Source organism: Scyliorhinus torazame, chromosome 10, assembly GCF_047496885.1.
Source record: "Scyliorhinus torazame isolate Kashiwa2021f chromosome 10, sScyTor2.1, whole genome shotgun sequence".
NCBI lineage: Eukaryota > Metazoa > Chordata > Chondrichthyes > Carcharhiniformes > Scyliorhinidae > Scyliorhinus > Scyliorhinus torazame.
Window position 1 is genome coordinate 131,536,855 of NC_092716.1, and position 576,716 is coordinate 132,113,570.

Consider the following 576,716-nt stretch of genomic DNA (forward strand, 5'->3'; position numbering starts at 1 on the left):
TCTAATATACGGGCAGTGCTATAATACATATAATATACCACTAGTGGTGACTACCACAGAGAGTGAGTGCGTGTGAGAGAGAGTGTGTGTGAGAGAGAAAGCGTGTGAGAGAGCGAGAGCATGTGTGAGAGACCGTGAGTGAGTGTGAGAGAGAGTGTGTGTGAGAGCGAGAGTGTGTTTGAAAGAGTGTGTGAGAGAGAATGTGTGTGAGAGAGAATGTGTGTGTGTGTGAGAGAAAATGTGTGTGTGTGTGAGAGAGAATGTATGTGTGTGAGAGAGTGTGTGTGAGAGTGTGTGTGTGTGAGAGTGTGTGTGTGTGAGAGAGTGTGTGTGTGAGAGGGTGCATGTGAGAGAGAGAGTGTGTGTGTGTGTGAGAGTGTGTGTGTGTGAGAGAGTGTGTGTGAGAGTGTGTGTGTGAGAGAGTGTGTGTGTGAGAGGGTGCATGTGAGATGTGGCAGATTTCATTTCATTTTCATTTCATTTCATTTTCATCTGTGACGCTTCCAGCGTTCCGGTCGACTACATGTGCAGCAAGTGTAACCAATGGTAGCTCCTCACAGACCGTGTGGTTCGGTTGGAGCAGCAGTTGGATGCACTTAGGAGCATGCAGGTGGCGGAAAGCGTCATAGGTAGGAGTTATAGAGACGTGGTCACACCCAAGGTGCAGGCAGACAGATGGGTGACCACCAGAAAGGGCAGGCAGTCAGTGCAGGAATCCCCTGTGGTTGTCCCATTCTCAAACAGGTATACCCCTTTGACTACTGTTGGGGGGAATAGCCTATCAGGGGAAAACAGCAGCAGCCAGAGCAGTGGCACCACGGCTGGCTCTGATATTCAGCAGGGAGGGTCAAAGCGCAGAAGAGCCATAGTCACAGGGGACTCTATAGTCAGGGGCACAGATAGGCGCTTCTGTGGACGGGAAAGAGACTCCAGGATGGTATGTTGCCTCCCTGGTGCCAGGGTCCATGATGTCTCTGAACGGGTAGAGGGCATCCTGAAGGGGGAGGGCAAACAGGCAGAGGTCGTTGTACATATTGGTACTAACGACATAGGCAGGAAGGGGCATGAGGTCCTGCAGCAGGAGTTCAGGGAGCTAGGCAGAAAGTTAAAAGACAGGACCTCTAGGGTTGTAATCTCGGGATCTAGAAATAGGAAGATAGAGTAGCTAAACACGTTGCTAAACAGCTGGTGCAGGAGGGAGGGTTTCCGCTATCTGGACCACTGGAGCTCTTCCGGGGCAGGTGTGACCTGTATAAGAAGGACGGGTTGCATCTAAACTGGAGAGGCATAAATATCCTGGCTGCGAGGTTTGCTAGTGTCACACGAGAGGGTTTAAACTAGCATGGCAGGGGGGTGGGTACCGGAGCAATAGGTCAGAAGGTGAAAGCATTGAGGGAGAACTAGGGAATAGGGACAGTATGGCTCTGATGCAGAGCAGACAGGGAGAAGTTGCTGAACACAGCAGGTCTGGTGGCCTGAAGTGCATATGTTTTAATGCAAGAAGTATTACGGGTAAGGCAGATGAACATAGAGCTTGGATTAGTACTTGGAACTATGATGTTGTTGCCATTACAGAGACCTGGTTGAGGGAAGGGTAGGATTGGCAGCTAAACGTTCCAGTATTTAGATGTTTCAGGCGGAATAGAGGGGGATGTAAAAGGGGTGATGGAGTTGCGCTACTGGATAGGGAGAATATCACAGCTGTACTACGGGAGGACACCTCAGAGGGCAGTGAGGCTATATGGGTAGAGATCAGGAATAAGAAGGGTGCAGTCACAATGTTGGGGGTTTACTACAGGCCTCCCAACAGCCAGCAGGAGATAGAGGAGCAGATTGGTAGACAGATTTTGGAAAAGAGTAAAAACAACAGGGTTGTGGTGATGGGAGACTTCAACTTCCCCAATATTGACAGGGACTCACTTAGTGCCAGGGGCTTGGATGGGGCAAAGTTTGTAAGGAGCATCCAGGAGGGCTTCTTAAAACAATATGTAGATAGTCCAACTAAGGAAGGGGCTATACTGGACCTGGTATTGGGGAATGAGCCCGGCCAGAAGTTTCAGTAGGGGAGCATTTCGGGAACAGTGACCACAATTCAGTAAGTATTAAAGTGCTGGTGGACAAGGATAAGAGTGGTCCTAGGGAGAGAATTCCGGCGGGAGCAGAGTGCAGGGGCCTGTCGGGAGGTGAGTTTTTGATTTAAAAACACTTACCTTACAGGAGCAGTCCTCAGAATTTCAGCGGGAGCAGAGTGCAGGGGCCTGTCGGGAGGTGAGTTTTTGATTTTAAAACACTTACCTGGTCCCGATTCTGTTCTTCTTTTCTGTTTTATTTTTTATTTTTTTAATATTAGGCGGGAACCGGAAGTTCGACCCGCGGACTTCTGGGAAGGTCCCCCCCCCCCCCCCCCAAACCAATAGATTCTGGTGGAGAGGAAACCCGAGACACTACACGTGTAGTGTCTGCCACCCACCCTCCTCCTCTAACCTAATAATAAGACCCATTGGTGCCATATTATATTATTATATTTTATTTATTTATTTATTAACCAGAACTTGGTTGGAAGTTAGGGGGATGGCAGGGAAGGGAGTGCAATGTTCCTCCTGCAGGATGTTTGAGGTGAGGGATGCAGTTAGTGTCCCTGCTGATTTTACCTGCAGGAAGTGCAGCCATCTCCAGCTCCTCCAAGACCGAGTTAGGGAACTGGAGCTGGAGTTGGATGAACTTTGGATCATTCGGGAGGCAGAGGGGGTCATAGATAGCAGCTTCAGGGAATTAGTTACACCAAAGATTGGAGATAGATGGGTAACTGTAAGAGGGACTGGGAAGAAGCAGTCAGTGCAGGGATCCCCTGCGGTCGTTCCCCTGAGTAACAAGCATACCGCTTTGGATACTTGTGGGGGGGGGGACTTACCAGGGGTAAGCCATGGGGTATGGGCCTCTGGCACGGAGTCTGTCCCTGTTGCTCAGAAGGGAAGGGGGGAGAGGAGCAGAGCATTAGTAATTGGGGACTCGATAGTCAGGGACACAGATAGGAGATGTTGTGGGAGCGAGAGAGACTCACGTTTGGTATGTTGCCTCCCAGGTGCAAGGGTATGTGATGTCTCGGATCGTGTTTTCCGGGTCCTTAAGTGCGAGGGGGAGCAGCCCCAAGTCGTGGTCCACATTGGCACTAACGACATAGGTAGGAAAGGGGACAAGGATGTCAGGCAGGCTTTCAGGGAGCTAGGATGGAAGCTCAGAACGAGAACAAACAGAGTTATTATCTCTGGGTTGTTGCCCGTGCCACGTGATATTGAGATGAGGAATAGGGAGAGAGAGCAATTAAACACGTGGCTACAGGGATGGTGCAGGCGGGAGAGATTCAGATTTCTGGATAACTGGGGCTCTTTCTGGGGAAGGTGGGACCTCTACAGACAGGATGGTCTACATCTGAACCTGAGGGGCACAAATATCCTGGGGGGGGGGATTTGTTAGTGCTCTTTGGGGGGGTTTAAACTAATGCAGCAGGGGCATGGGAACCTGGATTGTAGTTTTAGGGTACGGGAGATTGAGAGTATAGAGGTCAGGAGCACAGATTTGACTTTGCAGGAGGGGGCCAGTGTTCAGGTAGGTGGTTTGAAGTGTGTCTACTTCAATGCCAGGAGTATACGAAATAAGGTAGGGGGACTGGCAGCATGGGTTGGTACCTGGGACTTCGATGTTGTGGCCATTTCGGAGACATGGATAGAGCAGGGACAGGAATGGTTGTTGCAGGTTCCGGGGTTTAGGTGTTTTAGTAAGCTCAGAGGAGGAGGCAAAAGAGGGGGAGGTGTGGCGCTGCTAGTCAAGAACAGTATTACGGTGGTGGAGAGGATGCTAGATGAGGACTCTTCTTCCGAGGTAGTATGGGCTGAGGTTAGAAACAGGAAAGGAGAGGTCACCCTGTTGGGAGTTTTCTATAGGCCTCCTAATAGTTCTAGGGATGTCGAGGAAAGGATAGCGAAGATGATTCTGGATAAGAGTGAAAGTAACAGGGTAGTTATTATGGGAGACTTTAACTTTCCAAATATTGACTGGAAAAGATATAGTTCGAGTACATTAGATGGGTCGTTTTTTGTACAATGTGTGCAGGAGGGTTTCCTGACACAATATGTTGACAGGCCAACAAGAGGCGAGGCCACATTGGATTTGGTTTTGGGTAATGAACCAGGCCAGGTGTTAGATTTGGAGGTAGGTGAGCACTTTGGGGAAAGTGACCACAATTCGGTGACGTTTACGTTAGTGATGGAAAGGGATAAGTCTACCCCGCAGGGCAAGAGTTATAGCTGGGGGAAGGGCAATTATGATGCCATTAGACATGACTTGGGAGGGGTAGGTTGGAGAAGTAGGCTGCAAATGTTGGGCACACTGGATATGTGGAGCTTGTTCAAGGAACAGCTACTGCGTGTTCTTGATAAGTACGTACCGGTCAGGCAGTGAGGAAGGCGTCGAGCGAGGGAACCGTGGTTTACCAAAGAAGTGGAATCTCTTGTTAAGAGGAAGAAGGAGGCCTATGTGAAGATGAGGTGTGAAGTTTCAGTTGGGGCGCTTGATAGTTACAAGGTAGCGAGGAAGGATCTAAAGAGAGAGCTAAGACGAGCAAGGAGGGGACAATAGAAGTATTTGGCAGGTAGGATCAAGGAAAACCCAAAAGCTTTCTATAGGTATGTCAGGAATAAAAGAATGACTAGGGTAAGAGTAGGGCCAGTCAAGGACAGGGATGGGAAGTTGTGTGTGGAGTCTGAAGAGATAGGCGAGATACTAAATGAATATTTTTCGTCAGTATTCACTCAGGAACAAGAGAATGTTGTGGAGGAGAATGCTGAGAACCAGGCTACTGGAATAGATGGCATTGAGGTACGTAGGGAAGAGGTGTTGGCAATTCTGGACAGGCTGAAAATAGATAAGTCCCCGGGGCCTGATGGGATTTATCCTAGGATTCTCTGGGAAGCCAGGGAAGAGATTGCTGAGCCTTTGGCTTTGATTTTTATGTCATCATTGGCTACAGGAATAGTGCCAGAGGACTGGAGGATAGCAAATGTGGTCCCTTTGTTCAAGAAGGGGAGTAGAGACAACCCCGGCAACTATAGACCGGTGAGCCTCACGTCTGTTGTGGGTAAAGTCTTGGAGGGGATTATAAGAGACAAGATTTATAATCATCTAGATAGGAATAATAGGATTAGAGATAGTCAGCATGGCTTTGTGAAGGGTAGGTCATGCCTCACAAACCTTATCGAGTTCTTTGAGAAGGTGACTGAACAAGTAGACGAGGGTAGAGCAGTTGATGTGGTGGATATGGATTTCAGTAAAGCGTTTGATAAGGTTCCCCACGATAGGCTATTGCAGAAAATACGGAGGCTGGGGATTGAGGGTGATTTAGAGATGTGGATCAGAAATTGGCTAGCTGAAAGAAGACAGAGGGTGGTGGTTGATGGGAAATGTTCAAAATGGAGTTCAGTTACAAGTGGCGTACCACAAGGAACTGTTCTGGGGCCGTTGCTGTTTGTCATTTTTATAAATGACCTAGAGGAAGGCACAGAAGGGTGGTTGAGTAAATTTGCAGACGACAGTAAAGTCGGTGGTGTTGTCGACAGTGCAGAAGGATGTTGCAGGTTACAGAGGGACATAGATAAGCTGCAGAGCTGGGCTGAGAGGTGGCAAATGGAGTTTAATGTAGAGAAGTGTGAGGTGATTCACTTTGGAAGGAATAACAGGAATGCGGAATATTTGGCTAATGGTAAAATTCTTGGAAGTGTGGATGAGCAGAGGGATCTAGGTGACCATGTACATAGATCCCTGAAAGTTGCCACCCAGGTTGATAGGGTTGTGAAGAAGGCCTATGGTGTGTTGGCCTTTATTGGTAGAGGGATTGAGTTCCGGAGACGTGAGGTCATGTTGCAGCTGTACAAAACTCTGGTACGGCCGCATTTGGAGTATTGCATACAGTTCTGGTCACCTCATTATAGGAAGGACGTGGAAGCTTTGGAACGGGTGCAGAGGAGATTTACCAGGATGTTGCCTGGTATGGAGGGAAAATCTTATGAGGAAAGGCTGATGGACTTGAGGTTGTTTTCGTTGGAGAGAAGAAGGTTAAGAGGAGACTTAATAGAGGCATACAAAATGATCAGAGGGTTAGATAGGGTGGACAGAGAGAGCCTTCTCCCGCGGATGGAAATGGCTAGCACGAGGGGACATAGCCTTAAACTGAGGGGTAATAGATATAGGACAGAGGTCAGAGGTCGGTTCTTTACGCAAAGAGTGGTGAGGCCGTGGAATGCCCTACCTGCAACAGTAGTGAACTCGCCAACATTGAGGGCATTTAAAAGTTTATTGGATAAGCATATGGATGATAATGGCATAGTGTAGGTTAGATGGCTTTTGTTTTTTGACTTCCCATGTCGGTGCAACATCGTGGGCCGAAGGGCCTGTACTGCGCTGTATCGTTCTATGTTCTATGTTCTATGAATGTGCTAAATTGGGGGAAGGCTAATTATAACAATGTTAGGCGTGAACTGAAGAACCTAGATTGGGGGCGGATGTTTGAGGGTAAATCAACATCTGACATGTGGGAGGCTTTCAAGTGTCAGTTGAAAGGAATTCAGGACCGGCATGTTCCTGTGAGGAAGAAGGATAAATACGGCAATTTTCGGGAACCTTGGCTAACGAGAGATATTGTAGGCCTCGTCAAAAAGAAAAAGGAGGCATTTGTCAGGACTAAAAGGCTGGGAACAGACAAAACCTGTGTGGAATATAAGGAAAGTAGGAAGGAACTTAAGCAAGGAGTCAGGAGGGCTAGAAGGGGTCACGAAAGGTCATTGGCAAATAGGGTTAAGGAAAATCCCAAGGCTTTTTACACGTACATAAAAAGCAAGAGGGTAGCCAGGGAAAGGGTTGGCCCACTGAAAGATAGGCAGGGGAATCTATGTGTGGAGCCACAGGAAATGGGTGAGGTAATAAATAAATACTTTGCAACAGTATTCACCAAAGAGAAGGAATTGGTAGATGTTGAGTCTGGAGAAGGGTGTGTAGATAGCCTGGGTCACATTGAGATCCAAAAAGACGAGGTGTTGGGCGTCTTGAAAAATATTAAGGTAGATAAGTCCCCAGGGCCTGATGGGATCTACCCCAGAATACCGAAGGAGGCTAGAGAGGAAATTGCTGAGGCCTTGACAGAAATCTTTGGATCCTCACTGTCTTCAGGTGATGTCCCGGAGGACTGGAGAATAGCCAATGTTGTTCCTCTGTTTAAGAAGGGTAGGTCGTGCCTCACTAACTTGATAGAGTTTTTCGAGGAGGTCACAAACATGATTGATGCAGGTAGGGCAGTGGATGTTGTCTATATGGACTTCAGTAAGGCCTTTGACAAAGTCCCTCATGGTAGACTAGTACAAAAGGTGAAGTCACACGGGATCAGGGGTGAGCTGGCAAGGTGGATACAGAACTGGCTAGGTCATAGAAGTCAGAGAGTAGCAATGGAAGGATGCTTTTCTTTTTTTTAAATTAAATATTTTATTGAAAATTTTTGGTCAACCAACACAGTACATTGTGCATCCTTTACACAATATTATAACAACACAAATAACAATGACCTATTTTATAAACAAAAAATGAATAAATAATAAATAACAAAAATGAAAACTAGCCCTAATTGGCAACTGCCTTGTCACAAGTAACACTCTCCAAAAATATAATTTAACAGTCCAATATATAATTATCTGTAGTAACGACCTATACATACTATACAGTATATATTAACAACCCTGAGAGTCCTTCTGGTTCCTCCCCCCCCCTCTTCCCCCCCCCCCCCCCCCCCCCCCCCCCCCCCGGTCCTGGGCTGCTGCTGCTGCTTTCTTTTTCCCATTCCGTCTATCTTTCTGCGAGGTATTCGACGAGCGGTTGCCACCGCCTGGTGAACCCTTGAGCCGACCCCCTTAGGACGAACTTAATCCGCTCTAGCTTTATAAACCCCGCCATGTCATTTATCCAGGTCTCCACCCCCGGGGGCTTGGCTTCTTTCCACATTAGCAATATCCTGCGCCGGGCTACTAGGGACGCAAAGGCCAAAACATCGGCCTCTCTCGCCTCCTGCACTCCCGCCTCTTGTGCAACCCCAAATATAGCCAACCCCCAGCTTGGTTCGACCCGGACTCCTACTACTTTTGAAAGCACCTTTGTCACCCCCATCCAAAACCCCCGTAGTGCCGGGCATGACCAAAACATATGGGTATGATTCGCTGGGCTTCTCCAGCACCTCGCACATCTATCCTCCACCCCAAAAAATTTACTGAGCCGTGCTCCAGTCATATGTGCCCTGTGTAATACATTAAACTGAATCAGGGTTAGCCTGGCACATGAGGACGACGAGTTTACCCTGCTTAGGGCATCTGCCCACAGCCCCTCCTCGATCTCCTTCCCCAGCTCTTCTTCCCATTTCCCTTTTAGTTCATCTACCATAGTCTCCCCTTCGTCCCTCATTTCCCTATATATATCTGACACCTTACCATCCCCCACCCATGTCTTTGAGATCACTCTGTCCTGCACCTCTTGTGTCGGGAGCTGCGGGAATTCCCTCACCTGTTGCCTCGCAAAAGCCCTCAGTTGCATATACCTGAATGCATTCCCTTGGGGCAACCCATATTTCTCGGTCAGCGCTCCCAGACTCGCGAACTTCCCATCCACAAACAGATCTTTCAGTTGCGTTATTCCTGCTCTTTGCCACATTCCATATCCCCCATCCATTCCCCCCGGGGCAAACCTATGATTGTTTCTTATCGGGGACCCCCCCAAGGCTCCAGTCTTTCCCCTATGCCGTCTCCACTGTCCCCAAATCTTCAGTGTAGCCACCACCACCGGGCTTGTGGTATAGTTCCTCGATGAGAATGGCAATGGGGCTGTCACCATAGCCTGTAGGCTAGTCCCCCTACAGGACGCCCTCTCTAATCTCTTCCACGCCGCTCCCTCCTCCTCTCCCATCCACTTACTCACCATTGAAATATTAGCGGCCCAATAATACTCACTTAGGCTCGGTAGTGCCAGCCCCCCCCTATCCCTGCTACGCTGTAAGAATCGCTTCCTCACTCTCGGGGTCTTCCCGGCCCACACAAAACCCATGATGCTCTTTTCAATCCTTTTTAAAAAAGCCTTCGTGATCACCACCGGGAGGCACTGAAACACAAAGAGGAATCTCGGGAGGACCACCATCTTAACCGCCTGCACCCTCCCTGCCAGTGACAGGGATACCATATCCCATCTCTTGAAATCCTCCTCCATCTGTTCCACCAACCACGTTAAATTTAACCTATGCAATGTGCCCCAATTCTTCGCGATCTGGATCCCCAGGTAACGAAAGTCCCTTGTTACCTTCCTCAACGGTAGGTCCTCTATTTCTCTACTCTGCTCCCCTGGATGCACCACAAACAACTCACTTTTCCCCATGTTCAATTTATACCCTGAAAAATCCCCAAACTCCCCAAGTATCCGCATTATTTCTGGCATCCCCTCCGCCGGGTCCGCCACGTATAGTAGCAAATCGTCCGCATACAAAGATACCCGGTGTTCTTCTCCTCCCCTAAGTACTCCCCTCCACTTCTTGGAACCCCTCAACGCTATCGCCAGGGGCTCAATCGCCAGTGCAAACAATAATGGGGACAGAGGGCATCCCTGCCTTGTCCCTCTATGGAGCCGAAAATATGCAGATCCCCGTCCATTCGTGACCACGCTCGCCACTGGGGCCCTATACAACAGCTGCACCCATCTAACATACCTCTCTCCAAAACCAAATCTCCTCAACACCTCCCACAAATAATCCCACTCCACTCTATCAAATGCTTTCTCGGCATCCATCGCCACTACTATCTCTGTTTCTCCCTCTGGTGGGGCCATCATCATTACCCCTAACAACCTCCGTATATTCGTGTTCAGCTGTCTCTCCTTCACAAACCCAGTTTGGTCCTTTTGCTCCACCCCCGGGACACATTCCTCTATTCTCATTGCCATTACCTTAGCCAGGACCTTGGCATCTACATTTAGGAGGGAAATAGGTCTATAGGACCCGCATTGTAGCGGGTCCTTTTCCTTCTTTAAGAGAAGCGATATCGTTGCTTCAGACATAGTCGGGGGCAGTTGTCCCCTTTCCTTTGCCTCATTAAAGGTCCTCGTCAGTACCGGGGCGAGCAAGTCCACATATTTTCTGTAGAATTCGACTGGGAATCCATCCGGTCCCGGGGCCTTTCCCGCCTGCATGCTCCTAATTCCTTTCACCACTTCTTCTACCTCGATCTGTGCTCCCAGTCCCACCCTTTCCTGCTCTTCCACCTTGGGAAATTCCAGCCGATCCAAGAAGCCCATCATTCTCTCCCTCCCATCCGGGGGTTGAGCTTCATATAATTTTTTATAAAATGTCTTGAACACTCCATTCACTCTCTCCGCTCCCCGCTCCATCTCTCCTTCCTCATCCCTCACTCCCCCTATTTCCCTCGCTGCTCCCCTTTTCCTCAATTGGTGTGCCAGCAACCTGCTCGCCTTCTCCCCATATTCGTACTGTACACCCTGTGCCTTCCTCCATTGTGCCTCTGCAGTGCCCGTAGTCAGCAAGTCAAATTCTACATGTAGCCTTTGCCTTTCCCTGTACAGTCCCTCCTCCGGTGCTTCCGCATATTGTCTGTCCACCCTCAAAAGTTCTTGCAGCAACCGCTCCCGTTCCTTACTCTCCTGCTTCCCTTTATGTGCCCTTATTGATATCAGCTCCCCTCTAACCACCGCCTTCAACGCCTCCCAGACCACTCCCACCTGGACCTCCCCATTATCATTGAGTTCCAAGTACTTTTCAATGCACCCCCTCACCCTTAGACACACCCCCTCATCTGCCATTAGTCCCATGTCCATTCTCCAGGGTGGGCGCCCTCCTGTTTCCTCCCCTATCTCCAAGTCCACCCAGTGTGGAGCGTGATCCGAAATGGCTATAGCCGTATACTCCGTTCCCCTCACCTTCGGGATCAATGCCCTACCCAGCACAAAAAATCTATTCGCGAGTAGACTTTATGGACATAGGAGAAAAACGAGAACTCCTTACTCCTAGGTCTGCTAAATCTCCACGGGTCTACACCTCCCATCTGCTCCATAAAATCTTTAAGTACCTTGGCTGCTGCCGGCCTCCTTCCAGTCCTGGACTTCGACCTATCCAGCCCTGGTTCCAACACCGTATTAAAATCTCCCCCCATTATCAGCTTTCCCATCTCTAGGCCCGGAATGCGTCCTAGCATCCGCCTCATAAAATTGGCATCATCCCAGTTCGGGGCATATACGTTTACCAAAACCACCGTCTCCCCCTGTAGTTTGCCACTCACCATCACGTATCTGCCCCCGTTATCCGCCACTATAGTCTTTGCCTCGAACATTACCCGCTTCCCCACTAATATAGCCACCCCCCTGTTTTTCGCATCTAGCCCCGAATGGAACACCTGCCCCACCCATCCTTTGCGTAGCCTAACCTGGTCTATCAGTTTCAGGTGCGTTTCCTGTAACATAACCACATCTGCCTTAAGTTTCTTAAGGTGTGCAAGTACCCGTGCCCTCTTTATCGGCCCGTTCAGCCCTCTCACGTTCCACGTGACCAGCCGAGTTGGGGGGGCTTCCTACCCCCCCCCCTTGTTGATTAGCCATCACCTTTTTCCAGCTCCTCACCCGGTTCCCACGCAGCTGTATCTCCCCCAGGCGGTGCCCCCCCGCCCATCCCCTCCCATACCAGCTCCCCCCTCTCCCCAGCAGCAGCAACCCAGTAATTCCCCCCTCCCACCCCCCCCCGCTAGATCCCCCGCTAGCGTAATTACTACCCCATGTTGCTCCCAGAAGTCAGCAAACTCTGGCCGACCTCGGCTTCCCCCCGTGACCTCGGCTCGCACCGTGCGACGCCCCCTCCTTCCTGCTTCTCTATTCCCGCCATGATTATCATAGCGCGGGAACCAAGCCCGCGCTTCTCCCTTGGCCCCGCCCCCAATGGCCAACGCCCCATCCCCTTCACCTCCCCTCCTCCCCCCATCACCACCTGTGGGAGTGAGAAAAGTTACCACATCGCAGGATTAGTACATAAAACTCCTCTTTCCCCCCTTTTTTAACCCCCCTCTTTGCCCCCCACATTCGCCCCACCACTTTGTTCAAACGTTCTTTTTAATAACCCGCTCATTCCAGTTTTTCTTCCACAATAAAAGTCCACGCTTCATCCGCCGTCTCAAAGTAGTGGTGCCTTCCTCGATATGTGACCCACAGTCTTGCCGGTTGCAGCATTCCAAATTTTATCTTCTTTTTATGAAGCACCGCCTTGGCCCGATTAAAGCTCGCCCTCCTTCTCGCCACCTCCGCACTCCAGTCTTGATAAATGCAGATCACCGCGTTCTCCCATTTACTGCTCCGAGTTTTCTTCGCCCATCTAAGGACTATTTCTCTATCCTTAAAACGGAGGAATCTCACCACTATGGCTCTGGGAATTTCTCCTGCTCTCGGTCCTCGCGCCATCACTCGGTATGCTCCCTCCACCTCCAACGGACCCGCCGGGGCCTCCGCTCCCATTAACGAGTGCAGCATCGTGCTGACATATGCCCCGACGTCCGCTCCCTCCACACCTTCAGGAAGACCAAGAATCCTCAGGTTGTTCCTCCTTGCGTTGTTTTCCAGTGCCTCCAACCTTTCCACACATCGTTTCTGATGTGCCTCCTGCGTCTCCGTCTTCACCACCAGGCCCTGTATGTCGTCCTCATTCTCGGCTGCCTTTGCCTTCATGACCCGAAGCTCCCGCTCCTGGGTCTTTTGTTCCTCCTTTAGCCCTTCGATCGCCTGTAGTATCGGGGCCAACAGCTCTTTCTTCATTTCCTTTTTGATCTCTTCCACACAGCATTTCAAGAACTCTTGTTGTTCAGGGCCCCATGTTAAACTGCCACCTTCCGACGCCATCTTGGTTTTTGCTTGCCTTCCTTGCCGCTGTTCTAAAGGATCCACTGCAATCTGGCCACTTTCTCCTCCTTTTTCCATCCGTATCCAGGGGGGGATTCCCTTCTGGTTTACCGCACAGTGTTTTTAGCCGTCAAAATTGCCGTTGGGGCTCCTATCAAGAGCCCAAAAGTCCGTTTCACCGGGAGCTGCCGAAACGTGCGACTCAGCTGGTCATCGCCGCACCCGGAAGTCGGAAGGATGCTTTTCTAATTGGAGGGATGTGACTAGTTGTGTTCCGCAGTGATCAGTGCTGGGACCTTTGCTCTTTGTAGTATATATAAATGATTTGGAGGAAAATGTAACTGGTCTGATTAGTAAGTTTGCAGACGACACAAAGGGTGGTGGAATTGCGGATAGCGATGAGGAGTGTCAGAGGATACAGCAGGATTTAGATTGTTTGGAGACTTGGGCGGAGAGATGGCAGATGGTGTTTAATCTGGACAAATGTGAGGTAATGCATTTTGTAAGGTCTAATGCAGGTAGGGAATATACAGTGAATGGTAGAACTCTCAAGAGTATTGAAAGTCAGAGAGATCTAGGTGTACAGGTCCACGAATCACTGAAAGGGGCAACACAGGTGGAGAAGGTAGTCAAGAAGGCATACGGCATGCTTGCCTTCATTGGCCGGGGCATTGAGTATAAGAATTGGCAAGTCATTTTGCAGCTGTATAGAACCATAGTTAGGCCACACTTGGAGTATAGTGTTCAATTCTGGTCCCCTCACTACCAGAAGGATGTGGAGACGTTAGAGAGGGTGCAGAAGAGATTTACCAGAATGTTGCCTGGTATGGCGGGCATTAGCTATGAGGAGAGGTTGAATAAACTTGGTTTGTTCTCACTGGAACGACGGAGGCTGTGGGGCGACCTGATTGAGGTCTACAAAATTATGAGGGGCATAGATAGAGTGGATAGTCAGAGGCTTTTACCCAGGGTAGAGGGGTGAATTACTAGGTTTAAGGTGCGATGGGCAAGGTTTAGAGGAGATGTACGAGGCAAGTTTTTTACACAGAGGGTAGTGGGTGCCTGGAACTCGCTACCGGAGGAGGTGGTGGATGCAGGGACCATGGTGACATTTAAGGGGCATCTTGACAAATACATGAATAGGTTGGGAATAGATGGATACGGACCCAGGAAGTGTAGAAGATTGTAGTTTAGTCGGGCAGCATGGTCGGCACGGGCTTGGAGGGCCGAAGGGCCTGTTCCTGTGCTGTACTTTTCTTTGTTCTTTGTTCTTTGCATGAACCGAACCCTAAAGGCAACACTTAGGAAGATGGTGCAACAACATAACGCGACATGGGGCACAGTTCTCCCATTCGCCCTGATGTTTATCAGAAACTCGGTGTCGAGGACGTCCGGGGGCGGCCATGGAGGAGTAGGTCGCACATTCGATCGCTCCCGCCTGTAACGGACTTTCGGACCTTTTTCCCCTGACTTTTCTCTGATTTTATGGGATAAATCGGTGAACTGTGCTACAGTAAGGAGGATACCCTCTCTGGTGTATGGAGAATTGTACCAGAAGTGGCCGTATGAAACGACTCAGTCCTGGTAGCGAGAAGCAAGCGGAGCTGGTACCGCGGGACAGCGTGGCGGAGGGCAAGGGCCGAGGAGAGATGGCATAGTGGGCAACGGAGCAGCTGGTGAAGTTTTTTGAGGATTGCTTCGCCAAGCTGAAAAAGGATTTGCTGGATCCGATCAAGGCTTCGATTGATCAAGTAGTCTTCAATCAGAAGACCCAGGGGAAAGCGATACAGAAGATCGAACAAAAGTTATCCGACCAGGAGGACTATATAAGCGTACTGGAGAACAAGGTGGAGGTGTTGAACGACCGCCAGAAGAGGATGCTAGAGAAGCTGGAGGACATGGAGGATAGGTCAAGGAGGTAGAACCTCTGAATTGTTGGCCTCCCTGAAGGCAGTGAGGGATCGGATGCGAGGGCATATGTGACGGACATGCTGGAGAAGTTAATGGGGGCTGGGGCGTTCCCTCGGTCCCTGGAGGTGGATAGAGTGCACTGAGTCCTCGGGAGGAAGCCCAGGGTGAATAACCCGCCGAGGGCCATGGTGGTACGTTTTCACCGTTTTACAGATAAGGATCACGTCTTGTGGTGGGCCAAGAAAGAACGGAGCAGCAAGTGGGAGAATAGTGAGTTTGTATTTATCACGACCTGGGAGGGGAGTTGGCCAAGAGACGGGCTGGGTTCACTTGGGCAAAGGCGACCCTCTTCAAGAAGGGGGTGAAGTTTGGGACACTGTACGGTGTATGGACATTCATTAAAGAAAAGAAGCTGGAGATGATTTAAAGGGCAGTTAAGCTGCAGAGAAGTTTTGTAATGGTGGTTCGTAATACTACTGTTTTTTTTAATTTTATGTCATTCTAGGTGAAATAATGGGCTGGGCTGATGGTTGTAGGGTGCTTTGTCTTGCATGGGTTTAATGCGGGGGGGTGGGGGGGTGGAGGGGGTCATGAAGTTAGAGCTATTCTTCGGGAGACTGGGTTTTGTTTTAAGTGACTGTCTCTTCACTGGTTTATGTTAATTTTGTCTTTTTTGGGGGTGTTTTGCTTCTGTTTACTTCCTGGGGAATGCAATGCTGTTAAAAGGTTTATTCATGTGTGGGGAGAAGTTCGAACAATAGGGAGACAGACTGTTTGGCACCCGGGGCAGGGGGGTTATCGGGGTCAACATGGTTCAGCTGACTCTCGGAAGCGCAGTGGGGGGTGAGCAAGTGTTAAACTGCTACTTGATGTGGGGGATGAGGTTTCTGGTGATGTTGGGGGGGGGGCAAGGGGGCGGCTGCTTTGCTGACAGGGGAGGAACTATTGTCGGGGAATAAATGGGAGGTCGGGAACAGCTGCTGCTCATGGGGGTACTCGGGGAAACAGGGGGCAGGGCACTGGGCTGGCCTAGAAAGGGTGATGGCTAGTCGGCGGGGGGGGGGGGGTGGAAGCCCCCCGCCCAGGCTGATTATGTAGAACGTGAGAGGACTGAATGGTCCGGTCAAGAGGGCTCGCGTGTTCGCGCATCTAAGGGAACTGAAGGCAGACGTGGCAATGCTACAAGAGACACATCTTAAGGTCATAGACCAGACGAGATTGAGGAAGGGATGGGTTAGCCAGGTGTTCCACTCAGGGCTGGACTCAAAGACCAGGGGATAGCAATTTTGATTAGTAAGCGAGTGGCATTTGAGGCTGGGAGAATCGTGTCAGATAAGGGGGTAGGTACATAATGGTGAGTGGAAGGTTGGCGGGTGGACGAGTGGTGCTCGTGAACATATATGCTCCGAACTGGGACGACGTGGAATTTATGAGGCGTGTGCTAGGTAAGATCCCGGACTTAGAGTCACATAACCTGATCATGGGGGGGACACATTAACACGGTCATTGATCCGGAATTGGACCGGTCAATATCCAGGTCAGGGAGGAGGCCGGCTGTGGCAAAGGAATTGAAGGGCTTTATGGTTCAGATGGGGGGTATAGACCCATGGGGGTTTGACGGCGAAGGAGTTTTCTTTTTTTTCTCACATCCATAAGGTTTACTCTCGTGTTGACTTTGTTGTTCTGAGCAGGGCGCTAATACCGAAGGTGGCGGGGACGGAATACTCGGCAATTGTAGTCTCGGATCCTGCCCCGCATTGGGTGGATTTGCGGGTTAGTGAGGAGAGAGGGCAACATCCGTTATGGAGACTGGATGTGGGGTTGCTAGAGGATGAAGCGGCCTGTGGGCGGGTGAATAAGTTCATCCAGAACTACCTGGAAACAAATGACAAGGGAGAGGTATCTGCGGCGACGGTTTGGGAAGCTCTGAAGGTGGTTGTTAGAGGGGAACTAATTTCAATTCGGTCCCACAGGGAAAAGGGGGAACGGGCGGAGAGGGAGTGATTAGTGGAGGAGATACTCCAGGTGGACAGGAGATACTCGGAGGCCCCAGATGCGGGGCTCCTGAGGGAGCAGCGTAAGTTACAGGCGGAGTTTGAGTTGTTGACCACAGGGAAAGCTGTGGAACAGTTGAGGAACGTAAAGGGGGCGGTTTATGAGTACGGGGAAAAGGCGAGTAGGATGTTGGCGCAACAGCTTGGGAAGAGACAGGCGGCCAGGGAGATTGGTAGAGTGAAGAATAGGGATGGGAACATGGTCTTGGACCCAGGGGGTGAACAAAGTTTTTAAAGAATTTTACATTAAATTATATGAGCCGGAACCCCTGGCTGGAGTGGAGGTGATGAGGCAATTTCTGGATCAGTTGAGGTTTCCGAGGGTGGAGGAGGACCTGGTGGAGGGGCTGGGAGCCCCAATTGAGATTGAGGAAATTATCAAGGGGCTGGAGGGCATGCAGTCGGGCAAGGCCCCGGAGCCTGACGGCTACCCGGTGGAACTTTATAAGAAGTTCTCAGAGATATTGAGTCCACTGCTGGTGAGAATGTTTAACGAGGCTAGAGAGACGGGAATCCTCCCCCCGACAATGTCGCACGCCTTGATTTCACTTATTCTTAAACAGGAGAAGTACCCTGAGCAGTGTGGGTCATACAGGCCGATCTCGCTTTTGAATGTAGATGCCAAGTTGTTGGCTAAGATATTGGCCATAAGGAGTGATAGGGGAAGACCAGACGGGATTCGTTAAGGGCAGGCAACTCAAGGCCAATATTCAAAGGCGTTTAAATGTTATTATGATGCCCCCAGAAGGGGGAGAGGTGGAGGTGGTTGGAGCGATGGATGTGGAGAAGGCTTTTGATCGGGTGGAGTGGAATTACCTGTGGGAGGCGCTGGGAAGGTTTGGGTTTGGTGAGGGCTTTATTGAGTGGGTGCGGTTGCTCTACCAGGCGCCTGCGAGCGTGCGTACGAACCTGCTGGGGTTGGGGTATTCTAAATTACATTGAGGGACGAGGCAAGGGTGCCCCCTCTCTCCGTTATTGTTTGCTCTGGCCATCGAGCCATTGGCTATGGCGTTAAGAGCTTTGAGGAACTGGCAGGGGCTGGTTCTGGGAGGGGGCGCGGGGGTGGAGCACCGGGTCTCGCTCTACGCTGACAATTTGCTTTTGTACATTTCGGATCCGTTGGAGGGGATGGGGGAGGTTATGCGGATCTTGGGGGAATTTGGCAGTTTGTCGGGGTATAAATTGAACATGGGGAAGAGCGAGATGTTCGTGATTTAGGCTAGAGGGCAGGAGGAGAGACTGGGAGAGCTGCCGCTTAGGATGGTAGGGAAGAGCTTTTGCTGTCTGGGAAACCAAGTGGCTTGGAAATGGGAGGCACTGCATAAGCTTAATCTATCCTGGTTGGTAGAGCAAATGGAAGGGAACTTTAAGAGATGGGACATGCTCTCGTTATCACTGGCGGGGCGGGTACAGACCGTGAAAATGACTGTCCTCCCCAGATTTCTGTTTGTCTTTTAGTTCCTCCCCATCCCCAAGGCTTTTTTCAAGTGGGTGGACAAGATCATCTCGGGCTTTGTATGGGCGAGTAAAACCCCGCGGGTGAAGAGAATGTGGTTGGAGCGTAGTCGGGGGAGGGTGGGTTGGCGCTGCCGACCTTCTGCAACTACTACTGGGCAGCTAATATAGCGATGATTAGGAAGTGGGTAGTGGGGGAGGGGTCAGCATGGGAGCGAGTGGAGGCGGCATCATGCAAAGACACCAGTCTGGGAGCATTGGTAACGGCACCTCTGCCATTCTCGCCGGCCCGCTACTCCACAAGTCCGGTGGTGGTGGCGGCTCTGAGGATCTGGGGGCAATGGAGGAGGTATAAGAGGGTGGAGGGTGCGTCATTCTGGACCCCGATTTGTAACAACCACAGGTTTGCACCAGGCAGGTTGGATGGTGGGTTCCAGAGCTGGCAGAGGGCAGGAATTAGAAGGATGGGGGATCTGTTTACAGATGGGAGCGTTCTCAGCTTGGAGGCGATGGAGGATAAATTTAAACTGCCGCCAGGGAATGGTTTTAGATATTTGCAAGTGCGAGACTTCCTGAGAAAGCAGGTGCCGGCCTTTCCGCTGCTGCCACCGCGGGGGATACAGGATAGGGTAGTGTCTGGTACCTGGGTGGGGGTGGGGAAGGTGTCGGATATCTACCAGGAGCTGTTGGATGCGGAGGAGACCCCGGTGGAGGAACTGAAGGGCAAGTGGGAGGACGAGCTAGGTGGAGAGTTAGAGGCGGGTCTATGGGTGGACACCCAAAGCAGGGTCAATTCCTCCTCATCATGTGCAGGCTTAGCATAATACAGTTTAAGGTGGCCCACCGGGCACACGTCACGGCGGCGAGGGTGAGCAAGTTTTTCGGGGTAGAAGATAGATGTGTGAGGGGCGTGGGAACTCCAGCAAACCATGTCCACATGTTCTGGGCATGCCCAAAGCTTGGAGGAGTCTGGCAGGGGTTTGCCAAGGCAATGTCCACGGTGCTAGAAACACGGGTGGTGCCGAGTCCAGAGGTAGCGATCTTTGGAGTGTCGGAAGACCCGGGAGTTCAGGGAGTGAAAGAGGACGACGTCTTGGCCTTTGCCTCCCTGGTAGCCCGGAGATGGATCTTGTTAATGTGGAGGGACTCGAAGCCCCCGGGTGTGGAGACCTGGGTTAGTGACATGCCTGGGTTTCTCAAGCTGGAGAAAATAAAGTTTGCCTTGAGGGGGTCAATGCTGGGGTTCTCTCGGACGTGGCAGCCATTCGTCGACTTTCTCGGGGAAAATTAAAATGTCAGCAGAAGCAGCATTCTGGGCAGATAGGTGTGAGATGGTTGAGGTGTGTGAAGATTGGGTCGGGTGGGGAAATGTTTATTTTACCATGTCAATTTTATTGTTTTTGTTATTATAAACATTTTGCAAATACCTTAATATTTTTAAAAAAGGAAACACGGCGTTGAGTTCGACAGGATACACCCCCCACACCCTCATGACCGGACGACCCATGAAGGGTACCGAGTATTTATTTGGACTTGATTTAGCCAGCCCCACAGTCACCGCCCTCACCCACGAAAAAGCAGTCCAACAAATAATGGAAAATATTGAAGCAGCACAGCTCGCTGTAGCTGTTCAACTAGGCGCTAGGGAAAAGCAGATTAAGGCCTGCTTTGATAAAACAGTACACCCGGTAGAGGTCGGACAGCAAGTCATGGTCTCCCTGTACAATCCTAGTTCATTCCTCTTCCCCAAATTTGCAGGACACTATTCAATTTCTGATAAAGTAAGCCCCTCAGTTTATAAGATTACGTATCCAAATGGATGGTTTCACATAAACCAGCTTAAGGTTTATGGAACTCAGTGCAGCCACTCACACCACAGTTCACTGTCAATAGCAGACAACGAAGACCTGCCCACTGACAACCCAATCCAGCCCTCCCCAGCCAGGCCACCACATCCACAGACATGACTTTAACTCCACCCCCAGAGACGAGTTTCCGCCTCACACTTGATTCAGCCACTAACGATAGCGACAGCGAAAGCACGACGGACGTACTTGAAATCCCCGACCAATGGCAAAACAGACCAGGCCCCAGTCACTACAGCCCCAGTGACACCAACCACGATGTGTTCGGCCCCTCAGGAGACCATTTATTTGCCACTACCAGAACCGGACCCACCGCCCGATGGTAGCAATCCCCCCCTTGCCTCTACCACCCTACAGGATAAGAAACAATGGCACCGCGATAACTCTTATCGACTGATAAGAAACGACGAGATGGATCCCACATCGGCCCATGCCGCCTTGGCACAGAAACTCCAGTCACGAGTTTGGCAACCAGGTGATGGTGACGACTCAGAGTCTGACTCCCACCATGCTAACCCCTTTACAACCCTTTTTAGAATGGGACCCTGAGGTGTCGGGATGATGAGAGAAAGGAACCGATTGAGATTTACGGTGTCCTAGTCTCTGATGGAGCCTGCCTGTTTTTTTTTAGTTTGATTTTATGTTGAATGTTTGTCTCTTGTATGACTTTATGTGTCGATCTCATTCCAAAATTCTTGATGCAGTCATAACTACCCTTTTGACGCCACATGGTGGTACAAGGCACAGGTTTGTCAGAAGTCCATATATATTCAAATGTTTACTGTTCTTGTAAGGTCACTCAGGCAGTGGGGTAATGGGACTGATCCCCGTCCTGCCTGAGGACCCCCTATGTATTTGGTCAGCCAAGCTCGGGTAGTGGAGCAACGGCACTGATCACCACCCAACCCAGGGATCCCACCCATTCTTGCCCTGCCCTGGCTCATACGCACCCCATTCGGAAAGTTCTTTTCAAAACTCTTTTACTGTTCTTTTCATAGTGTGGTTTAAAGAATGCACTTTGCCACAGTTTTTGTTTGCTTTCCATCGACCCTTCGGTCGCTAACCCCCAACTACTATTTACATGTCCAAACACTTGGTTGAAACTAATTTGCTGCTAGGAAAAACTACCTCAACACTGGACGGGGAAATATTCCGCCCACTCAGCGCATCGACCACAGGCTGCGAGAGTGCTTTCTCGGATGTCTTGTCTCCCAAATGGTTGGTTTAAAAAACAAATGAGGTGTAAGGTTTTCGGGCAATTCGGCCCTTTTTGGACTGCCCAAGAATAAAACCCAGAGACTGTAAACTGACTTTTCAGCCAAGAGAACGTAACCAGATTTCCCAGCAGGCTTGGTCCGCTGAGCTGAGTAGGGGCATAGGTATTTACAAACCCCCCCCTAGGAGCTACAAGGAAGAAGGAGCCAGACAACGAGATAAGATCAAAACACAGACAAAGGGGCACGGGAATACACAGGGGGCCTGCCTGCAAGCAGGACAATGGGATGGTCATAGCCCCATGCAGATGTAAATGACCTGGCCTCCACCAGAGCAGAATCCAATTAACACCCCATCAACATAGCAAGGTGAGAATAGCAGCCATCTCCGGAGCAGCTGGAAGACTTTTGAAAATCTTCACAAGAGAGCTTAACCTTGTTATCCTAAAAAGCAGACTGTCTGGGCTCAGTATATTGCGCTGGAAAAGCCCCTTGAAGATAAACGGTAGAAAAAACCAAGTTGGAGGCGGACCTGGGGGAGGTACTCCAATCTTGACAGAAGCCACCGGCAGGAACACACTGGGGGGAGGGGGCGGAGTCGGCGCCAAATTCAAATCGCGGCAGGTCTGCCTGGCTGGAAGGAGCGGACCTGCGAGGAAAACCCGGAAGCGAACAGCTCTGACCGGCTCAAAGGGGGCGGGACCAGCGGGAACTTTAAACTTGGACTGATACAATGCAAAGGAGGAGGAAAACCCGGAAGTCGACAGCTCTGACCGGCTCAAAGGGGGCGGGACCAGCGGGAACTTTAAACCTTACCAATTCAATGCAAAAGGGGCTGGCCGAACACAGGAAAAGGCCAGGTAAAACGGATATAAAAGGGGCTGTGTTTCGATTGAGGGTCTCTTGGCTTGACCTCTCCACCTTCGACTTGACCTCTCGCAGCCTGTGACCGTAAGTACCCTGCAGCAGCTTGCGAAACTCCCTTGACTTTGATAGTGGTTGAGGCTCTGGGGAAGGGGACATGATTTGTGTTCTGTGTCATTGCTAAAACTGTGTAACAATAAGATTTTTCGTTGTGTCCGTTATAGTACTTTCTGAATAGACTTAGTTTGTGTTAGAGTTTAAGATTTTATTATAATTTCTTCTGTTTGATGATTTTGACCTGGGTTTTGCAATAAACCTTGATTTGCTGATAATTGGAGTCGTTTGAATTCTTCAATCTCTCACCAGCGATCTCTGACCAAGTCATTGTTAAGATATTCCTCACCTTAATTCCGGGTTCAAGAATCTAGGGTCATCTTGAGCGATTCACTCAGGACAGGCTGCTGGTTAGGTAATAAACAGCAGTGTCCTATTCTCTCTCTTGGGAAAGCTACTCCAGCGAAGTAGGAACCGGGTGGGTGTTGCACCACCGGCAAGAGAGAGAATCACCTGGGCATTGGTAGGGGTCTGGATATCTGTGTGATATAAGCCTCAGGCTTCCGGTTAGGGATAAACGGCAGGCTTGATTCAGTGCTCTCTTCCGTGGAGGTGTCCCAGTGCGGCATCCCCTGGCCTCTGAAGTTTCAGTGCCAGCTGGAGAGAGACACACGCAGATACTCAAACCCCAGATATCGGCCCAGTAGTGGAGTAGCAGAGATGGCACCCTCTACAATGGCGACCGCGGCAGGACCCCGGTGGCGTGGAGTATGTGACTTGGCAGAGGGGGTGAGGGAACGAAGTAAAATGGAGGAGAGAATCTTCTCGTATATGTGGCAAAAGGTCAACCTCACCAAACCTTGGGTCTCAGAACTAATCAATGCGGAGCAACCGGTAATGGCAGCGGCTGCATGGACAGAAAGTAAGGCACACAAAAGGCACTTGGAGAAGGCAGTTTGGCTGGTCTGCTTGTCCCAGCAGGTAGCCAAAACAGAGCGAAGGGTCGAAGAATTAGAGCAGGAGTTGGGAGAAGTGAGGGCCAGCGCAGGGGACAGCGCTAGCGCAGCGGAACGACTGCGGGAGGAATTGGCAGAAATTAAACGGGGCAGCCTACAGGAAAGCGAGTCTAACCGGTGCGAGAAGGACTATCTCCACTGCCAGATAGTGGAGGGTAAAGAAAAGGAACGGAGGCTCCAGGAACTCTATGCTCGGAGTACAGAGCAGTGTAGGAAGCTGGAGGGGAAGTTCCGGGACATCCAGGCAGCGTACCGAGTGGCTCGCGAGGAAGTAGGGGACTGTGCTCATGGGCCGTGCCAGGCACGAATAACGGAGTTGGAGGAGACCTTGTCCAAGGTCAGGGGACAGGTACACCTGGTAGGTCCAGGGGGGTTCCCTAGGGGCAAGGTGTTCCTCGCAGCGGATGATTCCCCAAAGGCCAAGGGGAATAGACCGCCTCCTGAGGCACCGGGATCGTGCCCGGGTCGGCAGGCGGGGAACGGGGAGTCCAGGAAGGGACGGGCCCACAGGGGAGCAGAGAGGGATCCCCAGGTAACAGCATCTCCTGTGTGGGTAGTTAACCCAGGGGTGGTAGGGCGAGAGGACACAGGAGAAGAAGAGTCAGACAGTGAGGCGGAGGAGCAGGAACCCCAGGTAGGGCGGATGTGCCCTGTCAGGCAGAGAAGGTATGGTCCCCCGGCGGGGCTGGCAGATAGGGGACTGGTTGAGGGCGACATTGTCGTTCCTCATGGGGCATCCGCGCTCAGGGGGATGGTGGCCCACGTTCCCAGGCTAACTCCAAAAGGGGATCCGTCGCTTCATTTTATGGAGGTGGAGCAGGCAGCCAGCATTAATGACTGCGACGAGGGGGAGCAAATAAGGATGCTCCTGATGACCCTAGATCCCCAACTATGCAGGGCAGTGACCTCCGGGAATGGGGGACGACCTGACACATGGGTGGCAGCACGGACTGCTGTTCTGGAGGCAATGGGCTTGAATCTGGGTAGCCCTTTCATGAGGGTGGGGGAAACCAAGCAGCAGCTAGGGGAATCGCCAAATATGTTCGCAGACAGGCTGTGGACTGTCTATGTGGAGGCGTGTGGGACTCCCGCGGATAGGCAGAATTTAGATGAGAGAACAGCCCACTGGCTGAAGACCCTCGTAGCTAACTGTCTCCCTCACGTTAGGGCAAAGGCCGAACACTGGTTCGACCCGCAGAGTCCGGACCTTAATGAGGCAGAGGTCCTTAGAAAACTCACCCTTGCATATCGCAATGGGGAAAGGAGTGAGGAAAAGCCCCTTAAGGGTAAGGTGCACGAAATCGTGCCAGCAGCCCCTAAGAGAGAGTGGAAGCATGAGGGCACCCGGACCTCCGACAAGAAACCGGTATGCTACGGGTGTGGGAAGGCCGGGCATTTCAAGAGGGAATGTAAAAACCCTAGCAAGCAGGAGAGGGCTCCCGCAGTAGAGAGTCAGACCCCGGCGGCAGGAGCAGCTGCCCCGGAAACCATCGAGGTAAGTAAAATTTTAGCCCTTTTGCAAGGCTCAGGACAGGTGGCAATGGCAACGGGCCAGGGTCAGCCCGCTCCCGCACCCAGGGAAGCCTCCGAATGACTAGCCCCTCAGCAGCCCACCTTTCTGTGCCCACTGGAATATGGCCCGTGCGGGAGACCCTGGGTCAAGATGGAGGTCCAGGATACGGTCGGGAGTTACCTACTGGACACAGGTGCTTCCAGTACTATAGTCCACACGGACAATCCCCGAGCATCCCCTCTGTCTAGCGGGGTACCCTATAGTCTCATCGGATTTACCGGGAACGAAAAGATCGGTTTTTTCTCTGTTCCCCTGTCTATCAGGTTAGGGGCACTCCAGGCGCACTGGAAATGCGTCCTGATGAGATGGGAACAGGAGGGGAAAGGGATCCTAGGAGCTGATTTTATAGTGGCTCATCAGATCCTGGTGGACCTAAGAAATCACTGCCTGTGGGGTGCAGCAACGGAAGGGAGCGAAAGGGAGTTGAGGGTAATTGACAGAGCCCAGGAGAAGGGAGCTTTGTGCGTGGTACAGCCAAAGGAAGGGTACGATTTAGAAGCCCTGGAGAGGAATACCCCGGAAGAGTTCAGGGAGTATGTCCGCAGGAATCTGGCTGCTTTTGCCACCCACAAGCATGATTGTGGGAGAGTTACTGGGACAGAGGTCAGGGTAGATGGGGACCCCATGTCCCAGCCCCAGAAACAGTACCGCTTCCCCCGGGAAGCAGAGGCAGACTTGGAGGTGGCCCTAAACTCACTGGTGCGGCAAGGGGTGTTGAGGACAATTGCCACCCATGTGAACTCACCGCTCTGGCCGGTGAGGAAGCCGGACAACTCCTGGAGGGCCACCGTGGACTACAGAGTCCTGAATAAAAACATCCCGGCCTGCGCCCCAACGGTGGCGGCCGTGGCAGACTTGCTAGGAGAAATTCCAGCATCCGCCTCAATTTTTACGGTGCTGGATATTTCGAATGGATTTTGGTCCGTCCCGGTCAGACGGGAGGACCAATATAAGTTTGCCTTTACCTTTAAGGGGCAACAGTACACCTGGACCTGTCTCCCGCAGGGATTCCATAACAGCCCGAGCATTTTCCATCAATGCATGGCCGAATGCTTAAAGGGGTTCAGTGAGCCACACAAGCTGGTGCAGTATGTGGACGACATCCTGTTGTTCACCAGTAACAGTGAGGAGCATGGGCCCCTGGTGGACGAGCTGTTAGGGTTATTGTACAAAGGAGGGCTGAAAGTTAACCCTAAAAAGGCACAGATCGGGTTAGGAGAGGTGAAGTTCCTGGGGTTAACCCTGAGAGCTGGTGAGAGAGGAATTGACACTGCCAGGAGACAAACAGTGCAGGAACTCCCAGTCCCCGTAGATGTAAAGGGGATACGGTCCTTTTTAGGAATCACCGGCTACTGCAGGGACTTCATTGAGGACTATGCCACCACAGCAGCGCCTCTGCTTAGGCTGCTGCACAAGGGGGTGGAGTGGGACTGGGACAGTAAGTGTGAGACGGCGTTCGTCCGACTCAAGGAGGACTTGCAGAAAGCCCCAGCCCTGGGAGCCATTAACCCCCGGGAGGAGTTTTTCCTGGAGGTGGCCGCAGGCAGTGATGGCCTGAGTGCTGTGCTCCTCCAGACCCGGCATGGCAAGTTGAGGCCGGTGGTATACTCCTCTCGGGTCCTCACAGACGTGGAGCGGGCATACTCCAACTGTGAGAGGCATCTGCTGGCCACCCACTGGGCGGTAAAGCGGATGCAGGTATTTGTCAGGATGGGCCCCATCACCCTCCTGGCACATCACACCCCGACCCAAATGCTGCTGGACGGCAGGATTAAGGACGGCACGGTCAGCAGCGCCAGAATCACCAGGTGGACCCTCCTGCTGTCACAAATGGCCCTTCAGGTAAAAGGGCTGAATGAGCCACAGCTCGCTGCCAACCTGATATACCCCGGGGAGCCACACCACTGTTCCGTAGAAGGGGTATGGGAGGTAGGGTTCGGACTCCGGGCAGGGCTGCACCCCACAGGGAGGGAGATCTATGTGGATGGGTCCAGTACTGTAGCAGAGGGCGTCAGGTTCACGGGCTGTGGGATCTGGGACCCCGATGCAGAGATAGCCCTGGCCCTTAAACTCCCCCATACACTCAGCGCCCAGCAGGCAGAGCTGGCTGCAGTGATGTATGTGGTGACCCACCCCGACCGTTTTCCCACGCCGTATACCATCTGCTCAGATAGCATGTTTACATGCAACTCCTGCACGGAGTACCTGGCTATCTGGTCCCGCCGAGGATACACCTCCTCGGATGGAAAGCCACTGGCCACAAAACCCCTCCTCGAGAAGATCGTGGCAGCAGTTGGGCAGGGGGAGGACAGGTATATCCTTAAGGTGAAAGCTCACTCCAAAACAGAGCCACGGGGCGAGGGGAACCAGAGAGCAGACGGCCTGGCTTGAGAGGGGGCTAAGAATGGGATAGCGTGGGACCCGTACGAAGAGGGACAGGTAGCGGCCGTTACAAGACAGCCCCAGAGGGGGGATAGAACGAGTTTGGCCCCAGATCTAGCCACTGCCCAGGGACAGGACCCCGAGCTAAAGAAAGTCATAACGGCCATGGGTAGGCAGGAAAGGATAGAGGGGCCCTATGGGGGAAAGGACATCACCCTGAAGGAGGGCATGCTCTTCAGGGGGGACCAGTGGATAGTGCCTTCCCAGCACCATAGGGAATTTATTGAAATGGCCCATGAGAGCCCCGGAGCGGGACATCCCGGCCCTGAGACCACCTGGCAACGGGTGGAGAGGGTGGGGTGGTGGCCGAGCCTCCGGGAGGATGCTCGCGATTTCTGCGCGAGCTGTTTGGTGTGTGCTACTAATAACCCGGATCCCAAGAAAAGAAAGGTCTCATTGGGGCACATCCGCAGGGTGGAGGGGCCCTGGCAGTCGATACAGATCGACTATATTGGACCCCTTCCCCCAGCGGCAGGGGGTTACAAGTACTGTCTGGTGCTGGTGGATATTTTCACAAAGTGGGTAGAAGCCTTCCCCTGCCGAACAGCCACCGCAGCAGGCACAGCCAGGATATTGGTCAGGGAGGTATTCTCGAGGTGGGGACTCCCACAGTTTGTGGAGTCAGATCAGGGGAGTCACTTCACGGGACAGGTGATGCAAGCGACCCTGAAAGTCCTGGGGATTAAGGAAAAGTGGCATGTGGCCTATAACCCTCAATCCTCAGGTCCTGTGGAAAGGTTAAACAGGACCATAAAGGAGAGGATCAGGAAAGAAACAGGCAACTCGCCCAACCGGTGGGTAGAAATCTTACCCCTAGTTTTAATGGGGATCCGAGCAAGCCAGTCCAGGAGCACAGGGTACTCCCCGCACGAGCTCATGACAGGGAGGGTTATGAGAACCCCGATCCATGTCAGGGTACCTTCCCTGACAGAGGGACAGCTTAGGGAGGTAAACCGGGACAGGTTCGCTAAGAAGCTGATGGAGCAGCTGAAGGCAATTAATTGGCAGGCAGCATTTAACATGGGAACCCAGCACCGGAGGAACAAGCTGCTGCTCGAGCCCCACACTACCCAGGAATGGGCCATAGGGGACCAAGTAATGGTCCGGAATTTTGCACGGGTAGGAGCCTTTGAGCCACTGTACGCGGGACCGTACAGTATAGTGGACAAGGCCAGCCCCATGGTTTACGCAGTACAGCTCCCCCGGAAGATTAAATGGTTCCACGTGAACCAATGCAAACTTTTCGACCCCACCAGGGCCGGTAAGAGCAAGTTGGGGGGGGGGCTGGGGGTGATAGTGGAGAAGCAGCCTGCAGAATTAACGACGGTGGGGGAGGTCCCTGAATCCACGGTCACACAACCGGTGACAAGGTGCTGTCCCGAAGGGGCAGTCCCAAAGAAATCGACAGTGCTGCAAGCACCCAGCCCAGGGACAGTAACGATTCCCAAGCCATTACCTGTGGGTCAGGTGGCCTGCCTTAGTATAGAGGCTAGGGAGGCAGAGGAAGTAGAGGTATCACCTTGGGCTTGGGAACCAGTCAGGGGACGAAGGAGCAATCGGGTCTCCAAGCCCCCTCTAAGATGGTCCCCATCACACCTCCCTAGAACCCGGTCCCGCAGTAAGGGGGCCCGAGTAGAAGGGAACGCTGAGGGATCCCCGAACCCTGTTGGGGAAGGAGAGGCAAGGGGCAGCCCGAACCCCCGGGAGGGGACGGTCTGGCCCGAGCCGTTGGACCAAACAGGTGAACTGCCCCAGTTTAGCGGGGCACAGTTTTAATTTGGCCACCCGGAGACGGGTGGCATTGTATATATCATTTTCCCCCTCCTAGTTCTAATTAGTGTGTAGTGGTGTGTGGATTATTTAGGATCGTGGGATCACAGAAGCGCCTAGTGCAATGGTATAATGATGGAGCGGCAGGCACTAGGACCCTGGTGGAGCCGGGCTGTGGACACAGAACCACAGACAGGCTGCGGCAACTTCAAAGCGGGAGCTGCTGCTGCCGCCGGATAGCAGCAGGCACTAGGACCCTGGTGGAGCCGGGCTGTGGACACAGAACCACAGACAGGCTGCGGCAATTTCATGTTGATTTCACAACTTCAAAGCGGAAGCTGCTGCTGCCGCTGGATAGAACCCATGCACTTTAAGGTAGGTAGGGCTGTAGAGGCAAGGATGTGTTTTGTCTGTTTTACAGATGGGGCACCCGACGATGTGGAGCTTGCTGATGATCTTGGCGATGGTGGGACCGGGAGAACTCCGCAGAGGCGAGACAGAAGAGTCCTTCGTCTATGGGTGCTCTGGCGGCAGAGCCCCTCTTGTCACTACCGGACAGGGAGGCCAGGTGGCCACAGAGCAGACCCGCTACTCACACCTGGGGAGGTGGCCTGGGTGGCTGGGGTCGAACTCGACCAGGTACTCCAGCCACCAGAGCTTCACCTATGGAGAGTCCTCTGTACTCTGCAAGGAGATACAGGTGGCGACTGACCGGGTTAGGGTGACCGAGGGCAGGCGGGTGTGTTTAACCTGTGAGGGGGACCTTCCTTTGGGGAGATGGTGGTGGCTCAGGAAGCTGAGCCTGGACATGAGGGATCGGTCCTCGGACTGGGAACGCCTGGACAACAACACCTACCGGACCATCACGGGGTCACCGGGTAGGATCACCGTTTGCTGGGATAAGTGGTGGGCTTCTGACCAGGGCATTTATTTGTGTTTATGGGGGTCTACCAAGGCATGTCCACAAGGGGCATCGATCACTTTTGTTAGGCGGTGGCAGAACCCAGGGAACGGGATGAATTGACCGCAGTGGGGAGGGATGTGTAACGCCCAGGGAAGGGATGACTGTAAAAGCTACCGAACTGCTGGTTCAGGTAAAGCGACCCCTGCCCACAGCCCAACCGATCGACCCTCACAACTGTCCGATCACCACCAGGGGGGCCTGAGAATGGTTTAGTGTTTGTCCCCACAAAGAAAATGTTGTACAAGGGGGTACATTATGCTGTCGCCTCAGTTGGACTAAACCTCTCAGCTGCAGGTATCGACGACGGAGGAAAAATGAAGAGCCTTCAACGGGAAGAAGCGAAGTGCAGCCAAGAAAAGAGGATCCTTAGTGAAATAAAGAGATTCAAATGTAAATAGTTGTATGGATTCGCGGGTTTCAGCTACTTGATTGTGATATATGTACAGGGACCCTTACGTTTGGGGTTCCGGTGAAATGTGTGTATGTTACTGTGTGTTTGAATTAAGTATGGTCTTGTCTTTCCCTTTCATTGAAATCAGGGGTAGCCTAGATTAAGGGAACTGTCTTGGGACTTGTAGTTTCGCATGATGTTGAGGGGGGGCCTACGGTCCACACAAAAGGAAATGATTGCCCTTCACCTGTGTCGATACGGTCCAAGCAGGTAGGGACGTATCGAAGGGGCATCTGTAAGGTTTTCGGGCAATTCGGCCCTTTTTGGACTGCCCAAGAATAAAACCCAGAGACTGTAAACTGACTTTTCAGCCAAGAGAACGTAACCAGATTTCCCAGCAGGCTTGGTCCGCTGAGCTGAGTAGGGGCATAGGTATTTACAAACCCCCCCCTAGGAGCTACAAGGAAGAAGGAGCCAGACAACGAGATAAGATCAAAACACAGACAAAGGGGCACGGGAATACACAGGGGGCCTGCCTGCAAGCAGGACAATGGGATGGTCATAGCCCCATGCAGATGTAAATGACCTGGCCTCCACCAGAGCAGAATCCAATTAACACCCCATCAACATAGCAAGGTGAGAATAGCAGCCATCTCCGGAGCAGCTGGAAGATTTTGAAAATCTTCACAAGAGAGCTTAACCTTGTTATCCTAAAAAGCAGACTGTCTGGGCTCAGTATATTGCGCTGGAAAAGCCCCTTGAAGATAAACGGTAGAAAAAACCAAGTTGGAGGCGGACCTGGGGGAGGTACTCCAATCTTGACAGAAGCCACCGGCAGGAACTCACTGGGAGGAGGGGGCGGAGTCGGCGCCAAATTCAAATCGCGGCAGGTCTGCCTGGCTGGAAGGAGCGGACCTGCGAGGAAAACCCGGAAGCGAACAGCTCTGACCGGCTCAAAGGGGGCGGGACCAGCGGGAACTTTAAACTTGGACTGATACAACGCAAAGGAGGAGGAAAACCCGGAAGTCGACAGCTCTGACCGGCTCAAAGGGGGCGGGACCAGCGGGAACTTTAAACCTTACCAATTCAATGCAAAAGGGGCTGGCCGAACACAGGAAAAGGCCAGGTAAAACGGATATAAAAGGGGCTGTGTTTCGATTGAGGGTCTCTTGGCTTGACCTCTCCACCTTCGACTTGACCTCTCGCAGCCTGTGACCGTAAGTACCCTGCAGCAGCTTGCGAAACTCCCTTGACTTTGATAGTGGTTGAGGCTCTGGGGAAGGGGACTTGATTTGTGTTCTGTGTCATTGCTAAAACTGTGTAACAATAAGATTTTTCGTTGTGTCCGTTATAGTACTTTCTGAATAGACTTAGTTTGTGTTAGAGTTTAAGATTTTATTATAATTTCTTCTGTTTGATGATTTTGACCTGGGTTTTGCAATAAACCTTGATTTGCTGATAATTGGAGTCGTTTGAATTCTTCAATCTCTCACCAGCGATCTCTGACCAAGTCATTGTTAAGATATTCCTCACCTTAATTCCGGGTTCAAGAATCTAGGGTCACCTTGAGCGATTCACTCAGGACAGGCTGCTGGTTAGGTAATAAACAGCAGTGTCCTATTCTCTCTCTTGGGAAAGCTACTCCAGCGAAGTAGGAACCGGGTGGGTGTTGCACCACCGGCAAGAGAGAGAATCACCTGGGCATTGGTAGGGGTCTGGATATCTGTGTGATATAAGCCTCAGGCTTCCGGTTAGGGATAAACGGCAGGCTTGATTCAGTGCTCTCTTCCGTGGAGGTGTCCCAGTGCGGCATCCCCTGGCCTCTGAAGTTTCAGTGCCAGCTGGAGAGAGACACACACAGATACTCAAACCCCAGATATCGGCCCAGTAGTGGAGTAGCAGAGATGGCACCCTCTACAGAGGGAGTCACATATGGTGACAATTCTAAATGAGAAATTGATGTTAAGGAGAAACAGACAGACAAACGAGATATTAAACAACAAGATAATAACAGATATTATACTTGTATCCCCAGGAAGATACAAATATACCAGGAGACAGAGGAAGACAAAGACAAAATGAAGATGGACCTGATGACCTGCATCATGATCGATGTTGGATCACTACAATTTTGCGCGTTATCAGCCCCTATATCCTCCACCACACAGGCCCTAAACATGACCACCCAACACGATACTCCTCGCCCGGACACTACACCACACATAGAAACAGCAACTGATACCCCCACATGGTGCGATAATATCATAAAGTGGTATTCCCTTCGTACACAGTAGAAGCCCTATTGATTATAGCTATACTTTGCAGTGTCATCCAGACACTCAGACTTCGGAAATGGAAGAGAGCAACACGCCCTCCAGTATACACACTCAGAGACCCTTTTCTCGGACTTCAACAGACCCCACACTCTTTTTAAACCCTTTTCTGAATAATAAAATCCGCGGTTTTTAAGACAAATCACTTTCTTTGTAAATGGAATAAGTGTTAAGTAGAAATGTGATGCTGCTATTGTTTATTTTGTTCTGAAATATAAGTTAATTTGGATATTAGATAGCAGCATAAGTGTAGTTTAGGTAAGGACAGTTAGAGGTTCCCCTGTTTGTGTAAAGGAGTTGAAATGTATGATTAAATGTTATAGTGCCCCCTTAGAATTTTTATAAGATGTGTAATGTATTAAAAGGAAACTTAGATAAATGTTCCGACCCATAGGACAGAGTAGGATAGAACCTGTCCTTGATTGAGGGTACCCGGCATACCAAAGAACAGAAGAAGATTCAGTAGTGTGATCCATCACGCTTCGCGTTTAGGATCAAGAGGACGGACTGTAGCCATCTGGGATGGCCACTTACAACAAGAAACAGGGACGTTCGCAAAGCCTAACGGGAAATATGGACAATGCAAGATTCAGGCAGACACAGAGCCTGAATGTATATTTGTGAGCAGAGAATCCAGACAGCACCAAAACTCCCAACCGATTAGCAATTAATGGCCCACCTCCGTAAGACAAAGGATTGATACTCAGGTAACCGATACAAGCCCAGATATTTCGGTGCCACACCTTTTACTCAGGAAGCATAAACAGCAGCGTCAATGACCGCTTAGGACATGTCCAGCCATCAAGGCACCCGTTCTTTTATTGGCTCAGATCGAAGGCAGTGTTCGAGAACTGCCCAATTAATTGGGTGCAAACTTAAGGACCACCCAAAAGAGCGTGAAATTCCCAAGGATGAAGAGAGACACTGCCATGTGTTGGATCTCTTTTGGACCTGGCGCTCTGGCAACGTCCATCTCCAACTGCAGCACCACGGCCAGAAGCAAGTCCAAGTTCAACGCTCACTACCAGACGGATGATCCTAGCCAAACCGCAGTTACTTCTCCAGACCCAGCCGATCCAGATTCGAACAAAGGCCTCTGTTCCGCTGACCTAAGCCGGGTGCCTGAAGTTAAGTACAGGTTGTCATAGTTGTTAGGTGTAGTTTAGCTCGTAGTGTTTATGTTGCATGTGTAAGTTAAACTTGTGAGTAAATAAAGTACCATTGATCTTGAACTAACCAACTGGTTGTTTGGCTCTTTGATCGATACCTGGTTGAACCTTGTGGCGGTATCATTTGGTACCTGGCGACTCTGAGAGCATATCATATTCATATCCATATAAAAGATGGGCAACCTTATTGACTGCCATATTTAGAGCAAGTAAAGATAGCAACAGTGGAAAAGGATAAGAGTGGTCCTAGGGTGAATGTGCTAAATTGGGGGAAGGCTAGTTATAACAATACTAGGCGGGAACTGAAGAACCTAGATTTGGGGCGGATGTTTGAGAGTAAATCAACATTTGACATGTGGGAGGCTTTCAAATGTCAGTTAAAAGGAATTCAGGACCGGCATGTTCCTGTGCGGAAGAAAGATAAATACGGCAAATTTCAGGAACCTTGGATAACGACAGATATTGTCGGCCTCGTCAAAAAGAAAACGGAGGCATTCGTCAGGGCTAGAAGGCTGGGAACAGACGAAGCCTGTGTGGGATATAAGGAAAGTAGGAAGGAACTTAAGCAAGGAGTCAGGAAGGCTAAAAGAGTTCACGAAAAGTCATTGGCAAATCAGGTTAAGGAAAATCCCAAGGCTTTTTACACGTACATAAAAAGTAAAGGGTAGCTAGGGAAAGGGTTGGCCCACTGAAGGATAGGAGAGGGAATCTATGTGTGGAGCCAGAGGAAATGGGTGAGGTACTAAATGAATACTTTGCATCAGTATTCACCAAAGAGAAGTGTTATGGACCAGGGTTTCGAGAACCCCAAAGTGTATCATGGAGTTCACCTGACCACGACTTTTAATAGATTGTGGTTATGGGGAGCACACGGCCCGCTCTACAGGTGTGGTGCAAACGGAGCTTTACAGTACTTTTAAATTAAAACAATGTTTATTCTATGAACTCAAGTTAACCTTTTTAAAACAGACAGTGAACATCTTAGCAACCATCAATTCAAATACAACCCCCAAAGAATACAACACTAAGTAACCCTTAATAGCTTCCCAAACAACATCCAGATGACAAAAGAAACACCTTTTAACAGAAGCACATTAGGTTTACATTCACTACTGAGAACATTTATAATTCTGAATTCACCAAATGATCAAGAGATAGTCTTTTCATGGCAGAGAGATCAACAGTACACCTGCTCTCTCAGTCTTCAGCTCCAACACTGAAAACAAAACTAAAAGACACCCTGCAGCAAACAGCCTAAAACAAAAGTAAAGAGCTGACAGACAGCCCAGCTCCACCCACTCTCTGACATCACTGCAGTAATAAACACCCATTTCTTAAAGGTACTCTCACTACAGATATTTATATACACACCCATTTATAAACACCCATTTCTTAAAGGTACTCTCACATGACAGAAGGAATTGTAGGATGTTGAGTCTGGAGAAGGGTGTGTAGATAGCCTGGGTCACATTGAATTCCAAAAAGACGAGGTATTGGGCGTCTTGAAATATATTAAGGTAGATAAGTCCCCAGGGCCTGATGGGATCTACCCCAGAATACTGAAGGAGGCTAGAGGAAATTGCTGAGGCCTTGACAGAAATCTTTGGATCCTCACTGTCTTCAGGTGATGTCCCGGAGGACCGGAGAATAGCCAATGTTGTCCCTTTGTTTAAGAAGGGTAGCAAGGATAATCCAGGGAACTACAGGCCGGTGAGCCTTACGTCAGTGGTAGGGAAATTACTGGAGAGAATTCTTCGAGACAGGATCTACTCCCATTTGGAAGCAAACGGACATATTTGCAAGAGACAGCACGGTTTTGTGAAGGGGAGGTCGTGTCTCACTAACTTATGATAGAGTTTTTCGAGGAGGCCACAAAGATAATTGATGCAGGTAGGGCGGTGGATGTTGTCTATATGGACTTCAGTAAGGCCTTTGACAAGGTCCCCCTGGCAGACTGGTACAAAAGGTGAAGTCACACGGGATCAGGGCTGAGCTGGCAAGATGGATACAGAACTGGCTAGGTCATAGAAGGCAGAGAGCAGCAATGGAAGGGTGCTTTTTCTGATTGGAGGGATGTGACTAGTGGTGTTCAGCAGGGATCAGTGCTGGGACCTTTGCTGTTCGTAGTGTATATAAATGATTTGGAGGAAAATGTAACTGGTCTGATTAGTAAGTTTGCAGATGACACAAAGGTTGGTGGAATTGCGGATAGCGATGAGGACTGTCAGAGGATACAGCAGGATTTAGATTGTTTGGAGACTTGGGCGGAGAGATGGCAGATGGAGTTTAATCCGGACAAATGTGAGGTAATGCATTTTGGAAGGTCTAATGCAGGTAGGGAATATACAGTGAATGGTAGAACCCTCAAGAGTATTGACAGTCAGAGAGATCCAGGTGTACAGGTCCACAGGTCACTGAAACGCGCAACACAGGTGGAGAAGGTAGTCAAGAAGGCATACGCCATGCTTGCCTTCATTGGCCGGGACATTGAGTATTAAAATTGGCAAGTCATTTTGCAGCTGTATAGAAGCTTAGTTAGGCCTTTGGAGTATAGTGTTCAATTCTGGTCGCCACACTACCAGAAGGATGTGGAGGCTTTAGAGAGGGTGCAGAAAAGATTTACCTGAATGTTGCCTGGTATGGAGGGCATTAGCTATGAGGACATGTTGAATAAACTTGGTTTGTTCTCATGGAACGACGGAGGTTGAGGGGTGACCTGATAGAGGTCTACAAAATTATGAGGGGCATAGACAGAATGGATAGTCAGAGGCTTTTTCCCAGGGTAGAGGAGTCACTTACTAGGGGGCATAGGTTTAAGGTGCTAGAGGCAAGGTTTAGAGGAGATGTATGAGACAAGTTTTTTTACATAGAGGGTAGTGGGTGCCTGGAACTCGTTGCCGGAGAGGTGGTGGAAGCAGGGACGATAGTGACTTTTAACATCTTGACAAATACATGAATGGGGTGGGAATAGAGGGATACGGTCCCTGGAAGTGCAGAAGATTTAAGTTTAGTCGGGCAGCATGGTCGGCACAGGCTTGGAGGGCCGAAGGGCCTGTTCCTGTGCTGCACTTTTCTTTGTTCTTTGTTCTTTATCTCTCTCTCTCCCGATTTCTCTCACTCTCTCTCTCCCTGTCTCTCTCTCCCTATCTCTCTGTCTCATGGTGAGAGTGAACAGTACAGCCCCAATTGAGATAGTCCTCACAGTAAATGGAAGACCATTAAAGATGGAGGTCAACACCATGGTATCAGACCGTGTCCTGGTCGAACAAATGTTTAAATACCTTTGAGGAGGAGTTCAGTCTTTGAACTTGAGTGAGACAACAGCCAAGTTGGAGACAGCTGCAGGGGAGACCCTGAAAATTTTGGGAACAACCATGAGTCCAGCGACATATAAGCAACACGATGCCCAGCTTCCTCTGATCATTGTCGAGGGTCATCGACCAAGCCTGATGGGGCGGGATTGGTTGCACCAAATCAGTTGAACTGGATGGAAATTTTCAAAATCCCAGACAGTGTCTTCCAAGAATTTTTATAAACCCCGGTTCCAGAGTGAGTTGGATCGAATAAGGGGAGTAAAGGCCAAGACCTGTGCCAACCCAGACTCAATACCACTGTTTTTCAGAGCAAAACCAGTCCCTTACACTGTGCACTAAAAAGTAGAAGCCAAAGGTAAATGCCTGGAAGAACTAGGAATTATCAGACCCATGCAGTTTTCAGAATGGGCAGCCCCCATTGTCCCTGTATTAAAACCAGTCTGCTCAGCTAGAATATGTGGTGATTATAAGCTTACATAAACCAGGAAGCCCAAGTAGTTAAATACCCAATTCCATGAATTAAAGATCTTTATGTGAAGTTGGCAGGAGTGCCTCATGTACACCAAACTTGACCTCAGTCATGCCTACTTGCAGTTAGAACTGGATGAAGATTCCCGAAGGTTGGCGACAATTAACTCGCATAAAGGCTGTCATAATATGCACCCATGCACATCATGAGGTAAAAGCAGGCAGTGACAGACACCCAGGTGAGCCAATCAACAAACAGAACAGAACACAACCAATCACCAGACAGAACACCAGAGGGGGGCTTCCAACTATGAAACACACGAGGCATCAACACTCTGCCTCTTTCCACCGGTGACAACTGTAGTTACAGTCAGGGTGTATATATCATTCAACACCTTCTACACGTGGATCAGAGCTAGCCTGGTCGAGATAGTTATCATAGAATCATAGAATTTACGGTGCAGAAGGAGGCCATTCGGCCCATCGAGTCTGCACCGGCTCTTGGAAAGAGGCACCCTACTTAAGCCCACACCACCATCCTATCCCCGTAACCCATCTAACCTAAGGGCAATTTATCATGGCCAATCCACCTAACCTGCACATCTATGGACTGTGGGAGGAAACCGGAGCACCCGGAGGAAACCCACGCAGACACGGGGAGAACATGCAGACTCCGCACAGACAGTGACCCAAGCCGGGAATCGAACCTGGGACCCTGGCGCTGTGAAGCCATAGTACTAACCACTATGCTACCGTGCTGTTAGAGTTAGTTTACTTAGAGTAGTAGAGAGTCAACCCACAGGCAGCTGTGTGCTTTGTTATAGAAGTTCAATAAATCTTATTGAACCAACGTCTACATTTTGCGTATACTTTACCGTTTATCTGCATCATGTTGCAGTCCGTGTTACCCCAGGGTGAATAACACAACATGATGGCTACTTCTTCTAAGTAATTTATCTTCGAAAATTCACTGAAGACCAGCAACTGCCTTCCAGCGGCATGGAAAACATCAAGGCACCTCCACAGCTCCGGATCTCCGGGAACCTTGCCGCCAACTGGCGGGTCTTCAAGCCGAAATTCAGTCTATACATTGAGGCCTCAGGCCTCAAAAGTGCCTCCGATGCCCGAAAAATCGCGCTGCTGCTGTCTACTGCGGGGGACCAGGCCATCCAGATATTCAATTCGCTCACTTTTGCCGACGATGAGGACAAGACCAAGTTCCAGACCGTCTGAGCTAAATTCAACAGTCACTGTTAAGTCGAAACGACCGAGAGCTTTGAGCATTATGTCTTCCAGCAGCGCCTTCAGGGTAAGGACGAGCCTTTCCCGTCTTTTCTCACTCATCGTCGCATTCTAGCGCAATCCTGCAACTACGGAGACACCGGAGATCCCTCATCAGGGATCAGATTGTGTTTGGCGTCCACTCCAACGCCCTACGGCAGCAGCTCCTAAAAATTAAAAATATGACCCTGCCAGTAGCCATCGAGACGTGCAAAGTCCACGAACAGGCGAAAAGTCGCTACTCCCGCCTTAAGTCGGCAGAGCAGGACCAACTTGCTTCCCACGAGGCTGAGAGTGTACAGGCCATCGCCCGAATGCGGCGCCTGAGCATCGATGAAGGCGGCCATTTCGCGCGCTTTTCCAGGGGTCCCACGCATGCGCACCACGGTCGGGAAACGAAGCAGCCGAAGACCACACTGCGCAGGTGCAAGCGGCTGACCGCACTGCGCATGTGCGACGCACACCGAGCATCACAACGTCGACGTGCTGACGTGCCCCAACTGCGGCACCGCCCATTTAAAGCGGCAATGCCCTGCAAGAGGCAGGCGATGTCTCAACTGCAAGAAGCCTGGCCATTATGCGGCTTTGTGCAGGTCTGCACCTCCGATAGTGGGCCAGCGATCCCAGTTCCAACGCAGACCCATTCGAAGTGTGCAGCAAGGGCTGCTGGATTTGGAACCTGATCCCACCACGGATCCAGAGGACGACGGTTCCGGCCATTCATGTCCCTGACCTGGATCACCTTCCAGTGCTGCAAAAGATGCAGCAAATCAGAACCCGACAAAAGCTGACATATGGTGCTCATGCTACTGATCTGCCCGTGCTCTCTCCGAAGGACGCTGTTCGCATCAAGTTGCCTGGTGGAGGCTGGTCAGCTCCAGCTGTGGTTGTTCAACAGGCTGCTCCCAGGTCGTTTGTGGTTCGCATGGCAGATGGATCCATTGTCAGGCGCACCAGAAGGGCACTACACAAACTTGCCTGCCCACCACCAGATCTCACATTCCCAGATGTCGTTCTGCCTTATCCGGACACCTCGCTCCACGAGGCCACCAATCTGGCTGCATGCCAACCGGTCAAGGCACCATCATCCCCGCCTCCACCTATCAAGCGGCCCACAAGAATCCGACTCCAGCCCCAACGACTGGACTTATACATAGTTCCTTTGTATATATACTGTTATGTTTCTGCACGCTAGACACCTTACATGTACATATCCATCCACTCACCAATTGCTGTAATTAGTTACTTCTGTAAATATGTTGTTTATGCTCTAAGCAGCCGACAATTTTTTTTTTAAGGGGGGGGTATCATAATATGCACCCATGGACATCATGAGGTAAAAGCAGGCAGTGACAGACACCCAGGTGAGCCAATCAACATACAGAACAGAACACGACCAATCACCAGACAGAACACCAGAGGGGGGCTTCCAACTATAAAACACACGAGGCATCAGCACTCTGCCTCTTTCCACCGGTGACAATTGTAGTGACAAATCATTCAACACCTTCTACACGTACATCAGAGCTAGCCTGGTGTAGATAGTTAATGTTAGTTTACTTAGAGTAGTGGAGAGTCAACCCACAGGCAGCTGTGCGCTTCGTTACTGAAGTTCAGTAAACCTTATTGAACCAACGCCTACATTTGGTGTATGTTTTATCGTTTATCTGCATCCTGTTGCAGTCCGTGTTACCCCAGGGTGAATAACACAACAAAGGCCTGTTTCAATACACCAGATCACTCTTTGGCATCTCCTCAGCCTGTGCGATATTCCACGCACCATGGAGAATCTCCTCCACGGCATCCCATAGGCTGTGGTCTACCTGAATCATGTTCCAGTAACAAGACATCACATGAGGAACACCTGGCAAGTTTAGAAGAGGTATTGGGAAGATTCAGAGATGTGGGAATCTGACTGAGAAGTGAACTTTCAAAGCCAGTGAGGTCACTTAAATAGGGTTCAAAGTGGACTCAAAAATCCTACCCCCACTTGAAGACAAGGTGAGAGCGATAAGAGAACCTAATAACATGGCAGAATTTAAAACCTTCTTGGGGACGGTAAACCATTTTGGTTGTTTTATTCCAAACCCGGCAACGACATTGGGGCCACTACACTTGCTCACTTGCTCTTAAGAAAACATCAGCGTTGGAATTGGAGTCAGCCACAGGAGCAAGTCTTCCAATGCGTGAGGCAGGTCTTACAGTCATCGAGTCTATTGGTTCACTTTGACCGGGGAAAGCCCATCATTCTGTCCTGCAATGGATTACAAAAAGGGATAGGAGCAGTATTGAGGGGCCAAATGGCCGACTCCTACTCCTGCTCCTATTACTTATGCACAGGTCGGTGGCCTTTAGAATACATCCAGTCATATATTATTTCTTAGCCTTCCATCCAGCAAGATTTAGGGGGCGATTCTCCCATGCCGCACCGTCTGGGAGATTCGCTGTGCATGCCAGTTTTTCGCGCGACACCGGTCCGACGCCGTTCCGCCATTCTCCCAACCGGCAACAACGGCATCACGAGGTCGGCGCCGCGCATGCCGGAGGGCTGTCTGAAGCGTTTGCCATGATCCCCCATGGAGGGGGGGGAGAGGGGGTTGGGGGGGGGGGGGGTAGTTGGGGGAATTTGGGGGGAGGGGGTTGGGGGGTGGGTTGGGGAGAGGGGGAGCGGGGTTTGGGATGGGCAACAACAGGGCTATGGAGGATGGGTTGTGGAAAGGACCACAGGGAAGGGGGATGGGGTGAACTGTGCGGGAAACGGATACTGTGGGCAGGTGTCACGGCGCGTGCCTGAATGAACAGTGACCAGGCAGCCAGGGCACCCATACATCGGAAGGCCCCTGGCTGCCTATGTGCCAAAGCGCCCTCCTAACAAATGTTGTTGCCTCTCGCTCCCAAACCTCCCCCTCCTTCAAATTCATGATGTATTCACAGCAGCCATCGATGTTCGCCGCCGTGGTGGCAGCGGCAGCCGTGCAGATTGGCATTCGTCGCGGGCGAGCCAGGCAGCTCAGAGAGGGTGCTGCAGAGGCAGATGCAGCAGAGTGGCTGCGGAGGGCCCCGTGCCAGGCACTCCTGCAGCAGGCCATCACGCCCGACAGGTCCAAGAGGAGGCGGAGGGTGCGAATCACCTCTATGTCATCGACCAGGAAGAGGGCGACGACTCCGATCCTGATGGGGCACCAGGGGATGAGCACGAGCAGGTGGTCGTGCCAAGGCAGCGGAGGCGTCCCATGCGTCACCGTGTCTACAGGGACCGCATTTCCTTCGAGGAGCTAACGGAAGCGGCACGCAGGAGGAGACTCCGATTGAGCCGTGAGATGGTCGGCCATATATGCCACCGAATGGCGCACCTGGCACCACGTGGAGCGGGGGGAGGACATGCCATCCCAGTGAGAGTGAAGGTGACGGTCGCCCTGAATGTTTTCACGACCGGCTCTTTCCAGGCGCCGAGCGGGGACCTTTGTGGAATCTCTCAGGCATCGGTGCACCGGTGCATCCGGGCAGTTACCGACGGCCTTTATGTCGTCGCGGGACGATACATCAATTTCCCAGAGGACCACACGCACCAGGCTGCCAGGGCAGCACAATTCGTCTCAGTGGCCAGGATCCCGATGGTACAGGGCATCGTGGATGGGTGCACGTCAACCTGCGTGCACCAACGCGGAACAGGGACGTCTTCCTGAACAGGAAGGGGACATACTCAATGAATCTCCAGGTGGTCTGCCACCACAGAATTCGAATAATGCACGTGTGTGCCCAGTACCCGGGAAGCGTGCATGACGCCTTTATACTGGCGCAGTCCTACATCCCCGCAATTTTCGGGGGTCCCCCCCCCCCCCCAGATGAGGGGCTGGTTGCTGGGCGACAGGGGTTATCCGTTGCGGCCGTGGCTGATGACGCCTATATGGAGGCCACAGACCAACGCAGAGACCCGCTACAAAGAGGCCCATGCAGCAACCAGGGGTGTCGTGGAGAGGTGCTTCGGCCTCCTTAAAAACAGGGGTGTGAGGGCATGGACTGTGGGGGTGGTGCAGTGTCCGGCGGTGCAGTGTGAGGGTGTGGACTGTGGGGGTGGTGCTGTGTCAGGCGGTGGTGGTGTGGACTGTGGGGGTGGTGCAGTGTCAGGCGATGGGGTGTGAGGGTGTGGACTGTGGGGGTGGTGCAGTGTCAGGCGGTGTGGTGTGAGCGTGTGGACTGTGGGGGTGGTGCAGTGTCAGGCGGTGGTGGTGTGGACTGTGGGGGTGGTGCCGTGTCAGGTGTTGGAGTTTGAGGGGGTGGACTGTGAGGGTGGTACAGTGTCAGGCGGGGGGATGTGAGGGTGCGGGCTGTGGGGGGGGTGCAGTGTCAGGCGGTGGGATGTGAGGTTGTGGACTGTGGGGGTGGTGCAGTGTCAGGCGGTGGTGGTGTGGACTGTGGGGGTGGTGCAGTGTCAGGCGGTGGGGTGTGAGGGTGCGGACTGTGGGGGTGATGCAGTGTCAGGCGGTAGGGTGTGAGGGGGTGGACTGTGGGAGTGGTGCAGTGTCAGGCGATGGGGTGTGAGGGTGTGGACTGTGGGGGTGGTGCAGTGTCATGCGGTGGGGTGTGAGGGTGTGGACTGTGGGGGTGGTGCAGTGTCAGGCGGTGGTGGTGTGGACTGTGGGGGTGGTGCAGTGTCAGGCAGTGGGGTGTGAGGGTGTGGACTGTGGGGGTGGTGCAGTGTCAGGCGGTGTGGTGTGAGGGTGAGGACTGTGGGGGTGGTGCAGTGTCAGGCGGTGGTGGTGTGGACTGTGGGGGTGGTGCAGTGTCAGGCGATGGGGTGTGAGGGTGTGGACTGTGGGGGTGGTGCAGTGTCAGGCGGTGGGTTGTGAGGGTGTGGACTGTGGGGATGGTGCAGTGTCAGGTGGTGGTGGTGTGGACTGTGGGTGTGGTGCAGTGTCAGGCAGTGGGGTGTGAGGGTGTGGACTGTGGGGGTGGTGCAGTGTCAGGCGGTGGTGGTGTGGACTGTGGGGGTGGTGCAGTGTCAGGCGGAAGGGTGTGAGGGTGTGGACTGTGGGGGTGATGCAGTGTCAGGCGGTAGGGTGTGAGGGTGTGGGCTGTGGGGGTGGTGCAGTGTCACGCGGTGGGGTGTGAGGGTGTGGACTGTGGGGGTGGTGCAGTGTCAGGCGGTGGGATGTGAGGGTGTGGACTGTGGGGGTGGTGCAATGTCAGGTGGTGGGATGTGAGGGTGTGGACTGTGGGGGCGATGAAGTATCAGGCGGTGGGGTGTGAGGGTGTGGGCTGTGGGGGTGGTGCAGTGTCAGGCGGAAGGGTGTGAGGGTGCGGACTGTGGGGGTGGTGCATTGTCACACAGTGCAGTGTGAGGGTGTGGACTGTGGGGGTGGTGCAGTGTCAGGCGGTGTGATGTGAGGGTGTGTACTGTGGGGGTGGTGCACTGTCAGGCCGTGCGGTGTGAGGGTGTGGACTGTGGGGGGGGGTGCAGTGTCAGGCGGTAGGGTGTGGGGGTGGTGCAGTGTCAGGTGGAAGGGTGTGAGGGTGTGGGCTGTGGGGGTGGTGCAGTATCAGGCGGTAGGGTGTGAGGGTGTGGACTGTGGGGATGGTGCAGTGTCAGGCAGTGGGGTGTGAAGGTGTGGACTGTGGGGGTGGTGCTGTGTCAGGTGGTGGTGTGTGAGGGGGTGGACTGTGGGGGTGGTGCAGTGTCAGGCGGTGCGGTGTGAGGTTGTGGACTGTGGGGGTGGTGCAGTGTCAGGCAGTGGGGTGTGAGGGTGTGGACTGTGGGGGTGGTACAGTGTCAGGCGGTGGGGTGTGAGGGTGTGGACTGTGGGGGTGGTGCCGTGTCAGGTGTTGGGGTTTGAGGGGGTGGACTGTGAGGGTGGTACAGTGTCAGGCGGTGGGATGTGAGGGTGCGGGCTGTGGGGCGGGGGGGTGCAGTGTCAGGCGGTGGGGTGTGAGGTTGTGGACTGTGGGGATGGTGCAATGTCAGGCGGTGGGGTGTGAGGGTGTGGACTGTGGGGGTGGTGCAGTGTCAGGCGGTGGCGTGTGAAGGTGTGGGCTGTGGGGGTGGTGCAGTGTCAGGCGGTGGGGTGTGAGGGAATGGACTGTGGGGGTGGTGCAGTGTCAGGCGGTGGGGTATGGACTGTGGGGGTGGTGCAGTGTCAGGCGGTGCGGTGTGAGGGTGTGGGCTGTGCGGGTGGTGCAGTGTCAGGCGGTAGGGTGTGAGGGTGTGGACTGTGGGGGTGGTGCAGTGTCAGGCAGTGGGGTGTGAGGGTGTGGACTGTGGGGGTGGTGCAGTGTCAGGCGGTGTGGTGTGAGCGTGTGGACTGTGGGGGTGGTGCAGTGTCAGGCGGTGGTGGTGTGGACTGTGGGGGTGGTGCCGTGTCAGGTGTTGGAGTTTGAGGGGGTGGACTGTGAGGGTGGTACAGTGTCAGGCGGGGGGATGTGAGGGTGCGGGCTGTGGGGGGGGTGCAGTGTCAGGCGGTGGGATGTGAGGTTGTGGACTGTGGGGGTGGTGCAGTGTCAGGCGGTGGTGGTGTGGACTGTGGGGGTGGTGCAGTGTCAGGCGGTGGGGTGTGAGGGTGCGGACTGTGGGGGTGATGCAGTGTCAGGCGGTAGGGTGTGAGGGGGTGGACTGTGGGAGTGGTGCAGTGTCAGGCGATGGGGTGTGAGGGTGTGGACTGTGGGGGTGGTGCAGTGTCATGCGGTGGGGTGTGAGGGTGTGGACTGTGGGGGTGGTGCAGTGTCAGGCGGTGGTGGTGTGGACTGTGGGGGTGGTGCAGTGTCAGGCAGTGGGGTGTGAGGGTGTGGACTGTGGGGGTGGTGCAGTGTCAGGCGGTGTGGTGTGAGGGTGAGGACTGTGGGGGTGGTGCAGTGTCAGGCGGTGGTGGTGTGGACTGTGGGGGTGGTGCAGTGTCAGGCAATGGGGTGTGAGGGTGTGGACTGTGGGGTTGGTGCAGTGTCAGGCTGTGGGTTGTGAGGGTGTGGACTGTGGGGATGGTGCAGTGTCAGGTGGTGGTGGTGTGGACTGTGGGTGTGGTGCAGTGTCAGGCAGTGGGGTGTGAGGGTGTGGACTGTGGGGGTGGTGCAGTGTCAGGCGGTGGTGGTGTGGACTGTGGGGGTGGTGCAGTGTCAGGCGGAAGGGTGTGAGGGTGTGGACTGTGGGGGTGATGCAGTGTCAGGCGGTAGGGTGTGAGGGGGTGGACTGTGGGAGTGGTGCAGTGTCAGGCGGTGGGGTGTGCGGGTGTGGACTGTGGGGGTGGTGCAGTGTCATGAGGTGGGGTCTGAGGGTGTGGACTGTGGGGGTGGTGCAGTGTCAGGCGGTGGTGGTGTGGACTGTGGGGGTGGTGCAGTGTCAGGCAGTGGGGTGTGAGGGTGTGGACTGTGGGGGTGGTGCAGTGTCAGGCGGTGGGGTGTGAGGATGTGGACTGTGGGGGTGGTGTAGTGTCAGGCGGTGGTGGTGTGGACTGTGGGGGTGGTGCAGTGTCAGGCGGTGGGTTGTGAGGGTGCGGACTGTGGGGGTGGTGCAGTGTCAGGCGGTGGGGTGTGAGGGTGTGGACTGTGGGGGTGGTGTAGTGTCAGGCGGTGGGGTGTGAGGGTGTGGACTGTGGGGGTGGTACAGTGTCAGGCGGTGCAGTGTGAGGGTGTGGACTGTGGGGGTGGTACAGTGTCAGGCGGTGCAGTGTGAGGGTGTGGACTGTGGGGGTGGGGCAGTGTCAGGCGGTGGGGTGTGAGGGTGTGGACTGTGGGGGTGGGGCAGTGTCAGGCGGTGGGGTGTGAGGGTGTGGACTGTGGGGGTGGTGCAGTGTCAGGCGGTGGGGTGTGAGGGTGTGGGCTGTGGGGGTGGGGCAGTGTCAGGCGGTGGGGTGTGGGCTGTGGGGGTGGTGCGGTGTCAGGCGGTGTGGTGTGACGGTGTGTACTGTGGGGGTGGTGCAGTGTCAGGCGGTGGGGTGTGAGGGTGTGGACTGTGGGGGTGGTGCAGTGTCAGGCGGTGGGGTGTGAGGGGGTGGACTGTGGGGGTGGGGCAGTGTCAGGCGGTGGGGTGTGAGGGTGTGGGCTGTGGGGGTGGGGTGGTGTCAGGCGGTGGGATGTGAGGGTGTGGACGGTGGGGGTGGTGCAGTGTCAGGCGGTGGGGTGTGAGGGTGTGGGCTGTGGGGGTGGTGCAGTGTCAGGCGGTGGGGTGTGAGGGTGTGGGCTGTGGGGGTGGGGCGGTGTCAGGCGGTGGGGTGTGAGGGTGTGGACTGTGGGGGTGGGGCAGTGTCAGGCGGTGGGGTGTGAGGGTGTGGGCTGTGGGGCTGGGGCGGTGTCAGGCGGTGGGGTGTGAGGGTGTGGACTGTGGGGGTGAGGCAGTGTCAGGCGGTGGGGTGTGCGGGTGTGGACTGTGGGGGTGGTGCAGTGTCATGAGGTGGGGTCTGAGGGTTTGGACTGTGGGGGTGGTGCAGTGTCAGGCGGTGGTGGTGTGGACTGTGGGGGTGGTGCAGTGTCAGGCAGTGGGGTGTGAGGGTGTGGACTGTGGGGGTGGTGCAGTGTCAGGCGGTGGGGTGTGAGGATGTGGACTGTGGGGGTGGTGTAGTGTCAGGCGGTGGTGGTGTGGACTGTGGGGGTGGTGCAGTGTCAGGCGGTGGGTTGTGAGGGTGCGGACTGTGGGGGTGGTGCAGTGTCAGGCGGTGGGGTGTGAGGGTGTGGACTGTGGGGGTGGTGTAGTGTCAGGCGGTGGGGTGTGAGGGTGTGGACTGTGGGGGTGGTACAGTGTCAGGCGGTGCAGTGTGAGGGTGTGGACTGTGGGGGTGGTACAGTGTCAGGCGGTGCAGTGTGAGGGTGTGGACTGTGGGGGTGGGGCAGTGTCAGGCGGTGGGGTGTGAGGGTGTGGACTGTGGGGGTGGGACAGTGTCAGGCGGTGGGGTGTGAGGGTGTGGACTGTGGGGGTGGTGCAGTGTCAGGCGGTGGGGTGTGAGGGTGTGGGCTGTGGGGGTGGGGCAGTGTCAGGCGGTGGGGTGTGGGCTGTGGGGGTGGTGCGGTGTCAGGCGGTGTGGTGTGACGGTGTGTACTGTGGGGGTGGTGCAGTGTCAGGCGGTGGGGTGTGAGGGTGTGGACTGTGGGGGTGGTGCAGTGTCAGGCGGTGGGGTGTGAGGGGGTGGACTGTGGGGGTGGGGCAGTGTCAGGCGGTGGGGTGTGAGGGTGTGGGCTGTGGGGGTGGGGCGGTGTCAGGCGGTGGGATGTGAGGGTGTGGACGGTGGGGGTGGTGCAGTGTCAGGCGGTGGGGTGTGAGGGTGTGGGCTGTGGGGGTGGTGCAGTGTCAGGCGGTGGGGTGTGAGGGTGTGGGCTGTGGGGGTGGGGCGGTGTCAGGCGGTGGGGTGTGAGGGTGTGGACTGTGGGGGTGGGGCAGTGTCAGGCGGTGGGGTGTGAGGGTGTGGGCTGTGGGGCTGGGGCGGTGTCAGGCGGTGGGGTGTGAGGGTGTGGACTGTGGGGGTGAGGCAGTGTCAGGCGGTGGGGTGTGAGGGTGTGGGCTGTGGGGGTGGGGCGGTGTCAGGCGGTGGGATGTGAGGGGGTGGTGTGTGAGGGGGGTGGAGGTACTGATGGGCTGAGGGACTGTATGCGTCCAGTGGACTCTCACTTGGTGCTTCGCCGCCGACCTGGCACGGTGCTACCTCCCGGCGGGCGGCCCCCCCAACAAGGTCCAGAGCCCTTTGCTCGTGGACGGTCAGGGGGTGCAGCTCAGGTGACCCCTCCGGTTCTTGCACGCTCCCTCTGATTATGAGCTGTCTTGTCCTTGGGGGAGGGGGGGCGGGGGGGGGGGTTGAACCTCAGGGTTAGACGGTCATTAGCAGTTCGCACACATGAACGCTACATTATCACTAGGTGGGGACCCACGCCATGGCACCTGCCCACGGGGTGGGGTGGGGGGTTTCCACATGTGTCTCGGGTGCAACGTGGGGCCCCAGCACGCGGGGGTGGGGAGGGGGAACGTTGCCCGGGGGGAGTGTCAGGGTACTTACCCTCGTGAGGTCGTGCAGTTTCTTCCTGCACTGGTCTCTCGTGCGGGGGATGTGCCCCTCAGCGCTGACGGCCGTCCCGACCTCTCGCCATCCCTGCCTCACGGTGCTGCACAGCTGCCGATGTCCACGTCTGGGGAAGAGGATGGCCCGGCGCTCCTCCACAGCCTCCAGAAGTGCCTCCAGGTCGCTGTCCCGGAAGCGGGGAGCGGCGGGGCGGGGCTCATCCATCTCCGACCTCGGTGCCTGTGTGCTGATCGCACACTTCCTATTACACAGCGTGGCATCATCCTGGCGTCGCACGATGACGCCGCTGGTCTGTCTCCTCGCTCACGCGTTCCTCGCGGCGCCGCTGCTGGCCCCTTTTCTGGCACTGAATCGGTTGCGGAGGCGTTCACGACGGCGCAGGCACATAGTCCCGCGATCGGAGAATCGCCCCCTTAGTGTCCAGTCCTGTATATTATCATGTGCTTCTGCCTCTATCTGAGCCTGACGTTTACGGGCCTAATCATTGCTTTGAGTGTTTTATGCAAGCGTGTTTCATTACCTCTGAGTCTGAACCATTCTAATTCTTTATTATTCCTCACTCGCGATCCTTTGATCACCGTGTTTATAATGTTACATCCTATTTCCCACCTCCCTGTTAAGTTAGTTTAAACCCTCCCCAACAACACTCCCAAGCCAGCCCACAAGAACATTCCTTCCAGCTTTGTTTAGTTGCAATGCATCCAGCCTGCACAAGTCCAATCCCGGGAATCTGAAGACCTCCCTCCTGCACCATTTCTGCAGCAAAACGTTCACCCTCTCAATCCTCCTGTTCCGAGACTCACTAGTCAGGAATAAGCAGGAGAAAACCACTTTTGAGGTCACACTTGCTAGTCCCTTTCATGAAATCCTTACAATGCAGTGGGAGGCCATTCGGCCCATCGGGTCTGCACCGACCCTCCGAAAGAGTACTCCACCTAGGCCCACTTCCCTGTCCTATCCATGTAACCCCACCTAACCTTTAAATATTTAGGGCCCATTTCGCATGGCCAATCCACATAACCTGCTCATGTTTGGACACTAAGAGGCAATGTTATTGTGACCGATGTGAACCACATTCGTAACAATACTTTATTACCTATAGTCCACAGCACCTTGGCTGGATATCACCCACAACCACAAGCTGTTCACCTTCCACTTTCAGGTTGTTTTGTGGTTGCTCAGTGATATCCTTTGACACTCACACCAGGAAAGCCACATACCATCCTGGAGCCATGTCTATGGCCACAGGAACACCTGCCTGTTCCCCTATCAACCCCCCATCAATGTAAATTTTCCAGTCTCCCTCCTGCCCACCCCACCACTCCCCTGTGGAGTCCAGCAACCCAGGGTGAATAACAAGGACTAATGTATTGTTATGAATGCAAGGCTTTAGAAGACAGTAAGCCATCTCTTTTAGAGAACAGGTGAAACAGAATGTTCTGGAATGGGAGATCACAGAATTATAATGGTGCAGAAGGAGTCTGATTTGTTATGTTGTAGGTGTAACATAAGCGGCTTCCTTGTGGTGCACTTGACAAAGGAAGGTTCAGACGTGGAGATAACTTCAACACGTTTATTAAACTATTTACACTTCTATTACTCTGGTTCGACACTACTGCTAATCCTACTATAGCTACCCAGACTGACTAACCAGTTGCTGCAATCCACGTGGTGGGTCTAATATTGAATCAACCCTGTGTCTGTACTCACTGACTGTCTCCACTGGAAAGAGGCAGATCATGTGTGTAGTGTCCTTTATATATGGGTTGGTGTAATGCCCCCCTGTGGCCGTGTCACCTCCGTGTGTATCGTGAATGTCCATTGGTCGTGTCCTATCTACCTGATCTATTGGTTGAGTGTGTGTGTGTGATGTCTTTGGTGCTCCCTCTAGTGTCTAGCTAGCCTACATGTATTTACATTGATGCAGATCACCACATCCCCCCTTTTTTTTGTTACATATTTTCTGTACACTTTAAGAAAATTGAACAAAAAACAGGTAGATACGTTAAAGTGTATATAAGCCATGAGAACAGTGATTAAACAATAAGTCCAAATCATCTGTGTGAGTCCAAAAACCATCAATCATCATGGTCAAATGTCTCTCTTGGTTATGAACGCCATCAACGTCCCTGTGCCACAGGAACCAAGAAGTGGTCAAATCACTTCGCTGTCTGATTTGGAATCCCTTTCTTTTTTCGATGTTTGTGATGGTGCTGTCGGATGGCATCTTATAGCTGATAAGGTGTTGATGCTAAAGAGGTACCATCAACAGTATCATTCGAGAGGTCATGGATGTGCCATATGTTGAAGTTGGATAAGACTGTACATACTGGTTCTGGCCACGTGCTGTGCTGGAAGGGTGACCCTGCTGAGAACCGTTGAAGCTTGTCGAATTGGAAACAGAATTGCTGCTCGCATAAATACCTGGTGATGGTGTGAAACTAGAACCTTGCATCTGATAGGAATATGCCGTCTGGCCAGGCTGGGGTGCAGCAAATCCTGGGCTGTAACTGAGGAATCCAGTCTGTAGTGCAGATTGCGCTTGCGGTAGTCCTCCTTCGGTCTTGATTCCATTAGTGGGCAATCCGTAGTGCTGGCCTGTTTGAGAATATGCTGCATAGACTGCTGGCTGCAGCATGTCTGAATACTGGGTTTGTCCAGCATGAGCTGTCATTGGCTGCACTGCTGGTGTGGAAGAAATGTGTGGATATAGCTGTGGTGAATATTGGTGTATTCCTCTTGGACTGAAGCTACTGCTTGTTATTACTGACCCAGTGTAATTGTTAAGTGATCCATCTCCTGTCGTTGTGGCATCTGCTGTCACCCTGAGCGTGCCATCACTGAGGTTGCAGCACTCCCTGTCTGGAGTAAAGTCCGGCTTACGTGGATCAGAGTCGGCGTTTGGTTGCTCCCCATCTGGAGTCTGGTCTGTGTTAACTGAGTCAGTGTTGGTTTGTTGATGCTCCCCGTCCGGAGTCTTAGCAGGTTCACTGGAGTCAGCTGAGATTTCTTGAAGCTGCACTTCTGGAGTCGGAACATTGACTTGTGGAGAGGTTCGAACGAATGATGGTGGAAGTATCATGGTGTCACCGGAGTCACCAGTGGTCTCACAGTGATCGTCGAATGCCTCTGCACACACTAGCTGAGGTCTGTCACTTTGCACATCTTGCATGGGAAGTGGGATGCTGTTGTCACTCGTCTCACATACCGTGGGTAGAGCCTCAGTAGCTGCTTGTTGTTCACTTGGGTTGGGTAAATTGTCAGAGTTTTCATCCGGTGGTGCAAACAATGTGGGCGGACTGTCATTGTCTTGCTGTTGTCCTTCATTTGGGCTTGGACTGTCATTGTCGCTTTGTTCTTCACTGTAGCATGGTCGTCCTGCTGTGCACTGGAGCGTGGTAGACTGTCACAGTCTTCGTGCTGTTTACTTGAGCATGGCAGGCTTGCATCGTCTGCCGCTAGTTGGTCAGAGGAGGTTGCGAAACCCCCATCGTCTTGTTCCTGCAAGGACTGCGCGTCGGAGTCTTGCATTGCTTCTATCGTGGAAGCTGTCCACGAGCTCGCTGTGGAGGCTTGTGACACTGGAGTCACGTCTTGTTCGTGCAAGGACTGCGCTCTGGAGTCTTGCGTGTCTTCTTTCGTAGAGTTGGGAACCCTGAGCGGTGCGTGGACCACGCTCTGTGTGGCAGCAGGCCGCTCTCTGTGGGCTTGTACCACTCTCTGACTCTTGGTTTCAGGCTGCAGCATCATCCTGCACTCACGAGTTGGGATGTCATATCCGCTGGGCTGAAGATCCTCAAATCCAAAGAACGAATCCGCGCCTGCGTCGGATTCAATACGGGGGTCGCCAATGTGCAACACGTCCAGTTGCGGTTCAGATTTGGTACTGGGGTAGCCTCCCAAGGTGAAAGGTTCGTCTGTGTCGTAGTCTTCTAGGACCATATCATCACTGTTTGCGTCGGAGCTGGCATTGGGCTCGCGAGGTCCAGAGAAAATGTAAAGGTCGGTATCGTTGGAATCAAGGTTGGAATCATCAGTTTGGGCATAGGTAACTGCTTGTTGCAGGGTTCTTCAGAGGTTAATTTCATTTCCTGGTTCAATTTGAGGCATTGTGCTGTCATTCCAGGTGAAGGAAGGTTGTTTTAAGGCTTTAAAAGATTTTTCTTTGATTTGGGACGTTTCCCCTTTAAGTGGGCGTGGTCTGAGGCTTCTGATGTCATGACGCATGTGACGTACTGCGTAGGAAGCGATTGCACATGCACAGATCGCGGTTCCTTTACCGGGGTCCGTTTTCATGACTGCGCATGCGCGGCGTCTCGCAACTGCGCAAGTGCAGTCCCTTTAGAAAGATGGCCGCCGATCAAAACTGTTCTCTGCTCCGGGAATTCGGCCTCGAGGTGAGTACTGCCGCTTTTCTTACCTTTTCTTGCTGGTTGGAGTGTGTTTTCCTCACAGTATTTGCCGAATTTGTCCAGGACTGCTGGAAGTCGCTCCTGTTGCCCCTTGGAGAACTTGAATTTTTTAAAGATTTCTTCTGCTCTGGCACCGGCGATGGTGAGGAGAAGTTCTGTCCTTTCAGCATCGACCAGGTCTTCCAAGTCAGCTGCTACCAGGAAGAATTCAAACATTTGCCGGAATGCCCGCCAGTTTTCGCGGAGATCGCCGTGGCACTGGAGCTGCTGCGGAACCCGGATCTCGAACATCTTGCCTGGGTATCATTGCTGGTTGTCACTGTACGCTGAGGTATGGCTATGTGGATTGAAACAATTCACTCCTGGTATCATGATTTGTTATGTTCGAGGTGTAACATAAGTGGCTTTCTTGTGGTACACTTGACAAAGGAAGGTTCAGACGTGGAGATAACTTCAACACATTTATTAAACTATTTACACTTCTATTACACAGGTTCGACACTACTGCTAATCCTACTGTAGCTACCAGACTGACTAGCCAGTTGCTGCAATCCACGTGGTGGGTGTAATATTGAATCAACCCTGTGTCTGTACTCACTGACTGTCTCCACTGGAAAGAGGCAGATCATATGTGTGGTGTCCTTTATATATGGGTTGGTGTAATGCCCCCCTGTGGTCGTGTCACCCCTGTGTGTATCGTGAATGCCCATTGGTTGTGTCCTATCTAACTGTTCTATTGGTTGAGTGTCTGTGTGTGATGTCTCTGGTGCTCCCTCTAGTGTCTAGCTAGCCTACATATATTTACATTGATGCACAGCATCACAGAGGCCATTTGGCCCATCATGCCTGCACCATCTCTGTAAATGAGCCTCATGACTTAGTGCCATTCCGCTGCCTTTTCCTCGACCTCTGCACATTGTTTCTATTTAAATAAATATCTGGGGCGTCATTCTCCGACCCCCCAGAGGGTCGGAGAATGGCCGTTGGCCGCCGTGAATCCCGCCCCCGCCCCCGCCGGTTGCCGAAGTCTCCGAAGGGAGAAAAGTCGGCGGGGCGTTAATGGCGCCGCTGACGTCGGAGAATGGCACGGGTCTGCGCAAGGCAGCCGATTTTCGGCCTGCCGATATTCTCCCTCCCGGATGGGCCGAAGTCCCGTCGACGTGATGACCGTTCACGTCGACGTGAATCAAACCTCCTTTTCATCGGCGTGACCCGGTGCTCCAGGCTCACGCCGACCAGCGTGGAGGTGAGTGACGGCCTGGGGGGGTTGGCTCTGGGCAGGAAATGGCGTGGCCGCAGACTGATTGCGTGAGCAGAGGTGTGTCTCGGGTTGTGTGTGTGTGTGTGCGGCGGGGGGGGGGGGGGGGGGGGTGGTTAGAGTAGGCTGGGCTCCGGGGGAGTGCCGGGAGGGGGTCCGTGCCGGGGTGGAGGTTGGGGGGGGGGGTTCGTGCTGGAGTGGAGGTTGGGGGGGGGGTACGTGCCGGAGTGGATGTTGGGGGGGGGGTCCGTGCTGGGGTGGAGGTTGGGGGGGGGGTCTGTGCCGGGGTGGAGGTTGGGGGGGGGGGGTCCGTGCCGGGGGGGAGGTTGGGGGTTGGGGTTGGTCCGTGCTGGGGTGGAGGTTGGGGGGGGGGTCCGTGCCGGGGTGGAGGTTGGGGGCGGGTCGATGCCGTGCCGGGGTGGAGGTTGGGGGTGGGTCCGTGCTGGGGTGGAGGTTGGGGGGGGTCCGTGCCGGGGTGGAGGTTGGGGGGGGGTCCGTGCTGGGGTGGAGGTTGGGGGGGGGTCCGTGCCGGGGTGGAGGTTGGGGGGGGTCCGTGCCGTGCCGGGGTGGAGGTTGGGGGGGGTCCGTGCCGTGCCGGGGTGGAGGTTGGGGGTTGGGGGGACGTCCGTGCTGGGGTGGAGGTTGGGGGGGGGTCCGTGCTGGGGTGGAGGTTGGGGGGGGTCCGTGCTGGGGTGGAGGTTGGGGGGGGTCCGTGCTGGGGTGGAGGTTGGGGGTGGGTCCGTGCTGGGGTGGAGGTTGGGGGGGGGTCCGTGCCGGGGTGGAGGTTGGGGGGGGGTCCGTGCTGGGGTGGAGGTTGGGGGGGGGTCCGTGCCGGGGTGGAGGTTGGGGGGGGTCCGTGCCGTGCCGGGGTGGAGGTTGGGGGTTGGGGGGACGTCCGTGCTGGGGTGGAGGTTGGGGGTTGGGGGGGGTCCGTGCTGGGGTGGAGGTTGGGGGGGGTCCGTGCTGGGGTGGAGGTTGGGGGTGGGTCCGTGCTGGGGTCGAGGTTGGGGGGGGTCCGTGCTGGGGTGGAGGTTGGGGGGGGGTCCGTGCCGGGGTGGAGGTTGGGGGGGGGTCCGTGCCGTGCCGGGGTGGAGGTTGGGGGTTGGGGGGGGGTCCGTGCCGGGGTGGAGGTTGGGGGTTGGGGGGGGGGTCCGTGCTGGAGTGGAGGTTGGGGGATGGGGGGACGTCCGTGCTGGGGTGGAGGTTGGGGGGGGGGTCCGTGCTGGGGTGGAGGTTGGGGGGGGTCCGTGCTGGGGTGGAGGTTGGGGGGGGTCCGTGCTGGGGTGGAGGTTGGGGGGGGGTCCGTGCTGGGGTGGAGGTTGGGGGGGGTCCGTGCCGGGGTGAGGTTGGGGGGGGTCTGTGCTGGGGTGGAGGTTGGGAGGGGGGTCCGTGCCAGGGTGGAGGTTGGGGGGGGGTCCGTGCTGGGGCGGAGGTTGGGGGGGGGGTCCTTGCCGAGGAGGGGGATGGGAGGGCAAGTGAGTTGGTCCACCTGGCCAGGTGCCAGCCTCCAACAGTTGGACCCATGCGGTCCATGCCACCTGGCTGGGGGGGAGGAGGGGATATGGGCAATGATGACACGTCGTCGTTCCCCTCCCCCCCACCAGGCCGTCATGTTTTCAGATCATCCAGCGATGTTGGCCGCCGTGGTGGCAGCCGCTCATGTCTATGTTGCCCTGGATGAGGAGGAGGAGGAGGTGGAGGAGGAGGAGCGTGCCGCAGAAGGGCAGGCGGCAGCCGCTCAGGCTGGAGGGACACCTGACCGACAGGACGAGGAGGGGGAGGAGGACGTCGCGGCCCCACGGTAACGGAGGCACCCGAGGGCGCCCCGTGTGTACCGGCCCCGGCAGTCATACCAGGACCTCACGGACCGGGAATGCAGGAGGAGACTCCGGATGAGCCGGGAAACCGTGGCACACATCTGCCACCTGCTGGCACACCTGTCACTGCGTGGCACTGGCAGGGGACACCCTCTCCCCGTGTCCGTCAAGGTTACGGTGGCCCTGAACTTTTATGCAACGGGGTCATTCCAGGCACCGAGTGGGGACCTGTCCGGCATATCGCAGACATCGGTGCACCGGTGCATCCGGGCAGTGACAGATGCCCTATATGCCATGGCGCACCGCTACATCCGCTTCCCCGTGGACCGGGCCAGCCAAGATGCCCGGGCCGTGGGCTTCTCTGCCGTGGCCGGGTTCCCCATGGTCCAGGGCGCGATCGATGGGATGCACGTCGCCGTGCGGCCACCTGCAGATAACAGGGCCGTGTTCACTAATAGGAAGGGGACCTATTCGATGAACGTACAGGTGGTCTGCGACCACCGCATGATGATCCTGCACGTCTGCGCCCGTCACCCAGGCAGTGTACACGACTCATTCGTGTTGTCGCGGTCATCCATCCCCGGCATGTACGAGGGACGCCATCCCCGGCTGAGGGGCTGGTTGCTGGGCGACAGGGGCTACCCATTGCGATCGTGGCTGATGACGCCTATACGGAGGCCACGCAATGAGGCGGAGAACCGCTACAATGATGCCCATGTAGCGACAAGGGGAGTGATCGAGAGGTGCTTTGGACTGCTGAAGATGCGTTTCAGGTGCCTGGACCTCTCTGGGGGCGCCCTCCAGTATCGGTCAGATAGGGTCGGCCGCATCATTGTGGTGTGCTGCGTCCTGCACAACATAGCCCAGATGAGGGGGATGGGGGCAATGGTCAGGGCAGACGGGGTAGACACAGGCGGGTGGCTGTCCACCGTTACCGGCTGGCCCAGCGGGCACGGGACAGACTGATAGATGCCCGCTTCACTGACTAGATGGGCGTGGGAATCGGGTAGTATGGCCACAGACCGCACACCATGGCAACAGCCGACCACCCACACCCCCCACCCATCCACCCACCCAGCACCCTCACCCCCCTCCCCAACCCCACCCACCCCACCCGCATGCACACCACCCCACCCCCCCCCCATTGCCGATCCACCTGCGGCACAACGGGCCGGGCTCACACAGTTGCGGGTGGACGCGTGTCTATCGCAGGCCATGGAGGATGATGACAACCCGCCCTGCGATGAGCTCCTGGCTCTACATCGTTGGACTATGTCTGACCCATGGCCACAGTACCACCATCCACCCGGACCATCCCTGCATGCGGCTGTGACACTGCAGCGCACGGTCCCGTCCTCTGCCCGGGGGATGTTGATGGCGGCCCAGGGGGAAGGGGGCAGACTCACCTGGGGCTGAGGTAAGACCACCCCTCACACACACACTTGCGCTCAACGTACATGACACCCCCGCACACTTTGGACAGAGCACAAAGGCAGCTTCGGTAGGTGTAACATTGACTTTAATAACCAAAGGACTTCATGCACGTGCCCTAGCCCCTAAAACTCATCTGTGCCCTGCACCCGTGCCAACTTACTCAGTGTCTAATTGTTTGGCCTTACGGGCCCTTTGACTACGTCTACGTGGTTCCCCAGACGGTACAGCAGAACTGGAGGTGGACTCCTGTGATTCCTGCCCTCTGACACTGGATCCCTTTGGCGGCCGTTTCCTGGGGCGTCCTGGCCTAGATGGGCCAGGCTGCGGCCCAGGCGACTGGGATGGCGAGCTGCCAGCCTGTCCTGCCCGTTGCCCACCCGATGCACCTGGAACGGAAGGGGGGGAGTCCGAGGTGTCGCGGTGTACCGGGACCTCCCCTACAGAGGGAGCCGGGACGGACCACACCACCTCGTCCTCCCTCGGGGTGCCCGATGGCCCCCAGGCCTCTACATGGGTGGGGGATGCGAACGGACTGGCCATCCGACGCCCCCCCGACATCTGGCGCTGCCAGTCCTGGAGGCCCGTGCTGGTATCGACAGGGGTCTGCAGGTTTGCAGCCATGGAGCCCAGGGGGTTGGCAAACCCTGTCTGTGACAGTGCGACGCCGGCTCGCACATGGCCACTGGCGCCGATGCCCTCAGCGATGGCCTGCAGAGACTGGGCCATGGCCTGCAGAGACGGTGCCATGGCCTGCTGAGACTGGGCTATGGCGTTGAGCGCCTCTGCCATCTGGCGCTGGCAGTGGCTCATGGCCTCCTGTGAGAGGGCAGCCATTTCCTGGGCCACAGACGCCGCCTGCACGGAAGGCCCCAGGCCTCGCAAACCGTTCCCCATGTCTGACACTGTCGCACCCATTGCCTCCACCGCGGACGCCACCCGTGCGGTGTCGGCCTGGGTGGCACGCATGACCGGCACCACTCCCAGCTCCTGGACGCGGGTGGACTCCTCCACCTGCGACCGCAGCCGCCGCAAGCCGCCCGTCACCCTCTTCGCTCATCTCCGGGTCGGTGGTTGCATCGGATCTATGTGTGGGTGTGGTAACTGCAGGAACCCGGGATCCATCTGGGCGGCAGATGTTCGCTTGGGCTGGGCTGCCCTCCGACCGCCCGGTCCCTCTGCTGCTCCTACCTCCACCTGCTGTACCGGGACGGCTGTGTTGTGCGCACCAGTGAGTGTACCAGACGCCTCATCACTAAAGTGCCCAACCGTGGTGAGTGTTTCTGCGATGGTGGAGGGTGTTGGTGACAGCAGTGGTGTTGTGTCGTGCTCTTCGTCCCACTCTGAGTCCATGGCACTTTGGGGTGGGGGTTCGTCTCCACCCATCCACTCTGAGTCACTGTCCGGTATTTCGTCTTCCTGGGTAGTGCTGTCCCGGGTAGGGGTGTCCTGGGTAGTGGTGTCCTGGGTAGTGGTGTCCTGGGTAGTGGTGTCCTGGCTCGGATGTGACGGGGGCCTGTGGCTGCCCCACTCGTCGCTGGGTGGTCGCTCCCGCACGTGAAGGGGGTGTCGTCTCCCTGTTGCTCCAGGTCTCTCCGTCTCCCGTGGTGTGCGAGGGGCATCCTGCGGGCGTCGCATGCTGGAGGGTCCGGGTCTCTCCGTCTCCCGTGGTCTCCGAGGGGCGTCGCATGCTGGAGGGTGCGGGTCTCTCCGTCTCCTGTGGTCTCCGAGGGGCATCCTGCGGGCGGTCTGCATCTGCGGGGATGGGTGCCTGGACGTTTGGTCCTGCGATACACAATGAAGCATGCATGGTTAGACATCAGGCAGTGATCAGGTGATACGGGGGAGGAGGGATATGGGGGAGGGGGATATGGGGACGGGCTGTCGGTGGCTCACTCGCTAGTACGCCCCCGACCTCTGCATCAGCAACCTCCCGGTCCTCAGGTCCGCCAGCCAGTTCCAGGGCCCTTTCCTCGTGTACGGTCAGTGGCCTCTCATCAGCGGGCCCTCCTCCAGTCCTCACATGCTCCCTATTGTTGTGTGGGCACTTCTCCTGTGGGGGGGGGGACAGGGGTAAAAGGCAACAGTGTTAGGCAGGTATATGAATGCACGCCATCGGTTGCGCGTGCATTGCAGAGGTTAAGGTTAGGGCTGGATTCACTTGGGGATATGGGGGATATGGGGGAGGGGGGATATGGGGGATATGGGGGAGGGGGGATATGGGGGATATGGGGGAGGGGAGATATGGGGGATATGGGGGATATGGGGGAGGGGGGATATGGGGGAGGGGGGGATATGGGGGATATGGGGGAGGGGGATATGGGGGAGGGGGATATGGGGGAGGGCGATATGGGGGAGGGGGGATATGGGGGAGGGGGGATATGGGGGAGGGGGGATATGGGGAGGGGGGATATGGGGGAGGGGGGATATGGGGTAGGGGGATATGGGGGAGGGGGGATATGGGGGAGGGGGGATATGGGGAGGGGGGATATGGGGGATATGGGGGAGGGGGGATATGGGGAGGGGGGATATGGGGGATATGGGGAGGGGGGATATGGGGGAGGGGGGATATGGGGAGGGGGGATGTGGGGGAGGGGGGATATGGGGGAGGGGGGATATGGGGGATATGGGGGAGGGGGGATATGGGGGAGGGGGGATATGGGGGAGGGGGGATATGGGGAGGGGGATATGGGGGAGGGGGAATATGGGGAGGGGGGATATGGGGGAGGCTCACCCTGCCTGCTCTGACGAGGTTGTTCACCTTCTTGTGGCACTGGGTGCCTGTCCGTGGTGTCAGGGCCACAGCGGTGACGGCCCCTGCCACTTCCCCCCACAGACGCCGGCTGTGGCATGGGGAAACTCTGCGGCCGTGCCCGGGATACAGGGCGTCCCTCCTCTGCTCCACCGCGTCCAGGAGCGCCTCCACATCGCGTGACTCGAACCTCGGGGCTGAGCGACGGCCAGCCATCCAGTCGGGTGTTGCGGTCGGGTGTTCCGGTCGGGTGGGGGGGAGCAGCGCGGCCTTATGAGCCGTCACGCCGTGCAGCGCATATGACGCCGCACGGCGTGAACCACTGCGCAAGCGCGGATCCCGTTACGTCGCTGCTAGCCCATTTCGGGCCGAAGACTATCGACCCATTTTTCCGATGTGACGCAAGTCGGATTTGCGCAGTTTTTTGCGCCGATCGGCGGACTTTCCGCCGATAACGGAGAATTTCGCCCCTAATGTCCTCTTGAATACCTCGATTGAACCTGCCTCCACCACACTTCCAGGCAGCACATTCCAGACCCAAACCACTCGCTGTGTGAAAAAGTTTTTTCTCGCATCACATTTGCTTCTTTTGTAAATCACGTTAAATCTGCGTCCTCTCGTTCTCGATCCTTTTACAAGCAGCAACAGTTTCTCCCCATTTACTCTGTCCAGCCCCCTCATGATTTTGAACATCTCCATTAAATCTCCTCTTAGCCTTCTTCTCTCCAAGGAGAACAGTCCCAATCTCTCCAATCTATCCTCATAACTAGGTTTCTCATCCCAGGAACCATTTGTGTAAACCTCTTCCCCACTCTCTCCAATGTATTCACATCCTTCCTGCAGTGTGGAGCCCAGAACTGTGCACAATATTCCAGCTGAGGTCCAACTAGTGTCTTGTTCAGTATAACCTCCTTGCTCTTGTACTCTATGCCCCTATTAAGAAAGCCCAGAATACTATATATTTTATGAACTGCTCTCTCCACCTGTTCTGCCACATTCAATGATCTCTGCACACCTACACCCAGGTCCCTCTGCTCCTGCATCCTTTTAGGAATTATTTTATATTGTCTCTCCATGTTCTTCTTACTAATGGTGATATCATACTGAAAACTGCCTGGAAACAGGTCCATATGATCTGGTTGCCATGGGGAAAGAGGCTTAGGCCTAAAGCCAATACAAAGTCAAGTGTCAGTTTTCACACCTTCATAACATTGCCAACATTGAGGGCATTTAAAAGTTTATTGGATAAACATATGGATGATAATGGCATAGTGTAGGTTAGATGGCTTTTGTTTCGGTGCAACATCGTGGGCCGAAGGGCCTGTACTGCGCTGTATTGTTCTATGTTCTATGTTCTATGATACAAAACTGGACAACTCGTTTTTCTGGACACAGATTCTCACACTGGGACCAGACAAATGAAAACAGCTGCTGCTGTTAACCACTGTTTTGCGTCATTCATTGAGTAGAATGCCAAGGAGAACGGATTTTCTGTTTGAAGAGTCAGGACATGTGGAGATCAAGGAGATGGCAGAATGACCTTGCAGCTGGGAGTCAGTTCAGAGACACTTAGAAGACAGACTGAAGGGACTTTTAAAAGACAGTGGAAGGCGTGCCCCCCTGTGGCAGGGAGAAATTAAATGAAAAATGAAATGAAAATCACTTATTGTCACAAGTAGGCTTCAAATGAAGTTACTGTGAAAAGCCCCAGTCGCCACAGTCCGGCGCCTGTTCGGGGCCTGTGGACTGGCCGGAGGACTAAATGTACAAGGTTACACATCTGCTGGGAGTGTATTTTATGATGAGTTAACACGTTTGTGGGGAAATTACCTGTTCTGTAGTTTGAAGCATTAGTTGCCTATTGGATAATATATAATCAACATTGATATTAGTTTGTTTTTACTGGAAAAATCTTAAAACCTGAAATTTGTGCACTTTCTTGTGCAATTCGTTCTGTCAAACACTGAGACATTCATGTCTCTCTGGAATGTATTGGTCTGCATGAGAATGATAACTGTAAGAACAGAGAAATGTCTACAGATGTTAACTATTAAACTTCCAGCAGAGTGCTGGGAGACAGAGAGGAAGATAATGGGCAGGACTCGCGTTGACAGAATGTGACAAGTGGCGTCCCACTGGGACCTGTGCTGGAGCCTCAACTATTCACCAAGATTTACTAACAATTTCGCTGATTTGATATAAAGGCACATATCCTCATTAATTAATGCCACAAAGAAAGGCAGCATTGGCAGCAGTGTGGATAGAAGTATAAAGTTGCAAAAAGGTATTAATAGATTAAATGAACGGCCAAAACTGTAGCAAATGGATTTCAATGGGCTTAGGGGTAATTTATTATCTTGGATAGAAGACTGGCTGAGCGACAGAAGGCAGAGAGTCGGAATAATTGGGTATTTTTCTGATTGGCAAGATGTAACTAATGGGGTGTCACAGGGCTCGGTCCTTGGGCCCCAGCTATTTACGATCTATATTAATGACTTGAATGAAAGATAGAAAGTTCTATAGCTAAATTTGCAGATGACAGTCAATAGCTGGGATGGTAAGTTGCAATGAGGAAATACTATCCTTACAAATGGATATATAGGATAGGTGAGTGGGCCAACATTAACAGATGGAGTTTAATGTGGGTAAGTGTGAGGTTATCCATTTTGGTTGGAAACATGGAAAGGCAACTTATTATCTAAATGGAGAGAAACTTCAGAGTGCTGTGGTGCAGAGGGATCTGGGTGTCCTCTTGTATGAATCTCAGAAAACTAGTATGCAAGTGGTATACTTGCATACGATGGTAATAAGGAAGGAAAATGGAATTTTGTCCTTTATTGCTAAAGGAATAGGGTATAAAAGTAGGCAAGTGTTGCTGCAACTGTACAAGGCATTGGTGAGACCATACCTGGAGTACGTGCACAATTCTGGTCTCCTTATTTGAGGAAGTATATAGTTGCGATAGAGGTAGCTTGGAGCATCTCCACCAGATTGATTCCAGAGATGAATGGTAGGTTGGTATTCATTGCAAGCGGTTTTGAGTATAGAAGCAGGGATGTGTTGCTGCAATTGTACAGGGCCTTGGTGAGGCCACACCTGGAGTATTGTGTGCACTTTTGGTCTCCTTCTCTGAGGAAGGATGTTCTTGGTCTCGAGGGAGTGCAGCGAAGGTTTACCAGACTGATTCCAAGGATCGCGGGACTGTCAGATGAGGAGAGATTGACTAAGTTGGGATTGTTCTCGCTGGAATGAGCGGGATCTCAGAGAGACTTATAACATTTTAACGGGACTAGACAGTCTGAGGATTCAGGGTAAACCATTTCGGACAGATATAATGAGACATTTCTTCACACAAAGAGTGAGGAGCCTGTGGAATTCATTACCACAGGAAGTAGTTGATGCTAAAACTTTGAATATATTCAAGAGACTGCTGGATATAGCACTTGGGGAGAATGGGATCAAAGGCTATGAGGAGAAAGCAGGATTAGGCTATTGAGTTGGATGATCAGCCATGATCGTGATGAATGGCGGAGCAGGCTCGAAGGGCCAAAAGGCCTCCTCCTATCTTCTATGTATCTATGAGGGGTTTGTCTTATGAGGAGAGATTGAGCAATTTAGGCCCTTACCCACTAGAGTTTAGAAGAATAAGGGGAGATCAAATTGAGGTATATAAGATGATAACAAATATTGACAAATTGGACGTAGAGCAGACGCTTCCTCTTGTTGGTCAACCTAGAACGAGAGGGCTGGACTTCCGGTTGCGGCGATGCACTGCTAAGCCGCACGTTTCGGCAGCTCCCACTCTAACGGACTTTTGGGCTCTTTTTGGGAGCCCCAACGGAAATGTTTCCGGACCAAACCCATTGTGGGGTGACGAAGTAAGGTGTCCCCCCGGGTGTGTATGGAAAAGATCGGTGGTAGTGGCCAGATTGCGAAGGATCCTCTGGAGCAGCGGCAGAGAAGAGAAGGAAGAAGCAAGATGGCGACGGATGGAGACCAGACGACATGGGGGCCGGATCAGCAGGAACTCCTTCGACGGTGTGTGGATGAAATAAAGAAGGAGGTGCTGGCGCCGATGTTGTTGGCAATCGAAGGGCTAAAAGAAACGCAAAAGGACCAGGCGATAGAGCTCCGTGGGGTGAAGGCAAAGGCAGCCGAGAACGAGGATGAGATTCTGGGCCTAGCGGTAAAAATGGAGACTCACGAGGCGTTACATAAGAGGTGTATCGAAAGGCTCGAAGTCCTGGAGAACAGCTCAAGGAGAAAGAACCTCCGGATTCTGGGTCTCCCCGAGGGAGTGGAGGGAGCTGACGTTGGGGCTTACGTGAACACGATGCTCCATTCGCTAATGGGAGCTGAGGCCCCCTCGGGCCCCCTGGAGGTGGAAGGGGCTCACCGGGTCCTTGCGAGGAGACCCAAGGCTGGAGAACCACCAAGGGCGATAGTGGTGAGATTTCACCGCTTCACCGACAGAGAGGCTGTTTTGAGCTGGGCCAAGGAGGTACGGAGTAGCAGGTGGGAGAATGCGGTGATACGAGTTTATCAGGACTGGAGCGCGGAGGTGGCGAGAAGGAGAGCGAGTTTTAATCAGGCCAAGGCGGCGCTTCACAAGAAGAAAGTAAAGTTTGGGATGCTGCAGCCGGCGCCATTGTGGGTCACGTACCAAGATAAACACTACTACTTTGAAACGTTGGACGAGGCATGGACCTTCATGCAAAAAGAGAAATTGGACCAGAACTGAGGGACTGATGCTGTGGGGGAGATGATGATGTTGATGTACAGAAATCTAAATTGGGGAATGGGAGGTTCACCGTATCGGGACGATAGATGGGGAGGGGAAAGGGAAGTGAAGAATCCCTGTTTTCTTTGATGGGGGGACACTGAGAAATGTGGGCGCCGATGGAAAAAGGGACAGAGGTGGGGGAATGGGGAGCTGCGCCATAGAGGGCGGGGCTGATCTAGGAAAGCGCGGGTTTTTTCCCACGCTAGGGAGATGATGGCGGGAAGATAGGCGCATGGAGGATGAGAGTTCCACACACGGGGGGGGGGGGGGGGGGGGGGGGAGGGGGGGGGGGGGGGGTTGTCGGTCAAGGAGAGAGCGGGGGAAGCCGGGGTCAGTTGGAGTCAGCTGACTTTCGGAAGCATTATGGGGGGAGTAAACATGCTAGATGGGGATCTAGCGGGGGGGTGGGGGAGTGGGGGGGAATAACTGGGTTGCTGCTGCTGGGATCGAGAGGGAGCTGGCAAGGAAAGAGGTGGTCGGGACGGGAGTGCGCCGCCTGGGGGACGGGTGGGTGCGCGGGACCTGGACGTGGGACAGGCCTAGAGTAGGTGATGGCTAGTCGGCTGGGGGGTGGGGAGGGGGGGGGGTGGGGGCGGGCAGCCCCCCAATCCAGCTGATCACGTGGAATGTGAGAGGCCTAAATGGGCCGGTTAAGAGGGCCCGAATGTTCGCGCACTTAAAAGGACTGAAGGCAGACGTGGTCATGCTTCAGGAGACGCATCTGAAGGTGGCGGATCAGGTTAGGTTAAGGAAAGGATGGGTGGGACAGGTGTTCCACTCAGGGCTGGATGCAAAAAATAGAGGGGTGGCTATATTGGTGGGGAAACGGGTGACGTTCGAGGCTAGGAATATAGTAGTGGGCAACAGTGGCAGATATGTGATGGTGAGTGGCAGACTGCAGGGAATGGAGGTCGTACTGGTCAACGTATATGCCCCGAACTGGGATGATGCGGGATGTATGAAGCGGATGCTGGGACGCATCCCGGATCTGGAGGTAGGAAACCTGGTAATGGGGGGGATTTCATTACTGTGCTAGACCCAGGGTTAGATAGATCTAGATCCAGGACTGGAAGAAGGCCGGCAGCGGCCAAGGTGCTCAGGGGGTTTATGGAGCAAATGGGGGGAGTGGATCCGTGGAGATTTGCTAGGCCGTTGGCCAAAGAGTTTTTCTTTTTCTCCCATGTCCATAAGGTATACTCCCGGATAGATTTCTTTGTTTTGAGTAGGGCACTGATTTTGAGGGTGGAAAGAACGGAGTATTCGGCCATAGCCGTTTCAGACCATGCCCCGCACTGGGTGGATCTGGAACTAGGAGAGGAGAGGGAACAGCGCCCACTCTGGCGACTGGATGCGGGACTATTGGCGGATGAGGGAGTCTGTGGAAGGGTGCGGGGATGTATTGAAAGGTACCTGGAGGCCAACGATGATGGTGAGGTCCAGGTGGGGGTGGTATGGGAAGCGCTGAAAGCGGTGGTTAGAAGAGAGTTGATCTCCATTAGGGCTTCCAAGGAGAAAAAAGAGGGCAAAGAAAGGGAGAGATTAGTGGGGGAGATTTTGAATGTGGTTAAAAGATATGCGGAGGCCCCAGACGAAGGACTATATAGGGAGAGGCGACGACTCCAGACGGAGTTTGACCTGCTGACCACAGGGAGAGCAGAGGCACAGTGGAGGAAGGCACAGGGGATGAGATACGAATATGGGGAAAAGGCGAGTCGGCTGCTGGCCCACCAGCTTCGTAAGAGGATAGCGGCGAGAGAGATTGGGGGAGATAGGGACGAAACGGGAACTATGGAGCAGAGAGCAGGGAAGGTAAATGAGGTGTTCAAGACCTTTTATGAGAGGTTATATAGGTCCCAACCCCCGGAGGGAAAAGAGGGGATGCAACAGTTTTTGGACCAACTAAGGTTCCCGAGGGTGGAGGAGCAGGAGGTGGCAGGTCTGGGGGCGCCAATCGGGATGGACGAGGTGACTAAAGGGCTGGGGAACATGCAGGCAGGGAAGGCCCCGGAGGGACCAGACGGGTTCCCGGTGGAATTTTATAGGAAGTATGTGGACTTGTTGGCCCCGCTGTTGGCAAGAACCTTTAACGAGGCCAGAGAAGGGGGGACCCTACCCCCGACAATGTCGGAGGCGACAATATCATTAATCCTGAAGCGAGATAAAGATCCGCTGCAATGCGAGTCTTATAGGCCTATCTCACTGCTAAATGTGGACGCCAAGTTGCTGGCAAAAGTGCTGGCGATGAGGATCGAGGATTGTGTCCCGGGGGTGGTGCATGAAGACCAGACAGGGTTTGTAAAGGGGAGACAATTGAATGTCAACGTGCGACGGCTGTTGCGGGTGATAATGATGCCCCCCAGTGGAGGGGGAGGCAGAGATAGTGGCAGCGATGGATGCGGAGAAGGCATTCGATAGGGTCGAGTGGGAGTATCTATGCGAGGTGCTGAGGAGGTTTGGGTTCGGGGAGGGGTTTGTCAGTTGGGTTAAACTCCTCTATGGGGCCCCAGTGGCAAGTGTAGTCACAAATCGGCAGAGATCGGAGTATTTTCGGTTACACAGGGGAACAAGGCAGGGTGCCCCCTGTCCCCATTACTGTTTGCGCTGGCAATTGAACCACTGGCCATAGCGTTGAGAGACTCTAGGAAATGGAGGGGGGTGGTTAGAGGGGGAGAGGAACACCGAGTGTCACTCTACGCAGATGACCTACTGCTGTATGTGGCGGATCCGGTGGAGGGGATGACAGAGGTTATGCAGATATTGAGGGAGTTTGGAGATTTTTCGGGATATAGGCTTAATATGGGGAAGAGTGAGCTTTTCGTAGTACACCCCGGGGATCAGGGAAGAGGGATAGACAGCCTGCCGTTAAGGAGAGCGGAAAGGAGCTTCCGTTATTTGGGGATTCAGGTAGCCAGGAGCTGGGGAACTTTACACAGACTCAATCTGACGCGGCTGGTGGAGCAGATGGAGGAGGATTTCAAGAGGTGGGATATGCTGCCGCTCTCACTGGCGGGCAGAGTGCAGGCGGTCGAGATGATGGTCCTCCCAAGGTTTCTTTTTGTGTTTCAATGTCTCCCCATTTTGATCACTAAGGCCTTTTTTAAGAAAATTGATCGGAGTGTTATGAGTTTTGTGTGGGCAGGGAAGACCCCGAGGGTAAGGAGGGGGTTCCTGCAGCGCAGCAGGGACAGAGGGGGACTGGCGTTGCCGAATCTGGACGATTATTACTGGGCCGCCAATGTGGCGATGGTTCGCAAGTGGATGAGGGAGGGAGAGGGGGCGGCGTGGAAGAGGCTGGAGATGGCGTCCTGTAAAGGAACGAGCCTAAAGGCGCTGGTGACGGCGCCGCTACCGCTCTCCCCGAAAAGGTATACCACGAACCCAGTGGTGGCGGCAACCTTAAGGATCTGGGGGCAATGGAGACGACATAGGGGTGTGACGGGTGCCTCGGTGTGGTCCCCGATCAGGAACAGCCATAGGTTTGTCCCAGGAAGGATGGACAGAGGGTTCCAGAGCTGGCATCGGGCAGGAATTAGGAGATTGAGAGATTTGTTTATAGACGGGACGTTTGCGAGCCTGGGAGCGCTGGAGGAAAAGTATGAGTTGCCCCCGGGGAATATCTTTAGATACATGCAAGTGAGGGCGTTTACGAGGCAACAGGTGAGGGAATTTCCGTTGCTCCCGACACAGGGGATCCAAGATAGAGTGATTTCCGGGGTATGGGTCGGGGAGGGCAAAGTGTCCGAAATATATCAGGAGATGAGACGAGGGGGAGGCGCTGGTAGAGGAGCTGAAGGGAAAATGGGAAGAAGAGCTGGGAGAGGAGATTGAGGAGGGGCTGTGGGCTGATGCCCTAAGTAGGGTAAATTCCTCTTCCTCGTGTGCCAGGCTTAGCCTGATACAATTCAAGGTTCTACACAGAGCACACAGGACGGGAGCGAGGCTGAGCAAGTTCTTTGGGGTGGAGGACAGGTGCGGGAGGTGCTTGGGAAGCCCGGCGAACCACACACATATGTTTTGGTCGTGTCCGGCACTGGATGAGTAGTGGAGGGGAGTGGCAAGAGTGATTTCAAAGGTGGTGAAGGTCCGGGTCAAGCCAGGCTGGGGGTTAGCTATATTTGGGGTAGCGGATGAGCCGGGAGTGCAGGAGGCGAAAGAGGCCGATATTCTGGCCTTTGCGTCCCTGGTAGCCCGGCGAAGGATCTTACTCATGTGGAAGTAAGCAAAACCCCCCCGGCGTGGAGGCCTGGATAAACGATATGGCAGGATTCATAAAACTGGAACGGATGAAGTTTGCGTTGAGAGGATCGGTTCAGGGGTTCTCCAGGCGGTGGCAACCGTTCCTTGACTATCTCGCGGAACGTTAAGGGAAAATAGATCGTCAGCAGCAGCAGACCAGAGGGTGGGGGGGGAAGGGGGGGGCAACCTGTTTTGTTCTGGTTGGGGTGGAGGGGGGAGCACTATTTTTTGTTACTTTGTTAGTTCACTATTTTATTTAAATAATGTTATCTATTAGTTATTGTGTTATCTTTTTTGATTGATTTGTAAGGTGGAAAAATTGTGTTTGAAAACTTTAATAAAATATATTTTTTTAAAAATCTAGAACGAGAGGTGATTGTTTTAGGATAAGGGGTAGCAGATTTAAAACAGAGATGAGGAGAAACTATTTCTCCCACAGGGCTATGAATCTATGGAATTCGCTACCCCAGAGTGCGGTGGATGCTGGAACATTATGTCTATTTAAGGAGGTGTTTGTGATGATAGGCATAAAACATGATGTACATAATGTTATGCATGACATCCGACCACTAGGTGGCAGTGTTAAAACTGATTTATGTTGTGGAATTAGCGCATTGTGTCACCTCAACAGCTTTGGTTTAGCGGTAATGTAGACGAAAATTGGAGGGTATTTAAGCAGCATTTTAAACTTTATGTTGCAGCCCTTGATCTGCAGGCACAGCCCGATGAAAGGTGTATTGAGTTGATGCTCACTGTAGCAGGCCCCCAAGCAATTGAAATCTTCAACATTTTGTCTTGGAAAATGAGGCTGTCAGCAAATGTTTTGATGAAGTGCTTAAACTCCTCTAAAAAATTTAAACCTTCAAGCGCAAAAGAAGGGCAATGATGACTTAAGAATCTGCAGGGATCCGAAGGACTTGAATCTCAATATCAAAAGGGAACACTACCTTATACCAATGAGGGAGGAGATAACGTGTGAAATGGCAGGAGCAACCTGCTTCAGAAAATTGGACGCGTCGCAAGGCAGCTGAAACTTGATAAAGAAAGCACTGGATTGTGCACCTTGAACCCATCCTCTGGGAGATATTGTTTTTTAAGAATGCCATTTGGCATCATCTCGGCTTCAGAGATCTTTCATCGTGCCATGGAGCATATAGTCAAAGGCAGAGGATAGTGAGTGCCTGGACCATGTTGCTAGGGGAGGCTGTGGAAGCAGATACATTAACGGCGTTCTAAAGGCATCTTGACAAACGCATGGAGAGGATGGGTATAGAGAGATAGGGCACAAGGAAGTACTGAGGGTTTTGGCAAAGGGCGGTATCATAACCAGTACAGGCTTGGAGGGCAGAAGGGCTTCTTCCTGTGCTGTATTGTTCTTTGAATTCTGTGGGTCTGTGTGTATGTGGATGACATTATTATTTGGGGGTCAACTCGGGAAGAACATGATAAATGGCTTCTAAGGGTCCTAAAAAGTATCGAGAAAAATGGTTTAAAGTTGAGCAGATCGAAGTGTCAAGTCGGGGTGCATAGCATCACCTTCCTGGGAGAGACGATGTCTGCACAAGGTGTTCAGCCCGATCAAGACAAGATAAGGGCAATTCTGCAGATGCCAGTCCCAACGGACAGAAAAGGCATTTTAAGAATGCTGGGCGTGATACATTTTGTGGGCAAGTTGATCCCCAACTTGGCAGCCAAAACAGCACATCTGAGCGAGACCATAAAGAAAGATGTACCATTCCAGTGGTCCAGCAACCATGAACAAGAGTGGCAGCCGTTGCAGGTTTCACTCACCACGGCGACAGTTTTTACGTTTTTTGACCCAGCCAAAAGTACAAAAATCTCAACTGATGTGGTTCAGGCGCGTTCCTGCTCCAGCAGGGTCTGGAAGGAGACTGGCTGCCAGTGGCATAAGACACCGAACGGTGATTCGCACCAACTAAAAGAGTGTCTCGGGCTCATTAATGGGCTGACGACGTTCCATGATTATGTGTCTGGGCTTCCAACCTTCATTGTGGAGACTGACCACAGGGCACTGGTCACCATCATAAAAACCTTCGAAGGAGCCCTAGTGGCTGATAAATGAAATTTTGGAGGTTGACGGCAAGTATTCAGAAGATCCCACCCCAGCAGGAAGTTACTGCAGACATAGTTTGATCTATTATCCACAGGCAAGGCGGTGCACCAGTTGAGGCAGGCAGAAGGAGCATTATACGAGTATGGGGCGAAGGCCAGCCATTTGTTAGGTGGTCAGTTTAAGCAGCAGGCGGCCTTCCGGGAGATTGTTCAGATACGGGAGGCAAGTGGGGGATTGGTGTCCGCTCCGGAGACGGTGAATAGGGTATTTGAGTTTTATCAAAAGCTGTACAGGTCAGAACCGCTGGGAGATAAGTCAGATATGGTGGAGATTTTGGAGGGATTGATTGCCTTATGGTGGAGGAGGAAGATAGGGAGGATTTTGGAGGAGCCATAGGGAAAATGCAGACGGGCAAGGCAACGGTGCCAGATGAGTTCCCAATGGGTTTCCTCCAGGTGCTCTGCGTGGGTTTCCTCCAGGTGCTCCGGTTTCCTCCCATAGTCATAGAACATACAGTGCAGAAGGAGGCCATTCCGCCCATCAGGTATGCACCGACCCCTTAAGCCCTCACTTCCACCATATCCCCGTAACCCAATAACCCTTCCTAACCTCATTGGACACTAAGGGCAATTTAGCGTGGCCAATCCATGTCTTTGGACTGTGGGAGGAAACGGGAGCACCCGGAGGAAACCCACGCAGACACGGGGAGAACGTGCAGACTCCGCACAGACAGTGACCCAGCGGGGAATCGAACCTGGGACCCTGGCACTGTGAAGCAACAGTGCTTGCCACTGTGCTACCGTGTTGCCCTTAAGATGTGTGGATTAAGTGGATTGGCCATGATCAATTGCCCCTTAGCGTCCAAAAGATTAGGTGGGGTTACGGGAATAGGGTGGGGGAGTGGGTTGAGACATCGTGTGTTTTATATTCCTGTGCCATAACCTGCACCTGCACGGGATTTATGGGATGGGAATGGTTGTATTTCCTGTGTTTCTTGCGGAATACGGGCTTCCCCACTCAGGGGGCGGGGAAAGCTCAATCGACATTGCATATAAGTTCAGGAAGTGGGGGACTGGCCAGCCCAGACCTGGTTGGGTACCACCAGAAGCAGTGTACCTTAAACCTCGTAAATAAACCTTTGTTTCTTTTGGTAAAACTCGGTGTGGACTCCCCGTGCCGTCAGGATGCTCTTTCAGAGGGTCAGTGCCGATTGATGGTCAGAATGGCCTCCTTCTGGATTGTAGGGATTCGGTGATTCTATAACCTATACTTGGTGTACCCGGCACTAATTCAAAACCTGCAGAAATCTTGAAAGGGTAGTGACAGACTTGAAGAGGACAGAGGGGCTGATGGACCAGGCGGACAAGTGGCACATGAAAATGAACGCATAGCAGTGTGAAATGATTAATTTTGGTAGAAATAATATGGAGAGACAATCTGAAATAAAGAGTTCAATTATAGAGGTACTGGAGAAGTGGACGTGGAGATATTTGTGGACAAATCACTGAAGGTGGTGGGACAGGTTGAGAGCCAGGTTAATAGAGCAAACAATATTCTAGGCTTTATTAATAGGGGCAGAGAGTATTAAAAATACCACCACATGGTCGATGGCATTAAACGAAGAGCAGATTCCCTGTCGATGATTAAGAGAATGTGGTGTGTCTATCAGAGTTTAACATCAGACAGGCTACAATGCTGGTTGGAAGTTTCTATATTGGATAGGCATATGGGGTGCACTAGATTGGGAGTAGGTTGATTTGATCTTAGTTTCAGACTAGTTGGGCACAACATCGTGGGCCGAAGGGCCTGTACTGTGCTGTACAGTTCTATGTTCTATTGTTCTATGTGACTGCGTCAGCACTACAGAGCACGGGACTCCGAATCAGCTTTGCTCAATGGGGCAACACAGGTACAGGAAACTGAGCCTCAGACCGGTATGTAGGAGGGACAATGATTGTCAGATCTGATAGTATCATGGGGCTGGCTGGAGGAGATTATAGAGATAGGGAGGGGCTAGACCATGGTAGAATATAATTGGAGTGACAATGGAAAAGGAGGCCATTCAGCCAATCGAGTCAGCAACGGCCCTCTGAATGTGCACCTTACCTAGGCACATTCCCCCGCCGTCCCACCTAACCCCCGGACACCAAGGGGCAATTTAGCATGGTTAATCCACCTAACCTGCACACCTTTGGACTGTGGGAGGAAACCGGAGCAACCGAAGGAAACCCACGCACACACGGGAAGAAAGTACAGCCTCCGCACGGACAATTACTCGAGGCTGGAATTTAACCCGGGACCCTGGTGCTGTGAGGAAGTAGTGCCAACCACTGTGTCACCGTGTCGATGATTAAGAGAATGTGGTGTGTCTAACAGAGTTTAACATCAGACAGGCTACAATGCTGGTTGGAAGTTTCTTTATTTCAGGGTGAAGGGCAGGGTTTTAACAATAGATTACACACACAGTAAAGCTTCACACACTAGACCTGGGAACAGGAAGGATCTCCCAGTACAGCTCCTCTAGAGCCAGTCAGTGTAGGCCCACACTCAATGAGTCCTAGGGCAACTGCATCAGAGTGGCTCACACACAAGAGCAAAACCATGCGATGAAGATCAATATGTAGTTATCCCAGTGATATCGAATCTTCATGGTAGGTAATAAAGAAAAACACACATGAGGAATTCAAAACCGAGTGATGTTGGACAGCTAGCTTGGTGAGCCGTGAGCCTGAATCCTTGGCTGAGGTTCAGCATCTTCCTTCTCTTCTTAATGCTGAACACAGACATCGCTGCAGCCTTGGCCAGGCCAGGTCTGAAATCAAAAAACAAAGAAAACTAGAACTGAGATCAGACATTGACGGGCAGTGTTTATCTTGGAGTTTTATTTTGAAAAGGTCGTGTTAGTTCCCTGTCTCCTCCCTGAATCGTCACTGTGATCAAGTTTGATCAGATCCCTGGAGGTTAACTCCCTGTGTTATCTATCTCCATTCAAACTCCCTCATTCTTGTCCGTGCTCCCAACTCAGTTCCATCTCCCTGCTACCTCATCTCAGACCGATCCAGGTTCTTCACAACCTTGCTGTCATTTTTCACCCCAAGATGAGCTTCCAAACCTTATATCCATGTCGTCACTGTGACCGTCTCTTTCCATCTCAGTCACATCTTCAGACTTCACCCCTGTCTCTGCTAAGCTATTGCTGAAACTCTTACCCATGCCATCATTCTGTCAACACTGAACGTTTCCAACACATTCTGCGCTGCTCTTCTGCACCGGGGGCCAGTTTAGCTCAGTGGGCTAGACAGCTGGTTTGTGATGCAAAACAAGGTCAGCAGCGGGGGTTCAATTCCCGTACCGGCTAAGATTACTCATGAAGGCCCTGCCTTCTCAACCTTGTCCCTCACCTGAGGAGTGGAGGTCCTCAGGTTAAACCACCACTGGTCAGCTCTTGCCCTCAAACGGAAAAGCAGCCTCTGGTCATCTGGGACGATGGCGACTTTACCTTGCTCCTCCACTTTGTTACACTCCGCTGCTCCGATCTTAGTTTATGCTGTCCTGTATTGTACTGCACTGCTGACCGACATTCACACTAGGTTACCAAATTTTGGGACAGGATTCTCCACCAGCCGATGGTGGAAACGCGATTGGGCGGAGAATCGGTTCCGGCGCTGAAATCGTGGCGGGCGCCGATTTCACGCCAAATCGCAATTCTCCATCAACTTGACAGTGGCGTCCATGAGTTCCAGAACGCATGTACAGTAAACACCGTTTGCATATCATTAGCCGGCCTGACCCAGTACTCTCCAGCAACACCGGCGCCGAACGTGGACCAATGCAGCGACTGTGGAGGGGCCAGCACCGGCGCCACGTGGAACACAATCGATTCCAGAGAAAACTGTGTGGGATTCGCTGGGCCCGCGATTGACACCCAGGCGGCTGACACGCTGAAGCCGCATATACACGTTACAATGCCAACACACACATGCCAGTCAATGAGATGGCACTGATCATGCTGGAACGCACCCATCCCGCTGATGGGTTGGCTTGGCCCAGTGGGCACCTAGGGGGGGCAGGGGGGGACCCATATGACCCGTGACCCTTGTCATGATATGCAGACACACATAATGATATACAGACAAGCAGCTAATGGACACAGAGAACAGGACATGACCAATAAGCAGGCAGGACAATCAGGGGTGGGATCTGACTATAAAAGACACGAGGCACTCACACTCCGCCTCTTTCCACTGATGAACATCTACAGAGTGAGTCAGGGTGTTGCTACAATCTCACACCTCCAGCACGTGGCTAAGAGCTAGTCTGGTTCAGTCAGACAGAGTAACCACACTTAGGTTAGCAGAGAGTCGAACTCATAGAGAACTGTGCTAACTGTGCTATTAGATCAATAAACCTGACTGAACTAACTTCAAGGTCTGGAGTATCTTTCTAAGCTGCATCCAGTTGCAGCCAGTGTTAGACCAGTGTACCTAACACGACAGCCCTAAGTTCAAAGTGGGCTGTCAGTGGCATGCGCGGCTGCATGGCCGCCTTGCCGGCTGCGGCAATGGTGTTCCATGTCTGTCCACCCCGACTCTACAGCCCACCTTCTGGCCCCCCCAGCTACTTCCCCTGGCAGAAGCTCCCCCGGCCAGCGGCACAACTATCAGCAAACTCTGGCAATGTTGGACACTTTCCGTATCCCCTCTCCCTCACCAATCACAACGCCAGTTTCATGAGTTTTAAAAGCACAAGTGAACCTTGCCATCGGGAATTCGACCTATCGGAGGTGGAGCTTCAGCAAATCGCTATTCTCCGTCACCTCAACAACGGTGTCAATGTGGTCTGTAACGCACACACAGTAAACGCCATTTGCATATAATTAGCGGCCCGATCCGGTATTCTCCAGGGCATCCGCGATTTTCCACCTCCGATGGGCCGAGTTCCCGATGGTACGGTTCACTAGTGCTTTTAAAACTTGTGAAACCGGTGTGGTGGCTGCGGAGGGAGAGAGGGGTATGGAAAATGTCCCACAGCGCCATAGTTTGCTGGCAGTTGTGACCGCTGGCTGGGGGGGGGGTTTCTGCCAGGGACGTGGGGAGTAGTGGGGTCTGTCAGGAGGTGGGCTGTGGGGTCGGGGTGGATGGGCACGGAACACCATTGCCGCAGCCGGCAAGGCAGCCATGCGGCTGCGTACACCACTAACACCCACTGTGCACATAGTGCCCTCTGGCCCCAGACGACCCAACAGCTGCATGGGCACACTCCAGCACAACCAGTGCAATCTTGTTGGCTGGGATGAGTGTGTGTAGGGATTGTAATGTGTATGTGCGGCTCCAGCTTGTCAGCCTCCCGAGTGTCAATCACAGACTCAGCGAATCCTGCACCATTTCCCATTGGAATCGATTGTGTTCCACGTGGCGCCGGTGCCAGCCCCTCCACAGTCGCTGAATCGATCCAGGTTCGGTGCCAGTCTTGCTGTCATGTGGCCACGCATTTTGCGTCGGCGTCAACACTTAGTCCCAGAAACGCGAATCCCGCCCGAAGTGCTGACGCCGGGACTGAATTACGAGTGTTCTACTGCCCTGAAAGCGGTGCCAGTCACAGAGCGATTCGAGCGATTGGGTAACACTGGTGCCACGTGGAACTAATTCAGTTCTCATAGATTATCATAGAATTTACAGGGCAGAAGGAGGCCATCCGGCCCATCGAGTCTGCACCGGCTCTTGGAAAGAGCACCCTACCCAAGGTCAAATCCTCCACCCTATCCCCATAACCTAGTAACCCCACCCAACACTAAGGGCAATTTTGGACACTAAGGGCAATTTAGCATGGCCAATCCACCTAACCTGCACATCTTTGGACTGTGGGAGGAAACCGGAGCACCCGGAGGAAACCCACGCACACACAGGGAGGATGTGCAGACTCCGCACAGACAGTGACCCAAGCCGGAATCAAACCTGGGACCCTGGAGTTGTGAAGCAATTGTGCTATCCACAATACTACCGCGCTGCCCTGAAATGCATGCCGGTATGTGATTCGACAGGGTTAGGACAGCACTGGAGAGCTTGACAAGCAGGAGCTGCATATAGGCATTCCACTCCCCACACAACCTCATCGCAGCCAAAACGATGGGCACTGATAGTGCTGGAGCACGCCCACCATGGGTTTGCTGAGGCCAGAGGGTACCTCGTGGGGTGGCCTGGGATGGCAGCCGTACGACCCCAGGCGCTAAGTTCACAGTGGGCAGTCAGCAGCATACACAGCCGGATGTCTGCATTACAGGCTGCAGCGATGATGTTCCATGCCCGTCCATCCCGACCCCATGGCCCACGTCCTGGGTGCCTCCCACTACTTTCCTGGCAGAAGTCCCCTGGCCAGTGACACAACTGTCAGCACACTATAGCGATGTTGGGACGGTTTTCGTACCCCGTCTCTCTCCCTCAGAAACCAGGGCGGCAGTTTCCCGATTTCAAATACCATAAGTGAACCTCGCTGTCGGTAATTCTGATTGGTGGAGGCGGAGCATGGCAGGAGGGCTGGAAATGGCCGAGTCGGGCCCGTTAATGATTTTCCAATGGTGTTTACTGTACAATTTACATGCCCACACTGGCGTGTGGTGAAGAATGCATCCAGGCCGCTATTGAGGCACCGGAACATGACATTCCATCCTGCCGGAATGCTGGCATCGATTTTCAGCCGACGTGCAATTCTCCACCCGATTGCGTTTCGCGATTTTGGCGTCACTGGACGGTTAATCCCGCCCCACATCTTTGTTTTCAAATCCCTCCCCGGTCTGTGTAACCTCCAGGATATCTGACCTCATGCACGACCTTGATTTTAATCACTCCACCATTGCTAACTGCGATGTTAGCTGCCGAGAGATTTATAAGAGATAGGATGTATAATCATCTGGAAAGGAATAATTTGATTAGAGATAGTCAACATGGTTTTGTGAAGGGTAGGTCATGCCTCACAAATCGTATTGAGTTCTTTGAGAAGGTGACCAAACAGGTGGATGAGGGTAAAGCAGTTGATGTGGTGTATATGGATTTCAGTAAAGCGTTTGATAAGGTTCCCCACGGTATGCTACTGCAGAAAATACGGAGGCATGGGATTCAGGGTGGTTTAGCAGTTTGGATCAGAAATTGGCTAGCTGGAAGAAGACAAAGGGTGGTGGTTGATGGGAAATGTTCAGACTGGAGTCCAGTTACTAGTGGTGTACCACAAGGATCTGTTTTGGGGCCACTGCTGTTTGTCATTTTTATAAATGACCTGGAGGAGGGCGTAGAAGGATGGGTGAGTAAATTTGCAGATGACACTAAAGTCAGTGGAGTTGTGGACAGTGGGGAAGGATGTTACAAGTTACAGAGGGACATAGATAAGCTGCAGCGCTGTGCTGAGAGGTGGCAAATGGAGTTTAATGCAGAAAAGTGTGAGGTGATCCATTTTGGAAGGAATAACAGGAAGACAGAGTACTGGGCTCATGGTAAAATTCTTGGCAGTGTGGATGAGCAGAAAGATCTCGGTGTCCATGTACATAGATCCCTGAAAGTTGCCACCCACGTTGAGAGGGTTGTTAAGAAGGCGTACGGTGTGTTAGCTTTTATTGGTAGAGGGATTGAGTTTCGGAGCCATGAGGTCATGTTGCAGCTGTACAAAACTCTGGTGCAGCCGCATTTGGAGTATTGCGTGCAATTCTGGTCACCGCATTATAGGAAGGATGTGGAAGCATTGGAAAGGGTGCAGAGGAGATTTACCAGAATGTTGCCTGGTATGGAGGGAAGATCTTAAGAGGAAAGGCTGAGTGACTTGAGGCTGTTTTCCTTAGAGAGAAGAAGGTTAAGAGATGACTTAATTGAGGCATACAAGATGATCAGAGGATTGGATAGGGTGGACAGTGAGAGCCTTTTTCCTCGGATGGCGATGTCTAGCACGAGGGGACACAGCTTTAAATTGAGGGGAGATAGATATAAGACAGATGTCAGAGGTAGGTTCTTTACTCAGAGAGTAGTAAGGGCGAGGAATGCCCTGCCTGCAACTCGCCAACACTAAGGGCATTCAAATGGTCATTGGATAGACATATGGACGATAAGGGAATAGTGTAGATGGGCTTTAGAGTGGTTTCACAGGTCAGCGCAACATTGAGGGCCGAAGGCCTGTACTGTGCTGTAATGTTCTATGTTCTATGAGTACCGTCTCTCCTCATATCCTTCCCGCCCCCCATACCATCCCTCTCTCCCACCCGTACACTCCCCCCATACTTCCCTCTCTCCCCATATTCCCCCGCCTCCATACCATACCCCCCCCGCCCCACCCACACCCACCCCCGTACCTCCCTCTCTCCCCATATTCTCCCTTCCCCCAAGACCATCCGTCTCTCCCACTCCATACTATCCCTCTCTTCCCATACCATCCCTCCCTCCCCATGCACTCTCTTCCAAATCTCTCTGCACCCATATTCTCCCACCTACCTCCTCCCCATTACTTCACTCCCTCCCTGATACCTCCCTTCCCCCATACCAACTCCCAAACCTCCATCCTCACCATACCTCCCTCTTCCTGCCCTCCCTCCCTCACTCCTGCTTGGTGCCAAGTTTTGTTTAATACAGTTGCTATGAAGGGCCCTGTGATGTTTTACTACATTGGTGATACATACAAGAAGGTTCTTCCTGTTTTATCTCTCCCAACCACTTCGACACAGAGTTGGGAATTGCACACAAGGATTGGTGAAACAATAATGTGGGTTCTTTATCTGAAGACAGGACTCTATCCAGGGACTGTTCACTGGGAGACGATTGACTGCTGCTGTAGGCTGACTACTAAGTTATTGGACAAATACACCATCGTATTGAGTGGTAATGATTGAGGGCAGCGGAAGGTATGGTTTCTTAAAGGTACATATACATCATATCACATCACCCTCTCACTATGTATCCATCCACACACTCCTCCCCATTCTCCGTCTCTCCTCCTGTCCAAGCACAATATTGAAGCTTACCTCTGGAACCTGAATGGAGAGCTGCGACAGATCACTTACGGCACTGTAAAGGCACAAAACAGGGACTGGTGAATGATCAGCATTGACCCAGAACAGCAGGAGCAGAAAGGCAAGAGCACAACACTCAACCCAAAATGATCAGAGTTGTCGAAGAGCGAATAACCACACAGCAAGAGAACTACCTGGAGCAGGTTCACTCGCCCAGCAATGTGGAGTGCGGCACTGTCAGAGGGTCAGTACTGAGGGAGTGCGGCACTGTCAGAGGGTCAGTACTGAGGGAGTGCGGCACTGTCAGAGGGTCAGTACTGAGGGAGTGCGGCACTGTCAGAGGGTCAGTACTGAGGGAGTGCAGCACTGTCAGAGTGTCAGTACTGAGGGAGTGCGGCACTGTCAGAGGGTCAGTACTGAGGGAATGCTGCACTGTCAGAGGGTGAGTACTGAGGGAGTGCTGCATTGTCAGAGGGTCAGTACTGAGGGAGTGCGGCACTGTCAGAGGGTCAGTACTGAGAGAGTGCAGCACTGTCAGAGGGTCAGTACTGAGGGAATGCTGCACTGTCAGAGGGTGAGTACTGAGGGAGTGCTGCATTGTCAGAGGGTCAGTACTGAGGGAGTGCGGCACTGTCAGAGTGACAGTACTGAGAGAGTGCAGCACTGTCAGAGGGTCAGTACTGAGGGAATGCTGCACTGTCAGAGGGTCAGTACTGAGGGAGTGCGGCACTGTCAGAGGGTCAGTACAGAGTGAGTGCTGCACTGTCAGAGGGTGAGTACTGAGGGAGTGCGGCACTGTCAGAGTGACAGTACTGAGAGAGTGCAGCACTGTCAGAGGGTGAGTACTGAGGGAGTGCTGCATTGTCAGAGGGTCAGTACTGAGGGAGTGCGGCACTGTCAGAGGGTCAGTACTGAGGGAGTGCAGCACTGTCAGAGGGTCAGTACTGAGGGAATGCTGCACTGTCAGAGGGTGAGTACTGAGGGAGTGCTGCGCTGTCAGAGGGTCAGTACAGAGTGAGTGCTGCACTGTCAGAGGGTCAGTACTGCGGGAGTGCTGCACTGTCACAGGGTCCGTAGTGAGGGAGTGCTGCACTGTCAGAGGGTCAGTACTGAGGGAGTGTGGTACATCACTCCCATCCCTAAATCAAATTAATAGCCTTTGTCAGAACACATTTTATTTGGCGTGTTTACATCTCAAAAGTGTGTAATTAGCAATAAATTGTTTTGGGAGATATTAAGGCGATAGACGGAGCTGCAGGAATGCATATTGTTTTCTTCAGTCAGCTGTGTTCCCATAGGGACTTGAATCATACTTCAGGCCACCCTATGAACACCCCCTTACCTCTGACCTCTAGTTTACACTCGCTCTTGGCCTCTCCCAGGTGGTTGGCAGCCTGGCAGCTGTAGGTCCCAGCATCAAATGGGCTTGGCTTGCGAATCTCCAGGGTTAACACCCCTTGATTACTGAACATTCTGTAGCGGGGGTCAGCCGATAGATCTACATGGTTCTTACACCATATCACCTTGGGCTGGAGGAAGGGGCGAGAGAGAGAATGAGAAGGAAAGGCAGGGAGGGAGTCGTTGGAGGAAAGGGCAGAGAGAATAACGCAGGAAGGAAGGGAAGAAAGGAGGGTGAGTGGTATAAAGTAACGGTGGAGAGTGTAGGGCAAGAAAAAGAGGGGAGGGAGAGAGCAAGAGAGAGAAACACAGACGAGGTGGGGGAGATATTGGGGTGGAGAGACAGAGAAAGTTTAATAAGACTGGTCATTCAAATTGACTGGCTAAGTTTCTCGCTGATGTTGGTCAATATTACCTTGGGGCTCCCTCGCAGGGCACAGCTCAGGGTGGCATTGTACCCACAAATCACTGAGCGATTCATGAGCGGGCGTGTGAATTTGGGTGGCTCCGTGAAGTCATGCTGCTTGTAGCTGGGTGGTTTGTACTCAGTTCCTGCCAGAGACACCAAGAAGAGGCTCAGCTAAAACCTGCAAATACCCATACCCTCTCCACCTCCTCAAGCCACCCTCCAACACGCTCTTTGGCCTCTGAACTTGAGCCTCTTGAAATGACCTCTCCCCTTGACCACTGATTATCAAATCCCTTTGTGCTGTAGATAGATTGGCAAGTGGGGAAATTAATCTGACTGTTGTCATGAGAATGTCGCTTTAAGATATGTTTGTCTGCTCAAGTGGCTGCAGTGATGTCAGAGTGTGGGTGGAGCTGAGCTCTGGCTCTGTTTTTTAGTTTCGCTTTGAGGAAAAGCTTGTGTGTGTCTGTTTTTTGGTTTCGTTTAGTGTTGGGAGCTGAAGCCAGCCAAAGAAGGTGTAATTGTGATCTCTCTGTGATCTAAAGACTATCTCTAGATCATTTGGTTAATTCAGAGTGATAACTGCTCTCAGTAGAGAATTTAAACCTGGTGTGCTTCTGTAAAAAGGATTTTTGTCTTATGGATGTTAAAAGGAAAGTTTAAGGATTACTTAGAGTGTTGTATTCTTTGGGGGGTGTATTTGAATTGATGGTTGCTAAGATGTTCACTGTATGTTTTAAAAAGGTTAACTTAGTTCATAGAATAAACATTGTTTTGCTTTAAAAATTACTTTTAAATTTCTGCTGCACCACACCTGTAGAGTGGGCCGTGTGCTCCCCATGCCACAATCTATTAAAAGTCGTGGGTTAGGTGAACTCCATGATACACTTTGGGCTTCTCTAAACCCTGACCCATAATACTGTACCTTCACCATACATCAGGCAATTTTTATGGATCCACCACCCTCTGGAGCAAGACTCCCCCATCCGAGTTCTGAAAAACGCTGAGTGCCACCACTGGCTGGAGGGTGTAACTGTAACGTGACAGCTTTCCATTGGTAACTCTCATTTGGAATGTTGACATACTAAAGATACATCAATACAGAGTCCTGGAGTTTATAAAGGGGAATTAATTATTACATATCTTGTGCTCGAATGACAACCCTTCCCCGAACCAATTCCAGCGTCTACCCTGGCGACACTAGGCCCAATGCCTGCTCTCTGATCAGTGCACTTTTGGGAGGATTTCAGAGCCTCCACCGTTGTGAGTCCCCCTCCTCCCAATCACTGTTCATGGTCCCTATGTTGCGGTAGGCTTACCTGGCTTTTGGATGTAGACACTATCCTTGGACTGGCAAGCCTCATCACTCAGGCCGCACATATTCTCAGTGAAGACTCGGAAGAAATATTCATTCCCCACGACCAGTTCTGACACAGAGCACTGAGCACGGCGATAGTGTTCATAGACTGTGAACCACTCCTGAATGATCACACATAGCAGTGTGGGGGGGGGGGGGGGGGGGGGGGGTGAAAGTCAGGAGGGAAAGATAGGGAGGGGAATTCAAGGGAGAGAGAGACGGACAAAGGAGGCAGAGAAACATCACGCAAGAAAGATGTGAGAGGGAGTTAGAGAGAAGCACAAGGTAAAGGAAGATTCTGTTTGAATACAAACAGTAGAATTGTCAGTATTTTAAAGATTGAAACTGGACTGGAAGGAACTAGTAGATTGCCCACAATATCTCCCCCTCCACCTGAGTTACCATCTTCAGATCGCAATTACTTTTGTCTGATTCAATCGGATTGGGTTGAACCACATTCAGTGACAAACATTTGTACAGTGCATCGCCACTCCCCCAGAATTGAGCTCACTCCTCCCCCTCTCATCCCATCCACCCCCTCCTTGCCCCTGGACACCCTCCCTCAACTACCCTCCCTCTTGCTCCTCCGAACATAGAACATAGACCATACAGTGCAGAAGGAGGCCATTCGGCCCATCGGGTCTGCACCGACCCACTAAGCCCTATCCCTGTAACCCAATAACCCCTCCAAACCTTTTTGGACACGAAGGGCAATTTATCACGGCCAATCCACCTAAACTGCACGTCTTTGGACTGTGGGGGGAAACCAGAGCACCCGGAGGAAACCCACGCAGACACAGGGAGAACGTGCAGACTCCGCACAGTCAGTGACCCAGCGGGAAATCAAACCTGGGACCCTGGCACTGTGAAGCCACTGTGCTATCCACTTGTGCTACCGTGCTGCCCCTTGCTCACTCGCCTTCTCCTCCTCTGCATCCACTCATGCCCCTCCTCCTCCGTCCCTCCCTCTCTACATTTCCCCGCTCTCCCTTACCCATTTTTGGACTACTGGGAACTCCCAGCCCCAACCCAGTCACACTCCTCCCATCTCCTCTCTCACTCCCTTTCACTCCCTCTCTCCCTCCCTTCATTCGCCCACTCCCTCGTTCCCCCTCACTCTGTCACTACCCTCTCTCTCACTCACCCTCCCCTCACTCGTTGTCACCCTCAAACCCCCCTCACCTCATTCCCCCTCCCCCTCACTCACTCTCACCCTCAAACCCCCTCCCCTCACTTGCCCTCCCTCCTGCCTCCTCCCCCACATTAATCCTCCCCCTCACTTTCCCTCACTCTCCCTCCTATCCGCCTCAAATGCGATTTGGTTCCTTTTGTATTCAGTGTCATAGTGGGACCTCTGGACCAGGTTCACCCGGGGCTGGGGGAGTGGGAGGGTTTGAGGGTCAGTTGCCCAACAGTGTGAGGGTGATTGTGGGGTTGATCACTGTATCCAAGCTGGTGCCTGGCGAAAGTCACTGACCAGAGTGGCAATGGCCTGGCATTGACCAGAGTGGCAAAGGCCAGGCATTGACCAGAATGGCAATGGTCCACCTTTGACCAGAGTGGCAATGGCCTGGCATTGACCAGAGTGGCAATGGCCTGGCATTGACCAGAGTGGCAATGGCCTGGCATTGACCAGAGTGGCAATGGCCTGGCTTTGACCAGAGTAGCAATGGGTTGGCATTGACCAGAATGGCAATGGCCTGGCATTGACCAGAGTAGCAATGGCCTGGCATTGACCAGAGTGGCAATGGTCCACCATTGACCAGAGTGGCAATGGTCTGGCATTGACCAGAGTGGCAATGGGCTGGCATTGACCAGAGTGGCAATGGGCTGGCATTGACCAGAGTGGCAATGGGCTGGCATTGACCAGAGTGGCAATGGTCTGGCATTGACCAGAGTGGCAAAGGCCAGGCATTAACCAGAGTGGCAATAGTCCACCGTTGACCAGAGTGGCAATGGTCCGCCATTGACCAGAGTGGCAATAGTCCACCGTTGACCAGAGTGGTAATGGCCTGGTATTAGCCAGAGTGGAAATGGTCTAGCATTGACCAAAGTGGCAATGGTCCACTCAGTGTGCTAACAGTGTGGGCAGCACGGTCGCATAGTGGGTAGCACTGTTGCTGCACAGCTCCAGGGTCCCAGGTTTGATTCCCGTCTGGGTCACAGTCTGTGTGGAGTCTGCACGTTCTCCCTGTGTCTGCGTGGGTTTCCTCCGGGTGCTCCAGTTCCCTCCCACAAGTACCGAAAGACGTGCTGTTAGGTGAATTGGATATTCTGAATTCGCCCTCAGTGTACCCGAACAGGCTCCGGAATGTGGCGACGAGTGGCTTTTCACAGTAACTTCATTGGAGTGTTAATGCAAGCCTACTTGTGACAATAATGATTATAACAAAAACATGGCCACCCAGTCCACATATTCTTACCATGGTCTTCTTGTCAGCCTTCTGGATGGTGTATCCGCTGATTTCACAGTTTCCATCATCCTTGGGGGGCACCCAGGATAGAGCCACATTCAATCCCCACACCTCTCCAATCTTCACATTTAGTGGGGGGCCTGGCTTGTCTGAGAGAGGAAATGGGAGATGGTGAGGATTACTCAGCAAGGGGACCTGAATGGTCTGGGAGAGGGGAGTGAGGGGGGATGGCAGTGAGAATATAACAAAACTGCCTGGCACTGGGGCAGGAGGGCTGCACTCAGTATCGCAGGAGCTTTACTCTGTATCGAACACTGGCCTTCCTGTTGAAATGTACAACAGGAGGAGATGCTGCCCCACCATTCAATTAGACCAGGGCTGATCTGTATCTTAATTCAATCTACCCACTTGATCTCATTTTAAGGGACAGCACAGTAGCACACTGGTTAGCACTGTTGCTTCACAGCTCCAGGGTCCCGAGTTCGATTCCTGATTGTGTCACTGTCCATGTGGAGTCTGCACGTTCTCCCCGTGTCTGCGTGGGTTTCCTCCGGGTGCTCCGGTTTCCTCCCACAAGTCCCGAAAGACGTGCTATTAGGTAATTTGGACATTCTGAATTCTCCCTCTGTGTACCCGAACAGGCGCCGGAATGTGGCGACTAGGGGCTTTTCACAGTAACTTCATTGCAGTGTTAATCTAAGCCTACTTGTGACAATAATAAAGATTATTATTATTGGTAATGATATGCAAACAGTGTTTATTGTACGTGCAATCCGGTATGCAGCGACACCGCAGTCGAGGTGACGAAGAATCACGATTTAGCGTCAAATCGGTGCCCGCTACGATTTGGCCGTTGGAATCTATTCTCCGCCCAATCACGTTTCACGATTTCAGTGTCAGCAAACTGAGAAACCCGCCCATGGACTTTCACGACAGCAAAATCGATGCCAAACCTGTATCGATTCAGCGACTGTGGAGGGGCTGGCATCGGCGCACATCGAGATCCCGACAGCAAGGTTCACTTGTGCTTTTAAAAATCATGAAACTGGCCTCGTGGCTGCTGAGGGAGAGAGAGGGGGTACAGAGAGTGTCCAACATCCCAATCGATTCAAATGAAAAATGGTGCAGGATTCGCCGGGTCCGAAATTGACACTCGGGAGGCTGACAAGCTGGTGCCGCACATACACATTACAATCCCTACACACACACATCCCAGCCAACAAGATTGCACTGGTTGTGCTGGAGTGTGCCCATGCAGCTGTTGGGTCGTCTGGGGCCAGAGGGCACCTATGGGGGTGACCTGGGCGTACAGCTATATGACCCGTGGCCCTAAGTTCACAGTGGGCTGTTAGTGGTGTGCGCAGCTGCATGGCTGCCTTGCCAGCTGCGGCAATGGTGTTCCGTGCCCGTCCACTCCAACCCCACAGCCCACCTCCTGGCCACCCCCCGCTACTCCCCCAGTCCTGGCAGAAACCCCCCGGCCAGTGGTGCAACTATCAGCACACTATGGGGATGTTGGACACTCTCTGTACCCCCTCTCTCTCCCTCAGCAGCCACGAGGCCAGTTTCATGATTTTTAAAAGCACAAGTGAACCTTGCTGTCGGGATCTCGACCCATCGGAAGCGGAGCATCTCGGAGGCCCCGGAGAATACCGGGTCGGGCCCGCTAATGACATGCAAACGGTGTCAACTGTACGTGCGTTGCGGAACGCATTGAGGTGAAGTAGAATTGTGATTTGCCGTCAAATCGGCCCCGCCGCAATTTTGGCTCGGAACCTATTCTCCGCCCAATCGCGTTTTGCGATTTCGGCATCAGCCAATGGGAAATTCACCCAGGGAATTTCTAAATGGTGAAAAATTTTAAAAGGTGCACAACCAAGTAAGACGTGGTTGGGGTGGAGGGTGGTCCAGGAACATGCATCATTAAAATATCCTGAACAGGTACACTGTGCTAATCTGGAAATGCCCGGATTTTAGGCCCAATAAAATTGGACACTCTAAATTAAGAATTGAACATTTTAAAATCAAACTGCAATCAACACCAGTTGGCTGATGGGAATTCGAACTTGACCAAACTCAAATACACTAAGCACAGACAGACTGCCAGGACATGTCTGGGCCTACTTTGTCAATCACCCATCAGCAGATATCAGCCCCATTCATTTGCATCGATTTGCTTTGGGTTGTCCAGGTTGAGCCAGACTTTCTGGCACCCAGAGGTCCTGCCATTACCGTATATAGGCAATAGGTTACGTGCAAACAACACCACCAGAGATGGACACCGAGGGACCCCCGGGGTCGGACCCCCGGGGTCGGACCCCCGGGGTCGGACCCCCCCTCCCCCCCACAGGCCACCCCCGGACCCTTCCACGCCGAGGTCCCGCCGGCTAAGAGCAGGTTAGAACGGTGCCGGCGGGACTCGGGTTTTTTGTTACGGCCGCTCGGCCCATCCTGGGGCGAGAATCGCTGGGGGGGGGGGGGGGGGGGGCGACCGGCGCTGCACTGACTGCGTCGGCGCCAATGGCACCGATTCTCTGCTCTGCGGAGAATCGCGTGCCGGCGCAATTCGCGACGGTCGCGGCGATTCTCCAGCCCGGCCCCGGGCTGAGAGAATCCTGCCCATTGTGTCCAGTTCTGGTCGCCTCATTATCGGAAGGATGTGGATGCTTTGGAGAGGGTGCAGAGGAGTCTTACCAGGATGCTGCCTGGACTGGAGGGCATGTCTAATGAAGAAAGGTTGAGGGAGCTCGGGCTTTTCTCACTGGAGCGAAGAAGGCAGAGAGGTGACTTGATAGAGGTGTACAAGGTGATGAGAGGCATGAATAGAGTGGATAGCCAGAGACTTTTCCCCAGGGTGGAAATGGCTGTCACGAGGGTACATAATTTTAAGGTGATTGGAGGAAGGTATAGGGGAGATGTCAGAGGTAGGTTCTTTACACAGAGAGTGGTGGGTGTGTGGAATGCACTGCCTGCGGAGGTGGTGGAGTCAGAGTCATTAGGGACATTTAAGCGACTCTTAGACAGGCACATGGACAGCAGTAAATTGAAGGGGTGCAGGTTAGGTTGATCTTAGATTAGGATAAATGGTCAGCATAACATTGTGGGCCAAAGGGCCGGGCCCACCCCACTCCACCCCACCCCACCCCACCCCACTCCACCCCACTGCACCCCACTCCACCGCACCCCACCCCACCCCACCCCACCCCACTGCACCCCACTCCACCGCACCCCACCCCACCCCACCCCACTCCACCCCACTGCACCCCGCTCCACCGCACCCCACCCCACTCCACCCCACTGCACCCCACTCCACCCCACCCCACCCCACTCCACCCCACTGCACCCCGCTCCACCGCACCCCACCCCACCCCACCCCACTCCACCCCACTGCACCCCGCTCCACCGCACCCCACCCCACTCCACCCCACTGCACCCCACTCCACCCCACCCCACCCCACTCCACCCCACTGCACCCCACCCCACCCCACCCCACCCCACCCCACTCCACCCCACTGCACCCCACTCCACCGCACCCCACCCCACCCCACTCCACTCCACTCCACTCCACTCCCCGCAGGGTCCCCTTCCCTGAACTGTTTCCTGATTGGGTTTTATATTGTGTGGGGAGCTCCTCCAATTAGGAGGGAGCTCCGCTTCCTAGTCACCTGAGCATCTCACATTCTGAGGTGTTGGAGGGGAATCTTATTTAATTGTTCGTTGAGTTTCTTGTGGTACCTTGTCTTGGTTTTTTTTGTACAGGCAGTCCCCTGAGATAATACCTGTTGGAGGGGAATCGGTCTCTGAGCTCCTGCTGCCTCTGTCTGTAACCCTGCTTCGGAGCTGGAGTGCTATTCTGTGTGCTGGCTGCCTTTTCTGGACTTTGAAACCTGGACTACAGCAAGAGGGAATAATGCTATGACTGGTTGGATGGAGGAGAAGTTGCTTGCAGTGGAAAGGGGGGTATTGACTAAAACATACAGCTCAACAAATAGCCCAGTTTGGCCTGTAAAAAAAGCAATTGGCACATTGACACCTGACCATTGACTACAGGAAGGCAAAGTTGTGTATTGATAAGAAAGTCCCTTTGATGGCTGATCCATCCACCATTTTTAATGCCCTAACACCAGAACTTGAATGATTTTCAGTTATAGACATGGCCAATGGCTTTTGGTCGGTACCAATCGCACAGAAGGTACAACCATGGTTGGCCCGTACCATTCAACAGCAACAGTACACCTGGACAAGACGACCACAGGGTTTTCATAATAGCCTCACTGTGTTTCACATGGCCTTACAGAACCATTTAAGGGATTGCCTGAGTTGCACTCCACCATTATCCAGTATATAGATGAAATTCTGTTAGCCACCATTAAAAAAGGATTATGAGAAAGATTTACGTGTTCTTCTGGGCTATCTCATCCAGAGGGGACATAAAGCCAGCATGGCCAAAGCACACATTGCTCAAGATGAAGTGGTCTGCTTAGGTCTTACCCAAGATAGAACAGAGGCAATTCGGGTAGCCAAAGAGCCCACCACTGTCCAAGAACGGAGATCTGTTTTGGGTTTGTGTAACTTTAACAGAAGTTGGATTGATTCGTGCACACAGTTAGCACAACCACTGAATGACCTTTTAAAGGGAAATCGGAAATCAAAAGAGGAGGTCGTCCTCACAACAGAACAGAAAAAAGCCTTTGTGAATCTGAGACAGGCCTTGTGCTCAGTACCAGCTTGAGGAATTCCAAACAACGGGAAACCATTCATCTTGTTTTCCCATGAGAAAGAAGGATACATAACAGCAATCCTAGCCCAGGGGCATGGGGAACAGTTATGGTCCGCCAGCTGTTATTCACTGAGACTGGACAATGTGGCCCTCAGACATGGATGTTGTCTCAGAGCAATGGAGGCCACGTGTCAGGCCATAATGGCTACTGCAGGCATGGTCCTAGACCAAAAACTGACCATTAAGTGCCCTCATACAGTTCATGCGTTACTCTCACTGAAGTCACCACAGCCAGGTGGACAACAGCTTTGGAAGCCCCGACCTCCATTTCCAACAGGCCAGCCCGGTACATCCATCATCCATGCTCCCACTTCCCGAGGAGCAAGAGGGCAGGACTGTGTTGAAATCAGAGGAAATGGAGGAGGCGTGCCTGGTAGAAGAAGATCCATTACAAAATCCAGACTTAGTTTTGTTTATAATCGGGTCTGTGGTATTATCATAAATGTAAGAACTGCAAGGGTTAATGACATGTCTAGATCAGCCACTAGGGGGAACTAGAGTTACAAGTAAGGAGACATTGATGTTAAGCCTTGTGGAGAGAGAAGTGAAGGAGAAAGATTGAAGGAAAGATAGTGTGAGTAACAGCAGATCATAGTTTATAATAGTGTAGAGATTAGTAGTAGATGAGTGTAGATTATATGTTAATTATCAACTGTGTTTATATAGGAGTAAGTGTCAAATCCAAATTAGTAGTGTTAATAAATTTATAACTTAGTTCAAGTTAAAGCTATTTTATGGTCTTTGTGAACACTGCCAACCATCCTGAATTTAGCAGCATAAAGAACATCACATGGTACCTGGAGTTTATTTCTACAATTAATAAGCAGTTAGATTAGGCAGGTGAGCTTTAAGAGGATTGAAGAAAACAATCACGCCACTACACAGATCAGAAAATCTATACAGAGGACAAATCATACAATGGAGGGTCTCAAGAATTCAGACTGCTTCAGAACAAACGGTAAACTATACCAAAACTTGGCATTCTTTAAACAGCAGTTTGAAGTTTTCCAATTTGCCTATGCACTAGAAAATGCTTCCGATCAGAGAAAAATAGCACCTTTTCTTAATCTGACTGGAACGCAAGCATAAGAGCTTTATAACTCCTTTGAATTTGCTGCTGATGAGGATAAACCAAAATATAACATACAGAAGTTCGATGCACACTGCAGGAAGCAGGTGAATGAGACCTATGAGCGCTACATGTTCAGAAAACGGCTACAGCTAAAAGGGGAATACGTAGATTCTTTCATAACAGTTTTAAAGATAAGAGCGCAGTCCTGTAACTTTTTTTCCTCTGCTGTCATTTCAATGCTTTGCGATCAAATTGTATTTGGGATAAATGACGAACGTTTGCATGAAAAAATGCTAAGACGACCAATTTTACCGCTATAAGACACGATTAAGATTATGTCTGAGGGCCACATTGTCCAGTCTCAGTGAATAACAGCCGGCGGACCATAACTGTTCCCCATGCCCCTGGGCTAGGATTGCTGTTATGTATCCTTCTTTCTCATGGGAAAACAAGATGAATGGTTTCCCGTTGTTTGGAATTCCTCAAGCTGGTGCTGAGCACAAAGCCTGTCTCAGATTCACAAAGGCTTTTTTCTGTTATGCTGTAAGGACGACTTCCTCTTTTGATTTCCGATTTCCCTTTAAAAGGTCATTCAAAGCAAGTGAACAGGCATCCTCTGAATATGCGGAGTTCAGGGCAAATGAAAAAGGCGCAAAATCAGGAAACGTGGCTGACACCATTAATGCTGTGTCACAGCACAGAAAATGGAGTACAATGGCTGGCGGCAATTTTGAGAGCAATCAATTAAACCTAGTTGAAAGGATTCACACAACCAAGACTTCAAATGACCAGTATAAATAGCCAAGGAAAGACTTAGTTGTTGCTGAAACCTTATCCAGAGCTACCACTGATGCTGACATATCAGGTACAGATATAGTACACAAGCTTCCTTTATTGCTGAGATGCTACTAGTGCCTGACCAAAAACTTTGAATCATCAAAGAAGAAACAGAAAAGGATTTGACGCTCCAGAGGGTGATGAAATACCTCAAAGAAGGATGGCCCAATGGATGTCTCTCTGCCTTTCGAAGTATCAAAGATGACCTCACGGTAATAGATGGTTTCCTACTCAAAGGAGATAGGATAGTGATTCCTGCCAGACTCCGACAAGGGATTCTGCAATAGATTCATGAGGGTCATCAGGCTATAGAAAAGTGTCGTAGACGGGCAAGACAATCTGTATATTGCCCTGAATCAACAAGGATGTGGACAATGATGTACAGGAATGTAGCATTTGCTAAATGGATCAGCCTGTGCAGTGCAAAGAAAGTATGGAAGAAAATGAACTCATCACCAATCCATGGATCAAAGTTGGTATGGATTTGTTCTACTTAAAAGGTCGTGACTATCAAGTCATCATCGACTATTATTCCAACTATCCTGAGGTGATGACACTGAGGGATTCTGTCATAAATGCAGCAAAATCTATTTTTTCTCGTCATGGGAGTCATTACACGTTGTCTCTGACAATGGTCCTTGCTTCACAAGCTGGGAATGGACACAGTTTGTAGAAAAGTTCAACTTTAATCACATCACATCAAGCCCATTGTATCCTTAATCAAATGGCAAAGCATTGAAAGGCGTAGGAAGAATCGAAATATTGTTCCCTAAACCAATCGATGACAATAAAGTCGATGACAAATAAGACAATAAAGACAAAGATTGATCTTTGGCACTGTTGACGTACAGAGCAACACCACTGTCATTTGGGTTATCGCCAGCTCAGATGTTAAAGGGTAGAACAATTCGCACCACGTTACCTGAGATAACTATTCCAGATATGGATCACCAAGAGATACACAACCGTATCAGATTACGAAAACAGAAACAAGAGAAGTATGACAAACAAGCAAAGCCTCTATCAAAATTAAAAGGAGACTACGTACGTAAACAAAATCCTGATGGTGGATGGCAACACATAGCTAAAGTTCTAAGACAAGTCGCACCCAGATCGTTCTTAGTTCAGACTGAACAAGGTTCCATGTTCAGAAGAAATAGATGAGCACTTGCGTATCAAACATCATGTTCCGTCTCAACCTCAAAATATTATGTGTAGATTATTGATATTACAGGATAACATCTTCAAGGACATTGACTTTCCTAATCCTTACTTGTCACCAATATAGCAAGACAATATGGAAAATCAATTGCATACATTAACAAAACCACTGAGAAGATCAACTAGAAAGAGGAGACCACCGAACAGATTAAATTTGTAATCACTGTAATAACAATTCATTTATCATCAACAAAGTGATGTAACAGTTATTTTGTAACTGGATGTAAAAACAGGCGCCGGAATGTGGCGACTGGGGGTTTTTCACAGTAACTTCATTGAAGCCTACTCGTGACAATAAGCGATTTTCATTTCATTTTCATTTCATTAATAAGTTCATGATTCATGCTTGCTCATGGACTGTTCAAAGAAAAAATGTCACAAAGTTTATAATTTTTTCTTTTCCAAAGAAAGTGGTGTGGTATTATCATAAATGTTAGAACTATAAGGGTTAATGACATGTCTAGATCAGTCACTATAGGGAGCTGGAGTTACAAGTATATAAGACATTGATGCTAAGCCTCGTGGGGAGAGAAGTGAAGGAGTTAGCTAGAGTACAGACTGAAGGAAAGATAGTGTGAGTAATAGCAGATCATATTTTATAATAGTGTAGAGATTAGTAGTAGATGAGTGTAGATTATTTGTTAATTATCAACTGTGTATTATATAGGAATAATTATCGAATGAAAATTAGTATTAATAAATGTATAGCTTGATTCAAGTTAAATCTATTTAGCGGTCATCGTGAACCCTGCACCAACCATCCTGAATTTAGCAACACAAAGAACACCACAGGGTCCTCCTTTGTTGACAATGGCATTCGGAAAGCAGGATGGACAGTCACGAGCCTGTACACCATTAAGGCAAAGGGAAGTTTGCCCTCAGGGACATCAGTCCAACAAGCTGAGTTAAAGACCCTAGCTAAAGCATGTTATGTGGCAAGAGACCAAACAGCTAACATCCATACAGACTCAAGGTATGGTTTTGGAGTAGCTCATGACTTTGACCAATTATGGAGGGAAAGAGGATTTCGCAGCACTGCAGGAACCCCTATTCGAAATGGGAACGAGATACAAGATCTACTAGAAACCTTAAAATTACTAAAAGAAGTGGCCATTCTGAAATGTAAGGCCCACATTAAAGAAGATACTGCAGAAGCACAGGGAAACACCTTTGCAGACCAGGCAGCACAAGAAGCCGCCTCACAATGCAATCCTCAAGAGGAACCGAAAGAAATCTGGGAGTGCGCAGCCTGCTAGAAGACTGAGGTAAAATGCAGAGCGAGGGTTCGCAAGAAGAAAAATAGACAAGGTTGGATGCATTTGGAGACAAGCAGAAACTGACAGATCAGTTGCACCACAGCCACTGAGACCCTTTTTGCCCCAACAGATCCACTCATGGGGACACATAGGCTCCCAACAGATGTTGGCTCAATTCCAGAAAAGCTGGTGAGGTTGAGGATCGAAGAAACATGCCCAGGTGGTGGCAGACAGCTGCATCACCTGTCAGAAGAACAATTCAGGACCTATAACACCCATGCCTCAGTTAAGAGCTCCTGGCCCGCCAGACCATTCCAGCATATACAGGTCGCTTATATTACCCTTCCGCCATGCCAGGGATACACTGACATCCTGGTGATAGTGGACACGTTCTCCAGATGGGAGAGGCCATCCGGGCCAGAAGAGCTAGAGCAAGCCACAATGCTAAGGTTCTATGCAAAGACTGTTCCTAGATGGGGAGTACCAGTTAGTATAGACTCAGACAACGTAACCCACTTTACATGCACTGTTTGCAAAGAAGTTTGTAAGCTATTGAACATTAAGTGGGAGCTACATTGCCCTTATCACCCACAATCGTCAAGACACGTTGAACATATGAAGTGGACTGAGAAAGAGCAATTACCAAAGTATCAGCATGAAGGAATGCCATGGCCTCAAGCCTAACCACTAGTCCTCTGCAGCGTCAGAACAACACCAAACAGAACCACAGGTTTGAGTCCATTTTAAGTAATTACTGGCAGGCCATGTCCTTGCAAGGAACCATTAACTTACAAAAAGCTGATTGTCATTTGATGAGTGATGCATTGTTAAATATTCTCAGAATCTAACAAATGCCATCAGTTCTGCTTCCTTACAGGCAGCGGCAGCCTGGGGTGGACCTTCCTGAAGGCGGGCATGACCTCGTTCTAAGAGATAAAGTCTATGTAAAGAAGTTGCAGAAGGAACCATTGGCGTCCAAGTGCGAGGGACCCTATCAGGTGCTGCTCACAACCCAAGCGGCGGTGAAGGTTCAGGGGAAGAAGTCCTGCATCCATACCTCACATGTTAAAAGAGCTCATTATGATTTAAGCTAATTTCTGTAAAAAACACTTGCCGCCATTCTGATTTTTGGTTGTCTTTTTGATTTAACAGATCATGGCCAACCCACAAAGGCTCGCAAGGAGTCAACTGCTAACACTTTTCTTTATATGTCCGCGGTGTATGCCAAAGATTTCAATGTCTCCAATTGTTGGGCACTGCTACTCTCACCCACTCAGTGGAGAGTATTTCCTTTTTGCCTATTCCTTTTAATATTTCCGGAAGAGCAGAATGGTATATTTTTCAAAGTGCCGGCAGTTCTTCCCAAGCTCGTGAGGGAGCCATCACATGTAGGAGAACAAAATCCTGGGCCTTCCTGAGAGAGAGGATTCAGTTGTGGAGGTCTGCGGGTTATCCGCTGACTATCTTTTCAGGGTGGTACCAGCCCAACTACGACAGGGACCAGAATCCTCCCTGTATAAACCTCCCAACCACCTGCATTCAGAAGGGGTTGTATGTTTGACAAGGCATCACCCAAGTGACTGGAGATAGGATATAGTAATTACACCCACTAGTTAAATGTAAGTAGTTCTTACAAATGCACTCCAGTGTTAATAGAGGCTGCTCTCGATTCGTCCCCACTGACAGGCCGATACAATGCTACCGGCGGTGGGAATTTCTCAGACTGCTGGTACCCAGAAGATTTTACTCACTTTACTTCCTTCAATGGTACTTATTTTGTTTGTAACCACAGAACCTATCTTTGGCTTGCACGTTTTTGGTCAGGATCATGTTATCTTGGGTGTGTGATACCCGCTATTCGCCACTCTCCTTCTCTATTAGATGTGGTAGAGGGAAGAAGTGAATCATAGAATCATAGCATCTACAGTGCAGAAGGAGCCCACCCGGCCCATCGAGCACCGAAAAGAGCACCCCACCCCAAGCTCACGCCTCCATCCTATCCCAGTAACCCCACCTGTGCCATTACTGCACACGACAGCTTTTTCGCTTTTTTTGTTCCTTTTTATGGTGATGCCAAAGATAGCCAGTTTTAATAAATCATGATAGTCATGATAGAAAAGGTAGCTAATGACATCTCCACAGCCCTGTTCAAGATTTCCGCTGAAATGCGAGCTCTCCGTACTGTGGCTCTTATAAGACCATAAGACATAGGAGCGGAAGTAAGGCCATTCGGCCCATCGAGTCCACTCCACCATTCAATCATGGCTGATTTCAACTCCATTTACCCGCTCTCTCTCCATAGCCCTTAATTCCTCGAGAAATCAAGAATTTATCAACTTCTGTCTTAAAGACACTCAACGTCCCGGCCTCCACCGCCCTCTGTGGCAATGAATTCCACAGACCCACCACTCTCTGGCTGAAGAAATTTCTCCTCATCTCTGTTCTAATGTGACTCCCTTTTATTCTAAGGCTGTGCCCCCGGGTCCTAGTCTCCCCTGCTAATGGAAACAACTTCCCTACATCCACCCTATCTAAGCCATTCATTATCTTGTAAGTTTCTATTAGATTTCCCCTCAACCTCCTAAACTCCAATGAATATAATCCCAAGATCCTCAGACATTCATCGTATGTTAGGCCTACCATTCCTGGGATCATTTATCGTGGCCATAGCTCCTTTAATGGTCCCGAGGCCTTCGGCAAAAACCAAAGGGAACTTGGACAGCACTCCTTCCCATCCACGGGGGAAAATCTGGCATACACATTGCCAATCCAAACGTAGATGACGCAGCCAATCACGCCTCAATAGGGTGGACCCGTTGCCACGGACTACCACCAATGGTAGGCACGCGGATCGGTCTCCGTATACCGCAGGTACATGGGCGGTGCCCTCGATTTCTAAGGGCACCCCGGTGTACGTGGCCAGTCGGGCCCCTATGTCGCGAAGCTCTAGTGGCTAAACACCTGTTCGGATGGCAGCAAACATGTGTAGACTGGTGATCGAATTCGCCGCTCCCATATCCAGTTCCATCTCGGTGGGGTGGTCTTGTTTAACAGCAGTGTCACCTGGATAGGTACCGTTCTGGGGTCAGTCACACACAGCAGCAGTAGGGTTGGTTCCTCGGCTTCCAAGGCCTCCAGGATATGCGTGCGGCCTCTTGGGGAGAATGGCATCTTGTTCAATTCTGGGGACAGCGCCCTCACACGACTGTCTGGACTATCATTCCTGCCCTTGGTTTTCCGCTCGATACTGGCATCTGGTCATCTGGGAAGCTCCAGGGCTGCTCTGGGGCGGGTCACGGCAGTGGTTGCGGGACCTGTCAACTCACTTCCGTAGGCCGTTGGCCAGTGGTCTCGGCGACACCCAATGTTCCAGACCGCCAGGCCCTGGAGTTCCTGGAGCCTGTGGTCAGCACCTTCCTGGGCGAGCGCTATGTCGACGGCCCTGTCAAGGGTCAGGGAGGTCTCCATTAGCAGCTTCCGCTGCGTCTCCTGGTCCCGAAGTCCACAAACTAAGCAGCCCCGCAGCGATTCAGCCAGGGAAGCTCCGAACTCAAAGGGGCAGCGAGAGCCCGTAAACATACTAAGTATTCCCCTGTGGACCCCGCCAGCATCTGCAAAGCGGTATGGAACCGGTACCGTCGGACCATAATCGGGGGCTGTGGATTTAGGTGACAGCCCATCTAGTCGATCGGCATAGCGAATGACAACCCATCCGACCTGTCCGGGTTAGTCAAGTTCCTGATTAATTTGTTATGGGCCAGGGGTTAGAGAACCCGAAAGTGTATCATGGAATTTACCTGACCCATAACTTTTAATAGATTGTGGTATGGGGAGCACATGGCCCACTCTACAGGGGCGAGATTCTCCAACCCCCCGCCGGGTCGGAGAATCGCCGGGGGCTGCCGTGAATCCCGCCCCCGCCGGTTGCCGAACTCCGGCACCGGAGACTCGGCGGGGGCGGGAATTGCGCCGCTTCGGTTGGCGGGCCCCCCCCCCGGCGATTCTCCGGCCTCGATGGGCCGAAGTCCCGCTGCTGGAATGCCTGTCCCGCCGGCGTGGATTAAACCACCTCTCTTACCGGCGGGACAAGGCGGCGCGGGCGGGGTCCTGCAGGGCAATCTGGCCCCAGGGGGTGCCCCCACGGTGGCCTGGCCCGCGATCGGGGCCCACCGATCCGCAGGTGGGCCTGTGCCATGGGGGCACTCTTTTCCTTCCGCCTTCGCCACGGTCTCCACTGAGCATGCGCGGGGATGCCGTGAGCGGCCGCTGACGCTCCCGTGCATGCGTCGCCCGGCAATGTCATTTCCGCGCCAGCTGGCGGGGCACCAAAGGCCTTTCCCGCCAGCTGGCTGGGCGGAAATCAGTCCGGCGCGGGCCTAGCCCCTCAAGGTGAGGGCCCAGCCCCCCAAGATGGGGAGGATTCCGCACCTTTGGGGTGGCGCGATGCCGGACTGATTTGCGCCATTTTTGGCGCCGGTCGGAGGACATCGCGCCGATTACGGAGCATTACGCCCCAGGTGTGGTACAGCAGAAATGGAAAAGAATTTTTCAAAGCAAAACAATGTTTATTCTATGAACTCAAGTTAACCTTTTTAAAACATACAGTGAACATCTTAGCAACCATTAATTCAAATACTACCCCCAAAGAATACAACACTAAGTAATCCTTTAAGCTTTCATTTTTAACATCCATACGACATAAAAACAAAACCTTTATCAGAAGAACATCAGGTTAAAGTCACTACTGAAAACATTTATAATTCTGAATTCACCAAATGGTCAAGTGATAGTCTTTTGATGGCAGAGAGAACAGCAGTACACCTGCTTGGTCTGGCTTCAGCTCCAACACTGAAGACGGATTGCTGGTCACATAAATGTGAAAATGTTGCAAAGCCAGCACCAAACTCAAAGTCTCCTTCTCAATCGTGGAATACTTTTTCTGGTGAGAATTCAATTTCTTTGTGAAAAATAACCAATAGGCCGCTCTAGCCCTTCGTCGTCATCTTGTAGAAGCACCGCACCTACGCCCACATCACTCGCATCAACCACCACTTTGAATGGTTTGGTATAATCTGGGATGACTAACACAGGAGCAGTGGTTAACACAGCCTTCAGGCCGTCAAATGCCTGTTGACACTCCGCTGTCCACTGGGATTTGTTACGCTTCTTGAGCAAGTCCGTCAGTGGAGCGACCACACTGCTAAAATTGGGTACAAATTTCCGGTAAAATCCACTCACACCAAGAAATCACATTATTTCCCGTCGTGTCGAGGGTATCGGAAACTCCCCAATAACTTTTGTTTTCACATCCCGTGGGACCATTCGCCCCTGTCCGATTGTATGGCCAAGGAAAGTGACTTGGGCCTTTCCAAATTCACTTTTGGCTAGGTTTATCACCAAACCCGCCTCCTGAAGTCGATCGAATAACTCCATCAGATGTTTTAAATGTTCTGTCCATGTCTGGCTGAAAATTACCAGATCGTCGATGTATACCGCACAATTGGGTAATCCTGAAACAACTTTGTTAGTTAACCATTGAAATGTGGCTGGGGCGTTTTCATGCCAAATGGCATAACTTTGAACTGGTATGTACCATCTGGAGTCACAAAAGCTGAAATCTCCTTCGCCCTTTCGGATAAAAACCTGCCAGTAACCTTTAAGTAAATCCAATTTCAAAATAAAAGCTGATTGTCCCACTTTCTCAATGCAATCCTCCAAACGTGGGATAGGATAAGAGTCCGTTCTTGTAACTGCATTAACCTTTCTATAGTCCATACACAACCGTTGGGTACCGTCTGGTTTTGGTACCATCACTATGGGTGAGCTCCATTGGCTGAAACACACTTCAATTATGCAATTTTTAAGTATACTCTCAATCTCTTTCTTAACCTGTGCCAATTTTAAAGGGTTAAGTCTATATGGATGTTGTTTGATTGGAACAGTATTTCCCACATCTACCACATGTAATAGCCATTTTAGTACTTCCCAATTTAACTCCACAAACTTGCCCATGTGCTATCAATAACTCTTTCAGGTCAGTCCATTTTTCCGCTGGAAGGTAACTCAACAATGTATCCCAATTTTTAAGAACATCCTCGTTTAAAAAATTTAATTTGAGGTATGTCAAATTCACAGTCATCTGGATTTGGTTCGTCACTTTGAGTTAGAATCATTAACACCTCCTCCTTTTCTCTCCTTCACTTTCAAAGTGCCTTTTAAGCATATTCACATGACACACTCGGTGAGTTTTCCTTCTATCTGGCGTTCTTACCACATAATTCACCTCACTTAATTTCCTTTCAATCTGATACAGTGCACAAAACATGGCTTTTAAAGGTTCACCTACCACTGGTAACAACACTAAAACTTATTTCCACTGGCAAAACTACGAACTTTGGATTTCTTGTCTGCTACCCGTTTCATCACATTTTGTGCAACTCTTAAATGTTGTCGAGCCAATTCACCTGCTCTATTTAATCGTTCCCTAAAATTTGAAACATAATCCAATAATGTAAGTTCCGATTTCTCACTCACCAATTTTTCCTTAATCAATTTAAGTGGTCCTCTTACCTCATGACCAAAAATTAGTTCAAAAGGACTGAATTTGGTTGACTCATTAGGTGCATTCTTAATTGAAAACAGTACGAATGGAATTCCTTTATCCCAATCCTCTGGATGATCGTGACAATAACCCTCAACATTGTCTTCAATGTCTGATGCCACCTTTCTAACGCTCCCTGCGATTCTGGATGGTACGCAGTTGATTTATATTGCTTTATTCCTAAGCTATCCATCACTTCTTTGAAAAACCTTGAGGTAAAATTTGATCCTTGATCCGATTGTATTTCTGTGGGTAGTCCATATCTAGTAAAGAATTTAAGTAACTCCTCCATAATCTTTTTAGCTGTAATATTACGTACTGGAATGGCCTCTGGAAACTGAGTAGATACATCCATTATCGTTAAAAGATATTGATTCACACTTTTCGTTTTCGGGAGCGGTCCTACGCAATTAAGACCCTTATAAAAGGTTCCTCAAATGGGTATTAAGGGTACTGGTTTTATCACTGCTTGAGGTTTCCCTATCACTTGTCATGTGTGACATTTAAATTTAACAACATCTTTATGTAGTCCAGGCCAATAAAAATGTTTCTGGATTTTAGCTTGAGTTTTCCTTATTCCCAAATGACCTCCCACTGGTACCTCATGTGCAACTCGCAACACCTCCTTTCTATACCCTACCGGCAATACCACTTGATGAACTTCTGCCCACTTTTCATCCGCCTGCTATGTACAGGTCTCCATTTTCTCATCAAGATATCACTTTTACGGTAATAACACTCTGGTATACACTCAGATTCCCCTTTCGTATATGCTTTCTGATATATCCGTTTTATTTCTACATCTTTCTGTTGTAGCTCCGACAATTTTCCTGAACTAAAAATATCCGCCTCATCCTCCACCTGTTCTTGTTCTTTTTCACCATCTGATCAAAAATCGTTTCTGATAATTGCACTTCAACTTTATCTTCACTCTTTGAATACTCCTCTTGTCTTAACCTCTGACTTTGCGACCTTGTTACTACACAATACAGAAAAATCCCAGGATATTCGTCCTTCAACACATCAGTTGTTTGATTTTCCACTGGCTTATCAACCACAATAGGCATCACTCTCACCTGCGATCCAGCTATATCATTACCCAAAATAAACTGTATTCCTGGACAAGATAGTTTCTCTATTACTCCTACTACCACTTCACCACTCTTCGCTGGACTTTCCAACCTTACCTTATATAATGGAACGCTGCTCCTCTCACCTTGAATTCCACATATTACCACCTTTTCAGGCAACAGTCTTCCCAAACTACATAACTCCTCATCTCTTACCATTAAAGATTGACTAGCTCCCGTATCTCTTAAAATTGTGACTTCTTTACCTGCTCCTCCTGATACACATGAGTAAACTTTACCCACACAAGTAAATTCTTTAAATAGATCTGGCATCTTCTTATCAATCGCCTCTTGATCAGGCTGTACACTCTTTTGCATCTCCTTCGCTTCACTTGAGCTTTCCTTTACCACTTTAACAAACCCCATTGTCTTATCTTGTTTTACCACATCAGCCTGCCCAGTGCTTTTCTTCAACCACCAACACTGTGACTTTACATGGCCCAGTTTATTACAGTTTACCTATGTATGCCTGCCGGTCGGTCAGCAGTCTCCCGAGGTGGTTGAAAAACAATCCGAGATCACAGCACTTGCCTCTTAACGGCAGCTCCACTTGATCCTCGTTGCCAGTGTTTTTAGACGGAGGCAAAATACTCCAGACAAATTTCTAAGTGTGGTAGCAAACCAGAATTGCCATGAGGTCCCCGGCACTCGCCCCACGAGAGGCTGGCAAGGCAATTCAACATTAATTGGTCCACTTAACAGGCCTCACGGGTTTCTCGCCGCAAATGACAGCTTGCCAGGTGATTTGCCAGGACCGTGCTCGCCAGACCGCTGCTAACATGGGCAGCACGGTAACACAGTGGTTAGCATCGTTGCTTCACAGTGCCAGGGTCTCCGGTTCGGTTCCTGGCTTGGGTCACTATCTGTGTGGAGTCTGCACGTTCTCCCCGTGTGTGCGTGGGTTTCCTCCGGTGCTCCGGTTCCTCCCACAATCCAAAGATGTGTAGGTTAGGTGGATTGGTCATTTCCAGGGGCCGGTGCAGACTAGAAGGGCCGAATGGCCTCCTTCTGCACTGTAAATACCGTCTGTCTGTCTGTCTAACAAGGTCGAACATCACTTAAGCTGCACTTGCACAGCCAATCCCAGCCAACTCACAATAATGGCACTGAGGAGACCAGCCCCAAGATTTGGGGACGCTGACCTGGGGAGGCTCCTGGACGCCGTGAAGGCCAGAAGGGATTTCCTGTTCCCCCGAAGGTCCCGGAGGGTGAGCCACAAGGCAGCCAGTGCTACCTGGGATGAGGTGGAGGCAGTCAGCTCGGGGAGGACAGCATAGTGCACAGTGGTTAGTACAGTTGCTTCACAGCTCCAGGGTCCCAGGTTCGATTCCCGACTTGGGTCACTGTCTATGCGAAGTCTGCACATCCTCCCTGTGTGTGCGTGGGTTTCCTCCGGGTGCTCCGATTTCCTCCCACAGTACAAACATATGCAGGTTAGGTGCATTGGCCGTGATAAATTGCCCTCAGTGTCCAAGAAAAAGGTTTGGTGGGGTTACTTGGTTATGGGGACAGGGTTGAGGCATGGTGCACTTTCCAAGAGCTGGTGCAGACTAAATGGGCAGATTGGCCTCCTTCTGCTCTGTAAATTCTATGATTCTATGACCAGGAGGACTGGCCTTCAGTGCCAGAAAATGTCAATGACCTACACCAGGCCGGACGAGGGTGTAGACACCAACGCCAACCCCCCCCAATGGAGCATTCACCCTCCCCCAACCCCCCAGGCGACCTCCAGCCCTTACCCCCTTACCCTCAGTCCCTCAACCCCGCTTTCACACCCATCTCCCACCACTGTTCATCACGCATGTAGCTAACAATGCACTCTCTGTGTCTACACAAGAAAAGCTCTCATCCAATCGGCAGGAGAAGGCCCAGACTGGCGGCGGTGTGCCAGACTTAAGAACCCTCACCTCCTTCAAGGAGTGGGCCCTGGCGGTGACCAGTGTGGCCGAGAACAGAGCGGTCACCCATGCGGAGGCTGGCGGATGCCGCAGAGGTGAGGAACTACAGGGTTCCACCTGGAGGACCTGTCAACCATCAGTAGTGATTGCCTTACTGACTGACCCATCCCTCCCACTGACCGCATTCCATTCACCGCAGGTCCTCCAGCCGACGGCACCGGTCCATCTCGGGCGGCCCCCTCTCCTGACTCCCAGGAGACCACCTCGGAGGAGCGCTCTGAGGATGCCACCACAATGGTGGTGTCACAGCTGTCAGCCACACCCTTACACTGGGCTAAATCGCTGGCTTTGAAAGCAGACCAAGGCAGGCCAACAGCACGGTTCAATTCCCGTACCAGCCTCCCCGAACAGGTGCCGGAATGTGGCGACTAGGGGCTTTTCACAGGAACTTCATTTGAAGCCTACTCGTGACAATAAGCGATTTTCATTTCATTCATTTCAGATACACACACCTTGGTGGGACATGTTAGTAGTCAGGCCTCTGGGCCACAATGCGGTAGGCACCACACTGCTGTTGATGTACATCAACTCCCAGGCAAGTCAGCAGTCGGAGGGGTGATGAATCCCAGGACCCAGTTGGGTTCCAGCCTGATGCTGAGCCTCTGGAACAGAATTACCCGGAGCTGATGGAGACAATAGGGAGCGGCCGGGACGTTCAGAGGGAGATAACCGCAGTGGAGAGCCTGGTGCACAACGTCGGCAAGGCGTCGCGCAGTCGGTGACGACCATGGCTGAGGGTCTCGGCAGAATGTCCGACTCACTGGGGGATGTCACCCAGTTCCAGGCTGACCTTGTTGAGGTACTGCAGGACATGTCCTGCTCTCAGATGGGCATGGCTGAGGCGCTGCAGAACATGGCCCAATCGATGAGGAGCACCACTGAGGGTGTCGATACAATGATGAGGACTATGGTGAGCCACCAGGGCTGGCAGAGCCACATGATGCAGGGAGAGCCGGGGCTCGAACCAGCTGGCCCTCCGTCCCAATGTGAACCCCAGGATACTATGGGCACCGACCTGTCACATGGAGTGGCGACTGTGGCCACCACCTCCCCCATGCTCCACCCCTCTGATGAACCCGCCTCTCAAGGTCAGCACAAGGGACAGGGCGGCACGGCTGTGCATGTGCCGTCGACAAGTGGGCCGCCTGGCCCCAGAGCCCTCAGAGGACGCCCACCAGAGGCATCAAATGCCACGAGACGTGGTAAGCAACTGGCTGCCTCTACCTCAGAAGTACATCCTGGGGAAACACCTAGATGTAGTGGTAGAGCTGGGAGGGCCAGGCACATTGAGGAGGGGCGGGTAGGTAGGGGGTGGGGGGGTGGAAGTTGGGTAATTGTACAGCACATTAAATTCCTTTTTGCACAACCATTCTGATGCCTCTGTCACTTTCTTCCGCCGGGCGGGCTGACCCTCGGACCTTTTGCCCATCTCTCCAGGCATCCCCCCCTCCCCATGGCACTCACCCACCCTCCGGCTGTAGACATGTCCCCTGAGCTGTGTCCCATCCCCTGGGTGTTCGGATGTTGGCTGCTGCATGTGTGATGTTGCCTCCCGCAGTGTTCTGGCACAGTGTCCAGGCATCACGGTCTGAGTGGGGTGCTAGACAATAATGACTCTCACATGCTACACGACCCATCTACCCACGGGATTCCACTTGGGTTGTGTGAAGTGCTCACTTAACCATGATTGCCAATCCCCTCCCAGCAACAGCCTTGAGCCACACAGCCAGAGACCTCAGCAGTTGGTGGGGGGTTTGGCTGATGAGTGGGGCAGACGGGCAGGGATAGGGTTACCCCGGAACAGGTACACATGCTCCAGGGTTGGCATAGTGATGCCGGGAGTGGTTGCCCCCCCAGTGTCCCTGCCCCAACCCCCATAACGGCCCATCCATGGGGAGGGTCCCCCTAACCCCAGCCGAGGGTCTCCCACCCCTCACCGAGATGGCAAGCCCAGCACCCCTAGGCTCTTTGCCTGTGAGCAAAGACGGTTTCTCACCTCCTTGGCTCCCCACAGAAGAGGGAACAATGCTAGGACCAGTTGAATAGTGGGAAAGGGAGCCTGTTGCTGATGCCAGTTGCTTGCAGGGGACTGAGAGGAGATTGCTTTCCTGCAGTTGCTGCAGCTGGGACTCGTACTTTTCACTGGTTGCCTTTCTGCTTATCGGCTTGGAGTGGAGCGAGGTGCGGATCTTGGTTGGCTGTCGGGCTGAAAGTGGAGTGGAATGGACTCGCCTTTGCAGTTTTATACTAGATGGTGCCTGGGGACCGGATGCCGGGACTGTGAGAGCAGCAGGGTGGTGACCCAATTGACTATGTGTACTGTCTGTACTGATGTTGGTTGGGTTGTGTTTTACTGTTGACGGATTGTATGGTTATGATTGTATTTTTGGTGTGTTTTGTTTTTTCTTTGTGTCTAGCGGCCGGGTGCTCGCCAGTTGTGGCCCTCCTGCTTCTGTGCACTGGGATTGAAGGCTACTTCCAGGTGCTAGTGAGGGGGAGGGGAGTTCTCTCTCTCTATCGTCAATCATGCTCTCCCGGTCCTTTTCCAGTGGACTGAGCTGCTTGCGAGGTCCTCTTCACTGACGTTGGGCTGTTGCTGGGTCTGGGAGAGGGGGGAGCGTGCGTTGGCTTGAATGCTGGCAGCTTTGCCTTGTACTTAATTGTTTGTTGGTTATCTTGTGGTTGCTCTGTATTCTGACATGGTTTTTCTTTGAGTTCTCTCACTCTCTTCGGCCATGCCCTGTATCGGTGTGTCCTTTCCCGGTGATCTGCCGGTGGGGGACAGGGGAAGGAAAGTCCACACCACATTGAGGAGAAGGAGAAATCTACGCAACACACCGAGGAGCATGGGGCCCACGTGCGGCAGCACATCAATGCGGCTATACAAAGGGCATATCCACCATGCCAGAGCTCATCACATGTCTCGCTCCATCCTGGGATGCGGTACTCACTGGGTAGCCACCACTTCAGGCCAAAAAGGAGCATCTCGGACATAGCTACATTACGCCGGCCACTACAATGTAAATAGGCGACTTGTCTCTTTTGTCATATATTTTTCTTTCGCTCTGTTTTTATTTGATAACACTAATGTAAATTCCAACCACGGCAGCACGGTAGAATTGTGGATAGCACAATTGCTTCACAGCTCCAGGGTCCCAGGTTCGATTCCGGCTTGGGTCACTGTCTGTGCGGAGTCTGCACATCCTCCCCGTGTGTGCGTGGGTTTCCTCCGGGTGCTCCGGTTTCCTCCCACAGTCCAAAGATGTGCAGGTTAGATGGATTGGCCATGATAAATTGCCCTTAGTGTCCAAAATTGCCCTTAGTGTTGGGTGGGGTTACTGGGTTATGGGGATAGGGTGGAGGTGTGGATTTTGGGTAGGGTGCTCTTTCCAAGAGCCGGTGCAGACTCGATGGGCTGAATGGCCTCCTTCTGCACAGTAAATTCTATGATAATCTATGATAAAAGCTGTAAATTATTCATAACATCAGTTATGATTAATCCAACTGTATGATGATTCAGCTTAACTTTAATAAATAAAAAATTCCAGCAAAAACACTTTCATTAAAGAAGTGACCACCACACAGTCCTTGTGGAGACAAAGTCCCGTCTTCACATTGCGGATACCCTCCATCATGTTTTGTGGCACTACCACCTTGCTAAATGGGATAGACTTTGAACAGATCTAGCAACTCAATACTGGGCATCCATGAGGCGCTGTGGGCCAACAGCAGCAGCAGAATTGGATTCAACCACAATCTACAACCTCGTGGCCCAGCATATCCCCCACTCTACCATTACCACCAAGCCAGGGGACCAACCCTGGTTCAGTGAAGAGTGCAGGAGAGCGTGCCAGGAGCAACATCAGGCATACTGAAAAATTAGGTGTCAATCCGGTGAAGCTACAACACAGGACTACTTGTGTGCCAAACACCATAAATAGCAAGTAATAGACAGAGCTAAGCGATTCTACAACAAACGCATCAGATCTCAGCTCTGCAATCCTGCCACATCCAGCCGTGAATGGTGGTGGACTATTAAACAACTCACTGGAGGAGGAGGCTCCGCAAATATCCCCATCCTCAATGAAGGAGGAGCCCAGCACATAGAATCATAGAGAAGTTGCAGCACACAGGAAGCCATTCGGCCCATCTTGTCCAATGTAATCCCACCTTCTTGCATCTGGCCCATAGCCTTGTGGTGTAGAGCAATTAAAGTGCAGATCCAGGTACTGTTTAAAAGAGTTCAGGGTCTCTGCCTCCACCACCAACTCAGGCAGCGAATTCCAGACTCCCACCACCCTCTGTGTAAAAACGTTCTCCCTCATGTCCCTTCTACACCTTCTGCCACTTATCCTGAATCTCTGTCCCCTGGTTCTAGAATTCTCCACCATGGGAAACAATTTTATCCTCTCCACTCTATCTCTTCCCCTCATAATTTTGTACACCTCAATTAAGTCACCCCTCAACCTTCTTTGTTCCAAGGTAAATAAGCCAATCTCTCCTCGTAACGACTCTTTTCTAGCCCTGGTGACATTCTTGTAAACGTCCTCTGCACTCTCTCCAGAGCAATACCGCCTTTCCTATAATGTGGCGACCAGAACTACACATAATACTCCAGTTGTGGCCTCACCAATGTTTTATACAATTCTGACATCATATCCTTACTTTTATATTCTATATCTCTGCCAGTGAAGGAGAGCTATCTATATGCTTTCTTTACAACCTTGTCCACTCGAACTGCTGCCTTTAGGGACCTGTGTACCTGTAAGCCAAGATCTCTCACTTCATCTACCCCTCTTAGTATATCCCCATTTATTATGTACTCCCTATAACTGTTTGACCTCCCTAAATGCATGACCTCACGCTTCTCTGTGTTAATTGCATCTGCTACTTTATTGCCCACTTCACCAATCTATCCATGTTGTTTTGGAGATTATAACTGTCCTCTACACTTGACCAATTGGCCAATCTTTGTATCATCTGCAAATTTCCCAATCATGCTCCCCACGTTCCAAATTGTTTATAACACAAACAGTAAGGGTTCCAATATCAAGCCATGTTGAGCACCACTTGAAACAACGTTCTAATTTCAAGGGCAGCCATCGACCATTACCCTTTGTTTCCTGTTACGAAGCCAACTTTTTATCCAGTTTCCCACATTGCTCTGTATCCCATGAGCTTTCACTTTCTTGACTAATCTGCCATGGGGGACTTTGTCAAACGCTTTGCTAAAATCCATGTACACCACATCCACTGCACTACCTTCTTGTCACTTCCTCAAATAATTCAATCAAATTTGTGAGGCAAGACCTTCCTTCAACAAATCCATGCTGACTCTCCCTGGCTAGTCCATGCCTTTCTCTGTGACAGTAAATCCTACCTCTCAGGATTAATCCTACTAATTTGCCCAACACTGATGTAAGACTAACTGGCCTATAATTGTTTGGCATTTCCTTCAATCCCTTTTTAAACAATGGAACCATGTTTGCATTTCTCCAGTCCTCCGGTACCTCCCTTGTGTCTAGTGAGGATTGGAAAATCATCCTGAGAGCATCTTCTATCTCCCCCTGACCTCCTTCAGTAGCCTCGGGAACAATCCATCTGGTCCTGGCGACTTATCAACTTTCAAGGATTTCAATCCTTTGAGTACTTCCTCTCTCTTTATGATTATCCCATCCAGTATCTCACAGTGTTCCTCCTGAACTACTATATCTGCATCATCCATTTCCTTTGTAAGCACAAAATATTAATTTGAATCCTTCCCATAACCTCTGCATCGACACAGAAGTTCCTTTCTTCATCTCTGATAGGTCCCACTTATTTCTTAACTAACCTTTTACCATTAATTTTTTGATAAAACATTGTTGGGTTTTCTTTAACTTTACTTGCTAATCTTTTTTCATACCCTATCTTTGATTTCCTTAATTCCTTTTTGACTTTGTCCCTGCACTTTCTATACCATTTCTCGGCTATCAAAGAACAAAGAACAATACAGCACAGAAACAAGCCCTTCGGCCCTCCAAGCCTGTACTGTTCATGATACCACCCTTGGCCAAAACCCTAAAGAGAACAAAGAACAATACAGCACAGGAACAGGCCCTTCAGCCCTCTAAGCCTGTACTGTTCATGATACCATTGGAGACGGTGCGGGAGTATGGTGAAGGGGGTGAAGGAAGCAATGTCGCAGCACAGTGACCAGCTCACCTCAATGAGAGGGGAGCTGCAGAAGGTGGAGGAAAGTAATAAAGGGCTGATAGCCAAAGTGGAGGAGCTGGAGAACAGGTCACAGCAGCAGAATCTCCGGATTGTCTGAGGAGCTGGAGGGCCTGAGGTCGACTGAGTACTTTTCTGGAGAGTTGCAGTTATGTAGAGAGATTGGCTAAAATTGGATAATTTTCCTTGTAGCAGAGGAGACTGAGGGGGACATGATTGAGATGTATAAAATTATGAGGGGCATAGATAGAGTAGCCAGGAAGAAATGTTTGGTGGAAGGATCAATTACCAGGGGCATAGATTTAATGCAAGGGCAGGAGGTTTAGAGAGGATGTGAGGAACTTTCTTATCCAGAGAACTTTTGTTGTATATTTCCAAACCGCTTCCCACGGTGGGGGATATAATGAGGCTGCTCAAGCGATTTGGGGCTGTTTTGGGGTACAAATTGAATTTGGAGAACAGCGAGTACTTTTAGTTTTCCCCACCGGGGAAAGAGAGTGGGCTTGAGGGGATTGTCATTTCATGCGGCAATTACTCACTTCAGGTATCTAGAGATGCAGGTGGACCGAGATTGTGAGCCCGGCTCTGTAAATAAAGCCTGGTGGGCGGAGTCAAGGTGGATTTGTTCAGGTGGGACAGCCTCCCCTACGCAGGCTGGGTACAGTCGGTAAATTGCTGCGGTTTTTATTTTTATTCCCGTGTTTACTGATCTTCTTCCCGAAAGCATTTTTTGTGGGGTGGAACAGTTGATTTTGTGGTTTGTCTGGTCAGGTTAGGTAGTGAGGATTCGGAAAACGGAGCTTCACAGAGGACAACAGTTAAGGGCGGTTGGCTCTGCCGAGTGTACATTTTTTAAAAAGTCTTTTTATTCAGCAGATTTTAAACATTTTCACAATACAGAAACAACCCTAAACAGACAACAAAAAACCCAGACCACCTCACGCCCCCAACAGTTGGTTTCCAACTCCTGAAAGTGCTTGCCTAACGAAGCCCAACAATTGTAGGACCCTTCCGTCACCCCCCCCCCCACCCTTCCGTCACCCCCCCCCCCCCCCCCCCCACCCCCACAGCGCTTCACCTTTTCCAGGGTCAAACTCTCCAGCAGGTCCCCCGCCACGGCAAGGCACAAGGCTGAGGAGCTGACCTCCACCCCAACAAGACCTGCCCATGAGCAATCAGGGAGACAAAGGTTACCACAAAAGGTGACACAAAACATGTGTCACCCGCCTGTAGCTCAGGTCGGTCAGACACCCTGAATATGGCTTCCGGGGCACCCGGCCCCACATCCACATGTAAGACCCCCCAGATTGTAGTAAACACCGTTCTCCAAAACCTTTCCAGCTTCAGGCAGGGCCAAAACATATGAATATGATTATCTGCAGTGCTTAGTTCTTTATGTCTATCATACGCTTTCTTTTTCTGTTTGATTTTCCCCTGTATCATCTAGACAACCGGGGGGGTTCTAGATTTGGCAATACCACTCTTAATTTTGGAGGGGACATATCTACTTTGTACACTTAGGATCTCTCCTTTTAGTGCTTCTCACTGGTTTTCCACAGATTTATCCCCCAGCAGATTTTCCACAGATTTGCACATCTGTACAAAAGGCTGAAACATTCACAACAATCTTCAGCCAGAAGTGCCGAGTGGATGATCCATCTCGGTCTCCTCCAAAGGTCCCAGGTATCACAGATGTCTTCAGCCAATACGATTCACTCAACTTGATATCAAGAAACGGCTGAAGGCACTGGATACTGCAAAGGCTATGGGCCCTGACAATATCCTGGCAATAATCCTAAACACCTGTGCTCCAGAACGTGCTGCACCCCTAGCCAAGCTGTTCCAGTACAGCTACAACACTGGCATCTACCCGGCAATGTGGAAAATTGCTCAGGTTTGCCCTGAAGAAACAGGAACAAATCCAACCCAGCCAATTACCGTTCTATCAGTTTACTCTCCATCATCTGCAAAGTGATGGAAGGAGTCATCAACAGTGCTAATAAGTGACACTTACTCAGCAATAACCAGCTCATAGACGCTCAGTTTAAGTTCCTCCAAGGTCATTCAGCTCCTGACCTCCCTGGTTCAAACATGGACAAAGAGCGGAATCCAAGAGATGAGGTGAAAGTGACTGCCCTTGACATCAAGGCAGCATTTGACCGAGTATGGCAGCAAGGAGCCCGAGCTAAACTGGAGTCAATGGGAATGAGCGGGAATCTCTCCCCAAAGGAAGATGGTTGTGGCGGTTGGAGATCAATCATCTCAGTTCCAGGACATCACTGCAGGAGTTCCTCAGGGTAGTGTCCTCGGCCCAGCCATCTTCATCAATGACCTCCTTTCCATCATATGGTCAGAATCATAGAATCATAGAATTTACAGTGCAGAAGGAGGCCATTCGGACCTTCGAGTCTGCGCCAGCTCTTGGAAAGAGCAACCTATTAATCCCATGCCTGCACCCTATCCCCGTAACCCAGTAGGCCCGCCTAACCTTTTTGGACACTAAGGGCAATTTAGCATGGCCAATCCACCTAACCTGCACATCTTTGGGCTATGGGAGGAAACCGGAGCTCCAGGAGGAAACCCACGCAGACACGGGGAGAAAGTGCAAACTTCACACAGACTTCACCCGCGCCCGGGAGAAAGTGCAAACTTCACACAGACTTCACCCGCGCCCGGAATTGAACCCGGGACGCTGGAGTTGTGAGGCAGCAGTGCCAACCACTGTGCCACCATGGCACCACAAAGAAGTGGTAATTTTCATTGTAAGGAACTTGCTAAAATCCTTGTCTGTTTTGTGTTTCTCTTCCAATGCCTGTCCTTCTGGCTGGTTTTAAAATCAGACTTTTGGTTTTGAACTGAACCCCCCCCCCCCCACCTCCCTGCTGCAGGCTGCTATGTGTACTGATCAGGCAGATCCCCTCTGATTCAGTATGCTCTTTGGCATAGCCCGTGATGTCATGTTGATGGACTTGACAATCAGCTTGTTTGAAATCCGGACCTTGGACAAATTCTTATTTGGGATTGGTGGAGCTTTTCAGAAACTTCTAGAACAGAAGAAGTCAAACCCATTTTGTCAGTTCTGTGACAGATCCAAGCCTGAAGCAACTTTAAGGCACTCTCTCTCAGCTTTCTCTCACCCAGGTGATTTAAGATCCCAGCCAGACCTGTGGAAGGCACTCCTATTTAAAAGACTAAGGACAGTAGCCAGACCTGTGAAGGGTACAGCTGGTTTGAAACGCTGTGAGCAGGTTCTCCCATCAGGTCTGTAACAGTTTAATCCTCTGTCTGAATGGCTGGGAAGAGCCCAGTCTGAGAACTCTCTTCACGATACAGCCAGAATCTCTGCAGAGAGATCAGACATATGAAGAAAGACTGGATCGACTGGGCTTGTACTCACTGGAGTTTAGAAGAATGAGAGGAGATCTCATAGAAACATATAAAATCCTGATGGGACTGGTCAGGCTAGATGCAGGAAGACCGTTCCTGATATTGGGGATGTCTAGAATCACAACCTAAGAATAAGGGGTAAGCCATTTGGGACTGAGATGAGGAAGAACTTCTCTCAGAGTTGTGAACCTGTGGAATTCTCTACCACAGAAAGCTGTTGGGGCCAGTTCATTGGGTATATTCAAGAGAGAGCTGGACATGGCCCTTGCAGATAAACAGATTAAGGGGTATGGAGAGAAATTGGGAGTGTGTGGTATTATCAGGTATTGCAGTACCCGAGAGGCTGTAGACCATTGGGCAAACCTAAGAGTTTACCATTGGCTGTTTGGTATGTAGCTCCGCCCTGACAGGCGAGGTATAAGAACCGGTGCCGTCCCAGCAGCCCTCATTCTGTACCGAAGCTGCTGGGGAACAGTTCTAGTCTATTAAAGCCTTCAGTTATGATACAACCTCGTCTTCGAGTTTAATTGATCGTGCATCAATTTAATAGACTACTCTTAAGCTGAAAGAATGGATCTCCGAATAAAGCCGGAGTGTCTACAACTCAGCCCCCACGCGGAGAACTCGGCGGCGATATTTAAGCACTGGCTGGCGTGCTTTAAAGGCTACCTCGAGACGGCCGGAGGCCCCCCTCAGGAGAACAGAAACTGCATCTCCTGCACTCGAGAGTAAGCCCTGGAATCTTCTCCCTCATCGAGGAGGCGGAGGACTACGATGCTGCGATCGAACTGTTAAAGGGACATTATATACACCCTGTAAACCAGGTCTACGCACGTCACCTGCTTGCAACTAGACGACAAAGCCCCGGGCAATCGTTGGAGGACTTCTACCGTGCGCTACTGGTGCTGGACAGAAACTGTGGCTGCCCGCAAGTTTCGGGCAGCGAGCACATGGAACTTCGAATCCAGGATTCCTTCGTAGCAAGTATGAGCTCCTCAGAGATCCGCCGAAGACTCTTAGAAAAGGACACCCAGGGACTGAGAGAGGCACGGGCCCTGGCAGGGTCCATGGATGTTGCCTCCAGAAACACGCAGTCCTATGGGCCCGACCGCGCGGCGGCCCCCTGGGCTGCGTGGCATCCCGCAGCGGCAGCCCCACTGACCTTCCCCCTGACCCCGCAGGCCTGCGCTGTAAGACGGCCCGCTAACTCCGTCGGGCCCCGCTGTTTCTTCTGCGGGCAGGCGAAGCATCCTCGCATGTGCTGCCCGGCCTGCATCTCCACCTGCAAAGGGTGCGGCAAGAAGGACCATTTTGTGAGGGTCTGCCAAGCACGAGCCGTGGCCGCGGTCTCCAGCTACTCCGCACCGCCGCGGCAATCTTCCCCTCGGGCCCCAGGCGGCCAGCACTCACCGCCACCCCCCCTATCCTAGGGCCAAGTCCGACACATGGGCACGGCCATCTTGCCCCTCAGATACCACGGAGAGCTTTATACACCCTGACATGGTAAGGCGCTGTTCACTTGTTACCCACCCTCTAAACCAAAGAATCTCCCTGGCCTCCGGGTCACACTCGGAGGAGATAAAGGGGTTCTGCCTAGCAGACCTCACTGTCCAAGGCAGGAAATTCAACAATTTCCGCCTTTACGTCCTGCCGCACCTCTGCATGGCTACACTCCAGGGGTTGGACTTCCAATGTAACTTGCAAAGCCTGACCTTTAAATTTGGCGGCCCTATGCCTCCTTTACTGTCTGCGGCCTCGCGACCCTTAAGGTCGACCCACCTTCCCTGTTTGCGAACCTCACCCCGGATTGCAAACCCGTCGCCACCAGGAGCAGGCGGTACAGTGCCCAGGACCGGACCTTCATCAGGTCAGAGGTCCAAAGGCTACTGAGGGAAGGGGTCATTGAAGCTCGCAACAGTCCCTGGAGAGCTCATGTAGTGCTGGTGAAGACCGGGGAGAAGCAGAGGATGGTCATTGACTACAGTCAGACCATCAACAGGTTTACGCAGCTGCATGCGTACCCTCTCCCCCGCATATTCGGCCTGGTGAACAGGATCGTGCAATACAAGGTCTTCTCCACGGTGGATCTCAAGTCCGCTTACCATCAGCTACCCCTCCGCACTAGTGACCGCAAGTACACTGCTTTCGAAGCAGATGGGCGGCTCTACCAATTTTTAAGGGTTCCCTTTGGGTTCCTTTTAAGGGACCCCACTAATGGGGTCTCGGTCTTCCAACGCGAGATGGACAGAACGGTTGACCGATACGGCTTACGCACAACGTTCCCTTATCTGGATAACGTCACCATCTGCGGCCATGACCAGCAGGACCACGACACCAACCTCCGTAAATTTCTCCAGACCGCGAAAATCCTAAACTTAACGTATAATAAGGATAAATGCGTATTTAGCACCGACCGCCTAGCCATTCTCGGCTACGTAGTGCGAAATGGAGTTATAGGCCCCGACCCTGAACGCATGCGCCCCCTTATGGAGTTCCCCCTCCCTCACTGCTCCAAGGCCCTGAAGCGCTGCCTCGGGTTTTTCAGTTATTACGCACAGTGGGTCCCCAACTACGCAGACAAAGCCCGACCCCTGATCCAGCCCACAACCTTCCCCCTGTCGATAGAGGCCCGCCAGGCCTTCTGCCGCATCAAAGCAGACATTGCAAAGGCCACGATGCGCGCCATCGACGAGTCCCTCCCCTTCCAGGTCGAGAGCGATGCGTCCGACGTAGCTCTGGCCGCCACCCTCAACCAAGCAGGCAGACCCGTGGCCTTCTTCTCCCGTACTTCATGCTCCATGCTTCAGAAATGCGCCATTGCTCAGTCGAAAAAGGCGCAAGCCATAGTTGAAGCTGTGCGACATTGGCGGCATTACCTGGCCGGTAGGAGATTCACTCTCCTCACGGGCCAACGGTCGGTGGCGTTCATGTTTGATAATGCACAGCGGGGCAAGATAAAGAACGACAAGATCTTACGGTGGAGGATTAAACTTCCCTGACAGCCGGCAAGATACAGTCTCCTTCCGGGACCTGGCGCCCGCTGGAATCCCACGCGCACCCGAACCATTAGCCACCCCCCCACAGCACCTCACTGGAGGGTCGGTGCTCCCGCCGCTCCTACCTAGGCCATCCCACCCACCGACGCCCTCTACAGGCGCCCCCCTCTCGCGTCAACCGTTTGCCCCACCAACGCCGTCTAAGGGTGACGAAGCTGCCATGGAGGACGAAGCCACGCTCCCGGAGTGGCAGATGCCCGGACCCCCCCCAGAATCACCACCAGGCTCAGATGATCCAGGAGGACGACCAGGCCACCCGACCGACTGATTGCTTCACTGTAACTGTAACTGTAAATGAGCACTGACTGTATATATCTTCCACGCTTGTAAATATTCTCGACAACCCTGTACGGAGGTATCACGGTACCTCCATATCTGATCAGACCATGTTAAATGCAATTGTTACCACTGGCCACCACCCCCGCCGGACTCTTTTTTAACAGGGGGTGAATGTGGTATTATCAGGTATTGCAGTACCCGAGAGGCTGTAGACCATTGGGTAAACCTCGGAGTTTACCATTGGCTGTTTGGTATGTAGCTCCGCCCTGACAGGCGGAGTATAAGAACCGGTGCCATCCCAACAGCCCTCATTCTGTACCGAAGCTGCTGGGGAACAGATCTAGTCTATTAAAGCCTTCAGTTATGTTACAACCTCGTCTTTGAGTTTAATTGATCGTGCATCAGAGTGGGATACTGAAGTTGCGTGATCAGCCGTGATCATATTGAATGTTGGTACAGGCTCGAGGGCCAAATGACCTACTCCTGCACTTATTTTCTATGTTTCTATGTAAGCAGTTGAAAGACAGTGTGAATGTAAAACTTACTGGAAACTTTCGGGTGGAAAATTCTAGTAATATCTCAGGGAGATGGAGAGTCCATCTGGTGGTCATATGATAGAATTGCACAGACCTGAATCTCCTGTGTGAAGGCAATTCCCCAGAGGATGACCTACAGTTTGGAAGTTCTAATGGATGGTAGTCCTTATAACATCCGAACTTACCGATGGTTTGCAAAACCTCGCATTCTGAAGAGATCACTGCCTATAAGGACCTCAACCTCAGCAGCGAAGATCCTCAAATCTTTCATACCTCTTAATCCCTGTTACATTTAATCCTTTCCCTACCTCCTACTGTATGTTTGTCTTGTGTGTGTCTGGGTGGAGGTTGGGACAGGGTTTTGATAACAGGTCGATTAGTGGACCATTGTTCCATTATATGTTCATCTTTTACTCTTGTTATAAATAAACAGTTTTTTAAATGTTTTACTTAAATCTGGTGCCTGTAACTCATTGGAGCAGTTGAGGGTTAAAGCTATCAGGAAAATACACAAATCATTGGTTAGTTCACTTATGTTGGGTCTCTGGGGTCTGTGGGGCTGGAACTGACCGTGCACTCGCCCAGGGTGTCGTAACATCACAGATGACTGCACAATGTTCAGCACCATTCGCGACTCCTCAGATAATGAAGCAGACCGTGTCCAAATGCAGCAAGACCTGGACTATATCAGGCTTGGGCTGAAAAGTGGCAAGTTATATTCGTGCCACATAAGTGCCAGGCAATGACCATCTCCTATAAGAGAGGATCTAACCATCACCCCTTGACATTCAATAGCATTACCATCGTTGAAACCTACACTATCAACACTCTATGGTTACCATTGATCAGAAACTGAACTGGACTCGCCACATTAATACTATGGCTACCAAAACAGGTCAGAGGCTAAGAATCCTCTGGTGAGCCACTGACCTCCTAGGCCCGGCCAACCACATCCGTGTGTCTGGTCCTGCCTCAGACTGATCGGCTACTGGACTGCCTTCTTGAGGCTATTTCCAGGGTTGTGAGAGTGAGTGTGGAGCCATGCCCACTCGTGGTAGTCTCTGGGGTCTTGGAACAGCAAGAATTATTCACTGGGAGAGGGGCAGGCACCCTAGTCTTTCCCTCCCTTATCGCCCGCCGGAGACTCCTGCTCGGCTGGGCATCAGCGCAACCCACGGCCACAGAGTAGCCATCTGAATTAGCAGAATTCCTTGAATTGGAAAAAATAAAATTCACCATGGCAGCAATTCACCAGCCTGTCCCAAGACACGATCGCAACCAGCAACAAATAGCGGAGGGGCTAGAGGGAGGAACCTTGATCAATGGAATGAAAACAAGGGGGAGGGGTTTGAAGATGGATGGTAAAGGGCTGGGGGGAGGTAGGAGAAGGGGAGTGGGGGGAGGGAATATCAACCAGGACGCAAGGCAAACCAGGCAGGGGAACCGGAGGGAACAAACAGTAGCGAAGTACGCAGGAACAGCCTCGCCAGAGATATGCCCAGGTGACACCAAAGGCACCCCTGGTATAGAACATAAAACATAGAATCATAGAATCATAGAATTTACAGTGCAGAAGGAGGCCATTCGGCCCATCGAGTCTGCACCGGCTCTTTGAAATAGCCCCCTACCCAAGCCCACATCTCCACCCTATCCCCATAACCCAGTAACCCCACCCAACACTAAGGGCAATTTTGAACACTAAGGGCAATTTAGCATGGCCAATCCACCTAACCTGCACATCGTTGGACTGTGGGAGGAAACCGGAGCACCCGGAGGAAACCCACGCACACACGGGGAGAACGTGCAGACTCCGCACAGACAGTGAACCGGGAATCGAACCTGGGACCCTGGAGCTGTGAAGCAATTGTGCTAACCACCATGCTACCGTGATGCCCACATAGAACAGTACAGCACAGAACAGGCCCTTCGGCCCTCGACGTTGTGCCGAGCATTGTCCGAAACCAAGATCAAGCTATCCCACTCCCTGTCATTCTGGTGTGCTCCATGTGCCTATCCAATAACCGCTTGAAAGTTCCTAAAGTGTCTGACTCCACTATCACAGCAGGCAGTCCATTCCACACCCTAACCACTCTCTGAGTAAAGAACCTACCTCAGACATCCCTCCTATATCTCCCACCCTGAACCTTATAGTTATGCCCCCTTGTAACAGCTACATCCACCCGAGGAAATAATCTCTGAACGTCCACTCTATCTATCCCCCTCATCATCTTATAAACCTCTATTAAGTCGCCTCTCATCCCCCTCCGCTCCAAAGAGAAAAGCCCTAGCTCCCTCAACCTTTTCTCATAAGACCTATCCTGCAAACCAGGCAGCATCCTGGTAAATCTCCTTTGCACCCTTTCCAATGCTTCCACATCCTTCCGATAATGAGGTGATCAGAACTGCACACAATACTCCAAATGTGGTCTCACCAGGGTCATGTACAGTTGCAGCATAACCCCACGGCTCTTACACTCAAGCCCCCTGTTAATAAACGCCAACACACAGCTCTATCCACTTGAGTGGCAACCTTTAGAGATCTGTGGACATGAACCCCAAGATCTCTCTGTTCCTCCACATTCCTCAGAACCCTGCTGTTGACCCTGTAATCCGCATTCAAATTTTTCCGACCAAAATGAATCACCTCGCACTTATCAGGGTTAAACTCCATCTGCCATTTTTCGGCCCAGCTCTGCATCGTATCAATGTCTCTTTGCAGCGTACAACAGCCCTCCATCTCACCCACTACTCCACCAATCTTGGTGTCATCGGCAAATTTACTGACCCACCCTTCAGCCCCCTCCTCCAGTCATTGATAAAAATCACAAATAGCAGAGGACCCAGCACTGATCCCTGTGGTACACCGCTGGTAACTGGTCTCCAGTCTGAAAATTTTCCATCCACCACCACCCTCTGTCTTCTATGTGATAGCCAGTTATTTATCTAATTGGCCAAATTTCCCTCTCTCCCACGCCTCCTTACTTTTTTCATAAGCCGACCATGGGGAACCTTATCAAACGCCTTACTAAAATCCATGTGTACAACATCGACTGCTCTACTTTCATCTACACACTTAGTTACCTCCTCAAAGAATTCAATCAAATTTGTGAGGCAAGACTTACCCTTCACAAATCCGTGTTGACTGTCCCGGATTAAGCTGCATCTTTCCAAATGGTCATAAGTCCTATTATTCAGGACCTTTTCCATTAACTTACCGACCACCGAAGTAAGACTAACTGGCCTATAACCAGGGTCATTCCTATTTCCTTTCTTGAACAAAGGAACAACATTCGCCACTCTCCAGTACTCTGACACTATCCCCGTGGACAGTGAGGACCCAAAGATCAAAGCCTAAGGCTCTGCAATCTCATCCCTTGCCTCCCAAAGAATCCTTGGATATATCCCATCTGGCCCAGGGGACTTGTCGACCTTAAGGTTTTTCAAAATTGCTAATACATCCTTCCTCAGAACATCTACCTCCTCCAGCCTACCTGCCTGTATCACACTCTCATCCTCAAAAACATGGCCCCTCTCCTTGGTGAACACTGAAGAAAAGTATTCATTCAACGCCTCTCCTATTTCTTCTGACTCCATGCACAAGTTCCCACTACTGTCCTTGACCGGCCCTAACCTCACCCTGGGCATTCTTTTATTTCTCACATAGGAGTAAAAAGCCTTGGGGTTTTCCTTGATCTGACCCACCAAGGACTTCTCATGCCCCCTCCTAGCTCTCCTCAGCCCTTTTTTTTTTAGCTCATTCCTTGCTACCTTGTAACCCTCAAGCGACCCAACTGAACCTTGTTTTCTCATCCTTACATACGCTTCCTTTTTCCTCTTGACAAGACATTCAACCTCTTTTGTGAACCATGGTTCCCTCACACGGCCATTTCCTCCCTGCCTGACAGGGACATACCTATCAAGGACACGCAGTATTTGTTCCTTGAACAAGCTCCACTTTTCATTTGTGCCTTTCCCTGACAGTTTCTGTTCCAATCTTATGCTCCCTAATTCTTGCCTCATCGCATCATAATTATCCCTCCCCCAATTATAAACCTTGCCCTGCCGTATGGCCCAATCCCTCTCCATTGTAATAGTGAAAGACACCGAATTGTGGTCACTATCTCCAAAGTGCTCTCCCACAAACAAATCTAACACTTGGCCCGGTTCATTACCCAGTACCAAATCCAATGTGGCCTCTTGTCGGCCTATCCACATATTGTGTCAGGAAACTCTCCTGCACTCACTGGATAAAAACTGCCCCATCCGAACTGTTCGACCTATAGAGTTTAAATCAATATTTGGAAAGTAAAAAGTCACCCATGACAACTACCCTGAGACCTCCACACCTATCCATAATCTGTTTTGCAATTTCTTTGTCCACATCTCTGTTACTATTTGGGGGCCTATAGAAAACTCCTAACAATGTGAGCGCTCCTTTCCTATTTCTAACTTAGGCCCATATTACCTCAGTGGGCAGACCCCCTTCGATCTGCCTTTCTGCAGCCGTTAAACTATCCTTGATTAACAATGCTACTCCTCCATCTCTTTTACCACCTTCCCTACTCTTACTGAAACAGCTATACCCCGGAACTTCAAACAACCATTCCTGTCCTTGTTCTAACCATGTCTCCGTAATGGCCCAAGTACCAATCCACGCTCCAAGTTCGCCTACCTTATTTCGGATGCTCCTTGCATTGAAGTAGACACACTTCACCCCACCTTCCTGTCTGCCGGTACACTCCTGCGACTTTGATACTCTCCTCAGTACCTCACGACTCTCAACACTGGCTTCTGGACTACAGTTCGTGTTCTATTACCAAGAGGCGACGCACATGGCATAGGAACAGCATAGAGGGAATGGCCCCAAAACCAGTGCCCCAACAATAATACCTTTACACCCGCTATCTTGTTCCCCTCTGGGCTTTTACATTGGTGTCACATTATATATACAAATATATACAGTTTGTAAAGACTCCTACATTGCTGCTTAAATGTCCTCTGCAATGTAACTATAAAACGCAAACCAATAAAAATAATTTGAAAAAAAAGCTCACCTCCTGACCCCCTCCCCCACAATCTACAAGTCCCTCCACCATCTGCAAGGCACAAGTCGGGAGTGTAATGGAATACTCCCCACTTGCCTGGATGAGTGCAGCTCCAACAACACTCAAGAAACTTGACACCATCCAGGACAAAGCAGCCAGCTTGATTGCTCCCCCTTCCACAAACAATGAATCCCTCCACCACTGCCGAACACTTGCAGCATGTATACAAGATCCTTATACTCCCTCCCTAACAGCACAGTGGGTGTACCTACACCACATGGACTGCAGCGGTTCAAAAAAGTAACTCACCTTCACCTTCTGAAGGGTCACTAAGGATGTGCAACAAATGCTAGCCTAACCAATGATGCCCACTTCCTGTAAATTAATTTTTAACAAGGTGTTTGTTGGCGGACAGTGTCGAGGGAGTTTTACTCTATCTAACCCCGTGCTGTGCCTGACCTGGGAATGTATGATGTAGACAATGCAGAGGGAGATGCAATGCAGTGGTAAAGTTGTTACTTGCTGTTAATGATGCTCTCTTACCTATGACCTGGAGGTGGATATTTGCTGTGTCCTTGGTATTCTCGATCTGTACCTGCAGTTGGTAAGACCCTGAGTGCATGCGTTCTGCCTTCCTGATGAAGAAGATGGAGTCTGTGTCGCTATTCCGGATGGTAATACTCTTCAGATCCAGGGGCTGTTCCTCCTTCAGCCAGGTGACCATTGGCCTGGGCTTACCCTGCACAATGATGAGCAGAAGACGTTATTGTCGGAGATTGTCAGCAATGAGAGCTTTCACTTTACAGTAGCTCCATGCCAGAGAAGTGAAGAGGATAAAGATTAAAAATGGGAATCAAATAACACAACTGAAGACCCGGCACAGAGAAAAGCAATGATGGCCTGATAATCTGTTTAATCATATCGGTTGATGAGTAAATATCGGCCAGAACATTGTGAGAAATCCATCGCTCTTCCTCAACATTGTCATGGAATATTCCAGGGCCTGTTTGTGGCCAACGAATAGGCAGAAGAATAGCCAGGCAGCCAAGATTCAGGGGAAAGTAGCCAAGGCGTGAGAGGGAGGGAGAGACTGGGGGAAGGGGTGGGGGGTTGGACGAGACAGCTAAACCTAAGAGAAAAGAAAGGCGAACCAAAGGGGAAGGGGGAGCGTGGTGGGGCGGGGGGGGGGGGGGGGGGGGTGGAGGGAGGAGACAGGGAACAATAGAGGGGAACCAGAGAAGGGTGGGGTGGGAGGTAAGGGAATGATAGCCGGAAGGAGAGCACGGGGAACGACACCAAACTCGCCAAATACAGCAACAGAGAGCAAGGAAAATACGAGCGAAAGACAGAACAATCGACCGAAGCGGAGATGAACGCGTGATGACAACGGCAGCGAAAACCGTGCGGGAGAAGTAACAACAACAACACCAGATCCATTCTCGTATTGCCCTCTCTGGATTGGACATAACTAATGTAATTGTTTCTCCGGCACCTAAATGTATATGTACCTCCCCAGTTTCCACCCCCCCCCACCCCCCCCAACAAACAGGTGCCTATTTATGTGTTAAAAATAATATTACTAACTGTACAGAGTTGCTGTTGTTGAGCTACAGCACAATATCCTACCAGTTTAAAAAAAAAATGTTTTAATCTTCTCTTCTATATATATATCTATATATATATATATATTTTATTCTGTGTACATGACTGTAAATATACTTTGTTCAAAAACCCAATAAAAAACATTTATCAAAAAAAAATTATCATGTAATCTATGGAATCCAAATGTGAGGGAAAACGAGATTTCAATTAGCAGGTTATAGATAAAGAAACAGTACTCAGTACTGCCCCTCTGACAGTGCTGCACACCCTCAGTACTGCCCCCCTGACAGTGCTGCACAACCTCAGTACTGCCCCTCTGACAGTGCAGCACTCCCTCAGTACTGCCCCCCTGACAGTGCTGCACACCCTCAGTACTGACCCTCTGACAGTGCTGCACACCCTCAGTACTGCCCCCCTGACAGTGCTGCACACCCTCAGTACTGCCCCTCTGACAGTGCTGCACACCCTCAGTACTGCCCCTCTGACAGTGCTGCACACCCTCAGTACTGCCCCTCTGACAGTGCTGCACACCCTCAGTACTGACCCTCTGACAGTCCTGCACACCCTCAGTACTGACCCTCTGACAGTGCAGCACTCCCTCAGTACTGATCCTCTGACAGTGCAGCACGCCCTCAGTCCTGACTCTCTGACAGTGCAGCACTCGCTCAGTACTGACCTTCTGACAGTGCTGCACACCCTCAGTACTGACCTTCTGACAGTGCTGACACCCTAAGTACTGACCCTCTGACAATGCAGCACTCCCTCAGTACTGACCCTCTGACAGTGCAGCACTCCCTCAGTACTGCCCCTCTGACAGTGCAGCTCTCCCTCAGTACTGACCCTCTGACAGTGCAGCACCCCCTCAGTACTGACCTTCTGACAGTGCGGCACTCCCTCAGTACTGACCCTCTGACAGTGCAGCACCTTCTCAGTACTGACCCTCTGACAGTGCAGCACCCCCTCAGTACTGACCCTCTGACAGTGCGGCACTCCCTCAGTACTGACCCTCTGACAGTGCAGCACTCCCTCAGTACTGACACTCTGACAGTGCAGCACCTTCTCAGTACTGACCCTCTGACAGTGCGGCACTCCCTCAGTACTGACCCTCTGACAGTGCAGCACCTTCTCAGTACTGACCCTCTGACAGTGCAGCACTCCCTCAGTACTGACCCTCTGACAGTGCAGCACTCCCTCAGTACTGACCCTCTGAAAGTGCAGCACTCCCTCAGTACTGACCCTCTGACAGTGCAGCACTCCCTCAGTACTGACCCTCTGACAGTGCAGCACTCCCTCAGTACTGACCCTCTGACAGTGCAGCACTCCCTCAGTACTGACCCTCTGACAGTGCAGCACTCCCTCAGTACTGACCCTCTGACAGTGCAGCACCCCCTCAGTACTGACCTTCTGACAGTGCGGCACTCCCTCAGTACTGACCCTCTGACAGTGCAGCACCTTCTCAGTACTGACCCTCTGACAGTGCAGCACCCCCTCAGTACTGACCCTCTGACAGTGCGGCACTCCCTCAGTACTGACCCTCTGACAGTGCAGCACTCCCTCAGTAATGTCCCTCTGACAATGCAGCACTCCCTCAGTACTGACCCTCTGAAAGTGCAGCACTCCCTCAGTACTGACCCTCTGACAGTGCAGCACTCCCTCACTACTCACCCTCTGACAGTGCAGCACTCACTCAGTACTGACCCTCTGACAGTGCAGCACTCCCTCAGTACTGACCCTCTGACAGTGCAGCACTCCCTCAGTACTGACCCTCTGACAGTGCAGCGCTCCCTCAGTACTGACCCTCTGACAGTGCAGCACTCCCTCAGTACTGACCCTCTGACAGTGCAGCACCCCCTCAGTACTGACCTTCTGACAGTGCGGCACTCCCTCAGTACTGACCCTCTGACAGTGCAGCACCTTCTCAGTACTGACCCTCTGACAGTGCAGCACCCCCTCAGTACTGACCCTCTGACAGTGCGGCACTCCCTCAGTACTGACCCTCTGACAGTGCAGCACTCCCTCAGTAATGTCCCTCTGACAATGCAGCACTCCCTCAGTACTGACCCTCTGACAGTGCTGCACTCCCTCAGTAATGTCCCTCTGACAGTGCAGCACTCCCTCAGTACTGACCCTCTGACAGTGCAGCACTCCCTCAGTACTGACCCTCTGACAGTGCAGCACTCCCTCAGTACTGACCCTTTGACAGTGCGGCACTCCCTCAGTACTGACCCTCTGACATTGCAGCACTCCCTCAGTACTGACCCTCTGACAGTGCAGCACTCCCTCAGTACTGACCCTCTGACAGTGCAGCACTCCCTCAGTACTGACCCTCTGACAGTGCAGCACTCCCTCAGTACTGACCCTCTGACAGTGCAGCACTCCCTCAGTACTGACCCTCTGACAGTGCGGCACTCCCTCAGGACTGACCCTCTGACAGTGCAGCACTCCTTCAGTACTGACCCTCTGACAGTGCGGCACTCCCTCAGTACTGACCCTCTGACAGTGCGGCGCTTCCTCAGTACTGACCCTCTGACAGTGCGGCACTCCCTCAGGACTGACCCTCTGACAGTGCAGCACTCCTTCAGTACTGACCCTCTGACAGTGCGGCACTCCCTCAGTACTGACCCTCTGACAGTGCGGCGCTTCCTCAGTACTGACCCTCTGACAGTGCGGCACTCCCTCAGTACTGCACTTGTAACGTTTTCGGGCAATTCGGCCCTTTTTGGACTGCCCAAGAATAAAACCCAGAGACTGTAAACTGGACACTTTTCAGCCAAGGGAACGTAACCAAATTTCCCAGCAGACTTGGTCCGCTGAGCCGAGTAGGGGCATAGGTATTTACAAACCCCCCCCCCCCAGGAGCTTGGCTTGACCTCTCCACCTTCGACTTGACCTCTCGCAGCCTGTGACCGTAAGTACCCTGCAGCAGCTTGCAAAACTCCCTTGACTTTGATAGTGGTTGAGGCTTTGGGGAAGGGGACTTGATTTGTGTTTTGTGCCATTGCTAAACTTGTGTAACAATAAGATTTTACGTTGTGTCCGTTATAGTACTTCCTGAATAGACTTAGTTTGTGTTAGAGTTTAAGATTGTATTATAACTTCTTCTGATTGATGATTTTGACCTGGGTTTTGCAATAAACCTCGATTTGCTGATAATTGGAGTTGTTTCAATTCTTCAATCTCTCACCAGCGATCTCTGACCAAGTAATTGTTAAGATATTCCTCACCTTAATTCCGGGGTCGAGAATCTAGGGTCATCTTGAACGATTCGAACCCGTTCACTCAGGACAGGCTGCTGGTTAGGTAATAAACAGCAGTGTCCTATTCTCTCTCTTGGGAAAGCTACTCCAGCGAAGTAGGAACCGGGTGGGTGTTGCACCACCGGCAAGAGAGAGAATCACCTGGGCATTGGTGGGGGTCTGGATATCTGTGTGATATAAGCCTCAGGCTTCTGGTTAGGGATAAACGGCAGGCTTGATTCAGTGCACTCTTCCGTGGAGGTGTCCCAGTGCGGCATCCCCTGGCCTCTGAAGTTTCAGTGCCAGCTGGAGAGAGACACACACAGATACTCAAACCCCAGATATCGGCCCAGTAGTGGAGTAGCAGAGATGGAACCCTCTACAATGGCGACCGCGGCAGGACCCCGGTGGTTTGGAGTATGTGACTTGGCAGAGGGGGTGAGGGAACGAAGTAAAATGGAGGAGAGAATCTCCTCGTATATGTGGGAAAAAGGTCAACCTCACCAATTCTTGGGTCTCAGAACTAATCAATGTGGAGCGACCCGTAATGGCGGCGGCCGCATGGACAGAAAGTAAGGCACACAAAAGGCACTTGGAGAAGGCAGTTTGGCTGGTCTGCTTGTCCCAGCAGGTAGCCAAAACAGAGCGAAGGGTCGAAGAATTAGAGCAGGAGTTGGGAGAAGTTAGGGCCAGCGCAGGGGACAGCGCTAGCGCAGCGGAACGACTGCGGGAGGAATTGGCAGAAATGAAACAGGACAGCCTACAGGAAAGCGAGTCTAACCGGTGCGAGAAGGAATATCTCCACTGCCAGATAGTAGAGGGTAAGACAAAGGAATGGAGGCTCCAGGAACTCTATGCTCGGAGTACAGAGCAGTGTAGGAAGCTGGAGGGGAAGTTCCGGGACATCCAGGCAGCGTACTGAGTGGCTTGCGAGGAAGTAGGGGACTGTGCTCACGGGCCGTGCCAGGCACGGATAACGGAGTTGGAGGAGACCTTGTCCAAGGTCAGGGGACAGGTACACCTGGTAGGTCCAGGGGGGTTCCCAAGGGGCAAGATGCTCCTCGCAGCGGATGATTCCCCAAAGGCCAAGGGGAATAGACCGCCTCCTGAGGCGCCGGGATTGTGTCCGGGTCGACAGAGGGGATCGGACTGCACGTTCAGGGGCAAGTCCAGGGGGGGTCGGCAGGGTACCCCCAGCTGGCGGCGTGTCCGCCTGGTTTCGTATGTGGGTCCCTATGGGATGGAGACAGACCGCTGCCTGGGATGCCGGTGATGGGGCCGGGTCAGCAGGTAGGGTTCGGACCACCCGGTCAGGGGCAGGTCCAAGGGGGGTCAGTGGTGTATCCCCAGATAGCGGCGTCTCCTATATGGGTAGTTAGCCCGGGGACAGGGGGGCTACCCAACGGGGCAGGAGAGCTGGACGCCGGGGAGGCGGAGGAGCAGGAACCCCAGGTAGGGCAGATGTGCCCTGCCAGGCAGAGAAGGTATGGTTCCCCCGGCGGGGCTGGCGAATAGGGGACCGGTTGAGGGCGACATTATCATTCCTCATGGGGCATCCGCGCTCAGGGGGATGGTGGCCCACGTTCCCAGGCTAACTCCGAAAGGGGATCCGTCGCTTCATTTTATGGAGGTGGAGCAGGCTGCCAGCATTAATGACTGCGACGAGGGGGAGCAAGTAAGGATGCTCCTGATGACCCTAGATCCCCAACTGTGCAGGGCAGTGACCTCCGGGAATGGGGGAAGACCTGACACATGGGCGGCAGCACAGACTGCTGTTCTGGAGGCAATGGGCTTGAATCTGGGGAGCCCTTTCATGAGGGTGGGGGAAACCAAGCAGCAACCAGGGGAATCGCCAAATATGTTCGCAGACAGGCTGTGGACTGTCTATGTGGAGGCGTGCGGGACTCCTGCGGATAGGCAGAATTTAGATGAGAGAACAACCCACTGGCTGAAGACCCTCGTAGCTAACTGTCTCCCTCACGTTAGGGCAAAGGCCGAACACTGGTTCGACCCGCAGAGTCCGGACCTTAATGAGGCAGAGGTCCTTAGAAAACTCACCCTTGCATATCGCAACGGGGAGAGGAGTGAGGAAAAGCCCCATAAGGGTCAGGTGCATGGAATCACACCAGCACCCCCTAAGAGCGAGTGGAAGCATGAGGGCACCCGGACCTCCGACAAGAGACCGGTATGCTACGGGTGTGGAAAGACCGGGCATTTCAAGAGGGAGTGTGAGAACCCTAGCAAGGAGGCGAGGGCTCCCGCAGTAGAGAGTCAGACCCCAGCGGCAGGAGCAGCTGCCCCGGAAACCATCAACTTGAAAAGGCTTTTAGCCTTTTTGCAGAGCCTAACAGCTGGGTCGGGACAGGTGGCAATGGCAACGGGCCAGGACCTGCCCGCACCCACACCACAAGAACCCGTATGACTACCCAGGGAGCAGCCTCAGGAAAAAGGGAACGCAGGGGTAGTTCTAGCCCCAGACCCTGGTCCGGTCCAGGTGCAGGGTCCTATTCTGGAGGCTGCCTCAGCGGCTATTTGCAGTTTAAATCCCTTAAGGTGGGACCCCTGCGAATGCCACATCAGTCAATTTAAATTGTTCCACCCCATAAGGGCAAGAAAGAGCAAGGTGGGGGGAAGACTGGGGGTGGTAGTGGAGAAACCCCCCGTAGGATTAACGACGGTGGGGGAGGTCCCTGACTCCACGGTCACACAACCGGTGACAAGGTGCTGTCCCGAAGGGGCAGTCCCAAAGAAACCGACAGTGCTGCAAGCACCCAGCCCAGGGACAGTAACGATTCCCAAGCCATTACCTGTGGGTCAGGTGGCCTGCCTTAGTATAGAGGCTAGGGAGGCAGAGGAGAGGGAGGTATCACCTTGGGCGTGGGAACCATCCAGGGGACGAAGGAGCAATCGGGTCTCCAAGCCCCCGGTAAGATGGTCCCCAGTAGAAGGGAACGGTGAGGGATGTAGGACATTATCCAGTGCTGCCACAGGTAGCCCAGTCTCCGGAGGGAGCAGAAAGGGATCCCCAAACCCCTTTGGGGAAGGAGAGGCAAGGGGCAGTCCGGACCCCCGGGAGGGGGAGGTCTGGCCCGAGCAGTTGGTCCAAACAGGTGAACAGCCCCAGTATAGCGGGGACCAGTTTTAATTTGGCCACCCGGAGACGGGTGGCATTGTATATATCATTTTCCCCTGCTAGTTCTAATTAGTGTTTAGTGGTGTGTGGGTTATTTAGGATCGTGGGATCACAGAAGCGCATAGTGCAGTGATATAATGATTGAGAAGCAGGCACTAGGACCCTGATGGAGCCGGGCTGTGGACACAGAACCACAGACAGGCTGCGGCAATTTCATGTCAATTTCCCAACTTCAAGGCGGGAGCTGGTGCTGCCGCTGGATAGAAGCTATGCACTTTAAGGTAGGTAGTTCTGTAGAGGCAAGGATGTGTTTTGTCTGTTTTACAGATGGGGCACCCGACGATGTGGAGCTTGCTGATGATCTTGGCGATGGTGGGACCGGGAGAACTCCGCAGAGGCGAGACAGAAGAGTCCTTCGTCTACGGGTGCTCTGGCGGCAGAGCCCCTCTTGTCACTACCGGACAGGGAGACCAGGTGGCCACAGAGCAGACCCGCTACTCACACCTGGGGAGGTGGCCTGGATGGCTGGGGTCGAACTCGACCAGGTACTCCAGCCACCAGAGCTTCACCTATGGAGAGGCCTCTGTACTCTGCGAGGAGATACAGGTAGCGCCTGACCGGGTTAGGGTGACTGAGGGCAGGCGGGTGTGTTTAACCTGTAAGGGGGACGTTCCTTTGGGGAGATGGTGGTGGCTCAGGAAGCTGAGCCTGGACATGAGGGATCGGTCCTCGGACTGGGAACGCCTGGACAACAACACCTACCGGACCATCACGGGGTCACCGGGTAGGATCACCGTTTGCTGGGATAAGTGGTGGGCTTCTGACCAGGGCATTTATTTGTGTTTATGGGGGTCTACCAAGGCATGTCCACAAGGGGCATCGATCACTTTTGTTAGGTGGTGGCAGAACCCAGGGAACGGGATGAATTGACCGCAGTGGGGAGGGATGTGTAACGCCCAGGGAAGGGATGACTGTAAAAGCTACCGAACTGCTGGTTCAGGTAAAGCGACCCCTGCCCACAGCCCAACCAATCGACCCTCACAACTGTCCGATCACCACCAGGGGGGCCTGAGAATGGTTTAGTGTTTGTCCCCACAAAGAAAATGTTGTACCAGGGGATACATTATGCTGTCGCCTCAGTTGTACTGAACCTCTCAGCTGCAGGTATCGACGAAATGAAGAGCCTTCAACGGGAAGAAGCGAAGTGCAGCCCAGAAAAGAGGATCCTTAGTGAAATACAGAGATTCAAATGTAAATAGCAGCATGCGTACGATATTAGAGTGGGAGAGAGGGTATCCTCCCATTGTGAGGGGTATTAGAGTGGGAGAGAGGGCATCTCCCCTTTTCCTGGGGTATTAGAGCGGCAGAGGGGGTATTTCCCCATTCCCTGGGGTATTAGAGTGGGGAGAGGGTATCCTCCCATTGTGAGGGGTATTAGAGTGGCAGAGAGGGCATCTCCCCTTTTCCTGGGGTATTAGAGTGGGAGAGAGGGTATCTCTGCATTCCCTGGGGTATCAGAGCAACAGAGGGTGTATCTCCCCCTTCTGAGTATTCGAGTGGGGGTAGAGGGTATCTTGCCTGTTCCTGGGGTATTAGAATGGGAGAGGGGATATCTCCCCATTCTCAGAGTATTAGAGTGGGAGCGGGGATATCTCCACATTCCCTGGGGTATTAGAGTGGGAGAGAGGGTGTTTCCCCATTCTCTGGGGTATTAGAGTGGGAGAGGGGATATCTCCCCATTCTCAGAGTATTAGAGTGGGAGCGGGGATATCTCCACATTCCCTGATGTATTAGAGTGGGAGAGAGGGTGTTTCCCCATTCTCTGGGGTATTAGAGTGGGAGAGGGGATATCTCCCCATTCTCAGAGTATTAGAGTGGGAGCGGGGATATCTCCACATTCCCTGATGTATTAGAGTGGGAGAGAGGGTGTTTCCCCATTCTCTGGGGTATTAGAGTGGGAGAGGGGATATCTCCCCATTCAGAAGAACATAAGAACATAAGAACTAGGAGCAGGAGTAGGCCATCTGGCCCCTCGAGCCTGCTCCACCATTCAATGAGATCATGGCTGATCTTTTGTGGACTCAGCTCCACTTTCCGGCCCGAACACCATAACCCTTAATCCCTTTATTCTTCAAAAAACTATCTATCTTTATCTTAAAAACATTTAATGAAGGAGCCTCTACTGCTTCACTGGGCAAGGAATTCCATAGATTCACAACCCTTTGGGTGAAGAAGTTCCTCCTAAACTCAGTCCTAAATCTACTTCCCCTTATTTTGAGGCTATGCCCCCTAGTTCTGCTTTCACCCGCCAGTGGAAACAACCTGCCCACATCTATCCTATCTATTCCCTTCATAATCTTATATGTTTCTATAAGATCCCCCCTCATCCTTCTAAATTCCAACGAGTACAGTCCCAGTCTACTCAACCTCTCCTCGTAATCCAACCCCTTCAGCTCTGGGATTAACCTAGTGAATCTCCTCTGCACACCCTCCAGTGCCAGTACGTCCTTTCTCAAGTAAGGAGTGTTAGAGTATTAGAGTGGGAGAGAGGGTATTTCCCCATTCCCTGGGGTATTAGAGTGGGAGAGAGGGCATTTCCCCATTCCCTGGGGTATTAGAGTGAGAGAGGGGATATCTCTCCATTCTCAGAGTATTAGAGTGGCAGAGAGGGTATTTCCCCATTCCCTGGGGTATTAGAATGTGAGAGGGGATATCTCCCCATTCTCAGAATATTAGAGTGGGAGAGAGGGTATTTCCCCATTCCCTGGGGTATTAGAGTGGGAGCGGGGATATCTCCCCATTCTCAGAGTATTAGAGTGGGAGAGGGGATATCTCCCCATTCTCAGAGTATTAGAGTGGTAAAATATCCCCCCCCACTGTGAAGGTGTTGGGTTAACTTTCACATTAGCCTCTGGCCCCCAGTGCTGGAGCCAAGATGAAGCACTTACGATGAAGGGGATCAAAGGTTATGGGGGGAAAGTGGAATTCGGCTATTGAGTTGGATGATCAGCTAGGATCATAATAAATGGCGGGACAGGCTCGAAGGAATGAGTATCTCCCTCCTGAAATGAAAATCGCTTATTGTCACAAGTAGGCTTCAAATGAAGTTACTATGAAAAGCCCCTAGTCGTCACATTCCGGCGCCTGTTCAGGGAGGCTGGTACGGGAATTGAACCGTGCTGCTGGCCTGCTTTGGTCTGCTTTCAAAGCCAGCGATTTAGCCCTGTGCTAAACCAGCCCCAGCTCCTGCTCCTATTTTCTCTGTTTCTATTACTGGATTCTCTGTTGGACATATCCCGAGTATTTGTTTTGAGTGCCTGACATTCCAGCACATCATCAGCTGTCTCACTGAATGTGTGAGTGATGGCCCTGTTTGGAGAGGGCCTCTCTTTACTGCTCCCTCTGAACAGCATCTCGTCCAGGGATCTGGGTTCGTACAAAATCCATTCCAAATCCGGTACAAAGCCAGCAGGCTGCCTGTCCCCATTCCCAGGAGAGTGTAATCACACATTCCTATATCCCTCCTCCCCTCCCACACCATCCTTTCCTCTGGCCAGCTACGTGCACCTCCAGGTCACTCTCACTCTCAGAGCGATACCTCAAATCATGTTTTCTGTTCTCTGCCTCTGGTTCCTGCTGTCGCTTGACTGTCCCAAGACCCAAAGTTTCCGACCTCTGTTCTTTCCCAGAAAGGGAACAGGGATGACGAGGGAATGGGGAGTGGGATTGAGAGCAGCTGACCTTGACAGGCAGTGGAATCTGCTCCTCACCTGGAAGGGGATCATGAGGTTCACCGTCTCTCCCACCACTTTCACCATTTTTTGCCGGAGGTTGCGAGGGAGACAGATCCGGGGTCGTTCTGTAATGGTGAAGAGATAAGTGTTTTAGCTGATATCGGGAGGGAGAGAAAGAGAGCTATTTCAATATATCCGCAATCTTAAAAACCTTCAGTTTCCCAAAATAATAAACCCGCCCGCCGCTCACATTAACTGCTGCTGGAGGCCGCAGGCTGTGTCATCACTAATCTGAGGCAGGATGTGGGAGCGGGTAGATACAGTCCGTTTTCCTCCTCTCTTTAGTCCAGGATAGCTGACCCTGGCTGGACAGGAGCAATGGTGCTGATGTCAATGAGGAGATCATTCTGGGTTATTGTTCAAGGGCCCGCTCTCACTGAGCAACAATGTTGTTCAGCAACCCTAATAGGACCATAAAGAAACTGGCCAAGCAACTCTCTGACAGGCTTTCGAGCGAGGATGGCAAGAGGTGGCACAGATGAGTTCCAAAACACCCAGCCTCATCGTGGCATCTTCATCTCAGTGGCTTAGGCCTGGGAGCAGGATATTCACTCACCTCCATCACCTCATGGAGTAGTCGGGCCTGGGAGCAGGGTATACACTCACTGCCCCCCCTCCCTCTCCCCCATGGAGTAGTCGCGCCTGGGAGCAGGGTATACACTCACTGCCCCCCCCCCTCCTCCCCCATGGAGTAGTCGGGCCTGGGAGCAGGGTATACACTCACTGCCCCCCCCCCCCTCCTCCCCCATGGAGTCGTCGGGCCTGGGAGCAGGGTATACACTCACGGCCCCCCCCTCCCCCTTGGGGTAGTCGGGCCTGGGAGCAGGGTATACACTCACTGCCCCCCCTCCCCCATGGAGTAGTCGGGCCTGGGAGCAGGGGATACACTCATTGCCCCCCCCTCCCCCATGGGGTAGTCGGGCCTGGGAGCAGGGTATACACTCACTGCCCCCCCTCCCCTATTGGGTAGTCGGGCCTGGGAGCAGGGTATTCACTCACCCCCACACCCTCATGGGGTAGTCGGGCCTGGGAGCAGGGTATTCACTCAACCCCACCCCCTCATGGAGTAGTCGGGCCTGGGAGCAGGGTATTCACTCACCCCCACCCCCTCATGGGGTAGTCGGGCCTGGGAGCAGGGTATTCACTCACCCCCACACCCTCATGGGGTAGTCGGGCCTGGGAGCAGGGTATTCACTCACCCCCACCCCCTCATGGGGTAGTCGGGCCTGGGAGCAGGGTATTCACTCACCCCCGCCCCCTCATGGAGTAGTCGGGCCTGGGAGCAGGGTATACACTCACTGCCTCCCTCCCCCTCCCACTCCCTCCCCCATGGAGTAGTCGGGCCTGGGAGCAGGGTATGCACTCACTGCCCCCCCCCTCCCCCATGGGGTAGTCGAGCCTGGGAGCAGGGTATTCACTCACCCCCGCCCACCTCATGGGATAGTCGAGCCTGGGAGCAGGGTATTCACTCACCCCCGCCCCCTCATGTGGTAGTCGGGCCTGGGAGTATGGTATTCACTCACCCCTGCCCCCTCATGTGGTAGTCGGTCCTGGGAGCAGGCTATTCACTCACCCCCGCCCCGTCATGGGGTAGTCGGGCCTGGGAGCAGGGTATTCACTCACCCCCACCCTCTCATGGGGTAGTCGGGCCTGGGAGCAGGGTATTCACTGACCCCCACCCTCTCATGGGGTAGTCGGGCCTTGGAGCAGGGTATTCACTGACCCCCATCGTCTCATGGGATAGTCGGGCCTGGGAGCAGGGTATGCACCCCAGGACGTGGGAGGAGGTGTCCAATCACTGCCCCGCTGAAGGAGTAGTAGGATCTGGGAACATGGTCATATGAATGCAAGAAACAGGCCCCTTGTGATGAACGGTTACTGCCTTATCATCATGTAAGGTGATGTCCCCTTTAAGGCCGGGCTTGTAACCCTGGGGACTCCGCCTCTGGCTCCGCCCATCTGGGAGCCATACATAAGGGCTGCCTCATGGTCTGTAACAGTCAGCTCTCGTCTCTCGCATAGTTATTAGTCTAATAAAGCCTTCTTTACAGTTTAATCTCTAAGTGTCATTATTGAGGGTACCTCACCCCTCAAGCCTGCTGTGCTATTCAGTAAGATCATGGCTGATATGATTGTGGCCTTAACTCCCCTTTCCTGCCCCCACCCCGCATAACCATTAATTGCATTGTCGATCAAATGTGTGTAACTCAGCCTTGAATATAGTCAATCACCCAGCCTCCATTGTTCTGCGGAAGTGAATTACAAACATTGACAACCCTCAAGAGAGAACATATTCTCCCTCCAACTCTGTCTTAAATGGGAAAACCCTTTGTGCCCCCAATTCTAGACTCTCCTCTCAGCACCGACCCTGTCAAGCCACCTGAGAATCCCATACGTCTCAATAAGGTCACCTCTCATTCTTCCAAACTCCGATGAGTATAGGCCCAACCTACTCAACCTCTCCTCATTAAAAATGTGTGCGTAATTTGCAGAAGTAAAATTAATAATAGGGTAATTACAGTGGGTGATTTCAACTTTCTCAACAGTAACTGGGATCGTCATTGTGTTCAGGGCTTAGATGGAGCAGAGTTTTTAAAATGTATACGAGAGCACTTTTCAGCTCAACATGTGGCGGGTCCAACAAGGACAGTGTGCAGTGCTGGTCCTAATTGTGGGGAGTGAACTAGACAGGTGGTTCATGTGATGGTGGGGGAGCATTTTAGTGATAGCAACCACAACAAATTGCAATTTAAGTTGGTTATCGATAAGAAAATAGGCAAATTGCAGAAAAAGGTCTTGGATTGGGGGAGAGCAGTAAAATAAGGCTGGATCTGGCCAAGGTAGATTGTAACAAGTTACTGGTGGGGAGATCTACAGAAGAGCAGTGGGAGGTGTTCAAAGAGAAAATGGGGAGGATACAGGCCCAACATCTTCCCACTAGAGTAATAGGAAGGAGTAGCAAGGCCAGAGCATCATGGATGACCAGAGATATTCAGGATACAATGAGAAGGAAGAGAATATTATTATTATTAAATACAAGGGGAGCAAATCAACAGAGGCATTTGTGGGGTATAGAAAGTGCAGGATGGAGTTTAAGAAAGCAATTAGGAGAGCAAAGAGGGAAGAGCAGCACGGTGGCGTAGTGGTTAGCACTGCTGCTTACGGCGCTGAGGACCCGGGTTTGAATCAAGGCCCTGGGTCACTGTTTGTGTGGAGTTTGCACATTGTCTGTGTGGGTTTCACCCCCACAATCCAAAAGATGTGCAGGGTAGGTGGATTAGCCATGCTAAATTGCCCCTTAATTGGAAAACAATTATTGGGTACTCTAAACTTATAAAAAAAAGAGGGGATATGAGAAATCTCTAGCTGGTAAAAGTAGGGAAAATCCCAAGATATTCTATAAGTATATCAATGGGAAGGGGATATTTAGGGAAAAAGTAGGGCCCATTAGGGACCATGGGGGGAATCTGTGGATGAAGCCAGAGGACATTGGATCCCTCGACCCACCCTGCTCAAAGATCTCAATAAATTTGTCAGACACAATTTCCCTTTTCAGAAAACATGGTTGATTTCCTCTCAATTTCCTACCATTCCCGGGTAGCTTTTTGTGTCTTCTGCAAGACAGATCAAAAATGTGTTCAGGGTCTCTGTCATTTCCTTTATTCTTCCATTGTCAATTCCTCAGTCTCACTCTCCCAGGGGCCAGTGCTCACTGTCACCACACTCTTCCTGTTCATATACTTGTCGAAGCTTTTCCTATTTGATTTATATTTCTTGTTTCTCGAATTTTCCCTCTTAATTATTCCTTTAGTCATCCTTTGCTGGTTTCTAACGTTTTCAAAGTCTTCTGGCCTCACATCGTTAATTTTCTTGCCAAAATGTAATACTTTTATCTGCGTTGAAATTCATTTGCCAATTATATGCCCTTTCTGCAAATTTGCTCAGATGGTGTACTTTGTTGCAATCCTCCTTACACTGGCCCCCAATCATATTCAACTTTACAAATTGTGTTATTGATTCCGAAGTTGTTAATATAAACTGTGATTAACAATGGTCCCGGTAATTTTTGGGGGACCCCACTTTTCACTTCCAGGTATTTTAACATTTATCTTCTGCCTTTCAGACAACTAGAACAAAGAACATTACAGCACAATACAGGCCCTTCGGCCCTCGATGTTGCGCCGACCTGTGAAACCACTCTAAAGCCCATCTACACTATTCCCTTATTGTCCATATGACTATCCAATGACCATTTGAATGCCCTTAGTGTTGGCGAGTCCACTACTGTTGCAGGCAGGTCATTCCATGCTCTTACTACTCTCTGAGTAAAGAACCTACCTCTGACATCTGTCTTGTATCTATCTCCCCTCAATTTAAAGCTATGTCCCCTCGTGCTAGACATCACCATCCAAGGAAAAAGGCTCTCACTGTCCACCCTATGCAATCCTCTGATCATCTTGTATGCCTCAATTAAGTCACCTCTTAACCTTCTTCTCTCTAACGAAAACAGCGTCAAGTCCCTCAGCCTTTCCTCATAAGATCTTCCCTCCATACCAGGCAACATTCTGGTAAATCTCCTCTGCACCCTTTCCAATGCTTCCACATCCTTCCTATAATGCGGTGACCAGAATTGCACGCAATATTCCAAATGCGGCCGCACCAGAGTTTTGTACAGCTGCAACATGACCTCATGGCTCCGAAACTCAATCGCTCTCCCAATAAAAGCTAACACACCGTACGCCTTTTTAACAACCCTCTCAACCTGGGTGGCAACTTTCAGGGATCTATGTACATGGACACCAAGATCTCTCTGCTCATCCACACTACCATTAGCCCAGTACTCTGTCTTCCTGTTATTCCTTCCAAAATGAATCACCTCACACTTTTCTGCATTAAACTCCATTTGCCACCTCTCAGCCCAGTGCTGCAGCTTATCTATGTCCCTCTGTAACTTGTAACATCCTTCTGCACTGTCCACAACTCCACCGACTTTAGTGTCATCTGCAAATTTACTCACCCATCCTTCTACGCCCTCCTCCAGGTCATTTATAAAAATGACAAACAGCAGTGGCCCCAAAACAGATCCTTGTGGTACACCACTAGTAACTGGACTCCAGTCTGAACATTTCCCATCAACCACCACCCTTTGTCTTCTTCCAGCTAGATGGTTCCTTTCTACTAGTTGTCTGCTGACTCCGCACAAACTTACCTTATTCATGAATCTAGTTGTGGTACCTTATTGAAGATCTTTTGGAAACCTTTAGAAAACAAATTCCAACTAAGGGTCGATTTAGCGTGGCCAATCCATGTACCCTGCACATCTTTGCATTGTGGGGGTGAGACCCAAGCGGATTCGGGGAGAATGTGCAAACTCCACATGGACTGTGACCCAGGTCGAGGATCGAACCGGGCCCTCGGCGCCGTGAGGCAGCAGTGCTAACCACTGCACCACCATGCCGCTCTTCTTTTGGAAACTTGATGTAATAGATATAATACATCTACAGGTAAAGGTAAAGTCACCATCGTCTCAGATGGCCATAGGCTGCTTTCCCCTTTGAGGGGGAGAGCGGACTGGTGGTGATTTAACCTGAGGGTCACCACATCTCGGGCAAGGGGCAAAATTGAGAAGGGAATTGAACACGCGCTGCTGTCCTTGCTCTGCATCACAAACCAGCTGATTAGCCAAGTGAGCTAAACCGGCTCCCGGTACATCTATAACATTACCTGTGTCCACTCTCTTAGTTACATCCTCAAAGAATTTAATCTGGTTGGCCAACCAAACCTTTCTTTTCTGAAAGCCATATTGAATATTTGGTATATTTTTGGTTTCTGTCATATTGTTTTATTTTCTCCTTTCATAGGAATTCATACATACTGCTGAAAAAAAGAGACATTCTGTCAAAACCTTTCATCTTGTACCCAACAGGACAGATGCAAGAATGCCAACTTTCAAAGGGAGCAACATAAAACAGAGGCAGTATAAATTGTTGCTCCCTATGAAACTTCTTGTGAGTATGTCCTGATATATCCAAGACATAAATCATCAACAGCATGTCTCTTTCTCAGCAATTCTAAAGTTCTGTCCTACCAACTGACTAATTCCCATTTACCTTGAATACCGCTGTTGATAGGCTGATAGTCTATCATTCCCTGGACATCTTCTATCTCCCTCCTTAAATGCTGATAAAATATTAACTATCCAACAATCCTCTGGCACTACATTCTTTTCGCAGCTTGAAACTAAAGGCCAGTTAGCTGAACATCTGTCATCGGGAAAATGTTAGAAGCCATTGTTAAAGAAGGGCACTTGGATAAGTTCAAGATAATCAGGCAGAGTCAATGTAGTTTTGTGAAAGGAAAATCATGTTTAACCAATTTTTTGAAATTCTTTGAAGGAGTCACATGTGCTGTGGATAAAGGGCAACCAGTGGATGTGCTGTACTTAGATTTCCAGAACAAAGATCAAAGAATATAGCACAGGAACAGGTTCTTTGGCCCTCCAAGCCTGGACTGGTTATGATACCAAACGTGGCCAAAACCCTCAGCACTTCCTTGTGCCATATCTCTCTATTCCCATCCGATCCATGTACTTGTCAAGATGCCTTTTGAACAGAAGGCATTTGATCAGGTGCCACATCAAAGGTTGTTGTGGAAATTAAAAGCTCATGGTGTAGGGGGCAACATATTAGCATGGATAGAAGATTGTCCGCTTCACAGAAAACAGGGTGCATGCAGAAATGGATCTTTTTCAGGTTAGCAGAGTGGTGTTCAATAGGGCTCAGTGCTCTGGTCTCAACTCTTTACAATTTTTATAAATGACTTGGATGAAGGGATGGACGTCAAATTTGATGATGACACAAAGATAGGAAGGAAAGTAAGATGTGAAGTAGACATAAGGAGGCTACAAAACGATACTGATTGGTTAAGTGAGTGGGAAAATATCAAGCAAGTGGAGGAAAATGTGAAGTTGCCCATTTTGGCAGGAAGAATGAAGGTATATTATCCACAAGAGTTTATAAGAGTAAGAGGCCACTTGATTGAAACCTTTAAGATTCTGAGGGGGTCTGCTGAGCTGGATCCGGAGCACGAGGCAGCTGAAACTGCTGAGCTGGGACCGGAGCACGAGGCAGCTGAAACTGCGGAGCTGGGACTAGAGCACGAGGCAGCCGGAGTGGTGGAGCTGGGACCGGAGCACGAGGCAGCTGAAACTGCGGAGCTGGGACCGGAGCACGAGGCAGCTGAAACTGCGGAGCTGGGACTAGAGCACGAGGCAGCTGAAACTGCTGAGCTGGGACCGGAGCACGAGGCAGCTGAAACTGCGGAGCTGGGACCGGGGCACGACGCAGCTGAAACTGCGGAGCTGGGACCGGAGCACGAGGCAGCTGAAACTGCGGAGCTGGGACTAGAGCACGAGGCAGCTGAAACTGCTGAGCTGGGACCGGAGCACGAGGCAGCTGAAACTGCGGAGCTGGGACCGGAGCACGAGGCAGCTGAAACTGCGAAGCTGGGACCGGAGCACGAGGCAGCTGAAACTGCGGAGCTGGGACCGGAGCACGAGGCAGCCAAAACTGCGGAGCTGGATCCGGAGCACGAGGCAGCCGAAACTGCGGAGCTGGGACAGGAGCACGAGGCAGCTGAAACTGCGGAGCTGGGACCGGAGCACGAGGCAGCTGAAACTGCGGAGCTGGGACCGGAGCACGAGGCAGCCAAAACTGCGGAGCTGGATCCGGAGCACGAGGCAGCCGAAACTGCGGAGCTGGGACCGGAGCACGAGGCAGCCGGAGCTGCGGAGCTCGATCCGGAGAACGAGGCAGCCGGAACTGCGGAGCTGGGACCGGAGCACGAGGCAGCCGGAGCGGCGGAGCTCGATCCGGAGAACGAGGCAGCCGGAACTGCGGAGCTGGGACCGGAGCACGAGGCAGCTGGAGCGGCGGAGCTGGGGCCGGAGCACGAGGCAGCCGGAGCTGGATCCGGAGCACGAGGCAGCCGGAGCAGCGGAGCTGGGACCGGAGCACGAGGCAGCCGGAACTGCGGAGCTCAATCCGGAGCACGAGGCAGCCGGAGCGGCGGAGCTGGATCCGGAGCACGAGGCAGCCGGAGCTGGATCCGGAGCACGAGGCAGCCGGAGCAGCGGAGCTGGGACCGGAGCACGAGGCAGCCGGAGCGGCGGAGCTGGATCCGGAGCACGAGGCAGCCGGAGCGGCGGAGCTGGATCCTGAGCACGAGGCAGCCGGAGCGGCGGAGCTGGATCCGGAGCACGAGGCAGCCGGAACTGCGGAGCTGGGACCGGAGCACGAGGCAGCCGGAGCAGCGGAGCTGGATCCGGAGCACGAGGCAGCTGAAACTGCGGAGCTGGATCCGGAACACGAGGCAGCCGGAGCTGGATCCGGAGCACGAGGCAGCCGGAGCAGCGGAGCTGGGACCGGAGCACGAGGCAGCCGGAGCGGCGGAGCTGGATCCGGAGCACGAGGCAGCCGGAGCAGCGGAGCTGGGACCGGAGCACGAGGCAGCCGGAGCAGCGGAGCTGGGACCGGAGCACGAGGCAGCTGGAGCGGCGGAGCTGGATCCGGAGCACGAGGCAGCCGGAGCAGCGGAGCTGGGACCGGAGCACGAGGCAGCCGGAGCAGCGGAGCTGGATCCGGAGCACGAGGCAGCCGGAGCGGCGGAGCTGGATCCGGAGCACGAGGCAGCCGGAGCAGCGGAGCTGGGACCGGAGCACGAGGCAGCCGGAACTGCGGAGCTGGATCCGGAGCATGAGGCAGCTGAAACTGCGGAGCTCGATCCGGAGCACGAGGCAGCCGGAGCGGCGGAGCTGGATCCGGAGCACGAGGCAGCCGGAGTGGCGGAGCTCGATCCGGAGCACGAGGCAGCCGGAACTGCGGAGCTGGATCCGGAGCACGAGGCCGCCGGAGCGGCGGAGCTGGGACCGGAGCACGAGGCAGCCGGAGCAGCGGAGCTGGATCCGGAGCACGAGGCAGCTGAAACTGCGGAGCTGGGACCGGAGCACGAGGCAGCCGGAGCAGCGGAGCTGGATCCGGAGCACGAGGCACCCGGAGCGGCGGAGCTGGATCCGGAGCACGAGGCAGCCGGAGTGGCGGAGCTGGATCCGGAGCACGAGGCAGCCGGAGCGGCGGAGCTGGGACCGGAGCACGAGGAAGCCGGAGCAGCGAAGCTGGGACCGGAGCACGAGGAAGCCGGAGCGGTGGAGCTGGGACCGGAGCACGAGGCAGCCGGAACTGCGGAGCTGGGTCCGGAGAACGAGGCAGCCGGAACTGCGGAGCTGGATCCGGAGCAGGAGGCAGCCGGAGCGGCGAGCTGGATCCGGAGCACGAGGCAGCCGGAGCTGGATCCGGAACACGAGGCAGCCGGAGCAGCGGAGCTGGGACCGGAACACGAGGCAGCCAAAACTGCGGAGCTGGATCTGGAGCACGAGGCAGCCGGAGCGGCGGAGCTGGGACCGGAACATGAGGCAGCCAGAGCGGCGGAGCTGGGACCGGAGCACGAGGCAGCCGAAACTGCGGAGCTGGATCCGGAGCACGAGACAGCCGGAGCGGCGGAGCTGGGACCGGAGCACGTGGCAGCCGGAGCGTCGGAGCTGGATCCGGAGCTCGAGGCAGCCGGAGTGGCGGAGCTGGATCCGGAACACGAGGCAGCCGAAACTGCGGAGCTGGGACCTGAGTATGAGGCAGCCGGAGCGTCGGAGCTGGATCCGGAGCTCGAGGCAGCCGGAGTGGCGGAGCTGGATCCGGAACACGAGGCAGCCGAAACTGCGGAGCTGGGACCTGAGCACGAGGCAGCCGGAGCGTCGGAGCTGGATCCGGAGCACGAGGCAGCCGGAGCGTCGGAGCTGGATCCGGAGCTCGAGGCAGCCGGAGTGGCGGAGCTGGATCCGGAACACGAGGCAGCCGAAACTGCGGAGCTGGGACCTGAGTATGAGGCAGCCGGAGCGTCGGAGCTGGATCCGGAGCTCGAGGCAGCCGGAGTGGCGGAGCTGGATCCGGAACACGAGGCAGCCGAAACTGCGGAGCTGGGACCTGAGCACGAGGCAGCCGGAGCGTCGGAGCTGGATCCGGAGCATGAGGCAGCCGGAACTGCGGAGCTGGGACCGGAGCACGAGGCACCCGGAGCGTCGGAGCTGGGACCGGAGCACGAGGCAGCCGGAGCACGAGGCAGCCGGAGCGTCGGAGCTGGGACCGGAGCACGAGGCAGCCGGAGCGTCGGAGCTGGATCCGGAGCTCGAGGCAGCCGAAACTGCGGAGCTGGGACCGGAGCTCGAGGCAGCCGAAACTGCGGAGCTGGGACCGGAGCACGAGGCAGCCGGAGTGGCGGAGCTGGGACCGGAGCACGAGGCAGCCGGAGTGGTGCTGTTAAGCCCAGAACACGAAGAGCCGAAGGCGGCCTGTAGAGGAGTCGTCACATGTTGGGTGGCTCCTGCTTGAGGCGTATGTTTTGTTTTTTCTTTTGGGGAATTTTTAGTGCCCAGTCCTGGGGGCAATTCATGAAGGACCAAGAAGCTGTAAAGAAGGAGAAGGATGTCTAAAAGGTTCAGGAAAACAGAAGCAAAGAAGGGAGAGAATGAGGGCTCGCCGTCGAGCGCGAGGACCAGACCGGATGCTGACAAGATGGCGAAGCTCACTTCGATGGGAAATGAGCTGCAGAGGGTGGTTGAGACCAATAAGGGGCTGCGAGCAAAGCTGGAGGATATGGAGAACCGCTCGAGACGACACAATCTGAGGACTGCAGGCCTGTCCGAGGGGGTGGGGGCCTGAGGCCGACAGAGTACTTTGCCAAGATGAACTGATGGGGAGGGAGAAGAATCCTCTCGGTATGAATTAGACCGACCTCATCAGTCGCTGAGGCCTAAGCCTAAGTTAAACGAGCCGCCAAGGGCAGCGATTATCTGTTTTCATGGCTATCACATGAAGGAGAAGGTATTGAACTGAGCAAAGAAAGAGCGAGTGATGCAATGGGCTGGTGCCAAAGTTCATATCTATCAGGACTTGACAGTGGAACTGGCAAAGCGGCTTTTGGCCGAGTGAAGGTGACATTGTACGACAGTGGAGTGCAGTTTGGAGTGGTGTTTCCAGCAAAGCTAAGGGTCACCCACAACTGCAGAGACTTATTTTGAGACGGTGAAGGCGGCAGAGGCATTTATGAAGGCAGAAGGCTTGGGAGGAAGTGAAGAGTGGGAGAATGTATATATGTGGCTTTGAATAATGTTCTTGCTTCATACTGTTATAGAGGTTAAAGATTTTTGTAGTGACGTTTTTTAATGAAAAGTATATGTTTAATTGTTTTTTCCCGGGACTGGGCAGGAGGGGAGGAAAGGCCCCCGCACTAGCTAACTTAAGTTGGCTAGTGAACGGAAGTGTTGTGGGGGGAGAGGCTGCGGACATTGGAGCCTGGCGAGCAGGCTTCAATGAGCCTAAGAGGTGAGAAAAGGGGGGAGGGGATCGGTACTGGGAGGGAGTGTAGGGTGAGATTCTGGGAGGGGGGGCATGGGGTTCGATGTCAACAATGGATGGGTGAGGCTCAGTGGGCAGGGCCTAAAATTATGACGATGGTGGATAAGCAAGGAAGGGGGGGGGGGGTGGTGGAGGGGGAAAGACCCCGGTTAGGATAGTTACGTGGAATGTGAGGGGGTTGGGAGGCCCAGTGAAGAGGTTGAGGGTGTGTGCACGTTTGAAAAATCTGAAAGCAGATGTGGCGATGCTGCAGAAGACTCACTTGAGGGTGAAGGGTCAGGTGAGGCTTAGAAAGGGCAGGGTTAGCCAGGTGTTTCACTCGGGTTTTGATGGTAGGACGCGGGGGGTTGCAATCCTGGTGAATAAGAGTGTGAGGTTACAAATGTTGAAAGTTGTGGTAGCTCAGGGAGGTAGGTACATAATAGTGACAGGGGCATTGGAAGGCAGGCTGGTGGCGTTGGTAAGTGTGTATGGGCCCAACTGGGATGATGCAGGGTTTGTAAAGGTGTGTGGGGCCATCCCCGACGTGGATTCACATGAATTGATAGTGGGTGGACACTGGAATATGGTGCAGGAGCCAAAATTGGACAGGTCACGACCGCGATCGCTTACCCAGTCAGGGGGAGCTAAGGCATTGGCTGGAGTAATGGCGGAAATGGGAGGAGTGGACCCTTGGAGGTTCTTGCCCCCGGGGGAGCGGGAGTATTCTTTCTTCTCGTCAGTTCACAAGGCCTATTCACGGATAGATATTTTTGTGGTTGGGAAGTCGCTGTTGGCCGGGATCAATGGGTCGGAATATTCGGCAATTGCGATATCGGACCATGCGCCACACTGGATTGATATGATGTTGGAGAAGGGAATAGTGCAGAGGCGGAGTTGGAGATTGCTTGTGGGGCTGTTAGGGGACCGAGGGTTCTGTGATAATATTGCAAAAATGATTGAGGAATATGTGGGGTTTAATTGTACGGGTGAGGTCTCGCAGGCGGTGATATGGAAGCTTTGAAGGTAGTGGTGAGGGGGGAGGTGACATTGTTTAAGGCAAAGATGGATAAGGAGGAGAGGGTGGAGCAGCAAAGGTTAATAGACAAGATGTTGGACGTAGACAGGAGGTAAGCAGAGGGTGTAGATCTAACACTGTTGGAAAAGAGGAAGGAGTTGCAGGCAAGTTTTGACTGGCTATCCACAAAGAAGACGGTGCACCAATTGAGGCGGGTGAGGGGAGCGGTCTACAAGTATGGGCAGGCTGGCAGGCCAACTTCGGAGGGAGGCAGAGACGAGGAAAATTGTTCAGGTTCGGGATGGGACAGGGAAGTTGATGGTGGCTCCGGACAAGATTAATAGGGTTTTTGAGGATTTCTATGAGAGGTTGTATGGGTCAGAGCCACCGGGGGAGGATCGGAAAATGTAGGAATTCATGGATGGCTTGAAATGGTTGGGGGATGAGGATAGGACCACACTGGAGGGGGGCGATAGGGGAGCAGGAGATAAAAGATGCGATTGGGAGGATGCAGTCGGGTTAGGGAGCAGGTCCGGATGGGTTTCCGGTGGAATATTATAAAATATTTAGGGATAAACTGGCACCGCCGATGGTGGGGATGTTTGAAAAGGCGATAGGGAAGGGGGTGTTACCACAGACGTTGGGGCAGGCATCGATCTTCTTGTTGTTCAAGAAGGATAAGGATCCAACAAAGTGTGAGTCGTATAGGCCCATATCACCACTGAATGTGGTTGCAAAGGTGTTGGCGAAGGTGTTGGCAGGTTGGTTGGAGGAGTGCCTGCCGAAGGTAATAGGGGAGGATCAGACGGGGTGTGTGAAAGGGAGGCAGCTTTTTTCAAATATTAGGAGGGTTCTGAATGTAGTTATGGCCCCAGCAGAGGGGAGGGAGACAGAGGAGTAGTAGCTCTGGACGCCGAGAATGCGTTTGACCGGACAGAGTGGAGGTATTTGATGGCAGTTTTTGAGCGGTTTGGGATTGGGCTGCAATTTGTGGATTGGGTAACATTACTTTACAGGGAGCTGAGGGCTCAGTGTCCGCATGAATAATATGAATTCTGAGTACTTTGCTCTGCATCGAGGGACCAGGCAGGGGTGTCCTATGTCCCCCCTGTTGTTTGTGCTTGCGATCGAGCCTTTGGCCATCGTGCTGAGAAGTTTAGGGGTGTGGAACCAAGTGCATTGATGGGTGGTATATTAGAGCTGCTTCGAGTGAATTGGTTTTTCTTGGGGTATATACTAAATTTGGACAAAAGCAAATATTTTGTGGTGGCCTGGCAGGGTTGGGGCGGGTTGTGGGGGGGCTGCCATTCCATAGGGCAGTGACCCATTTTAGATACCTGGGGGTGTAGGTAGCCCGGGATTGGTTTGAGCTCCATTGATATAACATCACTGGTTTGGTGGGGAGGGTGAAAGCGGATTTGGCAAGATTGTCTTTGTCTGTCGCTGGCAAGTCGGGTGCAGACAATTAAGATGAATATTGCCACGGTTTTTGTTCATTTTTCAGTGCCTGCCGATCGTTTTATCAAAGGCATTTTTAAGGAAGTGGAGAAGATGATTACCTTGTTCATTTGTGTGTGTGTGTGTGGGGGGGGGGGAAGGTGGCTACGATTAGGAAGGTGCTGTTGCAGAGAGGACAGCAGTCAGGGGGGTTTGAGTCTCCCGAATTTACTATATTGTTACTGGGCGGCGACTGCGGAGAAGGTGAGGGGCTGGGTTAGAGGGGGGAGAACGTGTAGATTCCACACAGTCACCGGAGGCAGGAATTGAACCCGAGACCCTGGATCTGTGAGTGGGTGAGTATGTGTGTCTATACGTTTACAAGTGTGAGTAAGTGTGAGTGTGTATATGTGTGTGTATATATGTATGTGTGTGTTATATGTGTGTACATATTTGTGTGTGATATGCATGTGTGATATATGTATGTGTATAAGTGAGTGTGCGATGTGTGTGTGTATTGCAAGGGTGTTTTCTGTTTATTCCCTGTTTATTCCCTTATAATCTGTATTATTGTCACAAGTAGGCTTACATTAACACTGCAATTAAGTTTCTGTGAAAATCCCCAATTCGCCACATTCCGGCGCCTGTTCGGGGACATCGAGGGAGAATTCAGAATGTCCAAATTACCTAACAAGCATGTCTTTGGGGTCTTATTTCCCCTTTCTTTTATTTGTACCATTACATTTTTGATCCATAAATGATTAATGGACCTGTGACTTTACGGCAAAGCAGCCTGCACCTTTAATTTGAACAGGAATATCCAGAAGATGCTGTGCTGCTTTGGACTGACATCAGTGATGGCCGGGTTGATTGATGTGGCTGGTGGCCAATGAATGGGCCTAAAAGGTGGTGCCCTGCCTGGTAACAAGTCATGTTTGGTTCTGTTCCCACTGAAATGTTTCAGAGATCAAAAGAGCTTTCAGTTTCATTTTTGGCAGCTAAGAGAGAAAATGTCTCTCTCCCCATTCTGTTTTCTCCAGAAATAACCAGTGCATTCTCACCAAACGGTCACTGTGGGAACTATCTCTCTCTGCAGAAAAGGCGGATGCAGCAGAACCCAGAATCTGATAACTCTCTCTGCAGAACAGGCTGGTGTGAAGCCAAGAGCCTCTCCTGGAAAAGCTGTAAGATATTGCCAACTGCAAAGAAGATCATTACGGGCTATAGGCCAGAGACTTTAATTCACACTTATACTGCGGAGAAAATGTACTAAAGAACTCATAATTTGAAGCAAGGATTCTTGTCTTTTGACCTTAGTCTTTATTATCTTTACCCTTTCCATCCCTTCTGTGTTTGTTTATCTTGTGTGTGTGGGTAGAGAATGGGGCAGTTAAAGGGGGAGTATTAGCTTGACATCAGGCAGCTGCATTCACTGCATATTTCATATTTGTTCTTGTTATAAATAAACAGCAATTGTATTTAAAATGACAAACCTTGTGACTGTAATTATTGGCGAGCCAAGGGCCAAGGATTCGGGGTATTTTTAGAAGAATTATTGTTTATTTCACCTGCTTTGTGACTCCAGGGCGTGTGGGCCTGAAATTGACCGTGCTCTAGCCCAGGGTGACATAACAATATATGTATGTGTATATATGTGCATGTGCAATTGTGTGTACATATGTGTGTGTGTATTTTTGAGTGTATATGTCTGTGTATATTTGTGTGTATATATGTGTATGTATTTGTGTGTATATGTGTGTGCAGGTATGTGATGTGCATATGTGTGTGTGCATGTGTGTGTGTGTGTGTGTATATGTGTGTGTGTATGTGTGTGTGTATATATGTATGTGTGGGTGTGGGTGTGTATATGTATGTGTGTGTGTGTATATATATGTGTGTATATGTATGTGTGTATATGTATGTGTGTATTTATGTGTATATGTGTATATGTATGTGTATGTGTGTCTGTGTGTGTGTGTGTATGTGTGTGTATATATGTATATGTGTATGTGTGTGTGTGTATATATATGTGTGTATGTGTATATGTATTTGTGTGTGTGTATGTGTGTGTATGTGTGTGTGTATATATATATATGTATATGTGTATGTATGTGTGTGTGTATATGTATGTATGTGTGTGTGTGTGTGTGTGTGTATATGTATGTGTGTGTGTGTGTATATATATGTGTGTGTGTGTGTATGTGTGTGCGTGCGTGTGTGTGTATGGTTATTCATGAAGGCCTTCTCAACCTTGTCCTTCATCTGAGGTGTGGTGACCCTCAGATTAAATCACCATCGGTCAGCTCTCCCCCTCAAAAGGGGAAAGCAGCCTATGGTCATCTGGGGCTATGGTGACTTACCTTTTATATGTACATGTATGTGTGTATATGCGTGTGTGTATATATGTGTGTGTATAAGTATATTAGGGCAGCACGGTAACGCAGTGGATAGCACTGTGGCTTCACAGCGTCAGGATCCCAGGTTCGATTCCCAGCTTGGGTCACTGTCTGTGCGGAGTCTGCACATCCTCCCCGTGTGTGCGTGGGTTTCCTCCGGGTGCTCCGGTTTCCTCCCACAGTCCAAAGATGTGCAGGTTAGGTGGATTGGCCATGATAAATTGCCCTTAGTGTCCAAAATTGCCCTGAGTGTTCAAAAAAGGTGAGGTGGGGTTACGGGGATGGGGTGGAAATGGGGGGTAAGGTGCTCTTTCCAAGGGCCGGTGCAGACTCGATGGGCCGAATAGCCTCCTTCTGCTCTGTAAATTCTGTGATCTGTGAAGTGTGTGTGTGTATATGTGTGTGTATGCATGTGTGTGTGTGTGTGTGCGCGTGTGTGTATATGCATGCGTGTGCATGTATGTATATGCATGCGTGTGCATGTGTGAGAGAGAGAGACGCCGGATACTCACGGATAATCTCTCGGATGGTGACAGGTTGGCTCAGTACTGCTGCACCACTTGCTCCTGCCATATTGACTGCTTTGACTCGGAAGTGCAGCTTCTCTCCAGTGGGAAGATCGCGGATTAGGAGCAAGTTGCAGTCAGTCAATCCTTGCTGAGCAGGAAGCCACTCATCAGCTAGGAAAGGGAAGATGGGGATACAAGAGAGCCACAGCAGGCAGAGGGCAGGAAAAGAGGAGAGAGAGAGTGGGAAAGGCGGAGAGAGAGTGGGAAAGGAGGAGAGAGAGTGGGAAAGGAGGAGAGAGAGAGGGTGGGAAAGGAGGCGAGAGAGAGGGTGGGAAAGGAGGCGAGAGAGAGAGTGGGAAAGGAGGAGAGAGAGTGGGAAAGGAGGAGAGAGAGTGGGAAAGGAGGAGAGAGAGAGGGTGGGAAAGGAAGAGAGATGGGAAGGAGGAGAGAATGGGACAAGTGGGACAAGAGGAGGGGGGAAGGAAGGAGAGGGGGAAAGGAGACGAGGGGAAAGAAGTAGAGGGGGAAAGGAGGAGGGAGGGAAAGGAAGATGGAAGTAAATGAGGAAGGGGAAAGGCAGAAGCAATGGACAGTGGAAAAGGAGGAGGGAGGGAGGGTGGAAAAGGAGGAGGGAGGGAGGGTGGAAAAAGAGGGGAGGGGGAGAGTGGGAATGGAGGAGAGTGGAAAAGGAGGAGAGATGGAAAAGAGGAGTTGGAAGGAGGAGAGGGGGAAGGAGGAGACGGGGAAGGAGGAGAGGAGGGATGGAGGAAAGGGAGGGAAGCATAGGGTGACACAAAGGGAGAGAGAGTGAGGCAGAGAAATAAATGTGTACAGAGAAGAGAAAGAGGGAAGTGAGAAAGACATAAACATGTGGTGAGCAAGGAGACAGAGGGATTAAAAGTTTGAGAAGAGGAGGTAGAGAGAGAATGAGGTGGGAGATTGGGGGCGGGGGAAAGAGAGATACACGGTTGGGGAAGAGTTAGAAAGATGGAGATATCGCGAAGCAAAAAAAAGTGACAAATAAAGATGGATAGAGAGAGAGAGAAACAGAAAATGAGAGAGAAGCACACAGAGGAGAAATGATTAATCAGAGTCATGGTGTCTGAAATCATGTTGCCCTCACTTGACAAGACCCTTGTACAATACCCCATCTAGCAGTGATCAGAGTGTGCACATAGCCCTGTACAATACCTTATCTAATAGTGATCAGTGTGTACTCAGCCTTATACAATACCATACCTAATATTGAGAAATGTATACACAGTCCTGGGCAATTCCCCATCTAATAATGAGCATAGTGTACACAGCCCTATACAAAACACTATCTAATACTGAGAATTGTATGTATATAGCCTTGTACAATACCCAAATAGTGAGCAGTGCATACGCAGTCCTGTAGAATACTCTATCTAATAGTGAGCAGGGTGTACATAGCCCTGTACAATACTCCATGTAATAGTGAGCTGGATTTGTACACGTCCTCACACCAGAGTAGTTTGTGTAAACGGCGACTGTGCAGACACTTACATCCTTCCTTACAATACTCCACCAGGTAGCCATCCAATCCTGCGGCTCCCACCTTCTCGGGGGCCCTCCACCTCAGGGTGATTGTTGTGTCACTCACATCCTCGACTGTCAGGTTGGTGGGTTCACTGGTGGGAGCTGGAATCAAGAAAACATTTAAAATCAGAAAAGGGGAGAGATTAGACATTTCAGTTCATTGAAAACGAAGTTCAGCTTTGGCAGAGGAAACCCATGAATGGAGTCACCAGTCAAAGTAGAGATATATCTCTGAGAGACAGAGACTGAGAGACACTAGTCAGAATACAGATATCTCCCTGAGAGAGGGAGTGACTGAGAAACACCAGTCAGTGTACAGATATCTCCCTGAGAGAGAGAGACTGAGACACCAGTCAGTGTACAGATATCCCCCTGAGAGTGAGAGACTGAGAGACACCAGTCGGTGTACAGATATCTCCGAGAGAGGAAGTGACTGAGAGACACCAGTCAGGGTACAGATATCTCCCTGAGAGAGAGAGAGGCTGAGAGACACCAGTCAGTGTACAGATATCTCCCTGAGAGAGAGAGGCTGAGAGACACCAGTCAGGGTACAGATATCTCCCTGAGAGAGCGACTGAGAGACACCAGTCAGTGTACAGATATCTCCCTGAGAGAGAGGGGGGACTGAGAGACACCAGTCAGTGTACAGATATCACCCTGAGAGAGAGAGAGAGGGGGGACCGAGAGACACCATTCAGTGTACAGATAACTCCCTGAGAGAGAGAGGGGACTGAGAGACACCAGTCAGTGTACAGATATCTCCCTGAGAGAGGGGACTGAGCGACACCAGTCAGTGTACAGATATCTCCCTGAGAGAGAGTGGGGACTGAGAGACACCAGTCAGTGTACAGATATTTCGCTGAGAGAGGGAGTGAGTGAGAGTCAGCAGTCAGGGTACAGATATCTCTCTGAGAGTGCGAGTGACTGAGAGACACCAGTAGGTGTACAGATATCTCCCTGAGAGAGAGAGGCTGAGAGACACGAGTCAGTGTACAGATATCGCCCTGAGAGAGGGAGTGACTGAAAGACACAAGTCAGTGTACAGATATCTCCTTGAGAGAGAGAGACTGAGAGACACCAGTCGGTGTACAGATATCTCCCTGAGAGAGCGACTGGGAGACACCAGTCAGTGTACAGATGTCTCCCTGAGAGAGAGAGACTCAGAGACACCAGTCAGTGTACAGATATCTCCCTGAGAGAGAGAGACTGAGAGACAGCAGTCAGTGTACAGATATCTCCCTGAGAGAGAAACTGAGAGACACCAGTCAGTGTACAGATATCTCCCTGAGAGAGAGAGAGGCTGAGAGACACCAGTCAGTGTACAGATATCTCCCTGAGAGAGCGACTGAGAGACACCAGTCAGTTTACAGATATCTCCCTGAGAGAGAGGGGGGACTGAGAGACACCAGTCAGGGTACAGATATCTCCGAGAGATGGAGTGACTGAGAGACACCAGTCAGTGACCAGATATCTCCCTGAGTGAGAGACTGAGAGACACCAGTCAGTGTCCAGATATGTCCCTGAGAGAGAGACTGAGAGACACCAGTCAGTGTACAGATATCTCCCTGAGAAAGGGAGTGACACCAGTCAGTTTACAGATATCTCCCTGAGAGAGAGGGGGGACTGAGAGACACCAGTCAGTGTACAGATATCTCCCTGAGAGAGAGAGAGACTGAGAGACACCAGTCAGTGTCCAGATATGTCCCTGAGAGAGAGACTGAGAGACACCAGTCAGTGTACAGATATCTCCCTGAGAGAGAGAGAGACTGAGAGACACCAGTCAGTGTACAGATATCTCCCTGAGAGAGAGGGGGGACTGAGAGACACCAGTCAGTGTACAGATATCTCCGAGAGATGGAGTGACTGAGAGACACCAGTCAGTGACCAGATATGTCCCTGAGAGAGAGACTGAGAGACACCAGTCAGTGTACAGATATCTCCCTGAGAGAGAGAAAGACTGAGAGACACCAGTCAGTGTACAGATATCTCCCTGAGAGAGAGAGACTGAGAGACACCAGTCAGTGTCCAGATATGTCCCTGAGAGAGAGACTGAGAGACACCAGTCAGTGTACAGATATCTCCCTGAGAGAGAGAGAGACTGAGAGACACCAGTCAGTGTACAGATATCTCCCTGAGAGAGAGAGACTGAGAGACACCAGTCAGAGTACAGATATCTCCCTGAGAGAGAGAGAGGGTACTGAGAGACACCCGTCAGTGTACAGATATCTCCGAGAGATGGAGTGACTGAGAGTCACCAGTCAGTGTACAGATATCTCCCTGAGAGAGAGAGGGGACTGAGAGACACCAGTCAGTGTACAGATATCTCCCTGAGAGAGCGAGAGACTGAGAGACACCAGTCAGTATACAGATATCTCCCTGAGAGCCGAGAGACTGAGAGACACCAGTCAGTGTACAGATATCTCCCTGAGAGAGAGAGAGACTGAGAGACACCAGTCAGTGTACAGATATCTCCGAGAGATGGAGTGACTGAGAGACACCAGTCAGTGTACAGATATCTCCCTGAGAGAGAGACTGAGAGACACCAGTCAGTGTCCAGATATCTCCCTGAGAGTGAGAGAGACTGAGAGACACCAGTCAGAGTACAGATATCTCCCTGAGAGAGAGGGGGGACTGAGAGACACCAGTCAGTGTACAGATATCTCCAAGAGATGGAGTGACTGAGAGACACCAGTCAGTGTACAGATATCTCCCTGAGAGAGAGACTGAGAGACACCAGTCAGTGTCCAGATATCTCCCTGAGAGTGAGAGAGACTGAGAGACACCAGTCAGAGTACAGATATCTCCCTGAGAGAGCGAGAGACTGAGAGACACCAGTCAGTATACAGATATCTCCCTGAGAGAGAGAGAGACTGAGAGACCCCAGTCAGTGTACAAATATCTCCCTGAGAGAGAGAGACTGAGAGACACCAGTCAGTGTACAGATATCTCCAAGAGATGGAGTGACTGAGAGACACCAGTCAGTGTACAGATATCTCCCTGAGAGAGAGAGAGACTGAGAGACACCCGTCAGAGTACAGATATCTCCCTGAGAGAGATAGAGAGAGGGGACTGAGAGACACCAGTCAGTGTACAGATATCTCCCTGAGAGAGAGGGGGGACTGAGAGACACCAGTCAGTGTACAGATATCTCCCTGAGAGAGAGAGAGACTGAGAGACACCCATCAGTGTACAGATATCTCCCTGAGAGAGAGAGAGACTGAGAGACACCAGTCAGTGTACAGATATCTCCGAGAGTTAGAGTGACTGGGAGACACCAGTCAGTGTACAGATATTTCCCTGAGAGAGAGACTGAGAGACACCAGTCAGTGTACAGATATCTTCCTGAGAGAGAGGAGACTGAGAGACACCAGTCCGTGTTCAGATATCTCCCTGAGAGAGAGCGGGGACTGAGAGACACCAGTCAGTGTACAGATATCTCCCTGAGAGAGAGGAGACTGAGAGACACCAGTCCGTGTTCAGATATCTCCCTGAGAGAGAGCGGGGACTGAGAGACACCAGTCAGTGTACAGATATCTCCCTGAGAGAGAGGAGACTGAGAGACACCAGTCAGTGTACAGATATCTCCCTGAGAGTGAGGGGGGACTGAGAGACACCAGTCAGTGTACAGATATCTCCCTGAGAGAGCGAGAGACTGAGAGACACCAGTCAGTATACAGATATCTCCCTGAGAGAGAGAGAGACTGAGAGACACCAGTCAGTGTACAGATATCTCCGAGAGGTGGAGTGACTGACAGACACCAGTCAGTGTACAGATATCTCCCTGAGAGAGAGGGGACTGAGAGACACCAGTCAGTGTACAGATATCTCCCTGTGAGGGGGGACTGAGAGACACCCGTTAGTGTACAGATATCTCCCTGAGAGAGACTGAGAGACACCAGTCAGTGTACAGATATCTCCGAGAGATGGAGTGACTGAGAGACACCAGTCAGTGTACAGATATCTCCCTGAGAGAGAGACTGAGAGACACCCGTTAGTGTACAGATATCTCCCTGAGAGAGAGAGAGAGAGGGGACTGAGAGACACCAGTCAGTGTACAGATATCTCCCTGAGAGAGAGGGGGGACTGAGAGACACCAGTCAGTGTCCAGATATCTCCCTGAGAGTGAGCGGGGACTGAGAGAAACCTGTCAGTGTACAGATATCTCCCTGAGAGAGAGACTGAGAGACACCCGTTAGTGTACAGATATCTCCCTGAGAGAGAGAGAGAGAGGGGACTGAGAGACACCAGTCAGTGTACAGATATCTCCCTGAGAGAGAGGGGGGACTGAGAGACACCAGTCAGTGTCCAGATATCTCCCTGAGAGTGAGCGGGGACTGAGAGACACCAGTCAGTGTACAGATATCTCCGAGAGGTGGAGTGACTGAGAGACACCAGTCAGTGTACAGATATCTCCCTGAGAGAGAGACTGAGAGACACCAGTCAGAGTACAGATATCTCCCTGAGAGAGAGAGAGAGAGGGGACTGAGAGACACCAGTCAGTGTACAGATATCTCCCTGAGAGAGAGAGAGACTGAGAGACACCCGTCAGTGTACAGATATCTCCCTGAGAGAGAGAGAGAGAGAGACTGAGAGACAACAGTCAGGGTACAGATATCTCCCTGAGAGAGAGGAGACTGAGAGACACCAGTCAGTGTACAGATATCTCCGAGAGGTGGAGTGACTGAGAGACACCAGTCAGTGTACAGATATCTCCCTGAGAGAGAGACTGAGAGACACCAGTCAGAGTACAGATATCTCCCTGAGAGAGAGAGAGAGAGGGGACTGAGAGACACCAGTCAGTGTACAGATATCTCCCTGAGAGAGAGAGAGACTGAGAGACACCCGTCAGTGTACAGATATCTCCCTGAGAGAGAGAGAGAGAGAGACTGAGAGACAACAGTCAGGGTACAGATATCTCCCTGAGAGAGAGAGTGACTGAGAGACACCGTTCAGTGTACTGATATCTCCGAGAGAGGGAGTGACTGAGAGACACCAGTCAGGGTACAGATATCTCCCTGCGAGAGAGAGGGGACTGAGAGACACCAGTCAGTGTACAGATATCACCCTGAGAGAGAGAGAGAGTGGGGACCGAGAGACACCATTCAGTGTACTGATATCTCCCTGAGAGAGAGACTCAGAGACGCCAGTCAGTGTACAGATATCTCCCTGAGAGAGAAAGTGAGAGACAGCAGTCAGTGTACAGATATCTCCCTGAGAGAGAAACTGAGAAACATCAGTCAGTGTACCGATATCTCCCTGAGAGAGAAACTGAGAGACACCAGTCAGTGTACAGATATCTTCCTGAGAGAGAGAGGGGACTGAGAGACACCAGTCAGTGTACAGATATCTCCCTGAGAGGGGGGACTGAGAGACACCCGTTAGTGTACAGCTATCTCCCCGAGAGAGAGAGAGACTGAGAGACACCAGTCAGTGTGCACATATCTCCCTGAGAGAGAGGGGACTGAGAGACACCCGTCAATGTACAGATATATCCCTGAGAGAGAGGGGACTGAGAAACACCAGTCAGTGTACAGATATCTCCCTGAGAGAGAGAGAGAGACTGAGAGACACCCGTCAGTGTACAGATATCTCCCTGAGAGAGAGAGAGACTGAGAGACACCAGTCAGTGTACAGATATCTCCCTGAGAGAGATAGACTGAGAGACACCAGTCAGTGTACAGATAGCTCCCTGAGAGAGAGAGAGACTGAGAGACACCAGTCAGTGTACAGATTTCTCCCTGAGAGAGAGGGGACTGAGAGACACCAGTCAGTGCACAGATATCTCCCTGAGAGAGAGAGACTGAGAGACACCAGTCAGTGCACAGATATCTCCCTGAGAGAGAGAGACTGAGAGACACCAGTCAGTGCACAGATATCTCCCTGAGAGAGAGAGCGAGAGGTTCTGAGAGACACCAGTCAGTATACAGATATCTCCGAGAGAGGGAGTGACTGAGAGTCACCAGTAAGTGTACAGTTTATGGGGTCTCTGAGTCCCGTCCACTCTCTTTCCGGGGTCTCGGTCCCTCTCCTGTTCTCACTCTTTGAGTATTGGCCTCCCCACCCGTACACACTCTCTGGGAAGTAGTGGTATTTGTCATAATATACACCGTGATGTGGAGATGCCGGCGTTGGACTGGGGTGAGCACAGTACGAAGTCTTACAACACCAGGTTAAAGTCCAACAGGTTTGTTTCGATGTCACTAGCTTTCGGAGCGCTGCTCCTTCCTCAGGTGAATGAAGAGGTCTGTTCCAGAAACACATATATAGACAAATTCAAAGATGCCAAACAATGCTTGGAATGCGACCATTAGCAGGTGATTAAATCTTTACAGATCCAGAGATGGGGTAACCCCAGGTTAAAGAGGTGTGAATTGTATCAAGCCAGGACAGTTGGTAGGATTTTGCAGGCCAGATGGTGGGGGATGAATGTAATGCGACATGAATCCCAGGTCCAGGTTGAGGCCGCACTCATGTGTGCGGAACTTGGCTATAAGTTTCTGCTCGGCGATTCTGCGTTGTCGCGCGTCCTGAAGGCCGCCTTGGAGAACGCTTACCCGGAGATCAGAGGCTGAATGCCCTTGACTGCTCAAGTGTTCCCCGACTGGAAGGGAACATTCCTGCCTGGTGATTGTTGCGCGATGTCCGTTCATTCGTTGTCGCAGCGTCTGCATGGTCTCGCCAATGTACCACGCTTCAGGGCATCCTTTCCTGCAGCGTATGAGGTAGACAACATTGGCCGAGTCGCACGAGTATGTACCGCGTACCTGGTGGGTGGTGTTCTCGTGTGTAATAGTGGTATCCATGTCGATGGTCTGGCACGTCTTGCAGAGATTACCATGACAGGGTTGTGTGGTGCCGTGGTCACTATTCTGAAGACTGGGTAGTTTGCTGCAAACAATGGTTCGTTTGAGGTTGCGCGGTTGTTTGAAGGCAAGTAGTGGGGGTGTGGGGATGACCTTGGCAAGATGTTCATCGTCATCAATGACGTGTTGAAGGCTGTGAAGAAGATGACGTAGTTTCTCCGCTCCGGGGAAGTACTGGACGACGAAGGGTATTCTGTCGGTTGTGTCCCATGTTTGTCTTCTGAGGAGGTCGGTGCGGTTTTTCGCTGTGGCGCGTTGGAACTGTCGCTCGATGAGTCGAGTGCCATATCCCGTTCGTACGAGGGCATCTTTCAACGTCTGTAGATGTCTGTTACGCTCCTCCTCGTCTGAGCAGATCCTGTGTATACGGAGCGCTTGTCCATAGGGGATGGCTTCTTTAATGTGTTTAGGGTGGAAGCTGGAGAAGTGGAGCATCATGAGGTTATCCGTGGGTTTGCGGCAAAGCGAAGTGCTGAGGTGACCGTCCTTGATGGAGACGAGTGTGTCCAAGAATGCAGCTGATTTTGTAGAGTAGTCCATGGTGAGTCTGATGGTTGGATGGAACTTAATGTCATCGTGTAGTCGTTTCAGCGATTCTTCGCCGTGGGTCCAAAGGAAAAAAATGTCATCGATGTATCTGGTGTATAACGTCGGTTGAAGGTCCTGTGCGGTGAGTAGGTCCTGTTCAAACTTGTGCATGAAGATGTTGGCGTATTGGGGTGCGAATTTGGTCCCCATGGCTGTTCCGTGCGTCTGGATGAAGAACTTGTTGTCGAAGGTGAAGACGTTGTGATCCAGAATGAAGCGGATGAGTTGCAGAATTGCGTCTGGAGATTGGCAGTTGTCGGTGTTGAGTACTGAGGCTGTTGCAGCAATGCCGTCGTCATGGGGGATGCTGGTGTAGAGTGCCGAGACGTCCATTGTGATGAGGAATGTTCCTGGTTCAACTGGTGCATGGGTGCTGAGTTTCTGTAGGAAATCCGTCGTGTCGTGACAGAAGCTGGGTGTTCCTTGTACGATGGGTTTCAAGATGCCCTCGATGTAGCCAGAGAGGTTCTCACACAGGGTCCCATTGCCTGGTGTGTTGGCCTTATGTATTTTCGGGAGGCAGTAGAGATCTCCAATGCGGGGAGTACGTGGGATGAGAGCACGTAGGGTGCTCTGAAGATCTGGATCCAAGGTCTTGATCAGTCTGCTAAGTTGGCGGGTGTGTTCCTTGGTCGGATCTGCGGGTAACTGTCTGTAGTGTTCTTGGTTGTTCAGTTGTCGGTATACTTCTTTGCAGTAGTCCGTTCTGTTCAGTACGACAGTGGCCCCCCCTTTGTCTGCTGGTTTGATGACGATGCTGCGGTTGGTCTTGAGAGCGCGGATGGCATTGCGTTGTGCTTGGGTGACGTTCGGGGCTGTCTTGTGAATGCGACTGATGAATCTGGCATTGACGCGTCTCCTGACGGCTTGAGCATACATGTCGAGTCTAAGGCAGCGGCCTTCCGGAGGTAATATACACCAGTATATTATGGTGCAGACACACTCACACACACACACACTAATGGACATGCAGTGGGACCAATCAGCATACACAACACTGCAGCCAATCACCAGTGAGAGCACACGCACTATAAAGACAGGGACAGGAGTGTTCCCGCTCATTCTAGTAGCAGCCAGCTCGGAGCACAGAGCTCACAGCCTGCAACACAGACATTCACCATGTGCTGAGTGCATCACCTGGTTAGGTCTAGGCAAGGGTCAACAGTTAAAGCTGGTATTGCATTTACCCACAGTTCAAGTATGTTAATATAGTTAACCTTATAATAAAATAGAGTTGCACCACTCCCAGTGTTGGTGACCTGTTTGCGATCCAGAACACCCAACACATTGGTATTGTCGCTGGACCAGTAATCTAGAGCCCCAGGGTAATATTCCGGGGTCCCCGTTTTGAGTCCCACCATAACACATGGTGAAATTTGAATTCAATAAAAATCTGGAATTAAAAGACTAATAGTGACCATGAAACCATTGTTGATTGTTGTAAAACTCCATCTGGTTCACTAATATCCTTTCGGGAAGGAAATCTTCCATCTGTACCTGGTCTGGCCTATATGTGACTCCAGCCCCACAATAATGTGGTTGTTTCCTATCCGCCCTCTGAAATGCCGAGCAAACCACCCAGTTGAAGGGTAATGAGGATGGGCAACAAATGCAGGACCAGCCAGCGACCCACATCCTGTGAATGAGTTTGAAAGACGTTCCTGTTACGTTCAAGTGCGTTGCAATGATTGAGTCAGTGCACCAAAGAACGTCTAGTTCGTGACTAGTTAAGATTTCTTAAATTACAATAAAGTGGGTAGAAAACAATACTAATACTACTAATGAACCGTAAACTGTTAACAGCTAGAATACGAGAGCTAATACTAAACATGACTATCCACGACGACTCCTCACTCAGACTCCCCGAGGATGCAGTGTCACATGGTGTAGTTCGACTGCCACCTGCTGGTTGGAGGTCTAACATATTAACATAGAGAATTGCTTATGCATACTATTACAACTCCCACCCTCCTCCACTCTCCTGCCCCTCTTCCACTCACCAATGGGTACAAAGGGTTTTGAGGCAGGGCTGTGGCGTGACATGCCAATGCAGTTGACAGCATAGACTCTCATCTCATAGACAACACCTTCAATCATTCGCTTGGCCTCGTACGTGGTCTCCTTCCAGAGGTCAAAGTTCAACCTCATCCACCGATAACTCTTCTTCTTCTTCCTTTCCAAGACATATCCTGTCAAATCAAGAGAGAGAGAGAGAGAGACAGTGAACAGGGCGAGAGAGAGAGTGATGGAGACACACAGATAGAGAAAGGAGAGTGAGACTCAGAGAGAGACTCAGAGAGAGATGAACAGCAGGAGACAAAGGGAGATACAGAGAGAGATACAGCGAGAGAAACATACACAACGAGGGATAGGGATAGAGACACAGAGGGGATAAGAGGAACAGGGAGGGAGGGAGGGAGGAGATCCCATCCCGAGAGCCAGAGGGAGAAAGTTCAGAGTGAAAGAGTGGTAAACGCAAGGAAACGGATGAGTGATAAAGAACCAAGGGAAATGGAGAGAGAGAGAATAGAAAGGAAGAATGGAGGCAATGAGAGAAAGAAAAGGAAGGTGAAAAGAGAGAGGGATGGGGGTAAGAAAAATATGGAGAACAGTATGGATCATGAAGAGACAGACGAGAGAGTAAATAAGAGGGAGAGAAGATACCTGGGCGAGTGGGGGAGGGACAAAAAGAAAGGAGAGTGTGAGGGATAGTGAGAGAAAGGGAGAGGAGAGTGTGAGGGATAGTGAGAGAGAGAGAGGAAAAGAGAGAGAGAGGAGAGTGTGAGGGATAGTGAAAAAGAGGGGAAGGGAGAAGAATAGTGAGGGAGAGAAGAGAGAGGAGATTGTGGGAGGGATAGCGAGAGACAGCGAGAGAGAGAGAGAGATACAGTGAGAGGACGGAAGAGAGAAAGATAGAGAGAGAGACAGACAGTGTAGGGGAATGAAATAAACAGGCCGGGATTCTCCCCTACCCGGTGGGGCGGGGGATCCCGGCGGGATGGAGTGGCGGGAACCACTCCGGCGTCGGGCCACCCAAAAGATGCAGATTTCTCCGCACCTTTAGGGGCCAAGCCCTCACCTTGAGGGGCAAGGCCCGCGCCGGAGTGGTTGGCGCGCCGCCGGCTGGCGGGAAAGGCCTTTGGCGCCACGCCAGCCGGGGTCGAAAGGACTTCGCCGGCCAGCGGAAGTCCGCGCATGCGCGGGAGCGGCAGTGGCCGTTGACGTCATCCCCGTGCATGCGCGGGGGGCGGTGTCTCTTACGCGTCGGCCATGGTGAAGGCTGTGGCCGAGGCGGAGGTAAAAGAGTGCCCCCACGGCACAGGCCCGCCCGCGGATCGGTGGGCCCCGATCGCGGGCCAGGCCATCGTGGGGGCCAGATCGTCCCGCGCCCCCCCCAGGACCCCGGAGCCCGCCCGCGCCGTCTAGTCCCGCCGGTAAGAGAGATGGTTTGATTCTCGCCGGTGGGACTGGCATTCCAGCAGCGGGACTTCGGCCCATTGCGGGCTGGAGAATCGCCTGGGGGGGGGCGCTGACCGGCGCGGCGCGGTTCCTGCCCCCGCCAAATATCCGGTGCCGGAGAATTCGGCAACTGGCGGGGGCGGGATTCACGCCCGCCCCCGGCGATTCTCCGACCCGGCGGGGGGTCGGAGAATCCCGTCCACATGTGGAGTTTGCACATTCTCCCTGAGTTTGCGTGGGTTTCACCCCCACAACCCAAAGATGTGCAGGCTAGGTGGACTGGACACGTTAAATTGCCCCTTAATTGGAAAAAATTAATTGGGTACTCTAAATTTATATTTAAAAAAATGATCTCTTTCTCTTACCCAGCACTGGTTGTCCTCCATCAAATGCTGGTGGGTCCCATTGGACTGTGCAGCAATCCTCTCCAACACTCAGGATCTTTGGGAACTCCGGTGGGTCTGGAACGTCTGGGGAAGAACACGAAAGGTCAACTGGACAATCAGTCACTGCTGATCAGCCTGTGGGGGAGTGGAGGAGGGTGTGGCGGGTGTTGAGGGGGCATGGGGGTGTTGCGGAGGAGTGGAAGAGGGTGAGGGGAGTGAAGGAGGGGTCTGGGGGTGCAGGATTGGAGGGGTGGGATCAGAAAGTGGGGCTTGAGTGGACAGGGGTTTGGAGAGCAGGGGTGGAGGGGGGAGCGAGAGCAGAGTTTTGGGGTTGGGGATCGAGGGTGAGGAGAGTGAGCTGGGGACTGGGGAGCCAGGGAACTATGGGGGTGCGGTATCTGGAGCGAGGTGTTGGGGAGTGAGGGTGAAGGTAAGGATCTGGGGGGGGGGGGAATGGGGAGTGGGGAACTGGTGGGGAGGGGGTGCCGGAGATGGGGAGGGGGGGAAATGAGGGGGGATATGAGGGAGGCGGTGTGGGGTATGAGGGGGTGGGATATGATGGGGACGGTGTGGGGATATGAGGGGGGCGGTGTGTGGATATGAGGGGGATATGAGGGGGCGGTGTGGGGATATGAGGGGGATATGAGGGGGCGGTGTGGGGATATGAGGGGGCGCTGTGGGGTATGAGGGGGTGGGATATGATGGGGGCGGTGTGGGGATATGAGGGGGGCGGTGTGGGGATATGAGGGCGATATGAGGGGGCGGTGTGGGGATATGAGGGGGATATGAGGGGGGCGGTGTGGAGATATGAGGGGGGCGGTGTGGGGATATGATGGGTGATATGAGGGGGGCAGTGTGGGATATGAGGGGTGATATGAGGGGGGCGGTGTGTAGATATGAGGGGGCGGTGTATGGATATGAGGGCGATATGAGGGGGCGGTGTGGGGATATGAGGGGGCGGTGTGGGGATATGAGGGGTGATATGAGGGGGCGGTGTGGGGATATGAGGGGGCGGTGTGGGGATATGAGGGGTGATATGAGGGGGGGGTGTGGTGATATAAGGGGATATGAGGGGGCGGTGTGGGGATATGAGGGGGATATGAGGGGGCGGTGGGGATATGAGGGGGGATATGAGGGGGGCGGTGTGGGGATATGAGGGGGGAGGTGTGGGGATATGAGGGGAGGGGGATATGAGGGGGGTGGTGTGAAGATATGAGGGGGGCGGTGTGTGGATGTGAGGGGGATATGAGGGGGCGGTGTGGGGATATGAGAGGAAGGGGATATGAGGGGGGGCTATGAGAAATTCATCCGGCGCGGGCCCAGCCCCTTAAGGTTGGGGCTCGGCCCCCAAAGATGCGGAGCATTCCGCACCTTTGGGGCGGCGCGATGCCCGACTGATTTGCGCCATTTTGGGCGCCAGTCGGCGGACATCGCGCCGATACCGGAGAATCTCGCCTAAGGTGTTCAATCTGGATTGTGTAAAGTTTGAATTCTATGAATCTTAACCCACCCCATAGATAATGAACTAAAGTCCAGCTTCTAACGAGAGTTGCCCAGAAATAAGGGATCAAATGAAAATCATCCACAAGGAGGAATTTTGTTTTCTGAGTTGTTTTGCATCTGTACAATATTATACAGTAAAATAAAAATATGTATTTTTTTATTAATTCATGGGATGTGGCCTTTGCTGGTGAGGCCAGCATTTATTGCCCATCCCTAATTGCCCTTGAGAAGATGGTGTGGAGCTGCGGGCTTGAACTGCTGCAGTCCCCGAGGAGTATGTAACAGACTGATCTGCAATCCTGTGCTGTTAGAACTGCGGCTGGGCTATAAGGGACACGTGCCCATTCGCAAAGCACACTACCTCATGTTTTAGATTGTAGGAGGTTGAGGAAGCTGCTTGTGCAGCATGTATAAGAGAGAGGTTGGGAATTCATAGCTTACGTATAGGCAAGAGCCAAGAACCCTTGGGATAAATACCTTTACCCCGTGCTCACAATAACGCACTGACCTGAACAGGTTGGTAAGGATTGATTGGAGGGATTCACCTGCTCTGTGGGATCACTGCTTTTTGCTAAGGAGAGCCAAGGTTGCTCAAGACCTTGGGGAGTTCTCCCTCCATCACTTCCAGTGTCGTCTCTGTGTGAGCACTCGAGATTTTCAAAGTGTGGGGTAGGGGCAGTGCTGTCTGCTACTACATAGAACATACAGTGCAGAAGGAGGCCATTCGGCCCATCGAGTCAGAATACAGGGTTAACGGTAGAGTTCTTGGCAATGTGGAGGAGCAGAGAGATCTTGGGGACTATGTTCATACATCTTTGAAAGTTGCCACTCAAGTGAATAGAGCTGTGAAGAAGGCCTATGGTGTGCTAGCGCTCATTAACAGAGGGATTGAATTTAAGAGCCGTGAGGTGATGATGCAGCTGTACAAAACTTTGGTAAGGCCACATTTGGAGCACTGTGTACAGTTCTGGTCCCCTTATTTTAGGAAGGATGTGGAAGCTTTGGAAAAGGTGCAAAGGAGATTCACCAGGATGTTGCCTGGAATGGAGAGTAGGTCTTACGAGGAAAGGTTGAGAGTGCTAGGTCTTTTCTCATTAGAATGGAGAAGGATGAGGGGCAACTTGATAGAGCTTTATAAGATGATCAGGGGAATAGATAGAGTAGACAGTCAGAGACTTTTTCACCAGGTGGAACAAACCATTACAAGGGGACATAAATTTAAGGTGAATGGTGGAAGATATAGGGGGGATGTCAGAGGTAGGTTCTTTACCCAGAGAGTAGTGGGGGCATGGAATGCACTGCCTGTGGAAGTAGTTGAGTTGGAAACATTAGGGACCTTCAAGCAGCTATTGGATAGGTACGTGGTACACGGTAGAATGATATAGTGTAGATTAATTTGTTCTTAAGGGCAGCACGGTAGCATTGTGGATAGCACAATTGCTTCACAGCTCCAGGGTCCCGGGTTCGATTCCAGCTTGGGCCACTGTCTGTGCGGAGTCTGCACATCCTCCCCGTGTGTGCGTGGGTTTCCTCCGGGTGCTCCGGTTTCCTCCCACAGTCCAAAGATGTGCAGGTTAGGTGGATTGGCCATGATAAATTGCCCTTAGTGTCCAAAATTGCCCTTAGTGTTGGGTGGAGGTGTTGAGTTTGGGTAGGGTGCTCTTTACAAGAGCCGGTGCAGACTCAAAGGGCCGAATGGCCTCCTTCTGCACTGTAAATTCAATGATAATCTATAATTAATCTAGGACAAAGGTTCGGCACAACATCGTGGGCTGAGGGGCCTGTTCTGTGCTGTATTTTTCTATGTTCTATGTTCTGCACCAACCCACTTAAGCCCTCACTTCCACATTATCCCATAACCCAATAGCCCCACCTAACCTTTTTGGGGCACTAAGGGCAATTTTGGACACTAAGGGCAATTTATCATGGCCAATCCACCTAACCTGCACATCTTTGGACTGTGGGAGGAAAGCGGAGCACCCGGAGGAAACCCACACACACACGGGGAGGATGTGCAGACTCCACACAGACAGTGACCCAGCAGGGAATCGAACCTGGGACCCTGGTGTTGTGAAGCCACAGTGCTAACCACTATGCTACCGTGCTGCCCCTGCTATTGCTTTCCTGTTGGTCCCTTTCCCAGGTATGTTTACAGATTGTTCTTCTGATCAGGTTTCCTTCCAGTTTCACCCTGTAGTTGATGGCACCCATGTTGCCAGCATGTTCCATGTACTGGTGCTGTGGTCTATCTGATCTCCAGAGACTGTAGTCTGACTTGGGTAGTTACTTCAAACTCTTTTGCTTAAACTGTTCACGATGAGCTGCAGAGTAAGTACATCTCACCTGAGTGCAGCCTGCTCAACCTGCCATACACAGCCTCGAGCACATGATTACTGATGACCCTGTAACATCACGGTCTACATCACTTGTTACCATGACACTACACTCCCCCCCCCCCCACCCCCACCCCCCTCAACAATCTCTATTTTCCGATGGTGTCCTCTCTTCTTTTCATTCTCCACTTACCTTCACTCCATTTTCTTCTTCCAGCTCTCACACCCCTATGACCGTGGTCCAAAGCAGCGTGGGCCCTTGCGCATTCCCAGTTTGAATCACTTCACCACTGGTGGCCTTCTGCTGCCTCAAGCCCAACTCTACCCTTTCCCCCTCTCTCCCTGACCTCCTCCTTTAAGGTTGTCTTTACAACTCATTCTTTGAGCAAATATTTGGTCACCTGACTGAATATCTCCTTGTGTGATTCATACTGGGACTGCGTTAAAGACGCTATATTAATAAATGTTGTGTGTGTGTGTGTTCCGAGCTCAGCACCTCACTAACTGAAGTAAATCTTGTTCAATCAGCCATCGTTTACCACCAGGGCCTCGTTGGAAACCTGATACTCACCAACCACTCTGACAGTGATATTAGCCCGATCTTCTCCTGCAGGGTTCTGCACCAGCACAGTGTAGACACCCTGGTCAGATCTCTCTGCTCCTTCCATGATGAAGACACAGTGTTCTGGGTGATTCTCCACATGAACACGCCCATCCATCTCTGTGATCACCTGTCCACAGTAACAGAGTCAGGGTTAGCTCAGACCAACAGCCACACTAACATACCAGGAGTGTAATGGAATACTCTCCACTTGCCTGGATGAGTGCAGCTCCAACAACACTCAAGAAACTCTACACCATCCAGGACAAAATAGCCCACTTGATTAGCACCCCTTCCATAGAATCATAGAATTTACAGTGCAGAAGGAGGCCATTTGGCCCATCGAGTCTGCACCGGCCCTTGGAAAGAGCACCCTACCTAAGCTTAGAGCTCCACCCTATCCTCGTAACTCCACCTCACCTTTTTTGGACACTAAGGGCAATTTAGCATGGCCAATCCACCTAACCTGCGCATCTTTAGACTGTGGGAGGAAACCGGAGCACCCGGAGGAAACCCACGCAGACACGGGGAGAACATGCAGACTCCGCACAGCCAGTGACCCAAGCCGGGAATCGAACCTGGGACCCTGGAGCTGTGAAGCAACTGTGCTAACCACTGTGCTACCCACAAACATTCAAACCCTCCAACACTGATGCACAGTAGCAGTCATGTGTACCATCTACAAGATGCACCAAGGCTCCTTCAGCAGCACCTTCCAAACTCACGACGGCTACCATCTAGGACAGGAACAACAGATACTTGGGAAGCCCACCACCTGGAGGGTCCCCTCCAGGTCACTCACCACCCTGACTTGAAAATATATCGCCGTTCCTTCACTGTCACTGGGGTAACATCCTGGAACTCACTCCCTAACAGCACAGTGCGTGTACCACCTTTTGTGGTTCAAGAAGGCAGCTCACCACCACCTTCTCAAGAACAATTCGGGATGGCAATAAATGCTGGTCTAATCAGCAACACCCACATCCAGGAAATGCGGAATCAAAAAAAGACACTTTGGCCGGAATTCTCCGCCGGCCGGAGTCTCCGTTATGCCGGCGCCCGGGGGTTTCCCGATGGCGTGGGGCTGCCCCACAATGGGAAACCCCATTGACTGGCTGGCGTAACGGAGAATCCCACCGGCCGGTCGGGGCAGCAATGTGGCCCGGCGGGGCGGAGAATCCTGCCCTTTGTCTCTTCAAGGACTGTGCGGCAGTCACTCCAACAAGGCTATTATTGACAGAAGCGGCAGGTAGATTAGTGAGGATGAGAAGTAAGATTTCCCTCCATGCAGAGAGTAAGACTGTAGAACCTGGACACTATTTCAAGGACTCCACCGTCTATCCTTTCCCTTGAATGATTAACTTTTAGTCTTTGGCAGAAATAGTAGGTGGGGTTCTCCGTTGCCCGACGCTGAAATCGGGAACAGCGATTGGGCGGAGAATGACTCCCGACGCCGAAATCGGGAACGGCGATTGGGCGGAGAATGACTCCCGACGCTGAAATCGGGAACGGCGATTGGGCGGAGAATGACTCCCGATGCTGAAATCGGGAACGGCGATTGGGCGGAGAATGAATCCCGACGCCAAAATCGGGAACGGCGATTGGGCGGAGAATGACTCCCGTCGCCGAAATCGGGAACGGCGATTGGGCGGAGAATGACTCCCGACGCCGAAATCGGGAACGGCGATTGGGCGGAGAATGACTCCCGACGCTGAAATCGGGAACGGCGATTGGGCGGAGAATGACTCCCGACGCCGAAATCGGGAACGGCGATTGGGCGGAGAATGACTCCCGATGCTGAAATCGGGAACGGCGATTGGGCGGAGAATGAATCCCGACGCCAAAATCGGGAACGGCGATTGGGCGGAGAATGACTCCCGTCGCCGAAATCGGGAACGGCGATTGGGCGGAGAATGACTCCCGACGCCGAAATCGGGAACGGCGATTGGGCGGAGAATGACTCCCGACGCCGAAATCGGGAACGGCGATTGGGCGGAGAATGACTCCCGACGCCGAAATCGGGAACGGCGATTGGGCGGAGAATGACTCCCGACGCCGAAATCGGGAACGGCGATTGGGCGGAGAATGAATCCCGACGCCGAAATCGGGAACGGCGATTGGGCGGAGAATGACTCCCGACGCCGAAATCGGGAACGGCGATTGGGCGGAGAATGACTCCCGACGCTGAAATCGGGAACGGCGATTGGGCGGAGAATGACTCCCGACGCCGAAATCGGGAACGGCGATTGGGCGGAGAATGAATCCCGACGCTGAAATCGGGAACGGCGATTGGGCGGAGAATGACTCCCGACGCTGAAATCGGGAACGGCGATTGGGCGGAGAATGACTCCCGACGCTGAAATCGGGAAAGGCGATTGGGCGGAGAATGACTCCCGACGCCGAAATCGGGAACGGCGATTGGGCGGAGAATGACTCCCGACGCCGAAATCGGGAACGGCGATTGGGCGGAGAATGAATCCCGACGCCGAAATCGGGAACGGCGATTGGACGGAGAATGACTCCCGACGCCGAAATCGGGAACGGCGATTGGGCGGAGAATGACTCCCGACGCCGAAATCGGGAACGGCGATTGGACGGAGAATGACTCCCGACGCTGAAATCGGGAACGGCGATTGGGCGGAGAATGACTCCCGACACTGAAATCGGGAACGGCGATTGGGCGGAGAATGACTCCCGACGCTGAAATCGGGAACGGCGATTGGGCGGAGAATGACTCCCGACGCTGAAATCGGGAACGGCGATTGGGCGGAGAATGACTCCCGACGCCGAAATCGGGAACGGCGATTGGGCGGAGAATGAATCCCGACGCTGAAATCGGGAACGGCGATTGGGCGGAGAATGACTCCCGACGCTGAAATCGGGAACGGCGATTGGGCGGAGAATGACTCCCGACGCTGAAATCGGGAACGGCGATTGGGCGGAGAATGACTCCCGACGCCGAAATCGGGAACGGCGATTGGGCGGAGAATGACTCCCGACGCTGAAATCGGGAACGGCGATTGGGCGGAGAATGACTCCCGACGCTGAAATCGGGAACGGCGATTGGGCGGAGAATGACTCCCGACGCTGAAATCGGGAACGGCGATTGGGCGGAGAATGAATCCCGACGCCGAAATCGGGAACGGCGATTGGGTGGACAATGAATCCCGACGCTGAAATCGGGAACGGCGATTGGGCAGACAATGAATCCCGACGCTGAAATCGGGAACGGCGATTGGGCGGAGAATGAATCCCGACGCCGAAATCGGGAACGGCGATTGGGTGGACAATGAATCCCGACGCCGAAATCGGGAACGGCGATTGGGTGGACAATGAATCCCGACGCTGAAATCGGGAACGGCGATTGGGCAGACAATGAATCCCGACGCCGAAATCGGGAACGGCGATTGGGCGGAGAATGAATCCCGACGCTGAAATCGGGAACGGCGATTGGGCGGAGAATGAATCCCGACGCTGAAATCGGGAACGGCGATTGGGCGGAGAATGAATCCCGACGCTGAAATCGGGAACGGCGATTGGGCAGACAATGAATCCCGACGCTGAAATCGGGAACGGCGATTGGGCGGAGAATGAATCCCGACGCTGAAATCGGGAATGGCGATTGGGCGGACAATGAATCCCGACGCTGAAATCGGGAACGGCGATTGGGCGGACAATGACTCCCGACGCCGAAATCGGGAACGGCGATTGGGCGGAGAATAAATCCCGACGCTGAAATCGGGAACGGCGATTGGGCGGACAATGACTCCCGACGCCGAAATCGGGAACGGCGATTGGGCGGAGAATAAATCCCGACGCTGAAATCGGGAACGGCGATTGGGCGGACAATGAATCCCGACGCTGAAATCGGGAACGGCGATTGGGCGGACAATGAATCCCGACGCTGAAATCGGGGCAGGAGCCGGTTTGCCGCCAGGTCGTGATGCTCCGCCGGCTACAAATCGGCATCATCCGTTGGAGTGTCATTAGTCGGCCCACCCGCAATGCTCCGCCTCCGATGGGCTGAGTTCCCGTCGGATGGGCCACGTGTAGTCGGGCGTCTAGCATGCCGGCTGCGGAGGGAGAGGGAGGGCATGTGGACAGTGACCAGCGCCACCACACTCGGCCAAGATCCCTGCTGCTAGCCGGGGGCGGGGTGGGGGGGGGGCTTCCGCCAGGATTGGGGGAAGTGGTGGAGGTGTCCAGGAGGTGGGTTGAGAGATTGGGGTGGGCGGGTACGCGGTCCGGTCCGGCATGTAGCTTGTCAGCCCTGCACGTGTGCGATTCTCCGAACGCTTTACGCGCATTCCGCGAGCGTTTCACGCAGTGCTGGTGTTAGCCCCTCACTGGTAGTGGAATCGGTGAGAGTATCGCGCCAAATTTCCTGTCGCAAAACGCCACGGACCCTCCGTTGGCATCGGCACTTGGCCTCAGGAATGGAGAACCCAGCCCAGTATGTTTAAGTCTGTGCTGTGATTGGTTGAGTAGTGGAGCTAAAGGCAGAGAGTGCATTCATCGCATCCTGGTTTTGACGTGGATGTGAACATTGAGCTTTTACCTGTGAACGAGCTCCCACCAAGGCACAGAGACTCCTTAAGAATGAATATAGGAGGGCAATGTTACCCATCAGGCTTCTCACTCATACCCACAGACACTGCAATGAATCTCAGAACCAGCAAATCTGGCCATCTGAAGTGAATCCTTCTGGGTCTGGTGCAACCATTGGATAGACTCCCATGTGCGGTGGACAACTTGAAGATTCATGCAGTGTTTGCCAGTAGCTGCCTTCTCCAGAAAACACTCAATCTCCTCTACCTCTTGCAAATCAGCATCACAGTCAGCTGCTCGGTACATACATGGTCTTCCCCTCAGCTCCCACATAAACCAGACAGAGGGGGTGGGATTCTCCGTTCCCCGACGCCGATATCGTAATTGGCGATTGGGTGAAGAATCCCTTCCGACGTCAAATTGGGGGTGGTGCCGGTTTGACGCCGGTTTTCTAGTCTTCGCCCCCTCTGAAATGGAATAGCGTTGACGCGTCATCGGAAGGCCCTCCCCCGATGCTCCGCCCCCGATGGGCCGAGGTCCCGACCGCACAGTTGACGTGTGGTCTGAGCAGTCGGGAACCTGGCGTGGTGGCTGCGGACTGTGTCCAGCGCCGCCACAGTCGACCGGGAGCTGTGCTGCCAGGGGGCCAGGGATTATCCTGTGGGGCAGCATTTGGCAGGTCGGGTCTGCTCACGGCCGGCGCCATGTTTTACGGTGTGACCGCTGCAGGTCACCGTCGTGCTCATGCGCAGCCACAGACCCGGCCATTCTCCGGCACGGGAGCCGGGAGGTTTACCCAGCGCCCCTCACCGAAATCAGCGAGGGTTCGGCGCCGGTTTTTGGCATTGTAAAAAGCCACAGTTCCCACACCGGCATCGGCAGTATCGGACAATCCAGCCCAGGTTCTGTCAAGTTTAAAGGGGGCTGATTGGGTGGCCATTCCGCACCCCACACTGGCCCTACCTTATCAGCCTTGGTCCAGACGACAGTGGGCACCGGGTCTCCACTGATGGGCACATCCAACCGAAGCTTGTTCCCGGCCACAACAATGATGGTGGCATCAGGGACACAGCCCAAACAGTCCAGGTGGATTTTGGGAGGATCTAGAGAGTGCAGATACAAACTGGGTTAACACACACACACAAACCACCAACACACAACACGCACGCTCTGCAGATACAACTGGGATAACAGAGAGAGAGAGAGTGAGAGAGTGAAGACAGACACAGCACCAGCTCTGTAGCACTGTCAACATTAAGAAAGGTGTAAAAATAAGGAACTTGCCTTGTCGGGGCACATAGTCAATTTTAACCTCTGGAGGGATGAATCAAAACCGAAAAAAGAGAGAGAAAATGAAAGAAACATTAGAACGTATATGAAAAACCTGAAAGAATATTTAGACATAAACATAGAGAGGTATCAGGTGGGCACAGAACATGCTCTGTTATCTGCAGCTAGTTTTTCCTGGAACACCTCACCAGCATATCTCCGAAGTCTATACTTGAGCTGCACCACTCCACGTGAAACATGATTGACCACAAGACTCCCTGCTTTTCCCACCTGCCATTGTCATTGCATTGGCAAGATTTCCTCCTCCTGTGACCATGCTCAAAGAAGCGTGTTTGATGACCATGGAATTCCTTTGGATTGGCCCATGTTTTTACTTGGCAAAGTAATGCGCTGATTTGTCTTTGGCTTTATTCAAATGTGGGGGGACAGAAAGCGGGAAACTATTCGCCACTTAATCTAACATCTGTCACAGGAAAAACATTTGAAGCTATTATTAAAGATGTTATAACAGGGCACTTAAAATCAAGGGTATCAAGCCGAGTCAACCTGGTTTTCTGAAAGGGAAATCATGTTTTACCTATTTATTGGAGTTCTTTGAATATGCTGTAGATAAAGGGGAGCCAGTGAATATACTGTACCGAAATTTCCAGAAGGCATTTGATAAGCTGCCACATCAAAGGTTATTGAGGAAAATAAATGCTCATGGTGTAGGGGGCAACATATTGACATGGGTAGAAGATGGGCTATCTAACAGGAAACAGAGAGTTGGCATAAATAGGCCTTGTTGGCAGGATGTGAGGAATGGTGTGTCACATGGATCAGTGCTGCGCCCTCAACGTTTTACAATTCATATCAAGGAATTAAATGAACGGACCAAAGGTCAAGTTGCTACATTTGCTGATGACACAAAGTTTGGTAAGAAAGTAAATTGTGACGAGGACACGGTGGCACAGTGGTTAGCACTGCAGTCTCACAGCGCCAGGGACCCGGGTTCAATTCCGGTCCCGGGTGACTGTCTGTGTGCAGTGTGCACGTTCTCCCTGTGTCTGTGTGGGTTTCCTCCGGGTGCTCCAGTTTCCTCCCACAGTCCAGAGATGTGCAGGTGGATTGGCCATGGTCAATTACCCCTTAGAGTCCAAAGATGTGCAGGGTAGGTGGGGTTACGGGTTTATAGCAATGGGTGGGAGAGTGGGATGATGCATTCGGTCCTCCAGGTCTGGCCTCCTTCTGCACTGTAGGAATTCTATGGTTCTATGGACATAAGAAGTCTATAACGGGATACAAATAGGTTAAATGAGTGGGAAACAATCGGGCAAATGGAGTAATGTGGGAAATGAAATTATCCGTTTTGGCAGGAGAAATCAAAAATAAGCTAAATGGTGAGAGATTGAGAGGTCTGAGGTGAAGAGGAATCTGGGTGTCCTCATCTATAAATCACAAAATGTTGGTAAAGCAAAGCTGATAGAATGTAATTGTTTATTGTTAAGGGAATTGTTTCAAAATTAGGGAGTCCTGCTTCAGTTGTACAGGGCATTGATGAGACCACATCAGGAGTATTGTGGACAATATTGGTCTCCTTATTTAAATAAGGAAGCAAGTGTTGGAAGCAGCTTGCAGAAGATTAGCTGGTCTGGGTTGTGGTGATGGGAGACTTCAACTTCCCCAATATTGACTGGGACTCACTTAGTGCCAGGGGCTTAGACGGGGCAGAGTTTGTAAGGAGCATCCAGGAGGGCTTCTTAAAACAATATGTAAACAGTCCAACTAGGGAAGAGGCGGTACTGGACCTGGTATTGGGGAATGAGCCCGGCCAGGTGGTAGATGTTTCAGTAGGGGAGCATTTCGGTAACAGTGACCACAATTCAGTAAGTTTTAAAGTACTGGTGGACAAGGATAAGAGTGGTCCGAGGATGAATGTGCTAAATTGGGGGAAGGCTAATTATAACAATATTAGGCGGGAACTGAAGAACATAGATTGGGGGCGGATGTTTGAGGGCAAATCAACATCTGACATGTGGGAGGCTTTCAAGTGTCAGTTGATAGGAATACAGGACAGGCATGTTCCTGTGAGGAAGAAAGATAAATACGGCAATTTTCGGGAACCTTGGATGACGAATGATATTGTAGGCCTCGTCAAAAAGAAAAAGGAGGCATTTGTCAGGGCTAAAAGGCTGGGAACAGACGAAGCCTGTGTGGCATATAAGGAAAGTAGGAAGGAACTTAAGCAGGGAGTCAGGAGGGCTAGAAGGGGTCATGAAAAGTCATTGGCAAATAGGGTTAAGGAAAATCCCAAGGCTTTTTACACTTACATAAAAAGCAAGAGGGTAGCCAGGGAAAGGGTTGGCCCACTGAAGGATAGGCAAGGGAATCTATGTGTGGAGCCAGAGGAAATGGGCGAGGTACTAAATGAATACTTTGCATCAGTATTCACCAAAGAGAAGGAATTGGTAGATGTTGAGTCTGGAGAAGGGGGTGTAGATAGCCTGGGTCACATTGTGATCCAAAAAGACGAGGTGTTGGGTGTCTTAAAAAATATTAAGGTAGATAAGTCCCCAGGGCCGGATGGGATCTACCCCAGAATACTGAAGGAGGCTGGAGAGGAAATTGCTGAGGCCTTGACAGAAATCTTTGGATCCTCGCTGTCTTCAGGGGATGTCCCGGAGGACTGGAGAATAGCCAATGTTGTTCCTCTGTTTAAGAAGGGTGGCAGGGATAATCCCGGGAACTACAGGCCGGTGAGCCTTACTTCAGTGGTAGGGAAATTACTGGAGAGAATTCTTCGAGACAGGATCTACTCCCATTTGGAAGCAAATGGACGTATTAGTGAGAGGCAGCACGGTTTTGTGAAGGGGAGGTCGTGTCTCACTAACTTGATAGAGTTTTTCGAGGAGGTCACTAAGATGATTGATGCAGGTAGGGCAGTAGATGTTGTCTATATGGACTTCAGTAAGGCCTTTGACAAGGTCCCTCATGGTAGACTAGTACAAAAGGTGAAGTCACACGGGATCAGGGGTGAACTGGCAAGGTGGATACAGAACTGGCTAGGCCATAGAAGGCAGAGGGTAGCAATGGAGGGATGCTTTTCTAATTGGAGGGCTGTGACCAGTGGTGTTCCACAGGGATCAGTGCTGGGACCTTTGCTCTTTGTAGTATATATAAATGATTTGGAGGAAAATGTAACTGGTCTGATTAGTAAGTTTGCAGACGACACAAAGGTTGGTGGAATTGCGGATAGCGATGAGGACTGTCTGAGGATACAGCAGGATTTAGATTGTCTGGAGACTTGGGCGGAGAGATGGCAGATGGAGTTTAACCTGGACAAATGTGAGGTAATGCATTTTGGAAGGGCTAATGCAGGTAGGGAATATACAGTGAATGGTAGAACCCTCAAGAGTATTGAAAGTCAAAGAGATCTAGGAGTACAGGTCCACAGATCACTGAAAGGGGCTACACAGGTGGAGAAGGTAGTCAAGAAGGCATACGGCATGCTTGCCTTCATTGGCCGGGGCATTGAGTATAAGAATTGGCAAGTCATGTTGCAGCTGTATAGAACCTTAGTTAGGCCACACTTGGAGTATAGTGTTCAATTCTGGTCGCCACACTACCAGAAGGATGTGGAGGCTTTAGAGAGGGTGCAGAAGAGATTTACCAGAATGTTGCCTGGTATGGAGGGCATAAGCTATGAGGAGCGATTGAATAAACTCGGTTTGTTCTCACTGGAACGAAGGAGGTTGAGGGGCGACCTGATAGAGGTATACAAAATTATGAGGGGCATAGACAGAGTGGATAGTCAGAGGCTTTTCCCCAGGGTAGAGGGGTCAATTACTAGGGGGCATAGGTTTAAGGTGAGAGGGGCAAAGTTTAGAGTAGATGTACGAGGCAAGTTTTTTACGCAGAGGGTAGTGGGTGCCTGGAACTCACTACCGGAGGAGGTAGTGGAGGCAGGGACGATAGGGACATTTAAGGGGCATCTTGACAAATATATGAATAGGATGGGAATAGAAGGATACGGACCCAGGAAGTGTAGAAGATTGTAGTTTAGTCGGGCAGTATGGTCGGCACGGGCTTGGAGGGCCGAAGGGCCTGTTCCTGTGCTGTACATTTCTTTGTTCTTTGTTCTAATACCAGGGATGGGTGGGTTGCCTTCTGAGAAAGTTTGGACAGGGTAGGCTTGTATCTGCTGCGGTTTAGGAGAACGAGAGGTGACTTGATTGAAACAAATTTGGCCGATTACAAACACACTGGTCCTGGGCCAGAATTGTCCAGCCGTTCACACTTGACGGGATCTTCCAGGTTTCCCAGTGGCGAGGGGTGCATTCAATAGGAAACCCCATTGACAACGGTAGTACCAAAAGATCCTGTTGCCGGCCACTTCCGTTTGTGCGGAAAATTCCGCCCATGGAGTGGGACTCGAACCTGCCGCTCCATGGTCCGTGGCAGGGGCACTACTCACAGCCCCACAAGAACTCCTTTGTACTATGTATTAGAAACATTTGATAGAACACACATGGCACCATGTAGCAAAAATTCCCAATCATCTACTTGACTGATCAACTCCAATATCCCCTTTGTGATGAATGTGAGAAATTGCTATATAGATTATATTATATATCTGTTGCAGTAATACTATTAAAGAATTAACGTTAAAGTATCCAGACACTTTGACTACAAAAGGTACAATTAAGATGTCGTAAAAGTGTGATCATCATTCATTCTAACCATGTATTTTGTTTACAAAGAACGGGTTAATTCAATTCTGTTATCATTGCTGGAGATTTCCTGGAGAGGAGACAATTTGAGGCACTGTGCTTAGATAAGCAGGTCATAGGATCTGAGTGGGATAAAGATGATGTAATTAATGGGAGGAGACAGGTCTGTAGCAGGCAGATTAACATTTTGTCTGCAAAAGGTAGCAGGACTTGCAGCTGGTGTCTGAAAGGGTTTATCTCTGTCTCTAAGCAGTCTTTCCAAGAAATCTCTATCTAGAGGACTGTACGTATCCCTGTGTTTTCTAACTTTATTTATTAAGTTTATTTATAAGTGGCATGGTGGCACTGTGGTTAGCACTGTTGCCTCACAGCTCCAGGGTCCCGGGGTCAATTCCAGCCTTGGATTACTGTGTGGAGCTTGCACATTCTCCCGAGTCTGCGTGGATTTCCTCCAGGTGCTCTCGTTTCCTGCCACAGTCAAAAGATATAAATTAAGGCAGAGTCGCCATTGTCCCAGATGACCACAGGCTGCTTTCCCCTTTGAGGGGGAGAGTTGACTGGTGGTGATTTAACCTGAGGATCCCCCACCTCAGGCAAGGGAGAAGGTTGAGAATGCGGGGCCTTCATGAATAATCTCAGCCGGTAAGAGAATTGAACACGTTCTCCTCGCTCAGCATCACATACCAGCTGGCTCGCCAAGTGAGCGCTGGGTAGGTCGATTGGCCATGCCAGAAAATTGCCCCTCAGTGTCCAAAGATATGCAGTTGGATTACGGGGATAGGGCGAGAGAGTGGGTGTAGGTGGGGTGCTATTTCGGAGGGTTGGTGCAAACCTGATGGGCCAAATGGCCTCCTTCTGCACTGTAGGGATTCTATGACTTCTGATTGGCTTTGCTTAATTAGAGGTAGAGAAAGTATATACGATAAACTGTTGCCTTTTGTTGTTAAGAATTGTTTAACTGTTAATTGAAAAGCTATTTTCTGCGATGCTAATGTATGTAATCCTGTGTCAATAATAACGTTTGTTTTAATATAAAAGATATCTGTTGGTCAGGGAAGTCATTCCTGGGGTGAATTATCCTTTCCCCACAGTTTTACAAATTAAAAAGGTGTTTGTGGTTCTTGTCCAGTATCCAAACAAATGCCGGGGTCTGGTCCAGGATCTTAACCTCTCAAAGCCTAACGAAAGATGAGGAAACCAGTTTAACTGCACTCAACTAACTTCCCAGTTGAGAGTTCACTAAATTGAGCAACAAGGTTAGTGAAAAGCCTGGAGAAGTGAGGATTTTGCTGACACTCTCGTCCCCTACACAATATCAGTAGATGCCATTCACCTCTGCAATGCTGTAGTGCACACAGTTACTCAGAGGGTTGGTTTGACTGCAGAAACTGCAGTGTCTGTCGCTCACCCAGAAAATTCAACTTGGCCGAGAGGTTGAAGGCAAACCCATCAGGTACAAAGGTGTAATCGCCCTGATCTTGTGGTCTCACATTGTCAATCACAAGTTTGTGGATCCTGTGGAACAGAAGTACAACAAAGTGTAAATCGGCATGTCTGGGAAGCTGATGTAGAAAATAGGAAAATAGGAGCTGGGAACAGCCTGAGGGATTAAGGATGAAATCACTTCACTGATAGGAGAGGTACAATGAGAGGTATGTAGGCAGTGGATTATTTATGGGAAGAATTAGGAAATGGAAAAGGATTTAAGATTGCATCGCTGCAAAAAGAGGCATGCTGTAGAAGCTTTTCACCGTGCACTCATCACAAGAATATAGATATAAAGACAAAGACAACAACTTATATGGCATGAGAAGAAAGTGATGATTGATTGGCAGAGGCATTGACATGGCGATGCACCAGGTGACTGACAGTTAACTGCCAAGCACTGTTTGAAATTTAAACCAGGCAGCTTGATCCTGATTGGTTAAATTGGGATTTGTATAGTTCCCCATGCTTTAAGATTGGTCTTATCAACAACCTTGTAAATATAGTCTGAGCCATTTGCTCACCAAGCAAACTTGGTGCTGAAATAGGGCACATCATAGGCATCCTGAGGGATAATGGCTCCCCTGATCAGATCATTTCATGCATCTATATCATGGAAATTCTTGAAAGGGCCTAAGCCCATCACTTTTGGCCCTGAAAAGTGGCAAATCTATCGCAGAATATCCTGGAAGGACAAAGTATCTCAAAAATTCAATCACGGGTGAACCAGCCCTTTCATGCTGCTACTATGCCTCACTATACTTAAAGGAATGTGCATATCATTTGCGATGCATGTTAAACCACAAATTAAGTTACTGATGAAGAAATGCTGTTCGCTTTGGAACTGATCAGAAGTGGTATACTCCACTAATAGGATGTTGCCATCAAGACTGAAAGACAGTTTGATTATCATACAAATGAGTAATGCAGTATATGAAAGTTTGCAAATCTCAAAACACAGTGGCCAACATCAGCTGTGATTCTGCAATTGGACACCATTTGCTACATAATCCACAGTATGCTGAGAATTATGCTGACAACTAAATTTAACATTGTCTGTCGAGCTTGCGGTGAAGTGCATTTGTGTGTACCTGAAGCTACATAAATAAGAACATAAGAACTAGGAGCAGGAGTAGGCCATCTGGCCCCTCGAGCCTGCTCCACCATTCAATGAGATCATGGCTGATCTTTTGTGGACTCAGCTCCACTTTCCGGCCCGAACACCATAACCCTTAATCCCTTTATTCTTCAAAAAACTATCTATCTTTATCTTAAAAACATTTAATGAAGGAGCCTCTACTGCTTCACTGGGCAAGGAATTCCATAGATTCACAACCCTTTGGGTGAAGAAGTTCCTCCTAAACTCAGTCCTAAATCTACTTCCCCTTATTTTGAGGCTATGCCCCCTCGTTCTGCTTTTACCCGCCAGTGGAAACAACCTGCCCGCATCTATCCTATCTATTCCCTTCATAATCTTATATGTTTCTATAAGATCCCCCCTCATCCTTCTAAATTCCAATGAGTACAGTCCCAGTCTACTCAACCTCTCCTCGTAATCCAACCCCTTCAGCTCTGGGATTAACCTAGTGAATCTCCTCTGCACACCCTCCAGTGCCAGTACGTCCTTTCTCAAGTAAGGAGACCAAAACTGAACACAATACTCCAGGTGTGGCCTCACTAACACCTTATACAATTGCAGCATAACCTCCCTAGTCTTAAACTCCATCCCTCTAGCAATGAAGGACAAAATTCCATTTGCCTTCCTAATCACCTGTTGCACCTGAAAACCAACTTTTTGCGACTCATGCACTAGCACACCCAGGTCTCTCTGCACAGCAGCATGTTTTAATATTTTATCATTTAAATAATAATCCCTTTTGCTGTTATTATATATTGTATATTGCATATACAGACAGTATATGTAGACAGAAAGAAGTTTACACACATTGCACCTGTTTCAGCTAAACAAAATACAAGACAGGCATTCACTGGTTCACTCCTCAGGGCATGGCCTTGACCAGAGTCATGTTGCCTGGTTTAAATTTCAAACAGTAACCTGGGGCATTCTCCATGGTAATGTCTCTAACACCGTGTTTTTCGAACTTTTTTTCCGGGGACCCATTTTTACCAACCGGCAGACCTTCGCGACCCACGCCGACCGACCTTCGCGACCCACGCCGGCCGACCTTCACGACCCACACCGGCCAACCTTTGCGACCCACGCCGGCCGACCTTCGCGGCCCACGCCGGCTGACCTTCGCGACTCACGGCGGCCAACATGCGCGACCCACGCCGGCCGACCTTCGCGACCCATGCCGGCCGACCTTCGCGACTCACGCCGCCCGACCTGCGCGACCCACGCCGGCCGACATGCGCGACCCACCATTTTCTCTTACCTTGTTTGTTGCTGACAAAAATGGAGAAAATGGTTTTGGGTTCCTTTGGCACCAATGGTCCCTTTGTCCCCCGAACTTGTAAAAAAAAAGGCTGCGACCATATAAAAACAAATGCTGCTGCACTACGCATGCGTGCCCGATCATCGGGGTGCATGCGCATTTTGTGCATGCGCACCGATGATCGGACACGCACGCGCAGTGCGGCTGACTTTTTCTTATCTATTCCTGGCCATTTTGAAGGCCGCTCGCAGCCGGGATTATTAAAAGTCGGCTGCTGCGGCTGTTGCGCGCGGAGTTGCGCGATCGGGATTGCCGCGACGGACGGCTCCGTGACCCTCCCGCGACCCGCCCGCGGGTCGCGCCCCCGAGTTTGACAATGCCTGCTCTAACATATTAGGGTCTACTTGTGAACCATTCAGCAGTTTCTTCTCAGACAGTATAAATTGTTGCTTTCACCTTATGTTGGTCTCCTTGTGAAGTATCCTGATGAGTGCAAGATGAAATGATTCGACATATCGCTTTTCAGGAATACTCAAGTTCTGTAGTACCGGAGATTGTAACCTCTCTCGGAGATTGTAACTTCTCTCGGAGATTGTAAATTCTCTCGGAGATTGTAAATTGGCAAGTCATGTTGCAGCTGTATAGAACCTTAGTTAGGCCACACTTGGAGTATAGTGTTCAATTCTGGTCGCCACACTACCAGAAGGATGTGGAGGCTTTAGAGAGGGTGCAGAAGAGATTTACCAGAATGTTGCCTGGTATGGAGGGCATTAGCTATGAGGAGCGGTTGAATAAACTCGGTTTGTTCTCACTGGAACGAAGGAGGTTGAGGGGAGACCTGATAGAGGTATACAAAATTATGAGGGGCATAAACAGAGTGGATAGTCAGAGGCTTTTCCCCAGGGTAGAGGGGTCAATTACTAGGGGGCACAGGTTTAAGGTGAGAGGGGCAAGGTTTAGAGTAGATGTACGAGGCAAGTTTTTTACGCAGAGGGTAGTGGGTGCCTGGAACTCGCTACCGGAGGAGGTAGTGGAAGCAGGGACGATAGGGACATTTAAGGGGCATCTTGACAAATATATGAATAGGATGGGAATAGAAGGATACGGACCCAGGAAGTGTAGAAGATTATAGTTTAGTCGGGCAGCATGGTCGGCACGGGCTTGGAGGGCCGAAGGGCCTGTTCCTGTGCTGTACATTTCTTTGTTCTTTGTTCTTTGTTTGTAAATTCTCTCGGAGATTGTAACCTCTCTCGGAGATTGTAACTTCTCTCGGAGATTGTAATCTCTCTCAGAGATTGTAACCTCTCTCGAAGATTGTAAATTCTCTCGGAGACTGTAACCTCTCTCGGAGATTGTAAACTCTCTCGAAGACTGTAACCTCTTTCGGAGATTGTAAACTCTCTTGGAGATTGTAAATTCTCTCGGAGATTGTAAACTTTCCTGGTGATTGTAAACTCTCCCAGAGATTGTCAACTCTCCCGGAGATTGTAAACTCTTCAGGAGATTGTAAACTCTCCCGGAGATTGTAAACTCTCCCAGAGATTTTAAACTCTTTCAGAGATTGTAAAGTCTCCGGAACATCGGTAAGCTCTCTCGGTGATTGTAAACTCTCAAGGAGATTTTAAACTCTTTCGGAGATTGTAAACTCTCCCGGAGATCATAGAACTTACAGGGCAGAAGGAGGCCATTTGACCAATGAGTCTGCACCCGTCCTTGGAAAGAGCACCCTACCTGAGCCCACTTATCCACCCTATCCCTGTAACCCATTAACCCCACCTAACCTTTTTGGACACTAAGGGCAAATTAGAATGGACAATCCACCTAACCTGCACATCTTTGGACTGTGGGAGGAAACCGGAGCACCCGGAGGAAACCCACGCAGACAAGGTGAGAACGTGCAGACTCCGCACAGACAGTGACCCAAGCCGGGAATCGAACCTGGGACCCAGGAGCTGTGAAGCAACTGTGCTAACCACTGTGCTACCGTGCTGCCTCGAAGATTGTAAACTCTCCCAGAAATTGTAAACTCTCCCGGATATTATAAACTCTCCCAAAGGGGTTGGTTTATCCCAGTGGGCTAAACAGCTGGCTTGTAATGCAGGACAAGGCCAGCAGCGCGGGTTCAATTCCTGTACCCGCCTCCCCGAACAGGCGCCGGAATGTGGCGACTAGGGACTTTTCACAGTATCTTCATTGGACCTACTTATGATAATAAGCGATTATTATTGTTATTATTATTAGATTGTAAACTCTCTCGGTGATTGCAAAGACTCTTGGAGATTGTAAACACTCCCAAATATTGTAAACTCTCCCAAAGATTGTAAACACTCCCGGGGATTGTAAACTTTCCCAGAGATTGTAAACTCTCCCAGAGATTGTAAACTCTCCCGGAGATTGTAAACTCTCCCGGAGATTGTAAACTCTCCCGGAGATTGTACACTCTTTCGGAGATTGTAAACTCTTTCGGAGATTGTAAACTCTCCTGGAGATTGTACACTCTTTCGGAGATTATAAACTCTCCCGAAGATTGTTCACTCTTTCGGAGATTGTAAACTCTTATGGAGATTGTAAACACTCCCAAAGATTGTACACTCTCCTGGAGATTGTATACTCTCCCGGAGATTGTAAACTCTTTCGGAGATTGTAAACTCTTTCGGAGATTGTAAACTCTTTCGGAGATTGTAAACTCTCCCGGAGATTGTAAACTCTTTCGGAGATTGTAAACTCTTTCGGAGATTGTAAACTCTCCTGATGATTGTAAACACTCCCAAAGATTGTACACTCTCCTGGAGATTGTATACTCTCCCGGAGATTGTAAACTCTTTCGGAGATTGTAAACACTCCCAAAGATTGTACACTCTCCTGGAGATTGTATACTCTCCCGGAGATTGTAAACTCTTTCGGAGATTGTAAACTCTTTCGGAGATTGTAAACTCTTTCGGAGATTGTAAACTCTCCCGGAGATTGTAAACTCTTTCGGAGATTGTAAACTCTCCCGGAGATTGTAAACTCTTTCGGAGATTGTAAACTCTCCTGATGATTGTAAACTCTCCTGGAGATTGTAAACTCTGCTCGAGATTGTAAACTCTCCCGGAGATTGTAAACTCGATGGGCCGAATGGCCTCCTCCTGCACTGTAAATTCTATGAAATTCTATGAAGATTGTAAACTCTCCCAGAGATTGTAAACTCTCCTAGAGATTGTAAACTCTTTTGATGATTGTAAACTCTTTCGGAGATTGTAAACTCTCCTGATGATTGTAAACTCTCCTGGAGATTGTACACTCTTTCGGAGATTATAAACTCTCCCGAAGATTGTACACTCTTTCGGAGATTGTAAACTCATTCAGAGATAGTAAACACTCCCAAAGATTGTACACTCTCCTGGAGATTGTAAACTCTGCTAGAGATTGTAAACTCTCCCGGAGATTGTAAACTCGATGGGCCGAATGGCCTCCTTCTGCACTGTAAATTCTATGAAGATTGTAAACTCTCCCAGAGATTGTAAACTCTCTCAGAGATTGTAAACTCTTTTGGTGATTGTAAACTCTCCTGATGATTGTAAACTCTCCTGGAGATTGTAAACTCTGCTAGAGATTGTAAACTCTCCTGGAGATTGTACACTCTTTCGGAGATTATAAACTCTCCCGAAGATTGTACACTCTTTCGGAGATTGTAAACTCATTCGGAGATTGTAAACACTCCCAAAGATTGTACACTCTCCTGGAGATTGTAAACTCTGCTAGAGATTGTAAACTCTCCCGGAGATTGTAAACTCGATGGGCCGAATGGCCTCCTTCTGCACTGTAAATTCTATGAAATTCTATGAAGATTGTAAACTCTCCCAGAGATTGTAAACTCTCCCAGAGATTGTAAACTCTTTTGGTGATTGTAAACTCTCCTGATGATTGTAAACTCTCCTGGAGATTGTAAACTCTGCTGGAGATTGTAAACTCTCCCAGAGATTGTAAACTCTTTTGGTGATTGTAAACTCTCCTGATGATTGTAAACTCTCCCGGAGATTGTAAACTCTCCCAGAGATTGTAAACTCTCCTGGAGATTGTAAACTCTGCTGGAGATTGTAAACTCTCCTGGAGATTGTAAACTCTCCTGATGATTGTAAACTCTCCCAGAGATTGTAAACTCTGCTGGAGATTGTAAACTCTCCTGGAGATTGTACACTCTTTCAGAGATTATAAACTCTCCCGAAGATTGTACACTCTTTCGGAGATTGTAAACTCTTTCGGAGATTGTAAACACTCCCAAAGATTGTACACTCTCCTGGAGATTGTAAACACTCCCGGAGATTGTAAACTCTCCCGGAGATTGTAAACTCTCTCGGAGATTGTAAACTCTTTCGGAGATTGTAAACTCTTTCGGAGATTATAAACTCTTTCGGAGATTATAAACTCTCCCGAAGATTGTACACTCTTTCGGAGATTGTAAACTCTTTTGGTGATTGTAAACTCTCCCGGAGATTGTAAACTCTCCTGCTGATTGTAAACTCTCCTGGAGATTGTAAACTCTGCTAGAGATTGTAAACTCTCCCGGAGATTGTAAACTCGATGGGCCGAATGGCCTCCTTCTGCACTGTAAATTCTATGAAGATTGTAAACTCTCCCAGAGATTGTAAACTCTCCCAGAGATTGTTAACTCTTTTGGTGATTGTAAACTCTCTTGATGATTGTAAACTCTCCTGGAGATTGTAAACTCTGCTAGAGATTGTAAACTCTCCCGGTGATTGTAAACTCTGCCGGAGATTGTAAACTCTCCCAGAGTTTGTAAACCCTCCCGCACACCCACCAACTCCAGATTGATTTACCTGCCAATGTGTGTGAGTTGCAGTCTGTCGCTGGGCATAACCTCCACACCGTTCTTGAACCATTTTCCTTGGACCTTTTCATCAGACACCTCACACTTGAAGATGGCTTGTTCCTGTGCTTTTACTGTCAGATCCGCAATATTCTGATAAATCTCCAGTTGTTTTTCTGTATGTGACAGGGGAAGTTGGGTTAATATACCCAAGTCCAGCACATTAATATCAATCAACAGGAGCGGTGATAGTCATTTTAGCCATAGGGAACATCACTGAATGCTCCCCTCCACTCTGATAAAACAATCTCATTACTATCCCTCAGTTAATGCTAGGTCCATGCCACAACATCCCTTTAATCGTCTGGTCTTTCATTTGCTAACAAGTCTATTTTTTGTTCCTTAAACAAAAAATATCACCCCAAGTAACCTTAGCAAACCTTTTCATTATTTCGTCAAGTTAATTAAACACCATTTACTTTTAACAAATCGGTGTTGGCTTCCGTGTTTTTTTTTACTAACCCACATTTTCTCAAGTGGCAATTAACTTTGCCCAGGATTATTGTCTCTACGGGTTTCCCCACCACTGACATTAGAATAACTGCTCTGTAGTCACTTGGTTCATCCGTTGTCTCTTTTTGAAGAGGAGTGTATTATTTACAGTCGTCCCATCTTCTGGAATGACCCATATCCAAGGATTATGGGGAACAGTGTGAGCAGAACCAATTTCCAACCTTACGTCCCTCAGTAACCAGTATGTATCCCATCTGGACTGGTAATTAGGACTGTTAATCTTTTAAATATCTCCTCATTATTGATGTGTATCCTATCCAATATCTCCAGTACCTCTTCATTTACATTGGCAGCATCCCCTTTTCCAGGGAAGACACTAAAGTTACTCATTTCCTACCTCAACCACACTCTCTTCCTCCAGAGGTACATCTCCTAATTAGCCCCTCCCTTCCTTTCAATGCCCTTTTGCTATTTATGTGTTTTTAAAATACTTTCAGCTTCTGGAATGTTAGCCACCCAACATACTCTCATACTCTATCTTTGCCCCTCTTACTCCTTTTAAATCTCCTGTAATTTCTACATTCAGCTTGTTTACTACGATGTTGTGAAGACAGTAATTAATAGAAGCTTCCCTTTTCTTGTCTCATTTTGACCATGTCCATGAAATTAAATTCCTGAACTCCCCATTTCTCCGAACAATTTTCCTTCCAAAAATGACATCAGCAACACGCAGGCCATCTTCTTGTAACAGCTGTGCCAGGTGCCATTTTGGGGGTGACGTACAGGGAGTATTTGCTGGAAATACGCAGTGTTGACAGCTCGTCCCGTCAATCAGTGTGCAATGCTGTGACTTTGGAACTCAATGCTCCAGCTAACCTCACACAACTGAACAAGCAGCAGAAAGGACCCCTCCCCCACCACCCACAGCATTCTACTTCGAGGGGCTCATCAATTATTTTTAGTTCAAAAACAGAAAATACTGGACAATCTCAGCAGGTCTGACAGCATCTGTGGAGAGATAAAGGAGCTACCGTTTCCAGTCTGGATGACTCTTTGTCAAAGTTAGAGAACTGGAAATGGGGACAGATTTATACTGTTTTCGGGGGATACATGGACGGGTGGGGCTGGATTCGGGGGCCAGCAACAGGTGGAGATTGACAAAGATATTGAGAACAGAAGACAAAAGGAATGTAAATGGGGGTGATTAAGGCTAAGAAGGATGTTGATAGTGGCACACTAAGAGATTAGAATGTGTGACTGGCTGAACAAAGGTGAGCAGTGTATCAAAGGGCAACTGGGAACTGATGGCCCAAGTGGGGCGAGGAGAGGGGATCAATGGTGAGGAAAAAACAGAGGTGGGCAAAGAGTGTAAAAGGGTGCAAGTGGGGAAGGACATTCCATCCTTGTGTACCAGGCCATTGGTGCTGCCCTAGCCAAGCACCAGAATTCAATTGTGCCAAATCCACGCTGTACAAAGATGGGGTGTGGTTTGGCATGCTGTACCCTGCCATGCTATGGATCACGTGTCAGGGCAAAGAGCTATACTTTACATTCCAGAGGAGTCCAACATGTTTGCCCAGAAAAATGGACTGGACAAGCAACAATAGAGGGCAATGGCCAGAACGCAAGCTGAAAGAATTCAAGAGGGGCAAGGTCGACCACGTGCAGGGGTGCAGAGGGAGCAGGGGTAGGGGAGAGAGGTAGACAGGGTTAAATTGGGGAATCTGACTGTTAGGGAAGCCGCTACACTAGCGAGCAGGCTGGTGTGTGGAAGTATAGCAAAGAAGGAGGCCGCAGCATGTCTCCCGGGAGGGAGGGAACACCTGGCAGGGAGGAAGGGAGAAACGCAATTTCAGGGAAAACAAAGGACAAAATGGGGGAGACCGGGTGGGTAGAGAAGGGTGTAAAGCCAAGGGTGGAGGGGGAGGGGCACAATCTGTAGACTGTACAGGGTAAGGGGGGGGGTGAAGGGAGGGTGAGGATAGAGTGTTCATAGAATTTACAGTGCAGAAGGAGGCCATTCGGCCCATCGAGTCTGCACCGGCTCTTGGAAAGAGCACCCTACCCAAGGTCAACACCTCCACCCTATCCCCATAACCCTACCCAACACTAAGGGCAATTTTGGACACTAAGGGCAATTTATCACGGCCAATCCACCTAACCTGCACATCTTTGGACTGTGGGAGGAAACCGGAGCACCCGGAGGAAACCCACACACATACGGGGAGAACGTGCAGACTCCGCACAGACAGTGACCCAAACCGGAATTGAACCTGGGACCCTGGAGCTGTGAAGCAATTGTGCTATCCACAATGCTACCGTGCTGCCCTCAAAAGAAAAACTTCCTGAGCCTGACGTGTTGGTTGTAACAGGTTCACACGTGGCGACGGCGAAAATGAGAACGTAATTGGCAGCCACCTTGAATGCCCCGTGAGCAAGGACAGGCCCAGACAAACATGCCCAGGCCCACAGGGTGAGTATGGTTGACCCCCAGGAAGTGGGGGAGGGAGGGAGGCCTCCCCATCTGGATAATATTTTTGCAATATAAATTTAGAGTACCCAATTCTTTTTTTTTCAATAAAGGGGAAATTTAGCGTGACCAATCCACCTCGCCTGCACATCTTTGGGTTGTGGGGTTGGGACCCACGCAAACACGGGGAGAATGTGCAAATCATCCAGATAGTAACATGGAATACAAAGGGTCTCACCGGGCCGGTGAAAAGATCCAGAGTCCTCGCCCATCTCAAGAGTATGAGGGTGGACGTAGTCTTCCTACAGGAGACACAGCCAAGAGAGAGATACCGACTGTGGGTAAGGAAGAGCTTGGTGGGACAAGCGTTCCATGCATGTTTCGACACTAGGACACACTGGGGGGGGAAGGAGGGGGGTCGGCCATACTTGTTAACAGGACAGTTTCTTCACGGTGACGAGCACAGTGACGGACCCGGGGTGAGGGGTTGGGGAGGATTCGTTATGGTCAGCAGGACCCTGGAAGTGACCTCGGTAGTTTTGGTAAACATATGCGCCCTGTATCGGGACGACGCAGATTTGTCAAAAAAAAAATGGCCTAGACACCCGGCGTCTCATCATGGTGGGGGTGGGGGGGGGGGGCGACATTAACTGCGTACAGGACCCATCAATGGACAGATTCAATCCCAAGACAGGAACCATGTCAGGTATGGCACAGGGATTAAACGGCTTTATGGAGCAGATGTTGGGGGGGGGGGGCATGCACAAGGCCTACTCACTATAGACTTCTTTGTCGTAGGGAAAAGGGTGCTTCCTTGTGTAACAAAGGCGGAATGCTCTGCGATTGTAATTTCCAACCTCGCACCACACATGGATATGTGGTTGGAGAAGTGACGGGTCCAACACCCCCATGAAGCCTGGACCAGCTCTCCTTGCCGATAAGGAATTCTGTACAAAGATATCCCAAGCCATCGACGGTTATGTAACCTGCAACCAGAATGGGGAGGTCTCACCCTCCACGTTCTGGGAGGCACTGAAGGCGGTGATCAGGGGGAAATCAGGGGGCCTTTTCCAAACATGGAGACAAGGCCTGTTGCATGCTGGCTCATGAGCTAAGAAAGCAAGCAGCCTGAAGTTAGGGACAGAAATGGCAGAATGGTGGCAGACCCAGCCGAGGTTAACGAGGCCTTTGCAAACCATTACCGAGGGCTGTACACCTCCGAACTCCCGGAGGGGGACTCAGAGATGAAGCAGCTCCTTGACAGACTAGATATACCAGTAGAGGGAGGGAGGACAGGAAACAAGGGCTGCAAGCCTAGCTAGAGCTGAGCGAAATTTTGGAATGCATTAATTCCATGCAGTCAGGGGGAGTGCCGGGACCGGATGGGTTCCCGGTGGACCTTTACAAAACGTCTGCAGCAGCACTGGCCCCGCACTTGCGGAAGATGTTCATCAACCCCTGCCCCTCGTGCCCAACCAGATCCAACGGGTAACATGGTGGGCCCGGTCTGCACTACCTCCCCTCTTCACCCCCACATCTGGCCATTCCCCCTGGGACTTTGGACTCTGCCCTCCGCACCCCTGCCCCACTGATGCCTAGCACTGTGGGGTCTCTGGCCCTGACACCTGCCAGGGTACCATTAGCTGGAGCTACTCATGTCAGCAGAATGCTCCGCAACCCCGTCCGGTGCCCTCATATAGGAGCTCCTGTGGGTGCTGCCCTTGGGTGGGCCGCATGCTGTCCCGCTAGCGGGTGTCGGCCGGTTGGGGAGGTGGGGCGGGGTAAGAGTTGGTGGGTAGAGAGATGGAAAGCGGGGGTGGGGGTGGAGGGTGGTGGGTGGTGTGGTGGACAGTGGGGTACCCACTGTCACTCTGATGTCACTCTGCATAACCACAGGCTATGGTGGGCGGACACTGGGGTGCGCATCAGGATGCTGCCATGCAGGCCATGTCAATGGTGGTCCTTGCATGGGTGTCTCTGTCCAGTGGGGGTGGGGTTTACCCTGACCCCACGGGCCAAAGAACAAAGAAAAATACAGCACAAGAACAGGCCCTTCAGCCCTCCATGCCTGTGCCGATCATGCTGCCCGTCTAAATTAAAATCTTCTACACTTTCGGGGTCCGTATCCCTCTATTCCCATCCGATTCATGTATTTGTCAAGATGCCCTTTAAACGTCACTATCGTCCCTGCTTCCACCACCTCCTCCGGTAGCGAGTTCCTAGCACCCACTACCCTCTATGTAAAAAAGACTTGCCTCGTACATCTCCTCTAAACCTTGCCCCTCGCACCTTAAACCTATGTCCCCGAGTAATTGACCGCTACCCAGGGAAAAAGCCTCTGACTATCCACTCTGTCTATGCCCCTCATAATTTTGCAGACCTCTATCAAGTCGTCCCTCAACCTCCTTCGTTCCAGTGAGAACAAACCGAGTTTATTCAACCGCTCCTCATAGCTAATGCCCTCCATACCAGGCAACATTCTGGTAAATCTCTTCTGCACCCTCTCTAAAGCCTCCACATCCTTCTGGTAGTGTGGCAACCAGAATTGAACACTATACTCCAAGTGTGGCCTAACTAAGCTTCTATACAGCTGCAAAAGCTGCAGCATGCCCATCCCATGGTCAACCCCTGTTTACCTCCGCTGCTCCCCCAGGCCTGGCAGATGCCTCCCCTCCTCCCAGCCAGCCCTGCCAGTGGCAGGACCGGCAGCCCATGGTTGGGCCTCTGCACGTCCTACTTCCTCTCTCTGCCGCATCGGTGATTTTTGAAGCCACAAGTGAAACTCACTGTAGGTAATTCTTCCTGGCGGAGGCGGAGCATCGGGGAAACCTTGGAGAATACCATGTCAGACACGCTAATGATATGTGGACGGCGTTTACTGTACAAGCGGAGTAGAACGCACTGGCACCGCTGTGGAGGCACCGGAGCATGGCATTCTGGCGGGCGCCCGGCGCCGGCCACAATTTTGGCCTCACGACTTATTCTCTGCCAACTGCCTTTCCTGATCTTGGCATTGGCAGATGAAGAATTCCGCCCATTGTGTTTAGCCTCAGTTAGATGGTCACAGCCCAGTTAGTGGGATAGAGATGATATGGATAATGGGAGGTGTTGAAGCAGTTAGGTGTTGAGTTTTCAGTTAAATAACTTGCAGTGAACTGAACAGGAGCTCTGTGCCATTTGCTGGGAAGTTAAAGAGTAGATTGACACAGGCAAGAATCTGCAGGCTGTTTCCTGAAGGATCTTTCTCTTTTAAAGCAGTTTATCTAAGACATCTCTTTACTGCAAGTATTGCTGGGGTTTGCTAACCGCATTTTGATCTGAGATGGGTTTGCGTGATTGGACAAAAAAAATAGCAAATTCATTTTATTGTTAAGCATTGTTGAGTGGTAATTGAAAGCTATTTATTGTATGATGTTAAAGTTGGTTTAATCCAGGACAGCTCAGTGGCGCAGTGGGTTAGCTTTGCTGCCTCATGACGCCGAGGTCCCAGGTTCAATTCCGGCTCTGGGTCACTGTCTGTGTGGAGTTTGCACATTCTCCCTGTGTTTGCGTGGGTTTCGCCCCCGCAGTCCAAAGATGTGCAGGCTAGGTGGATTGACCACGCTAAATTGCTCCTTAATTGTAAAAAATGAATTGGGTACTCTAACTTTAAAAAAAAGTTAGTTTAATCCTGTGTTATGGAGACCCTGGGCTGGATTCTCTGGTCGCCGACACCGAAATCACGTTCGGCGGATGGCCGGAGAATACGAGTTCCCGACCAAATCAGGGGCGGCGCCGCTTTTGCGATGCTGCACCCCCTCCAAAGTGACGTATTGACGTCCTCAGGACATTGCCTGAGACCCGCCCCCCGATGCTCCGCCCCTGACCAGCCGAGTTCCCGATGGCGTGGGATATGTGTGGTCTCATCCATTGGGAACTCGGCGTGGCGGACTTAGTCCAGCGCCGCCACAGTTGGGACAGGACCGATCCGCGGGCAGGGTGGACATTATTCAGGGCTGGGGGCACTGTGGGGGGGGGGTGGTCCGGGATGTGGGAGCCGGCAGAACGGGAGGGCTTTTCGTGGGCCAGGACCGTGAACAGCCTCCGCCACGTAGCACGGCGCGGCCGCTGCAGGCCGCCACCATGAGCATGCGCGGCCACGGACCCGGCAATTCTCCGCAGCGTATCGGCAGCTAGAGCCGGGTGCCCTCCGCTGCCGACATGCTAGCTCCCAGCAAAACGGGGAATTGGTGGCCGTTTTGCGCCATTTTTTCATGCGTAAAACGGCAACGTTCCCACACCAGCATGGGGACATTGCCCCAGAATCGGACAATCCAGCCCCCTATTTTCTCAGCTCACACTCTGGTGTGAGCGAAGTATGCAACATTCTCTAATACAGCTTCCACTCCTACCTTGCACCAGCAGCTCTGCCACAGACTGTCCTCCATTGGTTTTGGCAGTGTAGTGACCTGCATCTTCCTTGGTGGCCTCGTTGATGAAAAGTGTGTGTTTCTTGCCATCTTTTTTGAAACGGTACTTGAAGGTCTCTTCACGTTTCAGCTCCTGACCATTCCACTCCCTGCGCACATGGAAAATGGTAAAAGCTTTGTAATATCTGACTGTACTGCCCTCACTGCATTGTCACAGGTTTCTAAGGTCTGACTATACTGGGATCTCACTGCAATGTAACAGGGTTGCAATGTCTGATTGTACTGCTCTCGCTAAAGTGCGAGAGGTATGTAAAGTCTGACTGTACTGCTCTCACTGCATTGTGGCAGGTTTGTAAAGTCAGACTATTACTCACTGCAGTGCAACAGGTTTGTACTGTCTGACTGTACTGCTCTCACTGCACGGTGATAAGTTTGAATGTCTGACAGTACTGCTTTCACTGCAGTGTGACAGGATGGTAATGTCTGACTGTATTACCCTCCCAGGAGTGTGACAAGTGTGTAATGTCTGACTATACCTCTCTCGCTACTTTGTGGCAGGGTTGTGTTATGGGCCAGGGTTTAGAGAACCCCAAAGTGTCTCATGGAGTTCACCTGACCCACAACTTTTGATAGATTGTGGTATGGGGAGCACACGGCCCACTTCACAGGTTTGGTACAGCAGAAATGGAAAAGTATATTTTAAAACAAAACAATGTTTATTCTATGAACTCAAGTCAACCTTTTTAAAATATACAGTGAACATCTTAGCAACCATCAATTCAAATATAACCCCCGAAGAATACAACACTAAGTAATCCTTTAAGCTTTCCTTTTAACATCCATAAGACTTAAAACACCTTTTACCAGAAGCACATTAGGTTGACATTCACTACTGAGAACATTTATAATTCTGAATTCACCAAATGATCAAGAGATAGTCATTTCATGATAGAGAGATCAACAGTACACCTGCTTGGTCTGGCTTCAGCTCCAACACGAAAACGAAACTAAAACACACCCTGCAGCCTGCTCAAAAACGAAAGTAAAAAGCTGACAGACAGCCCAGCTCCACCCACTCTGACATCACTGCAGTAGTAAACACCCATTTCTTGAAGGTACTCTCACTACAGATAATTATATACACACCCATTTATAAACACCCATTTCTTAAAGGTACTCTCACATGACACCTCACCCCAAGAAAAAAAAACCCATCAACTTCAAGATGGTTTCATTTTTCACCTTTTCACTATGCTTTAAGAAATGCACACAGTAAATATGCCTTTTCATTTCAAAAAAACAAACAACACACGCAAACAGGTACAACAATATGGTACATTTTTTGTTTTTCCTCCAACTGGAATCCTTCTCGTTGACAGTCTCTTTGAACAAGAAGGTCCTTGCACGATCCGTCCATTTCTCTACGCCTCGGCATGTTTCTTGTAATTCTTCAACACAGGATCATTGGTTATCACAGCTTTCAGGCAGTCAAATGCCTGTTGAAACTCCGCTGTCCACTGGAGTTTGTTACGCTTGTTGAGCAAGTCTGTCAGTGGAGCGACCACACTACAAAACTTTTGCACAGATGTTCGATTAAATCCACTCATGCCAAGAAATCGCATTATTTCTCTTCGTCTTGAGGGTATTGAAAACTCCTCAATAACTGTTGGTTTCACATCCCATGTGACCATTCGACCCTGTCCGATTGTATGGCCAAGGAAAGTGACTTGGGCTTTTCCAAATTCACTTTTGGCTAGGTTTATCACCAGACCCACCTCCTGAAGTCAATCGAATAACTCCATCAGATGTTTTAAATGTTCTTTCCATGTCTGGCTGAAAATTACCAGATCGTCGATGTATACCGCACAATTGGGTAATCCTGAAACAACTTTGTTAGTTAACCATTGAAATGTGGCTGGGGCATTTTTCATGCCAAATGGCATAACTTTGAATTGGTATATACCATCTGGAGTCACAAAAGCTGAAATCTCCTTCGCCCTTTCGGATAAAGGTACCTGCCAGTGACCTTTAAGTAAAATCCAATTTGGAAATAAAAGCGGATTGTCCCACTTTCTCAATGCAATCCTCCAAACGTGGGATAGGATAAGAGTCCGTTCTTGTAACTGCATTCACGTTTCTATAGTCCACACACAACCGTTGGGTACCGTCTGGTTTAGGCATTAGTTAGGCCCCATTTAGAATACTGTGAGCAATTTTGGGCCCCACACCTCAGGAAGGACATACTGGCACTGGAGCGGGTCCAGCGGAGATTCACACGGATGATCCCGGGAATGGTAGGCCTAACATATGATGAACGTCTGAGGATCCTGGGATTATATTCATTGGAGTTTAGGAGGTTGAGGGGAGATCTAATAGAAACTTACAAGATAATGAATGGCTTAGATAGGGTGGGTGTAGGGAAGTTGTTTCCATTAGCAGGGGAGACTAGGACCCGGGGGCACAGCCTTGGAATAATAGGGAGTCACTTTAGAACAGAGATGAGGAGAAATTTCTTCAGCCAGAGAATGGTGGGTCTGTGGAATTCATTGCCACAGAGGGCGGTGGAGGCCGGGACGTTGAGTGTCTTTAAGACAGAAGTTGATAAATTCTTGATTTCTCGAGGAATTAAGGGCTATGGAGAGAGAGCGGGTAAATGGAGTTGAAATCAGCCATGATTGAATGGCGGAGTGGACTCGATGGGCCGAATGGCCTTACTTCCGCTCCTATGTCTTATGGTCTTAGGTACCATCACTATGGGTGAGCTCCATTGGCTGCAACCCACTTCAATTATGCCATTTTTAAGCATACTCTCAATCTCTTTGTTAACCTGTGCCAATTTTAAAGGGTTAAGTCTATATGGATGTTGTTTGATTGGAACAGCATTTCCCACATCTACATCATGTATAGCCATTTTATTACTTCCCAATGTATCGCCACAAATATGCCCATGTGATATCAATAACTCTTTCAGGTCAGTTTGTTTTTCCTCTGGAATGTAACTCCACAATTTATCCCAATTTTTAAGAACATCCTCGTTTTCCAATTTAATTTGAGGTATGTCAAATTCACAGTTATCTGGATTTGGTTTGTCACTTTGAGTTAGAATCATTAAAACCTCCTTTTTCTCTCCTTCCCTTTCAAAGTACCTTTTAAGCATATGCATATGACACACTCGGTGAGTCTTCCTTCTATCTGGTGTTTTTACCACATAATTTAGCTCACTTAATTTCTGTTCAATCTGATAAGGTCCACAAAATCTAGCTTTTAAAGGCTCACCTACCACTGGTAACAACACAAAACTTTATCTCCACTGGCAAAACTACGAATTTTGGATTTCTTGTCCGCTACTATTTTTCCATCACATTTTGTGCAACTTTTAAATGTTGTCTAGCCAATTCACCTGCTCTATTTAATCGCTCCCTAAAATTTGACAGGTAATCCAATAATGTCATTTCCGATTCCTCACTCACCAATTTTTCCTTAATCAATTTAAGTGGTCTTCTTACCTCATGACCAAAAATTAGTTCAAATGGACTAAATTTGGTTGACTCATTAGGTGCATCCCTAATTGAAAACAGTACGAATGGAATTCCTTTATCCCAATCCTCTGGATGATCGTGGCAATAAGTCCTCAACATTGTCTTTACTGTCCGATGCCACCTTTCTAACGCTCCCTGCGATTCTGGATGGTACGCAGTTGATTTTTATTGTTTTATTCCTAAGCTATCCATAACTTCTTTGAAAAACCTTGAGGTAAAATTCGATCCTTGATCCGATTGTATTTCTGTGGGTAGTCCATATCTAGTAAAGAATTTAAGTAACTCCGCCACAATCTTTTTAGCTGTAATATTACGTACTGGAATGGCCTCTGGAAACCTAGTAGACACATCCATTATAGTCAAAAGATATTGATTCCCATTTTTCGTTTTAGGAAGCGGTCCTACGCCATCAATTAGGACCCTTGTAAAAGGTTCCTCAAATGCTGGAATGGGTATTAGGGGCGCTGGTTTTATCACTGCTTGAGGTTTCACTATCACTTGTCATGTGTGACATGATTGACAAAATTTAACTACATCTTTATGTAGTCCAGGCCAATAAAAATGTTTCTGGATTTTAGCTTGAGTTTTCCTTATTCCCAAATGACCTCCCGCTGGTACCTCATGTGCAACTCGCAACACCTCCTTTCTATACCCTACCGGCAATACTACTTGATGAACTTCTGCCCATTTTTCATCCGCCTGCATATGTAAAGGTCTCTATTTTCTCATCACTTTTAAGGCAATAACACTCTGGTATACATTCAAATTCCTCTTCTGTGTATGCTTTCTGATACATCCATTTTATTTCTACATCTTTCTGTTGTAACTCTGCCAATTTTCCTGAACTAAAAATATCCACCTCATCCTCCACCTGTTCTTGTTGTTTTTCAATCATCTGATCAAAAATTGTTTCTGATAATTGCACTTCAATGCCATCTTCACTCCCACCTGTGATCCAGCTATATCATTACCCAAGATAAACTGTATTCTTGGACAAGATAGTTTCTCTATTACTCCTACTACCATTTCACCACTCTTCACTGGACTTTCCAACCTTACCTTATATAATGGAACACTACTCCTCTCACCCTGAATTCCACATATTACCACCTTTTCTGGCAACATTCTTCCCAGACTACATAACTCCTCATCCCTTACCATTAAAGATTGACTAGCTCCCGTATCTCTTAAAATTGTGACTTCTTTATCTGCTCCTCCTGATACACATGAGTAAACCTTACCCACACAAGTAAATTCTTTTCGAGATCTGGCACCTTCTTATCAATCACCTCTTGATCAGGCTGTACAATCGTTTGCACCTCCTTCGCTTCACTTGGGCTTTCCTTTACCACTTTAACAAACGCCACTGTCTTATCCTATTTTACCACATCAGCCTTCCCAGTGCTTTTCTTCAACCACCAACACTGTGACTTTACATGGCCCAGTTTATTACAGTGAAAACATTTGAAACTTTCCATTTCTTTTCCACCCTCCTGGATTTCTTTTTTAATCTGAGGTACACTCTCCTTATTATCTCCCATGAGATCACCTTTACTTTTACCACTTGAGTATTTCTCATGTCCCCAGTTTCAATCCCTCACAGGCTGAAACTGATGTCAGAAACCAAGCTTTGATTTATGAACTAATTCATAATCATCTGCCATTTCTGCTGCTAATCTCGCAGTTTTAACCCTCTGCCCTTCCACATGAATTCTCACTACATCAGGAATTGAATTTTTAAACTCCTCCAAAAGTATATTTTCTCTGAGAGCTTCATATGTTTTGTCTATTTTCAAAGCCCTTATCCACCTATCAAAATTTCTCTGTTTGATCATTTCAAACTCCATGTATGTTTGACCAAATTCTTTCCTTAAATTTCTAAACCTTTGTCTGTAGGCTTCAGGCACTAGTTCATATGCATCTAAGATGGATTACGTCACCTCCTCATATGTCCCAGATACCTCCTCCGGTAGTGATCCAAACACTTCATTAGCCCTACCTATCAGCTTTGTTTGAATCAGTAATACCCACATGTCCTGTGGCCATTTCATTTGTTTAGCTGCCTTCTCAAATGAAATGAATAAGGCTTCCACCTCCTTCTCATCAAATCTTGGCAATGCTTGGACATATTTAAATAGATCCCCACCAAGCCTTCGACTATGACCCTCTTTCTCACTATCCTCAACGCTATCTTCCAACTGTACGTTTCCCTTTACGCCTGCCAATTTTAACTGACTGTCATGTTTCATGGCCATTTTCTGAAGTTCAAACTCTCTCTCTTTATCTTTTTCCATGATCTGTATCTCCCTTTCTCTTTCTTTTTGTTCTGCTAGGGCTATTCTTTCTGTTTTCCTTTCTTATCTCTCTTTTTACTCTCTCTCTCTTTTGTGTTCAAGCTGCTGTAATGCTTTCTCATGTTCCATTTGTTTAATTTGTAACTGAATTTTTTGCCATTTCCAATGAGTCAAACTGTATCTCAGGCAACTTTAAATGCTTAGCCACCACCATAATTACCTCATCTTTTTGCATTTTGTCAGATAATGTGAACTGCAATGTTTTTGCCAAATCAAACAGTCTGCTTTTAGTCTCTGTCCGTAAGGTACTGCGTGTGACCGTCTCCACCCCCAAAAACTTCAGAGCCCCTGAAAGAGCCATTGCCCACAACACACTCCCCACTTAAACTAAAATACCACACTTGATAGGCAACCACAATATGCTCACCCCTCACTGTCTTTAAGTTCACTAAGCCAATGCAATGGATAGACTATTATCCCGGACGATCCCCAGTTTGTTATGGGCCAGGGTTTAGAGAACCCCAAAGTGTATCATGGAGTTCACCTGACCCACAACTTTTAATAGATTGTGGTATGGGAGCACACAGCCCACTCTCCAGGTGTGGTAGAGCAGAAATGGAAAAGTATTTTTTAAAAACAAAACAATGTTTAATCTATGAACTCAAGTTAACCTTTTTAAAACATACAGTGAACATCTTAGCAACCATCAATTGAAATATAACCCCCAAAGAATACAACACTAAGTAATCCTTTAAGCTTTCCTTTTAACATCCATAAGATTTAAAACACCTTTTACCAGAAGCACATTAGGTTTACATTCACTACTGAGAACATTTATAATTCTGAATTCACCAAATGATCAAGAGATAGTCTTTTCATGGCAGAGAGAACAGCAGCACACCTGCTCTGTCTGGCTTCAGCTCCAACACTGAAAACGAAACTAAAACACACCCTGCAGTCTACTCAAAACCAAAAGTAAAAAGCTGACAGACAGCCCAGCTCCACCCACTCTCTGACATCACTGCAGTAGCAAACACCGATTTCTTAAAGGTACTCTCACTACAGATGTTTATATACACACCCATTTATAAACACCCATTTCTTAAAGGTACTCTCACTACAGATGTTTATATACACACCCATTTATAAACACCCATTTCTTAAAGGTACTCTCACATAACACTTGTAACATCTGACTGTATAGCTCTCACTGCCTTGTGGCAGGATTGTAATGTATGGTTGTACTGCTCTTGCTGCATGGTGACAGATTTGTAATGTCTGATTGTACTGATTTAATTGCAGTGTGACAGGTTTGTCATGTCTGACTGTACTGCTCTTGCTGCATTGTAACAGGTTTGTAATAACTGGGTCATGTTGTGACTGCAATGATACAGGTTTGTAATAACTGGGTATTGCCAAGGGTGCTGTGTGGCATTTTTAATAACTGGGTATTTCTCTGGCCGCAGTGAGACAAGTTTGTTATAACTGGGTAATGCTCTTCCTGCAGTGTGATAAGTTTGTAATAACTGAGTAATTCTCTGGCTGCAGTGCGACAGGTTTGGAATAACTGGGTAATGCTCTGGCTGCAATGTGATAGGATTGCAATATGTGGGCAATTTTCTGGCTGCAGTGTGATGGGTTTGTAATAACTGGGCAATGCTCTGACTGCAATAACTCAGTTATTCAAATACTGTAATAACTGGGTAAAGCCCTGGTTGCAGTGTGACATGTTTGTAATGGCTGGGTAATGCTCTAGCTGCAGTTCCACAGGTTTGTAATGTCTGACTGTACTGCTTTCGCTGCAGTGTGACATGTTTGTAATTCTCGCTGTGTTGTGACAGTTTTTTAATGTCTCACTGTACTTGCTCGCTGCAGGGTGACAGGTTTGAATGTCTGACTGTATCGCTCTCACTGCAATGTGACAGGTTTGAAATGTCTGACTGCATTGCTCTCACTGCATGGTGATAGGTTAGCAATGTCTCTTTGTACTGCTCTTGCTGCAGCATGGAAGGTTTGTAATGTCTGACTGTATTGTTCTTGCTGCATTGTGACAACTTTGTAATGTCTGACTTTACTGCCCTCGCTGCATTGAATATAAGAACATAAGAACAAGGAGCAGGAGTAGACCATCTGGCCCCTCGAGCCTGCTCCGCCATTCAACGAGATCATGGCTGATCTTTTGTGGACTCAGCTCCACTTTCCGGCCCGAACACCTTAGTCCCTTTATTCTTCAAAAAACTACCTATCTTTATCTTAAAAACATTTAATGAAGGAGCCTCAACTGCTTCACTGGGCAAGGAATTCCATAGATTCACAACCCTTTGGGTGAAGACGTTCCTCCTAAGCTCAGTTCTAAATCTACTTCCCCTTATTTTGAGGCTATGCCCCCTAGTTCTGCTTTCACCCGCCAGTGGAAACAACCTGCCTGCATCTATCCTATCTATTCCCCTCATAATTTTATATGTTTCTATAAGATCCCCCCGCATCCTTCTTAATTTGAACGAGTACAGTCCCAGTCTACTCAACCTCTCCTCGTAATCCAACCCCTTCAGCTCTGGGATTAACCTAGTGAATCTCCTCTGCACACCCTCCAGCGCCAGTATGTCCTTCCTCAGGTAAGGAGACCAAAGCTGAACACAATACTCCAGGTGTGGCCTCACTAACACCGTATACAATTGCAGCATAACCTCCCTAGTCTTAAACTCCATCCCTCTAGCAATGAAGGACAAAACTAAATTTGCCTTCTTAAATCACCTGTTGCACCTGCAAACCAACTTTTTGTGACTCATGCACTAGCACACCCAGGTCTCTCTGCACAGCAGCATGTTTTAATATTTTATCATTTAAATAATAATCCCTTTTGCTGTTATTTCTACCAAAATGGATAACCTCACATTTGTCAACATTGTATTCCATCTGCCAGACCGTAGCCCATTCACTTAGCCTATCCAAATCCCTCTGCAGACTTCCGGTATCCTCTGCACTTTTTGCTTTACCACTCATCTTAGTGTCATCTGTAAACTTGGACACATTGCACTTGGTCCCCAACTCCAAATCATCTATGTAAATTGTGAACAATTGTGGGCCCAACACTGATCCCTGAGGGACACCACTAGCTACTGATTGCCAACCAGAGAAACACCCATTAATCCCCATTCTTTGCTTTCTATTGATTAACCAATCCTCTATCCATGCTACTACTTTACCCTTAATGCCATGCATCTTTATCTTATGCAGCAACCTTTTATGTGGCACCTTGTCAAAAGCTTTCTGGAAATCCAGATATACCACATCCATTGGCTCCCCGTTATCTACCGCACTGGTAATGTCCTCAAAAAATTCCACTAAATTAGTTAGGCACGACCTGCCCTTTATGAACCCATGCTGCATCTGCCCAATGGGACAATTTCCATCCAGATGCCTTGCTATTTCTTCCTTGATGATAGATTCCAGCATCTTCCCTACTACCGAAGTTAAGCTAACTGGCCTATAATTACCCGCTTTCTGCCTACCCACTTTTTTAAACAGTGGTGTCACGTGTGCTAATTTCCAATTCGCCGGGACCACCCCAGAGTCTAGTGAATTTTGGTAAATTATCACTAGTGCATTTGCAATTTCCCTAGCCATCTCTTTTAGCACTCTGGGATGCATTCCATCAGGGCCAGGAGACTTGTCTACCTTTAGCCCCATTAGCTTGCCCATCACTACCTCCTTAGTGATAACAATCATCTCAAGGTCCTCACCTGTCATAGTCTCATTTCCATCAGTCACTGGCATGTTATTTGTGTCTTCCACTGTGAAGACCGACGCAAAAAACCTGTTCAGTTCCTCAGCCATTTCCTCATCTCCCATTATTAAATCTCCCTTCTCATCCTCTAAAGGGCCAATATTTACCTTAGCCACTCTTTTTTGTTTTATATATTTGTAGAAACCTTCACTATCTGTTTTTATATTCTGAGCAAGTTTACTCTCATAATCTATCTTACTCTTCTTTATCGTTTTTTTAGTAGCTTTCTGTTGCCCCCTAAAGATTTCCTAGTCCTCTAGTCTCCCACTAGCTTTGCCACTTTGTATGCTTTTTCCTTCAATTTGATACTCTCCCTTATTTCCTTAAATATCCACGGTCGATTTTCGATCTTTCTACCGTCCTTCCTTTTTGTTGGTATCAACCTTTGCTGAGCACTGTGAAAAATCGCTTGGAAGGTACTCCACTGTTCCTCAACTGTTTCATCATAAAGTCTTTGCTCCCAGTCTACCTTAGCTAGCTCTTCTCTCATCCCATTGTAATCTCCTTTGTTTAAGCACAAAGCACTAGTGTTTGATTTTACCTTCTCACCCTCCATCTGTATTTTAAATTCCACCATATTGTGATCGCTCCTTCCGAGAGGATCCCTAACTATGAGATCATTAATCAATCCTGTCTCATTACACAGGACCAGATCTAGGACTGCTTGTTCACTCGTAGGTTCCATTACATACTGTTCTAGGAAACTATCGTGGATATATTCTATAAACCCCTCCTCAAAGCTGCCTAGACCGACCTGGTTAAACCAATCGACATGTAGATTAAAATCCCCCATGATAATTGCTGTACCATTTCTACATGATTCAGTTATTTTTTTGTTTATTGCCTGCCCCACCATAATGTTACTATTTGGTGGCCTATCGACTACTCCTATCAGTGACTTTTTTGCCTTACTATTCCTGATTTCCACCCAAATGGATTCAACCTTAACCTCCATAGCACCGATGTCATCTCTTACTATTGCCCAGATGTCATCCTTATATAACAGAGCTACACCACCTCCCTTACCATCCACTCTGTCCTTCTGAATAGTGTGATACCCTCGGATATTTAACTCCCAGTCGTGACCATCCTTTAACCATGTTTCAGTAATGACCACTAAATCATAGTCATTCACGATCAACTCATTTACCTTATTCCGAATACTACGAGCATTCATTGTGACAAGTTTGTAATGTTTGACTGTACTCCTCTCGATGTTATGCGACAGATTTGCAATATCTGACTGTACTGCTCTAACTGCAGTGCGACCGGTCTGTAATGGCTGACTGTGCCACTCTAAACATAGTGTGACCAGTTTGTAACATCTATATGTACTGCTCTTACTGCAGTGTGATCATTTTTAAGGTCTGACTGTACTGCTCTAGCTGCATTGTGACAGGTTTGGACTGTCTGACTGCACTGTTCTCATTCAATTGTGACAGGTTTGTAATGTCTGACTGTACTGCGCTAACTGCAGTGTGACAGGTTTGGACTCTCTAACTGTACTGCTCTCACTACTGTGCGACAGGTTTGTAATGTCTGACTGTACTGCTCTCACTGCTCTGTGACAGGTTTGGACTCTCTGGCTGTACTGCTCATGCTGCTGTGTGACAGGTTTGTAATGTCTGAGTGTACTGCTCTCACTGCTCTGTGACAGGTTTGGACTGTCTGACTGTACTACTCTAACTGCGGTGTGACAGGTTTGGACCGTCTGACTGTGCTGCTCTCACTGCTGTGTGACAGGTTTGTAATGTCTGACTATTAATATGGCTAGTCCAGTTCAGTTTCTGATCAATGGTAACCCCCAGGATGTTAATTGTGGGGGATTCAGCGAAGGTAATTCCATTAAATGTCAAGAGGCGATGGTTAGATTCTCTCTTGTAGGAAATGGTCATTGCCTTCCCATGATATGGGCGTGCAGGTCCATACATCTTTGAAGGTGGCAACACAAGTGGACAAGGTAGTCAAGAAAGCATACGGAATGCTTGCCTTCATTGGACGGGGCATCGAGTATAAAAACTGGCAAGTCTAAACCTTGGTACGGCTGCACTTGGAATATTACGCACAATTCTGGTCGCCACACTACCAGAAGAATGTGGAGGCTTTAGAGAGGGTGCTGAGGAGGTTTACCAGGATGTTGCCAGGCCTGGAGGGTGTTAGCTATGTGGAGAGGCTGAATAGACTCGGACTGTTTTCATTAGAAAGACGGAGGTTGAGGGGTGACCTGATAGAGGTCTACAAGATTATGGATAGAGTGGATGGGCAGGCACTCTTTCCCAGGGTGGAGGGCTCAGTCACCAGGGGGCATATTGCAAGGGCCCATAGCCTTTGCAGTATCCAGTGCCTTCAGCAGTTTCTTCACATGGAGTGAATCGTATTTGCTGAAGACGGACATCTGCGATGCTGGAGACCTCTGGAGGAGACCGAGATTCATCACCCACTCGGCACATCTGGCTGAAGATTGTTGCAAATGCCTCAGTCTTGTCTTTTGCACAGATTTGCAGGGATATTTGTGGAGCCTCCTCCTCCAGTGAGTTGTTTAATTGCCCACCACTTGCTATATCTGTTTGAAGTCTATCACATTAGTACGGTGGTGGTGGCGCACAACACACTGGAGGGTATCCTTAATGTGAAGACGGAACTTTATCTCCACAAGGACTGTGCGGTGTCACTTCTACCGATACGGTCATGGACAGATGGATCTGCAGTAGGCAGATTGGTGAGGATGAGGTCAAGTATGTTTTTCCCTCTTGTTGGTTCCCTCACCACCTGCTGCAGTTCCAGTCTAGCAGCTTTAGGACCCGGCCAGCTCGGTCTGTGGTGAGACTAATGAGCCACTCTGGGTGATGGACAATGGAGCCCCCCACACAGAGCATATTCTGCGTCCTTGCCACCCTCAGTGCTTCTTCCAAGAGGTGTTCAACATGGAGGAGTACTGATTCATCAGCTGATGGTGGCCGGTACCTGGTAATCAGCAGGAGGTTCCCTTGCCTGTGATGGAGCTGCTGTCATTTGACTTCATGGGGTGCAGAGTCGATGTTGAGGACTCCCAGGGCAACTCCCTCCACACTGTATACCACTGTGCCAAAGGGGACCAGGTCGCAGGGCGGGAATCACAGCAGGCTGCCTCCACTCCTGATGTGCCGTCTGGCCCATAAGGCCTCAAAGTTAGACACCAGTTAAATTGGCACAGAAGATAGCGATAGGGACTCAAGCACTTATCTGAGTATATATGCTTTCACAATAAACATGTTCACTACCTTACAACCTGCTTCGGTGCTCTGTCAGAAGGGTGAGAGGATGGGCTGGGCTGGCTGCAGAGGGGATGCGGGGGGGGGGGGGGGAGGAGGTTGCTGGATGGAAAGTTAGGGTGGGGCTTGGGCCATGGACCCCAGAAGAGCCAGCGCTCACCGCTTCCATGCCCCACCCCCATCCCCCCATCCGTCACCCCAGGGATTTGGTGGGAGAGGGTAAGGAATGACCAGTTCGCATGTATGGATCACCCAGGTGGACACTGGAAAATGCTACTATGGGCAGGAGTCAGATGTTGCCAAACAATGCGGAGCACTAGAGCTCATCGCAGAGCGGGTTGTCATCATCCTCCACCCCATGGTCCTTACCTTCTGTTACTGCCAACCCAGGGCCCCACCTCGTAGTGTGGCAGGTAGGAATCACGGAGAGGGTTGCAAGTGGGAGGTGGGGTGGGGATGCAAGGGCATGTTCATTGGAGTGGATGGTTGCCCGGGGTTGGGTGGGGGTGAAGGGGCGGGGGGGGTTGCGGGGGGTGTCCATGCTGCTGTCCAGGGCTTCTAATCAGTGAACCTTGTTAGACATTTTAGTTGCTGTGATATGAAGAGTCTAAAGTTCTGTTCCTTTTTCACAAACACACATTTATTTCATTCCAACAGCCTTTGCACAAAACTCTCCCTATACATCACCTGCCAGAGGCCACCTGAAGCCGCTTTACATATCAGTGTCAATTAATGGATACTTAACATAAATGAGACAATTAATTGCAATGTCTCTTAACCCATTACTTAACAAACCTAGAGGTGATTAGAGCGTCCCATGTGCGTCGGCCCAGGTGAACACATTGTGTGGCCTTCCGTGTCTGGCATTCATCATCCTCCGCCTTCAGCACATCGCCCTACTAATGCATGATGTTGTGGAGGACACAGCAGGCCACCATGATGTTGGAGACCCTCCTAGCACTGTAATGGAGGGCCCCTCCAGAGTGGTCCATTTTAAGGAGCTGCATCTTAAGGATGCCGAAGCACCGCTTGATTACGCTCCTGGTCGCGGCATGGGCATCATTGTAGCGGGCCTCCGCATCAGTCTGTGGCCTCTGGATAGGTGTCATCAGCCATGACAGCAGCAGAGAACATCTGTCATCTGGGCGCCAACCCCCAGGTGGGGGTGGGGGGCTTTGAAGAGAGCCGAAATCGCCGAGCGTGCCAGGACGAAGGCATTGTGCAAACCGCACGGGTATCGGGCGCAGACGTGCAAGATGCACAGCTGATGTTTATAAACTACCTGCACATTCATCGAGTGTTTCCCCTTTCGGTTTGTGAAAACCGACTGTCATCTGCAGATGCTCGAAGGGGAACATGCTGGACCTGGGGCAACTGGGAAATGGCAGCGAACCCCCGCTTCCCAGGCATCCTGGTTGGCTCGGGACACATTAAAATTGATGTTTTGCTCCACCTGGGCATACATGGCCGCTGGGACAGCACGGATATACCTGTGCACTGAGCTCTGTGAGATCCCGGACAGGTCCACACTCACTGCCTGGAAGGACTCCGTGGTGTAAAGATTCAGGGTGACCGTCACCTTGACAGCCACCAGGAGCGGGTGTCCTCTCCCATTCTCCTGAAACAAGGTGCTCCATGATCTGGCAGATATGCCGCACTGTCTCCCTGCTCAGCCGGAGTCTTCGACGGCATGCCCGGTCTGGCAGGTCCTCGAATGACGGGCGGTGCCGGAACACATGAGGCCTCATGCGGTGCCTCCTTCCTACCTCCTTGTCGGCCTGTTGGGCAGTGAGCTCTCCATCCTCACCGGCTGCTTCCTGTCCCTCTGGGGTAGGGTCCACTGTGTTATATTATAAATGATGACTTATCTAAAATATATATATATTACTCTTGAATCCACCAGGATGATAAAATGACCAATAGTCTTCTTGTTGAAAGATGAACTATTTAATGAGTAATAAAATAATAAACTGAGTCCTTTTACTCAATACTAAACTAACAATAAAGAATTAACGTACAATACAGTATAACTATCCACTATTATAACAAACTAGTTCTAACTTCTCTCACTCTCGCTATTCTATGTCTTGCTTTTCACTGTTCTGATATCATCTTGTCATCTTCATCATCATCTGACTGAGAAAAGGTGGGAAACCAGTTCTTATAGTATCTGACTGTCTAATCTGGTATCTAGTGTGAAATGACTGTCCTACATTTACATACATTGATCATGTATATTGATATCTGAATATCACTACACTCTGCTGCAGAGTCCTCCTACTCCCCGCATACACTCCAAGAATTCCTCCTCGACATATTGTGGTTAATTTGATTTGCCCAATCTCGATGTAGTTTAAAATCAGCCATAGTTATAGATGTTCCTTTATCACCTGCATCTCTAATTCCCTGTTTAATGCCATTCCCAACATCACGACTAGAGTTTGGGGGTCTATATACGAAGCCCACTAATGTTTTTTGCCCCTTGGTGTTTCTCAGCTCTATCCATACAGATTCCACATTGTCAGAGCTGATATACGTCCTCACCGTTGCGTTAATTTCCTCTTTAACCGGCACTGCCACTCCACCGCCTTTTCCATTTTGTCTGTCTTCCTAAATACTGATTACCCCTGGATGATCAGTTCCCATCTCTGGTCACCCTCCAGCCATGTCTCTGGAATCTCGATTATATCATACCCGTTTACGTCTATTTGCGCAATTAGTCCATCCACGTTATTGCGAATGCTCCACGCGTTAAGGCATAAAGCCTTTAAGCTCGTCTTTTTAACATTATTTGTTTCGCTGCCAATATTTTTGACTGTGGCCCGTTTTGAATCTGGCCCTTGGTTTCTCTGTCTATCACTTTTCTTGTTCCCCTTTTGGTCTTTTGTTTTTGTCCTTGTTTCCTCCTCCACTACTCCTTCCAACCCCCTGCTATTTTAGTTTAACCCCCCAACCGCAAAGAGCAAACAGTTAGGAGAACTTTGCAGGGTGGAAAGGGCTGGGTTTGCCGTTGTCGTTTCCAGTGCCTGGTTTAATGCCGGGCAGTCTGTCCCGCTTTCATTTCTTTTTTGTGTTTTTGTAGCGGTTTAATACAACTGAGTGGCTTGCTGGGCAATTTCAGAGAGCATTGAAGAGTCAACCACATTGCTGTGGGTCTGGAGTCACATGTAGGCCAGACCACGCAAGGATGGCTGATTTCCTTCCCTAGAGGACATTAGTGAACCAGATGGGTTTTTACGACAATCTACAATGGTTTCATGGTCATAATTAGAATTTTAATTCCAGATATTTTGTTGAGTTTAAATTCCACCATTTGCCGTGGTGGGATTCGAACCCGGGACCCAGATCATTATCCTGGGTCACTGGGTCACCAATAAAGTGACAATACAACTACGCCACCACCTCTCTTTAATGGGCTTCTTACCATTTAACGAGAGCCCCTTCCTCAGATACCTCCAGCTCAAACTCCACTCTCTCGCCCACCATCACCATCTGATCCTCAAGGGGCTGAATGATCAGCACTGGGGGCTCTATCATAATAAAGGAAAGCGTGTTAGCATTGACACTGCGAGCCCCTCCCCATAGCAACAGACCCCCCCCTCATTACACTCAGCCCTTCTTGTTACGAATCCCTCAACATCTCATATTCAGTCCACATGCAGAGTTTCTCCTCGATGCTGAACAACCTTCCCTGATGCAAAAAGACCCTCCCTATCCAGAGAGACCCTCCCCGATGCAGAGAGACTCTCCCCATCCAGAGAGACCCTCCCCGATGCAGACTCTCCCCCATCAAGAGAGTCCCTCCCCGATGCAGAGAGACCCTCTCCATGCAGTGAGACCCTCCCCCATCCAGAGGGACTCTCCCACTCCAGAGAGACCCTCCCCATCCAGAGAGACCCTCCCCATGCAGTGAGACCCTCCCCCATCCAGAGAGATCCTCCCCATACAGAGAGACCCTCCCCTATCCAGAGAGACCCTCCCCCATCCAGAGAGACCCTCCCCTATCCAGAGAGACCCTCCCCATCCAGAGAGACCCTCCCCATGCAGTGAGACCCTCCCCATGCAGTGAGACCCTCCCCCCTCCAGAGAGATCCTCCCCATACAGAGAGACCCTCCCCTATCCAGAGAGACCCTCCCCCATCCAGAGAGACCCTCCCCCATCCAGAGAGACCCTCTCCATGCAGTGAGACCCTCCCCCATCCAGAGGGACTCTCCCACTCCAGAGAGACCCTCCCCCATCCAGAGAGACCCTCCCCCATCCAGAGAGACCCTCCCCCATCCAGAGAGACCCTCCCCCATGCAGTGAGACCCTCCCCCATGCAGTGAGACACTCCCCATCCACAGAGACTCTCCCACTCCAGAGGGACCCTCCCTCTCAGATTGAGAGAATGCTAATGGAACAGATCCTCCTCCCAAGAGAGAACTCTTCCTTCCCAGAAAGAGTCGCTCTTCCAGAAAGAGGGCCCCTCCCAGGAATTAGCTGCTATACTACAATGCCATATCCTTGCAAGTGGCCAGACTACAATGGGAGCCAGGATTAGAGTAGGGGTGGGGGTCAGGGATCAGGGTTCAAGGATCAGCGTCTGGTTACCTCGCACAAAGAGTTCGGTGATGCTCTTCTCCTCTCCGAGTACACACTGATAGGCTGCATCATCAGCCAATGAGCAGTGGTTAATGGTCAAAACTCTCTTATTCCCAATATTTTCAAAGATGAACCTACAAGAACAAACTAGATTGGTCAAATAAACAACCCCCACCCACATAGACCCTCTCCCAACCACACAAACCCTCCCCCACAAACATATGCCCCCACACCCGCACAGACCCTCCACCGACCCACACACAAACTCACCCCCCACCCATAGACTCACCCCTGCTCACCCACCACCCCTGCCCACCCACCGACTGAACTCCCCACCCACACACCGATCACCCCACACAGATTCCCCCGCCCACACACGACCCTCCCCCATCCATACACACGACCCTCCCCCCACCATTACACTGACCCTCCCCCACCCATACATCAACCATCCCCCCCACTCACCGACTGAACTCCCCACCCACACACTAAGCATCCTCACACACCGACCCTCCCCCACCCATGTCACCTCCCTCCGACCGCACGCCCACCCATCCGCTCCCCCCCCCAGCACATTTCCAAATGTTGAATGGATTGACAGTCACATACTTGCTGCGTTTGTTGTCAGTTTGGACCCAGCCAGTCAGATGAATGAGCGTGGGAGACAGAGAGAGAGAGAGAGAGAGAGAAATGAAGAGATTAGGAGGACAAAACACAGCCAGTGTGACCCCAGCCTCTCACTGAACAGCAGAAAATACCTCCCTCCCACACGCAGCACACTACAACCCAATTACCTCTGGGCCGTCCCATCCACTCTGCACTCCCCTATCTGCTGTCCACTCATTCCCTGTCACTCCCCATCACTTCCCTCGTACTCACTCTGACTCTCTGTCAATCCACCCTCACACCCACTTCCCCTCAATTGCCATCAAATTTCCTCCCCCACTCCTTCACACTCTTCCTCAATCTTCACCCCGAGAACCACCTTCACCCTCTCTCCTGTTCCCACTTGTATTTGGAATCTATGTGAGGTGATGCATTTTAGTCGGAAGAACATAAGAGAGTCTATAAAATAAGGGGTTAAACTCTGAAAAGTTTCAGAAACTGTTGGATCTGGGCGTATAAGTGCTACATATGTGTGCAAAACAGACATGGCAATGGTCACCAGAATGTGAAAAAGCAGATCAATCAGCCAAAGAAGCAGTGAAGGATTCAGAAGTGTTGTTACATTTCAATCTGAAGTTCCCATTACAACTTGCCTGTGATGCTTCATTGTACGCTGTGGGAACGATGGTGTCACATACACTACCTTCAGGGGAAGAAAGGACCAATAGCTTTTGCATCTTGTACGTTAACAAGTGCAGAATCTAACCATGCTTAGTTGGAGGAAGAGGCACTGGGTGTACTGGTGTATTTTTGGTATATTTGGTGCACAGAAATTTGACCAATACCTGTACGGTCGTCCCTTCACACTGTCAACGGACCACAGGTCCTTCACAGCTATTTCTGGGCCACACAAAGATATCCTTTCATTGGCTGCAAGTAGACTCCAACAATGGCCTTCAATACTATCTGCAAATTCCCACGAGATCAAATACCGTCAGTCTGATACCAGGCAGATTGCTGGGATGGCGGGATGGTCATATGAGGACAGTCTAAATTGGTTAGGATTATATTCATTGGAGTTTAGAAGAGGGAGCGGGGATCTCATTGAAACTTGCAAACTTCCAACAGGATTAGACAGGGTAGATTCAGGAAGAATGGTCCAGATGGTGGGGGAATTCAGAACTAGAGGTCATAGTTTGAGGATAAGTATGAGGTGAGGAGAAACTTCTTCATCCAGAGAGTAGTGAATCTGTGGAATTCACTACCTCAGAAAGTAGTTGAGGCCAAAACGTTGGGTGATTTCAAGAAGGAATGAGATATAGCTCTTGGGGCTAAAGGGATCAAGGGACATGTAGTGGAAGGTGGGATCAGGATATTGAACATAGAACATAGAACATACAGTGCAGTAGGAGGTCATTCAGCCCATCGAGTCTGCACCGACTCACTTAAGCTATCACTTCCACCCTATCCCTGTAACCCAATAACCCCTCCTAACCTTTTTGGTCACTAAAGGCAATTTAGCATGACCAATCCACCTAACCTGCACGTCTTTGGACTGTGGGAGAAAACCGGAGCACCCGGAGGAAACCCACGCAGACACGGGGAGAACGTGCAGACTATGCACAGACAGTGACCCAGTGGGGAATCGAACCCGGGACCCTGGCACTGCGAAGCCACAGTGCTATGCACTTGTGCTACCGTGCTGCCCCATTAGTAAAAGTAAATCCTTGAAAAGCGCACTCAAGGCTTCAAAAGACCAAGATTCATCTAATCTCCACGTGAACAAGTGGTTAGAAGCATACTGGAATCCGACAGTTGCAACTACACAAAGCTCCCCAGCTTTACCATTGATGAAAAGGAAGCTGAGGGCTACCTTTGACTTACTCTTGCCAGAGAAGACATCTGACATGGCAGAGCGAAACCACCAGTCACAGATCAAGAGACGAGAAAGTAACTCAATGAATCGCTTGGGTCAACAAGAAGAACAATTCTTAACACGCAGCCCTACCACTAGTGAAAAGTGAGTCCCTGCGATAGCATTGGCTCAAACAGATCTTACACAGTCCAAACGACAGACAAACCTGTGTAGAGACGCCATGCCAATCAATTATTGCCAACTCACATTAGTGCGCCAGTGCCAGAACTACCTCAAGGGGTAATGGTCTCCGACCCACCTGACTGTGTAGCTTCAAGACCATGTACACAAGAAGAGATTGCATCAGAAGCACCTTCTACCACTAGTCTTCCTCGGAAAAAGAGACTGTAACGCCTTCCAGGGTGGAGGCATCTACTGGAGGACCTGAAAATAGATCCTAAGCTCGAGAAGAACGAAAGAGCTAATTCTCCGTCTCGGGACACCCAGAGTGCGTTTCCAGATGGGCGGAGACTCAAAAGATGGGGATCAGCCGGGCATCAGCGGGCGCCAATCCAAACATTGAGTTTCATGCCCGCGTGCCAGTGGGAGATTGTAAATGAATGCAAATGGATCTTAATAACCCATTTGAATCCATTTAGCAGGCCTGGCACCATATTCTCCAGCACTGTGTGAGTCTCCGGTCCCCCGGGCTGGGAATGGGCAGGGATTACTACAGATCTCACCAAACATAACGCTGATGTGGTGGACCACACGGGGGGGGGGGGGCAAAGGGGTAACTCCTTAAGGGTGTTGACCCCAAAGTTTATCCAAGGACCAACCTCCCCCCCCCCAACAATGCACTACCTGCCCACCCCTCCTCTACCAGACCCCCCCCAGAGACCCCCCAAACAGAAGAATCCCATGAGACCCCCTTAATAGGGAAACCTCACCATGTTAAAATAAATTGTGTTGGAGCTGAGAAGTAAAGGAGGAGGGTTGTTATATATGTGAGTTGCTGTGCTTATGTGCAACGTCTCTTTAAGAACGGAGTCACGTGACGTGCGTGGGCTTTTATCCTTAGTCTAGTACCAACCTTTGTACAGTGACACCACACTATAGGAAGGATGTGAACACATTGCAGAGAGTGCAGAAGAGGCTTCTAAGAATGGTTCCAGGAATTAAAAACCTAGTTCTGAGGATAGAGATGTTCAAAATCATGAGGAGGCTGGACAGAGTAAATGGGGAGAAACTGTTGCTGCTTGTAAAAGGATCGAGAACGAGAGGACGCAGATTTAACGTGATTTACAAAAGAAGCAAATGTGATGTGAGAAAAAACTTTTTCACACAGCGAGTGGTTTGGGTCTGGAATGTGCTGCCTGGAAGTGTGGTGGAGGCAGATTCAATTGAGGTATTTAAGAGGGAATTAGATGTTTATTTAAATAGAAACAATGTGCAGGGGTACGAGGAAAAGGCAGGGGAATGGTACTAAGTCATGAGGCTCATTTGGAGAGTGGGGCAGAATCGCTGGGCCAAATGGCCCTTTACTGTGCTGTAAACCTCTCTGACACTATGGGCTGGATTCTCCACTTCTGTAAGTGTTGACGCCAATGCAGAATCCGCGGACTTTTACGAGAGAAAACGGGCGCCGCACCTGGACCGATTCCGCTACCGTTGATGGGCTAGCACCGGTACTGCATGGAACACACTCGATTCCACTGAAAAATGGTGCAGGATACGCTGGGTCCATGATCGACACTCAGGAGGCTGACAAGCTGCAGCCGCATATACACTTTACACACCCTACACACACTGATCCCAGCCAAAAACATGGCACTGGTTGTGCTGGAGCGTGCCCATACAGCTGATGGGTCGGCTGTGGAGACACCCATGTGACCCATAGCACCAGGTTCAAATTGGGCTGTTAGCGGTGTGCGTTGCTGCATAGCTGCCTTGCTGGCTGCGGAAAATGGTGCTCTGTAACCGTCCACCCCGACCCTACAACCAACTACTGGCCATTCCCCACTACTCCTCCCAGCCCTGGCAGAAGCCCCCCAAGGGTCAGCAGCACAACTGTCAGCACACTATGGGGATGTTGGACACCTTCCATACCCCCTCTCTCTCCCTCAGCAGCCGCCACGCCGGTTTCCTGATTTTTAAAAGCACTGGTGAACCGCGCCGCTGGGAACTCGGCCCATCGGAGGGGGGGAATCGCGGAGGCCCCGGACAATACCGGGTCGGGCCCGCCAATGAAATGCAAACGGTGCCTACTGTAACAGTATGTGCGGATTGAAATACATTGGCGCCGTTTTCGAGGTAACGGAAAAAAGCAATTTCGGCATTGGCTAACGGAGAATCCTGCCCTATTAGGGCAGCACGGTAGCACAGTGGTTAGGACTGTGGCTTCACAGAGCCAGGGTCCCAGGTTCGATTCCCTGCTGGGTCACTGTCCGTGCGGAGTCTGCACGTTCTCCCAGTGTCTGCGTGGGTTTCCTCCGGGTGCTCCGGTTTCTTCCCACAGCCCAAATATGTGCAGGTTAGGTGGATTGGCCATGATAAATTGCCCTTAGTGACCAAAAAGGTTAGGAGGCGTTATTGGGTTACGGGGATAGGGCTTAAGTGGGTCGGTGCAGACTTGATGGGCCGAATGGCCTCCTTCTGCACTATGTTCTATGTAATTCCGTGATAGACAAGTGTCTGGATTCTCCGCAGCACCATGCCGAAATCGAGTTTGGCGCACGGCTGATTGGGGGGGGGGTCCTACCTTGTCCGTGTTCGTCCGCGGTCCACCATGGCGCTCAGCGCGGCTGCTGGAGGCCACGGACTCGGAACCGAAAGTGCGAGGGCCCGTATCCACAGCAAAAGCTGCGTGAATTACTCTGGGTCCCTGCTAGCACCCTGACGGTAAGTGAATCGCTATTTGTTTTTTGCAGGAAACTGGGGAGTGCAACACCAGCGTTTTTACGCCAGCGTGGGGACAGAGCCCCATTTTGGGAGAATCCAGCCCAGGAATCTTTGGGCCTAGTCATTCTCCTAAACTCTACTGTTTGAGACTGAGATTCGGAAAAACCAAGGACAGGATTCTGTGTTGGCCAATGCCGGAATCGGGAAATGCGATTGGACGGAAAATCGGTTCCAATGCTGAAATCAGGGCGGGTGTCGATTTGACGGCAAATCACAATTCTCCATCACCGCGACAGCTTTGCAGACGGACGTACAGTAAATGCCGTTGGCATATCATTAGCAGTATTCTCCAGGGTCTCCGCGATTCTCCGCCTCCAATTGGCCGAGTTCCCGACGGCGGGGTTCACTTCTAAAAATTATGGAACAGGCGATGCGGAGGGAGAGGGGGTACGGAAAATGTCCAACATTGCCATAGTTTGCTGACAGTTGTGCCGCTGGCCAGGGGGCTTCTGCCAGGACCGGGCGGAATGACCAGGAGGTGGGCTGTGGGGGCGGGGTGGACGGGCATGGAACACCACTGCCGCAGCTGGCAAGGCGCCCATGCAGCTGCACACGCCACTGACAATCCACTGTGAACTTGGGCCACAGGTCATATAGCTGTCTCCCCCCCCCCCCCCCCCCCGCCCCAGGTGCCCTCTGGCCCCTAACCCATCAGCTGTATGGGCACGCTGCAACGCAACCAGTGCCATCTTGTTGGCTGGGATGAGTGTGTGTGGGGAGTAAAGTGTGGATATGTGGCTGCAGCTTGTCAGCCTCCTGAGTGTCAATCATGAATCGCGCGCCGTTCTCATTGGAATTGATTGTATTCCACGTGGCGCCGGTGCTAGCCCCTTAACAGTCGCTGAATCGGTCGGTTAAGCTGCCGTGAAAGTCCACGAATCCTGCACTGGCGTCAACACTTAGTTTCAGAATCCAGCTGTGTTCCTTCCTTATGTTAGTATTTACACATCTACCCTGCATGCAGCTAGAGTATCTGCTCAATACCTCTCCCCAACCCCCTCAATCACCATCAACCTTAACCCTTTCCTGTACCTCTCCCCAACCCCCACAATCACCATCAATGTTAACCCTTTCCTGTACCTCTCCCCATCCCCCACAATCACCATCAATCTTAACCCTTTCCTGTACCTCTCCCCACCCTCCTCCATCACCATCAATGTTAACCCTTTCCTGTACCTCTCCCCAACCCCCACAATCACCATCAATGTTAACCCTTTCCTGTACCTCTCCCCATCCCCCACAATCACCATCAACCTTAACCCTTTCCTGTACCTCTCCCCATCCTCCTCAATCACCATCAATCTTAACCCTTTCCTGTACCTCTCCCCACCCTCCTCCATCACCATCAATGTTAACCCTTTCCTGTACCTCTCCCCACCCTCCTCCATCACCATCAATGTTAACCCTTTCCTGTACCTCTCCCCATCCCCCTCAATCACCATCAACCTTAACCCTTTCCTGTACCTCTCCCCACCCTCCTCAATCATGATCAATCTTAACCCTTTCCTGTACCTCTCCACACCCTCCTCAATCACCATCAACCTTAACTCTTTCCTGTACCTCTCCCCACCCTCCTCAATCACCATCAATCTTAACCCTTTCCTATACCTCTCCCCATCCCCCTCAATCACCATCAACCTTAACCCTTTCCTGTACCTCTCCCCACCCTCCTCAATCACCATCAATCTTAACCCTTTCCTGTACCTCTCCCCACCCTCCTCAATCACCATCAACCTTAACTCTTTCCTATACCTCTCCCCAACCCCCTCAATCACCAACAACCTTAACCCTTTCCTGTACCTCTCCCCATCCCCCACAATCACCATCAACCTTAACCCTTTCCTGTACCTCTCCCCATCCTCCTCAATCACCATCAATCTTAACCCTTTCCTGTACCTCTCCCCACCCTCCTCCATCACCATCAATGTTAACCCTTTCCTGTACCTCTCCCCACCCTCCTCCATCACCATCAATGTTAACCCTTTCCTGTACCTCTCCCCATCCCCCTCAATCACCATCAACCTTAACCCTTTCCTGTACCTCTCCCCACCCTCCTCAATCACCATCAATCTTAACCCTTTCCTGTACCTCTCCCCACCCTCCTCAATCACCATCAACCTTAACTCTTTCCTGTACCTCTCCCCATCCCCCTCAATCACCATCAATCTTAACCCTTTCCTGTACCTCTCCCCACCCTCCTCAATCACCATCAACCTTAACTCTTTCCTGTACCTCTCCCCAACCCCCTCAATCTCCATCAACCTTAACCCTTTCCTGTACCTCTCCCCACCCTCCTCAATCACCATCAATCTTAACCCTTTCCTGTACCTCTCCCCATCCCCCACAATCACCATCAATGTTAACCCTTTCCTGTACCTCTCCCCATCCCCCACAATCACCATCAACCTTAACCCTTTCCTGTACCTCTCCCCATCCTCCTCAATCACCATCAATCTTAACCCTTTCCTGTACCTCTCCCCACCCTCCTCCATCACCATCAATGTTAACCCTTTCCTGTACCTCTCCCCACCCTCCTCCATCACCATCAATGTTAACCCTTTCCTGTACCTCTCCCCATCCCCCTCAATCACCATCAACCTTAACCCTTTCCTGTACCTCTCCCCACCCTCCTCAATCACCATCAATCTTAACCCTTTCCTGTACCTCTCCCCACCCTCCTCAATCACCATCAACCTTAACTCTTTCCTGTACCTCTCCCCATCCCCCTCAATCACCATCAATCTTAACCCTTTCCTGTACCTCTCCCCACCCTCCTCAATCACTATCAACCTTAACCCTTTCCTGTACCTCTCCCCACCCTCCTCAATCACCATCAATCTTAACCCTTTCCTGTACCCCTCCCCACCCCCCTCAATCACCATCAATCTTAACCCTTTCCTGTACCTCTCCCCATCCCCCTCAATCACCATCAATCTTAACCCTTTCCTGTACCTCTCCCCACCCTCCTCAATCACCATCAATCTTAACCCTTTCCTGTACCTCTCCCCATCCCCCTCAATCACCATCAACCTTAACTCTTTCCTGTACCTCTCCCCAACCCCCTCAATCACCATCAACCTTAACTCTTTCCTGTACCTCTCCCCATCCCCCTCAATCACCATCAATGTTAACCCTTTCCTGTACCTCTCCCCACCCTCCTCAATCACCATCAATCTTAACCCTTTCCTGTACCTCTCCCCACCCTCCTCAATCACCATCAACCTTAACCCTTTCCTATACCTCTCCCCAACCCCCTCAATCACCATCAACCTTAACTCTTTCCTGTACCTCTCCCCATCCCCCTCAATCACCATCAATGTTAACCCTTTCCTGTACCTCTCCCCATCCCCCTCAATCACCATCAATCTTAACCCTTTCCTGTACCTCTCCCCATCCTCCTCAATCACCATCAACCTTAACCCTTTCCTATACCTCTCCCCACCCTCCTCAATCACCATCAACATTAATCCTTTCCCCACCCTCCTCAATCACCATCAATGTTAACACTTTCCTGTACCTCTCCCCATCCTCCTCAATCACCATCAACCTTAACCCCTTCCTGTACCTCTCCCCACCTTCCTCAATCACCATCAACATTAACCCTTTCCCCATCACCCCCAATCACCATTAACATTAATCCTTTCCCCATCCTCCTCAATCACCATCAATGTTAACCCTTTGCTGCACCTCTCCCCATCCCCCTCAATCACCAACAACATTAACCCTTTCCCCATCCCCCTCAATCACCATCAATGTTAACCCTTTCCTGTACCTCTGCCCATCCCCCACAATCACCATCAATATTCACCTTTTCCTATATCTCTCCCCATCCTCCTCAATCACCATCAACCTTAACCCTTTCCTGTACCTCTCCCCACCTTCCTCAATCACCATCAACATTAACCCTTTCCCCATCGCCCTCAATCACCATTAACATTAACCCTTTCCCCATCCCCCTCAATTACCATCAATGTTAACCCTTTCCTGTACCTCTCCCCATCCCCCACAATCACCATCAATGTTTACCCTGTCCTATACCACCCCCCAATCACCCTCTACAACCATCTACGTTAACCCTTTCCTGTACCTCTCCCCATTCCCCTCAATCACCATCAATATTAACCCTTTCCTGTACTGCCCCCCATCCCACTCAATCACCATCAACATTAACCCTTTCCCCATCCCCCTAAATCACCATCAATGTTAACCCTTCCTGTACCTCTCCACATCCCCCACAATCACCATCAACATTAACCCTTTCCCCATCCTCCTCAATCACCATCAATGTTAACCCTTTCCCCATCTCCCTCAATCACCATCAATGTTAACCCTTTCCTATGCCTCCCCCACCCCCCTCAATCACCATCAATGTTAACCCTTTCCTATAACTCCCCCCATCCCCCCCAATCGCCATCAACATTAACCCTTTCCCCAACCCCCTCAATCACCATCAACCTCAACCTTTTCCTGTACCCCTCCCACCCTCCTCAATCACCATCAACATTAACCCTTTCCCCATCCCCCTCAATCACCATCAATGTTAACTCTTTCCTGTACCTCTCCCCATCCCCCTCAATCACCATCAACATTAACCCTTTCCCCATCCTCCTCAATCACCATCAATGATAACCCTTTCCTGTACCTCTCCCCATCCTCCTCAATCTCCATCAACATTAACCCTTTCCCCATCCTCCTCAATCACCATCAATGTTAACCCTTTCCTGTACCTCTCCCCATCTTCCTCAATCACCATCAACATTAACCCTTTCCCCATCGCCCTCAATCGCCATCAATGTTAACCATTTCCTGTACCTCTCCCCATCTTCCTCAATCACCATCAACATTAACCCTTTCCCCATCGCCCTCAATCACCATCAATGATAACCCTTTCCTGTACCTCTCCCCATCTTCCTCAATCACCATTAACATTAGCCCTTTCCCCATCCCCCTCAATCACCATCAATGTTAACCCTTTCCTGTACCTCTCCCCATCTTCCTCAATCACCATCAACATTAACCCTTTCCCCATCCCACTCAATCACCATCAATGTTAACCATTTCCTATACCTCTCTACCCTTGCTTCTCTATCACTGTGCGTTGCCACCCTGTACTGCCAGTCAGTGCCCCCCACTCCCTGTCACTTTTCCTCCCCCTCCCTCCCGTTCAATCCTGTTGCTCCTCAGCCCACCTCCCCCAACCCCCCCCCCCTCCCATGCCGAGGCCCCCCACCCCCACGGTGCCCCCCGTTTGCCGAGTGGTTCTGTCTCACCTGCCGCTGACCTGAATCTCCTGGCCATTCTTCATCCACTTCACCTCTGCATCCGGATTGGCCACTTCGACCACCAGCTTCATCTTCTGTCCTTTGTCCACCTGATAGGCAGTATCGAGCTTTCTCAGAAAGGCTGGAGAGAGAGAGAGATGGAGAGTGAGGTCGAGAGAAAGGAGTGAGAGAATGAGGTAGGGAGAGTGGATTGGGAGGGAAAGGAGATAGGGAGGGAGAGAGAGAAATAGGAGGAGGGGAGGGAAGAATGGGAGAGGCAAGGGAGAAGAGGTGTAGAGAGGGGAAAGGAGAGGAAAGAGAGAGTGAATGGAAGGGGAGAGAGGGGGAGAGGGTGGGAAGAAGGTGGAGAGTGTGGGAGAGGGGAAGGAAAGGGGGAGGGAGAAGAGGGAGAAGGGAGAAGAGGGGGAGGTGAGAGAGGAGGGAAAGGGAGACAGGGGTAGGGGAGAGAGAGGGGAAGGGAGAGCGGGGAAGGGAGAGAGGGGGGGAAGGGAGAGAGAGGGGAAAGAGAGGGGGGGAAAGGGAGAGAGAGAGGCAAAAGGAAAAAGGGGAAGGGAGAGGGGGAAGGGGGGGAAAGGGAGGGGGGAAGGGAGAGAGGGGGAATGGGAGAGAGGGAGAGAAAGTGCACTTGTGTGTGTACCTTAAAAATGCCTTCTCCCCATCCACTCCTCTCATCCCATCCTCCCCACTCCCTCTTTCCCACGCTCTCCATTCCCTACCCCTTCCCCTTATCCCACCTACTTCACATTCCCTTCCTCACACTACTCTCCCTCATTCCCACCTCCCTCACACCACCTCCCTCAAACCCCTCTCCCTCATTCCCACCTCCCTCACACACTTTCCCTGAATCTTTCCTCTCATCCTCTCTTCCTCACTCCCTTTCCATACGCCCCTCCCACATGCCCATCCCTCACGCCCACTTATTCCCAACACCCTTACACCCACTCGCCCTCATCCCCATCTTCCTTACACCCCTCACCTTCATTCCCACCTCCCTCACACCATCTCCCTCAATCCTCCCCTTCATTGTCTCTTCCTCATACCCCTGCTCCCTCACACTTCTCTCTCTGCCACACTCTCACTCCCTTATTCCCACCTCGTTCACACCCCCTTCCTCACTCCCTCTCCCTCACACCCCCTCCCTCACACCCTTACCCCGAATCCTGCTACTCATCCTCTCTCCCTCACTCCCCCCCGCCCTCCCTCATTCTCATTCTTCCCGCCCTTTCACCACCTCACCCTCTTTGCCAACGTCTTACACCCCCTCTCCCTCACACCCCTTCTCCCTTGTTCCCTCCTCTGAGAGCCTCTCCCTCATTCCCCCCTCCCTCACACCCCTTCACCCTCATTCTCCCTCCATCACACCCTCTGCCTCTTTCCCCCTCCCCCCCTCCCTCAGTCCTTCCCCCTAATTCTTCCTCCCCCTCATTTCCCCTCCCTTGTACACCCTCCTCCTCATTCCCACCTCCCTCACACCCCTCTCCTACCGGTGTCTTTCTTTTCCTCCTTTTTCATGCGTTTGAGCCGTTTGAGCATTCCCCTCAGGTCGGTGATCCCGTACTGGAACGCGATCTTCTCGTACTGGGAGGCTGGGGCCTTCTGTAGGATTTCCCAAACATCAATCTTAGGCCCTTCATTCATCTTTACTTCCCTGTGGGAAAATAGGAAATAGTCGCCAGTAGTTCCGAGCAAGAGGGAAAGAGAGGAGTGAGGGAGAGAGAGGAGTGAGGGAGAGGGAGGCGAGGGAGAGAGAGGCGAGGGGGAGAATGTGTGAGAGAGAGAAGTGGTGTGAGAGAGAGGGGAGGGAGAGAGAGGGGGAGTGAGGGAGAGAGAGAGGGAGGAACAGAGAAGGGATTGTAAGTGAGGGGGAAGGAGAGAGCGAGGTGAGGGAGAGAGAGAGATAGAGAGAGAGAGGAGGGGAAGAGAGGAGGAGGGTAAGAGAGGGGGAGTGAGAGAGAGAGAGAGAGAGGGGGAGGGAGGGAGAGAGGGGGAGGGAGAGGGGGAGGGAGAGAGAGGGGGGTGGGAGAGAGAGTGAGAGAGGGGGGCAGGACAAAGTGTGGAAGAGAGAGGGGGAAGGGCGAGAAAGGGGAGGGAAAGGTGAAGGAGAGATGGGAGAGCGAGAGAGAGGGGGAGGAAGAGAGGGGGAAGAGAGATGGGAGTGAGAGAGAGAGAGGTAATAATAATAATCTTTATTCTCACAAGTAGGCTTACATTAACACTACAATGAAGTTATTGTGAAAAGTCCCTAGTCACCACATTCCAGCGCCTGTTCGGGTACACAGAGGGAGAATTCAGAATGTCCAAATGACCTAACAGCACGTCTTTCGGGACTTGTGGGAGGAAACCGGAGCACCCAGAGGAAACCCACACAGACACGGGGAGTACGTGCAGACTCCGCACAGACAGTGACCCAAGCCGGGAATCGAGCCTGGGATCCTGGAGCTGTGAAGCAACAATGCTAACCACTGTGCTACCGTGCTGTCCTGTGATAGAGGGGAGGGAGAGAGAGGGGAGGGAGGGGAGGAGAGAGAGGGGGAGGATAAGAGAGGAGGACTGAGAGAGATAGAGAGGGGAGGGAGGGAGAAATGATATGCCATCAATGAACACACGACGAGTGGTGAACGTAACTGAGGCTTTAATAAACTAAACAGAAAGTCTCCTGGCCTCGGATCCCGAACTGAGGCAGCGACAGAGACTAGCCACCTTTATACCGAGCCCGAGGGGAGGCGGAGCCAGCAGGCAGTGGTTTACCACATTACATATAATACAGTGGCAGTTTACCACAATACACATATTATATACTAGAGTGGTTCGGAGACAGCAGGGACAAGCCCAGGCATGTAATACAATCCAATACATGGTAGCATTGTGGATAGCACAATTGCTTCACAGGTCCAGGGTCCCAGGTTCGATTCTGGCTTGGGTCACTGTCTGTGCAGAGTCTGCACATCCTCCCCGTGTGTGCGTGGGTTTCCTCCGGGTGCTCCGGTTTCCTCCCACAGTCCAAAGATGTGCAGGTTAGGTGGATTGGCCATGATAAATTGCCCTTCGTGTCCAAAATTGCCCTTCGTGTTGGGTGGGGTTACTGGGTTATGGGCATAGGGCGGAGGTGTTGACCTTGGGTAGGGTACTCTTTCCAAGAGCCGGTGCAGACTCGATGGGCCAAATGGCCTCCTTCTGCACTGTAAATTATATGATATGATACAGTGGTTTACCACAAGAAGAGAGAGGGGGAGGGGAGGGAGAGGGGAAGTGAGGGGGGAGGGAGAGGGGCTGGGAGAGAGAGAGTGAGGTCAAGGAGAGAGGGGGAGTAGAGAGAGAGAGAGGTAGGAAGGGCGAAAGAATGGGAGGGAAGTGGAAAGAGGAGAGGAAAAGAGGGGGCAGAGAGGGAGAGAGGGGGGCGGGTACGAGAGGGGGAGGGTAAGAGAGGGTGAGTGAGAAACATAGAGGGGGAGGGAGATAGAGGGGAAGGGAGAGAGAGGGGGTTGTCATAATATACATCTGTGTATATAATGGAGTGCAGACAGGCAGTGATTGACACACAGGATGACCAGTAAGCACACAACACAGTGCAGCCAATCACCAGACAGGACACGACCACTATAAAGCCAGAGGGCACCAGTTTTCCCGTTCTCTCGGGACCCAGCCTCTGAGACAGTCAGAGCTCGTGAGCTGGCCAGTGCAAACACCATGTGGTAGCTTGTAAGTCTGGTTAGGCTAGTGTTAGGTCTCCAGTCCAGTCAGCATAGTGTCGACCCACAGTTGAACATGTATAATAGTTTAAATGTTGAATAAAATCGTGTTGCATTTTATCAAGTGTTGAAGGTCTGTCTCTCGCTACACTGCATCAAGTAGGCTGCATTGGGTAGGCTGCATCGATCCAGTCTACCCAACACATCGTGGTACCAGCTGAGTGATGCTGAAAATTTGATGGACCTACCTTGAGTGAAACAGCGCTGACCAGCAAACAGCCATCCGTTGACATGGAAAACGTCTGCCCTCCTCCGCAGCTCCGCATCGCCGGCAACCTCGGTGCAAATTGGAAGATCTTCAAACAAAAGTTCCAACTCTACCTCGAAGCCACCGATCTTGAGGCCGCATCGGACGCCAGGGAAATCGCAATATTCCTCTCCACAGCCCGGGACCACGCCATCCACATCTACAACTCCCTTACATTCACTGAAGGCGAAGACAAGACGAAATTTAAAACAGTCCTCCTGAAGTTCGACAACCACTGCGACATTGAGGTGAATGAGAGCTTTGAACGGTAGGTTTTCCAGCAGTAAGGATGAATCTTTTCAACCCTTTCTGACCCATCTCCGCATCCTCACGCAGTCATGTAACTATGACTCGACCACTGATTCCATGATCCGGGATCAGATCGTTTTCGGAGTCCACTCCGATTCCCTTCGCCAGCAGCTCCTGAAAGTCAAGCAGCTCACCCTCACCCTCTCCATCGAAACGTGCGTTCTCCACGAACATGCTAACAATCGGTACTCCCACATCAGGGCGGCAGAAACGGCAAAGCTAACCTCAAACGAGGCGGAATGGGTGCAGGCCATCGCACAATTGCAGGGCCTAAGTATCGACGAGAGCGGCCATTCCGCATGCTTTTCCCGGGCCCCTGCGCATGCGTGACACGACCGAGGGGACGGCTAGATCGACAACCAGACTGCGCAAGTGCGTACGTCGTTCGACCGCACTGCGCATGTGCGATGGCGCACGGAACGCGCTGATGTTGGCGTCATGACGTGTCCGAATGGTGGCTCCGCCCATTTAAAGTGGCAATGTCCGGCAAAATCACGACGGTGTCTACAGTGTGGCAAGCTTGGCCGCTACGCAGCCCTTTGCAGATCTGCTCCACTACCCAGCATCCAGCGATCCCAGCCGCGGCGCAGAAGCATCCGTTCAATACAGCAGGCCATGCCAGACTCCGACCCCGACAACCCAACAGATCCTGATGCTGCGTGCCTCAAATCTCCATACCGGGTGGGCATCATTACGAAGCCTGCGCTGCCTCTCTCCAAGACAGTAAAGCACCTCCCGATCCTCAGCGTGGATCCCGACGACAAGTAGTGTGCTGTCCTCACAGTCAACAAGGCTCGCATCCGGTTCAAATTGGACACCGGCGCATCAGCGAACCTCATCTCCAAATCCGATCTCGACACCATCCGCGTCAGACCAAGCATTCTTCCACTGGCCTGCCAGCTCCTTGACTACAATGACAATGCCTTAGCTGCCAGTGGCTCATGCCAACTCGGAGTTTCCAATAAGTCACTAAAAGCGACACTGCGATTTGAGATTGTGGGACCTGACAGAGCATCCCTGCTCGGTGCTCGGGCCTGCAAACTCCTTGAGCTTGGTTCAGCGAGTCCACACCATGTCATCCTCACAGGCGACGGCCTCACCTGATGAGAACTTCCAGGCTGAAATTTATGACATCATCACGCAGTACCACAGCGTGTTCGACGGAATGGGCACACTCCCATACCATTACAAAAGCCTGCTCAAACCGAACGGCACCCCTGTGATCCACGCACCACGTCGGGAGCCGGCACCCCTCAAGGACCGCCTCAAGCAGCAGTTACAGGATCTCCAGGACCAGGGCATCATATCAAAGGTCACAGAACCCACAGACTGGGTCAGCTCCATGGTCTGCGTCAAGAAGCCGTCAGGGGAGCTTCGAATTTGCATCATCCCCAAGGATTTATACCGCAACATCATGAGGGAACATTACCCGATACCAAAACGAGAAGCGTTGACCAGCGAGATGGCTTATGCCAAACGCTTTACGAAGCTGGACGCCTCCTAGCGGGTTCTGGCAAATACAGCTGGATGCATCCAGTTGCAAGGTGTGCACATTCAATACCCCGTTCGGTCGCTACTGCTACAACCGGATTCCTTTTGGCATCATCTCTGCCTCAGAGGTATTTCACCGCATCATGGAACAGATGGTGGAGGGTATCGAGGGGGTGCGCGTGTATGTTGACAATGTCATAATCTGGTCCACAACTCCTCAAGAACACATCGATCGCCTCAAGCAGGTATTCCACAGAATCCATGAGCATGGCTTCCGACCCAAAAGAGCCAAGTGCTCGTTCGGTCAATCAGAAATCAAATTCCTTAGTGACCACATCTCGCAGCAAAGCGTGCGGCCCGATGCTGACAAGGTCGCGGCGATCAATGCCATAAAGACCCCAGAGGACAAGAAGGCGGTCCTCCGCTTTCTAGGGATGGTCAACTTCCTCGGGAAGTTCATTCCCAACATGGCGGCACACACCACAACCCTCCGCCACCTCGTCAGAAAGTCGACGGAATTCCAGTGGCTGCCCGCTCATGAGAACGAATGGCGTGAGCTGAGGGCAAAACTCACCACAGCCCCGGTTCTGGCATTCTTCGACCCGACCAAAGAGACCAAAATATCCACTGGTGTGTGCCAGGATGGTATTGGGGCGGTGCTCCTCCAACGGGATGACTCCTCCTCATGGGCCCCAGTTGCATATGCCTCCAGAGCCATGACGCCCACTGAGCAACGGTACGCTCAGATTGAGAAGGAATGCCTGAGCTTCCTAACGGGAATCGACAAATTTCACGACTATGTGTATGGCCTCCCAAAATTCACGGTCGAGACGGACCACAGGTCATTAGTCCACATAATCCAGAAGGATTTGAATGACATGACGCCTCGGTTACAACGAATCCTGCTCAAGTTACGCCGCTATGACTTTGAACTTGTCTACACGCCAGGCAAAGAACTCATTGTTGCAGATGCCCTTTCCAGGTCTATCACCACACCGTGTGAACAAACTGACTTTATCTGCCAAATCGATGCGCAGGTGCAATTGTGTGCCTCCAACCTTCCGGCCACTGATGAGAGGGTCATCCAAATTCGTGAAGAAATGGCCAAGGATCCTCTGCTTCAGCGTGTGATGCAGCACCTCACGAATGGCTGGCAGAAGGGACAGTGTACCCAGTTTTACAACGTCAAGGACGGCCTGACGGTGGTGGACGGCATCCTCATGAAGCTCGATAGGATTGTGATTCCGCAGAGCATGCGAGCTATGGTGCTCGGCCAACTCCATGAGGGTTACCTGGGGATCGAGAAATGTCGACGCAGAGCTCGAGAGGCAGTCTATTGGCCGGGCATCAGCCAGGACGTTGCCAACACGGCCCTCAACTGCCCCACGGCAGAAATTTCAGCCCGCTCAACCCAAAGAAACTCTGCAGCAACATGAGATAGTGACCTCCCCATGGTCCAAAGTCGGTGTCGACCTTTTCCACGCCAAGGGGCGTGACTATGTCCTCCTGGTCGACTACTCCTCCAATTACCCTGAAGTGGCGAAACTGTCCGACCTCACGTCGAAGGCGGTGATTAAAGCATGCAAAGAAACGTTTGCCAGGCATGGGATACCTACCGCTCACGGTGATGAGTGACAACTGATTTTACAGCCAAGAATGGTCTGATTTTGCCCGCCTATACAACTTTCGTCACGTAACCTCCAGCCCCCACTACCTGCAGATAATGAAAAGGCCGAAACAGGGGTCCATATCGTCAAGGGATTACTATGCAAGGCTGCAGACTCAGGCTCCGATTTCAACCTGGCGCTGCTGGCATACAGAGCATCCCCGCTGTCCACTGGATTGTCTCCAGCGCAGATGCTCATGAATCGCACTCTGCGAACCACGGTTCCAGCCATCCATGTTCCAGACCTTGACCACCTCACGGTCATACAAAAGATGCAGCAGTCTCAGGTCCAACAGAAATCAGCATACGACACTCATGCCACGGATCTCCCCGAGCTGGTCCCAACTGATCGTGTTTGTGTGCAGTTGCCTGACGGCAGCTAGTCCGCCACAGCTGTGGTGGTCAAGCAAGTGGCCCACGAGATCGTTCCTCGGCCGCATGGCTGATGGCTCCTTCCTACGATGCAACAGAAGGGCGCTGCGCAGAGTTCCATGCCCGCCACCCAACCATGATGTACCGCCTCACACAATGCTTCCTCCAGACGTGCCCTACCACGAGGCCACCGATCTACCAGCAATCCCGCCGACCTCTGCGACCACCGCATTGGCGGCAGTCCTGCCTATCCAAGTGCAGGCGGCCCCTGATCCACCCTTGAGGCGGTCAACCAGAATTCATCGCCTGCCGCAGAGACTAAACTTATAGACTGAACTTTTGCACAACTGTGTTACCTTATCGTTTTGACCTCTGTAAATATCGTTGTTACCATTTCATCTGCCCTATATCTGCACTAGCGACACCTTCCTGTGTACATAAGGTCATTTTAGCACATTCTGTATATAGTCACGCACATATACACATCCACATGCACCTTAATATTTATTATCTCAACACACACAATGTAGAGAAAGAAAAAAAAAGGGGGGGGAGATTCATAATATACATCTATGTATATAATGAAGTGCAGACAGGCAGTGATTGACACACAGGATGACCAGTAAGCACACAGAACAGAGCAGCCAATTACCAGACAGGACACAACCACTATAAAGCCAGAGGGCACCAGTTTTCCCGCTCTCTCGGGACCCAGCCTCTGAGACAGTCAGAGCTCGTGAGCCAGCCAGTGCCTACACCATGTGGTAGCTAAGTTAGTCTGGTCAGGCTGTCAGGTCTCCAGTCAAGTCAGCATAGTGTCGACCCACAGTTGGACATGTATAATAGTTTGGATATTGAACAAAATCGTGTTGCAGTTTATCAAGTGTTTGTGGTCTGTCTCCCACTACACTGCATCAAGAGCAGTTCACCTCGACCCAGCCTACCCAACACATCAGAGGGTGGGAGAGAGGGAGTGAGACAGAGGACAGGGAGAGAGGGAAAGGGGGGAGGGATTGAAAGGGAGGGGGAGTGAGAGAGAGAGGGGCGAGTGGGAGAGAGAGGGGGAAGGGAGAGAGTGGAGGAAGGGAGAGAGCTGAGGGAGGGAAAGAGAGGGGAGGGAGAGAGAGAATGAGAGAGGGAGTGAGAGAGAGAGGGAGAGGTGGAGGGAGAGGGGGAGTGAGAGAGATAGAGGGGGGAGGAAGGGAGAGGGGGTAGGGAAGGGAGCGAGGGAAAATGAAGGGGAGGGAGAAAAAGGTGCGGAGGCAGAAAGGGAGGGGGAGGGAGTGAGTAACGGTATCACTGAACAATGAGGATAGGCTAGGGGCTGGGAGGGTAGTAATCAAACCCCAATGATATAACTGAGGGTTGATAGGTTAAAGGGTGCCAACCAAGTGGGATGTGTCCCCTTGAGAGGTTTCTATCTGACTGCTGTGCTGGTGAGAATCGATAATGAAAATGCTCACCATCTTTATCTTCCATTTCTCAGCTGCTTAGACAGGAGGTGTCAAATTGCAGCCCAGCCTGTAGTAGCTGTGTGGTGGGGCAAGACGGGGGGGTTGTAGTCACCACTGATGTATATATTAGGTGCTTTGTGGTAAGGCCCTGTACTACAGGTACGGGGGTAGTTCCCTGCCTGCTGGCTCCGCCCAGTAGGCGGAGTATAAATATGTGTGCTCCTCGTACAGCAGCCATTTCGCCAGCTGCTGTGGGAGGCCACACATCTTAGTGTAATAAAGCCTCGATTGCATCCAACTCTCGTCTTTGTGTAATTGTTCGTGCATCAATTTATTACACTAAAGTTTTCAGAAGATGCACATCCGCATCAAGCGGATCGCCTGCAGCTGGATCCGCAATCAGGCAACGCCAAAAAGGACTTTGAACATTGGCTAGCCTGTTTCGAAGCTTGCATCAGGTCTGCACCAGACCCAATTCCGGAAACTCAGAAGATTCAGATCCTCTACACGCGGCTGAGCTCCAACGTCTTTCCACCTATCCAGGACGCGCTGATCTACGAAGACGCCATGGCGCTACTGAAGGAAAACTACGCTCAGCGGACTAACACACTCTACGCCAGACACATCCTCTCCACTCGTAGTCAACTTCCTGGTGAGTCAGTGGAAGATTTCTGGCGTGCTCTAATTCCCCTAGTCAGAGTCTGTGACTGTCAGGCCGTCACGGCCACGGAACACTTGAACTTGCTCATGAGAGATGCTTTTGTTACGGGGATAGGGTCGGATTACATCCGCCAGCGCCTCACAGAAGGGGCCACGCTCGACCGCGCGGCAACCAAAAGCTAGCGCTCTCGCTGACGGTCGCTTCGTGCAACATCCAGGCCTACACCCACGGCCACGCGGCCCACCCCTCCTACGCATAGTGGACTCCGCAGACGGCCGCCCCATCGGGGACCCCACTCAGCCAACCCCACGCCTGTGCCGCACGGCATCCAACAAACCCTAGGGGCCCCAAATGTTACTTCTGTGGCCAGCCAAAACACCCCCGACAACGCTGCCCAGCCCGGAGCGTACTTTGGATGGCCTGCAGCAAGAAGGGACACTTCGCTGCGGTGTGCCAGGCTCGCGCAGTCACCGCTATTGTTCCGACCCCCCCCCACGTACGGCCAGTGGGCACTGCCATCTTCCTCTCCCCGGACCACGTGCGGCCCGTGGGCGCCGCCATCTTGTTCGTCCCCCACCACATGCGGCCCGTGGGCACCGCCATAGTACCAGGACCCATGCCCCCGGGCACCCCATCGTCTGCCACCATTGACTACCAACCACGTCTTGCCTCAGTCACGATTGACCAGTCCCGCCCATACAACCTAGCAACGGCCTCTACCAACATGAAAATTGATGGGATGAGATCTCCAGCCTGCTGGACTCCGGGAGCACCGAGAGCTTCATCCATCCCGATACCGTAAGGCGCTGCTCCCTCGTGGTACAGCCCGCCAACCACTGAATCTCCCTGGCCTCCGGGTCCCACTCCATGGCGATCCGGGGGTACTGCATAGCCACTCTCACTGTCCAGAGTGTGGAGTTCAGCGGCTTCCGCCTCTACGTCCTCCCCAACCTTTCCGCTGCCTTGCTACTCGGCCTGGACTTCCAGTGCAACCACCAGAGCCTAACATTGAAATTCTGTGGGCCCCTACCAACCCTTACTGTGTACGGCCTCACAACCCTAACAGTCGACCCACCTTCCCTATTTGCAAACTTAACCCCAGATTGCAAACCCGTCGCCACCAGGAGCAGACGGTACAGCGCCCAGGACAGGACCTTCATCAGGTCCGAAGTCCAGCGACTGCTTCGGCAAGACATCATCGAGGCCAGCAACAGGCCCTGGAGAGCCCAAGTGGTAGTTGTGAAAACGGGAGAAACACAGAATGGTCGTGGACTACAGCCAGACTATCAATAGGTACACGCAGCTCGACGCGTACCCCCTCCCACGCATATCTAATATGGTCAATCAGTCCCGGTCTTCTCAACTGTCGACTTAAAATCTGCCTACCACCAGCTCCACATCCATAAGGCGGACCGACCATACACTGCCTTCGAGGCAGATGGCCGCCTTTACCACTTTCTTAGGGTTCCCTTTGGCGTCACCAACGGGGTCTCGGTTTTCCAATGGGAAATGGACCGAATGGTTGACCGGTGCGAGCTGCGGGCCACTTTCCCGTACCTTGACAATGTCACAATCTGCGGCCACGATCAGCAGGACCATGATGCCAACCTTGCCAAATTTCTCCACACCGCCACTCTCCTCAACCTAACTTATAACAAGGAGAAGTGCGTGTTCAGCACGAACCGCTTAGCCATCCTCGGCTATGTGATCCAGAACGGAGTTCTGGGGCCCGATCCCGACCGCATGCGTCCCCTCATGGAACTCCCCCTCCCCCACTGCCCCAAGGCCCTCAAACGTTGCCCGGGGTTCTTTTCTTATTACGCCCAGTGGGTCCCAAATTATGCGGACAAGGCCCACCCACTCATTCAATCCACTCTTTTTTCCCCGAACGGCTGAGGCTCACCAGGCCTTCAACCGTATTAAGGCTGACATCACCAAGGCCGCGATGCACGCAGTCGACAAGATGTTACCATTTCAAGTCGAGAGCGACGCATCAGACGTCGCTCTAGCCGCCACCCTCAACCAGGCAGGCAGGCCCGTGGCATTCTTTTCACAAACCCTTCATGCCACCGAAATTCGGCATTCCTCCGTCCAAAAAGAGGCACAAGCCATCGTTGAAGCTGTGCGGCATTGGAGGCATTACCTGGCCGGCAGGAGATTCACTCTCCTCACTGACCAACGGTCGGTAGCCTTCATGTTTATCAGCGGGGCAAGATCAAGAACGCTAAAATCTTGAAGTGGAGGATCGAGCTCTCCATCGAGCCCCCCGATGCCCTATCCCGAGGTACATGTGCCAGCGCACAGGTGGACCGACTCCGGACTCTGCATGACAACCTTTGTCACCCGGGAGTCACACATTTGTACCACTTCATCAAGGCCCGCAATCTGCCCTACTCCATCGAGGAAGTCAGGGCAAACACCAGAGACTGCCCGGTCTGCGCGGAGTGTAAACCGCACTTCTACCGGCCAGATCGTGCGCGCCTGGTGAAGGCCTCCCGCCCCTTTTAATGCCTCAGCGTGGACATCAAAGGGCCCCTCCCCTCCACCGACTGTAACACGTACTTCCTCAGTGTGGTCGATGAATATTCCAGATCCCCCTTCGCCATCCCATGCCGCGACATGACGTCTGCCACCATCATCAAAGCCCTCAACACCATCTTCGCTCTGTTCAGCTTCCCTGCCTATGTCCACAGCGACAGCGGATCCTCATTCATGAGCGATGAGCTGCGTCAGTTCCTGCTCAACAAGGGTATCGCCTCGAGCAGGACGACCAGCAATAACCCCCGGGAATACGGGCAGGTGGAGAGGGAGCCGGCCCTACGGCCCAGAAATCTCCCGGCCTCCCGCTAGCAGGAGGTCCTCCCCGACGCACTGCACTCCAATCGGTCGCTCCTATGCACGGCGACTAATGACACACTCCATGAACGTCTCTTTGCCTTCCCCAGGAAGTCCACCTCCGGGGTGTCGCTCCCGACTTGGCTCGCAGCTCCAGGACCTGTACTCCTCCGTAAGCACGTACGACTCCACAAGGCGGACCCGTTGGTTGAGAGGGTACAGCTACTCCACGCCAACCCACAGTACGCCTACGTAGCGTACCCCGACGGCCACCAAGATACTGTCTCCCTCAGGGACCTGGCACCAGCTGGTTCCACACATACACACCCCTCCGGCCCGGCGCCACCCTCCCCTCCCCCGGTGCACCCAGCCACAATCGCCGCCTCAGGACAATCCGTCCTCCCCCTGCCCACGCCCGAGGATGAAGAGGATTTTGACATGCTCCTGGAGTCACCGAAGACCAGACCAACACCGGAATCGCCACCATCACTGCGGCACCCCCACCGGCAGATCAAAGCTCTGGACCGACTGAACCTGTAACTTGATCGGGACTCTTAAAAAAAAAACATCATCCTTCTGTATAACTCTCCTTTCTCCACCACCCCCGCTGGACTCAATTTTAACAGAGGGTGAGTGTGGTAGTCACCACTGACGTATATGTTAGGCGCTTTGTGGTAAGGCCCTGTACTACAGGTACGGGGGTACTTTCCTGCCTGCTGGCTCCGCCCAGTAGGCGGAGTATAAATATGTGTGCTCCTCGTACAGCAGCCATTTCGCCAGCTGCTGTAGGAGGCCACACATCTTAGTGTAATAAAGCCTCGATTGCATCCAACTCTCATCTTTGTGTAATTGATCGTGTATCAGGGGGCTATGGGGAGCAGAGTTTCCCTTTGTTCGTCCTGCTTCAGGGAGAATGGAGGGTCATCGGTCCAGACCTCTATCTGTGACCTTTTCTGAAAGGAACATGGTCTCATCACTTGGGTTCACAAGAACAGGAAACTGGACCCCTAGCAACACATTGGGACCTGGGGCCTTCTTCCTCACTGTTTTCTGGGGCCTGCCCTCTGGGTTCTGGTTGTAGGGGCTTTCACTCTTGTCCCAATGAGGATAGGCCAAAGATGTGCAGGTTAGGTGGATTGACCACGCTAAATTGCCCTTTGTGTCCAAAAAGGTTTAGGTGGGGTTACTGGGTTACGGGGATAAGGTGGAGGTGTGGGCTTAGGTAGGGTGCTCTTTCCAAGGGCCGGTGCAGGCTCAATGGGCCAAATGGGCTTCTTCAGCACTGTAAGTTCTATGTCCATGTCGATGCACCCGACCCTCTGCTTCAAGTGTCTGGAGCCTCGCACCTTCCAAACCCTACTTTCTGGGCCCTGTACCCCTTAATATGTTTGCTTGATAAAAATCTTCAACCAATTAGTCTGGCATCAAATTCCATTTGAGGAAGAGAGTTTCAAATGTTTACCACCATTTGTGTTGCCTACGGCACTGACACACACACCACAGTCATGTGGGGTCATCTCTGCTGACACATTATTTACGGAGCTGTGGAGCTACAGAAGCCGCATGTTGTCGTGGCGATAAATTCCTGCCCACAGCGGGTGTCACCATTCCTATCAATCATCAGCTTGTGTTTTCCACTTGCCATGATGGATGTTGACGGCGATCGTTCAACACCATTCTTCAGTCGGAGCTATGGCCACTCTGCTGGTCTCTCTGGCTACCTTCCCTCCTGTGCACATAACCGAGCTGGAGATCCAAGCTCGCATGCTCGGCATGTTTGCCCTGGAAAGCACAGCCTCATGTAATGTCAAGGAGGCTCCATTGACACCAGATACGTTAACCCTTGTTCTTGCTCAGTGTTAATTGTCCAGGCTTCAAGAGCACACAGCAATGTGGTGAGCGTGCAGGCCTTAGAGATAGCCATGGTCCTGTGGTGGTCAGTTTGCGGTCTTTTCCCTGCCTGTTTGAAGTTGGTGACTGACTGATGCCGGTGCTGAGCGTTACACAACATACATTGTGGTCTATCACCATATCTCCAAGCTGACGGAAGTAGAATCATAGAATTCCCACAGTGCAGAAGGAGGCCATTCGGCCCATCGAGCTGATGGTTTTGGTAGTGTGTTGTCAGGTCTGATTGCAGGCAGAGTCACAACATTTTGTCCCATATCTACAGCTTTCTAAACACGGAGGACAAAGGAGGCAATTTTGCCAATTGAGTCTGCACTGACCCGCTGAAGAAGCACCCTGTGGTGAATGTATAATTACTGATAATTCACCAGTGCACTGTGTTATGTTATTAACCCTGTGGGGTCTACCTATGGGCCATTGTGTGGCTTCACCCACAGGGGATATGTTGGGGCATGTACAGGCTCTACCCATGGTTCCCCCCCTTTACAGGAAGTATAAGAGCTGCCGACCTGCGGGGCCGCCTTCAGTGTTGTACCGGTCACAGGCAGCCTCAGTTCTAAGCTGATTAAAACCATGGTTTACTTCTCCACGTGTCTTCGAGTGAATTGATGGTCGTATCACACCCTACTTAGGCCCGCTAACCCACCCTATCCCTGTAACCTAACCTTTACATCTATGCACACTTGGGGGCAATTTAGCATGGTCAATCCACCCAACCTGCACACCTTTGGACTGTGGGAGGACACCAGAGCACCCGGAGGAAACCCACGCAGATATGGGGATGTTGTGCAAACTCTGCACAGACAGAGGCCCAAGGTCGGATTTGAACCCGGGTCACCGGTGCTGTGAGGCAGCTGTGCTAACCACTGTACTACCATGAACATGGGTCAGACACTCCATCAGTCATTGCAGATAATCTTCTGTCTGGGCAAATAACACAGTGTCATCAGCACAGGGATGATCTCTGATCAAAAAATGTCCCAATTTGTCTAGGATTTCAGGATAGGTTAGGAGTTTTGTGTGTGTGTGAGGATGGGTTAAGGGTTGTGTGTGTGTGCGTGTGTGTGTGTGAGGATGGGTTAACAGTTGTGTGTGTGGGTGTGAGGATGGGTAAAGAGTTGTGTGTGTGGGTGTGTGAGAGGATGGGTTAAGAGTTGTGTGTGGGTGTGGGTGAGGATGGGTGTAGAGTTGTGTGTGTGTGTGTGTGAGGATGGGTGAAGGGTTCTGTGTGTGGGTTTGTGTGTGAGGATGGGTGTAGAGTTGTTTGTGTGTGTGTGTGAGGATGGGTTAACAGTGGTGTGTGTGGGTGTGAGGATGGGTGTAGAATTGTGTGTGGGTGTGTGTGAGGATGGGTGTAGAGTTGTGTGTGTGTGTGTGAGGATGGGTTAACAGTTGTGTGTGTGGGTGTGAGGATGGGTGTAGAATTGTGTGTGGGTGTGTGTGAGGATGGGTGTAGAGTTGTGTGTGTGTGTGTGTGAGGATGGGTGTAGAGTTGTGTGTGTGTGTGAGGATGGGTGTAGAGTTGTGTGTGTGTGTGTGTGAGAGGATGGGTGTAGAGTTGTGTGTCTGGGTGTGAGTGAGGTTAAGGGTTTTGTGTGTGTGTGTGTGAGGATGGGTTAACAGTTGTGTGTGTGGGTGTGAGGATGGGTAAAAAGTTGTGTGTGTGGGTGTGTGAGAGGATGGGTTAAGAGTTGTGTGTGGGTGTGGGTGAGGATGGGTGTAGAGTTGTGTGTGTGTGTGTGTGTGTGAGGATGGGTGAAGGGTTGTGTGTGAGGATGGGTGTAGAGTTGTGTGTATGTGTGTGTGAGGATGGGTTAACAGTTGTGTGTGTGTGGGTGTGAGGATGGGTGTAGAATTGTGTGTGGGTGTGTGTGAGGATGGGTGTAGAGTTGTGTGTGTGTGTGTGAGGATGGGTGTAGAGTTGTGTGTGTGTGTGAGGATGGGTGTAGAGTTGTGTGTGTGTGTGTGTGAGGATGGGTGTAGAGTTGTGTGTGTGTGTGTGAGGATAGGTGTAGAGTTGTGTGTGTGTGAGGATGGGTGTAGAGTTGTGTGTGTGTGTGAGGATGGGTGTAGAGTTGTGTGTGTGTGTGGGTGAGGATGGGTGTAGAGTTGTGTGTGTGTGTGTGAGGATGGGTTAACAGTTGTGTGGGTGTGTGTGAGGATGGGTGCAGAGTTGTGTGTGGGTGTGAGGATGGGTGTAGAGTTGTGTGTGTGGGGGTGTGTGAGGATGGGTGTAGCGTTGTGTGTGGGTGTGTGTGAGGATGGGTGTAGAGTTGTGTGTGTGGGTGTGTGTGAGGATGGGTGTAGAGTTGTGTGTGTGGGTGTGTGTGTGAGGATGGGTTAACAGTTGTGTGTGTGGGTGTGAGGATGGGTGTAGAGTTGTGTGTGTGGGTGTGTGTGAGGATGGGTTAAGAGTTGTTTGTGTGGGTGTGGGTGCGAACATGGGTATAGAGATCTACCATGCTGTTCAAGTGAAGTCTTACAGCACTAAAACTCAGTGGAAATTTGAGTTAATCTTCTCGGATGCAAATAAGAATCTTTTATTGCCTCTACTTGATTACAATTGAGAGAAACTTAAATCTATTCTCAATAAAGCCCTGCTAGCAAAGGACTTAAAGAGAAGTAATTTATAAAACAATTTAACTTTCAAAATAATACAGAAATGGTTTCTTGCTTACTGCAAAACAGCTTGCGCAAACTTCAAGAGTTAGAGTAGAAAATTGAAAATATGAAAATAAGAATAGCAAGTAGTTAGATCAAAGTATAGAGTGATCCTGGATAGAAAATGGCTGTGTGGACCCTCATGTTTAAGGAGAATGTTATCAGTCTGAAGCCATCTATCTACACCTCTATGTCGTCCTAATTGAGTTTCAAATACATTTGATTTGATGGTTAACTGTCAATCCTCAATGTGCAACATAAGTTTTCAATGTTTCATATTTGAATATTTGTGTATGCTGTGGAATGTGATTTTGTGCTGTAATCAAGACTGGTTTTTACTGGTTTTCTGCTGACTTTACTTTATCCATATTCTGAACAATGGTGTCTTCATATTGCTATGGTGCTTATTTCGACCTTGATCTTGATTACTGGTACAGCTCATTTCTTAATATGAAACAAACTTTGAAATCTGTTCATTAGAACAATAGTCCGTTCATTTTGTCAGTAAAAATGTTGTTTTTATCTCCAATTAGGTTGTGGATGTGTCAGGCTTTGAACCGCTTGTTTAAGTTATGTGTTCTGTCATGACCTAAGATTATGAATACTGAAATCCTTATTTTAAAATGGGTATTAAAGACTGGGCTTTAATATTTACATTAAAATAGCCTTTTACCTATCAGAAAATAGTTGATTTCCTTCAATGGGTTAAGAGTGATGTGTATTTGTGTGTGTGTGTGTGTGTGTGCGGGTGGGTGTGTGGGGGTGAGAATGGCTTAAGAGTTGTGTGTGTGTGGGTGTTTGTGTGTGCATGCGGGTGTGTGAGGATGGGTTAAGAGATGTGTGTGTACGCGCGTGTGGGTGTGTGAGAGGATGGGTTAAGAGTTGTGTGTGGGTGTGGGTGTGTGTGTGCGCATGTGGGTGTGGGTGTGTATGTGCGTGTGGGTGTGTGTGTGTGGGTGTGGGTGGGGGTGTGTGTGTGAGGATGGGTTAAGAGTTGTGTATGTGTGGGTGTGTGTGTGTGGGTGTGGGTGGGGGTGTGTGTGTGAGGATGGGTTAAGAGTTGTGTATGTGTGGGTGTGTGTGTGTGTGTGTGGGTGGGGGTGTGTGCATGTGGGTGTGTGAGGATGGGTTAAGAGATGTGTGTGTGCGCGTGTGGGTGTGTGCATGTGGGTGTGGGTGTGTATGTGCGTGTGTGTGTGCGCGCGTGTGGGTGTGTGTGTGTGGGTGGATGTGTGTGTGTGAGGATGGGTTAAGAGTTGTGTGTGGGTGTGTGTGAGAGGATGGGTTAAGAGTTGTGTGTGCGTGTGCGTGTGTATGCATGTGGGTGTGGGTGTGTATGTGCATGTGGGTGTGTGTGTGTGTGTGTGCGTGCGCGCATGTGGGTGTGGGTGTGTATGTGCGTGTGGGTGTGTGCGTGTGTGGGTGTGGGTGGGTGTGTGAGTGGGTGTGTGTGTGAGGATGGGTTAAGAGTTGTGTTTGTGTGTGGGTGTGTGTGTGCGCATGTGGGTGTGGGTGTGTATGTGCGTGTGGGTGTGTGTGTGGGTGGGTGAGGATGGGTTAAGAGATGTGTATGTGCGCGTGTGGGTGTGAGAGGAAGGGTTAAGAGTTGTGTGTGCGTGTGGGTGTGTGTATGTGTGTGTGGGTGTGTATGTGCGTGTGGGTGGGTATGTGTGTGGGTGTGTGTGTGTGTTTGTGTGGGTGTGTGTGTGTGCGCGCGTGTGGGTATTTGTGCATGTGGGTGGGTGTATGTGTGTGTGGGTGTGGGTGGGTGTGGGTGTGTATGTGCGTGTGGGTGTGTGTGTGTGAGGATGGGTTAAGAGTTGTGTGTGTGGGTGTGTGTGTGTGCATGCGGGTGTGTGAGGATGGGTTAAGAGATGTGTGTGTGCGCGTGTGGATGTGTGTGTGGGTGTGTGTGAGAGGATGGGTTAAGAGGTGTGTGTGGGTGTGTGTGTGTGGGTGGGTGTGTGTGCATGCGGGTGTGTGAGGATGGGTTAAGAGATGCGTGTGTGTGGGTGTGGGTGGGTGTGGGTGGGTGTGCGCATGTGAGTGTGAGTGTGTATGTGCGTGTGGGTGGGTGGGTGTGTGTGGGTGTGGGTGGGTGTGTGTGTGTATGGGTGTGTGTGGGTGTGTGTGGGTGTGTGGGTGGGTGTGGGTGTGGGTGAGAGGATGGGTTAAGAGTTGTGTGTGCGTGCGCGCATGTGGGTGTGGGTGTGTATGTGCGTGTGGGTGGGTGTGTGTCTGTGGGTGTGGGTGGGTGTGTGCGTGTGGGTGTGTGTGTGTGTGTGTGTGCGCATGTGGGTGTGGGTGTGTATGTGCGCGTGGGTGGGGGTGTGGGTGTGAGTGTGTATGTGCGTGTGGGGTGGTGTGTGTGTGTGGGTGTGGGTGGGTGTGTATGTATGTGTGTGTGGGTGTGTGTGGGTGTGTGTGAGTGTGTGGGTGGGTGTGTGAGGATGGGTTAAGAGTTGTGTGTGCCAAGGTGTGTGCAGCTACCCTCTCCATATCAGCTGTGGAAGCCCAAGTCAGGAGGACAGACATAAATTGCAGGGGTTAGTGGGAGATTCAGCGATGGTAATGTTATTGAATGTCAAGGAGTGATGGTTAGATTCTCTCTTGCAGGATATGATCATTGTCTGTCACTTGTGTGCTGCATTTGGACATGGGCTGCTTCATTATCTGAGGAGCCGCGAATGGTGCTGAACATTGTGCAGTCATCTGCGAACATCCCCACTTCTGACCTTATGTTGGAAGGAAGGTCATTGATGAAGCAGCTGAAGGTGGTTGGGCCCTGAACACTACCCTGAGGAACTCCTACAGTGATGTCCTGGAGCGGAGATGATTGACCTCCAATCACCACAAACATCTTCCTTTGTGCCAGGTATGACTCCAACCAATGGAGAGTTTTCCCCCTGATTCCCATTGACTCCAGTTTAGCTCGGGCTCCTGGGTGCCAAACTCAGTCAAATGCTGCATGGATGTCAAGGGCAGTCACTCTCACCTCAGCTCTTTTGTCCATGTTTGAACCAAGGCTGTAATGAGGTCAGGAGCTGAGTGACCCTGGTGGAACACAGACTGAGCATCAGTGAGAAGGTTATTGCTGAGGAAGTGCCGCTTGATAGCACTGCTGATGATTGGAAGTGGCAGGACTGCAGAACTTAGATCTGATCCATTGGTTGTGGGATCGCTTAGCTCTGTCTGTTACTTGCTGCTTATGCTGTTTGGCACACAAGTAGTCCTGTGTTGCAGCTTCACCAGGTTGACACCTCATTTTTCGGTCTGCCTGGTGTTGCTCCTGGCACGCTCTCCTGCACTCCTCATTGAACCAGGGTTGATCCCCTGGCTTGGTGGTAATGGTAGAATGGGGGATATGCCGGGCCACGAGGTTGTAGATTGTGGCTGAGGACAATTCTGCTGCTGCACGATGGCGGGTATTCTCAATGTGAAGATGGGGCTTCGTCTCCACAAGGACTATGCGGTGGTCACTGCTACCGATACTGTCACGAACAGATGCAATACCACTAGGCCTCCACCTCCCTTCGTCTGGAAAGATCTTTGGGAGACACATGGGCTTAAAAACATGAAATAAACACAAGTCTTTCTCTTTGGTTTCCATCTTCCTGTTTACCTCTTCTGCTGCTTTTCTTTGTGGCATTAATTAATGAGAATATGTACCTTTCTATCAATCAGCAAAGTTGTTAGTAAATCTGGTGAATAGTTGAGGCTCCAGCACAGGTCCCGGTGGGACGCCACTTGTCACATTCTGTCAACGAGAGTCCTGCCCATTATCCTCCTCTCTGTCTCCCAGCACTCTGCCAATTCCTAAACACATCAATCATTTATCTTCAATTCCATAGGTGGGATTCTCAATTTGCCGACGCCAAAATTGGGAAATGCAATTGGACGGAGAATAGGTTCCAATGCCGAAATTGCGGTGGGAGCCGATTTGACTCCAAAAAGCAATTCCCCGTCACTTCGACAGCGGCGTCAATGCGTTCCAGAACAGTAAACGCCGTTTGCATATCATTAGCGGGCCCGACCCTGTATTCTCCGGGGCGCCCGCGATTCTCCGCCTCCGATGGGCCGAGTTCCCGACGGCGAGGTTCACTTGTGCTTTTAAAAATGGTGAAACTGGCATGGCGGCTGCTGGTGTAGAGAGTGTCCAACATGGCCATAGTCGGCTAACAGTTGTGCCGCTGGCCAGGGGGCTTCTGCCAAGGCTGGGGGGAGTAGTGGGGACCCATCCGCTGTATGGGCGCGTTCCAGCACAACCAGTCCCATCTCATTGGCTCGGATGTGTGTGTGTGTGGGGATTGTAATGTGTGTGTGCGTCTGCAACTGGTCAGCCTCCCGTGTGTCAATCAGGGACCTGGTGAATCCCATACCATTTTTCATTGGAATCGATTATGTTCCATGTGGCGTCGGTGCCAGCTCCTCCAGAGTCCCTGAATCGGTCCAGGTTCGGCACCAGTTTTGCTGTTGTGAAAGTCCACGAATTCTGCGTCGGTGTCAACGTTGGGCGGAATTCTCCGACCCCTCGCCGGGTCGGAGGATCGGCGGCGGGCCGCACGAATCGCGCCACGCCGCCCCAATGCCGGGACGTGATTCTCCGCTTGCCATTGGGACCGGCGTGGTCAGCGCAGTGCTGGTTGGGGTATGAGCCGACTCTGTGGCCCGGGCTGGCACAGGCCGGTGTGCCGATTCTCCGGCCCGAATGGGCCGAGTGGCCGTCATCAAAAAGCCAAGTCCCGTCGACGCCGTTCTAACATCCTCTGAGCCGGCGGGACCTTGGCGTTGAAGGGAGGGGGGCGGCCTGTGGGGACGGGGGACGGGGGGGGGTGCCCGACCCCGGGGGGGCCTCCATAGTGGCCTGGCCTGCAAACGGGGCCCACCAGTTGGCGGGCCGACCTCTCTGCCCCCCGGCCTCCTTTCCTCCGCGCCGGCCCCTGTAGCCTTGGGGGGGTGCGGGAGGATCCAGCCGCAGTGGCCTGGCCCGCGATCTGGGCCCACCAATCTGCAGGCGGGCCTGTGCCGTGGGGGCACTCTTTCCCTCCACGCCGGCCTCTGTAGTGCTCCGCCAAGGCCGGCACGGAGAAGAAACCCCCTGCGCATGCACAAGAACTCGCCGGCGGTTCTGCGCAACCTCCGGATGGCCCGGCGCCGGAGTGATTCGTGCCGTTCTTGGCGCCGGCAAGGGCCATCCGGCCAGTTGCGGGAGAATCCCGCCCTATGTCCCCAAGCTGGCGCACCACCTGCAGTGGCCACGCCATGCTTCATAGCGGATGCCGGTCTCGGACCTGGCCCGTGAAATAGTCCCCCCATTCGGCCGGCTACCACGCCCCGGATTGCCCCACCACAGTGCCCCCAGCCCAGAATATGTCCGCCCCTGCCTGTGGATCGGCCCTCCCCCGACAGTGGCACGCAGAACTGAGTCCGCAGCCGCCACGCCGAGTTCCTGATGGGTGAGATCACATGTGTCCCACGCCATCGGAAACTCGGCCGGTCAGGGACGGAGCATCATGGGGCAGGCCTCAGGCAATGGCCTGCGGCCGTGGATACAGCACTCGCAGACTACGCCGCTTTCCAGGGGGTGGAGCATTGTGAAGGCGGCGCCGCCCCCGATTTCGGCGTCATCGGGGATTCTCCGTCCCGTCGCTGAATGCGATTTCGATGTCAGGGATCGGAGAATCCAACCCCTTATGAATGATTTTATGAAAGGAAGTCCACAAATAAACAATGTCCATAAACATTTCTTTGTCCACTCCTTCAATCACCTCATCAAAATGTTCAATCAGGATCGTCAGGTATGAACGACCCTTTATAAATCCCTATTGACTCTCTCTGATCAGCTGAAAATTTGCAAAGTTTATCCTTTGCAGTCTATCCTTAATTATAGATTCCAATAATATCCCGATAACAAGTTATGTTAAGTGGTGTATAATTCCCTGCTGTCTATCTCTCACCTTTAACAGCGGGGTGACAGGCACAATTTTCCAATCTACATTAACCGTTGTTGAACCGAGTGAACTGAGTAAGATTACAATTTTGGATCTGCAATGTTCATAGAATCCCAACAGTGCAGAGGGAGGCCATTCAGCCCATCAACTCTGCAACGACCCTCTGAAAGAGCATCCTACCCAAGCCCACACCTCCACCCTATCCTTGTAATCACACCTAACCTGCACATCTTTGGACTCTGAAGGGGCAATTTTATCATGGTCAATCCATCTAACCTGCACATCTTTGGACTGTGGGAGGAAACCGGAGCACCCGGAGGAAACCCACGCAGACATGGGGGGGCGGGTTTCTCTCAGCCCGAGGCTGGGCCAGAGAACCCCCACGACCGCCGCGAATCGCGCCACGCCGGCACGCGATTCTCCGCAGAGTGGTGCCGGTCGCAGGGCCAGGATGGGCTGAGCGGCCGTCGTGGAAACGCAGAATCCCGCCGGCACCATCCACACCTGCTCTCAGCCGACGGGAACTCAGCGTGGAAGGGTCGGGTGGCGGCCTGTGGCAGGGGAGGGGTGTTCGACCCCGGGGCGGGGGCCTCCGATGTGGCCTGGCCTATGATTGGGGCCCACCGATTGGCGGGCCGGTCTCTGTGTCCCAGTCTCCTTTCTTCCGCGCCGGCCCCTGTAGACCTGCACCATGTTGACTCGGGACTGGCCTGGACAAGGGAGGCACCGCGCATGCGTGGAAATCGCGCCGGTGGACTGCGCATGCATGGGTTGGCGCCGGACCCACTGCGCATGCGTGCATCTCCCGGCGCCCATTCCACAGCCGGATCAGCAGCTGGAGCGGCGTGAACCGCTCCAGCACTGTGCTGGCCCCCTGTAGGGCCAGAATTGCTGATCCTGGGGCCGTGTTGACGCCGTGAGAGTTTGTCCGACGGCGTCAACACTTAGCCTCATGATCAGAGAATCCCGCCCGGGGAGAAAGTGCAGACTCCACACAGTCACCCGAGGTCAGAATTGAACCCGAGTTCCTGGTAAATTGAGACAGCAGTGCTAATCACTGTGCTACCATGCCGCTCCTCGTTCTCACGGATTTCCTTTAAAACCCTGCCATAGAAACTATCGGATCTTGGGGATTTGTTACTCTGAATTTTGTGTTAGCCACCATCTGATATGAACTGATTTTCTGCTCAAAGACACGGGACATGTGGAGATTTAAGGATAAAGGAGATGGCAGAGTGAACTTGTGCCTGGGAGTGAGTTCAGAGACACTTAGAAGGGAGCGTGAAGGGACTTTTAAAAGACAGTGGAATACGTGTCCTGGCGTGGCAGGGTGACGAGAGCTTGTGGAACGGACAGTGAACTAAATGCACAAGGTTACACATCTGCTGGGAGAATGGCTTAAAGTACTTTAGTTCTGGTAGTTGAATGGGGTTCCACCTTTTGTTTGGTCTATTAGTTTTCTTACCCTCTGATGGTCAGTTCCAGTCCAGACAACGATTGTGAGAGGAATTGCGGGGGAACGCGATATCAAAGGTCATGAGAAAACAGGCAATCGGTTTCCAGGAATAAAAGAAAACAGTTCATTAGATTCTGAGTTAAAATAATTAAACAGCAACAGACACAGCAATACAGCCCCTTCGACCAACATGCTTTATACACCCGACCCTCACCCAATAACTCTGGATAATCAGGATTTCCACATTACCAGCTAATGATCCAGTTAGCTTTTGCACTCTTTCAATGACACCTTTCCCTCCACACAGAATGCACTGCAGTAAATACTTTGATATTATTCTGCACTGTGTGGGAGTAAGTCATTTTGAAATGTCGCACTATCACTGTACAGATTACCTCAGCATCGCTGGGTAGAATACCCAGTGCTGAATGGATTATCCCAGAATTCTCTGGCTGTTGGGATTCTCTTTTCCCACTGGCAGCGCACCCCCGCCCGTGGGTTTCCCAGCGGTGTTGGGTGGCTTCAATGGGATAATCCAGCCCTCAGTGTTTGGTAGTATTCCAGTGTTGATTCATAATCCCAGTGTTGGATGGTTTTCCCAGTATGAGGAGGAATACCTCAATGTTCAGTTGATTTTTTCAGTGTTGCATAGGTTGTGTAAGGTGAAGTCACCATCGTCCCAGATGGCCACAGGCTGCTTTCCCCTTTGAGGGGGAGAGCGGACCGATGGTGGTTTAACCAGAGGATCACCACACCTCAGACAAGGGGCAAGACTGAGAAGGTGGGGCCGTCATGAATAACTTCAGCGGGGATTGAACCTGCGCTGCTGGCCTCGCTCTGCAACTAAGCTAAACTGGCCCCCGTATTGTGCCAGAGTGGGGTACATTACCCCAGTATGGGGCTGATTGTCCTGATGTTGGGTAGATTGTCCCAGTGTTGGGTGGGCTATCTGAGCAGCGTGTGTTTTTTTTTGATTCATTTGGTGTGGATGTTGCTGGAAGACCAGCATTTATTGCCCATCCCTAATTGCCCTTGAACTGAGTAGCTTGCAACACAGTTAAGTGTGTGTGGGTCTGGTGTCACATGTAGGCCAGATTTCCTTCCCGAAAGAACATTAGTGAACCAGATGGGTTTTTACAACAATCGACCATGGTTTCATGGTCATCTTTCGACTTTAATTCCAGATATAGCCAGCGTCAGGAAGGGTTGGGGCAAGGAGTGTCTCAGTTAGGGGGGCGTGTCTGAATCTTACCTCTTCTTCAACAGTGCGCTAAAGTCCAGTCCTCCAGCTTCCTCACCCGCATCTGTGCTACTGTGGAGAGACGAATAAGTTAGAGAGCTGGCAATGGGGAACTGTTCCTCCAAGTAGATCTCCTCAATACACATTGTGCCAATAGTTATTTTTGAATTATGAGAATTTGAGAGTGTGGATTTAACTTTTGGGCCCTTGATTCACTGGATTCACCTGCTGCTTTTCAAAGGGATTCTGTTTGGCTGTTCATTACCCATTATATATTTACAATATAGAGCTCCCCTGAAACTGCCCCCATCAAACACTCCCAGGACAGCTACAGCACGGGGTTAGATACAGAGTAAAGCTCCCTCTACACTGTCCCCATCAAACACTCCCAGGACAGGTACAGCACGGGGTTAGATACAGAGTAAAGCTCCCTCTACACTGTCCCCATCAAACACTCCCAGGACAGGTACAGCACGGGGTTAGATACAGAGTAAAGCTCTCTCTACACTGTCCCCGTCAAACACTCTCAGTACAGGTACAGCATGGGGTTAGATACAGAGTAAAGCTCCCTCTACACTGTCCCCATCAAACACTCCCAGGACAGGTACAGCACGGGGTTAGATACAGAGTAAAGCTCCCTCTACACTGTCCCATCAAAGACTCCCAGGACAGGTACAGCATGGGGTTAGATACACAAAGCTCCCGCCACACTGTCCCTATCAAACACTCCCAGGGCAGGTACAGCACGGGGTTAGATGCAGAGTAAAGCTCCCTCTACACTGTCCCCATCTAACACTCCCAGGACAGGAACAGCACGGGTTTAGATACAGAGTAAAGCTCCCTCTACACTGTCCCATCAAACACTCCCAGGACAGGTGCAGCACGGGGTTAGATACAGAGTAAAGCTCCTTCTACACTGTCCGCGTCAAACACTCTCAGGACAGGTACAGCACGGGGTTAGATACAGAGTAAAGCTCCCTCTACACGGTCCCCATCAAACACTCCCAGGACAGGTACAGCACGGGGTTAGATCCAGAGTAAAGCTCCCTCTACACTGTCCCCATCAAACACTCCCAGGACAGGTACAGCACAGGGTTAGATAAAGTGGCGCAGCCATTGGTGCTCAAATGGCTGTCAGGATGCCCACATCATTGGCAGTGCCAATATCAATTGCCCCTCATCTTTGTTCTGAGCAGGTGCTAAGGGATATACTGGTTTAGCTATCGAGTCTTGCTGGACCACATTACAGCCCTGGTACCAGAGGACCACATCTGTCCTGAAACAGGGGCGAAATTCTCCCCCAACGGCGCGATGTCCGCCGACTGGCGCCAAAAACGGCGCCAATCAGACGGGCATCGCGCCGGCCCAAAGGTGCGGAATGCTCCGCATCTTTGGGGGCCGAGCCCCAACATTAAGGGGCTAGGCCGGCGCCGGAGGGATTTCCGCCCCGCCAGCTGGCGGAAATGGCGTTTGTTGCCCTGCCAGCTGGCGCAGAAATGTGGCGCATGCGCGGGAGCGTCAGCGACCGCCGACAGTTTCCCGTGCATGCGCAGTGGGGAGAGTCTCTTCCGCCTCCGCCATGGTGGAGACCGTGGCGGAGGCGGAAGGGAAAGAGTGCCCCCACGGCACAGGCCCGCCCGCGGATCGGTGGGCCCCGATCGCGGGCCAGGCCACCGTGGGGGCACCCCCCGGGGTCAGATCGCCCCGCGCCCCCCCCAGGACCCTGGAGCCCACCCACGCCGCCTGGTCCCGCCGGTAAATACCAGGTTTGATTTACGCCGGCGGGACAGGCAATTTCTGGGCGGGACTTCGGCCCATCCGGGCTGGAGAATTGAGCGGGGGGTCCCGCCAACCGGCGCGGCCCGATTCCCGCCCCCGCCCAATCTCCGGTCCCGGAGACTTCGGCGGGGGCGGGATTCACGGCGACCAACGGCCATTCTCCGACCCGGCGGGGGGTCGGAGAATGACGCCCCAGATTTCTCATTCTTACCCAGGTCAGATCTGCTCTGTGCTTGAGTCGGACATTCAGAGACACTTACCGAACATAACCCATTTCTTCAACATACTTCCATCAAGATTGCTCATTGTCTCAGAGGTGTCACTGCTCTAACAGGTCAGCATGCCAGCACAGTGGGAGTGCCCATCTTTGTTCATGCTGTGAAAATGGACTCAATGCAGCAATGTGAGTGTTGGCAATGTGTTAACATGTAAGAAGGAGTCTGACAGGGCAGAGAGGGGCAGGGGAGAGAAAGGGAGGGGAGAGCGAAGGGGAGAGGAGGAGTGAAAGGGAAGTGGGTGAAAGGGCAGAGGGTGGAAGGGCAGAGGGTGAAAGGGAAGTGGGTGAAAGGGCAGAGGGTGAAACAGGTGGAAGTGGACAGAGAATGGAACGAAGGGGCAAAAGGGGAGGGGGAAGGTATGGAGAGGGGTAGTGTGAGGATAGGTGAAGGGGAGAGAGTGTGGTTGTGGTAAACACCACTAGTGATATATTGTATGTATTACGGCACTGCCTGTGTATTACAGGTACTACGGTAGACCCTTGCCTGCTGGCTCCTCCCAGCAGGCAGCGTATAAAAGTGTAAGCTCTCCTGCGCTGCTCCCATTCTGGTTCCAGCTGCGGGAGGCATAACATCTTGTGCAATAAAGCCTCGATTGTTTCACCCTTCTCGTCTCGGGGTAATTGACGGTGCATCAATGTATTGCACAAAATTTTAATTTTAAAAGATGAACATCTTAAGCCTGATCGCCTGCAGCTGAGCCCTCAAGCAGCCAACGCCACTTCCACCTTCGAGCACTGGCTAGCCTGCTTTGAAGGCTACCTCAGAGCAGCCACTGAAGAACTCTCGGACCCACAGAAGCTCCAGGTCCTCTACTCACGGGTGAGCACTGAAATTTTCCCCCTCATCCGGGATGCGCCCACCTACTCAGAAGCGATGACGCTACTGAAAGGACATTACGTTAAGTCAGTGAATCAAGTGTACGCCAGGCACCTCCTGGCCACGAGACGGCAACTCCCCGGGGAGACTCTGGACGATTTTTTGCAGGCCCTACAGATCCTCGGTAGGAACTGTGACTGCTAGGCAGTTTCGGCAGTCCAACACACCGAACTATTAATTAGAGATGCTTATGTCACGGGCATGAAGTCTACGTACGTTGCCAGTGACTACTGGAAGGGGGTACGCTCGATCTTGCGGAGAATAGGCAGCTTGCCAATTCACTAGAAGTGGCCTCCCGTAACCTGGAGTCCTACACCCCCGACCGCGCGGCACCCTCGTGGGCATCGTGGGCCCCACCAGCTGCCAACTACAGCTCACCGCAAACCTGCGCCGCGCGGTAGCCAGCCCACTCTGGGGGGCCCCAAGTGTTATTTTTGTGGACAAAGCAAACACCCAAGGCAGCGCTGCCCGGCGCGGAGCGCGACCTGCTATGGGTGTGGGAAGAAAGGACACTTTGTTTCTGTTTGCCAGGCCCGGTCGGCCGCCGCTGTTTCCAGGCCTGGCATTTCTACACCTCCCAGGGGCGCCGCCATCTTCTCCTCCGCAAGCCACGAGCAGCCCGTGGGCGCCGCCATCTTCCCCACCGCAAGCCACGAGCAGCCCGTGGGCGCCGCCATCTTCCCCACCGCAAGCCATGTGTGCCCCGTGGGCGCCGCCATCTTCAGCGCCATTTTGGACTGCGCCTCAGGACCCCTGCTCGTCTGGCCGTTCGCCGCCTACTGCTACCTCCGCCACCGCTGATCAGCCCGGGACCTTCCAGCATCTTCCGCACCTCGCCTCCATCACCCTGGATCAGTCTCGGCCCCGCAACCTCGCGACCGCTACGACGACGGTGAAGATCGATGGGCACGAGACGGCCTGCCTCTTTGACTCCGGGAGCACAGAGAGCTTCATCCACCCCACTACGGTAAGGCGCTGCCCCCTCCCGGTACTCCCCGTCACCCAGAAAATCTCCCTGGCCTCCGGATCCCATTCTGTTGAAATCCGGGGCTACTGTATCGCGACCTTCACCGTCCAGGGCGTAGAGTTCAGCAACTTCAGGCTCTACATCCTCCCCACCTCTGCGCTGCCCTGTTATCGGCCTGGATTTTCAATGCCACCCCCAAAGCCTTACTTTGAAATTCGACGGACCCCTGCCCCCCCCTCACCGTCTGCGGCCTCACGGCCCTTTAGGTCGATCCACCTTCACTGTTTGCGAACCTCACCCCGGACTGCAAACCCTGCGCCACTTGGAGCAGACGGTACAGTGCCCAGGACAGGACCTTCATCAGGTCGGAGGTCCAACAGCTTCTGCGGGAGAGGATCATTGAGGACAGCAACAGCCCCTGGAGAGCTCAAGTAGTGATAGTGAAGACTGGGGAGAAGCACAGGATGGTCATTGACTACAGTCAGACCATCAGTCGGTACAAGCAGCTCGATGCGTACCCTTTCCCCCGCATATCTGACATGGTCAATTAGATTGCGCAGTATCGAGTCTTCTCCACAGTGGACCTGAAGTCCGCCTACCACCAGCTCCCCATCCGCCCGGAGGACCGCCAATACACTGCATTCGAAGCAGATGGCCGCCTCTATCACTTCCTCAGAATTCCCTTCGGCGTCACCAATGGGGTCTCGGTCTTCCAGCGACAGATGGACCAAATGGTTGACCAGTACGGGCTGTGGGCCACCTTCCTGTACCTAGATAACGTCACCATCTGTGGCCACGATCAGCAGGACCACGACGCAAACCTCCAAAAATTCCTCCATACTGCCAAACTCCTTAATCTCAGATACAATAAGGAGAAATGCGTTTTCCGCACCAACCGCTTAGCCATCCTCGGCTATGTAGTGGAAAATGGAGTCCTAGGGCCCGGCCCCGACTGCATGCGCCCCCTCATGGAACTCCCCCTCCCCCACTGCCCCAAGGCCCTGAAACGGTGCCTGGGGTTTTTCTCGTATTACGCCCACTGGGTCCCTAACTATGCGGACAAGGCCCGCCCACTCATTCAGTCCACAGTTTTTCCGCTGATGGCTGAGGCCCGCCAGGCCTTCAACCACATCAAGGCAGACATCGCCAAGGCCATGATGCACGCGGTCAACGAGACTCTCCCCTTTCAGGTGGAGAGCAATGCATCGGACGTGGCTCTGGCCGCCACCCTCAACCAGGCGGGCAGACCCGTGGCTTTCTTTTCCCGCACCCTCCATGCCTCCAAAATTCAGCACTCCTCTGTTGAAAAAGAGGCCCAAGCCATTGTGGAAGCTGTGCGACATTGGAGGCATTACCTGGCCGGCAGGAGATTCACTCTCCTCACTGACCAATGGTCGGTTGCTTTCATGTTTAATAATACACAGCGGGCTTGAGGTGGAGGATCGAGCTCTCCACCTATAATTATGAGATCTTGTATCGCCCGAGGAAGCTCAATGAGCCTCCAGATGCCATATCCCGCGGTACATGTGCCAGCGCACAGGCAGACCGACTCCAGGCTCTCCACTATGACCTCTGCCACCCAGGGGTCACCCGGTTCTTCCATTTTGTCAAGGCCCGCAACCTGCCCTACTCCATTGAGGAGGTCAGGACCGTCACCAGAGACTGCCAAGTCTGCGCAGAGTGCAAGCCGCACTTCTACCGGCCAGATAGAGCGCACATGGTGAAGGCTTCCAACCCCTTTGAACGCCTCAGCGTGGACTTCAAAGGGCCCCTCCCCTCCACCGACTGCAACCTGTACTTCCTCAACGTAATTGATGAGTACTCCCGGTTCCCCTTCACCATCCCATGCTCCGACATGACTTCTGCCACGGTAATCAAAGCCCTGCACAGCATCTTCACTCTGTTCGGTTTCCCCACCTACATCCACAGCGATCGGGGATCCTCTTTCATGAGTGATGAGCTGCGTCAGCTCCTGCTCAGCAAAGGCATTGCCTCGAGCAGGACGACCAGCTACAACCCCCGGGGAAACGGGCAGGTGGAGAGGGAAAACGGGACGGTCTGGAAGGTTGTCCTGCTGGCCCTGCGGTCTAAAAATCTCCCGGTCTCCTGCTGGCAGGAGGTCCTCCCCGACGCGCTCCACTCCATCCGGTTGCTCCTCTGCACCGCGACTAATGAGACCCTTCACAAACGTGTGTTTGCCTTCCCCAGGAAGTCCACCTCCAGGGTCTCGCTCCCAACATGGCTGACAGTTCCTGGACCCATCCTCCTCCGGAAGCATGTGCGGAGCCATAAATCGGACCCCTGGGTCGAGAAGGTCCACCTCCTACATGCAAACCCGCAGTACGCCTACGTGGCACACCCCGACGGGCGCCAAGACACCATCTCCCTCCGGGACCTGGCACCCGCTGGGTCCCCACCTCCCGACCCCCAACCTGACACCGCTCCCCCCCCCGCTCCCGGTTGCCTCATTCACCCTTGCGCCACTCACCCTCCCTCCAGCGAACCTCACCGCAGCCCCCACCCCAGAAGGATCAGTCCTCCCACTGGATCCACTCAGGGGTGACGATGACGAGGACAACACACTCCCGGAGTCGCAGGTGACCAAGTCACCGCCCACATCACCAGGACTGAGGCGATCACGGCGGACGGTCAAAGCCCCCGACAGACTTAATTTGTAATGTTTTCGTCACCCCCATCGGACTGTTTTTTAACAGGGGGTGAATGTGGTAAACACCACTAGTGGTATATTGTATGTATTACGGCATTGCCCGTATATTACAGGTACGACGGTAAATCCCTGGCTGCTGGCTCCTCCCAGCAGGCGGGGTATAAAAGTGTGCGCTCTCCTGCGCTGCTTCCATTCTGGTTCCAGCTGCGGGAGGCTCAACATCTTGTGCAATAAAGCCTCGATTGTTTCACCATTCTCATTTTGTGGTAATTGACGGTACATCAGTGGTGCAGGAGTTTGTGTAGAAGAAGGGAGCAAGGAGTTTGCAAGCCGTGCAATGGGGGTGGATGCTGTGGGCTGGGGTGGACCTAAAGATAGAGATAGGGTGTAGGAGGATGGAGGTAAAGTGGGCGAAGGGGGGTTTCGGTAGAGGGGGGTTAGGGTGAGAGTAAGGGGTTGTGATTTTGGATGGGATCAATTTTGACTGGAGTGGTATCAGTAGTTGGGGTGTGGGCTGGTATACGGTTGGCGGGGTAAGGGGGTGAGGTGCTTGGGTTAGGAGTCGGTGTGGGGGTGGAGAGTGGTTCACTGCCAGTATTATTCCACTGGATTACTGATGTGACTCGGTGATCGCCTCTCGCAGTCCAGCGGCCTCCAGAATCACCCCCAAAAGGCCACACTCTTACAGCCCAAATATTGGGAGAGATTCTGGCATTGCTGTTTAGTCAGCTCACTCATCCAGATTCTTAAAGGAGTCACCACCTTGGTCACGAGCAGAGATTCCCATGATTATTTGTGGCTTTTCCATGTTTATCATTGGCCAATCAGGCGACCTGGGATCTCGCACCAAGGTCGCTGCCCCTCTAAGAGCTGGGATTGTGTGCCGCTGTATAATGTTACTACCTGGTACTGGTCCCCATCCTCTTCCGAGATCCCACTGCTGCCAAGCTCCTGGATGATAGTTTGAATGACAAGTTAGCGATCAGACAGATCGCAGAAACAAACCCAAGCACAGTCTGAAAGTTCATCCACCCTCTACCCATTCAAACCCATTTAACCAACTGAATTGAACTGGTAACACTGAAGAATAGGACAAGGAGGTGGAGGGAAGACAGGAAGAGTCAGGAGGGGGAGGGGGAACAGGCTGCTTTGCCTCATCAATGACCGTCACAGTCAACCAGTAGTCTACAGCTTGAATCAATACTCTGACACATTTGACCAATCAGCTCCCACAATAGACACGTGTACTGGGCCAATAAGCTGCAGTTTTAAATCCACATTTACGTGGGGCCAAGATTGACCATGTTGGATCAGCCACTCCCACAAGCACAGCCCAAATGGGACTGCATACAAGTCATGGGCGGCACAGTGGCTCAGTGGGTAACACTGTTGCCTCACAGGACACGGGTTTAATTCCGACCTCGGGAGACTGTCTGTGTGGAGTTTGCATGTTCTCCCCGTGCCTGCATAGGTTTCCTCCGGGTGTTCCAGTTTATTCCCACAGTCCAGAGAGGTGGATTGGCCATGCTAAAACTACCCCTTGGTGTCCAAAGATGTGCAGTTAGGTGGATTGGCCATGTTAAATTAGTGTTCAAAGACACGTAGGTTAGGTGGATTAGCCATGTTAAATTTGTGTTCAAAGACACACAGGTTAGGTGGATTAACCATGTTAAATTAGTGTTCAAAGACACACAGGTTAGGTGGATTGGCCATGTTAAATTGCCCCTTAGTGTCCAAAGACACACAGGTTAGGTGGATTAGCCATGTTAAATTAGTGTTCAAAGACACGCAGGTTAGGTGGATTAGCCATGTTAAATTAGTGTTCAAAGACACACAGGTTAGGTGGATTGGCCGTGTTAAATTGCCCCTTAGTGACCAGAGACACGCAGGTTAGGTGGATTGGCCATGTTAAATTGCCCCTTAGTGTTCAAAGTCACGCAGGTTAGGTGGATTAGCCATGTTAAATTAGTGTCCAAAGACACGCAGGTTAGGTGGATTGGCCATGTTAAATTAGTGTTCAAAGTCACACAGGTTAGGTGGATTGGCCCATGTTAAATTGCCCCTTAGTGTCCAGAGACACGCAGGTTAGGTGGATTGGCCATGTTAAATTGCCCCTTAGTGTCCAGAGACACACAGGTTAGGTGGATTGGCCATGTTAAATTAGTGTTCAAAGTCACACAGGTTAGGTGGATTAGCCATGTTAAATTTGTGTTCAAAGACACGTAGGTTAGGTGGATTAGCCATGTTAAATTAGTGTTCAAAGAAACACAGGTTAGGTGGATTGGCCGTGTTAAATTGCCCCTTAGTGTCCAGAGACACGCAGGTTAGGTGGATTAGCCATGTTAAATTAGTGTTCAAAGACACGCAGGTTAGGTGGATTAGCCATGTTAAATTAGTGTTCAAAGACACACAGGTTAGGTGGATTGGCCGTGTTAAATTGCCCCTTAGTGTCCAAAGACACACAGGTTAGGTGGATTGGCCATGTTAAATTAGTGTTCAAAGTCACACAGGTTAGGTGGATTGGCCATGTTAAATTGCCCCTTGGTGTCCAGAGACATGCAGGTTAGGTGGGATTGGCCATGTTAAAGTGCCCCTTAGTGTCCAGAGACACACAGGTTAGGTGGATTGGCCATGTTAAATTAGTGTTCAAAGTCACACAGGTTAGGTGGATTAGCCATGTTAAATTTGTGTTCAAAGACACGTAGGTTAGGTGGATTAGCCATGTTAAATTGCCCCTTAGTGTCCAAAGACACACAGGTTAGGTGGATTGGCCATGTTAAATTGCCCCTTAGTGTCCAGAGACACGCAGGTTAGGTGGATTGGCCATGTTAAATTGCCCCTTAGTGTTCAAAGTCACGCAGGTTAGGTGGATTAGCCATGTTAAATTAGTGTCCAGAGACACGCAGGTTAGGTGGATTGGCCATGTTAAATTGCCCCTTAGTGTCCAGAGACACGCAGGTTAGGTGGATTGGCCAGGTTAAATTGCCCCTTAGTGTCCAAAGACACACAGGTTAGGTGGATTAGCCATGTTAAATTAGTTTTCAAAGTCACACAGGTTAGGTGGATTAGCCATGTTAAATTAGTGTCCAGAGACACGCAGGTTAGGTGGATTGGCCATGTTAAATTGCCCTTTAGTGTTCAAAGTCACGCAGGTTAGGTGGATTAGCCATGTTAAATTAGTGTCCAGAGACACGCAGGTTAGGTGGATTGGCCATGTTAAATTGCCCCTTAGTGTCCAGAGACACGCAGGTTAGGTGGATTAGCCAGGTTAAATTGCCCCTTAGTGTCCAAAGACACACAGGTTAGGTGGATTAGCCATGTTAAATTAGTGTTCAAAGTCACACAGGTTAGGTGGATTAGCCATGTTAAATTAGTGTCCAAAGACACGCAGGTTAGGTGGATTGGCCATGTTAAATTAGTGTTCAAAGTCACACAGGTTAGGTGGATTAGCCATTTTAAATTTGTGTTCAAAGACACGTAGGTTAGGTGGATTAGCCATGTTAAATTGCCCCTTAGTGTCCAAAGACACACAGGTTAGGTGGATTAGCCATGTTAAATTAGTGTTCAAAGTCACACAGGTTAGGTGGATTGGCCATGTTAAATTAGTGTTCAAAGTCACACAGGTTAGGAGGATTAGCCATTTTAAATTTGTGTTCAAAGACACGTAGGTTAGGTGGATTAGCCATGTTAAATTGCCCCTTAGTGTCCAAAGACACACAGGTTAGGTGGATTAGCCATATTAAATTAGTGTTCAAAGACACGCAGGTTAGGTGGATTGGCCATGTTAAATTGCCCCTTAGTGTCCAGAGACACGCAGGTTAGGTGGATTGGCCATGTTAAATTGCCCTTTAGTGTTCAAAGTCACGCAGGTTAGGTGGATTAGCCATGTTAAATTAGTGTCCAGAGACACGCAGGTTAGGTGGATTGGCCATGTTAAATTGCCCCTTAGTGTCCAAAGACACACAGGTTAGGTGGATTAGCCATGTTAAATTAGTGTTCAAAGTCACACAGGTTAGGTGGATTGGCCATGTTAAATTAGTGTTCAAAGTCACACAGGTTAGGTGGATTAGCCATGTTAAATTTGTGTTCAAAGACACGTAGGTTAGGTGGATTAGCCATGTTAAATTGCCCCTTAGTGTCCAAAGACACACAGGTTAGGTGGATTGGCCATGTTAAATTGCCCCTTAGTGTCCAGAGACATGCAGGTTAGGTGGATTGGCCATGTTAAATTGCCCCTTAGTGTCCAAAGACACACAGGTTAGGTGGATTGGCCATGTTAAATTTGTGTTCAAAGACACGCAGGTTAGGTGGATTGGCCATGTTAAATTGCCCCTTAGTGTCCAAAGTCACGCAGGTTAGGTGGATTAGCCATGTTAAATTAGTGTTCAAAGACACGCAGGTTAGGTGGATTAGCCATGTTAAATTAGTGTTCAAAGTCACGCAAGTTAGGTGGATTAGCCATGTTAAATTAGTGTTCAAAGTCACACAGGTTAGGTGGATTGGCCATGTTAAATTAGTGTTCAAAGACACGCAGTTTAGGTGGATTGGCCATGTTAAATTAGTGTTCAAAGACACGCAGGTTAGCTGGATTGGGCATGTTACATTAGTGTCCAAAAACACGCAGGTTAGGTGGATTAGCCATGTTAAATTTGTGTTCAAAGACACGCAGGTTAGGTGGATTGGCCATGTTAAATTGCCCCTCAGTGTCCAACACACGCAGGTTAGGTGGATTGGCCATGTTAAATTGCCCCTTAGTGTTCAAAGTCACGCAGGTTAGGTGGATTAGCCATGTTAAATTTGTGTTCAAAGACACGCAGGTTAGGTGGATTGGCCATGTTAAATTGCCCCTCAGTGTCCAACACACGCAGGTTAGGTGGATTGGCCATGTTAAATTGCCCCTTAGTGTTCAAAGTCACGCAGGTTAGGTGGATTAGCCATGTTAAATTTGTGTTCAAAGACACGCAGGTTAGGTGGATTAGCCATGTTAAATTTGTGTTCAAAGACACGCAGGTTAGGTGGATTAGCCATGTTAAATTGGTGTTCAAAGTCACACAGGTTAGGTGGATTGGCCATGTTAAATTAGTGTTCAAAGACACGCAGTTTAGGTGGATTGGCCATGTTAAATTAGTGTTCAAAGACACGCAGGTTAGCTAGATTGGGCATGTTACATTAGTGTCCAAAAACACGCAGGTTAGGTGGATTAGCCATGTTAAATTTGTGTTCAAAGACACGCAGGTTAGGTGGATTGGCCATGTTAAATTGCCCCTCAGTGTCCAACACACGCAGGTTAGGTGGATTGGCCATGTTAAATTGCCCCTTAGTGTTCAAAGTCACGCAGGTTAGGTGGATTAGCCATGTTAAATTTGTGTTCAAAGACACGCAGGTTAGGTGGATTAGCCATGTTAAATTTGTGTTCAAAGACACGCAGGTTAGGTGGATTGGCCATGTTAAATTGCCTCTTAGTGTCCAGAGACACGCAGGTTAGGTGGATTGGCCATGTTAAATTGCCCCTTAGCGTCCAAAGTCACGCAGGTTAGGTGGATTAGCCATGTTAAATTGCCCCTCAGTGTCCAAAGTCACGCAGGTTAGGTGGATTAGCCATGTTAAGTTAGTGTTCAAAGACACGCAGGTTAGGTGGATTGGCCGTGTTAAATTGCCTCTTAGTGTCCAGAGACACGCAGGTTAGGTGGATTGGCCATGTTAAATTGCCCCTTAGCGTCCAAAGACACGCAGGTTAGGTGGATTAGCCATGTTAAATTGCCCCTCAGTGTCCAAAGTCACGCAGGTTAGGTGGATTAGCCATGTTAAATTAGTGTTCAAAGTCGCGCAAGTTAGATGGATTAGCCATGTTAAATTAGTGTTCAAAGACACGCAGGTTAGGTTATGGGGTTAAGGGGATAGGGTGGAGGGGGGCGCGGGTAGATAGGGTGTTCTTTCGGAGGGTTGGTGCAGACTGAATTGGCTGACTGACCTCCTTCCGCACTATTGGGATTCTACAGATTCTGTGAAGTCACCGAGCAACTGAGCAGGGCTGAGACCAATCCCCAGGTGACAGCCGTAGGTTCCTGAGGATGGTGGAAGCCTGGCCGATTTGTTCCTGAAGATACAGACAGCAGTGCCAGAGCCCAGGCTGTAGGCCGGGCGGCACAAATTGAACCGAGAGTTCGGCCTGTCAGAACTCCAAGCTGCTGAGCAGTACAGACACAAGTGGCCTATGTGATGAGGACTTTACCATCAATGATTTTGTTCCTGGTCCCGAGGGTAAAGCATTACTGTGGGGCTTGCCAAGATAAGAATTGAGCATCAAACGGACTTCAGTAAGTTAGAAACACATTTCACATCTAAAATTCCAAGAGAGTCACTTACGTGCGTCTGAACTGAGACAAAATGTCCATTTCCTCGTGCACTGGGACCTCTGGGATTAGAACATGCCACAGTTAACAATATTTCCTGAGCAGGTTAACAGATAGTAAGTGTACAGCAAACTGTCCCATTCACCCATCACCCCTGTGCTCGTTCACCTTCCTTCACTCCAGGTTATTCAACACTGATTTGAAAATTCGACCTCCACGACCATGCCCCAGACCCCCTCCTCCATCTCTGTAACTGCCAGCCTGACAATCCTCCAAGAAATCTGCACCCCTCCAATTCTGCGCTGGAGCATATACAGAACAGGTTCGAGAGGCTGGGTTTGGCCAACTCCTGTCCAAATATTCACTGCCCGATTTTAATTGGTCCATCCTTAGTGGCTGTCCCTTCAGTATTCCACCCTGAAGGTCTGGAATTCTCACCCTTAACCTCTGTCCCTCCCCCTAAGTCTCCAGTCTGGTAAATTCCACCAACATGAATGGCTTCTGATTTCATGTCAGTTGGACAAAATGTCTGCAACTGTCATCAGCCCCTCCTCCCCCAATCCCACCACCCTGGAGAACAGGCCGTTCAAATCTATCTGTCACCTACACCGCCATCACTCTGGAGAACAGGACGTCTGATATGTCTGCCACCCCCTCCTCCCTCTTCCCCACCACCCTGGAGAACAGGCCGCACAAATGTGTCTGACACCCCCTCCCCCAGCTACCCTGGAGAACAGGTGGCTGGATTCTCCACAGCCCCTCGCTATTTGGCGCTGGGGAGGCGGAGAATCTAATTTGATGCCGAAATCGGGGCCCCGAGAATCGGCGTGTGCGAGTAGTACTCCGCGCGGCTGGGGGCCCATTGCCCAGCGATCCTCCACTCCAGACCGGCTGAGTTCCCGATGGCGTGGAACTAACATGCTATGGCCGGTCGGGATGCTCACATGGCGGCTGCGGACTCAGTCCACGGCCATCCTGGTGGGGGGGGCGGGGGGATCGGGCCTGTCGGATCTTCGGGCGCGCGGCCGATCGGGGGCGGCTACATTTCGAAGCTGCCTCCTCAGTCCGAGTCCGCCATCGTGCCCGGCGTGGCCGTTGGAGGCCACCGCCGTGCGCATGCGCGGACTCCAGACTGGAAGTGCGGGTGCCCGTATCCGCAGCTAAAGCTGCGTGAATCACTCTGGGTCCCCGCTAGCCCCCTGCAGGTGAGTGAATCGACTGTCCTTTTTTATTGGAAACTTGGGAGTGAAACACGTGATAGCGAGGCTAGGAATAGGGAGAGAGTGCAGTTGAACACGTGGCTGCAGGAATGGTGTAGGAGGGAGGGCTTCAGGTATTTGGATAATTGGACCGCATTCTGGGGAAGGTGGGACCTGTACAAGCAGGACGGGTTGCATCTGAACCAGAGGGGCACCAATATCCTGGGAGGGAGGTTTGCTAGTACTCTTCGGGAGGGTTTAAACTAATTTGGCAGGGGAATGGGAACCGGATTTGTAGTCCAGCAACTAAGGTAGCCGATATTCAGGACGCCAAAGCATGTAATGAGGCAGTGGGGAAGGGAACACTGACAAAGGAGAGTATTTGCAGGCACGGAGATGGGTTGAAGTGTGTATACTTCAACGCAAGAAGCATCAGGAATAAGGTGGGTGAACTTAAGGCATGGATCGGTACTTGGGACTACGATGTGGTGGCCATCACGGAAACTTGGATAGAAGAGGGGCAGAAATGGTTGTTGGAGGTCCCTGGTTATAGATGTTTCAATAAGATTAGGGAGGGTGGTAAAAGAGGTGGGGGGGTGGCATTATTAATTAGAGATAGTATAACAGCTGCAGAAAGGCAGTTCGAGGAGTATCACCCTATTGAGGTAGTATGGGTTGAAGTCAGAAATAGGAAAGGAGCAGTCACCTTGTTAGGAGTTTTCTATAGGCCCCCCAATAGTAACAGAGATGTGGAGGAACAGATTGGGAAACAGATTTTGGAAAGGTGCAGAAGTCATAGGGTAGTAGTCATGGGTGACTTTAACTTCCCAAATATTGAGTGGAAACTCTTTAGATCAAATAGTTTGGATGGGGTGGTGTTTGTGCAGTGTGTCCAGGAAGCTTTTCTAACACAGTATGTAGATTGTCCGACCAGAGGAGGGGCAATATTGGATTTAGTACTGGGTAATGAACCAGGGCAAGTGATGGATTTGTTAGTGGGGGAGCATTTTGGAGATAGTGACCACAATTCTGTGACTTTCACTTTAGTAATGGAGAGGGATAGGTACGTGCAACAGGGCAAGGTTTACAATTGGGGGAAGGGTAAATACGATGTTGTCAGACAAGAATTGAAGTGCATAAGTTGGGAACATAGGCTGGCAGGGAAGGACACAAGTGAAATGTGGAACTTGTTCAAGGAACAGGTGCTACGTGTCCTTGATATGTATGTCCCTGTCAGGCAGGGAAGAGATGGTCGAGTGAGGGAACCATGGTTGACAAGAGAGGTTGAATGTCTTGTTAAAAGGAAAAAGGTGACTTATGTAAGGCTGAGGAAACAAGGTTCAGACAGGGCATTGGAGGGATACAAGATAGCCAGGAGGGAACTGAAGAAAGGGATTAGGAGAGCTAAGAGAGGGCATGAACAATCTTTGGCGGGTGGGATCAAGGAAAACCCCAAGGCCTTTTACACATATGTGAGAAATATGAGAATGACTAGAGCGAGGGTAGGTCCGATCAAGGACAGTAGCGGGAGATTGTGTATTGAGTCTGAAGAGATAGGAGAGGTCTTGAATGAGTATTTTTCTTCTGTATTTACAAATGAGAGGGGCGATATTGTTGGAGAGGACAGTGTGAAACAGATTGGTAAGCTCGAGGAAATACTTGTCAGGAAGGAAGATGTGTTGGGCATTTTGAAAAACTTGAGGATAGACAAGTCCCCCGGGCCTGACGGGATATATCCAAGGATTCTATGGGAAGCAAGAGATGAAATTGCAGAGCCGTTGGCAATGATCTTTTCGTCCTCACTGTCAACAGGGGTGGTACCAGGGGATTGGAGAGTGGCGAATGTCGTGCCCCTGTTCAAAAAAGGAACTAGGGATAACCCTGGGAATTACAGGCCAGTTAGTCTTACTTCGGTGGTAGGCAAAGTAATGGAAAGGGTACTGAAGGATAGGATTTCTGAGCATCTGGAAAGACACTGCTTGATTAGGGATAGTCAGCACGGATTTGTGAGGGGTAGGTCTTGCCTTACAAATCTTATTGAATTCTTTGAGGAGGTGACCAAGCATGTGGATGAAGGTAAAGCAGTGGATGTAGTGTACATGGATTTTAGTAAGGCATTTGATAAAGTTCCCCATGGTAGGCTTGTGCAGAAAGTAAGGAGGCATGGGATAGTGGGAAATTTGGCCAGTTGGATAACGAACTGGCTAACCGATAGAAGTCAGAGAGTGGTGGTGGATGGCAAATATTCAGCCTGGATCCCAGTTACCAGTGGCGTACCGCAGGGATCAGTTCTGGGTCCTCTGCTGTTTGTGATTTTCATTAATGACTTGGATGAGGGAGTTGAAGGGTGGGTCAGTAAATTTGCAGACGATACGAAGATTGGTGGAGTTGTGGATAGTAAGGAGGGCTGTTGTCGGCTGCAAAGAGACATAGATAGGATGCAGAGCTGGGCTGAGAAGTGGCAGATGGAGTTTAACCCTGAAAAGTGTGAGGTTGTCCATTTTGGAAGGACAAATATGAATGCGGAATATAGGGTTAACGGTAGAGTTCTTGGCAATGTGGAGGAGCAGAGAGATCTTGGGGTCTATGTTCATACATCTTTGAAAGTTGCCACTCAAGTGGATAGAGCTGTGAAGAAGGCCTATGGTGTGCTCGCGTTCATTAACAGAGGGATTGAATTTAAGAGCCGTGAGGTGATGATGCAGCTGTACAAAACTTTGGTAAGGCCACATTTGGAGTACTGTGTACAGTTCTGGTCGCCTCATTTTAGGAAGGATGTGGAAGCTCTGAAAAAGGTGCAAAGAAGATTTACCAGGATGTTGCCTGGAATGGAGAGTAGGTCTTACGAGGAAAGGTTGAGGGTGCTAGGCCTTTTCTCATTAGAGCGGAGAAGGATGAGGGGCGACTTGATAGAGGTTTATAAGATGATCAGGGGAATAGATAGAGTAGACAGTCAGAGACTTTTTCCCCGGGTGGAACACACCATTACAAGGGGACATAAATTTAAGGTGAAAGGTGGAAGATATAGGAGGGATATCAGAGGTAGGTTCTTTACCCAGAGAGTAGTGGGGGCATGGAATGCACTGCCTGCGGAAGTAGTTGAGTCGGAAACATTAGGGACCTTCAAGCAGTTATTGGATAGGTACATGGATGACGGTAAAATGATATAGTGTAGATTTATTTGTTCTTAAGGGCAGCACGGTAGCATTGTGGATAGCGCAATTGCTTCACAGCTCCATGGTCCCAGGTTCAATTCCGGCTTGGGTCACTGTCTGTGCGGAGTCTGCACGTCCTCCCCGTGTCTGCGTGGGTTTCCTCCGGGTGCTCCGGTTTCCTCCCACAGTCCAAAGATGTGCGGGTTAGGTGAATTGGCCAATGATAAATTGCCCTTAATGTCCAAATTGCCCTTGGTGTTGGGTGGAGGTGTTGAGTTTGGGTAGGGTGCTCTTTCCAAGAGCCGGTGCAGACTCAAAGGGCCGAATGGCCTCCTTCTGCACTGTAAATTCAATGATAATCTATGATTAATCTAGGACAAAGGTTCGGCACAACATCGTGGGCCGAAGGGCCTGTTCTGTGCTGTATTTTCTATGTTCTATGTTCTATATAGCTCCCAGCTCAAGCTGCTGGTGTGGCCCAGAGCATTGCCAGGTCCGTGGCTGCGCATGCGCACGGCGCCGACCTGCAGCGGCCGCGTGGTGCTTCATGGCGGACTCAGCCCGCGGACCCGGACCGCAAAAATAGTCCCCGCCTTCGGCCTCTCGCGTCATTGGGGATTCTCCGCCCCCTCGACGAATGCAATTTCGACATCGGGAAGTGGAGAATCCTGTCCAGGATCATTGATCCGAAACGTTAACTCAGTTTCTCTCTCACAGAAAATTGGAAGCCTTGCCAGTGAAGTGGAACATTTCAAATCCTATATTGTTGTGGTTATTATGGGATACAGAAGTGTTATGAGAGAGTACCTTTAAGAAATGGGTGTTTATAAATGGGTGTGTATATAAATATCTGTAATGAGAGTACCTTTAAGAAATGGATGTTTATTACTCCAGTGATGTCAGAGAGTGGGTGGAGCTGGGCTGTCTGTCAGCTTTTTACTTTCGTTTAAGGCTGTTTGCTGCAGGGTGTGTTTTAGTTTCGTTTTCAGAGCTGAATAGCTGCAGTCACAGCCAGAAGGTGTATTAGTCTCTCTCTCTGTAATACAAAGACTGTAAATCGATCCTTTCGTGATTTAAAACTAATAACTGCTCTCAGTAGTGACTTTAACCTGATGTGCTTCTGTTAAAGGTTATGTTTTTAAGTCTTTATGGATGTTAAAAGGAAAGCTTAAAGGATTACTTAGTGTTGTATTCTTTGGGGGTTGTATTTGAATTAATGGTTGCTAAGATGTTCACTGTATGTTTTAAAAAGGTTAACTTGAGTTCATAGAATAAACATTGTTTTGCTTTAAAAAATACTTTGCCATTTCTGCTGTACCACACCTGTAGAGTGGGCCGTGTGCTCCCCATACCACAATCTATTAAACGTTGTGGGTCAGGTGAACTCAATGATACACTTTGGGATTCTCTAAACCCTGGCCCATAACAGAAGACTCAGGCCTCCATCGGGGGGTCATTGTTCAGGCAGATTGAACTCACCATGTACACTCAACTCAAAGTTGCAGCAGTCAAACTTATCCTTGTCACTGACTTCACATCGATAACCTCCGGCATCGTTAGTCTTTGCCTGTATGATCTGCATCTCGAAGGTGTAAACCTGTGGAAACCAGGCCAGGGAGGCAGCAATGTTAGTCTCATCTGAAGATACGTCAGCAGATTTAGATTGCCTCAGCCAGGTCTGTTATGAATACACACTGCAACACCCTGCGAGTAGATCCTGGTTCCTCAGAGGTACCCCTCAGAGAAGTCTCCCTTCTGTATCGGTCTCTCTAATACTGACTGTGCCCAACATCAGTTACACATTTAACTCTCACGCTGGCTGTTTCCACAGCCCAGCAGATCTGAGCTGACAGCTCACCCTGTTGTGGGGAGGGGTGACTGTTCACTACTGACCGAGGGGGTAGGGTGACTGTTCACTATTGGCCATGGAGGAGGAATGATTGTTCACTGTTGGCCGTGGGAGATGGTGACTGTTCACTATTAGTCGTGGAGGATAGGTGACTGTTCAATATTGACCGCGGGGGTTGTGAATGCTCACTATTGGCCACGGGGCATTGGTGACTGTTCATTATTGGCCGTGGGGATTGGTGACTGTTCACTCTTGACCATGGGAGGCGTGATTGTTCACTATTGCCCATGGGGATTGGATACTGCTCACTATTGCCCACGGGGATTGGTGACTCTTCACTATTGGCTGTGGGGCATGGTAACTGTTGACAATTGGCCATGGGCTTTGGTAACTGTTCATTATTGACCATGGGGATTGGTGACTCTTCACTATTGGCTGTGGGGCATGGTAACTGTTGACAATTGGCCATGGTGATTGGATACTGCTCACTATTGCCCATGGGGATTGGTGACTATTCACTATTGTCTGTGGGGATGTTGACTGTTCACTATTGGCGATGGAGGAGGGGTGACTGATCACTATTGGCCAGGGGAGGGTGACTGTACACGATTGGTTACCTTGGTGTTCCGATCATATGTCTCCCTCAGCTGCAGGTGTGCCCCGGTTTTACTGGCCAGGTCCATCCATTTGCCTTTGAACCATCGGATGTTGGGTTTCCTCAGGATGTTAGTGCCTTGAACTTGGCTCGTAAAGCTGATGTCAGACCCTATTAAACCATAATAATACACAACCAATTAGAGACAGACAGTCAGAGACAGCTAGTCAGGGAGAGCAAACATTCAGGGGGTTCATGTGGAGGGCAAATAGTGAGGTGGGTATGTGAGGGGGAGTGGTCAGTGAAAACGGTGGTCTGCGAGGGGCTCTCAGTGAACGGGGGATCAACGTGAGGGGGGGGTCAACGTGAGGGGGGGTCAACGTGAGGGGGGGTCAATGTGAGGGGGGGTCAACGTGAGGGGGGTTCAACGTGAGGGGGGGTCAATGTGAGGGGGGGTCAACGTGAGGGGGGGGTCAACATGAGGGGGGTCAACGTGAGGGGGGTCAACGTGAGGGGGGGTCAATGTGAGGGGGGGTCAACGTGAGGGGGGGTCAACGTGAGGGGGGTCAACGTGAGGGGGGTCAACGTGAGGGGGTCAACGTGAGGGGGTCAACGTGAGGGGGTCAACGTGAGGGGGGTCAACGTGAGGGGGGTCAACCTGAGGGGGGTCAACGTGAGGGGGGACAACGCGAGGGGGGGTCAACGCGAGGGGGGTCAACGCGAGGGGGATCAACGCGAGGGGGATCAACGCGAGGGGGATCAACGCGTGGGGGAGTCAACGTGAGGGGGATCAACGCGAGGGGGAGTCAACGCGAGGGGGGTCAACGCGAGGGGGATCAACGCGAGGGGGATCAACGCGAGGGGGGTCAACGCGAGGGGGACCAACGCGAGGGGGATCAACGCGAGGGGGTCAACGTAGGGGGGTCAACGTAGGGGGGGTCAACGTGAGGGGGTCAACATGAGGGGGGTCAACATGAGGGGGGTCAATGTGAGGGGGGTCAACGTGAGGGGGGTCAATGTGAGGGGGGATCAACGCGAGGGGGATCAACGTGAGGGGGAGCAACGCGAGGGGGATCAACGCGAGGGGGACGTCAACGTGAGGGGACGTCAACGTGAGGGGGCGTCAATGTGAGGGGGCGTCAACGTGAGGGGACGTCAACGTGAGGGGGCGTCAACGTGAGGGGGCGTCAACGTGAGGGGGCGTCAACGTGACGGGGCGTCAACGTGAGGGGGCGTCAACGTGAGGGGGCGTCAACGTGAGGGGGCGTCAACGTGAGGGGGCGTCAATGTGAGGGGGCGTCAACATGAGGGGGCGTCAACGTGAGGGGGCGTCAACGTGAGGGGGCGTCAATGTGAGGGGTCGTCAACGTGAGGGGGCGTCAACATGAGGGGGCGTCAACGTGAAGGGTTGTGATGACTTGAGGAGTTGTGATCACTTGAGGGGTCGGTCCCTGTGAGGGAGGTTTCAGTCAAGGGGTTCAACTGTGAGGGGTTAGGGTCTCTGTGCAGAGGGTGTTTGAGAGGGGGGTCTCCGAGACGGGGTGGCTCTGTTCCGGGGGAGTCTCTGTTCCGGGGGAGTCTCTGTTCCGGGGGAGTCTCTGTGCAGGGGGAAGTCTCTGTGCAGGGGGAAGTCTCTCTGCAGGGGGAAGTCTCTCTGCAGGGGGATGTCTCAGTGCAGGGGGAAGTCTCTGTGCAGGGGGAAGTCTCTGTGCAGGGGGAAGTCTCTGTGCAGGGGGAAGTCTCTGTGCAGGGGGAAGGGTCTGCGAGGGGGGTCTGCGAGCGGAGTCTGCGAGGGGGCTCTCTCTGTGATGGGGGTGCCTGAGAGGGGGGTCTGCGAGAGGGGATCTCCCTGTGATGGGGGGGGTCTGCGAGGGGGGGGTCTGCGAGGGGGGGTCTGCGAGGGGGGGTCGGCGAGGGGGGGTCTGCGAGGGGGGTCTGTGAGGGGGGTCTGCGAGGGGGGGTCTGCGAGGGGGGGTCTGCGAGGGGGGGGTCTGCGAGGGGGGTCTGCGAGGGGGGGGTCTGCGAGGGGGGGTCTGCGAGGGGGGGTCTGCGAGGGGGGTCTGCGAGGGGGGGTCTACGAGGGTGGTCTGCGAGGGGGGTCTGCGAGGGGGGGTCTGCGAGGGGGGGTCTGCGAGGGGTGGGGTCTGCGAGGGGTGGGGTCTGCGAGGGGGTGGTGTCTGCGAGGGGGTGGGGTCTGCGAGGGGGGTCTGCGAGGGGGGTCTACGAGGGGAGGTCTATGAGGGGGGGTCTGCGAGGGGGGGGTCTGCGAGGGGGGGTCTGTGAGGGGGGGGTCTGCGAAGGGGGGTCTGCGAGGGGGTGTCTGCGAGGGGGTGTCTGCGAGGGGGGTCTGCGAGGGGGGGGTCTGCGAGGGGGGTCTGCGAGGGGGGGTCTGCAAGGGGGGGTCTGTGAGGGGGGGGTCTGCGAGGGGGTGGTCTGCGAGGGGGGGTCAGCGAGGGGGGGTTTGCGAGGGGGGGTCTGCGAGGGGGGTCTGCGAGGGGGGGTCTGTGAGGGGGGGTCTGCGAGGGGGGTGGTCTGCGAGGGGGGGTCAGCGAGGGGGGGTTTGCGAGGGGGGGTCTGCGAGGGGGGTCTGCGAGGGGGGTCTGCGAGGGGGGGTCTGCGAGGGGGTTCTGCGAGGGGGGTCTGCGAGGGGGCGGTCTGCGAGGGGGCGGTCTGCGAGGGGGCGGTCTGCGAGGGGGCGGTCTGCGAGGGGGGTCTGCGAGGGGGGGGTCTGCCAGGGGGGTCTGCGAGGGGGGTCTGCGAGGGGGGTCTGCGAGGGGGGGGTCTGCGAGGGGGGTCTGCGAGGGGGGGTCTGCGAGGGGGGTCTGCGAGGGGGGTCTGCGAGGGGGGTCTGCGAGGGGGGTCTGCGAGGGGGGGGTCTGCGAGGGGGGGTCTGCGAAGGGGGGTCTGCGAGGGGGTGTCTGCGAGGGGGTGTCTGCGAGGGGGGTCTGCGAGGGGGGGGTCTGCGAGGGGGGTCTGCGAGGGGGGGTCTGCAAGGGGGGGTCTGTGAGGGGGGGTCTGCGAGGGGGGTGGTCTGCGAGGGGGGGTCAGCGAGGGGGGGTTTGCGAGGGGGGGTCTGCGAGGGGGGTCTGCGAGGGGGGGTCTGCGAGGGGGGGTCTGCGAGGGGGTTCTGCGAGGGGGGTCTGCGAGGGGGCGGTCTGCGAGGGGGCGGTCTGCGAGGGGGCGGTCTGCGAGGGGGGTCTGCGAGGGGGGGGTCTGCCAGGGGGGTCTGCGAGGGGGGTCTGCGAGGGGGGGTCTGCGAGGGGGGTCTGCGAGGGGGGGGTCTGCGAGGGGGGTCTGCGAGGGGGGTCTGCGAGGGGGGTCTGTGAGGGGGGTCTGCGAGGGGGGTCTGCGAGGGGGGTCTGTGAGGGGGCGGTCTGCGAGGGAGGGTCTGCGAGGGGGGGTCTGCGAGGGGGGGTCTGCGAGGGGGGGTCTGCGAGGGGGGGTCTGCGAGGGGGGGTCTGCGAGGGGGGTCTGCAAGGGGGGGTCTGCGAGGGGGGGTCTGCGAGGGGGGTCTGCGAGGGGGGGGTCTGCGAGGGGGGGTCTGCGAGGGGGGGTCTGCGAGGGGGGGTCTGCGAGGGGGGGTCTGCGAGGGGGGTCTGCGAGGGGGGTGTGCGAGGGGGGTCTGCGAGGGGGGTCTGCGAGGGGGGTCTGCGAGGGGAGTCTGTGAGGGGGGTCTGCGAGGGAGGACTGCGAGGGGGCTCTCTCTGTGATGGGGGTCCCTGAGAGGGGTGTCTGCGAGGGGGGGGTCTCCCTGTGATGGGTGGGCTCTGCGAGGGGGGGGGTCTGCGAGGGGGGGGTCTGCGAGGGGGGGTCTGCGAGGGGGGGTCTGCGAGGGGGGGGGTTGCGAGGGAGGGGTCTGCGCGTGGGGGGTCTGCGAGGGGGGGTCTGCGAGGGGGGGTCTGCGAGGGGGGGTCTGCGAGGGGGGGTCTGCAAGGGGGGGTCTGCTAGGGGGGGTCTGCGAGGGGGGGTCTGCGAGGGGGGGTCTGCGAGGGGGGGCCTGCGAGGGGGGTCTGCGAGGGGGGTCTGCGAGGGGGGTCTGCGAGGGGGGGTCTGCGAGGGGGGTCTGCGAGGGGGGGTCTGCGAGGGGGGGGTCTGCGAGGGGGGTCTGCGAGGGGGGGTCTGCGATTGGGGGTCTGCGAGGGGGGTCTGCGAGGGGGGGTCTGCGATGGGGATCTCTCTCTGTGATGGGGGTCTCTGAGAGGGAGTCTGCGAGGGAGGGTCTCCCTGTGATGGGGATCTGCGAAGGAGTCTGCGAGGGGGGGTCTGCAAGGCAGGTCTGTGAGGGGGGTCTGCGAGCTGGGTCTGCGAGGGGGATCAACGCGAGGGGGAGTCAACGCGAGGGGGGTCAACGTGAGGGGGGTCAACGCGAGGGGGATCAACGCGAGGGGGGTCAACGCGAGGGGCATCAACGCGAGGGGGATCAACGTGAGGGGGATCAACGCGAGGGGGACGTCAACGTGAGGGGGCGTCAACGTGAGGGGGCGTCAACGTGAGGGGGCGTCAACGTGAGGGGGCGTCAACGTGAGGGGGCGTCAACATGAGGGGTCGTCAACGTGAGGGGGCGTCAACGTGAGGGGGCGTCAACGTGAGGGGGCGTCAACGTGAGGGGGCGTCAACGTGAGGGGGCGTCAACGTGAAGGGTTGTGATGACTTGAGGAGTTGTGATCACTTGAGGGGTCGGTCCCTGTGAGGGAGGTTTCAGTCAAGGGGTTCAACTGTGATGGGTTAGGGTCTCTGTGCAGAGGGTGTTCGAGAGGGGGGTCTCCGAGACGGGGTGGCTCTGTTCCGGGGGAGTCTCTGTTCCGGGGGAGGCTCTGTTCCGGGGGAGTCTCTGTTCCGGGGGAGTCTCTGTTCCGGGGGAGTCTCTGTTCCGGGGGAGTCTCTGTGCAGGGGGAGTCTCTGTGCAGGGGGAGTCTCTGTGCAGGGGGAAGTCTCTGTGCAGGGGTAAGTCTATGTAAGGGGGAAGTCTATGTCAGGGGGGAGGGTCTGCGAGGGGGGTCTGCGAGCGGAGTCTGCGAGGGGGCTCTCTCTGTGATGGGAGTCCCTGAGAGGGGGGTTTGCGAGGGGGGGGGTCTCCCTGTGATGGGGGGGGTCTGCGAGGGGGGGTCTGCGAGGGGGGGTCTGCGAGGGAGGGTCTGCGAGGGGGGTCTGCGAGGGGGGGTCTGCGAGGGGGGGTCTGCGAGGGGGGGGTCTGCGAGGGTGGGGGTCTGCGAGGGGGGTCTGCGAGGGGGGGTCTGCGAGGGGGGTCTGCGAGGGGTTGTCTGCGAGGCGGGGGCTGCGAGGGGGGTCTGCGAGGGGGGGTCTGCGAGGGGGGTTCTGCGAGGGGGGTCTGCGAGGGGGGGGTCTGCGAGGGGGGTCTGCGATGGGGGGGTCTGCGAGGGGGGGTCTGTGAGGGGGCGTCTGCGAGGGGGGGTCTGCGAGGGGGGGTCTGCGAGGGGGGGTCTGCGAGGGGGGTCTGCGAGGGGGGGTCTGCGAGGGGGTTCTGCGAGGGGGGTCTGCGAGGGGGGTCTGCGAGGGGGTCTGCGAGGGGGGTCTGCGAGGGGGGGGGTCTGTGAGGGGCGTCTGCGAGGGGGCTCTCTCTGTGATGGGGGTCCCTGAGAGGGGGGTCTGCGAGGGGGGGTCTCCCTGTGATGGGGGGGGTCTGCGAGGGGGGGTCTGCGAGGGGGGTCTGTGAGGGGGTGTCTGCAAGGCAGGTCTGTGAGGGGGTGTCTGCAAGGCAGGTCTGCGAGGTGGGTCTGCGAGTTGGGTCTGCGAGAGGGGTCTGCGAGGGGGGTCTGCGAGGGGGGTCTGCGAGGTGGGTCTATGAGGGGGGTCTGCGAGGGGGTCTCTCTCTGTGATGGGGAGTCTCTGAGAGTGGGGTCGGCGAGTGGGGGCGGGGGTTCAATACCTCTCCCTTGTACCACAGCAGTTCCTTACCGACCATCACTGTTCCAGACTGAGGTTTCTCCAGGAAGAGACCAGCAGCATCCTGTTGAGCTGTTCCTTCACTCCCGCTCTTTAACACAGTTCCCTTCTGGCTGGGAGACGGAACCTTCTCTTTGCTGGAAGTTTCCAGAGCCTCCTCAGAAGTGCTCCGGACTTCTGGAACCTTCTCTCCAATGGGGGCTCCAGGTGCTGCCTCTCCATTGGTTGCTCCCAGAAAATTCTCTGTGCTGGCGTCTGTGGATTTGAACAGAAAATGTTTTGTTGTCACATTGCAAATCTGGCTCCTGCCACTCTGCTTCATACACAGGAGGGACTGAGAGACAGCGGCAATCTGCCTCTCTTCACAATCACTCACACCTCCATCCCCATGCTACACATCATGCTCTGGGTGTGTGTAAATGAGTAAGTGTGTGAGAGAGAGAGGGACAAAGAGAGAGAGGATTTGGCGGATACTCCGTTGGCTGAAACCGGAATCGGGAAAGGCGATTGGGCGGAGAATCGGTTCCGATGCTGAAATCGCGCAGGTGCTGACTGACCCCAAATCGGGATTCTCCGTCACTGTGGAAGGGAAATTTCCCTTCCAGTCACCTTGACAGCGGCGTAAATGCATTCCGGCTGCACGTACAGTAAACACCCGTTTGCATATCATTAGCGGGCCCGTCCCGGTATTCTGCGGGACTCCTCGATTCTCCGCCTCTGATGGGCCGAGTTCCCGATGGCACGATTCACTGGTGCGTTTAAAAACCGTGAAACCAGCGTTGTGCCTGATGAGGGAGAGAGGAGGTAGGACACAGAGAGGTGCGACTGTGAGCTGCTGGCCCCGACACTGGCCGTGCTGGCTGGTAGGTGGGGAGGCCTTGCCAGGGTCGGGGGAGGGGGGGGGGCGTGACCAGGGGAATAGCTGTGGGCCCGGGGTGATGCCCTATGGGACTGGGGCAGTGCCCAGGCTGTTTCCGCGGCTTGCAAGGCAGCCATCTTGCTGACCATCCACCGTGGCCCTTGGTTCTGCAGAGTGACACCTGCTATCTGGATGCCCCCACCCTCCCACACCTCCCTCCACCATATACCCTCCCACCTGTCCGCCACCCGCCGGCAGGCCCTGCAGTGTATCACAATCAAGGGCATCGCCAACTCCTGGCAGCAGGAATGGGTGCCAGGGCCAGGGCAGAGTGCCGGGCAGAGATGGGGCCAGGGGTGCGGAGATGGGGGGGGGGGGGGGGGGGAAATGTGGGGGCAGAGCCCACAGTGCCAACTGGGGCCACCATGTAGCCCATTGGACTCAGGGTACACACCATTTCTAACATGTCAGCCTTTCACCCCCCTGCAGACAATGGATATTGGAACACAACCAGCAATGGTGGCCTTCCTGCTGGTCGCTGCAGCCCTGGGGAATGCCCTGCAGCTGTACGAGGCTGCCGCCCAGGATGGAGAGCCGGCCACCCAACAGGCCGAGGAGGAGGAGGTGCCAAGGAGGAGCTGCATGAGGCTTCGTGTGTACCCGCACCGCCTGTCATTCGAAGGCCTGCTGGACCGGGCTTGCCATCGAAGACTCCGGCTGAGCAGAGACACACTGCAACATATCTGCCAGCTCATGGCGCACCTGGCACCGCGGGGGACTGGGGGAGGACACCCGCTCCCAGTGGCCATCAAGGTGACGATTGCCCTGAACCTTCACGCCAAGGTGTCCTTCTAGGGCCCAGTGGGGGCCTGTCCAGGACCTCAACAGACCTCAGTGCAAGGTGCATCCGCGCCGTCACGGAGGCCCTATATGCCCAGTTGGCACAATATATCCATTTCAATGTGGACCGAGTCAACCAGGATGCCCAGGTGTGGTAAACCGCTGCGTTCCTATATTAAGGGTTGTACGGTAGAACCTGCACTACAGGTTCACCTGGGCCCCTGCATGCTAGCTCTGCCCAGGAGCCGGGTTATAAATATGCGTGGCCTTCAGCTCGCAGCCATTTCGTCAGCTGCTGTAGGAGGCCACACTTCAGATACTAATAAAGTCTCATTTTGAATTCAACTTCGTCTCCAGCCAAATTGATCGTGCCTCACCGGGTAGTGGGTTTGTTGCCATCGCCGACATGCCCCGGGTCCAGGGGATGATCGATGGGATGGGTGTCCCCCGACGAGCAACTGCAGATGACAGGCCGCTCTACACAAACTGAAACGGGTTCCACTCAATGAATGTGCAGCTAATTTGTGACCATCAGCTGTGCATCATTCACCTCTGTGCCCGATACCTGGGCAGTGTGCACGACGCCTTCATCCTGGCAGACGTGACGATTCCTGACATGTTTGAGATGCCCCCCTGGCTCCTGGGTGACAGGGGTTACCCACTGCGACCGTGGCTGATGATGCCTATCTGGAGGCCACAGACCGACGCCGAGACCAACTACAACGATGCCCATGCAGTGACCATCAGCGTGATCGAGCTGTGCTTTGGCCTCCTGAAGATGCGGTTCGGGTGGCTGGACCACTCTGGAGGGGCCCTCCAGTATGACGCTGAGAGGGTCGCTCGCTTCATCCTCCACAACATCGCGCAGCAGAGGGGTGATGTGCTGGAGGAGGTGGAACAGCAGGCCTCGTCCGACGAGGAGGATGCGGAGGCGATGAGGATGGGCAGGACATGGGGCCCGGACAGGCACGGGAGGCTGTAACCAACACACATGAGACACTCTGATCGTCTCCAGGTTCACCAACCGAGGGGTGGGGGGGGATTGGCCAGGGGCACGGACACCGCATTCCCCCCCTCACACCCCACTCTGCACCCTCTTCCTTGGCCAACCTTCCCCACCTGCTGTAATATGTAGTCAGACATGCAACACCCAGCTGTGACACGACCACTAGAGGGCACTACTAGATCCACTATAAAACTGTATTCCCAGAAGCTCTAGCTCTCTTTACATAGAACAGAGCAGTACAGCACAGAACAGGCCCTTCGGTCCTCAATGTTGTGCCGAGCATTGTCCAAAACCAAGATCAAGCTATCTCACTTCCTGTCATTCTGGTGTGCTCCATGTGCCTATCCAATAACCGCTTGAAAGTTCCTAAAGTGTCCGACTCCACTATCACAGCACGCAGTCCATTCCACACCCTAACCACTCTCTGAGTAAAGAACCTACCTCGGACATCCCTCCTATATCTCCCACCCTGAACCTTATAGTTATGCCCCCCCTTGTAACAGCTGCATCCACCCGAGGAAATAGTCTCTGAACGTCCACTCTATCTATCCCCCTCATCATCTTATAAACCTCTATTAAGTCGCCTCTCACCCTCCTCCGCTCAATGAGAAAAGCCCTAGCTCCCTCAACCTTTCCTCATAAGACCTATCCTCCAAACCAGGCAGCATCCTGGTAAATCTCCTTTGCACCCTTTCCAATGCTTCCACATCCTTCCTACAGTGAAGTGACCAGAACAGCGCACAATATTCCAAATGTGGTCTCACCAGGGTCATATACAGTTGCAGCATAACCCCACGGCTCTTAAACTCAAGCCCCCTGTTAATAAACGCTAACACACTATCGGCCTTCTTCCCGGCTCTGTCCACTTGAGTGGCAACCTTCAGAGATCTGTGGACATGAACCCCAAGTTCTCTCTGTTCCTCCACATTCCTCAGAACCCTGCCGTTGACCCTATAATCCGCATTCAAATTTTTCCTACCAAAATGAATCATCTTGCACTTATCAGGGTTAAACTCCATCTGCCATTTTTCAGCCCAGCTCTGCATCCTATCAATGTCTCTTTGCAGCCTACAACAGCCCTCCACCTCATCCACTACTCCACCTCATCCACTACTCCACCAATCTTGGTGTCATCAGCAAATTTACTGACCCACCCTTCAGCACCCTCCTCCAAGTCATTGATAAAAATCACAAATAGCAGAGAACCCAGCACTGATCCCTGTGGTACACCGCTGGTAACTGGTCTCCAGTCTGAAAATTTTCCATCCACCATCACCCTCTGTCTTCTATGTGATAGCCAGTTACTTATCCAATTGGCCAACTTTCCCTCTATCCCACACCTCCTTACTTTCTTCATGAGCTGACCATGGGGAACCTTATCAAACTCCTTACTAAAATCCATGTATACGACATCGACTGCTCTACCTTCATCGACACACTTAGTTACCGCCTCAAAGAATTCAATCAAATTTGTGAGGCAGGACTTACCCTTCACGAATCCGTGTTTACTATCCCGGATTAAGCTGCATCTTTCCAAATGGTCATAAATCCTATCCTTCAGGACCTATTCCATTCTTACCGACCACCGAAGTAAGACTAACCGGCCTATAATTACCAGGGTCATTCCTATTCCCTTTCTTGAACAGAGGAACAACGTTCGCCACTCTCCAGTCCTCTGGCACTATCCCCGTGGACAATGAGGACCCAAAGATGAAAGCCAAAGGCTCTGCAATCTCATCCCTTGCCTCCCAAAGAATCCTTGGATATATCGCATCTGGCCCAGGGGACTTGGCGACCCGAAGGTTTTTCAAAATTGCTAATACATCCTCCCTCAGAACATCTACCTCCTCCAGCCTACCCGCCTGAATCACACTCTCATCCTCAAAAACATGGCCCCTCTCTTTGGTGAACACTGAAGAAAAGTATTCATTCAACGCCTCTCCTATCTCTTCTGACTCCATGCACAAGTTCCCACTACTGTCCTTGACCGGCCCTAACCTCACTCTGGTCATTCTTTTATTTCTCACATAAGAGTAAAAAGCCTTGGGGTTTTCCTTGATCCAACCCGCCAAGGACTTCTCATGCCCCCTCCTAGCTCTCCTAAGCCCTTTTTTTTAGCTCATTCCTTGCTACCTTGTAACCCTCAAGCGACCCAACTGAACCTTGTTTTCTCATCCTTACATACGCTTCCTTTGTCCTCTTGACAAGACATTCAACCTCTTTTGTGAACCATGGTTCCCTCACACGGCCATTTCCTCCCTGCCTGACAGGGACATGCCTTTCAAGGACACGCAGTATTTGTTCCTTGAACAAGCTCCACTTTTCATTTGTGCCTTTCCCTGACAGTTTCTGTTCCAATCTTATGCTCCCTAATTCTTGCCTAATTGGATCATAATTACCCCTCAATTACCCCTCCCCAATTATAAACCTTGCCCTGCCGTGTGGCCCTATCCCTCTCCATTGCAATAGTGAAAGACACCGAATTGTGGTCACTATCTCCAAAGTGCTCTCCCACAAACAAATCTAACACTTGGCCCGGTTCATTACCCAGTACCAGGGTAATTTCGTGGAGGTACCAGATAGCAGCAGTGTAGTCGAGAGGATCTCAACCTAGACACCACGTGTAGCTTAGATTGTTTGTAGTTATTTCTCATCACTTTATTTCTAGAGTTAGTTCAGTGGAGTGTCAAACTCATTTATTAGTTTTATCGTTACTTAATAAATTCTTTCACTTTACTTTGAAGACTCGAGTGTTCTTCAACACCATCTACAGTTAGTAACGACATATATTACTTAAACTCAGTACCAGAAGTAGTAATATAATATAACGTGGTATCAGAGTGGCTACTGAATCTACCCAGTTAAATTTAATGAGTACAGAAAGAAAATTAGACAGCTATTCGGCAATAGCCTTCGGAACAAAACCTGATGATTCCCGGCACGATGGACAGACCACAAGCTCCACATCACCTCAGGATTACCGGTAACCTTAATGTTAACTGGCGGTTGTTTAGACAACAGTTCCAACTGTATTTAGAAGCGTCTGACTTAACAAATGTGACAGATGCTCGAAAAATGGCTCTTCTACTGCCTATGGCTGGTCAACACGCGATAGAGATCTACAACTCTTTTAACTACACAGAAGGTCAAGACAAGACAAAGTTTGAAACAATCCTTTAAAAATTTGATAGCCACTGTAAAATACAGTCAAATGAAATATTTGAGCGCTACATCTTTGCAAAGAGGTTGCAAGGGAAAGAGGAAGCTTTCAACAACTTTGTCCGACGCGGAGTAAAGTAGGCCCCCACGGAACTAGCCCGCCCGCCGATCGGTAGGCCCCGATCGCGGGCTAGGTCGCCATTGGGGCCTCCCCCGGTCGGATTCTCTTGCCCTCCCTCCAGGACGGCCCCCGCACACTCACCTTCCAGGTCCCGCCGTGTGGGAGGTGAGTAATCTACCGCCGGCGGGACTTGGCCAAACTCGTCGGCCACTCGGCCCATCGGTGCTCGAAGAATCGGCGGGGGAGCTGCTGTCAACGGCCCCCGACCGGTGTGGCGGCGATCCCGCCGGTGTCCGAAAAACGTCACCAGAGAATGGGAAGCCGGTGTCGGGGCATGATTCTCGCGCCCCACCCCGGGATTCTTCGATCCGGCGCCGGGTTGGAGAATCTCGGCCCACATGTGATTCGACCATTCGAATACCTGATGATGACTTGTTGGTATTTCAACACACCACGATTGTTTTTTCCTCAAGTTCCATTTGGTGAAGAAATATTTCGGGACCTCATAACCAACAACTCTACTGGTCGTGATTCACACACACCTATCAAAACATCGCGGGCGGGATTCTCCGACCCTCCGCTGGGTCGGAGAATTGCCGGGGGCTGGCCTGAATCCCGCCCCCGCCGGTTGCCGAATTCTCCGGCACCGGATATTCGGCGGGGGCGGGAATCGCGCCGCACCGGTTGGCGGGCCCCCCCCTCGGCGATTCTTCGGCCCGCGATGGGCCGAAGTCCCGCCGCTGTCAACCCACGCCAGCCGGCGGGACACGGCGGCGCGGGCGGGCTCCGGAGTCCTGGGGGGGCACGGGGTGATCTGGTCCCGGGGGTGCCCCCCACGGTGGCCTGGCCCGCGATCGGGGCCCACCGATCCGTGGGCGGGCCTGTGCCGTGGGGGCACTCTTTTCCTTCCGCCTTCGCCACGGTCTCCACCATGGCGGAGGCGGAAGGGACCCCCTCCACTGCGCATGCGCGGGGATGCCGTGAGCGCCCGCTGACGCTCCCGCGCATGCACCGCCCGACAAAGTCAGTTTCGCGCCAGCTGGCGGGGCGGAAATCAGTCCGGCGTGGGCCTAGGCACTCAAGGTGAGGGCTCGGCCGCTCAAGATGCAGATATCGCGCCGATATCGGAGAATCCCGACCCGCGTCTTCCCTGCAACTTCTAAGAAGGTCATCGAGAATTAGAAGACGACCTAAAAGACTGACTTTATGAACATTTTGTTGAATATATTTATTGTGTACATATCATGAGCAGGATTCTTCGACCCCCCACCGGGTCGGAGAATCGCCGGGGGGCGGCGTGAATCCTGCCCCGCCGCACCGACGCCGGCTGCCGAATTCTCCGGCACCAGTTTTCGGGCGGGGGCGGGGATCGCACTCGCCGGTCGGGTGCCGTTGGCAGCGCCCCCTCCCCGGCATTTCTCCAGACCCCGATGGGCTGAGCAGCCGCCGCTTTCGGCCAGTCCCGCCGGCGTGGATTAGGCATGGTCCATATCGGCAGGACCTGGCTTGGAGGGCGGTTAATGGGGGTCCTCGGGGGGGGGGGGCCGGTGGATCCAGCCACGGGGGCCTGGCCCACGCTCGGGGCCCACCGATCTGTGGGCAGGCCTGTGCCGTGGGGGCACTCTTTTCCTTCGCACCGGCCTCTGTAAGGCTCCGCCATGGCCGGCGCGGATAAGAAACCCCCTGCGCATGCGCAGGAATCACGCCAGCGGTTCTGCGCATGTGCCAACTCACGCCGGCTGGCAGAGGCCCTTCGGTGCCAGTTGGCGTGGCGCCAACCCCTCCAGCGCCGGCCTAGCCCCCGGAAGTGCGGACGATTCCGCAACTTCTGAGCGGCCCCACGCCGGAGTGGTTCGCGCTGGTACGGGCCGCCCCGCGGATTCCAGGAGAATCCCAACCAGTATTCTTACTTTTAGTCTCACCAAGCAAAAATGTAAAAAAACCAGGGGCAATGTAATGATATGTAGACGGAGTAGCAATATAACACCTGCAATCCCCCAACCCTCTCCGTGATACATGCCTGCCACACTACGAGGTGGGGCCTGGGCTGGCAGTAACAGCAGGACTGGTCCATGGGATGGAGGATGATGACAACCCGCTCCGCGATGAGCTGTGGTGCTCTGCATCGTATGACAATGATGTGTTGGGTGCTCTGGATCCGTGGAACACATACAGGCCACCAACACTTAATAAAAGAGTGTTGCACTATTTTATTAAGTTAGAAACTGTTGAACATACTTTCACTGTGGGTTAACACGATGTTAGATTAAACTAAAGACCTCTGCCTGTCCAAACCAGTCTATGCACTCAGCACATGGTGAGGACCTGTGCTGTAAGCTGTAAGCTCTGTCCTTGTAGGAGGCTGCAAACCGAATGAGCGGGAACTCTGATGCCCCCTGTCTTTATAGTGCGTGTGCTCTCACTGGTGATTGGCTACGGTGTTGTGCGTGTTGATTGATCTTGCTGTGTGTCCATCACATTCACTCACTCACCCCTACACACATTCACGCAAACTCACCACTATACATATTCACTCACACTCACCCCGTCGCATTCACTCACACTCACCCTGTACACATTCACTCACACTCACCCCGTGCACATTCACTCACACTCACTCCTGTCCACATTCACTCACACTCACCCCGTCACATTCACTCACACTCACCCTGTACACATTCACTCACACTCACCCCGTGCACATTCACTCACACTCACCCCGTACACATTCACTCACACTCACCCCGTCGCATTCACTCACACTCACCCCGTACACATTCACTCACACTCACTCCTGTCCACATTAACTCACACTCACCCCGTACACATTCACTCACACTCACCCCGTCACATTCACTCACACTCACTCCTGTCCACATTCACTCACACTCACTCCTGTCCACATTCACTCACACTCACCCCGTCGCATTCACTCACACTCACCCTGTACACATTCACTCACACTCACCCTGTACGCATTCACTCACACTCACCCTGTACGCATTCACTCACACTCACCCCATACACATTCACTCACACTCACCCCGTACACATTCACTCACACTCACTCCTGTACACATTCACTCACACTCACCCCGTCGCATTCACTCACACTCACCCTGTACACATTCACTCACACTCACCCTGTACGCATTCACTCACACTCACCCTGTACGCATTCACTCACACTCACCCCGTACACATTCACTCACACTCACCCCGTACACATTCACTCACACTCACTCCTGTACAAATTCACTCACACTCACCCCGTCGTATTCACTCACACTCACCCTGTACACATTCACTCACACTCAGCCTGTACACATTCACTCACACTCACCCCGTCGCATTCACTCACACTCACCCCGTCGCATTCACTCACACTCACCCCGTCGCATTCACTCACACTCATCCCGTACACATTCACTCACACACACCCCGTACACATTCACTCACACTCACCCCGTACACATTCACTCATACTCACTCCTGTACACATTCATTCACACTCACTCCTGTACGCATTCACTCACACTCACCCCGTCGCATTCACTCACACTCAGCCCGTCGCATTCACTCACACTCACCCCGTCGCATTCACTCACACTCACCCCGTCACATTCACTCACACTCATCCCGTACACATTCACTCACACTCACCCCGGACACATTCACTCACACTCACCCCGTACACATTCACTCACACTCACCCTGTACACATTCACTCACTCACTCCTGTACACATTCACTCACACTCACCCCGTCGCATTCACTCACACTCACCCTGTCCACATTCACTCACACTCACCCCATCGCATTCACTCACACTCACTCCTGTACACATTCACTCACACTCACACCTGTACACATTCACTCACACTCACCCCGTCGCATTCACTCACACTCACCCCGTACACATTCACTCACACTCACCCCGTACACATTCACTCACACTCACCCTGTACACATTCACTCACACTCACTCCTGTACACATTCACTCACACACACCCCGTCGCATTCACTCACACTCACTCCTGTACACATTCACTCACACTCAGCCCGTACACATTCACTCACACTCAGCCCGTACACATTCACTCACACTCACCCCAAAACGCATTCACTCACTCATAACTATACGCATTCACGCATTATCCTGTACACATTCACTCACACTCACTCTGTACACATTCACTCACACTCACCCTGTACACATTCACTCACACTCACTCCTGTACACATTCACTCACACTCACTCCTGTACACATTCACTCACACTCACTCCTGTACACATTCACTCACACTCACTCCTGTACACATTCACTCACACTCACTCCTGTACACATTCACTCACACTCACCCCGTCGCATTCACTCACACTCACCCCGTCGCATTCACTCACACTCACCCCGTCGCATTCACTCACACTCACCCCGTACACATTCACTCACACTCACCCTGTACACATTCACTCACTCACCCCGTACACATTCACTCACACTCACCCTGTACACATTCACTCACTCACCCCGTACACATTCACTCACACTCACCCTGTACACATTCACTCACACTCACTCCTGTACACATTCACTCACTCACTCCTGTACACATTCACTCACACTCACCCCGTCGCATTCACTCACTCAGCCTGTACACATTCACTCACACTCACCCCGTCGCATTCACTCACCCACTCACCCCTGTACACATTCACTCACACTCACACCTGTACACATTCACTCACACTCACCCCGTCGCATTCACTCACACTCACCCTGTACACATTCACTCACACTCACCCCGTGCACATTCACTCACACTCACCCCGTGCACATTCACTCACACTCACCCCGTCGCATTCACTCACACATCACCCTGTACGCATTCACTCACTCACTCCAATACGCATTCAATCACTCTCACACCGTTCACATTCACTCACACTCACCCCTATACACATTCACTCACACTCACCCCGTACACATTCACTCACACTCACCCCGTACACATTCACTCACTCACCCCTATACACATTCACTCACTCACCCCTTTACGCATTCACTCACACTCACCACTATACGCATTCACGCATTATCCTGTACACATTCACTAACACTCACCCCTATCCGCATTCACTCACACTCAGCCCGTACACATTCACTCACACTCACCCCGTACACATTCACTCACTCGCTCCAATACACATTCACTCACACTCACCCCAAAACGCATTCACTCACTCATAACTATCCGCATTCACGCATTATCCTGTACACATTCACTCACACTCACCCCGTACACATTCACTCACACTCACCCTGTACACATTCACTAACACTCACTACGTACGCATTCACTCACACTCACTCCATACGTATTCACTCACTTACCCCGTATGCATTCACTCACACTCACCCCATACACATTCACTCACACTCACTCCAATACGCATTCACTCACACTCACTCCAATAGGCATTCACTCACACTCACCCCAATACGCATTCACTCACACTCACAACTATACGCATTCACACATTATCCTGTACACATTCACTCACACTTACCTTAATATACATTCACTCACACTCACCCCATACACATTCATTCACACTCACTCCAATACACATTTACTCACACTCAGTCCATACGTATTCACTCACTTACCCCGTATGCATTCACTCACACTTACTCCTGTACACATTCACTCACTCACCCTGTACACATTCACTCACACCATACACATCCAGTCACTTACTCCTGCACAGATTCACTCACTCACCCCGTACGCATTCACTCACACTCACTATTCGCATTCGCTCACACTCACCCTGTACACATTCGCTCACTCACCCCGTACACATTCACTCACACTCACCCCTATTTGCATTCACTCACACTCACCCCTACACACATTCACGCACACTCACCCCTACACACATTCACGCACACTCACCACTATACGCAGTAGTGAGGCCGTGGAATGCCCTACCTGCTACAGTAGTGAACTCGCCAACATTGAGGGCATTTAAAAGTTTATTGGATAAACATATGGATGATAATGGTATAGTGTAGGTTAGATGACTTTTGTTTCGGTGCAACATCGTGGGCCGAAGGCCTGTACTGCGCTGTATTGTTCTATGTTCTATGTTCTATACGCATTCACTCACACTCACCCCGTACACATTCACTCACACTCACCCCGTACACATTCACTCACATTCACTCCGTACACATTCACTCAAACTCACCCCTATACACATTCACTCACACTCACTCCAATACACATTCACTCACACTCACCACTATACGCATTCACTCACACTTAATCCCATAAGCATTCACTCACACTCACCACTATACACATTCACACATTATCCTGTACACATTCACTCACACTCACTCCTGTACACATTCACTCACTCACACCTGTACACATTCACTCACACTCACCCCGTCGCATTCACTCACACTCACCCTGTACACATTAACTCACACTCACCCTGTACGCATTCACTCACTCACTCCAATATACATTCACTCACTCTCACACCGTGCACATTCACTCACACTCACCCCTACACACATTCACTCACACTCACCCCGTACACATTCACTCACACTCACCCCGTACACATTCACTCACTCACAACTATACGCATTCACGCATTATCCTGTACACATTCACTCACACTCACCCTGTAAACATTCACTAACACTCACTACGTACGCATTCACTGGCACTCACTACGTACGCATTCACTCACACGCACTCCATACGTATTCACTCACTTCCCCCATATGCATTCACTCACACTCACTCCATACACATTCACTCACACTCACTCCAACAGGCATTCACTCACACTCACCTCAATACGCATTCACTCACACTCACAACTATATGCATTCACACATTATCCTGTACACTTTCACTCACACTTACCCTATATACATTCACTCACACTCACCCCATACACATTCATTCACACTCACTCCAATACACATTTACTCACACTCACTCCATACGTATTCACTCACTTACCCCGTATGCATTCACTCACACTTAGCCCTATACACATTCACTCACTCACCCTGTACACATTCACTCACACCATACACATCCACTCACTTACTCCTGCACAGATTCACTCACACTCACCCCGTACGCATTCACTCACACTCACTATTCGCATTCGCTCACACTCACCCTGTACACATTCGCTCACTCACCCCGTACACATTCACTCACACTCACCCCTATTTGCATTCACTCACACTCACTCCTACACACATTCACTCACACTCACCCCTACACACATTCACGCACACTCACCCCTACACACATTCACGCACACTCACCACCATACGCATTCACTCACACTCACCCCATACACATTCACTCACACTCACTCCGTACGCATTCACTCACTTATTCGTATGCATTCACTCACACTTAATCCTATAAGCATTCACTCACACTCACTCCTATTCACATTCACTCACTCACTCTCCCCGTACGCATTCACTCACACTCACCCCATACACATTCACTCACACTCACCCCTATTCACATTCACTCACACTCACCCCGTACGCATTCACTCACACTCACCCCTATTCGCATTGACCACACTCACCCCGTACGCATTCACTCACACTCACCCCGTACGCATTCACTCACACTCACTCCTATACAATGTGAATAGGAGTGAGTGTGAGTGAATGTGTATAAGGGTGAGGGAGTGAATGCGTACGGGGTGAGTGTGAGTGAATGTGTACAGGGTGAGTGTGAGTGAATGTGTATAGGGGTGAGTGTGAGTGAATGTGTACGGGGTGAAAGTGAGTGAATGCGTACTGGAATGAGTGTGAGTGAATGCATATGGGGCGAGTGTGAGTGAATGCTTATAGGATTGAGTGTGAGTGAAGACATATAGGATTAAGTGTGAGAGAATGCCTACGGGGTGAGTGAGAGTGAATGTGTATGGGGTGAGTGTGAGTGAATGCGTACGGGAGTGAGTGTGAGTGAGTGAGTACGGGGTGAGTGTGAGTCAATGCGAATAGGGGTGAGTGAGTGAATGTGTACAGGGTGAGTGTGAGTGAATGCGTACAGGGTGAGTGTGAGTGAATGCGTATTGGGGTGAGTGTGAGTGAGTGCGTACGGGTGAGTGTGAGTGAATGCGTACAGGTGTGAGTGAATGTGTACGGGGTGAGTGTGAGTCAATGCGAATAGGGGTGAGTGAGTGAATGCGTACAGGGTGAGTGTGAGTCAATGTGTACAGGGTGAGTGTGAGTGAATGCGTATTGGGGTGAGTGTGAGTGAATGCGTACGGGGTGAGTGTGAGTGAATGCGTACGGGGTGAGTGTGAGTGAATGCGTACAGGTGTGAGTGTGAGTGAATGCGTACGGGGTGAGTGTGAGTGAATGTATACAGGAGTGAGTGTGAGTGAATGCGTACGGGGTGAGTGTGAGTGAATGTGTACAGGAGTATGCGCGAATGCGTATAGTGGTGAGTGTGAGTGAATGCGTATAGGATTGAGTGTGAGTGAAGACATAAAGGATTAAGTGTGAGTGAATGCATACGGGGTAAGTGAGTGAATGCGTACGTAGTGAGTGTGAGTGAATGCGAATAGGGGTGAGAGTGAGTGAATGTGTACAGGGTGAGTGTGAGTTAATGTGTATAGGGGTAAGTGTGAGTGAATGTGTATGGGGTGAGTGTGAGTGAATAAGTATAGGGGTGAGTGTGAGTGAATGTGTTCGGGTGAGTGTGAGTGAATGTGTATTGGGGTGATTGTGAGTGAATGCGTGTAGGGGTGAGTGTGTGTGAATGTGCATAGATGTGAGTGTGAGTGCATGTGTATGAGGTGAGTGAGAGTGAATACGAATAGGGGTGAATGTGAGTGAATGCATACGGGGTGAGTGTCAGTGAATGCGAATAGGGGTGAATGTGAGTGAATGTGTACGGGGTGAGTGTGAGTGAATATGTACGGGGTGAGTGTGAGTGAATGTGTATGAGGTGAGTGTGAGTGAATGCGAATAGGTGTGAATGTGAGTGAATGTGTACAGGGTGAGTGTGAGTGAATATGTACGGGGTGAGTGTGAGTGAATGTGTACGGGGTGAGTGTGAGTGAATGCAAATAGGAGTGAGTGTGAGTGAATGTGTGGAGGGGGAGTGTGAGTGAATGTGTACGGGGTGAGTGTGAGTGAATGTGTACAGGAATGAGTGTGAGTGAATATGTACGGGGTGAGTGTGAGTGAATGTGTACAGGAAAAAGTGTGCGTGAATGTGTACGGGATGAGTGTGAGTGAATGCGTACAGGCGTGAGTGTGAGTGAATGTGTACGGGATGAGTGTGAGTGAATGCGTACGTAGTGAGTGTGAGTGAATGCGAATAGGGGTGAGCGAGTGAATGTGTACGGGGTGAGTGTGAGTGAATGCGTACAGGAGTGAGTGTGAGTGAGTGAGTACGGGGTGAGTGTGAGTCAATGCGAATAGGGGTGAGTGAGTGAATGCGTACAGGGTGAGTGTGAGTGAATGCGTATTGGGGTGAGTGTGAGTGAATGCGAATAATGGTGAGTGAGTGAATGTGTACGGGGTGAGTGTGAGTGAATGTGTACGGGGTGAGTGTGAGTGAATGTGTATGAGGTGAGTGTGAGTGAATGCGAATAGGGGTGAATGTGAGTGAATGTGTACAGGGTGAGTGTGAGTGAATATGTACGGGGTGAGTGTGAGTGAATGCGTACGGGGTGAGTGTGAGTGAATGTGTACAGGGTGAGTGTGAGTGAATGTATATAGGGGTGAGTGTGAGTGAATGTGTACGGGGTGAATGTGAGTGAATGCGTACAGGAATGAGTGTGAGTGAATGCATATGGGGCGAGTGTGAGTGAATGCTTATAGGATTGAGTGTGAGTGAAGACATATAGGATTAAGTGTGAGAGAATGCCTACGGGGTGAGTGAGAGTGAATGTGTATGGGGTGAGTGTGAGTGAATGCGTACGGAAGTCAGTGTGAGTGAGTGAGTACGGGGTGAGTGTGAGTCAATGCGAATAGGGGTGAGTGAGTGAATGCGTACAGGGTGAGTGTGAGTGAATGCGTACAGGGTGAGTGTGAGTGAATGCGTATTGGGGTGAGTGTGAGTGAGTGCGTACAGGTGAGTATGAGTGAATGCGTACAGGTGTGAGTGTGAGTGAATGTGTACGGGGTGAGTGTGAGTCAATGCGAATAGGGGTGAGTGAGTGAATGCGTACAGGGTGAGTGTGAGTGAATGTGTACAGGGTGAGTGTGAGTGAATGCTAATTGGGGTGAGTGTGAGTGAATGCGTACGGGGTGAGTGTGAGTGAATGCGTACGGGGTGAGTGTGAGTGAATGCGTACAGGTGTGAGTGTGAGTGAATGTGTACGGGGTGGGTGTGTGAGTGAATGCGAATAGGGGTGAGTGTGAGTGAATGTGTACGGGGTGAGTGTGAGTGAATGCATACAGGCGTGAGTGTGAGTGAATGTGTACGGGGTGAGTGTGAGTGAATGCGTACAGGAATGAGTGTGAGTGAATGCGTACGGGGTGAGTGTGAGTGAATGTATACAGGAGTGAGTGTGAGTGAATGCGTACGGGGTGAGTGTGAGTGAATGTGTACAGGAGTATGCGTGAATGCGTATAGTGGTGAGTGTGAGTGAATGCGTATAGGATTGAGTGTGAGTGAAGACATAAAGGATTAAGTGTGAGTGAATGCATACGGGGTAAGTGAGTGAATGCGTACGTAGTGAGTGTGAGTTAATGTGTATAGGGGTGAGTGTGAGTGAATGTGTACGGGGTGAGTGTGAGTGAATAAGTATAGGGGTGAGTGTGAGTGAATGTGTTCGGGTGAGTGAATGTGTATTGGGGTGAGTGTGAGTGAATGTGTGTAGGGGTGAGTGTGTGTGAATGTGCATAGATGTGAGTGTGAGTGCATGTGTATGAGGTGAGTGTGAGTGAATACGAATAGGGGTGAATGTGAGTGAATGCATACGGGGTGAGTGTGAGTGAATGCGAATAGGGGTGAATGTGAGTGAATGTGTACGGGGTGAGTGTGAGTGAATATGTACGGGGTGAGTGTGAGTGAATGTGTATGAGGTGAGTGTGAGTGAATGCGAATAGGTGTGAATGTGAGTGAATGTGTACAGGGTGAGTGTGAGTGAATATGTATGGGGTGAGTGTGAGTGAATGTGTACGGGGTGAGTGTGAGTGAATGCAAATAGGAGTGAGTGTGAGTGAATGTGTACAGGGGGAGTGTGAGTGAATGTGTACGGGGTGAGTGTGAGTGAATGTGTACAGGAATAAGTGTGCGTGAATGTGTACGGGATGAGTGTGAGTGAATGCGTACAGGCGTGAGTGTGAGTGAATGTGTACGGGATGAGTGTGAGTGAATGCGTACGTAGTGAGTGTGAGTGAATGCGAATAGGGGTGAGCGAGTGAATGTGTACGGGGTGAGTGTGAGTGAATGCGTACAGGGTGAGTGTGAGTGAATGCATATTGGGGTGAGTGTGAGTGAATGCGAATAGGGGTGAGTGAGTGAATGTGTACGGGGTGAGTGTGAGTGAATGTGTACGGGGTGAGTGTGAGTGAATGCGTACAGGAGTGAATGTGAGTGAGTGAGTACGGGGTGAGTGTGAGTCAATGCGAATAGGGGTGAGTGAGTGAATGCGTACAGGGTGAGTGTGAGTGAATGCGTACAGGGTGAGTGTGAGTGAATGCGTATTGGGGTGAGTGTGAGTGAATGCGAATAGGGGTGAGTGAGTGAATGTGTACGGGGTGAGTGTGAGTGAATGTGTACGGGGTGAGTGTGAGTGAATATGTACGGGGTGAGTGTGAGTGAATGTGTATGAGGTGAGTGTGAGTGAATGCGAATAGGGGTGAATGTGAGTGAATGTGTACAGGGTGAGTGTGAGTGAATATGTACGGGGTGAGTGTGAGTGAATGTGTACAGGGTGAGTGTGAGTGAATGTGTACGGGGTGAGTGTGAGTGAATGTGTACAGGAATGAGTGTGAGTGAATGTGTACGGGGTGAGTGAATGTGTACAGGAATAAGAGTGAGTGAATGTGTACGGGGTGAGTGTAAGTGAATGTGTACGGGGTGAGTGTGAGTGAATGTGTACGGGGCGAGTGTGAGTGAATGCGAATAGGAGTGAGTGTGAGTGAATGCTTATAGGATTGAGTGTGAGTGAAGACGTATAGGATTAAATGTAAGTGAATGCATACGGGTTAAGTGAGTGAATGCGTACGGAGAGAGTGTGAGTGAATGCGTACGGAGTGAGTGTGAGTGAATGCGTACGTAGTGAGTGTGAATAGGGGTGAGTGTGAGTGAATGTGTACAGGATAATGTGTGAATGCGTATCGTGGTGAGTGTGAGTGAATGCTTATGGGATTAAGTGTGAGTGAATGCGTATTGGAGAGAGTGGAAGTGAATGTGTATAGGGGTGAGTTTGAGTGAATGTGTACGGAGTGAATGTGAGTGAATGCATACGGGGTAAGTGAGTGAATGTGTATAGGGTGAGTGTGAGTGAATGTGTATGGGGTGAGTGTGAGTGAATGCGTATTGGAGTGAGTGTGAGTGAATGCGTATTGGAGTGACTGTGAGTGAAAGTGTCCGGGGTGAGTGTGAGTGAATGTGTATGGGGTGAGTGTGAGTGAATGTGTATGGGGTGAGTGTGAGTGAATGTGTACGGGGTGAGTGGAGTGAATGTGTACGGGGTGAGTGAGTGTGAGTGAATGTGTATGGAGTGAGTGTGAGTGAATGTGTACGAGGTGAGTGTGAGTGAATGTGTATGGGGTGAGTGTGAGTGAATGCGTACGGGGTGAGTGTGAGTGAATGCTTATAGGATTGAGTGTGAGTGAAGACATATAGGATTGAGTGTGAGTGAAGACATATAGGATTGAGTGTGAGTGAAGACATATAGGATTAAGTGTGAGTGAATGTGTATGGGGTGAGTGTGAGTGAATGTGTACGGGGTGAGTGTGAGTGAATGTGTACGGGGTGAGTGTGAGTGAATGTGTACGGGGTGAGTGTGAGTGAATGCATACGGGGAGAGTGTGAGTGAATGCTTATAGGATTGAGTGTGAGTGAAGACATATAGGATTGAGTGTGAGTGAAGACATATAGGATTAATTGTGAGAGAATGCCTACCGGGTGAGTGTGAGTGAATGTGTACAGGGTGAGTGTGAGTGAATGTGTACGGGATGAGTGTGAGTGAATGCGTACGTAGTGAGTGTGAGTGAATGCGAATAGGGGTGAGCGAGTGAATGTGTACGGGGTGAGTGTGAGTGAATGCGTACGGGAGTGAGTGTGAGTGAGTGAGTACGGGGTGAGTGTGAGTCAATGCGAATAGGGGTGAGTGAGGGAATGCGTACAGGGTGAGTGTGAATGAATGCGTATTGGGGTGAGTGTGAGTGAATGCGAATAGTGGTGAGTGAGTGAATGTGTACGGGGTGAGTGTGAGTGAATGTGTACGGGGTGAGTGTGAGTGAATGTGTATGAGGTGAGTGTGAGTGAATGCGAATAGGGGTGAATGTGAGTGAATGTGTACAGGGTGAGTGTGAGTGAATATGTACGGGGTGAGTGTTAGTGAATGCCTACGGGGTGAGTGTGAGTGAATGTGTACAGGGTGAGTGTGAGTGAATGTATATAGGGGTGAGTGTGAGTGAATGTGTACGGGGTGAATGTGAGTGAATGCGTACAGGAATGAGTGTGAGTGAATGCATATGGGGCGAGTGTGAGTGAATGCTTATAGGATTGAGTGTGAGTGAAGACATATAGGATTAAGTGTGAGAGAATGCCTACGGGGTGAGTGAGAGTGAATGTGTCTGGGGTGAGTGTGAGTGAATGCGTACGGAAGTGAGTGTGAGTGAGTGAGTACGGGGTGAGTGTGAGTCAATGCGAATAGGGGTGAGTGAGTGAATGCGTACAGGGTGAGTGTGAGTGAATGCGTACAGGGTGAGTGTGAGTGAATGCGTATTGGGGTGAGTGTGAGTGAGTGCGTACAGGTGAGTGTGAGTGAATGCGTACAGGTGTGAGTGTGAGTGAATGTGTACGGGGTGAGTGTGAGTCAATGCGAATAGGGGTGAGTGAGTGAATGTGTACAGGGTGAGTGTGAGTGAATGTGTACAGGGTGAGTGTGAGTGAATGCTAATTGGGGTGAGTGTGAGTGAATGCGTACGGGGTGAGTGTGAGTGAATGCGTACGGGGTGAGTGTGAGTGAATGCGTACAGGTGTGAGTGTGAGTGAATGTGTACGGGGTGGGTGTGTGAGTGAATGCGAATAGGGGTGAGTGTGAGTGAATGTGTACGGGGTGAGTGTGAGTGAATGCATACAGGCGTGAGTGTGAGTGAATGTGTACGGGGTGAGTGTGAGTGAATGCGTACAGGAATGAATGTGAGTGAATGCGTACGGGGTGAGTGTGAGTGAATGTATACAGGAGTGAGTGTGAGTGAATGCGTACGGGGTGAGTGTGAGTGAATGTGTACAGGAGTATGCGTGAATGCGTATAGTGGTGAGTGTGAGTGAATGCGTATAGGATTGAGTGTGAGTGAAGACATAAAGGATTAAGTGTGAGTGAATGCATACGGGGTAAGTGAGTGAATGCGTACGTAGTGAGTGTGAGTGAATGCGAATAGGGGTGAGTGTCAGTGAATGTGTACAGGGTGAGTGTGAGTTAATGTGTATAGGGGTGAGTGTGAGTGAATGTGTACGGGGTGAGTGTGAGTGAATAAGTATAGGGGTGAGTGTGAGTGAATGTGTTCGGGTGAGTGAATGTGTATTGGGGTGAGTGTGAGTGAATGTGTGTAGGGGTGAGTGTGTGTGAATGTGCATAGATGTGAGTGTGAGTGCATGTGTATGAGGTGAGTGTGAGTGAATACGAATAGGGGTGAATGTGAGTGAATGCATACGGGGTGAGTGTGAGTGAATGCGAATAGGGGTGAATGTGAGTGAATGTGTACGGGGTGAGTGTGAGTGAATATGTACGGGGTGAGTGTGAGTGAATGTGTATGAGGTGAGTGTGAGTGAATGCGAATAGGTGTGAATGTGAGTGAATGTGTACAGGGTGAGTGTGAGTGAATATGTATGGGGTGAGTGTGAGTGAATGTGTACGGGGTGAGTGTGAGTGAATGCAAATAGGAGTGAGTGTGAGTGAATGTGTACAGGGGGAGTGTGAGTGAATGTGTACGGGGTGAGTGTGAGTGAATGTGTACAGGAATGAGTGTGAGTGAATATGTACGGGGTGAGTGTGAGTGAATGTGTACAGGAATAAGTGTGCGTGAATGTGTACGGGATGAGTGTGAGTGAATGCGTACAGGCGTGAGTGTGAGTGAATGTGTACGGGATGAGTGTGAGTGAATGCGTACGTAGTGAGTGTGAGTGAATGCGAATAGGGGTGAGCGAGTGAATGTGTACGGGGTGAGTGTGAGTGAATGCGTACAGGGTGAGTGTGAGTGAATGCGTATTGGGGTGAGTGTGAGTGAATGCGAATAGGGGTGAGTGTGTGAATGTGTACGGGGTGAGTGTGAGTGAATGTGTACGGGGTGAGTGTGAGTGAATGCGTACAGGAGTGAATGTGAGTGAGTGAGTACGGTGTGAGTGTGAGTCAATGCGAATAGGGGTGAGTGAGTGAATGCGTACAGGGTGAGTGTGAGTGAATGCGTACAGGGTGAGTGTGAGTGAATGCGTATTGGGGTGAGTGTGAGTGAATGCGAATAGGGGTGAGTGAGTGAATGTGTACGGGGTGAGTGTGAGTGAATGTGTACGGGGTGAGTGTGAGTGAATATGTATGGGGTGAGTGTGAGTGAATGTGTATGAGGTGAGTGTGAGTGAATGCGAATAGGGGTGAATGTGAGTGAATGTGTACAGGGTGAGTGTGAGTGAATATGTACGGGGTGAGTGTGAGTGAATGTGTACAGGGTGAGTGTGAGTGAATGTGTACGGGGTGAGTGTGAGTGAATGTGTACAGGAATGAGTGTGAGTGAATGTGTACGGGGTGAGTGAATGTGTACAGGAATAAGAGTGAGTGAATGTGTACGGGGTGAGTGTGAGTGAATGTGTACGGGGTGAGTGTGAGTGAATGTGTACGGGGTGAGTGTGAGTGAATGTGTACGGGGTGAGTGTGAGTGAATGCGAATAGGAGTGAGTGTGAGTGAATGCTTATAGGATTGAGTGTGAGTGAAGACGTATAGGATTAAATGTAAGTGAATGCATACGGGTTAAGTGAGTGAATGCGTACGGAGAGAGTGTGAGTGAATGCGTACGGAGTGAGTGTGAGTGAATGCGTACGTAGTGAGTGTGAATAGTGGTGAGTGTGAGCAATGTGTACAGGATAATGTGTGAATGCGTATCGTGGTGAGTGTGAGTGAATGCTTATGGGATTAAGTGTGAGTGAATGCGTATTGGAGAGAGTGGGAGTGAATGTGTATAGGGGTGAGTTTGAGTGAATGTGTACGGAGTGAATGTGAGTGAATGCATACGGGGTAAGTGAGTGAATGTGCATAGGGTGAGTGTGAGTGAATGTGTATGGGGTGAGTGTGAGTGAATGCGTATTGGAGTGAGTGTGAGTGAATGCGTATTGGAGTGAGTGTGAGTGAAAGTGTCCGGGGGGAGTGTGAGTGAATGTGTATGGGGTGAGTGTGAGTGAATGTGTATGGGGTGAGTGTGAGTGAATGTGTACGGGGTGAGTGTGAGTGAATGTGTATGGAGTGAGTGTGAGTGAATGTGTACGAGGTGAGTGTGAGTGAATGTGTACGGGGTGAGTGTGAGTGAATGCGTACGGGGTGAGTGTGAGTGAATGCTTATAGGATTGAGTGTGAGTGAAGACATATAGGATTGAGTGTGAGTGAAGACATATAGGATTGAGTGTGAGTGAAGACATATAGGATTAAGTGTGAGTGAATGTGTATGGGGTGAGTGTGAGTGAATGTGTACGGGGTGAGTGTGAGTGAATGTGTACGGGGTGAGTGTGAGTGAATGTGTATGGGGTGAGTGTGAGTGAATGCATACGGGGAGAGTGTGAGTGAATGCTTATAGGATTGAGTGAAGACATATAGGATTGAGTGTGAGTGAAGACATATAGGATTAATTGTGAGAGAATGCCTACCGGGTGAGTGTGAGTGAATGTGTACAGGGTGAGTGTGAGTGAATGCGTACGGGGTGAGTGTGAGTGAATGCATATAATGGGTGAGTGTGCGTGAATGTGTGTAGGGGTGAGTGTGCGTGAATGTGTGGAGGAGTGTGAGTGAACACGTATAGGGGTGAGTGTTGAGTGAATGCAAATAGGGCTGAGTGTGAGTGAATGCAAACAGGTGTGAGTGTGAGTGAATGTGGACAGTGTGAGTGTGAGCGAATGCGAATAGGAGTGAGTGTGAGTGAATGCATACGGGGTGAGTGTGAGTGAATGCGTACGGGATGAGTGTGAGTGAATGCGAATACGGGAGTGTGAGTGAATGTGTACAGGAGTGAGTGTGAGTGAATGTGTACGGGGTGAGTGTGAGTGAATGCGAATATGGGAGTGTGAGTGAATGTGTACAGGAGTGAGTGTGAGTGAATGCGTACGGGGTGAGTGTGAGTGAATGTGTACAGGGTGAGTGTGAGTGAATGTGTACAGGAGTGAGTGTGAGTGAATGCGAATACGGGAGTGTGAGTGAATGTGTACAGGGTGAGTGTGAGTGAATGCGTACGGGGTGAGTGTGAGTGAATGCGAATACGGGAGTGTGAGCGAATGCAAATACGGGAGTGTGAGCAAATGCGAATAGGAGTGAGTGTGAGTGAATGCGAATACGGGTGTGTGAGCGAATGCGAATAGGAGTGAGTGTGAGTGAATGCATACGGGGTGAGTGTGAGTGAATGCGTACGGGATGAGTGTGAGTGAATGCGAATACGGGAGTGTGAGTGAATGTGTACAGGAGTGAGTGTGAGTGAATGTGTACGGGGTGAGTGTGAGTGAATGCGAATATGGGAGTGTGAGTGAATGTGTACAGGAGTGAGTGTGAGTGAATGCGTACGGGGTGAGTGTGAGTGAATGTGTACAGGGTGAGTGTGAGTGAATGTGTACAGGAGTGAGTGTGAGTGAATGCGAATACGGGAGTGTGAGTGAATGTGTACAGGGTGAGTGTGAGTGAATGCGTACGGGGTGAGTGTGAGTGAATGCGAATACGGGAGTGTGAGCGAATGCAAATACGGGAGTGTGAGCAAATGCGAATAGGAGTGAGTGTGAGTGAATGCGAATACGGGTGTGTGAGCAAATGCGAATAGGAGTGAGTGTGAGTGAATGTTTACGGGGTGAGTGTGAGTGAATGTGTACGTGGTGAGTGTGAGTGAATGCGAATACGGGAGTGTGAGCGAATGCGAATACGGGAGTGTGAGTGAATGCGTACGGGGTAAGTGTGAGTGAATGCGAATACGGGAGTGTGAGCAAATGCGAATACGGGAGTGTTAGTGAATGCGTACGGGATGAGTGTGAGTGAATGCGTACGGGCTGACTGTGAGTGAATGCATACGGGGAGAGTGTGAGTGAATGCTTATAGGATTGAGTGTGAGTGAAGACATATAGGATTAAGTGTGAGAGAATGCCTACGGGGTGAGTGTGAGTGAATGCATATAATGGTGAGTGTGCGTGAATGTGTGTAGGGGTGAGTGTGCGTGAATGTGTGGAGGGGTGAGTGTGAGTGAATGTGTGTAGGAGTGTGAGTGAACACGCATAGGATTAAGTGTGAGTGAACGCGTATAGGGGTGAGTGTTGAGTGAATGCAAATAGGGCTGAGTGTGAGTGAATGCAAACAGGTGTAAGTGTGAGTGAATGTGGACAGGGTGATTGTGAGCAAATGCGAATAGGAGTGAGTGTGAGTGAATGCATACGGGGTGAGTGTGAGTGAATATGTACGGGGTGAGTGTGAGTGAATGCGAATAAGGGAGTGTGAGTGAATGTGTACAGGAGTGAGTGTGAGTGAATGCGAATACGGGAGTGTGAGTGAATGTGTACAGGAGTGAGTGTGAGTGAATGCGTACGGGGTGAGTGTGAGTGAATGCGAATAAGGGAGTGTGAGTGAATGTGTACAGGAGTGAGTGTGAGTGAATGCGAATACGGGAGTGTGAGTGAATGTGTACAGGAGTGAGTGTGAGTGAATGCGTACGGGGTGAGTGTGAGTGAATGCGAATAAGGGAGTGTGAGTGAATGTGTACAGGAGTGAGTGTGAGTGAATGCGAATACGGGAGTGTGAGTGAATGCGTACAGGAGTGAGTGTGAGTGAATGCGAATACGGGAGTGTGAGTGAATGTGTACAGGAGTGAGTGTGAGTGAATGAGTCGGCCGAGAATCGGCAGGCCGGCCGCGTAGAGCGGCCGACGACCGGCCTCGCGCCGACCACGCCGGCGCCAATAGTACCGATTCTCCGCAGCCGGCGTCGGGGCGGCATGGTGCGATTCACACCTGTCGCGGGGATTCTCCGACCCGACCCCGGGCTGAGAGTCTCACTCACACACTCCCTTACACATTCACACTGTTTTATACATTCATTCATACACACTCCCTTACATCTACACTCACTCCTATACACATACACACTCCCTTACATATACACTCACTCCTATACACATACACACTCCCTTACATATACACTCACTCCTATACACATACACACTCCCTTACATATACACTCACTCCTATACACATACACACTCCCTTACATATACACTCACTCCTATACACATACACACTCCCTTACATATACACTCACTCCTATACACATACACACTCCCTTCCATCTACACTCACTCCTTTATACATTCACTCATACGCACTCCCTTCCCCTTGCGGATTCAATGTATTTCTCCATTGTCGGCATCTCGCCCGTGGCATTCTTGCAGCGAGCAGGGCGGAAGAATCCAGCCTTCATACACACTCCTTTACACATTCACTCACACTGCCACACACTCCTTTACACATTCACTCAAACTCACTCCTTTGCACACACACTCACACCACACGTATTTGCACACACACTCACACCACACTCCTTTACACATTCACTCACACTCTCATGCGCTCCTTTATTTATTTTATTCATTTACAGGATGTGTGTGTCGCTGGTTAGGCCAGCATTTATTGCCCATCCCTAGTTGCCCTTCAGAAGGAGGTGGTGAGCTGCCTTCTTGAACTATTGCAATCTTTCGAGTGTAGGTACACCCACTGTGCTGTTAGGGAGGGAGGTCAGGATGTTGCCCCAGCAACAGTGAAGGAACAGCGATATATTTCAAAGTCAGGATGGTGAGTGATTTGGAGTGGAACCTCCAGGTAGTGGGGTTCCCGGGTATCTGCTGCTCTTGTCCTTCTATATGGTAGTGGTCGTGGGGTGGGAAGGTGCTGCCTGAGGAACCTTGGTGAGTTACTGAAGTGCATCTTGTAGATGGTACACACGGCTGCTACTGTTTGTCGGTGATGGAGACTGAATTTTTGTGGAAAGGGGGAGCAATCAGGCTGGCTGCTTTGTCCTGGATGGTGTTGGGCTTCTTGAGTGTTGTTGGAGCTGCGCTCATCCAGGTAAGTGGGGAGTATTCCATTACACTCCTGACTTGTGCCTTGAAGATGGTTGACAGGCTTTGGGGGATCAAGATGTGAGTCACTTGCCGTAGACTCCTAGCCTTTGACCTGCCCTGGTAGCAACAGTATTAATGTGGCGAGTCCAGTTCAGTTTCTGATCAATGGTAACCCCCAGTATGTTGATTGTGAGGGCTTCAGCGATGATAATGCCACTGAATATCAAGGATCCTCTCTTGTAGGAGATGGTCATTGCCTGACACTTGTGTGGTACAAATGTAACTTGCCACTTGTCAGCCCAAGCCTGGATATTGTCCAGGTCTTGCTGCATTTGGACATGGACTGCTGCATTATCTGAGGAGTCGCGAATGGTGCTGAACATTGCGCAGTCATCCACAAATATCCCCACTTCTGACTTTATGATGGAAGGCAGATCATTGATGAAGCAGCTGAAGATGGCTGGGCCGAGGACACTACCCTGAGGTACTCCTGCAGTGATGTCCTGGAGCTGTGACGATTGACCTGCAACCATCACAACCACCTTCCTTTGTGCCAGGTGTGACTTCAACCAGTGGAGAGTTTTCCCCCTGAATCCCATTGACTCCAGTTTAGCTCGGACTCCTTGATGCCAAACTCGGTCAAATGCTGCCTTGACATCAAGGGCAGTCACTCTCACCTCAGCTCTTTTGTCCATGTTCGAACCAAGGCTGTAATGAGGTCAGGAGCTGAGTGACCCTGGCGGAACCCAAACTGAGCATTTGTGAGCAGGTTATTGCTGAGTAAATGCCGCTTGATAGCACTGCTGATGACTCCTTCCATAATTTTCCTGATGATGGAGAGTAGACTGATAGGGTGGTAATTGGCTGGGTTGGATTTGTCCTGTTTCTTGTGTACAGGACACACCTGGGCAATTTTCCACATTGTCAGGTAGATGTCAGTGTTGTAGCTGTATTGGAAGAGATTGGCTAGGGGTGCGGTAAGTTCTGGAGCACAAGTCTTCAGTACTTTGCCAGAATATTGTCAGGACCCATAGCCTTTGCAGTATCCAATGCCTTCAGTCATTTCCTGATATCATGTGGAGTGAATCATATTGGCTGAAGATTGACATCTGTGATGCTGGGGACCTCTGGAGGAGACCGAGATTCATCACCCACTCGGCACTTCTGGCTGAAGATGCCTCAGTCTTGTCTTTTGCACAGATTTGCTGGGCTCCTCCATCATTGAGGATGGGGATATTTGTGGAGCCTCCTCCTCCAGTGAGTTGTTTAATAGTCCACCACCATTCATGGCTGGATGTGGCAGGACTGCAGAGCTGAGATCTGATGCATTTGTTGTGGAATCGCTTAGCTCTGTCTATTACTTGCTACTTATGCTGTTTGGCACACAAGTACTCCTGTGTTGTAGCTTCAACAAGTTGACACCTCATTTTGGGTATTCCTGATGTTGCTCCAGGGTTGAACCCCGGCTTGGTGGTGTTGGTAGAGTGGGGGATATGCTGGGCCACGAGGTTGTAGATTGTGGCTGAGGACAATTCTGCTGCTGCTGATGGCCCACAGCGCCTCACGGATGCCCAGTCTTGACTTGCTAGATCTGTTGAAAGTTTATTGCATTTAGCGCGGTGGTATCAATGGAGGGTATCCTTAATGTGAAGACAGGACTTTGTCTCCACAAGGACTGTGCGGTGTCACTTCCATCGATGTTGCAGCAGGCAGATTGGTGAGGATGAGGTCAAGTATGTTTTCCCTCACCACCTGCTGCAGCCCCAGTCTGGACCCGGCCAGCTCGGTCTGTGGTGGTACTACCGAGCCACTCTTGGTGGTGGACATTGAAGTCCGCCACCCAGAGCATATTCTGTGCCCTTGCCACCCTCAGTGCTTCAACACGGAGGAGTGCTGATTTATCAGCTGATGCTGGCCGGTACGTGGTAATCAGCCCATATTTGACCTGATGACATTATGGGGTCCAGTCGATGTTGAGGACTCCCAACTGTATACCCATCTCTGCTGGGTCTGTCCTGTCTGGGACAATGTCTGTAAGTTATGATTCTGTGAGTATGTCAGGCTGTGAGACAGCTCTCCCAACTTTGACTTTGCAGCGTCGTCAGGGCTGGGTTTGCCGTTGTCGTTTCTGGTGCCTGGTTCGATGCCGGGTGGCCCATCCGGTTTCATTCCTTCTTTGCGTTTTTGCAACGGTTGAATATAACTGAGTGGTTTGCTCGGCCATTTCAGAGAGCATTGAAGAGTCAACCACATTGCTGTGGGTCTGGAGTCCCATGTAGGCCAGACCAGGTAAGGATGGCCTAAAGGTCATTAGTGAACCAGATGGGTTTTTACGACAATCTACAATGGTTTCATGGTCATCATTAGAATTTTAATTCCAGATGCCGTGGTGGGCTTTGAACCCGGGTCCCCAGATCATAATCGTGGATCTCTGGATCACAAGTCCAGTGACCATACCACTACACCACAGCCTCCCCATTTGTTCACACTCCTTTTACATATACACATACAGTCACATACACAACTTTACACAGATTTTGGTGCACTCTCATTCACACACCCACTTGCAAAACAATTCATACTCACACCCTCACATATTTACACATAACATACAGAAATGCCCTTACACACTCACAGATCACACAAAGTGCCTTATGCACACACTGACTCTCACCCCCTTGCACACATTCACACACACATTCTTACACAAACACATCCTTACACATGCACCGACACACACCCTTACACACGCACCCACACACATATCCTTACACACACACCCTTACGCACACACACACCCTTACACATGCACTCACACACACACCCTTACACACACACACTCACACACCGCCTTACACACTCACACACTCTCACAAACACTTACTTCTTTACACACTCAGCTATAAACTCACACACTCTTCCACAATCTGATCATTGAGTCAAGGCACCATTCCTGTACATGCAGCCCCTCCACATTCCTATCCCATCCCCCTTCACCCCCATAACCTCTGTCATTCCATCCTGACCACTCCCTCCCAGCCCCAAATGTTACCCTCCCCCTTTAACCTCACCCTCCCCACCCTCTTTCTGCTCCCTCCTCTCCTCATCCTGATAATCTATCTCCTTCCCAAACGCTCCCCCTTCCTACCCATTCCTTCCCCTGTAACTACCCCTTCCCCTCACCCCACCCCCTCCCCATCCCTTCCATATTCCTCACTCCATGCCCTCCCCTTTCTCACGCGTCCCATCTCCTCCCATCTGTCCCACCTCTCCTTTTCCACATATCCTCTCTCCCTCCATCCTCCCAAACCCACTCCCCCATCGCCTCCCTGTCACCTCACCATCTCCCCCCTCCCGTTCCCCTTCCCTCCCACCCTATTCCCTCACCATCCCCCATTCCCCCCCTGCTCCCCTCCCCCCCCCCCCCCCTCTCTCACCTGTAGCTGCTTTTGTGGTCACCCTCAGTTCTGCTTCATTTGGAGTTGCTGGATCTTCCCCTTTCTCTGTGAAGGTACAAAACAGTTAAAACCTTTTTCCGGACTGTATATGAGACAGAGGTCAACCCTGTGGTGTTCTTTGTGTTGCTTATTTCAGGATGGTTGCTGCAGTGTTCACAAAGACCACAAAATAGGTTTAACTTAAACAAAGCTATACATTTATGAACGTGATTAATTTGGATTTAACACGTACTCCTGAGGAATACACAGTTCATTATTAGCATTGAAACTACACTCATCTACAGCTAATCATGAAACTGATATAAACTATGATCTGCTCTCACCTACATTATCTGTACTTCGGACTCTCTCTCTAGCGAACTCCTGCACACTCTCCCACAAGGCTTAGCATCACTGCCTTATATAAGTGTAACTGTAGCTCCCTCTAGTGGCTACTCTCGACATTTCATTGACCCTTGCAGTTCTTACAGTTATGATAATACCGCATCTCCTTTTCTTTGTGGAAGAAAATTATTATAACATTGGTTGTGATATTTTCTTTAACCATTACATTTCAGGTATGAATCTGACTATTAGTTAGTATTTATCATAAACTCCCTATAATCCTGACATTACATCACTTAGGTGAGCAAATGAGTCATTATACAGTCATCACAAATTAAGTCTCTCAGGCGGTCTTCTTCTTGTAGATCTCCTTAACGGCACGTTCAAGGTATTTGATTGCTCTGCCACATCTTCTTGCTGTGTCTGCGTCAAGTAAGGATTTGGAAAGGCAATGTCCTCGAGTATGTTATCAGGTGCTATAACATTCTGAAGCTGAGGTTGAACTCTATGCTTGATACGTAGCAATGCTCGCCTGTTTCTCTTGAACTGCGATCCCTGTTCTGATTTGATTAAGTATAACCTTGGTGCTACTTGTTTCAGAAATTTTGCAATGTGGTGCCATCCTCCTCCTGGATTCTGAATTTGTTTGAAGTCACCTTCTTGAAGTTCAGACAGAGGTTTGGTTCATCTATCACAGTCCTCTTTGTGCTTCTTTTTTGGTGCTGTGATACGTTCATGTATCTCTACTATCCATATCTGGAATGGTGATCTCAGGTAATATGGTGCGAAGGCTACCTATTAGCATCTGAGCATGTGATAATCCAGTTGACAATGGTGTTGCTCTGTACGTCAACAACACCAATGATAGATCTTGATTATCATCAATCGATTTGCGGAACAACTTCTTTATTATTCCAACTTGTTCTCTGCTTTGCCATTTGACAGAGGATAACATGGGCTTGAGGTAATGTGATTTAAGTTATATTGCTCTGCAAATTAGTCCACTCCCAACTTGGGAATCACGGACCACTGGCAGAGACAACATTGAAAGGTATCCCACGACATGCAAAAATTCATTTTGTTGCCTTTATAACAGATATGGCTGTCGAATCATTCAGCATCATCACATCTGGATAGTTGGGAATAATAGTCTATGACCAGCAAATAGTCCCGACCTTGGAAATAAAACAAATCCATGCCCACTTTATTCCATGGACTGGTAACGATTTCCATGTCTTTAATGCATTCTTTGCTCTGTGCTGGCTGATGCATCTGGCAAATTGTGCATTGTTGTACATACTGATCAATGGCTCTATTGACTCCCGGCCAATATACCGACTGTCTGGCTCTTCTATGACACTTTTCGATGCCCTGATGACCCTGTGAATCTGCTGCAGAATCCCTTCACATAGTCTGGCAGAAATCACTATCCTATCTCCCTTGAGCAGGAAACCACCTATTACAGAAAGATCATCTCTTATATCTCGAAAGACAGATAGACTTCCAGCAGGTCATCCTTCTTTTAAGTATTGCTTCACCTTCTGGAGCATCAAATCCTTTTCAGTTTCGACTTTGATTCGATGTAGTTTGCGGTCAGACACTGGTAGTATCTCGGTAAAGAAACAGGTTTGAGATTCCACTATTTGGACGATCTCGGGTTCTGATGTTTCAGCATCAGTGGTTGCCCTGGATAAGGTATCCGCTACAACTAGGACCTTCCCTGGTGTATAGACCAAGTCAAAATCTTATCGCCAGACCTTCATCACCATCCGCTGCAACCATGGAGACATCTCATTGAGGTTCTTTCTGATGATATTCACCAACGGCCTGTGATCCGTTTCGACTGTGAAATGCGGTAGCCCATATACATAGTTGTGAAATTTTGCGATGCCTATTACACGGCCAAGGCACTCTTTTTCAATTTGCGGGTATCTCTGCTCCATGGGAGTCACTGATCGAGATGCATAAGCAATTGGTTGCCACATCTCGTGGTCATCCTTCTGTAGGAGGACTGTGCCAATGCCCTGTTTGCTGGCATCAGTGGAGATCTTCATCTCTCTCGTGGAGTCATAGAACATTAACAGTGGAGCAGTGGAACAGTGCTCAGGCCTGACTTCACGTCCTGCCACTCCGCTGCATGTTCAAACATCCATTCAAATTCAACATTTTTCTTTATGAAGTTCCACATAATCGCCTTCCTACCTGTTGGAATCAGCATTTCCCCAACAGCCTTGGTCTTGTCTGAATCCGGTCAAATTCCTTCTTGTGATATTAAGTCGCCCAGGAATTTTAACCTGTGGATGCCAAACTGAAAATTGTCACGATTCAATTTGTGACCATCGTGCTGAACTCTGTCAAACACTTTCCGGAGCCGGTCCAGATGCTGTTCTGGGGTGTTGGACCAGATGATGATGTCATCCACGTAGATGTATACCTCTGGAATTCCCTCGATAAAAGTCTCCATGGCTCTATGGAATATATCTGATACCGATATGGTACCAAACGGTAGCCGATTAAAGCAGTGCCTCCCGAAAGGCTTGTTAAATGTGCATAGCTTACAGCTTGAAATGTCCAGCCTGAGCTGCCAAAGCCTCTGGATGAGTCTAGCTTTGTGAATAGCTTGGCATTATCCATTTCAGAAGTGATTTCTTCCGTCTTGGGGATTTGGTAGCGTTCCCAAAAGACCCGAATTTTTGGCATTCAGGTCTTTTGGATCAATACAGATCCTGAGGTCTCCATTGGTTTTGCGCACGCAGACCATTGAACTGACCCAGTCCATCGGCTGCATGGCCTTGGAGATGTTCTGTTGTTGCATGCGTTCAAGCTCAGTTTTGAGTTGCTCTCTTAATGGAGCTGGCACTCGCCGTGGCGCATGTATCACCGGTTTGGCATCCTTTTTCAACTTTATTGAATAAGTAAAAGGTAAGGTGCCCATCCCCGAGAAGACATGAGCATACTCATCCAATAGTTGTTCAATGTCATCCTGCAGCGTATCCTTCACTCTGTCAGTCGTATAAATATGCTTTACCAGGTTCACAAACATCCACTCCAATTAATGATGATTTCTCACCCTCTACCACCTCGAAGTCGATGGGCATCTCGATGTTCCCATTTCTAACAAGACGGCAGAATCCTCTTGTGACTATGGTGTTACCATTGCAATCTGTGAGCCGACATGTGGATTGCTTTATCAGTGATGTCTTATAAACTTGTCTCAAATATTTTTCACTGATAATATTTGCATTGGCTCCTGTGTCAATTTTAAATGGTATTCGTTTGCCATTTATTTCTAATAATACAGTCCACTCCTTAATTATCTTTGAGAGCTATTGTTCTGGCCTATCATTGCAATCCAGCAAATTAATCCTAGTGACTGCTCCTGTTATGAAAGTATCCGAACAGTATATGGTGAGCAATCTTCCCTAACAGTTAAGATGTTAGATTTTTTTCTCTTCACTCTTAACACTGTGGATCCGCCTGATATCACTGTCGGACTTTTAAACTTTGGTTTCTGGAGAAGCTGTTGAGAAACGACACTGCTGCAAAGTGGTTCAACTTGCAACAATTGGCACATTGTTTGCCTTTTGCCGGGCAATGTTTTGTACTGTGGGCAGTGTGTGTATGTCATCATGTTCGTGCTGTCACTCTCAGATTTACCGCGAGCTATTGTACGTGGTTTTCTTTGCTACGACACGGCATTAATGGTGTCAGCCACATTTCCCGATTTTGCGCTCGTTTTTTTTGCCACAAACTCTGCATATTCAGACGATGCCTGTTCACTGACCTTGTGCATATTAATCGTGTCTTCAAGCGGTAAAATCGGTCGTCTGAGCATTTTCTCGTGCAAACGATCGTCATTTATCCCGAATACAACTTGATCACGGAGCATTGAATCGGATGCTGAGGAAAAGTTGCAGGACTGCGCTCTTTAGTATTAAAGCTGTTATGAAAGAATTTACTGACTCCCCTTTTAACTGCAGCCCTTTCTGGACATGTAGCGCTGATAAGTCTCATTCACCTGCTTCACAGTGTGTATTGAACTTTTGTAGCACCATGTTGTATTTATTTTTATCCTCATCAGCACTGAATTCAAACAAATTAAAGGGTTCAAATGCTTGCGGTCCAGTCAAATTCAATAGGAGTGCTATTTTCCTTTGGTCTGAGGCACTTTCAAGTGTGGAGGCAGAAAGGAAAACTTCAAACTGCTGTTTAAAGAAAGCCCAATTCTGGCATAGTTTACCGTGTGTCCTGAAGTGGTCAGGCTTCTTGAGACCCTCATCTTCCGATTAGTCTTCATCTCAGATTTTCTGAGTTCTGTAGCTTCTGGATCGTTTCTTCAATCTCCTAATGCTATTCTTTCCTAATCTAACTGTTGTTTACTAATAGAAATAAACTCCTGTTACCATGTGGTGTTCTTTGTGTTGCTTATTTCAGGATGGTTGGCATAGTGTTCACAAAGACCTCAAAATAGCTTGAACTTAAACAAAACTATAAATGTATTAACACTACTAATTTGGATGAGGTACATACTCCTAAAGAATACACAGTTGATTATTAACATTTAAACTACTCTCATCTACAGCTAATCTTAATACTGATATGAACTATTTATAGAAAATACAGCACAGAACAGGCCCTTCGGCCCACGATGTTGTGCCGAACCTTTGTCCTAGATTAATCATAGATTATCATTGAATTTACAGTGCAGAAGGAGGCCATTCGGCCCTTTGAGTCTGCACCGCCTCTTGGAAAGAGCACCCTACCCAAACTCAACACCTTCACCCAACACCAAGGTCAATTTGGACATTAAGGGCAATTTATCATTGGCCAATTCACCTAACCTGCACATCTTTGGATTGTGGGAGGAAACCGGAGCACCCGGAGGAAACCCACGCAGACACGGGGAGGACGTGCAGACTCCGCACAGTCAGTGACCCAAGCCGGAATCGAACCTGGGACCCTGGAGCTGTGAAGCAATTGTGCTATCCACAATGCTACCGTGCTGCCCTTGAGAACAAATAAATCTACACTATATCATTTAACCGTAATCCATGTACCTATCCAATAGCTGCTTGAAGGTCCCTAATGTTTCCGACTCAACTACTTCCACAGGCAGTGCATTCCATGCCCCCACTACTCTCTGGGTAAAGAACCTACCTCTGATATCCCTCCTATATCTTCCACCTTTCACCTTAAATTTATGTCCCCTTGTAATGGTTTGTTCCACCCGGGGAAAAAGTCTCTGACTGTCTACTCTATCTATTCCCCTGATCATCTTATAAACCTCTATCAAGTCGCCCCTCATCCTTCTCCGTTCTAATGAGAAAAGGCCTAGCACCCTCAACCTTTCCTCGTAAGACCTACTCTCCATTCCAGGCAACATCCTGGTAAATCTTCTTTGCACCTTTTCCAAAGCTTCCACATCCTTCCTAAAATGAGGCGACCAGAACTGTACACAGTACTCCAAATGTGGCCTTACCAAAGTTTTGTACAGCTGCATCATCACCTCACGGCTCTTAAATTCAATCCCTCTGTTAATGAACGCGAGCACACCATAGGCCTTCTTCACAGCTCTATCCACTTGAGTGGCAACTTTCAAAGATGTATGAACATAGACCCCAAGATCTCTCTGCTCCTCCACATTGCCAAGAACTCTACCGTTAACCCTGTATTCCGCATTCATATTTGTCCTTCCAAAATGGACAACCTCACACTTTTCAGGGTTAAACTCCATCTGCCACTTCTCAGCCCAGCTCTGCATCCTATCTATGTCTCTTTGCAGCCGACAACAGCCCTCCTTACTATCCACAACTCCACCAATCTTCGTATCATCTGCAAATTTACTGACCCACCCTTCAACTCCCTCATCCAAGTCATTAATGAAAATCACAAACAGCAGAGGACCCAGAACTGATCCCTGCGGTACGCCACTGGTAACTGGGATCCAGGCTGAATATTTGCCATCCACCACCACTCTCTGACTTCTATCGGTTAGCCAGTTCGTTATCCAACTGGCCAAATTTCCCAATATCCCATGCCTCCTTACTTTCTGCATAAGCCTACCATGGGGAACTTTATCAAATGCCTTACTAAAATCCATGTACACTACATCCACTGCTTTACCTTCATCCACATGCTTGGTCACCTCCTCAAAGAATTCAATAAGATTTGTAAGGCAAGACCTACCCCTCACAAATCCGTGCTGACTATCCCTAATCAAGCAGTGTCTTTCCAGATGCTCAGAAATCCTATCCTTCAGTACCCTTTCCATTACTTTGCCTACCACCGAAGTAAGACTAACAGGCCTGTAATTCCCAGGGTTATCCCTAGTCCCTTTTTTGAACAGGGGCACGACATTCGCCACTCTCCAATCCCCTGGTACCACCCCTGTTGACAGTGAGGACGAAAAGATCATTGCCAACGGCTCTGCAATTTCATCTCTTGCTTCCCATAGAATCCTTGGATATATCCCGTCAGGCCCGGGGGACTTGTCTATCCTCAAGTTTTTCAAAATGCCCAACACATCTTCCTTCCTAACAAGTATTTCCTCGAGCTTACCAATCTGTTTCACACTGTCCTCTCCAACAATATCGCTCCTCTCATTTGTAAATACAGAAGAAAAGTACTCGTTCAAGACCTCTCCTATCTCTTCAGACTCAATACACAATCTCCCGCTACTGTCCTTGATCGGACCTACCCTCGCTCTAGTCATTCTCATATTTCTCACATATGTGTAAAAGGCCTTGGGGTTTTCCTTGATCCTACCCGCCAAAGATTGTTCATGCCCTCTCTTAGCTCTCCTAATCCCTTTCTTCAGTTCCCTCCTGGCTATCTTGTATCCCTCCAATGCCCTGTCTAAACCTTGTTTCCTCAGCCTTACATAAGTCACCTTTTTCCTCTTAACAAGACATTCAACCTCTCTTGTCAACCATGGTTCCCTCACTCGACCATCTCTTCCCTGCCTGACAGGGACATACATATCAAGGACACGTAGCACCTGTTCCTTGAACAAGTTCCACATTTCATTTGTGTCCTTCCCTGCCAGCCTATGTTCCCAACTTATGCACTTCAATTCTTGTCTGACAACATCGTATTTACCCTTCCCCCAATTGTAAACCTTGCCCTGTTGCACGTACCTATCCCTCTCCATTACTAAAGTGAAAGTCACAGAATTGTGGTCACTATCTCCAAAATGCTCCCCCACTAACAAATCTATCACTTGCCCTGGCTCATTACCCAGTACTAAATCCAATATTGCCCCTCCTCTGGTCGGACAATCTACATACTGCGTTAGAAAAGCTTCCTGGACACACTGCACAAACACCACCCCATCCAAACTATTTGATCTAAAGAGTTTCCACTCAATATTTGGGAAGTTAAAGTCGCCCATGACTACTACCCTATGACTTCTGCACCTTTCCAAAATCTGTTTCCCAATCTGTTCCTCCACATCTCTGCTACTATTGGGGGGCCTATAGAAAACTCCTAACAAGGTGACTGCTCCTTTCCTATTTCTGACTTCAACCCATACTACTTCAGTAGGCTGATACTCCTCGAACTGCCTTTCTGCAGCTGTTATGCTATCTCTAATTAATAATGCCACCCCCCCACCTCTTTTACCACCCTCCCTAATCTTATTGAAACATCTATAACCAGGGACCTCCAACAACCATTTCTGCCCCTCTTCTATCCAAGTTTCCGTGATGGCCACCACATCGTAGTCCCAAGTACCGATCCATGCCTTAAGTTCACCCACCTTATTCCTGATGCTTCTTGCGTTGAAGTATACACACTTCAACCCCTCTCCGTGCCTGCAAGTACTCTCCTTTGTCAGTGTTCCCTTCCCCACTGCCTCATTACACGCTTTGGCGTCCTGAATATCGGCTACCTTAGTTGCTGGACTACAAATCCGGTTCCCATTCCCCTGCCAAATTAGTTTAAACCCTCCCGAAGAGTACTAGAAAACCTCCCTCCCAGGATATTGGTGCCCCTCTGGTTCAGATGCAACCCGTCCTGCTTGTACAGGTCCCACCTTCCCCAGAATGCGCTCCAATTATCCAAATACCTGAAGCCCTCCCTCCTACACCATTCCTGCAGCCACGTGTTCAACTGCACTCTCTCCCTATTCCTAGCCTCGCTATCACGTGGCACCGGCAACAAACCAGAGATGACAACTCTGTCTGTCCTGGCTTTCAACTTCCAGCCTAACTCCCTAAACTTGTTTATTACCTCCACACCCCTTTTCCTACCTATGTCGTTGGTACCAATGTGCACCACGACTTCTGGCTGCTCACCCTCCCCCTTAAGGATCCTGAAGACACGATCCGAGACATCCCTGGCCCTGGCACCCGGGAGGCAACATACCTTCCGGGAGTCTCGCTCGCGACCACAGAATCTCCTATCTATTCCCCTAACCATTGAATCTCCTACAACTATTGCTTTTCTATTCTCCCCCCTTCCCTTCTGAGCCCCAGAGCCAGACTCAGTGCCAGAGACCTGGCCGCTAGGGCCTTCCCCCGGTAGGTCATCCCCCCCAACAGCATCCAAAACGGTATACTTGTTTTGAAGGGGAACGGCCACGAGGGATCCCTGCACTTTCTGCCTGTTTGTTTTTTTCCCCCTGACTGTAACCCAGCTATTCTTGTCCTGTACCTGTACAGTGATCTTAATACTGATATAAACTATGACCTTTTTTAAATTACATTTAGTGTACCCAATTATTTTTTCCAATTAAGAGGCAATTTAGCGTGGCCAATCCGCCTATCCTGCACTCCTTTGGGTTGTGGGGGTGAAACCCATGCAGACACGGGGAGAACGTGCAAACTCCACATGGACAGTGACCCAGGGCCAGGTTTCGAACCCAGGTCTTCAGCGCCGTAGGCAGCAATGCTAACCACTGTGCCACCGTGCTGCCCTTAAACTATGATCTTAATACTGATATAAACTATGATCTGCTTGCACTAACACTATCTGTACTTCTGACTCTGTACTAGCGAACTCCTGCACACACTCTCCCACAAAGCATCACTGCCTTATATAGTTGTAACTGTAACTCCCTCTAATGGCTACTCTCGACACTTCATTAACCCTTGCAGCTCTTACAGTTATGATAATACCACAAACCCCACAGGCAGAAACGTTGAGAGGAGATTGACGAGGATGTTCCCTGCTGACAGGGAATCCCGCAGAGAGAAGATTCCACTTGTGGGAGAATCAAAAACTGCACACATAAAATAATCACCCGTAACTCCAACCAGGAGTTCAGGGGAACCTGAATTACCCAGAGAGGGCGGAGAATGTGGAACTCGCTGCCATATTGAGGCAAACAGCATAGGTGCTTGCAAAATATACAACACCTGAACCCTTGAAGATTCCAGTCTTTAACTCACTTCCCGGTATCTGTTATTCTATATATAAACCATCCCGAACCCCTCAATTAGATTCCAGTCTGTAACTCACTCCCGGGTATTTGTTATTCTATATATAAACCACCCAAACCCCTCGATTAGATTCCAGTCTGTAACTCACTCCTGGGTATCTGTTATTCTATATATAAACCATCCCGAACCCCTCAATTAGATTCCAGTCTGTAACTCACTCCTGGGTATCTGTTATTCTATATATCAACCAACCGAACCCCTCGATTAGATCCCAGTCTGTAACTCACTCCCGGGTATCTGTTATTCTATATATAAACCATCCCGAACCCCTCAATTAGATTCCAGTCTGTAACTCACTCCCGGGTATCTGTTATTCTATATATAAACCATCCCGAACCCCTCGATTAGATCCCAGTCTGTAACTCACTCCCGGGTATCTGTTATTCTATATATAAACCATCCCGAACCCCTCAATTAGATTCCAGTCTGTAACTCACTCCTGGGTATCTGTTATTCTATATATCAACCAACCGAACCCCTCGATTAGATCCCAGTCTGTAACTCACTCCCGGGTATCTGTTATTCTATATATAAACCATCCCGAACCCCTCAATTAGATTCCAGTCTGTAACTCACTCCCGGGTATCTGTTATTCTATATATAAACCATCCCGAACCCCTCAATTATACTCCAGTCTGTAACTCACTCCCGGGTATCTGTTATTCTATATATAAACCATCCCGAACCCCTCAATTAGATTCCAGTCTGTAACTCACTCCCGGGTATCTGTTATTCTATACATAAACCATCCCGAAACTCACGATTAGATTCCAGTCTGTAACTCATCCCCGGGTATCTGTTATTCTATATATAAACCATCCCGAACCCCTCAATTATACTCCAGTCTGTAACTCACTCCCGGGTATCTGTTATTCTATATATAAACCATCCCGAAACTCACGATTAGATTCCAGTCTGTAACTCATCCCCGGGTATCTGTTATTCCATACATAAACCACCCTATACCCCTCGATTAGATCCCAGTCTGTAACTCACTCCCAGGTAACTTATAACCCCCCCAAACCCCTTGATTTGATTCCAGTCTGTAACTCACTCCCGGGTAACTGTTATTCTATATATAAACCCCCCAAAACCCTCGATTAGATTCCAGTCTGTCACTCACTCCTGGGTATCTTTTATTCTATATATAAACCACCCGAACCCCTCGATTAGATTCCAGTCTGTAACTCACTCCCGGATATCTGTTATTCTATATATAAACCACCCAAACCCCTCGATTAGATTCCAGTCTGTAACTCACTCCCGGGTATCTGTTATTCTATATATAAACCACCCAAACCCCTCGATTAGATTCCAGTCTGTAACTCACTCCCGGGTATCTGTTATTCTATATATAAACCACCCAAACCCCTCGATTAGATTCCAGTCTGTAACTCACTCCTGGGTATCTGTTATTCTATATATAATCCACCCAAACCCCTCGATTAGATTCCAGTCTGTAACTCACTCCCGGGTATCTGTTATTCTATATATAAACCACCCGAACCCCTCTATTAGATTCCAGTCTGTAACCCACTTCCGGGTATCTGTATTGTGAATGTGTAAATTCAGACTGAACTCCAGTTGAATTGTGTGTTTCTCAGTTTCACCATGTCAGAATGAAGGGTGTTTGGATGAAATGCACAGCTGCAGTGCCTTCCGGACTTTAATGTTGCTATTGTTTTCGGTGTTTGTGACCATGGGCGGAACTCGCAGTGAATGCTAGGATTTGACAATAGCCCAGCTGTTAGCCACCACTGCCATGTCCTCCCGTCCTCTGTGTCTGCAGTCCTCCCGCCTTCTCTCCCACCTCATGATAAGAGGGTACAAGCTATTAATGGTCATTGTTTGAACTATGAATAACTGCAGCGTCACTGCTGCACACATTCTCACTCCCCTTCAATCTATCACAAAACATTCCTCAGTTCTCAGAACATGACACATGTTTGAATGACATAAAACAGGAGCTTGTCTCTCATTCTTGGTAATTCACGCACAGACATTTCTGCAAATTCACAAGGACGTCTATTGGCCAGGTTAGCTGCCAGTGTCCTGCTGTACTGAGCGATAGGGCAATGCAAGGAGGCCATTCCCTGCATCCTGCTGGTGTTGAGACAGCTCTCCAATTAATTGCTCTTCCCCTGCAACCTCCCGATTGAATTTTCCCTGTGAAGTATTTATCCAGTTTCTTTTTAAATCTACTTTCAGGTGGTGAATTCCACATCATAACATCTTGTTGCACCAAAATATTCTCCTCATTTCATCTCTACTTCTTTTCCCAGTCACTTGTCTCCTTTGGTCCGTGACCCTATCGGGAACAATTCCTCCTATTTATTCCTTCAAAAACCTTCTGCATTTTCAGTCTCCCCTTAACTTCTATTGCTGTAGGAAGGAAGGCAGTTTCCCCACACTCCACCATCACTAACTCTCATCCCAGGTAACCATTCTGGGACATCCACTCTGTACCCTCTCCAAGGCCTTAACACCCTTCCAAAATTGTGGTGCCCAGCAGAGGGTAGCGAGTGATTTGTAAAGTTTGAATATTTCCTCCTTGCTCGTGTACCTCTGCCTCTATTGATAAAGCCAAGGTTACCAAACAGGGATTTTGTTTAAAACAATCTGATTAACTTGTCCTGCTACCTTTAAACATTTGTGCGCACACTGTCAGCTCCCTCTCTCTTCCTGTGTATCAGGTTATTTAGTTTATATCTATTATGATCCCAGACCAGACTCCAGCAGTGACCAGGGTACTGGACAGAAACCCCAATATTTTTAATTTTGTAAGACTATGAGGAAAGGATACCTCCCCACAGGAGTGATTACACCAAGAAATAGGGATGCGGTATATTAAAACAAAATTTATTACGAACACAATATTAAAATATCAGAAAATAGCTTACAATTATCCTTTAAACAATACTATTCAATCCGATGAATACAATACCCTTAACTGCTATCTTTATTCCCACTTAAACAGCAAGGAAAAAAACATCTCAGCTCTCAATTCACTTTAACTACCAATGGCACATAAGAAAACTTGCATTACAGAAATATTGTTTGAGAGGAGAGATCTTTTAATACTGTTTTACAGAAAAGATCTGACTCCTGTCAGATCCATGCAGAAACTCTGGCTATATTTTTTCACAAGCTGTTTCTCAGCATGTTTCAACTCCCTCTTGTTCTAAACAAGTCCGTACTGCTTTAAAGACTGAACTGCAGAGGGCAAAACCTGACTTGTGGTCACAGCTTCATCTAGAACTGCACGCACCTGCTTTTCCTACTAAATGCCTGATGTCTTCGCTCCACCCAGTAATGACATTATCTTACCAAGCTGAATTCTAATTAAATCCACTGGGAATTCCTTTAATCAAATCAAAATTCCACTAGCCCAAGCTTTTTACGATACTTTAATTGCACCCCTGGCTCCTAAAATCTACTTGCCTTTCAAACTAGGATTTCTGAAAACCTGACTGCAGCAGTCACACACACCCACTAACCCAGGATTTTATTCCAGTTGGAAAAACCAATCATTCACCATTGCTCTTTCTTTCAGTCCACATTAGCCAATGCCATATTCAGTGTCAGTGCGACCCTCATCTCACCGGCTTCAGTGTGCTAACAGTTAGGTGTAACGCTGTCAAAGCCCAGATACACAACATCAACTTACATAGAACATAGAACATTACAGCACAGTACAGGCCCTTCGGCCCTCGATGTTGCGCCGACCTGTGAAACCACTCTAAAGCCCATCTACACTATTCCCTTATCATCCATATGTCTATCCAATGACCATTTGAATTCCCTTAGTGTTGGCGAGTCCACTACTGTTGCAGGCAGGGCATTCCATGCCCTTACTACTCTCCGAGTAAAGAACCTACCTCTGACATCTGTCTTATATCTATCTCCCCTCAATTTAAAGCTATGTCCCCTCGTGCTAGACATCACCATCCGAGGAAAAAGGCTCTCACTGTCTACCCTATCCAATCCTCTGATCATCTTGTATGCCTCAATTAAGTCACCTCTTAACCTTCTTCTCTCTAACGAAAACAGCCTCAAGTCCCTCAGCCTTTCCTCATAAGATCTTCCCTCCATACCAGGCAACATTCTGGTAAATCTCCTCTGCACCCTTTCCAATGCTTCCACATCCTTCCTATAATGCGGCGACCAGAGTTGCACGCAATACTCCAAATGCGGCCGCACCAGAGTTTTGTACAGCTGCAACATGACCTCATGGCTCCGAAACTCAATCCCTCTACCAATAAAAGCTAACACACCGTACGCCTTCTTAACAACCCTCTCAACCTGGGTGGCAACTTTCAGGGATCTATGTACATGGCCACCGAGATCTCTCTGCTCATCCACACTGCCAAGAATCTTACCATTAGCCCAGTACTCTGTCTTCCTGTTATTCCTTCCAAAATGAATTACCTCACACTTTGCTGCATTAAACTCCATTTGCCACCTCTCAGCCCAGCGCTGCAGCTTATCTATGTCCCTCTGTAACTTGTAACATCCGTCCGCACTGTCCACAACTCCACCGACTTTAGTGTCATCTGCAAATTTACTCACCCATCCTTCTTCGCCCTCTTCCAGGTCATTTATAAAAATGACAAACAGCAGTGGCCCCAAAACAGATCCTTGTAGTACACCACTTGTAACTGGACTCCAGTCTGAACATTTCCCATCAACCACCACCCTTTGTCTTCTTCCAGCTAGCCAATTTCTGATCCAAACTGCTAAATCACCCTGAATCCCATGCCTCCGTATTTTCTGCAGTAGCCTACCGTGGGGAACCTTATCAAACGCTTTACTGAAATCCATATACACCACATCAACTGCTTTACCCTAATCCACCTGTTTGGTCACCTTCTCAAAGAACTCAATAAGGTTTGTGAGACACAACCTACCCTTCACAAAACCGTGTTGACTATCTCTAATCAAATTATTCCTTTCCATATGATTATACATCCTATCTCTTATAAACCTTTCCAAGATTTTGCCCACAACAGAAGTAAGGCTCACTGGTCTATAGTTGCCGGGGTTGTCTCTACTTCCCTTCTTGAACAAGGGGACAGCATTTGCTATCCTCCAGTCTTCTGGCACTATTCCTGTAGACAAAGGTCTTAAAGATCAAAGCCAAAGGCTCAGCAATCTCCTCCCCAGCTTCCCAGAGAATCCTAGGATAAATCCCATCCGGCCCAGGGGACTTATCTATTTTCACACTTTCCAGAATTGCTAACCCCTCCTCCTTATGAACCTCAAGCCCTTCTAGTCTAGTAGCCTGAATCTCAGTATTCTCCTCGACAACATTGTCTTTTTCCTGTGTGAATACTGACGAAAAATATTCATTTAGCACCTCTCCTATCTCCTCGGACTCCAAGCACATCTTCCCACTACTGTCCTTGACTGGCCCTACTCTTACCCTAGGCATTCTTTTATTCCTGACATATCTATGGAAAGCTTTAGGGTTATCCTTGATCCACTGTCCCAATAAACATTCCCAGAACAGGTACAGCACGGGGTTAGATTCAGAGTAACGCTCCCTCTACACTGTCCCCAAACAAAATCTTTACGCAAAGAGTAGTGAGGCCGTGGAATGCCCTACCTGCTACAGTAGTGAACTCGCCAACATTGAGGGCATTTAAAAGTTTATTAGATAAACATATGGATGATAATGGCATAGTGTAGGTTAGATGGCTTTTGTTTCGGTGCAACATCGTGGGCCGAAGGGCCTGTACTGCGCTGTATTGTTCTATGTTCTATGTTCTAAACACTCCCAGGGCAGGTACAGCACGGGGTTAGATACACTGTAAAGCTCCCTCTACACTGGTCCCCGTAAACACTCCCAGGACAGGTACAGCACAGAGTTCGATACAGAGTAAAGCTCCCTCTACACCCTCCCCCTTCAAATGCAAGTTAAAGGTCGGTGTCAAACCCAAGTTCTGTCAGTTTGTACAAGAGGAACAACGGTATTCCCCTTTGGATGAGGTGAAATCTCCACACTTTTCATATTGCTCTTTCTTTTACACATCGGCACTGACCTGGCTCTTTGACCTTCAGTTCGAATTTGACCTTTGAACTTCCTGCGATGATCGCATAGACACCGTTGTCAATGTTGGAGGCACTGTGAATGGTCAGGCTGTGCATGGTGTCCTCTGAGGTGATGGTCCATTGCTCACTGGTGACCATGTCCACACCGTCCCGCTGCCACCTCACCTTAACCACCCCCTTCTCCGTCTCTGCTATGAACCTGGCATCACTGCCTGCATTCACCACTGCACTCCTTGGCTTCTTCGTGAAGGAGGAACCTGGCACATGATGGAGGTGGCACACAATGAGTCTCACTGCCACAGAGATACACTTGCCCCAAGTTGATCACTCAGCACCAGCGCTCCCTGCCACGTTTATGAATGTTGCGGGTGATTAGTTATGAATGAGGTACATGTTTTCCCATTCATGCACATGTTTTAATTTACACCGACTCAGTCACCACAATCCTTTTGGATGCTGTGTGGTTTTGACAGTATACTGCTCACCTCCTTCCTCACACTTGCCTCCCTCCTCATGCTGACCACTCTGCAACCCCACTCTCATCCCACAGACCCCCTGACACTTACTCATTCATGCGGTCCCATCATCAATCCCTCTGACCCCGCTCCTACAAACATTCACACTGCCCTGCACTCATCCCATAGGCCCCCCACACCCTCACAAACAGCACCCCCTCCCCATTCCCCCCTCACACTCATTCCAGATGCTATGGATCTTGACTGGATACATTACAGGTGACGGGACTCATTCTGCCCCAGTGGGGATAGTTCCAGGAGGTAGCAACCCATTCTGCCGTCTCTCAGAGAATGGGGATAAGGCATCTCCCTGAGCAGGGTGTGAATTGGGTTGAAGTGGGGGTTCGGAGAATGGAAATCTCTGGAAGAGAGGCCAGGAGAAGACTTGTCAGAGATTTTGGACACATTGTTATTGATCCAAACTGGAAACCAGCAGGAAACTCAGATCTCCAGTCAATCCCAGTCCAGCCATTTCCAGTCCAGCCATTTCCAGTCCTTCCCAATCAAATCATTCCCATTATCTCCAGTCCAGTCAACCCCAGTCATTCAGAGTCCAATCATTCCCAATCATCCCCAGTTCAGTCATTCTCAATTCAGTCAAACCCAGTCAATCACAGTCCAGTCATTCCGAGTCCAGTCAATCCCAGTCCACTCATTCCATCTCCCAGTTCAGTCATTCCCAATCATTTCCAGTCCCACCATTCCCATCATTTCCAATCTAGTCATTCTCAATTCAGTCCATCCTAATCTTTGCCAGTTGAGTCATTCCCATCATTCCCATTCTACTCTTTCCCAGTCATTCTGAGTCCAGTCAATCCCAGTCCAGTCATTCCCCAACATTCCAATCCAGTCAATTCCAGTCCTGTTATTCCCAATTATTCCCAGTCCAGTCACCCCACCATTCCCAATCCAATCATTCCCAGTACAGTCATTTCCATCATTCCCATTCCAGTCATCCCAGTAGTAATTCCCAATCCAGTCATCCAAGTCCAGTCAATTCCTGTCCAGTTAATCCCAATCAATCCCATCACAGCCAATACAGTGGTACAGTCCAGTCATTCCAGTTAATCCCAATCAATCCCATCACAGCCAATACAGTGGTACAGTCCAGTCATTCCTGTCAATCCCAATCCAGACATCTCAGTCCAATCAAACACAACCAGCCAATCTCAATCATTCCCATCAGTCCCAACCGAGACAACCCTGTCCAGCCATTCCCATCATTCCTAATACAGTCATTCCCAACACTCCCAATCCAGTCATTGCAGACCAGTAAATCCCAATCATCCCCAATCCTGTCATTCCCAGTGCAGTCATTCCGAAAATTCCCAAACCAGTTATTAACCTAACCAAGTCAAACCCAGTCCAGTTAATCACAATCATCCCCATAATTCGCAATGCAGACATTCCCAGGCCAGTCATTCCCATCAATCCCAATCCAGTCATCCCAGACCAATGATTACCAACGTTTCCAAAGCTTTCGTCCCAGTCCAGTCAAAGCCAGTTCAGTCCATCCCAATCATTCCCATATCCACTCATTCCCAGCGTCGGAACGCTCTGGCTGCCCCTCGATCCGCCTCTCAGATTCTGACCTGTTTTTCTCCCAGCTTCGGGCATCTTGCTCTGATTCAGAAAACTTCTCCCGCTCCTGAAATTTGTCACAGTCCGAGTCTGGGTCCGGGTCCAGATCCTCCTCCTGCTGCTCCCTCTGTCCCGTAATAACCTTCAACATCGCATTCCTGAAGATTTATACAGCATGTCCCCAAACGTCACAGAATGTCATCGATAAACGAACAAACCAGAGAGGGAGAGAGTGGGAAAGAGACTCATAAAGATAGACAGAGAGAGATAGAGACAGCACACTGAGACAGAGAGAGAGATAGAGACAGCACACTGAGACAGAGAGAGAGATAGTGACAGCACACTGAGACACAGAGAGAGATAGAGACAGCACACTGAGACACTGAGACAGAGAGACAGAGACAGCACACTGAGACACAGAGAGAGATAGAGACAGCACACTGAGACACAGAGAGAGATAGAGACAGCACACTGAGACACAGAGGAATAGAGACAGCACACTGAGACACAGAGAGATAGAGAGATAGAGACAGCACACTGAGACACTGAGACACAGAGAGATAGAGACAGCACACTGAGACACAGAGGAATAGAGACAGCACACTGAGACACAGAGAGATAGAGACAGCACACTGAGACACAGAGAGATAGAGACAGCACACTGAGACACTGAGAGAGATAGAGACAGCACACTGAGACACTGAGAGAGATAGAGACAGCACATTGAGACACAGAGAGATAGAGACAGCACACTGAGACACAGAGAGATAGAGACAGCACACTGAGACACAGAGGGATAGAGACAGCACACTGAGACACTGAGAGAGATAGAGACAACACACTGAGACACAGAGAGATAGAGACAGCACACCGAGACACAGAGTCAGAGATAGAGACAGCACACTGAGGCACAGAGACACAGAGAGATAGAGACAGCACACTGAGACACACAGAGAGATAGAGACAGCACACTGAGACAGAGAGAGAGATAGAGACAGCACACTGAGACACAGAGAGATAGAGACAGCACACTGAGACACTGAGAGAGATAGAAACAGCACACTGAGACACAGAGACACAGAGAGACAGAGACAGCACACAGACACAGAGAGATAGAGACAGCACACAGAGACACGGAGACACAGAGAGTTAGAGACAACACACTGAGACACAGAGAGAGACAGAGACAGCACACACAGACACTGAGACACAGAGAGATAGAGACAGCACACTGAGACACTGAGACACAGAGAGATAGAGACAGCACACTGAGACACTGAGAGAGATAGAGACAGCACACTGAGACACTGAGACACAGAGAGATAGAGACAGCACACAGAGCCACTGAGACACAGAGAGATAGAGACAGCACACTGAGACACTGAGACACAGACACAGAGAGATAGAGACAGCACACTGAGACACAGAGAGAGAGATAGAGACAGCACATTGAGCCACAGAGAGATAGAGACAGCACACTGAGACACTGAGAGATAGAGACAGCACACTGAGACACTGAGACACAGAGAGATAGAGACAGCACACTGAGACACAGACACAGAGAGATAGAGACAGCACATTGAGCCACAGAGAGATAGAGACAGCACACTGAGACACTGAGACACAGAGAGATAGAGACAGCAGACTGAGACACTGAGACACTGAGAGAGATAGAGACAGCACACTGAGACACCGAGACACAGAGAGATAGAGACAGCACACTGAGACACTGAGACACAGAGAGATAGAGACAGCAGACTGAGACACTGAGACACAGAGAGATAGAGACAGCACACTGAGACACAGACACAGAGAGATAGAGACAGCACATTGAGCCACAGAGAGATAGAGACAGCACACTGAGACACTGAGACACAGAGAGATAGAGACAGCACACAGATACACTGAGACACAGAGAGATAGAGACAGCACACTGAGACACTGAGACACAGAGAGATAGAGACAGCACACTGAGACACAGAGAGACAGAGAGAGATAGAGACAGCACACTGAGACACAGAGAGACAGAGTGAGATAGAGACAGCACACTGATACACATAGAGAGATAGAGACAGCACACTGAGACACAGAGAGAGATAGAGACAGAACACTGAGACACTGAGAGACAGAGTGAGATAGAGACAGCACACTGAGACACAGAGAGAGATAGAGACAGCACACTGAGACACAGAGACACAGAGAGATAGAGACAGCACACTGAGACACTGAGACACAGAGAGATAGAGACAGCACACTGAGACACAGAGAGACAGAGTGAGATAGAGACAGCACACTGATACACATAGAGAGATAGAGACAGCACACTGAGACACAGAGAGAGATAGAGACAGAACACTGAGACACTGAGAGAGATAGAGACAGCACACTGAGACACAGAGAGAGATAGAGACAGAACACTGAGACACAGAGAGACAGAGTGAGATAGAGACAGCACACTGATACACATAGAGAGATAGAGACAGCACACTGAGACACTGAGAGAGATAGAGACAGCACACTGAGACACAGAGAGACAGAGTGAGATAGAGACAGCACACTGATACACATAGAGAGATAGAGACAGCACACTGAGACACAGAGAGAGATAGAGACAGAACACTGAGACACTGAGAGAGATAGAGACAGCACACTGAGACACAGAGAGAGATAGAGACAGCACATTGAGACACAGAGAGATAGAAACAGAACACTGAGACACAGAGAGAGATAGAGACAGCACACTGAGACACAGAGAGAGATAGAGACAGCACATTGAGACACAGAGAGATAGAAACAGAACACTGAGACACAGAGAGAGATAGAGACAGCACACTGAGACACAGAGAGAGAGATAGAGACAGCACACTGAGGCACAGAGACACAGAGAGACAGAGACAGCACACTGAGACACAGAGAGAGAGAGACAGCACACTGAGACACAGAGAGATAAAGACAGCACACTGAGACACAGAGAGGTAGAGACAGCACACTGAGACACTGAGAGAGATAGAGACAGCACACTGAGACACTGAGACACACAGAGAGATAGAGACAGCACACAGATACACTGAGAGATAGAAACTGCACACAGAGACACTGGGACACAGTGAGATAGAGACAGCACACTGAGACACTGAGAGATAGAGACAGCACACTGAGACACTGAGAGAGATAGAGACAGCACACTGAGACACAGAGACACAGAGAGACAGAGACATCACACAGACACAGAGAGATAGAGACAGCACACTGAGACACAGAGAGATAGAGACAGCACACTGAGACACAGAGAGATAGAGACAGCACACTGAGACACTGAGAGAGATAGAGACAGCACACTGAGACACAGAGAGAGAGATAGAGACAGCACACTGAGACACAGACACAGAGAGATAGAGACAGCACACTGAGACACAGAGAGATAGAGACAGCACACTGAGACACTGAGAGAGATAGAGACAGCACACTGAGACACTGAGAGAGATAGAGACAGCACACTGAGACACAGAGAGATAGAGACAGCACACTGAGACACAGAGAGATAGAGACAGCACACTGAGACACTGAGAGAGATAGAGACAGCACACTGAGACACTGAGAGAGATAGAGACAGCACACTGAGACACAGAGAGATAGAGACAGCACACCGAGACACAGAGAGAGAGATAGAGACAGCACACTGAGACACAGAGAGACAGAGACAGCACACTGAGACACAGAGAGAGAGATAGAGACAGCACACTGAGACACAGAGAGAGATAGAGACAGCACACTGAGACACTGAGACAGAGAGATAGAGACAGCACACTGAGACACTGAGACACTGAGAGAGATAGAGACAGCACACAGATACACTGAGACACAGAGAGATAGAGACAGCACACTGAGACACAGAGGAATAGAGACAGCACACTGAGACACTGAGACACTGAGAGAGATAGAGACAGCACACTGAGACACAGAGAGAGATCGAGACAGCACACTGAGACACTGAGACACAGAGAGATAGAGACAGCACACTGAGACACTGAGACACAGAGAGATAGAGACAGCACACTGAGACACTGAGACACAGAGAGATAGAGACAGCACACTGAGACACAGAGAGAGAGATAGAGACAGCACACTGAGACACAGAGACACAGAGAGATAGAGACAGCACACTGAGACACTGAGAGAGATAGAGACAGCACACTGAGACACTGAGAGAGATAGAGACAGCACACTGAGACACAGAGAGATAGAGACAGCACACTGAGACACTGAGACACAGAGAGACAGAGACAGCACACTGAGATACTGAGACACAGAGAGATAGAGACAGCACACTGAGACACAGAGAGAGAGATAGAGACAGCACACTGAGACACAGAGACACAGAGAGATAGAGACAGCACACTGAGACACAGAGAGAGATAGAGACAGCACACTGAGACACATAGAGAGATAGAGACAGCACACTGAGACACAGAGAGATAGAAACAGCACACTGAGACACTGAGAGAGATAGAGACAGCACACTGAGACACAGAGAGAGAGAGATAGAGACAGCACACTGAGACACAGAGACACAGAGAGATAGAGACAGCACACTGAGACACTGAGAGAGATAGAGACAGCACACTGAGACACTGAGAGAGATAGAGACAGCACACTGAGACACAGAGAGAGATAGAGACAGCACACTGAGACACTGAGAGAGATAGAGACAGCACACTGAGACACTGAGAGAGATAGAGACAGCACACTGAGACACAGAGAGAGAGATAGAGACAGCACACTGAGACACAGAGAGAGAGATAGAGACAGCACACTGAGACACAGAGAGAGAGATAGAGACAGCACACTGAGGCACAGAGACACAGAGAGACAGAGACAGCACACTGAGACACAGAGAGAGAGAGACAGCACACTGAGACACAGAGAGATAGAGACAGCACACAGAGACACTGAGAGAGAGAGACAGAGACAGCACACTGAGACACAGATAGATAGAGACAGCACACTGAGACACTGAGACACACAGAGAGATAGAGACAGCACACTGGGACACAGAGAGATAGAAACTGCACACAGAGACACTGGGACACAGAGAGATAGAGACAGCACACTGAGACACTGAGAGATAGGGACAGCACACTGAGACACTGAGACACAGAGAGATAGAGACAGCGCACTGAGACACAGAGAGATAGAGAGATAGAGACAGCACACTGAGACACTGAGAGATAGAGACAGCACACTGAGACACTGAGAGATAGAGACAGCACACTGGGACACAGAGAGATAGAGAGATAGAGACAGCACACTGAGACACTGAGAGATAGAGACAGCACACTGAGACACTGAGAGACAGAAACAGCACACTGAGACACAGAGAGAGATAGAGACAGCACACTGAGACACAGAGAGATAGAGACAGCACACTGAGACACTGAGACACAGAGAGATAGAGACAGCACACTGAGACACAGAGAGAGATAGAGACAGCACACTGAGACACTGAGACACAGAGAGATAGAGACAGCACACTGAGACACTGAGACACAGAGAGATAGAGACAGCACACTGAGACACTGAGACACAGAGAGATAGAGACAGCACACTGAGACACAGAGACACAGAGAGACAGAGACAGCACACTGAGGCACAGAGACACAGAGAGACAGAGACAGCACACTGAGACACAGAGAGAGAGAGACAGCACACTGAGACACAGAGAGAGAGAGACAGCACACTGAGACACTGAGAGAGAGAGACAGAGACAGCACACTGAGACACAGATAGATAGAGACAGCACACTGAGACACTGAGACACAGAGAGATAGAGACAGCACACTGAGACACTGAGACACAGAGATATAGAGACAGCACACTGAGACACAGAGAGATAGAGACAGCACACTGAGACACTGAGACACAGAGATATAGAGACAGCACACTGAGACACTGAGACACAGAGAGACAGAGACAGCACATTGAGACACAGAGAGATAGAGACAGCACACTGAGACACAGAGAGAGATAGAGACAGCACACTGAGACACAGAGAGAGAGAGACAGCACACTGAGACACAGAGAGATAGAGACAGCACACTGAGACACTGAGAGAGAGAGACAGAGACAGCACACTGAGACACAGAGAGAGATAGAGACAGCACACTGAGACACTGAGACACAGATAGATAGAGACAGCACACTGAGACACTGAGACACAGAGAGATAGAGACAGCACACTGAGACACAGAGACACAGAGAGATAGAGACAGCACACTGAGACACAGATAGATAGAGACAGCACACTGAGACACAGAGACACAGAGAGACAGAGACAGCACATTGAGACACAGAGAGATAGAGACAGCACACTGAGACACAGAGAGAGATAGAGACAGCACACTGAGACACAGAGAGATAGAAACAGCACACTGAGACACTGAGAGAGATAGAGACAGCACACTGAGACACAGAGAGACAGAGACAGCACATTGAGACACAGAGAGAGAGAGACAGCACACTGAGACACAGAGAGAGATAGAGACAGCACATTGAGACACAGAGAGAGAGAGACAGCACACTGAGACACAGAGAGAGAGAGACAGAGACAGCACACTGAGACACAGATAGATAGAGACAGCACACTGAGACACTGAGACACAGAGAGATAGAGACAGCACACTGAGACACTGAGACACAGAGATATAGAGACAGCACACTGAGACACTGAGACACAGACAGACAGAGACAGCACATTGAGACACAGAGAGATAGAGACAGCACACTGAGACACAGAGAGAGATAGAGACAGCACACTGAGACACAGAGAGAGAGAGACAGCACACTGAGACACTGAGACACAGAGAGATAGAGACAGCACACTGAGACACAGAGACACAGAGAGATAGAGACAGCACACTGAGACACAGAGAGAGAGAGACAGCACACTGAGACACAGATAGATAGAGACAGCACACTGAGACACAGAGACACAGAGAGATAGAGACAGCACACTGAGACACAGAGAGAGAGAGATAGAGACAGCACACTGAGACACAGAGAGATAGAGACAGCACACTGAGACACTGAGACACAGAGAGATAGAGACAGCACACTGAGACACAGAGACACAGAGAGATAGAGACAGCACACTGAGACACAGATAGATAGAGACAGCACACTGAGACACTGAGACACAGAGAGAGAGAGACAGCACACTGAGACACAGAGAGATAGAGACAGCACACTGAGACACAGAGAGAGATAGAGACAGCACACTGAGACACAGAGAGAGATAGAGACAGCACATTGAGACACAGAGAGATAGAGACAGCACACTGAGACACAGAGAGAGATAGAGACAGCACACTGAGACACAGAGACACAGAGAGATAGAGACAGCACACCGAGACACAGAGTCAGAGATAGAGACAGCACACTGAGACAGAGACACAGAGAGATAGAGACAGCACACTGAGACAGACAGGGATAGAGACAGCACACTGAGACACTGAGAGAGATAGAGACAGCACACTGAGACACAGAGAGATAGAGACAGCACACCGAGACACAGAGTCAGAGATAGAGACAGCACACTGAGACAGAGACACAGAGAGACAGAGACAGCACACTGAGACACAGAGAGATAGAGACAGCACACTGAGACAGAGAGAGAGATAGAGACAGCACACTGAGACACAGAGAGATAGAGACAGCACACTGAGAGAGATAGAAACAGCACACTGAGACACAGAGACACAGAGAGACAGAGACATCACACAGACACAGAGAGATAGAGACAGCACACAGAGACACGGAGACACAGAGAGTTAGAGACAACACACTGAGACACAGAGAGAGACAGAGACAGCACACACAGACACTGAGACACAGAGAGATAGAGACAGCACACTGAGACACTGAGAGATAGAGACAGCACACTGAGACACAGAGAGATAGAGACAGCACACTGAGAGAGATAGAAACAGCACACTGAGACACAGAGACACAGAGAGACAGAGACATCACACAGACACAGAGAGATAGAGACAGCACACAGAGCCACTGAGACACAGAGAGATAGAGACAGCACACTGAGACACAGACACAGAGAGATAGAGACAGCACATTGAGACACTGAGACACAGAGAGATAGAGACAGCACACTGAGACACAGACACAGAGAGATAGAGACAGCACATTGAGCCACAGAGAGATAGAGACAGCACGCTGAGACACTGAGACACTGAGAGAGATAGAGACAGCACACTGAGACACCGAGACACAGAGAGATAGAGACAGCACACTGAGACACTGAGACACAGAGAGATAGAGACAGCACACTGGGACACAGAGAGATAGAGACAGCACACTGAGACACTGAGACACAGAGTGAGATAGAGACAGCACACTGAGACACAGAGAGAGATAGAGACAGCACATTGAGACACAGAGAGATAGAAACAGAACACTGAGACACAGAGAGAGATAGAGACAGCACACTGAGACACAGAGAGAGAGATAGAGACAGCACACTGAGACACAGAGAGAGAGATAGAGACAGCACACTGAGGCACAGAGAGATAGAGAGATAGAGACAGCACACTGAGACACTGAGACACACAGAGAGATAGAGACAGCACACTGAGACACTGAGAGATAGGGACAGCACACTGAGACACTGAGAGAGATAGAGACAGCACACTGAGACACAGAGACACAGAGAGACAGAGACAGCACACTGAGACACTGAGAGAGATAGAGACAGCACACTGAGACACTGAGACAGAGAGACAGAGACAGCACACTGAGACACAGATAGATAGAGACAGAACACTGAGACACAGAGAGAGATAGAGACAGCACACTGAGACACTGAGAGAGATAGAGACAGCACACTGAGACACTGAGACAGAGAGACAGAGACAGCACACTGAGACACAGATAGATAGAGACAGAACACTGAGACACAGAGAGAGATAGAGACAGAACACTGAGACACAGAGAGAGATAGAGACAGCACACTGAGACACAGAGAGAGATAGAGACAGCACACTGAGACACAGAGAGAGATAGAGACAGCACACAGGCACAGAGACACAGAGAGACAGAGACAGCACACTGACACAGAGAGAGATAGAGACAGAACACTGAGACACAGAGAGATAGAGACAGCACACTGACACAGAGAGAGATAGAAACAGCACACTGAGACACAGAGAGATAGAGACAGCACACTGAGACACAGAGACACTGAGAGATAGAGACAGCACACTGAGACACAGAGACACAGAGAGAGATAGAGACAGCACACTGAGACACAGAGAGATAGAGACAGCACATTGAGCCACAGAGAGATAGAGACAGCACACTGAGACACTGAGAGAGATAGAGACAGCACACTGAGACACAGAGACACAGAGAGACAGAAACAGCACACTGAGACACAGAAAGAGATACAGACAGCACACTGAGACACAGAGAGACAGAGACAGCAGACTGAGACACTGGGACACAGAGAGATAGAGACAGCACACTGAGACACAGAGAGACAGAGACAGCACACTGAGACACAGAGAGATAGAGACAGCACACTGAGTGTGATGAACGGTTACTGCCTTATCATCATGTAAGGTGATGTCCCCTTTAAGACCAGGCTTGGAACCCTGGGGACTCCGCCTCTGGCTCCGCCCATCTGGGAGCCATACATAAAGGCCTGCCTCATGGTCTGTATAGCAGTCAGCTCTCGTCCCAATCTGTAGCATAGTTATTAGCCTAATAAAGCCTTCTTTACAGTTTAATCTCTAAGCATCATTATTGAGGGTACCTCAATTTATTAGGCTAAACTAGATTCAGGATGGACGCAGGCCTAAAACCAGAGAAGCTCAATCTGGAAGCACGAACGCCGGAGGCAAAGGAAATTTTAAAATACTGGCTGCGGTGCTTCGAGGCCTACCTGGACTCCTCAGAGACTCCCATCCTGGGGCCACGCAAGCTGCGTCTACTCCACGCCCGGGTGAGTCACAGAATCTCTGCCACGCTCGAAAAGGCGACGACTTATGAGGAAGCGATTGAGTTGCTCCGCAAGCGGTTTGTCAAACCCGTCAATGAGGTGCACGCCCGGCATCTGCTCTCTACCTGCCGGCAGCGCTCGGGGGAATCGCTAGACGAGTTTGTTGAGAAACTCACCGCGCTTGCCAGGGACTGTGACCATCAGGATGTGACAGGGGAAGTCCATATGAACCTGCACATCAGAGATTCTTTCGTGTCCGGCATCCGCTCGACCTACATCCGGCAGCGACTGCTCGAAAACGGGGCAAAAGACCTCCAGGAGACGCTACGCTCGCCTTCTCGCTGGAGGTGGCCCGACATAACTTGGGTACGTACCCCGCGGACTCTGCCAGCCCGCCCCGGACTTCCTCAGACTCGCCCGTATTACAGGCCTGTGCCACGCGGCGACCCGCTCACCATGGGGGCACACCTTGCTACTTCTGCAGGCAGGGCCAGCACCCACGCCCACGCTGCCCAGCCCGCTCCGCGATCTGCAGCGACCGCGGGAAGAAAGGGCACTTTGCGAGGGTCTGCCTGGCCAGACCCAGGGGCCAGAAAAACAAAGAACAGCCGGCCCGAAAATCAGGCTCTCAGGCCCGCAGGCCTCGCAATGCTGCTGCGCACCGACCCGACACGTCCTATTCTGACGCGTCATCAGCCTCGTGCGAATCATGGGAGCGGCCATCTGGTCGGCGGCCATCTTTTCGACCCGACATGTGCGACCAACGGCAGCGGCCATTTTACGACTCCGACTACCCGCGACTGGGTGCGATCACCCTCGATCAAACTCGGCCAAAACACCTGCAGAACTCCATGATGCAGGTCCAGGTCAACGGGCACGACACTGCATGCCTCTTCGACTCCGGGAGCACGGAGAGCTTTATCCACCCTGAAACGGTGAGGCGCTGCTCCCTACGCACCCATCCCACATCCCAAACCATAGCCCTCGCATCTGGGTCCCACTCGGTACTAATCACGGGGTACTGTATTGCGGATCTCTCGATCCAGGGTGCCAAATACACCCGTTTCAAATTTTATACCCTCCCTCACCTCTGTGCCCCCCTGCTGCTCGGACTGGATTTCCAGTGCAGCCACCGAAGCCTGACACTGAAGTTCGGCAGACCCTTGCCCCCCCTCACGGTGTGCTGCCTTGCGACACTGAAAGTCGCACCCCCCTCGCTATTCGCTAACCTCACTCCCGACTGTAAGCCCGTCACCACCAGGAGCCGGCGCTACAGTGCCCAAGATATGGCTTTTATCAAGTCAGAGGTCCAGCGTTTACTGTGAGAGGGGGTCATCGAGGCTAGCAACAGCCCTTGGACAACGCAAGTGGTGGTAGTCCGGTCCGGGGAGAAGAAACGGATGGTCGTGGATTATAGCCAGACCATAAACCGATTCACGCAGCGTGATGCGTACCCCCTTCCTCGCATCGCGGAAATGGTAAATCGGATCGCCCAATACCGAGTCTTTTCCACGGTCGACCTCAAATCTGCCTACCACCAGCTCCCATCCGACCAAAAGACCGCCCCTATACTGCCTTCGAAGCAGCCGGCCGGCTCTTCCACTTCCTCAGGGTCCCCTTTGGTGTCACAAATGGGGTCTCCGTCTTTCAAAGGGCGATGGACCAAATGGTGGACCAGTACGGTTTGCGGGCTACTTACCCGTACTTGGACAGTGTCACCATCTGCGGCCATGATCAGCAGGACCATGACGCTAACCTCAAAGTTCCTCCAGACCGCCCGAGCCCTTAACCTGACCTATAACGAGGGCAAATGCGTTTTCCACACCACCCTGCTGGCCATTCTCGGCTATGTCGTGGAAGACGGGGTCCTAGGTCCCGACCCCGACCGCATGCGCCCCCTTAAGGAACTCCCTCTCCCCCGCAGCCTCAAGACCCTCAAACGGTGCTTGGGGCTTTTCTCCTATTACGCCCAGTGGGTCCCCAAGTATGCGGACAAAGTCCGCCCACTCCTAAAGACCACCACTTTTCCCCTCTCGGCTGAGGCTCAATTGGCCTTCAACCGCATCAAGGCCGACATCATCAAGGCCGCCATGCACGCGGTGGACGAAACCATCCCTTTCCAGGTAGAGAGCGATGCATCAGACATCGCCCTGGCTGCTACCCTCAATCAAGGAGGCAGACCAGTAGCGTTCTTCTCCCGAACCCTCACCGCCTCCGAGATTCGACACTCTGCAGTCGAAAAGGAGGCACAAGCCATTGTGGAGGCTGTGCGGCGCTGGAGACACTACCTCGCCGGTAGGAGGTTTACCCTTGTCACTGACCAACGGTCGGTCGCCTATATGTTCGATAACACGCAACGGGGCTGTGGTAGTATGTATTGGGGGTCATGTGGGACTGGAAGCCCTAATGTCATTGGCTGACAGATCCCGGGTCCTGGTTGGCCGTTGACCTCTAGCTCCGCCCTGAAGGTGGAGTATAAGAAGCCGGAGTCCTCCCCCGCAGGCCATTCTACTATCGAGCTGCGGGGGAACAGACACGCTTAATAAAGCCTCATCGACTTCACTCTATTCGTCTCACGGAGTCTTTGTGCGCTACAATTTATTAAGCGTGCCTAAAAAGGACTATGGAGCTCAGGATCATTCCGGAATGCCTGAGGATCAGCCCCCACGCAGTGAACGCGGCAGCAGCCTTCAAGCACTGGCAGACTTGTTTCGAGGCCTACCTCAGAACGGCCACCGGCCGGGTCACAGAAGACCAAAAACTACAGGTCCTGCACTCGAGGGTGAGCATGGAGATTTTCTCCCTCATCGAAGACGCGGAGGATTTCCAGACGGCGTTCGCAGCACTGAAAAGTCTCTATGTCCGGCCAGTTAACCAAATCTACGCTCGGTACCAGCTCGCGACGAGACGGCAAGGTCCCGGAGAATCGATGGACGAATTCTACGCCGCGCTGCTGATTTTGGGACGAGCCTGCAGCTGCCCTTCGGTGAACGCAAATGAACACACGGACATGTTAATGCGCGATGCTTTTGTGGCAGGTATGAATTCCTCCCAAAACCGCCAAAGACTTCTAGAAAGAGAGTCGCTAGGACTCTCAGAGGCCTGGGCCCTAGCAGCCTCCCGAGACGTGGCCGCGCGTAACACACGCGCCTACGGCCCCGACCGCGCGGCAGCCCATTGGGCTCCGTACGTACCCGTCGCGACAAACCCACCCCCCCCCCCCCCGGACACCCCACAGGCTTGCGCGGTCCAAACGGCAAGTCGCACCGGGGGCGCCCGCTGCCATTTCTGCGGCCAGGCGAAACACCCCCGGCAACGCTGCCCGGCCCGCGCAGCAATCTGCAAGAGCTGCGGGAAAAAGGACCTCGGTCCCGCGAGGTCGCCGCTGTCCCGGGAGAACAGGGAGCCCTGCACGCCGTTTATGCTCCCCAACCCCCCCAGCGCCCCATGTACGACCCGCAGGCACAGCCGCTCTGGGTCCCGACCACCGCGGTCCCGGGAGAACAGAGAGCCCTGCACGCTGCTTACGCTCCCCAACCCTGCCCCCCCCCCCGTCCCCACGTATGACCCGCCGGCGCTTCCACTTTGGGTCCCGACCACCACTCTGCCCGGAGAAGAGGGAGTTCTGCGCGTCTCTAACGCCCCCCAAACCCCCCCCCGCGCCCCACGTCTGACCCGCCGGCGCTACCAACTTGGGTCCTGACCACCGCTGTCCCCAGAGATGAGGGAGCCCCGCGCGGTCCTAACGCTCCCCAACCCCCCCAGCGCCCCATGTGCGACCCGCAGACGCCGCCATTTTGGGTCCCGGCCACCACGAGGGGAGGAAGGGCGCCGCCATCTTGGACCACCCCAGACCTGTACGACGCGTGGGGGCGGCCATTTTGTCCACCCCCACCGCCATCTTGTGACCCCCCAGCCATGTGCGATGTACGGGGCAGCCATTTTGTTCATCCCCGATGCCATCTTGGACGGCAACAACGGACCCCACTCCACTACTACAACCACGTCTCGCTTCAATTACGCTCGATCAAGCTCGGCCCCGGACACTCCAGACGACGACGACAACGGTGCTAATAAACGGCCACGAGACACCATGCCTAGTCGACTCCGGGAGCACGGAAAGTTTTATACATCCCGACACGGTAAGACGCTGTTCCTTAACTACCTTCCCCAGCGCACAAAAGATTTGCCTAGCTGCAGGATCCCACTCCGTACAGATCCAGGGATTCTGCATAGTTACCCTAACGGTACAGGGGAGGGAATTCAAAAACTACAAACTTAACGTCCTTCCCCAACTCTGTGCCCCCACCTTGCTGGGCTTAGATTTTCAATGTAACCTACAGAGCCTTACGTTTAAATTTGGCGGCCCCATACCCCCACTCACTATCTGCGGCCTCGCAACCCTCAAGGTGCAACCCCCGTCCTTGTTTGCGAACCTCACCCCGGATTGCAAACCCGTCGCCACTAGGAGCAGACGGTACAGCGCCCAGGACCGGACCTTCATTCGGTCCGAAGTCCAGCGGCTACTAAAGGAAGGCATAATCCAGGCCAGCAATAGTCCCTGGAGAGCGCAGGTGGTAGTAGTGAAGACAGGGGAGAAAAAAAGGATAGTCATAGACTTTCGCCAGACCTTCAACAGGTACACACAACTAGACGCGTACCCTCTCCCCCGCATATCCGACATGGTCAATCGGATTGCCCAATATAAAGTCTTCTCCACCGTGGACCTCAAGTCCGCCTACTATCAGCTCCCTATCCGCCCAAGTGACCGCAAGTACACAGCCTTCGAGGCAGACGGGCGATAATACCATTTCCTAAGGGTCCCATTTGGCGTCACAAACGGGGTCTCGGTCTTCCAACGGGAGATGGACCGAATGGTTGATCAACATGGGTTGCGGGCCACGTTCCCGTATCTCGACAATGTAACCATCTGCGGCCACGACCAGCAGGACCACGACGCCAACCTCCAAAAATTCCTCCAGACCGCCAAAGCCTTGAACCTCACGTACAACGAGGACAAGTGCGTTTTTAGCACCAATCGGCTAGCCATTCTGGGCTACGTAGTGCGCAATGGGATAATAGGCCCCGACCCCGAACGTATGCGCTTCCTCATGGAATTCCCCCTCCCGCACTGCCCAAAAGCCCTGAAACGCTGCCTGGGGTTTTTTTCATACTACGCCCAGTGGGTCCCCCAGTACGCAGACAAGGCCCGCCCCCTAATACAGACCACGACCTTCCCTCTGTCGACAGAGGCTTGCCAGGCCTTCAGCCGCATCAAAGCGGATATCGCAAAGGCCACGATGCGCGCCATCGACGAGTCCCTCCCCTTCCAGGTCGAGAGCGACGCCTCCGACGTAGCTCTAGCGGCCACCCTTAACCAAGCGGGCAGACCCGTGGCCTTTTTCTCCCGGACCCTCCACGCCTCAGAAATCCGCCACTCCTCAGTGGAAAAGGAAGCCCAAGCCATAGTGGAAGCTGTGCGACATTGGAGGCATTACCTGGCCGGCAGGAGATTCACTCTCCTCACCGACCAACGGTCGGTAGCCTTCATGTTCGATAATGCACTGCGGGGCAAAATCAAAAACGACAAGATCTTAAGGTGGAGGATCGAGCTCTCCACCTTCAACTATGAGATTTTGTATCGTCCCGGAAAGCTGAACGAGCCGTCTGATGCCCTATCCCGCAGCACATGTGCCAACGCACAAATTAACCGCCTCCAAACCCTCCACGAGGACCTCTGCCACCCGGGGGTCACTCGGTTTTTCCACTTATCAAGTCCCGCGATCTCCCATACTCTTTAGAGGAGGTCCGTACAGTCACAAGGGACTGCCACATCTGCGCGGAATGCAAACCGCATTTTTTCAGGCCGGATGGTGCGCACCTGATTAAGGCTTCCCGCCCCTTTGAACGCCTTAGTCTCGATTTCAAAGGGCCCCTCCCCTCCACCGACCGCAACACATACTTTCTTAATGTGGTGGACGAATACTCCCGCTCCCCATTCGCCATTCCCTGCTCTGACATGACCGCGGCCACAGTCATTAAAGCCCTGAACACCATCTTCACACTGTTCCGTTGCCCCGCATACGTCCACAGCGACAGGGGGTCCTTTTTCATGAGTGACGAGCTGCGCCAGTTCCTGCTCAGCAAGGGCATAGCCTCAAGCAGGACGACCAGCTACAACCCCCGGGGGAACGGGCAAGTAGAGAGGGAGAACGGCACGGTCTGGAAGACCGTCCTACTGGCCCTACGGTCCAGGGACCTCCCAGTTTCACGGTGGCAGGAGGTCCTCCCGGACGCTCTCCACTCCATCCGGTCGCTATTATGTACGAGCACTAATCAAACGACTCACGAGCGTCTCCTTGTCTTCCCTAGGAGGTCCTCCTCTGGAACGTCGCTGCCGACCTGGCTGGCGGCCCCAGGACCCATCTTGCTCCAAAAGCATGTGCGGGCACATAAGGCGGACCCGTTGGTTGAAAGGGTTCACCTCCTCCACGCGAACCCGCAGTACGCTTACGTGGAGTACCCCGACGGCCGACAGGACACGGTCTCCCTGCGGGATCTGGCGCCCGCCGGCAACACACACCCCCCCCGACACCATTCACCCAACCCCCCCCTTCCTGCCACCGCCGCATCCCGCGACCGCCCCCTTCCCAGGAGGATCGGTTCCCCTCCCCTCAGGCCCGACCAAGAATAAAGCCCAAGCTGAAACCGTAAGGCTCCCGGAGACGACAACACCGGTACAAGCACCACCACCACCACCGGGGCCGAGGCGATCGACATGGACGACCAGACCGCCCGAACGACTCGTGGCGTCGGTCTAAATCAATATATGGACTTTTCACAAGAACATTTTGCTTTTCTCCCGATACCTTCTGTAAATAGTTGAAACAGGACAAAATTGTACAATACTGTATTGCCATGTGAATGTTTAATCCGAGATTCCTTCGTTACAGGCATGAGGTCTGCGTACGTCTGCCAGCGCCTACTGGAAGGGGTTACGCTTGATCTTGCGGGAACAAACCAGCTCGCTAACTCTTTAGAATTGGCCTCCCGTAACGTCCAGTCGTACGCCCCCGACCGCGTGGCTCCCTCATGGGCATTGTGGGCCCCACCAGCTGCCGACTCCAGCTCACCGCAAGCCTGCGCTGCGCGGCAGCCTGCCAACCCTGGGGGGCCCAAGTGCTATTTTTGCGGGCAGAACAAACACCCCCGGAAGCGCTGCCCGGCGCGGAGCGCGACCTGCAACAGATGTGGAAAGAAAGGACACTTTGTTTCTGTTGCCAGGCCCGGTTGGTTGCCGCTGTTTCCAGGCCCGGCGTTCCTACACCGCCCACGCTGCGACCCAGGGGCACCGCCATCTTCCTCATCGCCAGCTACGTGCGGCCCGTGCGTCCCGCCATCTTCTTCTCCGCAGGCCACGTGCAGCCCGTGGGCGCCGCCATCTCTGATGCCGCCCGCCATGTGTGCCCTGTGGGCGCCGCCATCTTCGGCGCCATTTTGGACGGCGCCTCAGGACCCCTGCTCATCTGGCCATTCATCGCCTGCCACTACCTCCACCACCGCTGACCAGCCCGGGACCTCCCAGCATCTGCCGCAGCTCGCCTCGGTCACCCTGCACCAGACCCGGCCCCGCAACCAGATGGGCACCAGATGACCTGCTTTTTTGACTCCGGGAACACAGAGAGCTTCATCCACTCCACTACGGTAAGGTGCTGCTCCTTCCCGGTACACCCAGTCACCCAGAAAATCTCCCTGGCCTCCGGATCCCATTCCGTGGAAATCCGGGGGGACAGAACACTGAGACACAGAGAGATAGAGACAGCACACTGAGACACTGAGACACAGAGAGATAGAGACAGCACACTGAGACACTGAGACACAGAGAGATAGAGACAGCACACAGATACACTGAGACACAGAGAGAGATAGAGACAGCAGACTGAGACACTGAGACACAGAGAGATAGAGACAGCACACAGATACACTGAGACACAGAGAGAGATAGAGACAGCACACTGAGACACTGAGACACAGAGAGATAGAGACAGCACACAGATACACTGAGACACAGAGAGAGATAGAGACAGCACACTGAGACACTGAGACACAGAGAGATAGAGACAGCACACTGAGACACTGAGACACAGAGAGATAGAGACAGCACACAGATACACTGAGACACAGAGAGAGATAGAGACAGCAGACTGAGACACTGAGACACAGAGAGATAGAGACAGCACACAGATACACTGAGACACAGAGAGAGATAGAGACAGCACACTGAGACACTGAGACACAGAGAGATAGAGACAGCACACTGAGACACTGAGACACAGAGAGATAGAGACAGCACACTGAGACACTGAGACACAGAGAGATAGAGACAGCACACTGAGACACTGAGAGAGAGAGACAGAGACAGCACACTGAGACACAGATAGATAGAGACAGCACACTGAGACACTGAGACACAGAGATATAGAGACAGCACACAGATACACTGAGACACAGAGAGATAGAGACAGCACACTGAGACACTGAGAGATAGAGACAGCACATTGAGCCACAGAGAGATAGAGACAGCACACTGAGACACTGAGAGAGATAGAGACAGCACATTGAGACACTGAGACACAGAGATATAGAGACAGCACACTGAGACACAGAGAGATAGAGACAGCACACTGAGACACTGAGAGAGATAGAAACAGCACACTGAGACACAGAGACACAGAGAGACAGAGACATCACACAGACACAGAGAGATAGAGACAGCACACAGAGACACAGAGAGAGAGAGACAGAGACAGCACACTGAGACACAGAGAGATAGAGACAGCACACTGAGACACAGACACAGAGAGAGATAGAGACAGCACACTGAGACACTGGGACACAGAGAGATAGAGACAGCACACTGAGACACTGAGAGAGATAGAGACAGCACACTGAGACACTGAGAGAGATAGAGACAGCACACTGAGACACAGAGAGAGATCGAGACAGCACACTGAGACACTGAGACACAGAGAGATAGAGACAGCACACTGAGACACTGAGACACAGAGAGATAGAGACAGCACACTGAGACACAGAGAGAGATCGAGACAGCACACTGAGACACAGAGAGATAGAGACAGCACACTGAGACACTGGGACACAGAGAGAGATCGAGACAGCACACTGAGACACAGAGGAATAGAGACAGCACACTGAGACACTGAGACACAGAGAGAGATCGAGACAGCACACTGAGACACAGAGGAATAGAGACAGCACACTGAGACACTGAGACACAGAGAGATAGAGACAGCACACTGAGACACAGAGAGATAGGGACAGCACACTGAGACACAGAGAGACAGAGACAGCACACTGAGACACTGAGAGAGATCGAGACAGCACACCGAGACACAGATAGATAGAGACAGCACACTGAGACACTGAGAGAGATAGAGACAGCACACTGAGACACTGAGACACAGAGAGATAGAGACAGCACACTGAGACACTGAGAGAGATAGAGACAGCACACTGAGACACAGAGAGATAGAGACAGCACACTGAGACACAGAGAGAGAGATAGAGACAGCACACTGAGACACTGAGAGAGATAGAGACAGCACACTGAGACACTGAGAGAGATAGAGACAGCGCACTGAGACACAGAGACACAGAGAGAGAGAGATAGAGACAGCACACTGAGACACAGAGAGATAGAGACAGCACACTGAGACACAGAGAGATAGAGACAGCACACTGAGACACAGAGAGAGAGATAGAGACAGCACACTGAGACACTGGGACACAGAGAGATAGAGACAACACACTGAGACACAGAGAGATAGAGACAGCGCACTGAGACACTGGGACACGGAGAGATAGAGACAACACACTGAGACACAGAGAGATAGAGACAGCACACTGAGACACTGAGAGAGATAGAGAGAGATAGAGACAGCACACAGATACACTGAGACACAGAGAGAGAGATAGAGACAGCACACTGAGACACTGGGACACAGAGAGATAGAGACAACACACTGAGACACTGAGAGAGATAGAGACAGCACACTGAGACACTGAGAGAGATAGAGAGAGATAGAGACAGCACACAGATACACTGGGACACAGAGAGATAGAGACAGCACACTGAGACACTGAGAGATAGAGACAGCACACTGAGACACAGAGAGATAGAGACAGCACACTGAGACACTGAGACACAGAGAGACAGAGACAGCACACTGAGACACTGAGACACAGAGAGACAGAGACAGCACACTGAGACACTGAGAGATAGAGACAGCACACTGAGACACTGGGACACAGAGAGATAGAGACAACACACTGAGACACTGAGAGAGATAGAGACAGCACACTGAGACACTGAGAGAGATAGAGAGAGATAGAGACAGCACACAGATACACTGGGACACAGAGAGATAGAGACAGCACACTGAGACACTGAGAGATAGAGACAGCACACTGAGACACAGAGAGATAGAGACAGCACACTGAGACACTGAGACACAGAGAGACAGAGACAGCACACTGAGACACTGAGACACAGAGAGACAGAGACAGCACACTGAGACACTGAGAGATAGAGACAGCACACTGAGACACAGAGAGATAGAGACAGCACACTGAGACACAGAGAGAGATTGAGACAGCACACTGAGACACAGAGAGAGATTGAGACAGCACACTGAGACACAGAGAGATTGAGACAGCACACTGGGACACAGAGAGATAGAAACAGCACACTGAGACACTGGGACACAGAGAGACAGAGACAGCACACTGAGACACTGAGAGATAGAGACAGCACACTGAGACACAGAGAGATAGAGACAGCACACTGAGACACTGAGAGAGATAGAGAGAGATAGAGACAGCACACTGAGACACTGAGACACAGAGAGATAGAGACAGCACACAGATACACTGAGACACAGAGAGATAGAGACAGCACACTGAGACACTGAGACACAGAGAGATAGAGACAGCACACTGAGACACTGAGACACAGAGAGATAGAGACAGCACACTGAGACACTGAGACACAGAGAGATAGAGACAGCACACTGAGACACAGAGAGACAGAGAGATAGAGACAGCACACTGAGACACTGAGACACAGAGAGACAGAGACAGCACACTGAGACACTGAGACACTGAGAGATAGAGACAGCACACTGAGACACTGAGAGATAGAGACAGCACACTGAGACACAGAGAGACAGAGAGATAGAGACAGCACACTGAGACACTGAGACACAGAGAGACAGAGACAGCACACTGAGACACTGAGACACTGAGAGATAGAGACAGCACACTGAGACACAGAGAGATAGAGACAGCACACTGAGACACAGAGAGACAGAGAGATAGAGACAGCACACTGAGACACTGAGACACAGAGAGACAGAGACAGCACACTGAGACACTGAGACACTGAGAGATAGAGACAGCACACTGAGACACAGAGAGATAGAGACAGCACACTGAGACACAGAGAGACAGAGAGATAGAGACAGCACACTGAGACACTGAGACACAGAGAGACAGAGACAGCACACTGAGACACTGAGACACAGAGAGACAGAGACAGCACACTGAGACACTGAGACACTGAGAGATAGAGACAGCACACTGAGACACTGAGAGATAGAGACAGCACACTGAGACACAGAGAGACAGAGAGATAGAGACAGCACACTGAGACACTGAGACACAGAGAGACAGAGACAGCACACTGAGACACTGAGACACAGAGAGACAGAGACAGCACACTGAGACACTGAGACACTGAGAGATAGAGACAGCACACTGAGACACTGAGAGATAGAGACAGCACACTGAGACACTGAGAGATAGAGACAGCACACTGAGACACAGAGAGATAGAGACAGCACACTGAGACACAGAGAGATAGAGACAGCACATTGAGACACTGAGAGATAGAGACAGCACACTGAGACACAGAGAGATAGAGACAGCACACTGAGACACTGAGAGAGATAGAGACAGCACACTGAGACACTGAGAGAGATAGAGACAGCACACTGAGACACTGAGAGATAGAGACAGCACACTGAGACACAGAGAGATAGAGACAGCACACTGAGACACTGAGAGAGATACAGACAGCACACTGAGACACTGAGAGATAGAGACAGCACACTGAGACACAGAGAGATAGAGACAGAGACAGCACACTGAGACACAGTGAGAGAGATAGAGACAGCACACTGAGACACAGAGAGAGAGAGACAGCACACTGAGACACAGAGACACAGAGAGATAGAGACAGCACACAGATACACTGAGACACAGAGAGATAGAGACAGCACACTGAGACACAGTGAGAGAGATAGAGACAGCACACTGAGACAGAGAGAGAGAGAGAGACAGCACACTGAGACACAGAGAGAGAGAGACAGCACACTGAGACACAGAGACACAGAGAGATAGAGACAGCACACTGAGACACTGAGAGATAGAGACAGCACACTGAGACACAGAGAGATAGAGACAGCACACTGAGACACTGAGACACAGAGAGATAGAGACAGAACACTGAGACACAGAGACACAGAGAGATAGAGACAGCACACTGAGACACTGAGACACAGAGAGATAGAGACAGCACACTGAGACACTGAGACACAGAGAGATAGAGACAGAACACTGAGACACAGTGAGAGAGATAGAGACAGCACACTGAGACACAGAGAGAGAGAGACAGCACACTGAGACACAGAGACACAGAGAGATAGAGACAGCACACAGGTACACTGAGACACAGAGAGATAGAGACAGCACACTGAGACACAGTGAGAGAGATAGAGACAGCACACTGAGACACAGAGAGAGAGAGACAGAGACAGCACACTGAGACACTGAGAGATAGAGACAGCACACTGAGACACTGAGAGAGATAGAGACAGCACACTGAGACACAGAGAGAGAGAGACAGCACACTGAGACACTGAGAGAGATAGAGACAGCACACTGAGACACAGAGAGATAGAGACAGCACACTGAGACACTGAGAGAGATAGAGACAGCACACTGAGACACTGAGAGATAGAGACAGCACACTGAGACACTGAGAGAGATAGAGACAGCACACTGAGACACAGAGACACAGAGAGACAGAGACAGCACACTGAGACACACAGAGAGATAGAGACAGCACACTGAGACACTGAGACACAGAGAGACAGAGACAGCACACTGAGACACAGAGAGATAGAGACAGCACACTGAGACACTGAGACACAGAGAGATAGAGACAGCACACTGAGACACAGAGACACAGAGAGATAGAGACAGCACACTGAGACACTGAGACACAGAGAGATAGAGACAGCACACTGAGACACTGAGAGATAGAGACAGCACACTGAGACACAGAGAGATAGAGACAGCACACTGAGACACTGAGACACAGAGAGATAGAGACAGCACACTGAGACACTGAGACACAGAGAGATAGAGACAGCACACTGAGACACTGAGACACAGAGAGATAGAGACAGCACACTGAGACACTGAGACACAGAGAGATAGAGACAGCACACTGAGACACTGAGAGAGATAGAGAGAGATAGAGACAGCACACTGAGACACTGAGAGATAGAGACAGCACACTGAGACACTGAGACACAGAGAGATAGAGACAGCACACTGAGACACTGAGACACAGAGAGATAGAGACAGCACACTGAGACACAGTGAGAGAGATAGAGACAGCACACTGAGACACTGGGACACAGAGAGATAGAGACAGCGCACTGAGACACTGAGAGATAGAGACAGCACACTGAGACACTGAGACACAGAGAGATAGAGACAGCACATTGAGACACTGAGACACAGAGAGATAGAGACAGCACACTGAGACACAGAGAGATAGAGAAAGCACACTGAGACACTGAGACACAGAGAGATAGAGACAGCACATTGAGACACTGAGACACAGAGAGATAGAGACAGCACACTGAGACACTGAGACACAGAGAGATAGAGACAGCACACTGAGACACAGAGAGATAGAGAAAGCACACTGAGACACTGAGACACAGAGAGATAGAGACAGCACATTGAGACACTGAGACACAGAGAGATAGAGACAGCACACTGAGACACTGAGACACAGAGAGATAGAGACAGCACACTGAGACACAGAGAGAGATCGAGAGAGATAGAGACAGCACACTGAGACACTGAGAGATAGAGACAGCACACTGAGACACTGAGAGAGATAGAGACAGCACACTGAGACACTGAGACACAGAGAGATAGAGACAGCACACTGAGACACTGAGACACAGAGAGATAGAGACAGCACACTGAGACACTGAGAGAGATAGAGACAGCACACTGAGACACTGAGAGAGATAGAGACAGCACACTGAGACACTGAGACACAGAGAGACAGAGACAGCACACTGAGACACTGAGAGATAGAGACAGCACACTGAGACACAGAGAGAGATCGAGAGAGATAGAGACAGCACACTGAGACACTGAGAGATAGAGACAGCACACTGAGACACTGAGAGAGATAGAGACAGCACACTGAGACACTGAGACACAGAGAGATAGAGACAGCACACTGAGACACTGAGACACAGAGAGATAGAGACAGCACACTGAGACACTGAGAGAGATAGAGACAGCACACTGAGACACTGAGACACAGAGAGACAGAGACAGCACACTGAGACACAGAGAGATAGAGACAGCACACTGAGACACTGAGAGATAGAGACAGCACATTGAGACACTGAGACACTGAGAGAGATAGAGACAGCACACTGAGACACCGAGACACAGAGAGATAGAGACAGCACACTGAGACACAGTGAGAGAGATAGAGACAGCACACTGAGACACAGAGAGAGAGAGACAGCACACTGAGACACAGAGAGATAGAGACAGCACACTGAGACACAGTGAGAGAGATAGAGACAGCACACTGAGACACTGGGACACAGAGAGATAGAGACAGCGCACTGAGACACTGAGAGATAGAGACAGCGCACTGAGACACAGTGAGAGAGATAGAGACAGCACACTGAGACACTGAGACACAGAGAGATAGAGACAGCACACTGAGACACAGAGAGATAGAGAAAGCACACTGAGACACAGACACAGAGAGAGATAGACACAGCACACTGAGACACAGAGAGATAGAGACAGCACACTGAGACACTGAGACAGAGAGAGAGATAGAGACAGCACACTGAGACACTGAGACACAGAGAGATAGAGACAACACACTGAGACACTGAGACACAGAGAGATAGAGACAACACACTGAGACACAGAGAGAGATTGAGACAGCACACTGAGACACAGAGAGATAGAGACAGCACACTGAGACACTGAGACACAGAGAGATAGAGACAACACACTGAGACACAGAGAGAGATTGAGACAGCACACTGAGGCACAGAGACACAGAGAGAGATAGAGACAGCACACTGAGACACTGAGACACAGAGAGATAGAGACAGCACACTGAGACACTGAGAGAGATAGAGACAGCACACTGAGACACAGAGAGAGATAGAGACAGCATACTGAGACATAACACCTCTGCTTTTGAACTCCATCCCTCTGTCAATGAAGGACAATATTCAATTTCCATTCCTCATTAACTGCTGCACCGAAAACCAACATTTTGCGATTCATGCGATGCCAGTGGACCCCAACGCCCATCCCTGGTACCTTCAGACCCGCCCCGGCCTCTACTTTTTGAAGCCAAAAGTGCGTACTGAATACGACTGCCTGGATCAGTTAGGAAGCATCCGCGAGGTGCAATTCGCATATTACGCTGCATCGGTTGTGGCAGTCATGAATCCTGCCAGTCCCGTCCACCTCTGCAGAGATTATAAGGTGACCATCAATCAAGTGTCCCACTAAGATCTTTACCTGGCGCCTAATATCGAGGACCTGTACGCTCGGCTCTGCGCATGGGGTAGCTTCACCAAGCTCGGCATGAACCACGCTTCTCTATAATTAGTTTTGGACCCTGCTTCAAGTAAATACAGGACCATCGACGCACATAACGGCTTGTACGAGTGCACCAGGCTGCCTTTCAGAGTCTCCTGAGCATGTGCCATGTTTCAGCGAGTGATGGAGAATATTCTCCGAGGGTTACTGCATGCAGCACTTGAGTCACCGGTTTGTCCAACTGGGAACACATGAAAAACCTGGAGGAATTTCTAAATCATTTTGAGGCAGTTGGGGTCCACCTAAGGCATAAAAGTATTTATTCAATGTGAAAGCGTTGGTGTATTTAGGCTACAGGGTGGACAGGAATGGTTTGTATCCAGTGAACAACAGGGTACGTGCATTCCGACAGGCCTCCATGCCAAAGCATCCTATGGATCGCCGCTCCTTCTTGGACCTCAAACTATTGTGGAATATTCATCCCAATTTTGGTGACGGTGTTGGCCCCCACTGCACCAAAGTTCAAAGTTGATTTTGGGACCATAACAGATGGTCTTTGACGAAGTGAAACTGCGGCTATCATCGTTGCATCTGCTCACTCATTTTGACCCGTCCAAGCCCTTGTTGTTAACCCGCGATGCCTCACCCTATGGCACCGGGGTGTTCTGGCACACAGGATGGATGACGGTATGGAGCGGCCCATTGCGTTTGCTTGACACACTAGCGGCGGCAGAGCAGAATTATGCACAGATCGAAAAAGAATGTTTGGTGTTGGTTTACGGGCTAAAAGGGATTTTAGCAGTATGTCTACGGACATACGCTCATGGCTTATACAGACCATTCTGTCCCTGTTGCTCAGAAGGGAAGGGGGGAAGAGGAGTAGAGCATTAGTCATTGGAGACTCCATAGTTAGGGGGATAGATAGGAGATTCTTTGGGAACGAGAGAGACTTGCGGTTGGTGTGTAGCCTCCCAGGTGCCTGGGTGCGTGATGTCTCGGATCGTGTTTTCGGGATCCTTAATGGGGAGGGGGAGCAGCCCCAAGTCGTGGTCTACATAGGTACCAACGACATAGGTAGGAAAGGGGATAGGGATGTAAGGCAGGAATTCAGGGAGCTAGGGTGGAAACTTAGATCTAGGACAAACAGAGTTATTATCTCTGGGTTGTTACCCGTGCCACGTGATAGCGAGATGAGGAATAGGGAGAGAGAGGAGTTGAACATGTGGCTACAGGGATGGTGCAGGAGGGAGGGTTTCAGATTTCTGGATAATTGGGGCTCATTCTGGGGTCAGTGGGACCTCTACAAACGGGATGGTCTACACCTGGACCAGAGGGCTACCAATATCCTGGGGGGGGAAATTTGCTAATGCTCTTCGGGAGGGTTTAAACTAGTTCAGCAGGGGCTTGGGAACCTGAATTATAGCTCCAGTATACAGGAGGTTGAAAGTAGTGAGGTCATGAGTAAGGTTTTAAAGTTGCAGGAGTGTACCGGCAGGCAGGAAGGTGGTTTAAAGTGTGTCTTGTTCAATGCCAGGAGCATCCGGAATAAGGTGGGTGAACTTGCGGCATGGGTTGGTACCTGGGACATCGATGTTGTGGCCATTTCGGAGACATGGATAGAGCAGGGACAGGAATGGTTGTTGCAGGTGCCGGGGTTTCGATATTTCAGTCAGCGCATGGAAGGTGGTAAAAGAGGGGGAGGGGTGGCATTGTTAGTCAAGGACAGTATTACGGTGGCAGAAAGGATGTTTGATGAGGACTCGTCTACTGAGGTAGTATGGGCTGAGGTTAGAAACAGGAAAGGAGAGGTCACCCTATTAGGGGTTTTCTATAGGCCTCCGAAATGTTCCAGAGATGTTTAGAAAAGGATTGCAAAGATGATTCTGGATAGGAGCGAAAGCAACAGGTTAGTTGTTATGGGGGACTTTAACTTTCCAAATATTGACTGGAAACGATATAGTTCGAGTACTTCAGATGGGTCCGTTTTTGTCCAATGTGTGCAGGAGGGTTTCCTGACACAGTATGTAGATAGGCCAACGAGAGTTGAGGCCATATTGGATTTGGTACTGGGTAATGAACCAGGACAGGTGTTAGATTTGGAGATAGGTGAGCACTTTGGCGATAGTGACCACAATTCGATTACGTTTACTTTAGTGATGGAAAGGGATAGGTATATACCGCAGGGCAAGAGTTATATCTGGGGGAAAGGCAATTATGATGCGATGAGGCAAGACTTAGGATGCATCGGATGGAGAGGAAAACTGCAGGGGATGGGCACAATGGAAATGTGGAGCTTGTTCAAGGAACAGCTACTGCGTGTCTTTGATAAGTATGCACCTGTCAGGCAGGGAGGAAGTGGTCGAGCAAGGGAACTGTGGTTTACTAAAGCAGTCAAAACACTTGTCAAGACGAAGAAGGAGGCTTATGTAAAGATGAGACACGAAGGTTCAGTTAGGGCTCTCGAGAGTTACAAGTTAGCTAGGAAGGACCTAAAGAGAGAGCTAAGAAGAGCCAGGAGGGGACATGAGAAGTCTTTGGCAGGTAGCATCAAGGATAACCCTAAAGCTTTCTATAAATATGTCAGGAATAAATGAATGACTCGGGTAAGAGTAGGGCCAGTCAAGGACAGTAGTGGGAAGTTGTGCTTGGAGTCCGAGGAGATAGGAGAGGTGCTAAATGAATATTTTTCGTCAGTATTCACACAGGAGAAAGACAATGTTGCCGAGGAGAATACTGAGATTCAGGCTACTAGACTAGAAGGGCTTGAGGTTCATAAGGAGGAGGTGTTAGCAATTCTGGAAAGTGTGAAAATAGATAAGTTCCCTGGGCCAGATGGGATTTATCCTAGGATTCTCTGGGAAGCTAGGGAGGAGAATGTTGAGCCTTTGGCTTTGATCTTTAAGTCATCTTTGTCAACAGGAATAGTGCCAGAAGACTGGAGGATAGCAAATGTTGTCCCCTTGTTCAAGAAGCGGAGTAGAGACAATCCCGGTAACTATAGACCAGTGAGCCTTACTTCTGTTGTGAGCAACATCTTGGAAAGGTTTATAAGAGATAGGATGTATAATCATCTGGAAGGGAATAATTTGATTAGAGATAGTCAACACGGTTTTGTGAAGGGTAGGTCGTGCCTCACAAATCTTATTGAGTTCTTTGAGATGGTGACCAAACAGGTGGATGAGGGTAAAGCAGTTGATGTGGTGTATATGGATTTCAGTAAAGCGTTTGATAAGGTTCCCTTATCGTGGTAGGCTACTGCAGAAAATACGGAGGCATGGGATTCAGGGTGATTTAGCAGTTTGGATCAGAAATTGGCCAGCTGGAAGAAGAAAAAGGGTGGTGGTTGATGGGAAATGTTCAAACTGTAGTCCAGTTACTAGTGGTGTACCACAAGGATCTGTTTTGGGGCCACTGCTGTTTGTCATTTTTTATAAATGACCTGGAGGAGGGCGTAGAAGGATGGGTGAGTAAATTTGCAGATGACACTAAAGTCGGTGGAGTTGTGGACAGTGTGGACGGATGTTACAAGTTACAGAGGGACATAGATAAGCTGCAGCACTGGGCTGAGAGGTGGCAAATGGAGTTTAATGCAGAAAAGTGTGAGGTGATTCATTTTGGAAGGAATAACAGGAAGACAGAGTACTGGGCTAATGGTAAGATTCTTGACAGTGTGGATGAGCAGAGAGCTCTCGGTGTCCATGTACATAGATCCTTGAAAGTTGCCACCCAGGTTGAGAGGGTTGTTAAGAAGGCGTACGGTGTGTTAGCTTTTATTGGTAGAGGGATTGAGTTTCGGAACCATGAGGTCATGTTGCAGCTGTACAAAACTCTGGTCTGGCCGCACTTGGAGTATTGCGTGCAATTCTGGTCGCCGCATTATAGGAAGGATGTGGAAGCATTGGAAAGGGTGCAGAGGAGATTTACCAGAATGTTGCCTGGTATGAAGAAAGGCTGAGGGACTTGAGGCTGTTTTCGTTAGCGAGAAGAAGGTTAAGAGGTGACTTAATTGAGGCATACAAGATGATCAGAGGATTGCATAGGGTGGACAGTGAGAGCCTTTTTCCTTGGATGGTGATGTCTAGCACGAGGGGACATAGCTTTAAATTGAGGGGAGATAGATACAAGACAGATGTCAGAGGTAGGTTCTTTACTCAGAGAGTAGTAAGAGCATGGAATGACCTGCCTGCAACAGTAGTGGACTCGCCAACACTAAGGGCATTCAAATTGTCATTGGATAGACATATGGACGATAAGGGAATAGTGTAGATGGGCTTTAGAGTGGTTTCACAGGTCGGCGCAACATCGAGGGCCAAAGAGCCTGTACTGCGCTGTAATGTCCTATGTTCTAAGGAGGATAGGACAGTCACCCCCATGGCGTCCGCCCGCATTCAGCTTTGGGCTCTACTGCTGGTGGCATATGAATATGTGATGGAACATCGCCACAACAACGATTCTACATGCGGACGTTCTGAGCTGCCTCCCGTTGCCCACCAGCTGCCTCCCATTGCCCACCAGCCGCCTCCCATTGCCCACCAGCCGCCTCCCATTGCCCACCAGCCGCCTCCCGTTGCCCACCAGCCGCCTCCCATTGCCCACCAGCACGCCATGCCCGCTGCACAAGATAATTGCGGCCCTACACATTACGGACTCTTTGCCAGTTACGTCGACCCAGGTGAATGTGAGGACACAAACCGACCCATTATTGGCCAGGGTCTGCCACATAGTGCTGTACGGTCCCAGCATCGCGCTCTCCCGAAGGATCTGCACGCCTTCACCATGAAGGTGGTGAAGTCAGCATGGTAGATGGCATCCTGCTGTGGAGCTCCCTGAGAATGACCAAGGAGCAATCCTGCGTGACCTCCACAGCGGACACCTGGGAGTCTCTAAAATGAAGATGTTGGCCGGTGCTATGTATGATGGCCCGGAATTGAGACTGCTATCGAAACTTTAGCGAAACAATGTACACCATGCCAGGAGCACAAGAAGCTCCTCCCTGCAGCTCCATTCCCCCCCATGGGAGTGGCCAGGCCAACCATGGTCCGGTCTCCACATTGATTTTGTGGGGCCTTTGTAAGGAGCAATGTATCTAATTATAGTGGACTGTAGCCATCTGGGATGGCCACTCACAACTAGGTACAGAGAAACTCGCAAAGCCTGGCGGGTAAAATGGACAAGCCAAGACTCAGGCAGGCTCAGAGCCTGAAATGCATATTTGCCAGCTAGAATTCCAGACGGCATCGAAACTCTGACCAATTAGCATTTTAATGGGGCCGATTAGCATTGATGACCCATCTTCACCAAAACAAAGGACTGGTACTCAAGCGACCGGTACAGTCCCAGACATTACGGTGCCACTCCCTGTTCAAGGGAAGCGTAAACAGCAGGGTCAGTGACCGCTTGGGACACTCCCAGCCATCCAGATCCCCGCCCACTTATTGGTTAGGAATCGAATGGAGTGATCAGGGATCACCCAATTAGTAAGGCCCAAACTGAAGGACCGCCCAAAATAGCGCGAAAACCCCTGAGTATAAGAAGAAGAGTTCGCCATATGTTCGTCCTCTCTTGGCCCTGGTACCCCGGTCACGGCCATCGGCAATTGCAGCAACACCAGAAGCAAGTCCAAGTTCAACGCCCGCTACCAGGCGGATGAGCCTAGCTGAGCAGCAGTTACTCCTTCAAAGAACAAAGAACAAAGAAAATTACAGCACAGGAACAGGCCCTTCCGCCCTCCCAACATGCGCCAATCCAGATCCTCTATCTAAACCTGTCGCCTATTTTCCAAGGATCTCCTTCCCTCTGTTCCCCGCCCGTTCATATATCTGTCTAGATGCATCTTAAATGATGCTATTGTGCCCGCCTCTACCACCTCCGCTGGCAAAGAGTTCCAGGCACCCACCACCCTCTGCGTAAAAAACTTTCCACGCACATCTCTCTTAAACTTTCCCCCTCTCACCTTGAAATCGTGACCCCTTGTAATTGACATCCTGACTCTTGGAAAAAGCTTGTTGCTATCCACCCTGTCCATACCTCTCATAATTTTGTAGACCTCAATCAGGTCCCCCTTCAGCCTCCGTCTTTCCAACGAAAACAATCCTAATCTACTCAACCTTTCTTCATAGCTAGCACCCTCCATACCAGGCAGCATCCAGGTGAACCTCCTCTGCACCCTCGCTAAAGCATCCACATCCTTCTGGTAACGTGGCGACCAGAACTGCACGCAGTATTCCAAATGTGGTCTCACCAAAGTCCTATACAACTGTAACATGACCTGCCGACTCTTGTACTCAATACCCCGTCCGATGAAGTTAAGCATGCCGTATGCCTTCTTGACCACTCTATCGACCTGCATTGCCACCTTCAGGGTACAATGGACCTGAACTCCCAGATCTCTCTGTACGTCAATTTTCCCCAGGACCCTTCCATTGACCATATAGTCCGCTCTTGAATTAGATCTTCCAAAATGCATCACCTTGCATTTGCCTGGATTGAACTCCATCTGCCATTTATCTGCCCAACCCTCCAATCTATCTATATTTTGCTGTATTCTCTGACAGTCCTCCTCGCTATCTGCAACTCCACCAATCTTAATATCATCTGCAAACTTGCTAATCAGACCACCTATACCTTCGTCCAGATCATTTATGTATACCACAAACAACAGTGGTCCGAGCATGGATCCCTGTGGAACACCACTAGTCACCTTTCTCCATTTTGAGACACTCCCTTCCACCACTACTCTCTGTCTCCTGTTGCCCAGCCAGTTCTTTATCCATCTAGCTAGTACACCCTGAACCCCATACGACTTCACTTTTTCCATCAACCTGCCATGGGAAACTTTATCAAACACCTTACTGAAGTCCATGCCTATGATATCTACAGCCCTTCCCTCATCAATTAACTTTGTCATTTCCTCAAAGAATTCTGTTAGGTTTGTAAGACATGACCTTCCCTGCACAAAACCATGCTCCCTATCACTGATAAGTCTATTTTCTTCCAAATGTGAACCCTATCCCTCAGTATCTTCTCCAACAGTTTGCCTACCACTAACGTCAAGCTCACAGTCTATAATTCCCTGGATTATCCCTGCTACCCTTCTTAAACAAAGGGACAACATTAGCAATTCTCCAGTCCTCCGGGACCTCACCCGTGCTCAAGGATGCTGCAAAGATATCTGTTAAGGCCCCAGCTATTTCATCCCTCACTTCCCTCAGTAACCTGGGATAGATCCCATCCGGACCCTTTTAGAATACCCAAAACTTCCCCCTTCCTTATGCCGACTTGACCTAGAGTATTTAAACATCCATCCCTAGCCTCAACATCCATCATGTCCCTCTCCTTGGTGAATACCGATGCAAAGTACTCATTAAGAATCTCACCCATTTCCTCTGACTCCACGCATAAATTCCCTCTTTTGTCTTTTAGTGGGCCAATTCTTTCTCTTGCTCCTTATATACGAATAAAAGGCTTTGGGATTTTTCTTAACCCTGTTAGCCAAAGATATGGACTCGATAGATCCAGAATCGAACAGCGGCCACTGTTCTCTGACCAAAGCCGGGTGCCCGAAGTTAAGTACAGGTTGTCATAGTCGATAAGTGTAGTTTAACTAGTAGTGTTTATGTTGCATGACTAATTGTGTGTAAATAAAGTACCCTTGACCTTGAACTAACTAACTGCTGTTTGGCCCTTTGATCGATAGCCGGTTGAACCTTGAGGTGGTATCATTTGATACCTGGCGACTCTAAGCATTAGAATACAGATAACATAGAAAGAAGGGCAAACTCCCTGATTGCCATAATTGGAACAGAGCCACAGCAAGGACAGAGTAAAACAATAAAAGAAGAAAAGACAACAGGATGCATATTGAAAATGGATGGATAGCCAGAGAATGACCACGACGACATCGAGAGCCACCACTGAGCTACTCAGGCAAACCTTTAGTGTTCATGGGCTACCCGCGGTTTCAGTGCCAGACAACGGCACCGCTTTTAAGAGTTCGGAATTTGCCGACTTTCTAAAACAGAACGGGGTCCGTCATGTACAGACTGCACCTTACCACCCGTCAGCCAATGGTTTGGCTGAATGGGCAGTGCAAACGCTTAAGCTCGGCATGTGGAAGCAGACCTCAGGTTCCCCGGAGACCCGTCTTACCCGTTTCCTTTTCTGCTACAGGTCCACACCAGACACCACCAAACACCGGAGTGGTGCCCAGAACTGTTAATGAGAGGTCAGCTGCACACCCGGTTGAGTTTCAGCCTGTCGGACATTTGTGACCAGCAGTAACAGGTTGAGACGTTACGGGCCAGACCCATCAAGGAGTTTTTAAGCGGGTGAAGCCATCTGTATCCGGACCTTCGTCGACAGGGCTTTGTGGATCCCAGGCACGGTAGTAAAGCATTCAGGGCCGGTCTCGTACTCTGTACAAATAAAAGGTAATCAATCAAACAGGCATGTGGACCACCTCCGCAGCCGAGCCTTGAAGGTCAACGAGGAGAGACCAAAGCCCCCATGGCCGGTTGTGCCCCTGCTCCGGAGCAGCCACTGGTGACACCAGGCGAAGCAGAGGAGCCCCTCGAGTCAGAGATGCGGGTGGTCGACTCACCCGACCCGGACTCCGACATGGCAACTTTGCCTACAGCGGTTCGAAAGGGGTCCAGTAGGGACCGCCAGGCCAAGCACAGCAGAACCGTCAGGCATTTAGCCCGGAAACGACGCTCCCAATTCCTTATACCCCTCCGGATCCAGAACAGTGTGGGCTGGGAGCAGGAGGCCCTTCGGGGAGGAGGAGGTGTAATATATATTTGAGGAGGTGTAATATATATTTGAGGAGGTGTAATACATATTTGAGGAGGTGTAATATATATTTGAGGAGGTGTAATATATATTTGAGGAGGCGTAATATATATTTGAGGAGGTGTAATACATATTTGAGGAGGTATAATACATATTTGAGGAGGTGTAATATATATTTGAGGAGGTATAATACATATTTGAGGAGGCGTAATATATATTTGAGGAGGCGTAATATATATTTGAGGAGGTGTAATACATATTTGAGGAGGTATAATACATATTTGAGGAGGTGTAATATATATTTGAGGAGGTGTAATATATATTTGAGTTTCTTACATTCATCGCTTCCGAGGGGTCGCTTGCCTCAGTTTAAAAAATCATTTAGAGTACCCAATTAATTTTTTCCCATTAAGGGACAATTTAGCTTGGCCAATCCACCTAGCCTGCACATCTTTGGGTTGTGGGGGTGAGACCCACGCAAACACGGGGAGAATGTGAAAACTCCACACGGACAGAGACCCATAGCCGGGATCGAACCTGGGACCTCAGCGCCGTGAGGCAGCAGGCTAACAACTGTGCCATTGTGCTGCCCATGCTTGCCTCAGTTAACATGAGCTCCCATGTATGAGACTGTTTTAATACAATCCCACACAGCCAACCTCTACCACAAAGGCAGAGAAAGATGTCAAGGGATTTCACAGATTGAAAAGAGAGTTTGTGAAAGGGGAAAGTGTGTCATTCACAGACACTCCACCAGAGAGCAGCAGACACCAGCACTGAGAAAGAATAGCTCCAAACATCAAGGCCTCGTCATAAGGAGCTGTTAATGATGCTGATTGATGAGCTTAATAAGAGGAAAATCCTCCCAGCACTGTGCAACAACACAGTGAAGGCAAATGAACCTTCTAGTGGGAGCTTTACTCTGTATCTAACCCCGTTCTGTACCTGTCCTGGGAGTGTTTGATGGGGACAGTGTAGAGGGAGCTTTACTCTGTATCTAACCCCGTGCTGTACCTGTCCTGGGAATATTTATTGGGACAGTGTAGAGAGAGCTTTACTCTGAATCTAATCCTGTGCTGTACCTGTCCTGAGAATGTTTGATGGGTCACTGTAGAGGGAGCTTTACTCTGTATCTAACCCCGTGTAGCACCTGTCCTGGGAGTGTTTGATGGGGACAGTGTAGAGGAAGTTTTACTCTGTATCTAACCCCGTGCTGTACCTGTCCTGGGAGTGTTTGATGGGGACAGTGTAGATGGAGCTTTACTCTGTATCTAACCCCATGCTGTACCTGTCCTGGGAGCGTTTGATGGGGACAGTGTAGAGGGAGCTTTATTCTGTATCTAACCCCATGCTGTACCTGTCCTGGGTGTGTTTGATGGGGACAGTGTAGAAGAATCTTTACTCTGCATCTAACCCCGTGCTGTACCTATCCTGGGAGTGTTTGATGGGGACAGTGTAGAGGGAGCTTTACTCTGCACCTAACCCCGTGCTGTCCTGTCCTGGGAGTGTTTGATGGGGACAGTGTAGAGGAAGTTTTACTCTGTATCTAACCCCGTGCTGTACCTGTCCTGGGAGTGTTTGATGGGGACAGTGTAGATGGAGCTTTACTCTGTATCTAACCCCATGCTGTACCTGTCCTGGGAGCGTTTGATGGGGACAGTGTAGAGGGAGCTTTATTTTGTATCTAACCCCATGCTGTACCTGTCCTGGGTGTGTTTGATGGGGACAGTGTAGAAGAATCTTTACTCTGCATCTAACCCCGTGCTGTACCTATCCTGGGAGTGTTTGATGGGGACAGTGTAGAGGGAGCTTTACTCTGCACCTAACCCCGTGCTGTACCTGTCCTGGGAGTGTTTGATGGGGACAGTGTAGAGGGAGCTTTACTCTGCACCTAACCCCGTGCTGTACCTGTCCTGGGAGTGTTTGATGGGGACAGTGTAGAGGGAGCTTTACTCTGTATCTAACCCCGTGCTGTACCTGTCCTGGGAGTGTTTGATGGGGACAGTGTAAATTGAACTTCATTAGACTGGATATAAACTAGTTGAAGCTCCCAATGAGATTTCAGATGGATTCAGTGGTTTCAGTCTCTGTATGAATATATGAGACGTGTTTAGAAGTTTGGGAGTGTTTGTGTTCACACAGATTAAGCCTCCACCTGTACATTTTTGCTTAGAAAGTGCCGGAACAATAAATGAGCTAAATATGGATGTGAACTGAAATAACTGTGTCTCTGTTGTTTAATTTTTGCAGACTCCACTTTTTGGAGGAAGTGAGTGCACATTTTTCAAATGGCTGTTTCAGAAACATTTCCTTTGACTGTACATCGTGAGCTCAGATGACAAAAGAGGAACTCAGTGCTTATTCCAATACCAGGGGGAGGACTGATGTCAGACTGCTAAATAAAAATCGAAAGAGGAAAAGGGGAAGAAAGGAAGATAGGGAAAGAATCCAAAAAGGACTAACTGTTACACATCTTTCAGAGGAACATAGCAAGGAGTAGACCATTCAGCCTCTCGAGTCTGCTCCCCCATTAAATTAGATCATAGCTGATCTTCCCCAGAACACCATTTTTCCACATGGTCATCATATCCCTTCCTTGGTGTTTTTATTATCTTGAAACCTATCAATCTGAATCTTGAATAAACACAACGACTGAGTTTCCACAGATCCCAAGGATAGAGAATTCCAAAGGTTCACCAACCTCTGGAGTGAAGAAGTTCCTCCTCATCTCAGGCCTACATGGCCTAGCCCTTATTCTGAGACTGTGTACCCTGGTTCTAGATTCACCAGCCAGGGGAATCATTCTTCCTGCATCTACCCTTTTGAAGGGTAGAAATTTGTAGGTTCCATTTAGGACACCTCTCATTCTTCTAAACTCCAGAGATTACAGGTCCTGACCCCTCAGTCTCTCCTCATGGGACTATTCTGCGAACCCAGGAATCAGTCTGGTGAACCTTCGCAGCACTCTCTCTATGGCAAGTTTTTCTCTTCTTAGATAGAGACCAAAACTGTACACATATTCCAGATGTGGTCTCACCAAGGTTCTGTACAATTGCAGCAAGCTATCTTTACTCCTGTAAACAAATCTTCTTGCAATAAAAGCCAATGTTCCATTTGTCTTCCTAATTGCTTGCTGTACCTGTATGTTAGCTTTATAGTGACTCATGGAGAAGGACTCCCAGTTTCCTTTGAACATCAACACTTTCCAGTCTCTCCCCATTACAGAAAAACTCTGCATTTCTGTTTTCCTACCAAAGTGATACCTTCACATTTTTCCCAAGTTATACTCCATCTGTCATGTTCTTGCCCACTCACTTAGTCTGTCTAAATAAATCCCTTTGAAGCCTCTTTGCCTCATCTTCATATCTCACAATCTTACCCAGTTTTGTGTCATCAACAAACTTGGAAAATTACATTCAATCCCCACATCCAAATCATTGATATAGATTATGAAATGCTGGGGCCCCAAGCACGAATCCTTGCAATACCCAACTAGACACAGCCTGCAAAAGTAAGGATGACCTGTTCATCTTACTCTTTGTTTTCTGTCTATTAACCAATCCTCAGTCCATGTCAGTATATTAACCCAATCCTATGTGCTCTCATTTTATTTACTTACCTCATATTTGGGACCTTATCGTAGGCCTTCTGGAAGTCCAATTACACCACATCCACATGTTCTCCTTTGGCTATTTTACAAGTAGCATTCCCAATAAACTTTTCCCAAACATGATTTCCTTTAATAAGTCCATGTTAACTCTGCCCAATCATAATATTTTTATAAGTGTCCTGTTATTACCTCCTTTATAATAGATTCTAACATTTTCCCCACTGCTGATGTCAAACTGTAGTTCTCCGTTTTCACTCTCCCTCCATCATTAAATAGTGGAGGAACATTTGCTAGTTTCTATCTTGCAGGTACCTTCCCAGAACATGCCAAACTTTGGAAGATAAATCACCAATACATCTACTATCTCTATAGCTACCTTCTACAAAACTCTGGGATGCACCTCGCAGGTTTGGGGGATTTGTGAACTATATATCGAATTAATCTTTCAATTACTGCCTCATTCAGTTCCTAGTATTTCTGGGAGATTTTCTGTATCTTCCTCCATGAAGACAAATACGGAGCGAATCTACCGGCCATGCTGCACCCCAAAAAGCAGCGGAAAATGACGGGAGACCCTGCTCCCGGGATCTACCCAGCTCGCCACACCTCACGAGATCTAATGCGACCTCGTAAGATGTCACAATGTGAAACCTGCCCATTGTGGATGGATAACCTTTTTGCAAATCTGCATATTAGAGCGTGACCGCTAATCTCACTCTAATACACAGTTCCCTGATGTAACCAAGGTGTTGGGATCTATCCCCTTCGCCTCGGAGACCTTGGGTGAGCAACGTTCAGTACTGGTTTCCACAAATGGGAACAGATGGAACGGCACACGTGGGGGTCTCCCAAGAGATTGGAGGCCCCCAAGCGCATTCCCTTTGGGCAGGGTGGTGCCCTGGTACTGTTGGTGCTTTTCGGGCACCCTGGCATTGCTAGCCTGGCACTGCCACCTGGGTGCCAGCCTGTCCTGCCAAGGGGTTCAGGTGGCAATTCCAGCTGGCAGAGGAACTGTCAGGATGCCAGGCTGGCACTGTCAAAGTGCCAAGCTGGCATATCTGCATGATAGTGATTGGGCAGGGGGTACCCTGCAGGGGGTACCCTGGGATCCGGGAACCCCTTTACAGTGAGTTGGGGCTTGGGGAGGGGGGGTTCGGGAGTCACGTCAGAGGCTCAAAATTCCCTGCACTGAAGTGTTTCAGTGAGTGGGGCTCTTCAATGCAGCAAGCGGGTTTAAGTGCGGCCTGGGCCGCACGTTCCCCGCTGAGGCCCCGTATATAACCAGGGTCACGTTAGATAGAATCTGCTACGAGCGCAGGGAAGCACGCAGCTAAACGTGTTTGTTATGGGACACAGCTCCCATTTGGTTCAATCGCCACCTCCTATCCGTTAGAAGTTGTCCTGTCTCTGTTTGTCATGGAACCTTGTCCTTACTGAACCTTTCCTTTTCACAGACTTAAATAAGCTTTTATTGCCTACCTTTATGTTTCTTGCTAGCTCAGGATTATTCTCTTTTCCTTTCTGTTATCAATTTCTTGGCTTCCCCCTTGCCGGATTCTAAATTGTTCCCAATCCTCGTGTTTATCACTTTTTTTGGTGACCTTATAAACCACTTCCTTTGATTGGATGCAATCTGAAGCTTATTTTGCTCGCAACAGTAGATTCTTCTTTCCTATTAGGTTTTGTGTCTTTGGGGAATGTATATTTGTTGCAGACCATGTAATACTTCTTTAAATATTGTCAATTGTTTGAATTAGTTTTCCAATCCACCATAGCTTACTTGCTCCTGATATGAACATTTTGGGCGGGATTCTCCGACCCCCCGCCGAGCCGGAGAATCCCCGCTGGGCGGCGTGAATCCCGCCCCACCGCTCCAACGCTGGCTACCGTATTCTCTGGCGTCGATTTTCGGGCGGGGGCAGTGATCACGCCACACCGGTCGGGGGCCGTTAGCAGCGCACTCCCCCCACCCCCCCCCCCCCCCCCCCCCCGGCAATTCTCCGGGCCCCGATGGGCTGAGCGGCCGTCGGTTTCTGGCACGTCCCGCCGGCGTGAATTGTACATGGTCCCACATGGCGGGCCCTGGCTGGAAGGCCGGCTGGGGGATCCGGCCATGGGGGGGCCCCCCACGGTGGCCTGGCCCGCGATCGGGGCCCACCGATCTGCAGGCGGGCCTGTGCCGTGGGGGCATTTCCTCCTTCCGCGCCGGCCTCTGTAGGGCTCCGTCATGGCCGGCGTGGAGAAGACACCCCCCCTGAGCATGCGCTAAAATATGCCGGCCAGTCTGTGCATGCGTGGAAACACGCCGGCGTTTCTGCGCATGCGCTAACTCGCGCTGGCCCTTTGGCGCCGGCGTTCGCGGCGCCAACCCCTCCACCACCGGCCTAACCCCCGGAAGTGCGGAGGATTCCGCATCTTCCGGTCGGCCCGACGCTGGAGTGGTTCACACAGTTTTATTACGCCGGCGTCGGGCCATCGCGGGGATTTGGGAGAATCCCGCCCTTGAAGTAGGAGCTGAAGTCGACCACTCGGCCAATAGGATTGTGGCTAATCTGATTGCAACCTTCTGCCGATTCCCTGATAACCTTTCACCCCCTTATTAATCAAAAATCTATCCAGCTCTGTCTCAAAAGTATTCTTGCGTTTTGAGGAAGGGAGCTCCAGAAACTCACAAGAGAAAACAAGTTCTTATTTCTGTCTTAAATAAGTGAGACCTTGGGCCGGATTCTCCGACCCCCCGCCGGGCCGGAGAATCGTCGGGGGGTGGCGGCTATCCCGCCCCGCCGCCCCGCCACCGGCTGCCGGATTCTCTGGCGCTGGTTTTTCGGGGTCCATTGGCAGCGCCCTCCCCCCCGGCGATTCTCCAGCCCGCGATGGGCCGAGTGGCCGCCTGTTTTCGGCGGGTCCCGCTGGCGTAAATTACACCAGGTCTGTACCGGTGGGACCTAGCTCTGCGGGCAGACTGCGGAGTCCTCGGGGGGGGGGGGGGGGGGGGGCGGGGGGGGCATGGGGGAATCTGGCCCTGGGGGCCCTACGGTGGCCTGGCCCACGATCGGGGCCTGTGCTGTGGGGGAACTCTTTCCCTCTGCGTCGGCAGGTGCAATGGTCTGCCATGGCCGGCGCGGAGAAGAACCCCGCTGCGCATGCGCTGGGATGATGTCAGCACACACTGGCGCTCCCGCGCATGCGCCAACTCGTGCTGGCCGGCGGAGGCCCTTTGGCGTCGGTTGGCGCGGCGCCAAACCCTTCGGCGCCTAAACTATGACCCCCCCCTAGTTCTAGATTCTCCCACAAGATGAAATATCCTCTCCACATTCACCCTGTCAATACCCCTCAGAATCTTAAAGGTTTTGGTCAAGTTACTCTTATGTACAAAGATGAAAGGTTAGGTGGATTATCTGTGCTCAATTGCTCCTTAGTGTCCAAAAGGTATGGAGTTATGGGGATCGGGTGAGGGTGGGACAGCGCCGGTGTGACTAGGTAGGGTGCTCTTTCAGAGGGCCGGTGCAGACTCTATGGGCCGAATGGCCTCCTTCTGCTTTGTGGTATGATTCTAACCTCCAGTGGCTACAAGCCTAACCTGTCCAACCTTACCTCAAAAAATGACCTGGAATTAGTCCAATAAACCTTCTCTGAACTGTTCCTAATGCATTTACATCCTTCCTTAAATAAGGAGATCAATGCTATCCACAATACTCCATGTGGTCTCAATAGTGCCCTGTACAACTGAAGCAGAACCTCCCAACTCTTGGATTCAATTCCCCTCACAATAAACAACATTCTATTAGCTTTCCTAATTATTTGGTGTACCTGTGTAATCCTTCAGTGATTCATGCATTCAAACACCCAGGTCCCTCAGCACCTCAGAGCTCTGCAATCCCTTATTTAGAGAATACAATTATTTTCTATTCTTCCTGTCAAAATGGACAATTTCACATTTTCCCACATTATACTCAATTTTCCAGATATTTTCCCATTTACTTAACCTATCGGTGACCTTTTGTGTCCTCCTTATGTCGTCTTCACAATTTACTTTCCTACTTATCTTTGTTTCAGCAGCAAATGTAGTAACTATACCTTCACTCCCTTCACCTGAGTTATTTATTTAATTGTAAAACGTTGAGGCTGCAGCACTGATTCCTGTGGCACACCACTTGTTACATCCAACCAGAACAATACCCTTTTATGCTAACTCTCTATTTCCTGTTAGGTAGATATCCATGTCAATATGTTATCCTCTACACCTTAGAGCTTTTATTTCCCTCAGTAGCCTTTGATGTGGTACTTTATCAAATGCCTTCTCAAAATCTTTGGATAGCTCATCCACCAGTTCCCCTTGATGCACATCATGTGTGACTCCTTCAAAGAACTCCAAAAATTTGGTTAAACATTTTTTCTTTTTCACAAAACCGTGTTGAATTTGGCTTGAATTTTTCTAAGTGCCCTGCTAAAATATCTTTAATATTGGCTTCGAACATTTTCCCTATGGCAATGTCAAACTAACTGGCCTGTAGTTTCCTGATTTCTGTATCTCTCTCTCTTTGAATAAGACTAGAATTACAATTAAATGGAACCTTCCCCAAATCTAGGGAATTTTGGAAAATTAAAACCACCACATCAACTATTTCACTAACCACTCTTTTAAAGACCCTAGGATGAAGTCTTCATGATTTCCTTTGTTCAAAATTAAAACCTTGTTTCAGAATGAAATATTATTTTCAAAGTTAAAGTAAACAAAGTCCATCATATTATGGTTACTATTTCCTAAAGACTCCTTTTCAGCAAGAATAGTACTTAACCCTTTCTTGTACTAGGGGCTGTTTAGCACAGGGCTAAATCGCTGGCTTTGAAAGCAGACCAAGGCAGGCCAGCAGCACGGTTCAATTCCCGTAACAGCCTCCCCGAACAGGCGCCGGAATGTGGCGACTAGGGGCTTTTCACAGTAACTTCATTGAAGCCTACTTGTGACAATAAGCAATTTTCATTTCATTTCATTTCATAATACAAAATCTAAAGCAACCCAATCCTAGATGGGCCTTAACATACACATATGAGAAGCCATCTCATACACAATTTAGAAATTTATCCTCCACAGCATTAGTGCCAATTGTATTTACCAGTCTAGATGTCAATTAAAGTCATCCATTATTATTGTATTTCCCATGTTACAGGAAGCTTGAATTTCCTGATTTATACTGTGACCTACATTACCACTACTGTTTAATGGCCTCTAAATAATTTCCATCGGTGCTTGCAGCTGCTTTCTGTTTCATAGCTCCACCCACACTTGATCCTTTGATCTAAGATCCTCATTCACTCATGCATTAATCTTGTGCCTCATCAACAGAGCTACCCCACCTCCTATTCCATTGTGCCTCTCTTTCCTAAATGACGAATATCCTTGAATATTCACTTCACAGTCTTGGTCACCTTGTAACAGTGGGCGGGATTCTCCCGCAACTGGCCGGATGGCCCGACGCCGGCAGCAAGAGCGGCGCGAACCACTCCGGCGTCAGGCCGACCGGAAGGTTTGGAATCCTCCGCACTTCCGGGGGCTAGGCCGGCGGCGGAGGGGTTGCCGCAACGCCAACTGGCGCCGAAGAGCCAGCGTGAGTCAGCGCATGCGCAGATCCGCCGGCGTGGTTCCGCATATGCGCAGACCGGCCGGCGTGTTCCTGCGCATGCGCAGGGGGGTTCTTCTCCGCGCCGGCCATGGTGGAGCCCTACAGAGGCCGGCGCTGAAGGAAAGAGTGCCCCCACGGCACAGGCTCACCTGCAGATCGGTGGGCACTGATCATGGACCAGGCCACCGTGGCCGGATCCCCCCGCCCCCCGAGGACTCACCTAGACGGCCTACAAGCCAGGTCCCACCGTGATGGACCATGTCCATTTCACGCTGGCGGGACTGGCCAGGAAACGATGGCTGCTCGGCACATCGGGGCCAGGAGAATTGCCGGGGGGGCCGCTGCCAACAGCCCCCAACCGGCGCGGCGTAAACCCCGCCCCCACCCGGAAAATACGGCAGCCGGCGTTGGAGTGGTGGGGCGGGATTCATGCTGCCCCCTGGGGATTTTCCGAGCCGGCAGGGGGTCGGAGAATCCCACCTCATGTCTCTGTAATGGCAATTTGATCATACCCGTTTACCTCTATTTATGCCTTTGATTGATCTACCTTGTTGTGATTGCGATGCACATTCAGATCGAGAGTGCTCAATTTTTCTTTTAACCATTATTCCACATTCTGATCCTATTTGATCCATTGCCTTCACTTTGTCTGCTTTCAAAATTCATATTCAAATTTCCCACTTCCAGTCATCTGTTTTGTTCCCCTCTAATCTGATCTCCCTCTTAGGCCACTAACCCCCAGCCCATCTGGTTTGAACACAATAATACTCTTTACAAGTAGGCTTACAATAACACTGCAATGAAGTTACTCTGAAAATCCCCTAGTCACCACATTCTGCCACACTCCCCAATAGCACGAGAAAATCTCTCTGTGATGAATTAGTCTCAGCCCTGTTAAGGTGTAACCCATCCATCTTGTACAGGTCCCATCTGCCCCAGACCGAGTCCCAACGCCTCAAAAATGGATGTCCATACACCAATTCTCCAGCCACATGCTCAATCCTCCTAGTCATATGCTCATTATTACATGGAACTGAGAGTAATCCTGAGACCACTGCTCTCCCGAAGTGTGGTACATTGGCGAGACCATGCAGACACTGCAACAACAGATGAACGGATGAACGGACATCGCGCGACAATCGCCAGGCAGGAATGTTCCCTTCCAGTCGGGGAACACTTCAGCAGTCAAGGGCATTCAGCCTCTGATCTCCGGGTAAGCGTTCTCCAAGGCGGCCTTCAGGACGCGCAACAACGCAGAATCGCCGAGCAGAAACTTATAGCCAAGTTCCGCACACATGAGTGCGGCCTCAACCGGGACCTGGGATTCATGTCACATTACATTCATCCCCCACCATCTGGCCTGCAAAATCCTACCAACTGTCCTGGCTTGATGCAATTCACACCTCTTTAACCTGGGGTTACCCCATCTCTGGATCTGTAAAGACTTAATTAACTGCTAATGCTCACATTCCAAGCATTGTCTTGCATCTTTGAATTTGTCTGTATATATGTTTCTGGGACAGACCTCTTCATTCACCTGAGGAAGGAGCAGTGCTCCGAAAGCTAGTGTTTGAAACAAACCTGTTGGACTTTAACCTGCTGTTGTAAGACTTCTTACTGTGCTCACCCCAGTCCAACGCCGGCATCTCCACTTCATGAAAACCAGTTAGTGAGCAGGATCAACATAGTGGGCTCCTGCATTGCCTGTACACTCATAACCTGCAATCTGACCACCTCCCTAAACCTGCCAGCCACATAGTACTCTGCTTTATGAACGCTCCACAGTGACTCCAGTCGCTGCTCAAGTTCTGAAACCCGGAGCTCAAGCTTCGGCAGTCAGCAACACTTCCTGGAGATGTGTTTGTTCAGGAGCCCTGGTGCATCCATGGACTTCCCATGTGGCACAGGATGCACATGCCACTCGGCCAAGCTGCCCTGCCATACCTTAACTTTACAAACTATTTATTATAAGTAGAATAACTTAGCAAGTGCTCACAAAGCCTGGACCAAAATAAGAAGCTAATACTGGAGGTTGAAAAAGAAAGATTCACTCACTCATCGTTCACTCACTCACTCACTTACTCACTCACTCAGACACCCACAAAACTCCCAGCTCCTTACTTTGTCTTGACTACACTTTGTTTTCAAGCTGCACTGAGAGTCCTGTATTTTAACTAGCTGACACTCATATGAGTCAATTCAGCTATAGCTACATAACCACATTATGCCCGTTACCTCATTAACTGAATAGAGCTGCAACTGTTAGGGAGCTTGATTAACCCTGCTTAAGATAGGATTTAGAAATTTAAACTTATCAGAAGCAGTAATTGTTTTGGTCAACGCTCAATGCAAACAAAGATACGACTTTAGAAAGTACGGCATTTGTTCAGTACTGACCCTCTGACAGTGCAGCACTCCCTCAGTACTGACCCTCTGACAGTGCAGCACTCCCTCAGCACTGACCCTCTGACAGTACAGCACTCCCTCAGTACTGACCCTCTGACAGTGCAGCTCTCCCTCAGTACTGACCCTCTGACAGTGCAGCACTTCCTCAGTACTGACCCTCTGACAGCGCAGCACTCCCTCAGTACTGACCCTCTGACAGTGCAGCACTCCCTCAGTACTGACCCTCTGACAGTGCAGCACTCCCTCAGTACTGACCCTCTGACAGTGCAGCTCTCCCTCAGTACTGACCCTCTGACAGTGCAGCACTCCCTCAGTACTGACCCTCTGACAGTGCAGCACTCCCTCAGTACTGACCCTCTGACAGAGCAGCACTCCCTCAGTACTGACCCTCTGACAGTGCAGCACTCCCTCAGTACTTACCCTCTGACAGTGCAGCACTCCCTCAGTACTGACCCTCTGACAGTGCAGCACTCTCTCAGTACTGACCCTCTGACAGTGCAGCACTCCCTCAGTACTGACCCTCTGACAGTGCAGCACTCCCTCAGTACTGACACTCTAAGAATGCAGTACTCCCTCAGTACTGACCTTCTGACAGTGCAGTACTCCCTCAATACTGACCCTCCAACAGTGCAGCTCTGCCGCTGTACTGACCCCCCGACAGTGCAGCACTCCCTCAGTACTGACACTCTGAGTGCAGTACTCCCTCAGTACTGACCCACTGACAGTGCAGCGCTCCCTCAGTATGGACCCTCTGACAGTGTAGCGCTTCCTCATGTCATTGAGAGTACCTTGAAGAAATGGGTGTTTAAGAAATGTACCTTCAAGAAATGGGTGTTTATCAGTGATGTCAGAGTGTGGGTGGAGCTGGGCTGTCTGCCAGTTTTTTACTTTCGTTTTAGGCTGTTTGCTGCATGGTGTGTTTTAGTTTCGTTATCAGTGCTGGATAGCTGCCGTCACAGCCAGAAGGGGTATTAGTCTCTCTCTCTGTAATACAAAGAGTGTAAATCAATCCTTTGGGGATTTAAAATGAATAACTTCTCTCAGTAGTGACTTTAACCTGATGTGCTTCTGTTTAAAGGTTATTTTTGGAAGTCTTCTGGATCTTAAAAGGACATCTTACGGATTACTTAGTGTTGTATTCTTTGGGAGTTGTATGTGAATTAATGGTTGCTAAGCTGTTCACTGTTTGTTTTAAAAAGATTAACTTGAGTTAATAGAAGAAACATTGTTTTGCTTTTAAAAAATACTTTTCCATTTCTGCTGTACCATACCTGTAGAGTGGGCCATGTGCTCCCCATACCACAATCTATTAAAAGTTGTGGGTCAGTTGAACTCCATGATACACTTTGGGGTTCTCTAAACCCTGGCCGTAACAAATTGGGGGCTCGTCCGGGATAAAAGTCTATCTATTGGATTGGCTTAGTGAGCTTAAAGACATTGAGGGGTGAGCATATTGTGGTTGCTTTTCAGGTGTGGTGTTCTAGTGTAAGTAGGGAGTGTGTTGTGGACAATGGCTCATTCAGAGGCTCAGAAGTTTTTGGGGATGGAGGCGGTCACACGCAGTACCTTACGGACAGAGACTAAAAGCAGACTGTTTGATTTGGCAAAAACATTGCAGTTAACATTACCTGACAACATGTGAAAAGATATGGTAATTATGGTGGTGGCTGAGCATTTAAAGTTGCCTGAGATTCAGTTTGAGTTATTGGAAATGGCAAAAACGTCAGTTATAAATTAAACAAATGGAACATGAGAAAGAATTAAAGCAACTTGAATACGAAAGAGATAGGAAAATGAAAGAGAAAGGGTGATACAGATCAGGGAAAAAGATAAAGAGAGAGAGTTTGAACTTCAGAAAGTGGCCATGAAACATGACAGTCAGTTAAAATTGGCAGGTGTAAAGGGAAACATACAGTTGGCTGATGGTGATGAGGATAGTGCGTAAGAGCATCATAGTCGAAGGCTGGGTGGGGATCTATTTAAATATTTCCAAGCATTGCCACGGTTTGATGAGAAGGAGGTAGAAGCCTTTTTCGTTTCATTTGAGAAGGTAGCTAAACAAATGAAATGGCCACAGGGCATGTGGGTATTAGTGATTCAAACAAAGCTGGTAGATAGGGCTAGTGAAGTGTTTGCATCACTATCAGAGGAGGTCTCTGAGTCATATGAGGAGGTGAAAAATCCATCTTAGGTGCATATGAACTAGTGCCTGAAGCCCACAGACAAAGGTTTAGAAATTTAAGAAAAGAATTTGGTCAAACATACATGGAGTTTGAAAGGCTCAAACAGAGTGAAGCGAAGGAGGTGCAAAAGATTGCAAAGCCTGATCAAGAGGTGATTGATCAGCAGGTGCCAGATCTCTTTGAAGAATTTACTTGTGTGGGTAAAGTTTACTCATGTGTATCAGGAGGAGCAGGTAAAGAAGTCACAATTTTAAGAGATACGGGAGCTAGTCAATCTTTAATGGTAAAAGATGAGGAGTTAAGTAGTTTGGGAAGAAAGTTGCCTGAAAAGGTGGTAATATATGGAATTCAGGGTGAGAGGAGTAGTGTTCCATTATATAAGGTAAGGTTGGACAGTCCAGTGAAGAGTGGTGAAGTGGTAGTAGGAGTAATAGAGAAACTATCTTGTCCAGGAATACAGTCTATCTTGGATAATGATATAGCTGGATCGCAGGTGGGAGTGGTGCCTACGGTGGTTGATAAGCCAGTGGAGAATCAGACAACTGAAGTGTTGAAGGACGAATATCCTGGGATTTTTCCAGATTGTGTAGTAACAAGGTCGCTTAGTCACAATAGGAGAAATCAAAGAGTGAAGATGAAGTTGAAGTGCAATTATCAGAAACGATTTTTGATTAGATGGTTGAAAAAGAACAAGAACAGGTGGAGGATGAGGCGGATATTTTTAGTTCAGGAGAATTAGCGGAGTTACAACAGAAAGCTGCAGAAATAAAGCGGATGTATCAGAAAGCATACACTGAAGAGGAATCTGAGTGTATACCAGAGTGTTATTACCGTAAAAGTGATATCTTGATGAGAAAATGGAGACCTGTACATAGCAGGCGGATGAAAAGTGGGCAGAAGTTCATCAAGTAGTATTGCCGGTAGGGTATAGAAAGGAGGTGTTGCGAGTTGCACATGAGGTACCAGTGGGAGGTCATTTGGGAATAAGGAAAACTCAAGCTAAAATACAGAAACATTTTTATTGGCCTGAACTACATAAAGGTGTAGTTAACTTTTGTCAATCGTGTCACACATGTCAAGTGATAGGGAAACTTCAAGCAGTGATAAAACCAGCGCCCTTAATACTCATTCCAGCATTTGAGGGGACCTTGCCGCGCCGTTTCAGCCGCCTGTATGTGGGAGTACCGGCTGGTGGCATTTTCATGCAGGACACAGGTCTCGATGGCAGTCGCTAGGGTGAGTTACTTAATGTCAAGGAGCTGCTGATGCAGGGGGTCCGACAGAACACCAAATACGATCTGGTCGCGTATCATGGAGTCGGAGGTGGGCCCGTGGCCGCAGGACTGTGCAAGGATGCGGAGGTGTGTTAAAAAGGATTGGAAAGGCTCGTCCTTACCCTGCAAGCGCTGCTGGAACAGGTATCTTTCGAAGCTTTCATTGACCTCTATGCTGAAGTGGGTATCAAATTTGAGGAGAACCATCTTGTACTTTGTCTTGTCCTTGTCGTCTGCGAATGTGAGGAGGTGAAGATGTGGATGGCATGTTGCCCGGCCATGGAGAGGAGCAGAGCAATCTTCCTGGTCTCTGAGGCGTTCTCCCTGTCCGTGGCTTCGAGGAAGAGCTGGAAGTGCTGTTTAAAAATCTTCCAATTGACCCCGAGATTGCCGGCGATGCGGAGCGGCGGCGGAGGGTTGATATTCTCCATACTTCAGGATGCCGGAATGCTGATTAGTTGCAGGTGGGTCTCAGAAGTGCTCGTATGCAACCACTCCTTGTACCATGATGTGTTGGGTGTTCTGGATCACAAACAGGTCACCAACACGGGAAGTGGTGCAATTCTATTTTATTATTAGGTTAACTATATTAACATACTTGAACTTTGGGTAAATGCAATACCAGCTTTAACTGTTGACCCTTACCTAGTCCTAACCAGGTGATGCACTCAGCACATGGTGAATGTCTGTGTTGCAGGCTGTGAGCTCTGTGCTCCGAGCTGGCTGCTACTTGAGTGAGCGGGAACTCTCCTGTCCCCTGTCCTTATAGTGCGTGTGCTCTCACTGGTGATTGGCTGCGGTGTTGTGTATGCTGATTGGTCCCACTGCATGTCCATCAGTGTGTGTGTGTGTCTGCACCATAATATACTGGTGTACATTATCACAGTATGTGTAATTTTCTTTCATCTAAATAAATCCAAAGTTCATTGTTTAGCCTGCAGAGTACACTCTGATATTATGAAGTCTTGTCTTTTGGAGCATGAGGCAAGTTGCAGGCATGCCTCCTGGTTTAAGTTATTGATGGATCACAGAATTGCTTCTTTTCAATTTATTTTAATTTGAAGTTACAGCTGGGGCAGACTGTTGAACAACACTTCCATAACTCTCACATGAACACACATTGGCCACACATAGATTTACAGCAATTTATTTCAAACAGTTCCATTATTACAGTGAAACAGCTAAAGCACTTCCTCTCTGAAGAATTATGAGACCAAGAAAGGGTTTACTGTCTCCAGACTCCACACCAAAGGATAGTCCTCCCCAGCAAGGTACAGTATTTGGCTCCAGCCGATTTTGATCTAAGTTTTTGGAGGTTCCACTCAAGGTAACATTGTGACATAACTACTGGTCCTGGGAGAAAAGCTGAAAAATGGAAAATTACAACCTTTCCCACTGCTCTCTCACCTTTCAGTTTCTGAAATAAATCTTCTGCAATGAAGTGACAGCAGTGGAAGGAGGGACATAGAAGTGAAGGACATATATTCTCTCTCCTGACCTTATGACCTGTGTTCAGGTCTTGGCTGGGAATTTCAAACTAACTCCTTAGTACCTCATGGTGCAGAAACAGAAATGATCTTTTATTCATTTATGGGATGTGGGCGTCGCTGGTTAGACCAGCATTTGTTGCCCTTCCCTAGTTGTCCTTGAGAAGGTGGTGGGTGAGCTGCCTTCTTGGACCGCTGCAGTCCCTGAGGTGTAGGTACACCCACTGTGCTGTTAAGGAGGGAGTTCCAGTTGCCCAGTGACAGTGAAGGAACGGCGATATATTTCCAAGTCAGGGTGGTGAGTGACTTGGAGGGGTACCTCCAGGAGGTGGGGTTCCCGGGTATCTGCTGCTCTTGTCCTTCTGGATGGTTGTGGTCATGAGTTTGGAAGGTGCTATCTAAGAAGACTTGGTGAGTTCCTGCAGTGCATCTTGTAGATGGTACATTGGTGGTGGAGTGAGTTAATGTTTGTGGAAGGGGGAGCAATCAAGCAGGCTTCTTTGTCCTGGATGATGTCGAGCCTCCTGAGGGCGGTATGGTAGCACTGTGGTTGGCACTGTTGCTTCACAGTGCCAGGGACCCGGGTTCGATCCCCGGCTTGGGTCACTGTCTGTGCGGAGTCTGCATGTTCTCTCCGTGTCTGCTTGGGTTTCCTCCCACAAATCCTGGAAGACGTGCTGTTAGGTGAATTGGACATTCTGAATTCTCCCTCAGTGTCCCCGAACAGGCGCCAGAGTGTGGCGACTCGGGGACTTTCACAGTAACTTCATTGTTAATGTAAGCCTACCTGTGACAATAAAGATTATTATTGTGTCGTTGGAGCTGCACTCATCCAGGCAAGTGGAGAGTATTCCATCACACTCCTGACTTCTGCCTTGTAGATGCTGGACAGACCTTGGGGAGCTGGGAGGTGAGTTACTCACCGTAGGATTCCTAGCCTCTGACTTGCCCTTGTAAGCACAGTATTAATGTGGCTGGTCCAGTTCAGTTTCTGGTCAGTGCTAACCTTAGGATGTTGATAGTGAGGGATTCAGTGATGGTTATGCCATTGAATGTCAAAGGGCAATGGCTAGATCCTCTCTTATTGGCAATGGTCATTGTCTGGCATTTTAGGAGGGGTTTTGGTGCCAAAAGGTAGAGAGGGTTCCTGGCCTGTGGCCTCTTTGCCATGATGCACAGTCAGGTGCCTGTGGGCCTTGTTAGCAGAGATCGATGAAAGAATTGAGTCAGAATTAGAGAGCGTTCTGCATGGACAGTTGAAAACCATGAGAGTGCTGAATTTCACTCAGCAATAGATTGTGCTGAGCTTAGAAAATACACAAGGAGGGTTTTATTACAGAGTAACAGTCGGACACAATGTAGAGCTTGAAGCAAAACACAGAGACTAATGATAGGAAAGTCTTGTTATCACTGGCAACACCCCACCCTGAGCCCCTGTATGAGGAACACCCCCCTACCCCGCCAACCACGGTTATTGGTAAGCACAGTGCACCTGCAGGAAACGCAAGAGGAGGGAAATCCAGCAGAGGAGTGTGGAAGGGTAGAGGGAAGGGAGGGGAAGGAAGGAGAGGAGATGGGGAAGGAGGGGCAGAGTGGGTAGGAGGTGGGGAGGGAGGGCAGGATATGAGGTGGGGAGGGATGGGAGGGGAGGGTAGGGTAGGAAGTGGGGAGGGACGAGAGGGGAGGGTAGGATGTGGGGAGGTTAAGAGGTGGGAAGGGAGGAGAGGGGATGAGAGGGTAGGAGGTGGGGAAGCAGGAGAGAGTAGGATGTGGGGAGGGAGGGTAGGAGTTTGATGCATTCTTGTTCCTGGTTACGTTTGCATTTGTAGCTGGTTACGTTGTTTTTCCTCGCTTGCGATATTCCTCAATGTCCCTGAATGGACCACCCCTCCCACTTCCTCATGGAAATGTCCAGACAGAGAGGGATGGAGAGTTGATTTGGTGGGACATGGGGTGGACCATTCATTGGGTGTAATGTTTCCACTCCCCACTCCCCATCACCTCGCCACTGAACTGATACGTGAGTTTCTTCTTGATTTTCCGCACCTCGCCTGTCTTGCCATAGTTTCTGAGAGCTCTGGCCATTTTCTGGTATGTCATTATCTTGCGGTTGCCTTTCTGTATCCCCCAGCGGTTTGCTAGCACCTCCTTGTGTTTGGAGGAAAACTGGAATGTTCCCTTGTCCTTATCCACCCACCAAATACTCTCCTTCAGATCTCCACTACGCAAGAGGTCCAGCAGGAACTGGTAGAGTCGAATTTTCTTCTTGTTCGCTGTTGGGGGGAATTATCAGAAGATGGTTTGTCAAAATGTCAGAACAGCTAAACTATGACCCTCCCTCCCCACGGTTAAGAACAAGTGTAACACATGATCTACGGCATGCAGAGATTATTGATCTAACTTATTTACACCTCCCGACAGAGAGGGCAGTATAACAAAATGCTCAGCACTTACAATATGCTACACTCCCTCCCCACTTCAAATAAATTATACACTAAACTGTAAAATGTTCATCTATGTAAATATAATGACAAAATCAATATCAGAGCTTCGGAAAAAATTAACAGGTTAGGTTGCTTATTTATTTTTACTGTCTTCACAACCAAAACATATGTGACCCATACAGCCAGATTAATTTAAATGTAAAAAAAAAAAAGCATTTAATCAAATTATCATCATCTGACACAAAATAATTAACCGGTCTGGCTTATTTCTCTTTCTGTCGAGATATCTCCATGCATTTCCCATTAGCTTTACTCTGCTCTCTCAACATTTCTAACTTTGTTACAAACTCCACTTAATGGTTGACTGATCTACCTTAATCAAAGACCCCGGCATACATTGCTCTACTGGTGAGTTCTGTGAAACTGGCAAACATTCTGTTTCTCAGGGCCGGTCAAGGACAGTAGTGGGAACTTGTGCATAGGAGAGGCGTTAAATGAATACTTTTCTTCAGTATTCACCAAGGAGAGGGGCCATGTTTTTGAGGATGAGAGTGTGATACAGGCGGGTAGGCTGGAGGAGGTAGATGTTCTGAGGGAGGATGTATTAGCAATTTTGAAAAACCTTAGGGTCGACAAGTCCCCTGGGCCAGATGGGATATATCCAAGGATTCTTTGGGAGGCAAGGGATGAGATTACAGAGCCTTTGGCTTTGATCTTTGGGTCCTCACTGTCCACTGAGATAGTGCCAGAGGACTGGAGAGTGGCAAATGTTGTTCCTCTGTTCAAGAAAGGGAATAGGAATGACCCTGGTTATAGGCCAGTTAGTCTTACTTCGGTGGTCGGTAAGTTAATGGAAAAGGTCCTGAAGGATAGGATTTATAACCATTTGGAAAGATGCAGCTTAATCAGGGATAGTCAACACGGATTCATGAAGGGTAAGTCTTGCCTCACAAATTTGATTGAATTCTTTGAGGCGGTAACTAAGTGTGTGGATGAAGGTAGAGCAGTTGATGTCGTATACATGGATTTTAGTAAGGCATTTGATAAGGTTTCCCATGGTCGGCTCATGAAGAAAGTAAGGAGGTGTGGGATAGAGGGACATTTGGCCAATTGGATAAGTAACTGGCTATCACATAGAAGACAGAGGGTGGTGGTGGATGGAAAATTTTCAGACTGGAAACCAGTTACCAGCGGTGTACCACAGGGATCAGTGCTGGGTCCTCTGCTATTTGTGATTTTTATCAATGACTGGAGGAGGGGGCTGAAGGGTGGGTCAGTAAATTTGCTGATGACACCAAGATTGGTGGAGTAGTGGATGAGGTGGAGGGCTGTTGTAGGCTGCAAAGAGACATTGATAGGATGCAGAGCTGGGCCAGAAAATGGCAGATGGAGTTTAATCCTGATAAGTGCGAGGTGATTCATTTTGATAGAAAAAAATTTGAATGCAGATTACACGGTCAACGGCAGGGTTCTGAGGAATGTGGAGGAACAGAGAGATCTTGGGGTTCATGTCCACAGATCTCTGAAGGTTGCCACTCAAGTGGATAGAGCCGTGAAGAAGGCCTATAGTGTGTAAGCGTTTATTAACAGGGGGCTTGAGTTTAAGGGCCGTGAGGTTATGCTGCAACTGTACAGGACCGTGGTGAGACCACATTTGGAGTATTGTGTGCAGTTCTGGTCACCTCACTATAGGAAGGATGTGGAAGCATTGGAAAGGGTGCAAAGGAGATTTACCAGGATGCTGCCTGGTTTGCAGGATAGGTCTTATGAGGAAAGGTTGAGGGAGCTAGGGCTTTTCTCTTTGGAGCGGAGGAGGATGAGAGGCGACTTAATCGAGGTTTATAAGATGATGAGGAGGATAGATAGAGTGGACGTTCAGAGACTATTTCCTCGGGTGGATGTAGCTGTTACAAGGGGGCATAAGGTTCAGGGTGGGAAATATAGGAAGGATGTCTGAGGTAGGTTCTTTACTCAGAGAGTGGTTAGGGTGTGGAATGGACTGCCTGCTGTGATAGTGGAGTCGGACACTTTAGGAACTTTCAAGCGGTTATTGGATAGGCACATGGAGCACATCAGAATGACAGGGAGAGGGATAGCTTGATGTTGGTTTTGGACAATGCTCGGCACAACATCGAGGGCTGAAGGGCCTGTTCTGTGCTGTACTGTTCTATGTTCATGACTTTCACTTTGGCTTGAAGGAGGAGTTTGGACTATAGGAGGTTTCTCATGCTCTCCCTTTGTCAGATTTTATCTTACATCTATCAGGTACTGAAGGAGTCTCTCTATAATCTTCTCCAGATATGGGCATGTACACAGTCTCTTTACAACAACTCCAGTTGCATGCTTCTCCCTATCACCCCAGTGGTTTATCACTATGACCTTTTGACCAGCACTGAGCTCTATCAGTCTTGTGTCTCATCCTCATTTGCCTTGTTTTTCTCTTTGCTATTGACGTCAGACTTTAACAAATTAAACCTTGCCTAAGAATTTGATTAAACACTAACTCATGGTCAGTTGATTTCTAATATTTCATATAATCAAAATCAAAGTTCATCTCTAAAACTGTGATTTTGCTCGGGATGGTCATCCTTGTAAGGGTTTGGCTGGTCAGTGAACAAAGTGAATGTTCGACCGTGCAAGTATTTGTGGGACTTCGCAACACCATATATGGAGCGTGATTTAACCGGGGAAAAAAAATCTATGTCTGGGTTTGGGCGCATTTAGCGGGGTGGTTCTTGGTGATGGCAGTGCCGGGAAACGCCTGGTTATTCAACGGCCATTTTGTTTGGCCTCGAGGAGTCTCTCTCCGCCGAGGCCGCAGTTGAGTTATTTCCTGCTGATGAGCCCACCAGGAAAGGCTCCTCGCAGTTCAGGCTGCCATTTTGTCTGGGTTCCCCAATCTGCTCCCCCCCCCCCCGTTTTCTGCCCCGTTAAATCTCACGAAACGTTTCGAGTGTCCCAAATCTCGTGAGAGGCCTCTTATGAGATCAACGCCTCGTTCCAGCACATAGTCCAGAGAGTCTGTTTAGGCTGGAGTTGTTTTCCCTGGAGCAGAGGTGGGGACCTGATTAAGGTGTATAAAATTATAAGGAACATAAATAGGGAGGACAGGAAGGTATGTTTCCCTTTAGCGGAGGGCTCAATAACCAGGAAGAATAGATTTAAGGTAAGGGGCAGGAGGTTTAGAGGAGATAAGAGGGAAAACCTTTTTGCCCAGAGATGGTGGGAATCTGGAACTTATTGATAGAAAGGGTGGTAGAGGCGGGAACTCTTATAATATTTAAGAAGTATTTAGATCAACACTTGAAATGCCACAACATACAAGTCTACGGACCAAGTGTTGAGAAAATGGGATTAGATAGGTGGGTGCTTGATGGTCCACATGGACGTGATGGGCGAAGGGCCACTTTCCATGCTGTGAAACTCGATCTATGGAGAGGCCGCTGAATCCTGCCCGTGATCCAATGCCTCTTTCTCAACTGGTGAGTAATTTTGCTCTGACCTTGTTAAATATGAAGTGCATGACACAGGCTACTCCACACCACCTTCTGTATGTGAGATAATGCCACACCTGATCCTGTGGTGAGGCTGAAACCAATAGTTATTTAGGTTCATAGTGGGTCAAAACGGGAGGGTGGTCGGTGATTGGGAGATAGTTGTGGCGTTGGGAGGGCAGTCAGGAGGTGGTGTAGTGGGGAGGGTGGTGGAGGTGTTGGGAGGGTAGTCGGGGGGGGGGGGGATAGTCAGGTGACGGTGTGGTGGGGAGAGGTGGGAATTGTAGTTGGGTAGTCAGGTGGAGAGTAGTTGGGTGGGCTGTCAGGAATAGTTGGGGTGAGGGGTAGTCGGGGTTAGTCAAGGGATTTAGGGGATGATCAGGGGGTTTGTCAGAGGACTGGGTGGTAGTTGGGTGGGTGGGATAATCAGGGGTCTAGTGGGGAGTCAGGGTGTCAGTACCCACGAGTTTGAAGGGATTTAAATCCTTTTCCCAGGTAACTATTCTGCTAAGATAGTCAGAACCAAAGTCTCCAGGTTAATTGGCGTGCCAGATGGTTCACAGTGCAGGGTAATTGCCTTTTGGAAATTTGAACTTCTCAGGCAATGTCTGAGCAGTCTGTGCATGGGGACTGTTGCATCCGCACTGGACCCCCTGACCACCTCACCCACCCATGTCCAGAAAAACCTGTTTGTCAGGTGAATTGGACATCCTGAATTCTCCCTCCGTGTACCCGAACAGGCACCGGAGTGTGGTGATTAGGGGCTTTTCACGGGAACTTCATTGCAGTGTTAATGTAAGCCTACTTATGACACCAATAAAGATTATTATTAGTATTAAGTGTAAGGAGAGCTGTACTCCTTCAGTGTGTTTCCGTGAGAGACCATAAGAGGCTTTCATTGAACCTATCTTAAGATGTTGGTTTCCTGAGGCAGACTCAGCATTGTGGCATGACCACGGACAGCCTGAGGTGTCAATCAGACTGGTTAGATTTCTAAACCTAAACAACCCCGCCCTTTTATACTGAGCTAAGGATATAAAGAGAGACACCCAGGGGCTCCTGGATTTCTGGGGTTTCTCCTGGCATCTCCCTGTTGGCTAAGACTGGCATGAGCTCATCTGCAGGCAGCCATAATTGAACAGCTTTATTGACACCTCCCAACAGAGAGAGCACCAGAGAGGCCGATCTAACTAAATGCTCAGTTCTTAAAATAGACCACAGCCACCTCCACCTCCCCCCCCCCCCCCCCCACTCACCCCACCACTCCCCACTTAAGACCATAAGACATAAGACATAGGAGCGGAAGTAAGGCCATTCGGCCCATCAAGTCCACTCCACCATTCAATCATGGCTGATTTCAACTCCATTTACCCGCTCTCTCTCCATAGCCCTTAATTCCTCGAGAAAGCAAGAATTTATCAACTTCTGTCTTAAAGACACTCAACGTCCCGGCCTCCACCGCCCTCTGTGGCAATGAATTCCACAGACCCACCACTCTCTGGCTGAAGAAATTTCTCCTCATCTCTGTTCTAAAGTGACTCCCTTTTATTCTAAGGCTGTGCCCCCGGGTCCTAGTCTCCCCTGCTAATGGAAACAACTTCCCTACATCCACCCTATCTAAGCCATTCATTATCTTGTAAGTTTCTATTAGATCTCCCCTCAACCTCCTAAACTCCAATGAATATAATCCAAGGATCCTCAGACGTTCATCGTATGTTAGGCCTACCATTCCTGGGATCATCCGTGTAAATCTCCGCTGGACCCGCTCCAGCGCCAGTATGTCCTTCCTGAGGTGTGGGGTCCAAAATTGCTCACAGTATTCTAAATGGGGCCTAACTAATGCTTTATAAAGCTTCAGAAGTACATCCCTGCTTTTATATTCCAAGCCTCTTGAGATGAATGACAACATTGCATTTGCTTTCTTAATTACGGACTCAACCTGCAAGTTTACCTTTCGAGAATCCTGGACAAGGACTCCCAAGTCCCTTTGCACTTCAGCATTATGAATTTTGTCACCGTTTAGAAAATAGTCCATGCCTCTATTCTTTTTTCCAAAGTGCAAGATCTCGCACTTGCCCACGTTGAATTTCATCAGCCATTTCTTGGACCACTCTCCTAAACTGTCTAAATAAGAACATAAGAACTAGGAGCAGGAGTAGGCCATCTGGCCCCTCGAGCCTGCTCCGCCATTCAATGAGATCATGGCTGATCTTTTGTGGACTCAGCTCCACTTTCCGGCCCGAACACCATAACCCTTAATCCCTTTATTCTTCAAAAAACTATCTATCTTTATCTTAAAAACATTTAATGAAGGAGCCTCAACTGCTTCACTGGGCAAGGAATTCCATAGATTCACAACCCTTTGGGTGAAGAAGTTCCTCCTAAACTCAGTCCTAAATCTACTTCCCCTTATTTTGAGGCTATGCCCCCTAGTTCTGCTTTCACCCGCCAGTGGAAACAACCTGCCCGCATCTATCCTATCTATTCCCTTCATAATCTTATATGTTTCTATAAGATCCCCCCTCATCCTTCTAAATTCCAACGAGTACAGTCCCAGTCTACTCAACCTCTCCTCATAATCCAACCCCTTCAGCTCTGGGATTAACCTAGTGAATCTCCTCTGTACACCCTCCAGTGCCAGTACGTCCTTTCTCAAGTAAGGAGACCAAAACTGAACACAATACTCCAGGTGTGGCCTCACTAACACCTTTTACAATTGCAGCATAACCTCCCTAGTCTTAAACTCCATCCCTCTAGCAATGAAGGACAAAATTCCTTTTGCCTTCTTAATCACCTGTTGCACCTGAAAGCCAACTTTCTGCGACTCATGCTTTCTGCAGCCTCCCCACCTCCTCCATACTACCTGTCCCTCCACCTATCTTTGTATCATCGGCAAACTTAGCCAGAATGCCCCCAGTCCCGTCATCTAGATCGTTAATATATAAAGAGAACAGCTGTGGCCCCAACGCTGAACCCTGCGGGACACCACTCGTCACCGGTTGCCATTCCGAAAAAGAACCTTTTATCCCAACTCTCTGCCTTCTGCCTGACAGTCAATCGTCAATCCATGTTAGTACCTTGCCTCGAATACCATAGGCCCTTATTTTACTCAGCAGTCTCCCGTGAGGCACCTTATCAAAGGCCTTTTGGAAGTCAAGATAGATAACATCCATTGGCTCTCCTTGGTCTAACCTATTTGTTATCTCTTCAAAGAACTCTAACAGGTTTGTCAGGCACGACCTCCCCTTACTAAATCCATGCTGACTTGTCCTAATCCGACCCTGCAATTCCAAGAATTTAGAAATCTCATCCTTAACAATGGATTCTAGAATCTTGCCAACAACCGAGGTTAGGCTAATTGGCCTATAATTTTCCATCTTTTTCCTTGTTCCCTTCTTGAACAGGGGAGTTACAACAGCGATTTTCCAATCCTCTGGGACTTTCCCTGACTCCAGTGACTTTTGAAAGATCATAACTAACGCCTCCACTATTTCTTCAGCTATCTCCTTTAGAACTCTAGGTCATCTGGGCCCGGGGATTTATCAATTTTTAGACCTCTTAGTTTCTCTAGCACTTTCTCCTTTTTGATGGCTACCATATTCAACTCAGCCCCCTGACTCTCCGGAATTGTTGGGATATTACTCATGTCTTCTACTGTGAAGACTGACGCAAAGTACTTATTCAGTTCCTCAGCTATTTCCTTGTCTCCCATCATAAAATTAGCAGCGTCATTTTGGAGCGGCCCAATGTCAACTTTTGCCTCCCGTTTGTTTTTAATGTATTTAAAGAAACTTTTACTATCATTCCTAATGTTACTGGCTAGCCTACCTTCAAATTTGATCCTCTCTTTCCTTATTTCTCTCTTTGTTATCCTCTGTTTGTTTTTGTAGTCTTCCCAATCTTCTGACTTCCCACTACTCTTTACCACATTATAGGCTTTCTCTTTTGCTTTGATGCATTCCCTAACTTCCTTTGTCAACCATGGCTGCCTAATCCCCCCTCTGATAACCTTTCTTTTCTTTGGGATGAACCTCTGTACTGTGTCCTCAATTACTCCCAGAAACTCCTGTCATTGCTGTTCTACTGTCTTTTCCACTAGGCTCTGCTCCCAGTTGATTTTCATCAGTTCCTCCCTCATGCACCTGTAGAATCATAGAATCATAGAAGTTTACAGCATGGAAACAGGCCCTTCGGCCCAACCAGTCCATGCCGCCCAGTTTTTACCATTAAGCTAGTCCCAGTTGCCCGCACTTGGCCCATAACTCTCTATACCCATCTTACCATGTAACTATCTAAATGCTTTTTAAAAGACACAATTGTACCCACCTCTACTACTACCTCTGGCAGCACATTCCAGACACTCACTACCCTCTGAGTGAAGAAATTGCCCCTCTGGGCCCTTCTGAATCTCTCCCCTCTCACCTTAAACCTATGCCCTCTAGTTTTAGACTCCCCTACCTTTGGGAAAAGATGTTGACTATCTACCTTATCTATGCCCCTCATTATTTTATAGACCTCGATAAGATCACCCGTAAGCCTCCTACGCTCCAGGGAAAAAAGTCCCAGTCTATCCAGCCTCTCCTTATAACTCAAACCATCAAGTCCCGGTAACATCCTAGTAAATCTTTTCTGCACTCTTTCTAGTTTAATAATATCCTTTCTATAATAGGGTGACCAGAACTGCACACAGTATTCCAAGTGTGGCCGTACCAATGTCTTGTACAACTTCAACAAGACGTCCCAACTCCTGTGGTCAATGTTCTGACCAATGAAACCAAGCATGCCGAATGCCTTCTTCACCACCCTGTCCACCTGCGACTCCACCTTCAAGGAGCTATGAACCTGTACTCCTAGATCTGTAGTTACCTTTATTTAACTGTAACACCTTTACATCTGATTCTACCTTCTTTCTTTCAAATTGGAGATTGAATTCGACCATATTATGATCACTGCCTCCTAAGTGCTCCCTTACTTTAAGATCTTTAATCAAGTCTGGCTCATTACATAACACTAAGTCCAGAATGGCCTGTTCCCTCGTGGGCTCCATCACAAGCTGTTCCAAAAAGCCCTCCTGTAAACATTCAATGAATTCCCTTTCCTTGGGTCCACTGGCAGCATTATTTACCCAGTCCACCTGCATATTGAAGTCCCCCATGATCACTGTGACCTTGCCTTTCTGACATGCACTTTCTATTTCGTGGTGCATTTTGTGCCCCCAGTCCTGACCACTGTTAGGAGGCCTGTACATAACTCCCATTATGGTTTTTTTGTCTTTGTGGTTCCTCAACTCTACCCACACAGACTCCACATCATCTGACCCTATGTCGTTTAGTGCTATTGATTTAATTTCATTCCTAATTAACAAGGCAACCCCGCCCCCTCTGCCCACCTCTCTGTCTTTTCGATAGGTTGTGAATCCCTGGATGTTTAAAAGCCAGTCCTGAACCCCCTGCAACCATGTCTCTGTGATGCCTACCACATCATACCTGCCAGTCACAATCTGGGCCACAAGCTCATCTACCTTGTTCCGTACACTGCGCGCATTTAAATATAGCACCTTTAATTCTCTATTGACCGTCCCTTTTTGTTTTCTTAGTGTGATGGACCTTGGTTTACTGAGCCTTTCCATTCACTGTGTCATATTTTGTGGGATGGGGGCAATCGTAACCACTCTTGAGTTTTGTCTGTTCGTGTTTTTTTATATTCCTAAGCAGCTACGCTCCCCGCTGATTACTTCACCTCTTGGTTCCCTGACTTTCCCTTCCCCCCCAATCTTTAGTTTAAAGTCCTATTTACCACCCTATTCACTCTCTTCGCCAGAACACTGGTCCCAGCTCGGTTCAGGTGGAGACCATCCCAACGGTATAGGTCCCCCCTGTCCCAAAACTGATGCCAGTGTCCCATGAAAAGGAACCCCTCATTCCCACACCACTCTTTCAGCCACGTGTTAACTTCCCTTATTCTTGCCTCCCTATGCCAATTTGCACGTGGCTCGGGCAGTAATCCGGAGATTATGACCCTTGAGGACCTGTTTTTTAATTTGAATCCTAGCTCTTTATAATCTCTAAACAGGTCCTCTTTCCTAGACTTGCCTATGTTGTTGGTACCGTCATGGACCACAACAATTGGATCCTCCCCCTCCCTCTCCAGTATCCTTTCAAGCTGGCCAGAGATGTCCCGCACCCTAGCACCGGGCAGGCAACATACCATGCGGGACTCTTTATCCTGCTCACAAAGGATACTATCTATCCCCCTGATAATAGAATCCCCTACAACTACAACTTGCCTATTTACTCCCTCCCCTTGAATGGCCTGCTGAACCATGGTGCCTTGGTCAGCTGACTCATCCTTCCTGCAACCCTGTTCGCCATCCACACAGGGAGCAAGTGCCTCATACCTGTTGGACAGAGTCAAGGGCTGAGGCTCCTGAGTTCCTGACTGCTGGTTCCCTTTACCTGCCTGACTTGCAGTCACACCCTGCTGTCCCTGGCCACTGGCAGGATTTAAACTACTTACTCTGACAGGTGTGACTGCCTCCTGAAACACAGTGCCCAGGTAAGACTCCCCCTCCCGGATGTGCCTCAGTGTTTGAAGCTCAGACTCCAGCTCATCAACTCTGAGCCGGAGCTCTTCGAGCAGCCAACACTTACTGCAGATGTGGTCGCTGCAGCTCGCAATGGGATCTGCCAGCTCCCACATCAAGCAGCTCAAGCACATCACCTGACCAGCCATCACTAATTAATTAATTAGTTTAATTTAAGTTTATGGTGGGGGCAGCTTCAGCCAATCAGACACTAATCTACACTGCACTTTTAACTGAAAAACAGCACAATTAGATTAACCACTTACCTTTCATGGTTACCTCACTGCACCAAACTACCAAATTCTCACTGTCTGTATCTCTCTCAGTCAGGCTGTGTCTCCTTGGCCTGCGCAATGCTAATAATATAATATAATAATGCTAATAATAATAATATAATATGGCACCTACCTCACACCAATGGATCTTATTATTAGGTTAGAGGAGGAGGGCGGGTGGGAGACACTACACGTGTAGTGTCTCGGGTTTCCTCTCCACCAGAATTTATTGGTTGGGGGGGGGGAGCCTTCCCAGAAGTCGAACTTCCGGTTCCCGCCTTATATTAAAAAAAATTAAAAATAAAACAGAAATAAAACAGAAAAGAAGAACAGAAACGGGACTAGGTAAGTGTTTTTAAAGGAGAAACTTACCTCTCAGAAATCACTTCTGAAAAAGAATGATGTGGAGATGCCGGCGTTGGACTGGGGGTGAGCACAGTCAGAAGTCTTACAACACCAGGTTAAAGTCCAACATACTCGTGCGACTAGGCCAACGTTGTCCACCTCATACACTGCAGGAACGGATGTCCCGAATCGTGGTACATTGGTGAGACCATGCAGATGCTGCGACAACGGATGAACGGACATCCGTTCTCCAAGTCGGCCTTCAGGACACGCGACAACGCAGAATCATCGAAGAGAAACTTGTAGCCAAGTTCCGCACACATGAGTGCGGCCTCGACCGGGGCCTTGGATTCATGTCGCATTACATTCATCCCCCACCATCTGGCCTGCAAAATCCTACCACTGTCCTGGCTTGAGGCAATTCACACCTCTTTAACTTGGGGTTACCCCATCTCTGGATCTGTAAAGACCTGAGTACCTGCAAATGCTCGCATTCCTAGCATTGGGCAGGATTCGCCGACCCCCCGCCGGGTTGGAGAATCACCGGGGGTCTGCGTGAATCCCGCCCCGCCGCTCCGACGCCGGCTGCCGAATTCTCCGGTGCCGGTTTTTTGCCGGGGGCGGGGATCACGTTGCTCCTCGGGGGCCGTTGGCAGTGGTCCCCCCGGCGATTCTCCGTGCTCCGATGGGCCGAGCGGCCGCCCGCTTTCGGCCAATCACGCCGGCATGAAATACCCAAGGTCCATACCGGCGAGACCTGGCTCTGAGGGCGGTTAGTAGGGTTCTCGGGGTGGGGGGGGGGGGGAGATCCAGCCCCGGGGGGGCCCCAAGGGTGGCCTGGCCCGCGATCGGGGCCCACTGATCTGTGGGCGGGCCTGTGCCGTGGGGGCACTCTTTCCCTCCGCGTCGGCCTCTGTAAAGCTCCGCCATGGCCAGCGCGATGAAGAAACCCCCTGCGCATGTGCAGGGATCACGGCAGCGGTTCTGCGCATGCGCCAGAATAAGTTGGTGCTCACACGCATGCGCCAACTCATGGCGGCTGGCCGAGGCCCTTCGGCGCCGGTTGGCGCGCGCCAACCACTCCAGCGCCGGCCTAGTGCGGAAGTGCAGAGGATTCCGCACCTTCTGGGCGGCCCGACGCCGGAGTGGTTGACGCCGCTCTTTGGCGCCGGTACAGCCCGCCCGCCAGTTGGGGGAGGATCCCGGCCATTGTCTTGCATTTTTGATTTTGTCTAAATAGATGTTTCTGGAACCTACCTCTTCATTCACCTGAGGAAGGACCAGCGCTCTGAAAGCTAGTGATTTGAAACAAACCTGTTGGACTTCAACCTGGTGTTGTAAGACTTCTTACTGAAAAAGAATGGTACAGACTCGAAACGTTCACTCTGTTTCCCTCTCCACAGGTGCTACCAGATCCGCTGAACTTTTCCAGAACTTTCTGCTTCTATTTCAGATTTCCAGCATCCCCAATATTTTCCTTTGCCTCAAAATAGATAATTTTCCAGCCTAGGTTACTGAGGGAAGTAAGGGTGGAAATTGCCGGGGCTCTGACCACACCTCCCATAATCCTTAGGTAGGGGAGTGGTCCTAGAGGATTCCAAACTCCTGTTTGAAAAGGTGGAAGAGAGATAAACCCAATACAACACCCACAGTGCTCTTTTCCTCACTGCCTTTTGTGTCACATTAATATCCCGACCTATACCAGACCTCTCGGCCTGGGCCTCATTCAATCCCATCATCCCCTTATCTGTTAACTGAGCCAATCCCAACAATGCCACCTCAGACCCACCTGAATCTGCGCTGCCCATGTAGGGAGTAGGTTCCGCAGCCTCTGTCTCTCCGTCAGAAACCTCCAATGGTGGACTTTGTGGCTCCAACTGTTCCTCATCAGAACTACGCTCGGCCGAGGATGTGTACCAGTGTGGCAAGTAGGGAACCTGCATCAAAGAGACAGGCCATGAAGTAGACATAACTCACAAACAGTCAAACACACTGATGCTTACTGAGTTTGAGACTTGGGAGCACATCTAAAGAAATATCAAGCTTCCAACCTGTCAAAACGACACAGAGAGAGCAACATTCAAAACCCTGGTTTAATACAGTAACGCTCACCAAGACGCTGCAGTGATCGAGTGAACCACAGCTGAGATTGGATCAAAGGCATGGGATTCAGTGATTTGAAAGGGAGAGTGAGAGGCGGCGAGGGAATTCCACAGGTTAGGGTCTTGGCAGCTGGAAGCATGATAACCAACGATGGAGCGATTTGGAGTGTTGAAGAGACGAGAGTTGTACCAGTACAGATACCTCCGATATTTAAAATTAAGCTGTTGCCAGACAGGAGGCAAAGCAGGTCAGCAATGACGGGGCTGATAGGGGGAGTGCTGCCCTGTCAGAGGGTCAGTACTGAGGGAGTGCTGCACTGTCAGAATGTCAGTATGGAGGGAATGCTGCCCTGTCAGAGGGTCAGTACTGAGGGAGTGATGCACTGTCAGAGGGTCAGTACTGAGGGAGTGCTGCACAGTCAGAGGGTCAGTACTGAGGGAGTGTTGCACTGTCAGAGGGTCAGTACTGAGGGAGTGTTGCACTGTCAGAGGGTCAGTACTGAGGGAGTGCTGCACTGTCAGAGGGTCAGTACTGAGGGAGTGCTGCACTGTCAGAGGGTCAGTGCTGAGGGAGTGCCGCACTGTCAGAGGGTCAGTACTGAGGGAGTGCTGCCCTGTCACAGGGTCAGTACTGAGGGAGTGCTGCACTGTCAGAGGGTCAGTACTGAGGGAGTGCTGCCCTGTCACAGGGTCAGTACTGAGGGAGTGCTGCACTGTCAGACGGTCAGTACTGAGGGGATGCTGCCCTGTCACAGGGTCAGTACTGAGGGAGTGCTGCCCTGTCAGAGGGTCAGTACTGAGGGAGTGCTGCACTGTCAGAGGGTCAGTACTGAGGGAGTGCTGCACTGTCACAGGGTCAGTACTGAGGGAGTGCTGCACTGTCAGAGGGTCAGTACTGAGAGAGTGCTGCCCTGTCACAGGGTCAGTACTGAGGGTTAGTAGAGGGTGAGTACTGACGGAGTGCTGCGCTGTCAGAGGGTCAGTACTGAGGGAGTGCTGCACTGTCACAGGGTCAGTACTGAGGAAATGCTGCACTGTCAGAGGGTCAGTACTGAGGGAGTGCTGCACTGTCAGAGGGTCAGTACTGAGAGAGTGCTGCCCTGTCACAGGGTCAGTACTGAGGGTTAGTAGAGGGTGAGTACTGAGGGAGTGCTGCGCTGTCAGAGGGTCAGTACTGAGGGAGTGCTGCACTGTCAGAGGATCAGTACTGAGGAAATGCTGCACTGTCAGAGGGTCAGTACTGAGGGAGTGCTGCAGTGTCAGAGGGTCAGTACTGAGGGAGTGCTGCAGTGTCAGAGGGTCAGTACTGAGGGAGAGCTGCACTGTCAGAGGGTCAGTACTGAGGGAGCGCTGCACTGTCAGAGGGTCAGTACTGAGGGAGTGCTGCACTGTCAGAGTGACATTACTGAGGGAGTGCTGCACTGTCAGAGGGTCAGTACTGAGTGAGTGCTGCATTGTCAGAGGGTCAGTACTGAGTGAGTGCTGCATTGTCAGAGGGTCAGTACTGAGGGAGTGCTGCACTGTCAGAGGGTCAGTACTGAGGGAGTGCTGCATTGTCAGAGGGTCAGTACTGAGGGAATGCTGCACTGTCAGAGGGTCAGTACTGAGGGAATGCTGCACTGTCAGAGGATTAGTACTGAGGGAGTGCTGCACTGTCAGAGGGTCAGTACTGATGGAATACTGATGATCAAATGTGAACGACAGATTCCTACACAGACCTCTGAACCTGTGGGACTCTCATTGTGTTTTGTCAACATTCAGGGTTAGGTGGATGGTGAAAGTGGGTTTGGGGAGATGGTGGGCACGCGTGATTACAACTGTTTTTTCATGTTGAGGGTAAATGTCAACATGGAGAGGGAATGCTGGCGGATTCGCTGTTGTAATGACTGTATTTCACATCGCACGCGGGAAGCTCGAGCGATGAGAACACTCCGTGTTGGTGAGCACTTCCTGGGCTTTGCAATGCCCTGGGCTCTGCCTGAGGTGAAACACTTCCTGACTTGGGGCAATATCGCCGTTGTAATAGGAAGCGCCTGACCTCCCACTCGCACTGCTACCTCTTATGAAACAGTCCAAGCAAGTATTTCCAACCGTTTAAATTATTTCTGCTTCAATATTCATATCAAACAGAGCTGACCATATATTAAAGGTAAACTCACATTAGAGAGAACCTCATGTTGGTAATTCATGTGATCTCATTGTGGATCATACAATTGGACAACACGGTAGCACTGTGGTTAACACAGTTGCTTCTCAGGTCCAGGGTCCCAGGTTCAATTCCCAGCTTGGGTCACTGTCTGTGCGGAGTCTACACGTTCTCCCCGTGTCTGTGTGGGTTTTCTCCGGGTGCTCCGGTTTCCTCCCACAGTCCAAAAATGTGCAGGTTAGGTGGATTGGCCTTGATAACTTGCCCTTAGGATCCAAAAATGGTTAGGTGGGATTACGGGGATAGGGTGGAAGCGTGGGGATAGGGTGGAGGTATGGGCTTGGGTAGGGTGCTCTTTCCAAGGGCCGGTGCAGACTTGATGGGTCGAATGGCCTCCTTCTGCACTGTAAATTCTATGATTCTATGATTCTAACCATGGGATGGTTACAGAACAGAAGGAGGCCATTCAACCAAGCATCTGTATGCTGGCTCTCAAGTCCCACTTCCCCACCTTTTTCCCATAGCTCTGCAAAGCTTTTCTTTCAGGTAATGATCCCATTATCTTTTGAAAGCTCTGATTGGCAGCTCTTCGGCAAAGTTCTTCATTTCCTGTTCAGGTTAATTTCTTTTGTGGCTCCAAAATCCAGAGATTCCTTACAATGCAGATGGAGGCCATTCAGTCCATGGAATCTGCACCGACCCTCTGAAAGAGCCCCCAACCTCAGCTCACTCCCCCATCCTATCCCTGTTAACACATCTAACCTTCACATCTTTGGACACTAGCGGACAATTTAGCATGGCCAATCCACCTAACCTGCACATCTTTGGACACTAGGAGACAATTTGGCATGGCCAATCCACCTAACCTGCACATCTTTGGACATTAAGGAAAAACATAGCATGGCCAATCCACCTAACCTGCACATCTTTGGACACTAAGGGACAATTTGGCATGGCCAATCCACCTAACCTGCACACTTTTAGATACTAGGGGACAATTTGGCATGGCCAATCCACCTAACCTGCACATCTTTGGACACTAGGAGACAATTTGGCATGGCCAATCCACCTAACCTGCACATCTTTGGACATTAAGGAAAAACATAGCATGGCCAATCCACCTAACCTGCACATCTTTGGACACTAAGGGACAATTTGGCATGCCTAATCCACCTAACCTGCACATCTTTGGACACTAGGGGACAATTTGGCATGGCTAATCTACCTAACCTGCACATCTTTGGACACTAAGGGACAATTTGGCATGGCTAATCCACCTAACCTGCACATCTTTGGACACTAGGGGACAATTTGGCATGCCTAATCCACCTAACCTGCACATCTTTGGACACTAGGGGACAATTTAGCATGGCCAATCCACCTAACCTGCACATCTTTGGACACTAAGGGACAATTTGGCATGGCCAATCCACCTAACCTGCACATCTTTGGACACTAAGGACAATTTGGCATGGCCAATCCACCTAACCTGCACATCTTTGGACACTAAGGGACAATTTGGCATGGCTAATCCACCTAACCTGCACATCTTTGGACACTAGGGGACAATTTGGCATGGCCAATCCACCTAACCGGCGCATCTTTGGACACTAAGGGACAATTTGGCATGGCTAATCCACCTAACCTGCACATCTTTGGATACTGGGGGACAATTTGGCATGGCCAATCCACCTAACCTGCACATCTTTGGACACTAAGGACAATTTGGCATGGCCAATCCACCTAACCTGCACATCTTTGGACACTAAGGGACAATTTGGCATGGCTAATCCACCTAACCTGCACATCTTTGGACACTAGGGGACAATTTGGCATGGCCAATCCACCTAACAGGCGCATCTTTGGACACTAAGGGACAATTTGGCATGGCTAATCCACCTAACCTGCACATCTTTGGATACTGGGGGGCAATTTGGCATGGCCAATCCACCTAACCTGCACATCTTTGGATACTGGGGGGCAATTTGGCATGGCCAATCCACCTAACCTGCACAGTTTTGGAATCCATTTCCTTACCTCACCACCCCGCTGAGCTCTTTATTGCGAGGAAGTGCACTTCTTCAACATTTATCTCCAAGTTCAAGACAGTAAAAAGACATTATGAACATAGGAACAGGAGGAGGACATTCAGCCTGCTCCCCCTTTCAATACAAGCTCATTGGACACTTTGGTGCCTTTCACACCTGTTATCCCTGTAACCTTTTATGTTATTTCCATAGTCATTTCTATGGTAGCTGAATTATTAAATTTGAATACATAATAAATTACCTTCCCCCACGTGTGATAGCCTCAGATCATTTTAAAAGAGGAGTGTTTCTGCACCATTCCATATTGTGGAAATCGGCTGTCAGTTCCTCAACATCAAAATATTATTAAACCTGGATCCTGAATGGGTCCAAGCAGAGGTATGAAAGGTTGTAAGGTAAAGAAGTAACTTCAGTATATGAATCGAGATTTTCAAAAGCGACTTGGATCATTATCTGAGGAGAAATAATATGCAGGAGTACAGGGGAATGGGAGGGAAATGGCATCAGACAAATTGCTCTTGCAAAGGGCTAACACAGACACAACAGGCTGAATGGCTTCCTTCTGTGCTGTAATAATAAAAAGTAAGAAATATTAAATACAAATTAATCATGTTTGGCCCTTGGCTGCCCAATAATTACAGTCACTAGGGTTGTAAATGTAAACACGATTGTTTTTTATTTAATTACAAGAACTATAATGAAATATGCAGCAAATAAAACTGGTTAACTATTATCTAATTCCTGGGCAGCACGGTGGCACAGTGGTTAGCACAGTTGCCTCACGGTGCTGAGGTCCCAGGTTTCATCCTGGCTCTGGGTCACAGTCCGTGTGGAGTTTGCACATTCTCCCCGTGTTTACATGGGTTTCGCCCCTACAACCCAAAGATGTGCAGGCTAGGTGGATTGGCCACGCTAAATTGCCCTTTAATTGGAAAAAATGAATTGGGTACACTAAATTAAAAAAAAAAACTATTATCTAATTCCTGACTTCTGGTGCAGCCACATTTTAGGTGGTTCCCCAGCAGACTCCGATACTTCGGGTTTTTTGTCAATTTCAAAGGGAATTTCCAGGATAGCTTTGGACGGCCTGGCAGAACAAACAGCCGGGAATTGGGGGAAAGTCGAAATTGACATTGAAGAGGGGCGGAGGTGTGAATTGTCAGGCATCGAGCACGAGCAAGGACTCAACAAAGATGGTGGGGCAAGTGGCCATGCCCATCACCCTCGATATGATGGCGGGGGCTGATGGAAAAAGAGTTAAAGAAATTTGGTGGGGAGATGGATGAACGGTGGTGGGTAAAGACCAAACGGGATTTGTCAAGGGGCGGAGGTTGACGGCAAACGTGGGACATCTATTGAACGTTGTCCTTACCTGGGGGGGAAGGTCGAGTTCTGCAGATCATGATTTTGCTTGATGCGGAGAAAGCGATTGACCGTGGAGAATGGGACTATCTGTTTGCGATAGTTGGATTTGGTCCAGGTTCTGTACTGCGGGTGTGTCTGTTGTATGCGGCCCCATTTGCCAGTGGTTGCACTAACAAAGTGACTTCTGACCTCTTTGTTGTTTGCACTAGCAATAGAGCCACTAGCCATGGCCCTGATATCCTCGAGAGTATGGGAGGGAATAGAGGAGGGGTGAAGCACAAAGTCTCACTATACATGAGAGAACCGGAGGAATCAATGGGTAACATTATGGGAATCTTGCAGAATTTGGGGGCCTTTTCTGGTTAAAAGCTAAATATAAGAAAGAGTGAATACTTTGTGGTTGGGGTGCCGAGGCAGAGAAGGGAGTTAGGGGAGTGCCGTTCCAGATTTCTGTAAGACATTTTCGGTACTTGGGGGTCCAGCTAGCAAGGGACTGGGGGAAGCTCCGGAGGTTGAATTATACAAGCCTGGTGGAGAAAGTCAAGGTTGGTCTGCAAAGATGGAGCGGTCTTCCATTATCCCTGGCGGGCTGAGTGTAATCGGTTGACATGACCGAGATTCTAATTTTTATTCCAGTGCCTCTAAGGCATTTTTTAGAGAGATTGACCAGCTGATGACTGGGTTTATTTGGGTGGGTAAAAGCCCGAGGATCAGGAGGACGGTGCTCCAGATGCACAGACAAGTAGGGGACTTGATCTTGCCAATCTTTCAATACAACTACTGGGTGGATAATGCTGAAAAGGTGCTAGAGTGGTACGGGGACTCGGAAGAGCTTTGCGTCTGGGTGAAAGCAGAGTCTGCCTAGGGGCATTGGTAATGGCTCTATTACCGCTGGGGCTGAAGAAATACTCGGCTCATCCGGTGGTAGTGGCGAGGTTAAGAATTTGGAAGCAACCCCGCCAATATTTCAAATTGAGGCCTGCCTTAAGGCTAACCCCCATCTGTGGGAACCAGCTATTTGAGCCTGCTAGGTCGGAGGGGAAGTTTAGGGAGTGGAGGGAAAAGGGTTTGAAGAAGGTGGCAGATGCATTTTTAGAGGGTTGGTTAGCTAGCCTGGGGAACTGAAGTAGATACTGATGGGTTCAGCTATCTCCAAGTGCGTAGCTGAATCAAAAAGTACTTCTCTGCCTTTCCAGTGAAGCAGCCTTCTATCTTGCTTGAGAGGATCTTATCCTGCTCAGGAGGAAAGAACAAGTTGGGTCTTCACCAACAGATAGTTGGGGAGGTGATGTACTTGGTTGAGGGGGTGAAGGTAAAGTGGAAGGAGGAACTGGGACTGATTTTGGAGGAGTAGGTTTGGAGCGAAGCACTGAGGAGGGTGAACATGACCTCGTCCTGTGCGAGGCTGAGTCTCATCCAGCTAAAAGTGGTGTTCCAGGCTCACCTCACCAAGGCTAGAATGAGTTCGGTTTTTGAAGGGATGGATGATAGGTGTGTTCGGTGTTTGGGGGGCCTGGTGCACCACACACACATGTTCTGGTTTTTCTCAACGCTAGTGGGCTTCCGAGGTCCTTTTTTGAGACTATGTCGGCAATCCCGAACATTAGATTGGAACCTTGCCCATTAGTGGCGATTTTGATGGTTTTAGTTGTGCCAGAGCACCGGATGGGGGTGGGGCAGGTCTTTGCTGGCAAGGAGGCGGATCCTCTGGGGCTGGAGGGCACTTACCCCGCCAGGCACCTCGGCGTGGCTCGGTGGCTTGTTGTCATTTCTACACCTCGAGAAGGTTGTTACCATGAGATGGTCAGTGGGTTTTACCATAAATGACAACTGTTTATAATGTACTTTAAAGAGCTGGGCTTATTAACTAAGTTAGACTATTGCAGGGAAGATGGGAGTGGGGGAGTGGGTTCTTACTGTTTAATTGTTATTCTGTGTTATTGCATGTATTTTATATAAATTCCTACAAATAATAATAAAAATATTTCCCCCCAAAATCTATGATCTAATTTCCCGCTTTAGAACATAGAACATAGAACATTACAGCGCAGTACAGGCCCTTCGGCCCTCGATGTTGCGCCGACCTGTGAAACCACTCTAAAGCCAATCTACACTATTCCCTTATCGTCCATATATCTATCCAATGACCAGTTGAATGCCCTCAGTGTTGGTGAGTCCACTACTGTTGCAGACAGGACATTCTATGCCCTTACTACTCTCTGATTAAAGAACCTACCTCTGACATCTGTCTTATATCTATCTCCCCTCAATTTAAAGCTATGTCCCCTCGTGCTAGACATCACCATCTGAGGAAAAAGGTTCTCACTGTCCACCCTATCCAATCCTCTGATCATCTTGTATGCCTCAATTAAGTCACCTCTCAACTTTCTTCTCTCAAACGAAAACAGCCTCAAGTCCCTCAGCCTTTCCTCATAAGATCTTCCCTCCATACCAGGCAGCATTCTGGCAAATCTCCTCGGCACCCTTTCCAATGCTTCCACATCCTTCCTATAATGCGGCGACCAGAATTGCACGCAATACTCCAAATGCGGCCGCATCAGAGTTTTGTACAGCTGCAACATGACCTCACGGCTCCGAAACTCAAACCCTCTACCAATAAAAGCTAACACACCGTACGCCTTCTTAACAACCCTCTCAACCTGGGTGGCAACTTTCAGGGATCTATGTACATGGACACCGAGAGCTCTCTGCTCATCCACACTGCAAAGAATCTTACCATTATCCCAGTACTCTGTCTTCCTGTTATTCTTTCAAAATGAATCACCTCACACTTTTCAGCATTAAACTCCATTTGCCACCTCTCAGCCCAGCGCTGCAGCTTATCTATGTCCCTCTGTAACTTGTAACATCCTTCCGTACTGTCCACAACTCCACCGACTTTAGTGCCATCTGTAAATTTACTCACCCATCCTTCTACGCCCTCCTCCAGGTCATTTATAAAAATGATAAACAGCAGTGGCCCCAAAACAGATCCTTGTGGTACACCACTAGTAACTGAACTCCAGTCTGAACATTTCCCATCAACCACCACCCTTTGTCTTCTTCCAGCTAGCCAATTTCTGATCCAAACTGCTAAATCACCCTGAATCCCATGCCTCCATATTTTCTGCAGGATCCTACCGTGGGGAACCTTATCAAATGCTTTATTGAAATCCATATACACCACATCAACTGCTTTACTCTCATCCACCTGTTTGGTCACCTTCTCAAAGAACTCAGTAAGGTTTGTGAGGCACGACCTACCCTTCACAAAACCGTGTTGACTATCTCTAATCAAATTATTCCTTTCCAGATGATTATATATCCTATCTCTTATAAACCTTTCCAAAATTTTGCCCACAACAGAAGTAAGGCTCACTGGTCTATAGTTACCGGGGTTGTCTCTACTCCCCTTTTTGAACAGGTCTATCCTCCAGTCTTCTGGCACTATTCCTGTAGACAAAGATGACTTAAAGATCAAAGCCAAAGGCTCAGCAATCTCCTCCCTAGCTTCCCAGAGAATCCTAGGATAAATCCCATCTGGCCCAGGGGACCTATCTATTTTCACACTTTCCAGAATTGCTAACACCTCCTCCTTATGAACCTCAAGCCCTGCTAGTCTAGTAGCCTGAATCTCAGTATTCTCCTCAACAACATTGTCTTTTTCCTGTGTGAATACTGTTTATTTAGCACCTCTCCTATCTCCTCGGACTCCACGCACAACTTCCCACTACTGTCCTTGACTGGCCCTACTCTTACCCTAGTCATTCTTTTATTCCTGACATATCTATAGAAACCCTGAGGGTTATCCTTGATCCTACCCGTATCAGCCTCCCCGAACAGGTGCCGGAATGTGGCGACTAGGAGCTTTTCACAGTAACTTCATTTGAAGCCTACTTGTGACAATAAGCGATTTTCATTTCATTTCAATTTTTCATTTCAAGACTTCTCATGTCGCCTCCTGGCTCTTCTTAGCTCTCTCTTTAGGTCCTTCCTAGCTAACTTGTAACTCTCAAGCGCCTTAACTGAACCTTCATGTCTCATCTTTACATAAGCCTCCTTCTTCCTCTTGACAAGTGTTTCGACTGCTTTAGTAAACCATGGTTCCCTTGCTCGACCACTTCCTCCCTGCCTGACAGGTACATACTTACCAAGGACACGCAGTAGCTGTTCCTTGAACAAGCTCCACATTTCCATTGTGCCCATCCCCTGCAGTTTTCCTCTCCATCCGATGCATCCTAATTCTTGCCTTATCGCATCATAATTGCCTTTCCCCCAGATATAACTCTTGCCCTGCGGTATATACCTCTGCCTTTCCATCACTAAAGTAAACATAATCGAATTGTGGTCACTATCACCAAAGTGCTCACCTACGTCAAAATCTAACACCTGTTCTGGTTCATTACCTAGTACCAAATCCAATATGGCCTCGCCTCTGATTGGCCTATCTACATACTGTGTCAGGAAACCCTCCTGCACACATTGGACAAAAACGGACCCATCTAAAGTACTCGAACTATAGCGTTTCCAGTCAATATTTGGAAAGTTAAAGTCCCCCAGCAGGTGGGGGGCAGGTGGGGGGCAAGCTTTAACTTGCCCCCCACCCTCTACACACACACAAGACAGACAAACACAGAGGGTAAGAAAGGGGTAATAAAAAGTAAAAGGGGAAAAGAGTCTTTGTGTCAGATGGCTGTTTCCAGCACCTTTCTCCTCTTCAAACTCTACTTTCAGTTTGAGGCTTAGCTGTAGATTCATTTACACCTCAGTAATTTCAGAAACACAGCACTCACAGGCTTTCTGGAGAGAGAGTAAGGGGTGTCCTGGTCTTTCTTTGCCTGTAATAGTTTTCCTGTAGATTTACTCATTCAGGTTCTCTACTGTTTCAGGAAGACAGCAGTCACAGCCTTTCTGGAGAAAACATGGGGTGAGAGAGAGAGAGAGAGAGAGCCCTTGTCCCTGTGCTTCCAGGAGTCAAACTAAGCTCCTTGGGACTCTGAAAATCATTCCACTGGGATGTGATGCAATCACTACCTGTTACCTTCAGAGTGCAGCCTTTTGGGCCAATTTAATAGCCCCCAGCCAATAAATCAAACCGAGATCCACCCCATATCTCCCTTTGGTGCCGAAAAGTCTGATGCTCCTGTTCAAACTAGCAGAATCTAGCAGAGCGTTCTCTCCTGTAACTTCTGAATTCCTTGTTCTCTCTGCTGCTTGACTTAAAGATAGATGTCCATTAATCATCCATGGATCAAAAATCATAACGGCAAAATAAAAGAAAGGAGAAATAAGGGAATAAACATGAAGCACCCTACAATTTCCAGGAGAAAAGAATCATGTTTCAGTTTCTCTGTCAGAATTCTGGTTCAGTGTGAAGACTAAATGCCCTGACATTACACTTACATGCTCTGAAAGTGATAGTTCCTTTTTTCAGTCTATATTTGTGTGAAGCTGGATCTAGTGCACGTCTCTGCATCAAATCTCAATATTGGTCAACCCTGGATGTCATATCTAAGGTTAGGTGTACAAGATCAACTATAAGGCCAGATTTTGAGAAACGTTGTTGTAACATGCATGCCCATGTGCCTCATTAGACCCAGTGAGTGTAGAAATGATAACAATTTTACAAAATACTTGATTTGCATATTTATATGTTGATCTATAATATGCCATTTTTAATAATTACAGAAAACTTTGTGTTACCCAGCACTCCATATAAGTGAAGATTCCATAGAACCCCTACAGTGCGGAAAGAGGCTATTTGGCCCATCGAACGTGCACCGACCCTCTGAAAGAGCACCCTGCCTAGACCCACTCACCCCGCACTATCTCTGTAACCCAGTAACTTCACCTAATCTTAGGACACTAAGGGGCAATTGATCATGGCTAATCCACCACCTAACCTGCACATTTTTGGACTGTGGGAGGAAACCGGAGCACCCGGTGGAAATCCACGAAACACTGGGAGAACAGACACCACACAGACACCCGTGGTCGGAATTGAACCCGCTGTCCCTGGCGCTGTGAGGCAGCAATGCTAACCACTGTGCCATCGTGCCGCTCATCACTCTACCAACTGGAATTCTCTACCTGGGGTCCAAAAACATCCCAGACCCCCCCGGCACGACGAGGCAAGCTTCTGGTAGAGCCACTGATAGTCCTTCTTGTTTGTAGCTGCCATTGTAATCTTTACTTCCCTACTGAATTAATTCTAAACCCCATCCCGCAATTATGAACCGGGACTCTCTGTCGCGAGTCCGCCCCGCTACCGCTGTTAGCACGGACGGAGAATTTGGCGTGCCGTTCACTGGCGGCCGGATTCTCTGCTCTCACTGTTTGTCGATGGGATTTCCCATTGAAGCCACCCCATCCTGCTGGGAAACCCGCGGACAGGGGTGTGCTGCTGGCAGACCAGAGATTCCCACTGTCATGTTCTGTAGACTGGCCGAAGTGAAAGAGGTACTGCAGAACATGTAGTTTGAAATAATTTATTATGGAAAAATCTGTGATAAGATAACAAGGATAAACGAACTAACAAACAACTAACACTAAACAACTCTTGTGGAACTACTGCAAATAGGTATACCTCCCAGCACGATTAACGCCTGACTCGCAGATCACATGGTGACATGATGAGTTTGCAATGCCACCTAGTGGTCGGAAGCCGTGCAGAACATCATACCCGCCACCAGCGAAAGGAGGGAGAATTCGGCCAATGGTACCCAAGAAACTAGAGAAAAGCCATGGTGAGAAACACAGAGGAGTAATGTTGACATTAAAGCAAAAAATTGACATCTATAAGTATTGAAAAGGATGAGAATCAGAAGCAGCTGATGAAAGAATCTAGTGTTGGTTAGAGTGTAGCTATAACTCTAATTATAGTGATAATATAACGTAAAATGATTCGAGAGGGTGTCCAGAAAAATGTCTTCATCCAGGAGTGGTGGCTGTCTGGAATTTCATTGAAAAGATACCTGGTTTTGCACCTGAGGCTCTGTAACCTGCGAGGCTTTGGGCTGGGTACTGAAAGGTGCGATTCCAATGGGTGACTAGTATTCATTTTCAGCCGGTGCTGACAAGATGGACTGAATGGCCTCTTTCTGGTTTTTTTTCATGGTTCTATGGTTCATCCACAATAAACGATATCAGGGGTCATAAAGCACAAAAAGTTTCTTGTTCATTCCAAAGCTGCTGGAGGATGCCAGGCGACTAAGTTCCAGCAGCCTGTCAGCGTTTTATATGAAGTTTTCACTGATATGTTCGGGGGCTACCCCAATCTCCAACCCAATGCTCATTGTAAAGACAAAAATATTTATGAGGAAATGAAATTGACTGAATCATGCATATTTTCCAGTGGTTTTAAACATCCATCGCAGCATTAGAAAGTTAAATGTATCTGCTCAACAGGAGTCAGCTGAGTATCAAGCTGCAGAAAAATACTGCTAATTTTTTAACAAATTATTTGCTGCACATAATCCACCCTTTTGATTACATTTTTGAAGCAGACAGCGCTGGACAATACTGACAATGCTCGGCATATTCTACGTTAGAAGGTGCTAGTAAATCTGGAATAAAGATGGAATTACAATGTTTGTGTGTGAAAATGCAAAAATTGTTTCCCAGTGTTATGTTTTCAGACATGTCTGCTGACGAAGAAGGTTTTGAAGGACCTAATGTAAGGCCAAGGACAAATATTATTATCCAGAATTAGTAAGGAAACTCGCCACAGTCCTAGATGACCATAGGCTACTTTCCCTTTCGAGAGGGAGAGCTGACTGGCGGTGAATTAACCTGAGGATCACCACACCTCAGGGAGGGGCAAGGTTGAGAAGGCAGGACCTTCATGAGTAACCTCAGCTGGCACAGGAATTGAAACTGCGCTGTTGGCCTTGCTCTGCATCATGAATCAGCTGTCTAATTCTGAGGAGTATTTTGTGAGTACTTGATTACTATTTTAAACTTTTTTCTTTGATAGTTTCCATAGAATCGCCACAGTATAAAAGGAGGTCAGTCAGCCCATTGACACTAAGTGTCCAAAGATGTGCAGGTCAGGCGGACTGGTCATTCTAAATTATCCCTCAGTGTCCAAAGATGTGCAGGTTAGTTGGGGTTATGGGGATAGGGCAGGGGTGTGGGCCTAGGTAAAGTGCTCTTTCAGAGGGTCGGTGCAGACTCGATGAGCCGAATGGCCTCCTTTTGTACAGTAGGGATTGTATGATCATATCATAGAATTTACAGTGCAGAAGGAGGCCATTTGGCCCACCGAGTCTGCACCGGCTCTTGGAAAGAGCACCCTACCCAAGGTCAAATCCTCCACCCTATCCCCATAACCTAGTAACCCCACCCAACACTAAGGGCAATTTTGGACACAAAGGGCAATTTATCATGGCCAATCCACCTAACCTGCACATCTTTGGACTGTGGGAGGAAACTGGAGCACCCGGAGGAAACCCACGCACACACTGGGAGGATGTGCAGACTCTGTACAGACAGTGACCCAAGCCGGAATTGAACCTGGGACCCTGGAGCTGTGAAGCAATTGTGCTATCCACAATGCTACCGTGCTGCCCCTCAACCCTGCTCTGTCATTCAATGAAATTGTGGCTGACTTTGGCTGATTTGATGGCTACCTCATCTCACATTCCGCCTCATGCCAATAAACCTTGACTCCCATGTTAGTAAAGAATATATCTATCTCTGCCTTGAAAATATTCAATGACGCCCGCCTCCACTGCACTCTAAGGGAGAGAGATCTAAAGACACATGACACTCAGAGAGAAAAGACTCTTCTGATCTCTGTCTTAAATGAGTGACCCATTCTTTTTAAACTGTTTTGCTTAGTTCTAGTCCTTCCCACCCAGGAAATCATTATTTCAGCATTGACCCTGTCGAGTCATTTTAGAATCATTTAAGTTTCAAGAAGGTCACTTCTCATTCTTCTAAATTCCAATGGGTGTAGGCCCAGCCTGTTCAGCAAGATGTAGCATTAGTGAACCTTCTCTGAACTTCTGCTCATGCATTTAGAGCTATTCTCAAATAAAGAGACCAAATCTGTTCACAGAACTCTAGATATGACCTCAACTGGAATCAATAGGCCTGCTTTTATATTTCAATTATAGAATCATGGAATTTTACAGCATAAAAGGAGGCCATTCGGCCCATCGTGTCTCCACCGGCTCCAAAAAGAGATATCCAGCTAATCCCATTGTCCAGCCCTCTAAATTCATCATTTTCAAATATATATCCAGCTCTCCTTTGAAATCTATGGAATCCAGCTCCACCACTCTCCCAGGCAGCGCATTCCAAATCCCAACAACTCTCTGAGTAAAGAAGTTTCTCCTCATCTCACTCCTAGCTCTCTTGCTGACCATCTTGGAATTGTGACCCCGAGTCACTGACATACCAACCAGTGGAAACAGAATATCCTTCTTTACCCTGTCAAAATTGTTCATCATTTTAAACACCTCAATAAGGTCACCTCTTAATCTTCTCTGCTCCAAGGAAAAAAATAAGAAGTCTTACAACACCAGGTTAAGGCCCAATTTCTCCAATCTTTCCTTGTATCTAAAGTTCCTCATTCCTGGTCTCATTCTATAAATCTCCCCTGCACTCTCTCCAGGGCTTTAACAACCTTCCTTAAATAAGGTGCCCAGAACTGAACACAATACTCCAAATGTGGTCTGACCAATGATTTGTAAAGCTGTAGCATCACTTCCTTGCTTTTATACTCGATGCCTCTATTTATAAACCTAAGGATGCTATAAGCCTTCTTAACAAATGTTTCAACTTGCCTGGCCTCCACCTTCAGACAATTATGCACTTGAACCCCGAGGTCCCCCTGCTCCTGTACTCCCGGCAAAGTTGTCCAATTGAGCCAATATTGACTCCCCATGTTTCTCCTCCCAAAATGCCTCATCTCACATTTCGCTGCATTGAAATTCATCTGCCAGGTATCTGCCCATTTGACCAACTTGTCAATATCCCTCTGAAGTCGCTCAGCATCATCCTCACAATTCACTATTCTCCCTAGTTTAGGATCATCTGCAAATTTGAAGATTTTGCCTGCATCACCCATCTCTAAAACATATAATTCAGAAAAAGCAAGGGTCCCAACACTGAGCCCTGGGAGCACTACTTTCAACTCGTCTCCAGTCTGAGAAATGCCCATCCATACCATAGAATCATGGAAAAGTAACAGCACAGAAGGAGGCCATTCAGCCCACCTTGTCCATGCCAGCCCGAGGACACCCAGGTGCCGTTTCTAATCCCACCTTCCTGCCCCAGTCCATCGCCCTGAAGCTTACAGCTTTCAAGGTGCAGATCCAGGTACTGTTTAAAAGAGTTTAGTGTCTCTGCCTCCACCACCAACTCAGGCAGCGAATTCCAGACTCCCACCACCCTCTGTGTAAAAAGGTTCTCCCTCATGTCCCTTCTACACCTTCTGCCACTTATCCTGAATCTCTGTCTCCTGTTCTAGAATTCTCCACCATGGGAAACAATTTATACTGTCCACTCTATCTCTTCCCCTCATAATTTTGTACACCTCAATTAAATCACCCCTCAGCCTTCTTTGTTCCAAGGAAAATGTTCCCAACCTATCCAATCTCTACTCATAGCTGCATTTTTCTAGACCTGGCAATATTCTTGTAAACCTCCTCTGCACTCTCTCCAGAGCAATTACGACCTTCCTGTAATGTGGTGACCAGAACTACACACAATACTCCAGTTGTGGTCTCACCAATGTTTTATACAATTCCAACATTATATCCTTACTTTTATATTCTACACCTCTGCCAATTAAGGAGAGCATCCCATACGCTTTCTTTGCAACCTTCTCTACTTGAACCTGTGTACTGGTACACCAAGATCTCTCACTTCATCTATCCCTCTTAGTGTATTCCCATTTATTGTGTATTCCCTATAACTGTTTGACCTCCGTAAATGCATGACCTCACACTGCTGTGTTAAATTCCATCTGCCACTTTATCACCCACTCCACCAATCTATCTATATCAATCTGGAGATTATACCTATCCTCTACACTGTCCACCATTCGGCCAATCCTTGTGTCATCCATCCTTTGTTTCCTATCTTCCCAATTCTTTTTTTTTCAAATTAAGGGGCAATTTAGCATGGCCAATTTACCTACCCTGACATCTTTGGGCTGTGGGGATGAGACACATGCAGACACAGGGAGAATGTGCAAACTCCACACAGACAGTGACCCGGGGCCGGGAATGAACCATGGTCCTCGGCGCCATGAGGCAGCAGTGCTAATCACTGTGTCACCATGCTGGCCCACCGTATGCCTTCTTAACTACCCCATTAACCTGTCCTGTCAACTTCAGGGATCTGTGGACAAGCAGTCTCTATTCCTCTGAGCTTCATAGAGTCTAGCCATTCATTGAGTACTCCCTTGTCTTGTTACTCCTTCCAATGCGCTTCAGTTCACACTTTTCAGGGTTAAATTCTATCTGCCACTGATCTGCCCATTTGATTAATCCATCTATATCTTCCTGCAACCTAAGGCCATCTTCCTCACTATTAACCACTTGACCAATCTTCGTGTTATCTGCAAACTTACTTATCATCCTCTCCACATTCTCATCTATATTGTTTATATACATCACAAACATTAGGGGACCTAGCACTGATCTCTGTGGTATGCCACTGGATACCAGCCTCCAGTCATAAACAACTACTGCCACCCTCTGTCTCCTATCACTTAAAAAAAAAAAAATTTAGAGTACCCAATTCATTTTTTTTCTAATTAAGGGGCAATTTAGCGTGGCCAATCCACCTAGCCTGCACATCTTTTGGGTTGTGGGGGCAAAACCCACGCAAATACGGGGAGAATGTGCAAACTGCACATAGACAGTGACCCAGAGCCGGGATCGAACCTGGGACCTCTGCGCCATGAGGCAGCAGGGCTAACCCACTGCGCCACCGTGCTGCCCTCTGTCTCCTATCACTGATCCACTTTTGGTTCCAACTTACCATTGTTACCCTGGATCCCATGTGTTTTTACCTTCATTATAAGTCTCCCATGTGGAACCTTGTCAAAGGCTTTGCTGATATCCATATAAACTACATCAACTGCATTACCCTCATATACACACACGACCACCTCTTGAAAAATTCAATCAAATTTGTTAGGCATGACCTTCCCCTGACAAAGCCATGCTGACTGTCACTGATCAAACCTTGCCTCTCCAAGTGGGTAATGTCTCTCCTTCAGAATTTTCTCCAATAGTTTCCCTACCACTGACGTCAGACTCACTGGTCTATAATTCTCTGGTTATCTCTGCCACGCTTCTTGAAAAGTGGAACCATATTAGCTGTCCTTCAGTCCTCTGGCATCTCCCCTGTGGCCAGAGAGGAATTAAAAAATTGAGCCATAGCCCTGTAATTTCCTCCCTCGCCTCCCTCAGCAGCCTGGGATACAACTCATCCGGAACTGGGGATTTGACCACTTTTATGCCCACGAAAACCTCCAATACCTCCTCACTCCCTATGTCAAAGTGTTCAGGAACCTCACAGTCCTTCTCCCCGAATTCTGTACCTACAGTCTCCTTCTGCCGAGTCAAGACAGATGTGAGGTACATTTGAGTGGTTTAACAATCCTCCCAGATCTCACAATGATATGAATTTTCTGAGATCCAGACTTGGGTGTGTTGGTATCTTGTTAGAATAATGATTGCTTGTGGCCTTCCACAATTTCACACTCTGATGCCACTTTTGGATGTGTTTTAGATACAGTTGGATTGCTGGGTGTTAGATATCAGCTTTCTGTTCTTTCCTGATATCTCCCATTCGGTCTTGTGACTTTGGATAATACTGCAGATCACCACACTCCCTGGATAGGATGTAAGGTTTGAACATTCTGTCCTAATGCGCCACGCTAGGCAGTTCCACAGCTGCATGTTGGTTGTATATGATTCTCCCTTGTTTTTTGAGGAATTTCTGCTATAACTTCTGAGAACATTGACAGGTGATGGTTTGGCAAGGTTGTCCTAACCTGCCTTCTGAACATGCTTTCCACTGAGGTTGGTAAAGATCTTGTTCCTCAATGTAACAAAGTGATACGGAAACTTTGATTCCCTGAACTTCATGAATAATGGCTGAAGAGTGTGAACCATTTTCTCATTGAGACCATTGGATCTCATAGTGCGGCAAGGCTGTCACATGGGTATGCCCCATGTATCACACATGTCTCCAAAAGGTCTGCCAATGGACTGTGTCCCGTTGATCTCTCCAGTTGTACCGAACAAGATGAAAATTGAATTCAATGGGCTGGATTCACTGGGCGGGATTCTCCGATCCTGGCGCTAAGTGTTGACGCCGTCGTAAACGCCGGAGCGTTTTACGACGGCGTCATCTGGCCTTACGATCAGCGATCCTGCACCGCACAGGGGGTCGGCACGGCACTGGAGAGCCTCACGCTGCTCCAGCTGCCGATACCGGTGTCAGCATGGGCGGCGCGGGTCCGCGCATGTGCGCCACGGCCGACACGAGGTTGCGCATGCACGTGGGTTACCTTCTCTGCGCTGGCCCCGACGCAACATGGCGGAGACCTAGAGAGGCCCAGCATGGAGGAACATAGGCCCCCACCGGGTTAAGCCCGCCCGCCGATAGGTAGGCCCCGATCGTGGGCCAGGCCACCGTGGAGGCCCCCCCTTCCCGGGGTCAGATCCCCCCACCCTCCCACCAGGGCGCCCACTGCAGCATTAACGCCGAGGACCTGCCAGGTAGGACCACATGAGAACGACGCCGGTGGGACTCGGCCTAACTCGATGGGCACTCGGCTCATCGCGCGAGGAGAATCGCCACGGGGGGCTGCACTGAACGGCCCCCAACCGGTGCCACGCCGACCGTGCCAGCGCCAATGACGCCGATTCTCTGGTCGCCAGAGAATTGGCGGAGTGTCGTCGGAGCGGCGTCGCGTGATTCGTGCCCCACCCCGCCGATTCTACGACCCGGCATTGGGTCGGAGAATCCCGCCCACTGTTTTTGAGACGAAACGCTGACGTGGGAACTGTGGCGTTTTACAATTCCAAAATTGGCGCTGAACCCTCACCGATCCTGGGACCAGTGAGGGGCAAGCAGCAGTGCTGGATGAAACTCCCGGCTCCCACGACAAAAATGGTTGGAGAATGGCCGGGTCCATAGACGCGCATGCGCACGGCGACGTCCTGCAGCGGTCGCTACATAACACGTGGCGCCGACCATGCGAGGAGCCGACCTGCCAAATACTGCCCCCCTGTCACCCCCCACCAGTCCCCCCAGCCCTCGCAGATTTCCCGCCCCCCCCGCCCCCGGCCAGTGGCACAGCTCCCGGCCGACTGTGGCGGCGTTGGACACAGTCCGCAGCCACCTCGTCGGATTCTCGACCGCTGAGACCACGTCTCCCGTGCGGTCGGGAACTCGGTCCATCGGGGGCGGAGCATCGAGGGAGGGCCTTCAGGTGACATGCCAATGCCATTCCAATGGCTTGCGGCACGCGATGATGCCATTTCGGAGGGGGCGGTGAATAGAAAACCGGCGTCAAACCGGCAATGCCCCCGATTTGGGCATCGGATGGGATTCTCCGCCCGATCGGCATCGGACGATGGTGGATCCCGCCCAATGTGTCTGTCACAGTGATGATGCTCCATGGGATATTTGGGGCTGAGAAGTCCATGATCTCTCTGCAAGTCCTCTTTGTCCTGCGGAGTAGGCAGGTCTCACACATCTTCAGGTTTGCTTGGGTCAGGAACGTGAATAAACGACGTGACAATGTTAATCTGACCCACATTCATCAGATATTTCCCGCTGTTGAAGATGAGTCTCTCAAGATGAGCTGCTGCCATCAGTGAGTGTAGGTTTTGGTCTCAGTTTTCTTCGTTTTGCCCATCAACACAATATCATCAACGACACATGCACATCCAGGAATATTTTCTGTTATTCTGACAATGTACTACTTGCACAGACCCTGACTGATGGATCAGTGTTAATCTCCGGAAGCAGTACCTTCTGAATTATGGTCTGAAATAAGTGGTTTCTTGACATCCCTTTGCATATGGACTGACCGATATCCATGCTTGGCACTGAACTTGGAGAAGAACTTTGTTCCTGTGAATTTGGGATTCAATTCCTCTAATGTGGGCACTTCTTCAGAGCGTGGTTTAAATGCCTTGGGTCTAAGCAGTCCCAGATTGTGCCATCTCTTTACAGTACTCACGTGATGGAAGAGCTGATGCTGCTATACTCCTCAAAATTCACTCTTCACTTTTCCTGTATGTGCACATTGGGTGATTAATGGAATAGTATTTTCTGTGAAGTGCAGGACAACATCACCTCTGAAGTTTCCTATCATGTCGCATCTGTCTGGGTACTTCTGTTGTTGGTCATGGACTGACTCAATGTCATCACTCTTAGCCTCCACTGTTGTGATTGGTATCTTGGTGATCTTGTGTATGGTCACAATGTTGAGATTCGTACAGGCCGGTAACCACAGCTCAACCATATCCTCTGATCCTCCTCAAGCCGGCTTGTAGTGTTGACTCTGGACAACCCATCATTCCCGATGGCTTTCATTATTTTCCCTGCTTGTTTATCTGTGTACACACCATCATTCCCAATGGCTCTCATTATTTTCACTGCTTGTTTATCTGTGTACATACCATCATTCCCAATGGCTCTCATTATTTTCACTGCTTGTTTATCTGTGTACATCCCATCATTCCCAATGGCTCTCATTATTTTCACTGCTTGTTTATCTGTGTACACACCATCATTCCCAATGGCTCTCATTATTTTCACTGCTTGTTTATCTGTGTACATCCCATCATTCCCAATGGCTCTCATTATTTTCACTGCTTGTTTATCTGTGTACACACCATCATTCCCAATGGCTCTCATTATTTTCACTGCTTGTTTATCTGTGTACATCCCATCATTCCCAATGGCTCTCATTATTTTCACTGCTTGTTTATCTGTGTACATCCCATCATTCCCGATGGCTGTCATTATTTTCCCTGCTTGTTTATCTGTGTACACACCATCATTCCCGATGGCTGTCATTATTTTCCCTGCTTGTTTATCTGTGTACACACCATCATTCCCGATGGTTGTCATTATTTTCACTGCTTGTTTATCTGTGTACATCCCATCATTCCCAATGGCTCTCATTATTTTCACTGCTTGTTTATCTGTGTACATCCCATCGTTCCCAATGGCTCTCATTATTTTCACTGCTTGTTTATCTGTGTACACACCATCATTCCCAATGGCTCTCATTATTTTCACTGCTTGTTTATCTGTGTACACACCATCATTCCCAATGGCTCTCATTATTTTCACTGCTTGTTTATCTGTGTACACACCATCATTCCCAATGGCTCTCATTATTTTCACTGCTTGTTTATCTGTGTACACACCATCATTCCCAATGGTTCTCATTATTTTCACTGCTTGTTTATCTGTGTACATCCCATCATTCCCAATGGCTCTCATTATTTTCACTGCTTGTTTATCTGTGTACACACCATCATTCCCAATGGCTCTCATTATTTTCACTGCTTGTTTATCTGTGTACACACCATCATTCCCGATGGCTCTCATTATTTTCACTGCTTGTTTATCTGTGTACATCCCATCATTCCCAATGGCTCTCATTATTTTCACTGCTTGTTTATCTGTGTACACACCATCATTCCCAATGGCTCTCATTATTTTCACTGCTTGTTTATCTGTGTACATCCCATCATTCCCGATGGCTCTCATTATTTTCACTGCTTGTTTATCTGTGTACATCCCATCATTCCCAATGGCTCTCATTATTTTCACTGCTTGTTTATCTGTGTACACACCATCATTCCCAATGGCTCTCATTATTTTCACTGCTTGTTTATCTGTGTACACACCATCATTCCCAATGTCTCTCATTATTTTCCCTGCTTGTTTATCTGTGTACACACCATCATTCCCAATGGTTGTCATTATTTTCACTGCTTGTTTATCTGTGTACATCCCATCATTCCCAATGGCTTTCATTATTTTCACTGCTTGTTTATCTGTGTACACACCATCATTCCCAATGGCTTTCATTATTTTCACTGCTTGTTTATCTGTGTACATCCCATCATTCCCAATGGCTCTCATTATTTTCACTGCTTGTTTATCTGTGTACATCCCATCATTCCCAATGGCTTTCATTATTTTCACTGCTTGTTTATCTGTGTACATCCCATCATTCCCAATGGCTCTCATTATTTTCACTGCTTGTTTATCTGTGTACACACCATCATTCCCAATGGCTCTCATTATTTTCACTGCTTGTTTATCTGTGTACACACCATCATTCCCAATGGCTCTCATTATTTTCCCTGCTTGTTTATCTGTGTACACACCATCATTCCCAATGGCTCTCATTATTTTCACTGCTTGTTTATCTGTGTACACACCATCATTCCCAATGGCTCTCATTATTTTCACTGCTTGTTTATCTGTGTACATCCCATCATTCCCAATGGCTCTCATTATTTTCACTGCTTGTTTATCTGTGTACACACCATCATTCCCAATGGCTCTCATTATTTTCACTGCTTGTTTATCTGTGTACACACCATCATTCCCAATGGCTCTCATTATTTTCACTGCTTGTTTATCTGTGTACATCCCATCATTCCCAATGGCTCTCATTATTTTCACTGCTTGTTTATCTGTGTACATCCCATCATTCCCAATGGCTCTCATTATTTTCACTGCTTGTTTATCTGTGTACACACCATCATTCCCAATGGCTCTCATTATTTTCACTGCTTGTTTATCTGTGTACATCCCATCATTCCCAATGGCTCTCATTATTTTCACTGCTTGTTTATCTGTGTACATCCCATCATTCCCGATGGCTCTCATTATTTTCACTGCTTGTTTATCTGTGTACACACCATCATTCCCGATGGCTCTCATTATTTTCACTGCTTGTTTATCTGTGTACACACCATCATTCCCAATGGCTCTCATTATTTTCACTGCTTGTTTATCTGTGTACACACCATCATTCCCAATGGCTCTCATTATTTTCACTGCTTGTTTATCTGTGTACATCCCATCATTCCCAATGGCTCTCATTATTTTCACTGCTTGTTTATCTGTGTACACACCATCATTCCCAATGGCTATCATTATTTTCACTGCTTGTTTATCTGTGTACATCCCATCATTCCCAATGGCTCTCATTATTTTCACTGCTTGTTTATCTGTGTACACACCATCATTCCCGATGGCTGTCATTATTTTCCCTGCTTGTTTATCTGTGTACACACCATCATTCCCAATGGCTGTCATTATTTTCACTGCTTGTTTATCTGTGTACACACCATCATTCCCGATGGCTGTCATTATTTTCCCTGCTTGTTTATCTGTGTACACACCATCATTCCCGATGGCTGTCATTATTTTCACTGCTTGTTTATCTGTGTACATCCCATCATTCCCAATGGCTTTCATTATTTTCACTGCTTGTTTATCTGTGTACATCCCATCATTCCCAATGGCTCTCATTATTTTCACTGCTTGTTTATCTGTGTACATCCCATCATTCCCAATGGCTCTCATTATTTTCACTGCTTGTTTATCTGTGTACATCCCATCATTCCCAATGGCTCTCATTATTTTCACTGCTTGTTTATCTGTGTACACACCATCATTCCCAATGGCTCTCATTATTTTCACTGCTTGTTTATCTGTGTACATCCCATCATTCCCAATGGCTCTCATTATTTTCACTGCTTGTTTATCTGTGTACATCCCATCATTCCCAATGGCTTTCATTATTTTCCCTGCTTGTTTATCTGTGTACACACCATCATTCCCAATGGCTCTCATTATTTTCACTGCTTGTTTATCTGTGTACATCCCATCATTCCCAATGGCTCTCATTATTTTCACTGCTTGTTTATCTGTGTACACACCATCATTCCCGATGGCTGTCATTATTTTCACTGCTTGTTTATCTGTGTACATCCCATCATTCCCAATGGCTGTCATTATTTTCACTGCTTGTTTATCTGTGTACATCCCATCATTCCCAATGGCTCTCATTATTTTCACTGCTTGTTTATCTGTGTACACACCATCATTCCCGATGGCTGTCATTATTTTCACTGCTTGTTTATCTGTGTACATCCCATCATTCCCAATGGCTTTCATTATTTTCCCTGCTTGTTTATCTGTGTACACACCATCATTCCCAATGGCTCTCATTATTTTCACTGCTTGTTTATCTGTGTACATCCCATCATTCTCAATGGCTCTCATTATTTTCACTGCTTGTTTATCTGTGTACACACCATCACTCCCAATGGCTCTCATTATTTTCACTGATTGTTTATCTGTGTACACACCATCATTCCCAATGGCTCTCATTATTTTCACTGCTTGTTTATCTGTGTACACACCATCATTCCCAATGGCTCTCATTATTTTCACTGCTTGTTTATCTGTGTACATCCCATCATTCCCAATGGCTCTCATTATTTTCACTGCTTGTTTATCTGTGTACATCCCATCATTCCCAATGGCTCTCATTATTTTCACTGCTTGTTTATCTGCGTACACACCATCATTCCCAATGGCTCTCATTATTTTCACTGCTTGTTTATCTGTGTACATCCCATCATTCCCAATGGCTCTCATTATTTTCACTGCTTGTTTATCTGTGTACATCCCATCATTCCCAATGGCTCTCATTATTTTCACTGCTTGTTTATCTGTGTACACACCATCATTCCCGATGGCTCTCATTATTTTCACTGCTTGTTTATCTGTGTACATCCCATCATTCCCAATGGCTGTCATTATTTTCACTGCTTGTTTATCTGTGTACACACCATCATTCCCAATGGCTCTCATTATTTTCACTGCTTGTTTATCTGTGTACACACCATCATTCCCAATGGCTCTCATTATTTTCACTGCTTGTTTATCTGTGTACATCCCATCATTCCCAATGGCTCTCATTATTTTCACTGCTTGTTTATCTGTGTACACACCATCATTCCCAATGGCTATCATTATTTTCACTGCTTGTTTATCTGTGTACATCCCATCATTCCCGATGGCTCTCATTATTTTCACTGCTTGTTTATCTGTGTACACACCATCATTCCCGATGGCTTTCATTATTTTCCCTGCTTGTTTATCTGTGTACACACCATCATTCCCGATGGCTGTCATTATTTTCACTGCTTGTTTATCTGTGTACACACCATCATTCCCGATGGCTGTCATTATTTTCCCTGCTTGTTTATCTGTGTACACACCATCATTCCCGATGGCTGTCATTATTTTCACTGCTTGTTTATCTGTGTACATCCCATCATTCCCAATGGCTCTCATTATTTTCACTGCTTGTTTATCTGTGTACATCCCATCATTCCCAATGGCTTTCATTATTTTCACTGCTTGTTTATCTGTGTACACACCATCATTCCCAATGGCTCTCATTATTTTCACTGCTTGTTTATCTGTGTACATCCCATCATTCCCAATGGCTCTCATTATTTTCACTGCTTGTTTATCTGTGTACATCCCATCATTCCCAATGGCTCTCATTATTTTCACTGCTTGTTTATCTGTGTACATCCCATCATTCCCAATGGCTCTCATTATTTTCACTGCTTGTTTATCTGTGTACACACTATCATTCCCAATGGCTCTCATTATTTTCACTGCTTGTTTATCTGTGTACATCCCATCATTCCCAATGGCTTCCATTATTTTCACTGCTTGTTTATCTGTGTACATCCCATCATTCCCAATGGCTTTCATTATTTTCCCTGCTTGTTTATCTGTGTACACACCATCATTCCCAATGGCTCTCATTATTTTCACTGCTTGTTTATCTGTGTACATCCCATCATTCCCAATGGCTCTCATTATTTTCACTGCTTGTTTATCTGTGTACATCCCATCATTCCCAATGGCTCTCATTATTTTCACTGCTTGTTTATCTGTGTACATCCCATCATTCCCAATGGCTTTCATTATTTTCACTGCTTGTTTATCTGTGTACATCCCATCATTCCCAATGGCTCTCATTATTTTCACTGCTTGTTTATCTGTGTACATCCCATCATTCCCAATGGCTCTCATTATTTTCCCTGCTTGTTTATCTGTGTACACACCATCATTCCCAATGGCTCTCATTATTTTCACTGCTTGTTTATCTGTGTACATCCCATCATTCCCAATGGCTTTCATTATTTTCCCTGCTTGTTTATCTGTGTACACACCATCATTCCCAATGGCTGTCATTATTTTCACTGCTTGTTTATCTGTGTACATCCCATCATTCCCAATAGCTCTCATTATTTTCACTGCTTGTTTATCTGTGTACACACCATCATTCCCAATGGCTCTCATTATTTTCACTGCTTGTTTATCTGTGTACATCCCATCATTCCCAATGGCTCTCGTTATTTTCCCTGCTTGTTTATCTGTGTACACACCATCATTCCCAATGGTTGTCATTATTTTCACTGCTTGTTTATCTGTGTACATCCCATCATTCCCAATGGCTCTCATTATTTTCACTGCTTGTTTATCTGTGTACATCCCATCATTCCCAATGGCTCTCATTATTTTCCCTGCTTGTTTATCTGTGTACACACCATCATTCCCAATGGTTGTCATTATTTTCACTGCTTGTTTATCTGTGTACACGCCATCATTCCCAATGGCTCTCATTATTTTCACTGCTTGTTTATCTGTGTACATCCCATCATTCCCAATGGCTCTCATTATTTTCACTGCTTGTTTATCTGTGTACACACCATCATTCCCAATGGCTCTCATTATTTTCACTGCTTGTTTATCTGTGTACATCCCATCATTCCCAATGGCTCTCATTATTTTCACTGCTTGTTTATCTGTGTACATCCCATCATTCCCAATGGCTCTCATTATTTTCACTGCTTGTTTATCTGTGTACATCCCATCATTCCCAATGGCTCTCATTATTTTCACTGCTTGTTTATCTGTGTACATCCCATCATTCCCAATGGCTCTCATTATTTTGACTGCTTGTTTATCTGTGTACATCCCATCATTCCCAATGGCTCTCATTATTTTCACTGCTTGTTTATCTGTGTACATCCCATCATTCCCAATGGCTCTCATTATTTTCACTGCTTGTTTATCTGTGTACATCCCATCATTCCCAATGGCTCTCATTATTTTCCCTGCTTGTTTATCTGTGTACACACCATCATTCCCAGTGGCTCTCATTATTTTCACTGCTTGTTTATCTGTGTACATCCCATCATTCCCAATGGCTCTCATTATTTTCACTGCTTGTTTATCTGTGTACACACCATCATTCCCAATGGCTCTCATTATTTTCACTGCTTGTTTATCTGTGTACACACCATCATTCCCAATGTCTCTCATTATTTTCCCTGCTTGTTTATCTGTGTACACACCATCATTCCCAATGGTTGTCATTATTTTCACTGCTTGTTTATCTGTGTACATCCCATCATTCCCAATGGCTTTCATTATTTTCACTGCTTGTTTATCTGTGTACACACCATCATTCCCAATGGCTTTCATTATTTTCACTGCTTGTTTATCTGTGTACATCCCATCATTCCCAATGGCTCTCATTATTTTCACTGCTTGTTTATCTGTGTACATCCCATCATTCCCAATGGCTTTCATTATTTTCACTGCTTGTTTATCTGTGTACATCCCATCATTCCCAATGGCTCTCATTATTTTCACTGCTTGTTTATCTGTGTACACACCATCATTCCCAATGGCTCTCATTATTTTCACTGCTTGTTTATCTGTGTACACACCATCATTCCCAATGGCTCTCATTATTTTCCCTGCTTGTTTATCTGTGTACACACCATCATTCCCAATGGCTCTCATTATTTTCACTGCTTGTTTATCTGTGTACACACCATCATTCCCAATGGCTCTCATTATTTTCACTGCTTGTTTATCTGTGTACATCCCATCATTCCCAATGGCTCTCATTATTTTCACTGCTTGTTTATCTGTGTACACACCATCATTCCCAATGGCTCTCATTATTTTCACTGCTTGTTTATCTGTGTACACACCATCATTCCCAATGGCTCTCATTATTTTCACTGCTTGTTTATCTGTGTACATCCCATCATTCCCAATGGCTCTCATTATTTTCACTGCTTGTTTATCTGTGTACATCCCATCATTCCCAATGGCTCTCATTATTTTCACTGCTTGTTTATCTGTGTACACACCATCATTCCCAATGGCTCTCATTATTTTCACTGCTTGTTTATCTGTGTACATCCCATCATTCCCAATGGCTCTCATTATTTTCACTGCTTGTTTATCTGTGTACATCCCATCATTCCCGATGGCTCTCATTATTTTCACTGCTTGTTTATCTGTGTACACACCATCATTCCCGATGGCTCTCATTATTTTCACTGCTTGTTTATCTGTGTACACACCATCATTCCCAATGGCTCTCATTATTTTCACTGCTTGTTTATCTGTGTACACACCATCATTCCCAATGGCTCTCATTATTTTCACTGCTTGTTTATCTGTGTACATCCCATCATTCCCAATGGCTCTCATTATTTTCACTGCTTGTTTATCTGTGTACACACCATCATTCCCAATGGCTATCATTATTTTCACTGCTTGTTTATCTGTGTACATCCCATCATTCCCAATGGCTCTCATTATTTTCACTGCTTGTTTATCTGTGTACACACCATCATTCCCGATGGCTGTCATTATTTTCCCTGCTTGTTTATCTGTGTACACACCATCATTCCCAATGGCTGTCATTATTTTCACTGCTTGTTTATCTGTGTACACACCATCATTCCCGATGGCTGTCATTATTTTCCCTGCTTGTTTATCTGTGTACACACCATCATTCCCGATGGCTGTCATTATTTTCACTGCTTGTTTATCTGTGTACATCCCATCATTCCCAATGGCTCTCATTATTTTCACTGCTTGTTTATCTGTGTACACACCATCATTCCCAATGGCTCTCATTATTTTCACTGCTTGTTTATCTGTGTACACACCATCATTCCCAATGGCTCTCATTATTTTCACTGCTTGTTTATCTGTGTACACACCATCATTCCCAATGGCTCTCATTATTTTCACTGCTTGTTTATCTGTGTACATCCCATCATTCCCAATGGCTCTCATTATTTTCACTGCTTGTTTATCTGTGTACATCCCATCATTCCCAATGGCTTTCATTATTTTCACTGCTTGTTTATCTGTGTACATCCCATCATTCCCAATGGCTCTCATTATTTTCACTGCTTGTTTATCTGTGTACATCCCATCATTCCCAATGGCTCTCATTATTTTCACTGCTTGTTTATCTGTGTACATCCCATCATTCCCAATGGCTCTCATTATTTTCACTGCTTGTTTATCTGTGTACACACCATCATTCCCAATGGCTCTCATTATTTTCACTGCTTGTTTATCTGTGTACATCCCATCATTCCCAATGGCTCTCATTATTTTCACTGCTTGTTTATCTGTGTACATCCCATCATTCCCAATGGCTTTCATTATTTTCCCTGCTTGTTTATCTGTGTACACACCATCATTCCCAATGGCTCTCATTATTTTCACTGCTTGTTTATCTGTGTACATCCCATCATTCCCAATGGCTCTCATTATTTTCACTGCTTGTTTATCTGTGTACACACCATCATTCCCGATGGCTGTCATTATTTTCACTGCTTGTTTATCTGTGTACATCCCATCATTCCCAATGGCTCTCATTATTTTCACTGCTTGTTTATCTGTGTACATCCCATCATTCCCAATGGCTCTCATTATTTTCACTGCTTGTTTATCTGTGTACACACCATCATTCCCGATGGCTGTCATTATTTTCACTGCTTGTTTATCTGTGTTCATCCCATCATTCCCAATGGCTTTCATTATTTTCCCTGCTTGTTTATCTGTGTACACACCATCATTCCCAATGGCTCTCATTATTTTCACTGCTTGTTTATCTGTGTACATCCCATCATTCCCAATGGCTCTCATTATTTTCACTGCTTGTTTATCTGTGTACACACCATCATTCCCGATGGCTGTCATTATTTTCACTGCTTGTTTATCTGTGTTCATCCCATCATTCCCAATGGCTTTCATTATTTTCCCTGCTTGTTTATCTGTGTACACACCATCATTCCCAATGGCTCTCATTATTTTCACTGCTTGTTTATCTGTGTACATCCCATCATTCTCAATGGCTCTCATTATTTTCACTGCTTGTTTATCTGTGTACACACCATCACTCCCAATGGCTCTCATTATTTTCACTGATTGTTTATCTGTGTACACACCATCATTCCCAATGGCTCTCATTATTTTCCCTGCTTGTTTATCTGTGTACACACCATCATTCCCGATGGCTGTCATTATTTTCACTGCTTGTTTATCTGTGTACATCCCATCATTCCCAATGGCTCTCATTATTTTCACTGCTTGTTTATCTGTGTACACACCATCATTCCCAATGGCTCTCATTATTTTCACTGCTTGTTTATCTGTGTACATCCCATCATTCCCAATGGCTCTCATTATTTTCACTGCTTGTTTATCTGTGTACATCCCATCATTCCCAATGGCTCGCATTATTTTCACTGCTTGTTTATCTGTGTACACACCATCATTCCCGATGGCTCTCATTATTTTCACTGCTTGTTTATCTGTGTACATCCCATCATTCCCAATGGCTGTCATTATTTTCACTGCTTGTTTATCTGTGTACACACCATCATTCCCAATGGCTCTCATTATTTTCACTGCTTGTTTATCTGTGTACACACCATCATTCCCAATGGCTCTCATTATTTTCACTGCTTGTTTATCTGTGTACATCCCATCATTCCCAATGGCTCTCATTATTTTCACTGCTTGTTTATCTGTGTACACACCATCATTCCCAATGGCTATCATTATTTTCACTGCTTGTTTATCTGTGTACATCCCATCATTCCCGATGGCTCTCATTATTTTCACTGCTTGTTTATCTGTGTACACACCATCATTCCCGATGGCTTTCATTATTTTCCCTGCTTGTTTATCTGTGTACACACCATCATTCCCGATGGCTGTCATTATTTTCACTGCTTGTTTATCTGTGTACACACCATCATTCCCGATGGCTGTCATTATTTTCCCTGCTTGTTTATCTGTGTACACACCATCATTCCCGATGGCTGTCATTATTTTCACTGCTTGTTTATCTGTGTACATCCCATCATTCCCAATGGCTCTCATTATTTTCACTGCTTGTTTATCTGTGTACATCCCATCATTCCCAATGGCTTTCATTATTTTCACTGCTTGTTTATCTGTGTACACACCATCATTCCCAATGGCTCTCATTATTTTCACTGCTTGTTTATCTGTGTACATCCCATCATTCCCAATGGCTCTCATTATTTTCACTGCTTGTTTATCTGTGTACATCCCATCATTCCCAATGGCTCTCATTATTTTCACTGCTTGTTTATCTGTGTACATCCCATCATTCCCAATGGCTCTCATTATTTTCACTGCTTGTTTATCTGTGTACACACCATCATTCCCAATGGCTCTCATTATTTTCACTGCTTGTTTATCTGTGTACATCCCATCATTCCCAATGGCTTCCATTATTTTCACTGCTTGTTTATCTGTGTACATCCCATCATTCCCAATGGCTTTCATTATTTTCCCTGCTTGTTTTTCTGTGTACACACCATCATTCCCAATGGCTCTCATTATTTTCACTGCTTGTTTATCTGTGTACATCCCATCATTCCCAATGGCTCTCATTATTTTCACTGCTTGTTTATCTGTGTACATCCCATCATTCCCAATGGCTCTCATTATTTTCACTGCTTGTTTATCTGTGTACATCCCATCATTCCCAATGGCTCTCATTATTTTCACTGCTTGTTTATCTGTGTACATCCCATCATTCCCAATGGCTCTCATTATTTTCACTGCTTGTTTATCTGTGTACATCCCATCATTCCCAATGGCTCTCATTATTTTCCCTGCTTGTTTATCTGTGTACACACCATCATTCCCAATGGCTCTCATTATTTTCACTGCTTGTTTATCTGTGTACATCCCATCATTCCCAATGGCTTTCATTATTTTCCCTGCTTGTTTATCTGTGTACACACCATCATTCCCAATGGCTGTCATTATTTTCACTGCTTGTTTATCTGTGTACATCCCATCATTCCCAATAGCTCTCATTATTTTCACTGCTTGTTTATCTGTGTACACACCATCATTCCCAATGGCTCTCATTATTTTCACTGCTTGTTTATCTGTGTACATCCCATCATTCCCAATGGCTCTCATTATTTTCCCTGCTTGTTTATCTGTGTACACACCATCATTCCCAATGGTTGTCATTATTTTCACTGCTTGTTTATCTGTGTACATCCCATCATTCCCAATGGCTCTCATTATTTTCACTGCTTGTTTTCTGTGTACATCCCATCATTCCCAATGGCTCTCATTATTTTCCCTGCTTGTTTATCTGTGTACACACCATCATTCCCAATGGTTGTCATTATTTTCACTGCTTGTTTATCTGTGTACACGCCATCATTCCCAATGGCTCTCATTATTTTCACTGCATGTTTATCTGTGTACATCCCATCATTCCCAATGGCTCTCATTATTTTCACTGCTTGTTTATCTGTGTACACACCATCATTCCCAATGGCTCTCATTATTTTCACTGCTTGTTTATCTGTGTACATCCCATCATTCCCAATGGCTCTCATTATTTTCACTGCTTGTTTATCTGTGTACATCCCATCATTCCCAATGGCTCTCATTATTTTCACTGCTTGTTTATCTGTGTACATCCCATCATTCCCAATGGCTCTCATTATTTTCACTGCTTGTTTATCTGTGTACATCCCATCATTCCCAATGGCTCTCATTATTTTCACTGCTTGTTTATCTGTGTACATCCCATCATTCCCAATGGCTCTCATTATTTTCACTGCTTGTTTATCTGTGTACATCCCATCATTCCCAATGGCTCTCATTATTTTCACTGCTTGTTTATCTGTGTACATCCCATCATTCCCAATGGCTCTCATTATTTTCCCTGCTTGTTTATCTGTGTACACACCATCATTCCCAGTGGCTCTCATTATTTTCACTGCTTGTTTATCTGTGTACATCCCATCATTCCCAATGGCTTTCATTATTTTCCCTGCTTGTTTATCTGTGTACACACCATCATTCCCAATGGCTCTCATTATTTTCACTACTTGTTTATCTGTGTACACACCATCATTCCCAATGGCTCTCATTATTTTCACTGCTTGTTTATCTGTGTACATCCCATCATTCCCAATGGCTCTCATTATTTTCCCTGCTTGTTTATCTGTGTACATCCCATCATTCCCAATGGCTTTCATTATTTTCCCTGCTTGTTTATCTGTGTACACACCATCATTCCCAATGGCTCTCATTATTTTCACTGCTTGTTTATCTGTGTACACACCATCATTCCCAATGGCTCTCATTATTTTCACTGCTTGTTTATCTGTGTACACACCATCATTCCCAATGGCTCTCATTATTTTCACTGCTTGTTTATCTGTGTACATCCCATCATTCCCAATGGCTCTCATTATTTTCACTGCTTGTTTATCTGTGTACATCCCATCATTCCCAATGGCTCTCATTATTTTCACTGCTTGTTTATCTGTGTACACACCATCATTCCCAATGGCTCTCATTATTTTCACTGCTTGTTTATCTGTGTACATCCCATCATTCCCAATGGCTGTCATTATTTTCACTGCTTGTTTATCTGTGTACACACCATCATTCCCAATGGCTGTCATTATTTTCACTGCTTGTTTATCTGTGTACATCCCACCATTCCCAATGGCTCTCATTATTTTCACTGCTTGTTTATCTGTGTACATCCCATCATTCCCAATGGCTCCCATTATTTTCACTGCTTGTTTATCTGTGTACATCCCATCATTCCCAATGGCTCTCATTATTTTCACTGCTTGTTTATCTGTGTACACACCATCATTCCCAATGGCTCTCATTATTTTCACTGCTTGTTTATCTGTGTACATCCCATCATTCCCGATGGCTCTCATTATTTTCACTGCTTGTTTATCTGTGTACTCACCATCATTCCCAATGGCTCTCATTATTTTCACTGCTTGTTTATCTGTGTACACACCATCATTCCCAATGGCTCTCATTATTTTCACTGCTTGTTTATCTGTGTACACACCATCATTCCCAATGGCTGTCATTATTTTCACTGCTTGTTTATCTGTGTACATCCCATCATTCCCAATGGCTCTCATTATTTTCACTGCTTGTTTATCTGTGTACATCCCATCATTCCCAATGGCTCTCATTATTTTCACTGCTTGTTTATCTGTGTACACACCATCATTCCCAATGGCTCTCATTATTTTCACTGCTTGTTTATCTGTGTACATCCCATCATTCCCAATGGCTTCCATTATTTTCACTGCTTGTTTATCTGTGTACATCCCATCATTCCCAATGGCTTTCATTATTTTCCCTGCTTGTTTTTCTGTGTACACACCATCATTCCCAATGGCTCTCATTATTTTCACTGCTTGTTTATCTGTGTACATCCCATCATTCCCAATGGCTCTCATTATTTTCACTGCTTGTTTATCTGTGTACATCCCATCATTCCCAATGGCTCTCATTATTTTCACTGCTTGTTTATCTGTGTACATCCCATCATTCCCAATGGCTCTCATTATTTTCACTGCTTGTTTATCTGTGTACATCCCATCATTCCCAATGGCTCTCATTATTTTCACTGCTTGTTTATCTGTGTACATCCCATCATTCCCAATGGCTCTCATTATTTTCCCTGCTTGTTTATCTGTGTACACACCATCATTCCCAATGGCTCTCATTATTTTCACTGCTTGTTTATCTGTGTACATCCCATCATTCCCAATGGCTTTCATTATTTTCCCTGCTTGTTTATCTGTGTACACACCATCATTCCCAATGGCTGTCATTATTTTCACTGCTTGTTTATCTGTGTACATCCCATCATTCCCAATAGCTCTCATTATTTTCACTGCTTGTTTATCTGTGTACACACCATCATTCCCAATGGCTCTCATTATTTTCACTGCTTGTTTATCTGTGTACATCCCATCATTCCCAATGGCTCTCATTATTTTCCCTGCTTGTTTATCTGTGTACACACCATCATTCCCAATGGTTGTCATTATTTTCACTGCTTGTTTATCTGTGTACATCCCATCATTCCCAATGGCTCTCATTATTTTCACTGCTTGTTTATCTGTGTACATCCCATCATTCCCAATGGCTCTCATTATTTTCCCTGCTTGTTTATCTGTGTACACACCATCATTCCCAATGGTTGTCATTATTTTCACTGCTTGTTTATCTGTGTACACGCCATCATTCCCAATGGCTCTCATTATTTTCACTGCTTGTTTATCTGTGTACATCCCATCATTCCCAATGGCTCTCATTATTTTCACTGCTTGTTTATCTGTGTACACACCATCATTCCCAATGGCTCTCATTATTTTCACTGCTTGTTTATCTGTGTACATCCCATCATTCCCAATGGCTCTCATTATTTTCACTGCTTGTTTATCTGTGTACATCCCATCATTCCCAATGGCTCTCATTATTTTCACTGCTTGTTTATCTGTGTACATCCCATCATTCCCAATGGCTCTCATTATTTTCACTGCTTGTTTATCTGTGTACATCCCATCATTCCCAATGGCTCTCATTATTTTCACTGCTTGTTTATCTGTGTACATCCCATCATTCCCAATGGCTCTCATTATTTTCACTGCTTGTTTATCTGTGTACATCCCATCATTCCCAATGGCTCTCATTATTTTCACTGCTTGTTTATCTGTGTACATCCCATCATTCCCAATGGCTCTCATTATTTTCCCTGCTTGTTTATCTGTGTACACACCATCATTCCCAGTGGCTCTCATTATTTTCACTGCTTGTTTATCTGTGTACATCCCATCATTCCCAATGGCTTTCATTATTTTCCCTGCTTGTTTATCTGTGTACACACCATCATTCCCAATGGCTCTCATTATTTTCACTGCTTGTTTATCTGTGTACACACCATCATTCCCAATGGCTCTCATTATTTTCACTGCTTGTTTATCTGTGTACATCCCATCATTCCCAATGGCTCTCATTATTTTCCCTGCTTGTTTATCTGTGTACATCCCATCATTCCCAATGGCTTTCATTATTTTCCCTGCTTGTTTATCTGTGTACACACCATCATTCCCAATGGCTCTCATTATTTTCACTGCTTGTTTATCTGTGTACACACCATCATTCCCAATGGCTCTCATTATTTTCACTGCTTGTTTATCTGTGTACACACCATCATTCCCAATGGCTCTCATTATTTTCACTGCTTGTTTATCTGTGTACATCCCATCATTCCCAATGGCTCTCATTATTTTCACTGCTTGTTTATCTGTGTACATCCCATCATTCCCAATGGCTCTCATTATTTTCACTGCTTGTTTATCTGTGTACACACCATCATTCCCAATGGCTCTCATTATTTTCACTGCTTGTTTATCTGTGTACATCCCATCATTCCCAATGGCTGTCATTATTTTCACTGCTTGTTTATCTGTGTACACACCATCATTCCCAATGGCTGTCATTATTTTCACTGCTTGTTTATCTGTGTACATCCCATCATTCCCAATGGCTCTCATTATTTTCACTGCTTGTTTATCTGTGTACATCCCATCATTCCCAATGGCTCCCATTATTTTCACTGCTTGTTTATCTGTGTACATCCCATCATTCCCAATGGCTCTCATTATTTTCACTGCTTGTTTATCTGTGTACACACCATCATTCCCAATGGCTCTCATTATTTTCACTGCTTGTTTATCTGTGTACATCCCATCATTCCCGATGGCTCTCATTATTTTCACTGCTTGTTTATCTGTGTACTCACCATCATTCCCAATGGCTCTCATTATTTTCACTGCTTGTTTATCTGTGTACACACCATCATTCCCAATGGCTCTCATTATTTTCACTGCTTGTTTATCTGTGTACACACCATCATTCCCAATGGCTGTCATTATTTTCACTGCATGTTTATCTGTGTACATCCCATCATTCCCAATGGCTCTCATTATTTTCACTGCTTGTTTATCTGTGTACATCCCATCATTCCCGATGGCTCTCATTATTTTCACTGCTTGTTTATCTGTGTACTCACCATCATTCCCAATGGCTCTCATTATTTTCACTGCTTGTTTATCTGTGTACATCCCATCATTCCCAATGGCTCTCATTATTTTCACTGCTTGTTTATCTGTGTACATCCCATCATTCTCAATGGCTCTCATTATTTTCACTGCTTGTTTATCTGTGTACACACCATCATTCCCAATGGCTCTCATTATTTTCACTGCTTGTTTATCTGTGTACACACCATCATTCCCAATGGCTCTCATTATTTTCACTGCTTGTTTATCTGTGTACACACCATCATTCCCAATGGCTCTCATTATTTTCACTGCTTGTTTATCTGTGTACATCCCATCATTCCCAATGGCTCTCATTATTTTCACTGCTTGTTTATCTGTGTACATCCCATCATTCCCAATGGCTCTCATTATTTTCACTGCTTGTTTATCTGTGTACACACCATCATTCCCAATGGCTCTCATTATTTTCACTGCTTGTTTATCTGTGTACATCCCATCATTCCCGATGGCTCTCATTATTTTCACTGCTTGTTTATCTGTGTACACACCATCATTCCCAATGGCTCTCATTATTTTCACTGCTTGTTTATCTGTGTACATCCCATCATTCCCAATGGCTCTCATTATTTTCACTGCTTATTTATCTGTGTACATCCCATCATTCCCAATGGCTCTCATTATTTTCACTGCTTGTTTATCTGTGTACACACCATCATTCCCGATGGCTCTCATTATTTTCACTGCTTGTTTATCTGTGTACACACCATCATTCCCAATGGCTCTCATTATTTTCACTGCTTGTTTATCTGTGTACACACCATCATTCCCAATGGCTCTCATTATTTTCACTGCTTGTTTATCTGTGTACATCCCATCATTCCCAATGGCTCTCATTATTTTCACTGCTTTTTTATCTGTGTACACACCATCATTCACAATGGCTATCATTATTTTCACTGCTTGTTTATCTGTGTACACACCATCATTCCCAATGGCTCTCATTATTTTCACTGCTTGTTTATCTGTGTACACACCATCATTCCCAATGGCTCTCATTATTTTCACTGCTTGTTTATCTGTGTACTCACCATCATTCCCAATGGCTCTCATTATTTTCACTGCTTGTTTATCTGTGTACACACCATCATTCCCAATGGCTCTCATTATTTTCCCTGCTTGTTTATCTGTGTACACACCATCATTCCCAATGGCTCTCATTATTTTCACTGCTTGTTTATCTGTGTACTCACCATCATTCCCAATGGCTCTCATTATTTTCCCTGCTTGTTTATCTGTGTACACACCATCATTCCCAATGGCTCTCATTATTTTCCCTGCTTGTTTATCTGTGTACACACCATCATTCCCAATGGCTCTCATTATTTTCACTGCTTGTTTATCTGTGTACATCCCATCATTCCCAATGGCTCTCATTATTTTCACTGCTTGTTTATCTGTGTACATCCCATCATTCCCAATGGCTCTCATTATTTTCACTGCTTGTTTATCTGTGTACACACCATCATTCCCAATGGCTGTCATTATTTTCACTGCTTGTTTATCTGTGTACACCCCATCATTCCCAATGGCTCTCATTATTTTCACTGCTTGTTTATCTGTGTACATCCCATCATTCCCAATGGCTCTCATTATTTTCACTGCTCGTTTATCTGTGTACATCCCATCATTCCCAATGGCTCTCATTATTTTCACTGCTTGTTTATCTGTGTACACACCATCATTCCCAATGGCTCTCATTATTTTCACTGCTTGTTTATCTGTGTACACCCCATCATTCCCGATGGCTCTCATTATTTTCACTGCTTGTTTATCTGTGTACACACCATCATTCCCAATGGCTGTCATTATTTTCACTGCTTGTTTATCTGTGTACACACCATCATTCCCAATGGCTCTCATTATTTTCACTGCTTGTTTATCTGTGTACACACCATCATTCCCAATGGCTGTCATTATTTTCACTGCTTGTTTATCTGTGTACACACCATCATTCCCAATGGCTCTCATTATTTTCACTGTTTGTTTATCTGTGTACACACCATCATTCCCAATGGCTCTCATTATTTTCCCTGCTTGTTTATCTGTGTACACACCATCATTCCCAATGGCTCTCATTATTTTCACTGCTTGTTTATCTGTGTACATCCCATCATTCCCGATGGCTCTCATTATTTTCACTGCTTGTTTATCTGTGTACACACCATCATTCCCAATGGCTGTCATTATTTTCACTGCTTGTTTATCTGTGTACACACCATCATTCCCAATGGCTGTCATTATTTTCACTGCTTGTTTATCTGTGTACATCCCATCATTCCCAATGGCTCTCATTATTTTCACTGCTTGTTTATCTGTGTACATCCCATCATTCCCAATGGCTCTCATTATTTTCACTGCTTGTTTATCTGTGTACACACCATCATTCCCAATGGCTCTCATTATTTTCACTGCTTGTTTATCTGTGTACATCCCATCATTCCCAATGGCTCTCATTATTTTCACTGCTTGTTTATCTGTGTACACACCATCATTCCCAATGGCTCTCATTATTTTCACTGCTTGTTTATCTGTGTACACACCATCATTCCCAATGGCTCTCATTATTTTCACTGCTTGTTTATCTGTGTACACACCATCATTCCCAATGGCTCTCATTATTTTCACTGCTTGTTTATCTGTGTACATCCCATCATTCCCAATGGCTCTCATTATTTTCACTGCTTGTTTATCTGTGTACACACCATCATTCCCAATGGCTCTCATTATTTTCACTGCTTGTTTATCTGTGTACATCCCATCATTCCCAATGGCTCTCATTATTTTCACTGCTTGTTTATCTGTGTACATCCCATCATTCCCAATGGCTCTCATTATTTTCACTGCTTGTTTATCTGTGTACATCCCATCATTCCCAATGGCTTTCATTATTTTCCCTGCTTGTTTATCTGTGTACACACCATCTTTCCCAGTGGCTCTCATTATTTTCACTGCTTGTTTATCTGTGTACATCCCATCATTCCCAATGGCTTTCATTATTTTCCCTGCTTGTTTATCTGTGTACACACCATCATTCCCAATGGCTCTCATTATTTTCACTGCTTGTTTATCTGTGTACACACCATCATTCCCAATGGCTCTCATTATTTTCACTGCTTGTTTATCTGTGTACATCCCATCATTCCCAATGGCTCTCATTATTTTCACTGCTTGTTTATCTGTGTACACACCATCATTCCCAATGGCTGTCATTATTTTCACTGCTTGTTTATCTGTGTACATCCCATCATTCCCAATGGCTCCCATTATTTTCACTGCTTGTTTATCTGTGTACATCCCATCATTCCCAATGGCTCTCATTATTTTCACTGCTTGTTTATCTGTATACACACCATCATTCCCAATGGCTCTCATTATTTTCACTGCTTGTTTATCTGTGTACATCCCATCATTCCCGATGGCTCTCATTATTTTCACTGCTTGTTTATCTGTGTACTCACCATCATTCCCAATGGCTCTCATTATTTTCACTGCTTGTTTATCTGTGTACACACCATCATTCCCAATGGCTCTCATTATTTTCACTGCTTGTTTATCTGTGTACTCACCATCATTCCCAATGGCTCTCATTATTTTCACTGCTTGTTTATCTGTGTACATCCCATCATTCCCAATGGCTCTCATTATTTTCACTGCTTGTTTATCTGTGTACATCCCATCATTCTCAATGGCTCTCATTATTTTCACTGCTTGTTTATCTGTGTACACACCATCATTCCCAATGGCTCTCATTATTTTCACTGCTTGTTTATCTGTGTACACACCATCATTCCCAATGGCTCTCATTATTTTCACTGCTTGTTTATCTGTGTACACACCATCATTCCCAATGGCTCTCATTATTTTCACTGCTTGTTTATCTGTGTACATCCCATCATTCCCAATGGCTCTCATTATTTTCACTGCTTGTTTATCTGTGTACATCCCATCATTCCCAATGGCTCTCATTATTTTCACTGCTTGTTTATCTGTGTACACACCATCATTCCCAATGGCTCTCATTATTTTCACTGCTTGTTTATCTGTGTACATCCCATCATTCCCAATGGCTCTCATTATTTTCACTGCTTATTTATCTGTGTACATCCCATCATTCCCAATGGCTCTCATTATTTTCACTGCTGGTTTATCTGTGTACACACCATCATTCCCGATGGCTCTCATTATTTTCACTGCTTGTTTATCTGTGTACACACCATCATTCCCAATGGCTCTCATTATTTTCACTGCTTGTTTATCTGTGTACACACCATCATTCCCAATGGCTCTCATTATTTTCACTGCTTGTTTATCTGTGTACATCCCATCATTCCCAATGGCTCTCATTATTTTCACTGCTTGTTTATCTGTGTACACACCATCATTCCCAATGGCTATCATTATTTTCACTGCTTGTTTATCTGTGTACACACCATCATTCCCAATGGCTCTCATTATTTTCACTGCTTGTTTATCTGTGTACACACCATCATTCCCAATGGCTCTCATTATTTTCACTGCTTGTTTATCTGTGTACTCACCATCATTCCCAATGGCTCTCATTATTTTCACTGCTTGTTTATCTGTGTACACACCATCATTCCCAATGGCTCTCATTATTTTCCCTGCTTGTTTATCTGTGTACACACCATCATTCCCAATGGCTCTCATTATTTTCACTGCTTGTTTATCTGTGTACTCACCATCATTCCCAATGGCTCTCATTATTTTCACTGCTTGTTTATCTGTGTACACACCATCATTCCCAATGGCTCTCATTATTTTCCCTGCTTGTTTATCTGTGTACACACCATCATTCCCAATGGCTCTCATTATTTTCACTGCTTGTTTATCTGTGTACATCCCATCATTCCCAATGGCTCTCATTATTTTCACTGCTTGTTTATCTGTGTACATCCCATCATTCCCAATGGCTCTCATTATTTTCACTGCTTGTTTATCTGTGTACACACCATCATTCCCAATGGCTATCATTATTTTCACTGCTTGTTTATCTGTGTACATCCCATCATTCCCAATGGCTCTCATTATTTTCACTGCTTGTTTATCTGTGTACATCCCATCATTCCCAATGGCTCTCATTATTTTCACTGCTCGTTTATCTGTGTACATCCCATCATTCCCAATGGCTCTCATTATTTTCACTGCTTGTTTATCTGTGTACACACCATCATTCCCAATGGCTCTCATTATTTTCACTGCTTGTTTATCTGTGTACATCCCATCATTCCCAATGGCTCTCATTATTTTCCCTGCTTGTTTATCTGTGTACACACCATCATTCCCAATGGCTCTCATTATTTTCACTGCTTGTTTATCTGTGTACATCCCATCATTCCCGATGGCTCTCATTATTTTCACTGCTTGTTTATCTGTGTACACACCATCATTCCCAATGGCTGTCATTATTTTCACTGCTTGTTTATCTGTGTACACACCATCATTCCCAATGGCTGTCATTATTTTCACTGCTTGTTTATCTGTGTACACATCATCATTCCCAATGGCTCTCATTATTTTCACTGCTTGTTTATCTGTGTACACACCATCATTCCCAATGGCTCTCATTATTTTCCCTGCTTGTTTATCTGTGTACACACCATCATTCCCAATGGCTCTCATTATTTTCACTGCTTGTTTATCTGTGTACATCCCATCGTTCCCAATGGCTCTCATTATTTTCACTGCTTGTTTATCTGTGTACACACCATCATTCCCAATGGCTGTCATTATTTTCACTGCTTGTTTATCTGTGTACACACCATCATTCCCAATGGCTGTCATTATTTTCACTGCTTGTTTATCTGTGTACACACCATCATTCCCAATGGCTCTCATTATTTTCGCTGCTTGTTTATCTGTGTGTACACCATCATTCCCAATGGCTCTCATTATTTTCACTGCTTGTTTATCTGTGTACACACCATCATTCCCAATGGCTGTCATTATTTTCACTGCTTGTTTATCTGTGTACACACCATCATTCCCAATGGCTGTCATTATTTTCACTGCTTGTTTATCTGTGTACACACCATCATTCCCAATGGCTGTCATTATTTTCACTGCTTGTTTATCTGTGTACACACCATCATTCCCAATGGCTGTCATTATTTTCACTGCTTGTTTATCTGTGTACACACCATCATTCCCAATGGCTGTCATTATTTTCACTGCTTGTTTATCTGTGTACACACCATCATTCCCAATGGCTGTCATTATTTTCACTGCTTGTTTATCTGTGTACACACCATCATTCCCAATGGCTCTCATTATTTTCACTGCATGTTTATCTGTGTACATCCCATCATTCCCAATGGCTCTCATTATTTTCACTGCTTGTTTATCTGTGTACATTCCATCATTCCCAATAGCTCTCATTATTTTCACTGCTTGTTTATCTGTGTACACACCATCATTCCCAATGGCTGTCATTATTTTCACTGCTTGTTTATCTGTGTACACACCATCATTCCCAATGGCTCTCATTATTTTCACTGCTTGTTTATCTGTGTACACACCATCATTCCCAATGGCTCTCATTATTTTCACTGCTTGTTTATCTGTGTACATCCCATCATTCCCAATGGCTCTCATTATTTTCACTGCTTGTTTATCTGTGTACACACCATCATTCCCAATGGCTCTCATTATTTTCACTGCTTGTTTATCTGTGTACATCCCATCATTCCCAATGGCTCTCATTATTTTCACTGCTTGTTTATCTGTGTACATCCCATCATTCCCAATGGCTTTCATTATTTTCCCTGCTTGTTTATCTGTGTACACACCATCATTCCCAATGGCTCTCATTATTTTCACTGCTTGTTTATCTGTGTACATCCCATCATTCCCAATGGCTCTCATTATTTTCACTGCTTGTTTATCTGTGTACATCCCATCATTCCCAATGGCTGTCATTATTTTCACTGCTTGTTTATCTGTGTACATCCCATCATTCCCGATGGCTGTCATTATTTTCCCTGCTTGTTTATCTGTGTACACACCATCATTCCCAATGGCTGTCATTATTTTCACTGCTTGTTTATCTGTGTACATCCCATCATTCCCAATGGCTCTCATTATTTTCACTGCTTGTTTATCTGTGTACACACCATCATTCCCAATGGCTCTCATTATTTTCACTGCTTGTTTATCTGTGTACATCCCATCATTCCAAATGGCTGTCATTATTTTCACTGCTTGTTTATCTGTGTACATCCCATCATTCCCAATGGCTCTCATTATTTTCACTGCTTGTTTATCTGTGTAAACACCATCATTCCCAATGGCTGTCATTATTTTCACTGCTTGTTTATCTCTGTACACACCATCATTCCCAATGGCTCTCATTATTTTCACTGCTTGTTTATCTGTGTACACACCATCATTCCCAATGGCTCTCATTATTTTCACTGCTTGTTTATCTGTGTAAACACCATCATTCCCAATGGCTGTCATTATTTTCACTGCTTGTTTATCTGTGTACACACCATCATTCCCAATGGCTCTCATTATTTTCACTGCTTGTTTATCTGTGTACATCCCATCATTCCCAATGGCTATCATTATTTTCACTGCTTGTTTATCTGTGTACACACCATCATTCCCAATGGCTCTCATTATTTTCACTGCTTGTTTATCTGTGTACACACCATCATTCCCAATGGCTCTCATTATTTTCACTGCTTGTTTATCTGTGTACACACCATCATTCCCAATGGCTCTCATTATTTTCACTGCTTGTTTATCTGTGTACACACCATCATTCCCAATGGCTCTCATTATTTTCACTGCTTGTTGATCTGTGTACACACCATCATTCCCAATGGCTCTCATTATTTTCACTGCTTGTTTATCTGTGTACACACCATCATTCCCAATGGCTCTCATTATTTTCACTGCTTGTTTATCTGTGTACACACCATCATTCCCAATGGCTCTCATTATTTTCACTGCTTGTTTATCTGTGTACACACCATCATTCCCAATGGCTCTCATTATTTTCACTGCTTGTTTATCTGTGTACATCCCATCATTCCCGATGGCTCTCATTATTTTCACTGCTTTTTTATCTGTGTACATCCCATCATTCCCAATGGCTCTCATTATTTTCACTGCTCGTTTATCTGTGTACACACCATCATTCCCGATGGCTCTCATTATTTTCACTGCGTGTTTATCTGTGTACACACCATCATTCCCAATGGCTCTCATTATTTTCACTGCTTGTTTATCTGTGTACATCCCATCATTCCCAATGGCTGTCATTATTTTCACTGCTTGTTTATCTGTGTACATCCCATCATTCCCAATGGCTGTCATTATTTTCACTGCTTGTTTATCTGTGTACACACCATCATTCCCAATGGCTCTCATTATTTTCACTGCTTGTTTATCTGTGTACATCCCATCATTCCCAATGGCTCTCATTATTTTCACTGCTTGTTTATCTGAGTACATCCCATCATTCCCAATGGCTGTCATTATTTTCACTGCTTGTTTATCTGTGTACATCCCATCATTCCCAATGGCTCTCATTATTTTCACTGCTTGTTTATCTGAGTACATCCCATCATTCCCAATGGCTGTCATTATTTTCACTGCTTGTTTATCTGTGTACACACCATCATTCCCAATGGCTCTCATTATTTTCACTGCTTGTTTATCTGTGTACATCCTAACATTCCCAATGGCTCTCATTATTTTCACTGCTTGTTTATCTGTGTACATCCCATCATTCCCGATGGCTCTCATTATTTTCACTGCTTGTTTATCTGTGTACATCCCATCATTCCCGATGGCTCTCATTATTTTCACTGCTTGTTTATCTGTGTACATCCCATCATTCCCAATGGCTGTCATTATTTTCACTCCTTGTTTATCTGTGTACACACCATCATTCCCAATGGCTCTCATTATTTTCACTGCTTGTTTATCTGTGTACATCCCATCATTCCCAATGGCTCTCATTATTTTCACTGCTTGTTTATCTGTGTACATCCCATCATTCCCAATGGCTCTCATTATTTTCACTGCTTGTTTATCTGTGTACACACCATCATTCCCAATGGCTCTCATTATTTTCACTGCTTGTTTATCTGTGTACATCCCATCATTCCCAATGGCTCTCATTATTTTCACTGCTTGTTTATCTGTGTACATCCCATCATTCCCAATGGCTCTCATTATTTTCACTGCTTGTTTTTCTGTGTACACACCATCATTCCCAATGGCTCTCATTATTTTCACTGCTGGTTTATCTGTGTACATCCCATCATTCCCAATGGCTGTCATTATTTTCACTGCTTGTTTATCTGTGTACACACCATCATTCCCAATGGCTCTCATTATTTTCACTGCTTCTTGATCTGTGTACATCCCATCATTCCCAATGGCTCTCATTATTTTCACTGCTTGTTTATCTGTGTACACACCATCATTCCCAATGGCTCTCATTATTTTCACTGCTTGTTTATCTGTGTACACACCATCATTCCCAATGGCTGTCATTATTTTCACTGCTTGTTTATCTGTGTACACACCAACATTCCCAATGGCTCTCATTATTTTCACTGCTTGTTTATCTGTGTACATCCCAACATTCCCAATGGCTCTCATTATTTTCACTGCTTTTTTATCTGTGTACATCCCATCATTCCCGATGGCTCTCATTATTTTCACTGCTTGTTTATCTGTGTACATCCCATCATTCCCAATGGCTCTCATTATTTTCACTGCTTGTTTATCTGTGTACACACCATCATTCCCAATGGCTCTCATTATTTTCACTGCTTGTTTATCTGTGTACACACCATCATTCCCAATGGCTCTCATTATTTTCACTGCTTGTTTATCTGTGTACATCCCATCATTCCCAATGGCTCTCATTATTTTCACTGCTTGTTTATCTGTGTACACACCATCATTCCCAATGGCTCTCATTATTTTCACTGCTTGTTTATCTGTGTACACACCATCATTCCCAATGGCTGTCATTATTTTCACTGCTTGTTTATCTGTGTACACACCATCATTCCCAATGGCTCTCATTATTTTCACTGCTTGTTTATCTGTGTACACACCATCATTCCCAATGGCTTTCATTATTTTCACTGCTTGTTTATCTGTGTACACACCATCATTCCCAATGGCTGTCATTATTTTCACTGCTTGTTTATCTGTGTACATCCCATCATTCCCAATGGCTCCCATTATTTTCACTGCTTGTTTATCTGTGTACACACCATCATTCCCAATGGCTCTCATTATTTTCACTGCTTGTTTATCTGTGTACACACCATCATTCCCAATGGCTCTCATTATTTTCACTGTTTGTTTATCTGTGTACACACCATCATTCCCAATGGCTCTCATTATTTTCACTGCTTGTTTATCTGTGTACACACCATCATTCCCAATGGCTATCATTATTTTCACTGCTTGTTTATCTGTGTACACACCATCATTCCCAATGGCTCTCATTATTTTCACTGCTTGTTTATCTGTGTACATCCCATCATTCCTAATGGCTCTCATTATTTTCACTGCTTGTTTATCAGTGTACACACCATCATTCCCAATGGCTCTCATTATTTTCACTGCTTGTTTATCTGTGTACATCCCATCATTCCCAATGGCTCCCATTATTTTCACTGCTTGTTTATCTGTGTACACATCATCATTCCCAATGGCTCTCATTATTTTCACTGCTTGTTTATCTGTGTACACACCATCATTCCCAATGGCTCTCATTATTTTCACTCCTTGTTTATCTGTGTACACACCATCATTCCCAATGGCTCTCATTATTTTCACTGCTTGTTTATCTGTGTACATCCCATCATTCCCAATGGCTCCCATTATTTTCACTGCTTGTTTATCTGTGTACACATCATCATTCCCAATGGCTCTCATTATTTTCACTGCTTGTTTATCTGTGTACACACCATCATTCGCAATGGCTCTCATTATTTTCACTGCTTGTTTATCTGTGTACACACCATCATTCCCAATGGCTCTCATTATTTTCACTGCTTGTTTATCTGTGTACATCCCATCATTCCCAATGGCTCTCATTATTTTCACTGCTTGTTTATCTGTGTACATCCCATCATTCCCAATGGCTATCATTATTTTCACTGCTTGTTTATCTGTGTACACACCATCATTCCCAATGGCTCTCATTATTTTCACTGCTTGTTTATCTGTGTACACACCATCATTCCCAATGGCTCTCATTATTTTCACTGCTTGTTTATCTGTGTACATCCCATCATTTCCAATGGCTCTCATTATTTTCACTGCTTGTTTATCTGTGTACATCCCATCATTCCCAATGGCTCTCATTATTTTCACTGCTTGTTTATCTGTGTACACACCATCATTCCCAATGGCTCTCATTATTTTCACTGCTTGTTTATCAGTGTACACACCATCATTCCCGATGGCTGTCATTATTTTCACTGCTTGTTTATCTGTGTACATCCCATCATTCCCAATGGCTCTCATTATTTTCACTGCTTGTTTATCAGTGTACACACCATCATTCCCGATGGCTGTCATTATTTTAACTGCTTGTTTATCTGTGTACATCCCATCATTCCCAATGGCTCTCATTATTTTCACTGCTTGTTTATCTGTGTACACACCATCATTCCCAATGGCTCTCATTATTTTCACTGCTTGTTTATCTGTGTACACACCATCATTCCCAATGGCTCTCATTATTTTCCCTGCTTGTTTATCTGTGTACACACCATCATTCCCAATGGCTCTCATTATTTTCACTGCTTGTTTATCTGTGTACACACCATCATTCCCGATGGCTCTCATTATTTTCACTGCTTGTTTATCTGTGTACACACCATCATTCCCAATGGCTCTCATTATTTTCACTGCTTGTTTATCTGTGTACACACCATCATTCCCAATGGCTCTCATTATTTTCACTGCTTGTTTATCTGTGTACACACCATCATTCCCAATGGCTCTCATTATTTTCACTGCTTGTTTATCTGTGTACATCCCATCATTCCCAATGGCTGTCATTATTTTCACTGCTTGTTTATCTGTGTACATCCCATCATTCCCGATGGCTCTCATTATTTTCACTGCTTGTTTATCTGTGTACACACCATCATTCCCAATGGCTCTCATTATTTTCCCTGCTTGTTTATCTGTGTACACACCATCATTCCCGATGGCTCTCATTATTTTCACTGCTTGTTTATCTGTGTACACACCATCATTCCCAATGGCTCTCATTATTTTCACTGCTTGTTTATCTGTGTACATCCCATCATTCCCAATGGCTCTCATTATTTTCACTGCTTGTTTATCTGTGTACACACCATCATTCCCAATGGCTCTCATTATTTTCACTGCTTGTTTATCTGTGTACACACCATCATTCCCAATGGCTATCATTATTTTCACTGCTTGTTTATCTGTGTACACACCATCATTCCCAATGGCTCTCATTATTTTCACTGCTTGTTTATCTGTGTACATCCCATCATTCCCAATGGCTCTCATTATTTTCACTGCTTGTTTATCTGTGTACACACCATCATTCCCAATGGCTGTCATTATTTTCCCTGCTTGTTTATCTGTGTACACACCATCATTCCCGATGGCTCTCATTATTTTCACTGCTTGTTTATCTGTGTACACACCATCATTCCCAATGGCTCTCATTATTTTCACTGCTTGTTTATCTGTGTACACACCATCATTCCCGATGGCTCTCATTATTTTCACTGCTTGTTTATCGGTGTACATCCCATCATTCCCAATGGCTCTCATTATTTTCACTGCTTGTTTATCTGTGTACACACCATCATTCCCGATGGCTCTCATTATTTTCACTGCTTGTTTATCTGTGTACATCCCATCATTCCCAATGGCTCTCATTATTTTCCCTGCTTGTTTATCTGTGTACACACCATCATTCCCAATGGCTCTCATTATTTTCACTGTTTGTTTATCTGTGTACATCCCATCATTCCCGATGGCTCTCATTATTTTCCCTGCATGTTTATCTGTGTACACACCATCATTCCCAATGGCTCTCATTATTTTCACTGCTTGTTTATCTGTGTACATCCCATCATTCCCAATGGCTCTCATTATTTTCACTGCTTGTTTATCTGTGTACACTCCATCATTCCCAATGGCTCTCATTATTTTCACTGTTTGTTTATCTGTGTACATCCCATCATTCCCGATGGCTGTCATTATTTTCCCTGCTTGTTTATCTGTGTACACACCATCATTCCCAATGGCTCTCATTATTTTCACTGTTTGTTTATCTGTGTACACACCATCATTCCCAATGGCTCTCATTATTTTCCCTGCTTGTTTATCTGTGTACATACCATCATTCCCAATGGCTCTCATTATTTTCACTGCTTGTTTATCTGTGTACACACCATCATTCCAAATGGCTCTCATTATTTTCACTGCTTGTTTATCTGTGTACATCCCATCATTCCCAATGGCTCTCATTATTTTCACTGCTTGTTTATCTGTGTACATCCCATCATTCCCAATGGCTCTCATTATTTTCACTGCTTGTTTATCTGTGTACATCCCATCATTCCCAATGGCTGTCATTATTTTCCCTGCTTGTTTATCTGTGTACATCCCATCATTCCCAATGGCTGTCATTATTTTCACTGCTTGTTTATCTGTGTACACACCATCATTCCCAATGGCTATTATTATTTTCCCTGCTTGTTTATCTGTGTACATCCCATCATTCCCAATGGCTGTCATTATTTTCACTGCTTGTTTATCTGTGTACACACCATCATTCCCAATGGCTCTCATTATTTTCACTGCTTGTTTATCTGTGTACACACCATCATTCCCGATGGCTCTCATTATTTTCACTGCTTGTTTATCTGTGTACATCCCATCATTCCCAATGGCTCTCATTATTTTCACTGCTTGTTTATCTGTGTACACACCATCATTCCCGATGGCTCTCATTATTTTCACTGCTTGTTTATCTGTGTACATCCCATCATTCCCAATGGCTCTCATTATTTTCACTGCTTGTTTATCTGTGTACACACCATCATTCCCGATGGCTCTCATTATTTTCACTGCTTGTTTATCTGTGTACATCCCATCATTCCCAATGGCTCTCATTATTTTCCCTGCTTGTTTATCTGTGTACACACCATCATTCCCAATGGCTCTCATTATTTTCACTGTTTGTTTATCTGTGTACATCCCATCATTCCCGATGGCTCTCATTATTTTCCCTGCTTGTTTATCTGTGCACACACCATCATTCCCAATGGCTCTCATTATTTTCACTGCTTGTTTATCTGTGTACATCCCATCATTCCCAATGGCTCTCATTATTTTCACTGCTTGTTTATCTGTGTACATCCCATCATTCCCGATGGCTCTCATTATTTTCCCTGCTTGTTTATCTGTGTACACACCATCATTCCCAATGGCTCTCATTATTTTCACTGTTTGTTTATCTGTGTACATCCCATCATTCCCAATGGCTCTCATTATTTTCACTGTTTGTTTATCTGTGTACATCCCATCATTCCCGATGGCTCTCATTATTTTCACTGCTTGTTTATCTGTGTACATCCCATCATTCCCGATGGCTGTCATTATTTTCACTGCTTGTTTATCTGTGTACATCCCATCATTCCCAATGGCTCTCATTATTTTCCCTGCTTGTTTATCTGTGTACACTCCATCATTCCCAATGGCTCTCATTATTTTCACTGTTTGTTTATCTGTGTACATCCCATCATTCCCGATGGCTCTCATTATTTTCCCTGCTTGTTTATCTGTGTACACACCATCATTCCCAATGGCTCTCATTATTTTCACTGTTTGTTTATCTGTGTACACACCATCATTCCCAATGGCTCTCATTATTTTCACTGCTTGTTTATCTGTGTACATCCCATCATTCCCAATGGCTCTCATTATTTTCACTGCTTGTTTATCTGTGTACATCCCATCATTCCCAATGGCTCTCATTATTTTCACTGCTTGTTTATCTGTGTACATCCCATCATTCCCAATGGCTCTCATTATTTTCACTGCTTGTTTATCTGTGTACATCCCATCATTCCCAATGGCTGTCATTATTTTCACTGCTTGTTTATCTGTGTACATCCCATCATTCCCAATGGCTCTCATTATTTTCACTGCTTGTTTATCTGTGTACACACCATCATTCCCAATGGCTCTCATTATTTTCACTGCTTGTTTATCTGTGTACACACCATCATTCCCAATGGCTCTCATTATTTTCACTGCTTGTTTATCTGTGTACACACCATCATTCCCAATGGCTCTCATTATTTTCACTGCTTGTTTATCTGTGTACATCCCATCATTCCCAATGGCTCTCATTATTTTCACTGCTTGTTTATCTGTGTACATCCCATCATTCCCAATGGCTCTCATTATTTTCACTGCTTGTTTATCTGTGTACACACCATCATTCCCAATGGCTCTCATTATTTTCACTGCTTGTTTATCTGTGTACACACCATCATTCCCAATGGCTCTCATTATTTTCACTGCTTGTTTATCTGTGTACATCCCATCATTCCCAATGGCTCTCATTATTTTCCCTGCTTGTTTATCTGTGTACATCCCATCATTCCCAATGGCTTTCATTATTTTCACTGCTTGTTTATCTGTGTACACACCATCATTCCCGATGGCTCTCATTATTTTCACTGCTTGTTTATCTGTGTACACACCATCATTCCCGATGGCTTTCATTATTTTCACTGCTTGTTTATCTGTGTACACACCATCATTCCCGATGGCTTTCATTATTTTCACTGCTTGTTTATCTGTGTACATCCCATCATTCCCAATGGCTGTCATTATTTTCCCTGCTTGTTTATCTGTGTACATCCCATCATTCCCAATGGCTCTCATTATTTTCACTGCTTGTTTATCTGTATACATCCCATCATTCCCAATGGCTCTCATTATTTTCACTGCTTGTTTATCTGTGTACACCCCATCATTCTCAATGGCTTTCATTATTTTCACTGCTTGTTTATCTGTGTACACACCATCATTCCCAATGGCTCTCATTATTTTCACTGCTTGTTTATCTGTGTACACACCATCATTCCCAATGGCTCTCATTATTTTCACTGCTTGTTTATCTGTGTACATCCCATCATTCCCAATGGCTCTCATTATTTTCACTGCTTGTTTATCTGTGTACACCCCATCATTCTCGATGGCTCTCATTATTTTCACTGCTTGTTTATCTGTGTACATCCCATCATTCCCGATGGCTCTCATTATTTTCACTGCTTGTTTATCTGTGTACATCCCATCATTCCCGATGGCTCTCATTATTTTCACTGCTTGTTAATCTGTGTACACCCCATCATTCCCGATGGCTCTCATTATTTTCACTGCTTGTTTATCTGTGTACACCCCATCATTCCCGATGGCTCTCATTATTTTCACTGCTTGTTTATCTGTGTACACCCCATCATTCTCAATGGCTCTCATTATTTTCACTGCTTGTTTATATGTGTACACACCATCATTCCCAATGGCTCTCATTATTTTCACTGCTTGTTTATCTGTGTACATCCCATCATTCCCAATGGCTCTCATTATTTTCACTGCTTGTTTATCTGTGTACACACCATCATTCCCAATGGCTCTCATTATTTTCACTGCTTGTTTATCTGTGTACATCCCATCATTCCCAATGGCTCTCATTATTTTCACTGCTTGTTTATCTGTGTACATCCCATCATTCCCAAAGGCTCTCATTATTTTCACTGCTTGTTTATCTGTGTACACACCATCATTCCCAATGGCTCTCATTATTTTCACTGCTTGTTTATCTGTGTACATCCCATCATTCCCAATGGCTCTCATTATTTTCCCTGCTTGTTTATCTGTGTACACACCATCATTCCCAATGGCTCTCATTATTTTCACTGCTTGTTTATCTGTGTACATCCCATCATTCCCAATGGCTCTCATTATTTTCACTGCTTGTTTATCTGTGTACATCCCATCATTCCCAATGGCTCTCATTATTTTCACTGCTTGTTTATCTGTGTACACACCATCATTCCCAATGGCTCTCATTATTTTCACTGCTTGTTTATCTGTGTACATCCCATCATTCCCAATGGCTCTCATTATTTTCACTGCTTGTTTATCTGTGTACACACCATCATTCCCAATGGCTCTCATTATTTTCACTGCTTGTTTATCTGTGTACATCCCATCATTCCCAATGGCTCTCATTATTTTCACTGCTTGTTTATCTGTGTACATCCCATCATTCCCAATGGCTCTCATTATTTTCACTGCTTGTTTATCTGTGTACACACCATCATTCCCAATGGCTCTCATTATTTTCCCTGCTTGTTTATCTGTGTACATCCCATCATTCCCAATGGCTCTCATTATTTTCACTGCTTGTTTATCTGTGTACACACCATCATTCCCAATGGCTCTCATTATTTTCACTGCTTGTTTATCTGTGTACACACCATCATTCCCAATGGCTGTCATTATTTTCACTGCTTGTTTATCTGTGTACACACCATCATTCCCAATGGCTGTCATTATTTTCACTGCTTGTTTATCTGTGTACACACCATCATTCCCTATGGCTCTCATTATTTTCACTGCTTGTTTATCTGTGTACACACCATCATTCCCGATGGCTTTCATTATTTTCACTGCTTGTTTATCTGTGTACATCCCATCATTCCCGATGGCTGTCATTATTTTCCCTGCTTGTTTATCTGTGTACATCCCATCATTCCCAATGGCTCTCATTATTTTCACTGCTTGTTTATCTGTGTACACACCATCATTCCCAATGGCTCTCATTATTTTCACTGCTTGTTTATCTGTGTACACACCATCATTCCCAATGGCTCTCATTATTTTCACTGCTTGTTTATCTGTGTACACACCATCATTCCCAATGGCTCTCATTATTTTCCCTGCTTGTTTATCTGTGTACATCCCATCATTCCCAATGGCTCTCATTATTTTCACTGCTTGTTTATCTGTGTACATCCCATCATTCCCAATGGCTCTCATTATTTTCACTGCTTGTTTATCTGTGTACATCCCATCATTCCCGATGGCTCTCATTATTTTCCCTGCTTGTTTATCTGTGTACATCCCATCATTCCCAATGGCTTTCATTATTTTCCCTGCTTGTTTATCTGTGTACATCCCATCATTCCCGATGGCTCTCATTATTTTCACTGCTTGTTTATCTGTGTACACACCATCATTCCCGATGGCTGTCATTATTTTCCCTGCTTGTTTATCTGTGTACACACCATCATTCCCAATGGCTCTCATTATTTTCACTGCTTGTTTATCAGTGTACACACCATCATTCCCAATGGCTCTCATTATTTTCACTGCTTGTTTATCTGTGTACATCCCATCATTCCCAATGGCTCTCATTATTTTCACTGCTTGTTTATCTGTGTACATCCCATCATTCCCGATGGCTCTCATTATTTTCACTGCTTGTTTATCTGTGTACATCCCATCATTCCCGATGGCTCTCATTATTTTCACTGCTTGTTTATCTGTGTACATCCCATCATTCCCAATGGCTTTCATTATTTTCCCTGCTTGTTTATCTGTGTACATCCCATCATTCCCGATGGCTCTCATTATTTTCACTGCTTGTTTATCTGTGTACACACCATCATTCCCGATGGCTCTCATTATTTTCACTGCTTGTTTATCAGTGTACACACCATCATTCCCAATGGCTCTCATTATTTTCACTGCTTGTTTATCAGTGTACACACCATCATTCCCAATGGCTGTCATTATTTTCCCTGCTTGTTTATCTGTGTACACACCATCATTCCCGATGGCTGTCATTATTTTCACTGCTTGTTTATCTGTGTACACACCATCATTCCCAATGGCTGTCATTATTTTCACTGCTTGTTTATCTGTGTACACACCATCATTCCCAATGGCTGTCATTATTTTCCCTGCTTGTTTATCTGTGTACACACCATCATTCCCAATGGCTCTCATTATTTTCACTGCTTGTTTATCTGTGTACACACCATCATTCCCAACGGCTGTCATTATTTTCACTGCTTGTTTATCTGTGTACACACCATCATTCCCAATGTCTGTCATTATTTTCCCTGCTTGTTTATCTGTGTACACCCCATCATTCCCAATGGCTCTCATTATTTTCACTGCTTGTTAATCTGTGTACACACCATCATTCCCAATGGCTGTCATTATTTTCACTGCTTGTTTATCTGTGTACATCCCATCATTCCCAATGGCTGTCATTATTTTCACTGCTTGTTTATCTGTGTACATCCCATCATTCCCAATGGCTCTCATTATTTTCACTGCTTGTTTATCTGTGTACACACCATCATTCCCAATGGCTGTCATTATTTTCACTGCTTGTTTATCTGTGTACACACCATCATTCCCAATGGCTGTCATTATTTTCCCTGCTTGTTTATCTGTGTACACACCATCATTCCCAGTGGCTCTCATTATTTTCACTGCTTGTTTATCTGTGTACACACCATCATTCCCAATGGCTGTCATTATTTTCACTGCTTGTTTATCTGTGTACACACCATCATTCCCAATGGCTGTCATTATTTTCCCTGCTTGTTTATCTGTGTACATCCCATCATTCCCAATGGCTCTCATTATTTTCACTGCTTGTTTATCTGTGTACATCCCATCATTCCCAATGGCTCTCATTATTTTCACTGCTTGTTTATCTGTGTACATCCCATCATTTCCAATGGCTCTCATTATTTTCACTGCTTGTTTATCTGTGTACACACCATCATTCCCAATGGCTCTCATTATTTTCACTGCTTGTTTATCTGTGTACACACCATCATTCCTGATGGCTTTCATTATTTTCACTGCTTGTTTATCTGTGTACACACCATCATTCCCGATGGTTGTCATTATTTTCCCTGCTTGTTTATCTGTGTACACACCATCATTCCCGATGGTTGTCATTATTTTCACTGCTTGTTTATCTGTGTACACACCATCATTCCCAATGGCTCTCATTATTTTCACTGCTTGTTTATCTGTGTACACACCATCATTCCCGATGGTTGTCATTATTTTCACTGCTTGTTTATCTGTGTACACACCATCATTCCCGATGGTTGTCATTATTTTCCCTGCTTGTTTATCTGTGTACACACCATCATTCCCGATGGTTGTCATTATTTTCACTGCTTGTTTATCTGTGTACACACCATCATTCCCAATGGCTCTCATTATTTTCACTGCTTGTTTATCTGTGTACACACCATCATTCCCAATGGCTCTCATTATTTTCACTGCTTGTTTATCTGTGTACATCCCATCATTCCCAATGGCTCTCATTATTTTCACTGCTTGTTTATCTGTGTACATCCCATCATTCCCAAAGGCTCTCATTATTTTCACTGCTTGTTTATCTGTGTACATACCATCATTCCCGATGGCTCTCATTATTTTCACTGCTTGTTTATCTGTGTACACACCATCATTCCCAATGGCTCTCATTATTTTCACTGCTTGTTTATCTGTGTACACACCATCATTCCCAATGGCTCTCATTATTTTCACTGCTTGTTTATCTGTGTACATCCCATCATTCCCAATGGCTCTCATTATTTTCACTGCTTGTTTATCTGTGTACATCCCATCATTCCCAATGGCTCTCATTATTTTCACTGCTTGTTTATCTGTGTACACACCATCATTCCCAATGGCTCTCATTATTTTCACTGCTTGTTTATCTGTGTACACACCATCATTCGCGATGGTTGTCATTATTTTCCCTGCTTGTTTATCTGTGTACATCCCATCATTCCCAATGGCTCTCATTATTTTCCCTGCTTGTTTATCTGTGTACACACCATCATTCCCAATGGCTCTCATTATTTTCCCTGCTTGTTTATCTGTGTACACACCATCATTCCCAATGGCTCTCATTATTTTCCCTGCTTGTTTATCTGTGTACACACCATCATTCCCAATGGCTCTCATTATTTTCCCTGCTTGTTTATCTGTGTACACACCATCATTCCCGATGGCTTTCATTATTTTCCCTGCTTGTTTATCTGTGTACACACCATCATTCCCAATGGCTCTCATTATTTTCCCTGCTTGTTTATCTGTGTACACACCATCATTCCCAATGGCTCTCATTATTTTCACTGCTTGTTTATCTGTGTACACACCATCATTCCCAATGGCTCTCATTATTTTCACTGCTTGTTTATCTGTGTACACACCATCATTCCCAATGGCTCTCATTATTTTCACTGCTTGTTTATCTGTGTACACACCATCATTCCCAATGGCTCTCATTATTTTCACTGCTTGTTTATCTGTGTACACACCATCATTCCCAATGGCTCTCATGATTTTCACTGCTTGTTTATCTGTGTACACACCATCATTCCCTCTGGCTCTCATTATTTTCACTGCTTGTTTATCTGTGTACACACCATCATTCCCGATGGCTTTCATTATTTTCCCTGCTTGTTTATCTGTGTACACACCATCATTCCCAATGGCTGTCATTATTTTCACTGCTTGTTTATCTGTGTACACACCATCATTCCCAATGGCTCTCATTATTTTCACTGCTTGTTTATCAGTGTACACACCATCATTCCCAATGGCTCTCATTATTTTCACTGCTTGTTTATCTGTGTACATCCCATCATTCCCAATGGCTCTCATTATTTTCACTGCTTGTTTATCTGTGTACATCCCATCATTCCCGATGGCTCTCATTATTTTCACTGCTTGTTTATCTGTGTACATCCCATCATTCCCGATGGCTCTCATTATTTTCACTGCTTGTTTATCTGTGTACATCCCATCATTCCCAATGGCTTTCATTATTTTCCCTGCTTGTTTATCTGTGTACATCCCATCATTCCCGATGGCTCTCATTATTTTCACTGCTTGTTTATCTGTGTACACACCATCATTCCCGATGGCTCTCATTATTTTCACTGCTTGTTTATCAGTGTACACACCATCATTCCCAATGGCTCTCATTATTTTCACTGCTTGTTTATCAGTGTACACACCATCATTCCCAATGGCTGTCATTATTTTCCCTGCTTGTTTATCTGTGTACACACCATCATTCCCGATGGCTGTCATTATTTTCACTGCTTGTTTATCTGTGTACACACCATCATTCCCAATGGCTGTCATTATTTTCACTGCTTGTTTATCTGTGTACACACCATCATTCCCAATGGCTGTCATTATTTTCCCTGCTTGTTTATCTGTGTACACACCATCATTCCCAATGGCTCTCATTATTTTCACTGCTTGTTTATCTGTGTACACACCATCATTCCCAACGGCTGTCATTATTTTCACTGCTTGTTTATCTGTGTACACACCATCATTCCCAATGTCTGTCATTATTTTCCCTGCTTGTTTATCTGTGTACACCCCATCATTCCCAATGGCTCTCATTATTTTCACTGCTTGTTAATCTGTGTACACACCATCATTCCCAATGGCTGTCATTATTTTCACTGCTTGTTTATCTGTGTACATCCCATCATTCCCAATGGCTCTCATTATTTTCACTGCTTGTTTATCTGTGTACACACCATCATTCCCAATGGCTGTCATTATTTTCACTGCTTGTTTATCTGTGTACACACCATCATTCCCAATGGCTGTCATTATTTTCCCTGCTTGTTTATCTGTGTACACACCATCATTCCCAGTGGCTCTCATTATTTTCACTGCTTGTTTATCTGTGTACACACCATCATTCCCAATGGCTGTCATTATTTTCACTGCTTGTTTATCTGTGTACACACCATCATTCCCAATGGCTGTCATTATTTTCCCTGCTTGTTTATCTGTGTACATCCCATCATTCCCAATGGCTCTCATTATTTTCACTGCTTGTTTATCTGTGTACATCCCATCATTCCCAATGGCTCTCATTATTTTCACTGCTTGTTTATCTGTGTACATCCCATCATTCCCAATGGCTCTCATTATTTTCACTGCTTGTTTATCTGTGTACACACCATCATTCCCAATGGCTCTCATTATTTTCACTGCTTGTTTATCTGTGTACACACCATCATTCCTGATGGCTTTCATTATTTTCACTGCTTGTTTATCTGTGTACACACCATCATTCCCGATGGTTGTCATTATTTTCCCTGCTTGTTTATCTGTGTACACACCATCATTCCCGATGGTTGTCATTATTTTCACTGCTTGTTTATCTGTGTACACACCATCATTCCCAATGGCTCTCATTATTTTCACTGCTTGTTTATCTGTGTACACACCATCATTCCCGATGGTTGTCATTATTTTCACTGCTTGTTTATCTGTGTACACACCATCATTCCCGATGGCTCTCATTATTTTCACTGCTTGTTTATCTGTGTACACACCATCATTCCCAATGGTTGTCATTATTTTCCCTGCTTGTTTATCTGTGTACACACCATCATTCCTGATGGCTTTCATTATTTTCACTGCTTGTTTATCTGTGTACACACCATCATTCCCGATGGTTGTCATTATTTTCCCTGCTTGTTTATCTGTGTACACACCATCATTCCCGATGGTTGTCATTATTTTCCCTGCTTGTTTATCTGTGTACACACCATCATTCCCAATGGTTGTCATTATTTTCACTGCTTGTTTATCTGTGTACACACCATCATTCCCAATGGCTCTCATTATTTTCACTGCTTGTTTATCTGTGTACACACCATCATTCCCAATGGCTCTCATTATTTTCACTGCTTGTTTATCTGTGTACATCCCATCATTCCCAATGGCTCTCATTATTTTCACTGCTTGTTTATCTGTGTACATCCCATCATTCCCAAAGGCTCTCATTATTTTCACTGCTTGTTTATCTGTGTACATCCCATCATTCCCGATGGCTCTCATTATTTTCACTGCTTGTTTATCTGTGTACACACCATCATTCCCAATGGCTCTCATTATTTTCACTGCTTGTTTATCTGTGTACACACCATCATTCCCAATGGCTCTCATTATTTTCACTGCTTGTTTATCTGTGTACATCCCATCATTCCCAATGGCTCTCATTATTTTCACTGCTTGTTTATCTGTGTACATCCCATCATTCCCAATGGCACTCATTATTTTCACTGCTTGTTTATCTGTGTACACACCATCATTCCCAATGGCTCTCATTATTTTCACTGCTTGTTTATCTGTGTACACACCATCATTCGCGATGGTTGTCATTATTTTCCCTGCTTGTTTATCTGTGTACATCCCATCATTCCCAATGGCTCTCATTATTTTCCCTGCTTGTTTATCTGTGTACACACCATCATTCCCAATGGCTCTCATTATTTTCCCTGCTTGTTTATCTGTGTACACACCATCATTCCCAATGGCTCTCATTATTTTCACTGCTTGTTTATCTGTGTACACACCATCATTCCCAATGGCTCTCATTATTTTCACTGCTTGTTTATCTGTGTACATCCCATCATTCCCGATGGCTCTCATTATTTTCACTGCTTGTTTATCTGTGTACATCCCATCATTCCCAATGGCTCTCATTATTTTCACTGCTTGTTTATCTGTGTACACACCATCATTCCCGATGGCTTTCATTATTTTCCCTGCTTGTTTATCTGTGTACACACCATCATTCCCAATGGCTCTCATTATTTTCCCTGCTTGTTTATCTGTGTACACACCATCATTCCCGATGGCTTTCATTATTTTCCCTGCTTGTTTATCTGTGTACACACCATCATTCCCAATGGCTCTCATTATTTTCCCTGCTTGTTTATCTGTGTACACACCATCATTCCCAATGGCTCTCATTATTTTCACTGCTTGTTTATCTGTGTACACACCATCATTCCCAATGGCTCTCATTATTTTCACTGCTTGTTTATCTGTGTACACACCATCATTCCCAATGGCTCTCATTATTTTCACTGCTTGTTTATCTGTGTACACACCATCATTCCCAATGGCTCTCATTATTTTCACTGCTTGTTTATCTGTGTACACACCATCATTCCCAATGGCTCTCATGATTTTCACTGCTTGTTTATCTGTGTACACACCATCATTCCCTCTGGCTCTCATTATTTTCACTGCTTGTTTATCTGTGTACACACCATCATTCCCGATGGCTTTCATTATTTTCCCTGCTTGTTTATCTGTGTACACACCATCATTCCCAATGGCTGTCATTATTTTCACTGCTTGTTTATCTGTGTACACACCATCATTCCCAATGGCTATCATTATTTTCACCGCTTGTTTATCTGGTTCTGTGACGGGTAAATCCAAATGTCTCAATTTTGATTGGATATCTGTGGCCTTCTAATTCTTGCTGGGGAATTTGGTGTCCATTTCCTGACATATTCTGTTTTTTATGGATGCTGTCAATATGTCAGCTGGACGGTAGCACAGTGGCTAGCACTGCTGCTTCACAGCGTTAGGGGCCCGGGGTTCAATTTTGGCTGTGACCGTGTGAAGTTTATACATTCTCCCCGGGTCTGCGTGTGCTCCTCCGGGTGCTCCGGATTCCTCTTGCAGTCCAAAGATGTGCAAATTAGGTGGATTGGCCATGATAAATCGCCCTTTGTGTCCAAGGATGTGCAGGTTAGGCGGGGGAGTGGGTCTAGGTGAGGTGCTCTTTCGGAGGGCCAGTGCAGACGTGACGGGCTGAATGGTCCCCTTCTTCATTGTATGGATTTGTAACTTCTCTACTCTGAGGGGAGGTTCAGAAATACAGCACCTGCTTCTTCATTTTTTCTCTTTTCGATTGGGCTGGAATTCAGGTTTTTCCGGTTTCCCACACTGCCAATGTGTCCGTGAACGTCACAATGGCCCGACAAGCTTGTGCAGTCCAACTCAAAATCAACTGTCTGATTCACCACTAACACAGTGACTCCACAATTCAGGTTCTCACTGCTTCCAGGGGAACTCTGCTTCCCGGGGTCGACAATGCTGATACAATCTTTGTCCAGTACAAAAACCTGACTGTGCTTTTCCCATGATCTTAAAAACTCTGTCATTATGTTTAAGGGGAACCAATTGCTGCTCACCATGTTATATTTCTGTGTTTGCTTCCTGTAAATTTACCAATTTCAAACAGGACTGGTCAACTGAACGCAGAATCAGATTATTTGAAGATGTAGTACAGGATTGCTCAGCAGACACATTTATTATCAAGATTCAACAGCTATTGTTAACAATGACAAATGTACAGTTGTCATTTCTTCAGATCATTTGCTGCTAGCTAAACATATGAACATGAGAAACAGGAGATCTAGGCCATTCAGCCCCTTAGCCAGCTCCGCAATTTAATAAGATCATGACTGATCTGTTTCTGTTGAGTTCCACATTCCCGATAACCTTTGATTTTCTTGCCCAACAAGAATCTATTCACCTCCATCTTAAAAATATCCAATGACCCTGCTTCCACCACCTTTTGAGGCAGAGAGTTCCAAAGTCACACAATCCTTAGAGAAAAGAATGTCTCCTCATCTCTGTGCTAAATGGGTGATCCCAAAATTTATAACAGTGCCACCTACTTCTGGACTCACCCCCAAGAGGAAACATCCTTTCCACATCCACCTTGTCAATACCGTTCAGGATCTTTTATGCTGCAATCAATACCCTAGTCTGTGTACTATCCATTATAACACACTCCAGCCTGTGTATTACTCATCCTAACACACGCCAACAGGTGTACTATCCAATCTAATATACTCCAACCTGTGTATTATCCATTATAACACACTCCAGCCTGTGTACTATCCAATCTGACACAAATTGTCCTGTGCACTATCCATTATAACACATTCCAGCCTGTGCATTATACAATCAAACACACTTGAGCCTGTGTATTATCCATCATAACTGATGTTAATAGGGGAAAGTGATCTGGAAAGAAAACACTGGTGGACTGAGTGAAGATATGAGTCGAAAGTGGGAAACTATCACGTGAGAGTACCTTTAAGAAATGGGTGTTTATAAATGGGTGTGTATATAAATATCTGTAGTGAGAGTACCTTGAAGAAATGGGTGTTTATCACTGTAGTGATGTCAGAGAGTGGGTGGAGCTGGGCTGTCTGTCAGCTTTTTACTTTCATTTTAGGCTGTTTGCTGCAGGGTGTGTTTTAGTTTTGTTTTCAGTGTTGGAGCTGAAGCCAGACCAAGCAGGTGTACCGCTGTTCTCTCTGCCATCAAAAGACTATCTCTTGATCATTTGGTGAATTCAGAATTATAAATGTTCTCAGTAGTGAATGTCAACCATATGTGCTTCTGTTGAAAGGTGTTTCTTTTGTTTTCTGGATGTTGTTTGGGAAGTTATTAAGGATTACTTCGTGTTGTATTCTTTGGGGATTGTATTTGAATTGATGGTTGCTAAGATTGTCACTGTATATTTTAAAAAGGTAAACATGAGTTCATAGAATAAACATTGTTTTGCTTTAAAAAATACTTTTCCATTTCTGCTGTACCACACCTGTAGAGTGGGCCGTGTGCTCCCCGTACCACAATCTATTAAAAGCTGTGGGTCAGGTGAACTCCATGATACATTTTAGGATTCTCTAAACCCTGGCCCATAATAAATTGGGGGCTCGAGGGGGATAAAAGTTTATCTATTGGTTTGGCTTCGTGAACTTAAAGACGGTGAGGGGTGAGCATATTGTGGGTGCTTTTCAGGTGTGGTATTCTAGTTTAAGTGGGGATTGTGTTGTGGACAATGGCTCTTTCAGAGGCTCTGAAGTTTTTGGGGGTGGAGACGGTCACACACCTTATGGACAGAGACTAAAAGCAGACTGTTAGATTTGGCAAAAATATTGCAGTTAACATTACCTGACAAAATGCGAAAAGATGAGGTAATTATGGCGGTGGCTAAGCATTTAAAGTTGCCTGAGATACAGCTTGACGCATTGGAAATGGCAAAAATTCAGTTACAAAGTAAACAAATGGAACATGAGAAAGAATTAAAGCAGCTTGAATACGAAAGAGAGAGAGAGGAAAAAGAAAGAGAAAGAGAGAGAGAGGAAAAAGAGAGAGAAGACAGAAAAACAGAAAGAATCGCACTAGCAGAACAAAAAGAAAGAGAAAGGGAGATACAGATCAGGGAAAAAGATAAAGAGAGAGAGTTTGAACTTCAGAAAATGGCCATGAAACATGACAGTCAGGGAAACGTACAGTTGGTTGATAGTGATGAGGATAGTGAGAAAGAGCGTCATAGTCGAAGGCTTGGTGGGAATCTATTTAAATATGTCCAAGCATTGCCTAGGTTTGACGAGAAGGAGGTAGAAGCCTTTTTCATTTCATTTGAGAAGATGGTTAAACAAATTAAATGGCCACAGAACATGCGGGTATTACTGATTCAAACAAAGTTGGTAGTTAGGGATAGTGAAGTGTTGCATCACGACCGGAGGAAGTATCTGAGTCGTTTGAGGAAGTGAAAAAATCCATCTTAGGTGCATATGAACTAGTGCCTGAAGCCTACAGACAAAGGTTTAGAAATTTAAGGAAAGGATTTGGTCAAACATACATGGAGTTTGAAAGGCTCAGAGTAATTTTGATAGGTTGATAAGGGCTTTGAAAATAGACAAAACGTATGAAGCTCTCAGAGAAATTATACTTTTGGAGGAGTTTAAAAATTCAATTCCTGACGTAGTGAGAACTCATGTGGAAGAGCAGAGGGTTAAAACTGCGAGATTAGCAGCAAAAATGGAAGATGATTATGAATTAGTTCATAAATCAAAGCTTGGTTTCTGACATCAGTTTCAGCCGGTGAGGGATAGAAACTGGGGACATGAGAAATACTCAAGTGGTAAAGGTAAAGGTGATCTGATGGGAGATAATAAGGAGAGTGTACCTCAGACTAAAACAAAAATCCAGGAGGGTGGAAAAGAAATGAAAAGTTTCAAATGTTTTCACTGTAATAAACTAGGCCATGTAAAGTCACAGTGTTGGTGGTTGAAGAAAAGCACTGGAAAGGCTGATGTGGTAAAACAGGATAAGACAGTGGGGTTTGTTAAAGTGGTAAAGGAAAGCTCAAGTGAAACGAAGGAGGTGCAAAACATTGTACAGCCTGATCAAGAGATGATTGAAAAGAAGGTGCAAGATGTCTTTAAAGAATTTACTTGTGTGAGTAAAGTTTACTCATGTGTATCAGGAGGAGCAGGTAACAAAGTCACAATTTTAAGAGATACGGGAGCTAGTCAATCTTTAATGGTAAGAGATGAGGAGTTATGTCGTTTGGGAAGAATGTTGCCAGAAAAGGTGGTGATATGTGGAATACAGGGGGCGTGATTCTCCGATGCCGCGCCGTTTGGGAGAATCGCCTGGGGCGCCATTCTTTTCCGCTACGCCGGTCCGACGCCCTCCCGCGAGGCACCCAAGCGGCGAGATCGGCACTATCGAGTTCTGCGCGGCACAGTCCGGTGAATCGCCCGAGACACCCAAAATGCCGATTCTCCGGCACCTCTGCTATTCTCAGGCCCGGATGGACCGAAGTCCCGACGGCGTGACCCCAGTTCACGCCGTCGCCGTTCACACCTGCTGAGCAGGGACGAGGTGAGCGGACTGTTCCACAGTCCCTGGAGACCGGGTCGGCTTCCCTGAGAAGGCTGCGGCCAACGGGGGGGGTGGGAGGGGGGTGAAGGACCGGAGTGCAGGTGGGAGGGGGGTGAGGGAGAGTGTGCAGGTGGGAGAGGGGTGAAGGAGCGGAGTTCGGGTGGGGGGGGGTGAGGGAGCGGAAAGCAGGTGGGAGGAGTGTGAGGGAGAGTGTGCAGGTGGGAGAGGGGTGAGGGAGCGGAGTTCAGGTGGGGGGGGTGAGGGAGCGGAGTGCAGGTGGGAGGAGGGTGAGGGAGAGTGTGCAGGTGGGAGTGGTGGGAGGGAGCGGAGTGCAGGTGGGAGGGGTGGGAGGGAACTGAGTGCAGGTGGGAGGGGGTGAGGGAGCGGAGTGCAGGTGGGAGGGGGGCTGAGGGAGAGTGTGCAGGTGGGAGGGGGTGGGGGAGAGTGTGCAGGTGGGAGGGGGGTGAGGGACCGGAGTGCAGGTGGGAGGGGGGTGGGGGAGAGTGTGCAGGTGGGAGTGGTGGGAGGGAGCGGAGTGCAGGTGGGAGGGGGTGAGGGAGAGTGTGCAGGTGGGATGGGGGTGTTAGGGAGAGTGTGCAGGTGGAAGGGGGTGAGGGAGCGGAGTGCAGGTGGGAGGGGGAGAGGGAGCAGAGTGCAGGTGGGAGGGGGGGTGAGGGAGAGTGTGCAGGTGGGAGGGGGGTGAGGGAGAGTGTGCAGGTGGAAGGGGGTGAGGGAGCGGAGTGCAGGTGAGAGGGGGGTGGGGGAGCGGAGTGCAGGTGAGAGGGGGGTGAGGGAGCGGAGTGCAGGTGTGAGGGGAGTGAGGGAGAGGAATGCAGGTGTGAGGGGGGTGAGGGAGCGGAATGCAGGTGTGAGGGGAGTGAGGGAGCGGAGTGCAGGTGGGAGGGGGGTGAGGGAGCGGAATGCAGGTGTGAGGGGAGTGAGGGAGCGGAGTGCAGGTGAGAGGGGGTGAGGGAGCGGAATGCAGGTGTGAGGGGGGTGAGGGAGCGGAATGCAGGTGGGAGGGGGGTGAGGGAGCGGAGTGCAGGTGAGAGGGGGGTGAGGGAGCGGAGTGCAGCTGGGAGGGGGGTGAGGGAGCGGAATGCAGGTGGGAGGGGGGTGAGGGAGCGGAATGCAGGTGGGAGGGGGGTGAGGGAGCGGAATGCAGGTGGGAGGGGGGTGAGGGAGCGGAATGCAGGTGGGAGGGGGGTGAGGGAGCGGAGTGCAGGTGGGAGGTGGGTGAGGGAGCGGAATGCAGGTGGGAGGGGGGTGAGGGAGCGGAATGCAGGTGGGAGGGGGGTGAGGGAGCGGAGAGCAGGTGGGAGGTGGGTGAGGGAGCGGAGTGCAGGTGGGAGGGGGGTGAGGGAGAGTGTGCAGGTGAGAGGGGGTGAGGGAGCGGAGTGCAGGTGGGAGGTGGGTGAGGGAGCGGAGTGCAGGTGGGAGGGGGGTGAGGGGGAGTGTGCAGGTGAGAGGGGAGTGAGGGAGCGGAGTGCAGGTGAGAGGGGAGTGAGGGAGCGGAGTGCAGGTGGGAGGGGGGTGAGGGAGCGGAGTGCAGGTGGGAGGGGGGTGAGGGAGCGGAGTGCAGGTGGGAGGGGGGTGAGGGGGCGGAGTGCAGGTGGGAGGGGGGTGGGGGAGCGGAGTGCAGGTGGAAGGGGTGTGAGGGGGAGTGTGCAGGTGGGAGGGGGTGAGGGGGAGTGTGCAGGTGGGAGGGGGGTGAGGGAGCGGAGTGCAGGTGGGAGGGTGTGAGGGAGCGGAGTGCAGGTGGGAGGGGTGTGAGGGAGAGTGTGTAGGTGGGAGGGGGGTGAGGGAGAGTGTGCAGGTGGGGTGGGGGCGAGGGAGCGGAGTGCAGATGGGAGGGGGGTGAGGGAGCGGAGTGCAGGTGGGAGGGGGTGAGGGAGCGGAGTGCAGGTGGGAGGGGTTGGGAGGGGGGTGGGGGAGAGTGTGCAGGTGGGAGGGGGGGTGGGGGAGAGTGTGCAGGTGGGGTGGGGGCGAGGGAGCGGAGTGCAGATGGGAGGGGGGTGAGGGAGCGGAGTGCAGGTGGGAGGGTGTGAGGGAGCGGAGTGCAGGTGGGAGGGGGTGAGGGAGCGGAGTGCAGGTGGGCGGGGGGTGAGGGAGCGGAATGCAGGTGGGAGGGGTTGGGAGGGGGGTGGGGGAGAGTGTGCAGGTGGGAGGGGGGTGGGGGAGCGGAGTGCAGGTGGGGTGGGGGCGAGGGAGCGGAGTGCAGATAGGGTGGGGGTGAGGGAGCGGAGTGCAGGTGGGTGGGGGTGAGGGAGAGTGTGCAGGTGGGGGGGGTGTGAGGGAGAGTGTGCAGGTTGGAGGGGGTGAGGGAGCGGAGTGCAGGTGGGAGGGGGGATGAGGAAGAGTGTGCAGGTGGGAGGGGGGATGAGGAAGAGTGTGCAGGTGGGAGGGGGGATGAGGAAGAGTGTGCAGGTGGGGGGGGTGAGGGAGAGTGTGCAGGTGGGAGGGGGGTGTGAGGGACCGGAGTGCAGGTGGGAGGGGGGTGAGGGAGCGGAGTGCAGGTGGGAGGGGGATGAGGAAGAGTGTGCAGGTGGGGGGGGTGAGGGAGAGTGTGCAGGTGGGAGGGGGGTGTGAGGGACCGGAGTGCAGTTGGGAGGGGGTGTGAGGGAGAGTGTGTAGGTGGGGGGGGTGGGGGAGCGGAGTGCAGGTGGGAGGGGGTGAGGGAGCGGAGTGCAGGTGGGGTGGGGGCGAGGGAGCGGAGTGCAGGTGGGAGGGGGGTGGGGGAGCGGAGTGCAGGTGGGAGGGGTGTGAGGGAGAGTGTGCAGGTGGGAGGGGGTGTGAGGGACCGGAGTGCAGGTGGGAGGGGTGAGGGAGAGTGTGTAGGTGGGGGGGGTGGGGGAGCGGAGTGCAGGTGGGAGGGGGTGAGGGAGCGGAGTGCAGGTGGGGTGGGGGCGAGGGAGCGGAGTGCAGGTGGGAGGGGGGTGGGGGAGCGGAGTGCAGGTGGGAGGGGGTGAGGGAGAGTGTGCAGGTGGGAGGGGGGATGAGGGACCGGAGTGCAGGTGGGAGGGGTGAGGGAGAATGTGCAGGTGGGAGGGGTGAGGGAGAATGTGCAGGTGGGAGGGGTGAGGGAGAGTGTGCAGGTGGGAGGGGGGTGAGGGACCGGAGTGCAGGTGGGAGGGGGTGTGAGGGAGCGGAGTGCAGGTGGGAGGGGGGTGAGCGAGAGTGTGCAGGTGGGAGGGGGGTGAGGGAGAGTGTGCAGGTGGGAGGGGGGTGAGGGAGAGTGTGCAGGTGGGAGGGTGTGAGGGAGCGGAGTGCAGGTGGGAGGGGGGTGAGGGAGAGTGTGCAGGAGGGAGGGGGGTGAGGGAGAGTGTGCAGGTGGGAGGGGGGTGAGGGAGCGGAGTGCAGGTGGGAGGGGGCTGAGGGAGCGGAGTGCAGGTGGGAGGGGGGTGAGCGAGAGTGTGTAGGTGGGAGGGGGTGAGGGAGCGGAGTGCAGGTGGGAGGGGGGGGAGGGAGCGGAATGCAGGTGGGAGGGGGGTGAGGGAGAGTGTGCAGGTGGGGGGGGGTGAGGGAGAGTGTGCAGGTTGGAGGGGGGTGAGGGAGAGTGTGCAGGTGGGAGGGGGGTGAGGGAGCGGAGTGCAGGTGGGGGGGGTGAGGGAGAGTGTGCAGGTGGGAGGGGGGTTGAGGGAGCGGAGTGCAGGTGGGGGGGGGTGAGGGAGAGTGTGCAGGTGGGAGAGGGAGTGAGGGAGAGTGTGCAGGTGGGAGGGGGGTGAGGGAGCGGAGTGCGGGTGGGTGGGGGGATGAGGAAGAGTGTGCAGGTGGGAGGGGGGTGTGAGGGAGAGTGTGCAGGTGGGGGGGATGTGAGGGAGAGTGTGCAGGTGGAAGGGGGGTTAGCGAGAGTGTGCAGGTGGGAGGGGGGTGAGGGAGCGGAGTGCAGATGGGAGGGGGGTGAGGGAGAGTGTGCAGGTGGGAGGGGGGTGAGGAAGCGGAGTGCAGGTGGGAAGGGTAGTGAGGGAGCGGAGTGCAGGTGGGAGGGGGTGAGGGAGAGTGTGCAGGTGGGAGGGGGGGTGAGGGAGAGTGTGCAGGTGGGAGGGGTAAGAGGGAGAGTGTGCAGGTGGGAGGGGGGTGAGGGAGAGTGTGCAGGTGGGAGGGGGGTGAGGGAGAGTGTGCAGGTGGGAGGGGGGTGAGGGAGAGTGTGCAGGTGGGATGGGGGTGAGGGAGAGTGTGCAGGTGGTAGGGGGGATGAGCGAGAGTGTGCAGGTGGGAGGGGGGTGAGGGAGAGTGTGCAGGTGGGAGGGGGGTGAGGGAGAGTGTGGATGGTATCGAGGACGGTGACGAGGACACAGTCGCAGGTTGCCGTGTGGCTGATGGGCACAGGCGACTGGCACACTGGTGAGCAGTACGGTGTGAACTGACCGTTGGACGCAGACAGTGACCAGGTGTTAGGCTGTCTGCGTGTCTGCAGCGCGACCAGGCCACGGGGGCACACAGGCATCCCAGGCAACCCGGCTGGCGAGGTGTGGAAGAACCTCCGTGTAACATGTCGTTTCTCTGCCCCCCACCACCCTCCTGCAGGTCACCATGTATGCCAACCAGACAGCGATGTTCACTGCCGTGGTTGGAGCCGCAGCTCTGGAGTTTGCCATCCGGCAGCAGAGAGTCGGACGGCCCACAGTGGCTGCAGATGCAGCAGTCGCCGGTGCAGCAGAGGGGATGGCCGCGGAGTGGCCCGTCGTCGCCGCGCAGGCCGCAGGCGCTCAGGACTCGAATGTACAGGGGGATGCCGAGGGGAACATTGACCGCCAGACGGTGAGGAATGCAGAGGAAGTGCTTGGGGGGGGGGAGGAGGAGGAGGAGGAGGAGGAGGAGCCACTGATGGTGGTGCCAGGGCGAGGCCGAGGGTGTACCGTGACAGAATGTCGTTCGAGGCCCTAACGGACATCACATGCAGGAGGAGACTACGGTTCAGCAGGGAGACGGTCGCACATATATGCCTCCTCGTGGCATTGTCCACAACACAATCCCCACTTAAACTAGAATACCACACCTGAAAAGCACCCACAATATGCTCACCCCTCACCGTCTTTAAGTTCACGAAGCCAAACCAATAGATAAACTTTTATCCCCCTCGAGCCCCCAATTTATTATGGGCCAGGGTTTAGAGAATCCTAAAATGTATCATGGAGTACACCTGACCCACAACTTTTACTAGATTGTGGTATGGGGAGCACACGGCCCACTCTACAGGTGTGGTACAGCAGAAATGGAGAAGTATTTTTTAAAGGAAAACAATGTTTATTCTATGAACTCAAGTTAACCTTTTTAAAACAAACAGTGAACATCTTAGCAACCATCAATTCAAATACAACCCCCAAAACTTCAACACTAAGTAATGCTTAATAACTTCCCAAACAACATCCAGAAGACAAAAGGAACACCTTTTAACAGAAGCACATCAGGTTTGAATTCACTACTGAGAACATTTATAATTCTGAATTCATCAAATGATCAAGAGATAGTCTTTTCATGGCAGAGAGAACAGCAGTACACCTGCTCTGTCTGGCTTCAGCTCCAACACTGAAACAAAACCAAAAAAAAACAAACACACCCAAGATTTTCTCAAAGTGAAACTAAAAAGCAGAACCAGAGCTCAGCTCCACCCACACTCTGACATCACTGCAGTAACATGAGCAGCCAAACATTTCTTAAAGCGACATTCTCATGACAAAAGAAAGACTGAGTATCGAGGGTGACTGAGTACTACTGAGTATCGAGGGTGAGTGGGTAACACTGAGAATCGAGGGTGAGTGAGTAACACTGGGTATAGAGGATGAATGAGTAATACTGGGTATCGAGAGTGAGTGAGTAACACTGGTTATCCAGGGTGAGTGAGTACCAGTGAGTATTGAGCATGAATGAGTGACAATGAATATCGAGGTTGAGTGAGTAGCAGTATCGAGGGTGGCTGATTAACACTGAGTACCGAGGCTGAGTAACACTGGGTATTGAGCCTGAGTTAGTGACACTAGGTATTGAGGTTGAGTGAGTACTAGTGACTATCGAGGGTGGTTGAGTAACATTGAGTATCAAGGGTGGTTGAGTAAAACTGGATATCGAGGGTGAGTGAGTAACACTGAGTATTGCGGGTGAATTAGTAACACTGAGTATTCCGGGTGAATGAGTAACACCTATCAAGGTTGAATGAGTAACACTGGGTATTGCGGGTGAATGAGTAACACCTGGTATCAAGGGTGGCTGAGTAACACTGGGTATCGAGGGTGAGTGAGTAAAACTGAGTATTGAGCGTGAGTGAGTAACAGTGAATATTGAGGGAAACTGAATAATACTAGGTATAAAGGGTGAATGAGTAACACTGAGTATCGAGGTTGAGTGTGTAATACTGGGTATCGAGGGTGAGTGGGCACCGGTGAGTATCGACAGTGAATGAGTAACACTGGGCATCGAGGGCAAGTATTGAGAGTGAATGAGTAACACTGGGTGTCGAGGGTGGCTGAGTAACACTGGGTATTGAGGGTGAGTAAGTAACACTGGGTATTGCGGGTGAGTGATTAACATTGAATATTGAGGGTGAATGAGTAACACTGGGTATAAAGGGTGATGAGTAACTCTTGAGTATCAAAGATGAGTGAGTAACACCGAGTTTCAAGGATGAATGAATAATACTGGGTATCGAGGGTGAGTGGGTAACATTGGGTATCAAGGGTTAGTGAGTACCAGTGAGTATTGAGGAAAAATGAGTAACCCTGTGTATCGAGGGTGAATGAGTAACACTGAGTAGCGAGAGTCTATAAGTAACACTAGGTATGGAGCCTGAGTGTGTAACACTGAGTATCGAGGCTGAGTGAATAACACTGGGTATTGAGGCTGAGTGAGTAACACTGGGTATCTAGGCTGAGTGAATAACACTGGGTATTGAGGCTGGGTGGGTAATACTGGGTATTGAGGATGAGTTAGTAACACTGAGCACCGAGGCTGGGTAACACTGGGTATTGAGGATGGGTGAGTAATACTGGGTATTGTGGATTAGTGAGTAACACTGAATACCGAGGCTGAGTAACACTGAGTATTGAAGGTGAGTGAGTAACACTGCGTATCGAGGCTGAGTGAATAACACTGGGTATTGAGGCTGGGTGAGTAATACTGGGTGTTGAGGATGAGTGAGTAACACTGAGTACTGAGGCTGGGTAACACTGGGTATTGAGGGTGAGTGAGTAACACTGAGTATCAACGCTGAGTGAATAACACTGAGTATCGAGGGTGAGTAATACTGACTATCGAGGGTGAATAAGTAACACTGAGTATCAAGGCTGAGTGAGTAACACTGGGTATCGAGGCTGGGTGAGTAATACCGGGTATTGAGGGTGAGTAACACTGAGTACCGGGGCTGAGTAAAACTGGGTATTGAGGTTGAGTGAGTAACACTGAGTATCAAGGCTGAGTGAATATCACTGGGTATCGAGGCTGAGTGAGTAACACTGGGTATTGAGGCTGGGTGAGTAATACTGGGTGTTGAGGATGAGTGAGTAACACTGAATATCGAGGCTGAGTAACACTGGGTATTGAAGGTGAGTGAGTAACACTGGGTATCGAGGCTGAGTGAATACCACTGGGTATTGAGGCTGGGTAAGTAATCCTGGGTATTGAGGATGAGTGAGTAACACTGAGTACTGAGGCTGGGTAACACTGGGTATTGAGGGTGAGTGAGTAACACTGAGTATCAATGCTGAGTGAATAACACTGAGTATCGAGGGTGAGTAACACTGAGTATCAAGGCTGAGTGAGTAACACTGGGTATCGAGGCTGGGTGAGTAATACCGGGTATTGAGGGTGAGTAACACTGAGTACCGGAGCTGAGTAAAACTGGGTATTGAGGTTGAGTCAGTAACACTGAGTATCAAGGCTGAGTGAATATCACAGGGTATCGAGGCTGAGTGAGTAACACTGAGTACCGAGGCTGAGTAACACTGGGTGTTGAAGGTGAGTGAGTAACACTGGGTATCGAGGCTGAGTGAATACCACTGGGTATTGAGGCTGGGTAAGTAATCCTGGGTATTGAGGATGAGTGAGTAACACTGAGTACTGAGGCTGGGTAACACTGGGTATTGAGGGTGAGTGAGTAACACTGAGTATCAATGCTGAGTGAATAACACTGAGTATCGAGGGTGAGTAACACTGAGTATCAAGGCTGAGTGAGTAACACTGGGTATCGAGGCTGGGTGAGTAATACCGGGTATTGAGGGTGAGTAACACTGAGTACCGGAGCTGAGTAAAACTGGGTATTGAGGTTGAGTCAGTAACACTGAGTATCAAGGCTGAGTGAATATCACAGGGTATCGAGGCTGAGTGAGTAACACTGAGTACCGAGGCTGAGTAACACTGGGTATTGAAGGTGAGTGAGTAACACTGGGTATCGAGGCTGAGTGAATACCACTGGGTATTGAGGCTGGGTAAGTAATCCTGGGTATTGAGGATGAGTGAGTAACACTGAGTACTGAGGCTGGGTAACACTGGGTATTGAGGGTGAGTGAGTAACACTGAGTATCAATGCTGAGTGAATAACACTGAGTATCGAGGGTGAGTAACACTGAGTATCAAGGCTGAGTGAGTAACACTGGGTATCGAGGCTGGGTGAGTAATACCGGGTATTGAGGGTGAGTAACACTGAGTACCGGAGCTGAGTAAAACTGGGTATTGAGGTTGAGTCAGTAACACTGAGTATCAAGGCTGAGTGAATATCACAGGGTATCAAGGCTGAGTGAGTAACACTGAGTACCGAGGCTGGGTAACACTGGGTATTGAGGGTGAGTGAGTAACATTGAGTATCAAGGCTGAGTGAATATCACTGGGTATCGAGGCTGAGTGAGTAACACTGGGTATTGTGGATTAATGAGTAACACTGAGTATCGAGGGTGAGTAACACTGACTATCGAGGGTGAACAAAGAACAAAGAAATGTACAGCACAGGAACAGGCCCTTCGGCCCTCCAAGCCCGTGCCGTCCATGCTGCCCGACTAAACTACAATCTTCTACATTTCCTGGGTCCGTATCCCTCTATTCCCAGCCTATTCATGTATTTGTCAAGATGCCCCTTAAATGTCACTATCGTCCCTGCTTCCACCACCTCCTCCGGTAGCGAGTTCCAGGCACCCACTACCCTCTGTGTAAAAAACTTGCCTCATACATCTACTCTAAACCTTGCTCCTCTCAACTTAAACCTATGTCCCCTAGTAATTGACCCCTCTACCCCGGGGAAAAGCCTCTGACTATCCACTCTGTCTATGCCCCTCATAATTTTGTAGACCTCTATCAGGTCGCCCCTCAACCTCCGTCGTTCCAGTGAGAACAAACCGAGTTAATCCAACCGCTCCTCTTAGCTAATGCCCTCCATACCAGGCAACATTCTGGTAAATCTCTTCTGCACCCTCTCTAAAGCCTCCACATCCTTCTGGTAGTGTGGCGACCAGAATTGAACACTATACTCCAAGTGTGGCCTAACTAAAGTTCTATACAGCTGCAACATGACCTGCCAATTCTTATACTCAATGCCCCGGCCAATGAAGGCAAGCATGCCGTATGCCTTCTTGACTACCTTTTCCACCTGTGTTGCCTCTTTCAGTGACCTGTGAAGAAGTAACACTGAGTATCAAGCCTGACTGAGTAACACTGGGTATCGAGGCTGGGTGAGTAATACTGGGTATTGAGGATGAGTGAGTAACACTGAATACCGAGGCTGAGTAACACTGGGTATTGAAGGTGAGTGAGTAACACTGGGTAGTGAGGCTGAGTGAATAACACTGGTATTCAGGCTGGGTGAGTAATCCTGGGTATTGAGGATGAGTGAGTAACACTGAGTTCTGTGGCTGGGTAACACTGGGTATTGAGGATGAGTGAGTAACACTGAGTATCGAAGGTGAGTAACACTGATTATCGAGGGTGAATAAGTAACACTGAGTATCAAGCCTGAGTGAGTAATACTGGGTATCGAGGCTGGGTGAGTAATACTGGGTATTGAGGATGAGTGAGTAACACTGAACACCGAGGCTCAGTAACACTGGGTATTGAAGGTGAGGAGTAACACTGGGTATCGAGGCTGAGTGAGTAACACTAGGTATTGAGGCTGGGTGAGTAATACTGGGCATTGAGGATGAGTGAGTAACACTGAGTACTGAGGCTGGGTAACACTGCATATTGAGGGTGAGTGAGTAACACTGAGTATCAACGCTGAGTAAATAACACTGAGTATCGAGGGTGAGTAACACTGACTATCGAGGGTGAATAAGTAACACTGAGTATCAAGGCTGAGTGAGTAACACTGGGTTTCGAGGCTGGGTGAGTAATACTGGGTATTGAGGGTGAGTAACACTGAATATCAAGGCTGAGTAACACTGGGTATTGAGGGTGAGTGAGTAACACTGAGTCTCAAGGCTGAGTGAATATCACTGGGTATCGAGGCTGAGTGAGTACCACTGGGTATTGAGGCTGGGTGAGTAATACTGGGTATTGTGGAATAGTGAGTAACACTGAGTATCGAGGGTGAGTAACACTGACTATCGAGGGTGAATAAGTAACACTGAGTATCAAGCCTGAGTGAGTAACACTGGGTATCGAGGCTGGGTGAGTAATACCTGGGTATTGAGGAAGAGTGAGTAACATTGAGTACTGAGGCTGTGTAACACTGGGTATTGAGGGTCAGTGAGTAACACTGAGTATCAACGCTGAGTAAATAACACTGAGTATCGAGGGTGAGTAACACTGCCTATCGAGGCTCAGTAACACTGGGTATTGAGGGTGAGTGAGTAACACTGACTATCGAGGGTGAATATGTAACACTGAGTATCAAGCCTGAGTGAGTAACACTGGGTATCGAGGCTGGGTGAGTAACACTGGGTATTGAGGGTGAGTAACACTGAATATCAAGGCTGAGTAACACTGGGTATTGAGGGTGAGTGAGTAACACTGAGTCTCAAGGCTGAGTGAATATCACTGGGTATCGAGGCTGAGTGAGTACCACTGGGTATTGAGGCTGGGTGAGTAATACTGGGTATTGTGGAATAGTGAGTAACACTGAGTATCGAGGGTGAGTAACACTGACTATCGAGGGTGAATATGTAACACTGAGTATCAAGCCTGAGTGAGTAACACTGGGTATCGAGGCTGGGTGAGTAATACCTGGGTACTGAGGAAGAGTGAGTAACATTGAGTACTGAGGCTGGGTAACAATGGGTATTGAGGGTGAGCGAGTAACACTGAGTATCAACGCTGAGTAAATAACACTGAGTATCGAGGGTGAGTAACACTGAATACCGAGGCTGAGTAACACTGGGTATTGAAGGTAAGTGAGTAACACTGGGTGTCGAGGCTGAGTGAATAACACTGGGCATTGAGGCTGGGAGAGTAATCCTGGGTATTGAGGATGAGTGAGTAACACTGAGTATTGAGGGTGAGTAACACTGACTATCGAGGGTGAATAAGTAACACTGAGTATCAAGCCTGAGTGAGTAACACTGGGTATCAAGGCTGGGTGAGTAATACTGGGTATCGAGGCTGGGTGAGTAATCCTGGGTATTGAGAGTGAGTAACACTGAGTACCAAGGCTGGGTAACTCTGGGTATTGAGGGTGAGTGAGTAACACTGGGTACCAAGGCTGAGTGAGTAACACTGGGTATCGAGGCTGGGTGAGTAATACTGGATATTGAGGGTGAGTGAGTAACACTGAGTATCAAGGTTGAGTGAATATCACTGGGTATCAAGGCTGAGTGAGTAACACTGGGTATTGAGGCTGGGTGAGTAATACTGGGTATTGAGGATGAGTGAGTAACACTGAGTACCGAGGCTGAGTAACACTAGGTATTGAAGGTGAGTGAGTAACACTGGGTATCGAGGCTGGGTGAGTAATTCTGGGTATTGAGGACGAGTGAGTAACACTGAGTACCGAGGCTGAGTAACACTGGGTACCGAGGCTGAGTGAATAACACTGGGTATTGAGGCTGGGTGAGTAATCCTGGGCATTGAGGATGAGTGAGTAACACTGAGTACTGAGGCTGGATAACACTGGGTATTGAGGGTATGTGAGTATCAACGCTGAGTAAATAACACTGAGTATCGAGGGTGAGTAACACTGACTATCGAGGGTGAATAAGTAACACTGAGTATCAAGACTGAGTGAGTAACACTGGCTTTCGAGGGTGGGTGAGTAATACTGGGTATTGAGGGTGAGTAACACTGAGTACCGAGGCTGAGTAACACTGGGTATTGTGGGTGATTGAGTAACACAGATTATCAAGGCTGAGTGAATATCACTGTGTATCGAGGCTGAGTGAGTAACACTGGGTAGTGAGGCTGGGTGAGTAATACTGGGTATTGAGGATGAGTTAATAGCACTGAGTCCCGAGGCTGAGTAACACTGGGTATTGAAGGTGAGTGAGTAACACTGGGTATCGAGGCTGAGTGAGTAACACCGGGTATCGAGGCTGGGTGAGTAATACTGGGTATTGAGGATGAGTGAGTAACACTGAGTACCGAGGCTGAGTAACACTGGGTATTGAAGGTGAGTGAGTAACACTGGGTATCAAGGCTGAGTGAGTAACACCGAGTAACGAAAGTGAGTAACACTGAGTATCGAGGGTGACAGAGAACTAGCACTAGCCCAGTGGATAGGCTTTTGCACTCAGGGTGTTTTCATGTCTGTAATGATATGAAGAACAGAGTCCTGGGCTCCGCAGGATCCGCGCATGCACTGTGGCACCGGTGCCAACGCGCGCATGCACAGTGGCACTGGCGCCAACGCGCGCATGCACAGTGGCTCCCTACAACGTGCCGGCTCCGTGCAACATGGCGTAGGGCTACAGGGCCGGCGCGAATGGAGGCCCCCAGCCAGAGAGGCCGGCCCGCCGATTGGTGGGCCCCGATTGCAGGCCAGGTTTTTTACGATGGCCGCTCGGCCCATCCCAGGCCAAGAATCGGCGGGGGCTGCGTAGTGCGGTCCCCGACCGACGACGTGCCAACCACGCCAGCGCCAATGCACCGATTCTCCACCGGCGTCGGGGTGGCGTGGCACGATTCGCGCCGGTCGCAGGGATTCTCTGGCCCAGCCTCTGCCTGAGAGAATCCCGCCCAGTGTGTGAGGAGGTAACCTGCTTTCTTGTTTCAGCTCAATGGCATGATCAGAACGGGAATAATTTTCAGGATTTAACAGTTTGAAGCAAACTTATGGGTGGTGTGGTGAATGATATCTGTATAGATATGTACACTTAATGCGTAGGCCCCTTTAAGACCGGGTTTGGAATCCTGGGGGACTCCGCCTCCGGCACCGCCCCCAGGAAGCTGTATGTATTGTTACGTTCAGTAGGCAGCGTGCAGTGAGCACACTTCTCGGCAGCTGTCTGGTTTTCTGGTTATTAAAGCCTTTGTATTATCGAACTCCTCTCCTGAGTCGTAATTGAGGGTATCTCAATTTAATTACCAGGCTACATAAAGATGGACAGCGGTCTAAAGCCGGAGAAGCTCAATTTGGACGCTCGGTCGCCGGAAGCCACTGACATTTTTAAATGCTGGCTCCGGTGCTTTGAGGCTTATCTGAATTCCTCAGAGACTGAAGTTGACGGACCTCGCAAGCTGAGCTTACTACATGCCCGGGTGGGGCACAGACTATCCTCCGTGATCGAGAAAGCTACGACATACGAAACGGTGGTCGAAATTCTACAGAAGCGCTTCGTAAAGCCGATAAACGAGGTACAAGTACGAGGTACAAGTGAGTTTAAAAGCACTTACCTTTACAGGAGCAGCCCTTTGGATTTCGGCGGGAACCGGAAGTTCGACCTCTGGCAAGTCCCCCCCCCCCCAATAAATTCTGGTGGAGAGGAAACCCGAGACACTACACGTGTAGTGTCTCCCACCCACCCTCCTCCTCTAACCTAATAATAAGACCCATTGGTGGAAGGTAAGTGCCATATTATATTATATATTATTAGCATTGTGCAGGCCAAGGATTGGAGGTGGAGGAGCAGTCTCTGTCAGCGAGAGAACCTGAGAACATCTCAGAAGGTAAGCAAGTGATTTTTACTTTTATACCTTTTTTCAAATTGTGTGTGTCGGGGGGGACAGAAAAGCTGTGACCTGAGTGGCTGGTTGGGATTCTAACCTAAATTTTTTTGACTATTTGGGAACTAATTAAACATAATAACTTAATTATAATTTAGAGGATATCTAAGCCAGAGATCGGAGGATATTATAGTTAGCTATCGCATTTCTATTAGAAATCTAGTGCTAGGAAACAGATAGTTGACAGTAACTTTGTAATTTAAAAAAAAAGTATTTATAAAAAAAAAGACAAATTTTAATTTTAATTAATTGACGCAATGTCAGTTAGAGGGGTGCTGTGCTCTGACTGTGAGATGTGGCAGGTCCGGGAGGCTTCCAGCGTCCTGGATGGCTTCATCTGCAGAAAGTGCACCCAACTGCAGCTCCTCACAGACCGCATGGTTCGGTTGGAGCAGCAATTGGATGCACTTAGGAGCATGCAGGTGGCGGAAAGCGTCATAGATCGCAGTTATGTAAGTGTGGTCACACCCAAGGTGCAGGCAGAGAAATGGGTGACCACCAGAAAGGGCAGGCAGTCAGTGCAGGAATCCCCTGTGGTTGTCCCCCTCTCGAACAGGTATACCCCTTTGGATACTGTCGGGGGGGATAGCCTATCAGGGGAAAACAGCAGCAGCCAGAGCAGTGGCACCACGGCTGGCTCTGATGTTCAGAAGGGAGGGTCAAAGCGCAGAAGAGTAATAGTTATAGGGGACTCTATAGTCAGGGGAACAGATAGGCGCTTCTGTGGACGTGAAAGAGACTCCAGGATGGTATGTTGCCTCCCTGGTGCCAGGGTCCAGGATGTCTCCGAACGGGTAGAGGGAATCCTGAAGGGGGAGGGCAAACAGGTAGAGGTCGTTGTACATATTGGTACTAACGACATAGGCAGGAAGAGGCATGAGGTCCTGCAGCAGGAGTTCAGGGAGCTAGGCAGAAAGTTAAAAGACAGGACCTCGAGGGTTGTAATCTCGGGATTACTCCCTGTGCCACGTGCCAGTGAGGCTAGAAATAGGAAGATAGAGCAGACAAACACGTGGCTAAACAGCTGGTGTAGGAGGGAGGGTTTCGGTTATCTGGACCACTGGGAGCTCTTCCGGGGCAGGTGTGACCTGTATAAGATGGACGGGTTGCATCTAAACCGGAGAGGCATAAATATCCTGGCCGCGAGATTTGCTAGTGTCACACGGGAGGGTTTAAACTAGTATGGCAGGGGGGTGGGCACGGGAGCAATAGGTCAGAAGGTGAGAGCGTTGAGGGAGAACTAGGGAATATGGACAGTGTGGCTCTGAGGCAGAGCAGACGGGGAGAAGTTGCTGAACACAGCGGGTCTGGTGGCCTGAAGTGCATATGTTTTAATGCAAGGAGCATTACGGGTAAGGCAGATGAACTTAGAGCTTGGATTAGTACTTGGAACTATGATGTTGTTGCCATTACAGAGACCTGGTTGAGGGAAGGGCAGGATTGGCAGCTAAACGTTCCAGGATTTAGATGTTTCAGGCGGGATAGAGGGGGATGTAAAAGGGGAGGCGGAGTTGCGCTACTTGTTCAGGAGAGTATCACAGCTATACAGCGAGAGGACACCTCAGAGGGCAGTGAGGCTATATGGGTAGAGATCAGGAATAAGAAGGGTGCAGTCACAATGTTGGGGGTATACTACAGGCCTCCCAACAGCCAGCGGGAGATAGAGGAGCAGATAGGTAGACAGATTTTGGAAAAGAGTAAAAACAACAGGGTTGTGGTGATGGGAGACTTCAACTTCCCCAATATTGACTGGGACTCACTTAGTGCCAGGGGCTTAGACGGGGCAGAGTTTGTAAGGAGCATCCAGGAGGGCTTCTTAAAACAATATGTAAACAGTCCAACTAGGGAAGGGGCGGTACTGGACCTGGTATTGGGGAATGAGCCCGGCCAGGTGGTAGATGTTTCAGTAGGGGAGCATTTTGGTAACAGTGACCACAATTCAGTAAGTTTTAAAGTACTGGTGGACAAGGATAAGAGTGGTCCGAGGATGAATGTGCTAAATTGGGGGAAGGCTAATTATAACAATATTAGGCGGGACCTGAAGAACATAGATTGGGGGCGGATGTTTGAGGGCAAATCAACATCTGACATGTGGGAGGCTTTCAAGTGTCAGTTGAAAGGAATACAGGACAGGCATGTTCCTGTGAGGAAGAAAGATAAATACGGCAATTTTCGGGAACCTTGGATGACGAATGATATTGTAGGCCTCGTCAAAAAGAAAAAGGAGGCATTTGTCAGGGCTAAAAGGCTGGGAACAGACGAAGCCTGTGTGGCATATAAGGAAAGTAGGAAGGAACTTAAGCAAGGAGTCAGGAGGGCTAGAAGGGGTCATGAAAAGTCATTGGCAAATAGGGTTAAGGAAAATCCCAAGGCTTTTTACACTTACATAAAAAGCAAGAGGGTAGCCAGGGAAAGGGTTGGCCCACTGAAGGATAGGCAAGGGAATCTATGTGTGGAGCCAGAGGAAATGGGCGAGGTACTAAATGAATACTTTGCATCAGTATTCACCAAAGAGAAGGAATTGGTAGATGTTGAGTCTGGAGAAGGGGGTGTAGATAGCCTGGGTCACATTGTGATCCAAAAAGACGAGGTGTTGGGTGTCTTAAAAAATATTAAGGTAGATAAGTCCCCAGGGCCGGATGGGATCTACCCCAGAATACTGAAGGAGGCTGGAGAGGAAATTGCTGAGGCCTTGACAGAAATCTTTGGATCCTCGCTGTCTTCAGGGGATGTCCCGGAGGACTGGAGAATAGCCAATGTTGTTCCTCTGTTTAAGAAGGGTGGCAGGGATAATCCCGGGAACTACAGGCCGGTGAGCCTTACTTCAGTGGTAGGGAAATTACTGGAGAGAATTCTTCGAGACAGGATCTACTCCCATTTGGAAGCAAATGGACGTATTAGTGAGAGGCAGCACGGTTTTGTGAAGGGGAGGTCGTGTCTCACTAACTTGATCGAGTTTTTCGAGGAGGTCACTAAGATGATTGATGCAGGTAGGGCAGTAGATGTTGTCTATATGGACTTCAGTAAGGCCTTTGACAAGGTCCCTCATGGTAGACTAGTACAAAAGGTGAAGTCACACGGGATCAGGGGTGAACTGGCAAGGTGGATACAGAACTGGCTAGGCCATAGAAGGCAGAGGGTAGCAATGGAGGGATGCTTTTCTAATTGGAGGGCTGTGACCAGTGGTGTTCCACAGGGATCAGTGCTGGGACCTTTGCTCTTTGTAGTATATATAAATGATTTGGAGGAAAATGTAACTGGTCTGATTAGTAAGTTTGCAGACGACACAAAGGTTGGTGGAATTGCGGATAGCGATGAGGACTGTCTGAGGATACAGCAGGATTTAGATTGTCTGGAGACTTGGGCGGAGAGATGGCAGATGGAGTTTAACCTGGACAAATGTGAGGTAATGCATTTTGGAAGGGCTAATGCAGGTAGGGAATATACAGTGAATGGTAGAACCCTCAGGAGTATTGAAAGTCAAAGAGATCTAGGAGTACAGGTCCACAGATCACTGAAAGGGGCTACACAGGTGGAGAAGGTAGTCAAGAAGGCATACGGCATGCTTGCCTTCATTGGCCGGGGCATTGAGTATAAGAATTGGCAAGTCATGTTGCAGCTGTATAGAACCTTAGTTAGGCCACACTTGGAGTATAGTGTTCAATTCTGGTCGCCACACTACCAGAAGGATGTGGAGGCTTTAGAGAGGGTGCAGAAGAGATTTACCAGAATGTTGCCTGGTATGGAGGGCATAAGCTATGAGGAGCGATTGAATAAACTCGGTTTGTTCTCACTGGAACGAAGGAGGTTGAGGGGCGACCTGATAGAGGTATACAAAATTATGAGGGGCATAGACAGAGTGGATAGTCAGAGGCTTTTCCCCAGGGTAGAGGGGTCAATTACTAGGGGGCATAGGTTTAAGGTGAGAGGGGCAAAGTTTAGAGTAGATGTACGAGGCAAGTTTTTTACGCAGAGGGTAGTGGGTGCCTGGAACTCACTACCGGAGGAGGTAGTGGAGGCAGGGACGATAGGGACATTTAAGGGGCATCTTGACAAATATATGAATAGGATGGGAATAGAAGGATACGGACCCAGGAAGTGTAGAAGATTGTAGTTTAGTCGGGCAGTATGGTCGGCACGGGCTTGGAGGGCCGAAGGGCCTGTTCCTGTGCTGTACATTTCTTTGTTCTTTGTTCTTTGTACACGCCAGACATTTGCTCTCGACCTGCCGCCAGCGCGCCGGGGAAACGTTAGATGAATACTTGGAGAGACTCACCGCGCTCGCCAGGAACTGCGACCATAAAGAGGTGACGGCAGAAGTCCACATGAACTTACATATTCGTGATGCTTTCGTGTCCGGTATCCGATCCACGTACATCCGGCAGCGGCTCCTAGAAGACGGAGCGAAGGACCTCCAAGGCACGGTAACGCTCGCCTCTTCCCAGGAAGCGTCCCACCATAATCGCCGCACGTGCTCCGCGGACCGTGCGAACCCCTCTCGATCCCCTCCAGACTCGGCCACGCTTCAGGCCTGCGCCGCGCGGCGACCCGCTCACACCGGGGGCCTCCCATGCTATTTCTGTGGGCAAGGCCAGCAGTCACTCCAGTGTTGCCCGGCCCGCTCTGCTATCTGTAGGAAAATGGAAAGATGGGGCACTTCGCGAAGGTCTGCCTGGCTGGGCCCAAAGGCCAGAAACAAAAGTCTCATCGGGCCCAGAAATTGAACTCCCGGGACCACAGGCCCCGCAACGCTGCCGTGCAGCGGCCAGACACGCCTACTTCTGACGCGTCATCGGCCTCGTACGAGTCATGGGGGCGGACATCTTCAAAACTCAAAACATGCGACTGACGCCGGCAGCCATTTTGCGAGTCGGATTCAACCGAGGACTCTGACTGCCCACAACCAGGAGCGATCACGCTCGATCAATCTCGGCCGAAGCACCTGCGAAACTCAATGATGCAGGTTCAAATCAACGGCCGCGACACCCCCTGTCTTTTTGACTCCGGGACCACGGAGAGTTTTATCCATCCAGACATGGTAAGACGCTGCTCCCTGCCACCTATCCCGCCTCCCCTCGCATCTGGGTCTCATTCGGTCCAAATCACGGGGTATTGAATCGCGAACCTCACTATCCAAGGTGCCAAATACGCCCGTTTTAAACTTTATGTCCTCCCTCACCTCTGCGCCCCCCTGCTGCTCGGTCTGGACTTTCAGTGCAGCCACCGGAGCCTGACCCTGAAGTTCGGCGGACCCCTGCCCCCCCTCACGGTATGTAGCCTGGCGACACTCAAAGTTGCACCACCTCCTCTCTTCGCGAACCTCACTCCCGACTGTAAGCCCATCACCACCAGGAGTCGGTGGTACAGTGCCCAAGACATGACTTTCATCAAGTCACAGGTTCAGCGGCTACTAAAAGGGGTCATAGAGGCTAGCAACAGCCCTTGGAGGGCACAAGTACTGGTAATCCGCTCCGGAGAAAAACAACGTCTGGTGGTGGACTATAGCCAGATCATAAACCGCTTTACGCAACTCGATGCATACCCACTCCCCCGCATAGCAGAAATGGTGAACCAAATCGCCCAGTACCGAGTATTCTCCACGGTCGATCTAAAATCGGCCTATCATCAACTCCCTATCCGCCCAGAGGACCGCCCCTATACGGCCTTCGAAGCAGCCGGTCGGCTCTTCCACTTCCTCAGGGTCCCTTTCGGTGTCACAAACGGAGTCTCAGTTTTCCAAAGGGCGATGGACCAAATGGTGGACCAGTACGGCTTACGGGCTACATACCCGTACTTGGACAACGTCACCATCTGCGGCCATGACCAGCAGGACCAGGACGAAAACCTGAGGAAGTTCCTCCAGACCGCCCGGGCCCTCAATCTGTCGTACAATAAGAAGAAATGCGTGTTCCACACAACCCGGCTAGCCATCCTCGGCTACGTCGTGGAAAATGGGGTCCTAAGGCCAGACCCCGACCGCATGCGCCCCCTTAAGGAACTTCCCCTCCCCCGTAGCCTCAAGGCACTCAAACGGTGCCTGGGGCTCTTTTCCTATTATGCCCAGTGGGTCCCCAGATATGTGGACAAAGTCCGTCCACTCATTAAGACCACGGTTTTTCCCCTGACGGCTGAGGCTCAGTCGGCCTTCAGTCGTATCAAGGCCAATATCATCAAGGCCGCCATGCACGCGGTGGACGAAACCATTCCCTTCCATGTAGAAAGCGACGCATCAGACATCGCCCTGGCTGCAACCCTCAACCAGGCGGGCAGACATAGAACATAGAACATAGAACGATACAGCGCAGTACAGGCCCTTCGGCCCACGATGTTGCACCGACATGGGAAGTCAAAAAACAAAAGCCATCTAACCGACACTATGCCATTATCATCCATATGCTCATCCAATAAACTTTTAAATGCCCTCAATGTTGGCGAGTTCACTACTATTGCAGGTAGGGCATTCCACGGCCCCTTTAAGACCGGGTTTGGAACCCTAGGGGACTCCGCCTCAAGCTCCGCCCCCAGGAAGCTGTATATAAGGTTACGTTCAGTAGGCAGCGTGCAGTGAGCACACTTCTCGGCAGCTGTCTGGTTCTCTGGTAATTAAAGCCTTTGTATTATCAATCTCCTCTCCTGAGTGAAATTGAGGGTATCTCAGGTGGAATTATGGGGAACAAGGAAAGAAAGGGAATAACTGTGTAAGGTCAGGAGATAAAGTCACGTGACAAGTAAGGAAATCTGTTTTGAGAGAAAGTGGGAATGGGAAAAGGAGTGTCGACAGCATCAAAAAGGACAAGGCATTAAAACGCTGAACTTAATTTTGTGTGCGACCTACCTGAGGAGTCGTGAAGCTGGTGGTTGATGAAGACTGTGCTTTGTTGTAATGAAGGGCAGTGCCAATGGGGATGCTGGACACTGGTAATGAGTCCAAACCATGCAGTTGTTCGAGCTCCATGTGACGGTACAGCTGTTGCAGCTGTGGGGGCTGAACACTCTGTAACTCGGTGAAGTGATGATCGCCAAATGCCTCAAAGTCTCCATGGATGTGGTTGCCGGTATAATCCCAGTAATGATCTGTCAGGGGGAGCAAAGGAATGAGAGGAAAAGTGATTAAATAATGAGAGGGAGGAGAAAGAGAGGGAGAGAGAGGGGGAGAGAGGGAGAGAGAGAGAGAGAGGGGGAGGGGGAGAGAGAGAGGGAGAGAGGGGGAGAGAGAGAGAGAGGGGGAGAGAGACGGGGAAGACAGAGAGGGTGAGAGAGAGAGGAAGAGAGAGAGAGGAAGAGAGAGAGAGGAAGAGAGAGAGAGGGGAGAAAGAGAGAGGGGGAAAGGCAGAGAGGAGGAGAGAGAGAGGGGGAGAGAGGGGGGGGAGAGAGACAGAGGGTGAGAGAGAAGCAGAGGGGGAGAGAGAGAGTGAGAGGGGGAGAGAGAGAGAGGGGGGGAGAGAGAGGGGGAGAGAGAGAGAGGGGGGGAGAGAGAGAGAGAGGGGGAGAGAGAGAGAGGGGGAGAGAGAGAGGGGGAGAGAGAGAGAGGGGAAGAGAGCGAGAGAGAGAAAGGGAGAGAGAGAGGGGGAGGGAGAGGGAGAGAGAGAGGGGTGATGCTCAATCAATAACCCCAGAAGCGAGATTGGAGACAATTGAAGGCTTTATTACACTAGATGTTTCCCCCAGCAGCGCAGGTACAGAAGGCAGCTGCTGGGGAGACACGGGCTCTTATACTCCGCCTTACTGGGCGGAACCAGCAGGCAGGCCTAACCAATGAAAACAGTACCTCCTACACCAATGGACATACAGCATTACAGGGTACCGTAATACCTCTAATACCGACTACCGCATTCACCCCCAGTTAAAAAAAGAGTCGGGCGGGGGTGGTGGCCTCGCATTACACAGTGGTAGAGGTTAAGGTTATGGAGGTATCCGGTATACATCAGTACAGTGGTTTTGCCTCGTTACATTGCAACTATTTACAAAATTTATTTACAGCTCAGAACGAAGCAATTAGTCGATTGGGGGCCCTGGTCGTCCTCTGCGATCGTCGTAGCTTCGCTTGTGATGCAGGCACCGGCTCAGGCATCTGTGGCTCTGGGAGCGTGGTTTCGGCTTCTTCGGCAGCTGCTTCATCACCCCTAGACGGGACCGGTGGGAGAACCGGTCCACCTGGGAAGGGGGCGGCTGTGGGGTGCGCCAGTGGGAGGGAGGGTGGGATTGGTGGCGGGGGTGTGTGTGGGGATCCAGCGGGCGCCAGGTCCCATAGGGAGACCGTATCCTGTCGGCCGTCGGGGTACGCCACAGTAGGTGTACTGGGGGTTAGCGTGGAGGAGATGGACCCTCTCGACCAATGGGTCCGACTTATGCGCCCGCACGTGTTTGCGGAGCAGGATGGGTCCGGGAGCTGCCAGCCAGGTCGGGAGCGAGGTCCCAGAGGAGGACTTCCTCGGGAAGACAAGAGACGTTCGTGAGGTCTTTGGTCAGTCGTGGTACACAGCAGTGACTGGATGGAGTGGAGGGCATCCGGAGGACTTCCTGCCAGCGGGAGACTGGGAGATTCCTGGACCATAGGGCCGGTAGGACGGTCTTCCAGACCGTTCCGTTCTCCCCCTCTACCTGTCCGGTTCCCCGGGGGTTGTAACTGGTCGTCCTGCCCGAGGCAATGCCCTTGCTGAGCAGGAATTGACGCAGTTCGTCACTCATAAAGGAGGACCCCCTATTGCTGTGTATGTAGGCGGGGAAACCAAACAGGGTATAGATACTGTGGAGGGCTTTTATGACAGTGGCTGCGGTCATGTCGGGGCAGGGAATGGCGAATGGGAACCGGGAGTACTCGTCAATCACGTTCAGGAAGTACGTGTTGCGGTCGGTGGAGGGGAGGGGCCCTTTGAAGTCCATACTGAGGCATTCAGAGGGACGGGAAGCCTTTATCAGGTGCGCTTTGTCTGGCCTGTCGAAGTGCGGCTTGCACTCCGTGCAGATTTGGCAGTTCCTGGTGGCTGTCCTGACCTCCTCAAGGGAGTAGGGCAGGTTGCGGGTTTTAATGAAATGGAAGAATCGAGTGAACCCCGGGTGGCAGAGGTCCTCTTGGAGGGCTCGGAGGCGGTCCACTTGTGCGTTGGCACATGTGCCATGGGATAGGGCATCAGGGGGCTCGTTTAGCTTCCCGGGACGATATAAGGTCTCATATTTGTAGGTGGAGGGTTCGATCCTCCAACATAAGATCTTGTCGTTCTTTATCTTGCCCCGCTGTGCATTATCGAACATGAAGGACGCGAGGCTGCAGACAGTGAGGGGGAGTACAGGGCCGCCGAATTTAAAGGTTAAGCTTTGGAGGTTGCATTCAAAATCTAACCCTAGGGGTGTGGCAGCACAGAGGTGGGGAAGGACGTAGAGCCGGTAATTTTTAAACTCCCTTTCCTGGACTGTGATGTTCGCTATGCAGAACCCCTTGATCTCTACTGAATGAGACCCGGAGGCCAGGGAGATTTTTTGGTTAATGGGGTGAACGGGGAGAGAACAGCGCCTTACCGTGTTGGGGTGTATGAAGCCCTCCGTGCTCCCAGAGTCGATCAGACAGGATGTTTCATGCCCATTGACGAGCACGGTCGTCGTTGCTGTCGAGAGTGTTCGGGGCCGAGACTGGTCCAAGGTCACCGAGGCTAGTCGTGGCAGAAGTTGGATATTCTCCTCGGGCGGTGTGTGGTCATCTGAGTTGGGGTCCTGAGCGTGGCAGAAGTTGGATATTCTCCTCGGGCGGTGTGTGGTCATCTGAGTTGGGGTCCTGAGAGTCCAGCCAAGGTGGCGGCGCCCACTGGTCGGACATGGCTGGGGGTGCACAAGATGGCGGCACACATCCATCACACGTGGTGTCCGTGAGACAAGATGGCGGCGTCCGGAGGCCACACGTGGCCCTGAAGGAAGAAGATGGCGGCGCCTGCTGGCCGCACGTGGCCTGTGGAGAGGGTTGTGGTGGCGGTCCCGATTCACCTCCGGAGACCGCAGCGACCGCCCGGGCCTGGCTTACCGCCATGAACTGGGCCTTTTGGCCTCATCCTTTGCAGAGGGATGAGCGGGCCGGACAGCGCTGTCGGGGGTGCTTGGCCTGCCCGCAAAAATAGCAGCGGGTTGCCTGGCAGTGTCGCAGCACAAGCTTGTGGGGGGATGGGGGATGCATCGGATTCGGTCGCGGGGGGTTCCACACTGCCCAAGGGGCCGCCGCGCGGTCAGGGACGTAAGTGTGGGCGTTTCGGGAGGCCACATCCAAGGAGCTAGCATGGGCCCGTGCCTCCTTGAGGCCTAGTGTCTCTTTCTCCAGCAATCGCTGGCAGATTTGGGAGGACAACATACCTGCAACAAATGCGTCCCGGATCAAATGTTCTGTGTGGTCGCTCGCCGAAAATGGCGGGCAGTTACAGTTCCTCCCCAACACCAGGAGCGCACAGTAGAACTCCTCCAGCCATTCCCCAGGGATTTTTCACCTCGTTGCTAGTAGATGGCGGGCGTAGACCTGGTTTAGAGGGCCTTTCAGCAGATTCATTGCGACCTCGAAATTGTCCGCGTCCTCAACGAGAGTGTAGATCTCTGGGCTCACCCTCGAGTGCAGAACTTGCATTTTCTGGTCCTCCGTGGGTGAAATTGTGGCCGTCCTGAGATATCCATTGAAACACGCTAGCCAGTGCTTGAAGGTTGCCGCTGAGTTTGCCGCGTGGGGGTTGAGTTGCAGACACTCCGGCTTGATTCGGAGCTCCATTCTTTAAAATCTAGTGTAATAAATTGATGCTCGATCAATAACCCCAGAAGCGGGATTGGAGACAATTGAAGGCTTTATTACACTAGATGTTTCCCCCAGCAGCGCAGGTACAGAAGGCGGAACCAGCAGGTAGGGTTAACCAATGAAAACAGTACCTCCTACACCAATGGTCTTACAGAATTACAGGATACCGTAATACCTCTAATACCGACTACCACAAGGGGGAAGAGAGAGGGGGGAGAGAGAGAGGGGGGGAGAGAGAGAGGGGGAGAGAGAGAGGGGGAGAGAGAGAGGGGGAGACAGAGGGGGTAGAAAGGGGAGAGGGGGAGGGACAGAGAGGGGGAGAGAGTGGGTGTAGAGAGAGAGAGAGAGGGGGAGGGACAGAGAGGGGGGGAGAGAGGGAGAGAGAGCGAGGGGAGAGAGAGAGAGGGGGAGAGAGAGAGAGAGAGAGAGCAGGAGAGAGAGAGGGGGGAGAGTGAGAGAGGGGGAGAGAGAGAGATGGAACAACAAAAATAGGGAGAGACAGATAAAGAGAGTTAAAGGGACATGTAGGGGAGACGAAGAGGCACAGAGCAAGAGGGTGATTGAAAGGAGATAAATGCACAAGAGGAGCGGAGAGAAGGTGTAAGAATGATGGAGAGACACAGAGGGCGGGATTCTCCAATAATGGGGCTATGTCCCCAAGCCAGCGTCAAAACGCTGAAGGAATGTCCAGAGTGATTCTCCAATGTGCAGGGAGCTGGCAGAGCCCTGGAGTGCTCCTCACAGCTCTGGCTGCGGAAACGGGTCCCTGCACTTCCGGTCAGGAATCCGCGCATGCGCAAAATGGCAGCCGGTGGCGGCGGCCCCGTGCGACACGGCGGATTCACACCGCGGAGCAGCACCAGATATGTAGGTCCCCTCAAGATTGCGCGCGCCCGCGGATCGGTACCGCCCGATCGCTTGCCTGGCCATCTAAGAGGCACCCCCCCAGTGAAAGATCTCCCACCGCCCCTGACCAGGGCGGCCATGGACTGAGTCCTCAGCCGCCGATAACCGTTCCCGACAGGAAAATCGTGGTTAGAACCATGCTGTCAGGAACTTGGCCAGTTGTCCTCGCAGAATCGCCGTGGGGGCCTCTGTTAATGGCCCCCTACTCGCACCGCGTATATCGCGCGCGCGATTCACGGCCATTCTCCGAATGACAAAGTGAGAGAGACCAAGAGCAACAGAGAAAGGGAGTGAGATAGAGACAGAGGCTAACATGGATCCTTGCGTACTTTATGTCCTGTGTTCAGAGCATATGGAAATAACAATGTTACCACCTTGCCTTGTGTTACCATCCTATCCTGTGTTACCATTCTGCTCCGTGTTACCGTCCTGCTCCGTGTTACCGTCCTGCTCCGTGTTACCGTCCTGCTCCGTGTTACCGTCCTGCTCCGTGTTACCGTCCTGCTCCGTGTTACCGTCCTGCCCTGTGTTACCGTCCTGCCCTGTGTTACCGTCCTGCTCCGTGTTACCGTCCTGCTCCGTGTTACCATCCTGCCCTGTGTTACCTTCCTGCCCTGTTTTACCGTCCTGCCCTGTGTTACCGTCCTGCCCTGTGTTACCGTCCTGCCCTGTGTTACCGTCCTGCCCTGTGTTTCCGTCCTGCCCTGTGTTACTGTCCGGCCCTGTGTTACCGTTCGGCCCTGTATTACCGTCTGGCCCTGTATTACTGTCCAGCCCTGTGTTACCGTCCTGCCCTGTGTTTCCGTCCCGCCCTGTGTTACTGTCCAGCCCTGTGTTGCCGTCCGGCCCTGCATTACAGTCCGGCCCTGTGTTACCGTTCGGCCCTGTATTACCGTCTGGCCCTGTATTACTGTCCAGCCCTGTGTTACCGTCCTGCACTGTGTTACCGTCCTGCCCTGTGTTACCGTCCTGCCCTGTGTTACCGTCCTGCCCTGTGTTACCGTACTGCCCTGTGTTACCGTCCTGCCCTGTGCTTCCGTCCTGCCCTGTGTTACCTTCCTGCCCTGTGTTACCGTCCTGCCCTGTGTTACCATCCTGCCCTGTGTTAACCTCCTGCCCTGTGTTACCGTCCTGCCCTGTGTTACCATCCAGCCCTGTGTTACCATCCAGCCCTGTGTTAACGTCCTGCTCTGTGTTACCTTCCTGCCCTGTGTTACCGTTCGGCCCTGTATTACCGTCTGGCCCTGTGTTACCGTCCTGCCCTGTGTTACCGTCCTGCCCTGTGTTACCATCCAGCCCTGTGTTACCGTCCTGCTCTGTGTTACCGTCCTGCTCCGTGTTACCGTCCTGCTCCGTGTTACCGTCCTGCTCCGTGTTACCATTCTGCTCCGTGTTACCATCCTGCTCCGCGTTACCGTCCTGCTCCGTGTTACCGTCCTGCTCCGTGTTACCGTCCTGCTCCGTGTTACCATCCTGCCCTGTGTTACCGTCCTGCCCTGTATTACCGTCCTGCCCTGTGTTTCCGTCCCGCCCTGTGTTACTGTCCGGCCCTGTGTTGCCGTCCGGCCCTGCATTACAGTCCGGCCCTGTGTTACCGTTCGGCCCTGTATTACCGTCTGGCCCTGTATTACTGTCCAGCCCTGTGTTTCCGTCCTGCCCTGTGTTACCGTCCTGCCCTGTGTTACCGTCCTGCCCTGTGCTTCCGTCCTGCCCTGTGTTACCTTCCTGCCCTGTGTTACCTTCCTGCCCTGTGTTAACGTCCTGCCCTGTGTTACCATCCAGCCCTGTGTTAACGTCCTGCCCTGTGTTACCCTCCTGCCCTGTGTTACCGTCCTGCCCTGTGTTACCGTCCGGCCCTGTGTTAACGTCGTGCTCTGTGTTACCTTCCTGCCCTGTGTTACCGTCCTGCCCTGTGTTACCACCCTGCCCTGTGTTACCGTCCGGCCCTGTGTTACCGACCTGCCCTGTATTACCCTTCTGCCGTGTGTTACCGACCTGCCCTGTGTTACCCTTCTGCCCTGTGTTACCATCCAGCCCAGTGTTAACGTCCTGCCCTGTGTTACCGTCCTGCCCTGTGTTACCGACCTGCCCTGTGTTACCGTCCTGCCCTGTGTTACCGTCCTGCTCTGTGTTACCGTCCTGCCCTGTGTTACAGTCCTGCCCTGTGTTACCGTCCTGCCCTGTGTTACCGTCCTGCTCTGTGTTACCGACCTGCCCTGTGTTACCGCCCTGCCCTGTGTTACCGTCCAGCCCTGTGTTACCGTCCTGCTCTGTGTTACTCTCCTGCTCTGTGTTAGCTGTGGTGGTATGTATTAGGGGTCATGTGGAACTGTGAAGCCGTGATGCTATTGGCTGACAGATCCCGGGTCCTGGTTGGCTGTTGACCCCTGGCTAGCCCTGAAGGCGGAGTACAAGAACCCGTGCTTCTCCCCACAGCTCCATTCTGTTGCTGAACTGCTGGGAACAAGTCACGCTTAATAAAGCCTCATCGACTTCATCTCTACTCGTCTCTCTCGGAAGTCATTGTGCGCTACAATTTATTAAGCGAGCTTAAAGGACTATGGTGCTCCGGATCGCCCCGGAATGCCTGCGGATCAGCCTCCACGCAGTGAACTCGGCAGCAGTATTCAAACACTGGCAAGCATGCTTTGAAGGCTACCTCCGAACGGCCCCCGGCAGGATCACAGAAGACCAGAAACTGCAGGTCCTGCACTCAAGGGTAAGCCCGGAAATTTAGCCTCTCATAGAAGACGCAGAGGATTTCCCGACGGCGCTCGCAGCACTGAAGAGCATCTACGTTCGCCCCGTGAACCATCCAAGTACGCAAAAGATTTCCCTAGCTGCAGGATCCCACTCCGTAGAGATCAAAGGCTTCTGCATCGTGACCCTAACGGTGCAAGGGAGTGAGTTTAAAAACTACAGGCTCTACGTCCTTCCCCAACTCTGCGCGCCCACATTACTGGGATTAGATTTCCAGTGCAACTTGCAGACCCTAACGTTTCAATTCGGCGGCCCAATGCCCCCACTCACTATCTGCGGCCTCGCAACTCTCAAAGTTGAACCGCCGTCCTTGTTTGCAAACCTCACCCCGGATTGCAAACCCGTCGCCACTAGGAGCAGACGGTACAGCGCCCAGGACCGGATATTTATTCGGTCTGAAGTCCAGCGGTTGCTGAAGGAAGGCATAATCCAGGCCAGCAATAGTCCCTGGAGAGCACAGGTGGTAGTAGTAAAGACCGGGGAGAAGCAAAGGATGGTCATAGACTATAGTCAGACCATCAACAGGTACACACAGCTAGATGCGTACCCTCTCCCCCGCATATCCGACATGGTAAATCGGATTGCCCAATATAAGGTTTTCTCCACCGTGGACCTCAAGTCCATCTACCACCAGCTTCCCATCCGCCCAGGTGACCGCAAGTACACAGCCTTCGAGGCAGACGTGCGTCTATACCACTTCCTAAGGGTCCCATTTGGTGTCACGAACGGGGTCTCGGTCTTCCAACGGGAGATGGACCGAATGGTTGACCAACACAGGTTGCAGGCCACGTTCCCGTATCTCGACAACGTAACCATCTGCGGCCACGATCAGCAGGACCACGACGCCAACCTCCAAAAATTTCTCCAGACCGCAAACGCCTTGAACCTCACATACAACGAGAAAAAGTGCGTTTTTAGCACAAACCGGCTGGCCATCCTGGGATACGTAGTGCGCATTGGGATAATAGGCCCCGACCCCGAACGCATGCGCCCCCTTATGGAATTTCCCCTCCCCCACTGCTCCAAAGCCCTGAAACGTTGCCTGGGGTTCTTTTCATATTACGCCCAGTGGGTCCCCCAGTATGCAGACAAGGCCCGCCCGCTAATACAGACCACTACCTTCCCCGTGTCGACAGAGGCTCGCCAGGCCTTCAGCCGCATCAAAGCGGATATCGCAAAGGCCACGATGCGCGCTATCGACGAGTCCCTCCCCTTCCAGGTCGAGAGCGACGCCTCCGACGTAGCTCTGGCGGCCACCCTTAACCAAGCGGGCAGACCAGTGGCCTTTTTCTTCCGAACCCTCCACGCCTCAGAAATCCGCCACTCCTCAGTGGAAAAGGAAGCCCAAGCCATAGTGGAAGCCGTGCGACACTGGAGGCATTACCTGGCCGGCAGGAGATTCACTCTCCTCACTGACCAACGGTCGGTAGCCTTCATGTTCGATAATGCACAGCGGGGCAAAATTTAAAATGATAAGATCTTAAGGTGGAGGATCGAGCTCTCCACCTTCAACTACGAGATCTTGTACCGTCCCGGAAAGCTGAACGAGCCGTCCGATGCCTTATCCCGCGGCACATGTGCCAACGCACAAATAGACCGTCTCCAAGCCCTCCACGAGGACCTCTGCCACCCGGGGGTAACTCGGTTCTACCATTTTATAAAGTCCCGCAACCTCCCCTACTCTGGAGGAGGTCCGTACAGTCACCAGGAACTGCCACATCTGCGCAGCGTGCAAACCGCACTTTTTCAGGCCGGATAGAGCGCACCTGATCAAGGGTTCCCGCCCCTTTGAACGCCTCAGTTTGGATTTCAAAGGACCCCTCCCCTCCACCGACGGCAACACATACTTCCTGAACGTGGTGGACGAGTACTCCCGTTTCCTCTTCGCCATCCCCTGCCCTGACATGACAGCGGCCACAGTCATCGAAGCCCTTAGCACCATATTCACACTGTTCGGTTGCCCCGCACATATCCATAGCGACAGGGGGTCCTCCTTCATGAGTGACGAGCTGCGCCAGTTCCTGCTCAGCAAGGGTATATCCTCGAGCAGGACGACCAGCTACAACCTCCGGGGCAACGGGCAAGTAGAGAGGGAGAACGGCACGGTCTGGAAAACCGTCCTACTGGCCCTACGGTCCAGGGATCTCCCAGTTTCCCGGTGGCAGGAGGTCCTCCCGGACGCTCTCCACTCCACCCTGCCCTGTGTTACCGTCCTGCCCTGTGTTACCGCCTGCCTTGTGTTACCGCCTGCTGTGTACCACCACTAACCAAATGCCTCATGAGCGCCTCCTTGTCTTCCCCAGGATGTCCTCCTCTGGAACGTCGCTGCCGACCTGGCTGGCGGCCCCAGGACCCACCTTGCTCCGAAAACATGTGCGGGCGCACAAGTCGGACCCGTTGGTCGAGAAGGTTCACCTCCTCCACGCGAACCCGCAGTACGTCTACGTGGCGTACCCCGACGGCCGACAGGACACGGTCTCCCTGCGAGACCTGGCGCTCGCCGGCAACACACACACCCCCCCGACACCAGCGCACCCCGCGACCGCCCCCTTCCCGGGAGGATCGGTCCTCCTCCCGTGTCCGACCAGGAGTGAAACAGAAACAAACAACGAAACGCTCCCGGAGATGACAACGCGGGAACAAGCACGTGCACCACCACCGGGGCTGAGGCGATCGACGAGGAAGACCAGACCGCCCGCTCGACTCGTGGCATCGGTGTGACATCAAGAATGTTGTTGGGACTGTAACGAAAATGTTCTTTTCTCTTACGAATATTGTAAATAGTTCACAAACCTTGTACATAGCCCAGTGTAGGGCTAAAATTGTAATGACATGTCCAAAATTTTCCTCCCAGGATCAGCCTTGTAAACCCCTACCACCATGCGAACCACCACCCCGCCGGGTTCATTTTTAACAAGGGATGAATGTGGTGGTATGTATTAGGTGTCATGTGGGACTGTGAAGCCGTGATGCTATTGGCTGACAGATCCCGGGTTCTGGTTGGCTGTTTACCCCTGGCTCCGCCCTGAAGGCAGAGTATAAGAACCCGTGCTTCTCCCCGCAGCTCCATTCTGTTGCTGAACTGCTGGGAACAAGTCACGCTTAATAAAGCCTCATCGACTTCATCTCTACTCGTCTCTCTCGGAAGTCATTGTGCGCTACATTAGCGTACTGCCCTGTGTTACCGTCCTGCCCTGTGTTACCGTCCTGCCCTGTGTTACCGTCCTACCCTGTGTTACCGTCCTACCCTGTGTTACCGTCATGCTCTGTGTTACTGCCCTGCCCTGTGTTACCGTCCTGCTCTGTGTTACCGTCCTGCCCTGTGTTTCCGTCCTGCCCTGTGTTTCCGTCCTGCCCTGTGTTACCCTCCTGCTCTGTGTTACCGTCCTGCCCTGTGTTACCATCCTGCCCTTTGTTACCTTCCTGCCCTGTGTTACCTTCCTGCCCTGTGTTAACGTCCTGCCATGTGTTACCATCCGGCCCTGTGTTACCGTCCTGCCCTGTGTTAACGTCCTTCCATGTGTTACCATCCGGCCCTGTGTTACCGTCCTGCCCTGTGTTAACGTCCTGCCCTGTGTTACCGTCCTGCCCTGTGTTACCGTCCTGCCCTGTGTTACCGTCCGGCCCTGTGTTACCATCCTGCCCTGTGTTAACCTCCTGCCCTGTGTTAACCTCCTGCCCTGTGTTACCGTCCGGCCCTGTGTTACCGACCTGCCCTGTGTTACCTTCCTGCTCTGTGTTACCGCCCTGCCCTGTGTTACCTTCCTGCCCTGTGTTACCTTCCTGCCCTGTGTTACCATCCAGCCCTGTGTTACCGTCCTGCTCTGTGTTACCGTCCTGCCCTGTGTTACCGTCCTGCCCTGTGTTACCGTCCTGCTCTGTGTTACCGTCCTGCCCTGTGTTACCGTCCTGCTCCGTGTTACCGTCCTGCCCTGTGTTACCGTCCGGCCCTGTGTTACCGTCCTGCTCTGTGTTACCGTCCTGCCCTGTGTTACCGTCCTGCCCAGTGTTACCGTCCTGCTCTGTGTTACCGCCCTGCCCTGTGTTACTGTCCGGCCCTGTGTTACCGTCCTGCTCTGTGTTACCGTCCTGCCCTGTGTTACCGTCCTGCTCTGTGTTACCGTCCTGCCCTGTGTTACCATCCGGCCCTGTGTTACCACACTGCCCTGTGTTATCGTCCGGCCCTGTGTTACCATCCGGCCCTGTGTTACCACACTGCCCTGTGTTACCGTCCGGCCCTGTGTTACCATCCGGCCCTGTGTTACCGTCCTGCCCTGTGTTACCGTCCTGCCCTGTGTTACCACACTGCCCTGTGTTACCGTCCGGCCCTGTGTTACCGACCTGCCCTGTGTTACCGTCCTGCCCTGTGTTACCGTCCTGCCCTGTGTTACCGTCTGCCCTGTGTTACCGTCCTGCTCTGTGTTACCGTCCTGCCCTGTGTTACCGTCCTGCCCTGTGTTACCACCCTGCCCTGTGTTACCGTCCTGCCCTGTGTTACCGTCCTGCCCTGTGTTACCGTCCTGCCCTGTGTTACCGTCTTGCCGTGTGTTACCGTCCCGCTCTGTGTTACCGTCCCGCTCTGTGTTACCGTCCCGCTCTGTGTTACCGTCCTGCCCTGTGTTACCGGTTCCGTTATGTCGCCGGGTTCCGTTATGTTGGCCGGTTCCGTTATGTTGGCCGGTTCCGTTATGTTGCCCGGTTCCGTTATGTCGCCGGGTTCCGTTATGTCGCCGGGTTCCGTTATGTTGGCCGGTTCCGTTATGTTGGCCGGTTCCGTTATGTTGCCCGGTTCCGTTATGTCGCCGGGTTCCGTTATGTTGGCCGGTTCCGTTCTGTAGGCCGGTTCCGTTATGTTGGCCGGTTCCGTTATGTTGCCCGGTTCCGTTATGTCGCCGGGTTCCGTTATGTGGCCGGTTCCGCTTTGTTGCCGGGTTCCGATTTGTTGGCCGGTTCCGTTATGTTGGCCGGTTCCGTTGTGTTGGCCGGTTCCGTTGTGTTGGCCGGTTCCGTTGTGTTGGCCGGTTCCGTTGTGTTGGCCGGTTCCGTTATGTTGGCCGGTTCCGTTGTGTTGGCCGGTTCCGTTGTGTTGGCCGGTTCCGTTGTGTTGCCCGGTTCCGTTTTGTTGCCCGGTTCCGTTGTGTTGCCCGATTCCGTTGTGTCGCCCGGTTCCGTTGTGTCGCCCGGTTCCGTTGTGTCGACCGGTTCCGTTGTGTCGCCCGGTTCCGTTCTGTAGGCCGGTTCCGTTGTGTCGCCCGGTTCCGTTGTGTAGGCCGGTTCCGTTGTGTTGACCGGTTCCGTTGTGTTGGCCGGTTCCGTTGTGTTGGCCGGTTCCGTTGTGTTGGCCGGTTCCGTTGTGTTGGCCGGTTCCGTTGTGTTGGCCGGTTCCGTTGTGTCGGCCGGTTCCGTTGTGTCGCCCGGTTCCGTTGTGTCGCCCGGTTCCGTTGTGTAGGCCGGTTCCGTTGTGTTGGCCGGTTCCGTTGTGTTGGCCGGTTCCGTTGTGTAGGCCGGTTCCGTTGTGTTGGCCGGTTCCGTTGTGTCGCCCGGTTCCGTTGTGTAGGCCGGTTCCGTTGTGTTGCCGGGTTCCGTTATGTTGGCCGGTTCCGTTATGTTGGCCGGTTCCGTTATGTTGCCCGGTTCCGTTATGTCGCCGGGTTCCGTTATGTTGGCCGGTTCCGTTCTGTAGGCCGGTTCCGTTATGTTGGCCGGTTCCGTTATGTCGCCCGGTTCTGTTATGTCGCCGGGTTCCGTTATGTGGCCGGTTCCGCTTTGTTGCCGGGTTCCGCTTTGTTGGCCGGTTCCGTTGTGTTGCCCGGTTCCGTTTTGTTGCCCGGTTCCGTTGTGTTGCCCGATTCCGTTGTGTCGCCCGGTTCCGTTGTGTCGCCCGGTTCCGTTGTGTCGACCGGTTCCGTTGTGTCGCCCGGTTCCGTTCTGTAGGCCGGTTCCGTTGTGTCGCCCGGTTCCGTTGTGTCGCCCGGTTCCGTTGTGTCGCCCGGTTCCGTTGTGTTGGCCGGTTCCGTTGTGTTGGCCGGTTCCGTTGTGTTGGCCGGTTCCGTTGTGTTGGCCGGTTCCGTTGTGTTGGCCGGTTCCGTTGTGTCGGCCGGTTCCGTTGTGTCGCCCGGTTCCGTTGTGTCGCCCGGTTCCGTTGTGTAGGCCGGTTCCGTTGTGTTGGCCGGTTCCGTTGTGTTGGCCGGTTCCGTTGTGTAGGCCGGTTCCGTTGTGTTGGCCGGTTCCGTTGTGTCGCCCGGTTCCGTTGTGTAGGCCGGTTCCGTTGTGTTGCCGGGTTCCGTTATGTTGGCCGGTTCCGTTATGTTGCCCGGTTCCGTTATGTCGCCGGGTTCCGTTATGTTGGCCGGTTCCGTTCTGTAGGCCGGTTCCGTTATGTTGGCCGGTTCCGTTATGTCGCCCGGTTCTGTTATGTCGCCGGGTTCCGTTATGTGGCCGGTTCCGCTTTGTTGCCGGGTTCCGCTTTGTTGGCCGGTTCCGTTGTGTTGCCCGGTTCCGTTGTGTTGGCCGGTTCCGTTATGTCGGCCGGTTCCGTTGTGTCGGCCGGTTCCGTTGTGTCGGCCGGTTCCGTTGTGTTGGCCGGTTCCGTTGTGTTGCCCGGTTCCGTTTTGTTGCCCGGTTCCGTTGTGTTGCCCGGTTCCGTTGTGTCGACCGGTTCCGTTGTGTCGACCGGTTCCGTTGTGTTGCCCCGTTCCGTTCTGTAGGCCGGTTCCGTTGTGTTGCCCCGTTCCGCTTTGTTGGCTGGTTCCGTTATGTCGCCCGGTTCCGTTATGTTGCCCGGTTCCGTTATGTTGCCCGGTTCCGTTATGTCGGCCGGTTCCGTTGTGTCGGCCGGTTCCGTTGTGTTGCCCGGGTCCGTTATGTAGGCCGGTTCCGTTTTGTTGCCCGGTTCCGCTTTGTTGCCCGGTTCCGTTTTGTTGCCCGGTTCCGTTATGTAGGCCTGTTCCGCTATGTAGGCCGGTTCCGTTGTGTTGGCCGGATCCGTTGTGTTGCCCGGTTCCGTTATGTAGGCCGGTTCCGCTATGTAGGCCGGTTCCGTTATGTAGGCCGGTTCCGCTATGTAGGCCGGTTCCGTTATGTAGGCCGGTTCCGTTGTGTTGGCCGGTTCCGTTGTGTTGGCCGGTTCCGTTGTGTTGGCCGGTTCCGTTGTGTTGCCCGGTTCCGTTTTGTTGCCCGGTTCCGTTATGTTGGACCGGTTCCGTTATGTGGACCGGTTCCGTTATGTGGACCGGTTCCGTTATGTTGCCCGGTTCCGTTACGTTGCCCGGTTCCGTTGTGTTGCCCGGTTCCGTTATGTTGCCCGGTTCCGTTATGTTGCCCGGTTCCGTTATGTTGCCCGGTTCCGTTATGTTGCCCGGTTCCGTTATGTGGACCGGTTCCGTTATGTTGCCCGGTTCCGTTATGTTGCCCGGTTCCGTTATGTTGCCCGGTTCCGTTACGTTGCCCGGTTCCGTTGTGTTGCCCGGTTCCGTTGTGTAGGCCGGTTCCGTTGTGTAGGCCGGTTCCGTTATGTTGCCCGGTTCCGTTATGTTGCCCGGTTCCGTTACGTCGCCCGGTTCCGTTACGTCGCCCGGTTCCGTTGTGTTGGCCGGTTCCGTTGTGTTGGCCGGTTCCGTTGTGTTGGCCGGTTCCGTTGTGTTGGCCGGTTCCGTTGTGTTGGCCGGTTCCGTTGTGTTGGCCGGTTCCGTTGTGTTGGCCGGTTCCGTTGTGTTGCCCGGTTCCGTTGTGTTGGCCGGTTCCGTTGTGTTGGCCGGTTCCGTTGTGTTGGCCGGTTCCGTTGTGTTGGCCGGTTCCGTTGTGTTGGCCGGTTCCGTTGTGTAGGCCGGTTCCGTTGTGTTGGCCGGTTCCGTTGTGTTGGCCGGTTCCGTTGTGTTGGCCGGTTCCGTTATGTAGGCCGGTTCCGTTTTGTTGCCCGGTTCCGTTGTGTTGCCCGGTTCCGTTGTGTTGCCCGGTTCCGTTGTGTTGGCCGGTTCCGTTGTGTTGGCCGGTTCCGTTTTGTTGCCCGGTTCCGTTGTGTTGCCCGGTTCCGTTGTGTCGGCCGGTTCCGCTTTGTTGGCTGGTTCCGTTGTGTTGCCCGGTTCCGTTATGTCGCCCGGTTCCGTTATGTCGGCCGGTTCCGTTGTGTCGGCCGGTTCCGTTGTGTTGCCCGGTTCCGTTATGTTGGCCGGTTCCGTTTTGTTGCCCGGTTCCGCTTTGTTGGCCGGTTCCGTTTTGTTGCCCGGTTCCGTTATGTAGGCCGGTTCCGCTATGTAGGCCGGTTCCGTTATGTAGGCCGGTTCCGTTATGTTGGCCGGTTCCGTTATGTTGGCCGGTTCCGTTGTGTTGCCCGGTTCCGTTTTGTTGCCCGGTTCCGTTTTGTTGCCCGGTTCCGTTATGTTGGACCGGTTCCGTTATGTGGACCGGTTCCGTTATGTGGACCGGTTCCGTTATGTTGCCCGGTTCCGTTATGTTGCCCGGTTCCGTTTTGTTGCCCGGTTCCGTTATGTTGCCCGGTTCCGTAATGTTGCCCGGTTCCGTTATGTTGCCCGGTTCCGTTATGTTGCCCGGTTCCGTTATGTAGGCCGGTTCCGTTGTGTTGCCCGGTTCCGTTATGTTGCCCGGTTCCGTTATGTTGCCCGGTTCCGTTATGTTGCCCGGTTCCGTTATGTAGGCCGGTTCCGTTGTGTTGCCCGGTTCCGTTGTGTTGCCCGGTTCCGTTGTGTTGCCCGGTTCCGTTTTGTTGCCCGGTTCCGCTTTGTCACAAGTAGGCTTACATGAACACTGCAATTAAGTTACTGTGAAAAGAAGCCCCTAGTCGCCGCATTCCGGCGCCTCTTCGGGTACGCAGAGGGAGAATTCAGAATGTCCAACTTACCTTGGACATTCTGGACTTGTGGGAGGAAACCGGAGCACCCGGAGGCAACCCATGCAGACACGGGGAATACGTGCAGACTCCGCATAGACAGTGACCCAAGCCGGGAGTCGAACCTGGGAAGCTGGAGCTGTGAAGCAACAGTGCTATTAACTGTGCTACCGTGCTGCCCACTATTGTTGCCCTACACTGTGTTCTTGCTCCATCCTGTGTTTTTCCTGTCCTGTATTGTTGGCCCATCCTGAATTGTTGTCCTGCGTCATTGCCCTGACCTGCGTTGTTGCCCCTTCCTGCGTCATTGCCCCGTCCTCTGTTGTTGTCCTATTCCATGTCGTTGCCCTGTGCTGTGTCATTGCCCTGTCCTGTGTCGTTGCCTGGGTCTGTTTTGTTGCCCTGTCCTGTGTCGTTGCCCTGCCTTAGTTGTTTGCCCTGCCCTAGTCGTTGCCCTGTCCTGTGTCGTTGCCCTGTCCTGTGTCGTTGCTCTGTCCTGCGTCGTTGCCCTGTCCTGCGTCGTTGCCCTGTCCTGCGTCGTTGCCCTGTCCTGCGTCGTTGCCCTGTCCTGCGTCGTTGCCCTGCCTGTGTCGTTGCCCTGTCCTGTGTCGTTGCCTGGGACTCTTTTGTTGCCCTGTCCTGCGTCTTTGCCCTGTCCTGCGTCTTTGCCCTGTCCTGTGTTGTTGCCCTGCCCTGCGTCTTTGCCCTGTCCTGCGTCTTTGCCCTGTCCTGTGTTGTTGCCCTGCCCTGCGTCTTTGCCCTGTCCTGCGTCTTTGCCCTGTCCTGTGTCGTTGCCCTGTCCTGTGTCGTTGCCCTGTCCTGTGTCGTTGCCCTGTCCTGTGTCGTTGTCCTGTCCTGTGTCGTTGCCCTGTCCGGTGTTGTTGCCCTGTCCTGTGTCGTTGCCTGGGTCTCTTTTGTTTCCCTGTCCTGCGTCTTTGCCCTGTCCTGCGTCTTTGCCCTGTCCTGTGTTGTTGCCCTGCACTGCGTCTTTGCCCTGTCCTGCGTTGTTGCCCGGTCCTGCGTCTTTGCCCTGTCCTGCGTCTTTGCCCTGTCCTGTGTTGTTGCCCTGCCCTGCGTCTTTGCCCTGTCCTGCGTCTTTGCCCTGTCCTGCGTCTTTGCCCTGTCCTGTGTTGTTGCCCTGCCCTGCGTCTTTGCCCTGTCCTGCGTCTTTGCCCTGTCCTGTGTCGTTGGCCTGTCCTGTGTCGTTGCCTGGGTCTGTTTTGTTGCCCTGTCCTGTGTCGTTGCCCTGTCCTGTGACGTTGCCCTGTCCTGCGTCGTTGCCCTGTCCTGCGTCGTTGCCCTGTCCTGCGTCGTTGCCATGTCCTGCGCCGTTGCCCTGTCCTGCGCCGTTGCCCTGTCCTGCGCCGTTGCCCTGTCCTGCGCCGTTGCCCTGTCCTGCGTCGTTGCCCTGTCCTGCGTCGTTGCCCTGCCCTGCGTCGTTGCCCTGCCCTGCGTCTTTGCCCTGCCCTGCGTCTTTGCCCTGCCCTGCGTCGTTGCCCTGTCCTGTGTTGTTGCCCTGCCCTGCGTCTTTGCCCTGTCCTGCGTCGTTGCCCTGTCCTGTGTCGTTGCCCTGTCCTGTGTCGTTGCCCTGTCCTGTGTCGTTGCCCTGTCCTGTGTCATTGCCCTGTCCTGTGTCGTTGCCCTGTCCTGTGTCATTGCCCTGTCCTGTGTCATTGCCCTGTCCTGTGTCGTTGCCCTGTCCTGTGTCGTTGTCCTGTCCTGTGTCGTTGCCCTGTCCGGTGTTGTTGCCCTGTCCTGTGTCGTTGCCTGGGTCTCTTTTGTTTCCCTGTCCTGCGTCTTTGCCCTGTCCTGCGTCTTTGCCCTGTCCTGTGTTGTTGCCCTGCACTGCGTCTTTGCCCTGTCCTGCGTTGTTGCCCGGTCCTGCGTCTTTGCCCTGTCCTGCGTCTTTGCCCTGTCCTGTGTTGTTGCCCTGCCCTGCGTCTTTGCCCTGCCCTGCGTCTTTGCCCTGTCCTGCGTCTTTGCCCTGTCCTGTGTTGTTGCCCTGCCCTGCGTCTTTGCCCTGTCCTGCGTCTTTGCCCTGTCCTGTGTCGTTGGCCTGTCCTGTGTCGTTGCCTGGGTCTGTTTTGTTGCCCTGTCCTGTGTCGTTGCCCTGTCCTGTGACGTTGCCCTGTCCTGCGTCGTTGCCCTGTCCTGCGTCGTTGCCCTGTCCTGCGTCGTTGCCATGTCCTGCGCCGTTGCCCTGTCCTGCGCCGTTGCCCTGTCCTGCGCCGTTGCCCTGTCCTGCGCCGTTGCCCTGTCCTGCGTCGTTGCCCTGCCCTGCGTCGTTGCCCGCTCCTGTGTCGTTGCCCTGTCCTGTGTCGTTGCCCCGTCCTATTTTGTTGCCCTGTCCTGTGTCGTTGCCCTGTCCTATCTCGTTGTACTGTCCTGCGTCGTTGCCCTGTCCTGCGTCGTTGCCCTGTCCTATCTCGTTGTACTGTCCTGCGTCGTTGCCCTGTCCTGCGTCGTTGCCCTGTCCTGCGTCGTTGCCCTGTCCTGGTCGTGGCCCTGTCCTGCATCATTGCCCTGTCCTGCGTCGTTGCCCTGTCCTGTGTCGTTGCCCTGTCCTGTGTCGTTGCCCTGTCCTATGTCGTTGCCCTGTCCTGTGTCGTTGCCCTGTCCTGCATAGTTGCCCTGCTCTAGTCGTTGCCCTGTCCTGCATCATTGCCATGTCCTGCGTCGTTCCCCTGTCCTGCGTCGTTGCCCTGTCTTGCGTCGTTGCCCTGTCCTGCGTCGTTGCCCTGTCCTGCGTCGTTGCCCTGTCCTGTGTCGTTGCCCTGTCCTGTGTCGTTGCCCTGGTCTGTTTTGTTGCCCTGTGTCATTACCCTGCCCTAGTCATTGCTCTGTCCTGCATCATTGCCATGTCCTGCGTCGTTCCCCTGTCCTGTGTCGTGGCCCTGTCCTGTGTCGTTGCACTGTCCTGTGTCGTGGCACTGTGCTGTGTCGTTGCCATGTCCTGCGTCGTTCCCCTGTCCTGTGTCGTTGCCCTGTCCTGTGTCGGTGCCCTGTCCTGTGCCGTTGCCTGGCTCTGTGGCGTTGCCCTGTCCTGTGTCGCTGGCCTGTCCTGTGTCGGTGCCCTGTCCTGTGTCGGTGCCCTGTCCTGTGCCGTTGCCTGGCTCTGTGTCGTTGCCCTGTCCTGTGCCGTTGCCTGGCTCTGTGGCGTTGCTCTGTCCTGTGTCGTTGCCCTGTCCTGTGTCGTTGCCCTTTCCTGTGTCGTTGCCCTGTCCTATCTCGTTGTACTGTCCTGCGTCGTTGCCCTGTCCTGTGTCGTTGCCCTGTCCTGTGCCGTTGCCTGGCTCTGTGGCGTTGCTCTGTCCTGTGTCGTTGCTCTGTCCTGTGTCGTTGCCCTTTCCTGTGTCGTTGCCCTGTCCTGTGTCGTTGCCCTGTCCTATCTCGTTGTACTGTCCTGCGTCGTTGCTCTGTCCTGTGTCGTTGCTCTGTCCTGCGTCGTTGCCCTGTCCTGCGTCGTTGCCCTGTCCTGTGTCGTTGCTCTGTCCTGTGTCGTTGCCCTGCCCTGTGTCGTTGCCCTGTCCTGTGTCGTTGCTCTGTCCTGCGTCGTTGCCCTGTCCTGCGTCGTTGCATTGTCCTGTGTCGTTGCCCTGTCCTATCTCGTTGTACTGTCCTGTGTCGTTGCCCTGTCCTGTGTCGTTGCCCTTTCCTGTGTCGTTGCCCTGTCCTATCTCGTTGCCCTGTCCTGTGTCATTGCCCTGTCCTGCGTCGTTGCCCTGTCCTTTATCGTTGCCCTGTCCTGTATCGTTGCCAAGTCCTATATCATTGCCCTGTCCTATATCGTTGCCCTGTCCTATATCGTTGCCCTGTCCTGCTCGTTGCCCTGTCCTGCGTCGTTGCCCTGTCCTGCATCGTTGCCCTGTCCTGTGTTGTTGCCCTGTCCTGTGTTGTTGCCCTGTCCTGTGTTGTTCCCTGTCCTGTGTCATTGCCCTGTCCTGTGTCATTGCCCTGTCCTGTGTCGTTGCCCTGTCCTGTGTCGTTGCCCTGTCCTGTGTCGTTGCCCTATCCTGTGCCGTTGCCTGGGTCTGTTTTGTTGCCCTGTCCTGTGTCATTGCCCTGACCTGTGTCGTTCCCCTGTCCTGCGTTGTTGCCCTGTCCTATATCGTTGCACTGTCCTGCGTCGTTGCCCTGTCCTGTATCGTTGCTCTGTCCTGTGTCGTTGCTCTGTCCTGTGTCGTTGCCCTGTCCTGTGTCATTGCCCTGTCCTGTGTCGTTGCCCTGACCTGTGTCGTTGCCCTGTCCAGTGTCGTTGCCCTTTCCTGTGTCGTTGCCCTGTCCTATATTGTTGCACTGTCCTGCGTCGTTGCATTGTCCTGCGTCGTTGCCCTGTCCTATATCGTTGCCCTGACCTGTGTCGTTGCCCTGACCTGTGCCGTTGCCCTGTCCTATATCGTTGCCCTGTCCTATATCGTTGCCCTGTCCTGCGTCGTTGCCCTGTCCTGCATCGTTGCCGTCCTGTGTTGTTGCCATGTCCTGTGTTGTTCCCTGTCCTGTGTAGTTGCCCAGTTCTGCGTCATAGCTCTGCCCTGCGTCGTAGCCCTGCCCTGCGTCGTAGCCCTGCCCTGCGTCGTAGCCCTGCCCTGAGTCGTAGCCCTGTCCTGCGTCGTAGCCCTGTCCTGCGTCGTAGCCCTGTCCTGCGTCGTAGCCCTGTCCTGCGTCGTAGCCCTGTCCTGCGTCGTAGCCCTGTCCTGCGTCGTAGCCCTGTCCTGCGTCGTAGCCCTGTCCTGTCTCGTTGCCCTGTCCTGTGTCGTTGCCCTGTCCTGTGTCATTGCCCTGTCCTGTGTCGTTGCCCTGTCCTGTGTCGTTGCCCTGTCCTGCATAGTTGCCCTGCTCTAGTCGTTGCCCTGTCCTGTGTCGTTGCCCTGTCCTGTGTTGTTCCCCTGTCCTGTGTCGTTGCCCTGTCCTGTGTCGTTCCCCTGTCCTGCGTCGTTGCCCTGTCCTGCGTCGTTGCCCTGTCCCGTGTCGTTGCCCAGTCCCGCGTCGTTCCCCTGTCCTGTGTCGTTGCCCTGTCCTGTGTCGTTGCCCTGTCCCGCGTCGTTCCCCTGTCCTGTGTCGTTGCCCTGTCCTGCGTCGTTGCCCTGTCCTGCGTCGTTGCCCTGTCCTGTGTCGTTGCCCTGTCCTGCGTCGTTGCCCTGTCCTGTGTCGTTGCCCTGTCCTGTGTCGTTGCCCTGTCCCGCGTCGTTCCCCTGTCCTGTGTCGTTGCCCAGTCCTGTGTCGTTGCCCTGTCCTGTGTCGTTGCCCTGTCCTGTGTCGTTGCCCTGTCCTGTGTCGTTGCCCTGTCCTGTGTCGTTGCCCTGTCCCGCGTCGTTCCCCTGTCCCGTGTCGTTCCCCTGTCCTGTGTCGTTGCCCTGTCCTGTGTCGTTGCCCTGTCCTGTGTCGTTGCCCTGTCCTGTGTCGTTGCCCTGTCCTGCATAGTTGCCCTGCTCTAGTCGTTGCCCTGTCCTGTGTCGTTGCCCTGTCCTGTGTTGTTCCCCTGCCCTGTGTCGTTGCCCTGTCCTGTGTCGTTCCCCTGTCCTGCGTCGTTGCCCTGTCCTGCGTCGTTGCCCTGTCCCGTGTCGTTGCCCAGTCCCGCGTCGTTCCCCTGTCCTGTGTCGTTGCCCTGTCCTGCGTCGTTGCCCTGTCCTGCGTAGTTGCACTGTCCTGCTTCGTTGCCCTGTCCTATGTCGTTGCCCTGTCCTGCGTCGTTGCCCTGTCCTGCGTCGTTGCCCTGTCCTGCGTCGTTGCCCTGTCCTGTGTCGTTGCCCTGTCCTATATCGTTGCCCTGTCCTGTGTCGTTGCCCTGTCCTATATCGTTGCCCTGTCCTGCGTCGTTGCCCTGTCCTGTGTCGTTGCCCGGGTCTGTTTTGTTGCCCTGTCCTGTGTCATTGCCCTGCCCTGTGTCGTTGCCCTGTCCTGTGTCGTTGCCCGGGTCTGTTTTGTTGCCCTGTCCTGTGTCATTGCCCTGCCCTGTGTCGTTGCCCTGTCCTGCGTCGTTGCCCTGTCCTATATCGTTGCACTGTCCTGCGTCGTTGCTCTGTCCTGCGTCGTTGCCCTGTCCTGTGTCGTTGCTCTGTCCTGTGTCGTTGCTCTGTCCTGTGTCATTGCCCTGTCCTGTGTCGTTGCCCTATCCTGTGTCGTTGCCCTGTCCTGTGTCGTTGCCCTGTCCTGCGTCGTTGCCCTGTCCTGTGTCGTTGCCCTGTCCTGTGTCGTTGCTCTGTCCTGTGTCGTTGCCCTGTCCTGTGTCATTGCCCTGTCCTGTGTCGTTGCCCTGTCCTATATCGTTGTACTGTCCTGCGTCGTTGCCCTGTCCTGTGTCGTTGCCCTGTCCTGTGTCGGTGCCCTGTCCTGTGTCGGTGCCCTGTCCTGTGCCGTTGCCTGGCTCTGTGTCGTTGCCCTGTCCTGTGCCGTTGCCTGGCTCTGTGGCGTTGCTCTGTCCTGTGTCGTTGCCCTGTCCTGTGTCGTTGCCCTTTCCTGTGTCGTTGCCCTGTCCTATCTCGTTGTACTGTCCTGCGTCGTTGCCCTGTCCTGTGTCGTTGCCCTGTCCTGTGCCGTTGCCTGGCTCTGTGGCGTTGCTCTGTCCTGTGTCGTTGCCCTGTCCTGTGTCGTTGCCCTTTCCTGTGTCGTTGCCCTGTCCTATCTCGTTGTACTGTCCTGCGTCGTTGCTCTGTCCTGTGTCGTTGCTCTGTCCTGCGTCGTTGCCCTGTCCTGCGTCGTTGCCCTGTCCTGTGTCGTTGCTCTGTCCTGTGTCGTTGCCCTGCCCTGTGTCGTTGCCCTGTCCTGTGTCGTTGCTCTGTCCTGCGTCGTTGCCCTGTCCTGCGTCGTTGCATTGTCCTGTGTCGTTGCCCTGTCCTATCTCGTTGTACTGTCCTGTGTCGTTGCCCTGTCCTGTGTCGTTGCCCTTTCCTGTGTCGTTGCCCTGTCCTATCTCGTTGCCCTGTCCTGTGTCATTGCCCTGTCCTGCGTCGTTGCCCTGTCCTTTATCGTTGCCCTGTCCTGTATCGTTGCCAAGTCCTATATCATTGCCCTGTCCTATATCGTTGCCCTGTCCTATATCGTTGCCCTGTCCTGCTCGTTGCCCTGTCCTGCGTCGTTGCCCTGTCCTGCATCGTTGCCCTGTCCTGTGTTGTTGCCCTGTCCTGTGTTGTTGCCCTGTCCTGTGTTGTTGCCCTGTCCTGTGTTGTTCCCTGTCCTGTGTCATTGCCCTGTCCTGTGTCATTGCCCTGTCCTGTGTCGTTGCCCTGTCCTGTGTCGTTGCCCTGTCCTGTGTCGTTGCCCTATCCTGTGCCGTTGCCTGGGTCTGTTTTGTTGCCCTGTCCTGTGTCATTGCCCTGACCTGTGTCGTTCCCCTGTCCTGCGTTGTTGCCCTGTCCTATATCGTTGCACTGTCCTGCGTCGTTGCCCTGTCCTGTGTCGTTGCTCTGTCCTGTGTCGTTGCTCTGTCCTGTGTCGTTGCCCTGTCCTGTGTCATTGCCCTGTCCTGTGTCGTTGCCCTGACCTGTGTCGTTGCCCTGTCCAGTGTCGTTGCCCTTTCCTGTGTCGTTGCCCTGTCCTATATTGTTGCACTGTCCTGCGTCGTTGCATTGTCCTGCGTCGTTGCCCTGTCCTATATCGTTGCCCTGACCTGTGTCGTTGCCCTGACCTGTGCCGTTGCCCTGTCCTATATCGTTGCCCTGTCCTATATCGTTGCCCTGTCCTGCGTCGTTGCCCTGTCCTGCATCGTTGCCCTGTCCTGTGTTGTTGCCATGTCCTGTGTTGTTCCCTGTCCTGTGTAGTTGCCCAGTTCTGCGTCATAGCCCTGCCCTGCGTCGTAGCCCTGCCCTGCGTCGTAGCCCTGCCCTGCGTCGTAGCCCTGCCCTGAGTCGTAGCCCTGTCCTGAGTCGTAGCCCTGTCCTGCGTCGTAGCCCTGTCCTGCGTCGTAGCCCTGTCCTGCGTCGTAGCCCTGTCCTGCGTCGTAGCCCTGTCCTGCGTCGTAGCCCTGTCCTGCGTCGTAGCCCTGTCCTGTCTCGTTGCCCTGTCCTGTGTCGTTGCCCTGTCCTGTGTCATTGCCCTGTCCTGTGTCGTTGCCCTGTCCTGTGTCGTTGCCCTGTCCTGCATAGTTGCCCTGCTCTAGTCGTTGCCCTGTCCTGTGTCGTTGCCCTGTCCTGTGTTGTTCCCCTGTCCTGTGTCGTTGCCCTGTCCTGTGTCGTTCCCCTGTCCTGCGTCGTTGCCCTGTCCTGCGTCGTTGCCCTGTCCCGTGTCGTTGCCCAGTCCCGTGTCGTTCCCCTGTCCTGTGTCGTTGCCCTGTCCTGTGTCGTTGCCCTGTCCCGCGTCGTTCCCCTGTCCTGTGTCGTTGCCCTGTCCTGCGTCGTTGCCCTGTCCTGCGTCGTTGCCCTGTCCTGCGTCGTTGCCCTGTCCTGTGTCGTTGCCCTGTCCTGTGTCGTTGCCCTGTCCCGCGTCGTTCCCCTGTCCTGTGTCGTTGCCCAGTCCTGTGTCGTTGCCCTGTCCTGTGTCGTTGCCCTGTCCTGTGTCGTTGCCCTGTCCTGTGTCGTTGCCCTGTCCCGCGTCGTTCCCCTGTCCTGTGTCGTTCCCCTGTCCTGTGTCGTTGCCCTGTCCTGTGTCGTTGCCCTGTCCTGTGTCGTTGCCCTGTCCTGTGTCGTTGCCCTGTCCTGCATAGTTGCCCTGCTCTAGTCGTTGCCTTGTCCTGTGTCGTTGCCCTGTCCTGTGTTGTTCCCCTGCCCTGTGTCGTTGCCCTGTCCTGTGTCGTTCCCCTGTCCTGCGTCGTTGCCCTGTCCTGCGTCGTTGCCCTGTCCCGTGTCGTTGCCCAGTCCCGCGTCGTTCCCCTGTCCTGTGTCGTTGCCCTGTCCTGCGTCGTTGCCCTGTCCTGCGTAGTTGCACTGTCCTGCGTCGTTGCTCTGTCCTGCGTCGTTGCCCTGTCCTGTGTCGTTGCTCTGTCCTGTGTCGTTGCTCTGTCCTGTGTCATTGCCCTGTCCTGTGTCGTTGCCCTATCCTGTGTCGTTGCCCTGTCCTGTGTCGTTGCCCTGTCCTGCGTCGTTGCCCTGTCCTGTGTCGTTGCCCTGTCCTGTGTCGTTGCTCTGTCCTGTGTCGTTGCCCTGTCCTGTGTCATTGCCCTGTCCTGTGTCGTTGCCCTGTCCTATATCGTTGTACTGTCCTGCGTCGTTGCCCTGTCCTGTGTCGTTGCCCTGTCCTGTGTCGGTGCCCTGTCCTGTGTTGTTCCCCTGCCCTGTGTCGTTGCCCTGTCCTGTGTCGTTCCCCTGTCCTGCGTCGTTGCCCTGTCCTGCGTCGTTGCCCTGTCCCGTGTCGTTGCCCAGTCCCGCGTCGTTCCCCTGTCCTGTGTCGTTGCCCTGTCCTGCGTCGTTGCCCTGTCCTGCGTAGTTGCACTGTCCTGCTTCGTTGCCCTGTCCTATGTCGTTGCCCTGTCCTGCGTCGTTGCCCTGTCCTGCGTCGTTGCCCTGTCCTGCGTAGTTGCACTGTCCTGCTTCGTTGCCCTGTCCTATGTCGTTGCCCTGTCCTGGGTCGTTCCCCTGTCCTGTGTCGTTGCCCTGTCCTGCGTCGTTGCCCTGTCCTGCGTAGTTGCACTGTCCTGCTTCGTTGCCCTGTCCTATGTCGTTGCCCTGTCCTGGGTCGTTGCCCTGTCCTGCGTCGTTGCCCTGTCCTGCGTCGTTGCCCTGTCCTGTGTCGTTGCCCTGTCCTATATCGTTGCCCTGTCCTGTGTCGTTGCCCTGTCCTATATCGTTGCCCTGCCCTGCGTCGTAGCCCTGCCCTGCGTCGTAGCCCTGCCCTGCGTCGTAGCCCTGCCCTGAGTCGTAGCCCTGTCCTGCGTCGTAGCCCTGTCCTGCGTCGTAGCCCTGTCCTGCGTCGTAGCCCTGTCCTGCGTCGTAGCCCTGTCCTGCGTCGTAGCCCTGTCCTGCGTCGTAGCCCTGTCCTGCGTCGTAGCCCTGTCCTGTCTCGTTGCCCTGTCCTGTGTCGTTGCCCTGTCCTGTGTCATTGCCCTGTCCTGTGTCGTTGCCCTGTCCTGTGTCGTTGCCCTGTCCTGCATAGTTGCCCTGCTCTAGTCGTTGCCCTGTCCTGTGTCGTTGCCCTGTCCTGTGTTGTTCCCCTGTCCTGTGTCGTTGCCCTGTCCTGTGTCGTTCCCCTGTCCTGCGTCGTTGCCCTGTCCTGCGTCGTTGCCCTGTCCCGTGTCGTTGCCCAGTCCCGCGTCGTTCCCCTGTCCTGTGTCGTTGCCCTGTCCTGTGTCGTTGCCCTGTCCCGCGTCGTTCCCCTGTCCTGTGTCGTTGCCCTGTCCTGCGTCGTTGCCCTGTCCTGCGTCGTTGCCCTGTCCTGTGTCGTTGCCCTGTCCTGCGTCGTTGCCCTGTCCTGTGTCGTTGCCCTGTCCTGTGTCGTTGCCCTGTCCCGCGTCGTTCCCCTGTCCTGTGTCGTTGCCCAGTCCTGTGTCGTTGCCCTGTCCTGTGTCGTTGCCCTGTCCTGTGTCGTTGCCCTGTCCTGTGTCGTTGCCCTGTCCCGCGTCGTTCCCCTGTCCCGTGTCGTTCCCCTGTCCCGTGTCGTTGCCCTGTCCTGTGTCGTTGCCCTGTCCTGTGTCGTTGCCCTGTCCTGTGTCGTTGCCCTGTCCTGCATAGTTGCCCTGCTCTAGTCGTTGCCCTGTCCTTTGTCGTTGCCCTGTCCTGTGTTGTTCCCCTGCCCTGTGTCGTTGCCCTGTCCTGTGTCGTTCCCCTGTCCTGCGTCGTTGCCCTGTCCTGCGTCGTTGCCCTGTCCCGTGTCGTTGCCCAGTCCCGCGTCGTTCCCCTGTCCTGTGTCGTTGCCCTGTCCTGCGTCGTTGCCCTGTCCTGCGTAGTTGCACTGTCCTGCTTCGTTGCCCTGTCCTATGTCGTTGCCCTGTCCTGCGTCGTTGCCCTGTCCTGCGTCGTTGCCCTTTCCTGCGTCGTTGCCCTGTCCTGTGTCGTTGCCCTGTCCTATATCGTTGCCCTGTCCTGTGTCGTTGCCCTGTCCTATATCGTTGCCCTGTCCTGCGTCGTTGCCCTGTCCTGTGTCGTTGCCCGGGTCTGTTTTGTTGCCCTGTCCTGTGTCATTGCCCTGCCCTGTGTCGTTGCCCTGTCCTGTGTCGTTGCCCGGGTCTGTTTTGTTGCCCTGTCCTGTGTCATTGCCCTGCCCTGTGTCGTTGCCCTGTCCTGCGTCGTTGCCCTGTCCTATATCGTTGCACTGTCCTGCGTCGTTGCTCTGTCCTGCGTCGTTGCCCTGTCCTGTGTCGTTGCTCTGTCCTGTGTCGTTGCTCTGTCCTGTGTCATTGCCCTGTCCTGTGTCGTTGCCCTGTCCTGTGTCGTTGCCCTGTCCTGTGTCGTTGCCCTGTCCTGCGTCGTTGCCCTGTCCTGTGTCGTTGCCCTGTCCTGTGTCGTTGCTCTGTCCTGTGTCGTTGCCCTGTCCTGTGTCATTGCCCTGTCCTGTGTCGTTGCCCTGTCCTATATCGTTGTACTGTCCTGCGTCGTTGCCCTGTCCTGTGTCGTTGCCCTGTCCTGTGTCGGTGCCCTGTCCTGTGTCGGTGCCCTGTCCTGTGCCGTTGCCTGGCTCTGTGTCGTTGCCCTGTCCTGTGCCGTTGCCTGGCTCTGTGGCGTTGCTCTGTCCTGTGTCGTTGCCCTGTCCTGTGTCGTTGCCCTTTCCTGTGTCGTTGCCCTGTCCTATCTCGTTGTACTGTCCTGCGTCGTTGCCCTGTCCTGTGTCGTTGCCCTGTCCTGTGCCGTTGCCTGGCTCTGTGGCGTTGCTCTGTCCTGTGTCGTTGCCCTGTCCTGTGTCGTTGCCCTTTCCTGTGTCGTTGCCCTGTCCTATCTCGTTGTACTGTCCTGCGTCGTTGCTCTGTCCTGCGTCGTTGCCCTGTCCTGCGTCGTTGCCCTGTCCTGCGTCGTTGCCCTGTCCTGTGTCGTTGCTCTGTCCTGTGTCGTTGCCCTGCCCTGTGTCGTTGCCCTGTCCTGTGTCGTTGCTCTGTCCTGCGTCGTTGCCCTGTCCTGCGTCGTTGCATTGTCCTGTGTCGTTGCCCTGTCCTATCTCGTTGTACTGTCCTGTGTCGTTGCCCTGTCCTGTGTCGTTGCCCTTTCCTGTGTCGTTGCCCTGTCCTATCTCGTTGCCCTGTCCTGTGTGATTGCCCTGTCCTGCGTCGTTGCCCTGTCCTTTATCGTTGCCCTGTCCTGTATCGTTGCCAAGTCCTATATCATTGCCCTGTCCTATATCGTTGCCCTGTCCTATATCGTTGCCCTGTCCTGCTCGTTGCCCTGTCCTGCGTCGTTGCCCTGTCCTGCATCGTTGCCCTGTCCTGTGTTGTTGCCCTGTCCTGTGTTGTTGCCCTGTCCTGTGTTGTTGCCCTGTCCTGTGTTGTTCCCTGTCCTGTGTCATTGCCCTGTCCTGTGTCATTGCCCTGTCCTGTGTCGTTGCCCTGTCCTGTGTCGTTGCCCTGTCCTGTGTCGTTGCCCTATCCTGTGCCGTTGCCTGGGTCTGTTTTGTTGCCCTGTCCTGTGTCATTGCCCTGACCTGTGTCGTTCCCCTGTCCTGCGTTGTTGCCCTGTCCTATATCGTTGCACTGTCCTGCGTCGTTGCCCTGTCCTGTGTCGTTGCTCTGTCCTGTGTCGTTGCTCTGTCCTGTGTCGTTGCCCTGTCCTGTGTCATTGCCCTGTCCTGTGTCGTTGCCCTGACCTGTGTCGTTGCCCTGTCCAGTGTCGTTGCCCTTTCCTGTGTCGTTGCCCTGTCCTATATTGTTGCACTGTCCTGCGTCGTTGCATTGTCCTGCGTCGTTGCCCTGTCCTATATCGTTGCCCTGACCTGTGTCGTTGCCCTGACCTGTGCCGTTGCCCTGTCCTATATCGTTGCCCTGTCCTATATCGTTGCCCTGTCCTGCGTCGATGCCCTGTCCTGCATCGTTGCCCTGTCCTGTGTTGTTGCCATGTCCTGTGTTGTTCCCTGTCCTGTGTAGTTGCCCAGTTCTGCGTCATAGCCCTGCCCTGCGTCGTAGCCCTGCCCTGCGTCGTAGCCCTGCCCTGCGTCGTAGCCCTGCCCTGAGTCGTAGCCCTGTCCTGAGTCGTAGCCCTGTCCTGCGTCGTAGCCCTGTCCTGCGTCGTAGCCCTGTCCTGCGTCGTAGCCCTGTCCTGCGTCGTAGCCCTGTCCTGCGTCGTAGCCCTGTCCTGCGTCGTAGCCCTGTCCTGTCTCGTTGCCCTGTCCTGTGTCGTTGCCCTGTCCTGTGTCATTGCCCTGTCCTGTGTCGTTGCCCTGTCCTGTGTCGTTGCCCTGTCCTGCATAGTTGCCCTGCTCTAGTCGTTGCCCTGTCCTGTGTCGTTGCCCTGTCCTGTGTTGTTCCCCTGTCCTGTGTCGTTGCCCTGTCCTGTGTCGTTCCCCTGTCCTGCGTCGTTGCCCTGTCCTGCGTCGTTGCCCTGTCCCGTGTCGTTGCCCAGTCCCGCGTCGTTCCCCTGTCCTGTGTCGTTGCCCTGTCCTGTGTCGTTGCCCTGTCCCGCGTCGTTCCCCTGTCCTGTGTCGTTGCCCTGTCCTGCGTCGTTGCCCTGTCCTGCGTCGTTGCCCTGTCCTGCGTCGTTGCCCTGTCCTGTGTCGTTGCCCTGTCCTGTGTCGTTGCCCTGTCCCGCGTCGTTCCCCTGTCCTGTGTCGTTGCCCAGTCCTGTGTCGTTGCCCTGTCCTGTGTCGTTGCCCTGTCCTGTGTCGTTGCCCTGTCCTGTGTCGTTGCCCTGTCCCGCGTCGTTCCCCTGTCCTGTGTCGTTCCCCTGTCCTGTGTCGTTGCCCTGTCCTGTGTCGTTGCCCTGTCCTGTGTCGTTGCCCTGTCCTGTGTCGTTGCCCTGTCCTGCATAGTTGCCCTGCTCTAGTCGTTGCCTTGTCCTGTGTCGTTGCCCTGTCCTGTGTTGTTCCCCTGCCCTGTGTCGTTGCCCTGTCCTGTGTCGTTCCCCTGTCCTGCGTCGTTGCCCTGTCCTGCGTCGTTGCCCTGTCCCGTGTCGTTGCCCAGTCCCGCGTCGTTCCCCTGTCCTGTGTCGTTGCCCTGTCCTGCGTCGTTGCCCTGTCCTGCGTAGTTGCACTGTCCTGCTTCGTTGCCCTGTCCTATGTCGTTGCCCTGTCCTGGGTCGTTCCCCTGTCCTGTGTCGTTGCCCTGTCCTGCGTCGTTGCCCTGTCCTGCGTAGTTGCACTGTCCTGCTTCGTTGCCCTGTCCTATGTCGTTGCCCTGTCCTGGGTCGTTGCCCTGTCCTGCGTCGTTGCCCTGTCCTGCGTCGTTGCCCTGTCCTGTGTCGTTGCCCTGTCCTATATCGTTGCCCTGTCCTGTGTCGTTGCCCTGTCCTATATCGTTGCCCTGCCCTGCGTCGTAGCCCTGCCCTGCGTCGTAGCCCTGCCCTGCGTCGTAGCCCTGCCCTGAGTCGTAGCCCTGTCCTGCGTCGTAGCCCTGTCCTGCGTCGTAGCCCTGTCCTGCGTCGTAGCCCTGTCCTGCGTCGTAGCCCTGTCCTGCGTCGTAGCCCTGTCCTGCGTCGTAGCCCTGTCCTGCGTCGTAGCCCTGTCCTGTCTCGTTGCCCTGTCCTGTGTCGTTGCCCTGTCCTGTGTCATTGCCCTGTCCTGTGTCGTTGCCCTGTCCTGTGTCGTTGCCCTGTCCTGCATAGTTGCCCTGCTCTAGTCGTTGCCCTGTCCTGTGTCGTTGCCCTGTCCTGTGTTGTTCCCCTGTCCTGTGTCGTTGCCCTGTCCTGTGTCGTTCCCCTGTCCTGCGTCGTTGCCCTGTCCTGCGTCGTTGCCCTGTCCCGTGTCGTTGCCCAGTCCCGCGTCGTTCCCCTGTCCTGTGTCGTTGCCCTGTCCTGTGTCGTTGCCCTGTCCCGCGTCGTTCCCCTGTCCTGTGTCGTTGCCCTGTCCTGCGTCGTTGCCCTGTCCTGCGTCGTTGCCCTGTCCTGTGTCGTTGCCCTGTCCTGCGTCGTTGCCCTGTCCTGTGTCGTTGCCCTGTCCTGTGTCGTTGCCCTGTCCCGCGTCGTTCCCCTGTCCTGTGTCGTTGCCCAGTCCTGTGTCGTTGCCCTGTCCTGTGTCGTTGCCCTGTCCTGTGTCGTTGCCCTGTCCTGTGTCGTTGCCCTGTCCCGCGTCGTTCCCCTGTCCCGTGTCGTTCCCCTGTCCTGTGTCGTTGCCCTGTCCTGTGTCGTTGCCCTGTCCTGTGTCGTTGCCCTGTCCTGTGTCGTTGCCCTGTCCTGCATAGTTGCCCTGCTCTAGTCGTTGCCCTGTCCTGTGTCGTTGCCCTGTCCTGTGTTGTTCCCCTGCCCTGTGTCGTTGCCCTGTCCTGTGTCGTTCCCCTGTCCTGCGTCGTTGCCCTGTCCTGCGTCGTTGCCCTGTCCCGTGTCGTTGCCCAGTCCCGCGTCGTTCCCCTGTCCTGTGTCGTTGCCCTGTCCTGCGTCGTTGCCCTGTCCTGCGTAGTTGCACTGTCCTGCTTCGTTGCCCTGTCCTATGTCGTTGCCCTGTCCTGCGTCGTTGCCCTGTCCTGCGTCGTTGCCCTGTCCTGCGTCGTTGCCCTGTCCTGTGTCGTTGCCCTGTCCTATATCGTTGCCCTGTCCTGTGTCGTTGCCCTGTCCTATATCGTTGCCCTGTCCTGCGTCGTTGCCCTGTCCTGTGTCGTTGCCCGGGTCTGTTTTGTTGCCCTGTCCTGTGTCATTGCCCTGCCCTGTGTCGTTGCCCTGTCCTGTGTCGTTGCCCGGGTCTGTTTTGTTGCCCTGTCCTGTGTCATTGCCCTGCCCTGTGTCGTTGCCCTGTCCTGCGTCGTTGCCCTGTCCTATATCGTTGCACTGTCCTGCGTCGTTGCTCTGTCCTGCGTCGTTGCCCTGTCCTGTGTCGTTGCTCTGTCCTGTGTCGTTGCTCTGTCCTGTGTCATTGCCCTGTCCTGTGTCGTTGCCCTGTCCTGTGTCGTTGCCCTGTCCTGTGTCGTTGCCCTGTCCTGCGTCGTTGCCCTGTCCTGTGTCGTTGCCCTGTCCTGTGTCGTTGCTCTGTCCTGTGTCGTTGCCCTGTCCTGTGTCATTGCCCTGTCCTGTGTCGTTGCCCTGTCCTATATCGTTGTACTGTCCTGCGTCGTTGCCCTGTCCTGTGTCGTTGCCCTGTCCTGTGTCGGTGCCCTGTCCTGTGTCGGTGCCCTGTCCTGTGCCGTTGCCTGGCTCTGTGTCGTTGCCCTGTCCTGTGCCGTTGCCTGGCTCTGTGGCATTGCTCTGTCCTGTGTCGTTGCCCTGTCCTGTGTCGTTGCCCTTTCCTGTGTCGTTGCCCTGTCCTATCTCGTTGTACTGTCCTGCGTCGTTGCCCTGTCCTGTGTCGTTGCCCTGTCCTGTGCCGTTGCCTGGCTCTGTGGCGTTGCTCTGTCCTGTGTCGTTGCCCTGTCCTGTGTCGTTGCCCTTTCCTGTGTCGTTGCCCTGTCCTATCTCGTTGTACTGTCCTGCGTCGTTGCTCTGTCCTGTGTCGTTGCTCTGTCCTGCGTCGTTGCCCTGTCCTGCGTCGTTGCCCTGTCCTGTGTCGTTGCTCTGTCCTGTGTCGTTGCCCTGCCCTGTGTCGTTGCCCTGTCCTGTGTCGTTGCTCTGTCCTGCGTCGTTGCCCTGTCCTGCGTCGTTGCATTGTCCTGTGTCGTTGCCCTGTCCTATCTCGTTGTACTGTCCTGTGTCGTTGCCCTGTCCTGTGTCGTTGCCCTTTCCTGTGTCGTTGCCCTGTCCTATCTCGTTGCCCTGTCCTGTGTCATTGCCCTGTCCTGCGTCGTTGCCCTGTCCTTTATCGTTGCCCTGTCCTGTATCGTTGCCAAGTCCTATATCATTGCCCTGTCCTATATCGTTGCCCTGTCCTATATCGTTGCCCTGTCCTGCTCGTTGCCCTGTCCTGCGTCGTTGCCCTGTCCTGCATCGTTGCCCTGTCCTGTGTTGTTGCCCTGTCCTGTGTTGTTGCCCTGTCCTGTGTTGTTGCCCTGTCCTGTGTTGTTCCCTGTCCTGTGTCATTGCCCTGTCCTGTGTCATTGCCCTGTCCTGTGTCGTTGCCCTGTCCTGTGTCGTTGCCCTGTCCTGTGTCGTTGCCCTATCCTGTGCCGTTGCCTGGGTCTGTTTTGTTGCCCTGTCCTGTGTCATTGCCCTGACCTGTGTCGTTCCCCTGTCCTGCGTTGTTGCCCTGTCCTATATCGTTGCACTGTCCTGCGTCGTTGCCCTGTCCTGTGTCGTTGCTCTGTCCTGTGTCGTTGCTCTGTCCTGTGTCGTTGCCCTGTCCTGTGTCATTGCCCTGTCCTGTGTCGTTGCCCTGACCTGTGTCGTTGCCCTGTCCAGTGTCGTTGCCCTTTCCTGTGTCGTTGCCCTGTCCTATATTGTTGCACTGTCCTGCGTCGTTGCATTGTCCTGCGTCGTTGCCCTGTCCTATATCGTTGCCCTGACCTGTGTCGTTGCCCTGACCTGTGCCGTTGCCCTGTCCTATATCGTTGCCCTGTCCTATATCGTTGCCCTGTCCTGCGTCGTTGCCCTGTCCTGCATCGTTGCCCTGTCCTGTGTTGTTGCCATGTCCTGTGTTGTTCCCTGTCCTGTGTAGTTGCCCAGTTCTGCGTCATAGCCCTGCCCTGCGTCGTAGCCCTGCCCTGCGTCGTAGCCCTGCCCTGCGTCGTAGCCCTGCCCTGAGTCGTAGCCCTGTCCTGCGTCGTAGCCCTGTCCTGCGTCGTAGCCCTGTCCTGCGTCGTAGCCCTGTCCTGCGTCGTAGCCCTGTCCTGCGTCGTAGCCCTGTCCTGCGTCGTAGCGCTGTCCTGCGTCGTAGCCCTGTCCTGTCTCGTTGCCCTGTCCTGTGTCGTTGCCCTGTCCTGTGTCATTGCCCTGTCCTGTGTCGTTGCCCTGTCCTGTGTCGTTGCCCTGTCCTGCATAGTTGCCCTGCTCTAGTCGTTGCCCTGTCCTGTGTCGTTGCCCTGTCCTGTGTTGTTCCCCTGTCCTGTGTCGTTGCCCTGTCCTGTGTCGTTCCCCTGTCCTGCGTCGTTGCCCTGTCCTGCGTCGTTGCCCTGTCCCGTGTCGTTGCCCAGTCCCGCGTCGTTCCCCTGTCCTGTGTCGTTGCCCTGTCCTGTGTCGTTGCCCTGTCCCGCGTCGTTCCCCTGTCCTGTGTCGTTGCCCTGTCCTGCGTCGTTGCCCTGTCCTGCGTCGTTGCCCTGTCCTGTGTCGTTGCCCTGTCCTGTGTCGTTGCCCTGTCCCGCGTCGTTCCCCTGTCCTGTGTCGTTGCCCAGTCCTGTGTCGTTGCCCTGTCCTGTGTCGTTGCCCTGTCCTGTGTCGTTGCCCTGTCCTGTGTCGTTGCCCTGTCCCGCGTCGTTCCCCTGTCCTGTGTCGTTCCCCTGTCCTGTGTCGTTGCCCTGTCCTGTGTCGTTGCCCTGTCCTGTGTCGTTGCCCTGTCCTGTGTCGTTGCCCTGTCCTGCATAGTTGCCCTGCTCTAGTCGTTGCCCTGTCCTGTGTCGTTGCCCTGTCCTGTGTTGTTCCCCTGCCCTGTGTCGTTGCCCTGTCCTGTGTCGTTCCCCTGTCCTGCGTCGTTGCCCTGTCCTGCGTCGTTGCCCTGTCCCGTGTCGTTGCCCAGTCCCGCGTCGTTCCCCTGTCCTGTGTCGTTGCCCTGTCCTGCGTCGTTGCCCTGTCCTGCGTAGTTGCACTGTCCTGCTTCGTTGCCCTGTCCTATGTCGTTGCCCTGTCCTGCGTCGTTGCCCTGTCCTGCGTCGTTGCCCTGTCCTGCGTAGTTGCACTGTCCTGCTTCGTTGCCCTGTCCTATGTCGTTGCCCTGTCCTGGGTCGTTCCCCTGTCCTGTGTCGTTGCCCTGTCCTGCGTCGTTGCCCTGTCCTGCGTAGTTGCACTGTCCTGCTTCGTTGCCCTGTCCTATGTCGTTGCCCTGTCCTGGGTCGTTGCCCTGTCCTGCGTCGTTGCCCTGTCCTGCGTCGTTGCCCTGTCCTGTGTCGTTGCCCTGTCCTATATCGTTGCCCTGTCCTGTGTCGTTGCCCTGTCCTATATCGTTGCCCTGCCCTGCGTCGTTGCCCTGTCCTGTGTCGTTGCCCGGGTCTGTTTTGTTGCCCTGTCCTGTGTCATTGCCCTGCCCTGTGTCGTTGCCCTGTCCTGTGTCGTTGCCCGGGTCTGTTTTGTTGCCCTGTCCTGTGTCATTGCCCTGCCCTGTGTCGTTGCCCTGTCCTGTGTCGTTGCCCTGTCCTGCGTCGTTGCCCTGTCCTATATCGTTGCACTGTCCTGCGTCGTTGCTCTGTCCTGCGTCGTTGCCCTGTCCTGTGTCGTTGCTCTGTCCTGTGTCGTTGCTCTGTCCTGTGTCATTGCCCTGTCCTGTGTCGTTGCCCTGTCCTGTGTCGTTGCCCTGTCCTGTGTCGTTGCCCTGTCCTGCGTCGTTGCCCTGTCCTGTGTCGTTGCCCTGTCCTGTGTCGTTGCTCTGTCCTGTGTCGTTGCCCTGTCCTGTGTCATTGCCCTGTCCTGTGTCGTTGCCCTGTCCTATATCGTTGTACTGTCCTGCGTCGTTGCCCTGTCCTGTGTCGTTGCCCTGTCCTGTGTCGTTGCCCTGTCCTATATCGTTGTACTGTGCTGCGTCGTTGCCCTGTCCTGTGTCGTTGCCCTGTCCTCTGTCGTTGCCCTGTCCTGTGTCGTGGCACTGTCCTATCTCGTTGCCCTGTCCTGCGTCGTTGCCCTGTCCTGCGTCGTTGCCCTGTCCTGCGTCGTTGCCCTGTCTTGCGTCATGGCCCTGTCCTGCGTCGTTGCCCTGTCCTGCGTCGTTGCCCTGTCCTGTGTCGTTGCCCTGTCCTGCGTCGTTGCCCTGTCCTATGTCGTTGCCCTGTCCTATATTGTTGCACTGTCCTGCGTCGTTGCCCTGTCCTGCGTCGTTGCCCTGTCCTATGTCGTTGCCCTGTCCTGCGTCGTTGCCCTGTCATGCGTCGTTGCCCTGTCCTGCGTCGTTGCCCTGTCCTGCGTCGTTGCCCTGTCCTGCGTCGTTAAATTGTCCTGCGTCGTTGCCCTGTCCTATATCATTGCCCTGTCCTGTGTCGTTGCCCTGTCCTGTGTCGTTGCCCTGTGTCGTTGCCCTGTCCTGTGTCGTTGCCCTGTCCTGTGTCGTTGCCCTGTCCTGTGTCGTTGCCCTGTCCTATGTCGTTGCCCTGTCCTGTGTCGTTGCCCTGTCCTGCATAGTTGCCCTGCTCTAGTCGTTGCCCTGTCCTGCATCATTGCCATGTCCTGCGTCGTTCCCCTGTCCTGCATCGTGGCCCTGTCCTGTGTCGTTGCCCTGTCCTGCGTCGTTGCCCTGTCCTATATCGTTGCCCTGTCCTGTGTCGTTGCTCTGTCCTGCGTCGTTGCCCTGTCCTATATCGTTGCCCTGTCCTGCGTCGTTGCTCTGTCCTGTGTAGTTGCCCTGTCCTATATCGTTGTACTGTCCTGTGTCGTTGCCCTGTCCTGCATCATTGCCATGTCCTGCGTCGTTCCCCTGTCCTGCGCCGTTGCCCTGTCCTGCGTCGTTGCCCTGTCCTGCGTCGTAGCCCTGTCCTCCGTCGTAGCCCTGTCCTGCGTCGCAGCCCTGTCCTGTGTCGTTGCCCTGCCCTAGTCGTTGCCCTGTCCTGTGTCATTGCCCTGTCCTGTGTCGTTGCCCTGTCCTGTCTCGTTGCCCAGTCCTGTGTCATTGCCCTGTCCTGTGTAGCTGCCCTGTCCTATATCGTTGTACTGTCCTGTGTCGTTGCCCTGTCCTGCATCATTGCCATGTCCTGCGTCGTTCCCCTGTCCTGCGCCGTTGCCCTGTCCTGCGTCGTTGCCCTGTCCTGCGTCGTAGCCCTGTCCTGCGTCGTAGCCCTGTCCTGCGTCGTAGCCCTGTCCTGTGTCGTTGCCCTGCCCTAGTCGTTGCCCTGTCCTGTGTCATTGCCCTGTCCTGTGTCGTTGCCCTGTCCTGTGTCGTTGCCCTGCCCTAGTCGTTGCCCTGTCCTGTGTCATTGCCCTGTCCCGCGTCGTTCACCTGTCCCGCGTCGTTCACCTGTCCCGCGTCGTTCCCCTGTCCCGCGTTGTTGCCCTGTCCCGTGTCGTTGCCCTGTCCTGTGTCGTTGCCCTGTCCTGCGTCGTTGCCCTGTCCTGTGTCGTTGCACTGTCCCGTGTCGTTGCCCTGTCCTGTGTCGTTGCCCTGTCCTGTGTCATTGCCCTGTCCTGTATCGTTGCCCTGTCCTGTGTCGTTGCCCGGTCCTGTGTCGTTGCCCTGTCCTGTGTCGTTGCCCTGTCCTGTGTCGTTGCCCTGTCCTGCGTCGTTGCCCTGCCCTGTGTCGTTGCCCTGTCCTGTGTCGTTGCCCGGGTCTGTGTCGTTGCCCTGTCCTGTGTCGTTGCCCTGTCCTGTGTCGTTGCCCGGGTCTGTTTTGTTGCCCTGTCCTGCGTCGTTGCCCTGTCCTGTGTCGTTGCCCTGTCCTGTGTCGTTGCCCTGTCCTGCGTCGTTGCCCTGCCCTGTGTCGTTGCCCTGTCCTGTGTCGTTGCCCGGGTCTGTGTCGTTGCCCTGTCCTGTGTCGTTGCCCTGTCCTGTGTCGTTGCCCTGTCCTGTGTCGTTGCCCTGCCCTGTGTCGTTGCCCTGCCCTGTGTCGTTGCCCTGCCCTGTGTCGTTGCCCTGTCCTGTGTCGTTGCCCTGCCCTGTGTCGTTGCCCTGCCCTGTGTCGTTGCCCTGTCCTGTGTCGTTGCCCTGCCCTGTGTCGTTGCCCTGTCCTGTGTCGTTGCCCTGTCCTGTGTCGTTGCCCTGTCCTGCGTCGTTGCCCTGCCCTGTGTCGTTGCCCTGTCCTGTGTCGTTGCCCGGGTCTGTGTCGTTGCCCTGTCCTGTGTCGTTGCCCTGTCCTGTGTCGTTGCCCTGTCCTGTGTCGTTGCCCTGCCCTGTGTCGTTGCCCTGCCCTGTGTCGTTGCCCTGCCCTGTGTCGTTGCCCTGCCCTGTGTCGTTGCCCTGCCCTGTGTCATTGCCCTGTCCTGCGTCGTTGCTCTGTCCTGCGTCGTTGCCCTGTCCTGTGTCGTTGCTCTGTCCTGTGTCGTTGCCCTGTCCTGTGTCGTTGCCCTGTCCTATATCGTTGTACTGTCCTGCGTCGTTGCCCTGTCCTGTGTCGTTGCCCTGTCCTGTGTCGTTGCCCTGTCCTCTGTCGTTGCCGTGTCCTGTGTCGTGGCCCTGTCCTATCTCGTTGTACTGTCCTGCGTCGTTGCCCTGTCCTGCGTCGTTGCCCTGTCCTGCGTCGTTGCCCTGTCCTGCGTCGTTGCCCTGTCCTGCGTCGTTGCCCTGTCCTGCGTCGTTGCCCTGTCCTGCGTCGTTGCCCTGTCCTGTGTCGTTGCCCTGTCCTATGTCGTTGCCCTGTCCTATATTGTTGCACTGTCCTGCGTCGTTGCCCTGTCCTGCGTCGTTGCACTGTCCTGCGTCGTTGCCCTGTCCTCTGTCGTTGCCCTGTCCTGCGTCGTTGCCCTGTCCTGCGTCGTTGCCCTGTCCTGCGTCGTTGCCCTGTCCTGCGTCGTTGCATTTTCCTGCGTCGTTGCCCTGTCCTATATCGTTGCCCTGTCCTGTGTCGTTGCCCGGGTCTGTTTTGTTGCCCTGTCCTGTGTCATTGCCCTGCCCTGTGTCGTTGCCCTGTCCTGCGTCGTTGCCCTGTCCTATATTGTTGCACTGTCCTGCGTCGTTGCCCTGTCCTGCGTCGTTGCACTGTCCTGCGTCGTTGCCCTGTCCTATGTCGTTGCCCTGTCCTGCGTCGTTGCCCTGTCCTGCGTCGTTGCCCTGTCCTGCGTCGTTGCATTGTCCTGCGTCGTTGCCCTGTCCTATATCGTTGCCCTGTCCTGTGTCGTTGCCCGGGTCTGTTTTGTTGCCCTGTCCTGTGTCATTGCCCTGCCCTGTGTCGTTGCCCTGTCCTGCGTCGTTGCCCTGTCCTATATCGTTGCACTGTCCTGCGTCGTTGCTCTGTCCTGCGTCGTTGCCCTGTCCTGTGTCGTTGCTCTGTCCTGTGTCGTTGCTCTGTCCTGTGTCATTGCCCTGTCCTGTGTCGTTGCCCTGTCCTATATCATTGTACTGTCCTGCGTCGTTGCCCTGTCCTGTGTCGTTGCCCTGTCCTGTGTCGTTGCCCTGTCCTATGTCGTTGCCCTGTCCTGTGTCGTTGCCCTGTCCTATATCGTTGTACTGTCCTGCGTCGTTGCCCTGTCCTGTGTCGTTGCCCTGTCCTCTGTCGTTGCCCTGTCCTGTGTCGTGGCCCTGTCCTATCTCGTTGCCCTGTCCTGCGTCGTTGCCCTGTCCTGCGTCGTTGCCCTGTCCTGCGTCGTTGCCCTGTCCTGCGTCGTTGCCCTGTCCTGCGTCGTTGCCCTGTCCTGCGTCGTTGCCCTGTCCTGCGTCGTTGCCCTGTCCTGCGTCGTTGCCCTGTCCTGCGTCGTTGCCCTGTCCTGCGTCGTTGCCCTGTCCTGCGTCGTTGCCCTGTCCTGCGTCGTTGCCCTGTCCTGCGTCGTTGCCCTGTCCTGCGTCGTTAAATTGTCCTGCGTCATTGCCCTGTCCTGTGTCGTTGCCCTGTCCTGTGTCGTTGCCCTGTGTCGTTGCCCTGTCCTGTGTCGTTGCCCTGTCCTGTGTCGTTGCCCTGTCCTATGTCGTTGCCCTGTCCTGTGTCGTTGCCCTGTCCTGCATAGTTGCCCTGCTCTAGTCGTTGCCCTGTCCTGCATCATTGCCATGTCCTGCGTCGTTCCCCTGTCCTGCATCGTGGCCCTGTCCTGTGTCGTTGCCCTGTCCTGCGTGGTTGCCCTGTCCTATATCGTTGCACTGTCCTGCGTCGTTGCTCTGTCCTGTGTCGTTGCCCTGTCCTGTGTCATTGCCCTGTCCTGTGTAGTTGCCCTGTCCTATATCGTTGCACTGTCCTGCGTCGTTGCCCTGTCCTATATCGTTGCACTGTCCTGCGTCGTTGCTCTGTCCTGTGTCGTTGCCCAGTCCTGTGTCATTGCCCTGTCCTGTGTAGTTGCCCTGTCCTATATCGTTGTACTGTCCTGTGTCGTTGCCCTGTCCTGCATCATTGCCATGTCCTGCGTCGTTCCCCTGTCCTGCGTCGTTGCCCTGTCCTGCGTCGTTGCCCTGTCCTGCGTCGTAGCCCTGTCCTGCGTCGTAGCCCTGTCCTGTCTCGTTGCCCTGTCCTGTGTCGTTGCTCTGTCCTGTGTCATTGCCCTGTCCTGTGTCGTTGCCCTGTCCTGTCTCGTTGCCCTGTCCTGTGTCGTTGCCCTGCCCTAGTCGTTGCCCTGTCCTGTGTCATTGCCCTGTCCTGTGTCGTTGCCCTGTCCTGTCTCATTGCCCTGTCCTGTGTCGTTGCCCTGCCCTAGTCGTTGCCCTGTCCTGTGTCATTGCCCTGTCCCGCGTCGTTCCCCTGTCCCGCGTCGTTCCCCTGTCCCGCGTTGTTGCCCTGTCCCGTGTCGTTGCCCTGTCCTGTGTCGTTGCCCTGTCCTGTGTTGTTGCCCTGTCCTGTGTCGTTGCCCTGTCCTGTGTCGTTGCCCTGTCCTGTGTCGTTGCCCTGTCCTGTGTCATTGCCCTGTCCTGTGTCGTTGCCCTGTCCTGTGTCGTTGCCCTGTCCTGTGTCGTTGCCCTGTCCTGTGTCGTTGCCCTGTCCTGTGTCGTTGCCCTGTCCTGTGTCGTTGCCCTGTGTCGTTGCCCGGGTCTGTTTTGTTGCCCTATCCTGCGTCGTTGCCCTGTCCTGTGTCGTTGCCCTGTCCTGTGTCATTGCCCTGCCCTGTGTCGTTGCCCTGCCCTGTGTCGTTGCCCTGTCCTGCGTCGTTGCTCTGTCCTGCGTCGTTGCCCTGTCCTGTGTCGTTGCTCTGTCCTGTGTCGTTGCTCTGTCCTGTGTCATTGCCCTGTCCTGTGTCGTTGCCCTGTCCTATATCGTTGTACTGTCCTGCGTCGTTGCCCTGCCCTGTGTCGTTGCCCTGTCCTGCGTCGTTGCCCTGTCCTATATCGTTGCACTGTCCTGCGTCGTTGCTCTGTCCTGCGTCGTTGCCCTGTCCTGTGTCGTTGCCCTGTCCTATATCGTTGTACTGTCCTGCGTCGTTGCCCTGTCCTGTGTCGTTGCCCTGTCCTGTGTCGTTGCCCTGTCCTATATCGTTGTACTGTCCTGCGTCGTTGCCCTGTCCTGTGTCGTTGCCCTGTCCTCTGTCGTTGCCCTGTCCTGTGTCGTGGCCCTGTCCTGTCTCGTTGCCCTGTCCTGCGTCGTTGCCCTGTCCTGCGTCGTTGCCCTGTCCTGCGTCGTTGCCCTGTCCTGCGTCGTTGCCCTGTCCTGCGTCGTTGCCCTGTCCTGCGTCGTTGCCCTGTCCTGCGTCGTTGCCCTGTCCTGCGTCGTTGCCCTGTCCTGCGTCGTTGCCCTGTCCTATGTCGTTGCCCTGTCCTATATTGTTGCACTGTCCTGCGTCGTTGCCCTGTCCTATGTCGTTGCCCAGTCCTGCGTCGTTGCCCTGTCCTGCGCCGTTGCCCTGTCCTGCGTCGTTGCCCTGTCCTGCGTCGTTGCCCTGTCCTGCGTCGTTGCCCTGTCCTGCGTCTTTAAATTGTCCTGCGTCGTTGCCCTGTCCAATATCATTGCCCTGTCCTGTGTCGTTGCCCTGTCCTGTGTCGTTGCCCTGTGTCGTTGCCCTGTCCTGTGTCGTTGCCCTGTCCTGTGTCGTTGCCCTGTCCTATGTCGTTGCCCTGTCCTGTGTCGTTGCCCTGTCCTGCATAGTTGCCCTGCTCTAGTCGTTGCCCTGTCCTGCATCATTGCCATGTCCTGCGTCGTTCCCCTGTCCTGCATCGTGGGCCTGTCCTGTGTCGTTGCCCTGTCCTGCGTCGTTGCCCTGTCCTATATCGTTGCACTGTCCTGCGTCGTTGCTCTGTCCTGTGTCGTTGCCCAGTCCTGTGTCATTGCCCTGTCCTGTGTAGTTGCCCTGTCCTATATTGTTGTACTGTCCTGTGTCGTTGCCCTGTCCTGCATCATTGCCATGTCCTGCGTCGTTCCCCTGTCCTGCGTCGTTGCCCTGTCCTGCGTCGTTGCCCTGCCCTGCGTCGTTGCCCTGTCCTGCGTCGTAGCCCTGTCCTGCGTCGTAGCCCTGTCCTGCGTCGTAGCCCTGTCCTGTCTCGTTGCCCTGTCCTGTGTCGTTGCCCTGCCCTAGTCGTTGCCCTGTCCTGTGTCGTTGCCCTGTCCTGTCTCGTTGCCCTGTCCTGTCTCGTTGCCCTGTCCTGTGTCGTTGCCCTGCCCTAGTCGTTGCCCTGTCCTGTGTCATTGCCCTATCATGTGTCGTTGCCCTGTCCTGTCTCGTTGCCCTGTCCTGTGTCGTTGCCCTGCCCTAGTCGTTGCCCTGTCCTGTCTCATTGCCCTGTCCCGCGTCGTTCCCCTGTCCCGCATCGTTCCCCTGTCCCGCGTCGTTGCCCTGTCCCGTGTCGTTGCCCTGTCCTGTGTCGTTGCCCGGGTCTGTTTTGTTGCCCTGTCCTGTGTCGTTGCCCTGTCCTGTGTCGTTGCCCTGTCCTGTGTCGTTGCCCTGGTCTGTTTTGTTGCCCTGTCCTGCGTCGTTGCCCTGTCCTGTGTCGTTGCCCTGCCCTGTGTCGTTGCCCTGTCCTGCGTCGTTGCCCTGTCCTATATCGTTGCACTGTCCTGCGTCGTTGCTCTGTCCTGTGTCGTTGCCCTGTCCTGTGTCGTTGCTCTGTCCTGTGTCGTTGCCCTGTCCTATATCGTTGCACTGTCCCGCGTTGTTGCACTGTCCTGTGTCGTTGCCCTGTCCTGTGTCGTTGCCCTGTCCTCTGTCGTTGCCCTGTCCTGTGTCGTGGCCCTGTCCTATCTCGTTGCCCTGTCCTGCGTCGTTGCCCTGTCCTGCGTCGTTGCCCTGTCCTGCGTCGTTGCCCTGTCCTGCGTCGTTGCCCTGTCCTGCGTCGTTGCCCTGTCCTGTGTCGTTGCCCTGTCCTGCGTCGTTGCCCTGTCCTATGTCGTTGCCCTGTCCTATATTGTTGCACTGTCCTGCGTCGTTCCCCTGTCCTGCGTCGTTGCCCTGTCCTATGTCGTTGCCCTGTCCTGCGTCGTTGCCCTATCCTGCGTCGTTGCCCTGTCCTGCGCCGTTGCCCTGTCCTGCGTCGTTGCATTGTCCTGCGTCGTTGCCCTGTCCTGTGTCGTTGCCCTGTGTCGTTGCCCTGTCCTGTGTCGTTGCCCTGTCCTGTGTCGTTGCCCTGTCCTATGTCGTTGCCCTGTCCTGTGTCGTTGCCCTGTCCTGCATAGTTGCCCTGCTCTAGTCGTTGCCCTGTCCTGCATCATTGCCATGTCCTGCGTCGTTCCCCTGTCCTGCATCGTGGCCCTGTCCTGTGTCGTTGCCCTGTCCTGCGTCGTTGCCCTGTCCTGCGTCGTTGCCCTGTCCTGTGTCGTTGCCCTGTCCTATATCGTTGCACTGTCCTGCGTCGTTGCTCTGTCCTGTGTCATTGCCCTGTCCTGTGTAGTTGCCCTGACCTATATCGTTGTACTGTCCTGTGTCGTTGCCCAGTCCTGTGTCATTGCCCTGTCCTGTGTCGTTGCCCTGTGTCGTTGCCCTGTCCTGTGTCGTTGCCCTGTCCTGTGTCGTTGCCCTGTCCTATGTCGTTGCCCTGTCCTGTGTCGTTGCCCTGTCCTGCATAGTTGCCCTGCTCTAGTCGTTGCCCTGTCCTGCATCATTGCCATGTCCTGCGTCGTTCCCCTGTCCTGCATCGTGGCCCTGTCCTGTGTCGTTGCCCTGTCCTGCGTGGTTGCCCTGTCCTATATCGTTGCACTGTCCTGCGTCGTTGCTCTGTCCTGTGTCGTTGCCCTGTCCTGTGTCATTGCCCTGTCCTGTGTAGTTGCCCTGTCCTATATCGTTGCACTGTCCTGCGTCGTTGCCCTGTCCTATATCGTTGCACTGTCCTGCGTCGTTGCTCTGTCCTGTGTCGTTGCCCAGTCCTGTGTCATTGCCCTGTCCTGTGTAGTTGCCCTGTCCTATATCGTTGTACTGTCCTGTGTCGTTGCCCTGTCCTGCATCATTGCCATGTCCTGCGTCGTTCCCCTGTCCTGCGTCGTTGCCCTGTCCTGCGTCGTTGCCCTGTCCTGCGTCGTAGCCCTGTCCTGCGTCGTAGCCCTGTCCTGTCTCGTTGCCCTGTCCTGTGTCGTTGCTCTGTCCTGTGTCATTGCCCTGTCCTGTGTCGTTGCCCTGTCCTGTCTCGTTGCCCTGTCCTGTGTCGTTGCCCTGCCCTAGTCGTTGTCCTGTCCTGTGTCATTGCCCTGTCCTGTGTCGTTGCCCTGTCCTGTCTCATTGCCCTGTCCTGTGTCGTTGCCCTGCCCTAGTCGTTGCCCTGTCCTGTGTCATTGCCCTGTCCCGCGTCGTTCCCCTGTCCCGCGTCGTTCCCCTGTCCCGCGTTGTTGCCCTGTCCCGTGTCGTTGCCCTGTCCTGTGTCGTTGCCCTGTCCTGTGTTGTTGCCCTGTCCTGTGTCGTTGCCCTGTCCTGTGTCGTTGCCCTGTCCTGTGTCGTTGCCCTGTCCTGTGTCATTGCCCTGTCCTGTGTCGTTGCCCTGTCCTGTGTCGTTGCCCTGTCCTGTGTCGTTGCCCTGTCCTGTGTCGTTGCCCTGTCCTGTGTCGTTGCCCTGTCCTGTGTCGTTGCCCTGTGTCGTTGCCCGGGTCTGTTTTGTTGCCCTATCCTGCGTCGTTGCCCTGTCCTGTGTCGTTGCCCTGTCCTGTGTCATTGCCCTGCCCTGTGTCGTTGCCCTGCCCTGTGTCGTTGCCCTGTCCTGCGTCGTTGCTCTGTCCTGCGTCGTTGCCCTGTCCTGTGTCGTTGCTCTGTCCTGTGTCGTTGCTCTGTCCTGTGTCATTGCCCTGTCCTGTGTCGTTGCCCTGTCCTATATCGTTGTACTGTCCTGCGTCGTTGCCCTGCCCTGTGTCGTTGCCCTGTCCTGCGTCGTTGCCCTGTCCTATATCGTTGCACTGTCCTGCGTCGTTGCTCTGTCCTGCGTCGTTGCCCTGTCCTGTGTCGTTGCCCTGTCCTATATCGTTGTACTGTCCTGCGTCGTTGCCCTGTCCTGTGTCGTTGCCCTGTCCTGTGTCGTTGCCCTGTCCTATATCGTTGTACTGTCCTGCGTCGTTGCCCTGTCCTGTGTCGTTGCCCTGTCCTCTGTCGTTGCCCTGTCCTGTGTCGTGGCCCTGTCCTGTCTCGTTGCCCTGTCCTGCGTCGTTGCCCTGTCCTGCGTCGTTGCCCTGTCCTGCGTCGTTGCCCTGTCCTGCGTCGTTGCCCTGTCCTGCGTCGTTGCCCTGTCCTGCGTCGTTGCCCTGTCCTGCGTCGTTGCCCTGTCCTGCGTCGTTGCCCTGTCCTGCGTCGTTGCCCTGTCCTATGTCGTTGCCCTGTCCTATATTGTTGCACTGTCCTGCGTCGTTGCCCTGTCCTATGTCGTTGCCCAGTCCTGCGTCGTTGCCCTGTCCTGCGCCGTTGCCCTGTCCTGCGTCGTTGCCCTGTCCTGCGTCGTTGCCCTGTCCTGCGTCGTTGCCCTGTCCTGCGTCTTTAAATTGTCCTGCGTCGTTGCCCTGTCCAATATCATTGCCCTGTCCTGTGTCGTTGCCCTGTCCTGTGTCGTTGCCCTGTGTCGTTGCCCTGTCCTGTGTCGTTGCCCTGTCCTGTGTCGTTGCCCTGTCCTATGTCGTTGCCCTGTCCTGTGTCGTTGCCCTGTCCTGCATAGTTGCCCTGCTCTAGTCGTTGCCCTGTCCTGCATCATTGCCATGTCCTGCGTCGTTCCCCTGTCCTGCATCGTGGGCCTGTCCTGTGTCGTTGCCCTGTCCTGCGTCGTTGCCCTGTCCTATATCGTTGCACTGTCCTGCGTCGTTGCTCTGTCCTGTGTCGTTGCCCAGTCCTGTGTCATTGCCCTGTCCTGTGTAGTTGCCCTGTCCTATATTGTTGTACTGTCCTGTGTCGTTGCCCTGTCCTGCATCATTGCCATGTCCTGCGTCGTTCCCCTGTCCTGCGTCGTTGCCCTGTCCTGCGTCGTTGCCCTGCCCTGCGTCGTTGCCCTGTCCTGCGTCGTAGCCCTGTCCTGCGTCGTAGCCCTGTCCTGCGTCGTAGCCCTGTCCTGTCTCGTTGCCCTGTCCTGTGTCGTTGCCCTGCCCTAGTCGTTGCCCTGTCCTGTGTCGTTGCCCTGTCCTGTCTCGTTGCCCTGTCCTGTCTCGTTGCCCTGTCCTGTGTCGTTGCCCTGCCCTAGTCGTTGCCCTGTCCTGTGTCATTGCCCTATCATGTGTCGTTGCCCTGTCCTGTCTCGTTGCCCTGTCCTGTGTCGTTGCCCTGCCCTAGTCGTTGCCCTGTCCTGTCTCATTGCCCTGTCCCGCGTCGTTCCCCTGTCCCGCATCGTTCCCCTGTCCCGCGTCGTTGCCCTGTCCCGTGTCGTTGCCCTGTCCTGTGTCGTTGCCCGGGTCTGTTTTGTTGCCCTGTCCTGTGTCGTTGCCCTGTCCTGTGTCGTTGCCCTGTCCTGTGTCGTTGCCCTGGTCTGTTTTGTTGCCCTGTCCTGCGTCGTTGCCCTGTCCTGTGTCGTTGCCCTGCCCTGTGTCGTTGCCCTGTCCTGCGTCGTTGCCCTGTCCTATATCGTTGCACTGTCCTGCGTCGTTGCTCTGTCCTGTGTCGTTGCCCTGTCCTGTGTCGTTGCTCTGTCCTGTGTCGTTGCCCTGTCCTATATCGTTGCACTGTCCCGCGTTGTTGCACTGTCCTGTGTCGTTGCCCTGTCCTGTGTCGTTGCCCTGTCCTCTGTCGTTGCCCTGTCCTGTGTCGTGGCCCTGTCCTATCTCGTTGCCCTGTCCTGCGTCGTTGCCCTGTCCTGCGTCGTTGCCCTGTCCTGCGTCGTTGCCCTGTCCTGCGTCGTTGCCCTGTCCTGCGTCGTTGCCCTGTCCTGTGTCGTTGCCCTGTCCTGCGTCGTTGCCCTGTCCTATGTCGTTGCCCTGTCCTATATTGTTGCACTGTCCTGCGTCGTTGCCCTGTCCTGCGTCGTTGCCCTGTCCTATGTCGTTGCCCTGTCCTGCGTCGTTGCCCTGTCCTGCGTCGTTGCCCTGTCCTGCGCCGTTGCCCTGTCCTGCGTCGTTGCATTGTCCTGCGTCGTTGCCCTGTCCTGTGTCGTTGCCCTGTGTCGTTGCCCTGTCCTGTGTCGTTGCCCTGTCCTGTGTCGTTGCCCTGTCCTATGTCGTTGCCCTGTCCTGTGTCGTTGCCCTGTCCTGCATAGTTGCCCTGCTCTAGTCGTTGCCCTGTCCTGCATCATTGCCATGTCCTGCGTCGTTCCCCTGTCCTGCATCGTGGCCCTGTCCTGTGTCGTTGCCCTGTCCTGCGTCGTTGCCCTGTCCTGCGTCGTTGCCCTGTCCTGTGTCGTTGCCCTGTCCTATATCGTTGCACTGTCCTGCGTCGTTGCTCTGTCCTGTGTCATTGCCCTGTCCTGTGTAGTTGCCCTGACCTATATCGTTGTACTGTCCTGTGTCGTTGCCCAGTCCTGTGTCATTGCCCTGTCCTGTGTAGTTGCCCTGACCTATATCGTTGTACTGTCCTGTGTCGTTGCCCTGTCCTGCATCATTGCCATGTCCTGCGTCGTTCCCCTGTCCTGCGTCGTTGCCCTGTCCTGCGTCGTTGCCCTGTCCTGCGTCGTTGCCCTGTCCTGCATTGTTGCCTGGGTCTGATTTGTTGCCCTGTCCTGTGTCGTTGCCCTGTCCTGTGCCGTTGCCTTGGTCTGTTTTGTTGCCCTGTCCTGTGTCATTGGCCTGTCCTGCATCATTGCCATGTCCTGCGTCGTTCCCCTGTCCTGCATCGTGGCCCTGTCCTGTGTCGTTGCCCTGTCCTGCGTCGTTGCCCTGTCCTATATCGTTGCACTGTCCTGCGTCGTTGCTCTGTCCTGTGTCGTTGCCCAGTCCTGTGTCATTGCCCTTTCCTGTGTAGTTGCCCTGTCCTATAACGTTGTACTGTCCTGCGTCGTTGCCCTGTCCTGCATCATTGCCATGTCCTGCGTCGTTCCCCTGTCCTGCGTCGTTGCCCTGTCCTGCGTCGTTGCCATGTCCTGCGTCGTTCCCCTGTCCTGCATCGTGGCCCTGTCCTGTGTCGTTGCCCTATCCTGTGCCGTTGCCTGGGTCTGTTTGGTTGCCCTGTCCTGTGTCATTGCCCTGTCCTGCGTCGTTGCCCTGTCCTATATCGTTGCACTGTCCTGTGTCGTTGCTCTGTCCTGCGTCGTGGCCCTGTCCTGTGTCGTTGCCCTGTCCTGTGTCGTTGCCCTGTCCTATATTGTTGCACTGTCCTGCGTCGTTGCATTGTCCTGCGTCGTTGCCCTGTCCTATATCGTTGCCCTGACCTGTGTCGTTGCCCTGACCTGTGTCGTTGCCCTGTCCTATATCGTTGCCCTGTCCTATATCGTTGCCCTGTCCTGCGTCGTTGCCCTGTCCTGCATCGTTGCCCTGTCCTGTGTTGTTGCCATGTCCTGTGTTGTTCCCTGTCCTGTGTAGTTGCCCAGTTCTGTGTCGTAGCCCTGCCCTGAGTCGTAGCCCTGTCCTGCGTCGTAGCCCTGTCCTGCGTCGTAGCCCTGTCCTGCGTCGTAGCCCTGTCCTGCGTCGTAGCCCTGTCCTGCGTCGTAGCCCTGTCCTCCGTCGTAGCCCTGTCCTGTGTCGTTGCCCTGTCCTGTGTCGTTGCCCTGCCCTAGTCGTCGCCCTGGCCTGTGTCATTGCCCTGTCCTGTGTCGTTGCCCTGTCCTGCGTCGTTGCCCTGTCCTGCATAGTTGCCCTGCTCTAGTCGTTCCCCTGTCCTGCATCATTGCCATGTCCCGCGTCGTTCCCCTGTCCCGCGTCGTTCCCCTGTCCCGCGTCGTTGCCCTGTCCCGTGTCGTTGCCCTGTCCCGTGTCGTTGCCCTGTCCTGTGTCGTTGCCCTGTCCTGTCTCGTTGCCCTGTCCTGCGTCGTTGCCCTGTCCTATATCGTTGCACTGTCCTGCGTCGTTGCTCTGTCCTGAGTCATTGCCCAGTCCTGTGTCATTGCCCTGTCCTGTGTCGTTGCCCTGTCCTGCGTCGTTGCCCTGTCCTGAGTCGTTGCCCAGTCCTGTGTCATTGCCCTGTCCTGTGTCATTGCCCTGTCCTGTGTCGTTGCACTGTCCTGCGTCGTTGCTCTGTCCTGAGTCGTTGCCCAGTCCTGTGTCATTGCACTGTCCTGCGTCGTTGCCCTGTCCTGCGTCGTTGCCCTGTCCTGCGTTGTTGCCTGGGTCTGTTTTGTTGCCCTGTCCTGTGTCGTTGCCCTGTCCTGTGTCGTTGCCCTGTCCTGTGCCGTTGCCTTGGTCTGTTTTGTTGCCCTGTCCTGTGTCGTTGCCCTGTCCTGTGTCATTGCCCTGCCCTAGTCATTGCCCTGTCCTGCGTCATTGCCATGTCCTGCGTCGTTCCCCTGTCCTGCATCGTGGCCCTGTCCTGTGCCGTTGCCTGGGTCTGTTTTGTTGCCCTGTCCTGCGTCGTTGCCCTGTCCTGCGTCATTGCCATGTCCTGCGTCGTTCCCCTGTCCTGCATCGTGGCCCTGTCCTGTGTCGTTGCCCTGTCCTGTGTCGTTGCCCTGCCCTGCGTCGTTGCCCTGTCCTGCGTTGTTGCCCTGTCCTGCGTCGTTGCCCTGTCCTGTGTCGTTGCCCTGTCCTGTGTCATTGCCCTGTCCTGTGTCGTTGCCCTGTCCTGTGTCATTGCCCTGTCCTGTGTCGTTGCCCTGTCCTGTGTCGTTGCCCTGTCCTATATTGTTGCACTGTCCTGCGTCGTTGCATTGTCCTGCGTCGTTGCCCTGTCCTATATCGTTGCCCTGACCTGTGTCGTTGCCCTGACCTGTGTCGTTGCCCTGACCTGTGTCGTTGCCCTGTCCTATATCATTGCCCTGTCCTATATCGTTGCCCTGTCCTGCGTCGTTGCCCTGTCCTGCATCGTTGCCCTGTCCTGTGTTGTTGCCATGTCCTGTGTTGTTCCCTGTCCTGTGTAGTTGCCCAGTTCTGCGTCGTAGCCCTGCCCTGCGTCGTAGCCCTGCCCTGAGTCGTAGCCCTGTCCTGCGTCGTAGCCCTGTCCTGCGTCGTAGCCCTGTCCTGCGTCGTAGCCCTGTCCTGCGTCGTAGACCTGTCCTGCGTCGTAGCCCTGTCCTGCGTCGTAGCCCTGTCCTGCGTCGTAGCCCTTTCCTGTGTCGTTGCCCTGTCCTGTGTCGTTGCCCAGCCCTAGTCGTCGCCCTGTCCTGTGTCATTGCCCTGTCCTGTGTTGTTGCCCTGTCCTGCATCATTGCCATGTCCTGTGTCGTTGCACTGTCCCGCGTCGTTGCCCTGTCCCGTGTCGTTGCCCTGTCCTGCGTCGTTGCCCTGTCCTGTGTCGTTGCCCTGTCCTGTGTCGTTGCCCTGTCCTGTGTCGTTGCCCGGGTCTGTTTTGTTGCCCTGTCCTGTGTCATTGCCCTGCCCTGTGTCGTTGCCCTGTCCTGCGTCGTTGCCCTGTCCTATATCGTTGCACTGTCCTGCGTCGTTGCTCTGTCCTGCGTCGTTGCCCTGTCCTGTGTCGTTGCCCTGTCCTATATCGTTGTACTGTCCTGCGTCGTTGCCCTGTCCTGTGTCGTTGCCCTGTCCTGTGTCATTGCCCTGTCCTATATCGTTGTACTGTCCTGCGTCGTTGCCCTGTCCTGTGTCGTTGCCCTGTCCTGTGTCATTGCCCTGTCCTCTGTCGTTGCCCTGTCCTGGTCGTGGCCCTGTCCTATCTCGTTGTACTGTTCTGCGTCGTTGCCCTGTCCTGCGTCGTTGCCCTGTCCTGGTCGTGGCCCTGTCCTATCTCGTTGTACTGTTCTGCGTCGTTCCCCTGTCCTGCGTCGTTCCCCTGTCCTGCGTCGTTGCCCTGTCCTGTGTCGTTGCCCTGTCCTGCGTCGTTGCCCTGTCCTGCGTCGTTGCCCTGTCCTGTGTCGTTGCCCTGTCCTGTGTCGTTGCCCTGTCCTATGTCGTTGCCCTGTCCTATATTGTTGCACTGTCCTGCGTCGTTGCCCAGTCCTGATCGCTGCCCTGTCCTGCGTCGTTGCCCTGTCCTGCGTCGTTGCCCTGTCCTATGTCGTTGCCCTGTCCTGGGTCGTTGCCCTGTCCTGCGTCGTTGCATTGTCCTGCGTCGTTGCCCTGTCCTGTGTCGCTGCCCTGTCCTGTGTCGTTGCCCTGTCCTATGTCGTTGTCCTGTCCTGCGTCGTTGCCCTGTCCTGCGTCGTTGCCCTGTCCTGCGTCGTTGCCCTGTCCTGCGTCGTTGCCCTGTCCTGCGTCGTTGCCCTGTCTTTTGTCGTTGCCCTGTCCTGTGTCGTTGCCCTGTCCTGTGTCGTTGCCCTGTCCTGTGTCGTTGCCCTGTCCTATGTCGTTGCCCTGTCCTATGTCGTTGCCCTGTCCTGCGTCGTTGCCCTGTCCTATATCGTTGCACTGTCCTGCGTTGTTGCTCTGTCCTGTGTCGTTGCCCAGTCCTGTGTCATTGCCCTGTCCTGCGTCGTTGCCCTGTCCTGTGTCGTTGCACTGTCCTGTGTCGTTGCCCTGTCCTGTGTAGTTGCCCTGTCCTTTATCGTTGTACTGTCCTGTGTCGTTGCCCTGTCCTGCGTCGTTGCCCTGCCTGCATCATTGCTATGTCCTGCGTCGTTCCCCTGTCCTGCGTCGTTGCCCTGTCCTGCGTCGTTGCCGTGTCCTGCGTTGTTGCCTGGGTCTGTGTCATTGCCCTGTCCTGCGTCGTTCCCCTGTCCTGTGCCGTTGCCTTGGTCTGTTTTGTTGCCCTGTCCTGTGTCGTTGCCCTGTCCTGTGTCATTGCCCTGCCCTAGTCATTGCCCTGTCCTGCGTCATTGCCATGTCCTGCGTCGTTCCCCTGTCCTGCATCGTGGCCCTGTCCTGTGTCGTTGCCCTATCCTGTGCCGTTGCCTGGGTCTGTTTTGTTGCCCTGTCCTGCGTCGTTGCCCTGTCCTGCGTCATTGCCATGTCCTGCGTCGTTCCCCTGTCCTGCATCGTGGCCCTGTCCTGTGTCGTTGCCCTGTCCTGTGGCATTGCCCTGCCCTGTGTCGTTGCCCTGTCCTGTGTCGTTGCCCTGTCCTATATCGTTGCTCTGTCCTGTGTCGTTGCCCTGTCCTGTGTCATTGCCCTGTCCTGTGTCGTTGCCCTGACCTGTGTCATTGCCCTGTCCTGTGTCGTTGCCCTGTCCTGTGTCGTTGCCCTGTCCTATATTGTTGCACTGTCCTGCGTCGTTGCATTGTCCTGCGTCGTTGCCCTGTCCTATATCGTTGCCCTGACCTGTGTCGTTGCCCTGACCTGTGTCGTTGCCCTGACCTGTGTCGTTGCCCTGTCCTGTGTCGTTGCCCTGTCCTGTGTCGTTGCCCTGTCCTATATTGTTGCACTGTCCTGCGTCGTTGCATTGTCCTGCGTCGTTGCCCTGTCCTATATCGTTGCCCTGACCTGTGTCGTTGCCCTGACCTGTGTCGTTGCCCTGACCTGTGTCGTTGCCCTGTCCTATATCGTTGCCCTGTCCTATATCGTTGCCCTGTCCTGCGTCGTTGCCCTGTCCTGCATCGTTGCCCTGTCCTGTGTTGTTGCCATGTCCTGTGTTGTTCCCTGTCCTGTGTAGTTGCCCAGTTCTGCGTCGTAGCCCTGCCCTGCGTCGTAGCCCTGCCCTGAGTCGTAGCCCTGTCCTGCGTCGTAGCCCTGTCCTGCGTCGTAGCCCTGTCCTGCGTCGTAGCCCTGTCCTGCGTCGTAGACCTGTCCTGCGTCGTAGCCCTGTCCTGTGTCGTTGCCCAGCCCTAGTCGTCGCCCTGTCCTGTGTCATTGCCCTGTCCTGTGTCATTGCCCTGTCCTGTGTCGTTGCCCTGTCCTGCATCATTGCCATGTCCTGCGTCGTTCCCCTGTCCCGCGTCGTTCCCCTGTCCCGCGTCGTTGCCCTGTCCCGTGTCGTTGCCCTGTCCTGTGTCGTTGCCCTGTCCTGTGTTGTTGCCCTGTCCTGTGTCGTTGCCCTGTCCTGTGTCGTTGCCCTGTCCTGTGTCGTTGCCCGGGTCTGTTTTGTTGCCCTGTCCTGTGTCATTGCCCTGCCCTGTGTCGTTGCCCTGTCCTGCGTCGTTGCCCTGTCCTATATCGTTGCACTGTCCTGCGTAGTTGCACTGTCCTGTGTCGTTGCCCTGTCCTGTGTCGTTGCACTGTCCTGTGTCGTTGCTCTGTCCTGTGTCGTTGCTCTGTACTGTGTCATTGCCCTGTCCTGTGTCGTTGCCCTGTCCTATATCGTTGTACTGTCCTGCGTCGTTGCCCTGTCCTGTGTCGTTGCCCTGTCCTGTGTCATTGCCCTGTCCTCTGTCGTTGCCCTGTCCTGGTCGTGGCCCTGTCCTATCTCGTTGTACTGTTCTGCGTCGTTGCCCTGTCCTGCGTCGTTGCCCTGTCCTGCGTCGTTCCCCTGTCCTGCGTCGTTGCCCTGTCCTGCGTCGTTGCCCTGTCCTGCGTCGTTGCCCTGTCCTGTGTCGTTGCCCTGTCCTGTGTCGTTGCCCTGTCCTATGTCGTTGCCCTGTCCTATATTGTTGCACTGTCCTGCGTCGTTGCCCAGTCCTGATCGCTTCCCTGTCCTGCGTCGTTGCCCTGTCCTATGTCGTTGCCCTGTCCTGGGTCGTTGCCCTGTCCTGCGTCGTTGCATTGTCCTGCGTCGTTGCCCTGTCCTGTGTCGCTGCCCTGTCCTGTGTCGTTGCCCTGTCCTATGTCGTTGCCCTGTCCTGCGTTGTTGCCCTGTCCTGCGTCGTTGCCCTGTCCTGCGTCGTTGCCCTGTCCTGCGTCGTTGCATTGTCCTGCGTCGTTGCCCTGTCTTTTGTCGTTGCCCTGTCCTGTGTCGTTGCCCTGTCCTGTGTCGTTGCCCTGTCCTGTGTCATTGCCCTGTCCTATGTCGTTGCCCTGTCCTATGTCGTTGCCCTGTCCTGCGTCGTTGCCCTGTCCTATATCGTTGCACTGTCCTGTGTCGTTGCCCAGTCCTGTGTCATTGCCCTGTCCTGTGTAGTTGCCCTGTCCTTTATCGTTGTACTGTCCTGTGTCGTTGCCCTGTCCTGCGTCGTTGCCCTGCCTGCATCATTGCCATGTCCTGCGTCGTTCCCCTGTCCTGCGTCGTTGCCCTGTCCTGCGTCGTTGCCGTGTCCTGCGTTGTTGCCTGGGTCTGTTTTGTTGCCCTGTCCTGTGTCGTTGCCCTGTCCTGTGTCGTTGCCCTGTCCTGTGTCGTTGCCCTGTCCTGTGCCGTTGCCTTGGTCTGTTTTGTTGCCCTGTCCTGTGTCGTTGCCCTGTCCTGTGTCGTTGCCCTGTCCCGTGTCATTGCCCTGCCCTAGTCATTGCCCTGTCCTGCGTCATTGCCATGTCCTGCGTCGTTCCCCTGTCCTGCATCGTGGCCCTGTCCTGTGCCATTGCCTGGGTCTGTTTTGTTGCCCTGTCCTGTGTCATTGCCCTGCCCTGTGTCGTTGCCCTGTCCTGCGTCGTTGCCCTGTCCTATATCGTTGCTCTGTCCTGTGTCGTTGCCCTGTCCTGTGTCATTGCCCTGTCCTGTGTCGTTGCCCTGACCTGTGTCATTGCCCTGTCCTGTGTCGTTGCCCTGTCCTGTGTCGTTGCCCTGTCCTATATTGTTGCACTGTCCTGCGTCGTTGCCCTGTCCTGCGTCGTTGCATTGTCCTGCGTCGTTGCCCTGTCCTATATCGTTGCCCTGACCTGTGTCGTTGCCCTGTCCTATATCGTTGCCCTGTCCTATATCGTTGCCCTGTCCTGCGTCGTTGCCCTGTCCTGCATCGTTGCCCTGTCCTGTGTTGTTGCCATGTCCTGTGTTGTTCCCTGTCCTGTGTAGTTGCCCAGTTCTGCGTCGTAGCCCTGCCCTGCGTCGTAGCCCTGCCCTGAGTCGTAGCCCTGTCCTGCGTCGTAGACCTGTCCTGCGTCGTAGCCCTGTCCTGCGTCGTAGCCCTGTCCTGCGTCGTAGCCCTGTCCTGCGTCGTAGCCCTGTCCTGCGTCGTAGCCCTGTCCTGTGTCGTTGCCCTGCCCTAGTCGTCGCCCTGTCCTGTGTCATTGCCCTGTCCTGTGTCATTGCCCTGTCCTGTGTCGTTGCCCTGTCCTGCATCATTGCCATGTCCTGCGTCGTTCCCCTGTCCCGCGTCGTTCCCCTGTCCCGCGTCGTTGCCCTGTCCCGCGTCGTTGCCCTGTCCCGTGTCGTTGCCCTGTCCTGTGTCGTTGCCCTGTCCTGTGTCGTTGCCCTGTCCTGTGTCGTTGCCCTGTCCTATATTGTTGCACTGTCCTGCGTCGTTGCATTGTCCTGCGTCGTTGCCCTGTCCTATATCGTTGCCCTGACCTGTGTCGTTGCCCTGACCTGTGTTGTTGCCCTGTCCTGTGTCGTTGCCCTGTCCTATATTGTTGCACTGTCCTGCGTCGTTGCATTGTCCTGCGTCGTTGCCCTGTCCTATATCGTTGCCCTGACCTGTGTCGTTGCCCTGACCTGTGTTGTTGCCCTGTCCTGTGTCGTTGCCCTGTCCTGTGTCGTTGCCCTGTCCTGTGTCGTTGCCCTGACCTGTGTCATTGCCCTGTCCTGTGTCGTTGCCCTGTCCTGTGTCGTTGCCCTGTCCTGTGTCGTTGCCCTGTCCTATATTGTTGCACTGTCCTGCGTCGTTGCATTGTCCTGCGTCGTTGCCCTGTCCTATATCGTTGCCCTGACCTGTGTCGTTGCCCTGACCTGTGTCGTTGCCCTGACCTGTGTCGTTGCCCTGTCCTATATCGTTGCCCTGTCCTATATCGTTGCCCTGTCCTGCGTCGTTGCCCTGTCCTGCATCGTTGCCCTGTCCTGTGTTGTTGCCATGTCCTGTGTTGTTCCCTGTCCTGTGTTGTTGCCCAGTTCTGCGTCGTAGCCCTGCCCTGCGTCGTAGCCCTGCCCTGAGTCGTAGCCCTGTCCTGCGTCGTAGCCCTGTCCTGCGTCGTAGCCCTGTCCTGCGTCGTAGCCCTGTCCTGCGTCGTAGCCCTGTCCTGCGTCGTAGCCCTGTCCTGCGTCGTAGCCCTGTCCTGTGTCGTTGCCCAGCCCTAGTCGTCGCCCTGTCCTGTGTCATTGCCCTGTCCTGTATCATTGCCCTGTCCTGTGTCGTTGCCCTGTCCTGCATCATTGCCATGTCCTGCGTCGTTCCCCTGTCCCGCGTCGTTCCCCTGTCCCGCGTCGTTGCCCTGTCCTGCGTCGTTGCCCTGTCCTGTGTCGTTGCCCTGTCCTGTGTCGTTGCCCTGTCCTGTGTCGTTGCCCTGTCCTGTGTCGTTGCCCTGTCCTGTGTCGTTGCCCTGTCCTGTGTCGTTGCCCTGTCCTGTGTCGTTGCCCTGTCCTGTGTCGTTGCCCGGGTCTGTTTTGTTGCCCTGTCTTGTGTCATTGCCCTGCCCTGTGTCGTTGCCCTGTCCTGCGTCGTTGCCCTGTCCTATATCGTTGCACTGTCCTGCGTCGTTGCCCTGTCCTGTGTCGTTGCTCTGTCCTGTGTCGTTGCTCTGTCCTGTGTCATTGCCCTGTCCTGTGTCGTTGCCCTGTCCTATATCGTTGTACTGTCCTGCGTCGTTGCCCTGTCCTGTGTCGTTGCCCTGTCCTGTGTCATTGCCCTGTCCTATATCGTTGTACTGTCCTGCGTCGTTGCCCTGTCCTGTGTCGTTGCCCTGTCCTGTGTCATTGCCCTGTCCTCTGTCGTTGCCCTGTCCTGGTCGTGGCCCTGTCCTATCTCGTTGTACTGTTCTGCGTCGTTGCCCTGTCCTGCGTCGTTCCCCTGTCCTGCGTCGTTCCCCTGTCCTGCGTCGTTGCCCTGTCCTGCGTCGTTGCCCTGTCCTGCGTCGTTGCTCTGTCCTGTGTCGTTGCTCTGTCCTGTGTCGTTGCTCTGTCCTGTGTCGTTGCCCTGTCCTGCGTCGTTGCCCTGTCCTGTGTCGTTGCCCTGTCCTGTGTCGTTGCCCTGTCCTATATTGTTGCACTGTCCTGCGTCGTTGCCCAGTCCTGATCGCTACCCTGTCCTGCGTCGTTGCCCTGTCCTATGTCGTTGCCCTGTCCTGGGTCGTTGCCCTGTCCTGCGTCGTTGCATTGTCCTGCGTCGTTGCCCTGTCCTGTGTCGCTGCCCTGTCCTGTGTCGTTGCCCTGTCCTATGTCGTTGCCCTGTCCTGCGTCGTTGCCCTGTCCTGCGTCGTTTCCCTGTCCTGCGTCGTTGCCCTGTCCTGCGTCGTTGCATTGTCCTGCGTCGTTGCCCTGTCTTTTGTCGTTGCCCTGTCCTGTGTCGTTGCCCTGTCCTGTGTCGTTGCCCTGTCCTGTGTCGTTGCCCTGTCCTGTGTCGTTGCCCTGTCCTATGTCGTTGCCCTGTCCTATGTCGTTGCCCTGTCCTGCGTCGTTGCCCTGTCCTATATCGTTGCACTGTCCTGCGTTGTTGCTCTGTCCTGTGTCGTTGCCCAGTCCTGTGTCATTGCCCTGTCCTGTGTAGTTGCCCTGTCCTTTATCGTTGTACTGTCCTGTGTCGTTGCCCTGTCCTGCGTCGTTGCCCTGTCCTGTGTCGTTCCCCTGTCCTGCGTCGTTGCCCTGTCCTGCGTCGTTGCCTGGGTCTGTTTTGTTGCCCTGTCCTGTGTCGTTGCCCTGTCCTGTGTCGTTGCCCTGTCCTGTGCCGTTGCCTTGGTCTGTTTTGTTGCCCTGTCCTGTGTCGTTGCCCTGTCCTGTGTCATTGCCCTGCCCTAGTCATTGCCCTGTCCTGCGTCATTGCCATGTCCTGCGTCGTTCCCCTGTCCTGCATCGTGGCCCTGTCCTGTGTCGTTGCCCTATCCTGTGCCGTTGCCTGGGTCTGTTTTGTTGCCCTGTCCTGCGTCGTTGCCCTGTCCTGCGTCATTGCCATGTCCTGCGTCGTTCCCCTGTCCTGCATCGTGGCCCTGTCCTGTGTCGTTGCCCTGTCCTGTGTCATTGCCCTGCCCTGTGTCGTTGCCCTGTCCTGCGTCGTTGCCCTGTCCTGCGTCGTTGCCCTGTCCTATATCGTTGCTCTGTCCTGTGTCGTTGCCCTGTCCTGTGTCATTGCCCTGTCCTGTGTCGTTGCCCTGACCTGTGTCATTGCCCTGTCCTGTGTCGTTGCCCTGTCCTGTGTCGTTGCCCTGTCCTATATTGTTGCACTGTCCTGCGTCGTTGCATTGTCCTGCGTCGTTGCCCTGTCCTATATCGTTGCCCTGACCTGTGTCGTTGCCCTGACCTGTGTCGTTGCCCTGACCTGTGTCGTTGCCCTGTCCTATATCGTTGCCCTGTCCTATATCGTTGCCCTGTCCTGCGTCGTTGCCCTGTCCTGCATCGTTGCCCTGTCCTGTGTTGTTGCCATGTCCTGTGTTGTTCCCTGTCCTGTGTAGTTGCCCAGTTCTGCGTCGTAGCCCTGCCCTGCGTCGTAGCCCTGCCCTGAGTCGTAGCCCTGTCCTGCGTCGTAGCCCTGTCCTGCGTCGTAGCCCTGTCCTGCGTCGTAGCCCTGTCCTGCGTCGTAGACCTGTCCTGCGTCGTAGCCCTGTCCTGCGTCGTAGCCCTGTCCTGTGTCGTTGCCCAGCCCTAGTCGTCGCCCTGTCCTGTGTCATTGCCCTGTCCTGTGTCATTGCCCTGTCCTGTGTCGTTGCCCTGTCCTGCATCATTGCCATGTCCTGCGTCGTTCCCCTGTCCCGCGTCGTTCCCCTGTCCCGCGTCGTTGCCCTGTCCCGCGTCGTTGCCCTGTCCCGCGTCGTTGCCCTGTCCCGTGTCGTTGCCCTGTCCTGTGTCGTTGCCCTGTCCTGTGTTGTTGCCCTGTCCTGTGTCGTTGCCCTGTCCTGTGTCGTTGCCCTGTCCTGTGTCGTTGCCCTGTCCTGTGTCGTTGCCCTGTCCTGTGTCGTTGCCCGGGTCTGTTTTGTTGCCCTGTCCTGTGTCATTGCCCTGCCCTGTGTCGTTGCCCTGTCCTGCGTCGTTGCCCTGTCCTATATCGTTGCACTGTCCTGCGTAGTTGCTCTGTCCTGCGTCGTTGCCCTGTCCTGTGTCGTTGCTGTGTCCTGTGTCGTTGCTCTGTCCTGTGTCATTGCCCTGTCCTGTGTCGTTGCCCTGTCCTATATCGTTGTACTGTCCTGCGTCGTTGCCCTGTCCTGTGTCGTTGCCCTGTCCTGTGTCGTTGCCCTGTCCTATATCGTTGTACTGTCCTGCGTCGTTGCCCTGTCCTGTGTCGTTGCCCTGTCCTGTGTCATTGCCCTGTCCTCTGTCGTTGCCCTGTCCTGGTCGTGGCCCTGTCCTATCTCGTTGTACTGTTCTGCGTCGTTGCCCTGTCCTGCGTCGTTCCCCTGTCCTGCGTCGTTGCCCTGTCCTGCGTCGTTGCCCTGTCCTGCGTCGTTCCCCTGTCCTGCGTCGTTGCCCTGTCCTGCGTCGTTGCCCTGTCCTGCGTCGTTGCCCTGTCCTGTGTCGTTGCCCTGTCCTGTGTCGTTGCCCTGTCCTGTGTCGTTGCCCTGTCCTATGTCGTTGCCCTGTCCTATATTGTTGCACTGTCCTGCGTCGTTGCCCAGTCCTGATCGCTGCCCTGTCCTGCGTCGTTGCCCTGTCCTATGTCGTTCCCCTGTCCTATCTCGTTGTACTGTTCTGCGTCGTTGCCCTGTCCTGCGTCGTTCCCCTGTCCTGCGTCGTTGCCCTGTCCTGCGTCGTTGCCCTGTCCTGCGTCGTTCCCCTGTCCTGCGTCGTTGCCCTGTCCTGCGTCGTTGCCCTGTCCTGCGTCGTTGCCCTGTCCTGCGTCGTTGCCCTGTCCTGTGTCGTTGCCCTGTCCTGTGTCGTTGCCCTGTCCTATGTCGTTGCCCTGTCCTATATTGTTGCACTGTCCTGCGTCGTTGCCCAGTCCTGATCGCTGCCCTGTCCTGCGTCGTTGCCCTGTCCTATGTCGTTGCCCTGTCCTGGGTCGTTGCCCTGTCCTGCGTCGTTGCCCTGTCCTATGTCGTTGCCCTGTCCTGCGTCGTTGCCCTGTCCTGTGTCGTTGCCCTGTCCTGCGTCGTTGCCCTGTCCTGCGTCGTTGCATTGTCCTGCGTCGTTGCCCTGTCTTTTGTCGTTGCCCTGTCCTGTGTCGTTGCCCTGTCCTGTGTCGTTGCCCTGTCCTATGTCGTTGCCCTGTCCTATGTCGTTGCCCTGTCCTGCGTCGTTGCCCTGTCCTATATCGTTGCACTGTCCTGTGTAGTTGCCCTGTCCTTTATCGTTGTACTGTCCTGTGTCGTTGCCCTGTCCTGCGTCGTTGCCCTGCCTGCATCATTGCCATGTCCTGCGTCGTTCCCCTGTCCTGCGTCGTTGCCCTGTCCTGCGTCGTTGCCGTGTCCTGCGTTGTTGCCTGGGTCTGTTTTGTTGCCCTGTCCTGTGTCGTTGCCCTGTCCTGTGTCATTGCCCTGTCCTGTGCCGTTGCCTTGGTCTGTTTTGTTGCCCTGTCCTGTGTCGTTGCCCTGTCCTGTGTCATTGTCCTGCCCTAGCCATTGCCCTGTCCTGCGTCATTGCCATGTCCTGCGTCGTTCCCCTGTCCTGCATCGTGGCCCTATCCTGTGCCGTTGCCTGGGTCTGTTTTGTTGCCCTGCCCTGTGTCGTTGCCCTGTCCTGCGTCGTTGCCCTGTCCTATATCGTTGCTCTGTCCTGTGTCGTTGCCCTGTCCTGTGTCATTGCCCTGTCCTGTGTCGTTGCCCTGACCTGTGTCATTGCCCTGTCCTGTGTCGTTGCCCTGTCCTGTGTCGTTGCCCTGTCCTATATTGTTGCACTGTCCTGCGTCGTTGCATTGTCCTGCGTCGTTGCCCTGTCCTATATCGTTGCTCTGTCCTGTGTCGTTGCCCTGTCCTGTGTCATTGCCCTGTCCTGTGTCGTTGCCCTGACCTGTGTCATTGCCCTGTCCTGTGTCGTTGCCCTGTCCTGTGTCGTTGCCCTGTCCTATATTGTTGCACTGTCCTGCGTCGTTGCATTGTCCTGCGTCGTTGCCCTGTCCTATATCGTTGCCCTGACCTGTGTCGTTGCCCTGACCTGTGTCGTTGCCCTGACCTGTGTCGTTGCCCTGTCCTATATCGTTGCCCTGTCCTATATCGTTGCCCTGTCCTGCGTCGTTGCCCTGTCCTGCATCGTTGCCCTGTCCTGTGTTGTTGCCATGTCCTGTGTTGTTCCCTGTCCTGTGTAGTTGCCCAGTTCTGCGTCGTAGCCCTGCCCTGCGTCGTAGCCCTGCCCTGAGTCGTAGCCCTGTCCTGCGTCGTAGCCCTGTCCTGCGTCGTAGCCCTGTCCTGCGTCGTAGCCCTGTCCTGCGTCGTAGACCTGTCCTGCGTCGTAGCCCTGTCCTGCGTCGTAGCCCTGTCCTGTGTCGTTGCCCAGCCCTAGTCGTCGCCCTGTCCTGTGTCATTGCCCTGTCCTGTGTCATTGCCCTGTCCTGTGTCGTTGCCCTGTCCTGCATCATTGCCATGTCCTGCGTCGTTCCCCTGTCCCGCGTCGTTCCCCTGTCCCGCGTCGTTGCCCTGTCCCGCGTCGTTGCCCTGTCCCGCGTCGTTGCCCTGTCCCGTGTCGTTGCCCTGTCCTGTGTCGTTGCCCTGTCCTGTGTTGTTGCCCTGTCCTGTGTCGTTGCCCTGTCCTGTGTCGTTGCCCTGTCCTGTGTCGTTGCCCTGTCCTGTGTCGTTGCCCTGTCCTGTGTCGTTGCCCGGGTCTGTTTTGTTGCCCTGTCCTGTGTCATTGCCCTGCCCTGTGTCGTTGCCCTGTCCTGCGTCGTTGCCCTGTCCTATATCGTTGCACTGTCCTGCGTAGTTGCTCTGTCCTGCGTCGTTGCCCTGTCCTGTGTCGTTGCTGTGTCCTGTGTCGTTGCTCTGTCCTGTGTCATTGCCCTGTCCTGTGTCGTTGCCCTGTCCTATATCGTTGTACTGTCCTGCGTCGTTGCCCTGTCCTGTGTCGTTGCCCTGTCCTGTGTCGTTGCCCTGTCCTATATCGTTGTACTGTCCTGCGTCGTTGCCCTGTCCTGTGTCGTTGCCCTGTCCTGTGTCATTGCCCTGTCCTCTGTCGTTGCCCTGTCCTGGTCGTGGCCCTGTCCTATCTCGTTGTACTGTTCTGCGTCGTTGCCCTGTCCTGCGTCGTTCCCCTGTCCTGCGTCGTTGCCCTGTCCTGCGTCGTTGCCCTGTCCTGCGTCGTTCCCCTGTCCTGCGTCGTTGCCCTGTCCTGCGTCGTTGCCCTGTCCTGCGTCGTTGCCCTGTCCTGTGTCGTTGCCCTGTCCTGTGTCGTTGCCCTGTCCTGTGTCGTTGCCCTGTCCTATGTCGTTGCCCTGTCCTATATTGTTGCACTGTCCTGCGTCGTTGCCCAGTCCTGATCGCTGCCCTGTCCTGCGTCGTTGCCCTGTCCTATGTCGTTCCCCTGTCCTATCTCGTTGTACTGTTCTGCGTCGTTGCCCTGTCCTGCGTCGTTCCCCTGTCCTGCGTCGTTGCCCTGTCCTGCGTCGTTGCCCTGTCCTGCGTCGTTCCCCTGTCCTGCGTCGTTGCCCTGTCCTGCGTCGTTGCCCTGTCCTGCGTCGTTGCCCTGTCCTGCGTCGTTGCCCTGTCCTGTGTCGTTGCCCTGTCCTGTGTCGTTGCCCTGTCCTATGTCGTTGCCCTGTCCTATATTGTTGCACTGTCCTGCGTCGTTGCCCAGTCCTGATCGCTGCCCTGTCCTGCGTCGTTGCCCTGTCCTATGTCGTTGCCCTGTCCTGGGTCGTTGCCCTGTCCTGCGTCGTTGCCCTGTCCTATGTCGTTGCCCTGTCCTGCGTCGTTGCCCTGTCCTGTGTCGTTGCCCTGTCCTGCGTCGTTGCCCTGTCCTGCGTCGTTGCATTGTCCTGCGTCGTTGCCCTGTCTTTTGTCGTTGCCCTGTCCTGTGTCGTTGCCCTGTCCTGTGTCGTTGCCCTGTCCTATGTCGTTGCCCTGTCCTATGTCGTTGCCCTGTCCTGCGTCGTTGCCCTGTCCTATATCGTTGCACTGTCCTGTGTAGTTGCCCTGTCCTTTATCGTTGTACTGTCCTGTGTCGTTGCCCTGTCCTGCGTCGTTGCCCTGCCTGCATCATTGCCATGTCCTGCGTCGTTCCCCTGTCCTGCGTCGTTGCCCTGTCCTGCGTCGTTGCCGTGTCCTGCGTTGTTGCCTGGGTCTGTTTTGTTGCCCTGTCCTGTGTCGTTGCCCTGTCCTGTGTCATTGCCCTGTCCTGTGCCGTTGCCTTGGTCTGTTTTGTTGCCCTGTCCTGTGTCGTTGCCCTGTCCTGTGTCATTGTCCTGCCCTAGCCATTGCCCTGTCCTGCGTCATTGCCATGTCCTGCGTCGTTCCCCTGTCCTGCATCGTGGCCCTATCCTGTGCCGTTGCCTGGGTCTGTTTTGTTGCCCTGCCCTGTGTCGTTGCCCTGTCCTGCGTCGTTGCCCTGTCCTATATCGTTGCTCTGTCCTGTGTCGTTGCCCTGTCCTGTGTCATTGCCCTGTCCTGTGTCGTTGCCCTGACCTGTGTCATTGCCCTGTCCTGTGTCGTTGCCCTGTCCTGTGTCGTTGCCCTGTCCTATATTGTTGCACTGTCCTGCGTCGTTGCATTGTCCTGCGTTGTTGCCCTGTCCTATATCGTTGCCCTGACCTGTGTCGTTGCCCTGACCTGTGTCGTTGCCCTGTCCTATATCGTTGCCCTGTCCTATATCGTTGCCCTGTCCTGCGTCGTTGCCCTGTCCTGCATCGTTGCCCTGTCCTGTGTTGTTGCCATGTCCTGTGTTGTTCCCTGTCCTGTGTAGTTGCCCAGTTCTGCGTCGTAGCCCTGCCCTGCGTCGTAGCCCTGCCCTGAGTCGTAGCCCTGTCCTGCGTCGTAGACCTGTCCTGCGTCGTAGCCCTGTCCTGCGTCGTAGCCCTGTCCTGCGTCGTAGCCCTGTCCTGCGTCGTAGCCCTGTCCTGCGTCGTAGCCCTGTCCTGTGTCGTTGCCCTGCCCTAGTCGTCGCCCTGTCCTGTGTCATTGCCCTGTCCTGTGTCATTGCCCTGTCCTGTGTCGTTGCCCTGTCCTGCATCATTGCCATGTCCTGCGTCGTTCCCCTGTCCCGCGTCGTTCCCCTGTCCCGCGTCGTTGCCCTGTCCCGTGTCGTTGCCCTGTCCTGTGTCGTTGCCCTGTCCTGTGTCGTTGCCCTGTCCTGTGTCGTTGCCCTGTCCTGTGTCGTTGCCCTGTCCTGTGTCGTTCCCCTGTCCTGTGTCGTTGCCCTGTCCTGTGTCGTTGCCCTGTCCTGCGTCGTTGCCCTGTCCTGTGTCGTTGCCCTGTCCTGTGTCGTTGCCCTGTCCTGTGTCGTTGCTCTGTCCTGTGTCGTTGCCCTGTTCTGTGTCGTTGCCCTGTCCTGTGTCGTTGCCCTGTCCCGCGTCGTTCCCCTGTCCCGCGTCGTTGCCCTGTCCCGTGTTGTTGCCCTGTCCTGTGTCGTTGCCCTGTCCTGTGTCGTTGCCCGGGTCTGTTTTGTTGCCCTGTCCTGTGTCGTTGCCCTGTCCTGTGTTGTTGCCCTGTCCTGTGTCGTTGCCCTGTCCTGTGTCGTTGCCCTGTCCTGTGTCATTGCCCTGCCCTGTGTCGTTGCCCTGTCCTGTGTCGTTCCCCTGTCCTGTGTCGTTGCCCTGTCCTGTGTCGTTGCCCGGGTCTGTTTTGTTGCCCTGTCCTGTGTCATTGCCCTGCCCTGTGTCGTTGCCCTGTCCTGCGTCGTTGCCCTGTCCTATATCGTTGCACTGTCCTGCGTCGTTGCTCTGTCCTGCGTCGTTGCCCTGTCCTGCGTCGTTGACCTGTCGTGTGTCGTTGCTCTGTCCTGTGTCATTGCCCTGCCCTGTGTCGTTGCTCTGTCCTGTGTCGTTGCCCTGTCCTATATCGTTGTACTGTCCTGCGTCGTTGCCCTGTCCTGTGTCGTTGCCCTGTCCTGTGTCATTGCCCTGTCCTATATCGTTGTACTGTCCTGCGTCGTTGCCCTGTCCTGTGTCGTTGCCCTGTCCTGTGTCATTGCCCTGTCCTCTGTCGTTGCCCTGTCCTGGTCGTGGCCCTGTCCTATCTCGTTGTACTGTTCTGCGTCGTTGCCCTGTCCTGCGTCGTTGCCCTGTCCTGCGTCGTTGCCCTGTCCTGCGTCGTTGCCCTGTCCTGCGTCGTTGCCCTGTCCTGCGTCGTTGCCCTGTCCTGCGTCGTTGCCCTGTCCTGTGTCGTTGCCCTGTCCTATGTCGTTGCCCTGTCCTATATTGTTGCACTGTCCTGCGTCGTTGCCAAGTCCTGATCGCTGCCCTGTCCTGCGTCGTTGCCCTGTCCTATCTCGTTGCCCTGTCCTGGGTCGTTGCCCTGTCCTGCGTCGTTGCATTGTCCTGCGTCGTTGCCCTGTCCTGTGTCGCTGCCCTGTCCTGTGTCGTTGCCCTGTCCTATGTCGTTGCCCTGTCCTGCGTCGTTGCCATGTCCTGCGTCGTTGCCCTGTCCTGCGTCGTTGCCCTGTCCTGCGTCGTTGCCCTGTCTTTTGTCGTTGCCCTGTCCTGTGTCATTGCCCTGTCCTGTGTCGTTGCCCTGTCCTATGTCGTTGCCCTGTCCTATGTCGTTGCCCTGTCCTGTGTCGTTGCCCTGTCCTGCATAGTTGCCCTGCTCTAGTCGTTGCCCTGTCCTGCATCATTGCCATGTCCTGCGTCGTTCCCCTGTCCTGCATCGTGGCCCTGTCCTGTGTCGTTGCCCTGTCCTGCGTCGTTGCCCTGTCCTGCGTCGTTGCCCTGTCCTGCATCATTGCCATGTCCTGCGTCGTTCCCCTGTCCTGTGACGTTGCCCAGTCCTGTGTCATTGCCCTGTCCTGTGTAGTTGCCCTGTCCTATATCGTTGTACTGTCCTGCGTCGTTGCCCTGTCCTGCGTCGTTGCCCTGTCCTGCGTCGTTCCCCTGTCCTGCGTCGTTGCCCTGTCCTGCGTCGTTGCCCTGTCCTGCGTCGTTGCCCTGTCCTGCGTCGTTGCCCTGTCCTGCATTGTTGCCTGGGTCTGTTTTGTTGCCCTGTCCTGTGTCGTTGCCCTGTCCTATGTCGTTGCCCTGTCCTGTGCCGTTGCCTTGGTCTGTTATGTTGCCCTGTCCTGTGTCATTGCCCTGTCCTACATCATTGCCATGTCCTGCGTCGTTCCCCTGTCCTGCATCGTGGCCCTGTCCTGTGTCGTTGCCCTGTCCTGTGTCGTTGCCCTGTCCTGTGTCGTTGCCCTGTCCTGTGTCGTTGCTCTGTCCTGTGTCGTTGCTCTGTCCTGTGTCGTTGCCCTGTCCTGTGTCGTTGCCCTGACCTGTGTCGTTGCCCTGTCCTGTGTCGTTGCTCTGTCCTGTGTCGTTGCCCTGTCCTGTGTCGTTGCCCTGTCCTATATTGTTGCACTGTCCTGCGTCGTTGCATTGTCCTGCGTCGTTGCCCTGTCCTATATCGTTGCCCTGACCTGTGTCGTTGCCCTGACCTGTGTCGTTGCCCTGTCCTATATCGTTGCCCTGTCCTGTATCGTTGCCCTGTCCTATATCGTTGCCCTGTCCTGCATCATTGCCCTGTCCTGTGTTGTTGCCATGTCCTATATCGTTGCCCTGTCCTATATCGTTGCCCTGTCCTATATCGTTGCCCTGTCCTATATCGTTGCCCTGTCCTGCGTCATTGCCCTGTCCTGCATCGTTGCCCTGTCCTGTGTTGTTGCCCTGTCCTGTGTTGTTGCCATGTCCTGTGTTGTTCCCTGTCCTGTGTAGTTGCCCAGTTCTGCGTCGTAGCCCTGCCCTGCGTCGTAGCCCTGCCCTGAGTTGTAGCCCTGCCCGGAGTTGTAGCCCTGCCCTGAGTCGTAGCCCTGCCCTGAGTCGTAGCCCTGCCCTGAGTCGTAGCCCTGTCCTGCGTCGTAGCCCTGTCCTGCGTCGTAGCCCTGTCCTGCGTCGTAGCCCTGTCCTGCGTCGTAGCCCTGTCCTGTGTCGTTGCCCTGTCCTGTGTCGTTGCCCTGCCCTAGTCGTTGCCCTGTCCTGCGTCGTTGCCCTGTCCTGCGACGTTGCCCTGTCCTGCGTCGTTGCCCTGTCCTGCGTCGTTGCCCTGTCCTGCGTCGTTGCCCTGTCCTGCGTCGTTGCACTGTCCTGCGTCGTTGCACTGTCCTGCGCCGTTGCCCTGTCCTGTGTTGTTGCCCTGTCCTGCGTCGTTGCCCTGTCCTGTGTCGTTGCCCTGTCCTGTGTCGTTGCCCTGTCCTGCGTCTTTGCCCTGTCCTGCGTATTTGCCCTGTCCTGCCTCGTTTCCCTGTCCTGCCTCGTTTCCCTGTCCTGCGTCGTTTCCCTGTCCTGCGTCGCTGCCCTGTCCTGCGTCGTTGGCCTGTCCTGTGTCGTTGCCCTGTCCTGTGTCGTTGCCCTGTCCTGTGTCGTTGCCCTGTCCTGTGTCGTTGCTCTGTCCTGTGTCGGTGCCCTGTCCTGCGTTGTTGTTCTATTCTATGTCGTTGCCCGGTCCTGTGTTGTTGCCCTGTCCTTCATAGTTGCCCTGTCCTGTGTTGTTGTTCTGTCCTGCATAGTTGCCCTGCCCTAGTCGTTGCCCTGTCCTGCATCATTGCCATGTCCTGCGTCGTTGCCCTGTCCTGCGTCGTTGCCCTGTCTTGCGTCGTTCCCCTGTCCCGCGTCGTTGCCCTGTCCCGCGTCGTTGCCCTGTCCCGTGTCGTTGCCCTGTCCTGTGTCGTTACCCTGTCCTGTGTCGTTGCCCTGTCCTGTGTCGTTGCCCTGTCCTGTGTCGTTACCCTGTCCTGTGTCGTTGCCCTGTCCTGTGTCGTTGCCCTGTCCTGTGTCGTTGCCCTGTCCTGTGTCGTTGCCCTGTCCTGTGTCGTTGCCCTGTCCTGTGTCGTTGCTCTGTCCTGCGTCGTTGCCCTGTCCTATATCGTTGCACTGTCCTGCGTCGTTGCTCTGTCCTGCGTCGTTGCCCTGTCCTGTGTCGTTGCTCTGTCCTGTGTCGTTGCTCTGTCCTGTGTCGTTGCTCTGTCCTGTGTCATTGCCCTGTCCTGTGTCGTTGCCCTGTCCTATATCGTTGTACTGTCCTGCGTCGTTGCCCTGTCCTGTGTCGTTGCCCTGTCCTGTGTCGTTGCCCTGTCCTATATCGTTGTACTGTCCTGCGTCGTTGCCCTGTCCTGTGTCGTTGCCCTGTCCTGTGTCATTGCCCTGTCCTCTGTCGTTGCCCTGTCCTGGTCGTGGCCCTGTCCTATCTCGTTGTACTGTCCTGCGTCGTTGCCCTGTCCTGCGTCGTTGCCCTGTCCTGCGTCGTTGCCCTGTCCTGCGTCGTTGCCCTGTCCTGCGTCGTTGCCCTGTCCTGCGTCGTTGCCCTGTCCTGCGTCGTTGCCCTATCCTGCGTCGTTGCCCTGTCCTCTGTCGTTGCCCTGTCCTGTGTCGTTGCCCTGTCCTGTGTCGTTGCCCTGTCCTATGTCGTTGCCCTGTCCTATATTGTTGCACTGTCCTGCGTCGTTGCCCTGTCCTGATCGTTGCCCTGTCCTGCGTCGTTGCCCTGTCCTATGTTGTTGCCCTGTCCTGGGTCGTTGCCCTGTCCTGCGTCGTTGCATTGTCCTGCGTCGTTGCCCTGTCCTGTGTCGTTGCCCTGTCCTATGTCGTTGCCCTGTCCTGCGTCGTTGCCCTGTCCTGCGTCGTTGCCCTGTCATGCGTCGTTGCCCTGTCCTGCGTCATTGCATTGTCCTGCGTCGTTGCCCTGTCCTGTGTCGTTGCCCTGTCCAGTGTCGTTGCCCTGTCCTATGTCGTTGCCCTGTCCTGTGTCGTTGCCCTGTCCTGCATAGTTGCCCTGCTCTAGTCGTTGCCCTGTCCTGCATCATTGCCATGTCCTGCGTCGTTCCCCTGTCCTGCATCGTGGCCCTGTCCTGTGTTGTTGCCCAGTCCTGCGTCGTTGCCCTGTCCTATATCGTTGCTCTGTCCTGTGTCGTTGCCCAGTCCTGTGTCATTGCCCTGTCCTGTGTAGTTGCCCTGTCCTATATCGTTGTACTGTCCTGCGTCGTTGCCCTGTCCTGCATCATTGCCATGTCCTGCGTCGTTCCCCTGTCCTGCGTCGTTGCCCTGTCCTGCGTCGTTGCCCTGTCCTGCGTCGTTGCCCTGTCCTGCATTGTTGCCTGGGTCTGTTTTGTTGCCCTGTCCTGTGTCGTTGCCCTGTCCTGCGTCGTTGCCCTGTCCTGCGTCGTTGCCCTGTCCTGCATTGTTGCCTGGGTCTGTTTTGTTGCCCTGTCCTGTGTCGTTGCCCTGTCCTGTGTCGTTGCCCTGTCCTGTGCCGTTGCCTTGGTCTGTTTTGTTGCCCTGTCCTGTGTCATTGCCCTGCCCTCGTCATTGCCCTGTCCTACATCATTGCCCTGTCCTACATCGTTCCCCTGTCCTGCGTCGTTCCCCTGTCCTGCATCGTGGCCCTGTCCTGCGTCGTTGCCCTGTCCTGCGTCGTTGCCCTGTCCTGTGTCGTTGCTCTGTCCTGTGTCGTTGCTCTGTCCTGTGTCGTTGCTCTGTCCTGTGTCGTTGCTCTGTCCTGTGTCGTTGCCCTGTCCTGTGTCGTTGCCCTGTCCTGTGTCGTTGCCCTGACCTGTGTCGTTGCCCTGTCCTGTGTCGTTGCCCTGTCCTGTGTCGTTGCCCTGTCCTGCGTCGTAGCCCTGCCCTGCGTCGTAGCCCGACCTGAGTCGTAGCCCTGCCCTGAGTCGTAGCCCTGCCCTGAGTCGTAGCCCTGCCCTGAGTCGTAGCCCTGCCCTGAGTCGTAGCCCTGCCCTGAGTCGTAGCCCTGTCCTGCGTCGTAGCCCTGTCCTGCGTCGTAGCCCTGTCCTGCGTCGTAGCCCTGTCCTGCGTCGTAGCCCTGTCCTGCGTCGTAGCCCTGTCCTGCGTCGTAGCCCTGTCCTGCGTCGTAGCCCTGTCCTGCGTCGTAGCCCTGTCCTGTGTCGTTGCCCTGTCCTGTGTCGTTGCCCTACCCTAGTCGTTGCCCTGTCCTGCGTCGTTGCCCTGTCCTGCGTCGTTGCCCTGTCCTGCGACGTTGCCCTGTCCTGCGTCGTTGCCCTGTCCTGCGTCGTTGCACTGTCCTGCGACGTTGCCCCGTCCTGCGTCGTTGCACTGTCCTGCGCCGTTGCCCTGTCCTGTGTTGTTGCCCTGTCCTGCGTCGTTGCCCTGTCCTGTGTCGTTGCCCTGTCCTGTGTCGTTGCCCTGTCCTGCGTCTTTGCCCTGTCCTGCGTATTTGCCCTGTCCTGCCTCGTTTCCCTGTCCTGCCTCGTTTCCCTGTCCTGCGTCGTTTCCCTGTCCTGCGTCGCTGCCCTGTCCTGTGTCGTTGCCCTGTCCTGTGTCGTTGCCCTGTCCTGTGTCGTTGCCCTGTCCTGTGTCGTTGCTCTGTCCTGTGTCTTTGCCCTGTCCTGTGTCGTTGCCCTGTCCTGTGTCGTTGCCCTGTCCTGCGTTGTTGTTCTATTCTATGTCGTTGCCCGGTCCTGTGTTGTTGCCCTGTCCTGTGTCGTTGCCCTGTCCTGTGTTGTTGTTCTATTCTATGTCGTTGCCCTGTCCTGTGTCGTTGCCCTGTCCTGTGTCGTTGCCCTGTCCTGTGTCTTTGCCCTGTCCTGTGTCGTTGCCCTGTCCTGTGTCGTTGCCCTGTCCTGCGTTGTTGTTCTATTCTATGTCGTTGCCCGGTCCTGTGTCGTTGCCCTGTCCTGTGTCGTTGCCCTGTCCTGTGTTGTTGTTCTATTCTATGTCGTTGCCCGGTCCTGTGTTGTTGCCCTGTCCTTCATAGTTGCCCTGTCCTGTGTTGTTGCCCTGTCCTGCATAGTTGCCCTGCCCTAGTCGTTGCCCTGTCCTGCCTCATTGCCATGTCCTGCGCCGTTCCCCTGTCCTGCGTCGTTGCCCTGTCCTGCGTCGTTGCCCTGTCCTGCGTCGTTGCCCTGTCCTGCGTCGTTGCCCTGTCCTGTGCCGTTGCCTGGTTCTGTTTTGTTGCCCTGTCCTGCGTCGTTGCCCTGTCCTGTGTCGTTGCCCTGTCCTGTGTCGTTGCCCTGTCCTGTGTCGTTGCCCTGTCCTGTGTCGTTGCCCTGGTCTGTTTTGTTGCCCTGTCCTGTGTCATTACCCTGCCCTAGTCATTGCTCTGTCCTGCATCATTGCCATGTCCTGCGTCGTTCCCCTGTCCTGTGTCGTGGCCCTGTGCTATGTCGTTGCACTGTCCTGCGTCGTTGCCCTGTCCTGCGTCGTTGCCCTGTCCTGCGTCGTTGCCCTGTCCTGCGTCGTTGCCCTGTCCTGCGTCGTTGCCCTGTCCTGCGTCGTTGCCCTGTCCTGTGTCGTTGCCCTGTCCTGTGTCGTTGCCCTGTCCTGTGTCGTTGCCCTGTCCTGTGTCGTTGCCCTGTCCTGTGTCGTTGCCCTGTCCTGTGTCGTTGCCCTGTCCTGTGTCGTTGCCCTGTCCTGTGTCGTTGCCCTGTCCTGTGTCGTTGCCCTGTCCTGCGTCGTTGCCCTGTCCTGCGTCGCTGCCCTGTCCTGCGTCGTTGCCCTGTCCTGTGTCGTTGCCCTGTCCTGTGTCGTTGCCCTGTCCTGTGTCGTTGCCCTGTCCTGTGTCGTTGCTCTGTCCTGTGTCGTTGCCCTGTCCTGCGTTGTTGTTCTATTCTATGTCGTTGCCCGGTCCTGTGTTGTTGCCCTGTCCTTCATAGTTGCCCTGTCCTGTGTTGTTGTTCTGTCCTGCATAGTTGCCCTGCCCTAGTCGTTGCCCTGTCCTGCATCATTGCCATGTCCTGCGTCGTTGCCCTGTCCTGCGTCGTTGCCCTGTCTTGCGTCGTTCCCCTGTCCCGCGTCGTTGCCCTGTCCCGCGTCGTTGCCCTGTCCCGTGTCGTTGCCCTGTCCTGTGTCGTTACCCTGTCCTGTGTCGTTGCCCTGTCCTGTGTCGTTGCCCTGTCCTGTGTCGTTGCCCTGTCCTGTGTCGTTGCCCTGTCCTGTGTCGTTGCCCTATCCTGTGTCGTTGCCCTGTCCTGTGTCGTTGCCCTGTCCTGTGTCGTTGCCCTGTCCTGTGTCGTTGCCCTGTCCTGTGTCGTTGCTCTGTCCTGCGTCGTTGCCCTGTCCTATATCGTTGCACTGTCCTGCGTCGTTGCTCTGTCCTGCGTCGTTGCCCTGTCCTGTGTCGTTGCTCTGTCCTGTGTCGTTGCTCTGTCCTGTGTCATTGCCCTGTCCTGTGTCGTTGCCCTGTCCTATATCGTTGTACTGTCCTGCGTCGTTGCCCTGTCCTGTGTCGTTGCCCTGTCCTGTGTCGTTGCCCTGTCCTATATCGTTGTACTGTCCTGCGTCGTTGCCCTGTCCTGTGTCGTTGCCCTGTCCTGTGTCATTGCCCTGTCCTCTGTCGTTGCCCTGTCCTGGTCGTGGCCCTGTCCTATCTCGTTGTACTGTCCTGCGTCGTTGCCCTGTCCTGCGTCGTTGCCCTGTCCTGCGTCGTTGCCCTGTCCTGCGTCGTTGCCCTGTCCTGCGTCGTTGCCCTGTCCTGCGTCGTTGCCCTATCCTGCGTCGTTGCCCTGTCCTCTGTCGTTGCCCTGTCCTGTGTCGTTGCCCTGTCCTGTGTCGTTGCCCTGTCCTATGTCGTTGCCCTGTCCTATATTGTTGCACTGTCCTGCGTCGTTGCCCTGTCCTGATCGTTGCCCTGTCCTGCGTCGTTGCCCTGTCCTATGTTGTTGCCCTGTCCTGGGTCGTTGCCCTGTCCTGCGTCGTTGCATTGTCCTGCGTCGTTGCCCTGTCCTGTGTCGTTGCCCTGTCCTATGTCGTTGCCCTGTCCTGCGTCGTTGCCCTGTCCTGCGTCGTTGCCCTGTCATGCGTCGTTGCCCTGTCCTGCGTCATTGCATTGTCCTGCGTCGTTGCCCTGTCCTGTGTCGTTGCCCTGTCCAGTGTCGTTGCCCTGTCCAGTGTCGTTGCCCTGTCCTATGTCGTTGCCCTGTCCTGTGTCGTTGCCCTGTCCTGCATAGTTGCCCTGCTCTAGTCGTTGCCCTGTCCTGCATCATTGCCATGTCCTGCGTCGTTCCCCTGTCCTGCATCGTGGCCCTGTCCTGTGTTGTTGCCCAGTCCTGCGTCGTTGCCCTGTCCTATATCGTTGCTCTGTCCTGTGTCGTTGCCCAGTCCTGTGTCATTGCCCTGTCCTGTGTAGTTGCCCTGTCCTATATCGTTGTACTGTCCTGCGTCGTTGCCCTGTCCTGCATCATTGCCATGTCCTGCGTCGTTCCCCTGTCCTGCGTCGTTGCCCTGTCCTGCGTCGTTGCCCTGTCCTGCGTCGTTGCCCTGTCCTGCATTGTTGCCTGGGTCTGTTTTGTTGCCCTGTCCTGTGTCGTTGCCCTGTCCTGCGTCGTTGCCCTGTCCTGCGTCGTTGCCCTGTCCTGCATTGTTGCCTGGGTCTGTTTTGTTGCCCTGTCCTGTGTCGTTGCCCTGTCCTGTGTCGTTGCCCTGTCCTGTGCCGTTGCCTTGGTCTGTTTTGTTGCCCTGTCCTGTGTCATTGCCCTGCCCTCGTCATTGCCCTGTCCTACATCATTGCCCTGTCCTACATCGTTCCCCTGTCCTGCGTCGTTCCCCTGTCCTGCATCGTGGCCCTGTCCTGCGTCGTTGCCCTGTCCTGCGTCGTTGCCCTGTCCTGTGTCGTTGCTCTGTCCTGTGTCGTTGCTCTGTCCTGTGTCGTTGCTCTGTCCTGTGTCGTTGCTCTGTCCTGTGTCGTTGCCCTGTCCTGTGTCGTTGCCCTGTCCTGTGTCGTTGCCCTGACCTGTGTCGTTGCCCTGTCCTGTGTCGTTGCCCTGTCCTGTGTCGTTGCCCTGTCCTGCGTCGTAGCCCTGCCCTGCGTCGTAGCCCTGCCCTGAGTCGTAGCCCTGCCCTGAGTCGTAGCCCTGCCCTGAGTCGTAGCCCTGCCCTGAGTCGTAGCCCTGCCCTGAGTCGTAGCCCTGCCCTGAGTCGTAGCCCTGTCCTGCGTCGTAGCCCTGTCCTGCGTCGTAGCCCTGTCCTGCGTCGTAGCCCTGTCCTGCGTCGTAGCCCTGTCCTGCGTCGTAGCCCTGTCCTGCGTCGTAGCCCTGTCCTGCGTCGTAGCCCTGTCCTGCGTCGTAGCCCTGTCCTGCGTCGTAGCCCTGTCCTGCGTCGTAGCCCTGTCCTGTGTCGTTGCCCTGTCCTGTGTCGTTGCCCTACCCTAGTCGTTGCCCTGTCCTGCGTCGTTGCCCTGTCCTGCGTCGTTGCCCTGTCCTGCGACGTTGCCCTGTCCTGCGTCGTTGCCCTGTCCTGCGTCGTTGCACTGTCCTGCGTCGTTGCCCCGTCCTGCGTCGTTGCACTGTCCTGCGCCGTTGCCCTGTCCTGTGTTGTTGCCCTGTCCTGCGTCGTTGCCCTGTCCTGTGTCGTTGCCCTGTCCTGTGTCGTTGCCCTGTCCTGCGTCTTTGCCCTGTCCTGCGTATTTGCCCTGTCCTGCCTCGTTTCCCTGTCCTGCCTCGTTTCCCTGTCCTGCGTCGTTTCCCTGTCCTGCGTCGCTGCCCTGTCCTGTGTCGTTGCCCTGTCCTGTGTCGTTGCCCTGTCCTGTGTCGTTGCCCTGTCCTGTGTCGTTGCTCTGTCCTGTGTCTTTGCCCTGTCCTGTGTCGTTGCCCTGTCCTGTGTCGTTGCCCTGTCCTGCGTTGTTGTTCTATTCTATGTTGTTGCCCGGTCCTGTGTTGTTGCCCTGTCCTGTGTCGTTGCCCTGTCCTGTGTTGTTGTTCTATTCTATGTCGTTGCCCTGTCCTGTGTCGTTGCCCTGTCCTGTGTCGTTGCCCTGTCCTGTGTCTTTGCCCTGTCCTGTGTCGTTGCCCTGTCCTGTGTCGTTGCCCTGTCCTGCGTTGTTGTTCTATTCTATGTCGTTGCCCGGTCCTGTGTCGTTGCCCTGTCCTGTGTCGTTGCCCTGTCCTGTGTTGTTGTTCTATTCTATGTCGTTGCCCGGTCCTGTGTTGTTGCCCTGTCCTTCATAGTTGCCCTGTCCTGTGTTGTTGCCCTGTCCTACATAGTTGCCCTGCCCTAGTCGTTGCCCTGTCCTGCCTCATTGCCATGTCCTGCGCCGTTCCCCTGTCCTGCGTCTTTGCCCTGTCCTGCGTCGTTGCCCTGTCCTGCGTCGTTGCCCTGTCCTGCGTCGTTGCCCTGTCCTGTGCCGTTGCCTGGTTCTGTTTTGTTGCCCTGTCCTGCGTCGTTGCCCTGTCCTGTGTCGTTGCCCTGTCCTGTGTCGTTGCCCTGTCCTGTGTCGTTGCCCTGTCCTGTGTCGTTGCCCTGGTCTGTTTTGTTGCCCTGTCCTGTGTCATTACCCTGCCCTAGTCATTGCTCTGTCCTGCATCATTGCCATGTCCTGCGTCGTTCCCCTGTCCTGTGTCGTGGCCCTGTGCTATGTCGTTGCACTGTCCTGCGTCGTTGCCCTGTCCTGCGTCGTTGCCCTGTCCTGCGTCGTTGCCCTGTCCTGCGTCGTTGCCCTGTCCTGCGTCGTTGCCCTGTCCTGCGTCGTTGCCCTGTCCTGCGTCGTTGCCCTGTCCTGTGTCGTTGCCCTGTCCTGTGTCGTTGCCCTGTCCTGTGTCGTTGCCCGGCTGTGTGTCGTTGCCCTGTCCTGTGTCGTTGCCCTGTCCTGTGTCGTTGCCCGGCTGTGTGTCGTTGCCCTGTCCTGTGTCGTTGCCCTGTCCTGTGTCGTTGCCCTGTCCTGTGTCATTGCCCTGTCCTGTGTCGTTGCCCTGTCCTGTGTCGTTGCCCTGTCCTGTGCCGTTGCCCGGCTGTGTGTCGTTGCCCTGTCCTGTGTCGTTGCCCTGTCCTGTGTCGTTGCCCTGTCCTGTGTCGTTGCCCTGTCCTGTGTCGTTGCCCTGTCCTGTGTCGTTGCCCTGTCCTATATCGTTGTACTGTCCTGCGTCGTTGCCCTGTCCTGTGTCGTTGACCTGACCTGTGTCGTTGCCCTGTCCTGTGTCGTTGCCCTGTCCTGTGTCGTTGCCCTGTCCTGTGTCGTTGCCCTGTCCTATATTGTTGCACTGTCCTGCGTCGTTGCCCTGTCCTGCGTCGTTGCCCTGTCTTGCGTCGTTGCCCTGTCCTGTGTCGTTGCATTGTCCTGCGTCGTTGCCCTGTCCTATATCGTTGCCCTGTCCTGTGTCGTTGCCCTGTCCTATATTGTTGCACTGTCCTGCGTCGTTGCCGTGTCCTGCGTCGTTGCCCTGTCTTGCGTCGTTGCCCTGTCCTGTGTCGTTGCATTGTCCTGCGTCGTTGCCCTGTCCTATATCGTTGCCCTGTCCTTTATCGTTGCCCTGTCCTGTGTCGTTGCCCAGTCCTATATCGTTGCCCAGTCCTATATCGTTGCCCTGTCCTATATCGTTGCCCTGTCCTATATCGTTGCCCTGTCCTGCTCGTTGCCCTGTCCTGCGTCGTTGCCCTGTCCTGCATCGTTGCCCTGTCCTGTGTTGTTGCCCTGTCCTGTGTTGTTGCCCTGTCCTGTGTTGTTCCCTGTCCTGTGTAGTTGCCCAGTTCTGCGTCGTAGCCCTGCCCTGCGTCGTAGCCCTGTCCTGCGTCGTACCCCTGTCCTGCGTCGTAGCCCTGTCCAGCGTCGTAGCCCTGTCCTGCGTCGTAGCCCTGTCCTGCGTCGTAGCCCTGTCCTGCATCGCAGCCCTGTCCTGTGTCCTTGCCCTGTCCTGTGTCCTTGCCCTGTCCTGTGTCCTTGCCCTGTCCTGTGTCGTTGCCCTGTCCTGTGTGGTTGCCCTGTCCTGTGTCGTTGCCCTGTCCTGTGTCGTTGCCCTGTCCTATATCGTTGTACTGTCCTGCGTCGTTGCCCTGTCCTGTGTCGTTGCCCTGTCCTGTGTCGTTGCCCTGTCCTGTGTCGTTGCCCTATCCTGTGCCGTTGCCTGGGTCTGTTTTGTTGCCCTGTCCTGTGTCATTGCCCTGTCCTGTGTCGTGGCCCTGTCCTATCTCGTTGTACTGTCCTGCGTCGTTGCCCTGTCCTGCGTCCTTGCCCTGTCCTGCGTCGTTGCCCTGTCCTGCGTCGTTGCCCTGTCCTGTGTCGTTGCCCTGTCTTGTGTCGTTGCCCTGTCCTGTGTCGTTGCCCTGTCCTGTGTCGTTGCCCTGTCCTGTGTCCTTGCCCTGTCCTGTGTCGTTGCCCTGTCCTGTGTGGTTGCCCTGTCCTGTGTCGTTGCCCTGTCCTGTGTCGTTGCCCTGTCCTATATCGTTGTACTGTCCTGCGTCGTTGCCCTGTCCTGTGTCGTTGCCCTGTCCTGTGTCGTTGCCCTGTCCTGTGTCGTTGCCCTATCCTGTGCCGTTGCCTGGGTCTGTTTTGTTGCCCTGTCCTGTGTCATTGCCCTGTCCTGTGTCGTTGCCCTGTCCTATCTCGTTGTACTGTCCTGCGTCGTTGCCCTGTCCTGCGTCCTTGCCCTGTCCTGCGTCGTTGCCCTGTCCTGCGTCGTTGCCCTGTCCTGTGTCATTGCCCTGTCTTGTATCGTTGCCCTGTCCTGCGTCGTTGCCCTGTCCTGCGTCGTTGCCCTGTCCTGTGTCATTGCCCTGTCTTGTGTCGTTGCCCTGTCCTGTGTCGTTGCCCTGTCCTGCGTCGTTGCCCTGTCCTGCGTCGTTGCCCTGTCCTGCGTCGTTGCCCTGTCCTGCGTCGTTGCCCTGCCCTGTGTCATTGCCCTGTCCTGCGTCATTGCCCTGTCCTATATCGTTGCCCTGTCCTTTGTCGTTGCCCTGTCCTGTGTCGTTGCCCAGTCCTATATCGTTGCCCTGTCCTATATCATTGCCCTGTCCTATATCGTTGCCCTGTCCTGCTCGTTGCCCTGTCCTGCGTCGTTGCCCTGCCCTGCGTCGTAGCCCTGCCCTGCGTCGTAGCCCTGTCCTGCGTCGTAGCCCTGTCCTGCGTCGTAGCGCTGTCCTGCGTCGTAGCCCTGTCCTGCGTCGTAGCCCTGTCCTGCGTCGTAGCCCTGTCCTGCGTCGTAGCCCTGTCCTGCGTCGTAGCCCTGTCCTGCGTCGTAGCCCTGTCCTGTGTCCTTGCCCTGTCCTGTGTCCTTGCCCTGTCCTGTGTCGTTGCCCTGTCCTGTGTCGTTGCCCTGTCCTGTGTCGTTGCCCTGTCCTAGTCGTTGCCCTGTCCTGTGTCATTGCCCTTTTCCTGTGTCGTTGCCCTGTCCTGTGTCGTTGCCCTGTCCTGTGTCGTTGCCCTGTCCTGTGTCGTTGCCCTGTCCTATGTCGTTGCCCTGTCCTGCGTCGTTGCCCTGTCCTGCATAGTTGCCCTGCTCAAGTCGTTGCCCTGTCCTGCATCATTGCCATGTCCTGCGTCGTTGCCCTGTCCTATGTCGTTGCCCTGTCCTATGTTGTTGCACTGTCCTGCGTCGTTGCCCTGTCCTATGTCGTTGCCCTGTCCTGCGTTGTTGCATTGTCCTGCGTCGTTGCATTGTCCTGCGTCGTTGCCCTGTCCTATATCGTTGCCCTGTCCTGTGTCATTGCCCTGTCCTGTGTCGTTGCCCTGTCCTGTGTCGTTGCCCAACCTGTGTCGTTGCCCTGTCCTGTGTCGTTGCCCTGTCCTATGTCGTTGCCCTGTCCTGTGTCGTTGCCCTGTCCTGCATAGTTGCCCTGCTCTAGTCGTTGCCCTGTCCTGTGTCATTGCCCTGTCCTCTGTCGTTGCCCTGTCCTGTGTCGTTGCCCTGTCCTGCATTGTTGCCTGGGTCTGTTTTGTTGCCCTGTCCTGTGTCGTTGCCCTGTCCTATGTCGTTGCCCTGTCCTGTGCCGTTGCCTTGGTCTGTTATGTTGCCCTGTCCTGTGTCATTGCCCTGTCCTACATCATTGCCATGTCCTGCGTCGTTCCCCTGTCCTGCATCGTGGCCCTGTCCTGTGTCGTTGCCCTGTCCTGTGTCGTTGCCCTGTCCTGTGTCGTTGCACTGTCCTGTGTCGTTGCCCTGTCCTGTGTCGTTCCTCTGTCCTGTGTCGTTGCCCTGTCCTGTGTCGTTGCCCTGTCCTGTGTCGTTGCCCTGACCTGTGTCGTTGCCCTGTCCTGTGTCGTTGCTCTGTCCTGTGTCGTTGCCCTGTCCTGTGTAGTTGCCCTGTCCTATATTGTTGCACTGTCCTGCGTCGTTGCATTGTCCTGCGTCGTTGTCCTGTCCTATATCGTTGCCCTGACCTGTGTCGTTGCCCTGACCTGTGTCGTTGCCCTGTCCTATATCGTTGCCCTGTCCTGTATCGTTGCCCTGTCCTATATCGTTGCCCTGTCCTGCATCATTGCCCTGTCCTGTGTTGTTGCCATGTCCTATATCGTTGCCCTGTCCTATATCGTTGCCCTGTCCTATATCGTTGCCCTGTCCTATATCGTTGCCCTGTCCTGCGTCATTGCCCTGTCCTGCGTCATTGCCCTGTCCTGCATCGTTGCCCTGTCCTGTGTTGTTGCCCTGTCCTGTGTTGTTGCCATGTCCTGTGTTGTTCCCTGTCCTGTGTAGTTGCCCAGTTCTGCGTCGTAGCCCTGCCCTGCGTCGTAGCCCTGCCCTGAGTTGTAGCCCTGCCCGGAGTTGTAGCCCTGCCCTGAGTCGTAGCCCTGCCCTGAGTCGTAGCCCTGCCCTGAGTCGTAGCCCTGTCCTGCGTCGTAGCCCTGTCCTGCGTCGTAGCCCTGTCCTGCGTCGTAGCCCTGTCCTGCGTCGTAGCCCTGTCCTGTGTCGTTGCCCTGTCCTGTGTCGTTGCCCTGCCCTAGTCGTTGCCCTGTCCTGCGACGTTGCCCTGTCCTGCGACGTTGCCCTGTCCTGCGTCGTTGCCCTGTCCTGCGTCGTTGCCCTGTCCTGCGTCGTTGCCCTGTCCTGCGTCGTTGCACTGTCCTGCGTCGTTGCACTGTCCTGCGCCGTTGCCCTGTCCTGTGTTGTTGCCCTGTCCTGCGTCGTTGCCCTGTCCTGTGTCGTTGCCCTGTCCTGTGTCGTTGCCCTGTCCTGCGTCTTTGCCCTGTCCTGCGTATTTGCCCTGTCCTGCCTCGTTTCCCTGTCCTGCCTCGTTTCCCTGTCCTGCGTCGTTTCCCTGTCCTGCGTCGCTGCCCTGTCCTGCGTCGTTGCCCTGTCCTGTGTCGTTGCCCTGTCCTGTGTCGTTGCCCTGTCCTGTGTCGTTGCCCTGTCCTGTGTCTTTGCCCTGTCCTGTGTCGTTGCTCTGTCCTGTGTCGTTGCCCTGTCCGGCGTTGTTGTTCTATTCTATGTCGTTGCCCGGTCCTGTGTTGTTGCCCTGTCCTTCATAGTTGCCCTGTCCTGTGTTGTTGTTCTGTCCTGCATAGTTGCCCTGCCCTAGTCGTTGCCCTGTCCTGCATCATTGCCATGTCCCGCGTCGTTGCCCTGTCCCGTGTCGTTGCCCTGTCCTGTGTCGTTACCCTGTCCTGTGTCGTTGCACTGTCCTGTGTCGTTGCCCTGTCCTGTGTCGTTGCCCTGTCCTGTGTCGTTGCACTGTCCTGTGTCGTTGCCCTGTCCTGTGTCGTTGCCCTGTCCTGTGTCGTTGCCCTGTCCTGTGTCGTTGCCCGGGTCTGTTTTGTTGCTCTGTCCTGTGTCATTGCCCTGCCCTGTGTCGTTGCCCTGTCCTGCGTCGTTGCTCTGTCCTGCGTCGTTGCCCTGTCCTGTGTCGTTGCTCTGTCCTGTGTCGTTGCTCTGTCCTGTGTCATTGCCCTGTCCTGTGTCGTTGCCCTGTCCTATATCGTTGTACTGTCCTGCGTCGTTGCCCTGTCCTGCGTCGTTGCCCTGTCCTGTGTCGTTGCCCTGTCCTGCGTCGTTGCCCTATCCTGCGTCGTTGCCCTATCCTGCGTCGTTGCCCTGTCCTCTGTCGTTGCCCTGTCCTGTGTCGTTGCCCTGTCCTGTGTCGTTGCCCTGTCCTATGTCGTTGCCCTGTCCTATATTGTTGCACTGTCCTGCGTCGTTGCCCTGTCCTGATCGTTGCCCTGTCCTGCGTCGTTGCCCTGTCCTATGTTGTTGCCCTGTCCTGGGTCGTTGCCCTGTCCTGCGTCGTTGCATTGTCCTGCGTCGTTGCCCTGTCCTGTGTCGCTGCCCTGTCCTGTGTCGTTGCCCTGTCCTATGTCGTTGCCCTGTCCTGCGTCGTTGCCCTGTCCTGCGTCGTTGCCCTGTCATGCGTCGTTGCCCTGTCCTGCGTCATTGCATTGTCCTGCGTCGTTGCCCTGTCCTATGTCGTTGCCCTGTCCTGTGTCGTTGCCCTGTCCTGTGTCGTTGCCCTGTCCTGTGTCGTTGCCCTGTCCTGTGTCGTTGCCCTGTCCAGTGTCGTTGCCCTGTCCTATGTCGTTGCCCTGTCCTGTGTCGTTGCCCTGTCCTGCATAGTTGCCCTGCTCTAGTCGTTGCCCTGTCCTGCATCATTGCCATGTCCTGCGTCGTTCCCCTGTCCTGCATCGTGGCCCTGTCCTGTGTCGTTGCCCTGTCCTGCGTCGTTGCCCTGTCCTGCATAGTTGCCCTGCTCTAGTCGTTGCCCTGTCCTGCATCATTGCCATGTCCTGCGTCGTTCCCCTGTCCTGCATCGTGGCCCTGTCCTGCGTCGTTGCCCTGTCCTATATCGTTGCTCTGTCCTGCGTCGTTGCCCTGTCCTGTGTAGTTGCCCTGTCCTATATCGTTGTACTGTCCTGCGTCGTTGCCCTGTCCTGCATCATTGCCATGTCCTGCGTCGTTGCCCTGTCCTGCGTCGTTGCCCTGTCCTGCGTCGTTGCCCTGTCCTGCATTGTTGCCTGGGTCTGTTTTGTTGCCCTGTCCTGTGTCGTTGCCCTGTCCTGCGTCGTTGCCCTGTCCTGCGTCGTTGCCCTGTCCTGCATTGTTGCCTGGGTCTGTTTTGTTGCCCTGTCCTGTGTCGTTGCCCTGTCCTGTGTCGTTGCCCTGTCCTGTGCCGTTGCCTTGGTCTGTTTTGTTGCCCTGTCCTGTGTCATTGCCCTGCCCTCGTCATTGCCCTGTCCTACATCATTGCCCTGTCCTACATCGTTCCCCTGTCCTGCGTCGTTCCCCTGTCCTGCATCGTGGCCCTGTCCTGCGTCGTTGCCCTGTGTCGTTGCTCTGTCCTGTGTCGTTGCTCTGTCCTGTGTCGTTGCTCTGTCCTGTGTCGTTGCCCTGTCCTGTGTCGTTGCCCTGTCCTGTGTCGTTGCCCTGACCTGTGTCGTTGCCCTGTCCTGTGTCGTTGCCCTGTCCTGTGTCGTTGCCCTGTCCTGTGTCGTTGCCCTGTCCTATATTGTTGCACTGTCCTGCGTCGTTGCATTGTCCTGTGTCGTTGCCCTGTCCTATATTGTTGCACTGTCCTGCGTCGTTCCCCTGTCCTGCGTCGTTGCCCTGTCCTATATCGTTGCCCTGACCTGTGTCGTTGCCCTGACCTGTGTCGTTGCCCTGTCCTATATCGTTGCCCTGTCCTATATCGTTGCCCTGTCCTATATCGTTGCCCTGTCCTGCATCATTGCCCTGTCCTGTGTTGTTGCCATGTCCTGTGTTGTTCCCTGTCCTGTGTAGTTGCCCAGTTCTGCGTCGTAGCCCTGCCCTGCGTCGTAGCCCTGCCCTGAGTCGTAGCCCTGCCCTGAGTCGTAGCCCTGCCCTGAGTCGTAGCCCTGCCCTGAGTCGTAGCCCTGCCCTGAGTCGTAGCCATGCCCTGAGTCGTAGCCCTACCCTGAGTCGTAGCCCTGCCCTGAGTCGTAGCCCTGCCCTGAGTCGTAGCCCTGTCCTGCGTCGTAGCCCTGTCCTGCGTCGTAGCCCTGTCCTGCGTCGTAGCCCTGTCCTGCGTCGTAGCCCTGTCCTGCGTCGTAGCCCTGTCCTGCGTCGTAGCCCTGTCCTGCGTCGTAGCCCTGTCCTGCGTCGTTGCCCTGTCCTGTGTCGTTGCCCTACCCTAGTCGTTGCCCTGTCCTGCGTCGTTGCCCTGTCCTGCGTCGTTGCCCTGTCCTGCGACGTTGCCCTGTCCTGCGTCGTTGCCCTGTCCTGCGTCGTTGCACTGTCCTGCGTCGTTGCCCCGTCCTGCGTCGTTGCACTGTCCTGCGCCGTTGCCCTGTCCTGTGTTGTTGCCCTGTCCTGCGTCGTTGCCCTGTCCTGTGTCGTTGCCCTGTCCTGTGTCGTTGCCCTGTCCTGCGTCTTTGCCCTGTCCTGCGTATTTGCCCTGTCCTGCCTCGTTTCCCTGTCCTGCCTCGTTTCCCTGTCCTGCGTCGTTTCCCTGTCCTGCGTCGCTGCCCTGTCCTGTGTCGTTGCCCTGTCCTGTGTCGTTGCCCTGTCCTGTGTCGTTGCCCTGTCCTGTGTCTTTGCCCTGTCCTGTGTCGTTGCCCTGTCCTGTGTCGTTGCCCTGTCCTGCGTTGTTGTTCTATTCTATGTCGTTGCCCGGTCCTGTGTTGTTGCCCTGTCCTTCATAGTTGCCCTGTCCTGTGTTGTTGTTCTATTCTATGTCGTTGCCCTGTCCTGTGTCGTTGCCCTGTCCTGTGTCGTTGCCCTGTCCTGTGTCTTTGCCCTGTCCTGTGTCGTTGCCCTGTCCTGTGTCGTTGCCCTGTCCTGTGTTGTTGTTCTATTCTATGTCGTTGCCCGGTCCTGTGTTGTTGCCCTGTCCTTCATAGTTGCCCTGTCCTGTGTTGTTGCCCTGTCCTGCATAGTTGCCCTGCCCTAGTCGTTGCCCTGTCCTGCCTCATTGCCATGTCCTGCGCCGTTCCCCTGTCCTGCGTCGTTGCCCTGTCCTGCGTCGTTGCCCTGTCCTGCGTCGTTGCCCTGTCCTGCGTCGTTGCCCTGTCCTGTGCCGTTGCCTGGTTCTGTTTTGTTGCCCTGTCCTGCGTCGTTGCCCTGTCCTGTGTCGTTGCCCTGTCCTGTGTCGTTGCCCTGTCCTGTGCCGTTGCCCTGTCCTGTGTTGTTGCCCTGTCCTGTGTCGTTGCCCTGTCCTGTGTCGTTGCCCTGTCCTGTGTCGTTGCCCTGTCCTGTGTCGTTGCCCTGTCCTGTGTCGTTGCCCTGGTCTGTTTTGTTGCCCTGTCCTGTGTCATTACCCTGCCCTAGTCATTGCTCTGTCCTGCATCATTGCCATGTCCTGCGTCGTTCCCCTGTCCTGTGTCGTGGCCCTGTGCTATGTCGTTGCACTGTCCTGCGTCGTTGCCCTGTCCTGCGTCGTTGCCCTGTCCTGCGTCGTTGCCCTGTCCTGCGTCGTTGCCCTGTCCTGCGTCGTTGCCCTGTCCTGTGTCGTTGCCCTGTCCTGTGTCGTTGCCCTGTCCTGTGTCGTTGCCCTGTCCTGTGTCGTTGCCCTGTCCTGTGTCGTTGCCCTGTCCTGTGTCGTTGCCCTGTCCTGTGTCGTTGCCCTGTCCTGTGCCGTTGCCCGGCTGTGTGTCGTTGCCCTGTCCTGTGTCGTTGCCCTGTCCTGTGTCGTTGCCCTGTCCTGTGTCATTGCCCTGTCCTGTGTCGTTGCCCTGTCCTGTGTCGTTGCCCTGTCCTATATCGTTGTACTGTCCTGCGTCGTTGCCCTGTCCTGTGTCGTTGACCTGACCTGTGTCGTTGCCCTGTCCTGTGTCGTTGCCCTGTCCTGTGTCGTTGCCCTGTCCTATATTGTTGCACTGTCCTGCGTCGTTGCCCTGTCCTGCGTCGTTGCCCTGTCTTGCGTCGTTGCCCTGTCCTGTGTCGTTGCATTGTCCTGCGTCGTTGCCCTGTCCTATATCGTTGCCCTGTCCTGTGTCGTTGCCCTGTCCTATATTGTTGCACTGTCCTGCGTCGTTGCCGTGTCCTGCGTCGTTGCCCTGTCTTGCGTCGTTGCCCTGTCCTGTGTCGTTGCATTGTCCTGCGTCGTTGCCCTGTCCTATATCGTTGCCCTGTCCTTTATCGTTGCCCTGTCCTGTGTCGTTGCCCTGTCCTGTGTCGTTGCCCAGTCCTATATCGTTGCCCTGTCCTATATCGTTGCCCTGTCCTATATCGTTGCCCTGTCCTATATCGTTGCCCTGTCCTGCGTCGTTGCCCTGTCCTGCGTCGTTGCCCTGTCCTGCATCGTTGCCCTGTCCTGTGTTGTTGCCCTGTCCTGTGTTGTTGCCCTGTCCTGTGTTGTTCCCTGTCCTGTGTAGTTGCCCAGTTCTGCGTCGTAGCCCTGCCCTGCGTCGTAGCCCTGTCCTGCGTCGTACCCCTGTCCTGCGTCGTAGCCCTGTCCAGCGTCGTAGCCCTGTCCTGCGTCGTAGCCCTGTCCTGCGTCGTAGCCCTGTCCTGCATCGCAGCCCTGTCCTGTGTCCTTGCCCTGTCCTGTGTCCTTGCCCTGTCCTGTGTCGTTGCCCTGTCCTGTGTGGTTGCCCTGTCCTGTGTCGTTGCCCTGTCCTGTGTCGTTGCCCTGTCCTATATCGTTGTACTGTCCTGCGTCGTTGCCCTGTCCTGTGTCGTTGCCCTGTCCTGTGTCGTTGCCCTGTCCTGTGTCGTTGCCCTATCCTGTGCCGTTGCCTGGGTCTGTTTTGTTGCCCTGTCCTGTGTCATTGCCCTGTCCTGTGTCGTGGCCCTGTCCTATCTCGTTGTACTGTCCTGCGTCGTTGCCCTGTCCTGCGTCCTTGCCCTGTCCTGCGTCGTTGCCCTGTCCTGCGTCGTTGCCCTGTCCTGTGTCATTGCCCTGTCTTGTGTCGTTGCCCTGTCCTGTGTCGTTGCCCTGTCCTGCGTCGTTGCCCTGTCCTGCGTCGTTGCCCTGTCCTGCGTCGTTGCCCTGTCCTGCGTCGTTGCCCTGTCCTGCGTCGTTGCCCTGTCCTATATCGTTGCCCTGTCCTTTGTCGTTGCCCTGTCCTGTGTCGTTGCCCAGTCCTATATCGTTGCCCTGTCCTATATCATTGCCCTGTCCTATATCGTTGCCCTGTCCTGCTCGTTGCCCTGTCCTGCGTCGTTGCCCTGTCCTGCATCGTTGCCCTGTCCTGCATCGTTGCCCTGTCCTGTGTTGTTGCCCTGTCCTGTGTTGTTGCCCTGTCCTGTGTTGTTCCCTGTCCTGTGTAGTTGCCCAGTTCTGCGTCGTAGCCCTGCCCTGCGTCGTAGCCCTGCCCTGCGTCGTAGCCCTGTCCTGCGTCGTAGCCCTGTCCTGCGTCGTAGCGCTGTCCTGCGTCGTAGCCCTGTCCTGCGTCGTAGCCCTGTCCTGCGTCGTAGCCCTGTCCTGCGTCGTAGCCCTGTCCTGCGTCGTAGCCCTGTCCTGCGTCGTAGCCCTGTCCTGTGTCCTTGCCCTGTCCTGTGTCCTTGCCCTGTCCTGTGTCGTTGCCCTGTCCTGTGTCGTTGCCCTGTCCTGTGTCGTTGCCCTGTCCTAGTCGTTGCCCTGTCCTGTGTCATTGCCCTTTTCCTGTGTCGTTGCCCTGTCCTGTGTCGTTGCCCTGTCCTGTGTCGTTGCCCTGTCCTATGTCGTTGCCCTGTCCTGCGTCGTTGCCCTGTCCAGCATAGTTGCCCTGCTCAAGTCGTTGCCCTGTCCTGCATCATTGCCATGTCCTGCGTCGTTGCCCTGTCCTATGTCGTTGCCCTGTCCTTTGTTGTTGCACTGTCCTGCGTCGTTGCCCTGTCCTATGTCGTTGCATTGTCCTGCGTCGTTGCATTGTCCTGCGTCGTTGCCCTGTCCTATATCGTTGCCCTGTCCTGTGTCATTGCCCTGTCCTGTGTCGTTGCCCTGTCCTGTGTCGTTGCCCAACCTGTGTCGTTGCCCTGTCCTGTGTCGTTGCCCTGTCCTATGTCGTTGCCCTGTCCTGTGTCGTTGCCCTGTCCTGCATAGTTGCCCTGCTCTAGTCGTTGCCCTGTCCTGTGTCATTGCCCTGTCCTGTGTCGTTGCCCTGTCCTGTGTCGTTGCCCTGTCCTGTGTCGTTGCCGTGTCCTGTGTCGTTGCCCTGTCCTGTGTCGTTGCCCTATCCTGTGCCATTGCCTGGGTCTGTTTTGTTGCCCTGTCCTGTCTCATTGCCCTGTCCTGTGTCGTGGCCCTGTCCTATCTCGTTGTACTGTCCTGCGTCGTTGCCCTGTCCTGCTTCCTTGCCCTGTCCTGCGTCGTTGCCCTGTCCTGCGTCGTTGCCCTGTCCTGTGTCGTTGCCCTGTCCTGTGTCGTTGCATTGTCCTGCGTCGTTGCCCTGTCCTGTGTCGTTGCATTGTCCTGCGTCGTTGCCCTGTCCTATATCGTTGCCCTGTCCTTTATCGTTGCCCTGTCCTGTGTCGTTGCCCAGTCCTATATCGTTGCCCTGTCCTATATCGTTGCCCTGTCCTATATCGTTGCCCTGTCCTGCTCGTTGCCCTGTCCTGCGTCGTTGCCCTGTCCTGCATCGTTGCCCTGTCCTGCATCGTTGCCCTGTCCTGTGTTGTTGCCCTGTCCTGTGTTGTTGCCCTGTCCTGTGTTGTTCCCTGTCCTGTGTAGTTGCCCAGTTCTGCGTCGTAGCCCTGCCCTGCGTCGTAGCCCTGCCCTGCGTCGTAGCCCTGTCCTGCGTCGTAGCCCTGTCCTGCGTCGTAGCCCTGTCCTGCGTCGTAGCCCTGTCCTGCGTCGTAGCCCTGTCCTGCGTCGTAGCCCTGTACTGCGTCGTAGCCCTGTCCTGCGTCGTAGCCCTGTCCTGCGTCGTAGCCCTGTCCTGCGTCGTAGCCCTGTCCTGCGTCCTTGCCCTGTCCTGCGTCGTTGCCCTGTCCTGTGTCCTTGCCCTGTCCTGTGTCGTTGCCCTGTCCTGTGTCGTTGCCCTGTCCTGTGTCGTTGCCCTGTCCTGTGTCGTTGCCCTGTCCTGTGTCGTTGCCCTGTCCTGTGTCGTTGCCCTGTCCTGCGTCGTTGCCCTGTCCTGCGTCGTTGCCCTGTCCTGTGTCGTTGCATTGTCCTGCGTCGTTGCCCTGTCCTATATCGTTGCCCTGTCCTTTATCGTTGCCCTGTCCTGTGTCGTTGCCCAGTCCTATATCGTTGCCCTGTCCTATATCGTTGCCCTGTCCTATATCGTTGCCCTGTCCTGCTCGTTGCCCTGTCCTGCGTCGTTGCCCTGTCCTGCATCGTTGCCCTGTCCTGCATCGTTGCCCTGTCCTGCATCGTTGCCCTGTCCTGTGTTGTTGCCCTGTCCTGTGTTGTTGCCCTGTCCTGTGTTGTTCCCTGTCCTGTGAAGTTGCCCAGTTCTGCGTCGTAGCCCTGCCCTGCGTCGTAGCCCTGCCCTGCGTCGTAGCCCTGTCCTGCGTCGTAGCCCTGTCCTGCGTCGTAGCCCTGTCCTGCGTCGTAGCCCTGTACTGCGTCGTAGCCCTGTCCTGCGTCGTAGCCCTGTCCTGCGTCGTAGCCCTGTCCTGCGTCGTAGCCCTGTCCTGCGTCGTAGCCCTGTCCTGCGTCGTAGCCCTGTCCTGTGTCATTGCCCTTTTCCTGTGTCGTTGCCCTGTCCTGTGTCGTTGCCCTGTCCTGTGTCGTTGCCCTGTCCTGTGTCGTTGCCCTGTCCTATGTCGTTGCCCTGTCCTCCGTCGTTGCCCTGTCCTGCATAGTTGCCCTGCTCAAGTCGTTGCCCTGTCCTGCATCATTGCCATGTCCTGCGTCGTTGCCCTGTCCTATGTCGTTGCCCTGTCCTATGTTGTTGCACTGTCCTGCGTCGTTGCCCTGTCCTGCGTCGTTGCATTGTCCTGCGTCGTTGCATTGTCCTGCGTCGTAGCCCTGCCCTGCGTCGTAGCCCTGTCCTGCGTCGTAGCCCTGTCCTGCGTCGTAGCGCTGTCCTGCGTCGTAGCCCTGTCCTGCGTCGTAGCCCTGTCCTGCGTCGTAGCCCTGTCCTGCGTCGTAGCCCTGTCCTGCGTCGTAGCCCTGTCCTGCGTCGTAGCCCTGTCCTGTGTCCTTGCCCTGTCCTGTGTCCTTGCCCTGTCCTGTGTCGTTGCCCTGTCCTGTGTCGTTGCCCTGTCCTGTGTCGTTGCCCTGTCCTAGTCGTTGCCCTGTCCTGTGTCATTGCCCTTTTCCTGTGTCGTTGCCCTGTCCTGTGTCGTTGCCCTGTCCTGTGTCGTTGCCCTGTCCTATGTCGTTGCCCTGTCCTGCGTCGTTGCCCTGTCCAGCATAGTTGCCCTGCTCAAGTCGTTGCCCTGTCCTGCATCATTGCCATGTCCTGCGTCGTTGCCCTGTCCTATGTCGTTGCCCTGTCCTTTGTTGTTGCACTGTCCTGCGTCGTTGCCCTGTCCTATGTCGTTGCATTGTCCTGCGTCGTTGCATTGTCCTGCGTCGTTGCCCTGTCCTATATCGTTGCCCTGTCCTGTGTCATTGCCCTGTCCTGTGTCGTTGCCCTGTCCTGTGTCGTTGCCCAACCTGTGTCGTTGCCCTGTCCTGTGTCGTTGCCCTGTCCTATGTCGTTGCCCTGTCCTGTGTCGTTGCCCTGTCCTGCATAGTTGCCCTGCTCTAGTCGTTGCCCTGTCCTGTGTCATTGCCCTGTCCTGTGTCGTTGCCCTGTCCTGTGTCGTTGCCCTGTCCTGTGTCGTTGCCGTGTCCTGTGTCGTTGCCCTGTCCTGTGTCGTTGCCCTATCCTGTGCCATTGCCTGGGTCTGTTTTGTTGCCCTGTCCTGTCTCATTGCCCTGTCCTGTGTCGTGGCCCTGTCCTATCTCGTTGTACTGTCCTGCGTCGTTGCCCTGTCCTGCTTCCTTGCCCTGTCCTGCGTCGTTGCCCTGTCCTGCGTCGTTGCCCTGTCCTGTGTCGTTGCCCTGTCCTGTGTCGTTGCATTGTCCTGCGTCGTTGCCCTGTCCTGTGTCGTTGCATTGTCCTGCGTCGTTGCCCTGTCCTATATCGTTGCCCTGTCCTTTATCGTTGCCCTGTCCTGTGTCGTTGCCCAGTCCTATATCGTTGCCCTGTCCTATATCGTTGCCCTGTCCTATATCGTTGCCCTGTCCTGCTCGTTGCCCTGTCCTGCGTCGTTGCCCTGTCCTGCATCGTTGCCCTGTCCTGCATCGTTGCCCTGTCCTGTGTTGTTGCCCTGTCCTGTGTTGTTGCCCTGTCCTGTGTTGTTCCCTGTCCTGTGTAGTTGCCCAGTTCTGCGTCGTAGCCCTGCCCTGCGTCGTAGCCCTGCCCTGCGTCGTAGCCCTGTCCTGCGTCGTAGCCCTGTCCTGCGTCGTAGCCCTGTCCTGCGTCGTAGCCCTGTCCTGCGTCGTAGCCCTGTCCTGCGTCGTAGCGCTGTCCTGCGTCGTAGCCCTGTACTGCGTCGTAGCCCTGTCCTGCGTCGTAGCCCTGTCCTGCGTCGTAGCCCTGTCCTGCGTCGTAGCCCTGTCCTGCGTCCTTGCCCTGTCCTGTGTCGTTGCCCTGTCCTGTGTCCTTGCCCTGTCCTGTGTCGTTGCCCTGTCCTGTGTCGTTGCCCTGTCCTGTGTCGTTGCCCTGTCCTGTGTCGTTGCCCTGTCCTGTGTCGTTGCCCTGTCCTGTGTCGTTGCCCTGTCCTGTGTCGTTGCCCTGTCCTGCGTCGTTGCCCTGTCCTGCGTCGTTGCCCTGTCCTGTGTCGTTGCATTGTCCTGCGTCGTTGCCCTGTCCTATATCGTTGCCCTGTCCTTTATCGTTGCCCTGTCCTGTGTCGTTGCCCAGTCCTATATCGTTGCCCTGTCCTATATCGTTGCCCTGTCCTATATCGTTGCCCTGTCCTGCTCGTTGCCCTGTCCTGCGTCGTTGCCCTGTCCTGCATCGTTGCCCTGTCCTGCATCGTTGCCCTGTCCTGCATCGTTGCCCTGTCCTGTGTTGTTGCCCTGTCCTGTGTTGTTGCCCTGTCCTGTGTTGTTCCCTGTCCTGTGAAGTTGCCCAGTTCTGCGTCGTAGCCCTGCCCTGCGTCGTAGCCCTGCCCTGCGTCGTAGCCCTGTCCTGCGTCGTAGCCCTGTCCTGCGTCGTAGCCCTGTCCTGCGTCGTAGCCCTGTACTGCGTCGTAGCCCTGTCCTGCGTCGTAGCCCTGTCCTGCGTCGTAGCCCTGTCCTGCGTCGTAGCCCTGTCCTGCGTCGTAGCCCTGTCCTGTGTCATTGCCCTTTTCCTGTGTCGTTGCCCTGTCCTGTGTCGTTGCCCTGTCCTGTGTCGTTGCCCTGTCCTGTGTCGTTGCCCTGTCCTATGTCGTTGCCCTGTCCTCCGTCGTTGCCCTGTCCTGCATAGTTGCCCTGCTCAAGTCGTTGCCCTGTCCTGCATCATTGCCATGTCCTGCGTCGTTGCCCTGTCCTATGTCGTTGCCCTGTCCTATGTTGTTGCACTGTCCTGCGTCGTTGCCCTGTCCTGCGTCGTTGCATTGTCCTGCGTCGTTGCATTGTCCTGCGTCGTTGCCCTGTCCTATATCGTTGCCCTGTCCTGTGTCATTGCCCTGTCCTGTGTCGTTGCCCTGTCCTGTGTCATTGCCCAACCTGTGTCGTTGCCCTGTCCTGTGTCGTTGCCCTGTCCTATGTCGTTGCCCTGTCCTGTGTCGTTGCCCTGTCCTGCATATTTGCCCTGTCCTGCGTATTTGCCCTGTCCTGCCTTGTTTCCCTGTCCTGCCTCGTTTCCCTGTCCTGCCTCGTTTCCCTGTCCTGTGTCGTTGCTCTGTCCTGTGTCGTTGCCCTGTCCTGTGTTGTTGTTCTATTCTATGTCGTTGCCCGGTCCTGTGTTGTTCCCCTGTCCTTCATAGTTGCCCTGCTCTAGTCGTTGCCCTGTCCTGCATCATTGCCATGTCCTGCGTCGTTCCCCTGTCCTGCATCGTGGCCCTGTCCTGTGTCGTTGCCCTGTCCTATATCGTTGCCCTGTCCTATATCGTTGCACTGTCCTGCGTCATTGCTCTGTCCTGCATTGTTGCCCTGTCCTGCGTCGTTGCCTGTCCTGAGTCGTTGCCCTGTCCTGTGTCGTTCCCCTGTCCTGTGACGTTCCCCTGTCCTGTGACGTTGCCCTGTCCTGTGACGTTGCCCTGTCCTGTGTCGTTGCCCTGTCCTGTTTCGTTGCCCTGTCCTGTGTCGTTGCCCTATCCTGTGCCGTTGCCCTATCCTGTGCCATTGCCTGGGTCTGTTTTGTTGCCCTGTCCTGTGTCATTGCCCTGCCCTGTGTCGTTGCCCTGTCCTGCGTTGTTGCCCTGTCCTGTGTCGTTGCTCTGTCCTGTGTCGTGGCCCTGTCCTGTGTCGTTGCCCCGTCCTATATCGTTGCACTGTCCTGCGTCGTTGCTCTGTCCTGCGTCATTGCCCTGTCCTGTGTCGTTGCCCTGTCCTATATAGTTGTACTGTCCTGCGTCGTTGCTCTGTCCTGCGTCATTGCCCTGTCCTGTGTCGTTGCTCTGTCCTGTGTCGTGGCCCTGTCCTGTGTCGTTGCCCTGTCCTATATAGTTGTACTGTCCTGCGTCGTTGCCCTGTCCTGCATCATTGCCATGTCCTGCGTCGTTCCCCTGTCCTGCGTCGTTGCCCTGTCCTGCGTCGTTGCCCTGTCCTGTGCCGTTGCCTGGGTCTGTTTTGTTGCCCTGTCCTGCGTCGTTGCCCTGTCCTGTGTCGTTGCCCTGTCCTGCGTCGTTGCCCTGTCCTGTGCCGTTGCCTGGGTCTGTTTTGTTGCCCTGTCCTGTGTCGTTGCCCTGTCCTGTGTCGTTGCCCTGCCCTGTGCCGTTGCCCTGTCCTGCGTCGTTGCCCTGTCCTGTTTCGTTGCCCTGTCCTGTGCCGTTGCCCTGTCCTGCGTCATTGCCCTGTCCTGTGCCGTTGCCTGGGTCTGTTTTGTTGCCCTGTCCTGTGTCGTTGCCCTGTCCTGTGTCGTTGCACTGTCCTGTGTCGTTGCCCTGTCCTGTGTCGTTGCCCAGTCCTGTGTCGTTGCCCTGTCCTGTGTCGTTGCCCTGTCCTGTGTCGTTGCCCTGTCCTGTGCCGTTGCCTGGGTCTGTTTTGATGCCCTGTCCTGTATCGTTGCCCTGTCCTGTGTCGTTGCCCTGCCCTGCGTCGTTGCACTGTCCTGTGTCGTTGCCCTGACCTGTGTCGTTGCCCTGTCCTGTGTCGTTGCCCTGTCCTGTGTCGTTGCCCTGTCCTGTGTCGTTGCCCTGTCCTGTGTCGTTGCCCTGTCCTGTGTCGTTGCCCTGTCCTATATCGTTGTACTATCCTGCGTCGTTGCCCTGTCCTGTGTCGTTGCCCTGTCCTGTGTCGTTGCCCTGTCCTGTGTCGTTGCCCTGTCCTGTGTCGTTGCCCTGTCCTGTGTCGTTGCCCTGTCCTATATCGTTGTACTGTCCTGTGTCGTTGCCCTGCCCTGTGTCGTTGCCCTGTCCTGTGTCGTTGCCCTGTCCTGCGTCGTTGCCCTGTCCTGCGTCGTTGCCCTGTCCTGTGTCGTTGCCCTGTCCTGTGCCGTTGCCCTGTCCTGTGTCGTTGCCCTGTCCTGTGCCGTTGCCTGGGTCTGTTTTGTTGCCCTGTCCTGTGTCATTGCCCTGCCCTAGTCATTGCCCTGTCCTGCATATTTGCCCTGTCCTGCGTATTTGCCCTGTCCTGCCTTGTTTCCCTCTCCTGCCTCGTTTCCCTGTCCTGCCTCGTTTCCCTGTCCTGTGTCGTTGCCCTGTCCTGTGTTGTTGTTCTATTCTATGTCGTTGCCCGGTCCTGTGTTGTTCCCCTGTCCTTCATAGTTGCCCTGCCCTAGTCGTTGCCCTGTCCTGCATCATTGCCATGTCCTGCGTCGTTCCCCTGTCCTGCGTCGTTCCCCTGTCCTGCGTCGTTGCCCTGTCCTGTGTCGTTGCCCTGTCCTGTGCCGTTGCCTGGGTCTGTTTTGTGGCCCTGTCCTGTGTCGTTGCCCTGTCCTGTGTCGTTGCCTGGGTCTGTTTTGTTGCCCTGTCCTGTGTCATTGCCCTGCCCTAGTCATTGCCCTGTCCTGCATCATTGCTATGTCCTGCGTCGTTCCCCTGTCCTGCGTCGTTGCCCTGTCCTGCGTCGTTGCCCTGTCCTATATCGTTGCACTGTCCTGCGTCGTTGCCCTGTCCTGTGTCGATGCCCTGTCCTGTGTCGTTGCCCAGTCCTGTGTCGTTGCCCTGTCCTGTGTCGTTGCCCTGTCCTGTGTCGTTGCCCTGTCCTGTGCCGTTGCCTGGGTCTGTTTTGATGCCCTGTCCTGTGTCGTTGCCCTGTCCTGTGTCGTTGCCCTGTCCTGTGCCGTTGCCTGGGTCTGTTTTGATGCCCTGTCCTGTGTCGTTGCTCTGTCCTGTGTCGTTGCCCTGTCCTGTGTCGTTGCCCTGTCCTGTGCCGTTGCCTGGGTCTGTTTTGATGCCCTGTCCTGTGTCGTTGCCCTGTCCTGTGTCGTTGCCCTGTCGTGTGTCGTTGCCTGGGTCTGTTTTGATGCCCTGTCCTGTGTCGTTGCTCTGTCCTGTGTCGTTGCCCTGTCCTGTGTCGTTGCCCTGTCCTGTGCCGTTGCCTGGGTCTGTTTTGATGCCCTGTCCTGCGTCGTTGCCCTGTCCTGTGTCGTTGCCCTGTCCTGTGCCGTTGCCTGGGTCTGTTTTGATGCCCTGTCCTGTGTCGTTGCTCTGTCCTGTGTCGTTGCCCTGTCCTGTGTCGTTGCCCTGTCCTGTGCCGTTGCCCAGTCCTGTGTCGTTGCCCTGTCCTGTGTCGTTGCCCTGTCCTGTGTCGTTGCACTGTCCTGTGTCGTTGCCCTGTCCTGTGTCGTTGCCCAGTCCTGTGTCGTTGCCCTGTCCTGTGTCGTTGCCCTGTCCTGTGTCGTTGCCCTGTCCTGTGCCGTTGCCTGGGTCTGTTTTGATGCCCTGTCCTGTATCGTTGCCCTGTCCTGTGTCGTTGCCCTGCCCTGCGTCGTTGCACTGTCCTGTGTCGTTGCCCTGACCTGTGTCGTTGCCCTGTCCTGTGTCGTTGCCCTGTCCTGTGTCGTTGCCCTGTCCTGTGTCGTTGCCCTGTCCTGTGTCGTTGCCCTGTCCTGTGTCGTTGCCCTGTCCTATATCGTTGTACTATCCTGCGTCGTTGCCCTGTCCTGTGTCGTTGCCCTGTCCTGTGTCGTTGCCCTGTCCTGTGTTGTTGCCCTGTCCTGTGTTGTTGCCCTGTCCTGTGTTGTTCCCTGTCCTGTGAAGTTGCCCAGTTCTGCGTCGTAGCCCTGCCCTGCGTCGTAGCCCTGCCCTGCGTCGTAGCCCTGTCCTGCGTCGTAGCCCTGTCCTGCGTCGTAGCCCTGTCCTGCGTCGTAGCCCTGTACTGCGTCGTAGCCCTGTCCTGCGTCGTAGCCCTGTCCTGCGTCGTAGCCCTGTCCTGCGTCGTAGCCCTGTCCTGCGTCGTAGCCCTGTCCTGTGTCATTGCCCTTTTCCTGTGTCGTTGCCCTGTCCTGTGTCGTTGCCCTGTCCTGTGTCGTTGCCCTGTCCTGTGTCGTTGCCCTGTCCTATGTCGTTGCCCTGTCCTCCGTCGTTGCCCTGTCCTGCATAGTTGCCCTGCTCAAGTCGTTGCCCTGTCCTGCATCATTGCCATGTCCTGCGTCGTTGCCCTGTCCTATGTCGTTGCCCTGTCCTATGTTGTTGCACTGTCCTGCGTCGTTGCCCTGTCCTGCGTCGTTGCATTGTCCTGCGTCGTTGCATTGTCCTGCGTCGTTGCCCTGTCCTATATCGTTGCCCTGTCCTGTGTCATTGCCCTGTCCTGTGTCGTTGCCCTGTCCTGTGTCATTGCCCAACCTGTGTCGTTGCCCTGTCCTGTGTCGTTGCCCTGTCCTATGTCGTTGCCCTGTCCTGTGTCGTTGCCCTGTCCTGCATATTTGCCCTGTCCTGCGTATTTGCCCTGTCCTGCCTTGTTTCCCTGTCCTGCCTCGTTTCCCTGTCCTGCCTCGTTTCCCTGTCCTGTGTCGTTGCTCTGTCCTGTGTCGTTGCCCTGTCCTGTGTTGTTGTTCTATTCTATGTCGTTGCCCGGTCCTGTGTTGTTCCCCTGTCCTTCATAGTTGCCCTGCTCTAGTCGTTGCCCTGTCCTGCATCATTGCCATGTCCTGCGTCGTTCCCCTGTCCTGCATCGTGGCCCTGTCCTGTGTCGTTGCCCTGTCCTATATCGTTGCCCTGTCCTATATCGTTGCACTGTCCTGCGTCATTGCTCTGTCCTGCATTGTTGCCCTGTCCTGCGTCGTTGCCTGTCCTGAGTCGTTGCCCTGTCCTGTGTCGTTCCCCTGTCCTGTGACGTTCCCCTGTCCTGTGACGTTGCCCTGTCCTGTGACGTTGCCCTGTCCTGTGTCGTTGCCCTGTCCTGTTTCGTTGCCCTGTCCTGTGTCGTTGCCCTATCCTGTGCCGTTGCCCTATCCTGTGCCATTGCCTGGGTCTGTTTTGTTGCCCTGTCCTGTGTCATTGCCCTGCCCTGTGTCGTTGCCCTGTCCTGCGTTGTTGCCCTGTCCTGTGTCGTTGCTCTGTCCTGTGTCGTGGCCCTGTCCTGTGTCGTTGCCCCGTCCTATATCGTTGCACTGTCCTGCGTCGTTGCTCTGTCCTGCGTCATTGCCCTGTCCTGTGTCGTTGCCCTGTCCTATATAGTTGTACTGTCCTGCGTCGTTGCTCTGTCCTGCGTCATTGCCCTGTCCTGTGTCGTTGCTCTGTCCTGTGTCGTGGCCCTGTCCTGTGTCGTTGCCCTGTCCTATATAGTTGTACTGTCCTGCGTCGTTGCCCTGTCCTGCATCATTGCCATGTCCTGCGTCGTTCCCCTGTCCTGCGTCGTTGCCCTGTCCTGCGTCGTTGCCCTGTCCTGTGCCGTTGCCTGGGTCTGTTTTGTTGCCCTGTCCTGCGTCGTTGCCCTGTCCTGTGTCGTTGCCCTGTCCTGCGTCGTTGCCCTGTCCTGTGCCGTTGCCTGGGTCTGTTTTGTTGCCCTGTCCTGTGTCGTTGCCCTGTCCTGTGTCGTTGCCCTGCCCTGTGCCGTTGCCCTGTCCTGCGTCGTTGCCCTGTCCTGTTTCGTTGCCCTGTCCTGTGCCGTTGCCCTGTCCTGCGTCATTGCCCTGTCCTGTGCCGTTGCCTGGGTCTGTTTTGTTGCCCTGTCCTGTGTCGTTGCCCTGTCCTGTGTCGTTGCACTGTCCTGTGTCGTTGCCCTGTCCTGTGTCGTTGCCCAGTCCTGTGTCGTTGCCCTGTCCTGTGTCGTTGCCCTGTCCTGTGTCGTTGCCCTGTCCTGTGCCGTTGCCTGGGTCTGTTTTGATGCCCTGTCCTGTATCGTTGCCCTGTCCTGTGTCGTTGCCCTGCCCTGCGTCGTTGCACTGTCCTGTGTCGTTGCCCTGCCCTGTGTCGTTGCCCTGTCCTGTGTCGTTGCCCTGTCCTGTGTCGTTGCCCTGTCCTGTGTCGTTGCCCTGTCCTGTGTCGTTGCCCTGTCCTGTGTCGTTGCCCTGTCCTATATCGTTGTACTATCCTGCGTCGTTGCCCTGTCCTGTGTCGTTGCCCTGTCCTGTGTCGTTGCCCTGTCCTGTGTCGTTGCCCTGTCCTGTGTCGTTGCCCTGTCCTGTGTCGTTGCCCTGTCCTATATCGTTGTACTGTCCTGTGTCGTTGCCCTGCCCTGTGTCGTTGCCCTGTCCTGTGTCGTTGCCCTGTCCTGCGTCGTTGCCCTGTCCTGCGTCGTTGCCCTGTCCTGTGTCGTTGCCCTGTCCTGTGCCGTTGCCCTGTCCTGTGTCGTTGCCCTGTCCTGTGCCGTTGCCTGGGTCTGTTTTGTTGCCC

The 576,716-nt window shown here is 51.4% G+C and overlaps 2 protein-coding genes across 3 annotated transcripts in view; both read right to left on the bottom strand.

Moving 5' to 3' along the window:
* Positions 1–74,258: 74,258 nt before the first annotated feature.
* Positions 74,259–324,160, bottom strand: LOC140430933 (myosin-binding protein C, cardiac-type-like). The gene is made up of 33 exons (XM_072518761.1): positions 323,977–324,160; positions 321,860–322,126; positions 306,034–306,099; positions 276,073–276,315; positions 270,179–270,327; positions 269,192–269,309; positions 263,372–263,420; positions 257,909–257,956; positions 250,450–250,509; positions 249,207–249,209; positions 225,922–226,085; positions 224,426–224,558; positions 216,220–216,222; positions 213,743–213,867; positions 212,576–212,681; positions 196,263–196,429; positions 188,899–189,064; positions 181,606–181,712; positions 175,483–175,512; positions 175,162–175,301; positions 169,621–169,780; positions 165,193–165,297; positions 163,369–163,557; positions 153,885–154,019; positions 152,361–152,528; positions 135,530–135,618; positions 124,332–124,527; positions 86,427–86,566; positions 83,966–84,125; positions 82,653–82,789; positions 82,182–82,368; positions 80,852–80,894; positions 74,259–74,668 (listed from the first exon to the last, which is right to left on the bottom strand). Exons 1-32 carry the CDS (start codon positions 323,999–324,001, stop codon positions 80,887–80,889), a joined length of 3,843 nt encoding a protein of 1,280 aa, XP_072374862.1. The 5' UTR covers positions 324,002–324,160; the 3' UTR covers positions 74,259–74,668; positions 80,852–80,886.
* Positions 324,161–374,873: 50,713 nt separating this feature from the next.
* LOC140430934 (transcription factor PU.1-like) overlaps positions 374,874–576,716 on the bottom strand; it is a 308,989-nt gene continuing 107,146 nt past the window's right edge. For both annotated transcript variants that reach the window (XM_072518763.1, XM_072518762.1), the window contains 3 exons: positions 479,088–479,326; positions 390,254–390,401; positions 374,874–377,596 (listed from right to left, as the gene is read on the bottom strand). In XM_072518763.1, coding sequence (XP_072374864.1) covers positions 377,286–377,596; positions 390,254–390,401; positions 479,088–479,326 — 698 coding nt within the window. In that variant the 3' untranslated portion in view covers positions 374,874–377,285. The remainder of the gene's footprint in view (positions 377,597–390,253; positions 390,402–479,087; positions 479,327–576,716) is intronic.

Coding starts and splice junctions, on each gene's coding strand:
- LOC140430933 (XM_072518761.1), bottom strand. CDS start 324,001: ATGCCCGAAGCTGGGAGAAAAACAG. Junction 306,100..321,859: donor ACTGAAGGTCAAAGAGCCAG/GTCAGTGCCGAT, acceptor GTACCTTCACAG/AGAAAGGGGAAGATCCAGCA. Junction 276,316..306,033: donor GACCACAAAAGCAGCTACAG/GTGAGAGAGGGG, acceptor TCAAATCCACAG/ACGCCAGCACAGAGAATTTT.